The 485,904-nt window shown below is 36.4% G+C and overlaps 2 protein-coding genes, 2 long non-coding RNA genes and 2 pseudogenes across 11 annotated transcripts in view, besides 7 other annotated features; 3 read left to right on the top strand and 3 right to left on the bottom strand.

Moving 5' to 3' along the window:
- Window positions 38,291–38,915: an enhancer, noted in NCBI's record as "OCT4-NANOG hESC enhancer chr12:20921407-20922031 (GRCh37/hg19 assembly coordinates)". NCBI's record gives its function as "activates a minimal SCP1, AML or CMV promoter by ChIP-STARR-seq in naive and primed H9 embryonic stem cells {active_cell/tissue: H9 hESC(naive and primed)}" and the evidence as "EXISTENCE:reporter gene assay evidence [ECO:0000049][PMID:30033119]".
- Window positions 44,018–44,650: an enhancer, noted in NCBI's record as "OCT4-NANOG hESC enhancer chr12:20915672-20916304 (GRCh37/hg19 assembly coordinates)". NCBI's record gives its function as "activates a minimal SCP1, AML or CMV promoter by ChIP-STARR-seq in naive and primed H9 embryonic stem cells {active_cell/tissue: H9 hESC(naive and primed)}" and the evidence as "EXISTENCE:reporter gene assay evidence [ECO:0000049][PMID:30033119]".
- On the bottom strand, window positions 54,002–112,056 carry SLCO1C1 (solute carrier organic anion transporter family member 1C1). 4 transcript variants are annotated; one of them, NM_001145946.2, is made up of 16 exons: window positions 111,776–112,056; window positions 111,581–111,652; window positions 107,683–107,836; window positions 105,929–106,070; window positions 101,307–101,439; window positions 95,878–96,002; window positions 92,103–92,249; window positions 90,158–90,256; window positions 85,339–85,584; window positions 84,134–84,298; window positions 74,284–74,479; window positions 70,116–70,281; window positions 67,020–67,204; window positions 64,019–64,083; window positions 56,493–56,713; window positions 54,002–55,082 (listed from the first exon to the last, which is right to left on the bottom strand). In NM_001145946.2, the coding sequence occupies exons 3-16, from the start codon at window positions 107,809–107,811 to the stop codon at window positions 54,909–54,911; spliced, it is 2,193 nt and encodes a 730-aa protein (NP_001139418.1). In that variant the 5' UTR covers window positions 107,812–107,836; window positions 111,581–111,652; window positions 111,776–112,056; the 3' UTR covers window positions 54,002–54,908. The 4 variants fall into 4 exon arrangements, with proteins under 4 accessions (NP_001139418.1, NP_059131.1, NP_001139417.1 ...); NM_017435.5 differs by having other exon boundaries at window positions 56,596–56,713; window positions 111,581–112,056; NM_001145945.2 differs by lacking the exon at window positions 92,103–92,249 and having other exon boundaries at window positions 56,596–56,713.
- Window positions 84,959–85,253: a silencer, noted in NCBI's record as "tiled region #7088; HepG2 Repressive non-DNase unmatched - State 24:Quies". NCBI's record gives its function as "represses a minimal TATA promoter and a strong SV40 promoter by Sharpr-MPRA in HepG2 cells {active_cell/tissue: HepG2}" and the evidence as "EXISTENCE:reporter gene assay evidence [ECO:0000049][PMID:27701403]".
- On the bottom strand, window positions 118,805–438,851 carry PDE3A (phosphodiesterase 3A). Of its 5 annotated transcripts, NM_001378408.1 has the most exons (18): window positions 437,144–438,851; window positions 302,678–302,742; window positions 250,678–250,728; window positions 193,688–193,945; window positions 191,004–191,158; window positions 185,977–186,092; window positions 177,261–177,480; window positions 173,610–173,695; window positions 172,332–172,486; window positions 170,151–170,288; window positions 167,431–167,542; window positions 160,785–160,898; window positions 160,438–160,637; window positions 158,497–158,700; window positions 156,788–156,943; window positions 153,183–153,441; window positions 128,916–128,991; window positions 118,805–127,358 (listed from the first exon to the last, which is right to left on the bottom strand). In NM_001378408.1, the coding sequence occupies exons 3-18, from the start codon at window positions 250,723–250,725 to the stop codon at window positions 127,271–127,273; spliced, it is 2,385 nt and encodes a 794-aa protein (NP_001365337.1). In that variant the 5' UTR covers window positions 250,726–250,728; window positions 302,678–302,742; window positions 437,144–438,851; the 3' UTR covers window positions 118,805–127,270. The 5 variants fall into 5 exon arrangements, with proteins under 5 accessions (NP_001365337.1, NP_000912.3, NP_001231612.1 ...); NM_000921.5 differs by lacking the exons at window positions 128,916–128,991; window positions 302,678–302,742; NM_001244683.2 differs by lacking the exons at window positions 128,916–128,991; window positions 250,678–250,728; window positions 302,678–302,742; window positions 437,144–438,851 and adding an exon at window positions 235,217–235,309.
- Window positions 160,739–161,033: a silencer, noted in NCBI's record as "tiled region #13494; HepG2 Repressive DNase unmatched - State 12:CtcfO". NCBI's record gives its function as "represses a minimal TATA promoter and a strong SV40 promoter by Sharpr-MPRA in HepG2 cells {active_cell/tissue: HepG2}" and the evidence as "EXISTENCE:reporter gene assay evidence [ECO:0000049][PMID:27701403]".
- Window positions 253,028–255,819, bottom strand: LOC728688 (ubiquitin like with PHD and ring finger domains 1 pseudogene; annotated as a pseudogene).
- Window positions 255,759–256,053: a silencer, noted in NCBI's record as "tiled region #11298; K562 Repressive DNase unmatched - State 11:FaireW". NCBI's record gives its function as "represses a minimal TATA promoter and a strong SV40 promoter by Sharpr-MPRA in K562 cells {active_cell/tissue: K562}" and the evidence as "EXISTENCE:reporter gene assay evidence [ECO:0000049][PMID:27701403]".
- On the top strand, window positions 357,266–357,950 carry UBE2L2 (ubiquitin conjugating enzyme E2 L2 (pseudogene); annotated as a pseudogene).
- Window positions 432,299–432,593: a silencer, noted in NCBI's record as "tiled region #6259; HepG2 Repressive non-DNase unmatched - State 24:Quies". NCBI's record gives its function as "represses a minimal TATA promoter and a strong SV40 promoter by Sharpr-MPRA in HepG2 cells {active_cell/tissue: HepG2}" and the evidence as "EXISTENCE:reporter gene assay evidence [ECO:0000049][PMID:27701403]".
- Window positions 437,132–448,213, top strand: PDE3A-AS1 (PDE3A antisense RNA 1). Its single transcript, NR_186033.1, has 2 exons — window positions 437,132–437,547; window positions 445,554–448,213. It is a non-coding gene; the product is annotated as a PDE3A antisense RNA 1 (long non-coding RNA).
- Window positions 437,519–437,813: a silencer, noted in NCBI's record as "tiled region #8059; HepG2 Repressive non-DNase unmatched - State 10:DNaseD, and K562 Repressive non-DNase unmatched - State 24:Quies". NCBI's record gives its function as "represses a minimal TATA promoter and a strong SV40 promoter by Sharpr-MPRA in HepG2 and K562 cells {active_cell/tissue: HepG2 | K562}" and the evidence as "EXISTENCE:reporter gene assay evidence [ECO:0000049][PMID:27701403]".
- Window positions 448,214–478,733: 30,520 nt separating the features above from the next.
- Window positions 478,734–485,904, top strand: part of LOC105369688 (uncharacterized) — a 7,839-nt gene continuing 668 nt past the window's right edge. Inside the window, exons 1-2 of the long non-coding RNA XR_931419.3 lie at window positions 478,734–478,798; window positions 479,523–479,572. This is a non-coding gene — a long non-coding RNA (uncharacterized LOC105369688). The remainder of the gene's footprint in view (window positions 478,799–479,522; window positions 479,573–485,904) is intronic.

Raw genomic sequence — 485,904 nt, 5'->3', positions numbered from 1 at the left:
GCAGGGCATGCGGGACTGGCGGGCAGTTCCACCTGCAGCCCCAGGTGAGGCAGCCTCTGGGTGAAGCCAGCTGGGCTCCTGAGTCTAGCCAGGACTTGGAGAACCTTTATGTCTAGGTAAGGGATTATAAATACACCAATCAGCACTCTGTGTCTAGCTCAAGGTTTGTAAATGCACCAATCAGTGCTCTGTGTCTAGCTGATCTGGTGGGGACTTGGAGAACCTTTATGTCTAGCTAAGGGATTGTAAATACACCAATCAGCACTCTGTGTCTAGCTCAAGGTTTGTAAATGCACCAGTCAGCACCCTGTGTCTAGCTCAGGGTTTTTGAATGCACCAATCAGTGCTCTGTGTCTAGCTAATCTAGTGGGGACTTGGAGTACTTTTGAGTCTAGCTCAGGGATTGTAAACGCACCAATCAGCACCCTGTCAAAATGGACCAATCAGCTCTCTGTAAAAGGGACCAATCAGCACGATGTGGGTGGGGCCAGATAAGGGAATGAAAGCAGGCTGCCCAAGCCAGCATTGAAATCTGCTTGGGTCCCCTTCCACGCTGTGGATGCTTTGTTGTTTCGCTCTTTGCAATGAATCTTGCTGCTGCTCACTCTCTGGGTTGGCACTGTCTTTATGAGCTGTATCACTCACCGCAAAGGTCTGCAGCTTCACTCTTGAGCCAACGGGACCACGAACCCACGGGGAGGAATGAACACATCCAAACATCAGAAGGAACAAACTCCAGACATGCCGCCTTTAAGAACAGTAACACTCACCGTGAGGGTCTGCGGCTTTATTCTTGAAGTCAGTGAGACCAAGAACCCCCCAATTACGGACACTAGTGGCATGTGCCTGTAAGCCCAGCTGCTCGGGAGGCTGAGGCAGGAGAATGGCTTGAACCTGGGAGGCAGAGGTTGCAGTGAGCAGAGATCGCACCACTGCACTCCAGCCTGGGTGACAGAGCAAGACTCCGTCTCAAAAAAAAAAAAAAAAAAGTAGGTACTTCCTGATCACTCATTACCTCTTGTCTAATCCCAGTGTGGCTATGCACATTTTTGCTTTTGCCCCCATCTCCTATCTCTCTCCCAATCCTGAACCAAAACTCTTTTCTTGAGCTTTCTGGAGTGCATAGCTAATAATAAATGAAATTCTCCATACTTTCAGCCTCTTGTAAGAATTTTTCTGTTTCTCTTTTTTTTCTAGCTATAACTTGGCCCTTCCTGTCTCTTCTGCAGCCGTGATCAATGTGGGTTGCTTTATCTTCCATATTGCTCCAAACCAGATGGACTGGTTTCCTGTTTGCCTTACTTTACTACTTTGTTCTCATTTTCCTACCCTTTACCCTCAGAATTTATAGTTTTGAATCTCATATCAAAAGACTCTACCATTTATTATTCTTGAGATCATGCACAAACCCTCAGTCACTCCCACACCCTTCACAACAATTTTAGTGCTTGGGTCAAAGGAAATCTGTCAAAATACTACTTCTGTTTTAATTATTGGTGATTTCAACGATCATGAAAATAGTTGTTTTAATTCTCTAGCTTCTTGGTTTTCTTTTAACCCTCTTTTCTCCAATGATCTTGCATTCTCCTCACTCCTATGGACATATCATAGACATCACCACATCAATAACAGCAAGCCCTCCTTAATATCAGTTTCAAGGAATGGAGCACCACTGCCTATTTTTCTAGCTCACACTCAGTAGTACCCTGGATACAACAAAGCTTTCACTGACTAGTATCTATGATCCATAGGTTAACTTTGCCACAGATTTCACTGTTTATTTGTTTCTGCCTGTCCACCCATGGAGCTGATGGAGCTGAAGAAAATTCAGCAACCATGCTGACTTTAAATTTATTATCATAAAGCCAAAATGGACCTTTTATTTTGCTTAGAGGTCACAGTTTTTTTCTAATCCATGTCATTCGTTTTCTGAGTAACTGTTTTGTACCTTCATCTCTCTCCTCAAAATTCTAACATGTAGTTTCCTCTCTCCACCTTCAGCTGATGACCTATTTCACTGGCAAAAAAAATGAAGAAGAAACTTGCCAAAAGCTTCCTGGACCCCGTCTGTACAGGAAAAGCACTAGTACCAGAACTGTCCATGTGTAAGCTAAGGCCAACCTACACTTCTGTATCAGATTGCCTTCTTTCCTTGTGCTAGCAAGGATATCACTTTCCCCTTTCTAAAGAAATATCCCCAGCAGGAGGTTAGCATGCTTTCATTTTCCCATCTTTCAAGATCTCTCTTTGGGTTCCACTTTTTATATTGATATTGCCCAATTTGTGCCATTTTTCCAGAAAAAAAAGGCTGATTTATAATTCTTGTTTTCAGTCTCTCTCCTTGCATTCTCTCTTGAGCACACACCTATCAGGATTTTGCCCCCAATTTCCTAATAGTATTACTCCTCCTAAGTCATAAATTACCTGAATGTGACACGTAATGATCCTCATCTGACTTGAACTATTCACAGCATTTTTCAGAGCTGAGGATTCCCTCCGCTGGCAATACTTTCCAGGACACTATTCTTTGTGGTTTGTCTTGTAACTTTCACTGACCTCTCCATTTACATGTCATTTACTAATTTTTTTTTTTTTTTTACATTTCTTAGGCTTCTTAATTGAAGCATTTCAGTATTCAACTTTTACGTGTATGTGTATGGACCTCGTCTAGTCTCATGTCTTAAAATACGATCTCTATATTGATAATTTCAAAATTTGTATCTGTGGCCAAAGCCTTACTCCTGAACTTTAGATTTATCTCGTCACCTCACCAGTTCCCTGTATATCTGTAATAGGTATCTCATACTTAACATTTTCTGAACAGATATCCTCATCTTCCTTTCTCAGACCTCTCCTGGAGTATCCCTACTTTAGGAAAGGCAATTCTATCCTTCCAGTTGTACATACACATGCAAAATATTGAAATAATTCCTATTCCTCTGTTGGTCATGCTCATATCAGGCTCGAATTTCAAATCATACCCAGAATCTGACTACTTTTCAACACCTCCACAAGTTTTACCCTGGTCTGAATTATTGCAATACGCTCAAACTTGTACCTCAGCTTGTCTCCTGACCACTCACAGCCCCGCTTCCCCAACCTCATTCCCCTGTGTAAATCTGAAAACAGCAGTCAGGGTCATCCTGTGAAAACAAGTCATATGATGTCACTGCTTTGCTCAGATGCCCACCCCCTCCCCACCAGTGGCTACCCACATCGCCCAGCATAAAATCTAAAGAACAACCTGAAGGCCCTATAAAGTATACCTCCAATACTAAGCATCTTTGATCCTGTTGTTCTTTCTGTCTGAAATGTACTTTCCCAACAACTGCATACTCCCTCACCATGTTCTAGTACCCACAAAAAATGACACTTTCTCAGTGAGGACTTCTGTGACCATTTTTTTTTATTACTCCCTCTGACACTCAATATACCTTTTTTGCTACTTAAATTTTCTCATTATTCATCAGTCTATGATTTTCGCTCACATATTTTGTTTGTTACCCTTCATTTGCCTCAGCAGCTATAAATTTAAACTACTGAGTAAGCTCTAGAAGTGCAAGGATGCGTTTTTCTCTTTTTTGTTCATTGCTGTATCCTCTGTGTCTAGAATAATATCTATTCCCTAGCAGATACACAATAAATATTTTAAAAGGAATGTATAAATGAAATTTCCATTTTAAACAACGTATAGCAACTAAGTGATGTTGAAACCAAGATTTTATCTGGAATAGTATTTAAAATGGTAAGGAAGTTGGCTGTAATTGTATAATGACACAGTTACCCAGTCATCAATGGTCATGATATTAAAAAGTTGAAAACAGTCAATTCATTTTGCTTAGAGAGTCGGACATAACACTGATGCATACCACGTTAAGAAATTCTCCAAGAAAATCCTATTCAAAATCTTCCAATGGCTTCCTAGCTCACTTAAAATAAATACCCTAGTCCTTTCTACATCCCACAAGAATCTACAGAATCTTTTCCCTGGTTATCCCTCTGATAATATTTTCTACAAATATTTCCTACTCAGCCATTACTATACAGCAACAGGCTTCCTTGATATTCCATAAACATTTCATTTATATACCTGCCTCAAGTCCTTGTCACTTCTTTTTCCTTCTAGAAGGACGATTTTGCCTCCAGATGTCCATTTTTCATTTCAATTATTTTTCTGCTTAACCATTGCTGCCTTGCAGATGCTTTCCCTGACCTATATAAAAATGTAACACTTGTAATTCTTTAATGTCTCGCCCTATTGCCTACTCCATATCTCTTAAAATTACATGATTTTATAAAATATGTTTGTATATTGTCTTTTCCCCAGTAAATATAAGCCACAAAATGGCAGGAACTTCATCTTTTTTGTTCCATCATTTTCTGGTATAGTGCTTGTTATATTATTGAAACAATAGACATTTTGAATCAATGAGTCAATTATGCCAGCTGTATGGATCCTGAACATGTCTGACACACGGAAAGATTAGCATCTCTCCTTGCTTCTTATACTTTAATACTTTAGCCATGTGGTCTTCAATGTGAGACATGCATTCTCTCACAGAAATGAGAAGGCTTTCCAAAGGATATGCAAGTACAGATAAAGTTTTAGAAAAAAATTAACAATTTCATGGAAGAACAATTTATATGCAGTAAAATGCACATACATAATGTATATCATTAAATGAATTTTGACATATGCATTCAGCCATGAAACAAAGATACTGAAGATAATGGTCATCCCAGAAGTTTTCTTCTGTCCCTTCCTACCACTGCCCACCTCAGACCCTATCACTGAACTGCTTTTGTCGCTATAGATTAATTTACATTTTAAAGAATTTTATATTAAGATACGTCAAACAATAGGTACTCCTTTCTACTTGACTCAACTTAATTACTTTCAGGTTCAACCATATTGTCGTAGATATGATACTTATTCCCTTCAATGCCGATTAGTATTTTTTTTTTTAGTTTGTTTTTGAGATGGAGTCTCGCTCTCACCCAGGCTGGAGTGAAGTGGCATGATCTCCGCTCACTGCAAGCTCCACCTCCCGGGTTCACACCATTTTCCTACCTCAGCCTCCCGAGTAGCTGAGACTACAGGTGCCCACTACCACACCCGGCTAATTTTTTGTATTTTTAGTAGAGACAGGGTTTCACTGTGTTAGCCAGGATGGACTTGACCTCCAGACCTCGTGATCTGCCCGCCTTGGCCTCCCAAAGTGCTGGGATTACCGGCGAGAGCCACCGCACCTGGCCAGTTTTGCCCAGTTTTAATCGGTATGTTTGTCTTATTATTGAGCTGTGTTTTTTATATGTCTTCAAACAAGATGTTTGTTGAATATATGTTTGCAAATATTTTCAAAAGCAAATGTTTAAAATTTTGAGTAAGTCCAACTTATAAATTTTATCTTTACAGTTTCCCTTTTGTATTCTATGTAAGAGAGTTTTCAGATAGGGTTTGCACTGCCAAAATGAAAGTGAATATGATTTTCCCATGTTGTTTTAGAGGTTTTATATTTTACTTATTACATTTATGCTCCATTTTGAGTTAATTTTGGTAGAAGACATAAGGTAAGGGCCAAGGTTTTTTATTTTGTCTATTGCCATCCAATTTTTTCAGCATCATTTGTTAAACTTGACTTGGTATTTTTGTAAAAATCCATTAAACATAAATGTTTTGATCTTGTCCCAGACTCTCTATTCTGTTCCATTTACTACTATGTTCAATTTTATGTCAATATTATTCTATTTTCATTACTGTGGCGTGATAATAAGTCTTGGAATCAGATCCTGTAAGTATTTCTACTTTTAATCTACTTTTAAGGTAGATTATCACGTTGTATAAAAAGAGTTGCCCTTCTTTCTTTGTAATTTGGATATGTTTTACTCCTTGACTTGCTGTACTGTCCAGAACCACCAGTGCCATCTCCAGACTACCATATCTCAAAATAGAAGTGATGAGAGCAGACTTCCTTGCCTTGTTCCCAAACTTAAGGGAAAAAGTTTTCAGTCTTCCATAATGAAGTATGATGCTAGCTATAGGGTTTTGTACATTCAGATTAAGAAAGTACTCTTTCTTTCAGTTTTGTGGTTAAGTTTTTGTTCACTTGCTTTTTAAAATGGTGAATGAAAGAATTAACATTTAAAAATCAATATAATTCACTGTATCAGCAGAATAATGGGAAAACCTTATACTTACATTATCTCAAAAGTTGTACAAAGAATATTTGATAAAATTTAACTACTCATGATGAAAACAATTGCATACTATAAATAGAAAAGAACTTCTAGGAAGTGTATGGGGAAGTAGGAGATAAAGAGAGGTTGGTTAATGGGTAGAAATGTATACTTTGATAGAAGAAATAAGGCCTTGTGTTTGATAGATCTGTAGAGTGACTATAATCTACAATAATCTGTTTTATATTTCAAAATAGAAGAGACTATTCTAGCATAAAGAAAAGTATTTAAGGTGATGCATATTCTAATTATACTGATTTTACCTGTACAAATCAAATGAATATATTAAATTATTACATGTACCCCAAATTAAAAAAAAAAAACTTTCTTAATGTGATAAAGGGTATCTACCAAAAACTACTACAGAATCATCATACTTCATTATATGTTTATTGAATATGAATATCTTAATGAATAGAAAGAGAATGAAGGGCTCAATAGACTGGAGGTCCCATGAATTAGAAGGAAGAGCATACTAAGATTAACTGAAAATAAGATGAAGGAAAGCAGAAATCTAAATGTATTATTTTGGAGTAGTTTCGAGTGATGACAAATACCAAAAAGTGTCTACAGGATAGGTTGATTGAAGTAAAATAGAGGAGTAAAATTTTTCCATTGAGCAACAAGGCATAGTAATTCTACTCAAGGCTGTCTCTATTGTGTCTTTAGAGCAGTGCTGGGCATAGCACTTTCAGAGATGATGAAAATGTAATATCAGTGTATTCTTAAATGCAGTAGCAACTAGTTTCATGTAGCTATTAAGCACTTCAAATATGTCTAGTGTGACCAAGAAACTCAATTTTTAGTTTCATTTTTTATTTAGTTTAGATTTAAATAGCCACTTGTAGCTAGTGACTACCATGTAGCACAGCATAACTTCCGGCTATCAATTTCACCATGGCTGAGGTGGTAGAGCATTTTCTTCCCTGAGGATCCCACAAAATTTCACTTAAACCATTTCTAAGTCTTTCACCTTTCACCTACATTTTTTCAAGTTCTGAAATACCAAGTCACTACGCTGTTAGGAAATAGAGGGACTAGGCAATGCTCTATTATTTCTTTCTCTCATATTATTTCTTTCCTGTCTTTTGTTTTCTCTCTCCTTCATGTCCTCCTTTCAGGGTCAGTCACCAAGCACAATGTCAAAAACATTATGATCATTCAATACAGTGTAGCTGTTATAACAGTCTTTTTCAAATTATATACAATACCATCATGAGTATCTTTTATGCAATTACTTCAATACATCTGGGATTACTTCTACAGTAAACTGTCTTAAAACCAAAATTACTGATTCAAAGAGCATACAATTTTTTAAAATTTGCTTTTCAAATTGCATTCCAGAAAGATTTTATCAATAATAGTTTTTTATACAAATGGCACCTCTTAATTCATATCTACTAGTCATATATTTTTCTATCTTGAAAAATTAGTTGCAAAATAGAATCTACTATTGTTTTATTTTGCATTTATTTGATTATAGACCACATTCATGCTAGAACCAGTGATAGAGTTCTCTAGTATATTTCATATGACACAGAGTTTTCATCACTCATCTCTTTCTACTTCTCTAGGGCACTTGAAAAATTGGTTGCAAAATGGAATCTACTATTGTTTTATTTTGCATTTATTTGATTATAGACCACATTCATGCTAGAATCAGTGATAGAGTTCTCTAATATATTTCATATGATACAGAGTTTTCATCACTCATCTCTTACTACTTCTCTAGGGCACAAACTCAGAATACTTTTTGTTATACTCAAATGGCAAGAACATGTGTATCCCTTGAATAGCACCAGCATGACGTTGGTTTTCTCTAATAGAAATCCAAATTAATGCTCAGTTTTAAGATATTTGCTCAATATGCAGCAAAAAAAATAGTTCTTTTCTGGAAATTTCAACTTTCCTAGAGAATTAGGAAATCATCTGCTTCCACATGAAATAACCAAGACCAGGCACTATTACCTAGGTTTTCTTTGGACAACAGCATACTCCTGTCCTCAACTCCTGATAATCAAGTGTCTTGTGAAATTCCAGTTGTGACCATACGTTCTTGGATCACCCTGCCCATTTTCCTCAGGCCTCTATCCATGTATTCTGTGTGCTATGAACTTTGTTAAGCCTTCTGATGTCCTCTCAGATACCTTGAATATCTGTAGCTTCTTAATATTTTTTATAACACAACATTCTGGCTAGTTTTATCACTGATCCCAGAGGCTATACATACAGAGATGTGGTAGGTTTTGGAGTAAAGGAGAAGGCTTACATGGAAAAGAGTTGACATTATGCCTACAAATCAGAAACAAATATGAAGATTCACATAATTACCTGTATAGTATTGATAATTGTGAGATTCTCCAGCCAGTAGGTGGAAGCAGACTCCTATCTATAGAGATGGATAGTCTAAGCAGTTCGCACTTCTGAGTATGCTAAGTCATTTAGCACTTGCAGCAAATAAAACTTTCACTTTTCAGCAATCAGGAATCAGCTGTTTCTTGGGGATATATTTATGCAACCACTAATCCCTACTCAAAGGAGATTAGTTGCCTAAACAAATTTAACTCATGCCTGGGCTATTGCAATATTTTCCCAGGCAACTCAGGTTAGGGGACATAAGCCTAATAAATAAACTTTAAATCATCATCTTAGTAGGTGTTTAATGCTAACAAATTGTGTTACAAAGGTTCCTTGTTAAAATGAATGCTGTTATTGTCTCGTCCTCCCCAAATATTGGTCCTATTTGTCTTAGAGTTAGGAAGAGAAGACTGGAATAGAAAGGATAAATTCATACTAGCAGAAAAGGTAGTGAGCAGGATGACATACTTAATTGAGTAAAAAGGATGACATAACCTGTGAGCTCCATGAGGGTAAGAATATATCTATGAGGTTTGCTTCAAAGGCTAACAAAATTCTGGATACCTGGGGCATACCTATTAAATATTTGGTGAATAAAATGTTGAATGACAAACTAGAAGTATGCATGGCCTTTGTTCCCAGGATTTGATATATCAGAATATTCCCTTAAAAATTATGCCGTGTGTTGTGGCTCACATTTATAATCACAGCACTTTAGGAGGCTGGGGCTGGCAGATCACTTGAGGTCAGGAGTTTGAGACCAGCCTGGCCAATATGGTGAAAACCCATCTCTACTGAAAATACAAAAATTAGCCAGGTGTGGTGGTGCGTGGCTGTAGTCCCAGCTACTAGAAAGGGAGGCTGAGGCAGGATAATCTCTTGAACTCAGAAGGCAGAGGTTTCAGTGAGCCGAGATGTGCCAATGCGCTCCAGCCTCGGTGACAGAGCAAGACTCTGTCTAAAAAAAGAAAAATAAAAATTAGGCAACATATAAAAGAAAGGTGAAGAGCAGTGAAGATTGGTGGTATGGTAGGCTGAATAATGACCCTTAAAAATACCCATGTTCCAATCCCTGGAACCTGTGGATATTAATTTATATGGCAAAAGTAACTTTGCAGATGTGATTAAGCTAAGAATCTTAACATGGGGAGATTATCCTGGATTATCTGGTTGGGCAAACTTCTATTTTATCATTCAACATTTTGTTAACATCCATAGGTTATAGCTCCAATCTGCTATACAGAGGCCACACAGACTTCTATTTTATCATTCAATTTTTTTTTAACATCCACAGGTTATAGCTCCAATCTGTGCAATGCACTTTGAAAATGGAGAAAGGGAACACGTCAAGGAATACAGGAAGCCACTAGAAGCTGGAAAAAAACCAGGAGACAGATTCTCCTCCCAGATCATCCAGAAGGAACCAACCCTGCTAAAACCTTGACTTTAGCTCAGTACAAAGGATTTCAGACTTACAGCCTCCATAAGGGTAAGACAATACATTTGTGTTATTTTAAGCCACCAAGTTTGTGATACTCCTACAGCAGCAGCAATAGGAAAATAATACAGATGGTAACTGCCTTCTTTGTCCCTAATCATCTCTCTTCCTCCACTAGCTCCCACACTCCTATCTCTTTCAGAGACTGTCAATAGTGAAATATTGAATCAAGACCCCCTGAATATTTTATACACACTCTTATGAGATTAGAGTGTGTGATTACTGTTGTTATAGTACAGGATTCAAGTCAATAAGGTGGGCTCCAGGGACCTACCCAACCAAGAGCTGGTATTTCCACCATTAAAAAGTATTCTTAACTCTTTCCTTTTGTTATGATTATTATTATTCTAAGTTACCATGCTTTCTTTTGGTCTTGGTGTCCTTGAGAATGTACCTCACACAACTCTAACTACATGAGCATAATTGACCAATGGTCTCATGCACATTTAATCCCATTTTGTTATTTCCTTCTTAGAGACCTAATATATTTGCTATCTTAAACAAAATCCAGTTTTATTTTTAATAGCGCTTTATTCCGGAACTTTTCCTAGTCATCTAGACCATTGACCATAGTTCTGTTTAGCCCATTTTCTTCCAAGAAATTGAATATGTTTTGTTCACTGTCACTTCAGATTGAGATTCTTCTCTACACTAGGGTATTATAATAATATTGTTCACTCAACCATAGATATTCTATTTTCCTGGAGACTCTGGTTGCTTTTCTGCCCATTCTTGGTCACCCTGGAGACAAAATTTGATGAATCTCCTTAGATGAGGAAGAAGTTGTGTTGTGGTTCAGATCACAGACTCTGAATACAGATGGTCTGGGCTTACATCCCAGGTCTTTCACTTACGAACTGTGTGACTTGATCAACTCACTAAACCATGTCTCAGTTTTTCTATCTGTTTAATAGTAATAATAAAATATGAAATAAGAGGCTGGGTGCAGTGGCTCACGCCTGTAATCCCAGCACTTTGGGAGGCCAAGATGGGCAGATCACGAGGTCAGGAGGTCGAGACCATCCTGGCTAACACGGTGAAACCCCATCTCTACTAAAAATACAAAAAAGTAGCTGGGCGTGGTGGCATGCGCCTGTAGTCCCAGCTATTCGGGAGGTTGAGGGAGGAGAATTGCTTAAATCCGGGAGGTGGAGGTTGCAGTGAGCCGAGATCGTGCCACTGCACTCCAGCCTGGGTGACAGAGCGAGACTCTGTCTCCAAAAAAAAAAAAAAAAAAAAAAATATATATATATATATATATATATGATTATTTTGAAGATTAAATAAGTGAACTATTTAAAGCATTTAAAACAATGCTGGTCACAAAAGATCACATACTTGATAATAGCTTTTGTATGAAAATCCAGAATACTCAAATTTATAGAGATGAAAATTAGATTTGTGGTTGCCATGGGCTGGGAGAAGGAGAGAAAGAAATGGCTGTTAATAGGCGCTGAGTTTGTTTTAGGAGTGATGAAAATATTCTAAAATGAGTTAGTGGTGATGGGTATACAATTCTGTGAATACATTAAAAACACCACTGAATTGTATACCTTTAAAAGGTAAATTTTATCATAAAGGATATATCAACCAAAAAATAATGCTGGCCCCTTGTATTGTGATTATTTTAAATTATTATTGAGACCAATGTTTCTGGTCATCCTCTTCAGGGCCTTCTTCAGAAGGAGGTGCTATGTAGTGAATTGCATTTCTCCAAATTCATATGTTGAAGCCCTCATCCTAAAGTGACTGTAATTTGAGACAGGGTCTTTAGAAAATAATTAAGATTAAATGAGCTCATAAGAGTGTGCCCTTACCTGAAAGAACTGGTGGCCTTATAAGTAGAGAAAGGAAGTGCTCTCTCTCTCTTCCTCTCTCTCTCTCTCTCTCTCTCCAAGTGATCACAACAAAAAGGCCATGTAACAACTCAGGGAGAAGGTAGCTGTCTCCAAGCTAAGAAGAGGGCACTTACCAGGAATTGAATCAGCTGGCACCTTCACCTTGGACTTCTTAGCCTGCAGAATATGAGAAATAAATTTCTGTTGTTTAAGCCATTCAGTATTCAGTATCTTGTAATAGCAGCCTGAATACTTTAGTACATAGTTTGTTGCCATAGAGTGGCGTGATGCTGCAACAAATACCTAAAAATGTGGAAGTGGCTTTGGAATTGGGTAAAGAGTAGAGCCTAGAAAATTTTGAAGTGGCACTAGAAAAAGATGAGATTACCATGAAGTGACTGTTGGTAGTAATTTGGACAGTAACAGCAATTATGGTGAGGGCTCAAAAAGAAAAGAGGAGAGCTGAAGAGAAAGCCTACATATAATCATAAACAAAATTTTGATAGAAGTATGAACATGAAATGCCATTCTAGTAAGGTCTCATACAGTAATGAAGATCAGATCATGTGACTGGAAAATGGAGAAAAGGTTTTTTTTTTGTTTTTTTTTTTTAATGTTGTCTCACTCAGTTGCCCAGGCTGGAGTTCAGTGGTGTGATCTCGGCTCACTAACCTCAGCCTCCCAGGTTCAAGCCATTCTCCTGCCTCAGCCTCCCGAGTAGCTGGGACTACAGGTGCCCACCATCAGGCCTGGCTAATTTTTTTTGTATTTTTAGTAGAGACGGCGTTTCACCATGTTGGCCAGGATGGTCTCAATCTCCTGACCTCGTGATCCACCTGCCTCAGCCTCCCAAAATTCTGGGATTACAAGAGTGAGCCACCATGCCCGGCCAAAAGGTTCTTATTATAAAGTGTCAGAAACACTGCCAACTGTGGCAAAGGAGAAAAAAAAATTGAACAGAATGAAAGAAATGTATTGAACTTCTTAGATTCTACAAGGTAAGATTATAGAGTTATTTGGCTATGAGCATGATTTATCCTTCAAAAAAGGCAAGAGTGACCCTAAAGGCAATTCAGAGATCATCAAGGATACCACTCCCAAAGCTTGCAGGGCTAGTTCCTCCTTAGTTTCAAAGAGTGGGGTTTTCAAATCTCTTCAGTTTTTAGAGGGTCAAAATGCCCCCATCCAGTGCCTCAGGGTGGAGATGTCCTTCCAGAGAGCCCTAGGAAGGCGGGTAATGCTGTTGTTCAAGTGGGCCTGGAGGGCAGAACACTGAACCAGAGAATATTATTTTTAAGGCTACAGATCCAAAGAAATTTGCCTTGCTAGTTTTTGGGCTGGTTTAGGACTTGTCATCCTTTCTTCCAATTTCTTGCATTTGGAATGGGAATGTCTATCCTATGCCCATTTCACCATTGTATTTTGGAAGCACATAATTTGTCTGACATTACAGGTTCAAAGCTGGTTGGGAATTTGAGGTATCTGTAATTCAGAAGACGTGTTCTATCGGCAGCTCAGGATCTCAGCCCAGGAGAATGTCAATGAAAAGAGTTGAGCTCAGTAAAATATTTGAAGAGATTCATTCTGAGCCAAATATGAGTGATCAATGGCCCGTGACACAATCCTAGTAGATCCTGAGAATGTGCAACCAAAGTGGTTGGGTTACAGCTTGGTTTTACACATTTTAGGGAGACATAAGACATCAACTATAACATGTAAGATTGGCGGGGTGTGATGGCTCATGCCTGTAATCCCAGCACTTTGGGAGGCCGAGGAGGCAGATCACAAGGTCGGGAGATCAAGACCATCCTGGCTAACACAGTGAAACACTGTCTCTACTAAAAATACAAACAATTAGCCAGCCATAGTGGCAGGTGCCTGTAGTCCCAGCTACTCAGGAGGCTGAGGCAGGAGAATGGTGTGAACCAGGGAGGTGGAGCTTGCAGTGAGCTGAGATTGCGCCACTGCACTCCAACCTGGGCAACAGAGTGAGACTCTGTCTCAAAAAATAAAAATAAAGAAAGTAAGGTTTGCATTGGTTTGGTCCAGAAAAATGGGACAACTAGAAGTTGGGGCTTCCAGGTTATAGGAGATTCAAAGATTTTCTGATTGGCAATGGTTTGAAAAAGTTATTACCTAAAAAACCTGGAATCAGTAGAAAACAATGTCTGGGTTAAGATAAGGGGTTGTGGAGACCAAGGATTTATCATGCAGATGAAGCTGTAGCAGGCTTCAGAGAGAATAGACTGAAAGAGAGTTTCTTCTGTCAGTCTCAAGGTTTCTGTATTGATGTTAATGCTGGCCAGCTGTGCTTGAATTCCAAAAGAGAAGAGAGTATAATGAGACATGTCTGATCCCCACTTCCCATCATGGCCTGAGTTTTTCAGGTTAACTTTGGGATGCCCTTGGCTGAGAGGAGGGGTCCGCTCATATGGTTAATGGAGGGGATAGGTGGGTTAGAGTTTTACTTTTGGGTTATAAGAAAGTTCTGGATTAGAGGTGTCACTTTTAGCAGTCATCAACATATAAATAGTAAAAGAAATCTTTGAAGATAAAGTAAGTTTTCCAGGTGAGGGTATACGTATGTATGTAAACACATGAAAATTCAGCAGATGTGATAATGAAAAAAGACAGAGAAAAAACAGTCTGAGATGTAGAAGGATATCCAAGAGAGAATATAGTCACAGAAGCCAAGAGAGCAGGTAATATCAAGTTAAAGAAAGAATGAAAGGGCTGGGCACAGTAGCTCACGCCTGTAATCCCAGCACTTTGGGAGGCTGAGGTGGGCGGATCACAAGTCAGGAGATTGAGACCATCCTGGCTAACACGGTGAACCCAGTCTCCACTAAAAATACAAAAATTAGCTGGGCGTGGTGGCGGGCACCTATACTCCCAGCTACTCGGGAGGCTGAGGCAAGAGAATGGTGTGAACCCGGGAGGTGGAGCTTGCAGTGAGCCGAGATCATGCCACTGCACTCCAGCCTGGGCAACAGAGGGAGACTCCATCACAAAAAAAAAAAAAAAAAAAAAAAAAAAAAAGAATGAAAGATAGTTCTGAAGAAAGATAGAAAAAATGAGGGATAAAATTTATTTATTGAATAGGAAACTTCATTATCTAGAAATCAGATTACAGTGTTTTGTACAATTAATGTGTGTTGAGCTCAGGCAGACAGTATGTCTTGGCTATCTCAGAATATGGCATACTAGAGTGCTGCACACTCTTTTTGTACATTAGCAGCTCTTGATACTCCTGGGTATCCGAGAATTTCCAAAGGAATTTAAAATGTTTTGATGAAGTCAAAGAATCAAGAAGCCCTTGATACGACAGCAACTGGATTCCTTGAGTACAAGGGAAATGGGCAGGAGGGTCAGTGGCATCCAATTATAGATACTGCACTTTGCCACCTCTCAGGCAATCCTGGCCCAGATTTAGAATGCCAACGAATCCATTTGAAAACACACACATTTAAAAATGCACAATAATAAACACTCACCACACATAGAATTGCAGTAAACTCTATACTTTCAAAATGGCTAAGATTCTGGAAGGATTCATGTGTGTGCGGGCGGGGGGGGGGTATCTCTTTCTAAATAAGAAAAACAGATGTACTTGTTAGTCTCCTGAATACATTTCTGTTTTTGAATTGGAATCTTTCAATGCTTTGGATTTTGCTTTTGAGGTACGTTGTGTTTCAATCACATTGGCCTTAGGCGTGGAATAAATAAATGCTTGAATTTTTAAAATATGGATTTAATCCAAACCAAACCTGGCCTAAAGCACTGTATAACCTAAGATTGAGTTGAATTTATGTTGGAGGCTGAATGTTAGAAAACACAATCTATTAAAAGATCTTATGTGTAGATCCACTTGAGTAACCTCAGCAGTAAATTCAAATTAATTGTAAATAATACCTTAATAAGCCCTTTTTGTAAGAGTCCATCATGTAAAACTTACGAGTTAAAAGGTTGTTACTGAAATGGAGCAAGGTGGTGGAATAGAAGCCTACACAGTTCATCCCCCTTGCTGGAGCACTATATTTTAAAAGCTATCTGCACACACAAAAGCACCATCACAAGAACCAAAATTCAGGTGAGCAATCACAGTATCTGGTTTTAACTTTGTATCATGGAAAGAGGCATTGAAGAGGGCAGGAGCAACAGTTTCAAATTGCCAATGCTACCCCTCCCACATTTCTGGCAGCAGCCTGAGGGAAGCAGAGAGAATCTGTGCACTGTGGGGAGGGAAAGAACAGCAACTGGGGGATTTTACATTCAACTCAGTGCTGCTCTGTCACAGTGGAGAATAAAATCATGCTGAAATCATCCTGCAGCAAAGCACAGAGGGAAAATTCAGACCAGTCCTAGCCAAAGGGGATTCACTCATCCCAGCCATTGGAAATTGAGTTACTCAGCAAGCCATGCCACCACAGGGTGAAGTGTTCTGAGATCCTAAGTAAACTTGAAAGGCAGTGTAAGGTACAAGGACTGCAATTCCTAGGCAATTCCTGGGGTTAGGCTGTGCTTAGAGCCAGTGAACTAGGGTGTCACATGACCTAGGTAGACACTAGCTGACATGGCTAAAGAAGGACTTGCTCCATCACTTCCCCAACTGCAGGCAGTGCAGCTCATCACAATAAAAGTGATTCCTTCCTTCTTAAGGAGAAGCGAGTGAAAAGTAAAGAGGACTTGGTCTTGCATTTTGCACACCAGCACAACCAAAGTAGGATAAGTCACGAGGCAGAGTCATGAGGCCCCCATTCCATGCCCTGACATTTCTAGAGACACGCTGGGATAAAAGGTAACCAGATAACCTCAAAGGGAAGGACCCAGTCCTATCAGGAAAAATCACCTGCTGACTAAAATGCCCTTGGGCCCTGAATAACCAGAAGCGATACTCAGGAAGTACACCATGGGCCTTGGGCTCTGAGATGTGCTGGCTTCAGGGGAGACCCAGCACATTCCCAGCTGTGGTGACAAAGATGAAGGACTCCTTCTCTTGAGGAAAGCAGGGGGAAAAGTAAATAGGCCTTCATCTTGCATTCTAGGACCAGCTCAGCCATAGAGGGATAGACCAACAAGCAGGGTCTTGGGGTCCCCAAGTCCAGGCCTGGCTCTTGGACAGCATTTCTGGACCTGTCTGGGCCAGAGGGGAGCCCATTGCCTTGAAGAATGAGACCTAGGGCTTGGCGGTATTCACCACAAGCTGATGGAAGAACTCTTGGGCTTTAAGCAAACATGGGAGGTGGCCTAGGAGAAATCCCTGTAGACTAGCGGTGATGGTGGCCACAGGAAGAGACACCTCTGCCTGTGGAAAGGAGAGAAAAGAGTGGAAAGGGCTTTGTATTGTGGTTTGAGTTCCAATTTTGCTGCAGAAGAATAGAACATCAGGTAAATTACTAAGATTTTTTTCACTCCAATTCCTGGCTCCCAAACAGCATTGCTAGACACGCCCACAGCGTGGGGAAACTCACCACCATAAAGAAAAGGACCTTGCACAAAGCCCACTGCTGTGCTGTCTTTGGGTCTGAATAGGCACAGTCCCAGTTGTGGCAACAGCATGCTTGAATCACCATAGCTTCAGTTCCAGGTGACTCAGCACAGAAAGAGAGACTCATATGTTTGGGGGAAAGTTAGGGAAAAGAACAAGAGTCTCTGCCTGGTAATCCAGAGAATTCTTCCAGATCTTATCCAAGGCTACCAAGGTGGTACGTCTATGAGTCTGCAAACACCACAGTGTCATTGGGCTGGGGCACAAGTCCGTTGAAACACCTAGAAAGCTTTCCCAAGGACAGGCACAAACAAGCCCAGACTGTGAAGATTACAATAAATACCTAATTCTTCAATGTCCAGACACCAAAGAACATCTACAAGCATCAACACCATCTAGAAAAACATAACCTCACCAAATCAACTAGATAAGGCACTAAGGACCAATCTTGAAGAAACATAGATATATGACCTTTCAGGCAGATAATTCAAAATAGCTGTTTAGAGGAAACTAAAAGGAATTCAAGATAACACAGAGAATGAATTCAGAATTTTATCAGATACATTTAACAGAGATTGAAATAATTAAGAAGAATTAAGTAGAAATTACAGATGTGAAAAAATGCAGCTGATATGAAGAATATACCAGTCTCTTAACAACAGAATTGATCAAACTGAAGAAAGAATTCATGAGCTAGAAAATAGGCTACTTGAAAATACATAATCAGAGGAGACAAAAAATAATGAGAAACAATGAAGCAAGCCTACAAGATCTAGAAAATAGCCCCAAAAGGATAAATCTAAGAGTTATTGTCCTTAAAGAGGAGGTGGAGAAAGAAATAGAAGTAGAAAGTTTATTCAAAGGGAAAAAATCATAGAACTTTCCAAACATTGTGAAAGATATCAACATACAAATACAAGAAGGTTATAGAACACCAAGCAGATTCAACCCAAAGAAGATTACCTCAAGGCATTTCATAAGCAAACTGTCAAAGGTCAAGGAAAAAGAAAGGATCCTAAAAGCATCAAGAGAAATGAAACAAATAACATACAATGGAGTTCCAATATTTCTTTCAGCAGACTTTTCAGTGGAAACTTTACAGGTCAGGAGAGAATGGTATGACATATTTAAAGTGCTTAAAGAAAAAACATTTACCTTAGAATAGTATGTCCAGTGAAAATATACTGTAAGTATGAAAAAACCCAAAGACCTTCCCAAAGAAATGAAAGCTGAGGGATTTCATCAACACCAGACCTGTCCTACAAGAAATGCTAATAGGAGTTATTCATGCTAAAAGAAAAATGTGTCAATGAGCAAGAAGATATCATCAGAAGGTAAAAAAATCACTGGTACTAGTAAACAGATAGAAAATCATAGATTAGTATAACACTGTAATTGTGATATGTAAGTTTCTCGACTTAAATAGAAAGACTAAATGATGAATGAATAAAAAATGATAACTACAACATTTCAACACATAGACAGTAGCATAAGACATAAAGAGAAACAACAAAAAGTTAAAAATTGGGAAGACAAAGTTAAAGTGTAGAATTTTTATTAGTTTCCTCTCTACATGTTTGTTTGTTTATCTAATCAGTGTTATGTTTTCATCAGTTTAAATAATGGGTTATAAGATAGGATCTGTAAGCTTCATGTTAAACTCAAATGAAAAAACATACAACAGATACACAAAAAATAAAAAGCAAGAAATTAGTGTGTACCACCAATGAAAATTACCTTTACTAAAAGGAAGATAGGAAGGAAGAAAAGAAGGGAAGACCACATAGCAATCAGAAAATAAATAATAAAATGATAGGAGTAAGTCCTTACTCATCAATAATAGCATTGAATGTAAATGAACTAAACTCTCCAATCAAAACACATAAAGTGGCTGAATGGATGAAAGAACAATACCTAATGACCTGTGTCCTACAGGAAATACACTTCACCTATGAAGATACACATAGATTGAAAATAAAAGGGTAGAAAAAGATATTACATGTCAATGGAATCCAAAAAAAGAGCAGGATTATCTATACTTGTATCAGACAAAATAGATTTCAAGACAAGAACTGTAAGAAGAGACAAAGAAGGTAATTATGTATTAATAAGGGGGTCAATTCTTTAAGAGGATATAATGATTATAAATATATATGCACGAAACACTGAAGCATCCAAATCTATAAGGAAAATATTATTAGAGCTAAAGAGAGAGTTAGACACCAATACAATAACAGCTGGAGACTTCAATGCCTCACTTTCAGCATTGAGCAGATCTCCCAGAAAGAAAATCAACAAAGAAATATTGGACTTAATCTGCACTATAGAATAAATGGACCTAGTAGATATTTACAGAACATTTTATCAAAGGGCTGCAGAATACACATTATTTTCTTCAAAACATGGTTCATTCTCAAGGATAGATTAGATGGTAGGTCACAAAACAAGTCTCAAAACATTCTAAAATTAAAATAATATCAAGCATCTTCTCTGTCCACAATGGAGTAAAAGTAGAAATCCACACAGCTACAGTTAACCTATTTTTGACAAAGATGCTCTATTAGTTCATTTTCACACTGCTGATAAAAACATACCAGAGACTGGGTAATTTATACAGGAAAGGGTTTAATGGACTTACAGTTCCACATGGCCGGGGAGGCCTCATAATCATGGCAGAAGGCAAGGAGAAGCAAGTCACATCTTACATGGGTGGTGGCCAGCAAAAAGAGAGAGCTTGTGCAGGGAAATTCCCATTTTTAAAACCATCAGATCTTGTGACATTCATTCACCATCACAGCTCTAGTAGTTGGTGTCCCAGTAGGGACTCTGTGTGAGGGCTCCAACCCCACATTTCCCTTTCACACTGCCCTAGCAGAGGTTCTCTATGAGGGTCCTACCTGCAGCAAACTTCTACCTGGACATCCAGGTGTTTCCATACATCTTCTGAAATCTAGGCAGAGGTTCCCAAACCCCAATTCTTGACTTCTGTGCACCTGCAGGCTCAATAGCATGTGAAAGCTGCCAAGGCTTGGGGATCGCACTTGCACCCTCTGAAGCTATGACCTGAGCTATGCCTTGACCCCTTTAGTCATGGCTGGAGCATCTGGAATACAGAGTATGAAGTCCCTAGAGTGCACACAGTAGGGAGGCCCTGGGCCCAGCCCATGAAACAATTTTTTCCTCCTAGGCCTTTGGGCCTGTGATGGGAGGAGCTACCTCAAAGGTCTCTGACATGCCCTTGAGACATTTTCCCCATTTTTTTTTGGAGATTAACATTTGACTCCTCATTACTTATGCAAATTTCTGCAGCTGGCTTGAATTTCTTCTCAGAAAATGGAATTTTCTTTTCTACTGCATTGTCAGGCTGCACATTTTCTGAACTTTTATGCTCTGTTTTGCTTTTGAAACTGAATGCCTTTAACAGCACCCAAGTCACATCTTGAATGCTTTGTTGCTTATAAATGTCTTCTGGCAGATACCCTAAATCATCTCTCTCAAGTTCAAAGTTGTACAAATCTCTAGGGCAGGAGCAAAATGCCACCAGTCTCTTTACTAAAACATAACAAGAGTCATCTTTGCTCCAGTTCCCAACAAGTTCCTCATCACCATCTGAGACCACCTCAGCCTGAATGTCATTGTCCATTTCATTTATCAGCCATCCAAGAAGTGTCTAGAGTGTTCCAAACTTTCCCACCTTTTCCTGTCTTCTGAGCCCTCCAAACTGTTCCATCCTCTGCCTTTTATACAGTTACAATGTCACTTCCACATATTCAGGTATCTTTTCAGCAGCGCTCCACTCTACTGGTACCAACTTACTGTATTAGTCCATTTCATACTGCTGATAAAAACATACCTGAGACTGGGAAATTCATATAGGTAAAAGGGTTTAATGGACTTACAGTTCCATATAGCTGGGGAGGTTTCATAATCATATTGGAAGGCAAGGAAAAGCAAGTCACATCTTAGATGGATGGTGGCAGACAAAAAGAGAGAGCTTATTTAGGGAAACTCTGTTTTTAAAACCATCAGATCTCATGCAACTTATTCACCATCACAAGAACAGCAGGTCACAGACCCATCCCCATGATTCAATCATTTCCTACTGGGTTTCTTCCACAGCATGTAGGAATTATGGGAGCTACAAGATGAGATTTGGGTGGAGACACAGAGCCAAAACACATCAGATGCCATGGAAATACAATGAGGAAAAGACAGTCTTTCCAATAAACTGTGCTGGGAAACCTGGCTATCCATATGCAAAAGAATGAAACTGGATCTCCATCTCCCTCCTTATATAAATATAAAATCAAAATGGATTAAAGATTTAAATCTAAGACCTTATACTATAAAACTAAAAAAAGAAAACAGTGGGAAACTCTCTGGGACATTAGTCTGGGCAAAAATTTCTTGAGTAATACCCCTCAAGCACAGACAACAAAAGCAAAAATGGACAAATGTGAACACATCAAGTTAAAAACTATCTGCACATCAAAGGAAACAATCAACAACGTGAACAGACAGCCCACAGAATGAGAGAAGTATTTGCAAGATACTCATCTGACAAGGGATTAATAGAATATATAAGGAGCTCAAATAACTCTATAGGAAAAAATCTAATAATTTGTTTTACAAATAAGCAGATTTGAGTAGACATTTCTCAAAAGAAGACATACAAATAGCACACAGGTATATGAAAAGGTGCTCAACATCACTGATCATCAGAGAAATGCAGATCAAAACTACAATGAGATATCACCACACCTCAGTTAAAATGGCTTTTATTGAAAAGTCAGGCAATAACAAATGCTAGTGAGGATGCGGAGAAAAGGGAACCCTCATACACTATTGGTGAAAGTGTAAATTAGTATAACCACTAAGGAGAACAGTTTGGCAGTTCCTTGGAACACTAAAAATAGAGCTAACATATGACCCAACAATCCCACTGTTTGGCCTGTTATACCCCAAAGAAAGGAAGTCAGTTGATAGAAGAGATACCTGTATTCCCACGTTTGTTGTAGCACTGTTAACAATAGCCAAGATTTGGAATCAACCCAAGTATCCATCAGCCAACAAATGGATTAAACGAATGTGGTACTTATACACAATAGAGTGCTACTCAGCCATACAAAAAGAATGAGATCCTATCATTTGCAATAACATGGATGAAACTAAAAGTCATTATGTTATGTGAAATAAGCCAGGCACAGAATGTCAAATATCACGTGTTCTCACTTATCTGTAGGACCTAAAAAATCAAAACCATTTGAACTGACAGAGATGGAGAATGGAAGGATGGTTACCAGAAGTTGGTGGGGAAGGGGGAAGCAATGAGTGAGGTGGCAATGTTTAATGGGTAGAAAAAAAATAAAAGAATCAAGATGACCTAGTGTTTGATAGCACAGTAGGGGACTATAGTCAATAATAATTTGATTGTACATTTTGAAATAACTAATGGATGGTATGTTAACACACATGATACATGTTTGAGAGGACAGATATTCCATTTTCCATGATGTGATTATCATGCATTGTATGCCTGTACCAAAATATCTCATGTACCCTATAAATTTATCTACCTACTAGGTACCCAAAAAATTAAAAATACTTTTTTTAAAAAAAGTATTGAGAGATGACAGCGTGCTGGCAGTCCTCACAGCCCTCGCTCACTCTCGGCACCTCCTCTGCCTGGGATCCCACTTTGGCAGCACTTGAGGAGTGCTTCAGCCCACCGCTGCACTGTGGGAGCCCCTTTCTGGGCTGGCCAAGGCTGGAGCTGGATCCCTCAGCTTGCAGGGAGGTGTGGAGGGAGAGGCGCGAGCGGGAACCGGGGCTGCATACAGTGCTTGCGGGCCAGCTGGAGTTCCAGGTAGTCATGGGCTTGGCGGGCCCTGCACTCAGAGCAGTCAGCCAGCCCTGCTGGCCCCAGGCAATGAGAGGCTTAGCACCCAGGCCAACAGCTGCAGAGGGTGTACTAGGTCCCCCAGCAGTGCCAGCCCACTGGCGCTGTGCTCGATTTCTCACCAGGCCTTAGCTGCCTTCCTGCAGGGCAGGGCTCAGGACCTGCAGCCTACCATGCCTGAGCCTCCCACCCACTCCATGGGCTCCTGTGTGGCCAGAGCCTCCCTGATGAGTGCCGCCCCCTGCTCCATGGTGCCCAGTCCCATCTACCACCCAAGAGTTGAGGAGTGCAGGCGCACAGCACGGGACTGGCAGGCAGCTCCACCTGCAACCCCAGTGCAAGATCCACTGGGTGAAGCCAGCTAGGCTCCTGAGTCTGGTGGGGACATGGAGAACCTTTATGTCTAGCCCAGGGATTGTAAATACACCAATCAGCACTCTGTATCTAGCTCAAGGTTTGTAAATACACCAATCAGTACCCTGTGTCTAGCTCAGGGTTTGTGAATGCACCAATTGACACTGTATCTGGCTATTCTGGTGGGGCCTTGGAGAACCTTTATGTCGACACTCTGTATCTAGCTAATCTAGTAAGGACATGGAGAACTTTTGTGTCTAGCTCAGGGATTGTAAACGCACCAATCAGCGCCCTGTCAAAACAGACCACTCAGCTCTACCAATCAGCAGGATGTAGGTGGGGCCAGATAAGAGAATAAAAGCAGGCTGCCCAAGCCAGCAGTGGCAACCCATTCAGGTCCCCTTCCACACTGTGGAAGCTTTGTTCTTTTGCTCTTTGCAATAAATCTTGCTACTGCTCACTCTTTGGGTCCACACTGCCTTTATGAGCTGTAACACTCACAGTGAAAGTCTGCAGCTTCACTCCTGAAGCCAGTGAGACCACAAGCCCACCAGGAAGAATGAACAACTCCAGACGCACCACCTTAAGAGCTGTAACACTCACCGCAAAGGCCTGCAGCTTCACTCCTGAGCCAGCGAGACCATGAACCCACCAGAAGGAAGAAACTCTGAACACATCTGAACATCAGAAAGAACAAACTCCGGACACACCACCTTTAAGAACTGTAACACTCACCGCAAAGGTCTGCGGCTTCATTCTTGAAGTCAATGAGACCAAGAACCCACCAATTCTGGACACATTTTGGCGACCACGAAGGGACTTTCACCTATTGCCAAGCGGTGAGACAATCGCCGAGCAGTGAGACCATCGCCTATTGCCGAGCAGTGAGACAATCGCCTATCGCCAAGCAGTGAGTACCATCAGACCCCTTTTGCTTGCTATTCTGTCCTGTTTTTCCTTAGAATTCAGGGGCTTAATACCGGGCACCTGTTGGCCAGTTAAAAGTGACTAGCGCGGCTGCCGGACTATAGACACGGGTGTCAGGCTTTCTGGGAAAGGGCTCTCTAACAACCCCCGACTCTTCAGAGTTGGGACTGTTGGTTTGCCTAGAACCAGCTTCCACTTTTCCTGTACTACTGGGCTGAGCCGAGGGTCAATAGAGAGGAAAGCCATGCAGCTCCGGGGTCCCAACAACATGTTGGTTGACCCTGTGGCCATGAGTGGAACTCTCAAAGGCATGTCGCCCAAGCGAGACTCTCCCATCTATCCTATCTATCCTGACCTTTGCCCCCTGGGTCCTAATGCCTGCCAGACAAACTTCCACTCGCCTCTCTTCTTTGAGGTTAGACCTGCTTCTAAAAATTGCTACCTGTCTCTGGTGCTTTTCTAGTTTCTCCTATAAGAATGATTTCTAGTATAAACTCCAGGACTCTGTTACCTTCTTTAGGCACCTGGGCTCACCAATCAGAAAGACATAATTTTTGCCCAAAGCCCCGTCATACCGGGGACTACCTGGAATTTAGGATCCCTTCTCAGACTAATAGGCCTAACAAAAGCTATTCCTGAAGCTAGGATGTGGGGAGCCTCAGAAATTGTATCCTTCCTATTCATATAAGTGAGGACAAAAGGTGTCACTCTTCCAACCCTGAAGATCCCTTCCCTCCCTCAGGGTATGGCCCTCCACTTCATTTTTGGGGCATAACATCTTTATAGGAAAAGAGTAAAGTCCCAATACTAACAGGAGAATGCTTAGGACTCTAACAGGTTTTCAAGAATGCATCAGTAAGGGCCACTAAATCCGATTTTCCTCAGTCAGTCCTCCTTGTGGTCTAGGAGGACAGGCAGAGGTGCAGGTTTTCGAGAATGCATCAGTAAGGACCACTAAATCCAACCTTCGTCAGTCCTCCTTGTGGTCTGGGAGGAAAACTGGTGTTTCTGCTGCTGCGTTGGTGAGCGTAACTATTCCGATCAGCAGGGTCCAGGGACCGTTGCAGGTTCTTAGGCAGGGGTTGTTTCTGCTGCTGCATTGGTGAGTGCAACTATTCTGATCAGCAAGGTCCAAGGACTGTTGCAAGTTCTGAGGCAGGAGGAAAAACAAAATAAACCAAAACCATGGGCGGTTTTGTCTTTCATATAAGAAACACTCAGGCATCAACAGGCTCAACCTTGAAATGCATGCTAAGCCATTAAGACCAATTTAACCCACAAACCCTGAAAAAGAGGTGGCTCATTTTTTTCTGCACTATGGCTTGGCCCCAATATTCTCTCTCTGATAGGAAAAAATGGCCACTTGAAAGAAGTACAAATTACAATACTATCCTGCAGCTTGACCTTTTCTGTAAGAGGGAAGGCAAATGGAGTGAAATACCTTATGTTCAAGCTTTCTTTTCATTGAAGGAGAATACACAACTATGCAAAGCTTGCAATTTACATCCCATAGGAGGACCTCTCAGCTTACCCCCATATCCTAGCCTCCCTATAGCTCCCCTTCCTATTAATGATAATCCTCCTCTAATCTCCCCTGCCCAGAAAGAAGTAAGCAAAGAAATCTCCAAAGGACCAAAAAAAACCCCAGGCTATCAGTTATGTCCCCTTCAAGCTGTAGGGGGAGAGGAATCTAGCCCAACCCAGGTACATGTCCCCTTCTCCCTCTCTGATTTAAAGCAGATCAAGGCAGACCTAAGGAAGTTTTCAGATGATCCTGATAAGTACATAGCTGTCCTACAAGGTCTAAGGCAAACCTTTGACCTCGCTTAGAGAGATGTCATGCCACTGTTAGATCAAACCCTGGCCTTTAATGAAAAGAATGCAGCTTTAGCTGCAGCCTGAGAGTTTGGAGATACCTAGTATCTTAGTCAAGTAAATGATAGAATGACAGCCGAAGAAAAGGACAAAGTCCCTACCGGTCAGCAAGCCATCCCCAGTATGGATCCCCACTAGGACCTTGACTCAGATCATAAGGACTAGAGTCATAAACATCTGTTGACCTGTGTTCTAGAAGGACTAAGGAGAATTAGAAAAAAGCCCATGAATTATACAATGATGTCCACCATAGGAAAGGAAGAAAATCCTTCTGCCTTCCTCGAGCAGCTACGAGAGGCCTTAAGAAAATATACTCCTCTGTCACCTGAATCACTCGAGGGTCAATTGATTCTAAAAGATAAGTTTATTACCCAATCAGCCACAGATATCAGGAGAAAGCTCCAAAAGCAAGCCCTAGGCCCTGAACAAAATCTAGAGGCATTATTAAACCTGACAACCTCAGTATTGTATAATAAGGACCAAGAGGAACAGGCCCAAAAAGAAAAGCGAGATCAGAGAAAGGCCGAAGCCTTAGTCATGGCCCTCAGACAAACAAACCTTAGTGGTTCAGAGAGGACAGAAAATAAGGCAGGCCAATCACCTAGTAAGGCTTGTTATCAGTGTAGTTTACTAGGACACTTTAAAAAAGATTGTCCAATGAGAAACAAGCTGCCCCCTCGTCCATGTCCACTATGCTGAGGCAATCACTAGAAGGTGCACTGCCCCAGAGGACAAAGGTTCCCTAGGTCAGAAGCCCCCAACCAGATGATCCAACAACAGGACTGAGGGTGCCTGGGGCAAGTGCCAGCTCATGTCATCACCCTCACTGATCCCCAGGTATGTTCAACTATTGAAGGCCAGGAAATTGACTTCCTCCTGGACACTGGCGCAGCCTTCTCAGTGTTAATCTCCTGTCCTGGATGACTGTCCTCAAGGTCCGTTACCATCCAAAGAATCCTAGGACAGCCTGTAACCAGGTATTTCTCCCACCTTCTCAGTTGTAATTAGGAGACTTTGCTCTTTTCACTTGCCTTTCTTGTTATGCCTGAAAGTCCCACACCCTTATTGAGGAAGGATATATTAGCCAAGGCTAGAGCTATTATCTACATGAATATGAAGAACCAGTTACCCATTTGTTGTCCCCTACTTGAGGAGGGAATCAACCCTGAAGTCTGGGCATTAGAAGGACAATTTGGAAGGGCAAAAAATGCCTGCCCAGTCCAAATCAAAAGATCCCACCACTTTTCCTTATCAAAGGCAATATCCCTTAGAGCCTGAAGCTCATAAAAGATTACAGAATATTGGTAAACATTTGAAAGCTCAAGGCTTAGTAAAGAAATGCAGCAGTCCCTGCAACAACCCAATTCTGGGAGTACAAAAACCGAATGGTCAGTAGAGACTAGTGGAAGATCTTAGACTCATCAATGAGGCAGTAATTCTGGGCGCTCCTCCTTAAAGGACCGGTGCTTCAAATACGCACATGTGTGGCCCTCAACCCTGCCACTTTTCTCCCAGAGGATGAGGAACCAATCGAGCATGACTGCCAACAAATTATAGTCCAGACTTATGCTGCCCAAGATGATCTCTTAGAAGCCCCCTTAACTAATCCTGACCTTAACCTATATAATGATAGAAGTTCATTTGTGGAGAATAAGATATGAAAGGCAAGTTACGCCACAGTTAGTGATGTAACCATACTTGAAAGCAAGCCTCTTCCCCAAGGGACCAGTGCCCAGTTAGCAGAACTAGTGGCACTTACCCAAGGCCTAGAACTAACAAAAGGAAAAAAATAAATATGTACACAGATAGCAAGTATGCTTATCTAATCCTACATCCCCATGCTGCAATATGGAAAGAGAGGGAGTTCCTAACCTCTGAAGAAACCCCCATTAAATACCACAAAGAAATTATAAAGTTATTGCACGCAATGCAAAAACACAAAGAGGTAAAAATCTTACACTGCCAATGCCATCAAAATAGGAATAAGAGAGGAGAACAGCAGCATAAGCGGCTGGCAGAGGCAGCAAAAAAGAAAGAAAAAGACAAGAAATCAAAGAAAAAGACAGAAGAAAAGACAAACAGAAAGTCAAAGAAAGAGTCAAAAACAGAGACAAAAAAGAAGTCAAAAAGAAGGAAAGACAGACACAGAAAGTCAAAGAGAGTTAAAAAAAGAGGAAAAGACAAAGAAGAAGTCAAAGAAAGAAAAAGAAAGATAGAATTAATAAAGAAAAAACAGAGTACCCTATTCCTTTAAAAGCCAAAGTAAATTTCTATCTACCCAGCCAAGGCATATTCTACTTATGTAGATCTTCAACCCATATCTGCCTCTCAGACAGTTTGCAAGAAATAACGAAATCTATTCTTACTTTACAGTCCCAAATAGACTCTTTGGCAGCAGTGACTCTCCAAAACCGCCGAGGCCTAGATCTCCTCACTGCTGAGAAAGGAGGACTCTGCACCTTCTTAAAGGAAGAGTGTTGTTTTTACACTAACCAGTAGAAGATAGTACAAGATGCCGCCCAGCGTTTACAGAAAAAGACTTCTGAAATCAGACAACGCCTTTCATATTCTTATACCAACCTCTGGAGTTGGGCAACATAGCTTCTCCCCTTTCTAAGTCCCGTAGCAGCCATATTGGTATTACTTGCCTTTAGGCCCTGTATTTTTAACCTTCTTGTCAAATTTGTTTCCTCTAGAATCAAGGCCATCAAGCTACAGATAGTCTTACAAGTAGAACCCCAAATAAGTTCAACCAACAACTTCTACCGAGGACCCCTGGACCCACCTGCTGGCACTTCTCTTGGCCTAGAAAGTTTCCCTCTGAAAGACACTACAACTGCAGGGCCCCTTCTTCACCCCTATACAGCAAGAAGTAGCTAAAGCAGTCATCAGCCAAATTCCCAACAGCTGTTAAAGTGTCATGTTTAGAAAGAAGATTGAGAGGTGACAGCGTGCTGGCAGTCCTCACAGCCCTCCCTCACTCTCGGCGCCTCCTCTGCCTGGGCTCCCACTTTGGCAGCACTTGAGGAGCCCTTCAGCCCACCGCTGCACTGTGGGAGCCCCTTTCTGGGGTGGCCAAGGCCGGAGCCGGCTCCCTCAGCTTGCAAGGAGGTGTGGAAGGAGAGGCGCGAGCAGGAACCGGGGCTGCACGCGGCGCTTGCGGGCGATCTGGAGTTCCAGTTAGGCGTGAACTTGGCGGGCCCTGCACTCAGAGCAGCAGGCCCGCCCTGCCAGCCCCAGGCAATGAGAGGCTTAGCACCCAGGCCAGCGAGTGCAGAAAGTGTACTAGGTCCCCCAGCAGTGCCAGCCCACCGGCGCTGTGCTCGATTTCTCACCAGGCCTTAGCTGCCTTCCCGCAGGGCAGGTCTCGGGACCTGCAGCCCACCATGCCTGAGCCTCCCACCCACTCCATAGGCTCCTGTGCGGCCAGAGCCTCCCTGATAAGTGCCGCCCCCTGCTCCATGGTGCCCAGTCCCATCGACCACCCAAAGGCTGAAGAGTGCAGGCGCATGGCGCAGGACTGGCAGGCAGCTCCATCTGTAGCCCCGGTGCAAGATCCACTGGGTGAAGCCAGCTAGGCTCCTGAGTCTGGTGAGGACGTAGAGAACCTTTATGTCTAGCCCAAAGATTGTAAATACACCAATCAGCACTCTGTATCTAGCTCAAGGTTTCTAAATACACCAATCAGCACCCTGTGTCTAGCTCAAAGTTTGTGAATGCACCGATGGACACTCTGTATCTAGCTATTCTAGTAAGGCCTTAGAGAACCTTTGTGTCGACACTCTGTATCTAGCTAATCTAGTAAGGACGTGGAGAACCTTTGTGTCTAGCTCAAAGATTGTAAATGCACCAATCAGCGCCCTGTCAAAACAGACCACTCGGCTCTACCAATCAGGAAGATGTAGGGGCCAGATAAGACAATAAAAGCAGGCTGCCCGAGCCAGCAGTGGCAACCCGCTCAGGTCCCCTTCCACACTGTGGAAGCTTTGTTCTTTTGCTCTTTGCAATAAATCTTGCTACTGCTCACTCTTTAGGTCCATACTGCCTTTATGAGCTGTAACACTCACCGTGAAAGTCTGCAGCTTTACTCCTGAAGCCAGCAAGATGTAACACTCACCACAAAGGCATGTAGCTTCACTCCTGAGCCAGCAAGACCACGAACCCACCAGAAAGAAGAAACTCTGAACACATCTGAACATCAGAAAGAACAAACTCCAGACATACCACCTTTAAGAACTGTAAGACTCACTGCGAAGGTCTGCGGCTTCATTCTTGAAGTCAGTGAGACCAAGAACCCACCAATTCCAGACACAGTATTTTTTTTTTAAGTTTTTACCTTCTATTTTGTGACATCTATACACAACTTTAAGGAGTAATTATATCGAAAGTATACCTGTACCCCATTTTTATTGCAGCACTAAATTGACAATAACAAAGATATGGAATCAACCTAAGTGTCCATTAACAAATGAGTGGGTAAAGAAAATGTGTATGTACACAATAGAGTATCATTCAGTCATAAAAAGAATAAAAATCTTCCATTTGCAGCGACATGAATGGAATTAAAGGTCTTTATGGTCAGTGAGATAAGCCAGGCCAGAAAGACAAAGATTGCATGTTTTCACTCATATGGGAGCTAGAAAAGTTGAACTCATGGAGGTAGAGAAGGTAGATGGTTGTTTTTTGTTGTTTTTTTAACTGTTGAGTTGTTTGAATTTCTTCTATATTCTGGATATTAGTCCCTTGTTTGCAAATATTTTTTCCATTCTAAAGATTTTTTTCTTCACTCTGTTGATTGTTTCTTTTGCTGTAGAGAATATTTTTTGTTTAATATAGTCTAGTTTGTGCCACTTGTCTGTCTTTCCTTTTGTTGTTTTGTGTTTTTGAAGTTTTAGCAATAAAATCCTTGCCTAGAGCAATATCCTGAAGCATTTCCTCTACATTTCCTTGAAGATGTTTTATAGCTTTGGGTCTTATATTTAAGTCTTTAATACATTTTGTGTTGATTTTTGTATATGGTAAGAAAATTGGGTCTAGTTTTATTCTTCTGTGTATGGGACATCCAGTTTCACCATTATTTCACCATTACCATTTATTGAAGGGTGCCATATCCACAGTGTATGTTCTTGGCACCTTTGTCAAAAATCAGTTGGCTGTAACTATGTGGGTTTATTTCTAGATTCTCTATTCTGTTCCATTGGCCTATGTGTCTGTTTTTTATAATAATACCATCCTGTTTTGACTACTATAGCTTTGTATTATAATTTGAAGTCAAGTAGTGTGGTGCCTCAGCTCTGTTCTTTTCACTCAAGATTGCTTTGGTTTTGTGGTGCCTTTAGCAGTGCCACAGGAATTTTAGAATTTTTTCTCTATCTATCTCTCTGAAGAATGTTATTTAGGGATTACATTGGATCTGTAGATTGAATTGGATAGTAATGTCATAGTAACAGTATTAAGCCTTGGGATGTATTTCCATTTGTGTCCTCTTCATTTCTTTTGTGGTTTTCTTTGAAGAGGTCTTTACCTCCATGGTTACATTTATTTCTAGGGTAGTTATCTTTTTTTCTTGTTGTTTTAGCAATTGTAAATGTAGTTGTTGTCTTAATTTATTTTCCAGCTAGTTTATTGCTGGCATATGCAAATCCTACTGACTTTTGCATGTCGATTTTATACCTAGGAACTTTAGTAAATTTGTTTTATCAGTTATAAGAGTTTTTTGAGGAGTCTTTAAGGTTTTCTATATATAAAATTGTGCCATCTGCAAAGAGTGATCATTTGACTTCCTCTTTTTTAATTTTAATGTCTTTTATTTTTTTTATTATTATTATACTTTAAGTTTTAGGGTACATGTGCACAATGTGCAGGTTAGTTACAAATGTATACATGTGACATGCTGGTGCGCTGCACCCACTAACTCGTCATCTAGCATTAGGTATATCTCCCAGTGCTATCCCTTCCCCCTGCCCCCACCCCACAACAGTCCCCAGAGTGTGATGTTCCCCTTCCTGGGTCCATGTGTTCTCATTGTTCAATTCCCACCTATGAGTGAGAATATGTGGTGTTTGGTTTTTTGTTCTTGTGATAGTTTACTGAGAATGATGATTTCCAATTTCATCCATGTCCCTACAAAGGACATTAACTCATCATTTTTTATGGCTGCATAGTATTCCATGGTTTATATGTGCCACATTTTCTTAATCCAGTCTATCATTGTTGGACATTTGGGTTGGTTCCAATTCTTTGCTATTGTGAATAGTACCACAATAAACATACATCTGCATGTGTCTTTATAGCAGCATGATTTATAGTCCTTTGGGTATGTACCCAGTAATGGGATGGCTGGCTCAAATGGTATTTCTAGTTCTAGATCCCTGAGGAATCGCCACACTGACTTCCACAATGGTTGAACTAGTTTACAGTCCCAACAACAGTGTAAAAGTGTTCCTATTTTTCCACATCCTCTCCAGCACCTGTCGTTTCCTGACTTTATAATGATTGCCATTCTAACTGGTGTGACATGGTATCTCATTGTGGTTTTGATTTGCATTTCTCTGATGGTCAGTGATAGTGAGCATTTTTTCATGTGTTTTTTGGCTGCATAAATGTCTTCTTTTGAGAAGTGTCTGTTCATGTCCTTCGCCCACTTTTTGATGGGGTTGTTTTTTTCTTGTAAATTTGTTTGAGTCCATTGTAGATTCTGGATATTAGCCCTTTGTCAGATGAGTAGGTTGCGAAAATTTTCTCCCATTTTGTAGGTTGCCTGTTCACTCTGATGGTAGTTTCTTTTGCTGTGCAGAAGCTCTTTAGTTTAATTAGATCCCATTTGTCAATTTTGGCTTTCGTTGCCATTGCTTTTGGTGTTTTAGACATGAAGTCCTTGCCCATGCCTATGTCCTGAATGGTAATGCCTAGGTTTTCTTCTAGGGTTTTTATGGCTTTAGGTTTAACGTTTAAGTCTTTAATCCATCTTGAATTGATTTTTGTATAAGGTGTCAGGAAGGGATCCAGTTTCAGCTTTCTACATATGGCTAGCCAGTTTTCCCAGCACCATTTATTAAATAGGGAATCCTTTTCCCATTGCTTGTTTTTCTCAGATTTGTCAAAGATCAGACAGTTGTAGATATGCGGCGTTATTTCTGAGGGCTCTGTTCTGTTCCATTGATCTATATCTCTGTTTTGGTACCAGTACCATGCTGTTTTGGTTACTGTAGCCTTGTAGTATAGTTTGAAGTCAGGTAGTGTGATGCCTCCAGCTTTGTTCTTTTGGCTTAGGATTGACTTGGCGATGTGGGCTCTTTTTTGGTTCCATATGAACTTTAAAGTAGTTTTTTCCAATTCTGTGAAGAAAGTCATTGGTAGCTTGATGGGGATGGCATTGAATCTATAAATTACCTTGGGCAGTATGGCCATTTTCATGATATTGATTCTTCCTACCCATGAGCATGGAATGTTCTTCCATTTGTTTGTATCCTCTTTTATTTCATTGAGCAGTGGTTTGTAGTTTTCCTTGAAGAGGTCCTTCATATCCCTTGTAATTTGGATTCCTAGGTATTTTATTCTCTTTGAAGCAATTGTGAATGGGAGTTCACTCGTGATTTGGCTCCCTGTTTGTCTGTTATTGGTGTATAAGAATGCTTGTGAATTTTGTACATTGATTTTGTATCCCGAGACTTTGCTGAAGTTGCTTATCAGCTTAAGGAGATTTTAGGCTGAGACAATGGGGTTTTCTAGATATACAATCATGTCATCTGCAAACAGGGACAATTTGACTTCCTCTTTTCCTAATTGAATACCCTTTATTCCCTAATCCTGCCTAATTGCCCTGGCCAGAACTTCCAACACTATGTTGAATAGGAGTGGTGAGAGAGGGCATCCCTGTCTTGTGCCTGTTTTCAAAGGGAATGCTTCCAGTTTTTGCCCATTCAGTATAATATTGGCTGTGGGTTGGTCATAGATAGCTCTTATTATTTTGAGATACGTCCCATCAATACCTAATTTATTGAGAGTTTTTAGCATGAAGGTTGTTGAATTTTGTCAAAGGCCTTTTCTGCATCTATTGAGATAATCGTGTGGTTTTTGTCTTTGGCTCTGTTTATATGCTGGATTACATTTATTGATTTGCGTATATTGAACCAGCCTTGCATCCCAGGGATGAAGCCCACTTGATCATGGTGGATGAGCTTTTTGATGTGCTGCTGGATGCACTTTGCCAGTATTTTATTGAGGATTTTTGCATCAATGTTCATCAAGGATATTGGTCTAAAATTCTCTTTTTTGGTTGTGTCTCTGCCTGGCTTTGGTATCAGGATGATGCTGGCCTCATAAAATGAGTTAGGGAGGATTCCCTGTTTTTCTATTGATTGGAATAGTTTCAGAAGGAATGGTACCAGTTCCTCCTTGTACCTCTGGTAGAATTCTGTGAATCCATCTGGTCCTGGACTCTTTTTTGTTGCTAAGCTATTGATTATTGCCTCAATTTCAGATCCTGTTATTGGTCTATTCAGAGATTCAGCTTCTTCCTGGTTTAGTCTTGGGAGAGTGTATGTGTTGAGGAATTTATCCATTTCTTCTAGATTTTCTAGTTTATTTGCATAGAGGTGTTTGTAGCATTCTCTGATGGTAGTTTGTATTTCTGTGGGATCAGTGGTGATATCCCCTTTATCATTTTTTATTGTGTCTATTTGATTCTTCTCTCTTTTCTTCTTTATTAGTCTTGCTAGCAGTCTATCAATTTTGTTGATGCTTTCAAAAAACCAGTTCCTGGATTCATTAATTTTTGAAGGGTTTTTTGTGTCTCTATTTCCTTCAGTTCTGCTCTGATTTTAGTTATTTCTTGCCTTCTGCCAGCTTTTGAATGTGTTTCCTCTTGCTTTTCTAGTTCTTTTAATTGTGACGTTAGGGTGTCAATTCTGGATCTTTCCTGCTTTCTCCTGTGGGCATTTAGTGCTATAAATTTCCCTCTACACACTGCTTTGAATGTGTCCCAGAGATTCTGGTATGTTGTGTCTTTGTTCTCCTTGGTTTCAAAGAACATCTTTATTTCTGCCTTCATTTCGTTTTGTACCCAGTAGTCATTCAGGAGTAGGTTGTTCAGTGTCTATGTAGTTGAGTTGTTTTGAGTGTGTTTCTTAATCCTGAGTTCTATTTTGATTGCACTGTGGTCTGAGAGACAGTTTGTTATAATTTCTGATCTTTTACATTTGCTGAGGAGAGCTTTACTTCCAAGTATGTGGTCAATTTTGGAATAGGTGTGGTGTAGTGCTGAAAAAAATGTATATTCTATTGATTTGGGGTGGAGAGTTCTGTAGATGTCTATTAGGTTCACTTGGTGCAGAGCTGAGTTCAATTCCTGGGTATCCTTGTTGACTTTCTGTCTCGTTGATCTGTCTAATGTTGACAGTGGGGTGTTAAAGTCTCCCATTATTAATGTGTGGGAGTCTAAGTCTCTTTGTAGGTCACTCAGGACTTGCTTTATGAATCTGGGTGCTCCTATATTGGGTGCATATATATTTAGGATAGTTAGCTCTTCTTGTTGAATTGATCCCTTTACCATTATGTGATGCCCTTCTTTGTCTCTTTTGATCTTTGTTGGTTTAAAGTCTGTTTTATCAGAGAGTAGGATTGCAACCCCTGCCTTTTTTTTGTTTTCCATTTGCTTGGTAGATCTTCCTCCATCCCTTTATTTTGAGCCTATGTGTGTCTCTGCACATGAGATGGGTTTCCTGAATACAGCACACTGATGGGTCTTGACTCTTTATCCAATTTGCCAGTCTGTGTCTTTTAATTGGAGCATTTAGTCCATTTCCATTTAACATTAATATTGTTATGTGTGAATTTGATCCTGTCATTATGATGTTAGCTGGTTATTTTGCTCATTAGTTGATTCAGTTTCTTCCTGCTCTCAATGGTCTTTACATTTTGGCATGATTTTTCAGTGGCTGGTACCGGTTGTTCCTTTCCATGTTTTGTGCTTCCTTCAGGAGTTCTTTTAGGGCAGGCCTGGTGTTGACAAAATCTCTCAGCATTTGTTTGTCTGTAAAGTATTTTATTTCTCCTTCACTTATGAAGCTTAGTTTGGCTGGATATGAAATTCTGGGTTGAAAATTCTTTTCTTTAAGAATGTTGAATATTGGCCCCCACTCTCTTCTGGCTTATATAGTTTCTGCTGAGAGATCTGCTGTTAGTCTGATGGGCTTCCCTTTGTGGGTAACCCAACCTTTCTCTCTGGCTGTCCTTAACATTTTTTCCTTCATTTCAACTTCGGTGAATCTGACAATTATGTGTCTTGGAGTTGCTCTTCTCAAGGAGTACCTTTGTGGCGTTCTCTGTATTTCCTGAATCTGAATGTTGGCCTGCCTTGCTAGGTTGGGGAAGTTCTCCTGGATAATATCCTGCAGAATGTTTTCCGACTTGGTTCCCTTCTCCCCGTCACTTTCAGGTACACCCATCAGATGTAGATTTGATCTTTTCACATAGTCCCATATTTCTTGGAGGCTTTGTTCATTTCTTTTTATTCTTTTTTCTCTAAACTTCCCTTCTCACTTCATTTCATTTGTTTCATCTTCCATCAGTGATAACCCTTTCTTCCAGTTGATTGCATCGCCTCCTGAGGCTTCTGCATTCTTCAGGTAGTTCTAGAGCCTTGGCTTTCAGCTCCATCAGCTCCTTTAAGCACTTCTCTGTATTGGTTATTCTAGTTATACATTCGTCTAAATTTTTTTCAAAGTTTTCAACTTCTCTGCCTTTGGTTTGAATTTCCTCCTGTAGCTCAGAGTAGTTTGATCATCTGAAGCCTTCTTCTCTCAACTCATCAAAGTCATTCTCCGTCCAGCTTTGTTCCATTGCTGGTGAGGAACTGCATTCCTTTGGAGGAGGATTGGCACTCTGCTTTTTAGAGTTTCCAGTTTTTCTGCTCTGTTTTTTCCCCATCTTTGTGGTTTTATCTACTTTTGGTCTTTGATGATGGTGATGTACAGATGGGTTTTTGGTGTGGATGTCCTTTCTGTTTGTTAGTTTTCCTTCTAACAGACAGGACCCTCAGCTGCAGGTCTGTTGGAGTTTGCTAGAAGTTCACTCCGGACCCTGTTTGTCTGGTTATCAGCAGCGGTGTCTGCAGAACAGGGGTTTTTCGTGAACCGCGAATGCTGCTGTCTGATCATTCCTCTGGAAGTTTTTTCTCAGAGGAGTACCCGGCTGTGAAGTGTCAGTCTGCCCCTACTGGGGGGTGCCTCCCAGTTAGGCTGCTCGGGGGTCAGGGGTCAGGGACCCTCTTGAGGAGGCAGTCCGCCCTTTCTCAGATCTCCAGCTGCGTGCTGGGAGAACCACTGCTCTCTTCAAAGCTGTCAGACAGGGACATTTAAGTCTGCAGAGGTTACCGCTGTCTTTTTATTTGTCTGTGCCCTGCCCCCAGAGGTGGAGCCTACAGAGGCAAGTAGGCCTCCTTGAGCTGTGGTGGGCTCCACCCAGTTGGAGCTTCCCGGCTGCTTTGCTTACCTAAGCAAGCCTGGGCAATGGCGGGCGCCCCCCCCCCCAGCCTCGCTGCTGCCTTGCAGTTTGATCTCAGACTGCTGTGCTAGCAATCAGCGAGACTCTGTGGCTGTAGGACCCTCCTAGCCATGTGCTGGATATAATCTCCTGGTGTGCCATTTTTTAAGCCGGTCAGAAAAGCACAGTATTCGGGTGGGAGTGACCCGATTTTCCAGGTGCCATCTGTCACCCCTTTCTTTGACTAGGAAAGGGAACTCCCTGACCCCTTGTGCTTCCCGAGTGAGGCAATGCCTCGCCCTGCTTTGGCTGGTGCACAGTATGCTGCACCCACTGACCTGCGCCCACTGTCTGGCACTTCCTTGTGAGTTTCACTTGCGTCCGTGTGAAGAGACCACCAAACAGGCTTTGTGTGAGCAATAAAGCTGTTTATTTCACCTGGGTGCAGGTGGGCTGAGTCCGAAAAGAGAGTCAGTGAAGGGAGATAAGGGTGGGGCCATTTTATAGGATTTCAGTAGGTAAAGGAAAATTACAGTCAAAGGGGGTTGGTTCTCTGGCGGGCAGGAGTGGGGGTCACAAGGTGCTCAGTGGGGGTGTTTTTGAGCCAGGATGAGCCACGAAAAGGACTTTCACAAGGTAATGTCATCACTTAAGGCAAGGACTGGCCATTTACACTTCTTTTGTGGTGGAATGTCATCAGTTAAGGTGGGGCAGGGCATATTCACTTCTTTTGTGATTCTTCAGTTACTTCAGGCCATCTGGGCATATTCATGCAAGTCACAGGGGATGTGATGGCTTGGCTTGTGCTGAGAGGCCTGACATTCCTGCCTTCTTATATTCATAAGAAAAATAAAACAAAATAGTGTTGAAGTGTTGGGGCATCGAAAATTTTTGGGGGATAGTGTGGAGAGATAATGGGCGATGTTTCTCAGGGCTGCTTCCAGCGGGATTAGGGGTGGCGTGGGAACCTAAAGTGGGAGCGATTAAGCTGAAGGAAGATTTTGTGGTAAGGGGTGATATTGTGGGGTTGTTAAAAGAAACATTTGTCATTTAGAATTATTGGTGATGGCCTGGATACAGTTTTGTATTAATTGAAAAACTAAATGGAATAAGAGAAGGAGAAAAACAGGTATTAAAGGACTAAGAATTGGGAGGACCTGGGACATCTAATTAGAGAGTGCCTAAGGAGGTTCAGCATAGCCTTGCCAGCAAAGATTATTTATTTACTTTAAGTGTTAAGAGTGGCAGTTTGGGGACAGTACCAGGAGATATCAGCTGTGATGGCTTGGAGAAACAGAGTAAACACGAGCAGGGCATGTATGAGTAGTTGAGAACGGTGAATAGGAGTATGACTAGACAGAAGATAGTAGGGATGACCAGTTTTTTGGGGGCACAGTCTAAGTTGGTCTGGTGTCTGTAATGAGACTGGGGCCTAATAAAAAGGAGCATCTATACAGGAGCTTAAATGGGCTGTTATCTTGTTGCATTCCGAGGACAGGCCTGAATTCTGAGAAGCAAAAGTGGTAAAAGTATTGTCCAGTCCTTCTTAAGTTGGTGGCTGAGCTGGGTGAGGTGTGTTTTTAATAGACTATTAGTCTGTCACTGAATACTAAGAGCCTGAAAAAATGCTTGGCTGATTTGACTAATAACGGTTGGTCCGTTATCAGACTGTATAGAGGTGGGAAGGCTAAACTGAGGAATTATGTCTGACAGAAGGGAAGAAATGACTGCAGTGGCCTTCTCAGACCCTATAGGAAAGGACTCTACTTATCCAGTGAAAGTATCTACCTAGACTAAGAGTTATTGTAGTTATCTTACTTGCGGCATGCTGAGTAAAGCTAATTTGCCAGTCCTGGGTTGGGGCAAATCCTTGAGCTTGATGTGTAGGGAAGGGAGGGGGCCTGAATAATCCATGAGTAGTAGTAGAATAGCAGATGGAACACTGAGAAATTATTTCTTTGAGGATAGATTTCCATGCTGGAAAGGAAATGAGAGATTCTAAGAGGCAGGCTAGTGGCTTGTACTATAGCATAGCCTGCCTTTGCTGGTGTGTGGTGATTAGGCCTGGTGGAACTGCCATCAATAAACTAAGTGTGATCAGGGTGAGGAACAGGGAAGAAGGAAATGTGGGGAAATGGGGTGAATGTCAGGTGGATCAGAGAGGTGCAGTCATGGGGGACAGATGTGGTATCTGGAATAATGTGGAGGCCGGATTGAAGTCCGGGGCAGGAACAATGGTAATTGTGGAGAATTAAGAAACAGTGAGTACAGCTGAAGGAGCCGGGGAGCAGAAAGTATATGCATCATGTATGAGGAAGAAAATAGATTTTGGAAGTTATGAGAACTGTAGAGAGTGAGTTGAGCATAGTTTGTGATTTTGAGGGCCTCTAGAAGTATTAAAGCAGTGGCAGTCGCTGCACGCAGACATGAGGGCTAGGCTAAAACAGTAAGGTCAAGTTGTTTGGACAGAAAGGCTACAGGGTGTGGTCCTGGCCCTTGTGTAAGAATTCTGACCATGCTAACCATGCCTAGGAAGGAAAGGAGTTGTTTTGTAGAAGGTGCTGGGATTTGAGAGATCAGTCGGACATGATTGGCAGGGAGAGCACATGTGTTTTTATGAGAATTATGCCGAGATAGGTAACAGATGAGGAAGAAATTTGGGCTTGATTGAAGTAATGGGGGCTGTCTGTGAAGCTTTGCGGCTGTACAGCCTAGGTAATTTGCTGAGCTTGATGGGTGTCAGGGTCAGTCCAAGTGAAAGCGAAGAGAGGCTGGGATGAAGGGTGCAAAGGAACAGTAAAGAAAGCATGTTTGAGATCTAGAACAGAATAATGGGTTGTAGAGGCACGTATTGAGGATAGGAGAGTGTATGGGTTTGGCACCATGGGGTGCATAGGCAAAACAATTTGGTTGATAAGGCGCAGATCCTGAACTAATCTGTAAGACTTGTCCAGTTTTTGGGCAGGAAAAATGGGGGAATTGTAAGGAGAGTTATAGGTTTTAGAAGCCCATGCTGTAGCAGGCGAGCGATAATAGGCTTTAATCCTTTTAAAGCGTGCTGTGGGATGGGATATTGGCGTTGAGTGGGGTGAGGGTGATTAGGTTTTAATGGGATGGTAACAGGCATGTGATCGGTTGCCAGGGAAGGAGTGGAGATGTCCCATACTTGTGGGTTAAGGTGGGGGAATAGGAGAGGAAGATACACAGGAGGCTTTGGGTTGGGGAGAAGGGCAGCAATGAGATGCAGCTGTAGTCCAGGAATAGTCAGGGAAGCAGATAATTTGGTTAAAATATCTCGGCCTAATAAGGGAACTGGGCAGGTGTGGATAACTAAAAAAGAGTGCACAAAAGAGTGTTTTCCAAGTTGGCACCAGAGTAGGGGGGTTTTCAGGGGTTCAGAAGCCTGGCCATCAATACCTACAACAGTTATGGAGGCAAAGGAAACAGGCCCTTGAAAAGAAGGTAATGTGGAGTGAGTAGCCTCCGTATTGATTAAGAAGGGGACGGGCTTACTTTCCACTGTGAGAGTTACCCGAAGCTCAGCATCCGTGATGGTTTAGGAGCTTCCCAGGTGATTGGGCAGTGTCAGTCTTTAGCCGCTAAGCCAAGAAGGAGTCAGTCAGACAGCCTTGGGCCAGAATTCCAGGGGCTCTGGGAGTGGCTGCCAGGTGAGTTGAACAGTCCGATTTCCACTGGGGTCCCACACAGATGGGACATGGCTTAGGAGGAATCCCAGGCTGCGGGCATTCCTTGGCTCAGTGGCCAGATTTTTGGCACTTGTAGCAAGCTCCTGGGGGAGGAGGTTCTGGAGGAATGCCTGGCCGCTGCGGTTCAGGCGTTTGGAAATTCTTGTGTGCTAGAGATGTGGCTGGGGTTTGTCTCACAGTGGAGGCAAGGAATTGCAACTTTGTTTTATTATTGTACACCTTGAAAGTGAGGTTAATTAAGTCCTGTTATGGGGTTTGAGGGCTAGATTCCGATTTTTGGAGTTTTATTTAATGTCGGGAGCAGATTGGGTAATAAAATGTATATTGAGAATAAGATGGCCTTTTGACCTTTTAGGGTCTAGGGCTGTAAAGCATCTCAGGGTTGCTGCCGAATGAGCCATGAACTGGGCTGGGTTTTTATATTTGATGAAAAACAGCCTAAACGCTTCTGATTTGGGATAAAGAAAAAGGAGCATTAACCTTGACTATGCCTTTGGCTCCAGCCACCTTTTTAAGAGTAAATTGCTGGGCAGGTGGGGGAGGGCTAGTCAGGGAACAAAGCTGTAAGCCAGACCAGGTGTGAGGAGGGGAGGTGATAAAAGGATTATAGGGTGGAGGAGCAGAGGCTGAGGAAGAATTGGGACTTAGCTCAGCCTGGCAAGGAGGGGAGAGGTCAGATGGGTCTGTAGAAAAGGAAGATTAGAAAGACTTAGCGACGCTTGGGGTTGGGCCTGAGGGGACAGGCGGGAGGGAAAGAAGGAAGATTTGGGATGAATTGCATTGGGCAGAGACTAGGAAGGGACTGATGTGTAAAAGAATGCCTGGACATCAGGCACCTCAGACCATTTGCCCATTTTATGACAAGAATTATTTAGGTCTTGTAGGATGGAAAAATTGAAACTGCCATTTTTCTGGCTATTTGGAACTACTGTCAAGTTTGTATTGGGTTCAAGCGGCATTGCAGAAGAAAAAAGACGCTTAGATTTTAGGTCAGGTGAGAGTTGAAGAGGTCTTAAGTTCTTAAGAATACAGGCTAAGGGAGAAGAAGGAGGAATGGAAGGTGGAAGCTTGCCCATAGTGAAGGAGGCAAGCCCAGAGAAAAGAGTAGAGACATGGAGAAGGGGTGGGGGTTTCTTGCCCTCCAGAAAAGCAGAGAAAGGGTTGGGGCACAGAAATAAGGGATTGGGGCACAGAGATAAGAGGTTGGGGTGTGGAAATAAGGGATTGGGGTGCAGAGATAAGAAGTTGTGGTGTGGAAATAAGGGATTGGGGTGCAGAGATAAGAGGTTGGGGCACGGAAATAAGGGATTGGGGTGCAGAGATAAGAGGTTCGGCACAGAAATAATGGATTGGAGCACAGAGATAAGAGGTTGGGGCACAGAAATAAGGGATTGGAGCGCAGAGATAAGAGGTTGGGGCATGGAAATAAGGGATTGGGGTGCAGAGATAAGAGGTTGGGGCACGGAAATAAGGGATTGGAGCACAGAGATAAGAGATTGGGGCACGGAAATAAGGGATTGGAGCGCAGAGATAAGAGGTTGGGGCACGGAAATAAGGGATTGGAGCGCAGAGATAAGAGGTTGGGGCACGGAAATAAGGGATTGGGGTGCAGAGATAAGAGGTTGGGGCATGGAAATAAGGGATTGGGGTACAGAGATAAGAGGTTGGGGCATGAAAATAAGGGATTGGGGGTTCTTGCCCTCTAGAAAAGTGGGACTTGCCACTAAGGGTGAAGGAGAAGGGGTTGAGGGGTACTTGCTCCTCTCCCAGAAAAGTGGGACTTGCCACTAAGAGTGAAGGAGAACGGGTTGAGGGGTACTTGCCCCTCTCCCAGAAAAGCAGAGAAGGGGTAGAGACAAGGAGAGAAGGGGTTGGGGTACTTGCCCCTTCCCCAGAAAAGCGGGACTTTCTGCTAAGGGTGAAGGACCAAGGCAGGCATCCCTGTGTGGTCTGACACCTTTGAAACGTGGGTGAATAATCAGAGAGGCACCCCTGCAATGATTAAACACCAAGGGAAGGCTGACTTCCCAGTCCATGACCGGCGCCAGAGTTTTGGGTCCACGGATAAAACATGTCTCCTTTGTCTCTACCAGAAAATGAAAGGAATTGAAATTAAGAGAAGGGAGAGATTGAAGTGTGGCACCAAGATTGAAAGGAGAAAGAGGCTGAGGGATAGTGTGGGAGGTTGGAGAAGAGAGTCAAAAGAGGCCGCTTACTGGATTTGAAATTGGTGAGATGTTTCTTGGGCTGGTCGGTCTAAGGACCTGAGGTCGTAGGTGGATCTTTCTCATGGAGCAAAGAGCAGGAGGACGGGGGATTGATCTCCCAAGGGAGGTCCCCCGATCCGAGTCACGGCACCAAATTTCATGTGTGTCCATGTGAAGAGACCACCAAACAGGCTTTGTGTGAGCAATAAAGCTGTTTATTCCACCTGGGTGCAGGTGGGCTGAGTCTGAAAAGAGAGTCAGTGAAGGGAGATAAGGGTGGGGCCATTTTATAGGATTTGGGTAGGTAAAGGAAAATTATAGTCAAAGGTGGTTTGTTCTCTGGCGGGCAGGAGTGGGGGTCGCAAGGTGCTCAGTGGGGGTGTTTTTGAGCCAGGATGAGCCATGAAAAGGACTTTCACAAGGTAATGTCATCACTTAAGGCAAGGACCAGCCATTTACACTTCTTTTGTGGTGGAATGTCATCAGTTAAGGTGGGGCAGGGCATATTAACTTCTTTTGTGATTCTACAGTTACTTCAGGCCATCTGGGCGTATACATGCAAGTCACAGGGGACGCGATGGCTTGGCTTGGGCTCAGAGGCCTGACAGTGAGATGAACTTGGTACCTCAGATGGAAATGCAGAAATCACCCATCTTCTGCGTTGCTCACGTTGGGAGCTGTAGACCGGAGCTGTTCCTATTCGGCCATCTTGGCTCCTCTGGACTCCAGGTTCTTACACATTTTCTTCTGTGCCTATGCTGTGTTCTTCACTGTAATTTGGTTTGGGAAAGTGTGGTTTTCAGCCATAGCAAAGAAAATTGTCTTCAGAATTCGAACTGTCTTTAGTGAAATGTGATTTTTCACCAAATATGTGTTTCCACAAAGTGTTTTCTAGCAGCTGGGAGAGGTAGCCGGCTGAGCTCTGTGTTGAAACACATGCTCTCGTGTCTTTTATTTTATTTCCTAACTGCTCTGGCTAGGACTTCCAGTCATTACTATATTGAATGAGAGTGACGAAATTAGACATTCTAATCTTCCAGTACTTAGAGGAAAAGCTTTCTGCTTCTCTCCATTCTGTATGATGTTAGCTCTGGAGATGTCATATATGGCTTTTATTATGCTGAAATGTGTTCCTTCAGTTCCTAATTTGTTGCGGTTTTATCATGAGAGGGATGTTTAATATTATTAAGTACTTTTCTGCATCTATTGAGATGATCATATAGTTTTCGTTTTTTATTCTGTTGATGTGATGTATCACAATCATTGATTTGCATATGTTGAATCATCCTTGCATCTCTGGGACAAATCCCACATGATTATGGTGTGTTACCTTTTTGATGAGTTTTTGAATTCAGTGTACAAATATTTTGTTAAAGACTTGTCTATGTTCATCAGGGATAGTTTTCGTGTAGTTTGTTTTTGTTGTTTTTTGTGCTCCTGTGTGGTTTTCGAATGTGAGTAATGCAAGCCTTATAGAATGACTTAGTAGGAATTCCCTCATCAATGTTTTTTGAAATACTGTGAGAATTCCTTTTATTTCTTTATAACAGTGTGAAAAAATTGTTTTTTATTTATTAATTGCTATAAGTTGACCTCTCTTTGCACTGCTTTTGCTATATCTCATAGATTTTTGTATGTTGTGTTTTCATTTTTCTTTCAATTTTTTTTACATTTTCTTCTTAGTTTCTTCACCGACCTAATGATCCGTAAGGAGCATGTTTCTTAATTTACTTGTGTTTGTACCATTTCTAAACTTCCTCTTGTTATTAATTTACACTTTTAGTTCATTATGTCCTGAGAACGTACTTGATGAGATTTTGTTTTTTAAAAGTGTGTTGAAACTTGTTTGATGGCCTAACATATAGTCTATCCTGGAGAATGTTTCATATGCTAATGAGAATAATGTGTATTCAGCAGCTGTTGGAAATAATGTTCTTTAAATGTCTGTTAGGTTCATTTGGTCGGTAGTGCAGATCAAGCCTGATGTTTCCTAGTCAAATTTCTGTCTAGCTGAGCTATCTAATCGCTTAAAGTGGGTTATTGAAGTGTCCAACTATTACTGCATCGAGGTCTGTCTCTCTTTTTAGCTGTAATAATATTTATATATCTGGGTGTTCTAGTGTTGGGGGCATATATATTTATGACTGGTATATTCTCTTGCTGAATTGAGCCCTTTATCTAAAATAATGGCCATTTTTGTTTCTTTTTATATTTTTATTTTAATTTCTTTTTGCTTAAAGTCTTTTTGTCTTATATAAATATAGCTACTACTGCATGTCTTTGGTTTCTGCTTCCCTGGAATATTTTTTCTGCCTTTTTCTTTTCTTTTCTTTTTTGAGATGGAGTCTTGCTCTGTCACCAGGCTGGAGTGCAGTGGCACAATCTTGGCTCACTGCAGCCTCCGCCTCCCGGTTGAAGTGATTCTCCTGCCTCAGCCACCCAACCAGCTGGGACTACAGGCACCACGCCCAGCTAATTTTTGTATTTTTAGTAGAGACGGGGTTTCACCATGTTGGCCAGGATGGTCTCAATCTCTTGACCTCGTGATCTGCCCTCCTCGGTCTCCCAAAGTGCTGGGATTACAGGCGTCAGCCACTGCGCCAGGCCAGAAACTTTTTAAAAAAGAGACAGTGTCCTGCTCTGAGGCCCAGTCTAGAGTGCAGTGGCATGATTATAGCTCACTGTAACCTCGAACTTCTGGCCTTAAGTGATTGATCCTCCCACCTCAGCCTCACGAAATGTTAGAATTACAGACATGAGCAACCATGCCCAACCTTGGTACTATTAGAAACTGAAAAAAAATCTTGAATGCATCCAGAAGAAATAAATATGAATGAACATATTTAAGAAACTTTGAATCATTCAAAGGAGGATATGCGCTGCCAGCAATTAAAATGTATTTTTATAATATACATATGTAATTCTTACATGGTATAATAATGGTCAGAAATAGGCATATTAATGAGATTCGTAAGTCTCCAAACACTCATAATATAGTAGAGTTCTTAAACATATAAAACAGGGATTTTTCAATAATCAGAACTGGAACAAGTGGCCAACCATCATCCAAATAATGTTTCCTTATTTCAAAATAGAACGTCGAAATAAATCCATGTGTATTAAACATCTTAATTTTAGAAATTATATCATAAAGTGTAGATAAATGTAGGTAATTATCCATCTTAAGGTAAGAAAACAATTTTAAGCACACATGCAAGTATAAAATCTGTTGAGAAAGGAGATATAAAATTATATAAACATTTTTAAAAACTGTGAGTCAAAATTACATAAAATAAAATTTTAAATTAAGACTTCAAATTAAAAAACATAATTAGAAAACATGGGACCTGTCAAAGGCTAATATCATTGATTAGATAAATACCCAGAGAAAAATATTTTAAGAGACTGTGAACTTATTTATTAAAAAAGTGGATTTGACCAGTGCACTAATAAAAGTTCAAACTCACTATTCACAAATCGTGTATTTGTGAAAATACACAATTTCATGTATTTTTATGCAAATACATTAAAAGTAAAACATTGAAATGCTATTTTTAACTTATAAATCAATAACTTGGTGAAAGTTTAGGAGAAGCTAATATTTTAAATGCTGTTTGTGTTACACTCTATTACCTTTCCTTTCTTGAATGCTATTGGTTAATATGTTTGAAACATTGTCTCCAGGAATCCATTTTAAAGAAATAAATGAAGAGAGGAAAAAAAGGTAAATGCATAAAATATTCTTTGTAGATTTGTTTATACAGCCAATAGAAAACATATGAAGTAGAATTAATTTATTAATAATTTTGTTCTTAAATTCTTGATTATATTAGCAAAAAATCTTGGCATCGTGGGTAAAAAAGGAGACGGGAAGTAAAAATATTTAAGACTTTTAATCTTATACAAAGGGAATCAATAAACAGTATTTATTATTCAATTCTTGGTATTTCTAAGTAGAGATGGTTATTGTTATGATAGATTTTTATAATTTGTGGGTCATTAATTACAAAACAATTTTCAGTTTGCTAAAATACTTCCATATTTCTAGCAGAAATATAGAAAGTAAAAATATGGTACATTTAGCATATGAAAGAATAAAAGAAAAACCATAAGGAAACATTTAAAAAAGTAATAAACAATGAAACAGAAGTAAAGGCAAACATCTGGTATGACAATTAAACTTATTTAATAATAGACAAAATTTTAGATAAAGTAAAAATAAAATCCAATTTCTTGCTGTTAAAAAATAACTAACCATAAACAAAACACAGAAACATTTAAAAAGTAAAGGGAGGACCAAAGATACATCAATCAATAAAATAGCAGAAATGGCAATATTAATATTAAAATAGAATTTAAAAAAATTAAGAATAGCAGTTTTTAAAATCAAATCTATACATAATATGATAGTTATAAGACATAACATTAAATTCTACAAATAAAAATAACTTTTTAATGGAAACAATTCACAAAAACTTGATTATATTGGAAAATTTTAGCATATTACTACTCTCAAGCCTTGAGAGAGAAAACAGAATAAGTACCAAATATGCAAATAGCATAATTAGATTTGATAAATATATTTCCATTATTTTCCTCTATGATAAGAGAATATACTTTTTCTTCAAAATCCAAAACATTTTTACAAATTGATGATTTTAAAAGACAAATTTAAATTAAAATATCCAAACAGAAGAAAATTTTTAAATAGTCTCCTTCTAGAGTAAATAGAAATTTTGAGTCAAATAGAAAATCAAGAATGCATTTGTAAACAATTTGAGAAACATCATTGATGCTACAGCATGTTCAACCTTTTGAATCATAAAGCTGTACATTGCAGCAAATAAATGTTTGAATTATTACACCAGAGAATACAGTTACAAGCCTACAAATCAATCATTTAGGAAAATATTTTAAAAAGTATGTCTAAAGAAAATAGAAGGAAGAAAGTAACAAAATTAAACAAAAAATTAATCAATTAGCAAACAATTTAAAAGCCATTTCTTTGAAAAATTCAATGAAATAAGTAACTGACAAGCATAATGCACAAAAAAGACAAACTCAATACACCAAATTAGGAATAAAGAAGAAACATAATAAGAAATACTAAGTTTGGATGCTCCAAGTTTATAAAGCTGAAATTATCTTTTAAAAAATCTAAATTTTTGGCCAGTGTCTAATAGTGTCTAATATCAAGACACTATAAGGAACTTAAACGAAGCAACAAGAAAATAACATATAACCCCATTAAAAAGTAGACAACGGACATGTACAGACACTTCACAAAAGAAAACACGTGGCCGGGCGCAGTGGCTCACACCCCTAATCCCAGCACTTTGGGAGCCCAAGGCGGGCAGATCACGAGGTCAGGAGATTAAGACTATCCTGGCTAACACGGTGAAACCCCATCTCTACTAAAAATATAAAACATTAGCCGGGCGTGGTGGTGGGCGCCTGTAGTCCCAGCTACTTGGGAGGCTGAGGCAGGAGAATGGCGTGAACCTGGGAGGTGGAGCTTGCAGTGAGCCGAGATAGCGCCACTACCCTCCAGCCTGGGCGACAGAGCGAGACTCCGTCTCAAACAAACAAACAAACAAATCTAAATTTTTCTAGAAAAAGTACAAATTTTCAAAGTTGAATTAACAAGCATATATTTTTTAAAAGCTACAATGTCCAATCAAAAGCTTTTCAAAGTATTATTTTTCAAAAAGGCTAAGACATTCTTTCCAACGTAAAAGGAACAGATTATTCTTATGCTATAAAAACTGTTCCAAAACATTAATAATTAAGTAGTTGTCTAGTTAATTTTATAAAGTTGCATAATCCTGATACCAGAATTTGACAAAGACGGCAAAATACAAAAAACGATGAAATTGTATTTTTTAAATATATTGTATTGAAAATTATGTTCAAGACTTGTTATAGAAAAATGAATTCAATGCCAAAGAAGTGTGAGATAATCATCCCCTGCAGAAGTTCAACAATGTACACCATCATAATAAAGAATCTATGATTCTGCAGTTATAAGTGTTATCATTAACTCAACATATTCCAAAATTATTTGGACAGAAAACACATTTTAATATTACACATTAATATTTAAATGTTATATGACTCTAATGCCTGATACGTAGTAGGTCCTCAATTTTTTTTTTTTTTTTTTTTTTTTTTTTTTTTTTTTTTTACCCTCTCTCATTCTGTTTTCAAGTGCTGAGCTTTCATACCATGGAGAGTGGATGGCGTTGATCTTCATGGTGATTATTCAGGCCTTTCCTAGATTAGTATGACTACAGAGCTGACTAAAAATGTTGTTCTCAACAATGTAAAAGTAAAGGTACAGTTAGCATAAAGAGGGAGATGGAAGAGGGTTTGAAGACCTGGAGAGAAGTTAGGAAGTTCTAAGTTTTTCATTTTGCAAAATGCACATAGTGACCTCTGTACTTAGTGACCTTACTATGTACAGGTAACAGAAGAACAATGGAGGATTTGTGAGTGACATTAGTACCAATCTATCAGAGTAGACAGTCAACAGACATTGCCTAAAGTTGGTAAATCAAGAGTAGTCATATGAGTATACATTTAAAGATATGAAAGTGACCATCGAAAAAACCAACAAACAAGCCAGGCACAGTGGCTCACACCTGTAGTCCTAACTATTTGGGGGGCTGAGGCAGGAGCATGGCTTCAGCCCAGGAGTTCAAAGGCAACATAGTGAGACCCTTGTTTCTAAAAATAAACATTTTAAAAAAGAAACAGGAAAAGAAAAGCCAACAAACTAAACTAGTGAGTAGTCAGTTGTTGCCTTTGAGGAATAGAAGTCAAGGTGGGCTAGAGGTGGGTTAGAGGTCTTTGAGGAATAGAAGTCAAGGTGGGCTAGAGGACTATTACTTCTCATTTCAATTTTTTTTTTCATTTTTTAAACGATGTATATGTTTTAGTGTGTTAAAACTTTTCTAATTGCGATGTCCAAATTTTGATTTTTAGCAGAGTTAGTGAAAGCCAGTGATTTGGGATATAGATTAATGCAGGCACAACATGGCTTTTTGAAGCTGATAAACTCCAGTTTAAGTCTTTGCTCCACCAACTGCTAAAACTCACTGGCTTTGGACAAATCACTAACTCTTTAAGCCTCAGTTTGTTTATCTGAAAATATCAGTAACAATACCTTACACATAAAGCTATTTTAATCTTTAAAATTGAGAATGTCTAAGGCATTTAGCACACATACAGAGGGCACTTAATATAAATTGTTTCATTTAATATAATAGTGAATATATTATTATCAAGTATATGTCAAGTCTCAAGTATATGTCAATTTATCTCTTGAATCTCTCTTTATGTACAAGTATAGGTATGTAATATTTAAGTGTAAATTCCATAAATGCTAATGGTCACATTTCTTCCAGCAGTTTTTAGAGGCTTCAGATTGTTTTTAGTTTTTAATAGAAATCATGATGTAATGAAAGAACCCAGCATTGGCTTGCACACACCCACATTGGGGAAGTCATTTAATCCAATTTAAGTCACTCCACCTATAAAATGACATTGCTGTAGCTTTACCTGTCTGAAGGTTATAGTGAATCAGATGTTCAGTGGGGATGCTGGTCACCTTTAGGGGCCATGGCTGCAAAATAAGAGAATAATGTTGCCATTGAACTTGGAGCAATTGTGGGATCCTACACATCAATCACAGCTCTACCTCAAAAGTTTGGTCTTGGAACTGAGGGAATTTCCTTGACTTCTGAAAAGGAGTTTGGTTTAATTAAAAAATAAAGAACTAATTGTGCTTTCTGAGGCATAAAAAGTCTGCTTACCTCTGTCAAATGAGTTTACTTATCTAAAATATGAGGGTTCCTCTTAGTAAATTCAATTTCCCACTAAATGATACCCTCATTTGTTATACAGCTGAGTTTAATGTATGTAATTCCACTTTAAAATTAATGGTTGTGCATAAAAATACGCTTCCTTTAAATTGACCTTCAGTTCTTTCATAAGAAGATCATCATTTATTCATCCTTTGTGTTTTTTATTTTTCAAGTTATTCAAGAATAAATTGGAAACTCTTCTGTTTGGAAATTTACTTGTAAAGAAGTTATTTTTCAAGATATTGTGATAAAAAGCCTTGAAAAATAAAGAGCATGTAGGAGGCAGGATGAAGAATTTGAAGTTAAATTATTTCTCCACAAAGAAATCTCTTGACAAGTGTACTCCTCACCCCAATCAGTAAATATTTATTATGGGTAAGATTCATACAGGGATGACAAAAAGGATTCTTGCTCACAAGTTAGCAGGGGAGCAGCAGGTCTGAAGTAGGCCTGCTGGAAGCAAAACTGGAAATAAAAATTAAAAAGTCTTTATTTTCAAAAATAGCAAAATATAAAACAAGCATCACCAATTCAAATAAATTGACAAAGTTAATATACATTTAGAGAACATTTCCTTCTTTCTCCAACTCCAAATTTTCTATCTCCTTTTTTCCCATTCATATTTGCAAGATTGATATATAAAGGGAAAATTAAAAGAATGCAAATGATTTTGGTTGTACTGTATGATCACTTCACCTGAAGGAGCAGTGGTTTGCACCTGTAGTCCTAACCCTAGCTACTGGGGAGGCTGAAGCAGGCACATCGCTTGAGTTCAGGAATTCGAAGGCAACATAATGGGGAAACGTGAGTGAGGCTGCCATATTTTTGAGCTGGGCCTTCTTGTTGGATTTAGGCTTCAAGAAATGCCTCAAACAGACTGCTCTGGTGGGAGTGTCCTGTTGACGTGTGCTGATTGTTCTAAAGGCTACTAAAACTGTGTTCCAATTCCAAGTTTCCATAATTCTAAAGGATTATCCTCGATCATCCGACTTAAATGTTTTGGGCTTAGCACTACAGTATTCCAAAATATAAATCAACAACATTTGGAGAAAACAATATGCTAAATAAATTATTTGTGTGGTTTATAGTAGTTGTTGATGACTTGTATGGTACTGAAATACACAGATGACGGCAACTATAGGCGCAAACTGATCCAGTGAAATAAAGTAATGCAGAGACATTACAAATAATAGTAGCAGTTTAGTGTAACATTATAGGGTCAGGTTGGTATGGTGGAAAGATAACTTTAGATTTAACCTAGTTTTAATCCTGTCTGTGCCCCTCCAAGGTTAAGCAATGTATCTAACCTCTCTTAGCCTGTTTCATTTGTAAAATGGGGATTCAGATACTAAGAGTGCTACACAGATTAAGTAATACGATTTTTGGTGTGGCTGGTACATAGTAGAATTATGGGTTCCCATTGTAAACTTGAAAATCTCCTGAGTAAGTAAGGGTCCTCCTGTGCATTTGAAGGACTCTGTGGTCTCACTTAGACTGCAATGTCCTTCAGGTTATCTTTTCTAACCCAACTTTGCCTTTCATCTAGTCTTCTCCGGATTGTACCGGACTAACAGAATGTGGACAGAATTGGATGGTGAGCCAGCAGTAGAAACAGTATACCTCACTAGGGTGGTCTCTGTCTTAAGTCTGCTTTTCTTGGAAGGATTAAGCCTTTCTTTACAGCTATGGTGGAGGAAGAAACATATAGTTCATCATAGAGCTAAAGATTAAAGATTTTTGACTGCTGAACCTACCAACCCCCGTCAGAAGAGCATCAGGAAGTCAGGAAAGAAGAAACTCTTGGCCGGGCGTGGTGGCTCACACCTGTAATCTCAGCACTTTGGGAGGCCGAGGCGGGTGGATCACGAGGTCAGGAAATCAAGATCATCCTGGCTAACACGGTGAAACCCCGTTTCTACTAAAAATACAAAAAATTAGCCGGGCATGGTGGCGGGCGCTGATAGTCCCAGCTACTCAGGAGGCTGAGGCAGGAGAATGGCGTGAACGCGGGAGGCGGAGCTTGCAGTGAGCCGAGATCGCGCCATTGCACTCCAGCCTGGGCAACAGAGTGAGACTATGTCTTAAAAAAAAAAGAAAAGAAACTCTTGGCTTGACTTTTTCAGTTGCAGAGAAACAGAGCTATCTGGCAGGCTGTCCCAGGGGGAACTCCCTGTGCAGGAGTCCCTAGGCCCTGTGATGTGGGCCTGTGGAGCACCAAAAGGTACCACACTCAGACTTCCCATCAATTCATCCATCACTCTCCATTCCTGTTGTAACACCTACATTTATTGTAGACTTTCAGAAATTCACCTTTCAAACATGTTTTAGGAACACGTCGTGTATAAGTAGGAAGTTGCTTACATATATTAAAGTGGGGCAGTATTATATTTAACAATAGTTTTAAATTCATTGGATTCATAAAAGAACAATAATTGGGCATGTTAACATCAATTTTATTACTTTACAACCATAGTCACTTATAGCGCCACACAAAAAGCACATGTAAATTAATAGTAGGAGAGCTATTAATTCAAAATTCTAATCCCCAATATAATTTGCTGCTACACATTTCTATATAAATTATTGTATTTCAAAGAAAAGGAGGAGCTTAAAATGAAATCTTCCTCTCCATGTTCTGCTCCATCCTAAGATCATTATTAAAATACACAGATGAAGACAGCTATGGGAGAAAATACTATAGGAGTAATACTTGAAGGAACCCAAGGTATGAGTTAATTGTTAGCAGTATTTGCTTACTCTAGACACATTACACAGTTCAGAAATTACTTTAAATATAACCATGTGTGACAATAGAGACAATTGTTCTTCTAGGAGTACAGCTAATATATATCAATGAGCACAAAGCAAAATAAAGTGAAATAAGTAAGTGATATAAAATAATTTATATAAATTAAAAAGTTCAAAATTAGTTTTATCATCTGCATCTTCCATTATATGTTTCAGTATATTATCAGTTATATTACCTAATGCCTAGGACCAAAACAAAGTAGACATTTTTTGAAAGGAGAAAGAAATTACAAATTTAGAGCTCTTTTGATTACAATTTATTTGTTTGCAAAATGTCAACCAATTAGAAGACATGACTTCCAGTCATCATGTTTCTAAAGTTGAGTTTCCTTGCCTGGCCAGTAGTTGGGTTGTAGCAGATGATCACTTGTAGTGTAATTTTCCTTTTGGAATCTTGTAGACACCATTGTTCTTTCTCTCTTGGTTATAAAACTTCTGTGTTTTGAAACATAATTTTTCTTTAAAATGAAAAGTACTGCAATGCTTAGGAGAATTGACACTGTGCCCAGTATCACAGTTAGTCCCAGATATATATGTCTAGAAGAAGAGAGAATCTCTGTTATAATTAATGCAACAACCAACTTGAAAGAAAATTTAAAAGGTAATAATATCATACTGATGGTTTTCTTTAAGAATGTAGATTTGGTGGCTTATATAAAAGACTGTTTTATGAAATACTGACAGACTGTTGAAGGCAGTTTATAAAATAAAGCAATGTCTTAGTAGCACCATCATTTTTAGTTACTACTAATTACATAATCAGTTTCATCCTCTCTGTAAATTATTTCCTTAGACCAGGTAACCATATCCCTGTTTGCCTAGAACAGCCCCAGTTTATGCTAGTGCTGGCCCAGTATAATTTTAATAGTGCTCCTTTTCACACTCAAAAGTACCCAGTTTTGAATGATAAATTATGTGGCTACCCTATCCTCAGACCTTTCCCAACTTCATTTCTTTGGAAAACTTGCATAAAGAAATGCTAATGGGAATTGGAGCTCTGAGTAAAGCAGAATGATTTCAGAATAAACCAGAGATTTAAATCAGTTTATTTCATGAGAAACCTATAGTTCTATGCTTTGTCAGAAGATGCTAAGGTATGGAAGAACAGGTTGAATGTCTCATTCTGGTTACCTTGAAAACATACTCTCAATCTCTGATTGAGTTGCATTGTCTCTACATTACAGTTAATACAGCCTTAGCAAAAATGTGAGGAAATACTAAATTATACTCACAGATTGGGTCCCTTTCAAAGACCAAAATAAATTTCACGCATAGCATCAAAACCTATTAACTCAAACAAATTTATTCAAAATGGTGTGCCCAATTCACATCCAACTTAGATGGTTCAGTACCAAGTTTATTTCTCCAGAAAATGCTCAGTTTGTAAGTCTTTTAAACAATCTTTCTTGCTTTTAAGCCATTGCTTCAATGCTTTTTGCATTTTTTTAAGCAATAAGGGACTAAATGTTTAATGAGCTGAACTGAATGATACCATAGTGAAAAAGCCACGCCACCCAACCCCCATATACACTCACCCACACAGAGAAAACCTTTTACTTTCATGCATTTCAAGTACGAGAATAATTGAACATTAGTTTGGCAATAAAAGCCGGACAGATTTAGAGCCAAATCCAACTCTTGCCCAGGGGTATTATATCTGACGTAAGTGGTACAGTTTGGCTCAGTTTGAAAAAGAATAAAAATCAAACCCAAAATGTGACCTAAATTTAAATGCCTCTGAATTTCAGGGAAATACTTGCCCATTTGTGTGCATAAACTTTCAAAATTCTACTGTATTCTGGACACTTTTGTCATATTTTAAAAATGATTACTCATTTAAAATGGGGGTCAAGGTAATGAATAGGGACAAAATCAAAGATCTAATCAAATAATAATATAATTATTCTATGACTACAGATCACACTTTTTGATTAGACTATTCTTTACCTTACAAGCAGTGAAATGACATGAAAACTTGTTAGTGTCAGTGGCATTGTGTAAATCTGGGATGCTGTAGCAATGAGATGCGGGAATGCTTTTGATTTGGTACCTGAAGACATTTGAATCATATAATCTGCATGATCCTCTACTTCCACATCTTTTAAATCCCCATTTGAGGCATGAAGTATCAATCAAAACTCCAAAATACACTGGAGCTGGGATTCCTGCTGTGAGAAAAACAAATAATTGCTGTTAAAAACATATGCACATCTTTTTGTCTATGAACGATTATCTGAAACCACTTACTTTAATCTAATTACTGTTTTGGAGATGAAAGGCCATCAATTACATGCTGAAATCTCCCAAACCTATCTCTCTAATCCAGTCTTTTCTCATAAGCTCCAGAATCATGCAGTAACTGCCATTTATTTATCTCCAGAAGCATGTCACTCAGGCACTTCAAACTCAACATGAGCTCAACTTCTTCCCCTATAGACCTGTCCCTTTATCAGTGGAAGCCCAGTCATTAAAGCAGACTTGTGAGTTATCATTGATCCTTCTTTCTCCTCTCTCTGGCTATCACTATATTTAATCTGTCCCGGAATCATACTGAGTCTATCTATTAGGTATATCTTAAACACTTTCTCTTCTTTCCATTCCCACTGCCACTCCTTCTACCCTAACTTAAAGCAACAGCCAATTCATGATTCCTTGGCTTCATTCATTAACCTTCTCAAATCTGTACATCATACAGAGGTTGCATCACTGAATTAAGTAGGTGACTTCCCAAGACATCTGTTCCAAAAGAAGAGTAGTTAACTGAACATTGGGTCTTTCTACTTTTGTGGCCTCACTTTGGGCAAGATTGTTGTCTTACATTTCAGACTCAAATTTTCTTGGATTTCTTTCAGTGACTAAAATGTTCTCTCCTCTTGTCTGAATGCCTTGTGTAGTTTCCTTTATCCCAAGCAATGATTTTCTCTTATTCACATTCTTAATACACACTCACTTTTAAAATCCAAGTTTGAACGTTTTCCTTCAGTTCATTTTGATAAACTAAACTGCATTAATTCTCATTGTTTTACATCTCATCAAACTTTAAATACTCCTGTAATAGCTTGTTGAATTGCCTTCTCTGCTAGACTGTAAGCTCACCACGGTAGGAAACATGTCCTCCTTATTCATGCCAGAAACCCTAGTAGGTTCTCAGAAAATGTTAGGAATTTAATCCCTCCTTAGGGAGAAAATGTGTCTCTCATGTGCAAATATTAACGAAAGTATCTTAAGCAGTTGTTCATAGCTCAGTGTATATTTTATATGTTCTAAATTGGTGGTTCATTAACATTGGTTATTTAGTCTGTGTAGACTTTGGGATTTTGTTTTTTAGTTAGTAGCCAATAGCTGAAACCTAGGAGATTTCATATAAACTTGCACACTTCTGAGTTCTCTTAAGAACCATGTTGTCTGGCAGTCCATGGTCATAGTTGGCTGGAGTTAAGCAGCAGCTGCCTCACTCCCCCAACCGCTGCCTACACTTGGAGTCCACCACAAGTCCATACAGCTTTCTCTCTGCCTACATCACTCGTTTCCATCAACTGTCTGGTTGTTTCCGGCATTTGAGTTTTAACCTTTTTTGTATATGTTTTCTTCTGTTATAAAATTGCTTTGTATGCTTATATTGAACAAAATAATCTCACTAAATTTTTAAAGTCATCTAAGAATATTTATGACACTTCTAAATTTCAGAGATTATCCATTTGTTCTTTGAAAACAAATGAAAATATTTGAAAATATTTTCTATGTAAAGGTTTACCTAAACTTTGCAAATACTCATGTAAATAATTGATTCAATCCAGACTCATCGATGGCTGCTAAAATTTTGGGTGAAAGATTTTTGGGAAACAGAATGGTGACATAATCTCGAAGTGTCAAATTATAGGTGACTTATTAACTGCAGAAGGATTTTTCAATGGAGAAAACTGGTAGACACCACCTTCACCAAGGGACCAAAATTAAAATTCCAATGAGGTATAAACTGAAATGATGTGCTTCCTGATATGATTTACTAAGCATCATGCAAATCACGTGTGTAGTATTGCCACCAACAATATTTTACCTGGACATACTCACAAGCAAACAAACACATCCAATAGTTGGGATATTTTACAAAACAACTGGCTTTGCCTCTTGAAAAAAATATAAATGTCACAAAAGAACAAAAAAATAAGAATGAGGAATTTTTGGAGATAAAGAAAGGTAACTAAATGCAATATGTGGTCTTTGACCTTGGATCAAAAGAAAAAATAAAACACTATAGAAGACACTATTGTTATAATGAAAGAAATTTGAATGAGGGATTATATTAGATAGAGTAGCATATCAATGTTGAATTTCTGAAGTGTGAGAATGGTATTGTGGTTATATAGGACAAGTCTATATATAGATTTGCTCTAGTAGAAGAACACAAGTTGAGGGCTTTGGGAGTGAGGTGTCAGCATGTTCACTACTTATTTTCAAATGATTCAGCAAAATATTTGTATGCTCAGAGAAACAGAGGAGAGAGATTTCTGGTTTTTGGACACAGTTGATAAATCCCAGTAAAAGTTATACAGTTATTCATTGTAATTTAAATTTTTTGGTAGATTTGAAATTTTCGCAACAAATGGGAGAGAAAGAGGGAAGTAAAGCCTATGGATTAAAAAAGATTTTAGAGATATATCACCTAATGCAATTGTGGACCTTGTTTGGTTCTTAATTCAAACCTACATGTGTAAGGAAACATCAGATAATTTAAAGAATTTAAGCAGTAATTGGGTATTTGCTAATATTAAGAAGTTATTTTTTAAGATGCAAGAATCACCAGATTAAAACAAGTCATTATGGTTTTGATTAGAAGAGCACACCAAACATGTTATAGAAGAAATACAGTAGTCTGAGACTTACTTCAAAATAAGCTAGTTGGGTAAGTAGTTAGGGACACAGATGTCCTAAGATGAGCTGTGTATTGATAATTGTTGAAATTGGGTAATTGATAAATGGGAGTTCATTGCTATCTTTGCTGTATACAAAGACAGTTCTTGCTATCTTTGTATATGTTTACATTTTTAAATAACAAATGATCCCCTCTATTTTGCTTGAAACCCCAAGAACAAGAAGAGCAGAAAATTTTGAATTAAATTTGGATTATTTGGTGCCTCAAAAACCAAACAAATATATGATTTACCACTTAAAAAATCCAGGTGATAACCAATTTTACATTACCTTTAATGATGTGAAGACAAGCCAAAAAAATTCAAATGTTTGCAATTTTCTGTACGTGGTTTAAGATTATTATAATAGAACATTTTCAAAAATTCACAAAAGCAGACAGAATGATATAATTAACCCTCATGTACCATCATAGCTTTGACAATTATTAATGTTTTGCCATTGCTGTTTCATCTCTCTCCCCATTCTGAACTCTATTTTTTTTTGAGACAGAGTCTCCCTCTGTCACCCAAGCTGGAGTGCAGTGGCACAATCTTGGCTCACTGCAACCTCTGCCTCCTGGGTTCAAGCAATTCTTGTGACTCAGACTCCCCGAGTATCTGGGACCACAAGCATGCACCACCATGCCAGGCTAATTTTTGTATTTTTAGTAGAGATTGGGGTTTAGCTATGTTGTAGCCAGGCTGGTCTCGAACTCCTGGCCTCAAGATATCCACCCGCCTCAGCCTCCCAAAGTGCTGGGATTATAGGCATGAGCAAATGTGCCCAGCCTGAACTCTTACTTTAATATTTTAAAGGCAATCTCAAACATCATGTCATTTCAATTATGTATATTTCAGCATGCATCTCTACCTGATGACATTTTTTAAAAACATGACCGCTATGTCATTCTTACTCCTAACACATTTTATAATAATTTATTAATTTTATCTAAAATGTAGTACATATTCAAGTTTTTGGATTGTCTCCAAGGATTTTTTTAGTTCGTTTGTTTTTATAAGGATCCAAACCAAATAAACACATTGTATTTAGTTGATGACTCTTCAGAGCAATATCCAATCTTCACTTTTTTTCTTACTAATGGTTTTTGAAAAAAAAAAGACAATACCAAGTCCCATAGGATATGCCACATTCTGGATTTAATTCTTCTTTATAACATTATTTAATTGATTCCCCTATCATCCATTTTTCCTAGAATCTGGTAGTTAGATCTTGTTAGATTCAGGTTCAGTTTACTTCAGGCAAATGTACTGTGTATTTTTTTATTCTGTCCCAGTTAGAAGGCACATGCTACCTAGTTGCCACTCTTAGTAATGCTAAGATGCGTGTGAAGTTCAGGCTATGTCAGTCTGATCCCTCCATTATGAAGTTGCTCACCAACTTTCATCTAAAGCTTTTAGCTATTTTTAAGGTTACAAGGCAGGATTTTTTTTTTTAATCTATGCTTCTTATAGAAAGTATTTGGGTTTTTCTCGAAGAAGGAATTTTCCTTAATTGACTAATTTGGTTACTTTGACATACAGTTAATAGAAGAAAGGCAGGATAAATGATTTTTTTCTCCTTTATTTCTCAATTTTCAGAATAATGACTTGATGTCCTGATATTCTCCAAATTTTTAAAGTATCATTATAAACTCATGTGTTTTAATATATTCTATGTATTTCAATAAACTGCAGCCATTATTGTTACTACGGTTGCTACTATTTTGAGTTTCAATTTATCTCACCTTGAGGCCAGTCTCCTCAAATTGGTTCTGTTCCCTTGTGATATAGCCTTCTTAGGCTTTGATAGCTTATTCATTTTCTAGTATAAAAAAAGTCCCATAATCATCTCATGCATTTTCTACCCTAGGCCTTGAATCAGTCATTTCTCCAAGGTGCCATATGCTTTTACTGCGAGATTATATTTAGATATCACAGATTAAGTGTCGTGGTGTTCATTTCTTCTGGGTTTCAAAGTTTCTAGAATTTTCAGGAGATGGAACTATAAAATACACATTATTTTAAAATTAAAATATGTGAGTTCATATTGATGTTTTAAGTTCAAATTTAAGAATGAGCTTTATTTCTTTTTTTTTTTCTTTTTTTATTAGATGGAGACTTGCTTTGTCACCCAGGCTGGAGTGCAGTGGTGTGATCTCAGCTCACTGCAACCTCTGCCTACCAGGTTCAAGCAATTCTCCTGCCTCAGCCTCCTGAGTAGCTGGGATTACAGGCACACACCAGCACACCCGGCTAATTTTTGTGTTTTTAGTAGAGATGGGGTTTCACCATGTTGGGCAGGCTGGTCTCGGACTCCTGACCTCAGTTGATCCACCTGCCTCGGCCTCTCAAAGTGCTGGGATTACAGGCATGAGCCACCGCACCCAGCCTTTGAATTTTTTTATTTTATACTTGTATCACTTTTCTATTTTACTAAAAATATTAATTCCAAGTAATATTAACATTTCAATTGCTTTATCTTAAATATATAATAGTTTCAACATAAAAATATTGATATTAGTACTAATAATGACTATAAATCCAGTTAATCTATGAAGATTTGGCAAAAAATTTTATTTTTTAAGGCATTTAAAGTTTTTCATGTATGCTTATTTAACCAATGTATGCTTATGTTAAACAGTTTCAGTTTAAGATTTGGTTATTTTAAATTTTATTTTCAGTTATATCAAACCTTATATAATTTTGATTTAACAATCATATAAAAAGCTACATTTACAAAGTCTTACTTCCATCCTGAAATTTATCCCTCTTCCCTTTCTTCTACAGGTAACCATTTTTTAAAATTAGTTTTTAGTTGATGCTTCCATTGTTTCTTTTTTAAAAAAGAGCAAAATGCCTTAGCACATGCATATAATATTTCCACCTTTCCACATGTAACACCAAAAACACCATACAATAAAAATTGTTCTCCATTTTCCTTCTTTTTACTTACTGGAGATCACTCGGTAACATTAGATAGATTTTTCCCATTCATCCTTACAGCTCTGTTACGTGTGTGTACTACAGTTTATTCAACCAGTCTCCTACCGATGGACATTTAGATCACTTCCAGTTTTTTGCTATTATAAAAAGTCACAATTATTGCGCCTATTCATAATGATTAAATTTTATAATTTTTGCTAGCAAATTTTTGGTATAATTCTTAGAAGTAAAGATATTAGGTTAAAAGGTAAATCTATATATAATTTTACCAGTTATTGCCCAATAAAGAACATCATTTTCCCAACAGCAATGTATAAACATAATCTATTTTTCCATACATTGCAAACAAAATTTGGTAATTTGTCAACCTGATAAGAAAGGTAGTTCTAACTTGGCTCTATTTATGAGCTAATTTGACCATCTTTCTATATATTAAAAGGCAATTACATTTATTTTTCCATGAAAAATTCACATCTTTTGCTCATTTTTCTACTTTGTTGCTTGTTTTTTTCTTCTCAAAACTTAGGAGTTTTCTTTCTAATAGGAATATTAGCCCATTGTCTGTTACATAAATTGCAAGTTAGTCATTTGCCATTTGACTTTGCTTATGATACTTTTGCCAATTTCAAATATTATTTTTGTCAAATCAGTTTTGTAAATCATTTGTTTATGTTGGAACAATTTTTGCTCTGTAGGCTCCATCTATATTCCCAAACACAGGTAGATATGGGGGCCAATTCTTGCCAGGCATATACTACAGGCTCAATATATGACACTTTTCTAGCTAATACATATTTCATTATAGAATTAGAGCCAGTCATGATGCCATATAACCCTATTTTTGTTTCTTTTTCAATGTTATCAGGATTCTATTATCTTGCTATGCAACCATTTTATATCAAGATCTATGTAAACCAAATTTGATTTCAAATTTTTTAAGCTTTGAGTTTGTTTTTCTTTCTGGGTTGTTCCTTTCTGACAAATGGCAGTGAAATATTCAAAATTATTTTATTTTTTAATATATAAACTCTTTAAGGATAAAAACTTTGTCTCATTCACTGTTTTCTATAGGTTTTAATCAATATATATTTAAAAATTTGGTAGTCAGAAAAAACATTTCAATTACAATTTAAAGTATGACCTACTCAAATTTATTTGCATGGTTTAAATAATACCTTATTTTTCTACCTAATAACATAAGGGATAAGCATTGAGAGTAACTCAAAGGAATTCTTTCCATTTTAATAACTGAAAAAAAATATATTTAGGCTTCAGCCTTTCTTACTTATTAATTTCTGAGAGCTCTCTTGTTAAAGCCATGGATTTTGTAAGAACACACAAGTACTAGAAAAGGTAAGATTGTTAAACAAAAATTATGATTAATTTCACAAAATCTCTGTTGTATCTGGAACACAAAAGAGGCAATATATTTCTGTAACGAAGAAAGGAGTCAAGAAAAGGAGGAAGGGAACAAAGAAATGAAGAAAGGAATAAAAAAGACTATGAACTTTGCCACCTACAACATATATTTATGCATGGCAATTCTGTAAAAATATTTAGAAAAGTCTTCAAAATACACTTACGGTGTCTACCATAAATTAAAGCATAGGTTAAACTTACCAAGAACTCTTATTGCTAATGTGTAGATACCCAAGGCAAAAGACTTAAGCTGTGGCTTAATGCACCTAAAATCAACAAAAGCACCATTACAAGAAATATATAATCCATTAAAGCAAATAGAAATTTGAAGGATAATCTGCCTAACATACATGAAATCATGTTAGAATTCAAGTGCCATTTATGTTGAACCCATTGGTGTGCTAACATAGGGAGGGCAAAATACGTAAAAGCCACATTCCATTTCATGCAATGCTACAAGAAGTTTATAATTAATATTTCTAGAAACTACATCACCCATACATGCCATATTCAAATGGTGCTAGTAAAGTCAAATTTAATTACCAAAATAGCAAAGATTCAGAATAAAACTCAAATTCCTAAGAAATTGTTAGAATTTTTAAGCAACAATAAAGAATTAATAGCCAAAAAATTTTTATGGCTTTTTGTCTAAAAGCACAGGGCCAAAGTGATCAGAGTAGATATAATCACTGTGGCATGATAAAAGTTGTTGCTAAGGGAATTTAAAAAAATCAGAGGCCAGGCGCGGTGGCTCACGCCTGTAATCCCAGCACCTTGGGAGGCCGAGGCGATCACGAGGTCAGGAGATCAAGACCATCCTGGCTAACACGGTGAAACCCCGTCTCTACTAAAAAAAAAAAAAAAAAAAAATTAGCTGGGCATGGTGGCGGGTGCCTGTAGTCCCAGCTACTCAGGAGGCTGAGGCAGGGGAATGGCGTGAACCCGAGAGGCGGAGCTTGCAGGGGGCCGAGATTGTGCCACTGCCCTCCAGCCTGGGTGACAGAGCGAGACTCCATCTAAAAAGTAAATAAATAAATAAATAAATCAGAAAAGTGCAAAAACACCTAAATAATAAGAGTGTCATTAATATGACTGTAAAGCTTAAACTGATTGGCCTATGAAATTTAATAGTAATCATAATGATGTATATAACTACTGAGTGTTAACCACACTACTAAGTACTTCTTACATATTATATCATTTAGTCTCTGCTTTAAAAGAGGCAAAAAAAAAAAAACATGACTTTTCTTCTTCAACCCAAGGGAGTCCTTCTGACATCAAAATTCACAATAGTTAATATGAAGGACTAGTGGTTAGAAAGATGCTTTCTGTGGTAAGCAACCTGATTCTACACTTGGCACAATATAAGATATTGAAGAAGTAGCCACAATGTTCTGGAAAGTCTAGGTCAATGTTTTGCCATTTTGTCAAACTCAGGCTGCCATTTGTAAATGTAACTGTCTCATATTCTCCATGTTGTATTTCCCATATTTGGTGAAAGCTGTTTTGAGAATAGCAGGTTTGTGGATAATAAGTTCTGTTTTCTGTTTGTCATTCCTAAACAATTTCTATGATAAAAATTGTGGGAAATTAAAAATGTGTACAATACTTTGGTTAGTCTTACTTTAGAAAAAAATTAGTATTTATCCTTGAATATAAGAATTAATTTGAAAATCACCCAGTCCATCTCATAAATACTGATTTCTAGTAAATGTTGACTTTTCATGTTTAATAATTTTATCAAAATTTTTATTATTTTAAGTGATTTTTATCAGTTGTACAATAGAAATATTTGCAAAGCTAAAGCTAACTCAATTAGAATGAAAATATTATAACTGAGACTTCTATTTTCAAAACTATTTTACAATTTGGATTCATGTAATTGTTACAGATGTATGATAGGAAAATCAGTAAAAAAAATTCGAGCACAAATTGTGTTTTAATAGGAGAAAAACCTGTAGGGAAGTTGAATGATGATATAAATACAGGAAGAAGGAAATATGTAATGCTTGTCACTGTTAAAGTAGTTGTTATACAATTCTGACCCAGGTGATGTTGGTTATCAAATCACTATTTTTTAGGTCCCATTAATTACATTAGAAAGTGACTTACATTTAAAACTGTTATTTTTAAAATAAAAATATTTATAATATACCAGAAATCAATATTCAGTTACTATTTAAACTTATGATAAAAAATTTTTATGTGTCAATTTATAAATATGCAAGAAGCTACATACTTTTACAAATTTGTTTAGGGTTTTATAAGCAAAAATGGTTGAAGTCCTTGATATGGTCTGGCTCTCTGTTCCCAAATCTCATCTTGAATTGTAATCCAAATTGTAATCCCCACATGTTGGGAGAGGGACCTCTTGGGAGGTGATTGGCTCATGGGTGTGGCTCCCCCATGCTGTTGTTGTGATAGTGTGTTCTCACAAGATCTGATGGTTTTATAAGAGGCTCTTCCCTCTTCCCTCTGTACTTCTCTCTCCTGTGCCTTGTGAGGAAGGACTTGTTTGTTTCCTCTTCCCCCACTATTTTAAGTTTCCTGAAGCCTCTCCAGCCATGCGGAACTGTGAGTCAATTAAACCTCTTTCCTTTATAAATTACCCCATCTCGGGTATTTCTTTATATCAGTGTGAAAATGGAATAATACAGTCATTAACATCATAGATTAGGAGCCTCAATTTACCCAAAGCCATGAAATCCTCCACAGACAATTCCAGTCATGGCAAAAATATACAGATAAAGCCATATATATATATATATATATATATATATATAAATAAAATAAATTCTAACATTGTTGTATTAGATGAGCCTTAAATATTTTATAAATTCTATTTCCCATGACTTGGTGAAACTATATTTAATCTAAAATGCATGTTACCTATGCTAATTATTATTATCACCAGCGTTAGAAGTAGGATACTGTATTTATTAAGCAACTCTAGTGATGTAGAAACTAACATTGCTTCCTAGACCAATAGTTTGCAAACATTTTTAACTAAGAAAACTTCTATTCAGCCACATTTTTGTATAAATACCCAAAGTGCGATATATATAAAAGTGAAACAAGGATGTGGGACAAGTTTCTTGAAAAAACTAAGAGGAATCATAGACTCCACAGAAAAAAATTTAAATCATTGCTCGAGATGATTGTGTCTTGTGTTAAAATTAGAATAGGGAGAATCAGTACTCACCTCAGAAGTAATATGTATCCAGGTATGCCACCTAGGGATAAAGTATAGGATGTGATGACTGAAATTACAAGGAAATACAGAAACATTTGGGGACATCCATTGTCTTTCTGACATCTTCCCACTATGCCTGAGGAATTTCCGGATTTAGAAGCTGCAATTCCCACACAAGTGCAGTTGTAAAATATCTGTAACACGATAGGGAAAAGTCCAATTATTTCAGTAACATTTAAATAAAGTTAAAGACAGTTATGTTAAAAATGTTTACCGTAGCCATGCATTATGTAAACAATGAGGAAATATTCTTTTATTTTTTTGTATTACAGTATATTGAGCAAAGCAAAATCTATATAGATACAACATTTCATTATCTAAAGAGCAGATGACTATCTACAAACTACTAATCCTGTACAACAATCTCCCAGCAAATCCTGCCTAATCTAACCATACCTTACCTCCTTCGCTACCACTTCCAATGCTAAGTAACCATGATTTCTTGCCTAGATTGTTACAATGCTCCCTTTATGCGCAACTTGTTTCCAATCTTATCTAGCTAGTATCTGCTTTCCACCCAGTAAGTAAAGTGAACCTTTAAACATGGCAGTCAGACTGCATCACTACCCTCAACCTGCCAGTGGTTTCTCATCATACTTGCATGAAACCCCACATCCTTATAACAGTTTACACTTTCTCCATCATGTAGCACCTGGATGCCACTCTAATCTCACCATTCAGTGATCTTCCCTCTCTTCTTCTGTGTAAGCCACACACATGACCCTTGCAAAGGCCCCATTTTGCCCTTTCCAAACATCCCCTCAAACCTGGCAAGTTCATCCATGCCTCACGGCCCTGCTATTTTCTCTGCCCGGGCAGCTCTTCTCTTCGGTGATTACACAGCTGGCGTCCATACTTTAGTTCTCCGTTTAGAGGTTTTAATAGAGACCTTCTATGACTATCCATTTAAAAAAAAAAACAAAAAAAAACAACTCCCATCTCTCCATCTTCTTATTCTAATGTATGTCTTTTTTTTACAGTGCTTCTTACTACCTATCAGGATATCCTGTATTTACTTATTTTTAAAACATACTTTCCCAACAGAATGTAACCTCCATGAAAGCAGAAACTGCTGCTTTGTTATTATGCAACTGGGGAATGGAATAGACTCTCATTTTAGGCATTTGATAAAACTTAGTTAAGTAAATGGGAACAATTTGAGGATATGACATAATTTACAGTGGCTATGAGAAAAAAATAATTCTGGTGCATAAAACTCAACTAAATTTTGACTGAAGAGAGACAATTTGTATAACCCCTCAATAGTTTATTTCTGTAAATTTTATTTATGAATGCATATATATAATGTTATCATTTTTAATCACAAAAGAGTTTGTGAGTTTTTAGACCATAAATAAAGCTGGCATTTACTTTTCTAGAAAGAGTGGCAATATAGATTTTTTGTAATGTCAAGTTGAAACCTTTGAATCTTAATTCTGGTCGCTCACTAGATAAATGAGTTAAGCAAGTCCTTTGTATCTCAGTGCCTCAGTTCTCACATGAAGAAAATACTGAAAATAATGCAAATTATTTCAGGACCATGAGATTTAAATGTAATTTTGTTCTTTTAACACCAATCTTTAACCTTTCCTTGTAATGTCTTTTATAAATGGTAGCTCTCATTACAAAAAAACCTTCATGCAGCTGTGAGCAAAAATAACAGTAGCTGAAAGAAAAATAACAAAGGAAGAAAGCAAAGAAAAGAAAAAAAGAGAAGCATGAAAACATGTTTCAGATGAGTAGGTAGTCTTATTCATTGTTGCTAGAAACCAATCCTTTCTGCTGTAAATAAGTCAAAATAATAATACAATGAACAGAGTAAATTAACAAACTTAACTGTATATCTGTGGATATACAGCCTAAGTATTCATATCCAGTTGATAAGGATATATAAATAAATGAGATACATGGGTGGTCTAATTTTCTGCCCTCTAGGATTGTCAAATAAAGGCAAATTTAATCAGTCACAAATAGAAAGCAGTCTCAGAGAGCAAGGATAAGGAAGAGTCTGTTTGGGACAGGAATGGAAAGGTGTGCTGAGAAGGGTGAATCTGTTAATGATTGAAGTACTTTACATCCTTCACAATTGCTTTCTGTTAAGGATTGAATATTTTCCCAAAATTCATATGTTGAAATCCTAACCTTCAATGTGATGGTATTTGGAGTAAAGCATTTAGGAGGTAATTAGTTCATGAGGGTGTAGCCCTCATGAATGTGATTTTAGTGCCCTTATAAGAAGAGACAGGAGACCTGTCTCTCCCTGTCTGCTCTCTGCCATGTGAGGATAAAAGGTGAAGATGGTCATCTGCAAACCAGAAAGTGGGTCCTCACTAGGAACCAGTTCTGCTGGCACCTTGATCTTGGACTTCCCATCATCCAGAACTATGAGAAATAAATGTTTGTTGTTTAAGCCACCCATTCTATGGTATATTTGTTATAGCAGCCTGGACTGACTAAAATAGATTCCTACCTATATTTCCTACCTCATCTCCCTCTTCTGCCCTATGGAAACCCTCCATTCCAGCCCACCTGCCCTTTCATTATTATACAAATTGGCTTGATTTTCCAAAGTTGTCCTAGAACCATCAACCTCCTCATTATCAGATCCCTGACCCCAAGGTCTAGAATCTCTGGAGCTAAGCCTCCTAATACTGGCCTCTATTTGTTCATTCCCTAAAACCTCCAAGGACCACGGATCTTAGGGCCAGGGGACATGGATCTGAAAGCATATCTTATTATGATGATCATACGACAGACATTCTAATTCAGGGCTAACACTTCTTATAAGCAAAATGAGAGAAATAGACTACATAATTACAAAATCTCTTCCACCCTATTTGATGACTCTAATTCTCACCCTAATTTTTTCAGCAACTCCAGTACCACTAGGAATGGTTATAACATTTTCTTTTTCTACAAAAAAGGACCAGGCAGAGGTAAGAGGCAAGCCTCCTACTAGTAGTGGTCTGCTGTGAGCCCCCATAGAGTTTTGTTGTTTATATTGTAACAGGACCATCGCCATATACTTGAGAGGTGATTTCTTACAATATTTTTTCCACTCCTGTTGGAGGTTTGACAACCAGCAAGACAAGCTGATACATATGTGATTCCATTTTCACCGCACATGGGTTCCCATTTTGTCTCTGAACATTTGCATCTTGAGTTGCAATCTGAAAAGAGAGCTCGTTCATGATAAGAGACAGGTTTGGTTCTGAAAAGAAATATAACAATATAAAATATTACCTCTTAGCAGGTAGCACCCGAATATTTTCAAAAAATCAATGTTCTTGAGTGATATAAATGATACTATGAACAAAATTTGCCTTTTAGAAACACAGTTGTCATCAGAAATGGCAGCTTCTGGTCATGAAATGTGAGTTTACTAATAAACAGCTTTCTCTTGAAAGTTATCTTTAGAGGTTTACAAATTCACATGATGTCCAGTTCTTAGCTTATAGCTTTCAGTCTACAGCCTCTAGGATCTTCTAATATACTTCTGTGCAAAGGTGTATAAAAATAGCTAACAAGGTAGAAAAGTAAACTTTTAGAGCAATTTATGACACTACTTCAATGCATCACAGGTGGGGTGTGTGTGTGTGTTGTGTGTGTGCAAATTTCATTCAGAATTGTTGTCTAAGTATGAGTGGAATGGATATTACTAATGGTCCAGTAAAAGGAAAAATAGCCAATCAGTTATCAGTTAATTCTCTTTCAGTGTTTGCAGGAGTTACATGTCCTCTTGCATGTGTGTAACCAACAAGTGCATTCCCAGTTCATTCAACCTTTCTCCTGTGTATCCTCCCAGTGTATAGTGCTCTTTCATATCTTATAGCATCCTTTCTTACTCAAATTCACAAGTAAGTTCAATGACTTACCCATTTATTTGTTGATAAAATTTTACTGGAAGCCTACTAAGTGCTAGCTCCGGGAGAATAGGAGATGGTTACAAACATTAATGAGACAAAATTTGCACCCCCCCCCAAAATTGGTTTTTTTGAGTTATTTCACAAAATTGTGATTGCATTCTTTCTTTTCTCCTTCATTTTTTTTTGTTCTCTGCCATTCGCTTTTATATTTATCCTTCATCTCTCCCAGTATTCTCTCTCCCTCACTTTTTTTTCTGTCACCTGAATGGCCTAATCCTTCTGCTTTTATCCTTTTTTTTGCTATTCATATTCCTCTACTCTTCTCAAAAGGAACTTTTGCAATGGTATGTCATTTCTATCTGCACCATATGTGCCATTCATTGGCCCTCCATACTTCATTTTTTCTGCTCCTTATTTTCAAATTTATTTATTTGCTTATTCCTCATATCTTTCCTCCCATTTTTTATAAAGATAGCTGAGGAGCTTAAACAAACAAAAAATACACTGAACTGTACAATCAAGAGAGGCAGGAACTATTTTTGTATTCACTCCCATATGTCCAGAACCAGGAATAATTCCTGTCACACAGCAAGCTAAGAAACAAAATTTCCAGTAAGTTAGTCAATTAAAAAATGGTACTTTATTTTGGAGAAATAAATTAATCACTTGAGCCTCTGCCTCTGAGAAGTATTGTCATTAATGATGGCAACCATAATTTCTTAATCAGTGTAATACTTCATCTAGTAGAACTGGTATGATGAATTTTGTCACCTCAAAAGTACAAACCAAAGACCTCTGAGATGTCTCCAAATAGTGTGAAAGGGTACTGAACTAGGCCTTCTGAGATGTGCTATAGGAATGTTTAATCCTATTCTCTTCCATAAAATTTTAATTGTTAACTGAGACTGTTTGTATTATCTGAAAGTATAAAACTGCCTTTTAAAGTCTAGAATCATTTAACTCTGGAAACTGTAGGGCTGAGATTATAGAAGGTTGGAGCTGGAGGGAACATTGGAGTAATCTATGCCAACCTCTTACTTGGCAGATCAAGGAAGTCAGCCCCTACGTGGGTGGGTAACATGCTCAAATTCACACTGCTTGCTAGTGACAAACCTGGAAACTGAACCCTGCCAGGTTTCTTGATTGTAAATTCTTATGTCCACATCAGAGTTGTCCTTGTTATTGCAGAAGAGAGATTTCTTCCATTATCATATCTAAGACTTGTCTTCAGTTTTCCTATTGAATATTCAGGTCAAGACAGCGTTTGGAATAAAGCAACATGGAAAAACCCATGGGAAACATTTTATATTTTATAAAGAAAAATACTTTATAGTATTGAAAGTTTAATTTATCATCAGGGGCAGGAATCATTGGGATACATCTTTTCTGAAGGATGTGCTGACAGTAGATTTGTAATTTAGAATTTTAATTATAAGACGAGTTTTAACAAATATGCCAGAATGTTTATGCCCAAATGAGATTTCCTTTCAAGATAGTTATGCTGAAAGATGAGAGCTTTTCCTTAAAGGTTAAATCTTTGCCCTTGTTAAGAATATTCTCAAAAATATACAAAGAAATTCAAAATAAGAGTCTTAGAATATTTTAAACAACAGTAGCATTACTGCAATACAATTATAGTCTTTCAAGGTGACTCCTTTGAAGAGGCTAGTACTCACTCAATGAAAATGTTACCTTTTATTTGTTTAAAATATTTAATCTTTGATTATGTAGGAATACTTTTAATGGGAATCTCAAAGTTTGCTTTTGTTGTCTGCTTTGTGTTTACTTTTGGCTTAGAAATTATGATGCAGAAAGAATGTTCTACTTTGAGTCACGCCTGTGTTCAAACCCCAGATCCATGCAGTTTCTTTTAAACAAGGATAACAAAACTAAACTCATAAAGGTGTTTTGAGGATATAATGAGATCATGAAAGTTAAGGTGTTTTGGAAATCACAAACTATAAAGTCCTCTACAACTGTCCCTCTACCGTGAGGATTTCTGGGACAGTTAAAGATGGCACTGGGCTTCTGCTCTCTCCAGAATCATCTTCCATTTCATTGTTACAACTAACATTCTTAATCCATATCACTGACTTTCACTAAGGCAGCACTACACTCAGCTGAGTCTAACAATGTGGCTGTGATAACTCCCAGAAGCCGTAATTTATGAACTTTGCATTCACCAATCTTCCTGAACATTGTAGATGGCCAAAACTATAACAGGCGCTCATTTAGCAGCAGATGAAACCAGGTTAATAAAGGTGATGGAAGTTGGAACATAGAGACAAGACAGATAAGCAGGGAAGCAAGAGTAGGACGGGAGATGGACAGCAGGCTGTAAGCAAGAAGCCACAGAATAGGCAGGAAACAGAATATAGTGTCAGGAGTGTTTGCTTTTGAGCCACAGGCAGAGTTTCAGGTGGCCAGGCAGATACAGTTGGGAAGGCCTTCCTGGCACATGATGGAGACTCGATAATTTTTTTAGAAAACAAATAATGCATATATAGGTGAAATGATGAAGAAAGTTACCTCTGGAAATTCATGTGAAGTGGTAGAGTGATGGGAAAGACTCTCAATGGGCAAGGGCAATATAGTTCCTACAAGATTCAACCTTGTATTGAGAGAGACTCTGGAAACCAAGCAATGTAATCACCCACCCCATACAAGATGAGAGGCCTGAAGGCATCACTAAATATTCTCCTGACCAATTGCAAGACACTCAGCTAAAGAGAACTTTTATGGGGAACACTGGGTTGAAGGACAGGCGTTGTTTCCTGAAACTTTACATGATTCAAGCACAACAGCAACTATGGAGGATTGCAAAGAGGTAACTCCAGTTCCTCAGATGTTCAAAGGAGGAAGAAAACAATTGTTTCCATGAATGGCACATTTAGCTTGTGTCAGGCAAGTAGCATTCACTTTCATGTATGTTAGCTTGCTTAAACCTTACAAAAGTTTAAAAGGTAGTTATTACTTCTGTTTTTAAGATGGGAAAATTGAAGTTGGATTAGTTTAAACCACATGTACATCATTTCATTAAGAATAGACAGAGGCATTATTCAAGGTTTGTATTTCTGCTATCATGTTGTTTTTCTAAATTAATCAGGTTGGTTCTCTAGTGTAAAATATGGGTTTAGCAATTTTTATATTTCTCTACAATCAAAGGAGATGATAAATTTTGGTGACAATAACAGATTCTAGGTATTGTCAGTTATTCCACAATAAAATACTAAGTTGCTTACCATAGTTATGATGTTTAAAAATCAAATTCCTTTTTTGCAACTCCACCAATAATTGATTTAATTAAACAAACCAATATCCTCAAACTATTTAATGAGGGAACATACCCTTGGTAGGAGACAGTTAGTCCTGCCACATCAGAATTTTCACAGCCCAGTGCAAACAGGGAAAGAAATAGGAGGTAACCAAAGACAGATGATCCCAAGTAGAGTTTTGCAGCTCCACACACACTGATTCTGAATTTTTTCATAACTATCCCCCCAGAGAATATTCCAAGGGCCACTGCTGGAATGTTGATGAGCCCTGAGAAACAAGAAAAATATATCATTTTGTGAATCTCTAAAAAAGATTTGAGTGTACTAACACAAACTTTCTAAAGACTATTTTGTCACTTTAAATTATAGAAATAGTCACTATCATCTACTGACATATACAAAGAGTGTATGATGAGTATCTAGGTTATAGATTAATGGTGGTACAACTGCACAGTCTCAGGTTCTGTCTAGCAGAGAGTATTAAATTAATAAATACCAAATGAATCAATAAATCTTTCTGGTCTTTCTGGTCCAATTCCAGCATTAACAAGTACAATTAGGTAGCAATTAGGTGCCCATTAATGTTCTTTAATGTTGTATATAAAAAATAATAGGCACATAGAATATAGAAAACTTATTTTTTAGTCTTGGTTTCTATTTTCTGCCTCCCGCCCTGGCAAAATTTGTTTTTGTTGATCCAGCTTGCTAGCTTTGAGTGTGGTATCCTTCCTAATAACAACAATCACCACCTATATTTACTTGCCTATAACGTACCAGCCACTGAACTAAGCATTTGATATGTTAATATTATCACACTGAATTTTCCCCACAACCTTAAGAGCAGGCATATTATTAGCCTCACTTCAGAGAGCTATTTGTTCATAGCCACACTTAGTAAGTGGGCAAACCAGATTTGAATGCAAAGAGACTGATGTCAAGTCCTATGCTTTCAATCACTGCTATGTTGCCTCTCCTTCAGGGGTTTGGGAAATAGTATCCTTGATAAATAGATGTACATTATCTTTTTGGATAGATGTGCAGCCTCACTAGTAATCTAATAACTGTGAGCTGTAAACAACACTAGGAAGAGGTTCAATTTAGTAGTTAAGAGCTTAGACTCTGGAGACCCAGCTTGCCTGGGTTTAGATCTCAGTTCCACCACTGAGTAGCTGTGCAACTGCAGGTAATTCTTTGAATGTCTCTAAACCTGTCTCCTCATCTATAATACGGAGCTAATAATAGCATTATTGAGGTAACTAAATTCCATTATTTGTGAAGAGTTATCAGCACAATGTTTAGTAAAAAAAAATGTCATGCAATTAATTTCTATCCATTCGATTTACAAAGATGAAAATATTGGAGGTGGGGTGGGGAATGGAACCCTTGTATTGCAAAAGACTTGGGAAAAGAGGCACTTTGGTGCCATTTGTTGGATTGTAAATTGTAACTCTAAAGAAGAACAATCTGGCACTCAACAATAAGTAAATTCTCTGCTAATTAGAATTTATTTCTCATATTGTCTACCTATCAATCATTGATGTCCATGTTTTCTTGAGGTTTTGAGATAATACATCTCTTTCGAATAATAAAAGGGCTAAAGTTTGCATGTACTGTAGTCAATAGATAAGGTTCAAAGACAAAATCAGCATTTGCTGTAGTAAAAAATAATCTCAAGTAGCCATGTCTGACTTACAACCCCATGTGAAATTGTAAAATAAAAATGAAAACACTGACATCTAGTGATAATGACATGCAAATTTTCTTCTTTCTTTCCCTTTGTTTGTTCTTTTTAAGTTTATATATTTAGTTTCTTAACAAAGCATCACAGAACCTTAAATATCAACATACAATGGTCTTTGGCTTGCTATTACATTATTTAAAAAATATATATTGTGGGAGATCAGTCAGAGTGGCAGAAGAAATTATAGGAATAGAAAGAAGCAGACCCTCTTGGAAGGCTGGGGGTGGTTTGCATAACTTCAGATAGTTTGGCTGAAGGCAGCCAGATTCTCTTTTCAGGAGCCAGAGAACTTCAGGCACAGATACAAAGGAATATAGGGGAGTTTATCTAAATAGCTTATTTATTCATGTGGTCCTAAAATCAACCTTTGATCATTCACAGGCAGGATGGCCATCTCCGGGGTGGGGGCAACCAGGTTAATTACCCACAGGCGTGTTGACTCAAAGCCTTTGTCAATTAAATCTGTACTAAACAAATGCAAGCGTTGCCAGTCTGGAGGGGCAGCAAACTCTCTTGGGCCCCTAGTGCCGGCAGCCCCCTGGCCCACTGTTTCACTGATTATCGGTGTTTGAGTATGTGTCTCAGCCGTTGTGCAGCTGGGGACTGCAGGACAGACCCCCGCAAAATATTTCTAACATGTACAGATGATAACAAAGGGTCATTTTGTTTCATCTGTTTTTATTTGACCATAGGTTGTATATGTTAACATTAAAATTATCATATTAGAACTCAGCCCACCTTAAAGGGGGCATGATCATGAAGTCAGTCAAATGGAAAAGAGAAGAAATGCCAACTTTTGCTTTTCCAGCTGAACTGAGGTTGCTGGGTATGGCAAGCAGCAGAGATGAAAATCTGGAACCTTGAACAGCCAAAAGTCAACTTAGAGGCACCTGATTACTATTTCAAAAATAATGAATAGATTATAGAAAATATATCAACAAACCCAGTTATTTAGGACCCAACTTAATTAATGTTAATATTTTTTCCTAAATTTTCTGATTTTTTAAAATGTGGAAGTAGATAAAATTAGTTCTCCCTTTGTTTCAGGTTTCATCTTCTTTCTCCTGAAGTAAGTGCTGCTATGAATTTGATATATATCCTTGAAGTGCCTACTTTTACACACGCACATACATGCACTGAATATATAAAACATAGTACCTGACTATGAATGCCTTCCACAAAGCCAAAGCTGACACAAACAGCAGGGTCCTACATTTTCTCTCTCAATTCCATCCCCAAAATTGGTTTATGAATAAAGTATCTTCTGAAAACCAAACTCCGAACTGAAACCTTCAGAGCATGTTTCTAGCATTTTATTTTATTTTGTAAAGTACCAATTGAACCTGGACGTAAGAAGTAATAACACAAGGTGTAACCTTGTCTGTACCTATGTGCCGTATTGGATTCCATTGACCTCCCAGACCCCCAGCAGCCTAGAATAGCCTGAGAACTGAAATGGGATAATCCTAGGGACATCTGCACCCTCAGTATAAATTGTTAAAAATCAGGAATATCCTTTCCTGATTTACCTCTTTTTGGTGGCTAGTGTTTTCTTGAAACTTCCACAACATTTCATGTATTATCTTGACTCCAGATCCTTCCACACAAGATATTTGCTTTGACTGATAAAAACCTCTACCCTCTTTCTCACACTTTCATCTTTTAATACTTTCTTATCCTTTTCTCTTGATTTAGGTATCATCATCTTCTGCTTGAGAATTCTTCCTGGTTCCAAGATTAGGTTTGTTCTCCCAGAGTACTCTGAGCTTCCCCTAAGTAGAGTTCCTTCTCACAGGTTCCACCAGCCATATGGGGCTTCCAGGGGACATATTTGGCACCAGGGCTCAAAACTTGGTCATCAGAACCCCATTTTCTTGCTCATCAGGAGTTCCTTGTGCAGGGGCCCATAGGCAGCAGACTTGATGCTTTAACAGTTACCTGCTAGCTTTTTCAGTTTATGTATCGCACCCTCCAACCAAACCCTCAAAGGAAGAATGGCTAATTGAATTGAATCCCATGTTCTTTCAGTGGTTTCCAATAAAATGTGCTAATTGAATAAACCTTAGTGTATGTATAGCACTTCTCCTGCATATCTTACTCTCCTATTTCAAGATAACTAAATTATAACACAACTCCAAAAAAGATTAGTACATTTCAAATATAACGTTGGCTTGATTCTCCCTTTCAAATTTCACAGGATGTATTAAGTTGTCCATGGTGGGTCAAGCTGATAAAAAATTTCCTTCACATCATATAAGATGTGTTTCTTCCCTCCCCAGGCTTCTCTTTCATTTTAGGTATTTTTAAATCATTCAGTGAGATAGAAATTAAACTTTGATTTATTCTCCACCCACATCATAAAATGTGTTGATCTAAAAATTTTTACCATCTACCATCAAGGAAGTATTCCAAATGGAAATATTAATTTACACTAGCGTCTAAAATTTGTTTCAATTTATTTTCTGTGTTTTCTTTTGAATTCAACATGCATATTTACCCAGATATCAGAAAACCTTAGATACATTTAAGAGCTAATTTATTATTATATTGTTGTTACATTTTATTATATAATTATTATTGTTTTAGCACACTCATCAGGTTAAAGATTTTATTCCTTGATACTGATGTAAAAAGGAGTTATGAAGGATGTGTAAAATGTTTGAGATGGTCAGCACAATTACAATAGACTGCAAGCTAGAAACTTTGATTTCCAAACCGATGCCTTGGGTTGAAATAGTTATGAGTTATAATAATAATAATAGTACTTGGAGATGTTTTAGAACTTCTCTCCTAGTAAAGTTCATGTTATATCCTGGACCTTCACAAAAAAAAATAATGTTTTTTATAAGCAACTTTCCTTCAAATTATTCTCTTAATTTTTTCCTACTTGTCTGTGTAACACCTCCAAAAATTGAGAATGATAATCATTGTCATAAATGATAGTTGATATATCTTGTCTACTAGAGATCTTGTCTACAAAAAGCATTCTGAGAAATTATGCAAAAATGACTAAATTATTACAGTCTCTGTATTGAGAAGGAAAAGATAAGATCATTTGTATGTAACTTAATATTTATAGGAGAAGCTTAAATTGAAATAAAGCCACACACCTACAACCATCTCATCTTCAACAAAGCTGACAAAAACAAGAAATGGAAAAAGGACTCCCTATTCAATAAATGGTACTGTGGTAACTGGCTAGTCATATGCAAAAGAATGAAACTGGACCCCTTATCATCATCATATACAAAAATTAACTCAACATGGATTAAAGACTTATGGGTAAGAATTTAAACTATAAAAATCCTGAAGAAAGCCTAGTAAAAACCCTTCTCAGTATCACACTCGGCAAAGAATTTATGTCTTTGTCCTCAAAAGCAACTGCAACAAAGCCAAAAATTGATAAATTAATTAAACTAAAGAGCTTCTGCGCAGCAAGAGACACCATCAAGGAAGTAAAAAGAAATTCTACAGAATGGGAGAAAACATTCACGAACTATGCATTTGATGAAGATCTAATATCCAGACACTATAAGGAACTTAAACGAAACAACAAGAAAATAACATATAACCCCATTAAAAAGTAGACAACGGACATGTACAGACACTTCACAAAAGAAAACACGTGGCCGGGCGCAGTGGCTCACGCCTGTAATCCCAGCACTTTGGGAGGCCGAGGCGGGCAGATCACAAGGTCAGGAGATTGAGACCATCCTGGCTAACACAGTGAAACCCTGTCTCTACTAAAAATACAAAAAATTAGCCGGGCGTGGTGGCGGGCGCCTGTAGTCCCAGCTACTCGGGAAGCTGAAGCAGGAGAATGGCGTGAACCCGCGAGGCGGAGCTTGCAGTGAGCCGAGATGGCGCCACTGCACTCCAGCCTGGGTGACAGAGCGAGACTCTGGCTCAAAAACAAAGCAAAACAAAACAAAGCAAAAAACGTGTAAGCAGCTAACAAAGATATGAAGAAATGCTCTTCATAAATAATCATCACAGAAATGCAAATAAAAACCACAATGAGAAACCATCTCACACCAGTCAAAATGGCTTTTGTTAAAATGTCAAAAAATAACAGATGTTGGTGAGGCTGCGGAGAAAAGGGGATGCTTGTAGGTTGTTGGTGGGAATGTAAATCAGTCCAGCTATTTTGGAGAACAGTTTGGATATTTCTCAAAGAACTAAGAGTTTAACTACCATTTGACCTAGCAATCCCATCAGTGGGTATAAACCCAAAAGAAAATAAAGTATTCTATCAAAAGGACACATGCACCCATATGTTCATCACAGCTCTATTCACAATAGCAAAAACGTGGAATCAGTCACCCATCAACAGTGGATTGAATAAAGAAGTGGTACGTATACACCACAGAATACTATGCAGTCATAGAAAGAATGAAATCATGCCCTTTGCAGCAACACAGATGGAGCTAGAGGCCACTATCCTAAGTGAACTAACTCAGAAACAGAAAACCAAATACTACATGTTCTCACATATCAGTGGGAGCTAAATATTGGATACACATGGACATAAAGTTGGGAACAACAGACAATGGGAACTACTGGAGAGGGAAAGGAAGGAGAAGAGAAAGACTGAAAAATTACCCATTGGGTACTATGCTCACTACCTGGGTGACAGGTTCAGTCATACCCTAAACCTCAGCATTATGCAATATACCTTTGTAACAAACCTGCACTGTACACATACTCCCTATTCCAAAATAAAACTTGAAAAATATAAATAAATAATAAATAAAAGACAAAAGAAAAAATGAAAATCTAGCTGCCTATCCAAATTTCTTTCATTAAAAATCTTTTTAAAATTCCACAAACTTTAAAAAGCAAAATCATTTCACAAATGCTTCCTAGCTCTTGGATTTAAATTTTATTGTCATTTATTTTCCTTTAATATTTTTCCACAAAGTTAAAGTAATTAACTTGAGAAAAAATGCTATCTCTAAACTTTAGAAAGAATGTGGCTAACATTTAAAAACATGTACAGGAAGACTAAGTTGTCGTTGTAACAGTTGGCCCTTGAACATGTCGGGAAATTTCTGTTTATTTACCCCTCCATGGTATGTCAAATGCCTTCTCTCAAAGAAGCAAAGGAAATGTGCTTCTTTGTATCTATCTCATATTTTATTGCAGGAAGATCATTATCCCATAGCCCAAGTTAAAAAAAAAAAATAAGAAAAAGAGAGGTTGAATAGAAGAAGAAAAGAAAGAGAGAAATAATATTTATTGAACGACAGATATACGCATTTACTATGCATTTTATCTGTATACTTTCATCTTTATTTCAACCTAGTGATATATTTATTTTCACCATCGTACAAATAATCAAAGTAAGGGTGAGAGGATATTGAATAATTGGCCCACTTACGCTTAGTCGGCTGCACCCCATACTTACTAATGTGAAACCAATATGATCTCAGGAACAATCCTAGCTATAACGATGTAAAATTGTTAGATACTATTACTTATCTCTCACAAAAGTATTTGAATTATCTGTAGATATGACATGTCAGAAACTTTGAAGAATAGAGTTTTAGGTAAATGCAAATTAAACCACCATGAAATACCACAACCATACCGCATAAGAATGGTTACAGTGAAAAGAATTGACAATTCCAAGTGTTGATAAGCATGTGGGGCAACTGGAATGCTCTTACGTTTCTAATAGGAGTATAAATTTGCACAACTTCCGTGTGTTTTGGCAATATCTACTCTATTTAAACACATATTCTCCCTCTGACTTAGCAACTGCACTTAGCAGTATAATATAATATATATTATTATATTATCTATTATAGTATTATAAATAACTATTAGTTAAAAGAAAACAACACAAATGTCCATTGCACTCCAGGGTATAACCATGAAAAATGAGCATAGTGGCCCACCAATGTACATGTGGAATGTTGTTTTCTGCTTTTAACTATTATAAATAATTTTATAATAGCATTATTATTATATATTATAGTATACATAATATACTATATATAATACCAGATGTTACTATATTATTATAGTATTACCATATATCATATATTATACTATATTATCTGTACTATATGTAATATACTATAAATTTTAATATAGCATATAATACTATCTTATAGTGTAATATGCTATAATATATTATAAATAATATAATATATATTATATTAATACATATTAAAATACATATTTTTATTTGTATTTTTTCTTTCTTTAACTATAATTATTTAAAATACTATTATAAATAATTATATGATTTATAATATAAATAATAATTATAAAAATTATTAATATAAAAAGTATTTTATATATTATATATGATAGTTATATATCATGTTGTATATATTATTTTATATAATTTATTATAATATATATAATATATAATTAATACATATTATATACATATTAATATATGTTAGATATTTTAAATATATGTTTTATAATGTAATTATTTATACTATCATAAATTTATAATATTACCTATAAATATACATATAAATACATAATGATTTATAATGCTATTATAAATAATTGTATGTATAATTATTTTCATAGTATATGAAATTATATATTTATAATATATATTATTATATTATCTATTATAGTATTATAAATAACTATTAGTTGAAAGCAGAAAACAACACAAATGTCCATGAACTATAAAATGAATAAACTGTGGTTTATTTATGTAATAAGATATGACATAGCATGAAAAAGAATGTACCACTGCTATGCACAATATAAAATAATCTCATAGATTTCACTTCAGTTGAAAAAAGCTAGACACAAAAGAGTATATAATATACTATTTAATTTATATGAAGTTCAAAAACAGGCAAGGCTGGTCTATGATAATATAGTTTAGTATAGTTATTAGCTTTGGGGAAAAGTTTTGACTGATAGGAGAGTTAAGCTTTCTGGGGAACTAAAATATTCTGTATGTTCTGGATGCTGGATGTGACACACACACACACACACACACACACATATATATATATATATATATATATATATATATATATATATACACACACACACACACACATTATATATATCAAAATTATCCATCTGAACTGTTTAAGGTCTGTAGACTTAACTGTTGATAAGTTATATCTCAATGTAGACATAAAAGTGAAATAAAATAAAGTCTCTCTTAAACTTTAAATCCTCATCTATTCATGTTAAAATCAATATAAAGCATTGATTAGCATGCATGGGGTGTTGGAGAAAAAAGCCACAAAATATTTCTTTAGGTCAGCCAATAAGTAATAAAATTAATTTAAATCAATTGATGTTAAAAGTAAAAATGTTCAGTAACGTAACCTTAACATCAAGAATTTTGGAGAAAAATCTTTTAAAACTGTCAATTATATTAGCATGTGCTATATGCCCATTACCCAAGATTATCATAGAAAAATTATATCTCCTAAAATACATTTGGCTGTTTTTTTCTCCTTCCAGGTCTCTTTCAGAGGTAGAAATATAGACTGATTTTTACAATACTAGAGAAAATTATTTTATACCACTGGAGTCTCCTATCATAAAGGAATATGTCCCAAGAAACAAATATGTTATGCCTTGAAACAGTAACATTAAATGACATGTTCATGGATTAAAGAAACGAATCTTGATTTTTAAAATATCTAGTTGCTTCCACAGTGGTGGTCATGTATTTGTAAGTTCTGGTTTCTCTTCTTTCATTTCTTCATACTTTTCTATCTTATTATTGACTGTGTTGCTAGAAACACAACCCTTTGAACTAACTCAGTTGCCAGGAGTCAGAAAAGTTTTTTGACCGCGAAAATACAAGTTTTGTTTTGGAATGAACATCTTTTAACCTATCTCATTGTGCATTTTATATAATCCTAGAAACTGTTCATGTAAAATGGCCACTGTTTTGAGGTTTCGGCTGCACTTAAAAGACAAATATCCAGTATTATTAACAAACTCCTCATAAAATGCATGTTTCATCTCTATGATATCACTTCAAGAACTGCTTGCTCTCTGGGTTACTTACCCACAGATGTGAATAATTCTTGCTACAACATTCTTGTTACTTTTTGAGCTCATCTAAAATGTCATAAATTACCTAAATCTTGGAAGAATCTTCTCGAAGATTCCCGAGTTAATCAGGTACCTCTAAGACAGTCCCTCTGAGAAAGCATGAAAGGCAGATGAGCATACCGATCACAAAGTTGGCCCTGGAGGATGACTGTCCATACTGCTGCTCAATGTACTTTGGTTTGTACGTCACCATGCCGAACAGAGAATTGAACTGAACAGTGCTTGTACATAAATATAGGAAGTATACTGGGTTTCCAAAAAGATTCTTCAGTGATGGAAGAAAATCTGTAAAACAAAAATAACATAGACTAATTAAAGTTGGTGTCACGCATGGAAGAAGAAGTAGCCGTGCTGGCAGGACTTACAGGGCTGGGGCCCATTGTCACACAGTTTGGGAGTAGTCACAGTGTGGTACACACATACACTATGTATATAGTAAGCCACTGGCATGCGTCAAGCCTGCGATCTGGCCAGGTTCGAATCCAGACATAGGCACTCATTTCTACAGACATGCAGTATAGATTATATTAAAGGTAGGAGTCAGACAAGAACAGATTCCTCTAACTGATGTGGGCAAAAGACGAAAAGGATGAGAATACTCCCTCATCATCTAGCTGGGAGCCACAGGCAGGACATAAAGACCTTCACTTTTCTTGTCTCTATTCCTCAAACTTAGCTTGTGGTCAAAGAGAAAGAAATATGAGAGTTATCTCCATTTAATATATGAATTTTAGTGTTAGAAATGAGCATTGGTGTTCTCCCTTTTTCCTATTATGTAGCCTACCAATTAGACATGTGAAGAATTTCTATAAATGTAAATATTGCTTGAAGGGACAAGAAGAGGGGGACCAATATCATGAGGGGCTGCTCATTTCCATGAAGGGGGTTCATTAGAACACTGGGTTTTTGCCTACAGAACACTCACCCCTTTGATCATTGGTGAGAGACATGCATTGATACACATCTCTCAAATGAATAGATCTTATCTGTTGAAAGGCTGCCAACCTTGAAGATTAAGCCTTTTATTTCCTGTATACACAGAATTACAGGAAGCAGCAATCCTGGGTAGAGACAATGGTAGGATCTAAACTGAGGAGGTGTGAGAGGGTGGAGACATCAGCAGGAATGGCTGTCAAGCCTTTGCTCTTTGGTCGTGTACTGCAATCAGTTGTTCAGTAATAAAGCTGACATCAATTTCCATTTTTGCTTCTGATATGGTTTCTCAACTTTTTAATACACGAAGGGAAGAGAGGGATGTAATTTATAAATCTCCTTAAGCCCCAACAGAAAAATGAAAATACTTCAAAATCAAGAATTTGACTTACCTCTTGCCATTTCCATTATTTTTGCATTTTCTCCCTGGGGTGTTTGGTAGTCTGTGTGATCATCTATAATAAACTTGGATTTCTCAGAGGAAGAATTAGAATCCTCTCTACTTTGGGATCTTGGTAAACTCTTTGGTAAATACCAGAAAGGCACAGCTGCAAGAAGACTTATGATTCCTGCTATTAGATAGCCAAGCCACCAGGCTCCTACCCACTGGGGATCTTTTGGGGTAATGGTTATGTGATCTGAAAGACAGAGGGGATGGCTAAGTAATACAAACAGCAAAGCTAATATGTTAAAATAATATACTTAAAAATAAATTCTTGCAAAACTCTATAACATCATAAAATACCTAATAATTCATCTATGCTATTTTTTTTTTTATCTGGATCTTACCACAGGCATACCTTGGAGATTTTGCAGGTTCAGCTCCAGACCACCACAATGAAGTGAATTTCACAATACAGAATCACATCAATTTTTTTGTTTCCCAGGGCATACAAAAGTTATGTTTAACTATACTGTAGTCTATTAAGTATGCAACAGCATTATGTCTGAAAATGTACATACCTTCATTTAAAAAAAAAGTTATTGCTTAAAAAATGCTAATAATCATCTGAGCCTTCAGTGAATAGTGATCTTTTTGCTGGTACAGGATCCCATCTCAATGTTGATGGCTGCTGACTGATCAGGGCAGTGGTTGTTGGAGGTTGAAATGACTGTGGCAATGTATGAACATAAGAAAATGATGAAGCTTGCCACATAGATCAGCTCTTTCCTTCATGAAAGTTTTCTCTGTAGTATGCAATGCTATTTGACAGCATTTTTACCCACAGTAAAACTTCTTTCAAAATTGGAGTCAATCTTCTCAAGCCCTGACACTGCTTTATCAACTAAGTTTATGTAATTTACTAAATCTTTTGTTGTCATTTCAGTAATGTTCACAGCATCTTCATCAGGAGTAGGTTCCATCTCAAGAAGCCATTCACTTTGTTCATCCACAAGAAGCAACCCTTCATCTGTTTAAGCTTTTTTTTTTTTTTTTTTTTTTGAGATGGAGTTTCACTCTTGTTGCCCAGGCTGGAGTGCAATGGCGCGATCTCGGCCCACCACAACCTCCGCCTCCCGGGTTCAAGCGATTCTCCTGCCTTAGCCTCCCTAGTAGCTGGGATTACAGGCATGTGCCACCACGCCCGGCTAATTTTGTATTTTTAGTAGAGACAGGGTTTCTCCATGCTGCTCAGGCCAGTCTCGAACTCCTGACCTCAGGTGATCTGCCCGCCTTGGCCTCCCAAAGTGCTGGGATTACAGGCATGAGCCACCGCGCCCAGCCTGTTCAAGCTTTATCATGAGATTGCAGCAATTCAGTCGCATCTTCAAGCTTCATTTCTAATTATAGTTGTCTTGCTGTTTCTACCACATATGCACTTACTTTCTCCACTAAAGTGTTCAACACCTCAAAGTCATCCAGGAGGGCTGAAATCAATTTCTTTCACACTCTTGCTAATGTGGATATTTTGACCTCCTCCTATGAATTGCAAATGCTCTTAATGGCATCTAAAATGGGGAATCCTTTCCAGAAGGTTTTAAATTTACTTTGTCTAGATTAGAAATCACTAGAAATCATTAGAAATCACTACTGATCATAGCTATAGCTTTGTGAAATACGTTTCTTAAATAATAAGACTTGAAAGTCAAAATTACTCCTTGATCCATGGGGTATAAAATGGACGGTATGTTAGCAGGCATGAAAACATTTATCTCTTTGTACATCTCTATCAGAGTTCTTGGGTGACTAGGTGCATTGCCAATGAGCAGTAATATTTTGAAAGGAATATATATATATTTTTTTTCCTGAGCAGCAGATCCTAACAGTGGGCTTCAAATAGTTAGTAAACCATGCTGCAAAAAGATGTGCTGTCATTCAGCATATCTCTATTGTTCTAGTTAGAGAGCACAGGAAGAGCCTATGTGTAGGAATTTCAGAATGTTAAATGAGCATTGGCTTCAACTTAAAGTCACCAGTGGCCTTAGCCCCTAACAAGAGAGTCACCCTGTCCTTTGAAGCTTTAAAGTCAGGATTGACTTCTCCTCTATGGCTGTGAAGGTCCTAGATGGCATCTTCTTCCAATAGAAGACTATTTCATCTACGATGAAAATCTGTTGTTTAGCATAGCCACTTTCATCAATAATCCTAGTTAAATATTCTGGATAACTTTCTGCAGCTTCTCCACCGGCACTGGCTGCTTCACCTTGCACTTTTGTGTTATGGAGACAGCTTCTTTCCTAAAACCTCATGAACCTGTTTGCGCCAGCTTCAAACTTTTCTTCTGCAGCTTCCTCATCTCTTTCAGCCTTTATAGAATTAATGAGGGTTAGGCCTTGTTCTGAATTAGGTTTTGGCTTAAGGAAATGTTGTGGCTGGTTTAATCTTCTCTCCAGACTACTAAAACTTTATCTCAATAAGGCTATTTCACTTTCTTATCTTTCATGTGTTTACTGGAGTATCACTTTTATAAATTCCTGCCAGAATTTACATTCACAACTTGGGTAACTGTTTGGTGCAAGAGGCCTAGATTTTTGCCTGTCTTGGCATTCAACATGCCTTCCTCATTAAGCCTAATCTTTTCTAGCTTTCCTTTTAAAGTGAGAGATGTGCAACTCTTCCTTTCACTTAAACACCTAGAGGTCATTGTAGGGTTACTAATTGGCCTAATTTCAATATTATTGTGTCTCAGGGAATCGGGAAGTCCAAAAAGAGAGACAGGGGAATGGCCAGTCAGTGGAGCAGTCAGAACACATGCAACATTTATCAATTAAATTTGCTGTCTTATATGGGCACAATTGTGGTGCCCCAAAACAATTACAATACTAACATCAAATATCACACATCACAGATCTCCATAATGGGTAAGCTAATAATAATAATAATAATAATAATAATAATAGTAAAAGCTTGCGATATTAGGAGAATTACCAAAATGTGACACGGAGACCCAAAGTGAACACATGCTATCGGAAAAATAGTGCCTATAGACTTGCTCAACACAGAGTTGCCACAGACCTTAAATTTAAAAAATATATAGTATCTGCAAAATGCAATGAAGTAAAGCACAATAAAACAAGCTATGTCTGTATTTTCTCTGTTATTAAAGGAAAGAGAGTGCATTTTGGAGCAAGATACTTTCTTTTGTTCATTAGAGTAAAAATATAGTCTAAATTCCGGAATAGGCTTCATGATTTTCAAACTGTGCTCTCAGGTTCTGTAAGAGACCCCTGGTAAGAGGAAGGCAACCCATGGGGAGAATTTTGAAGGCTCAAAACCTCATGTGGCGACTCCTCTATATCAGCACCACTTTCGTTTGATTTACATATTGAATGTCTGTGTGAGATTTTACTTGAAGAGTTATGCTCTGCACCCTCCAGTCCAAACCCGTTGGAAACCTCTCATTATGATACTAAATTCGAGACTCATTCAAATCAGCAGAATATTTTTTATTAAATGATGGTTAACAATACTTCAGAGCTATTCTAGATATGAAGCAAGATTTGTATGTGTAAGCAAAATTTTAGTTATCTTATTCGTCATAAAAAGTTTGTTTTTGAAATCATTTCTCATTTGACTAAAAAGTAAGTATTGACAGGTTTTTGAATCAAACCAAGTGGGTGTTGTTTTCTTCCTAGGCAAGAACCTAGAAAACATTTCATTTTATTCTACCATAACACACTGTGAGAATGAAATAAACACATGGCCCTTGACAAGTAGGCTCAACTGCCACTGCATTATACTGGGTAAAATGCTTATACTAGGTTATTGCTGCATGTTAATTGCTTCCCCTTAACAATTTTCCTCTGTACTGCTCATCGCATCTATACTTTCTTGTCTCTAAAATCCATCAGTGGATTTTAAGCTTTTTGAAGTCAAGGAACTCAACTGATTTGTTCAGAACTGTAGAATAGCACCTGGCATAAAGTAAATGCAAAATAATTGGATGGGAACTAATGAATGAATAAATAACATTTTTGAAGCTTCACTTGTAGTTTATTTGATTTAAATGCAAGAATTTTGCTTTCTGTTTTAACATGCGGACTTCAAAATGCAATTCCATGTTTGTTGTTTAAGTGACGCTTGTTTAGTTTATAACGGATCTCTTGGAATTCTTTAAAAAAATACTGACAAATGCCATCTATTTCCAAAGGGTGCATCTCCCAGAGATAGAAACAAGTTATTAGCTATGGAAAAATCAGTGTCCCCTTTGCCATTTATTTCCTACACAAGCAACGTCCCAGAAGAAAAGCCAGTCTTCCTCGATAATGTGCTGTAACATGCTTCCACCTAAAAATGACTTGCAGAGTAAAAAAAAAAAAAAAAAAAAAAAAAAAAAAAAAAAAAAAAAAAAGAAGGGCTGTTTGGTTGCCAGTAGACTTTAAATCCTTGGTCTTTCTGTCAAGTCCCCAAATACATTATCAATTGATGTAACTATAAAAAATGTTGACACACCTGAAGCCAATAAGAGCCAACAAGTAGCTACAGTTTTCAGTCTTAACTATGCTGGAATGCATTTAAACTGACAAATCAAAAGTGAAAAAAGATAGATCTTAATAACAAACCATTGGTCATCCAGTTCTAATTATCACCTATTTTTCATATTCCATTTATTAATCTGTATAACTATATTAATAATAAAATTTTTAGTTTATGAAAGATTACAACTCCATCATTTTATAAAAAGGCAATTTGATAATTTCCACACTGTTCCCATTAAAAATGTTACAGTGACTAAAATACATGAATAAATAAAAAATAAACTTCCTTACCTAGGTTTACAAAGCCAATGTCAACATATAGTTTGGCACATAATGAGCCTAACAGGAAACCAAAGATTGGTCCTATAATTGCAACCGTCTGCACACACCCTGCACCAAGAAAAGAAAAGGAAAAAAAAAAAGCTGTCATTTCTTTACTTTGATAAATTAATACAATTTTAAACAAGAAATGTGTGATCCAGTCAGTAGCTCAAAATGTTTTAACTCATTTGCATGTGTTTAGTTAACTTTAAAACCACATCAAATCAGGAAATAAGTCCTTCACTGCTTTGGGAGAAAAATGAACAATTTTAAGGCATTAAATATGTCTTAGTAAGAAAATAACATTAATACTCTGAGGAAATTAATTTTCCAAAATGGAAAAAACTTTTATTTCCTAGGATTAGATTCCTCATTGATAAAAATTAGAATTGTATTAATTTTGATAGTTTGTCAAAAACATTTTACGTTCAGTTAAGCATAAGACTTGTTTTGACATTCAAATGGATTTCTACCACCTTAGAAAAAAAGTGTGTCCATTCATTTCAAGGTTCTGTGGTATCATTAGTGAGACCAGGACCTGTAAAGATCCCCAGATGCAGCTAGCAAAGGTGCTAGGATTTGGAGCAGGAAAAGTTATCTCTGGAACCCTCTTGACCATTCAGGCCAACCTTCATAGCCAGGTGGAACAGATGGCCTAAAGGACACCATTTCTAATAACCAGAAAGGTAGTTCTTCCCTTCCAAATATCTCCAATCTGTTTTTCATTTCACCACAAAGCTTAAAACACACATATTCATGGGAGATTAAGTTAACTGGAAGAGTAAACAGCAGTTACCAGATACTTTTTGGAACAGAGGAAAAGAGAACAAGCCCTGAGCTCCTAGAGAAGAAGGGCACACCTAAGCACCTGTATGCTTCTCCTGGCTGTGACCTTTCCTCCAGTCTCTAGAGTAATTGCCTAGTGCAGGTGATGAAGTGTTTGTTGCAGTTCCAGTTCCTGATTTTACTGAAGTTTTCTGTTAGAGTAAGAGCTGTGATCTTAACTATAGCCTATTCAGGTGTAACCAGCACCCCCTGGAGTCCTGCAGAGCATAGCCAAGGCAAGATTATACAGTGGACCTAGCTGTAGCGCCCCTCAATGAATTTAAATCTTGCCTTTCTGTCCCTGAACGTGAGGCCTTTAAAAGATTAGAATTTCAAGAAATCGAGACTGATGTATGTCAACACCATAGGAAAGGGTAAAATAACAGTTAAAAAAGGAGAGACTGACGTGTATTTCTAGCTTAATATTAAGACATCAGAGGAAACCAATAAATGCTGTTTAGATGTGTCTTACCTTAGGACTTTGCCTCTGCTATATTATTTTGGTTTTTCAGATTTTTAGCTGCTGGTCTATTTACTGGGATGTGTTCCAGAGATGAGGTAGCCTCAGGCCTTGCTTTTATTTTTTATATACTTTTCTTTATCCATTTCTACCTGCTTTTGAGATCTCAAGATTTCTTGTTGCCTATCCCTCATAGCTTTAAATAATCAGGGCTTATCAAATGGAAAGCGCTTATCAAGGCTTATCAAATGGAAAGCTAGGGCTCAAGGAACAAACTTTTAAATAAACTAAAATGCCTAAGTGCTTTAGCTGTACAGTTAACCCACTAAAAAGAACCTATGAAATCTGAAGCCCATGAAGATACTTTCACAAGGTCATACGTCATTGCAGCTAAGCTCGCAGTTATTTTCTTTTAATCTGATGTTCCTTTTCTAATGCAATAGATCCCTCTAACTATGGTGTCTTCATCATCCAAATCTGAACTGTGCACTTCAGAAATGTGTGAGCTAAATAAAGGAGTTGGATATGAAGTATAAAAAGCTTCCCCACTTAATTTAGCATAGAGGGGAATTCAGAAAACTAGACACCCTGCTTCCCAAGAAGATAAGTGAAGCAATATGCCAATATTACCAATATAGAAAGCTGCATTGTCTTCACTGGCAAAATCATCCAGGTAGGCAATGCCCAAAGGCTGAATGGGAGTTTCTCCTATTCCACGAAGAAGATTGCCCAGGAAAACATAAATCCACATGGAAGAGCTAGTGTCCACTTCACATTCTTGAAAGAAAGGCAAACCAGAGGATTGAAAATAGATCACTTTAAAAGTTAAGTATTTATTCTGCATTTCTACCGTATATCTTAAACTGAACTAGAATGCAGGAGTTTTTGTGCAATAGTCTTAATTTGATGGGAGTTTGGTCAAGTTCTAAAAATGTTTTATACCTTCAACCTTTTAGGCAGAGTAAATCCCCAAGAGACTTCACCAAGGAACTTTATTGCTTCTTGTTCCTGATCCCTTTACTTTTTATTCTCTCTCTTCTTCTCATTTCATTCCTACCTTGAGCTATTTGAGTTCCCACACTACAATGACATTCAGTATCTATCTGGGGCAAAACAGAAAATTTTGAACAAAGTCTTTCTCACCTTAATTTTTAGTTCTTTTGAACAAGTCTTTCTCACCTTAATTTTTAGTTCTATTTTTCAGCAGAAATCATAAGTAATCTTATTGTTGACCCAGTTTTATCTGAAATTCAAATTTTTATATGGTTGATATTCCAACATTTGGGCAGTATTGCCTACATTTATATTTGTTTGTTAGTGAATAACCATTTTTAGGACTCTGGAAACAAATTTACATAAAAATTATAAATCCCTATACTTTAGCAGTATAGTTATTCCAACAAAAGAAATCATTTGACAGCATTTTTAGAGTAAAATTCAAGGCTAACCATTTTTAAATGCTTTCATAAAATTCATGTCTTAATATGATCATGTGCACTAGGATAATTACCCCCATATCATAAATGAAACATAGCTTTGAAGGTTTAGGTGCTTTAATAAAATTGATAATGTTAACAACCTCCAACAATCATCACTGCTGAATGTTCTTTCTCTGCTACGTGCTGAACTAAGTGCTTTGCAGGCATTTTTAAATTGAATCTTCCTAACAATCCTATGAGGTAGGAGTTATCTTTACCTGTTAATAACTCTTAAACTAATTTTTGATTGTGAAGAATAGATTATGTGAAGAACTAAGGTGAACACCTTTGGGCAAGTGAATCAGACTGCATAACTAACAGAAAAGACTCCTTTGCACTCACGTGGATTCTATCTGACTCTGCCTCTTCTAGAAAAGTTTAAATGACCATGGAATTTTCACTTGTCTTCTCTGGATTTCTATTCTGCTTCCAAAAATATGATATGAATTCCTTTTCTAAAAATTAACTCTAATGTGCATTCTAGCCCTAGCAATTGTATAATTTTAAGAAGCTTGTTGGTAGGCGAGTCTTCTTGTAGAGAAGTGTAGGCACCTTAGGTCTGTGCTTTTTAATTCAATAACCATAAGCCACATGTGACTATTAAAATTGAAATTAAATAAAATTAAAATTCACTTTCTCTGTCACACTAACTATATTTCAAATACCCAATAGTCACATGCAGCTAGGGGCTACTGTATTGGACAGCAAAGATATAAGACATTCCGATCATCACAGATAGTTCTGTGGACAGCTCTGCTGTAGATTGTTGCAGGGGAGATGAGGATTCTATGTGGAGTGGTTTTGAGAAGATCCTTATCAGCTTTAGGATGAGTCTTGTGTCCACTATGTCTAACGAAACAGACTTTAAGGGAACAGGAGCTCACCTGAAGGAAGGGAAATAATTGAGTTATGAGTCATTCTCTGTATCTGTCTGCTAACTTCTCCCTTTATTAAACACATTTTAATTACTGAGTCTAAGCCCTATGTTTCACCTTTCACCTTTTTACATTACAGGTTTAAATATTTCCTAACTAGTTGTGCTGTCAAAAGAAAACATCTGGCCGGGCGCGGTGGCTCACGCCTGTAATCCCAGCACTTTGGGAGGCCGAGGCGGGCGGATCACGAGGTCAGGAGATCGAGACCATCCTGGCTAACAAGGTGAAACCCCGTCTCTACTAAAAATACAAAAAATTAGCCGGGCGTGGTAGCGGGCGCCTGTAGTCCCAGCTACTCGGGAGGCTGAGGCAGGAGAATGGCGTGAACCCGGGAGGCGGAGCTTGCAGTGAGCCGAGATCGCGCCACTGCACTCCAGCCTGGGCGACAGAGCGAGACTCCGTCTCAAAAAAAAAAAAAAGAAAACATCTTCCCTGGCCGTACATTGTATACAGATGAAACTACAAGCCATTCAGTCAGTTTCCTGCCTCCTTATTTGAACCTAAATCATATTTATTATCTGTTATATTTTTACATAAACAAGGCTGCTGTTCTTGTCCATTGATTTGAATGCATCCTCCTGAACATATCTATTACCCCCTTTCATATTCTCCTCTTTGTCTAGAATGAGTTCCTTCTTTTGCTACAGCAGGAGAGGGTAAACTTTTTACATTTCTGTGCTTTCCTCTTCCTTCCCCTTCCACATTTCCATATGTTTTTAGTCCTTTGGCCCCTCCCTTCATTCAAACAGCCGGGGTTCATTGCCTGGAAAAAAAGACATCTCAACAGAATGTACTAATGAGAATATTAGAGGAGTGAAAAGGTCTTGTGGAATAGATAAGAGATTTGGATGGATGGCAGGTATATATTAATTTTAGAAAGGCTTCCATTCTGCCTGTATACAATGTGGTTCCTCCGGTTAGGAGTAGGGGTTGAAATTGGTAGGTGGCAGGGAAGGAGTGTGGAGCATATTGATGCTGAAGGGAAGCTGAAGGGAGAAGAGGGGATTTGCTCTCCCTGCCTGTACTGCGTCCTAGAGACACAGTAAACACCTATGGACAAATTCATGGCTACTCTGAGTAAGGAAAATCTGTGTTACCTCGGCCAAGTGAAGCCCAGGCAGGAGGCAAGACTCTACTTCAGTCTAGCTCAGCATTCCTGCCTTTGACTCATAGGACTTCCAGTGTCTACAGTGATATAGAAGAGAATATTCCCATATTGCCAAGGGTGTCTCAGACAAAGCATTGCTGTGTCATATGCATCAGCCATCTAGAACACTAGACACTTTGATAAAATTCCTGCATCCTTGCTCAGGTGAAAAATAGAGTTATTTCCATGTATCTAAGATGGCCACTTCTGTACTGGAGAGAGCTGCTGTGAGAAAAAAAAGTATGAACATGGACATAAGATAGCCCCATGCTGACAAGTATGACCAAACAGTGTGACCACGGGGGTTTTAGATATGTAAGCTGGCAGGGAACTGATAACACCAAGAGCTCCCACCATAGCTGCCCATTTTACTCTTATGTAAGCTCCCTAGAATGTAAACAAACCCTGGGGACAAAAAGGGAGGTTGCGGACAAATTGAGATTACATTTTTGCCATTCTGACAAAAAGTAGCTGAACACAGAAATTAAGTTGACTTACGGGAAAAATTATACTTCTTTCATATCTGAGCAATGGATTGAGAGTTGTATGTGCTAAACTAGTTTCACCCTGCTTTCAAAACCCACTTATTCAGAAGCTTTGAAAGATTTTCCCAGGAACTATCAATTAATGCTTTTTTTCCATAAGATTTGATCATCTGGTATATTTTCTTAGGATCTAATCATATACTGCTTTATATTCTAGGAATTTTTATGGTACTGTGATATCTCAATTTAAGTAGTAAAGCTTTTGGGAGCAAAAATCATAGACACTTTTGTCCATCCTAAAGCACATATAAAGTCTTTTTTTTAAAAGCTTGTTTAGTCAAGTCAAAAAAATGATCTTACCGTTACTTATTTTGGATTTTGATTTTTCCATAACTGAAACTGGTAATTGACTGCTTGACTCTAGGAGACACGGAGAGATGCTGAGAGTGGAATTGGAGGAAGGAGAATATCTCTCATATTTGTACCTGCATAAGAGGAATGTTTTCTTCATGATAGACTCATTAACATCATACTAAGAATATTATGTGTATGCTACACGAATCGTTAGGGTACCAGGTTGAGCTTGCAGCTGTCTCTGAACCTAATTCACCAAATCAAGCCAGTGTTTAACAGCAGATTTTGCTGAAGAGGTAGCCAGAAGATCTGGCTCATAGACTCTACACAAAGCTTGTCCTACCCACGGTCTGTGGGTTGCATGTGGCCCAAGATGGCCTTGAATGCAGCCCAACACAAATTCATAAACTTTCTAAAAACATAATGAATTTCTTTTTGCAATTTTTTTTAGCTCATCAACTGTTGTTAGTGTATTTTATGTGTGGCCCAAGACAATTCTTCTTCTTCCAATGTGGCCCAGGGAACCCAAAATTTGGACACTCCTGCTTTACACGTACCTGGGCCAGTCAATTAATGACAGAAAATAAAAGTAAAAAGTACCCATAGAGGCTCATCTTAAAGCAAACTAGTGACTATAAATCACCTCCCCCCAGGTGAAAAAGTATTCAACTTGATAAAATCATGATTTTTTCTGAGTCAGAGAAAGAGCCATAATTGAACAATGTATTGCCATCAGAATACTTTATTTAGAGTTGTAAATTTAGTAGAATTACAAGGCTGATTCTGGAGAATGGAAAATGACATATGGATTTTGTACCATTTATCCTGATAAGATTCTGCTTTTTCCCTACTGCTTACTAGCATAGCACCAAGTTACTTCTAATTCCACCCTTTCCCCTGTGTATAAGGTTATGATAGCAACTGGGATAAAGAGCCATTGCTTAGTGGGCAGCCTGTGATAATGCTAATCTACAATCCCCCGGCTCTACTCTTGCACTCAAATTATCCTTCATATGCCACGTTCTCCACACTCTTTGTACCCCTTGGGGAAGAGGTATCTGGTAAGAAAACATCTCAATATCATCTTGATTCTCATTTTATTCAGGCACTATTTGGCCAAAGGCTAGTAATCACAGGAATATGCATTGGCATGCATATTAATAGTAAAGAACTCCCAGCTACTTGGGAGGCTGAGGCAGGAGAATGGCGTGAACCCGGGAGGCGGAGCTTGCAGTGAGCCAAGATCGCGCCATTGCACTCCAGCCTGGGCGACAGAGCGAGACTCCATCTCAAAAAAAAAAAAAAAAAAAAAAAAAGAAAAGTAGAGAACTGTTTATTCAGCATGGTAAGGAAAAGATGTATTGCATTACTGAAATATTCAAGTTGATAAACAGGTTACCTTAAATCTGTTTTGTGCAATCTGCACCTCAATGGGTTCATGAACCCCACTGAAAAAGTAAGAACATTTTTGTATGTATGTTTTTATGTGAATGCTTAAGAGAAGAGGGTTACAGGTTTTATAATTTTATCAAAGGGTTCCTTGACCATAGTAGGTTAAGAATCACTTAATGAGGTTAACTGTTTTCAATTCTTTTTTTTTTTTTTTTTTTTTTTTTTTTTTTTTTTTTTGAGACGGAGTCTCGCTCTGTCGCCCAGGTCGGACTGCGGACTGCAGTGGCGCAATCTCGGCTCACTGCAAGCTCCGCTTCCCGGGTTCACGCCATTCTCCTGCCTCAGCCTCCCGAGTAGCTGGGACTACAGGCGCCCGCCACCGCGCCCGGCTAATTTTTTGTATTTTTAGTAGAGACGGGGTTTCACCTTGTTAGCCAGGATGGTCTCGATCTCCTGACCTCATGATCCACCCGCCTCGGCCTCCCAAAGTGCTGGGATTACAGGCGTGAGCCACCGCGCCCGGCCTGTTTTCAATTCTTAACTACACATGAGAACATTTAGCATTGAAATCATGGTAAATATAATTTTATATTGTTAATAATTACAGAGAAACCATTGACTGTTATGATGCTTCAAGACTATTGAAGTAAGTATGGATGGTGATCATGGAGTATTTTGAAAATTTTTCATTATTTTAACTCAGTTCCTTCTGTCAACAGGTTACTGTTGCAAGCATCATAATTATTTTGATTTCAAATAACTGGCAGCTTATCTAAGAGCCACTTTTGTTACTAATTGCTATCTGTGATACTCTAAAAAAATTAACGTTTAGGTTTTAATTAACTGAGTTGTAAAATGAGAGCTATGGATGTGGTCTGTACCTATTGAGACTCTGTTGGAGAAGAGACAAAAGTGTAATTATTTAAATCGGGGACTAATATTATAAATGCTTTTATATTAGGGGTTTTAATTCTGACCCGCATTCAAATCCTGACTGATGCACTCTTGACTTTGATGTATGAAATTTTGCAGTAGCCTCCTAAATAGTCTCCCTGCTTCCAAGCTTTCCCACCAGAATCAATTCTCCAAGCAGCAGTCAGTGTAATCCATTAAAAATATAAGTAAGATCATGTCACTCTGCTTAAAGCTTTCTAAAAACTTCGCATCTCATTCAGAGGACAAACTAAATTCTTGTAATTGTCCTAACTTTATGACTCAAAGGATGGTCTGCAGACCAGCAACATCAGCTGAATCTCAGAACCAACCCCAGGGCCACTGAATCACAATCTGTAGTTTACTAAGAGCCTCGGGTGATTCAAATGCCCATCAAAGTGAGAAACAACGTTGACATATTCTCTCATTCCCTTTTACTTCTCAGCATTCATCTTCTGTGCTTTCTCCGTGGTCATTGCATTTTAGCCACACAGGCCTCCTTGCAGGTCATCCATGCACCAGACTTCCTCCTGCTGAAGAAACTTTGCCTTCACTGTTCACTTAGGCTAGAAGTCTTCTTTCCCAGATATCCACATGACTGTCCTCTTTACTATTATCAGGTCTTCTTCAAATGTCACCAACTATGTGAGCCATACGTTGACTACCCTACTTGATACTGCAACCACCCCCAACCCACCACACATACTCCTTATGTGTCTTTACTGGGTTATTTTTCTCTATAGTTCTTACCATTCTCTGACATACTGTATTTATCTGTTTATTTTCTGTCTCCTCCTCAGAAGATCTGTGAGGGCAGAGATTATTTTGTCACTACTCTTTCTTTACTGCCTAGAAAAATTATATATATATACATATATCACAAATATATATACACTTGCTAAATTAATGAGTTAAATGAGCTAATACATAAAACTAAACAGCCTATTAGGAATAGGCCCTCAATAGTTGCTATCCATGATTAATAGCTTTTGTCGGACATTAAGGATATTTCTGCAAAGGAGACAGAGCATAGTTATCTCTTAGAGAACGAAAATCATATTTTGGATAAGTACCCAATTAGTTACTAATGTTGTGTAAAGGTGGAAAGAAACTAGAGTGATAATCCTCAGTAGAGAGCAAGCTTCATGAAGGAAGAATTGTGTGTGTTTTTGTTCTATTTTGTTTTCTCGCAGAAATAGCTCCTTTACCTGGCATTGTACCTGGCAAATATATTAAATAATAAATAAACAAATATATCCTCTACCATGTCAAAAGTGTTGGATAAGAATCTGTCTCTGTCCCTTTGATATCCTTTGTCAACACTAGCCTGTCTGGTTGTCCGACCTTCTTTTTAATACATTTTTTTTTCTCTGATTTTCTTATACGGGTATTCGATATTTGTCACTAACTTAAAGTAATAAAATTATTCATCTGTATACAGCAGCTTTAAGACAAAACCATTGCTGGTTAAAACCAGGTGGCTTAATTAGCTAAAAGGATTGATAACACACAACAATGATGACATAGCTACTAGTTAGGTTGGTAACCTTGATAAGCATTTTACCTGTGTTATCTCACTTAATATTTGCAATGGCATTATCAGCTAGGAATTATTTTTAATACCTGTTTTAAGATGCAGAAACTGAGACCTAGAAAAATTAAGTAGTGTAGCCATTGTCACATAGAAGAGCTACTGATCCACTGCAGAGTGATTTAAGTCTGGTGTAATGGATTTATCTATCCTATGTGACTACTTTCACATTTTTAATTTTTTCAGTAGTGGAACTGCTTTTCCCCCTGAGCAAACTGTCACATGGAAGCTCAATGAATCAACAGATAACAGCAACACAACTAAAGATCAAGCAGGGAGTAGGCAGGTTGGAGACCCATTTTCTCATTCTTCTCCTTCCCATTCTTTCTACAGGCTGAACATACATAACATTTTTGTAGAATCTCAATGATCAAGGAAACTTCTGACCTATGAAAGGATGTTGTCCAAAGAGCAGGCAGAAGTGCCCAAACCACAGAACTCCCTCCAAGTAGAAATTTAGGGTCCTGGGAATTCATCCAAATGGGCAGAAAAGCTCCCACTCAGAGAATTCTGAGCCCTACCTTGATAGATTGGCCAGGGAGGTCAAAAATCTGACTGTACTTACATAAGTGGTCTAGAAATTCAAGAAAAAGTTCAGACTAGATCATTTCTAAGTCTCTCCAGCTCTAAACTGTCCTGATACAATGATCTAGAGTGGACAATAAAGTATCACTTGAAATATAATCTTCTAAAATATTCTCTTACTCCAAAACCTTTTGGTAGTCATTTCTTTTATCAGCAATAGATAAACACAGAGAAGGGCAGTGACATGGATATGTATGAAAACTGCTGCCTGAGAAGTCAGCTGACCTGTTTTAGGTTCTGATTCCATAATTACAAGACACCTAAATTTACAAAAGTCATCAAACTTTTCAAGTCATGGGGTCCTGTCCTTAGCTCTAAAGTAAAAAAGATAAACTATGTTCTTCTACCCCACAGGTTGCTATAAGGGTAAAAATGACATAGGTAAAAATCTTTGGAACTACTAAAGTCATGTGCATGTATTAACAAAAGTACCAAAAGTAGACTTTAGGGTTAGAGGATACAGACACCCTGCTTCCATTGATAAAGGTCTAAGAGATACTGTATGGACATTGAATACTTGTTTGAGTTGATAATATATCCCTGAGTTAATTGTCTAGCAGCCAGTGTTCCATAATCCAGAATTTATTGTCTGCAGTGTTTATTAATTACCTATTTGACATTTACCATGTTAATTTATTTTCAATTATATATTTTGCCCCTACAGCTAAATTAAAGCATTTGACTCAAAACATGTAGGTAAAATCTTTCTTTAATCTTGTTGATATCAATATACAGTAATCTATCAATTTTTTACAGTTTATTGTCAGAAGAAAAATTATAAAATTGTTGTGAAATTTTATCCAAAGAGAATGTAATAAAAGTAAGACAAAGTTATCATGGGTTAAGCTTAAATTTGCATAATTAATAATCATCATAAAAGGGAGAAATGCAGTTGTTTGGAAAGGCAAGGAAAAGATGATTGCTTTAGACTTACTGCTCCATGAAGAACTGAGGCATTGCAATGAGCAGTGTTCCAACTCCCATGATTACACACCCTGCTCCAATTATTTTTGGCCTGTGAAGTTTGGCTCCAAAGTAGCTAACAAATGTTATAACTAAGAGATTCCCTTTGAGGAAAAGAATAAAACATCATAAATTAGAGAACTTAGAAAGAAGTCAACAGCATAACTGAATGAATGTATACAGCAGACCAAGCAATGTTTTCTTTTAACTAAGCCATCTCTGCATCATTTAATTTTTTTCCTTTAATCTGAGATGACCCTTGAAATTCTCATGTTCATTACTTCAATCACCTTATCCCTTTATCGAAATATTTTAATTCAATCCTTCTACCTCACTTCACCCAACCTAATTATTTGTCCTTGTAAAATATTTTATCAGTAAGTCAAATTCTAGAAGGCTCCCTTTAGCTTCCCTCTCAAATATTTTTTAGTAAATTTGAAGTAAACTTCTTATTTTTTCTTTATTCATTAAAATTTATGTGAAAACTTCTATTAGTGTTCTAATTGCTCATGGACTACACATTACAAATTATTTAGCTGATATCTTTTATAGAAAAATTAAACACAACTGTACTTTAAATGAAATAAAATGATGAAACACATGTACACAAATGATACTTTATGATTTGTTAATAAACTTTGTACAAAAAGATTAAGACTCAAAATAGAAATAAAAATTATTCCACATAGGCGACTTCAGGTGTACATCAATTATATAACCTCAACATATGCCTATAAAGCAAATTTTATGAAATACAAAATCTCTATAAAATGTGCCCATTTATCTCTTTTGTGAAAAATGGTTTAAAAATATTGGGTTTTTTTGAAAGTAGAAATTATGGTTTTCTAAAATGTCTCTAATGAAGCATGTGACACGTTACTTTTAGTTGATGATGGTGATAAGTGATTAAACATGTTTCAAGTAATATTTCTCACGCTTTGCTGTGCGTAAAAATACTGACAGGAAACGGTTAAGGAAATGAAAACTTGTTAAAAATGCGATTCTTGGCAAGTACCAAACGTTTCTGATTCCATGGATCTGAGGTCAGGCCAAGAAATCTGCATTTGTAATACTAACTCAAGTGTGTTGATGGAGATGATTCCTAGAACATGCTTTGATAAACATTGTTTAGGGTTTTAGACTTCAAGGGGCTTTAAAGCTTTAGCTATATTTATTTGAGATATTTAGTTTTTAAGATGTACCATGCTAAATACAGTAAGATCTTAACAATTTCCCAGCAATTGATTGTGATGGCTAATGGGTGGCCTTGCTTTGAAGTTCTCCTCATTTCCAATTTTTGAGCAAAGCATGTTTCCCTACATCTGTAAGCAATCATCTAATTTACTACTGTTCACGCACATTGCCAGCTTTAGTAAACTGGAAATAAAGCAGTAATTTTTGTGGGCTTGAGGATAATAAGAATGATAGTGAGAAACATGACTTGCACAGTGGTCCTAGTCTTTATGGCTCCAAGAAGAATTAAGCTCTTCTTAATGTTCATATTAAAAAACGAATAATTTAGCACAAGATGTCTCATTTGAAATTTAAGTATTTAGTAGAAGACATTGTGTATCATATTATTTTGATAATTCTATCTATATGTTTGTTAATGTACCACAATAAACGAACCAACATAAAATGAAAGTTGACATTCACTTTATAGGTAATTCTCTCCTATTCTCGCCTACACTCCACCAATACCACACAATAAACACTTCTGTTTACAAGCTATTTCTGTGTTACGTTAATGGGCATGTCATATACAAGACAATATGAGTTCAGTACCTGTAATACAGATATATATATATATCTATATACCATATATATACTGTATCTATCAAAGTTTTTGCTTCCTTAGTATCCTTTCTGAGTTGTCAGGAGATACATTTGAAATATAAATGATGATACAAAATCTTTAAAAAATGAAATTGGATATAAAAATTATTCCATATCTACCATCATTAGCCTCTCACAAAAAAACAGGTACAGAAAGTTTTAGAAATATGTCTTACCAAACTTTAAAGTAACATATTCTTGCTCTCCTCTCTTTTTCTGTCTGTCTATGCACACACACACACACACACACACACACACACAGACACACTCGAGATAACAGAAAAAAAAGAAAGCTACTCAATTCATCTTGTAAGACTACTATTTTCTTAAAACCAAAACTGGACAAGGACAATATAAGAAAAGACAATTAGAGCCCAAACTTGATTATGAAGATAGATGTAAAAATCCTAAACAAATTATTAGCAAACGGAATAGTATATACAAATAAAAATATCCCAACCAAGCGCAGTTCATTATAGTAGTACAAGAGTACCACCAACTAACAATAAATTATTAATTAAATCCCTATATAACAAATGGAAGGGGAATAATTCCATGGTTAACTTAATAGACACTGTAAAAGTACTAAATAAAATTAACCATTGATTTATGTTAGGAAAAAACAAATCTGAGCAAACCAGCTTTTAAAGTGTATCTATCAAAACCACAAAGCAAGCATATTGCTTAATACTAAAATTTTAAAAGTATTTGCATCAAGGTCAAACACAAGAGAAAGATGTCCATTGTAAATGCTTCTCTTCAACACAGTTCTGAGGCTAATGTAATAAGGTAATATCAACAACAACAACAAAAATCTAAGAGTTGCAAAGAAAGATACGAAATTATATTTTGTTTTAGACAATTTGTCCACAAAACTCTACAGTTTCCATGGAAAATCAATTAAAACTAATAGAATTTCAACAAAGTTGCCACATACAAATAACATAAAGACGGAGGATGATATTTGTTCTAGAATCTTGAAAAGAAGGAATGCAAAAAGAGGCAAAAGAAGTAAATTAAGATTATGTTCAGCGAAGTCATTTGTCTGGAAATTTATGTAACTCAAATAATTAGGGCAAACCTGTGATGTTTGGGATAAAGGTTTTCAATGGAAGTAAGAGAACTTTTAAGCCATTTTAAGGCATCCAATCCAATAAATAATTTATATACCTAGAATGGTCTGGAAGAATTAATGTGAATTTGGAGTCATGGTTTTCTGCTACTTCCTGTGAAAACTTAGTATACTCTCTCTATCAAATATAAACTTTGTCTCTCAAGTTGCATCAGGACCTGGGAGCCCAAACAAAACTTTGGACCAAATCATTTCTATGCCTCTTCAGCTCTAAAATATTTTTATATAATAATCTAGAGTGAGAAAAACATCAAAACATCATGATATATAATGTTTTGCCTGCTCATATCTGCTCTATTCTTTTATCTGCACCAGTTACCTCTTTCTCCTTGTTTTTCTCTCATGATATAATGTATCACCCTTTACCTTGATTCTCTTTGGCCCTTCACTCAGTGCAGGGCCATCAGTAGAACAGGGCTCAAGGAATAAATCAACCATCCGGGCCAATCTAAGCAAATTACATAAAAGATTGATGTGATCAGATGTTTTGGAAACCTGCTACACAAAATGTGATCTACTGACTAGAAGCATCAGTATCATTTAGGAGCTTATTAGAAATGCAGAATTTTATCCTGTTCCTACCAATTCAGGTTTTAAAAAAAGATTTTTAAAAGATTGCCCAGTTATTTGTGTGGACATTAAAATTTGGCACTAAGAAATGTCATTCTGGAAGGATGACAAAAGATGAATTTGGGAAGCAAATGCCTGAAGGCAAAAGGTTACTTATTCATTTTATTTTTTCTGTGATATTCAGAGTAAGAACCAAAACACATAGTATGTATGAAAAGAAATAAATTGTTAAAGAGTTGAAAAATATTTATTCACTTTTCTGAAAGTTCACCAGGTAAAGCTAAAATTGGAGCAGTTAGAGGTTTTACTATGGTGTATATCTGAATCTAAACAAGCCTTAAGGACCAGAGAGGGTACTATTTCGTTTACTTCAGCAAAAAATTAAAGCCTTTTAGTTTATCAATTCAGGAAGCAGACTAACTAGGATTATCCTCTTTAAATTACTTCTAAAACAGTGACTCAAATTACTCGATCTTTTTAATTTCTAAGGAGTCTGTAGTCAATTGCTAACCAAAGGCACCTGAGATTTGAATTTTTATTGCCTGCTCTGATCTTGTGTTCTTGGTAATAGAATCCCTTTATTCTTCTTTCTAGACCACTGGGTGGAAAAATCCCTTTTATGATGTAACTTCTATTCATCATTGCAGTAAATTCTTGTAGAGCGCATTTGGATTATTCCACACCTCTAAAATTGAATCATAGTGCTCCCAGGGTGTATTGTTCTTCTGTAAAGATACTTCTACATATTTATAACTCAAAATACCAATTAGCATCTCACCCTTTCCTCCAAGAAAGTCACTTACTCTGATGTAGAACTCTGAATTGTGTGAACCATACAATACCAAACACCTGGGGAGAAAAATTTACTGTTGATTGCTCTGAGAAAATTGCCTCTCCTGTAGAATAAGATCATGGTAAATTCTGTCCAAAAAAAAAAAAAAAGATTTTATGAATAGAGTCTGATCCCAGCAGACAATAGAATGCAGAAGGTGTTCTTTAGCCACACCTAGAAGATCTTGGGCTTAAAATTAAAGTCAGGCATCTGTAATACCTACCAATTTCAAAACTACCATCAATAACTCCCACCAGTGAAGAAGGGATATCAAACCTTCTCTCTATCTGAGTGATGGTGCTCTTCAGATAGCCTTCTGCCAATGCTTTGGCAAAGTAAACAAAAGACAAGGCACACAAGAACACCTGGAAAATATGACAGGTCACACTTAGTCTGACTCCAGCTTGACACACAATTGGAAACTAAGTAAATAGACAAACAAATACAAAACAAACAACAAAGAACAATGTATAATATCAACTTTATTATCACTGAAACTTTAATTCAAACACTGTTCGAGGTTTCCATCAGCCTTAAGCACTGTAAGTTTTCAACAGTTCAAATTCTCTTGGAATTTAAAATATATATTTGGTTTTTATGCGAAATGTGTATTGAATTATCTTTTGTCTTCTTCCACTCTGCTCCAGAGGGGCACTCAAAGGAGTCTTACATTGAAGAGTCAGTGTATGGTGAGACATTCATTGGTAAGAAAGTAAATGAAACCATAAGCCAAACACTTGACATCCTATAACAAGTCCAGCACTTGGGATTATGTATTTCACAGGGTGGTGCATGCACCAGCCGGGAACATAATGTACAGACTGAAAAAGTGCAACTATTATTCCTTGTGTTTATGTTTATACTTATTAAATTCATAGTCAAATATTTTTCTCAATGGAAAACATGTCTTTGATATCTAGCTTATATATTTTGATAGACATGGGTCTGTGATAGAACATTCATAGGGAAGGTTAGCATTTATATGAAAAAAGCAGAGATTTGTTGAGTGAATATTTGTATAAAGAAAGAATAGGAGCACACAAAGCATCCCTTAAGAAACAACTATTCTCGGGGGATTGGGGGAGCGGGGAGGGACAGCATTAGGAGATATACCTAATGTAAATGACGAGTTAACGGGTGCAGCACACCAACATGGCACATGTATACGTATGTAACAAACCTGCACGTGTGCACATGTACCCTAGAACTTAAAGTATAATAATTAAAAAATAATTAAAAAAAAGAAACTTCTATCACTAAATAGCAAAGAAAAATAGCATGATTTTAACAATGGGCAAATAATCTAAATAGACATTACTTAAAAGAAGGCATGGCCAACAGGTATATGAAAAAGGTGCTCAACATCACTAGTCATTATGGAGATGCAAATAAAAATCTTTATGACATATCACTTCACATCTGTTGGCTATAACAAAAAATAAAAACTGGTTAGAATGTAAAGAAAAGGGAATCTTTGTACATGGTTAGTGGTTACATAAGTTGATGTAGTCTCTTTGGAAAATATAATAGTATGGAGGTTCCTCAAAAAACTAAAAACTATTGTTTGATACAACAATCCTAAAAAAAAAAAAAAGCAACTCTTCTCCCTACTCTGTAACATTATTCCCATTTTTATTTGCAAAATGGGAGTAATGTGATGTTTCACAAATTAAATGTTATATCTGTGCTTGGCTTAATATCTGGCACATGGCAGAAGTTCAATAAATACTAGTTTCTACTATTTCTCTCTTTTCTGTTTGGGGGGGCATTTAAATGAGCCCAGGAAAGTAATTTAACCCACATGGTCAGGTAGAGATTGCTTGCACCGCCTGGCAAGGTGTGGTTTTAGTAAATTGCATCTAAGATCTTTTTTTTTTTTTAAAGGAGAAAACAATTCTCATTCTAACTTCATTATATAGATGATATCTGGACAGAAAACTAAGAGCATCAACACTATTTACTTCTTGGTTGCTCTACCTTTAGTTCACCACAGCATGGTTGCTTTTCTTCTGAGGAGGGATATTCTGTTTTAAAAGAAGGCCTTCCAACAGGTTGCACTGAAGTTTTGCAGAACAACTGGATATTTTCTTTGGATGAAGTGTCCATTATAAACACATTCCTTGACTCTGATCTGTCAAAGTTAGTTTTTAAAGTAAAAATAAATAAATACTACGCAATTTATTAAATTTTTTTATTCAACAGTATACCACAATTCTATAGACGCAATTTAAAGTGAATCTACCTTTTGTTGTCACAGTAAGTTGGCAAATGTTTTCAATTAAAATCAACCAGGATATCTGATTAACTAATCCTGCTATTGGAACTCTGTAGCCAGCATTCTTTCTCAATCTGCCCAGTTTAAGCCTCATTATGGCAAAGAATAAATTTAAGTGTTGCCTTTGGAATAAATAATGAGGCAGAATTTTGCTAACTTTGTGGTCTTGCCAGTTTAAACTAGGAGCAAGCAGGAAAGGAAGAAGAGGAATTCAACTATTTGAATATTGATTCATTAGGATAAAGTCTTTAAAGCCTTTAAATCTATCTTCTTAGCAAAACAAATAGAAGTTTTACATTCATTATAGGTCCCTGTACCACCTTATGATTCCTGTAGCACCCAATGTGAGCCTTAAAATATGACAAAAAAGAAGAGGTCCAATTTGTGTATTGTTTTTGTTTGATAAATAAGGGAGCAACATGATTTGTGCCTTAGATTTAATTCAGGTGAAAGAACAGTCTTTGATCAGCCTTAAAGTAAAAAAGACAGCCTTGCTTCCCATGCTCAATTTCCCACCGCCCCTCACAGGACAGGATCACACACTGAACCTATTTTCTCCCTGTTCACATCAATATTTACATATCCTGTGCCCCTACTTCTTTAGGATTCCACATGGCTCAGTGCCTGCCTGATAATCTAACCTAAATCAAGGAATTCAACAAACAAAGTATTTCTCAATCTCCCTAATATTATCAGATGACCCAATTGTACATTAATAGAGGACTTCTATATCCACATAATAGGAGTGGAATAATGTTATTCCTAAAGGAATAATGTTAGGAGTCAAATTTCATGTATTGTGGCAGAAATCTATTCTGACTGAGTATATCACCTTGACTTTATGCAATGCTTGTTTTGTGTTCACTAAACCTCATCCCTCACCATTTCAATTCATACTTTCTCAAACTGAAAAATCAAGTAATAGTATAAACGATTTGCTTTGTATTAATAATATGAAGTTAAAACATCAGAGGACTTCAACAATTTAAAAATTAAGTGGATTCCTCTAGGGAGTGGGAATTGACTAAAGGAAAGGATGAGACAAGGGTCTGGTTTCAAAAAAATTATTATTAGGCTTTTGGATTCATTTTATAAGCATTCATAACTTTAATTTTTTAATTGAAAAAGAAGAGTGAGTGAAAGAGAAAAATTTAAAAACAAAAAATAAGCAAAACAAAGAGCTAATAATGTTAATCAAGACAAAAAACAAAGATATAAATACATAATATTAATGAGATAAAACACAGATATTTAGGAGTATAAAACATAAAAAGATGCATCGAATGTTGAAGTAAGTTTAATATCTTGACTTAATGGATAAGTTTCTAGCAAATATTCATTACCTATATTGATAAAAACCAGAAGAGAAAATAGCCAAGAAAGACATTATCAAAAATACTCTGAAACTATTCCCTAAACAAAGATACTAAGGATAGATGATGCACCAGAAGTGCTTTATCAAGGGATATTCTTTGAGGAAAGATAGCCGATAATGGAAACAGATAATCATTGTCTCCATTAGTTTGACAAAAATAACATTATCTTGGTAACAAAACAGCACAAAGATAGCACAGAAAGGAAAACTTCAGATCAAGCCCATAGATTATAAAAATTCTAAGTAAATGCTAGCAAATCCAAATTAACTCTTGCTCTATGATTAGAATTATTCTAAAAGATGCAACAATTGGTTAATTACAGGAAATTTATTCACCTAAATTACCACATGAATAATTCAAAATAAAAAATAGAATTTCATTACATGAAAAACATCAGTTGATAAAATTCGACATCTATTACTGATTTAAAAAACAAAGTTTAAGAAATGAAGAATATAGAGATTCTTCCTTAACAGTATCTGATACCAACAGCCAACTTCCTATATCTACTGAGTCACTAGGACTACTTTTCTAGAACAGTATTTTGCCAGGACAAGGAAAACAGGGTTTGGGAAATGCAGAGTTATACAATGTTAAATAGGTATCTTTACTACAAAACTATGAGTAAAAATATTGCCAAGCAAGAGATATACAAACCAGAAAGGTTTTAAAATAAGAAACGGATAATTATTAAATTTCTGGCTTAAATTGCAATATTCTTCAAAGGATTAAATTATATAATTCAAATTGGCCTTCTGTTTTTGGGGATTCAGATATCATATTATTTCTCATCAGTCATAATATTAAAGTCAGTGACCAGAAAATACAAATAAATTGTTTAATAATAAAATCTGCTATCATTTATCCTAAATTTATCTTTAAAAGATCCAAAGTGTTACATCTAGAATGCTAATGTCAAAGAGAAAAAATAATTATGTTAAAAACACTACTGAAAAACTTGAGATACTATAGCACATTTTAAGTTATCTAATATATGGAGGTGTTGACACAAAAATCACTGTAACTAAAATTCAAAAGTATAATGAAATATAAATATAGTCATCTCAGTTCACTTTGTGTTAGGGCAAAATAGGATCCAGCTTAAACTATTGGCACTGCATAGCTTTACTGAAGTGTCTTGATGGTTAATGCGCAAATTATTGCAAGTGTAGTATGTTCCAAGGAGGCTACAGTTCATCCCCTGTAAAAAGAGAGGGAAGGAAGCTCAATGACATGAACGGAAAGATCCTTGGGGCCTGCAGGCTCTCTCTCTTCATTTGCAACTGCAGAAGTAGAGCAAGAGTACACAGTTATTCAGAATTATTTGCATTTGGCAAATCCTTAATTGATCTCTGGCCACTTGAATAGATTCTTCCAGGAAAAGACATACGACAGTTTTCATCCAATACCCTGGGTTTGGAGCATAACTTATTCTGGAGGCCAAAGAAAAACAAGCCAAGCAGTTTCTCTTCCTTTGGTTCAAAAACATTGAATAATCAGTCCTCATTAGTTTCAAAATCAGCCCTCCAGATTTTAAATGGAGAGAGCAAGTGGCTTAGGAAGGTTGTAGTTAGATCCCGCAGATGTACTCAACCCCTCTGCTCTGCAACTGACTCGGACTCTGTCCAGCAATCAGTCCCCAAGGACTGCCACAGAGAAAGTCCTAAAGGCAACCACGCTCCTCCCTCTCTTCTCTTGGCCATCTCCTGTGAGGAAAACCTCTGTCCTGGCTTGACTTCTGGACACCAGGATGCCTCCCTTCAGACAAACTAAAAAATAGCCTCACGGCACTTGCTGCAGAGGAGTGTGTGTTGTTTAGAAACTAATTTCTCACCTAATACAAATTATCTGTGTCAGATTCAGATTTAATAAGTACTATTTTTGTGTTGAGTAATGTACGTACTTTTTCTAATCCTTAAAACAACCCAACAAACGTAATATTAGAATTCCATTTTTTAAATTAGATGGCCCAAAGCAATTAAGTGACTTGTCAAAAGCTAAACAATTTATAAGCATGAGACTCAAAATTTGAACTCAAATTTGAGTTTATCTGATTTCTTTAACCAATCTTCTCTCTTATTTCCATCAAACTAATGAGGGGATCATCACCTTTCACTGATATTTTTATGGATAAAACATAAATCGCACAGAAATTAAGGGTTAATCTCCCATAAGAATCTGATGTATTAGTCACAAAATATAAAATGAGAGAACCAAGTCTTACCTGGAGGAAGAGATCAAAGATAGCCAGTTCCTTTCAATGTGCTCAGCAAGAGGATGGACCACACACCACAGACTGAAAGAGGAAACTGAGGTAAACTCCACAGCAATTTTGAACAATTTTGCCAGGTGGGGAGAGTGTGGGTGGACACAAGCAGAGGAGATTAGGGAAAAGAAAAGATGAAGGGCATGGTCTCACCCCTGAGCGATCTCTTCTCTTTCCTCTTTCTTCCTGGCCTCTTTTTTCTGGCAGTCAGCAGAGAATTGGCCACGCTGGCAAGGCCACTGACGTGCATCTCAGCTCCCAGGGCACAGAAAGAGCTGAAGCTTTTGAGCCATTTCTTTGCAATTTGCTGCAAGTTTAAGGCCACACGTGATAAAGCTTTCTTTATGGGAGAGAGTGAATAAAAGAAAAGACCACTTGTGATCTTACTTGCTGATTCCCAGAAAACACAACTCCGCAGGGGGCAGAGGGTAAGGAACAGAAGCCAGAGGAGGGCGGAAGTTTATAACAGAGACCCCTCCTCCTTCCAGAAAGTTTTTAAGCCAACTATTCCTTAGGGACATCACTGGGATCCTTGTGTTTTCTTTGTTTGTGTGTTTTGGTTTTGGTTTGTTTTGTTTTGTCTTTAACGGTTCTTGGGCTAATTTGCTACATGGTTTTCTTTTCCATTGGTGTTCTAGAATCTTTAAGGACCAAGTATCAGGTCACAATCAAAGCTCTGCAGCGCTCTGTACAAAAAGAGTTAATTCTCAGAGACATGATCAGTTGCTCATATTTACAATTTCTATGAGTTTTGAAAACAGAAAAGAAACACGTTGAATTTTTGGCATTCAATTGTTTATTCTGCCTAATTCCAAGGATAAATAAATCCTTGCACTGAGAAAGTCCACAATTCTAATACATTCTTTTTCCAAGAGAAAAACTTTAGAGGATCTTAAGCAGTAGTAGTTTGCATTTATTTTCTACCAATAAATAAATTTGCTACCAGAATTATCCAAGATTCACCCTACTCTTAAGTGGCTGAGACTCTGGGATGGTCACTTAATTTTACTGAGTCTCAACTTCTTCCTTTGTAAAGCAGAATTTTTTTGTTTAAAAAAAAAAAAAACAGATTTATAGGGCTGTTTTAAGGATTAAATTATATAATGTATTCAAAAGCACATTGCAAATGAGCGGAAGGTATCATCATTTTATATATATATATATTTAGTTCACATAATGGTCAGAATAGTTAATATTATTCAAGCACATTTTACTACAAAAGAAAGAAAAGAAAATGCAAGAAAAATGGGTTTATATTAAACCTTGCAATGAAGCAATGGTGTTTTCACACTCTGAAAGGCCAAATATTTTACTTTAACAATCAAACCAGACTTTTCCATCGGAAATAGTGAGCAAACATCCGAATACATTGAGTGTTAGTCTAGACTTCTCAGTGTCTAACAGGTGGCCAGACCACTGTTTTATTCAAGAGGAGACAGTATTTACCAGCCCAAAGGGCATAATTTTCCTCACCAAGAAATGAAATTCTCCCTTGAGAATGTAATTTTGTCTATTCCCAACTGGCTCAGTCTCACTCTCCAACACGATTCCTTTTCTTATTTCCAGAGTCCACAGTTAATGTTACTGTTTTGAATGCACATAATGTTTACACTTATTCAGAGCTTCTTATGTGCAACCTTGCATTGGATTGTAGCCTACTTCAGCCTTTCATTCCCATTTCCAAACTCTAGATGAGGGAGTTAACAAACTTCTATAAAGGGACAAATAAGAAATATTTTAGGTTTTGTAGGACCATGCAATCTCTATCACAACCACTCACCTCTGCCATTCTGGTGGTAAATTAACCACAGACAACATATAAATGAATGCATTTCCTAAGACTGCACTAACAAAGTACTACAAGCTGAGTGACCTAAAACAGAACTTTATTGTCTCACACTTTTGGAGGCCAGAAGTCAAAAATCAAGGTGTCAGCAGAGCCATGCTCCCTCTGAGACCTGTAGGGAAGAATCCTCCTTACCTCTTCCACCTCCTGGTGTTTGCTGACAGCCTGAACTCCTTGTTTTATAGGTGTATCACTCCAACAGCTGCTTCTGTTACCACATGGCCATCTTCTCCCTTTATGTCTCTGTCCTCTGTACTTAAAAAAACGCTAGTCATCTTTGGCTGGGGACCACCCTCATGACCTCATCTTAACTTGATAAGGTCTGCTAAGACTCTCTTTTCAGGAAAGGTGACATTCACAGGTACCGGGGGTTAGGACTTCCTCATATCTTTTTGGGAGACACAATTCAAGCCAGTACACTCATATTTTCATTTTCCTCCTTACTTGAATTTTTTCATGCAATTATTTTAATCACTTCCTTCTGTATACCCTCAATTCTCCTGTTTCTCTTTCAATTTATTGATCTTCCCAGGCAAAGCTCACCTCAGATAAATCCACTTTCTTTCTTCTTAGTATTTGCATCCGCACTGTTTTAAGTGATTGAAGAACAACTCAGTAACATGCCCTTAGGGCTTATTTTATATTTATAACCACTAAACTCACTGAGTCATAGAGGCATTGCTAGACGTAATACTTTTTAATGACCCAATCACTTTACCTCTCTCAAATCTTCATTTCTGGCTGCACCCTGATTATTAGCTGATGATCTTGTCTAGGAAATTCACTAACTAAACAGAAATATCAGGAGAAATATTATACTCTGTCCTCATGACATCTACTCTCTACCCAAATGTACATTGCTATTAGCTGTCTTCCTTCTTGCTCCTACAGTCCATGTTTCTAAGCCCAAACTTTAGTCACATTCCTTGTATATATTTCCTCTCCTCCAGTTCATTTTTCACCAACTCTAATCAGGTTTTGCCTTTACCACTCCAATGCAAATATTTTCATCAAGAACATTAAAGGCATTCACACTAATAAATCCAGTGATCAATATCCAGACCTCATTTTAATTGATGTATTAGCAGAATTGTATGTCATTAATGTGCCCTTCTCTTTGATACATTTTATTCACTTGGTTTCACCACACACCCCTGGTTTTCCTCCTACTTCAGTGGTCATTTGCTCTTAGTCTTCATTGCTAGAATATTCCAAAATTCAGTCTGTGGAATATCTTCTTTGCTGTCTATATTTACTTCCTTAATGACCTTATCTGGTGTCATGGCTTTAAATATAATCTATAATATAAGATCCAATGAGGTTAGGGAATATTTTGTATACCCAAATTTGAGTTGAGTTTTTCAGTCTGGAAAAATGTATACATATATACAGGAGATATGTAGATACAGATATAGATATAGATAGATATAGATATCTACGTGTGTGTGTATTAGCTCTCTCCACTGAAAAGGTCTAGAAACAATGATCAACTAAGTAGTAATAAGTGCAACTAGCACCATAAATAAAAGCACCATGGATCCTTGATATGTGACTAATACCAGGTGTAAAGATATAAGATAGGCCTGGAATATCTTGTCATAAAAAAGAGCTGGGATGCCTTGAAGACTACATTGTGCCAATAGGATTCAGAAGCCAGCCTGAACAGGTTTCTGCTAATCAAATATAGGAAAGTTTGAGCATTGGTAAGAATAATTGTAATGGTTGAAACATATAAAATAGTAATGGTTGAAACATATAAAATCACAAAATTTATGAGTTAAAAACACTATTAAAACATCACATGGTCACTTTGGAGTAATTCTAAACACAACTTAAATATTAATAGATTTAAAACTAGTGGTATTTAGGGAGAAATTGTGTGTTTATCCTAGCTTTTCTATTCCATTCTTTCCTTAGAGTTATTACAGAGTAAAGACAAATTTCTCTTCATAGAATTCCAACTAATAAACAAAAAAGGATGAGAGAATAAGAATATTATAATTTTCTTTTCTTTCTTAGGGTAATTAATATTTATTGAAATGTAATTCAATCTTAAAGTATCCTGAAAGGATTTTGGTAAGGTTTTGAAGTTTTACTGAAATAATACCAGTGCAACCTTGGTTTAGTCCAACAAATAGTCTGAAAATAGAGACTATTCTCCAGAGATGATAAATTTATTTCTAGAACAGATTTAATAAAAACAATATTAAAAATACAAAATCCTTAAACTCATTTGAGTCAAATGCAAAGGTTAAAGAAAAAAATGTAGAAAATATACTAATTTTCAATTGCTTTTAGATTGGTAGAGCTCTAATGGATTTTATTTGCATAGCTTGGTTTTTGTGGCACAGTAGAGAAATTGAGAAAGTAGTTATTGTATAAGGATGATTCCTAACCATTTTGAAAAATTTCTGTTAATATGATCAGTTCAGACCCTCGCTATAAAGTTTTTATAATTCTATATTATAAATAAGTAGATTAATTTCTAGTAGAATTAAGCTATTAGATATTTAATTTTATAATTTTTAATTTTAGATTCAGAGAGTATATGTGCAGATTTTTTACATGGGTATATTGTGAGACACTGAGTTTTGGGGTAAAATGATTCCATCAACTAGATAGTGAGCATGGTACCCAATAGGTAGTTTTTCAGCCCTTGCCTTTCTCCTCCATCTCCCCCTCAAGTAATGTGCCATGTCTATTGTTCCCATTTTTATGTCCATGTGTACCTAATGTTTAGCCTCACTTATAAGTGAGAGTATTATAATTTTCAAACCTCTAATGAATTAATGAATTTAGCGAAAGGTAATCAATGACCAATAATATCACCAAAAATCTCAAGCCATTTTCAACATCCTGATGGAAGTTAAAAGCTTGAAACACCACCTTTGAAATAGTCCTCCTTTTTACTTCCAAAGAAAACTAATCTTATCAAATCTCAGATTAGATTTAAGTACCAGTCCATAAGAAATATAGGGAAGAGAAGAGCAAGTTAAATGACACCACAAAAGATACAATCAGCAAAATTGAAAGTAAAGAATCTATTTAGGACAAATAAGTCAATATTTTTTCCAACCAAAAACCACAAGGAAAAAAGGAGAGGAGGGAGAAATTGTATATTTTAACTTAAGAAATGAACTGACCAATTACAATGTACAGACTTCGTACACCTATTCAAAAAGAAACAAACTATAACAAGAAGACTTCTTTGTAATCTTCTTAGAAGTTTTATAACCTCAGAAATGAGAACACTGTGGATATTTGTTGTATTGAGTAATTTGTGTTAGTTTTTTTTAGGGATGATAATGGTGGTATAATTGTTTTAGAGGTAAATATAGCACTTCTTTTCTTTTTTTTTTTTACAAATCATTTACTAATAGAAGGATATGTTATATTTTCATATAGAAATTCATATATTTCTATATTTCTATATTTTCATATAGAAATTCATATATTCATATAGAATTTCATATATTTTCATATAGAGGAGATGTACTAAATATTGGGAGGTATGTATGGAACAGATTGGCAGTATATTAATTGTTTGAGCTAGGTGATAGGCACCTGGTGTTCACTCTACTATTCTCTCTTGTTTGAATACATTTGAAAATTTTCATATTGAGTTTTAAATAAATGATACAGAGACAGATATACACATATGTAAATAGATTAAAAAGTGTTAGTGGATAAATTCCAAATTTATTTCTATATTTGACTACGAAGCCAATGTTGACATAAAACTTTTGTTTTCCACTATCCATTCCACGTTTTCATTGCCCTCTGTTAGGACTTCTCATGGTGGAACATTTTTACTGATAGGATGACCTGCAAGTTAATTCTTGCAAGGTCAATTTTCTTAGTGGTTCTGTTTTTATTGGGTGACTCCAGTGTCCCACCACACTCACTATGTAACATGGAAGCATTAAGGGCTCCATGCAGAATTCTTTGCATTCCAAACACAATCTTTCTTGCCACTGTTTTGATATCAGAAACCACACTTCAGCCTAGTAAACTGGGATCAATCACTTTCTACCCTGATGGTTCAGTAACATGAGACAACAAAATATACCTAATGTTAAATGACGAGTTAACGGGTGCAGCAAACCAAAATGGCACATGTATACATATGTAACAAACCTGCACGTTGTGCACATGTACCCTAAAACTTAAAGTATAAAAAAATATCCAAATAGTAGCCTTGGCTCCAGGGTAATGGAACCACTGTGTATTCTGGTGAAAGTATCCCTTACTGGAAATTATTTCATCTGAACAAGTCGAACCAAAAATTTTAGAGATAGAAAGCACCCCCAAAGCCTGCTGAACCACATGGGGTAGAATTTACAGGCTTGGGGGTGACCTGTAAAGCTGGACTACGTGTGAATTGGTGTGAACAAGGACACACTAATCTGATGTCTCAGGCTTCCTATTTTAGGTAATGATCAGAATAATCCCTCTTCTCTGGCCTGGATGTTAGTCTCCATTAGAACTTACCCATTATTATCCCTCACACCATGTAATTTAAATTTTCCTTCCTTAAGACTTGTTTTAAGAACACTTAATTGAAGGATGGCGTTAAAGGTTCAGACTAGACTGCCAAGCAATCATCTCCCGTCCACTCAGAGCCATGACATGATTGTAAGAGGAAAACCCTGAGAGAGGAGTAAAATTCACACCTGAAGAAGAGATAGTCAATCTCGTCTTCTTGTGCTGTGTATAGTTGGAAGTGTGTGTGTGTGTGTGTGTGTGTGTGTGTGAGAGAGAGAGAAAGTGTATGTTTATAGAAAGTGCACTAACTCAACTGATGTATTTGCCTGAGATAAAGAAATATAAATGATAAGTGGAAGGTTCCTTTTGGAGCAGGAAGCTGGAGAGGGTAGTTTCAGGCCAGAGCAAAGGGGGATTTGAAAACATCAGGCTTAGGAGTTGGGATTTGATATCATAGGTAATGGGGAAATAATAGGTGTAGATTGAAGAATCAATTTCTTAGGAAACCTAGGTAGAAATACAACTGTCTATTTTATAGGACTCTAAAGCTGAATGCCAGAAATGTGGGTATTTTGGCTTTGGTGCTATTTGATTAAAGAAAGGACACAACTTAGTTGCAGAAAGTTAGATGATGACTAAATGTGGCTATGAATTCATTAGTGATAGTGAGAAAGATGTGACCACGAGAATATAAGCCCCACAAGGTTCTTTGGATATTGTAGGAAGGCCAATAGATGTCGTCTCACAACAGAGTAAGTTAGGTACCACACCATGGTATTTGCATATAAGAGGAAAGGATGCCTTCAGAGGACTGGAGGAAGTGGATTGTACAAATACTACACAAATCATAATACTGCAGAATTATTTTTATATTATACATTATCTTCACTCATAACATCGACATAGATAATCTAGGACATAATTTTAATAATTTTGAGTATATATTTACTGTAATATTTATATATTATATATATAAAACCAAGAGGCACTTCCAGTAATTCTGGCAAAAAGGGAGCATCAACATAGTATCTAAGCTAAAAAATAATAAAAATAAATACAATTGATCTAGTTTTTTTTCTGTACAGATTCTACTTTTTACAAACATTTCTCCGCCACTAAGTCGCCTAACAATACTTGTGATGGGATGATACTAAGTATTGCTACATATATTAAATGGAAGATATAGGTGAAAGGACAAGATTTATTTCAATTGCAAAATGATGAAGTTCAAAAGACTCACTCTTGTTTTTCTAGAAGTTGAAAAATTTGGCAAAGTTATTAGTAAACATATTCAGGTCTGTCGAGAGTGGTAAGAATTACATTGTTAAAAATTGTCATGTACAAATGACATCCCTATAGTGTCACTTTGGTTGGCAGTTATTTGAAAATATTGCTTTTCAGAAACAGTAAATTTAGTTAATTAAATACTCTCTGGTTTACAAATATCCTTCAAGGTCAAATTTTTGGGCCATATTAATTAAAACTTGCCAATGCCAGTTTTTTTTTTTTTTTTTTTTTTTCTGTTGGGAAGAGGTAATGACTGGTCAGAACAAATGCCCGCAGAAATCAGAGCACATTTTAATACCAAAATGCAAATCAAATTATTCAAACCAACCAAAACCTAAAACACTCTAAATTCAGATTAAATTTCCTTCAGTCACATATCCTAATATATTATAGAAAGCCAGGGAGAATCTCATTTTTATTATTTTGCATTGAGAGCTTTCAAATATTTGTAAAAGCACCAATTTTCATTTTGTGATTTGCATGATAGAAAACTTGAGGAAGAAATATCAGGGGGTGGGTGGGTTCAGTGATATTTATTACCAGTGCTTATCAACTAACAGATTGTTCTTGTTGGAACAAAAATGGTATGCATTCTTCTGTGAGAATACATTAAGACATAAACTGACAGTCATAAGTGAAAAAAACACCAGTTAAGCAAACATAATAAGCTAAAATTCCCATGCAAATATTTTACAGAGTATAAAAAATTTAGTGATTTTTTAAGCTGATGAACAAATATGTATTAAGTAAAGCCATTAAAACCTCACTAACAGGTAATATATAGATATGGTAGAATTATTAAAGTTAGCAATACTATAATACTAAATTATCCTTATAAATAGTTAAAATGAAATCATCGCTGATATAAGATGGAGTTTTTGACCCATAATCAGTTGGGAATTTTAAAAAGAAAAGGGACAAGGAAACTGCTATGAACCAACACTTTATATACACAAAGAACTATTTATTGAAGTATATATACTTCAAACAACTATTTGTAATTTCACATTGAACATCTGAGTATTTTGCCTTTTTTAGGGAGTAAAATTACCGGAAAGAAAATCTTTCTCTTCAAAAGTTATTCAAGTAGCAGTTTTCAAACTAATTCAAGGGCTAATTCACATTTGGAAACATGTATAAGTGCTCCTTGTCATAAAGGAAGTCATGGTTGAACAGTGTATCCACAAGTCATTTCACTCCAGAGTAACTAAATTGGTTTGTATTAAAGACTGAGGGGTGTCCTGGGATACCCTGCAAATTTTATGTAGTGTTCACTCCCAATCCACAGCTCTGCATTTTTTGCTTCTTAGTACCATGGACTTTACAAGGAAAGCAGGCTTGAGGAACTAGAACTTAAGTCGAAGGCCATTCTTTCTTTTAATTATGGCAGAGGAGAATTTCTGCTTATTTTTTGGTTACTAATATTGAGTAAGAGAAGTATAATTGAAGAGAAGCCATGCTTTCCTCCTATGAGTTTGTCTTTGTTTTTTCTTCATCTGGTTTTTGTTTTGAAACAGGAAAGGAAAAATATCCTGCTGTAGTTTGTTTAATTTGAAATAGGAACTTTCAATGACACGGAAATATTAAACCATTAAGGCTTACAAAGTTTTGTTATTAATTTTTTATTAATGAATTTCAAATTCTAACCTACTATCTGATCATGCTGGGCAGATTAATGCAGTGGCTGTTGTTTATTGACTGGTCAGTGTTTCATCTGTGAAAGTCAAGATTAGTAAGGTTTAATTTTTCTTAGTAGGAAAGATAAGTATTTGGCCTTTTGTGTTAGAACTTAGTAAAATAAAATATACATTAATAGAACATTTATTTTATAACAACACAAAACAATAAATTGCTGGATAATACACTCCTTTGTCTTAGGAAAACTCAGAAGATCTCAGACTATAATTTGTACAAAGTTAAATTATTGACACTAATTTTTATCTAATGTATTTGAATCCTTCATAAAACATTTTCCCCATGAGGCTTGTAGAATATTAGAAAAAGAATTAAACCTTCTTTCTAGTTTTCTGTTATATGATACTAGTTCTTATTATATCAAAATATTCAGCCTCTGAGTATATGAAAATAATCAGTAGTTTACAGTTCTGATTATGTGAAAATACTCAGTACCACGGAATGTCATTTTGTGGGTTTCATTTTAAGTTAAAAATTAAAAAATTAAATAACTTTGCTTCAAGAAAATAAACCAAATTTAAACATTCTTGAGAATACTTACCTATGGTGATTTATTATTACTCTTTGAAGCATTTTTGGTTATTGAATTATTTGCATAACTAAAGAACCACTTCTTAATGCAAAGCAATGAGGAAATCATTGCTTCATTGTCAGAACATGAACATGTTCAACATTTTTTATCTGTAAAGAGAAGGCTTTTCTTCTGTGCTCCACAACTTTTCAAGGAAGCAGAAACCCAAGGATACCAATGTGTGTCAAGGAAATCAACCTTAAAAACATGTGGAGAAAAACTAGCTGTATCTGGAAAGAAAATGTGGATTCCTTTTAGAGACTTAAACATATGTCAAAAGCTAATTTTGTTTTCCATTTATATATAATTCTATACACTGTATTTTATGGTCTTACCTACACTGATACTAGGTCAGTATTTTTGAATCAGCAGGTAAACACTGATTTCCACTATGGAAATGAAGCCTTTATCTTCAGTTTCGTGTCTTCATATTTTGCCAAAAAATGTTCTTTTTTTTTTTTTTTTTTTTTTTGAGGCAAAATTTAACTCCTGTTGCCCAGGCTGGAGTGCAATGGTGCAATCTCAGCTCACCATAACCTCTGCCTCCCAGGTTCAAGCGATTCTGCCTCAGCCTCCTGGGTAGCTGGGATTACAGACATGCGCCACCACACCTGAATCATTTTGTATTTTTAGTAAAGACGGGGTTTCTCCGTGTTGGTCAGGCTGGTGTCGAACTCCCGACCTCAGGTGATCCACCAGCCTTGGCCTCCCAAAGTGCTGGGATTACAGGCGTGAGCCACTGCGCCCGGCCCAAAAATGTTCATTTTACTTCACCATTGTTAGCCTGCTGTTAGAATGATTTGCTGGTGGGAACACAAAAAGCACTTCAAGTTAGGTAAAAGCACCATTAGGTAAGGTCAAAGCAACATGTATTTCAACAAATACCATGTGTTGGCAATAGCACACATTGCCTAACATCCATGGTGCATAACATAGACTGGAAAATATGTTACCATTCTCTGAGCATGGGTCTTTGGTGTGAAACACACAAATACGTATGCAAATCTCAATTTAAGTTATGTATAGTTTTTAGCTCAACTCATTGTTTGTAGTGTAATTCATTCCCAATAAGAATTTGAATATCTTCCAGATGAACAAATTGATGTGTGAACATAGGACCTAAAACTGATATATTTCTTAAAAAGAACAATTTAATCTTGGAATATTCTTTACCTAAAATTGCTGATTTCTTAATCTTAAAATTGAATTTTGTTGAAGATTTAAAAAATGGACTGACAATATCAGCAAATTCATAAAGACACAAACGACCTAGGACAATGGTCATAAAATGTGTTGCTGCTTGTTCGATCAATGAAATAAACTCAGTTTGGCTTCAAAGTACATAGATATTTTAGCTTTCAATTATCTGGAATTGAGCTATTAGCATTTGAACTTCTATTGATATTTCTTTCACACATTAGCTAATAATCTCTAAATAAGGGGGATCTTGTTGGTTTTTCTAGACTATGAAAGTTCATAGAACTTTGTTTTATTGGAGCGTTCTAACAGTTTGAAAGGAAGTTTATTTACAAATGGCATATAAGTCAGGAAAGGCATTAAACTAGAATCAGGGTTAGGATGACAGAAGAGGACAAGACCCTTATTGAGGTTTCCATTATTATTTTAGAAGTACTATAAATGATGAGGACAATGGAGAGCCCGATACTGACATGGAAGCACCAAGAATACCTCCCACAGTAGAATATAAATGATTTTTAGATTATTCACTTCTCATTAATCAGGATTTGATAATCACACAATTAGTTCACTTTTATAAATTAATAATTTCAAACTTTAGACTTTATTTATAATGATAATTTTTATACTTTTATTACTTAGAAAATAATTTATATTTTTCCATCATTTAAACAAAGAGTAGGCCTGAGTCTCATGCCTTTTGCACAGCTTTTACCTTCAAAGAAAGTTATCTGGGTAAGATAGGCAGGAAATATGGGGAAATTGCAAATTAACAGTCTACATACATCTAATATGAACAGTCTGTAAGATATTCCTTTTCTTTCGTTTTACTGGGATTGCAACGGAAAGATTTGTTCTGGTATTCAACCAAAATAGACAGAATCGGGAATTCTATTTTTAGGAAGTAAATACTTTCTTGAACATAATATGAGAAAATTTCTTCATTCATCAGATGAAGACTAATATAGATATATCCCTGTACAGAGCTACTGTCTTCATCTTTTATTGAGAGCCAAACCAGGTCTTATCTAAATGACAAAAAATATTACAGCTAACAAAAGCAAAAGTGGTGCTTTTATCAAGGAAACCAATATTTTAAAGGTTAATTTAGATAGATATATAACCGGAAAGACATTTATTAGCATGCTGAAAATAACACTGATGACACTCAGAATACACCTGGTCTCTTACTTTATTTAACAGAGAACCATGGCATCCAGGTAACCAGTTCCAACTTTTCCTACCATTGATTTTATGGTTTTCTAAACAATTATCTTTTTCCCTAAGTGGGCTAGAAACTCTTTCATTTGAAAGACCTGAGTTTAATGGCACCTATAAATAGGCTCATATAAAAATGTAGTAAATTGCAACAAATACATTGGCACCACAGGAAGTAAGCTCTGGAGTTAGATGTGAACATAATAATATTGCTGTCACCAAAAAGGGGGAGAACTCTACTGGCAGAAAATGTCCCTTAGCATCCTTTGAGATGTACTGGGTGTGTATGAAAGTCACAAACTTAGTGGATCTTCATCCCTTTATTTATCCCAATTGACGTCTAGCTGTAATAGCAATTTATTTTTAAAGAAAAATGTATCAATCTGCCTGGATTGCTGAACACAGTTCTGGAATGAAGATGTTCTAATTGCTTTGGCCACTATTATTCCTCTTATTTCCTGTACCTTAAAACAAAACAAACAAACAAAACCAGGCAGTTTGCTGAGACTTCCACCATAGTAGCCAAGCTGCCCCACTAGTTGGACTATACAGCTTTGATGAAACTGTCAATAGACTGTGATGGACTTCCAACTGTCCTGCCAGTCCACTCACTCCAAACATAGCTCTATGTTCAATTAATATTTATGTTAGAGATGGACGCATTTGGAAAATGGGAAAATATTGACTTTGCTAAGTACTTAGATGCAAGGGGTATGAGAAGATAAGATAAATGCTTTTTTCCCCTTAATTGCAAGGAAAGAAAAATAGTTAAATTCACTGGCAAAATTTGACTTATAGTAATTTTTGCAAACATGGAGATACACAGGTAAAACTAAGAAAATGAAAACAATTTAGTAAGTTCTAAATAATGAAGACCTGGTGTTAATTCAGAAATATACTGAAATATATTTTAATTATTTAGGTAGAGGCTGCATCCACTTGATCCTTTTTACATTTTCCAACTTATTGGAGAATTTGCCTTGAAACCATGTATATTTTTTGTCGTATTATCTTTGCCTTATTTTTTAAAATGCCATGAATTATTGTAAAATAATGCTTTGAAAGGGGGGAGTACAATATCCATTTATGAGAAACAAAAGTATTTTTAATGTAAACATTCCTTTCTACTACGTCAGAGAAAATAAAAACTGGAAATCACAATCAAGGTTTACTTAGAAGGTAAGATTGTTTAGATAATGAGCAGGTCTGTATATAAGTACTCAAGGAAGAATCATAACAAACAGTGTTGGAAAGAAATGGACACCAACTATAAAATATGGTATTGGTTAACAGTTTTTCATCTGGGAGATATGGACCCAGAATTCATTCAGTTAGCAAAAGTTACTAGTGAAAAAACATGCTTTGCAGCATCCTCATTTAACTGGCAATAAAACTATATCAGATTATCATTTAAATTAGAAAAGGTAGATGATTGGTTGTCCATCGACCTCCATGCAAATGAATCATCATTCTCTTACTGGGCTTGGAGAGAACTACAATGTATAAAAATGGTGATTAAAATATAACTTTATAAAAATGTTTCCCTTTTCCTTTTTTAAAAAAAGAGTTTACTATCTACAGAAACAAAAAAATCTTCATATTTACATCAAGATAACTATCATGACATATATAATAATATGAAATAAAATATTGAAAGTGAGTATCAACTTTTTAAATAGAGGTTTGGCTCACAGCATAAACAAGTGTAGATAAACAAACAAACCAAAACAAAACAAACAAAAAAAAAGACTTTCAATAATAACCCAATCTTCAAACAATCTCTCTATAATCTCCCCGGCCAGAAGAAGCATGACTGACAATGGGCCAGACTGCCGATGGAAGCTACCCCAACAAACAGCGTGTGGAACACCACAACAGGGGTTGTCAGTGGGACCTTCACCCCTGAAAGACAAACTACAACAGTTGCCAAGAATCAGGCTTTTCCTATGTCAACACAAAAACCCTGTGTTGAAATATTCTCCTTCATCTCTTGCTATATAACCCAGAGTGATTTTTCTGTTTCCTTTTCTTTCTCTACCACATATTTTGCAGCAAATTAAGAAGACACAGGCTATCACGCTGAAGTACAATTTCCCAAGCCTTCTCTGGCATCATTTAGAATTCTAACCTGATTAAAAGACCTGACTTCAGCTCTTAGGTGTTTAGGTATAAAGAATGCCATCCCCTTAAATGGTGATTTGATCTTAGTTGAGTGACATCCATACTCATAGACAGTTCCTATACATTCATTAGGCAAGTAGACTGGAAAATGCCTCAGTCTTTCGGGTTTGAGGCTGGTGATAGAGCTCCTTCAAGTGGTGCATAGCAGTAATGTAATACCAAACACGTGGCCCTCTCACCCAGCCCTTGAGTGCCCTCCATCAGCAAAAGGCCCTTTATTGAAGCTAAATGGAGGAGGGCATTTGGAATGGCTGCCTCCCAAAGACACTCCAGAGTGAACTTCCTTCTGTTTGTTCACATGTATTCAGTCATTTGCTACAGCTATTCTGAGTTACTTAAACCACAAAAATCTCTTTACATATGCACACACATGCACACAAGCACCCTCTCAAACCATTCCCTTCTGTCTCTCTTTCACACACACACACACACACACACACACACACACACACACACACAGTGTTGGCAGGATGTATCAGAATTCAAATAATGCTCTGGAACTTTCATCCCTCAGTACTAAGAGCAAAAGCTGCTTAGTTGGTAACCTACATTTCCTGCACTGTTTCCTTGCTAAGCCACACCATCTCCTTTGTGATTTGGTTTCCTTTATGATTTATTATATCACAGTGACCACTATATATATATCTTAATATAAATGTTACTAAATTGTGGAGCCAGCAATCGTGGCCTTCAGTGTGTATGTGTGTGCGTGCATGGGTGTGAATATGTTTTACATGTATCTATGTGGGAGCTTATATACACACACACATATATATTCCCTCCTTAAAAAATCCTTAGAAGCTGGTGTTGCAATGTGAAAGCTTCTTTGAGCAAAAAGTTTTTAACAATGTACCTCACTGTAAAAATATACACACAAAATGCGAAGAATCCCAAAATGCAATAGCCATTTGCCCATCTCAAATTTCTACAGTGTTGTGTCTAAATGTTGTGCTGGCTTGAAGAGAGTCTTTGACAAGTCAATCTGTTTGGAAACACAGCCCATTCTATCCATTGTCACTGGTCTGGCTTTTGGGTTGGTATCTCCTCGCCTCTTGGTTTCCCTTTCTCTTCTTCTTCTTCCTTGATAGCCTGGATCTGTTCTGAAGAGTGCGACTGAGGGGTCTGGTCCAGGGATTGATTTTCTATGCCTGCCAACCGTTGCTCCTCTTCAATGACTTTCTTCCACATCTTGTGGTTCTGTAAGAGGTGCTGAGTTATTTGGCAGTAGATTTTTCTCCTTTTGAAAGTCTTCTTTTCTAAAATAAATAAAATAAAAAACACCAAATCAGACTACTTAGTTGTGTGCTGAGCACATGAACGTTATCTCTTTTCAGATAATTAAGAGGAGTTAATCCATAACCTTATTATATTATATTATATTATATATATATTATTATATATATAATATATATATTATAATACTGTATATTATAATAATGCAGTTTTGGAGAATGGGGAAAAAAGAGGAAGATGGCAATAATCATTAAAATATCACTGACAAATAACTAGGGACAGTATTTAATATTTGGCAATGTTCAGTGCAAGATTCTGCTTATATCTTGGTATTATTCTCATTACATTCAGGCTCTCAAGACTTTCCACATAGATCACTGAAATAACTTCTTGTTAGTCTGTCTCTGTCAATCAATTTAATTCACAAACATCTACAAGACTGATATATTTAAAGATGGTTTTGATGTTCCTCATCTGCTTCATGTGGACTAAAAAATTAATTTCAGGCTGGGTGCAGTGGCTCACGTCTGTGAATCCCAGCACTTTGGGAGGCCAAGGCGGGCGAATCACGAGCTCAGGAGATTGAGACCATCCTGGCTAACACGGTGAAACCCTGTCTCTACTAAAAATACAAAAAATTAACCAGGCGTGGTGGCAGGCGCCAGTAGTCCCAGCTACTCAGGAGGTTGAGGCAGGAGAATGGTGTGAACCCAGGAGGCGGAGCTTGCAGTGAGCTGAGATAGAGCCACTGCACTCCAGCCTGGGCAACAGAGCGAGATTCCATCTCAAAAAAATAAAATAAACTAAAAATTAATTTCAAAGTGTAGTTAACTACACTTAACTACTCTGCTTTTCTTATTTTTAAAACATCTACACTGAACTCATATTTTCAAGCTGGTATTGTCTATCCTGAAATGTTCTTTGCAACCACTTGAGAGTATATATTCCTTCATTTTTTAAAGACTCCATCAGATTTCACTGAATTCTTCTAAGAAATAATCTCTTTCTTCTAAATTCCCATGATACTCCATATGTACCTCCTAGAGTATATACTGTTTCTGTTTTTATTTTTTCCTTTTTCTTCTCCTTATCTTTATCTCTTCTTCTGGTAACTGTGCGTCCAAAATCATTTAGGGGGAACTTTTCCCCCTTCCTTCAATTATGTGGTTCCAGAAAAGGTTGTTAAATTCTACTTCTGCCCTCACAACCAGTCTACAAAATTGTTTCACAGTGACTGGCCAATGGGTGTGTGTGTGGCCCAAGTCGGGCCTGAGTCCTCCCCTGAGATATTTCTCATTTGCACAGAATGAATGTCGGTTTGCGAGGTGTAATTGGAGATCCTTTCTCCTTTGCTTATGCATCTGGCATGAAGTGAACTTAGAGCTGGCTACAGTTCCAGCTTCATGAAGAAAGCAAGGCTGAAAGAACAAGCTGTTAGGCAGGTGAGGCAGAGACAAACGCAGGAACAAGTAAGCACTGATAATAGCCAACATCATGTTTACATGAACCAATAATGTTCTCTTTTTGTATATACTCATTCCATTGGAATTTTATAACTTCTAACAAAAAAAAGGTTCTACCTTAGCATACCTCCTTTAAGAAACTTGTCTTGGAGGGTGTCTTCAAGACGGTAGGCTAGAGGCATCTGGTACTTGCCTGCTCCACAGAGAAGAACCAATGGAGTGAGTAGGTAATCAGACTTATCATCTAAAATATAATTTTGAATTCAACAGAGAAATTACAGGAAATGCCTAAGGTAAGGAAGAAGAGAGAAGTAAGGCAGCCTGCTCAGCTAGCATCATCTATGAGCCTAGAGAGGCTCCCTAAAATATGAGGAAAGATTAAGTGAATGAATCCAGCCATCCACATTCCCACCATGTACTCCTGCAGTCCTAGCCTTGGGGAAGTCTGTCAACCCATGTGGTCTCTGAAACTGATACAGAGAGCTGCCTGGAAATCATGTGATGGCATTGCTTCAGAGAGGGAGCTCACACCAGGACCCACATATCCACCAAGTCCTGAGCAGCTTAGGAGAGGCACATGTGGCCCACTGCTGCCACCACTGGGGTCTAAAGACTGATTCACATCACATCCCTGTCCCCAGCAAAATTTTACAACAGGCTTCCACTAATAACCACACTCTAAGCCACTGAAGGAATCATAGATACTACTGATACTGTTTACAGTCAAATAAATCATAGAGACTATGCTACTGCCTGCACCCAAAATCAAAAGCCAAGGAACTTTACCCAACTGGCAGCATAGATACACCTTCAAGAAAAAGTTTCCCTGACAAAAGATAATTTAATAAATCGGCTGTAATCTCAGCACTTTGGAAGGCTGAGACAGGCAGATCACGAGGTCTGGAGATTGAGACCATCCTGGCTAACATGGTAAAACCCCGTCTCTACTAAAAATACAAAAAATTAGCCAGGCATGGTGGCGGGCACCTGTAATCCCAGCTACTTGGAAGGCTGAGGCAGGAGAATTGCTTGAACCCGGGAGGCGGAGGTTGCAGTAAGCCAAGATGGTGCCACTGCACTCCAGCCTGGGTGACAGAGCGAGACTCTGTCTCAAATAAAAAGAAAAGAAAAAAAAATTAGAACAAGCAACTGCTACACCAGATACACAGATACCACTGCAAAGACACAAGAGATGTGAAAAAGCAAGAAAATATGACACCTCCAAATGAACAAAATAATCCTCCAGCAACAGATTCCAATGAATAAGAATTTTTTGAAATCCCAGATAATTCAAAATAACAATATTAAAGCCTATCTCAGTGAGATAGACTACAACTCAGAAAAACAATTCATAATATGAATGAGAAATTTACTAAAGAGACAGGTATAAAAACAAAGAACCAAAGACAAACTCTGGAATGAAGAATTCATTGAAAGAAATACAAAATACATTCAAAAGTTTTAACAATAGACTATATCAAGTTGAAGAAAGAATCAGAATTTGAAGACAGGTCTTTTGACATAACCCAGTCAGATGAACACTAAAAACATAAAAAATAATAATAATGAACAAAGCTTGCATGACATATTTGAATTTTCAGTGTCCCAGAAGGTGAAAAGAAAATAAAAGGGACAGAAAACCTGTTTAACAAAATTATAGGTGAAAACTTCCCAAGTCTAACAAAAAGAGATTTAGACATCTAGATGCAGGAAGCTCAGAGAAACTCACACAAATAAAATTCAAGGTCCTCCCCGTGGTGCATTGTAGCCAAACTTTCAAAAGTCAAAGATGGCTGGGTGCGGTGGCTCACGCCTGTAATCCCAGCACTTTCGGAGGCCAAGACAGGCAGATCACGAGGTCAGGAGATCGAGACAATCCTGCCTAACACGGTGAAACTCCATCTCTACTAAAAATACAAAAAATTAGCCAGGCATGGTGGCGTGTGCCTGTAGTCCCAGCTACTCGGGAGGCTGAGGCAGGAGAATGGTGTGAACCCAGGAGGCGGAGCTTGCAGTGAGCTGAGATCACGCCACTGCACTCCAGCATGGGGGACAGAGCGAGACTCCATCTCAAAAAAAAAAAAAAAAAAAGTCAAAGACATAGAGAGTTCTAAAAACAGCAAAAGAAAAGTATCTAGTAACTTATAAGGAAACTCCAATCAGACTAACAGATTTCTCAGCAGAAATCATTCAGTCCAGGAGATAATGGGATAATATATTCAAGTCACTGAAAGAAAAAACCATATACCCAGCCAAGTTGTCCTTTATAAATGAAGGAAAAATAAAGTCTTTTCTCACAGAAGCAAAGCTCAGAGAATTCATCACCACTAGACCAGCACTACAAGAAATACCTCAGGGAGGCTGACATGTGAAAGCAAAAGGATGATATCTATCATTATGAAAACACTTGAAAGTATAAAACCCACTGGTAGAGCAAACACAAATAAGGAAATGAAAGGAATCAAATGTTAGCACTACAGAAAACCACCCAACTGCAATGATAAACAATAAGACAGAGAGAGAGAGAGAGAAAGGAACAAAAGATATACATAACAATTATAAATCAATTAACAAAATGACAGGAATGAAGACTCAGATATCGATAATCACCTTGGGTGTAAACAGACTAAGATTTCCATTCACAAGACATAGAATGGGTGAATTGATTAAAGAACATGACTTAATTATGTGCTAAGAAGCTCATCTCACCTGTACACAGATACAGACTAGAAGTAAAAGATAGAAAAGACAGATATAGACTAGAAGTGAAAGACAGAAAAATATACTTCATGCAAACAAAAGCAAAAAAGCAAGAGTAGCTATACTTATATTAGATGAAACAGAAATTAAGTCAAAACAGTAAAAAGAAGACACAGTCATTATATAATGACAACGAGATCAATTCAGTAAGAGGATAGAATAGTTCTAAACATATATGCACCAATACCAGAGCAACCAGATACTAAACCTGATCTTAGCCAAAAGGCTGAGAAGCAGTATCACACCCAGATATATGCAAAGCAAACATTAATAGATCTAAAGGGAGAGAGACACTTCAACACAAAAATAGTTGAGGAATTCAACATCCCACTCTCAGAACCAGACAGCTCATCTAGACAGAAAATTAATAAATAAACGTTGGATTTAAACTGCATTTTAGGCCAATGGACTTCACAGATATTTACAGAACATTTTGTTGAACAGCTGCAGAGTACTCATTGTCAGCACATGGAACTATTCTCCAGGATAGACCAGATGCTAGGATACAAAATAAGTCTCAAAACATTTTTTAAAAATCTAAATTATATCAAGTTTCTTCTCAGACCACAATGAATAAAACTAGAAATCAATAACAAAAGAAACTTTGGAAACTGTATAAATACATGAAAATTAAAAAAAATGTCTCTGAATGACCTTTGGGTCAAAGAGATAATTAAGGAATAAATCAATAAATTTCTTGAAACAAATGAAAATGGAAACAACACAAAGTAGTAGTCAAAAGGAAGTTTAACACAATAAATATCAACAACAAAAAACTAAAAATGTTTCAAATAAGCAACCTAATAATGCACCTCAAGGAACTTGAGAAGCAATAACTAACTAGGCCACAAAGTAGTAGAATAAAAGAAATAATAAAGATAAGAGAACTAAATAAAATAAAAATTTAAAAAGTACAATGTGTCAAGGAAACAAAAGTTGGTTTTTTGAAAAGATAAACAAAATGAATAAGCCACTAGCTAGACTAACCAAGAAAAATGAGAAGACCTCCAAAAATAAAATCAGAAATGAAAAAGGAGACATTATAACTGATAGCACAGAAATACAAAAGTATCAGAGACTATTTTGAACAAGTATGTATTAGCAAACTAGAAAACCTAGATGAAATGGATAAATTCCTGGACACATATACCAAGATTGAATCAGGAAGAAATAGAAAACCTAAATAGACCAATAATAAGTAATCAGATTAAATCAGCAATAAAGACTCCCAACAATAAAAAGTTCAGTACTGGGTGACTTCGCATAAAAATGCTTTTTTGCATCTATCCTCTCAATATATGCAGAAAAAGCATTTGATAAAATTCAACATCACTTCATGATAAAAACTAAAAATACTAGGAAGGAACATGCCTCAACATAATAAACACCACACATAATAAAACCACAGCTAATATCATATTGAATGTGGAAAGTTGAAAGCCTTTCCTCTAAGAACTAGAAAAGGACAAGGTGCTCACTATCACTGCTGCTATTCAAAATTGTACTAGAAGTCCTACTCAGAACAATCAGGCATCCAAACTGGAAAAGAGGAAGTCAAATTGTCCCTCTTTGTAGATGACATAATCCTATATCTAGAAAAACATAGACTCCATCAAAAAACTCTTAGATCTGATAAATAAATTGAGTAAAGTTGCAGGATACAAAAATCAATATACAAAAAAATCAGTAGTATTTCTATATACCAATGATGAACTAGCTGACAAAGAAATTAAGAAGGCAATCCCTTTTACAATAGCTATAAAAAATTAGAAATAAATTTAACCAAGATGGATAAAGACCTCTACATGGAAAACTACAAAAATCTGATGAAACACGTTGAAGACAACACACACGAATGCAAAGACATCCCATGATCATGGATCTGAAGTATTAATATTGTTAAAATGACCATTCTACCCAAGCAATGTATGGATTCAGTGCAATCTTTATTTTTATTTTTATTTTTTTTATTTTTATTTTTATTATACTTTAAGTTTTAGGGTACATGTGCACATTGTGCAGGTTAGTTACATATGTATACATGTGCCATGCTGGTGCACTGCACCCACTAACTCGTCATCTAGCATTAGGTATATCTCCCAATGCTATCCCTCCCCCCTCCCCCCACCCCACAACAGTCCCCAGTGTGATATTCCCCTTCCTGTGTCCATGTGTTCTCATTGTTCAATTCCCACCTATGAGTGAGAATATGCGGTCTTTGGTTTTTTGTTCTTGCAATAGTTTACTGAGAATGATGTTTTCCAATTTCATCCATGTCCCTACAAAGGACATGAACTCATCATTTTTTATGGCTGCATAGTATTCCATGGTGTATATGTGCCACATTTTCTTAATCCAGTCTATCATTGTTGGACATTTGGGTTGGTTCCAAGTCTTTGCTATTGTGAATAATGCCGCAATAAACATACGTGTGCATGTGTCTTTATAGCAGCATGATTTATAGTCCTTTGGGTATATACCCAGTAATGGGATGGCTGGGTCAAATGGTATTTCCAGTTCTAGATCCCTGAGGAATCGCCACACTGACTTCCACAATGGTTGAACTAGTTTACAGTCCCACCAACAGTGTAAAAGTGTTCCTATTTCTCCACATCCTTTCCAGTACCTGTGGTTTCCTGACTTTTTAATGATTGCCATTCTAAATGGTGTGAGATGGTGTCTCATTGTGGTTTTGATTTGCATTTCTCTGATGGCCAGTGATGATGAGCATTTTTTCATGTGTTTTTTGGCTGCATAAATGTCTTCTTTTGAAAAGTGTCTGTTCATGTCCTTCGCCCACTTTTTGATGGGGTTGTTTGTTTTTTTCTTGTAAATTTGTATGAGTTCATTGTAGATTCTGGATATTAGCCCTTTGTCAGATGAGTAGGTTGTGAAAATTTTCTCCCATTTTGTAGGTTGCCTGTTCACTCTGATGGTAGTTTCTTTTGCTGTGCAGAAGCTCTTTAGTTTAATTAGATCCCATTTGTCAATTTTGTCTTTTGTTGCCATTGCTTTTGGTGTTTTAGACATGAAGTCCTTGCCCATGCCTATGTCCTGAATGGTAATGCCTAGGTTTTCTTCTAGGGTTTTTATGGTTTTAGGTCTAACGTTTAAGTCTTTAATCCATCTTGAATTGATTTTTGTATAAGGTGTAAGGAAGGGATCCAGTTTCAGCTTTCTACATATGGCTAGCCAGTTTTCCCAGCACCATTTATTAAATAGGGAATCCTTTCCCCATTGCTTGTTTTTCTCAGGTTTGTCAAAGATCAGATAGTTGTAGATATGCAGCGTTATTTCTGAGGGCTCTGTTCTGTTCCATTCTTGTATATCTCTGTTTTGGTACCAGTACCATGCTGTTTTGGTTACTCTAGCCTTGTAGTATAGTTTGAAGTCAGGTAGTGTGATGCCTCCAGCCTTTGTTCTTTTGGCTTAGGATTGACTTGGCGATGCGGGCTCTTTTTTGGTTCCATATGAACTTTAAAGTAGTTTTTTCCAATTCTGTGAAGAAAGGCATTGGTAGCTTGATGGGGATGGCATTGAATCTGTAAATTACCTTGGGCAGTATGGCCATTTTCACGATATTGATTCTTCCTACCCATGAGCATGGAATGTTCTTCCATTTGTTTTTATCCTCTTTTATTTCCTTGAGCAGTGGTTTGTAGTTCTCCTTGAAGAGGTCCTTCACATCCCTTGTAAGTTGGATTCCTAGGTATTTTATTCTCTTTGAAGCAATTGTGAATGGGAGTTCACTCATGATTTGGCTCTCTATTTGTCTGTTGGTGTATAAGAATGCTTGTGATTTTTGTACATTGATTTTGTATCCTGAGACTTTGCTGAAGTTGCTTATCAGCTTAAGGAGATTTTGGGCTGAGACAATGGGGTTTTCTAGATATACAATCATGTCATCTGCAAACAGGGACAATTTGACTTCCTCTTTTCCTAATTGAATACCCTTTATTTCCTTCTCCTGCCTAATTGCCTTGGCCAGAACTTCCAACACTATGTTGAATAGGAGTGGTGAGAGAGGGCATCCCTGTCTTGTGCCAGTTTTCAAAGGGAATGCTTCCAGTTTTTGCCCATTCAGTATGATATTGGCTGTGGGTTTGTCATAGATAGCTCTTATTATTTTGAAATATGTCCCATCAATACCTAATTTATTGAGAGTTTTTAGCATGAAGGGTTGTTGAATTTTGTCAAAGGCTTTTTCTGCATCTATTGAGATAATCATTTGGTTTTTGTCTTTGGCTCTGTTTATATGCTGGATTACATTTATTGATTTGCGTATATTGAACCAGCCTTGCATCCCAGGGATGAAGCCCACTTGATCATTGTGGATAAGCTTTTTGATGTGCTGCTGGATTCAGTTTGCCAGTATTTTATTGAGGATTTTTGCATCAATGTTCATCAAGGATATTGGTCTAAAATTATCTTTTTTTGTTGTGTCTCTGCCTGGCTTCGGTATCAGGATGATGCTAGCCTCATAAAATGAGTTAGGGAGGATTCCCTGTTTTTCTATTGATTGGAATAGTTTCAGAAGGAATGGTACCAGTTCCTCCTTGTACCTCTGGTAGAATTCAGCTGTGAATCCATCTGGTCCTGGACTCTTTTTTGTTGGTAAACTATTGATTATTGCCACAATTTCAGATCCTGTTATTGGTCTATTCAGAGATTCAACTTCTTCCTGGTTTAGTCTTGGGAGAGTGTATGTGTCGAGGAATTTATCCATTTCTTCTAGATTTTCTAGTTTATTTGCGTAGAGGTGTTTGTAGTATTCTCTGATGGTAGTGCGTATTTCTGTGGGATCGGTGGTGATATCCCCTTTATCATATTTTATTGCGTCTATTTGATTCTTCTCTCTTTTTTTCTTTATTAGTCTTGCTAGTGGTCTATCAATTTTGTTGATCCTTTCAAAAAACCAGCTCCTGGATTCATTAATTTTTTGAAGGGTTTTTTGTGTCTCTATTTCCTTCAGTTCTGCTCTGATCTTAGTTATTTCTTGCCTTCTGCTAGCTTTTGAATGTGTTTGCTCTTGCTTTTCTAGTTCTTTTAATTGTGATGTTAGGGTGTCAATTTTGGATCTTTCCTGCTTTCTCTTGTGGGCATTTAGTGCTATAAATTTCCCTCTACACACTGCTTTGAATGCGTCCCAGAGATTCTGGTATGTTGTGTCTTTGTTCTCCTTGGTTTCAAAGAACATCTTTATTTCTGCCTTCATTTCGTTATGTACCCAGTAGTCATTCAGGAGCAGGTTGTTCAGTTTCCATGCAGTTGAGCAGTTTTGAGTGAGATTCTTAATCCTGAGTTCTAGCTGGATTGCACTGTGGTCTGAGAGATAGTTTGTTATAATTTCTGTCCTTTTACATTTGCTGAGGAGAGCTTTACTTCCAATTATGTGGTCAATTTTGGAATAGGTGTGGTGTGGTGCTGAAAAAAATGTATATTCTATTGATTTGGGGTGGAGAGTTCTGTAGATGTCTATTAGGTCCGCTTGGTGCAGAGCTGAGTTCAATTCCTGGGTATCCTTGTTGACTTTCTGTCTCGTTGATCTGTCTAATGTTGACAGTGGGGTGTTAAAGTCTCCCATTATTAATGTGTGGGAGTCTAAGTCTCTTTGTAGGTCACTCAGGACTTGCTTTATGAATCTTGGTGCTCCTTTATTGGGTGCATATATATTTAGGATAGTTAGCTCTTCTTGTTGAATTGATCCCTTTACCATTATGTAATGGCCTTCTTTGTCTCTTTTGATCTTTGTTGGTTTAAAGTCTGTTTTATCAGAGACTAGGATTGCAATCCCTGCCTTTTTTTGTTTTCCATTTGCTTGGTAGATCTGCCTCCATCCTTTTATTTTGAGCCTATGTGTGTCTGCACGTGAGATGGGTTTCCTGAATACAGCACACTGATTGGTCTTGACTCTTTATCCAATTTGCCAGTCTGTGTCTTTTAATTGGAGCATTTAGTCCATTTACATTTAAAGTTAATATTGTTATGTGTGAATTTGATCCTGTCATTATGATGTTAGCTGGTTATTTTGCTCGTTAGTTTATGTAGTTTCTTCCTAGTCTCGATGGTCTTTACATCTTGGCATGATTTTGCAGCAGCTGGTACTGGTTGTTCCTTTCCATGTTTAGTGCTTCCTTCAGGAGCTCTTTTAGGGCAGGCCTGGTGGTGACAAAATCTCTCAGCATTTGCTTGTCTGTAAAGTATTTTATTTCTCCTTCGCTTATGAAGCTTAGTTTGGCTGGATATGAAATTCTGGGTTGGAAATTCTTTTCTTTAAGAATGTTGAATATTGGCCCCCACTCTCTTCTGGCTTGTAGGGTTTCTGCCGAGAGATCTGCTGTTAGTCTGATGGGCTTCCCTTTGAGGGTAACCCGACCTTTCTCTCTGGCTGCCCTTAACATTTTTTCCTTCATTTCAACTTTGGTGAATCTGACAATTATGTGTCTTGGAGTTGCTCTTCTTGAGGAGTATCTTTGTGGTGTTCTCTGTATTTCCTGAATCTGAACGTTGGCCTGCCTTGCTAGATTGGGGAAGTTCTCCTGGATAATATCCTGCAGCATGTTTTCCAACTTGGTTCCATTCTCCCCATCACTTTCAGGTACACCAATCAGACGTAGATTTGGTCTTTTCACATAGTCCCATATTTCTTGGAGGCTTTGCTCGTTTCTTTTTATTCTTTTTTCTCTACACTTCCCTTCTCGCTTCATTTCATTCATTTCATCTTCCATCGCTGATACCGTTTCTTCCAGTTGATCACATCGGCTCCTGAGGCTTCTGCATTCTTCACGTAGTTCTCGAGCCTTGGTTTTCAGCTCCATCAGCTCCTTTAAGCACTTCTCTGTATTGGTTATTCTAGTTATACATTCTTCTAAATTTTTTTCAAAGTTTTCAACTTCTTTGCCTTTGGTTTGAATGTCCTCCCGTAGCTCGGAGTAATTTGATCGTCTGAAGCCTTCTTCTCTCAGCTCGTCAAAGTCATTCTCCATCTAGCTTTGTTCCGTTGCTGGTGAGGAACTGCGTTCCTTTGGAGGAGGATTGGTGCTCTGCTTTTTAGAGTTTCCAGTTTTTCTGTTCTGTTTTTTCCCCATCTTTGTGGTTTTATCTACTTTTGGTCTTTGATGATGGTGATGTACAGATGGGTTTTTGGTGTGGATGTCCTTTCTGTTTGTTAGTTTTCCTTCTAACAGACAGGACCCTCAGCTGCAGGTCTGTTGGAGTACCCTGCCATGTGAGGTGTCAGTGTTCCTCTACTGGGGGGTGCCTCCCAGTTAGGCTGCTCAGGGGTCAGGGGTCAGGGACCCACTTGAGGAGGCAGTCTGCCTGTTCTCAGATCTCCAGCTGCATGCTGGGAGAACCACTGCTCTCTTCAAAGCTGTCAGACAGGGACATTTAAGTCTGCAGAGGTTACTGCTGTCTTTTTGTTTGTCTGTGCCCTGCCCCCAGAGGTGGAGCCTACAGAGGCAGGCAGGCCTCCTTGAGCTGTGGTGGGCTCCACCCAGTTCGAGCTTCCTGGCTGCTTTGTTTACCTAATCAAGCCTGGGCAATGGCGGGCGCCCCTCCCCCAGCCTCACTGCCGCCTTGCAGTTTGATCTCAGACTGCTGTGCTAGCAATCAGCGAGACTCTGTGGGCGTAGGACCCTCCAAGCCAGGTGCGGGATATAATCTCATGGTGCGCCGTTTTTTAAGCCCGTCGGAAAAGCGCAGTATTCAGGTGGGAGTGACCTGATTTTCCAGGTGCCATCTGTCACCCCTTTCTTTGACTGGGAAAGGGAACTCCCTGACCCCTTGCGTTTCCCAAGTGAGGCAATGCCTCGCCCTGCTTTGGCTCGCGCACGGTGCGCGCACCCACTGACCTGCGCCCACTGTCTCGCACTCCCTAGAGAGATGAACCCGGTACCTCAGATGGAAATGCAGAAATCACCATCTTCTGCATCCACCACGCTGGGAGCTGTAGACCGGAGCTGTTCCTGTTCGGCCATCTTGGCTCCTCCCCCGCAATCTTTATTTTTAAAATACCAATACATTATTCAGAAAAACAGGAAAAACAATTCCAAAATCTCTATGGAACCAAAAAAGAGCTTGAGTAGCCAAAGCAATCCTGAACGAAAAGAACAAAGATGGAGGCACCACACTACCTGACTTCAAAATATGCTTCAAGGGTATAGTAAACAAAACAGCATGGTGTTAGTATATAAATGGACATATAGACCAATAAAACATAGACTCCAGAAATAAATGCATGTATTTATAGCCAACTGATTTATGACAAAGGTGCCAAGAACATATATTGAAGAAAGGACATCTTTTTTAATAAGTGGTGCTGGGAAAATTGGATATTCACATGCAGAAGAATGAAACTAGACTCCATTTCTCACTATATACAAAAATCAACTCAAGATAGATTAAAGACTTAAGTAAGACCAAAAACTATAAAACTGTTAGAAGACAACATAAGGGAAGTTCTATAGGACATTGACCTAAGCAAAGATTATTATGATTAAGACCTCAAAAACCCAGGCAACAAAAACAAATACAGACAAATGGGACTAAACTAAAAACGAAAACCTTCTGTATAGCAAATGAATCAACATAGTGAAGAGAAAATCTATAGAATGGAAGAAAATATATGCAAATTGTTCATACAACAAGGAACTAATATCCAGAATATACAAGAAAATCAAGCAACAGTTAAAAAACAAAAACAAAAAAATTCTATTAAAAAGTGGGCAAGGACATGAATAGACATTTCTGAAAAGAAAACATACAAATGGCCAACAGGTATATGAAAAAATGCTCAATATCACTAATCACCAGGAATATGCAAATCAAAGCCACAATGAGATATCATCTTACCCCAGTTAGAATGGCTATTACTAAAAACAGAAAAACAACAGATGCTGGCAAGGATGTGGAGAAAAGGGAACTCATAACACTGTTTGTAGGTATATAAGTTGGTATAGCCACTATGGAAAACAGTATGCAGATTTCTCAAAATCTCAAAAGAGAACTACCATATGATCTAGCAATCCCACTACTGGGTATTTATCAAAGGAAAAGAAATTAGTATATTAAAAAGATAATTGCACCCCCATATTTATTGCAGCAGTCTTCACAATAGCAAAGATATGGAATCAACCTAAGTGTCCATCAACTGATGAATGGATAAAGAAAATGTGGTATACATACACAATGGAATAATATTCAGACATAAAAAGAATAAAATTATGACATTTGCAGCATCATTAATGGAACTGGAGATCATTATGTTAAATGAAATAAGTCTAGCAATAAAGACAAATATCTCATGCTCTCACTCTTATGTGGGAGCTAGAAAAGTTGATCTCATGGAAGTGAGGGTAGAATGACAGACATCAGAAGCTGAGAAGGGTGTATGGTTGGGGGTTAGGAGGAATGAAGAGATATTGATTAATGAGCACAAACATACTAGTTAGAATAAATAAGTTCTTCGATAGCAGAGTAAGGTGATTATTGTTAAAAATAATGTATTGCATACTTTAAAATAGTGGGAAGAGGGGACTTCCCAACACATAGAAATGATAAATATGGCCGGGTGCAGTGGCTCATGCCTGTAATCCCAGCACTTTGGGAGGCCGAGGCGGATGGACCACTTGAGGTCAGGAGTTTAAGACCAGCCTGGCCAACATGGTGAAACCCCATCTCTACTAAAAATACAAAAATTAGCCGGGCATGGTGGCATATGCCTGTCCTAGCTACTTGGGGGGCTGAGGCAGGAGAATCACTTCAACCCAGGAGACGGAGTGAGCTTGCAGTGAGCTGAGAATGTGCCACTGCCCTCCAGACTGGGTGACAGACTGAGACTCGGTCTCAAAAAAAAAAAAAAAAAAAAAAGAAATGACAAATACTCGAGGTGACAGATATTCTAAATATCCTGATTTAATCATTACACATTTGATGAATGTAGCAAAATATCATGTGCCCCACATAAATATGTACAAATATATATTGATTAAAAATACAAAAAGTTGCATATTACATAAGACAGGGAAATGCAAATGAAAACTATAACATAAGAGCACTCTATGCCTACTTGGAATAGCTAAAATGAAAATGACTATAAAAAATCAAGTGTAGACGAAGAATTTAACAATTAGAACTAATATATTGCTTATAGGAATGTACATTTTTTACATCTACTTTGGAAAATTATTTGCTTCTGTCTATTAATCTGAATAAATGAGTACCCTACTTAAAAAAAATAAACTCAAATCTTATTTTCATATATTCCAAATAGTTTCTCTTCTAGACCATAGGGTCTGTGAGGGAGCCTTGGACAAACCTGTACAGATCTTATACATCAGCACGTATGCATTTAAAAAAGAAATACATTACATTTTCTTTGACCAAATGATTCAAAGTTTTCAACATGCAAATATTAAGAAAAATTTTCACAGAATTACATCCTTTAATTGAGGAAAAATAATAAACCCAATTTAAACAGAAAAAAATATATTTCAAAGAAGACTATTTAATGTCAGCATTCACTATTGAGGTTTCTAAATTCCTTATCTATTTATGAATCACCTGATATGTACCAAAATGTTGTCCTCAGTTCTAGTGACCCTCTGACAGACAAGATAAATATGATGCTTGCCAGCAGCAGGCTTTTACTCTAGTAGGAAAATAGTGAACAAGCAGGTACATTTATACTGAGTCTTATGGAGTCTTTGAAAGTCAGCAGAAAGGGAGGGAGATGGCCCAGTTGGTACAATATTGTATGGAGGTGGTGACTGGATTAGGACAGGGGTAATGAAAATGAAGAAAAGTCAATAAATATGAGATATATTTGTATGGGAGAATCAACAGGACTTGGCAACTGATTAGAGGTAGGGAATTAAGAGGGAGGAATCAGAGACAACCCTGTTTTCTGGCCTGAGCAGTTGAGTATGTTGGTAAGATGTACTGAGAAAGGGAAGGTTGGATGAGGAGTATATTTGAGGGTGTGTTAGTCAATTTCACACTGCTGATAAAGACATACCTGAGACTGGATAATTTACAAAGAAAAAAGAGGTTTAATGGACTCAAGAGTTCCACATGGCTGGGGAGGTCTCACAAACATGGCAGAAGGCAAAAGGCATGTCTTACATGGTGTCAGGCAAAAAGAGAATGAGAGAGTCAAGCAAAAGAGGAAACCCCTTATAAAATCATCAGATCCATGACTTATTCAGTACCAGGAGAACAATATGGGGGAAACTGCCCTCATGATTCAAGTGTCTCCCATTGGGTCCTTTCCACAACACATGAGAATTATTGGAGCTACAATTCAAAATGAGATTTGGGTGGGGACACAGCAAAACCATATCAGCAGAAAATGAATAGAGGTATTCTGAACATGAAGTGTCTGGAAGACCTCTGAGTAGAGAGGTAAAGTAGGCAGCTGGTAGACAGCTTAGAAGAGAGGTCTGTTCTTTTCCAAGCAACCAGAATATCATTTAACTCTCAGTACCCTCATCTAAGTGACGATTTTAGACTTGAGCCAAGAGTTCAGAAGTTCAGCTAAGATCCTCCCATTAGATTGTGAATTTCCCTGGTGTATTAGTCCATTCTCATGCTGCTATAAAAAACTGCTCAAGACTGGGTAATTTATAAAGGAAAGAGGTTTAATTGACTCACAGTTCCACAGGGCTGGGGAGGCCTCAGGAAACATAATCATGGTGGAAGGGGAAGCAAACATGTCCTTAATTCACATGGTGGCAGGAAGAGAGAAGTGCCAAGCAAAGGGGGAAAAGTCCCTTACAAAACCATTAGATCTCATAAGAACTCATTATAACAAGAACAGCAGCATGACAATAACCACCCCCATGATTCAATTACCTCCCACTGGGTCCCTCCCGCAACACATGGAGATTATGTAAACTACAATTCAAGATGAGATTTGGGTGGTGACATAGCCAAATCATATTATTCTGCCCCTCACCTCTCCCAAAACTAATATCCTCACATTTCAAAACACAATCTTGCCTTTCCAAAAGTCCCCCAATGTCTTAACTCATTCCAGCATTAACCCAAAAGTCCAAGTCCAAGGTCTCATCTGAGACAAGGCAAGTCCTTTCTGCCTATAAACCTGCAAAATCAAAAGCAAGTTAGTTACTTCCCAGATACAATGATGGTACAGGCACTGGGTAAATACAATCATTCCAAATGGGAGAAATCTGCCAAAACAAAGGGGCTACACGTCCCATGCAAGTCTAAAATTCAAAAGGGCAGTTGTTATACCTTAAAGTTAAAAAATGATCTCCTTTGACTCCATGTCTCATATCCAGGTCAAAATGATGCAAGAGGTGTGCTCCCACAGCCTTGGGCAGCTTTGCCCCTGTGGCTTTGCAGGGTACAGCACCTCCCCTCCAGCTGCTTTCACAGGCTGGCATTGACTGCCTGTGGCTTTTCCAGGTGCACAGTGCAAGCTGTTGGTGGATCTACCATTCCGGGGTCTGGAGGACAATGGCCCTCTTCTTACAGCTCCACTGTGCAGTGCACCAGTAGGAACTCTGTGTGGTGGCGCCAACCCCACATTTCCCTTCCATACTGCCCTAGCAGAGGTTCTCCATGAGGGCTCCACCCCTGTAGCAAACTTCTGCCAGGACATCCAGGCATTGCCATACATCCTCTTTAATCTAGGTGGAGGTTCCCAGACCTCAATTTCTGTCTTCTGCACACCACAGACCTAACATGATATGGAAGTTGCCAAGGCTTCGGGCTTGCACCCTCTGAAGCCACAACCTGAGCTGTACATTGGCCCCTTTCTGCCATGGCTGAAACAGCTGGGACTCACGGCACCAAGTCCCTAGGCTGCACACAGCAGAGGGTCTGGGGCCTGGCCTGTGAAATCGTTTTTTCTGCCTAGGCCTCTGGGTCTATGATAGGAGGGACTGCCACTAAGGTCTCTGACATGCCCTGGAGACATTTTCTCCATTGTCTTGGTGATTAACATTTGGCTCCTTGTTACTTATGCAAATTTTCTGCAGCCCACTTGAGTTTCTCCTCAAAAAATGGGTTTTTCTTTTCTATCACATCCTCAGGTTGCAAATTTTCTGAATTTTTATGCTCAGCTTCCCTCTTAAAGATAAGTTCCAATTCCAAACCATGTCTTTCTGAATACATAAAACTGAGAGATTTTAATAGCACCAAAGTCACCTCTTGAGTGCTTTGCTGCTTAGAGATTTCTTCGGCCAGATACCCTAAATCATCTCCCTCAAGTTCAAAGTTTCACAGATCTCTAGGGCTAGAGCAAAATGCCACCAGTTTCCTTGCTGAAACAAAGGCGCTACAGGCCCCATGCAAGTCTAAAATTCAATAGGGCAGTCATTAAACCTTAAAGTTCAAAACTGATCTCCTTTGACTCCATGTCTCACATCCAGGTCAAAATGATGCAGGAGGTGTTCTTGGGCAGCTTTGCCCCTGTGGCTCTGCAGGGTAAGCAAAACAAGAGTGACTTTTACTCCAGTTCTCAACAAGTTCCTCATCTTTATCTGAGACCACCTCAGCCTGGAGTTTATTGTCCATATCACTATCAGCATTTTGGTCAGTGCCATTCAACAAGTCTCTAGAAGTTCCAAACTTTCCTATATTTTCCTGTCTTCTGAGTCCTCCATATTAGTCCGTTTTCATGCTACTGATAAAGACATACCCAAGACCGGGCAATTTACAAAAGAAAGAAGTTTATTGGACTTACAGTTTCACATGGCTGGAGAGACCTGACAAGCATGGTGGAAGGCAAAGAGGGGCATCCTATAGTGTTGGGCAGCTCTGCCCCTGTGGCTTTACAGGGTACAGCCTCCCTCATGGATGCTTTCATGGGCTGGCATTGAGTGTCTGTGGCTTTTCCAGGCACATGGTGCCAGCTGTTGGTGGATCTACCATTCTGGGGTCTGGAGGACAGTGGCTCTCTTCTCACAGTTCCATTAGGCACTGCCCCAGTAGTAACTCTGTGTGGTAGCTCTGACCCTACATTTCCCTTCCACACTGCCCTAGCAGAGGTTCTGCATGACTGCCCCACCCCTGCAGCAAACTTCTGCCTGATCATCCAAGCATTTCCGTACACCCTCTGAAATATAGGCAGAGGTTCCCAAACCTCAGTTCTTTACTTCTGTTTACTCACAGGCTCAACACCACATGGAAGGTGCCAAGGCTTGAGGCGTCCACCCTCTCAAGCAACAGCCCAAGCTGTACCTTGGCCTCTTTCAGTGACAACTGGAGTGGTTGGGATGCAGGGAACCAAGTCCCTAGGCTGCACACTGCTCAGGGACCCTGAACCCAGCCCATTAAACCACTTTTTCCTCCTAGGCCCCTAGGCCTGTGATGGGAGGGGCTGCCATGAAGACCTCTGACATATACTGGAGACATTTTCCCCATTGTCTTGGGGATTAACAGTTGGCTCCTCATTACTTATGCAAATTTCTGCAGCTCGCTTGGATTTATCCTCACAAAATGGGATTTTCTTTTCTATTGCATTGCCAGACTGCAAATTTTCTGAATTTTTATGTTCTGCTTCCCTTATAAAATGGAATGCCTTTAAGAGCACCCAAGTTGCCTTTGAATGCTTTGCTGCTTAGAAATTTCTCCCACCAGATACCGTAAATCATCTCTCTGAAGTTCAAAGTTCCACAAATCTCTAGGGCAGGGGGATAATGCTGCCAGTCTCTTTGCTAAAACAGAACAAGAGTCACATTTGCTCCAGTTCTCGACAAGTTCCTCATCTCCATCTGAGACCACCTCAGCCTGGACTTCATTGTTCATATCACTATCAGCATTTTTTGTCAAAGCCATTCAACAAGTCTCTAGAAAATTCCAAACTAACTTTCTCACATTTTCTTTTTTCTTCTGAGCCCTCCAAACTGTTCCAACCTCTTCCTGTTACCCAGTTCCAAAGTCGTTTCCACATTCTTGGTTGTCTTTTCAGCAGCACCCAACTCTACCAGTACCAATTTACTGTATTCGTCCATTTCCATGCAGCTGACAAAGACATACCTGAGACTGGGCAATTTACAAAGGAAAGAGGTTTAATTGAGCACTCACTCACAGTTCCATGTTGCTCAGGAAGCCTCACAATCATACAGGAAGGCAAGGAGAAGCAACTCACATCTTACATGGATGGCAGCAGCCAAAAAGAGAACTTGTGCAAAGGAACTCCTCTTTTTAAAACCATTAGATCTTGTGAGACTTATTCACTATCACGAGAACAGCATAGAAAAGACTTGCCATGATGATACAATTATCTCCCACCGGGTCCCTCCACAACACATGGGAATTTAAGATTAGATTTGGGTGGAGACACAGCCAAACCATATGACCCTCCAATCTCCAGGAAGTTCCAAACTTTCTGTCATTTTCCTGTCTTCTTCTGAGCCCTCCAAACTGTTCCAATCTCTGCCTGTTACTGTGTTCCAAAGTTGCTTCCACAATTTTGGGTATCTTTATATCAGCACCCCACTTCTGGTACCAACTTACTGTATTAGTCCATTTTCACACTGCTATAAAGAACTCCCAAGACTGAGTAATTTACAAAGAAAAGAGATTTAATTGACTGACAGGGCTATGGAGGCCTCAGGAAATTATAATCATGGTGGAAGGGGAAGCAAACATCCTTCTTCACATGGTCATACAAAGAGAGAAGTGCCAAGGAAAGGGGGAAAAGCCTCTTATAAAACCAGCAAATCTTGTGACAAGTCACTCACTGTCATGAGAACAGTAGCATGGGGGTAACTCCCCTTATGATTCGATTACCTCCCACCAGGTCCCTCCCACGACACATGGGGATTATGGGAACTACAATTCAAGATGAGGGTTGGGTGGGAACACAGCCAAACCATATCACCTGGTATATGGACTTTTCTCTTTACTTTTGTGTATATGTAATATCTGTGAAGACCTAGACTTTACTAAAGCATTCAGTAAAAGTTTACTAAATGAATAATTTTCTCTCTAGTTTTTGTTCCACATTTCCAGGTAAATGATGAAGTATTGATAAGTGGTAAAAATAAAACTAATACGAAAAAGTGGTCTACAGGAGATGCTGATCTAATTGAGACTGCATTAAAGAGTTAATAGTTCATGCTGGCTATGGTGGCTCATGCTGCCTGTAATCTTAGCTACTTGGGAGGCTGAAGCAAGAGGATCACTTGACGTCAGGGGTTCCAAACCAGCCTGGGAAACATAGTGAGGTCCTGTTTCTACAGAAATAAATAAAGTGAGACTGCTGTCTCTACAAAAGTAAATAAACAATTAAAAAAAACAGTACAAGTTAGCAGGAAGATCAAAAGGGATATTTGGGTCTATTTAATGAAGTAGATATGACTTACTCTGGGAGCAAGAAAAAAAAGAAAAGTCTTAATAATAGCACAATAATGAAAGAAAAAAAGCCAATTTCTATGGGGGTGACAAAGAAACTTGGAGGTCATCTGCCAACATCTTTGTGGAAGGGCTAGTCATTCTTTTAACAGTTTTATTTTGATATACTGCAGAAATTTCTTGTACTGTACAGAATAAAATTAATTTTTAAAACACAGTGAATAAAAAGGACATTAAATTATCTTGAATTAATTTTGAACCATATAGACACAGAATGACAATTATTAAATTGAATGAGTGCTGAGGGAAATGAACACAGGCAGAGTCAAAAGGAAAAAAAAATTATGATATTCATAATTTCTTCATGAGATGGACTCAAACTAACTGGCAAATACTTTCCAGGATACTTTGGAAACACAGATCAATTAAGCTCAGATCTTGCCTTAAAGGAGTTTACAGTCTCTCTGTAAGAGAGAGTGCCAAGAAGACAAAAACTGAAATACATGTGCTATGTTTTATGACAGACATATTCTTGTGACCAAGATGGGCTTGCCATTTCTCTCAGTTTGACACTATTTTAGACTTCTAGACTATAGGCCCCTGACCTCCCTCTTGTTAGAACATTTACTTTAGAAAACCTGTAATAGCAAATTCTTTCTCTGCCCCTCTGGAATATAGATAAATCTTCTCCCAGCCTCTAATTAGCTTTGCAGTCTTACAAAATAAAATTTAAATTTTAAAATTTAAAAAAGATTTAAATGAAGGAAGGAAGGATGGAAGGAAAGAAGAAAGGTAGGCCAGCAGGCAGGCCTATCTCCTAGTCTCTGTTGGGAGGTAGGAGCCTAACTTTAGTAAGTACCAATTAACAGGTGGCTTAATCATACTAACCAATGCTCACATAACATCCTCCAGCACTTTTTCACTAGCTCACAGCAGCATTGAACAATTCTCCCACCTTTTGCTTCAACAGAGTTCAATCTGTCTCCCCTATTACAGTAGTCTTGAATAACGCCTTCGTTGCCATTTTTAACAAATGTCTGGTGCAATTTCTCTTTGATACATCAAACCATGGCAACACAAATGACACAAACTGTGGAAAATTAGGTAGAATTTTTTTTTTAAAGGACCTGGTACCTGGGCTGGATGTAAGTAATGAGAATTAAATAACACTGGGTGAAAAGGAGCTAGCAGTATTCCAAGCAAAGTTTGAAGAACTGGGACATAGGCAAAAGTGTATGGGGCACAGGCCAAGACCCCTTATATCAATTCTTCCATTTGAAAGCCTCCTAACAAGGGCAGTAGATACAATTGAAATTTAAATAAATTTGAATTCTTTCTATGAAAGTCAATAAAATACATTAATACATCAGATTTTTTAAAGCAAATTAAAAATTACTCTTCTATCTCTACTTGTCTATTTCTACTTCGTTTTTGTTATAAATCAAATTCTGTTGAGAAATGTTTAAATGTTAATATACTTTTTAAGCTAATCCTTTGAATCAAGAGAGTTACAGAGGACCCCTGTCTGAAGGACAGGTTTGAATCACAGTTGTAGCAAACACTCTTCAGTTTAAGGTGATTATTTCATCTTAAAGTTATACACATTGATGGCAGTGCATTCATAGGGAAGAAGCTAACAAAAGCTCAATTTTCCTCTTTTTTCCTTCCAGGGCAGTCCCCATGAGAGCAACTGTTCTCTTATTAATACTGTTAAATGTTAGCAATAAACCTCTCTGGAATTATACTGAATAAGAAGGTGACGTAGAAGAAAGTTTGTACCAAATAAATTTGCGTAGATTAGAGCCTGCAGGTGGTCTAAAACATGCCTGTATTGGGAGCCAAATTGTTCTGTACTGGAACCTTTTGAAAGGAGAACAAAGAGCCTTTCATTGCTCCAATTCTAAATGCAGCTTAGTACTTCATTAGGAACCTCTTAGTTCACTGTAGGAATCTTTCAGATTTAATTATAAGGTGGGATAAAAACCTTCTTTTCCTAGGATACCATATTGAAACATTTTATTCTGTTTCCTGGGACATCTCCAAGTTTTACAAACTACAGAAGTTATCTGTGCATATTTATTTTTTTCTGAAACCTAAGTATTAGGCAAAGTCAAGGTAACCATTTTAGCCAGTATGAATTCTGATATTAACATTACTGAGAGCCAAAAGCATTGAAGTTAAAAATTAAGAGACCTAGGTTCCCTTTCTGGTTCTACAACCTTGCAATGTCATTTAAATTTCTGAGCCTTAGTTTAATATATGTAAAGTGAGGCAGCTAACTGATAAGCATTGATTCCCCCTTCATTTCTAAAATTCTGTTACTCTATGTGGCCAATATTTGGTAAATACTAATGTTGCTCCATATTTATCATTTTCTTGGTTGTAAAGAAATACTTTAAAGATAATATTTCCAAAGCTACAGTATCAAATCATTGTGGATGGGATATTTTTAAATTGTAATATAATGTGGTCAGTTAACTTTTGGAAGGCATGAGCAAACAGAACCCAAAAAGTCTCTCATTCCTGCTTTAGTGAACTTGATAAAAACTGGAAGGTATGACAACCCAACCCTACAGAACAGAAAGAAATGGAATATGTGGTTGTAGCATTTGCTGCTAAAGGCTAGGTTGACAAGTTGAGCCTGTTAAGTCTCCTGGCCTGGGTCCTTCAATTCCCAATGCCTGGATCTGTGCGTCTGTATTTTCCATGTGTTTGAGTTCAAAGAGCAGTAAGTCAGGGCCCCTGGGAACAAAGCTTTTCCAGAGGCTAAGCTGACAATACCTTCATTCAGTGGAAAAACTGTCTTATTCTTAGTAAGACAGCAAACTACCTGGCTCTTTGAAATGAAAACAAACAAAAAGAGAAAACTAATACATGTTTATTAAGTGAAAAAAATGAATGAATAACCCATGAATTCCAAGTCTTGGCTTCTAGCTCTGAATCTCAAGATTAGTACAAATTTTCTAATGGAAGTCTTTTTATTTGCATCAGATAAATGAAATATAATTACTTTGACAGTAGCATATTGAAGAAAAACAACTTTAATTTTCCCCCATTCTACAAAAAGTAATTAACAGGCCAGATCTGATCTAAAACTCAATTTGCAAAATTTTACTTCATAAGTTCATAATTGATAAGGACTTCTTTATGTTTGCTTATGTGTGCCTACAACAAGGTGCTTATATGAGAGCAAAATGGATCAGTAGAAGGTTAATCTCCTTACAAGATGGTTGGAATGAACCAAGTTGTGCATTATCCTGACTGTGATAAAAATAGGCACGAAATGATCAGAATGTCTTTCACTGGTTGTATTTTTGGTAAGAACCTTGAGGATATTAAGATTGTACTTTATCTGTAAAGGTAGACAGAAATCACATACTATGTTCTTAGGAGCAGTATTTGTGCAATATCATTGCAAGGGTCATGGATTTTTACTAATTATGCTATTAGTCACTATTTGTTTCATGACAGGATAAATAGGAGAGTAGCTTTAGAGGCATAAATAAAAATGATTTCATAGTCAATTAAGCTAAATAGGTTAGATTGGCCACATGATGCACTCCAGCCAATTATCACATGTGATAGGTTGTCACTGTCACTGTTGCTACTGCCCTGGTTCAAAGTCACAGGCATCTCTCACTTGGATAATTTCAATGGTCTCCTAACTGACCGCCCTATGTCTATCCTTGCTCCCTTCTCAACCCCAAGCATATTCTCAATAGAGCAGCTGAAGCAGTCCAGTTAAAATGTAAGTTGAGTCTACTAACTCTTCCGTTCAAAACCACTGACGATTTCCCATCTTACTCAGAGTAAAAGCCACAACACTTACCGTGACCTACAGAGTCCCACCTTCCAAGCTTGTCCAGGCTGACTTATTTGTTGTTGCTGTTCTTCTGTTTTGTTTTGTTTTAGGCTTTTAGCACCTGAAACCATGGTTTTTAGTTTCTGTCTCTAGTGATAAGCAGAACAGTGGGATGAGGAAGGGGCTTTACTGGCCCAACCAGAAACAGCAACTAAGAACCCATGACTGTATTCTCTCCCTTGGACAGTTCGTTCCCGGCTGCCTCTGTCTTGCTGCTCCAGCTATCCCAGTTCTCCTGCTGCTCCCTGAACACCCCACCCAATGTACATCCCCGGACCTTTGCACAGGTTGCTTTCTCCTCTCTTTGGAATCCTCTTTCCACATACAGCCCCAGGGAGCACTCCCTTGCTTCTTGCAGGTCTTTTCTTTTTCTTTTTACAAATCTTTCCCTGCTTTACATCTTTCCTATCCCTGGATATCTTACCTAAAATTTTAACCTATCTCTATAATATTTCATATCTCCCTCCTTTTATTTTTACTCTCATATTTCTCAGCATTTATCACTACAGTAAATAATACTGTATTTAACATACTATAGATATACTCACTTGTTTTGCTTATTGTCTACTGATCCCACTAGAATGTACTTCTATAAGGGCAAGGATTTTATTTTATTTTTTGTCTTTTTTTCCCCACAACTCTATCTCTAGTACCTGGAAGGATACCTGGCACAGAGCAGATGCTCAATAAATGTCTGTTGAATGAACAAATGAATACTACCTCCTATCTATTCACATGGAGTTCCCCTAACCAAGCCAATAAAAACCTATGACTGGTCTTTATGGTAACTGAAATTCTTTCACTTTTAAATCGCTAACATAACCTGAAGCAGCTGGGCGCGGTGGCTCACGCCTGTAATCCCAGCACTTTGGGAGGTCGAGGCAGGCAGATCACAAGGTCAGGAGATCGAGACCATCCTGGCTAACATGGTGAAACCCGATCTCTACTCAAAATACAAAAAAAAAAAAAAAAAAAAAAAAAGCCGGGTGTAGTGTTGCGCACCTGTAGTCCCAGCTACTCAGGAGGCTGAGGCAGGAGAATGGCATGAACCTGGGAGGCGGAGCTTGCAGTGAGCCGAGATCGTGCCACTGCACGCCAGCCTGGGTGACAGAGCAAGACTCTGCCTCAAAAAACAAAAAACAAACAAAAAACCAGATACCCTGAAGAATAGGCTTCAACTCCTTATTATTATTTTTTTCTAACTTCATGACTTCATGACGGAGAAGATATCTTTGTATCATATGTGTTATTATTATAGATTCCATAGTCTGGGATTTCTATTATTATGATATTGGGGAAGGGAGCTATCCGTAGTCAAACTCCGCAAATGATGTTTAGACTTGAAGTATTGTGTATTTCATAAGAAGCATAAAATTCATCTAAAGTAAGAAAGCAATCCCAGGGAAAACACATTAGAACTAGGTTTTAGAACTTACTTGGAGATTCATTATTTTCACAGGTTTCCTCTTCATTTGGTGCTGGTGCTTCTTCCTCCTCTTCTTCTGGGTCATCAGTATCTCCTGACTCATCGCTGTCTTCCACCCATTTTCCAGGCATTAGTCCTGCTGAATCATAGGAGTTGCACAGAGGCCCCACAATGTGAGAGATGAAGGATTCCTGAAGGTTGGCCAGCTGAGGAGCAGAACGATCCATGAAGGGGCTTATGGGTAATCCAAGGCTGGCCTCTTCATCACCCTAGAAATAAAATACAAGTGAAGTCAACATTCACCTGGCATCTGAAATTTGTAAATATGTAAAACCCCAGGCATTAATGCACAAACTTCTTTACTTGACAGCTAAAGGATCCTACCTCAAGTGCTAAGGTTCCTATAGAAACACTGTTGCTAATTAGTACTTTTCTGAACTTGAGGTTTTTGCTTTTTATCAAGGAGAAATACAGAAAGTCTAAATTCTAATGTATAAGTAGATGATATTTTAATCACACAAGTCAGTGTCTTTTATATGAGAATATAAATGCACGAAAATGCAATGGTGAGGCTGGGCGTGGTGGCTCACGCCTGTAATCCCAGCACTTTGGGATGCCAAAGTGGGCAAATCGAGACCAGCCTGGCCAACATGGTGAAACTCCGTCTCTATTAAAAATACAAAAAATTAGCTGGGTGTAGTGGCAGGTGCCTGTAATCCCAGCTACTTGGGAGGCTGAGGCAGGAGAATCACTTGAACCCAGGAGGCGGAGGTTGCGGTGAGCTGAGATCGTGCCACTGCATTCCAGGGTGACAGAGTGAGACTCCATCTCAAAAAAAAAAATGCAATAGTGAGAACAATTTTTTTAAAAATATATAAATGTAGCCTATTTTCCTTTTTTTGCTTTGGCTTCCAGAAAGCTTTAAAGAATTTATTGCTCAATTCAAGGGGTTACCTTATCCCAGATTTTGTTTGAATTTTAATATATCTCCTGTGATTGTGTGGTTTCTGATATTCTTATTTATCTATATGTTTAATAATATTACTGTACAAATGTTTTATTTTGAAGTGCTTCAAATGTTTCTGAGGAAAAAAGGGAGATTTTTAACCAGCAGTTATCTAGCAAAATTAATAAAGGAAATATCCCAAAATATCAGCAACAATTATGCCTAAGAAGTGGTATTATTATACATGAATTTTCCCTTTAATTTACATTTTTCTGCATTTCCATATTTCGAGATTTATGAATTAATCCCATTCTTAGGAAAGGCAATACATGATTTCATGATGTTTTAAAAACACAAAACTTTCTCCCATTCTGTAGGTTGCCTGTTCACTCTGATGGTAGTTTCTTTTGCTGTGCAGAAGCTCTTTAGTTTGATGAGATCCCCATTTGTCAATTTTGGTTTTTGTTGCCATTGCTTTTGGTGTTTTAGACATGAAGTCCTTGCCCATGCCTATGTCCTGAATGGTATTGCCTAGGTTTTCTTCTAGGGTTTTTATGGTTTTAGGAGAAAATTTTTGCAACCTACTCATCTGACAAAGGGCTAATATCCAGAATCTACAATGAACTCAAACAAATTTACAAGAAAAAAACAAACAACCCCATCAAAAAGTGGGTGAAGGATATGAACAGACACTTCTCAAAAGAAGACATTTATGCAGCCAAAAGACACATGAAAAAATGCTCATCATCACTGGCCATCAGTGAAATGCAAATCAAAACCACAACGAGATACCATCTCACACCAGTTAGAATGGCAATCATTAAAAAGTCAGGAAACAACAGGTGCTGGAGAGGATGTGGAGAAATAGGAACACTTTTACACTGTTGGTGGGACTGTAAACTAGTTCAACAACTGTGGAAGTCAGTGTGGCTATTCCTCAGGGATCTAGAACTAGAAATACCATTTGACCCAGCCATCCCATTACTGGGTATATACCCAAAGGACTACAAATCATGCTGCTATAAAGACACATGCACATGTATGTTTATTGAGGCACTATTCACAATAGCAAAGACTTGGAACCAACCCAAATGTCCAACAATGATAGACTGGATTAAGAAAATGTGGCACATATACACCATGGAATACTATGCAGCCATAAAAAAGGATGAGTTCATGTCCTTTGTAGGGACATGGATGAAACTGGAAACCATCATTCTCAGCAAACTATCGCAAGGACAAAAAACCAAACACCGCATGTTCTCACTCATAGGTGGGAACTGAACAATGAGAACACATGGACAGAGGAAGGGGAACATCACACACTGGGGACTGTTGTGGGGTGGGGGGAGGAGGGAGGGATAGCATTAGGAGATATATCTAATGCTAAATGATGAGTTAATGGGCGCAGCACACCAACAGGGCACATGTATATATATGTAACAAACCTGCACGTTGTGCACATGTACCCTAAAACTTAAAGTATAATAAAATAAAAAAAATCTTTCATTCTATATATGAATCCTACCTATAGTAACCATAAAATTTCATTCTAATCTCTTGTTTAAACATGTCCAATGACAGTCAATTTATTACCATTAATATGGTGTCTCAGCCTATTTTTTGGATACCTTTAGCAATATAAATTTCTTTCTGACATTGACCTGAACACTACCTCCCAATAACTTCTATAGACTGGTATATTCATACCTTTTTTAGGGCAGTAGAGAGGGATCTAACTTTTTTTATGAATCAGATCCTGTGCTAAGTATGTTATATAATTTATCTTCTTTAATCTCCACAGCAATGTTGATTAACCGATTTCTAAATTAGTATGTCACTCTTTTAAATATCTGAAGACAGTTATATTTCCCCAAGAGTAAATACCTTCATTTTTTTCCACATGCTTTTCTGTCACTTATTCCTGTCCTTTATGCATGCTCCTTCACCTCCACATTCTTTTTAAGAGTGGTTCACAGTGCCAAACAGGAAGGTTCAAGTGCATTCTGATGGGTGTAGGGTAATGTCAGGAGGATCACCCCCAGCTTATGTAATTGTGGTAGCTTTCTGAGTAGTCTGTTAACTCTTAGTTATCATGTCAAATGAAATGTCTATTTCTTTTTAGCTTTTTCACATAATGCTCTTATTAATTTTTTTACAAAAGTGAAGTTAATCTAATATACAGATACATTCGAACTACCATATACATATACATATAAACTATTCCATGTACATTTAAACTACCTTCTATGATAATAAATAAATTTTTTAGGAAAGTAAGTGAAATTAATGTGATATGCATATACATTTAAACTACCATATACATACAAGCTACTCCATATACATTTAAACTACCTTCTATGATAATAAATAAATCTATAAAAAAACAGTATTTCAAGGATCTTCCTAACATCTGACTTCCACTATCTCAATATCTTCTTCCCCCAAATGCTTGCAAATAACTTTTATCATAGAGTTCTATGATTATATTTTAGTCCAATTTTTATACGTCACTTTTTGTCTCCTGATCAAAATTGACCAGTGCATTTTCTGACAAAAGTATGAATATAAAATAGAGTGATCATACTTTCATAGCTGTTAGAAGCTTTGAGCAATTCATGAGCAACCTGTAAGTACAGATTAAGCTGTATTAAACAGTGGTCAGTTACCTGTTCATAAAATTCATTGACAATACCATCTGTCCACTGAAGATGGAGTTCTTTACATTTAGCTGGACCATTGATATCAGCCAACTTTATACACATTTGACAAACCAGTAGACGATCATTTTCATTGGTCCAATCTATTCCAACATCATCATTTACCTATTTGAGAGATAAAGTTAATATATGTTTTGCTTTGATAAAAACAAAAGTTGAATAGAAGAGAAAAACAATAGAACATTTATTGTCTTCATATTATATAGGGATCATAATACCAAATAATTGGGAACCTCTAGCTACTTAAAAATGTTATTGGCTGTGTAAATTAATGGTAAAAATAGTTCACAAAAAAAGTAAAATAACGAATTATGGATAAAATTATAATAATGGGTGACAGGGTGAGTGTGTCAAAAATAATTGAATTATACATTTTAAAATAACTAAAAGAGTATAACTGGATTGTTTGTAACACAATGGATAAATGTTTGAGGTGACAGATACCCCATTTACTCTGTTGTGATTATTATACATTATATGAATTTATTAATGTAACCCATAAATATATATACCTACCATGTACCTACAAAAATGAAAATTTTAAAAATCATTAATTATTGAATTAGCAACAAATGCTTTTTTAAATTGGCATATATAATCAATTACTTCTCTTTTCTTTTTTTGAGACAGAGTCTTGCCCTCTCTCTCAGGCTGGAGTGTCATGGTCCAGTCTTGGCTCAGTGCAACCTCCACCTCCTGGGTTCAAGCAATCTTCCTGCCTCAGCCCCCGCAAGTAGGTAGGACTACAGGGGTGCGCCACCACACCTGGCCAATTTTTGTATTTTTAGTAGGGATGGTGTTTCGCCATATTAGCCAGACTGGTCTCGAACTCCTGGCCTCAAGTGATCCACCCACCTCGGCCTCCCAAAGTGTTGAGATTATAGGCGTGAGCCATTGTGCTTGGCCTTATTATCAATTACTATTAAAATAATATAGTTACAGTTCATAAAAAATTGTCATAACTTAATATTTGGGCATTTACTTTTGAGGTATAAAATTCTGCTTCAAGTTTTTGATCTGTACTGCTGCCAGATAATTTATACAAATATACCGTAGAGATGAAAACAAATTAAATCAAACAAAAACCACAATGACAGAATGTGTTATTCCTCTGTAGCACAGAGTAGAATCTATAGAGACAGCATCTCAGCTTCTTGGGCATCTAGATTCAGATCAATACCTATATGTCTGCTTCTGGTTAAACATTTTATTGTATTCCATTTTCACATTTGAAATATGGGAGTTCATAGTAACATGTTTTGTTCAACAGTTTGCTTCCATGATATCTTTCAATGTGTCTATAAAATGAAGACTGATGCAGCCGGGCACGGTGCCTCACACCTGTAATCCCAGCACTTTGGGAGGCCGAGGCGGGTGGATCATGAGGTCAGGAGTTTGAGAGCAGCCTGGCCAACATGGTGAAACCCCATCTCTACTAAAAAAAAAAAATACAAAAATTAGGCAGGCGTGGTGGCATGAGCCTGTAATCCCAGCTACTCGGGACGTTGAGGCAGGAGAATCACTTGAACCCAGGAGGCAGAGGCTGCAGTGAGCCAAGATCGTGCCACTGCACTCCAGTCTGGGCGACAGAGCAAGACTCTGTCTCAAAAAAAAAAAAAAAAGAAAAAGAAAAGAAAACTGGGTACAGCTCTATTTACCTTGCCATTAAATTTGGCTACGAAGTCAAAGTGTTTCTTCAGGTCAGTGGCCAAAATTGCTTCAATGACAAGGAAACGGAAATGCTTAAATTCCACATGGTCAAGGTTAATTAAGAAGTTATACTCTGGCCGGGACATGAAAAGATTCCATGCAGCAGCTGCGTGATGATTCTCCAAAACTGAACGATCGTTATATAGCACCGCCTAGGCAAATAAGACAGTTAAGAGTTCAACTTTTTAAGAAAATAATCACAAAAATCATGAGAATATGCAATGCTTTTGAAATTGCTTTTTATTCATACAACAAAGAAATGTAATCACGTAACTCCTGCTTATTAAGAATCACTTATTACTGTACAATGACTCTATTATTTTTCTTGGTTAAATTTCCACTTTTTGTAAGATAAATTCCTTTCCTTGAAAACTTAGTCCAAACTCTTTTGAGGGGGCACTCGCCTATCTTAATAGATATTTTTTAAAAGATTTTTTCTTTAGATTTCTTTGTAGGGTACAGGAATTTAAACATAAAAATTATATACAAATAGAAAAGAGGAGGGAGAAAGAAAAAAGAAAAAAATTATATTTACATATATATGTAAATATAAATATAATATATAATTATACCAATGCCACAATACCTCAAGAGGTAACTAGGTTACTTTCTCTATCTGGCATAAGCATTATCTCCTCTTAAACACATACAGCTATTAAAGATGAATGGAATACCCAAAATGTCCATGACTTAAAACATTCTCACTCCACTCCACAGGAAATATCACCTTTTATCTAGTATTCGGAGACATAAAATGACATTTACTTGTTTGAAATTCTCTAATAATGCAGAGAGAAGTTTTATTAGAGAATTTTTTTTTAAAAAGGGAAGCTGCCTACAAAATGCCTGAACACTAGTGTGCAAGATAGCCTATGGAGAAATAAAAAGACATAGGACAAAAAGAAAACACTAAGCACAGAATATTAACATAGAGGTATATAAAAATGTAGACGTGTAAAATAATCTGAATGGTAAATTATCCTGGCCAGTGGATTTTTGCCTATATTTAGAAAAAATAATTCTGGTGTATGAAAGACAAGTGGAAAGAAGGTAGATAGTCAAGAAAAAATTATCAGATAATTTTTATTGTATATAGATTCAAGAAAAACTATAGAATAGCCTATAAGATGAGCTGTGGAAATGAACAGCAATGGGATAGAAGAGGCAAAGAAGAAAACAGAAAAGTCAATATTGAATGAAATTGGCCTCTAGATCTTGTAGAAGAACAGAGGATCTCAGAATGTTTAGCAACTTGGGTTCAGCTAATTAAATAAATGAGGGGCTAAATTTGATTGTATAAATGGGTATGTCTACATACTTAGTGATGAATTTTTTACTTAGAACTATACACCAAGATGAACTTTAAATTTATTCACTGTTTTTGGAATCTATGTTTAGGCAAAAAAAATAAAAAATCCTCCAATGAAATAAATTGATATTAAAATCCTACCAACCTATAGATAATGTCATAAGAATCATAATTGTTATATTGAATATATTTCAAAGGAATGGTATTTATATACAAAGAAACCTTACATTCTTAAAAGTCCAAGAAATGCTTGGTTCTCTAATCTTTTCAGAAAGGGGCTTTTGTATAGGTTGCCTTTTGTTTGTTAAAGAGGTCCATTAACATGAATTCAAGTAGGTTTTCTTCCTAAGAAGAAAACTGAGAAATGATTCCCATGGATAATAAAGTTGTATACCTGCTATTAGAATCTTGGAAGAATCCATGGCTTCTTTTCAGAATTAGCACGGTCTCTGAGAATTTCAACGTAAGACTATGTATAGTTTGGCTTATATTAACTTGGTGCCTGTTATAAATCACACTGAACTTCACTTTCTTGAGAAATCTTTAAATTAGTTCTCCTAACCAAAATCTAAAGATTTACCTGAGGAGCACTAGTTGCAACCAGGAAAGCATTAGTCCTTCCTGGATGATCATAATCGTGCATGGCTGCAGCCACATACAGCGCCATCAACTCCAAGGCAGGGATATTCCCAGACAGACATCCGTATTTATCATCTGTCACATTATACGTTTTTGAGAATACATATCCCATATGTCCATGTGTAAATCCACTGTCAGAATCTGAGAAGAGAAAATGAGAGTCAAAGAAGTTTTTAAAAAAGTACTGACATTATTTGTCTTGACTTCTTTCTTTTTGAAAAAAAACAAAAACAAAAACACCCTTGTTCCCATCTTTCATAAGGCAGTGCAGATTCACTTCGTACATACCTGAATCACTGGTTGAACCATGATCATTAATCACAGTTGAGAGGCCTGGAATAGGCTGTGTAGTAAGATACCAAACAGCATGTAAAACATCAGTGGCATGGATTCTGTTATGATCTGTAACCAGTGAACAGGAACAGTCATCAGTTTATGAACTTTGGGGTCCAAGAACTAAGAGTGCCATCTACTGGACAAACAGTTTAGTCCTAACATTTTACTATTTCCATGAAAGTTGGCCAAACTTTCTAGGACAAATATTATTTGATTACTCTTCCATAACTCCATAACATCCATCGTAACAAGAAAAAAACCTTACTTGTAACATTTATTATGCATGCAGGTATCTGAAGTGGAAAAATCTGTGTCAACAGTCGACTACAAACTATGTATATAGGAAACATACTGTGTGAAAAAAGTGTAATGTTTACTCTGGTACTTATTTTCATGCTCCTGCATAAAACTATGCAGAGAATGAGAATAAATGTAATAGCTATGACATACTTCAACTAGATGAGACATAATATTTCATCTCTGATAGATGGTACTCAAAAATAATCTGGGAATAGAACATAATACCATTTTTCTGTATCAATCTTAAAGCACTGCAATAACATATCTTTTATATGTAGATTTCATCCACAAGCAAAATTCAAAGCCACAATCAATTATATTCTCTGATCTAGAAATTCTAATTTCAGAATATAGTTCTAAGAAATACTTAAAAAGAAAAAGAAAAGCCTCTTGTATAATAATGTAGGAAGCTAAGCCATTTAGAAGAGTTAAAACCTACAGGAAAACCAGATAATGCCATCATCTGGTTGATGATGCCATTAACCAGATAATGCCATCTGGTCATAATGCCATCATCAAGGGAAGGGGGTCATACTCCACATGTGCAGTTCAACTTCTTTCAAACCATAACCACGTGCCCAGTGTGCTCTTGGCTCACCTTCCTTTTCTGTGCAATTCTTCCAAGTTTTTTGTTTATCAGACCCCTCATAATACTTCACTGATTAGTATGCTTTATTCTATTGTATTTACATATTGTAAATACCTATACTTTATATATTGTATTTCTGCTAACCAACCATGATACTGTTTCCTTCTCTAGTATAAGAGATTACATTTCTTCATAATACTTAAAATAAGGAGAAGAGAGAAACAGGAGAGAACAAGAATGACAATGAGAATATGAGAGAAACACCTATTCCCTAGTCAGAGAAGAAAGAGGAAACCTATGGTCAATGTGGCAATTGTAGCACCTGGGTAGGTGTTAAATTTCTGGCAGCCATTAGGAATCAGTCTTTAAGTGACAATATGCAGCTAAATCTTAGGTAAACACCCTAGAAATTCAGTGGAAAGGCCTGGATGTGGGTTTGAAAAGATCTCATCAGAAGAGCTTAAAGAAACTCAACTCTGGCCAGGTGCAGTGGCTCATGCCTGTAATTCCAGCATTTTGGGAGGCTGAGGTGAGTGGATCATTTGAAGTCAGGAGCTCAAGTTCAGCCTGGCCAACATGGTAAAATCCCGTCTATACCAAAAATACAAAAATTAGCCGAGCGTGGTGGTGGGCACCTGTAATCCCAGCTACTCGGGAGGCTGAGGCAGGAGAATCGCTTGAACCCAGGAGGTGGAGGTTGCAGTGAGCTGAGACTGCGCCACTGCACTCCAGCCTGGGTGAAAGAGTAAAACTGTATCCAAAAAAAAAAAAAAAAGAAGGAAGAAGAGGAAGAGGGGGAAGAGGGGGAGGAGGGGGAGGAGGAGGAGGAGGAGGGGAAGGAGGAGGAGGAGGAGGCTCAAATCCTAGCCTCCTGAGGAGAAAATAGCAAAACTTGTATACCTGTGTCAATCGTAAATATGAGTAATAATATTATATGGTACTTGAAAGAGCAATTTCATTAAGATTGACATCTATATCCCTGAGTATAGCCCATCTCCAGTGATATGAGCCCATTACATTTACAAATAATTCACAGGCAAGAGAATTACGATCATATTTTATGTCTGTACTTGGGCTATTTATGAAATTGATCATACTAGAATTTTCTGGATTTGGGACAGGTGTGCTTTTACCTCTGCTATAATATTATCCATGCTAACTTGGGTGAGTTACTTAAAATCCACTTCCTTATCTTAAAAATAAGACAGAGTAAAAAGTCTTATTTATCTTAAAAATACGGGAATAATATTGCCAAATTCATGGTACAATTGTGACAATTACATTAGGAAATATATTTTAAAGGGCCAGATACACGGTGAATTTGTAATTTGTGTAAACATTATTCATGTAAAATAAATTGCTGCTGTAGAACAAGACAGAACTAGTATAGATCACCAGCTTTCTCCCAGAATCAATGCTGGATTTGTAAGAATAAAATAAAATATCTTCTGCCTCCATCGGTAGAAGATAGTAATGACCTGTTATGGTAGGAAAATGGCAGTCTGGGAGTAGGGTTCCACTTTTGGGAGATATGTTGGAAGCCAGCTTCTTAAATTATCTTCTCCTGTTGCAAGCTGGGAAGATTACTATATGCCAGTAGTTACTATTATTGTTGCAAGTCAGAGAAACCTGTGCATGAGCATAGCAGTACGGAGGTGGATGGGGGGCAGTATCACAGTGTTGGCAGAGCCTGTTTGGGGTAAGGAATTGATAACATCTATTCCAGGTGAACTTGCAGCTTTTGAGCTCTAATCCTTTTGAGCTCTAATCCACCCTGTCCCCCACCCCAAGGCCCAGGCCCAGAAAACTTTATAGGTAATGTTTTATTTTAAAAAAACAAAAAAACAAAAAACAAACTTTCAACAAGCAATTAATCCTAAGTAAATAATCTAGTGCCGAAAATACAAGAAGAAAAGCTGCCAAACTCATTTTATGAGGCTGGTACAATCTTGATTTAAAAACGAGGTAAAGACAGTATGTATATTTAAACATGTTCCTTTTGCTTTCGAGTACAGGTTTAAAAGTACTAAATAAAAAAAAAATCACTAACCAAATCCAGCTGCTTATCTAAACATATACATCTAGTTATATGTGTGTATGTGTAGGAGAATAATACTGTCATCAATCACTTAGATTGAAGAATAGAAAACCATCTGTCCTGTTAGCAGTCAGTGACATGTTTATTAATCAAATATTCACTTAGCATGTACTCAGTATTATGCCAAGTGCTGGCATCTCCATTGTTCTTGTCATTAATTCTCTGGTAACCCAACCCAGGAGCAAAGACACCCAGGAAAGAAGCTAGCAAGGTCAATGTAAGTTACTGACAGGTTTCTATGTAATACATAAAAATGCTCAAAGATTCCTCTTCTTCTTCTGGCCAGGGTAGGCAACTGAGAAGGATAAGAAATGCTATCAGAGCTATCCTTATTTTATCCTTATTCTCATCATACTTCTTCCTTCATCTCTGCATTTTGGACAAACCCCTAGCCTTCTCGATGACACCTTCACTCATGTGGCAACCCCCTCGCCCTCTTTAATAACATATAGACGCACATGCATACACTAGCACATGGTACACCCTACCTCTTTCCCAGAGTCCGCCCATCTCCCTCTTCCGTCTTGATACACTTGTTTTCTCAACTTTCTCCTTTTCCCTCAAGCACAGAGTTGAAGTGAGCTGGTATGGAGGGTTGGAGTTGTATGTAAATTCACAGATTTTAAGATCCAAATTTATATATTTTGTATTTAAAATTTTGTCTATGCTCCTATGCACCATAGGGTAAGAAGAAGTAATAAAGAATAGAGGTAACACTTTAAATATTTTTTTTTCTTTTGGAATATAGTTAATACTCTGGTAGTTCTGCCCCTCTAGCATGTACCATGTCACTTCAATATCTAGCTTTAAAATCAGTGGGCACATCATGTACAGCTGAATTGAACTGAACTAAATATAGGTTGAGCAGGACTATTCTCATTGCTGCCATGAAATAGCTACATGATCACAGGTACTTCTGAGGCATTCTCCCCACTTCTCAAACTTAAATCAGAATGAGAGGTGTTAGGGAGAATATGCTTTAGAGAGGAAACTCTTTGAAAATAAAAACTACCTTCAAAAATAACTGGATCGATGAATGAATATGAATGGATTTTTTATTAAGTAAAATGCCCAACTGAAAGGGACTATGAATGACACCAAACATTATTTATCTCCTTATGCAATTGGGTATTCACCATACATTAATTTATCCTAAGTTTGATTGAACAAATACATTTTTATCACATTTATATTATTGAGTTGACCATATTTCTTGTCTTTCTATTGCTACTACCATGAAATTACTTTAATTCTCTGTTTAAATCTAGATTCTTCAATTTTTGTAAGGATTCTAATTACAAATTTAAAAGCTTTCCTACTTACCCTCTTTTCTTGAAAACCGTTAAAGGTACACTTAGAACTATAATAAGAAATTTAGTTTCTAATATTTGCACACATTATCATATTAAAGTTAAACCAACCCCATTTTAACTTTGGTTCCTCTTATGCTTCTTTTCAACTAAGGATTTATTTAGATAGGACCATTAGAAATATAGTCCAAAATAAATATTAAAACAAGTAGGTATACAGCAAATTTTTGTATGTGCTGATTATAACTAATGATAAGTGAAGATTTTAATAAATATTCATATTAATTTACAATCTCAGCACATATGAAATATTATTAGATAAAAGTGATCACAAATGAAGCTAGAGCTTTCCTATGAGAAGATGTAAATAAATTCCCTTTATGGAGACTATCTGGGACTTCTAATAGAACAAGCAGGTTTATTACAACAAGTTCTTTTCACCTGGAATAAAGAACCCACTATTTCAGGGGTAAAAAATATCTATTACTTGTAACATATAAAAATGTAATAAGAAAATATAAAAGTGAATAATAAATCTTAGAATCTGAAAACTTATTTTTGTACTTAAACATTTGCCATCTTTCAACTATGATTTAATGATATACCACCTGTGAAAAAGTTGGTAGTTATGTCTATGGAGTTTAGTATCAATTTGAACTCAGTGGAACTTTGCTATGGCTAATTACATCATTAAAATACATTTGAAAATATAACATGAATTTGGAAATTCAGTCTAGTGATTAGCTGTTCCTTAGTGTTTTTAGTGTCTTCCTTTCTATAAAAGTTTATTTATATAACTCCTTGACCTTCGAGAAATCGTGAACACTTAGGTCAATCACTGGCATCCAACCAGGGTGGGCCCTGGGAAAACTGTATTAAGAAAGCAAGGCTTATCTTGAGATCCTTTCCAACTACCCCTTTTTTCATGTTTCTCTTCCAACTTCCATGGATTTGTCAGCCAGATGTTCCCAGGGGCCCTGGTACTGTTGAGCTCCTCTTTCCCGTACTCCAACTGCCTTACTCTGTCTGTATTTTGGTCCCACATTCTTCAGAAAATCTCACTTGTAGATTCAGTTTTTCATTCTCTTTTTCTATGATACACTAACAGCTGTGTATATTCATTCCAATGTAGCAGGTGGATGGGATTTTGAAAACAATAAATATGCTCATAATAAATCCCTAAGTTGATGTGATACCCCTTCCTGGAAATACTTGTGTTTTATTAGTATTAATTATTTTTTAATGTAATTTCAGCTCTTTACAATTACGAAAAAGTTATGGGACTCTGAAGTCTGAGGTGCATAAGCAAATATAAAAGCTTTTAAAACTTTTAAAAGCTTAAAAGCTAAAATATGATTTAAATAACATATTTCCAAGACATGTTCCGATCAATATATTATGTTTGATTATTTTTCTTTCTATATATTTATTTCCTTCATGTGTTACATGATTTTTGAACATCTCCACAATTTCCCTGTTTCGACCTATAGACACTGTCTCCCAAACCATATATTTCGTAGCACTATAGGACCATTTTACTTATGTGTTATAATCGATGATTCCTGAAATGCTACATAATGAAAATTTAACATCTCCTCTGTGTTCCGATTTCTTGTTGTTATAAATGGGAAACTTATTCCCACAAGACTCAAAGCTTGAATACTTGATTGTGTGTTTTCCTTGGGTCTTTCCATTTACCTGATTTTTTAAGTGTTTCTTATCATTTTTCCATAACCACTTCCATATGTCTTTTCTATTTTATTCATCAGACCATCATCCTCCTGTCCCTCTAAACGCCAGCCAACTTTATCTTACGTGGAGAAAACATATATAGTGACTTAACTCTTCAGATGCCACAACAAAAGTTGAATTTACCCAATAAAAGGGATGGGTTATTAAATGGGCAATAAATTTAGTATTTATTTATTTCCAAAAAATAGCCATATTAAAGTGGACTTATGTCAGACTTACTGTGTGCTAGGCACTAAAATAACCTCTTTAAAATTATAATCTTATTTGATCCTAACAATCATATGAATCAGGTACTATAATTCTCATTTTATGAACTAAGAAATGAGGCATGTAGAGCTTAAGTAAACCCTAGGGTCTCACACAGCTGAAAAGTAAAGGGGCCAGGATTCTAACACACAGGCGATATTTCCTAATCACCATATGATGTCTCCATATTGAGCGTCTACCATGTGTAATTCTGTGCTACCTGCTAATGATTCACTATCCCATTTACCCACAGCAAATTCGACATATTTTAAAAGTATTATTTCACAAATCACATATACTTACAAGGAATATCCCTATATCCAATCTCCAAAGCATGAAAATAATTCATAAATTCCCTAATTGGAATTTTAAAAGCTTCAAAGAGGCCCATGTCTTCAAAAAGTCTGTAAGATACCTGTAAAAGAAGACAAAGCCTTATGAAACATCCCTATGTGTATGTCAGACATAAAGAGAACAGTGGTGAAACTAGGTAAATATCGGTAACGGAAAACATTAAATGCCTTTTCAAAATCTGAAGGGTGTCCTTTTAAGTTGGTTAAAATGATAGTCATCAAAAGGCAGGCTGTATATTGAAACTGAGAACTTATTTCCATTGCACATGTCTCCTTAAAAATCTTTTGAAATGAGACTTTTTCCATTTAGTCTCAGCCAAAAGGTGATTTATTGGAATGTTCACATTAATTCATTTCAGCTGTCCTAAAGTCTCACTATGGCAAAAATATATACATATTTTCCATAATGAAAATTTCATGATTTTTGTTCTTATAAACTCAAATAAAAGGAAAAATCCCAAAAAGTTCTACTTAGCAAGTCATATGAAACTACATTTGTTCAAAGTTTAATGTCTGGGAAATTAGGAACATAAACAGTGACTAATAAGGATCATATATCAATATATTACTCTGTTTTTGGAACATGATTGGAACAAAAGATACATTATTGAATTTTGCATGGATCTAATTGTTAATTATCCTTAATCTTTTTATTGTCTACTGGTATCCATGACTCTTAGAAAATATTTTGTAGCAATTTTGGTCAAATTGTTTTCTCCCATTCCCAGCTCACAGAACTTCAAGGGAGTGGTTGGTACCTGTAATGAAATTCTGTATGCTGTCATTTGTGCTGTAAAACTGACTGCTATCATAACCACTTTTCTACTAGGTATGAATCCTCATTTGGAGAACTTGAAGATATAATAAGTCAAGGTGTTTTATGAAGATATGAGAAGCAATTGAATGAATGTAAAAGCCCTAGGCTTCTGATATGGATAAATCTGCTTTGGAATCCTGGGTTGAATATTTACTATATGACTTTAGAAGAGTAGCATAGCCTCTTTTAAGCCTTAGTTTCTTCTTCTATAAGATACATATTTAAAAAAAAAACCTGCACTAAAGTTACTATGAAGATTAAGTTTTCGAGAGTCTGTGAGATATACATCAAATATAAAATGAGATGAGATGTGTCTCTCTATACCAGGGAACACACTCCCTAGCAAAAAAATAAAATCAAGAGAGAAAATGCTTCCTGACTCATTGCCACATCCTGTGGCACCGTTACAGGCTTATTTGCAGGAAAGATCACTCCCTCAAAGTTGCAGTTTTCCATGGGTTTCAGAAAGAAAATACACAATCTCCCAGGGGGATCCCTAAAGTATGAGGCTAAGGTGAATTGGACTGAACAGCTACCCTTAAATCTGTCCTGAAGATCAGCTAGTGTAAGAGACATTGCTTAGCACCAAGAAGAAAGGAAGGGAAGAGGAACAGGACTCTCAACTCCTAGCAAAGTGCAAGGGCTGCCATTATATTCCTCAACATGGTGATGGACAGAATAGAGTCTAGCAGAGGCAATAATTGAATATTTTACAGACTTTGTAAGAATTTTGTGTCTTATATTCCATCAATAATGTTAGTGTACCCCTAGACTAGACAGCCATATGTGCTTGTAGAATCAAACACTAGAAGAAAGGCCTGCTATCTTTTCCCTTCAATCTTCACAGATTAGGATTCTCACCCCAAACGAAGTTCCACATTGAGACATGTGTTGAGTGGTCCAAAGAAAGCTCATCTCTGATGCACTGCATAGAAATCAGCATTTCAGTGATTTCTCTTCTATTGTTTTGCAGAGAAGTGTTAGTGGCCCCAGTAGATCTGGGTTGGGTCTTGAATTCTTACCTAAGTCTTATATTCACAAGTTTGATGGTCTTTACTATCTCTGCTGTGATACTTATTCAAATTTATAAGAATACACCTAAAACATGTGAAGATAAGCTGATACATATTATCACACCATCCTCTTTATTTAATTAAGGGTGTGTATTTCGATAGCTATTCCATAGTACAGCAAATCCATCATTTTGTTTTATGGTTTAAAACAAACATTTTCAAATTCTTAATTTCTACATGTTTTCTTTCTTCTTCAGCAAAACAAGTAATTATTTATGTGAAAAGCCTTGAGAGTAGTCTAGCCTAAAGAAAACAATACTCAAAGGCTGGTTATGCAGCAACAGTATTATTCTATAACTCTATGTGATGTGTTTTTCATAACACTAGGAGGAAACACATTTTGGCACAATGTATTATCTTTGATAAGGCCTAAGCTCTGTAATATTCAAAAGTTTTTAAAAAGTCATCAAAAATAATTACAGACAATAAATTAGTATCTCTAAATAGGCAGTTTTCTTCTTTTAGAGGCTTGTGTCAGATTTTCTTTTGCTTAATTCTATGAATTCTAGATCGTTTGTCCCTTGTCTATATATCTCTATCCCCACCTACTTTGTCTTTAAAAATATATCATATTTTAATTGTAGAATATGACACTCGACTCACTTGAAGTTCCAGTTTCTTTTGTTAACACACAGCAAGGAATCTACAGAATGTTGTGTTCTAAAACTTCCTTTCTCCACATAACACCTATCCACAAGTGTCAAGAATTTACAGAGCTTTAAGCAACAAAGGAACTGTTTTTCCTATATTTAAATTAGTGTGAATGAATGCATTTCTTACCTGACTAAGAATACGGCCACATTTTCTTCCTATATTTTCCACTAAATCAAAAATTGGAAAATTCCAAGTATTTAGCTGCTCCATAATTGAGTCCAGGTTATCCATGACAAGAGGTTCGGGAGCAAGAATTGGTTTGTCCTGTAATGTTTAACATTAAAATACTTAAACAGCATGCAGTTTTTCTACAGGGCAATTTGTGCTTTGCTAAATTCAATAACAACTGTGGCTATCGGAAATAAATGACTTAAAACTCCAAGGTGAATAAGTGATCTTTGCTTAAAAAAGTCAACATGAACGAGACATTGACGCCAAAGTAAGAAGGAAAGGAACAAATGCCATTTCAGATATAAATTTTGCACTATTAGGTGCTTGCCTATCACTGGTCCATATACACTCCAGCAAAAACACGGATGTTTCTTCTATAAGTTAGTATAACTACTTTGGGACTACTGCAAGGTTCTTAAATAAAGTTTTAAAGACTTCAGAATATTCTGAAATTACATGTAAATTTATATCTCTACATAGTCATGTAAATTTTTCTGAGATGAGGGTTCCCTCCTTAAATTAAGCTCTCAAAAGAAATCCATGAGTAGTAGGACCTGATCATTCCTACTATTATTAATTAAGTTTATATTAATGCTTTAAAATGGACATTAATCCTATAGAATAACAATTGCCATATTTTTTAGGGATTTTAATTTATTTCATGTGACCTACTGTTTCTTGAGAAACATGTACTACGTAAAAGTAAAGGTTTTTTATAATTGGTCCCAAACGAGGATGTTCTTAAGAGTACATTTGCCAAAAAAGAAGAAAGAGAATGAGGATAGGGAAACATATACATTATTTTACCTGACGATCTCTCTGACTTAGAAATACAAACAGTAAATACAGTAAAAGAAAAATGATAATAGCAGCCATTGATGATCACTTGAGAGTCAACAGTTTTCTACCACTTGCCACCTCCCCAAAATGAAGCTGACTCAAATATATGCTTCCATCCTCCTTAAATGGATCTTTTTAAATACACAAAGTAAGTAATCATTAAAGAATATTTTAATAGGTGGCTAGTGCCAATATATGCCTGACAATATGACAAGAAAAACAAATATTGGTTCATGTTCTAAGTCAAGGAGATACTAGAGAAAACCAGCAGATGCCCTAAGACAATGAATATCTTCTTCCCTCCCTTCCTTCATCTTTCTTTTCTTTCTTTATAAAATATTGTTTTAAGGAATGAAATAATACATTTTCCTATATTTACTTTTTGATTGGGTTAATAAATATCTGCAATTATTGTATAACTATAAATACTTATGCTTCTAATCACCAGATAATAGAACCATTAAGAGACCAATAATGCTTGGAAAGAGAAAAAATATATTGATATGTATGGGAAGGGCTGTAATACATGTTTAATCCGGATGAAATACATCTGTAAATCTCATGTTTCAGAGATTAATTTCTTTTTTTTTTTTTTTTTTTGAGATAGAGTGGCACTCTGTTGCCCAGGCTGGTGTGCAGTGGCATGATCTCAGCTCACTGCAACCTCCGCCTCCTGGGTTCAAGTGATTCTCCTCCCTCAGCCTCCCAGGTAGCTGGGATTACAGGCACCTGCCACCATGCCTGGGTAATTTCTTTCTTTCTTTTTTTTTTTTTTGAGACAGAGTCTCCCTCTATTGCGCAGGCTGGAGTGCAATGGCACGATCTTGGCTCACTGCAAACTCCACCTCCTGGGTTCAAGCGATTCTACTGCCTCAGCCTCCTGCGTAGCTGGGAATACAGGTGCGTGCCACCACGCCCGGCTAATTTTGGTAATTTTGGTATTTTTAGTAGAGACGGGGTTTCACCATGTTGGTCAGGCTGGTCTTGAACTCATTGCTGACCTCGTGATACTCCCGCCTTGGCCTCCCAAAGTGCTGGGATTACAGGCGTGAGCCACTGCACCTGGCTATGCCTGGGTAATTTTTTTGTATTTTTATTACAGATAGGGGTTTCACCATATTGGTCAGGCTGGTCTCGAACTCCTGACCTCGTGATCTGCCCGCTTCGTCCTCCCAAAATGTTGGGATTACAGGTGTGAGCCACCTTGCCTGGCCTCAAAGATTCATTTCTGAGCCAATATCTGTAACAGAAGCTCATCTCTCAAGTAAATGAGTGAGTTAAGTGATATGGGACTACCAGAAACATCATGGTCTCAGGAGCATAGGTGCTGCAAGCCGATGCTTTCCTCAGAGGCTCTCTCAGGCACTCTGTTTCATCTTCATTCTGTACAATGTCACTGCTGTCACTGTTGTTATTGGTTTCATAATCAGAGGTAACTTGAGCAGTGTCATCTACAATTAAAAGAGAACAACTTATTACAAGATCTACAATGGGGAAAGGGGGCTCATTTAAGCAAATTTTGCTAAGATGCATATGGTAAATATAGTGTTTAGGGAAATACTGCTTTCCTGAGCACTCCAAGAACATAGGATCATAGGGTGGAGAACATCACACATCTCTTAACAAAGTAAAACAGATGGAAATTATAATCTGTAATCCGCATGACATTCAATAACCCCTCAATAATATTTTTTAGATCAACAGTTCATACCTTTAACAAATCCTACAGCTTTATGTTTCTTTTTTCTCTATTTCTCTCCCTATACATTAAACCACTGAGTGACTAAAACACTCTAGAACGGGCACGTGAGGTGGGAGAAACTGAGTTGACACACCCAGGAATAAAGTTCTCTGTGTAGCACAGAGTGATGGCATATGCTTGGGAGCATGGGCAATCCTATGTATCCAATCCTATTTCTTGGAATCCTGTGGCTTCCTTCCTCATCTGTCCTTCTTCACTGTCGCCATTTCAGTCAGCAGTAAACTGTGCTAACTAAAAGACCAATCAGTAAACACCCAGAGTCTGAAGTCTATCCTCTCTGAGCAACTGTGACATTTCTCATAGCTGACTAAGGTGCCTGAAGGAAGTTTATTGAGTATTTGCTATGTTTTGGGAACCACTTAAAGTACTTCCAATGTCAGAAGTAGCAAGATAAAATAATATTTCTATATAGTTCTATATATTATATAAAATGGCCTCTTGTGTTTTAAAAATATACACATGTATAAATGTATTAAAAAATTTTGGAAAGCTTTGCACCCAAACTTTACCAATGATTAACTCTAGAGAGTAGGAGTACAGATGATTTTAATTTTCTCCCTTGTCCTTTTAAATCTATAATTTAAAAAATCAGGCTGGGCACAGTGGCTCATGCCTGTAATCCTAGTACTTCAAGAGGCTGAGGCGGGAGGATCACTTGAGGCCAGGAGTTTGAGACCGACCTGACCAACATCATGAGACCCCGTCTCCCAGCGCCCCACAAAATATCAGAAATGTAGATCACTGTTTTGATCAGGAAAACAAAAATAAGGCAATTTCCATTTTGGGCAACAGAATCCAAAACAATGAATTACCTGTTCTACTTGGTGTCCGAGTGGCTACCCCACTTCTCTCCAGGGGCTCATCAGCAGGATTCCCTTGGGAATATGGTCTGCCACAGCTAAAAAATATTGGAAGAGCTATAGGTGTAGCCTCCTCTTTTCAAAAAGTCATAGGCACATACCATCTATGTATACATTAAGATAAACAACAATAGTCAAATATTTCTACCTTCTGCTTATTTGTTTTGTGAAAATATGCATTTTGTTTGATACATAAATGCTGATATGCAGTGTACTACTTTCTTTTTTGTGAGAGAGTAATCAATACAAAGGATTAGAAAGTTCATTTGACTCTCATTCTCCTCCTCCTTTATCTAGATCATATTTGAGGTGAAAGTGATGGTAAAATTTTGTTAGATTATTTAGAGAATACTGGTATAGGCTGCTACCTACTTATAGTAGCCATTTTGCAGGTGTTGACCTATATTTAGACAAAAGTTATCTTCCCCAATAAATACCTTTCTGTCGGCTTAAAAGCCTCATTATGGGCCAGGCTGCTTAAAAGCTCATTATGGGCTCACGCCTGTAATCCCAGCACTTTTCGAGGCCAAGGCAGGTGGACCACCTGAGGTCAGGAGTTCAAGACCAGCCTGGCCAACATGGTGAAATCCCATCTCTACTAAAAATACAAAAATTGCCAGGCAGGGTGGTGGATGCCTGTAATACCAGCTACTTGGGGAGGCTGAGGCAGGAGAATCGCTTGAACCTGGGAGATGGAGGCTGCAGTGAGTGGAGATTGCACCACTGCACTCCAGCCTGGGTAACAGAGCAAGACTCCATCTCAAAAAAAAAAAAAAAAAAAGCCTCATTATTAGATTTATTTTATTTAATTGGGTTATGATATTTTTATGTCTAAACAGAACTTTAAGACAGCATAGGTTGAAATAGAATGATAGTATATGAATTTTATGTTTTGCTAAAAAATAAAAATTGACTTCTTTTTTTCAGATCGATCAGTTACTTGTTAAGGCCCTAAGGAAATGAACAAAAGAGGGGTGCATTTTGATGACTGACTACATAGGATGCTGGTTGAGAGAAACAGGCCCTAGATGTACCGTAAACCACCAAGAAAAACAAAGGTAAGAGAGGTGAGCAATGCCCTCTAACAGAGGGTGTTGGAGGAATGAAGTTTGACTGTTTTAAATATTAAACAGTAACCCCACAAATGGCCTGGCACAGGCCATAAACTGGCTCTTCCCTCTTCTGTCTTGTTTAGAAACTTCATGATTAGATTTTGATTCTGCATTTGCTGCTGGGTTCTTTCCTTCTGACTGATATTACAAAGGGTCTCAGGGGATTTTTTTGTTTGTTATTTAACCACAGACTACCCACTCTAAAATGAAAAAAGTAGTGATAGCTTATTGTTTAATATCTTAAATAACTCATCATTTTTTTTCCTGAATTGTGCTCGTGTGTGCACTAAGAGAAGAGGTAGGTAGACCGTATCTGCATACTAAGTAACTTTACTTTTCAACCCTTGAGTGTAAATAGAAAAACGTTACCTGTAAAATATTTCTAATTATTAAATCTGTCAGTTTGGGTTAGAGAATAAAAAGAAAATGATAGGACAAAAAGGGAAAAGAAAGGAGATGCAATTGGTAGGCTTACATTCTCAGACGAAGCTCAGGAGAAGTCGAGTTTATTAGCCTTAAACTTTTTCATTGCAAAATAATACCTAAAAGGACCATTTAAATTAGTACTTCAAATATGCCAGCTCTCATGCCAGAAAAATAGCTTGTTGCATAGACATTACAGCAGCCAAGAGACTGGGATTCAACGCCAAACTCTTCAAGTTCAGCAGGGGGAAACCACAACAATTAGTTGTGTGTTTCTGGAGCTCTCTGTGCCTACATGGGTGGCTGCCTTTAAGGCAATAATAAAACCTGGTTTGAATTACAGATTTATAAAGCCCAAACAAATAAAACACACACTACTGGATTTATAAACATTACTGAACAAGTAGACAGTGAAATCCTCTTGTTTTTCTCTGAAACCTTTTATACAAATCCCATTACATTCTTCCTGCTAAGAATACAAAAAAAAAAAAAAAATACACTATGATGAAAAAAGCTGCGTGAGTGGTAGAGCTTTTCTGAACATCTCTCTCCTTTCTTTAGGGGACTTATTTCCCAAAAGTCCGGAACCCACAGTGGGAGACTCTCCCTAAAAATGCTGAACCCAGATGTCCTTGATGAAGATTACTCCACTGGGCTTCATCTTGGCTCAGGGTGCATACAATAAAACAATGCTTCTTAATTGTGTTCTGCCAAACATTCGATCCATGGGCAATTCTTGGGTGTTAACCCAAAGAAATTGGTTCTGTGGTCGAATAAATTCAGAAAACACTAAATGAAACAACAAAAATAAATAAAGAGGGATTCTTTTAACAGAGCTTCTCAGAGGTTTTAATAAAGCCATGTGTGTTGTGAATTTCTAACAGGGATGTATGATATATCTTCTGAATATTTTACTACAGAACTTGCTCTTTTGTGGAAAAGAGATGAGATTAATATCCTGCAGAAATTATTTTATTAAAAAACTCATAGAGGGCAGCAGAATAACTTTTGCATAGTAGAATAACTTTGGCTCTGGGCAAACGAATGAAAATAATTTCTCATGTAAAAATGCCGGTAAAGATAAAGGAGGTAAAAATAAAAATTATAAATAACATTCATTTAATTTACAGAACTTATGAGTAAAAAATATGAAAATGAAAATTATGAGGCTTAATATAAGTTGCTATTTCTTAAAGCTGAATACAATGAAAAAATCTGAGTCTATGAGGTAATATTTGATACTAGAAAACCAACAAGTTACTCATTTATTCAAATAGTTATCCTCATCAACCTCAGAAATGAAATACTGTTTTATTCAAGGTACTCTCATAGTTAAAAACACTCAACTGTTTTTCTACTTAAAAAATACCATAATGCTTTAAGATAAATTATTCAAGCTGTTACTGAAGAACAATAAAAATACATTAACCAGTAAGAAGAGATAATTATTTCTTCGTGACAACATTGGCAAAATAATTACTCCAGCCATGCTAGGCCATTTTTTTCTTAACCTCTGTGATAGATAACACTTTGTAATTTTGTTTCAACATGATAGAATAGCACATACAATTGCTTAAATTTCATTCAGAGAACTATTTGAGTCCAGCCATCCTGTGCAATGTATTATTCACACATTTTAAAATTGCAAAAATGGGAAATGCAAACTGACAATTAAATATGCCTAATATCAATGTAACCCATTCCCTGGAGAACAAGTACAAACATTCCAACAAAATGAAGAATTACAACAGAATACTTGATATCATTTTTTAGTTATATATTTTCTATATTCCCCATCAGCAAACAGGCAACATATACAGCTAACAGTTTTGTATCCTCTCTAAAGATTGGCTGTATGAACTGCATGGATTCTAAACTTCATTAATAGAAAACTACTAAAACATAAGTTTTTATTGTAGCCTATTCAACACAAATCACATTATCCTATACTTGGTTGTCTAATACTTTGGCAAACCTACCCCAAGCTGCGTGGGCTGGTGGTAGGTATTTCTAGGGGAAAACTATCATCGTTTTTATTATTAAACTTCAGTTCATAAAAAATCCTTACCTGCTACATATAACAGGTGGAGTCAGGATTTGAGGGGATAGGTCTGGGGCACTCTGAGTGTAAGTTAAGGCCCTGTGAGAACCTAGGCTTTGTTTGGCAGTTGTGTCAGCAGATTCTGGAAACTGCACTGCAGAAATTTTGCTGACCAGGCTGCTGGCAGGAGTCCCTTGGAGAGGTGAGGAGCAGGGCGATGAAAGAGGTGAAATTTTAGCGAGGGCACCTGAGAAAGAATGAGAGTTAAGTAACTAAACAAATGTCTTTAAAATGCAAAATTGCAACTGTTGAACTTCACCTGGACTCTTACAAACTCAGTAACAACCACGTGCCTGCTCAGGTCACCGGGCTGGCCTCCTCCACATACCAACATCTGAAGCCAGTGTGGTTGGGGTGTCTCCACAGCATTAAATGGGAGGAATGAATCATCATAAAAAAAATAGTGGCAATGTTGGCACATACAGCCAAAGCCCTGGTGTCGTGGAGTAACTTCAGGACAGAAGGATATTATTTTCTCCTCCCATTTTTGTTTCTTCTTGTCATTCTGACATGGAAATAATAGTTAAAATTTTCTCATGTGTTTACTTTCTCTTAGGTTGTGAAGGTTTTAGCAGGAACAGGATCTGCTATTGTTTTAAACGTTAACCAGTATCTGGGGGCAGAGTTCAGCAGGCATCAGATGCTTAAAATATGTAAATACAGAAGATGCATTACTGAGAGGAAATTAACCTTCTTAACCATTCGCAGTTTCAGTGAAATAAGACCTTTCGGTGTGAAAGAGTGCTTTGATCAAAATAATTTTTGAAGAAAACATTTTAAAATGTAATATAATCCATTTCAGAGCAAACAATAGACCTAAAGTTTCCATTTCAAGTATGGGTATTTGGGCCAAACTGTCTGTATTTACTCTAGATTGTAAGAATTTTACAGGATACTGGCTTAGATTTCAAAACGTGGCTGTTGGAAGACCAGGACGATGTCTTTTGAAGTTACTCTCTCCCAAACACAGAGAAGGCAGCCTGCAGTTAAAATGGAAAAAAGGAGAGAAATAACTTCTGCCTAACAACCTGCTTACTGGTTTTCATGATTTTATGGCTGAACAATGTAATGTAGGGCAAATGAAATGAAATTATTAAAAGTCGTTGTCTATTTCTCACCACTTAGGAACATTTACAGCCATCCACCTTCACATCATCAAATTATGTGTGTGGTTAGCTGGCAGCTGGCTTACAGCAAAGTTTGCTTCCAGGATCCAGCTTCCTCAAAAGTTTGAGTTGTCATACCAAAGGTTTTCTGGTCCACTGAAAAGAATATTAAGTTTGTTGAACGATTTTGTGTGTTCGTGTGTAATTTTCTTTTTAATTTCTTGTTGGCGCTGTTATTTCTTTTTGTCGTTGTTGTTGTTAAAGATGAGAAATCTCACTCTCCCCTTGCTTCAGTGTGAAGAGCAGCAACCCCTTCTAGTTCTTTCTCAACATATCTATTGTTAGTTCCTAATCAGCAGCTCAACCCCCTCCCAGCCTTTATACTAAGCAAACGAAACCACTTAGACCCAGAGAGGTTAAAAAACCCTCCCAAGGTCACAGTACTAGTACATGGGAGAATATAGAGTAAACCCAGCTACTCTTAGTAAAATGCAGCTTATAAACCAGTACCTCTATCAGAGACTATCCAAGGGGGAAGTAAAACCCATGGCGTATTAGGCAGCGTTTGCATTGCTCCTTACGTCATGCCTGATGGTTTTTATTTCGGTTTCTACGTCTATTAAAAAGACTCATTTATTTTTCCAAAGATAACGACAAACCTTCACATTACATAGTATCCTGAGCCAAAAACAAAACAAAAAATTAAGTTCACAAAGGTTTTAACTCAGAATTTCCCAGTCAATGTATGATTCTGCACAGCAAGTGGGTTATAAGTTTGCTGTGAATTATTTAATGGTTGAAAATATTTTTAAAAAAGGAAATATTTTATTTGGAAACTCTAGAAAAAACTCAATTTTTAATATTATCTCTAATAGCTCATAATTAGTTTTTCTTATTATAATTTTATAAAATAAAGGAAGTCTAGTTTTCAAACTTGAAATCCCTTCCCATTTCTCTAATGCTACGATATTCACAAATACTATTACACATATATGGGTGCTCTGATGTAAAGGTTAAAAAGGGTTGGTCTAGTTTTGACCACTTTTTGGATTTAGACAGGGACTCCAGATAATCTTAGAAAGGCACTGTAGCCGTTAAGGAGCTGAATCCTAGTATGATGTGGTAGAAAGTTTACCGAGGTATCTGTACTGAGTATCTCAATGATTTCTTCATCCAACAAGTAGTTATTGTGAGTCTTGCTCCACGGATGGAGTAGGTTATAAAATAAAAACCCTGCTCTAATGGAGCTCCCACTTTTTTAGGGGAGACAGAAACTAAAAACTAAAGTCAATAAAAAAGAAAATTAACTTAAATTCAAGTAATAGGAAGAAAACAATGCACAGAGTAGAAGGCAGGGAAGAACAGAAATGCTCTTTAGATAAGGTGGACTGAGAAGGCCTCTCTGGCTGGGAAAGGGTGGGGGTGGGTAAAATTTGAATAGAGGCCTCATGAAATACAGAAGACATTTAGAGAAGTAGCTGGGGAAAGCATGTTCAGGAAAGAGGGACATACCTGGGGGATGTCAGAGGAGCAGTCAGGAGGTCAGTGGCTGGCAGCTTAGCAAAAAGCAAAAAGAGGGGCAGGGAACGTGGTCAGAGAGGTTGCTGGGCAAGTCTGGATAGGGTTGGGTAGGGCCAGGGCAAAGTTTTATTAGGTTGGTGCAAAAGTAATTGTGGTTTTTGCAATGAAAAGTAATTGCAAAAACAGCAATTAAAAGTAATTGCTGTGTCATAAGAAAAAGAGATTCCTGATAGACACTGTGTTAGGCAATTCCTTAGCTGTTCTCATAGTAAACTGTGAGTTTTGGGACAGTTTTCTACACAGTTTTTTTTTTTTTTTTTTTAACAGAACAATAGTTCAAAGCCCATGAGAACATTGTCCATTTCTGTCTTGACACCCTGTTTTTTCTGAAGGCAATTTATGAGAAGAGTGATTTTTTCATTGCTAAGTTTTAGTAGCTGCCAGCTGATTGCTTCAGATACATGCAATTCACTCTCAAACACACATTTTAAAATTCACACAACCATTAGAGTTCTTGGAACTCACGGATTAACTAAATTTAAACAAACAAGCAGATTTTAAGACATCAAATTTACTGCCTGGGATGAAATTTAAAATAAACCTGTAAGAGAGAAGCTCTGCTTCTATAGTGTTTGTCTACATATTTTGAACACTTTTAAAAGCATAACTCGGCTAGGCGCGGTGGCTCATGCCTGTAATCCTAGCACTTTGGGAGGCCGAGGAGGGCAGATCACTTGAGGTCAGGAGTTCGAGACCAGCCTGGCCAACATGGTGAAACCCCATCTCTACTAAAAATACAAAAATTAGCCTGATGTGGTGGTGCATGCCTGCAATCCCACTACTCAGGAGGCTGAGGCAGGAGAATTGCTTGAACCCAGGAGGCAGAGGTTGCAGTGAGCTGAGATCCCACCACTGCTGCACCCCAGCCTGGGCGACAGAGCAAGAATCCATCTCACAAAAAATACATAAATAAATAAATATAAAAAAAGTGTAACTCTTGGCAACAATCATGAGAAGCATGGATATTTCTATTCTGCAGGTGAGAAGCTAAAGTTATAAAAGTATAAGTTCTCTTTTTTTTTTTCCAAAGCCAAACTACTATTTTTCCTAGTGTGCATTATCTTAGTTTACTTAAAGTTTAAAAACAGAAAGAATTAGGATGTGCATGCATATTTTGAAGACCGTATCGGTCTTCAAAAAGATAGGGAGATAAATGCAGATAATAACCAAATTTTCTTTATAGAAAGGATAAACTATAAATAAATTATTTCAGATACAGAAAGAGGACAGTCTAAGGAATAGGGATGAATAACCTTTGGAAGTTTTTAAAATTTTCTAAAATGCTTTCAATGTAATCATGTCTAAAGTTAGAGGGATGACCGTTAAAACCTTTGAAAATCTCATCTAATTTTACATCGCACACTCACACATTTACACACTCACCCATGAGTGAAGAGATTCCGATAAACATGCATTCTCTCAAGTATATTAATGTTTATCTTCACTTCATATTTGAGTAATTTTAGCAGATTCCAGGAAGAAGACATAGCTCATGAAATATAAATTTTTGAATGATTCAAACTGTCCTAATGTGAAATACTTAAAATCAAAACATTTAAAAACAAAAAATTAAAAATATAATTTTAAAAATAAAGTCTAAAATGCCAACTCCTTTGAGTAATTCGGCCTTTAATTCCTTGTTCCTGAGGGCATGAGAAAATGTGTGTCAAGACACAAGGAATTTTGGGCAATCAAAGAGAGAAAATAAACAATACTACAGGGGAATTATTTAAGTGAATCCATCTGTTTTGTGCTATAAAACTCTCTCAGTTTAATTTTAATGGAACAAAAAAGGAACCAGCTTGTCTGATAAAGACATCTCTTTTTTTCCATGCCCAGGTGAAAATGGATAGCCCGAATATTTTTTCCAAAGCAGAAATTGCATCTAAAGAGAATGCCAAAGAAGAAGAATCACAATACCATGATTAAAGTTCTCTATATTTTCAAATTTTGTATAGGAAAAACAGAGTCTAGATTATAGGTGTAGAGATATCTCTTATCACTGCAGTCGGCAGCCAAACTTACAAGAATCCGGGAAAGGACTACTGCAAATACAGTAACGATAAATTCAAGGAATTTTTAAAGCAGAATAATATCATGGTAGCTCCACAATGTCAGTGACTCATACTAGAAGAGCAAAATTGAAAATACAAATTATATTTGAATCTCCTGCTTTTAAGCTTTTATTAAAGGAGTCCTATGTGATTTCGTTCATTTATTTTATATTAGTAACTGCATAATAATTTGTGTTTCAGCTATTTAAAATTAACATTGATTGACTGAACTAGAGGACACGCTGTTTACTTGATTTGCGCAAAGAACAGATTTCATTAGCCCTCTCTGGAAACAGGGTATTTATCTTTCTGTATGCCTCTTCTTACTTCATACTCGCTTTCCCTCCGCCTCATTGCCTATTGCTGCTACATGTTTCCTCAGACTCTCTTCACATTTCATTTGATTCCATTTGCTTACACTCTTTGCCACGAGGGGGCTCTTCCCAGCTTCTTTCCATGGAGTTTATGGAAAACCAGGATGCATCACAGTCAACTGCATCAAACATGTCACAACCACTTAGCTCCATCAACCCAAACAGGGAAGCAAGGATTTTAAAGCAGAAGGGCCCATCTGATTAGGGAGGGTTGTAATCTCTTTAGGCTCTCTGATTCTTGATAGATGTGTTTGTCTCTTTTGGCTGAACTTTAGGAATTTAATTAGTTGGATTCAGCATGCCTGGGATATAGGTTATTTTATAAACTTTTAGCTGTGCTGTGACAGCTGTCTAAAGATGCCACAATGCAAAATCCACTCCAAAATGATCATGATAGAAATGCCTTATGCACTTGATGGCAAGAATGGAAGGGGGCTCTTGCTATGCCTGTGGCTCTCATTCCTACCACCTGCCCATGTGGTATCTTATGTGGACATTCCTTCCCTTTTACATTTTGCTCCTTTGCTCTTTCTTCTAGAGTGAAGTCATACAAACTGGGGATCAGGACACAGGAATATGAGGCTGTTCCATCACTTGATCTGATATTTCCAGGGTCTGCCCTAACCATAATTTTCAGCTTCTTGATCTTATCATGTTGGTTATTCAATATTTTTTATGTTATTACTTAACCGAAGAAACAGGAAGAGAAAACCAAACCCTTCCATTATCTTGTACCCACCCAAGGACAGAACCCAAAATATCCTAGTTTTAAATTATGACAATTTGTCATCCTCATTTTTTTCTAGTATGAAGTCATTAGGACAAAAGAAAGTATTCAGGATTAATTGCATGACCCAGAGAAAGCAAATTACTTAACCTTCTTTTCCCTCAGTTTCCTCATCTGAACCCCCTTTTTGAGCTACACATGGATTTAGAACACTTAAATTTATATTTCATCTCTTGAATTACGTATTATTACTGTCTGAAATTTTAGTTCTGTCCTTAAAAAATCTTATAAAAACTATTCACAAATCTGGAAATACTATTATTTATGAATTTAATGTTTGTTTGGATTGACCCATGGTTTTCAGATTTGTTTAACATTTTCATTAGATCTCAAACTTTCTCTTCTTCTTCTTCTTTCTAGAATACATCCATCATAAATTCTTTCTAGAATACATCCATCATAAATTCTTTCTAGAATACATCCATCATATATTCTTTCTAGAATATATCCATCATATATTCTTTCTAGAATATATCCATCATATATTCTTTCTAGAATATATCCATCATATATTCTTTCTAGAATATATCCATCATATATTCTTTCTAGAATATATCCATCATAAATTCCTTTAGTAAAGATTTGGCGGGTGGTAAAGTTTTGACTTCTTTCAAATTGTCTTTAGTTCACTCCTATTCTTGTAAGATGCATCTGCCAGGCACAAAATTTTAGGTTACCATATTGTTTCAGAAATTTGAAGAAAATATTCTGCTGTGTTCTGACTGCCAGTATTTCTGACAACTCTGCTCTCAGCCTGACTGCCTTTTCTGAAAAGGAAATTTGTCTTTTCTCTGGTAGACCTTAGGATTTTTGTTTGTGTATATCTTTGGTGTTGTGTAGTTTCACTATTTTGTATCTACGTGTGAGTTTCTTTCCATTTACTAGGCTTCACCTAAGTATTTTTTGTCTTCTATCTGCTACTAAAACTATGATTACATATATCATGTACATTAGACTCATTTTTCTATATCTCCTAAAATCTATTATACTTCCCAATTCTTCATCTGTGTTGCTTTCTGGATAATTTCTTCCGATCTTTCTCTACCCAGTTTAATAATTCTTTCTTCAGTAGTCTACTATGCTATTTAATATTTCCTTGACTACATTTCCAAAAGTTACATTTAGCTGCTCTGCAGTTATGTCTTTTCTCATTGCTATTATTTTTCCTTAAATATGTAAATTTTTAAATTAAATTTTAATTTAAATATTTTAACCCTTTTACAGATCTAGAAAGTTATATTTTTGTTTCTGTTAACTCAAACTCATGGTGTTTCTTTGTGCAATTAGTGATCCTGGTTGTAAGCTCCATGTTTGAATCTGATCTGATAAAATCTCATGGCCCTTAACTGGTGATGCTTCCCTTCCAAAAGTATCCATATATATTTTTGTAGGGAGCCAAGGGGTCCTACATACCTAAAATCACTTTAGCACCCCTTTAAGAGTCTTGGGTTTAATGTGGAATTCTCAAATGCAGTTTCTCTACCTTGCTGGGGTCCCAGATGATTCTCCTTATTACTGAGCAAATCCGTATTTGCCTTCAGGAATATCTCAATTTAAGTATTTGCCTACATTAGCCTACATTGCCTGGCCCTGATGAAAGCTCAATTTTATTAGCAGGTCAATAATGACTTCTAAGTGACAAAATTTAATGAACATTTCTAAAGAGCAGAGAGGACCAGATTAGTTGTTGGAAAAGTAGATTACCTTAATGGTCTATTTTACTGATGTAATTCCAATAAAATGGTACAAAAAAGCTATCGAGGCAAAGCACACAATTCTGAGGGACTAGGTTCCCATAAAGAAGAGAACCTCAGAAAGGTGAGCCAAAATCCTGCAAATTGTTCTTGCCTTCATAGCATGATTTACTGACTATTGGCATGGAGTAAGAAGTGAAGGATCCAGACAGAGGGGTGCAGCTATTTGGGAGGCAAGCCAGCAGAGCTTCTAGCAATGTCATGAGGCTGGTGACATAAAAATTGGAGTTTGGGGTTGCCATGGAAGCCAGAACTTGAATGTTTCATATCTCAGTGGGAAGTGGGCAGTTTTCCTTTTAACCATTTGATGAACTCTTAAACTGCTAAAGGCAGAAGATTAAGAAACTAAGCAGGAAGTTACTGAAAATCTCATTGATATTTTCTGTAATACTGAGAAGTGAAACCATGAAGTTAGATTCCAAAAAGGAAAGGTCAGAGGAAATCTCCCAGGTTCTTAATTGGGCTTCTAGGGGAAAGGCAATTCAGAGACGGAATCTGACAAAAACTCCTTTTACAGTTTTGGGTGAGCAAGGACCCTGAACAAATGAGGTAGTCTTCCCCGATATCATTTCATGTTCCCATTTAAAGCTTTATTATTCTTAATTTTGATATCTAAATTCCTTATCATAGCTCATGTGTAGTAAATAAAACACTTTCTTGAATTCATATATATCATACTCCTGAAAAATAATTTTAACAGACACTAAAAAATTGGAATTTCTATTATGAGATGATGCTACCACAGATGATCCTTGATGGTAAAAGTGATTTCCTATGCATCTAATTAGTTCAAGATAGGAAATCTGATACAACAACTTTGAAGGAATCTGTATTATCACATAAGGTAGAAATTTAAATAACTAATTGGTTATTGAGACTTCTAAAAAATAACTAATTGGTTATTAGAATAGACAAACCAAACATATCTGAATATAGGGCACCCTCAGAATATTTCAACGCTTAAGGTCTGGTTTACTCTAGAACTCCACACTCACAGTATGAACCCTTCTCCAGTTAAGTTACTTACCTGGTCGACTTTGCTTTTTAGCCTTTACATGGTTAGCTGCAGAAATAGCATAGGATGAAGTAAAGGATCTGCTTTTGGTGAGGGTCATCATCACTGGATTATTCCAAGAATCAGGACTAAAAGCACCAGAAAGACAGAATTAAAAGAAAATTAAACAAATTATTCATCAGTTATTGGGCCAGTCTTGCCAGAACCCAACCATCATTTCTCTAATAGATTTGCCAATCTGAGTATTGGTTCAGGTTCAGTGACAGAACCACTGTACTTCCAAATGATGAAACAGATTATGTAAAAACAATCTCTGTTGCAGGGATATAGCAGTTACTCATCAAGCATACTGGGTTAACAAAGAGGAAAGATAACTTTCTTATTATCCAATTAATAAAAATTAAACACCTTCTCACTGTACTCTAAAATTACGTTCCTCACAGATTTTCTAAAAGAGGCTTACAGATTAACTGGTTAAGATGCGGGTGAATTTACATAAGCTGTAAGTGTCATAATGTTTACTTCAGTACTCTATTATTTTTGGTGGATCTGTATTCAAAAATTGAATGACCATGAAATCATTCATAAATAATGGTGTTTTTTTTTTGCATTATTTCCTTGTGACGGAAATGATCTAGTCAAATTACCTTTTTACAAGGGAATTTGTAAAAAGGGACATGCCAACAATGGAGCTGATGCTAAACACACTGATGATAGGAACTAGGAGAAAGGCAATGGAGAATCTTCCTCTAGCAAATGCTTTTACCAAGATGTACTTGGTCTGCCTAGGTTGCTTATTGCAAATAAATGTGGAATTAATAGATTCATGGAAGACTGAACTAGAGAATGTTATGTAAGTCATGCAATGATTGTGATATAAATTTTGGAGGTATTCCAAGACAAAATTTCTCTGCATGTGTTGCTTAAAACTTATACATGTTGAATCTGAAATAGACTCCATCCTAATGTGGGAGAGAAGGGAATTTCGAAAGTTGTGTTGACAATCTTGGACTGCTCCAAGGGAAAAGTGCTTGGTCTGTGTTTTGCTAACACCTGTGTCCTTTCAAGCACTAGTAAATTTGGTACTGGGTACAATCTATAATTTACGTAAATATGATTTGACAATTTGATCTTTTGCCAATCTTAGATTGGCAATGTAAGCAGGATGTGCTTGGTCTGTCTGGGTAGCCTATTGTAAATAAACCTAAAATTGATAGAATTATGGGCTCATGGATGCATGGAGATTGCCATATAAGCTTATAATTAATACGATATAATTTGGAGAGGTTCCAGAGCTAAAATGGTTCCCTCTGTGCAAGTAATATTATGCATGCATTGCTTAGAACACTGCATGCTAAATCCAAACCAGAACATGTGCTAATGTGGAATAAAGGGACTTTCAGAAAATTGTACTAATAGACCTCTCAAAGGAAAGAATGCTAAGCATGGGTCTTACTATTGTCTGTATCCATTAATTACTAGTAAATTCGGCAATGGGTAAGATGTGTAATTTGTGTTGAGGTCAATTTGACACTCTGACACTTGTTATCTCAATTTTTTTTTTCCATTTCAGAGAGATTTTTCTTCAACTACTGACCCAGGTATTTTAAAACTTCATCTTTTCTCCTTACTTCTAATAGCAGTTTTCCATATATGAGGACATTTGAAATGTGGTATGACCTTCAGCAATTATAAAATGCAATTAAGTAAGGCATAAAAATATTTCTTTGACATCTTCCTCAGAAAGCACATCCTAGGTATTTCACAAGTTCTTGGCATTTAGGAAATAATGAGCTGAAAGAAACTTTGGATCTGAAACAGATAACAACACTGACTATTTTCTCGTGATGCTGGTCCCTTTTAATTCATTTTGCTGGATTGACTAACTGATTACTGTGAAGAAATATTATGTAATGTATATGTGGCCCAAATGTTTGCAGTTCTCATTACATAATACAGTGAATAGGTTATTACTTTTACTTTTCTAAGTAGGCTTTTTAAAGACAATGCCTTACAGTAACTGAATGTTTTAATATATCAGAAAGATATATTATGAAGGCTATCTCAACAATTTACTATTTTTTTCAAATAAAAACATTTAAAATGTGTTCATTTTCAAGTTTGCAAAATACACTAGAGTATCTTTAATAAATGCAGATTTAATGAACTCAAGATAAATAACATCCTAGTCATATCACATTCTTAATACACTAAATAATTGTATTTTACTATTAATACAATAAATCAATGTATTATATATAAATGCATTATAGTTCACAGGTGCTTTCATATATTGCTGTGTGAGACCCTCACAGTTTTCAGCTTTTCATCGCTGTCCTTTATTTCCTGATTCCTGTTTAAATTTCATGAATATGAAATAATTTGGATTCTGTAAAGCAGAACAGCTTAGGAAAGGCTTTACACGGTTTTCTCATGCTGGCACAGCAGAGGAAAATTATCTATGTGCCTGTGATGGAAGATCTCAATCTTCTTCCCAAAGGTGGTCTTATGCTCTTATTATCCCCGTAATGACTCCATTCTAAGTCCTTAAAGTCTGATCAGGTAACAGTCTCTTTTGCCAAGTTTACTGCCTTCTTTTTGCCTGAATACACAGGCAGGGGTCAATTCCAAGGTCAACTTGGAATCATTTAGGGTCTGATTTATTTCAGCTTTTCCTATTTCTCTAAAGCCTATTTTTTAAGCACCTACTTGTATTCTTCCATCTAATTTACCCCTCCAATTATGTCATAGTTCCCCTTTTTCCTAATGACTCCTTGTAATTGGGTACAGAGATTCTGGCAGGCTAATGACTTGCCTCTAAGAACACAGTACATTTCATTTCTGAGTGGTTGGTAGGGCCAAGACCCTTCAGATTCTCAGTCCAGTGTGCTTTCTACCAGACTGTATTTAAAATTACCCAGGGGTAAATTATCCAGCTGTATATATAAAGGAATATGAGTTAAGTTGTGTTTCTAATTTTTATTATTTCTCATTCTTATTCTTCTTTTGATCAATGTAGTCCTTCCTCAAAGAAACCCAATAAATGAAAAGATATGGAAAGGAATAAATAAATAAAAGGGCTAAAAGGGAAGCAATTTCAGGGCTAAAACTCAAAAGAAGGTTTTGACTGTGATTTATAATCAAGCCAAAACTAGCTGTATTTAGTGGTGGTACTACTGCCACTTACTTATAAATAGTTTTCCCTTAAAGGGATCAAATTCTATTCAGAATGAATTTCCTTTCTTCACAATGATGAAGGAATTATATTGCTTTCAGATTTTTACATCAGTACTTTTCATAGGACAGTGAGATTATGAGATAGTATATTAGGCAGTGAGGAAAATGAATGTCCAGACAAGACATCTACGAGTATTTTCAGGAATGAGAGAATGAGAATGAATGGAATTGTATGCTATTCCTTATTTCTATTGTAAGTATTTTCCTTATTTCTATTGTAAATATTTGGATGATCCATTTTACAAAGAAGAATGACAAGATCCTTGGGCGTTAAGTTCTTAAAAGTCCTTGGAACTTCCTTCCTTGTCATCATTTCAATTTAAACCCTCAAGTTCATTTAATTGACTAAGAGAAGAGAAAAGCAGGGGAGATAGGATTTGACTACAAGTAACAAAGAATAACAGAATAAAAGGCATTTGAGAAGGCATGAGTGGATTTTTCATAGAGTCATTCTATGGGAAGGAAATCATGAAGCATTACCTATACTATGACAGGAAACTTAGCAAGTTGCACTGGCAAAATGGGCAGACTCTAATGATACATGCTGAAAACATAATTCATTTTATTAAGCAATAGTTAACTATAATACTATTAGCATTTATCAGTATTTGCTGCTGTAGCAATTGTCAATGATCAATATTTTTAGAGAAAAATATTGATCATTGACTTCTAATTAATTTCAACCGTCAGGAAATTTTCATGAAACACTACATAATCTCTTCTTGTCTCATTTACAAGTTTTACAAAAGTCCAGGTAATAGGATGGAGTGGGATTATACTGACATATAAAATATACAATGACATTTGAGTTTGTTTCCAATTCTATAGATGTCTTAGAATACAAATAATATGGAAGAAACCAATTAAAAATTTTTAATCAAAAAAGAAAGGTCAGCAGTCATTAAATTCTTATCATCTGAAATATTTCTATTAGTCTCAGTATGGTGGTTTATTTATATCCCAGGCTAACGATCAGGAGAAAATTACTTCTGATATTGCTGTCATATAATACGACATAGATGTGGATATTTTTTCATTCATTAGGTCATTGATAAAACTTATACATGTGTTTCAAAAACCTGAAATCATACGGTAAATGTTCTCACAATTAATGAATTTGAATAAAGTAAGATAAGTATAATATTTTTATTCTAAATAGAAAAGGACACAGTATCTCCCTCTAAATGCACTTTCCTTAGCTATTTTCTTCAAGATTCTTTTTAGATGTTAATATAACCTTTTCTTTAGTTTTGATAATTCTGGCTTTTAAGTTGCTTTCAAAAATTGGAATTAATATCCTCAGAAAAGTTTAAATTACCAAATGTTTGAACATATCTAGGTGTTCTTAGGATGATCTACTTTTGATTTGCTCTTTTGTCTTTTGTACAACGCTAAGACAGCTGGTCTTGTGGGAGGCTAATGACTGGGCTGGGGGATCTCATATCAAATGCAAATGTCAAGTTGTATGCTTTTGATTTAAGGGTCTCGGTATGAATCTCAATGTAGATAAAATTACCTACCTTTATCCTGGGCTTAACCCTTCCCATCTAAGGTCACAATGGCAGAGATCACATCAAGTCACTCTTTCCACTTATATATAAGGCCACACAACAGATGTTAAGCCTAATTATCTGATGTTAACCCCTATACTGCTCTGCATTTGAACCATGTACCCTTTCCATCTTCAAAGCTGACCTCCAACCAAATGTAATTGGTTAGCCTTCCTTCTCCTGTAATTTATAACTCATTTTTGGCAAGTAACTTCTCTAAGAGACATTAAACCAGCAGGAGCCGTATGCCACCTGGATGAAGGTGCTTCCTGCAGTTTGATGCTGGTGCTGCGGTCTCTCCGTACTGGTGCAGGCTCCAAGGTGGGTAGACCTGTGGCCGAGGTGGTGGTGGTCCAAGTGGAAGAAACTCGTCTCAACAAGCCAGGAGGCAAACTCCTTCTCAGGCGCTAGGAAAGAGACTTGACTTCATTACCCAGAATATTTTATATCTCTTAAATTTTATGTAATATAATAGAAGGAAACAAGCTTTTAATTAGAAGTGAATTGACTAAATTACATTGGTTTAATATCACCTATCTATCTAAAATTTGAGTGCTCAGAAATTTAATAAAAGACTCTCTGGCCAAAATGAATGCATATTATAAAAATAAGCAGTCAGGCGTAGTGGCTCACGCCTGTAATTCCAGCACTTTGGGAGGCCAAGGCGGGTGGATCATCTGAGGTCAGGAGTTTGAGACCAACCTGGCCAACATGGTGAAACCCCGTCTACCAAAAATACAAAAATTAGCTGGGCGTGGTGGTGGGTGCCTGTAATCTCAGTTGCTCGGGAGGCTGAGGCAGGAGAGTCACTTGAGACTGGGAGGCGGAGGTTGCAGTGAGCTGAGATCACACCACTGCACTCCAGCCTGGGTGACAAGAGCAGAAGTCTGTCTAATAAATAAATAAATAAATACATAACCAACCTTTTAGGGTCTTTATTTCAATGCTTATACAAATATGTGATTATAGGAGTGAGAGTCAATTGCCTCTGGGATAATTTTATAGTTATATTTATTCAACAGGATTTACACACCTATACACACATATTAGTTATTATGAGAAGTTCTTCCTCAAAAGTCACTTGTTTGGGGGCATGAATTAATTTATATCACCTTGCACCACAGTCATACCCCCAAGTATTATTGACTTTATTATCTTCATTCACAAATGAAAGGAGCTCAAGTCTTTCATAAAATGCACCACTTCTCTTATGATTAATGTAACTTAGACAACAGAGATATGGGTAATGTCATCAGTGTCAACTCCTCTTAATAGGAGACGCTGCTGGCCAACCTGCTGTTCCCCTTCTTATTTCTTCTCCCACCATATCCTAAACAGGACATGTAGCATCATCTGCACTGAGACAAGAGTCTGGGATCACTAGGATGAGCACCAACACTCTAAAGTGGTTCTTGACCTTAAAAGTTAAACTGGGCCAGGCGCAGTGGCTCACGCCTGTAATTCCAACACTTTGGGAGGCCAAGGCGGGTGGATCACTTGAGGTCACGAGGAGTTTGAGACCAGCCTGGCCAACATGCAGTGAGCGAAAATCACGCCACTGCACTCCAGCCTGAGCAACAGAGTAAGACTCCGTCTCAAAAAAAAAAAAAAAAAAAAAAAGAAAGAGAGAAAGAAAGAAAAAAAGAAAAGAAAAAGTTAAACCGAAGGTCTTTTTCCTATAACTTCAGCAACAGTCATAACACACAGAACCACAACCCACTTTTATCTGCGGCTAATCACTCCTAATAAACCAACCACATAGGCATAGTTCACAAAGACATTCTGCTCTTCCAAAGAAGGTAAAAAATTTTGAGAAGTGAATTATATGTCACCTTGGGATTTAAGAATAGCTCTGATATTAAATAGTTTCCAGTGTCTCTTAAACATCTGAATGTGCATCTTAGAAGGTAATTCAGTTGGAAGAGAAAACTCAAACACTCTTAAATACCAGATTTCTTGCCTTAAATCTGTCACTAACCTCAGGTCTAATTTGAGACCTGAAGGAACCAGTTAATCTCTCTCTCCATTTCCTTACTATCATATTATACTTAGGTATATCTTTATCAGGGAATTTCATATTGGAAGGAAACTATGTAAATATGTTATTGACAAAGTTATGAAGATCACATTCCTGAGAGAAGAGACTCACAACAGCAGAAGCACAGATGTTACTGACTGACCACCAGCTCAAAGGGATAGCTGATTGTTTACTAAATAAATAACTGTGCTGAATATACCAGAGACCACTGACACTGATTTGTCTTTAATATGACTTATTTTTAATTAATATTGAGATCTAAACTGGGTGAGGATCCTCCTACAATTTACTTTCATAAAACTCATGCCATATATGTAAAAAGAATGTTTGTGTAATTTCTTCCTTTTACATATAAAATATATATTTATAGAAATCACTAAGGATATATTTTACTTTAAATAATCTATAATTGACTAAAACTGTTCTGGGTTCAAAACTGTGTATTGGAAAGTCAGGAGGGTATTTTGAAGTATATCATTCAAGAGAATCAAAGAGTAAAGAACCTTTAGCTTTAGGAGTCAATGAATTTTAAACAGAATCTGCACTAGAAAGGAGCAAGGATTTCTGCCTTCTTTGTTTTGTTGTTGTTGTTGCAATATCCTTATCACCTTAGAAAAGCGCCTGGCATATAGAAGAGAAAACGTTTTGCAAGTAACATGAAAGATTAAATAAAAGAGGTAACATAAAAAGATAAATTTTCTATGTATAGAAAACTATCAAGTATAAGGACAGAAGTCTTTATGTTTAAATATTTATTACTTCTGTCACCACGATCAACACATTTTGCCTGAGTCACTGATATGAATCTGCAGATGGAGTTGAGGTGACAGGAAGGAGACCTAGAAGACAATTAAAAAAAATAGTTTAACCCTTTAAGGGGTATGTCATTACTACCTACCTTTGGAATAGCAAGCTTGTCTTTTTCAGAGCTCTCTTCAGAGTCAGAACAGGTATAGTTTTCACTGAGCGAAGTGACGGGATTCACTCTGGGCTTGTGAATGGCCTGGAAGGTGAGCTGTGTGCTGAGCAAGTTGCTCACGGCTCTCAAGGATGTGCACACGTTTGGTGGAAGAGAAGGGTCTGCCAGGAGGTCGGTAATGAGGCCGTGGGCCTCGCCCATGACGGCGATGTCCACAGTAATACTGGTTCCTGAAGACTGAGACACAAACCAAGACAAGATCAGGCAAGAAAAGGCCTGAATCTGAAGGCACAAAGCATTAATTTGGACTTTTTCACTAAGAAATGAATTGGGCTGATTCTTTAGGATTTCAGTACAGTAAAATTCACACCACCTATTTCAAATTCTGCTAAAATGTGCCCTAGCTGCCACCCTTTTTTGCATTTGTGGCCCATTTTTTAATGCTAGAACTTGGGGAGGGTCAAGCATATTTGAAGAAATTAAAAAGATGAACACTAGTTTTTAAAAGGCAAAAAGTTTCAGAGATCTGGGGAAGAAAAACTTCATATCACTCCTTATGAAGAGCTCAACATTTTACATCTATGTTCTTTAGGAATTTCACTCCAAAAGTAACATTAATATACCATAAAATGTTATTTTTAGTAATATTTTAATGTGACACTTGAACCTGGTGTTTATTCAATGAATATTTTTGCTAATGGTAGTTATTCAATGAATGTTATTCGAGATAGACACAAAAAAACTCCATTTGTGTGCTAGTTCACAATCTGTCTCTCTTCCTGTTGTTGGTTGGAATAGAAATTTCAGTTCTGGGATTCTGTGGCACATCTGTCATATTCTGCCAAACTGCCTATCAGAGCAGAGTCATTACTCTGTCCTCACAGCAGAAACGAAGAGCACAAAACACAGAGGCCATATATATTTACTTATATAAGTAACTATATTACTTACATATAGTTTATTACTTATATAAGTAACTATATTACTTATATATAGTTACTTATATAAGTAACTATATTACTTATATATAGTTACTTATATAAGTAACTATATTACTTATATATAGTTACTTATATAAGTAAGTAAATAAACTCCAAAGAGAGAAAAAACAGAAGTATAAAGTTGTACGATTAAAAGAAAATATGAGGGACTATTTTATAATCTTGAAATTATAACCTTTAAAAATAATATGAATTCATAGACTGCCAAGGATATTCCTAATGTATCTGACTAAATGAAGATAAAAACTTCTACATAAGAAAATATACCATAAGCAAAGGAGGAAATGGTCTGTGAGAAAATGTTTGCCACACAGAGAAGATAAAACATATCCAAACAGAGAGCTTCTAAAAAATCACTAAAGGACAAAATTGAAAAAGGAAGTGAATAGGCAATTCAAACAAAATGTAAATAACCAATATATATATATAAAGCCACTTATGTCCACTATAATTAAATTGCAAATCAACATAATAAAAACAACTTTCATTTACAAAATTGGCAAAACAGTAAAAGATTTATAACACCAAGCATTAGTAATGGTTTGGGTAAACGAGTAGTGAGGAAAAACAATCCAAAATGTTTGGCAGGAAACTTTGCTAAGCCTATCAATTAGTAGCTTAAATGTATATATTCTATGATCCAGCAAAACAACATACATATCTGGTCGAAAGAAATACTTCTACAAATATCTAAACATATAAAAACAATAACACAAAGGGTATAGCAGTGTTCTGGCAACGACAACCGAGATACATATAAGTAGATAAATTTTTTTTTTTAAATTTCATTATATCTGTATTATAAAGTTGTCTATCCTTGTTTAAAAGATGTGGGTAGATTCATAAATTATTGTCTAGAAAATATTGTTCAGTGGGTTGGAAAAGTATGTTATAGAAAAAGTGAATATATATTATTCTTGTAATTAGAAAAATATCATGACACCTAACATCCATAAAGATATCTAGTCCTGCAATACCTGTAAGTAATGAATAAATTACTCTGTAAAATTATCATACAGAAAAGTTATGTCTTTTACTGCTAGAATTACAATAACTATAATAATAATGGTAAAGTTGATATATATTAACCACAAGTCTACAAAGTATTAGTAAGTACTATTATTACTTTCACTTTCATTAGACACAAATAACTTGCCAAAATCAGACAGGTGGAAAGTGGAAATATCAGGCTGCAAAGAAAAATAGCTTCATTCCATAGCTCAAGTGTTGAACCAGTACGGTGAAAAACAAAAAAACAAAAACAGAAAATCTTAATTTTATGTGCTTAAATATATCTGTAATTACTTAATGCATAATTTAATACTAGTACCCATGTTCTCTGATCACAGGCATAAATATCTCTTATGAACCAATATGAAAATTTAAGTGTAATATTAATAATTTTAGGATACATAGTCATGCATATGTCATATTTGTATCTATAGGGTTAATTTTATTTTTCTGAGCTAAAAGTAGAATTTTATTTTATTTACTTATTTTAAAAATAATTTGTATTGTGTATACTTGAGGCTTACAACATGTTATGTGTATATGTACAGATAGTCAAATGGTTACTATAGTGAGACAGGTTAACATTATCTAGCGTCTTGCATAGTATTTTTGTGACAAGAGCAGCTGAAATCTCCTTATTTAACAAAAATCTGTAATACAATACAATTTCGTTAACTGTAATCCTCATGTACATTAGATACCCTAGACTTATACATCCTATATATCTGCTACTTTGTATCTTTTGTCCTACATCTCCCCATTTCCTGACCCTTCCCCTGACTCTGCCCAGGGTAACGACTGTTTTATTCTCTATCTCTGAATATTCGACCTTTTTTAAAAATTAAGATTCTACACTTAAGTGAGATAATGCAATATTTTTCTGTGTCTGGCTTATTTTACTCAGCATAATGTTCTTCAGGTCCATCTATGTTATGGCAAATGACAGGATCTCCTTCCTTTTTAAAGGGTGAATGCTATTCCATTGTATGTATATACGTGTGTGCATATATACATACCATGTTTTCTTCATCCATTCATTCATGGACAGATGCTTATGGTATTTACATATCTTGGCTATTGTGAATAATGCAATGAACATGAGAGTGCAGATATCTTTATGAGGTGGTGATTTTATCTTATTTGGATCATATAGTTCTATTTTCAATTTTCTTAAGAACCGTTATACTATTTTCTATAATGGCTGTACCAATCTACATTTCTAACAGCAGTGTTCTAGGGTTCCCTTTTCTCTACACCCTTGCCAACATTTGTTATATCTTGTCTTTTTAATAATAGCCATCCTAACAGGAGTGAAGTGATATCTTATAGTGGTTTTAATTTCCATTTCCTGATGCTTAGTGATGTTAAACACTTTTCCATACATATATGTTGGCCACTTTCATGTCTTCTTTGGAGAAATGTCTGTTCATGTCCTTTGCCCACTTTTTAATCAGGTTATTTTTCCCCTATTGTGTTATAAGAGTTATTTATAAAGTTTGGATATTAATTCCTTATCAGATACATGCTTTGCCAATATTTTTTTTCCCAGTCTGTCAGTTGCCTTTTCATTTTGTTGATTGTTTCCCTTCCTGTGCAGAAGCTATTTAGTTTGATGTGGCCCCATTTACTTATTTTTTCTCTTTTGGCCTGAGATTTTGGTGTGTTATCCAAGAATTCATTGCCAAGGTCAATGTCCGAGAGCTTTCCCCCATGTTCTCTTCTATAAGTTTCACGGTTTCAGGTGTTACATTTCAGTCTTTACGTATTTTGAGTTGATTTTTGTGTGTGGTATAAGATAAACATACGATTTCATTCTTTTGCATGTAGAAATCCAGCTTTCTCAGCACCTTTTATCAAAGAGACTCCCCTTTCCACCTGTGTCCTCCTAGCACCCTTGTGTAAAATTATTTGAACATGTATGCTTGAATTTACTTCTGGGCTCTCTATCCTGTTCCATTGGTGTAGGTTTCTGTTGTTATGCCAGTAGCATGCTATTTTGATTACTATAGATTTGTAATATAGTTGTAAATCAGAAAGTGTAATGCCTTCAACCGTTTTCCCCTCAGTACTGCTTTGGCTATTTGGGGTTTTTTGTGGTTTCATACAAATTTTAGGATTGCATTTTTCTATTTCTGTGAAGACACCATTGCGATGTTGATAGTTATTGCATTAAATTTCTATATTTCTTTGGGTAGTATAAATATTTTAACAATACTTCTGATTGAGTAATGGAATATTTTTCTATATATTTCTGTGTTCAATTCTTTTCATCAGTGTTTTATAATTTTCAATGTACAAATCTTTTACCTCCTTGGTTAAATTTATCCCTAAGTATTTTTTATGCTATTGTAAATGGGAGTGTTTTTTAATTCTTTTTCAGCTAGGGACTTATTTGTATATAAAAAATGTTATTGATTTTTGTCTGTTGATTTTCAATCCTGTAACTTTACTGAATTCATTTGTTAGCTCTAACAATTTTTGTGCGTGTAGAATTGTTGTGGTTTTCTACATATAAAGATCATGTCATCTGCAAATAGAGATAATATCATTATTCAATTTTTTAATGTTTGTAAAAATGCCACTTAGCTAACATTCCCTTTTAGAAATAAGTATTTTAAAGTGCATCTCTAATCATTATGCTTCTGAAAATCTCATCCAGTGTGATCCTCTGAAATAGTAATGTTTATTTTTAGCCATGTTGTTCTAATAAACTAACAATTAACTGGACTGTTTCCATACAAATTTGAAATTTTAAGTCAAACTTTGTTTTCAAGACAAAATTTTAAATGTTTTTGACAATGAAATTAAGTTTATTCTCTAGTAATAACTACAAAGTTCTCTTAAAATGTTCTCAGTATACAAAATCTACAAATCTGAAGAAAAAGTAGAACATGTTCATGAGAATTACAAGTTTTAAATAAATTATTGGGAAGAAGACAAGTTTTTTTATAATTATCAAATTGTGTGTCTTTTTATAATACATTTTATTTTTTCTTTAAAGTAATAGATGTATTTCTTGTATATATAGAAAAAATAGTAAACATTTAAAAAGTACTTTTTAAAATAGAAACTGAAAACTCATCTTTATAAGTCAATGTCACAGTTACATAAGAATTCAGAAAATAAGCACATTATGTATTTTGATGCTACTATTATGCTGTAGCTTTTGCAAAAGCAAAGGTCTTTAAGTGAAAACAAAAGCAACATTCAAGCCGAGAGACAAATTATCCTTATTGAAATTAGCTAAGAAACTGAAGTGAACACTTCTACTATTGGAAAAAAAAAATATCCTTAGTATCATTAAGTCAGGTCCTCACTTTGTTGTTTTCATGATTCTAGAATAAAATTATGTTACAGTCAACAGACACATCACACGTAAGAAGTTATTACCACTTTTTTGCTCAAATAACTAAAGGCTTCAATGAGGCATGCAATTTAAAACCAACAATCAGATTTGTTTGCAGCAAACCTGCCAAGGCTAACCACACATGAAATGGTGAAAAACAGAAAGATGGACTGGCTGCTGTTTCAATAAATAGCAGGTAAGCTACAAAGGATGGGTATGTCTAGGATGTCCCTATTAAGGAATTTTAAGGGAGAGGGGTTTTGGTTTTTGGTAGTGTTTTTTAAATCATGTACAAAGTGAGAAAAAATTGTGTGATTCACACAGAAGTTTTTTCCATGCCTATTAACTTTGAAAAAAATAATATAATTAAATATTGAGGTATACCAATGGTACTCAGAAATGTTTTATTTAACTGGTGAAATCTTAGATAGTGATAATAAATACTAAATGTTAAGTTTATATAAAAGCCAGTTTAAAGAAAAGTCTTAAAACTAACAATCTGAAACCATCTTTCAGTGCAGTACGAGCCACACTAAGCACAAAATCGCAGTTGAGTCTTCTTATGGTGCAGATGATCAAACAAATCTTTTCCTTTAAAAAAAAAAACTTACCAAGCAATATAAAACATTCTACTTCACAGACTCTCCTTGTAATAGAAATATTTATATTTAACATTTCAGAAAATGCAAGTGTATTTCCCTAGACACTATTTAAATGGCAACCAAATTTGGATTGCCACCTTTAAATAGAAAATGTGGCATTTCAGTACGATAAACAGTGGAGGAAAGTGCGGTTTTATATATCAAGCCAAAAATAACTGATACTTTTGGTAAATTCACCATTTTCCAATGTGTTTTTTTTTCTTTTTTCTTTTTTTTTTTTTTTGAGACGGAGTCTCACTCTGTCACCCAGGCTGAAGTGCACTGGCACGATCTCAGCTCACTGCAACCTCAGCCTCCTGGGCTCAAGTAATCCTCCAACCTCAGCCTCCCTAGCAGCTGATACTAGAGACTCACACCACCATGCCTAATTTTTTTGTATTTTTGGTACAGATGGGGTTTTGCTATTTTGCCCAGGCTGGTCTTGAACTCCTGGGTTCAAGCAATCCTCCCACCTTGGCCTCCCAAAGTGTTGAAATTAAAGGTGTTAGCCACCGCGCCCGACTGAGTACTCAGTTTTTAAACAACTTCCTTTTCCTCTTTTATCTTCATCCAGTCTACTTTCCCATTTCCAGGATGTCCTACCTAATCCTGGCTTTAGACTACCACAATTGTTAATGGCCTTGGTATATTACAATCTAGAGTGGTTCTAAGTTATTTCACTCATCATAAACCAAAGGCCCAGAAAGTCTGATGCTATAGATAAGAAGTTTAAAATACAACAAGTATAATCAATATTATACATACTTTTAGACGTGTGCCTATCAATCAATTACAGAAAATTTGTTTTAATTTTTTTTTTTTTTTTTTTGAGATGGAGCTTGTCTCCCAGGCTGGAGTGCAATGGCGTGATCTCAGCTCACTGCAACCTCCACCTCCCAGGTTCAAGTGATTCTCCTGTCTCAGCCTCCCAAGTAGCTGGGATTACAGGCATATGCTACCATGCCCAACTAATTTTGTATTTTTAGTAGAGACAGGGTTTCTCCATGTTGGTTAGGCTGGTCTCAAACTCCCAACCTCAGGTGACCCGCCCACCTGAGCCTCCCAAAGTCCTGGGATTATAAGCGTGAGCCACCGCACCCGGCCAATTTGTTTTAATTTTTATTACTAGTGGGCAAAAACTTTGACATTGCAGTACTGATATGATAAAAGGGAAATCTTCGAATATGTGTGGAGGTCAAAAGGTATTTGCGTGCTATAAAAGGCATCTAAGTTTCTAAAATTTTCTAAGTAAGTTGCAAACTATGAAAAATTCTAACAAGTCTATGTAACCAAGTTACGAACAGAATGTAAAATAAAATCATGTATCATTAAGTAACATATCAGATTATTTGCTGTGGTGCTGTGTTTGAGTTTATGCCAAAATATTGAGAACTGGAGAATTTCTAAAAGATAAAATCTAAGAATGCTTAGGAAATAATTATGTGAAAAGAGTAAATGAAAACAAACAAAAAAAAGCAGATACACATCATTTTTTTTAAAGAAAGTAAAGGTGCCCAAAGGAAAAATCAGAAAAAGACTGGAGAAATGGTAGGGTCAACATAAATTTATTCTTTAAAATGATTAAGGAGATTATCTAGCACCTGGGGTGTAGATGAAGATAATGCATCCAATTCTTGATAAATTTGCTTTGAGGTAGCACCAATATAGTCAAGTTATGACTCTGCTTTCTACATATTTTAAATCACAGATTAAATTGATAACTTAATTAAATAGGCTGACAGGCAGAAAATGTAATAATTCTCCAGTCTTCTGACTCAGTGAACATTCTGGCGTGTCACTTGCTTTGGAAATTAATTTATTCTAACTGGAGGAAAAGAATTAGAAGCAGCACCAAAAGCCTCTCTTCGTAAGTCTACATGAAACTTGAAGATAGGTTACAAATGCTGAAACATTAGAATTGAGAAATTATCTAGATAACCTAGTAGAAATGCTATATACTTCAAATTAGGCCACTTAAAAATATCTTAAGTTTTATGATGACTTCCAAAACCAAACCTACAGGTTTCCTTATAGGCAATACTGTATCCAACAGAGCAATCAGGCTCTTTTCCTCTGAAATCAGAGAACTGGGCGGGATCTTTTGAAGGTCCCTTCCAATTGGGCAAGTAATTCATTTCTCTACATTTACACACACACACATACACACCCCCATCAAATAAGAAAAAAGAAAAAGATTTTAAAATTACATCTTGGCATCTTTAAGCATTTTACATTTAAAAAAAGATTTTAAAATTATTATGTAGACTTAGAAAAGTCCTTATTGTATTAATTGCTAATCTTTCACAAGCTCTACCTTATAAATTGTTATTGAGTCACTGATGCTGTTTCCTTCTTATGGTAAATTGCCTAGTGTACACTGAGTAGATCACAAGGAATAGGCTATTTGGTGGAATTTCCATATACTTCTCCCAATAGGTAAGTTACGCATTTGCCTAGTGTCAGTTTCCTTTCTTCCCAAATCTCTTTAGGCCTGTTATATTTGTCACTGTAAATTACATAGACTAACAAAATATCTACAAAGAAATGACACCTGCAGAAAAATGGAATTGTTCCCTTGAAAACGAAGTCAGGTAGCTTTACACAGAGTTCATAAATAGATTTTATAAGGGTGAGAGCCTAAGAATGTATTTCCCTTGATTTAAGTAGGGGAGATACAACTATAAAGATTCAAAAAGAAAATCACAACACACCTAAAGGCTTTTCAACTCAGAATGCTTCCAAGTTCCTAAGTTGTTTCCACTATAAAGAAACGGAAACTGGCAAGCATGTACAATGAAATATGAAATATGGGTATGGTGTAAGTAAGAACGGCAACCTGAAACTCCAGTCACTTCAGTGGACACATACTTGAGAGAAACATTCTTGGCTCTTCATCAAAGATGTGCAAAAACCTGCATACTCTATGTATTAAGTTAAAATATATTACTAGAATTATAGAAAATTTATATCATATTTTTATGATTCTCTACTTTAAAAACTTTTTAAAATTCCCAGACCAGCTATTTGTCCTAATTATGTCTGTTAAGAGAGCTCCATAGTATTTTAAACTCAATATTTTCTTTCCCTTAAAATGAGACATAATGTAATTGCGGTGTTAAAGCTATTCATTAACATTCCTGGAACAAGAGCTAGAAAGCTAAGCCTGGTTTATGAATTAGCATTTGGGAAGCAAAAAGGTAGAAAAACATATTTTTGTCATATATATAATTTGTAAGGTTGTGTATGTGGGAAGTTGGAAAGCAGAGTTTTAAAACGTTGGGATATAAGAGAAAGTTTTTTTCATTCATCAATATCAAATATTTATTATATGAGGTAATACATGGGGTCTTTAAGGAGGCAAGAACCGAAGTTAGACTGCTTCTGTTCAAATTTCAGATCTGCTAAGATTTTTATTTTATTTAAAAAGTAAATTCATTTTATCTCCCTCCCCTCCCCTCTCCTCCCCTCCCCTCTTCTCTCCTCTCCTTTCCTTTTTTATTTTCTTCTTTCTTGAGATGGAGTCTCGCTCTATGGCCCAGGCTGGAGTGCAGTGGCACGATCTCAGCTCACTGCCACCTCCGCCTCCTGGTTTCAAGCAATTCTCCTGCCTCAGCCTCCCGAATAGCTAGGACCCCAGGCATGCGCCACCATGCCCAGCTAATTTTTGTATTTTTGGTAGAGACAGGGTTTCCCCATGTTGGCCAGGCTGGTCTCGAACTCCTGACTTTGTGATCCGCCTGCCTCAGCCTCCCAAAGTGCTGTGATTACAGGCGTGAGCCACCATGCCTGGCTCATTTTATTTCTTTAGCTCTTGTCTCCTCTCTAAAAAGGGATTAATAGTAATATCGACTGTATAGTGTAATTGATGATTAAATGAGATCATAAACATAAAGACTTGTGAGAGTGCGTGGTCCAAAATATATGTTTGATAAGTATTATACATCACCAACATTATCATTATTGTTGGTGAAACATTGTTGTTGAGAAAGATTGTGTGTGCAAAGAAATGTATGTTGTGCACGTGGGTGTTTGTCCCCTACATGAACTGGGCCAGTAGTTCCTTTATAAATGAAGATAGCACAGAGATATGATTTCTCTACCAAAATAAATAAATAAATTAAATAAATAAATAAAACAATAAAAACAAAAACCTATTTCCACTTCTTACTCTAGGTAAATGCAGTCAGATATATTGTACTCCCTACTGCAAAATACTCATAATAGTCCTGATTTTAATTTTAAGTTCTTAAAAAGTGATTGTACAGAAGTCCTGGTTTCAGTTAATATGGTTGATTGCATTGGAATGATTTATAACACAGGATGTGAAAAGAATTCTAAAAGCAGGCATCATAGCTCCATTGTTGGAAGTATTTTTTTCTTTCTATTTAGTCATCCTGGGAGGCACCCTGGGAGGCAAACACAGCATGGGAGGAATATTCTTAGGGTGGAAAGGGAGTTGGGATAAGAGACGAATAAACAGTGTAAGAGATGACACATAAAAAGGAAATAGTCACTGGGGCTTTTCTCATCCAACTTTGGTCCTCAATGCTGGGAAAAGATGTGTGATGAGTTTTTGGAAGCTGTCTCCTCCTACATCTCTGTAGCACTACGTGCCACTCCATCCCTCCAACTCTTTCTCTGGGAGGCTGTCCGTGATACTAGGAAATGGTATCTTGGTCTTTAATGTACTACATTAATTTAGAAGATGAGCTGGATTTGATACAATGATCTTTGGTGCATTACTGGTTCTGACCTCAGAGACAGCAAAATTGCATATGTGTTTATACTTTCATAGGACCCATTTATAATTTTAGACTTGAAGTTGGTTGGGAAATTTTTAAAAAATGAAATCATGTGAAAATTTTGCAGTAACTCATTGTAGGCTGAACCTTGGCTAAAGGCCATCCTAAGGAAGCAGATGTTTGCGTATTTTAATTTTCTGGCAGGGAATATGAGTTTACATTTGGATTTTTTCCTTAAGATAATATGTATGTACAGTAGGAGGAAAACCTATAGGGCCCTTCATCAAACTGCTTCCCAACATGTCTGTGGGCAGGTTCCATGTGAGATGTGAAACATAACAAACTTCATTAGTTACCAGAATTCTTAACATCCTTCTCTTTTGATGTTCAAAGAGCACTGCAAGTCACCAAATGAGATGGAATACATGGCCTCTGTCCTTATACAAGTCCCTGCAAGCTATCAGCAAACAAGTCAAAAATTGGTGAAAAATTCTGTCTTGTTTATATTTTCTAACTACTTTCCAGACACTAGCGAACTCACGTAACAACTCAAAGTTAACAATTTTACAATAGTGTTTTATTATTTAGGAAATGGAACATACTTATTCATCACTTACTCTAGTAAGAACCCGCATCTTTCAGAAGATAACCTTAGCTGTCTTTAAGTTGCACGCTGGTTTTCTCTCTTTCTCTTAATTAGAAAAGATGATGTAGCTGGCAAAGATATAATAAATTCAGGCAATGAGCTACTCATGTGACTGCTCACACAAATGTGGGAAGGCTTGGTTAAGTACAAATTACTTTGTAAATAAAAAACATTATTATTTCTGTTGTTGGAAGAAACAGGAAGCAAAGAGAACTTAACTGGATGTGAGCACTTCTCTGATATGAGAAAGAGTTTTAAAAAATGATAGGAATAACTAAGAATCTCTGAAATAAGTACGAACTCAGAAAGCTGATAAATGTGGGCTGGTCTTTGTCTGTTAAATATCAAGAATTGCTATTAAATTTGAACTTAAGGCTTCTGTTTGCTTAGGCTAAAAACTTCAGTGAACAACAGATGGCAGTATTCTGCCTTTTAAAAGAATTATCTGACCATCTCTTTTAAAACAAGTGCTACTGCCTCATTAACAGGCAGAATTTAGTTTTTTTTCACAGAAAACAAAAAAAAAAGCTAAAAAAGAATAACTTACATAAGTCTGCTGGTAGAAATAAAAAATTTAAAATGTGTCTTATCCCTCAGGATCATTGTTAAAGTGAAATTACAATTACATAATTAATGATTTGTCTAAGTTGCAAACATTTTAGTTGTTACGTTTCTCAATTTTTATAAGACATATTAGAAACGTGACTTCTTCCCATGCACAATTTGATTAACATTTTCCCACATGTAATTTTCTACTGTGATTAAAATATTAACACAAAACATCAAATGCCTTTGAACACACTGTTTTGTGGAACTTTACTGCCATTTGTTTTATCCATATCAACACTAGACTTTTTCCTGCCCCATATGCAATGGGTGTTTATCTAGGCTACTGACTTGCCTCTTCTACACTTAATCCAGGACATCTTCCCTGACTGCTTCAGGACCATACAAACATTTCCACGTTAATGCCTATTGGGATATTCCATTCATACTCTGAAAACAGCAGAAACGAAAGCAAGCCAAAAAACAAACAAACAAACAAACAAACAAACAAACAAAAAGCCTTGGAGCTATACCTTTTGAGAAACCTTGCATCTCTGACCAGATCTTACATATATACATAGATCCTCGTTGCAATAGCACCTGCCACAATTCTCGATTCAGCTTTTGGTATGTCTATATGTGATGGTCTGTCTTCCTCCTTCAGGCTCAAAGTTGTGCAAGGACAAGGGCAATGCTAGGTTTCATTCCCCCAGTGTGGTATCTGGTACTTTGTGGGCACTCAATAATATGAGAAATGATGACTGCATAAGTAACATACTCCAAACCTTCAAAGATAAGTAAATGCCCTCTCTCCAATTCTGTACCTTAAAAGACAAGTAAATTAAAGTGTTTGAGACAGTTCTTTGAAACAAATCACTGCTTTTCTGGAAGCCATCTTAAAACATTCAACCTCCTAGCACAATTGCATGTTCTAATCTCACACTTAAAGTATACTGAGAATTGTTACACTGAAATACTGGAGTCATGATTAAAAACTATTATTTAACAACCTGATTCTGGAATAAGCACTGTCCAGAAAACAGTGAAAATGCCAAGGAGAAGTAATAGTACTGACACAAAAAGCAATCCTACAAATTTTTCCACAATTGGGTACATACATGAAAAGAGTAAGCAAAGGATTAGGGTGTGTTTTCTGGAAAAGGAAAAGATCTTAACAGGCCTGGAGGTAAAGAATGGCCTTTTGAAGACAAAGCTCAGGTGAAGTACACAGTGCTTCAGTTTGAAAGGTTGACACTGGAGAGGTCTGAGGAAACAGATCATGGCAGGAATATGAGCCATATTCAAGAGCTTTGATTAACTAGTAAGGGCAATAAGAAAGTCCTGTAGAATACTGGCATCATCAGTATGTGTGGAGAGAGGAGTCAGGCTAGCTTTCAGGATGAAGGTTTGGGAAGATACGTAGCTAAGAGTCTTTCATAGAATGAGGAATCAAAAGAGAAGGAATCAGTTTGGACGAGGGTACTGAGGTATTTATTGGATGATTCCAGTGGCATATTAGGAGAGACTTCTGAACTGGAAATATACATTTGGGCATTGAAGACATATATATGGTCATTTCAACAGCATGTTGCCATGAAAGTGTGTGAAGAGAAAGGAGTATACTGAGGCTAGAGCCATAATCAATATCAACTTTTAAAAGCCAGGCAGAAGTGAAATCCACAAAAGGAAATAAGAAGGGACAAGTAAGAACTGGGAGTGTAGTGTCCATGGCACCAAGGAAATGTTAAGAAGCAAGGAGTGGTCAGCAGTGGATCAGTGTTTGAGAGATTAGTAAATCTTGAAAAATGTTTATGAGTTTAGTATTTGGAAGGTCACTGGCAACTCTACAGACTACAGTTTCAGTGAAACACTGAGGTAGCAAGCCACATTGCAATAAATTGAGCAATGAAAGGAAGATAGAAAAATGAAGATCATAGAGACAAGTCTCATGAAAACTGGCTGTAAAATGGAAGATAGATATATGTCAGTATCCAGAGGGAAAACAGGGTCTAAAGAGTTACTGAGCATGTGAACAGCATAAATGCTGAAGGGTAAACACAGTGGAATGATAAATAGATAAAAATCCAAGAGAAGGAAGTAAGGGGTACAGGAGTAACCTTTCACAATGGGAGATACCTTTTCCATGATAACAGTAAGAAAGAAGAATACAGATTTATAGGTGAGAAGTTAAACAAATTTTTATACGTTGACTTTTATTTACACTGTGAATTACACCGTGAATTGGGCACTGAGTCCCTTGCTGAAAACGTGATGTGGGCAATGTTGAGGTTAGAAGTACAAACGAGAATGAAAAGTTTTGAAAGAGGGATAAAAAAGAGCTGGCTAGATTCTCAAGCAATACAAAGGCCCGGTTGAGTACTTCCCAGTGTTACTCAGCATAAAATTTGACTTGAAAAGGCAACAAAGAGAAAACAGGAGAAGTATGACAGACAGGAAAGAAAGATTGGCCAACTGGACTGGAGATCCTGGTGAGGTGAAAGAACAGGTCTAGAGAGAGTAAGTGGGGGGCAGAGCAGAAAAGCTGGAAGAAGCATGAAGGCAGCACGTGGGGACTGCATAAGAAGGATGAATGGGTAAAGAAGTCCATTAGCAGACTAGACTCTCAGGCAGGGGAAGTTACTGCTTTTTATTAGCAGAAATGAAGGTTGAAAGGGAAGTATGAGGCTAGATTTCAGATGCCCAATAATGAAAGACAAAGATTTCTAATTCTATCAGTTGGTAACTGAATGACGAAAGATGGCTGACAAGGAAAATGATATAATCAAACAGTATGCAGTGCTTGAGGAAGATTAAGGTGTGGCATAGAAGAAGGCTGATTTGACCAAGGCTGCCACAACAATAAACATGGGAAACAAGGCCATTCACAGCATGAATGTCCCAGGAAGAAAAGAGTGAAAGTTACATTAAGGAGAATCATTTGCACTTGGAAATAGGTGAGATATGGCGACATAAGAAATGAAATAGATTTATTCCTATAATAGTCTTCTTTACTCTGTCTACAGTATTCTTTCAATTTCTTCTTTCAGAAATCTCTAAGTACCCCAGGCTTCACAAAATAATTTGTGAATAATTCACTTGTGAGTTAATAAAATCTATATTGTGTCTGACCAACTAAGAAAATGTTCCCCTTTGATAATCTCTATTGCCTTCCACAGTGTAAACATTTGAGGGGGCGGGTGATTTCAATAGCCCCCAATTTTTTAACACAACATTAAACACCTCATAAATGTATTTTAAAAGTCAGTAGGGCCTGGTGTGGTAGCTCACGCCTGTAATCCCAGTACTTTGGGAGACCAGGCAGATTACTTGAGGTCAGGTGTTCAAAACTAGCCTGGCAAACATGGTGAAACCCCATCTCTACTAAAAATACAAAAAATTAGCCGGGCGTGGTGGTGGGAGCCTGTAATCCCAGCTACTCAGGAGGCTGAGGCAGGAGAATTGCTTGGACCAAGGAGGCGGAGGTTGCAGTGAGCTGAGATCGCGCCATTGCACTCCAGCCTGGGAGACAGAGCAAGACTCCATCTCAAAATAATAATAATAATAATAATAATTAAAAAAAGAAATAAAAGTCAGTAAATTTCATTTGCTACAACTAATCAAGGATTCCATCAATCGAATAATAAAGTTTTCAAACTTAAAAATAGATCAAACTTCAAAACACTTGTAAAAATATTTTTGGAAAACAGAGTGTGTTTTCTCTAAAGAAACACTGTTAGAAGTGATTTTGAAGCTTATGAGCACAAAAAAAACATAAGTATGATAGAATTTTGTTTGTTTGTTTTCCACTGCAAATTTACCCTATTTCAATAATGTCACAAAGGGAATACAGAGGTACTGAAAAAATATCCATTTCTTCTTCATTCATTTGACAAATATTAACTGAAATCTATTGGGTACCTGGTACTATCTACACCTTAGGGCTACAGAGATGAATGAATCAGGGCTGCTACCTTTAGGTAGCTTGCAGTCTAGTGGAAGGCATTCAGGGAACTGAAAGGGGTTAGAGGATAAAGGAGAAAACCCTGTGGGTGTATCCAGTACCCCTGGTTATAAGAAGAGTGAAAGAAGTTGGTTGAAAGTGAAAACAGTTGTTTCTCAAAGTGCAGATCCTAAAACACCTGAATCTGTCCATGTGGTTCTTTTCCAAACTTTGAAAATGGTCACTCTGAACAGAGTCACCATTATCATTCATACCTCTCTTCAAAGTAGGATCAAAAAAAGAAAAAAACCAACAAAAAAGCCTATTATCCAGAAAAGAGAATTGTGAGAAGGGTGAAAGACAGATAGCAAACATACTTATCACTATAATATAGCATTTCCCTCAAAATCTTGAGCCCCTATAAGTCTCATAGATCCAACACCTAAGTCTTATCTTTGAAACATGGACTTCAAGGCTTTCTAGCTTCTGATCCACCCAGCAATGAGTTGGGAACTTGAAACTCCCTTCCCTCTCAGAATACCTGAGGGTTCCTTCTTGCTTACTGGTTTTTGAGAATGGAGTAAGCTTATCTGTAAGTCATTTTACATATAGGGCAGGTAGGTGTAATACACTACAGTTTGTAATATAATTTCTTGATTTTCTAAGATGCAACTCAAGAGATCTAAACAATGACATTGTAAAGGGAGTGACTTTCAACATTTGAAAGCAGTGCACACAAAAGGTTATGTAATTTGCCCAAGGTTACAAAGATCTTAAGCTGCAGAGATGACATTCCAACCCAGGTAGTCTGGATCCGAAGCCCTACGCTATTCACAATGCTAAATACTGGGTACCGTTCCTATGTACAGTCATTTACCTTCAATGATATGAAAATATCCTTGCCAATTTGCTATACGGTATTTTTTTTAAATAAACACTTCCTCCAATTAATGAGAGCCTAAGTAGATAAAGATTATTAAGGGGAACTTGTTAACATCATCAGTAAACTCCAAGATTTCATGGTTGACTCCCTTCTTTCACATCTTCTTTGAAAATGTCAAATTAGACTCTTCCCAGAACTAAGTATTAGGAAAGGTCCCACTATTAATATTTTTCCATCAAGAAAAATGCCACTTATTCTCTCTATTTCTGATACTTAAGCCAGATCGTTCATATGGTTTGCCCCGGAAGGAAAAACTTGTGGATTCTTGTGGAGACTTCTATTGCTAAAAGGAAGGCATCCGTCTTCATTTTCCTCTTAGGTGGTAATGAATATAAAATTGTATGATGTATCTGTCTACAAGTCTGGGTTAATCACTTCAGTTTAAGAAACTGGTTTCAGTTGTAATCTTATTATATTCAGAATGTTATGAGACAATTAAAAAATATGATTATCCTAGGATCAGCAGACATGGTGGCTCACCAAGACATTTAGCGGGCAGATGTCAGGCAGGATCATCAAGGTTTTGTATGGGAAGTATTTCAAAATGATACCCCACTCCACATTTAGCAACAATGTGTTGCTGAATAAAGGAGGAAATTAAGTAAGTAAATAAGTCATTTGGTCATAATAGTGAGTCACTCAGGATTTCTGTCATAGATTTGTTTTCTTCTTGTAGACATAATTGCTAGTTCAGTCAATGCTTCCACAGAGTGTTTGTATGGTAATACCAACAGATTTATGGAATATGAAGAGTCAATTTCTACAGAAATTCAGCACATGTTCTTTAAGACAAAGATCTATGCAAAAAAGGACAAAATGAATTCAAAAATAATCTTTTAAAATTATAATCATAAGATTAATACAAGCACTGATTAAAAATATGTTTTTTTCTGAAAATAAGGAGGAGGATGTAGGAAAAACATTGATATTAAATTTGTCTTTAACCATCATTTCAGTCAATTTTAATTTCATTTCATCTTAAAATAGGGAGATAAGGACTAAAGTAGGGTGGCAATGCTTTAATTGAAATATGCCATAAAAACAAATAAGCAAAGCTTTATCTTAAAAATGGACACAGAGCAGATGCAATGGCCCCTTTCAAGTGCTGGCCCTGCTGGCAAACTGAAGAATATATAATTAAGACAGAATAAGGTCTAACTAAAAAGAGCTTCAAAATGTCTCCCTACTAGTTTCAATACTTCAAACAAATACTTTAAACTTGCTATATTATCTCTATCATCAGCTACATTCTACTCTGGCTCAAAAGATTATAAGAGCTTCTTGAATATCCATCAAGCATGTCTTGTGGCTGCTGGACCAATTGACAGCCTCATTAAATTTCCTATGGACTATGATAACATTCTGATATTAAGACAAATAGGTCCAAAGACATTTGGAAATGTCTAATTCTAAACTGTCTTCAAAGCATATGCAGTGGCTATCATGATTGACTCTCTGTGCCAATCATGATAATTTCAACTCCAAAGCCAGGGATTTGATCAAGAATGGGTAGGCCAAGTCAATGTGAGTCAATGAGATATGAGGGGAACTTAGCTTCATGCTTCTAGAAAAGGAAATCCTTTTTCTTCAGAAGAAAGTTTGTTGCTGCCAGCAGCCATTTTTGGATCACAAGTAGAATCGGCATTAGGATGAGACCAATACTATAGACAGTAGCAGAGTAGAGAGAATAAAAAACCTAGGTGCGTTATAACATTGCTGAATTCACTAAATGCACTAATCCTGAAGGCTTCCCTCCTTTGGCCTTCTATTCATGAGAAATAATAACATCTCTTTATTGCTACAACTAGTTGAAGTAAAGTTTTCTTTTATTTACAGTTGAAAATATTCTAATACAGCATAATTTTTTTTTACCAACTGTATATATATAATATACCAACTGTATAGATAAATAGGTGGTAATAATAAAATTTTATAATGTATCGATCTACAAGTCTGGGTTAATAACTTCAGTTTAGGAGAACAGTTTTAGTTATAATCTTATTATATTCAGAATGCTATAAGGCAATAAAAAAATATGATTACCTTAGGTTCAGCCAAACACGGTAACCTACTGAGGGCTGAGTGATGAGCACCAGCTAGTTCTCTTAGCCAAGTGACTCATTTCTGCAAGCGAGCCCCCAACATACTATCCATATCTGAATCCTAGAGGCAAATTAATAATCAAAATGCTACTCATTTAATATTCTTATAGAAAGGCACTTCAGACATGTTTGGATTCTGTAAGCTTCTTAAAGATGAGCGTCATTTCATACTCATTTTCTAACCCCACAGCATTTTGCTCAGGTACCAGGCTCAGCAAAAAAAAAAAAAGCCCCTAATTAGTTTAAATGAATTCTCTTTTCTCCAGTTCTTCTTGGCAGAAAATATACAAAAATAAGCTATCCAATCTTTATTGAGGACTTTAATTCGGCTTCATATGAATTTCTAAATATAGAAAGGACTTCTTAATTCTTGACTTCCTCCCTATTGTTTCAATGAGCAAATAATATTTTTTCTTTTGGTTAATACCAGTCTCCTACCACTGTACTTTTAATTTCATCCTTCTAATAGACAGCATATTTGTTTTAATTAGTGCATTTCTTATTCATTCTCTTTTTCCTCCTCGCTTTTTCCTCGCAACTTAAAAACATTGTTAGCATTATCCTCTACTAACAAAATTAGGGTCTTTGACCCCATCTCTAAGGAGCTAACCATTTTTTAAAAAATTATAATCTATTAACATTTTGAAAGCCCTTAAAGAGAGTTCTGCTCTCACTAATTCTCTATCAATATTAATAAATATCTTAATCAAAATATCTAATGACAACATTCCTGGCTTTTTCTTGCTTCACCACCAGACATTACTGAAGCCTAGCACCTCAGGCACAGCCATCTCCTCTTCTTCTGGCCTAGCTTTTTTCCAGCCTGAGAACAAACTCACTGTCTGCTTTCCTTTTTATTATTTTTATCCACATTAATCTGTGCCCTTCCCTCCCAGCCCTCACCCTATGTTATAATGAATACAGTACCCGCTAATCTGTTGTTCCAACACTGACCACTCCTTCGAGCTTCTGGACAGCTCCACTCAGATATTCCAAAGCAATTTCACACTCAACTTTCCAAAAGAAAATATTTTATCTTTGGAAATCTTTTCCTCATGTATTTCCTACTTGGCTAAAACCAAAATCACTAACCAAAACTGGACACGTTGACTCTTAGGTTTTATTTGTATTTATTCTTTGCTTTCTTACCTTCAACATCAAATTGGTCAGTGGATCTGGAAATTTACATGCAAGACTGACATTTTTTTTTTTTTCCTTAAAAAGCCTCTCATCCCTGCTTTAATCCATCTCTCATTATATCACACGAGGATGGCTACAATATTTTTTTCTTCTAGTTTCTTCCTGCCACAAACTTGGCTTTTCCCAATGCAGAGATATTATTATGCTGCTCTGCCACTTCAGGGCTCCGCGAAGTTAGGGAACAACATTCAACTTCTTGGTTGTCTTTAAGTGTGTTAACATTTAACCTTTAACCCGCCGCCCTTTTCCAGTTACATCTCCACGTGCTCTACTAATGCCTCATCCCTCCAGCTAACCTGGATTCTCTTTACAGATATGATGCCACAACCCTATGCTTTGGTTTATGGTGTTACTTCTGCCTACCACTTCATTTCTTTTATTTAGTATTGATTATCAAGATTCAACTTTAATATATAAAAACATTCCAGCTTCATTCTCAAACTGACACCAAATTAATCACTTCAGCCTCGAAGTCTCCATAGTACTTTGTTCAACATCTATTATGATATTGTTGTATTGCTAATTATGACTAAATTCCTTGCCAGATTATGCATTTGAGAACAATTTTTGTTCATTTTTATAATCTTAGTACTCAGCATACTGTAAGAACTCAAAAAACCTAATTATTAAAAGAATGAGCTCTAATTGCCTTCTAACACAATGTGCTATTCTTACAAATGGTTCTCAACTGTTTAGAGAATCTCATTATTCTAATCGGTCTGAAAAGTGTGACTCCCCCACCCCTTGTATTCAAACAAGACCTCCTTCTAGTCCTCACAACCTCCTACTGAGTATCATGTCACTTAAGGCAACTGCCTGCAATAAACACACTCAATTAACAGGCAAACACAGATCCCCATGAGCAATGAACATAAAGGAGTACTGAAGAAAGAAGAGGCACAGTGCACTAATTTCCCTGATGCTCTCCCTCATTTTCAGCAGTCCCTGACTACAGGCCCGCTGCTTATTTTCAGAGCTCCTTTCTATGATTAGTACTCAAGCATAGGTGGACACTTCACAGAAAGTGGCTTTCGTTATAATAACAGCACACATACATCATTGGAAAACACTAGAACACTGAAGGAAAAAAATAGAGTGAACAAATTTTGACTTATTGCTAGCATAGTCGTTTGATATTATAGTTTTTAAAAACATAATGATTGGATATGGTGTTCGAATTCCTTTTATTTACTGCAGGATGACAATTTATACCTTTAAAGAAAGGTAATTCTGAAAATCTAGAGTCAATCTCTCTGTTCCCTCAAAACAAATACAACCTTTTGACCTTTCCACTGTAATTAGTACACTGGCATTCCATATGCTTTTAAGACACAATATTCTTTCTTCCTTAGGTTTGAAGGGTTAAAAAAAATTCCCCTTAAATCCAAACTAACATCTTTAAACAGATGCAATTTATCAGCTTTCAGTAATGTAACCTACCTAAGACTATGAATTATTGTCTTTCTGCTTGGAAGACATACTGCTATCTGTGCCATATTGAAAATTATATGTTAATCGTTGCCCTTGAATTATTTGTTTGCAGATCTTTCTTTAAAGTTAGACCATGTATTTTACTTAACCCTTTATTATATCACCAGTGCTTATCATAATGAAGTGCATAAAAATGTTTGCCAAATTATAAATACATTTACTTATTCACTGATGTGTTTGCCCAGGTAGACTTTCTTACTTTGAAAACAAAATACTGGACAGCCACCACGATTATTACAATCTGTTTGGCTATGACAGTTCTCAAGAAAAATGAGTACACTGACATTCTGGTTTATTAATCAGCCTCTCATGAGATAAGTTAAAATGCCTAAGTTCTGTGAAACCTGAATTCTCTGGGTAGGCTTACAGTTTTTGAGTCTGAGAAAAAAGAATAACACCTCTCTACCAGCCCCTAGACTGGACTTACGGGGCTCAAAATGAGAGAACAGAACAGTGTATCATTCTTTCTTCCTCTGATCCCTAACAATGCACATATTTTGGCAATTTGCCTTCGGCATTAGAAGGTTGTATCTGTGTGTTATCATGAAGCCACTCCTGTGGCTACTTTCTTGTAAAATGTAATTGTATTCTGGAACAAGCCATGAGCATTGAGATGCTAGGTCCTAAAATATTTTATGCTAATTTCTTCTAATTGAAAAATAGTATTATTAAAGTCAGATCAGATGACAGTTTGACCCTAAGGTAGCCTGACAATTGATTATTCACTTCTTTGTCATTTCATGTCATTCAAAACAGAGTTAAGTATGTACATTGGCTGTATACTGTCCTTGAACTGTAGCACTGCCCAACATATGAAATATAGTATATTACTGTACAATCAAAAACTTATTTTGTGGCTAAAGGAGATGAATTAACAAAACATTATTTTTCTGTAGCTGAGACACAAAAGAGACCTAGGTTTACTGTTTTAGGACTTTAGGGGGAAAGGCATAATATGCCAGAAAGGACTATCACCTGCAGTTACATTCAGAAACACATTGTTTTAATTCATATTCAGGCAAACCTTAACATATCAGAGTAGTGATGATAATAACAACCATTATACTATCAACAATGGCAATACTTATGCCTGGTACAAGTGCTCTGCACTTTCGAAGTGGACAGGGAGCTAGGACGTGCAAAGTGGGACAATGCTATTATCATTACAGCTTTCCTAAGGTTTATTCTTGGAGAAACATGAAACACACATCACAGACCCACCATAACCTACATGCTCTTGGGATTTAGGCCCAAGTATACCCGAGGTGAAACATTTATTCATGAATTCATTTCTAATTTCCATTCTATCTGCATATCTTTGTACTGTCTAGGGTGGGAATGTATAATTTAAATGTGTGCCTGCTGCCTTTTAAAATTCCCATCACTCTGACCATTTAGATTGTTTTCTTTCTTTCCTTTTCCTTTTCCTCTCCTTTCCTTTCCTCTTTCCTTTCTTCTGGTTAAGATGAGGGCTCTTTATATTGCCTAGGCTGGTCTCAAACTCCTGGGCTCAAGTGATCCTCCCAACTTAGCCTCTCAAAGTGCTGCGATTAGAAGCGTGAGCCACCACACCCAGCTTGAGTTGTGTTTCTTGATATGTCCTTTCTCCTCCAGACTATTCTTGGATGTTGGTCTCTCGTTCCTTGAAACTGACCACATGCCACCTCTCACTCAGGTCTGGAACTTGCTCATACATACGAGATACTGATTGTGCCCCTTTCCCCTGCAGTTGAGAGAAGAAAAGGGGTCAGAGGAAGTTGGAAGGTGCTTCTTGAAATTTTATAATCTTCACCATCATCTCCTAAATCTCCCCAAACCCTGAAGCCGAATCAGAAAGAGAAATCAGAATGAAATGAATACACTCAGCAGCAGTTCCACTATTTACATTTGGAAAATATTCCATGGCTGAGCTTATGCATTATGCATTTGGAGCACGGGATAGTAAGAGTACCTTTGTTTTATATGCTGCGTAATAGAGCACTTGGAAAACTATTCTAGGTTTGTCCATCACTCAAGCCAGTGGCCTTCACATCCATGTAATACGTTGCCAACTCACAAGGTGGCATAAGATTTTTCACTAGATCTGTTGCACTGTAGGTAACCTATTATGACCGTGAGTGTAGGCATAAGATTGAAACTAGGTAATGTTTCATATGAACTAATGTGAACTAATTTTTTTTCTTTTTTTTTTTTTTTTTTTTTAAGATGCAGTCTTGCTCTGTCGCCCAGGCTGGAGTGCAGTGGCACGATCTCAGCTTACTGCAAGCTCCACCTCCTGGGTTCATGCCGTTCTCCTGCCTCAGCCTCCCGAGTAGCTGGGGCCACAGGTGCCTGCCAGCATGCCTGGCTAATTTTTTTGTGTTTTTAGTGGAGATGGGGTTTCACCGTGTTAGCCAGGATGGTCTCGATCTCCTGACCTCGTGATCTGCCCGCCTCGGCCTCCCAAAATGCTGGGATTACAGGTGTGAGCCACAGCGCCCGGCCATGTGAACTAATTTTTAAGTCTCCCTGGTCTCCAGACTCCAAAGCTCTTGGTATACTTGCTGCTTTTTATCTCAGCATAATGCACAGACCTATTGCCAGCAAACCTTCTACTTCTGTTAGTTATCAGGTCATTGATTTCAGATGAAGGTTAGGAAGAAAACAAGCTGGGTAACATAGCTTAGGTCACCCTTAATATGTCAATTTACTTACCATGAACAATATAATTTACAGCAACCATGGCAAAAATATTGTTTCTGGTATAAATACTTTCCACTTTTTTTTCAATTTCCAATTTGCTCTGAAAGTCAATTTATTCAATTAACTGTCCCAGAAATAAGTACATTATAAAAAGAACATACTTGAGGCCGGGCATGGTGGCTCATGCCTGTAATCCCAGCACTTTGGGAGGCCGAGGCAGGTGGATCAAGAGGTCAGGAGATCAAGACCATCCTGGCTAACACGGTGAAACCCCATCTCTACTAAAAAATATTTAAAAATTATCCGGGCGTGGTGGCAGGCGCCTGTACTCCCAGCTACTCGGGAGGCTGAGGCAGAAGAATGGCGTAAACTCAGGAGGCGGAGCTTGCAGGGAGCCCAAATGGCGCCACTACACTCCAGCCTGGGCGACAGAGCGAGACCCCGTCTCAAAAACAAACAAACAAACAAAAAGGATAACCCCATGAATTAAAAGCTTGACAAATTCCAGGCAAAAAATAAGTAAAACATGAAAACTTCTGGCAGTGGGAAGGGTTGAGGTGTAGACAGGACAGGTCAGCCTGGCCTGAGAATGTGTCCCCAGGGTCAGCTTCTGAGAGCAGCTCCTGGCACTTCAACTTCTTTTTCTCCTACATATAGGGCCCCAGATTATCGGAAAGGTCCACTTTTCCCCCATATTGAGGAGGGGCTGACAAGGCAGCATGGGGCAAAATGGTAAGAGCAAAGCTGTTTGTTTGTAGTATGCTCAGGTCTGTTGTGCACTGGTTATTTTTCAGTCTTGGGGTCAATTCACGGAATCTGCATTTTTGTTCTGTAGCCCACCACTGCCATGCTAGACCCTTCAGGTCCCCCTGAATGTGTTTCCGCAGCTGTCACGATCCATGAAAAGTCCTTCTGGAGAGAATATTTTTTGAATGATCACATTATAGTCCTAATTGAAGCTGAGTAGTTTATGGTCCTCTGAAGCTGACAGTGAAACATGGCATTCTCTGAGCCTGTGTCCCTTATCAGAGCCACTTAAAGTAACAACATCCTACAAAAGGCCCTCTGGGTCTCTGAAGGTACAGAGCCCTCATTACTCCTACATTAGGGAAAGCTTTAGACCACTTCTGGGAATGCAAATGAATGAAACCCCATGTGACAGCTGTAATAAAAGGCTCCTGTCTTTTTGCAAAGCATTCAAATGCCATCTGGCAATTTCGTTGACGTCAGCAGGCACAGAAAAACAACTGCCCCTACCGCCTTCTTCATGGTTCTCTTCCACCTCCAATTTTGCTCTCCCCTCCCCAGCAGAAAGCTCCAACATTTAGTTATGGAGAAGGAAAGGAGCAAAGTAGCCTTTAAAAAAGATTTTCTCTATTTTTTATCTGCCTCATTTTAAGAAACAGCTTTAGCATCTGAGCTGCAGTGGTATTTGGCCCCAGCTTTCAAATTCCAGTTAGAGGTTGTATAGATCATCACATTAAAAAGCAACTTTAAAGCCTTTTTCTATCTGTATGTCAGGACTTAAAGCACATTTATTGTGAAAGTAGAGGTGTTAAAGAAAACTATTAATCTAACTTCTGATGTAACACATTCTCACTTTGATCACTGTAAATAAACACCTAGTGTTAAAATGCTGGGAACAGGTCTGCTGCTCTAGGCTGAATCCATCGGCTTAAGAACTTACACACCATATATACTTCTTTCAACCATTCACTAGAAGCTTAGATGTACATTTATATATTTTCCGAAGTTGAAATCAGATGATATACCTATTAAGCTATTTTGCTTTAGATATGTTCCATAAAAAATATATTTTTCTGAATTACTGAACAAAAGACAAACAGGTCAACTGAATGTTTGTACTCTCTGTCAAAGAAATAGTAAAATTCTAGAAGAAACACTATGAAACACAAATCTTTTCCAGAAGTCCTAATTAAAAAAAAAAATTCATCCCAATATTTGTACATGGTATAGAAGAGCCTAGTAATTTTATTTATTTACTTATTATTTAATTTTTGAGGTGGAGTCTTGCTCTGTCGCCCAGGCTGGAGTGCAGTGGTGTGATGTCAGCTCACTGCAACCTCTGCCTCCCGCGTTCAAGCGATTCTTCTGCCTCAGCCTCCTGAGTAGCTGGGATTACAGGCACGCAACCACCTCGCCTGGCTAATTTTTGTATTTTTAGTAAAGATGGGGTTTCACCATGTTAGTCAGGCTGGTCTCGAACTCCTGACCTCATGATCCACCCACCTCGACCTCCTAAAGTGTTGGGATTACAGGTTTGAGCCACTGCGCCCAGCAGAGCCTACTAATTTTAAGTTATTTATTGCCTACTGTCACTTTTTTCTTTATAAGGGAAAAGATAAATACAATACCTAGCCTGTTCCTGCAAATGAGCAAATACCATTAACAGCAAAGAGTAAAATGGCCTCATTAAAAGCCAACCAAGTGGACCACTCCTGAAGGTAAAAAAAATACATATCTGAATGAGATTCTATATATTACTGATCCTTGCTACTTAGTCCACTATCAGTGCAAAAGATTTTTGAGAAACAATATTATGTATCAAATTAAAGATTAGGCTAAGTAGTAAGTACTAAGCAATCTTGGAATTGCTTAGTTACATTGCTGTAGACCTAAGCCTTCGTCTTTCCTAAGTTTTGCTTTTTCACTTTTTGTTTAAAAAAAGTTAAACATTCTAATATTAACAATAACCTTTAAAACCATTATTTTCCAATTATAATTCCTCACAAATTTCACATAGCTCTGAGTTCCTCAAGTTAAACAAAGTTTTAGTAGATCGGAGCCATCTTCATACAGAATCTAAGTTTTTTGTGAAAATTCATTCATCCTATAAGTTAGAGAAGTGATTTTAAAGTACATATATGACTATGTCACTTTAAGACTAAATCTTTTTTAAGAGCTCCCTTTTATCTAATAAACTTTTAATCCTACTCCAACTTACATGAGGAATATGACGCAGTCCCACTAGGAGAAATAGCTAAGGTAGTAAAGGGCACGTGAGAGGTTTGGCGGAGGTCAGAAGAAATAATAAGAGTGCTGTATAATTTGAAAGTTTGCTCAGACTAACTTTAAAGGGGAGGGTGTCATATCTAAACCCAGACCCTCTATGACTTAACTCTCCTTTCCCAATCATTTCCATCTCAACTCATGCCATTCTCTCTTCCTAGGAAATCTTTGTGGTTTCTTCTTAACAGATTGTTTCTTGCCTTTTTGCTTTTGGAACATGTTCCCTTTACACAGAAGACACACCCCCTTGTGCACTGGTTTAGTCCCACCCTTGAAGGTTTACTCCAGCTATTACCCTCCTCCAGGAGGCCTTTGCTAACCTGTTTTGCTTTGCAAATGCCCAGTACACTTGTCCTCATTTTAAATTCTACATTTGATTGTGCATATCCATGCTCCCATAAAACCGTGAACTCCATCAAACAGTATCATTCACCTTTGTATCCGCAGTGTCTAGCATAGTATTGAGTGTTCAGTATATGTCTGTGGAAGAAAGGAAAGAAGAAAAGGCAAGGCAAGCACAGTGAAGACACAGAAAGGAAAAGGCATGAACCAAAGTCAAAACTGAAATATCATTACTAAAGAAAGCAAAAGAGTGAAAAATAAAAAATAAAGCACTCAAAAGATAACTTAAGGCTGAAGGAGAACAATGAGAATTTATTGAACATATACTATCTGTCTAGTAGCATGCTAGACATTTTCACAAATTATCTCATTTAATAATGAACAAAAGCTTGATAAGTGAGACTGTTATTACCATTTACATTTGGAGATTCAGACTCACAGAAGTTTTGTTACTTACTAAAGGTCTCTCAGTTGGCAAATGGTGAGGACAGAATGAAACACAGGTCTGTTGACACTCTAGCATTACATGATATTCAATAACTTACGTTGTTTTGGTTAAAGCAGAACATGAGAATGGGAAGAGAAGGCAAGAAAATGAATAACCTATTGTTGAAACTGTGTGAATCTTGAAAATTCCAAGAATAAATGCTTAGGGCAGAGACAAAAACTCAACAAAGTACATTTGGAAAATACCAACTCTGGGCTAAGCCTAAACTATGCTTCAATTACAGGACTTCATCTGGATCTCTAACAACTCCCTGGAACAAAAGGTCATTAGTAGCTGCTGATTTAGAGGCAATGTCTTCTCTGAACTTATAAACTAAGCAAGTTTTCCAAAAACACCTGTCACTTGGCAACTACTGTTTTTTATGAGCTGTGCACGGCTTAGGGATAGAAAATGAGAAATCCTCCGACATAATCAGGCAGAGGAAAATGTCAAATTAGCAACTAGAGAAAGAACAAGATTGAGGTACTATTAGTAGATTTGTACTTTTAAGCTTTTATCAATGAGCAAAAAGTTCTAACGTATTTTCTATAGTGAAACAAAGAAGTGAAAAATGTTCTGAGTGCCTTGCCTAATCATAACTACCTTTAAGTGAAACTTATTTTTCTTTTAATAACAGAGGAATCAAGAGAACAGAGAGTAAAACTGCCCAGAAAACAGGTAGCTTGCTTTAAGGGGAAGGAAAGCAAGGACATAAAAAAAATGAAAATTGCCAGAAAAGGAAGACATTCAGAATATTAACGGCACACTTGAGATGGATACTTTTTACAGAACAGGCCTTATCTTGCCTAAGAACAAGTCTGAGCTTGGGTCAAAATAAAACATCTCAAATTCATAGCCATATTCTTCTGAGTTATTCCTAAGGATTGTAATGTAATAAAGGGACAATAGAAGTTATTCAGCAGTCTTATAGTCAATTTTTTTAAAATAAAATATTTTAATCAAGAATCTGGCGTTCTGCATTAAATTAAAAGTACAGGTTGCCAACCCCCAAGGAAAAATCAATGCGTATAAATCCTGTCCTGGTAAAAAGGAGGTTCTGATATTTGGGGAAAATGCTACTAAACTTTATAAATAGAAACATTCTGGAGGTAGGAGACTTATACAGCATAACATTCATTTAATGTTCTACATCTCTCTGAATCACAGTTTGAGATTCTGAGAGGTGTCATGTACTGCTTGTTGGAATGCCCTGGGCTATTGATCACAATCTGTAATTTTCTGACAAACCTATTATGTATTTTTGAGTTGACAAAGTTTCATCTCACTCATTTGTAACTTTCTAATGAACTAATATTTCAGACTTTAATTTTCTAGGTTACCTCACAAAATGAATTTCTGGACCTGCAAAATCAAGGATTATGTCTTTGACAAGAGACACTTCCTAGGTGTCCCACCCTGCTCAAGAGCACAACCAGTCTTTCTCTGGATTCTCCTTTATTAAAAGCAAAAAGGAATTCACCTTTCACACAGTAGGTGCGTCTAGAACTTGAAGGTTGTGGTCATTAGATGGCTCTCTCTGAACCTGAGCCAAGACCTACCTTCACCAATCAGCATTAGTTCTGCCCTCATCAGTCAAACTCTTTGTACTTCCCAGTTTTCATAGAAATGGAACAGCTTTCCTGTTCTATAATAGAATTAACACATATTTCACATCACTTGTGATTTTTTTCCTACTATTTCTAGGCTATAAAAATCAAAGTAGGTACATTAGTTACTTAAAACAATTTTCATTGATCAATGAAAAAAAGCCAATTAGTAACAGTAAATTAAATAAAAATGAATATTTGTTGAAGGTTTATCTTATACCAGGGCCCAGTCTATGCACTTTATATAGATTATTTCATTAGTCCTCTTATGATCCAGAAAAGTAGGTACTAATATTATGTGTATTTTACAGATTAGCTCATAGAGTTTAAGTAAGTTGCCCAAGGTCTCCCATCTAGTAAGTGATCCCAGGCAGTCTGCAACTCTACAGCCTGTTGTGCTCTTAACCATTAGCTTCTACAAAGTACCATCTCATTACTGAAATCCAGTTTAACGCTATTCTTATCAAAACCCTTATTCCTAATGAAATCACCAGTAGGAATTAAGATAGGGCAAATGAAACAACTACTTGAGGTCAGTATAGAAATCACTGGGAAGATTATATAGTTAAATTTCATGACCTCCTAATTCCAAACTCTTTATTCACTGAAACTACAGACATTGTGAGAGATTTAAAATGATTTAAAAAATAAAGTTTTTAAAATAAAATTGAATTTTTATTAGATTTTGGTGCACCCATCACCAGAGCAGTGTATACTGTACCCAGTGTGTAGTTTTTTATTTATATTCAAAAACTTACTCTATGAATGAGGCAAAGTAGAGGGGAGTATTTCAGAATCTGAGTTCTGAGGGAAAACAAACCAGCTAACCAGGTTTCTGGGCAGGGGCTTGACTGAACTGAGTAGAATTTGAGTAGAAAGCCAGACATCAGACAATTGGGGGAAGGGAAAAAGTGAAGGATAAGGGAATCAGTCTGTAATTTTTAAATTGTTCCTTGGAATTCAAGAGTTCATTTGAGGGGTAGTTTTTCAAGAACAGCTAAGTTTCAGTTATTTCTAAAATTAACTATTTTTCCCTCTGCATATTAAGATTGTGGGAGAATGCTATTTCTATATGTATTTCCCTTTATTCTTTCACCTCTATACTCCATCATAAATTGACTCCACCAGTGCACTTGTTTTTGAGTGCAATCAAGAATCACATTAAAAATAAATGTTTCCATTTACAAATAGACAAAACCAAACACAAACATGAAAAAAGTCTATGGTCTCAAAACATATTCCTATAAATATCAATATCTGTAGTTGCAATAAATATGGTTTCAGAGTCTAGCTTGCAACATGGATCAATGATGACAAACCATTCTAAATTTAATTATCTACTATATAAGCGTATATATATTTATCACTATAATTTTATTACAATATTCTGTAATATTTTAAAATATAATTATTAATCATGCAGCATGTGTTATTTCCATCAAAATAATTTTGTATCCTCCCAGCATCTTGGAAGGCTGAGGCGGGCAGGCCACTTGAGGTCAGGAGTTCGAGGCCAGCCTGACCAAGATGGTGAAACTCCATCTCTACAAAAAAATACAAAAAACATAGTCAGGCATGGTGGTGCATGCCTGTATTCCCAGCTACTTGGGTCTGAGGTGGGAGAATACTTGAACCCTGGAGGCAGAGGTTGCAGTGAGCCAAGATCATGCCACTGCACTCTAGCCAGGGTGACAGAGTGAGACCCAGTCTCAATAATAACAACGATAATAATAATTTCATATTCATTTTTAAAGTGATTAACCACAAAAGGATATTTCCTTAGTTCTTAATTTGGAGACAAATGTCTTTTTATTAAAAGTTCTTTTTAGAGGAATCTGAATCAGAAAACAAAAACTTGCTAAGAGTTTGGAAAATTAAAAAAAAATCCCAACCTAAATAACACAATACATATTTTAGAACGTAGAATTAAATCTTTGAAAGGAGCTTCTTTTCATTATACTGGTAGTCAATGAAGCTATGCCCAATTTTATAATTCTGGTGTTCCACAGTTTCTCTATAGATTTTACATTTAGAAATCTATGTACCACTTTGGGAGGCCGAGGCGGGCGGATCACGAGGTCAGGAGATCGAGACCATCCCGGCTAAAACGGTGAAACCCCGTCTCTACTAAAAATACAAAAAATTAGCCGGGCGTAGTGGCGGGCGCCTGTAGTCCCAGCTACTTGGGAGGCTGAGGCAGGAGAATGGCGTGAACCCGGGAGGCGGAGCTTGCAGTGAGCCGAGATCGTGCCACTGTACTCCAGCCTGGGCGACAGAGCGAGACTCCGTCTCAAAAAAAAAAAAAAGAAAAGAAAAGAAATCTATGTACATGTACATACTACATGCTCAATTTCAAACAAAGAAAAAGTCGTAACGTCTATAATGTTGAAAATACATCTATGGATGTATTCAACTGGTTTACAACAAATTGTAACATGAGAAAAAAAGTAAATGGTGAGGTGGTAGTAGACATTTGGTTCTAAGCTGTGAAGCATGTTCTCTGTCTTAGTTCCTTACAACTTTCTCATACCACTACCTGTATCAATATTACTTAGTCATGTGCTGCTTGATGACCCTTTAGCAAAACAAAACAAAACCAAAACCAAAATCTATTATTTTGCCACAAAGTCATGAAAGTCTGAGAATTTGGGGCAATAAGCCTTCTGTTTGGCATTAAGTTTTTACCCGCTATTCTAATTTAATGCATTCGTCATATTAAACTATATAAACCATTTCTGGTTTGCCTTTATTCTGTTAATGATTAAGTCCAATGTTCTGAGTGCTTTTCATAATTTTAAAAGAAAATTTAGAAAGAACTGTCTTCTGCTATTTTTTTCCTCAAACCCAAATTAGTTCATTGTAAGAAAGGTTGTTTGAAAATCTCAGTAATTAAACAAACCTAGAGCCTATAATTTTCTTGATAGTGAAACCCTCTATTTGCTTCTGAAAGCAGGCGGAGGACATGTCATTCTTCCATTTACTATTCATATTTCACCACTATCTTTTATGTGCTACAGTAGTTTTGAAAATGCCAGATTCAAGAGGTTAATTTATACCATTAGCTGTCACTTCTAGGAAACGCTTGCATATTTGCGTGTTTGTTAGGACAGCAACATGCGAGTGTGCAGAGGGGGTAAAGGAGCATTACTTTAATACTAGGCTGTACATTTATTCCTCTGACTTAGCACACATTATTGCTCTTGATGTCACAAAAAATAAATAGCAAAATATAATTTGTAGCAATTTTCCTAGCCCCATGATCAATAGAAAGAGAAACAGAAAAGAATCAGAAAGCCTTTGCTTGTCAAAATGCACACTAGTTCATTGATTGCTATGATCACAGTCCTAATTTGACTAAATGCTTTTGGACCTGAGAATATTTTTAATATTACCAGTGTGGTTATGACTTTTGAATTTTGAAATAGCCTTTTCTTCTCTTCCACCCCAAACAACTTTTATTTATCCTTTAAAGCCACCAGTTTATATGAAATTATCCCTGAAGGCTTCAGTCTATACAGATTTTTCTCCTCTTCAACTTCCATCTACTGTAGTCAACAGTAGACCATTAAAATGTCTTCCTAATTTTTGTGTGCCTTATTATTTTTTAATACAAGTTGTAAGTTTTGAGGTAAGGAGCCATGTCTTTTGAACCCTGCAGGAATTACCCAGCAAATCTTTCTTCCCTCCTCACAATTCTCTACCCCCAAGTCATGAAATTATTTAAACTGGCACAGAATCCCCTAAGAGGTGGCTTGTTACATGATTAATCTATCATGGGCAAGGTGGATTTAATTTAATTAAAGAAATACTTCTCTGATGCTAACTATACAATTTTAATTGATTATAGTTTATGTTTATGTTTGTTTTTATATTTACCAAATTTTGATCTAACGTGCATGGTCTCATTTGTACATCCCAAATACTAGGTTTTTTTCCTAAAGTTTTTGTAATTTTCTTTGTGAATTAATCAAATCTTGACCAGCCTTTCAGTTGGTACTTTTCTTTCTGTGAGAGTTCATTCCCACTCCAATTTCTATAATACATGGCTCTTCAATTGTTTTCTCTGCAGTCTCTGAGATTTTTCTCAATCCCTTTGATTGAGCCTAAGAACCTTTGATTTTTACCAAAGCATTACCTAATGCGCAACTCTGAATCATTGTACATACTGCTGATTGCAGAGTAGAAAGTTATTCAGAACTGGTACCCAGAGTGGGCTGTTGCTGTGAAGTATCCCAACTACATGAGGCAATAGGGGAGGGGCCTGAGAGCTGGTGCTGAGGAACCTGGCATTAGTGGCTGGAAAGAGGTGGTCTATGGAACACAGAGAAGGAGCATATGGTAACACTGCTGTCTGCAATATTTCGAAGGTAGATGAAGGACCTAATGGACTTGTAGCTCTACCAGAGAGAATGGACAACAGGATGTAAGTATCATTTATTGGTTACTGTGATCTGTATTTGACAAGGTATAAGAGACAAATGAGCTCAGAAAAGACTAGATTTGTTTGCAAGGATAAAAAAAAAAGGGAACAGAAAGGTCCAAGAACACGGAAAAGGCAACTGCTTTCCCTTCTTAAATAGGAGAAGAACTGGGAAGGGCACTGAGCTAAAAATGCATATTTCAACTCAGCCTCAGTAAGGGTTAATCAAGATGTGGACACCACACCCGTTATAAATCCTATGAATGGATTAAAGTGTTTAAGAGCAAAATCAAATTAAGGTTATAGGACTCAATATATCTTTTCAGTTGGATAGAATAACTCAAGGAAAAGAGACTAAAAATTCTTTTCTCATGGAAAATCTTCTAGGGTTTCCCAACAAAGCCTGACAGTCTGAAATTATCATCACCTAAATTGGGAGTGAGAAGCACAACACCTAAAGGACACAGAAATACAGCAAATCTTAAAAGTACATCCGAGAAAAAAAATAAAACTGATGGTGTAGTTATTAGCATACAAAACTGTACTGAATTAATTTTAAAAGGAGCTATGGTTTTGAGAGTATTATACTATGAAAAGAACACTATTCAGTACCTAACACAACTCTTAAACTCCTAAAGACTTACATATAGGAAGTGATCAAATGAAACTGCAAAGCCCCCAGGACGGCATCCTTTCCAATGCTCACTTTATAGGTGATCATAGAAGATAATCAGATCAGGGAGACCAGGGAGAGTGGGACCAGGGGATCAGAGAACGATAGACAGAGGCTTTCTCCCAGGAAGCAGAACCAGATCTAATAATAATAATTTAAAAATGTATCTAGCCCTAGGATAAGGGACTTTCAAATAGCCTCCCAGTAAGATTTTGGAATTGCTTCAGGTTAGTGATGGTGTGTGGGTTCTTTTCTTCTCTTTCAAATGATAGTGCTTATTGTGATGATCCTATTTTCCACCTGCGCATTAGTGAGTACTACGTGTGTGTGTGTGTGTGTGTGTGTGTGTGTGTGTATTAGTTGTATTACTCCAGAACGTGACACTTAACTGCCAAAGCCATACCCAATAGAATTCTCCTTCCTTCTGCCACGGTGATTAATAATGTCTTAGGCGGTGGCTGCCCCACCATCTCTGTCTCAGAGTGAGGACGATACAGAACAGAGCCCTAGCCAAAGTATGGAGCAACAAATCAACCTCCCTGTTTTGAGAACTGGGGTCTGTTTAATACTGCAGTACCACCTTGTCTATCCTGACACGGTCCTTGAATTGAAAATAAAGATCATAAAGAATATAGCTTATTTATGAAGCCTTCTCTGGGGAGCATATTAGACTAACTCCTGCCTTGTACTCTTTTGGAATAGTGTGAAACTCCTAGAGACAAAGTGAAACCTAATGCATAAGTGATCTTTAAGAATTTCTTCCGACTTCATTGACCCTAACCTATCCAGTTTCTCCCTGGAACATGTAACGAAATGAGTGGAATTCTCACAGGACTGCCCCTCTCCCACTCTGGTAAATTTTTCAAACCTACGTTTGTTACTAGCTTGTTTCCGAATTCACACCTCTACTTCCTTCCCATCTTTTGAAAACTACTACTTCAATTGTCTTTATATTTTCAACAGCTTTCTCTTAATTATACAAGAAAACAAATGCTTCTCCCCTGGCCCGTCCCGTGTTTGGTAAATAAAATGACTGCACATTTCCTGTATGTGTTAAATTCCATTTCTGTGCCACAGAACACAACCACAAAATAAAAGAAGAAGAGATAGTAGAGGTAATCCAAGCTAGATTCATTCTTTTTTAAAATTAGCAAAACTGGAACATAAAGATGTTATTTGACTAGTTCAACATAATGAACATAAAGAGATTATTTGACTGGTCCAAGATTACCCAGCTCATTTGGGGCTAAGCCAGCTGGAATCTGAGTTCAGGTCTCCTGGTTTCCAGCCTTGTTCAAATTATACAAAAACACACATTAAACTGAATATGCGGTTCAGTTTAATGTGTGTTGATATTATTGACAGTTCAATAACACTGTGAGGAGAGGGGCATTAAATGTAGCAAACCTTCTTTACTTAAAATCCTTTGATTGTTCTTTATTATCTACCGGGTGAATTCCCAGGTCCTTAGCAGGGCAAACAAGGTATGTATCAGTGATTCCTACCTAACCCACCATTTCATCATATTTCAACACTCTTGACCCACATGGATTGCGTGCTCTAGAATGCTGTTCTTGGCCATGCTCACCTAGTCACTGGGTGCCCAAAGCACCACTGTTTCACACCTATTCATGTAACTTGGCTCTAGCCAGCTCTTTAAAATTAGAAAACTCTTCTGTAATTCCTTGTTTGGGGGTGGGGGTGGTTCATGTATAATCTGAGTAGTCTTTATTCCAGTTTCTACTTGTTACCATGGGAAGATTTAATATTTTCCCCCTCTAAAGTACTTCTAATACAGTGGTATTGCATTTGCTGCACCTGTGATGTATTGGAGGGTGCTAACTCCTCAATCTCTTCATTGTATTTGGGGGACCTCACCTGGTTTAGTTTAAAAAAAAAAAACTTCATGTTTCCAACTTATCCTTTTATTTCTTTGTAAAATTCCATGTTACTCTCTAGGTTGCTGAATCTTGTATTCTGTCAACTGGACACATTCCATTTAAAAAACGAGAAGCCAATCTGAGCCCATAATAGCACATGGCTAAGGGAAGATAAATAACATTCTCATTATCAATATCTTTTCTGTAACTGACAAGAAGATTGTTCTACTTGACAAATTATATTTCCGTGAATATCCGTAAATTGAGCACACTTAAAATGAAAACTGTCTAACTTCATTTCCACCAGTGAATGCTTAATGCTGAAAGTCAGTTTCTCTTTTCTGTTTATTGCTAGTAGTGGATATAGTCCTTTCACATCATGTAAGACCAAGGCAATTCTTATTTCATTTTCCAGATATCTTAATGCTTCTGCCAAACTACTCATCCCTCTGTTTTTAATTAGTTGTATATAGTACTGTCTTTATTTCAGGATGTTCACATCTCTATTTTAGTCAATTTTGCTATTTCCTGCCAATCTAACATTCAATAGATAATATAAAAATTGTAACATATGAAATAGTACTCATACTTCAATTAATACTTGAGACTAATCTTGTTTGCAAATTCCTTGCTTTGGAAAGGTAAGATAATATTTCACTCCAAAACCATATTTAGAAAACTTAAAGACTGGTAATGCTAAAATTTAAGCAATTCTCTCAATAGTATTCATTTTATAGATTAGTATAATAAAAATGCAAATTAATAATTCTACATTTAAAAATAACTAAAAGAGTATAATTGGATTATTTTTAACTCAAAGGATAAATGCTTGAGGGGATGGATACCTCATTTTCCATAATGTGCCTGTTACGAATTGCATACCTATATCAAAATATTTCATGTACCCTATAAACATATACACTTACTATGCGCCCACAAAAATTAATCAATTTTTTAAAAAGTTCAAATTAAGATATAGCAATAGGTTTTAGGTGTAAGTTCTTTGTGTACATATACAAATATTGACCAAATTTCTTAGTTGTTTTGCATTGGGTTTTGTGCTACATTTTTTTAAAAAAGACCCTTATTTCAATCAGGTGCATAAGAAACTAAAAATTATCAGATTAGAATCTGTAACTTGAGCTCATTTATCAGATTAAATCAAGAACTTTGAGCTTAAAAAAAAATAGGAGGATGAAAGAACAGCTTCTCAGTGAAAATTTATAAACAGCTAAAATTAACAGGACCTTGTGACCTAACTCAGAATGAAGTAGAACTCTTTTTCACTTGGATGAAAGTCTGTAGATGATCCCAAACAATCTTAGAGAGTAATATGTGTTACCTATTAAATTATGTGTTAATAGGTTAGATTCCCAAATGTTCCCTGTATTGTAACCAGTAGACAGCTGATGACTTTTGAAGTTACCTAATCAGCTAATACACAAATTGTACATCAAAACCAAGTTGCAAGGCAAATTTATCTTAGAGTTAAAATTTATTTTTCTGTAATTGTTTATTTAATCAGAGCTTTATTTTTCCCTCCTAATTTTAGTCAGAACTTTTTCTTACAGCTTAATCTTAATTAATTTTATAGCTTAATTCCAAATACTATATTAGCCATAATGAAAGAGTTAAATAAGATAAATTAGGTAAGCTGAAATTTACTTAAGTAACATTTTGTTTGATGCTAACTAATAAGAATGTCGATTAAAAAGTAAATCCAATTTTAGTAAGAACAACTTTGTCTTAATTTCTTTCATAAAAATAAGATACAGGACATCAAAATTACTATTCCCACTGAAAATTCCTAAGGAATACTTTGTGGATAATATTATATTCCTCCTCATAAATTACTTGAAAAACAGGCATTCCAACTTAAGACAAATAATTTGTCTTACTCATGTAGTCAAAGTTAACTCAATAAATAGTATGTCCAATGGCATTTATAGAAACTTGGAAGGAAGATATTTCCATTTGGGGGCTTGGTTTCGATGCCATCTCTAAAGTATGAACAAAAAATCTGTGTAATGGTGGGATCCTCCTAACAATCATTTTGGTAGAATAGATTATGAGGCAGTATAATCTCCCTTTACTGTAGGATGATATTGAGATATCTTGCCGTTTGTGGGAGAAAAAGATTAGAAGATGCTACATATTGCTATATTAGGGACAGTGAGACAAATGTGACCTTGTAAGTTGATCCTCTATGGTCCAAGGGCATCATGTAAGTCATTTTCTGAAGGATCAGAGAAAAGAAGGCCTGGGCTCATCATGCTGAGCATACTTGTATAGCATGATATACAGGTGGAGCTGGTGGTGGTGGGAGCAAGATGATGATGTTGATGGTGATGGTGATGATAATGATAATGATGAAAGCTATCATCTAAATAAGAGTGTTTATTCCACATACTTTTTAATTTAATGTCTTCCAACGTATTGTATCCACAGAACAAACTTTCAAAGTAGATACTGACTCACTTTCTAGATGAAAAAGCATTACTTCCAAAGGTTAAATATCTCATTAAGGTCACGTATACATTCAGTGGTGGACTTGGAATTTTTATTATTTCAAAGATCATTCTCTTCACCACTGTACCAGGCTGTCTTTGATTTCAGTTAATGTGAAGTCCTGCAGGACTATACTTTAAAATGTGTAATTTCATGAAATTCCAGAAAAACTTAATTATAACCTTTTGCTTTCACAGATGTGCAGCTTTAAGAAGACCAGGTATAGTTAATTTTACCCCCATGGACCTCGTGCTGGTTAAATGAGAGGTTATATCACTTTTAGAAGTCTTCCAAAGTTCATATTCAGAGGTAATTTCTACTCCAAATAAACTAACTTACTTAACAGTCCCGCTGCAAATGTGGTGAAGTAGAAAGCTTAAAGAGCTATATAGGTTTGGCATGGAATTTCTTCATGTACTGGACATAATAAATCTAATTTACATAAGGCAGGCTTAGAAGCAGAAAATGCAGGGCTATATTTCCGTGGGCTGAAATCTCCATTTTTTCTTTTTGTCAGAAAAGCAATTCTGAAATGTTTTTGTTTTCCTGCACATTTACAAGACTGTTTGGAAAACCCACTACTCGAAGATTGACCTTGTAGTTATTTAAATTTCTGAGACTCAATTTATAATCTCTATCACAATATAGGGATTATGTTTCTAATTAAAATTCAGGTTTAGCAAATAATTAAATAAAAATGAATTTATTTTAAATGATCATAATTAGCATCAGTATAAAAAAACTGAATTTTGACCTTATATGGTAAAGTGTTTGGATATCTTCATGATAAATCACATCTTAAATATATGTTGGGGAAGGGAATATAGCACAGAAGAGACGAAAGTGGCTTTTTCAAATTAGAACAGTCTTACCTCTTGCGTTTGTCCTGCATTTGAAAACAGTCTTGCATCTTAGTCTTGCATTTGAACACAGTCTTACCTCTTTCTAGCTCAGTGACTTCAGCAAGTCATAACAACTATTCAAGTCTGTCTCTTCATAGGTAAAGGTATAATAATAATATCTAGAATTCTAGAATACGAGCTTCATGAGAACCAAAAGTTCATCTGTCCTGTTTCCCATGGAACTGCTTCACCACCAGCACTGTGCCTACACACAGGAGATGCCCCAAAACCTTAACTGAGTAAATAAATTATCTATTCTCAGAAATTATTTTGTAGATTAAAATAAATTCTGTGAAAAAAGTACTTAGCACAATATATGGCAAAAATACATATTCAATTAATGTTGCTTTCTTTTTCCTTTAATTAATTCAAGGTATATTTTAAGTATTTTATTTTAAATCTTTTATGTTTTGTTACAGGAAGCAATGAAAAATTACTTATAAAATACGAAAAACTTACCATCAAAGTCAGTTTTTAAAAAGACACAAGTATCACCAGTTAAGCACTTCACTCTCAAATGAACCAACTCCCAAGTTTGGAAATTTCAGTGTGTTTAGAAATGTAGACTAGTCATTTGACTGGTAGTTACTGATGAATACCAATCAGTACAGTATGGGGGGAAGATATTATATATTGGCATTTCTGATTTGGTATTTCATACATTTACAAAAATAACTTATTCTAAGTAAAACATAAAATACATGCACGAACTTCAGAATTGGAAGGACCGTGGCAGTGAATAATCTTGTCCAAAGCACTAAAATCACTTGTATAATTTGCATATTTTATATTTAAATGACTTGTCTGCTCAACGAGTTATTCTTTGAACAGATGTTTAGTATTCCCTTCTACTGTGACGGGGTATTATATATTTCATTTTCCTTCATAAATTTTAGCATGAAACCTCAAAAATTCTAAATATGCTACTAATCCACGAGGAAAATAGGAAAAAATGCAGAAGGATGGACATTGTCAATCTTTAGATAAATGTAGATTTGGTGCTAGATAAGGATTATAAAGTTTCATGATACTTTAGTATTTTACTGAGATGGAAAGATCTGGTTTTCATTTGGGAGTTTAGTGAACAGTTCTAAGTTAATAAAATATTCTGTTTAACATTCTAAGATAGTTTTGTAACATCTTAAAAAATCATTCTAGAACTTTTACTGGGAAGTTTTTTGGTCCCAGGTCATATTTTTATAACTCATTAAAAATTAACTAAAAATACATTTAATAAATACACTGAGCCAGTTTATCATAAACTTGATTTGGATTACTTTATGAATTTATTTTTAAAAGGCTTTCAACTGTCCTTCTCTAATATAATTTCTGTTGAAAATCATTATAGAACAAAAAGGTTATTCATACCTTTTCCCAGTAGAAGCTCCACGATTTGGAAAATATCGTCACCATGTATAATCAGTAATGAGATGTTCTTTAAAGTTCAGATTCTGTTAGACTGATTCTCATTTTTTTAAAAACATGCTTTCATGAATACTGATTGCAACTCCAGCTATCCTCCAATTAAAAGCAAGGCCACACCATAGTCAAATAGTGAAGTAGGTTAAATGAAAGTTCTGTGTGCTCAAATTTCCCATTTTATGCCCCACTCTCATTCATTGATTCAACATTTCCTGAACAACTTATGGGTGGCAATCACTATTGGAGAGTCAAATGAAGTACTACTTGGATACTAGAAGCTTTAGTCTAGTGGGAAATTTTGCATAGTGTTCTAAGTTCTATGATAAATGCATTATGGATGTAAAATGTGTTACGAAAACAGTGCTTAGAGCTGGGACTCAAATAATGTTTCAGTTGTATTTAAGATTTATTAAAAGTTGAAACAATGTACTTGTAAAGGCCCAGAGGAGTGAAATAACATGATGCCACCCAGAGTACAGGATATTTGATCTACTTTAGACAGAGAGGTAAGATACTGGTAGAAAAGCTAGGAGTCAGAAAAAAACAGGCCTTGTTTTGTTTTCCTGAGAGTTAATCAGAATGTAGGATTCAAGTTTAGGCTTTGGAAGTAATTCTAAGTACAGAAGTAGATGTAAAGGGCTTAAAAGGATCATGTATGCAGTTGTGAGTGTTGTGCGCTGCACAACTCCAGGGGGGTCAGCATTCATGTACACTATAATGTAAATGGCTCTCCTTAGAGTTTACAATATTATTGCTGTGGTGCCAGAGGCTGTGAGAAGAGAGACCTGTATCAATCCTCAATGCTGTTTCCCTGTCTTTCAACACAGTACTCAGTACCCACATTTATTTTCCCTCATTTCCTCATCAAACATTATTCTCATTATCTTTCATCCATACTAATGAATATATGACTGAGATCAGTTTACAATATAAGCTCCCACAATTCATGGATGAACAAACATGAAGTAGTAAAGAAATTTAGCTCTAACTCTAGAATTTTAGGCAGAAGCAATACAAAGATTACTTTAAGTACCGAAATCCAATCATCATCCATACTGACACATTTAAGCTGATGCTATCATAACATGAACACTTGTCACATCACCTGGGAAACTTCTTAAAAGGAAGACTTTTCTAGTTTCATCTAAAACACTGTCCATCAGAACGTCTAATAAGTTCACTAGCTGATACTGAATGGATACTGCTAGTCCATAGGAATGACTGCTTTAAAAACAGCTCCTCAAGGGGAGCTGACAATTCTAGTCTGTACAGAAGACAGCCTAGATCTGAGCTTAAGACTCATGGTTTGCCTAGATTTGGAAATTTCCATTAAATGAAGAGCATAGTTACAGGACTCTTCTCTGAGGTACACTGAGACACACAATAATTTAGGAGATTAAGATTTTCATATCTTGGTCTGTTCATGACTGCTCAGAAACAAAAAAATGAATGCTTACGAAGTTGGCTCATCTACTCTAACAGACACTTCTCTATGCACAATCATTTAACCTATTTCATATTTAGGAAAACCACTGCCTTATTTTATTTTTAAATCAATTTGAATGGCTAGAAATGTATTCCTTATATTTAAGCAAAATCTGACTGCTCTGTGTTCTATTCACTTGTCCAAATATCACCTTACAGAATGACAAAGAGAAAAATTTCACTCCCTTTACACCTTTTTTTTTTTTTTTTTTTTTTTTTTTTTTTGAGACAGCGTCGCATTCTGTTGCCCAGGCTGGAGTGCAGTGGCATGATCTTGGTTCATTGCAACCTCCACCTCCTGGGTTCAAGAGATTCTCCTGCCTCAGCCTTCCGAGTAGCTGGGATTACAGGTATGCACCATCACATTCAGTTAATTTTTTGTATTTTTAGTAGAGATGGCATTTCACCATATTGGCCAAGCTGGTCTCAAATCACTGGCCTCAAGTGATCCACCCACCTGGCCTCCCAAAGCACTGGGATTACAGGCGTGAGCCACCGTGTTGATAACTTAAGAGAGCACAATTTTTCTCCCTCTCTTGCTTTTCATCATAAGTTCTCTTTCATAAGCTAAACTTCCACCTCATCTGGGACACTGTTTCTAGACATATTTATTGTTTATGTGAGTGCATCAGCTTTTCAATATCCTTCTTGAAATTATGTACTCAGAACTGAATTCAACACTGCAGAGGTCATCTGGCCAGTGCAGAATTTATTGAATTAATTATTCTGTTCTGTATGCCATAAATACGTTAGTGAAGCCCAAAGTGGCACTTGCTGTTAGAAAAGCCATATGATATTGGGCTTGACGTCAATCCAGATTCTTAAATCTTACTTTTTGTTTCTTCATTTGCTTATGAACAAATACGCAGGTACTTTGCACACTGAAGTTTTATTAAAAACTTAAGTGCAAAATTTTATTTTCTCCTCTTGAATCTTCTTAGTTTAGTATTTTAACTGAAGGTTAATGAGAAAGCTTTCTAAATCTGTATTCTATCATTCATACATTAGCTACATATTCTTCTTTTTGATGTCAAAATGTAAATGTGCATTATGAGGGGCATATTAATTAATGATAAAAATATTAAATAGGGTAATGCCTTAATGGGTTTTACAATTCTTCTCTTATCCTGTGATTTTGTTCTGCAAAAACTATTCTGCTGCGAACAGGACACTCCTTACAAGGTTATGAAAGAAGAGAGAGACATACTATTGTAACCCTAATTCCCTCATAAATAAATAAACTTTTAAAATAAAAATATATAGAACATCTTTATCTTTTAAGCACATGATTTATATACAATGTACAGAAAGTATTTGTAGAAGACAGTGAAGCAATACATAATATCAGTTTTCCAATTTCATAGTTTCTCTAAATGAAGCTGATATTAAGAAGTTAATCTGGTGACCATCATAGGGATGATTTTTTAAAACATGATTTCAAAAAGACTTTAAATGTGGTTACCAAAGTTAGCATATTTGGAAAAGAATAATGTTAATAAAATATCTTACTTTTTTTATATCTCCATAAAGATAATGATTTTATTTTTAATATAAGGCATGCTTATGACAACACTCATTCATTTAGAATAACCCATTTATACACACATATTTATTAATGTGGTGGCCATATGCCAGCTTTTTCCAGGTGGTATTAAAATAGTTATTACTTGTATCCACATTTATCAATGTACTCAGCCTTTAAAAATTAAAATCAACCAATTTTGCTTGTCTCTTTGAAAATTAATCCTTTCCATTTCCTCTAATTCTTTTCCATGCTCTCTAAACTACTTCTTTATCCATATTCTCTAAATTCCCAAAAGGTCAAACATAGTAAAATAAATTTAATGAAGTATATATCTATTAATGGGAATAATGTATACATTATGAAAAAGTTTAATGAGATTATTTCTAAGCAGTCGTATAGCTATCAACAAAAATACTGCATCAAATACAGAAAATTTTAATATTCATTAAATCTACCTAGCTTTTGTACATTATTCACTATACTGTGCTGCATGTTTGAAATGTTGTGTCACATGAAAAGAGAGACGGGTTCAACAATTTGATATCTAGTATAACAAATGACAGCCTCTCCTATGCTTCTAGCTATGCATATAATATGTATAACACTGTTCATTCCCAAAAATATTACTTCCAATGCTGTATCCACTGATTAAAAGTTCCACAACCACCAGTGCATAAAATGACGAACATAGAATGTCTTTTAAATATTTAGAAGCCATAGACGTTATTTATATCCCTATTTTTCCTAATTAATATTGGCAGAAATTCACTCCAGATAAAAATAGTTGATGTTTTAAATTAGTTAATAATGTCCATAAAGCACTTACTTATAAAGGAACTTAACGCTAAATGTTATGACTTTTATTAAAAGTAAATATTAATGCTTTTATTTTATGCTAATAGAATTTGTCAAGAAGAAATAACATCTACATAAGCATCTCTTATTCATGAATAAGTACAGAAACTAGATGAATTCTAATGCAATATCTCTATAAAGTTATGATGTTGGTGATGTACTTAAACCTATAATGCTATTTAAAGAAGATATTACCAGTATATCATTTCAAACTTGCACTGAATTACTAGCAATACTCATTGTAATAAGAAAAACGAACAAATACTTTTTAAGGAAATATCAGTTTGGTATGATTATTTATCATGTGAAGTTAAAATAATGCTTTTTTCCTCTCTTGTCTTTTTCCATAAACAAAAGCCACAGTGCCAAGACCAAAACATAAAAAACAGTAAAATTATATATTTTTCTTCTTTTTGAACAGAAATAGTAATGCCAAGTTCAGTTTGTTCCATTGATTTTAAGCCAAATAAATGGCAAAACATAGTGAAAAGCCTGGTCATATCATGTGTCATAAGCTTCTATTAAAGTCCTTATGTAAATTTCAGATCCCTAAGCTGCATGAGACAGAATCACTCCTGAGCCCAAAAGTTCCATGTGATAAGAGAAAAAAAGAAAAGAAAAAAGGGAGGAAGTGGGGGGGAGTAGTCACATGCCTAGAGAATGAGAACACATGTTCCTGTATGAAAAAGTCAATATTTAAATACTATCTTCTCCTTAAGTAATGACAACATGACAAATTATTCCTCATCCAGTAATTTCAGTTTACAGTCAAAGTAATAATATGCTGTCCTACAATAAGGTATCATGGACATTAAAAGTTGGGAATCTCAACTTAGCTGTACGCTTTCAAAACAGAAAAGCCTGAAAGCAGGGGAATAGCATAAATAAAACAAAAGGCTTCTTGGCTTTATTATTCATGCTTTAGATATAATTTCACTAATTCCTCAAGGGCTGCTATATTTTATTATGGATTAACAGATTTCCTCAAGACACACTGGTTCAGCAAAGCTTACTTGAATAAATGAAACTCTTAAGTAAGTTCATAAATTATAATGTTTTCATTTATTTTAGAAATATTAATTAAAAATTCACTATACACAAGGTTGCCATAATCACTATAAAACAAAACTGGCTGCTGCAAATTCACTATTTAGCAAAACTTGTTTGAAGTCATGCTGTATTTCTCCACGAAAAAGAAAACTAAATTGTCCTAGGATTACATTTCCTAAACTTATAGTTAATTGGAGTACTCTTTAAAAACTCATGCAAAGGCCTGAAAATGCAATAATTGTGCATATACTACCATATTTTTGAGGCACCAGAAGAGAAATGTCACCAAAGTTATGGCACTAAGTCACCGTACACCTGAATAGGGACAATGAGTGGTAAAAGTGGAGTTAAGACCTGTCGGTCACCCAAATCATCATTCATTCCCACTAACAAACAAACAAAAAAAAAATTCACTGCACGTTTCTAACTTCAACATGGCTTCAATGGCCATGTTCTTTTTGCTTCATGAGATGGTCTTTTCTATATTTTCCAATCATCATCTTTGATAGACAACTTCTTTCCTCTCCTCTGCTCCCAGTCCTTTGAGAACTAGAGCTTTTATATCTGTTTGCGCTACATCTTCCTGACTGATCATGATGTAGTTTATTTTTGTGATTTCTACTCCATCTGTTTGTCTCACCCACAATTTTCTGAGAGGTTTTTCCTCCTAAACTTAAAAAAAAAAATACCCTTTTAAGTGTGTATCGCTGATACTATGTAAACAACTTTCTCTAAATTCAGGGTTAAAATGATTTGAAAACAAAGAATATGATTACAAAATTCTAAAATGGAAATAGTTGTAGAGATCCAAGTGGAAATTGTCACCCAGAAGTATTTAAACACAACACCACAGAACTCAGCGAGCAAACTATTTTGATGCAAGTTTGATAACCTGCAGATTTCCAATAAGAATAAGCTTTAACTTGTAACACTTAAGAGTTTTCCAAGAATCGCTTATTACACAATGCATCACCACCAAAAAAGGAGAAAAAAAAACTCCGCCAAAAAGCAAAAACAAAGTTCTGTGATCTAGAAAATCAAATCTGACAAGAAGTTTCATTTTTGTGACTTTTAAGATAATTTTAGTTAATATCGCTAATATTATTCCAGGCTTTTTCTTTGTAGTTGTCAGCCCTGGTAACTTTGGGTTTACTGATGTTTACATGATGGCTGAATTTTACATAACGTGGGACAATCACTTAATGTTGACAACATAACTGCTAAACCACCTTTGTTCTCCCAAGGTAAAACTTTGTAAGAAAATCAGCACCTTTGATGAGAATATAAAATCTTGTGAGGAATGCTATTAAACAGTATTTTAGTTTGTTCCCTAGAGTGGCTGTAAAGAAAAATTCCTGTACCATAAATAAGATGTTAATGCTATTAGAAACACATATTTATACATATAGCCTGGATATGTGTTAATAAGAAATTAAAACATTCAATTTCCCCAAATAAAAAAAAATTGTACCAAGAATGTACTAAAAGCCTGTATCCTGTGTTTTTTTGGTAGTATATGAAAATGGATGTTAATATTCATCTTAAAAGATCAACATTTCCCGTTTTCTTTGCCTCAATTCACCCTCTCCAGTTAACTGTCCTTACTACTCCATATAACCTCCTCCACCCTATATCACCTTTACCTACCTCTATATCTGATTATTTGTTCTAGTTAATACATCCTAGTCTTAGATTTTAATCTTCTATGAGAAGCTGATTATTTTTGGCACAATCTTTTTTTATCAGTTTTATCTATAAGTGAAGTAAAAATCAAAAATCCACCCACAGAACTTCCCTTTTAGGGTATGTTGTCAGGATTAATAAAAAACAAGATCTTACTCAATGCTGCTGATGGTATAAAATCACCCAGCGTGAGATAAAAATTATTTCCCTTTGTCAGATATTGCAATTCAAAGATAAAATTAACTGTTATCAAGTTAGCATATTTTTCTCCTGTTATTCTCTCAAGTGGAAGGCAAAACTTGAGAGCTGGAAATTTTTCAGAATGTGTATATTTGCTTTACAAGAACGTACGTGCAAAATACTTGCATTAATTTTCTTAATGTGTACTATAAGCTATCTGGGGGAAAGAATATAAGAAAAGTCACAACTGCAACAGTGGTCAGAAACTGTGGCTTAAAGTAATAGGTATTATTTTTGTTTTTATTTCTCTCTCAAAATATGCTTTTGTACACTTAGTAAAATTAACTATTGCTTAAACTATCTGCAGTCCCTGCAGAGAAACATCTATTATCAGTGGTTGTTTATTTGATTGCTTTGTTTCGTTTCAAATAAAGTACCACAGGTTGTGATTTGGCTAAACACACACAAGGTAGTGCCCATGTCATGGAAATGATGTCCACAGGCCCCAACATAAGAGGGTCATTCAATAAGTATTAAACAACATGTCTACTAATCTATAAACATGGGGAAAACAATAAAAGCATAAATGCCAGTGGCAATTTTCCCTTTTATTTCTGTGGATTTGATTCCTGTTCATCAATGTTCTTTTAAGAGACCAGGGCCTGTAATAAAGAGTCACTTACTGAAGGTCATCCATCAGTTTCCCTGAAACAGAAGTTCCATGAAACTACTGTGAGGACAGAGCCAAACTCTCTTTCCTCCTGCGAATCACTTAAATGTGTAAGTGTGGGAAGAGTACATTCCCCCCTAACCTAGCCATTAGATTTCTTGGACATAATTCCACTCTGAGAAAACTACTTCACAATGAAATGAATATGTTCTTTAAAATTTCTATTCGATAGACTTAAAGATGAAACCTGAAAACCTGAAAGCATAAATGCTTGAAGAAACATGTTCTCATTTTCCTACATAAAGTGTCAAGATTAATCACTAAATATTTATTTACTATCTTCCATACACCTATCAATGAGATTATGCTGTAATTTCAGTGGTTTTCATCTAGAAGCAAATTTGATTCCCAGGGAACATTTGACAATGTCTAGAGACATTTTTCTTATCACAGTTTGGGGACTGAGGGTGTTGTTTCTGGCCTCTACTAGGTAGAGACCAGGGATGCTAGAGAACTAATATACTAGTGGGTTCAGTTGTTAAAGAGAAACACTGTTTTCCCTTCTCTGAGGACAGAGAGAAATGTCTCCCCATCCTCTTGACACTGTGTGTGCTGTGGACATTGTCAGCAATATCCCTACTATGATTGTCAGCAATATCCCTACTATGATAGATTTGCTAAAAACTGTGTCTTGCAGTTTGTCAATGCAAATTAAAGACATAATACTAAACAGTAACTAAATAAAAGCAATTTCAAAGAGTGGGGGAAGAGTAAAAAATAATTGTCCAATAGTGCAGAACTGACTAAAGGATAAAATTTTAAATATCTATAGGAAGACCTAATGGAGAAGATAGATATGATATTTAGGTCCCTTCCTGTCACTATTACATGCAATGACAAAGCCATCCCTACACTAAGTGAGGCCCTAGGCAAATATATTTTGTGTGGTCCCCGTTAGTATAAGCAAAATTTAAACAAATTTCTCAAAACAACAAGCAAACGAAAAACCCCAAAACCAAACTGTCTTTGGAGAGTTGCCAAAAGTTAAACAATTATTGGAAAAATTTCTGAACGAATATTGATAGTTGTTAGGTTGATATATGGAAAAATGAAAAAGGAGGAAGAAATGCAAGTGAAAGACACTATGTTTGTAGAAAAAGTAGCACTGGCAGCTAGCTCTAGGGCATAAATTATTCCCTGGTAACATGTCGGACATTTGAGAGACTAATAATGAGCTCCCAATCTGCTCACATTAATCCCTTGGAACAAATTCCTGGGAAATACGGCTGGTCATCTTTCCAAAATGTATTAAAAGGAATTAACTTCAATAAATATATATGGCATTACTCCAGATAAATATGAAAAGGCATTTAAATTTCTCTCCACATTCTCTTATCAAAAACAAATGATTTAACCTAGAAAAGAAGTGACCTGTCACTGCATCAGGCCATTAGTAGGCAAATGATTAGGTTAATCAACTTCAGTAGGTATTACAATCAGATCCATTCCCTTGAAATTACAGACAAAAAAGTAAAGCACAATGACTCCTCATCAAAATTCATCCTTGAGACTTAACATTATGCTATAAAGGCTCACTGATCTAGGTAGTTGCTTTTAGTCTAGAATTTTTACAATTTGTTGCCTCCAGGACTTGTTAAACCACTAAAGACCTGCTCCAAAATAGGCCATGGGTCATTTGTAAGCATACTGATGATAGTCTAGTGTGCATTTAATCACTTTTTTTCCATCGGAATACTCAGCTATCTTCCAGTATTTTACACACAATACTTGAATTATTTAGAATCATACAAACCAGAATTTTATTATCTAAAGAAAGACTTCAATCATTTGAAAACCAGATGGACAACACAAAAATTTGTTTCTTGTAAGTACTTTTAAGTCCAGCTAATACAGTCTGGCTGGTAGTCAAATACCAATAATATACTAAATAACTAAAAACTTGCTAGTTTTTCACTATTGGTAAATAAAGGCCTGAGGGTTCCAAGAATATTAAAGTGTTAGGATGTTTACAAATTCACAAATTGAACTAATCTTTTCCACAAGGAGCCTCCACTAAGTGATAAGTAAATTATTGGCCCCTTGGAATGTCCTCCTACTGTTTTTAAGCATTTAAAAAACAAAAAAAAAAAGCAGCTGGGCACGGTGGCTCACACCTGTAATCCCAGTACTTTGGGAGGCCGAGGCAGGCGGATCACGAGGTCAGGAGATCGAAATCATGCTGGCCAAAATGGTGAAACCCTGTCTCTATTAAAAACACAAAAATTAGCTGGGCGTGGTGGTGCACACCTGTGGTCCCAGCTCCTTGGGAGGCTGAAGCAGGAGAATCGCTGAACCAGGGAGGCAGAGGTTGCGGTGAGCTGAGATCGCACCACTGCACGCCAGCCTGGGCACGGAGCCGGACTCCGTCTCCAAAAAAAAAAAAAAAAAAAGCATATTTTCTGTTGCCTCTCTTTACTTCCCACTGGAAAACTTTTCCTTCAAGAATAAAAAATAAAAATGAAGAAAAAACAACAAGTAATTGCCTTCTGAGAATTTCATCCCCTGACTTCATTTGGTATTACTGGGAACACTGCCAGACAAAGGAGTTCTGCATGCTGCTGGAAGTTTATTTATCATTTAGCATCTTTCCTACATTTGGGTGATCTACTATTTGAGAGTTATATACTTTTAAAAAAAGAAAGAAGAAAAATCAGCCAGAAAGCTATGAGTGAGCTGACAAATTATGAAAGAGAATTACTGAGAATAAAGTAATATAAGTCAGCTTGAATGACATTCTTGCTGCGTCTAAAAAGTCATATGCAATTAAGGGTTGGAATTTGCTAGAAGAGAGATAGGTATTTTTCTATAGGACAAGTATTTGATATGAATGGTGCATCTTAAATTCTGTGATAATGCATATATGATACAATTTTGAAATACAAAGGGAAATTTGAGAAAATCACTTATTTATTAAGTATCCCGGGAGAAGCCAGGGGAAGCTTAACTCTATCCTAGCAATAATTAAGGTTGACTTTAAAAAAAAAATTAGATGCTGCTAGATGCCAACGTTTTGTCTATTTCTGATTCCTCAAAGGCTAAAAAAAAGTACCTGACATATATCCATGTTTTGCGAATCAAAGTAAAATATGTTAAAATTCATCTTGCAGGCTAGCACACTCACATCTGACACAGCTCTCTGCTTTGTACTGGGCAGGAATCAAGCAAGTTCCCTTTTTTAGATATCTAAAACAATATTTATTCCATATGTTTTCTAGCATTCAAGATTTTTCACTATTATATCCTCAATCCTACCAAGAAAACTGAAGTCAATCGGTTCATAATACCTTTTAATGTTATAATATCTGTTCTTATTTTTTCTTTTCTCTCTTTCTATTAGAAATATCTTTTTTTTTTAGCAGAGCCTCGCTCTTTCTCCCAGGCTGGAGTGCAGCGGCGCAATCTTGGCTCACTGCAGCCTCTGCCTCCGGGGCTCAAGCTATTCTGTCTCAGTCTTGCGAGTAGCTGAGACTACAGTCACATGCCATCACTCCTGGCTAATTTTTGTATCTTTAGTAGAAGTGGGGTTTCACCATCTTGGTCAGGCTGGTCTCAAACTCCTGACCTCAGGTGCCACCTGCCTCGGCCTCCCAAAGTGCCGGGATTACAAGCGTGAGCCACTGCCCCTGGCCTCTACTTTCTTTTCAAAGCTTACCCATCTGTACTTTTTGGTGGATTTATCCAGTATTTCATTTGCAAACAGGGCCAGTTTCTCTGATATAGTGTAAATGGCTGGTATGGGGTAGGGGTGGGGGTGGGTTTCCGGCGAGGAAAACACATAAAGAAGTGCCAAAAGGACCACTCTGGAAGAAAGCACATTCCCTTCCCTGAACCGCACCATTTCCTCAGTCCTGAATCAGCTCACTATTGAGAATTTTCAGTGTTTTCTTTTCCACACTAATTCTTTTCATCTGCCAGTAATTAAGACACACATCTCACCTTAGCATTAAAAATAAACAAATAAGTAAGTAAATAAATAAATCACTCTTGCTGCCACCTCTTTCTGCAATCCCAACTTTCTTTTAAAACAAAGCTCTTCCAAGAGACTCTTCTGGTATCTTACACTATTCTCTTCTATATTCTTCTTTCCACCACTTCTTTCTCAAAACTGTTTTTTGAAAGTTCACTAATGTCCTCCTAATCACTAAACCCAAAGACATCTGCTACATTTTTAATTTTCTTGAACCTTGGTCTGTGATTTCATTCCTCTCCTTGGTGTAACTACTTTTGGTTCTGAATCATTTCTCCTCCACCTGGTCTCTAGTAAGATCATGCACACTCATATTAACTCCCTCCTCAGCTTGTTTCTAGTCTTTATAGCATATTTTCCAAAAATCAGACTTTTATTCTGTTTTTTCTTTTAATATTTTTCTGGAAGCCTATCTACTGGAGGAGCTCAATTATCTCCTGTATGATTAGCATTCCCAAACTGACACCCTTTGTTCTAATCAGGCCTCGAGTATGTGCCTGAAACTTCATTTTGGAATTGTCACCTTCACTTGTCACTTAATATTGCCAACCCTGAAGTCATCATCTTTCATCTAAACTGTTCTGTGTTAATGGTCCTAATTCTTAGAGTACTCAGTTTCAAACTCTTGACCCTCTTAACTTCCTCTGCCTATCTAGTCAATAAAGTATAGCATTCTCCAGATTATCCCTTCACAGTAATTGCTGTAAGAGTTGCCATCCAAAAGCATTTATACAGAAGTTATAAAAAAATTCACATATATTCAAAGGTGTCCCACACTCTTCTCAGTTCAGACTTTTACCAAAGCTTTTTCATCCACCTTTTCCTCTGTACTTTCGAAAGCTTACCCATCCTTAAAGCCACACCTCAGACATCATCACTTCTCAGAGGTATTTCCTAGTCTACTAGGGAGTAAGAAATACTCTTCCACCTAAATCCTATCTCACTTTGTATATATGCAGTCTTTTTTTTTTTGATATGGGGTCTCGTTCTGTTGCCCAGGCTGGAGTGCAGTGGCATGATCTTGGCTCACTGCAACCTCCGCCTCCAGGGTTCAAGAGATTCTCCTGTCTCAACCTCCCGAGTATCTGGGATTACAGAACCCACCATCATGCCTGGCTTATTATTATTACTATTATTATTATTATTATTATCATTATTTGTATTTTTAGTGGAGACGGGGTTTCACCATGTTGGACAGGCTGGTCTCAAACTCCTGACCTCTGGTGATCTGCCTGCCTCGGCCTCCCAATATATATATATAGTCTTATTACACTTTGTATATATGTCACTTAATGATGGGGATTTTGTTGTGGGAACATCATAGAGTATACTTACACAAACCAGATGGTATAGCCTATTATACACCTAGGCTATATGCTGTAGCCTATTGTTACTAGGCTACAAATCTGTGCAGCATGTCACTGTACTGAAAAATGTAGGCAATTGTAACAAATGGTATTTGTGTATCTAAACATAGAAAAGGCATACTGAAAACATGGTATTATAATTTTATGTGACCACCATCATATATACTGTCATTCACAGATATGTCATCATGCACCACATACTGTATGTAATGTTGCGTCTATCAGATTGCCTTATATGTGAATTATATATACAAATATTGCTGTATTTCCAACCATAATTTGTGAGCTCTTGGAAAGCAGTATACTTGTCTTTTCAGTTGTCTTCAGTTAGACCCACCACAGTGCTGTAAACATAGGAAGTGCTTAGAAACCAGTTCTAAATTAACTAAGATGGGACTTGAGCAAGGCTTTGGAGTAAACTATTAAGAGGTCTGTGTTCAAGTGCAACTTGTCTGAAGTTCCCCTTGAAAAGCTGGAAGGCTTTAGACATATTGACCAAGGAGATAATAGCAATAAAAGAAGGGATCAATTATCCAAAACATGAAAACATTATTGTTATTATTATTATTATTATTATTATTATTTCGTCAGCAGGGAATTGAAATCAGATAAGAGGTTATTACTTAAGACTTAATTTATCTACCTGAAATTTCCAAATTCTTTGGAAATTCTCTTTCTTTTTAATGTTTTTTGCTATGGTTCTTATTGTTCTTATCTTTTGGTGTGTTGTGTTTGTTTTTTACTTTGACAGTTTTCATCTGAGTTGAGGAATCAAAATGGGACAAAGGTATACTATATTTAGAATAGCTATTTTGCTGGTTAAGAGATCCAAAAAAGACTTGATGTTGATAATGGTAATTCATGCAAGCCGATTTTAATGCTTTTGCTTTTTAGAACCACCTCAGGCTTTCAAATATAATCAAATTTTATTTATGAAAATAGCTTTTGTTTATATGTGGAATTCTCACATTTTCTAGCTATATGCAATATTTGGAATTTTAAAAATTTTGTCCTTTTTATACTGAAAGTTAACAAAAACCATACTGTACAATTGTGAGGTTTTTTTTTTTTGTCAATTTATATTGACATAGTGACCAATCTAAACCTGAAGATAAATTATACCAAAGTAAGCAAAATAGAGAGTAAATGATGTATATCTTAAACAATAATTTTCTATATATAACACTACCTTGCTTTGAAGAGACATGTCCTCAACAACTTGCTTGGCATGTTTTGAATATCAAAATGTTTTGGTGGCAATCATCAGAAACCATGGACCTTCTTATTTGCACTTATCTTTACATTTTTACTGGTTTCGAATCATGAAGAATTTACTCTATGTTAATTTAATCCCTTCATTACTGACCTTGCAGCAAATTTTGATTTAAAATTTTATAGATGTGTACAGAGGAAGAGTTTTCAGAGAAAATGAAGGGGAGATAAAAATGAGGGAAATAAAGTAAGGCATAAATTCTTTTAGATGATCCTAATTTAATTGGTTTACATTATTTACTAATCAAATTGATACTGGACAGAAATAAAATCAGTCATTAAAATGTGAACTAAAACAATTGATTGACTTGGTTTTGTTTTCCTAGTGACCGGAATTAAGTAGAGTTATTCACACAAGTTTAATGACAACACAAGAACAAATCAGCTTTGTAAACACTTGGGAGAAGCCCCCACTTTCCAATGAACTTTCATTTACAGTATTGCACATTCAACTGCCCTTTGTAATTTATATATTTTTTAGTAGCAAATGCAAAATGTGTGCAATAGAAGCAAAAATTTCCACCCACTTAATTTTTATTTTGCATGTTTACAGTCAGGTAACCATAGCCTGCCATGAGAGAAATTATTTTTACATTTCTTCACAAAGTGCTCTAGGAGGAGAAATAATTTTCTCAGTGTAAAGCTCAGCCTTTATTCCATCAGGGAAAGTAATTATGAAAGCAAAACAAATCCACATTGTCTAATTAGGTCATTAAAAAGCATAAATGCGTCATGGAAGCTTTTCTCTTTGCCTAAGACATAAAGCAAGACAATGAAAACACTCTGGTAATATAGAAAGACTTAGAATTTGTTTCTTTTCAAAAATAATAGGTCCTTTCATCTTTCTGTTTCCCTCAGATGAAGAGAGTTAATTTAGAGACAAAATCTTGTAATTAGTTCAGAGTTTAGTCTGATTATATTTCAAAATATTTAACCAAAAACAGGAAGCTGAAGAAAAAAGAAAATACACGGAAAAATTGTCAAAGGAAATGAATAAAGAGAGTGGGTTGCTGATCAAAATGTATTCTGCCGAGACAAGATGAATATAAAATCTATATTCATATAAACACAACCAATCTGGGATACCAGAAAGCTCTTAGAAGGAATATCCTGGCATCTGCCTTTGGGATTTGAAATCCAGACTTTAATTATAGTTAACTTAAATAAAAACAAATGGCATGGTTATTTTGCCTCTTCCTCGCTCCACATTTTATTATCTCTTGAGTTTTAGAAAACCCGTGGCTGAAAGTGTTACGAAACGAAACGTGAAAAAGAAAAGGAAAAGAAACTTACCTGTGATCCTCTTGGCCCTCGTTTGTGGTCCCATTCTGAATGCCCCATGAGCTGGAAAGATGAAAATTATAATAAGTTAAATGATTATTTTACCTGACAAACATTTTTCTTCTTTATTTTAAAGAATAATCAGGTTGTTCCAATCTTTATTAGTAATATATTAAATAGCTATCATGAATAAATTAACATACCTAAATTAGTAGCAAACTCCTGGTTTGATAGCTAATATTTCAACTTCTAATCATTTTGAGAGTATTTTAATATCACTGTGTGATAAAAGAAGCTACTGTGTAGCTCTGTCAGGAACATCCTAGATAGATGTTAAACCATGTAAAGCTTTATTTGCATATTATTAAGCCTTTAGCTTTTTAAGAAAATATTCTGGGTAAATGACTACTGCAGTTAAATCTACTGCCGCAAATGATAAGAACCAGAAGGCCAAATCAGTTCAATAATTTTTAATCCTCCTTCAAAACTATAAAAATCTTGAGAGTTCTAAAGAGTAAAATTATTAAATATTTAATATGAAATATGCCCACATAGTCACAAAACGTAGATTTTTAATAATAACCTATAAAATATCATCACGTTATTCCTATGGTGGTAATAGCCCTGAGCTACCTTGCTTACAAAGAAGAATATTTACTTATTGAAAATAACATTTAACATTAAGAATATTAAGGAAATAAAAGATATTGACTCAGAGAAATGAAACTCCATTCATCTGTCAGTAATCTTATTAGTCATCAGTACCAGCTGAAGAAGTATTTACAGCTAATAAGCTAGCACACCAATAAGATGGACTATAAATGAATTTATGTACGTTATTAGCTTTTCTGTATAGCAGCAATGACTCCTAAGTAGACTTAACAACAAACAACTGTTCACAATAGCAACAAAAATAATATGCCTTTGAATATTATCAAGAAATGTTTGATAACCATATACAGAAAATGGTAAAAGTTTACTGAAGACATACAGTGCTACTGGTAAAGAAGACTTAATTCTATAAACTATTGAGTGCTCAATTCTACTCAAACAAATTTAACTAGATTTCAGGTTTAACTAGATTTCAATCAAAAGCTAACAGTATTTTTAATTTTGAAAGAATATAAATTTCATTGGAGAGTATAAACATATATAATCAGTTATGTCAGATGAATAAGTGTAGCGATACAACGCAGAATATGAGAACTATACCTCATGATGTTATACAGTGTGCTGAAGTTTGCTAAGAGGGTAGATTTTCGGTGATTTCACCAAACACAAAGTTAAAACTATGAGAGACGATCGATGTTAATTTACTTGACCTTAGTAATTACTTTACATTGTAAATATACATCAAAATATTATGTTGTACACCTCAAGTATATACAATAAAAAAGAATCCATTAGAGGCCGGGGCGCAGTGGCTTATGCCTGTAATCCTAGTATTTAGGGAAGCCAAGGCGGGCGGATTTCCTGTGGTGAGGAGTTCGAGACCAGACGGGTCAACCCTGTCTCTACTAAAAGTACAAAAATTAGCCAGGCGTGGTAGTGTGCACCTGTAGCCCCAGCTACTTGGGAGGTTGAGGCGGGGGAATTGCTTGAACCTGGGAGGCAGAGGTTGCAGTGACCCAAGATCGCACGCCACTGCACTCCAGCCTGGGAGACAAAGTGAGACTCCATCTCAAAAGAAAGGAATCCATTAGAAAATGTTACAAGTGATGAAAATACCTTTCTGGTTATTAAGATATATTATAAAACTTAACCAAATTTGGGGATAATGGTTTAGCATTAAAAATGCAAATGAATGAAATAATTTGGAATAAATATACGTATGTGTGCTAACAAAATATAAGCAAGAAAACATCAAAAATATTTTGTATTTGATGAATTATTCAACTAATGAAAAAAAGGAGTTCATGACCAGCCTGGCCAACATGGTGAAACCCCTTCTCTACTAAAAATACAAAAATTAGGTGGGCGTGGTGGGGCACGCCTATAATCCCAGCTACTTGGGAGGTTGAGGCAGGAGAATCGCTTGAACCTGAAAGGCCAAGATTGCAGTGAGCTGAGATCGCGCTGCTGCACTCCAGCCTGAATGACAGAGTGACACCCTGTCTCACAAAAAAAGAAAAAAAAAAGAAAGAAAAAGAAAAATAGACTTTTGAGGGTAAAAAATAATTAAAGCCTAACCTTATAATAAATGGTAATATTAATTATAGATTTAAAAGACAAATTTTTAAAAAGACAAAACTGTAAATATAAAATAGAATAAAATCCAGGTAAATACTCAACCTATCTTGGGAAATAAAAAAAAAATTAAATAAATCTAAATCTTTTTTTATTTTTTTTATTTTTTTTTTTTTATCTGTGAAAAACATTTATTCTGAGAATCTAAAATCTGGACAAAGTACTGGACTTTAGAAAAAGCCTACACAAAATTGTCTCATTCTTCCCTAATACATTAATAATCTAAGAATAAGGAGGTGAAAAAAAACCCTTTAAAAATAACATTGCTCCAGTTTGTCTGCAGGTATGTGATTTAAAATATCCCTGTTTTATTGAGGTATAGGCTGCAAACTTTGGTAAAATTAGAAAAATTAACAAACCCTTTCAAAAAAAAAATACAAAAACAAAAACAACCAAACCCTAACGTTATATCTTTCTTGGTACATATACAGTAACTACAAAAAAATTCATTTAGAAAATGTGTTCATTAAGAGAAAAAAAAATTAAAAAAAAAACCCTCTTGTAAGTTCTCACTTGCTGAGTTAAAAAAATTGAATGTAAATGATCTATAAGGCTCAAACGGTTCCCAAGCACCCATCCGGTGTCAGGAAGAACTGGATGACCGCAGTTTCTAGAATCTGGTTGACATTTTCAATAATTCAGTGCTAACAACAAAGACTGTCGTCTTTAGAAAGAAGGAACGAATCAAAGGCACTTGCACGTGACTTCATGTGCTGGCGTCCGTCCGTGGCCGCCTTCGTCGGACAGCGTCAGCCACACGCCTGGCCCCACGTGGAGCGGAGTCCCCTTGAGGCCATTTCTGCGTGGCCCCAACTCCCTGCTCTCGTGGGCAGAGGACTTTTCACGCGGATCTCAGACGCTAAGCAGTCTGGTGGGGGATGGCTTTGAGGCAAAGGTTTGAACTAGGCCCGAGATGTTTCCTCTTTTCCTTGCAACAACTTCAACAGACAGCTGAGCCACGCCATGCCACGGGCTGCCACGGGCCACCACGGGGAACCATGTCACTGGACTTTAGATGACAAAATGCTGTCAGGAAGATGCTTGCTCTGACCTTGGGGGCCAGAACCCGAGAGAAGGACTGATCCTGTCGCCTTCTTAAAGAGTTGGTGGCAGCAACTTCTGAGAACTTGACACCAGAAACATCAACAGCCTCCACACCACGTAGTTTCTGATTCCATCTTTAAAAAATCTTGTGTTGTTTTGTCGAGAAATTGCAGGCTTTTATGTTTTCAAAGAACTAAACACAATACTGAGAAGTCCAACTTTTAGCCAGAATACATAAATTCCTGAAAATGTATAGATTTGAAAAATAAAAATAAAAAAAAAAAAAGGAAGACAAACCTTTTTAGGGAACGGAGGAAACACTACCTGTTTAAGTTAAGCCCACTAAGAACAAAATCAGTGCCGATGAACGAGCCCTCCGACACGTTTTCAGCAAAACGCCTGTCGAGAAGTGCTTGGAGATCACCGGCCATTGCCGTAGCCGGGGAAGAGCTGGTTGAGGACGGTCTGCAGAGGCTGGTTCACCTGCATGGCATAGCTGCGGCCCAGGTCGTAGCGGCAGGCAGGGCAGCTGAACACCTGTGCCCGAAAGGATCTGTCCAGGCAGTCCTTGCACACGTTGTGCTGGCACACGGTCGTGATGGGCCGGAACACCAGCTCCTGACAGCAGATACACTGGAACGTCTCCTCCACTTTACTCAGGAACAACTGGAACGGGCTGCCGCTCGCCGGCCGGTCCTTGAGTGACGCCAGGACCTCATTCCACAGCTTGGCGTTGCTCTTGTCCTCTCTGATGAGGCTGCTCTGCTGGGCCGTGAGACTGTAGGGCTCCACCTTGGTTTTCTTGGATGTCCGGCGCGGGGACCCGGCCCTGCTCGGGCCACCTCCTGCCGACTTCCGCTTCCACTTGCCCTTGCCCGTCCTGGGGGACGCGAAGCCCCCCTCCTGCTGCTCCTCCTCCTCCCTCTTGCTGTTCTCCTTCTCTCGCTCTCGGTTGGCCAGGGCTTCCAGGTAGCCTTCTGGATACTGCATGGTCAGCCCCAGCTTCTTGATCCGGTCCTTCCCCTCCTTCGTCCAAGGGCCGGGCTCATCATCGTCCCTCCGCAGAAGGTAGCGCCACACGAGAAACCCGGACTTCCCCTTCTCGGGCCAGTATTTCACAACCTTGTAGATGCCATCGTAGCGGTTGCCCTCAGCGGGGGCGTACTTGCTATTCTTGCCACCCTTGACATTGCGCACCACCCTGACCGGCTTCCCCGACCGCCAGTCCTTGGCCTCGGCCCCTTCTTGGTCATTGATGGGAGCAAAGCAGTTGAGAGCCAGCGCCCTGTTGGTGTTGGTGAGTTTCTGATCACAAGACTGTTCCGCGGTCCTCTTGTTGCCGGAAAGCTCTCGACCACCACTACCCGTGTATGTGAAAAAATTCCCATGGTCCACGTCATCCTCGTAGCCCCCCGCCAGGACTAGGGAGTACGCTCCGTCGTTGCTCCGGCCATGGATGCCAGCCACGTGGGGCCGATGGACACCCGACTCGCTGACCTGGACTCGGAACCGCCACATGGTGCCCACGGGGATCCCCGGGATGGGTCCGTAGTGGTTGGACGGGATGATGGTACATTCCTTGGTGCGGCCCACACAGGCCATGCCCTTGTCCCAGTCCCGCTGTGAGGACGATGTGGCCGAGGCCATCTTCGCCTTCTTCTTGCTCTCTCTCAGCCGCTCTCCCGCCAGTACCACCTCGCTGGCATCATTCCGGCACTCAGGGCAGTACCACTCGTCCTCGCTGGGAACACTGCTGAGGGGCGGGTCCAGGCAGTAGATGTGGAAGGCCATGTCGCACTCATCGCACATGAGCTGCTTGTCGGGGTCCTGCCGGCCCCCGCACAGGTGGCAGGCGCAGACCCGCTCGGGGGTCGCGTAACTAGTTAGCATGCCAGAGTCTCGTTCGTTATCGGAATTAACCAGACAAATCGCTCCACCAACTAAGAACGGCCATGCACCACCACCCACGGAATCGAGAAAGAGCTATCAATCTGTCAATCCTGTCCGTAAATCTTTTTTTAAAGACTTTTTTTTTTTATTACAAAAGAGGACAAATTGATCTGGCTATATAAAACTTTAGAGTATTTGCACAAATGTCACATTGGTAAAATATCTGTAGTAAACTTAGGTAAAGAATAATATCTTCAAGATATCAAGGGTTCTTACAAATTTGAAAGAATCCCAACCCTAGTAAAAAACTGAGGGAAGAGTGAGAACAACTTACAAAATAAATAGATCTATGGAAAGACATTTAACTTTATTGGAAGTAAAAGAAATTCAATATAAACAATGACAAGATACTACTATTGCCTATTATATTTGCAAATTAATAATGTTGAATATTTGGAAAACAGGGAGTAAACTAAGCATATATATTGCTACTATATAACAAATATATATTTATACACATTGTATATATATATTTACACACATATAAAATATATATAATACATATATTATTAAAAATTCATACCCTTTGAACCAGTAAACTAAGATCTAAAAATCCAGTAACTATAATGTGCTACTAATTGTTTATCCAACAAAAGGGAAATTACTCAATAGATTACGGTATACAAAATGATACCATAGAGCAATTAAAATTTGGCTTCCAAGGCCTTTATAAAAAAGAACATGTGAAATGTTCACAGTATAATAGGTAAAAAACATAACAAAGTAATTTAATGAATTTTAAGCTACTCATTTTTAACAGACATAGTCAATTGTTTTAAGCCTTGGAATTATCATGATGATTTAATTGTAGTTTGGCTAGCACACAATTTTGGGTACACTGACCCAGATAATCATTATATAAAATTGAATGCTTACATAGTAGATATTTCTTTAATGCTTTAATTTTTTAATTTATGGATTTACTGGCATTATATCATCTCAAAAATATTTATTGATACTAAAGATGATTATAATATGGTTCACAAGCAATAATTAACTAATGAAATAAGTAGTATGATTTAGAAACATTAGTTGTTCACTAGAACTATCAAAAACAATTCTTGACACATTTCAAACATTGACAATACCTTACATTAAAATAGGAAGATGAGCTCATTATTTTTGGCAACTTTAAAGTGGCAATAAATTGAGCAATAGGCTTCTAGTGAAATGATTTATCAAAATCTTCTGGAAGATTTACAAAATGCTGACTATTAACACTGTTATCCTCCTTGCTAATGAGTTTAAACTAACAGGATCAAAATAAGGTGGTAAATTCTCCTATCACAACTAAAAGAGGTAAATAAATCTTACAAACACAAGTTATAATCCACAATATATTGATTTAAGAGAGAATATTTCATGATGACAGTAAGTCAAAAAGGAAACATTTTTGTAGGACCAGAATTAAAATGAGGAAAGCATGTAATTCACTGCCTTCTGCCATTAATTATCTTAACGATGACGATTTTAGTCAAAGAACAAAAACACTCAAAATGTAGACTAATTTGGGTCATCATTTACTCCAGAAGATAAGATCAATTTGGTAATTTGCAAATCAGAGCTTGTAAGATGCATTTCAAAAAATTCACTATCTAAATTTGACTTTTTCTTTTAAAGCATAAAACAGTAAAATTTGCCAAGTGTGTTATGTATCAGAGAGTTATTTCCTAGCATTATATAACAAACTGAGAAATATGCAGGGCAAAGAAATTCTTTTCCATTCTTATTTATATATTAATATCATCTTTATATTATATTTGAAAGGTATGAGCTGACCAAGAATGTGGTAGTATTTTAAAATGTACACTATGGCTACTTTTTTCAAAGTAATAAAAAATGTTACAGAAATCTACATCCTATGTGAAATATATTCAAAAAGAATGAACTCTGCATATGACAAATGAGATACTGTAATGTTCTACAGTCAATAAGAGCACCAAAGGAAGTAAACAGGATATTTCTCCTTTTGGATTTGAAGAATACAAAGTGTTTATCATTAAACTTCCATTTCTAATTAAAATAATCTGAGCCAAAATTTAGCATTTATTATTTCAGTGTATTTTCTTTTTTTTTTTTTTAATGCAAAGAAAGAGGCAATGATGGGGGTAGGGACTGCATAGTGTCAGAGCTTTATTCCTTCCCACGATTACAGCATTCTGGCCACTAGATGGGGCATGGGGTGGAGAGTGGGAGATGTAAGGATAAACTTCATATTAGCGCATGACAGCATATGAATTTTTATCCTATTTGTATAAAAAATATTTTACTGTCATAAAAACATAGTTCTCAGATAAAGGATGAAAGACTACAATAAGCAGCATATTGTCAGAATCCATTAAAAAAAACTACTCATAGTGTGATAAACTGACTTAATATTACAGATTATTTAAAATAAAATGAGGCATTTAGCTACTGGTAAGTACTCCTATTAAACAGAACCATAGGGATAAATGTTTCACAAAGACATCTCCCTAGCCCTTTCTTGATGTGTGATTACAACAAATAAAAAAAAATGGTTATTCACAATAAATAGTAAAGAAGACAGCTTGCACATTGAGGTCAATGAATTTCAGAATTAAGTGCAAAATGATGTTGATATTATTTCAAAGAGAAAGTCAAAACATCCTTTCAATTAAACAGATAAGATTAGTGTTAAGTTGCAGATGACCAAAGTAATCATTTGACATTATCATAGTAGCAGATAAAAGACGTTAATGGGCCACAGACAATGAGGAAAAGAAATAGAAACTGTGGAATTTTCCTTTTTGCAAAATAATTCATTTTGACTAAACTTTCAAGAGAAATGAATAGCAGCATGCTACTTAAGCAATTCTGGGAAAAGAGAAACTTTATTAAGATGATATGATACTCTTTTTGGAGAAGGAATGCTAATGATTTTAAGATTAGTTACATAAAGTTGCTAGAAACATAAAACAGAGAGGGAGAGATTGAGACTGGAAAAATAAATAAAAGTAAGTTTAAATATATTCTAGTTGATAAGAGTACATAACTACTTAATTCAGGGAGAAAAAAAATGTTTGTCTCTCACCATCTATAAAAAATACCCTCTGGCTAGTTTATGATTACTCCTCTGGGTAATGACATTTTAATAAGCATCTTACCAGAAGGTCTGGGGATATATAGGTCACCAAGGTTATGCCTGCAAATGGCAAATAAAATCTTTCCGTCTGATGAAGAAATTCTCTAAAAAAAATTTTTTTTAAAAGAGAATGTTTCTTCTCTTCTCAGTTCTCATTAACCAAGATAGGCACAATGAAGACCCTTAAATTTATTCCTGGCAAACAAAGTAAACTTCCTTGAAAAGAAACACAATCTGTTATAGAAAGCATTTTGAAAATCCTAACTGCTTTGACACTAAGTCATTTTGATCCTTATGGAATAAATTCTTCTCTCCGTCTTTTATTTTTAATAATAAATTTCTACATCACAGCCTTCAGCTAACAGTATGTTACACAGTACTTAGCTCCAAGGAAAACAAAACTGCTGCCAAACACAGAATTTAAAAAGTTCACAGGAGAAGCAAAGAAGAAGTCAGCATGGAAACAAAAAGGTTCTATCCAAGCAGAGATATTTTTAACAATAGCATGAGAAATAGATTGCTGAAAATATATTTCTGTAGGTAAAATATTTTGCTTTCATGTTTATATGTTTTTCTCCTGTTGTTTGTTTACGTAAAAATGAACGCCTTTTTAGGGGCTTCTCGGGAGAAAAAATTCACCACAACTATTACTAAAGGGATGAAAGCTGAAGGAGGACTGTAACTAGATGGGAAATAAAAAATTATTATTTGTGTGTACCTTAAAGAGGTGAGAAGTTTTAGATATGAAAAAAAGAGGATAACGATGGAAAGTAATAGTCACCACAGTTATCTTTGCACTACTCTCAAGAAAACTATTCTTTTACAGCAGCTGAAGATGGCTAAAACATATTTCTGAAGACATATAAAACTAATATACATATAAGGATGTAAAGGTTACCACACAGTCCACTTTCTATTTCATCATGTACTCATTAAGTAAATATGTATTGTATGCATATTATGTGCAAAGCACTGTTCTAGGCACAAACTGTATGCCATTGAACAAAACAAGATGTATCTCTGCCTCCTGGCTATTATATTTTAGTGAAGGAAGAAGATAAACACAGAAACATAGTATACCAGGTGATGATAAAGCTATAAAGAAGCTTAGAATAGAATAAACGAAGGGAGAACAAGTGGGGGTAATGGATGGTAGGGGCTGGAAGCAGAGGTAAGTTTATATAAGTACAGTAGATCGAAAAAGTCCTTTCTGAAAAAAGTGACATTTTATCAGATAATTGTATAAAGAGCCAGACACACAAACCTGGGGGAAATGCATGCCAGACAGAGGAAATAGAAGATGTAAAGGCTCTGAGGCGGGAGCAGGAATGGTACCTTAGGAGCAGCAAAGCATCTCTATGTTAAATTTAAAAAGGGATTGGATCTTTGTGATCATAGCTATATATTTGGTATTTACTATTTTCCTTTAGTATAAAATTGGTCTACAAGTTAATTATTAGCTTCATTAATTCAAAATTACAAGAAAAAATTATCTAGGGAAATACTAATACACCAGGGATTCTTCTGTCCCCAAACTCTTACTTAATTCCATTCAATACAACAAGAATTTATAGAATATGCACCACATGCCACAAAGACACCCTTATATTAGTCATACTAAATAGTACAATTTTATTGTCCCTTTACATATGGGTTTTGTTTTTCAAGAGTCACAAAATGCATGAGAGCAGGGGTTGCCTTTTAGAACCACATTTACTCTGACGAGCACACGGTTTTTGATTTGATAAGAAACTAAAAGCACTTCTTTAACCTGGGCATGTTTGATTGGATTCTTTCCTTGGCATACTCTTTTTCCTTAATTTCTATGCTACCTATATTTGCTCTCTGCAGCATTCCATGTGAGAAGATGAGCCTGAACTGTATGTCTCCCCTGACTGCAGGCTCTAGCAGAGGTCAGTGCTCTGGATTGGGAAGATCTCTGATAGTTTAGGCCAGTCTCAGCACCTGTCTAGTCATTTTGGGAAATTGTTCTTTTTTTTTTTTGGTGGTCCTTTCCTGGGTCTCTTCTTATTAACGGAGTAAGAATGTCAAAATTACCTTGCACTCTTCAGAAAAGTAAGAGTGGAAGTCTGCATTTGGTCCGGGGCTTAGGCCAAAGAAGCTAACAGAATTCCTGGGGTTGCCATATACTGTTTATCAGCCCTCCAGTCGTCAATACTGGGATTTGGGATCTAGAAAGACCTAATACAGGTGGTGCTGAAAAAGACTTACCCACCTGCATAATTTTTTTTAAATCTCTGCTGGCAGGAACCGCCTGCATATCATAATTTACAAACTAGAAGACCACATCAGCCTCGTGTGGGTAAAACAGATGTGACTAGCAGCCACAGTCTCATAAACACAATACCTCTATTACAGCTACTTCATCACATCTCCCCGCTCCTCAAATCAATCCCACTCTACAATGTATTAGCAAGTGATGTTGATTTCACTGACGATTTCATGGGGAGACAAGAGGACATCATTACATTATACAAAATACAGCAAAAAGCCATATAAATATCCATTCGATATCTCTCCACAAAACTTTTTTGTTTTTTCAGGTTTTTTTGTTTTGTTTTGTTTTGTTTTTTTTTTTTTGGCAGCCACTACCTCTTGCCCTTTACTCTTGGGGTAGGGCAAGAGGACTGTGTCTTTTTCAGCATACTGGCCCCAGCTTTTCCTCCAGGATCTTTCTCAGAATCTAAATCTCTTACTGTTCCCCAAACAATTTAGCTTTCTCCTGTATTCCTCGTAAACCTTCAGACAAATTAGCAGGAACAAAGAGATTCCTTAGAATTCTTAAAATTGACCCTCCTTTAAAAAATCACTGAGAGCCTGATATATAGCATTGTGACTGAATTTAACGGATATTTTTCCTTTCACAGTTGGTGATAACTAGCTAAATTCCATCCACTTGATTGATACTAAATCCCTGATTCTGATTCTTAGCATTTCAATATAGCAGCCAGTGTAAATTTCATAAGCACTGGGAATGAGAAGGCTTCAGATAGAGGCAAATTCAGATATTCTGGAGTTTGAAATTCTAGCCTCTCTACTACAATTTCTCTATCTATTTCTGATAATGATCTTCCTATATACTGCTTTAGAATGTTTCCATAATTCTGTATCTGTCCCTGTTATCACAATGATAATAATTCCTCTAAACCTATATGCTGCCACTAATCTTACAAAGCTTCCATTATTTTCATTTAATACATCTGGTTTATCCTGATTACTTGAAATTTTTACAACTTCTATTGCTAATTTGAATTTTGGAGACTATTAATAATAATGTAATCACATCAGTCTCATGCTTAAGTTTTCCTGTGAGGTATTTTATGAAAAATGGTAATAAAGTAAAATAAGCTTGTGAAATTCTGCAAAATATCATCCCTCCTTGGATAGTCCCAGTACCTGTTAGCATGTTAAAGCTTGAGGAAGTTTTAAAGGAACTCAGATGAAATATTTCTAGAAGTATGTGATTATAGAAACTTTTTTGTTTCAAGAGAGATTTACAGTTTTCCATGGAACACAAACACATTTTGAGATATATTTTTTACAGTTTTATAATTTTTAATACATAATTTCATCACCAAGAAACCATAGAGGCATATGCTCCATATTTTATGGATATGGAAATGAGTTAAGAGAGGAGAAATGTAACATAACCCAGCCAGTGGTTAAATATGGATTAAAATATAGGTTGGCTGGTTGCAAATCATAAACGTTTTTATTCTTACTGTGCTACTTACAACAATAAATAATTACTGGGTCCAAACTAAGTATCAGGTCCTTCGTACTGAAGTATATTCATAAGGAGAAAGAAAAGACATCAGATTTGATTTGTCTTCAAGGAACTCATGGTTATAGTTAATATGATGGGTTTATTTCTCCAGAATCCATTTTCCACCCTCTAATCTCCATCTTGTTTAAAACAGTGAAATAACAGAAAAATGTAATGTCTCTGAAAATCCTTCGTAAGTACTATAAATTAATCATATTTTAAAATGTTGGCTAAAGAGTTACCTCAAAATATAAATTATATATCAGATGTTTAGTTATACCAAATTCTCTATTAGCACATCTCAATACAAATTTTTCATTTCTGTATTCACCCATCCACTCATTCATGTGTGCATTCTTTCAATATTTATTAGGGAAATATATATACACATATAAAATATATATTTGAATATATATTATATATAATGTTTTATATTTATATATCTTATGCTCTATGTAAGCATAAAAAATACTGAAACTGCCAACCCAAAGGCACCACAGGAGTCTTGAAGTACCTTCTGAATAATTAAAAAGTGTAGGCTATATGTTATGCATGTTAGCTCTAGAGTCCAGACTGGTTCAAATCCCAATTCTGACTTGATATTCAGTCTTACCAGATACTTGATCTTGACAAGTTATATAATGTCTTTGTGCCTCAGTTTCATGTCTCCATGACTTAGCTAATAATAGCATCCAATTTGTATGGTTTTGTAAGCATTAAATGAATCATTAGGTTTAAAAAGCCTTATATACCTGGTACATAGTAAGGACTTACTAAATGTGAGCTATAATTGTTATCACTATTAATAAGTATATAATCAAACTTAGGCATTGTTGCAATCTAATTCATTGAGAAACGTAAAATTCACATGATATATATTATGACTTTCTATTAAACTAGAATAGGAAAAACCCATTCCTTGGCCACGCCAAAACACAATTTATAGAATTTGATCAATCTGTAATTAAAACTTCATGCAGCATTACTCAGAGTAACATGTAACGCATGTGCATGACCATGAAGTCTACTGAATCAATGGTTTTCTGCATTAACAGTGGAAAAATCTAAATTTTAATATTAATGGATCCCCTTGGTTATGAGAGGCCTGGGATAGCTTAATCTTCCTCAAGCGTAAAGAGTAGCAAAAGGCTACTCTTTGGGGCCAGAGAGGCCCAAATAGCAAACGTTTGAAAAGATCAGCTAAGGAAAAGCTAGAGAGAGTCTGTTCAATATGGAAAGGACTTGCACTTCCAGGTGTATTATTATTTGTTAGTTGGAAACACAATCAAATTTCCAATGCAATTGATAGTTAGGCCTGTTTAAAAAAAAAACAAACAAACCAAATAAACTTACTCCAAAAATTCCATGCAAATATTTATAAAATAACCACAATAAAACAGATTTTAGGTTCTGAGTAGACAAAACAAAATGCAATTTTCTCATGAAATATTTAAACAAGGCATTATGACTTTATTAACTATATGAACTTAACTTCAGGTGAAACCCAAACCCCTAAGCACCAATTAATGTGACTATAAATCTGTATTGTACAGTTTGTCAAACTACCTCTTGCATTATTTATGTCAATTTGAGTAAATGAGTAGGAAATAAAAAATAAAATAAAGGCCTCATTTATTATTTCTAGCTCTTCACCTGTTGTTTTATGACTGGATCATGCTAATATCTCTGTTTCCCTATATATTTAGGTTTCATTCATACCATGCCCCGTGAAAAGACACATTCAAGGCTATTTTCTACAGAAAATTATTAAAACTCAGACGAACCCACTGGCACAACTTCAGGAGACTAATCTATAAAATTGATCTCCTTTCTTAGAAAAAATTGGAAATCCTAGGGAAAATAATAAAATCCAGACATAGCCTCAGCTGCATCAAAAGCTTTAACTCAACAATATTTATGAGTTCTTGCATTTGGATAGGTTTAACGGTTTTTATTTTTATTTATCAAACATTGTGATGTATTGCATTTAAACAACATACAATTTCTCAGACTGTAGCATTAAAATTACGTGCTGAAAAACATAAACATTGCTTTGATATCCAAATGGTTTACATTTATGGGCCTAAAATATATAAGTCCAAGAAAATTAAAAGTGTATGTGTGTGTGTGTGTGTGTGTGTGTGTGTGTGTGTGTATGCTGTTACGTATACCAAAAACTATCTAACTCAAAGGAATATTCTCTACTTAAACTCCTTTTTTAGAAATGGTCTTTAAAATTGATAAATAGGTAATTTTAAAAAATATATCTCAGTAATTGGTGTGACTTAAAACATTGAATTCATTTTTAAGTCTTATAAATGAGAAAAATACTGAATTGGTTTTTATATAATTTTAATGTGAAAGTTACGTTTTTCCAAAAAGTCTTTTACAAAATTTTTAAAGTCTTATTTCATTCAATGAAGTTTTCATAAGTGCCAAGAAACCTTCAGCAAAAGACAAAATTCCAAACATTTTCCCTGCTACTTATTTCTTACTCCCCAATCAGCTAGACTTTGGGAGGTTGTTGAGAAAAGCATAGACGGACTACAATATATACTAGCCCCATTACGCGACCCTTGGCTTTCTTATTTGTCCTCTAAAGCCGATTTGTGCCAAAAATTACTTTAGTTCCACTTTCAATTAGATTTTAACAAGACATGTGCATTTTGTGTTCAAGTTCTTAAATGCTGAAGAAAGTAATTTATTATAAGACTTGAAGATATTCTTTTGACTAAGTTTACAGTACATCTCTGCCCCTAAATTTGACCTTCCCCCTCAATTCTTCACGGGTCCATGACCCATTTGATATGTTGAAAGTAATTTCAGAGGTTTGTTTACAATAAAACCAATGCTTTTTTTGCAGAAAAAAGTTTTATTGCAAATGTATTCCTCTTAGTGATATATTATGCAGACCTCTATTTAGGAATAAAAGAAAATAAAGTGGAATAGATGATGTGGCAAGGAAAAAGGAAGAAATAGAAAAAAAGGAAGAGTAAAGTATGACCTAAAACTGTAGTTAACTGAGGTCGTTAGAATTGCAGGTGCAGAAATAATTAACCAGGTACTTCTCTGTCTCTATTCCTACCACAAGTACAAGAACCGAGAGACTTGCTCATTCTTTTTTTCTATTTCAAGCAAATGCGATGTACTGTATCCTTGATTGAAGGCAAAAACTAAATAAATAGAGGGGTAGGTATGGTGGCTTGTGCCTGTAATCCCAGCACTTTGAGAGACTGAGGTGAGAGGATCAGTTGAGGAGGCCAGCAGTTTGAGACAATCCTGGGCAACATAGTGAGACCTCAGTCTCTACAAAAAATATTTTAAAAATTAGCCAGGTGTGGTGTTGTGCACCTGGTAGTCCTAGCTATTCTAGATGCTGAGGCAAGAGGATTGCTTGAGCCCAGGAGTTCGAGGCTATAGTGAGCTACGATTGCACTACTGCACTCCAGCCTGGATAACAGAGGGAGACCCTGTCTCAAAAAAAAAAAAAAAAAAAAAAAAAAAAAAAAAAAAAAAGAAAGTTACCAATGTCCTTGTCAATTTGAGTCAATAATATACACTTAATAGGATACTTGGTTTTTTGATTATATATTGAAACGGAAAACTCTAGCTTATGTTAGGAGTGAGAGGGTCTTAAAGAAAGTATATGATTTAAAAAATACATTAAACACATTCTCTTTGCTTTATTCACAATTTGGAGTATTAAATGTTTTACCGTAAAACATGTTTCACCATTGATTGCATTCCAGAAAAGAAGGGGAAGAATGTGACATGGCAAACAAAATATCTGCACATTATCACCATGTCCTAGCCAAAGTTTTCCTAATGAAATTACCACAGAAAAATTCTTTAGTTTCCTATTACTTGTGGAGAAATTTAAGAATTAGAATTAAGAATCACAATTCTAATTCTTAAATTTCTCCATAAACATGAACAGAAACACATTCAAACATGATCAGAAAGTCGCATTTGAAAACTGAAAGCTATCGTCACTTTACAGGAGTAATAGGGTGATTTTCCTGTTAGCCTCAATTTACACTTTCGTAGAAGTTGTCATGAAGGAATGACTATTCCTGTGCTGTTTCTGGTTGCAGGGTGTGCCCCATATGCCCAAGATAATATTCTCAGAAGATGGCAAATCCAACTTTTCAGAATCAATAAATTATATGCAAAGTATAATAACAACTTCAAGGGCATAGCTAAACTGGAATTCTCCGCTTGAGTTTGTAATGATTTTCCTCTATCAAGCTATTGTTATTCTAACTAAATTTACTTTTTAGCAATTCCATATTTCAGCGTTCATTAGAACCAGAAACTAGATCTTTTATAATAATCCAGTCCATAATGTAATATACAAAGACAATTTTTACTTTGAAAGAGAAAGATGGTCAGTGGAGGCTCTGAGAAACTGTGCTATGTATTCAATTCATAAGAGTCACTAATAGACAATGTGGTTAAAAATTGAATCCATTAAATTGGCAGATATCTTCTTTTCAGGCTTTTACTTGCTGTTTAAACAATCTAGTCCTGTTACAGTTTACTTTTATAGTTTACAACATTGCACAGTGGTTAAGGGTGGACTCGAGCTGAATTTCTTATAATCAAATCCCAATTTCATTCTTACCAGCTCTGTGAATCTGGATATTTTATAATTTCTAGGTTAAGTTTCCTCATTTGCAAAATGGAATAATAAGACTACCTACTTCACGTAATTTTTGTGAAGCCCAGATGAGATAATCAATGTAACACCTTTCAATGGCTTCTCATTTGTTTTAGAATTAAATTTGATTTCACTGATATAACCTAAAGGTTTGGATGCCGTTCATCTTGCCTAGAATACATTTTCCCATTTTCTTAGCATTGTCAGCTCATTTTCATTCTTCGGGTGTCACTTCAAGTAACACTTCCTCAGGACACTTTCTGTGACTGATCATCCATCCATCCATCTATCCATTCATCCAACACAAACGTTTACTGAGCACCTATCCTGCACCAAGCATGGTATTAGGTGCTGGGTTTTATTAAGTGAACAAAAGTGGCCAGTCTTACCCTCATCTTCTCTTGTCACTCTTCAGCATATGACCAAGTGTGTTTCCTGCATTTACTGCAATCTGAAATAACCTTGTGTAATTATTTCATTACAGTTCGAGCATCCTTAGTCCAAAAATCCAAAATGCTCCAAGATCTGAAACTTTTTTTGCCACAGGATGCCCATATGGGTGGCTAAGATAGTGGCATCTTGGCTTTCTGATGGTTCAATGTACACAAACTTTGTTTTATAAAGAAAATTTAAAAAATGTATAAAATTACCTTTAGGCTATGTGTATAAGGTAGACATAAAACATAAATAAATTTTGTGTTTTAGACGTGGGTCCCATCCCCAAGACATTTCATTATGTATATGCAAATATTTGAACATCTGAAAAATTCCAAACTCCAAACAGTTTTGGTCCCTTTTAGATAAGGGATTCTCAACCGGTACTTGCTTTTGTCTATCTTCCATTTTAGAAAGTAAGTTTCAGGATAGCAGAAACCTTATGGATCTTATTTGCTATGTGGAATATAATTGGCACGTGTTAAGGGATTCAATACATGCTTTTTAAAAAGAATAACTGATTGGTGTTGTCCAGGAAAAAAAAAAAATAAGGCTAGGTGTGGTGGTTCACACTTGTAATCTCAACATTTTGGGAAGCCAAAGCCAGAGGATCGCTTGAGTCCAGGAGTTCAAGACCAGCCCGGACAATGTAGTGGGATCTCACGTCTACAAAAAATTTTAGAAATTAGCCAGGCCTGATGACACACACCTATAGTCCCAGCTATTTGGGAGGCTGAGGCAGGAGGATTGCTTGAACCCAGGTGGTTTAGGCTACAATAAGGAGTTGATTTTTAAAATTCTACTGTTGAATACACAAGTAGTAAAGAATTTTTAGCTCTTCACTCTCAGAATTTTCTGTCATCCCATGCCTTGTGTGACAAAAATGCTAGTTGTCCATCCTATAATACGTCGTATTCTTCTTCCTTATTCACAGAACCCTGGTTCTCATAGAGATGGCAATGGGTCCAGCTAGGAAACTATTTCCCCCAACCTTAACTCCCTTACAGATCAGGAGATCATGGAACACAGTCCTGGTTAATGAGATACGGGCAGAAGTCACTGTGTGAAGCTTCTAAGGAAAGTCTTTAAAAAGGGGAAAACTCAGCTAGCTTGTCTCTTTTGCCTTTCTGCCTTCCTATTTTCCCTGTCCAGAAGCAATATAGGATTCTAGAGATGAAGCAATGATCATCTGACACAAAGCGACCATGAGGGGAAGATAATTCCCTCCACCCCAACATCCTGAAGCCATAAAAATGTCACCATTAAGCTCTATTTGAGCAGACATATACAAATCTAAACACACACACACAGAGTGCGATTTTTCATGGAATAGTAGCAATAATGGTAGGCAGCAAATACATAATGGAAAAGGCCCTGGAAATTGAAAAGAAACAGACCTACACACTTTAGCTGACTTTGAATTTTCTCTGAAGTAAAAGCATATCTTTCTAACTATCTGATTGGTAGAGAAGACCCAATTTCTATTATGCGTTTGGTTCATACCATGTATATAACACATCAAATTCAATCTCCTGAGTTAAACAAACATGGTAGAAATAACTTGTGGATGTCTCAGTCTCTTTTGTTGTCATAGATCTGACTATAGAATTTTAAAAAGACTCTCACAAGTTTTTTTTTTTTTTTTTTAAGAACAAAGGCAGATAGTCCTACAAGCCAGGTAAAACTAGTTCAGAGAATAGATTAAAACAATATTTCTGAAGTATATATTACAGAACTTGGGTTTAATAGCTGTTTCAGGGAAAAAGATTAAAACGGCTTTTGGAAATGCTGGGCTAGACATGTTATTTTTAAAATAGAATATCATATGGCCTTTAATATTGTGTGCTCAGAGTAAGAAATAAAGCAAACAACATCTCTCAATCTACCTTAGTCATGGAGCATCTTGTGTACCACAGAGCACGGTTTGGAAAACACTAAAATTAAGAATTTTATTGTTCAAAATGTTATAGCTGTAATTAAAAAACTAATAATTTCAGAAAATACGAAAATAAATAATAGTAGATGCATCATGAAAACAAATATCAACCTTAAAATCTAGCCTTTAGAATAATCTGTCATCAGATTTTGTTTTAAAAATAAGCACACACAACAATGGCATTAAGAAAGTGAAAAGACAATACAAGGACTGAGAGAAAATATTGTCAAATCATAAATCTGATATGAGACTTATACCAGAAAGCTTGTATATGAAATACAGAACTCTTAAACTTCAATAATGAAAAGAAAATAATCTAACTGAAAAATGGGCACAGGATTAAATAGACATTTCTCCAAAGAAGACATACAAATGGTCATCAAGTACATGAGAAGATGCTCAACATTAGCTACTGTGGACATGCAAATCAAGACCACAGTGAGATACCATCTTATACCCATCAGTATGGCTATAAAAACCATTTTTAAAACACACACATAGAAAATAACAAGTGTTGTTGAGGATGTGGAGAAATGAGGACCTTTATAATTTGCTAGTGGAAATGCAAAGTGATGCATTCACTTTGGAAAACCATTTGACAGTTTCTCAAACTTATAAACAAGGATTTACCATATGATCCAGCAATTTCACTTCTAGATGTATATTCCAGAGAAATGAAAACAAATATCCACACAAAAATTTGAACACAAATGTTAATAGCAGCATTATTCATAATAGCCAAAAAGCAAAAACAACTAAAATGTCTACTAACTAATCAATGGATAAACAAAAATGGTATATCCATACAATGGAATATTATTTGGCAACAAAAAGAAATGAAGTAGTACTGATACATACTTCACCATGGATAAACCTTCAAAACATTATGCTAAGTGAAAGATGGTAATTACAAAAGACTGCAAATATTTTGATTACTTTTATAAGAAAAGTCTGGAATAGGCAAATCTATAAAGATAGAAAATAGATTAGTCATTGATTAAGCCTGGAAGTAGTAGAGAGGTAGGTGAAATGAGAAGTGGCTGTTAACAGGCATAGGTGTTTTAGGGGACATGATGAAAATGTTCTGGATTAGTGGCGATAGCTCCATAACTTTGTGAATATACTAAAAAACAATGAATTGTATACTTTAAGTGGATAAATCACATGGTATGTGAATCATATTTCAATAATACCTCTATGCACACACACACACACACACCTCACAGTAAAGGATCTCCTTGAGGAAAACCTGATAAACATCAGTCTTGTCATCCCTATTTAAATTTGAGAAGCACTGTTAAAAATATTGAGGAATAGAGTAGGGAATTATAACTAACTTCTTTATGTGTAAGATATTTTGGCTATATTAAACAATATGTATAAGCATGGCTTATTTCTAATAGAAGTGATAAGTATATGTATGATGATCATTATTCCTATTCATAGTGACTTTGGAATTATTTAGGAATCTTTCCACTTACATTAGTTCCACCTGCAGAGTCTGAACCAAATGGAGATTTTGTAAGTACTTACATTGTTTTTATTTCAAAATTGGCTCCAGGCATAATACTCCACTGAAGAGATGCAATATCTAACATTTTTGGATTTGTTATTTTAAACTATAGTTCACCTAGTAGCTTTCATTTTCCTTTATTTTCTGTGAGTAAATCCCCTCTTAAAACACTTGAGCAGAGATTTCAGCATTAATATGTATAAAACATATTTTATTAATCGAATAATTCTCCAAATAATTAATGTTTTGACCAATATGTTACCCTTTACATATATTAATAATCACATATCCAATATTATATGCTGAGAGCTGTTGGATGCTGCCTGTACAACGAAGACAGTATTCTGGCCATCTCATTTTAATAGGGAAGAAAAATATGTAAGCATATCAAAACAAAATGTAAGCACACAAAACATTTTTTTTATTAGTGGTTGAGTCCTTACTGTGTACCAGGCATGTACTAAGTACTGTTCATGCATTATTTTAAAAATCCTCAAAATAACCTTCTGGAGCAGTATTATTTCCCCTCTCTCATAAATGATAGAACTGGGACACATAGAGTGCTTTTACTCCGTGGAATCCTCTGAAGGTCCCACAGACAGAATGCAAACAGCCAGAAGGTCTGCCTTTGAAACACTAACTCTTACTCTCTACATTTTATTCCTCCACATATGAATGGGTAGGTGCTATAATTCACAAATACGGAAACAATGAATTCTTCCCTAAGAGGCTGGGGCATCAGTGAAAACTGAGCTAAAGAAAGCATGTAATGCTTGAGTTGGGTTTTAAGGTATGTATAGATTACCAGGGATGAGGAGAAATCCTAGGTAGATTGGGGTCAAGACAGATGGAACCTTATACGTGAAGTTTAAGAGTTCAGGGTATTCTTTAAAGGCAAGAGGAGACATCAGACACTTCAAACTATGAATTATATGAACATGTCTATATTTCAGAAAGATGAGTCTATCAACATAATAGCAGATTATTTATGTAATGGGAGAATTTGTGGGAAGAAAACTGATGGCAAAATTACTTAGAAGACCTCTGCTAAATGTAGAGTTAAACACCATTTTTTATTAAAGTTCATACCTATTCTCTTTTTATTCCCACAGAGAAAGACCTGGTCAATTCAAGATTCATTTCAATTGCAATACAAGCATTTCACCCTTTCACATTTAATGATTAAGCCATAAAATATTAATGATATCATCTTTGTTTTTGCATGAGGATGCAACTGTGTCAACAGGTATAATTTACTTCCCAAAAAAGCAAAGCCTAATAAATTAGAAAATCCATCAAAAGGAGATAAAGGACAGACATTTCAAAGGGGAAAAATATGATTCCTTTAAATAGGTAATCTATATCTCAATTGCAGCCTGAGCCCCCTTAACAGCGCCAGAAAATGTGTCCAAAGGTCTAGAGTGGTTGCCAAGCAATGAGATTTCAATATTTTTAATTACACAGATTAGTGTGAAGGTTTGTCTCACTCAGGACATTGCACTTAAAGTATAAATGTGAATATGGATGAGAAGATAAAAACACTTATTTCGTGGCATACATCCTTTTAAGGGAGATCAATATATTGCTTTGCCTTTGGGGTCACTGTGACCCATTAGAGGTAGATCATAATCACCTCGCCTATTGAAGAGGACCAAAATAGAGGAAGTAGCACAAGCAAAGGTTGAAGGACTTCAGAAAGCCATGGATACTCATGCTCTGACAAGCAAATCCATATTGCGTATATTAACTAATTCAATAATCACTGGGTACCTACAACCTGCCAGGCACAGGTTATGTAAGAGAGACGAAAAGCTGAATGAGTCTCCACCTTGGAGGAACTCTCATTCTCTAGAGGGAAACAAAACATGTAAATAATTACAATATAATAAATATCATAACCCTTAAAGTATCTGTTTCTCAGTGCGAGGAAAGGCTGCATAACGTGTGGCTTGAAGGTTGAAGAGGGTTTTACCAGGAAGAAATAAAGTAGGTCGGGTAGTGGGGGCTGGAGGATCATGCCAGGTATATGGAACACCCCTGGCAGATGCTAAGAATGTGAAAGTACACAGGTGATTTGCTCAGAAAAAAGACGGGCGCACGGATGACCTGTACTTAAGATGCACTAAAAAGAAAATGGTGGAAAAATCTGAATGTAATTTTGAAAGGCAGGCTAAGAATTTAGTAAATGTATACTATTGGTTTAAAATAGTCACTACTTTGTTCAGACTTATTCTTTAGAAAGATACAGTGTAAGAAAGTGGGGGCCGGGCGCGGTGGCTCATGCCTGTAATCCCAGCACTTTGGGAGTCCAAAGGGGGGCGGGGCGGATCATGAGGTCAGGAGATCGAGACCATCCTGGCTAACACGGTGAAACCCCATCTCTACTAAAAATACGAAAAATTAGCTGGGTGTGGTGGTGGCGCCTGTACTCCCAGCTACTCGGGAGGCTGAGGCAGGAGAATGGCGGGAACCCGGGAGGCGGAGCTTGCAGTGAGCCGAAATGGCGCCACTGCACTCCAGCCTGGGTGACAGGACGAGACCACGTCTCAAAACAAAAAAAAAAAAAAAAGAAAAAGAAACTGGGTATCACAGATTGTGGTCAAGTGAAGGTGGGTAACTCCAAGCAGAAAGACCTGTTATGACACAGTTCTATAATCCAGGCAAGAGATAAGGAGGTCTTGAGTCAAGGCAGAGACAATAGGAATGGAGGAGATAGGGAACATGGATAACCATTTCTGAGGTGGAATTTTACTTACTTAAAGAAGTTGAATAAGGGAAGCCATGAAAAAAGGAAAATACTGCTCAAAATTTGTGTACTTTTCATACTGTACTATAAATAACTATCTTGAAAAAAATGCAAACTCCTTAATGGTAGGCCTAGCTGTGCCTGGCACCTACAAGTTAGTTAACTAATTAATTACATAAATGCTAAAATGTCAAGTAGTATAGTTGAAGTTCCAAATTATTATTACTACCATAATTGTATTATGTTTGAAAGTTATCTCAATATAGCATGGGACGCTTAATATATTCTTGTTGACTGTGTTGACAAACTTTCAATAAAAAGAAACTGGCCGGGCGCGGTGGCTCACGCCTGTAATCCCAGCACTTTGGGAGGCCGAGGCGGGCGGATCACGAGGTCAGGAGATCGAGACCAAGGTGAAACCCCGTCTCTACTAAAAATACAAAAAGTTAGCCGGGCGTAGTGGCGGGCGCCTGTAGTCCCAGCTACTCGGGAGGCTGAGGCAGGAGAATGGCGTGAACCCGGGAGGCGGAGCTTGCAGTGAGCCGAGATCGCGCCACTGCACTCCAGCCTGGGTGACAGAGCGAGACTCCGTCTCAAAAAAAAAAAAAAAAAAAGAGAGAGAAACTAATACACAAAAACCTGACATAAATGTATCTATTCAACCCAAATGTTATTTCTCTTGTCAGTATTGCTAATATTCACATTGAATGGTAGTTATTTGCCTGTCATGTTTAACCACATCGGTGTTGCCAATCTGTATTTGTAAGAAACCAGAGAATCTCTCAGACTGATTGGTAAATGGATAGATTTATTCCTTTCAGTTCCATATACCATAAATGGGTATATTTATACCTTTAAGTTCCATATACCATAATCGTCAGCTTAATAAATGTAAAATCATTACATAAATAAGTTAACATAAATATAAAATAATTGCATAAATTACATGATTTAAAATAACTACATAAATTTCAAATACCCACACAATATATATATATCCACAAATTACTCCATGTTAAATAAGACAAATGCCTAGAATCTAACTCATTATATTTCTTACCGCAGATTTTGTCAGTGTGCCTTTTTTTGTCTTACCTATCTATCCCTTTTATTTATAGCTCTTTATATAGCTTTTCATAAAGATGACTCTACATGTATACTTACTTTGCATTCAGAGAACATATTAGTAAATAAGCACAAACTAAATAAAAATTAAGTTTCTTAAAGTTTTCAATGTATCTGCTCCATATTTTGCTGTTTGTCACTTTCATCTCTGAGGGCAGAAGTTGGAACTTCAAGGTACAGATCTATCCATTAGACTTGCACACAGGACATAAGATATATTAAAAAAAAAAAACTTTTATTTCAAAGTTCCTAAAATTAAATAACAAATAGAAGTTTATGAGATGGAATAAACAATTTAAAAATAAGTCAGAATTTTCAACATAAAATAAATCCTCTGATAATTCCAAGTCTTCAATTAACTTCTTAGGTATTTTGGAAAGTACCACTCTTGTCAAAATAGTGGTATCATTTGTTTAATAATAGCGCAATGTCTTGACACTGTAATTCTCTAATAAGGATATACTTCCCAAAGTTCAAAGAAATAGTTACAGTGCAATTTTTTTTTCCAACAGAATAAATTTCACACTAAGTTTTAAGTCTCAGTTCTGCAACCTTCAGAAATTCATGTCACCTCTCTGGGCTTCACAGAAACGTATAAGACAGGATAGGCTACTACTGTCTTATCACAACTACCGTCTTACCCATCTAGTAAGGATTTTATGATGGAGCAAAGGAGAGATCAAGAGGAGTACCTTCTTATCTAATATAATGATTGTGAGTAGAAGAAATCTACTTATATTGTGATTTTAAAACTCAACTATACATTTTGTAAATTTAATATGGTCAAGTATCCGAAGTATAGAATTATCTTTAATTTTAATTTTTCCCCTTCACATCAAATAAACATTATTTTTTCCTGTAATGATGGAATAAAGGGATCACCACTTATAATGCCTTATCAGCCATCTTGCAAGAACAAATATGGGAAAATGTTTACCTAGATGCAGTTAGGTTTTTTGGTTTGTTTGTTTTTAACATAACCAGCTTTTGCTGAGGTTAGTAGAATAAATGGAACAATTTCGTCTCAGAATATGAAGATAAATAGAAACTCTTCTAAGAGGGATGAAGCTAAGAGGGGAGCTGTGTAGGTGTCATAACTATGTCCTGATAGGGGGAACCCTCTTAGCCTCTGGGAACTTCAAGCAACCTACTTTGGGGTGACATTTCAAAGGAGCAGACCTCTGGATTATCATAAGGGAGAGTGCTCATCCTAACAAAAACCTGAACCAGATAACAAAAAATATCTTTTCATTTTCAGGATCCCAGTTTGAGCTTACTATAAAGTTTTAATTAAACAGTCAGAACTTACACTGCATGGAGGTGTTTAAGAACATGATTAATTTCTACAAAAAGAACAGACCATTATTCCAATTAATGTACAGATCAAGAGGCCTATAGGAGGACTTGAATGATCCTTGTTCCATTGTTTAATTTGTTGATGTTCATGTCTCTTTTTAAATTACTAATTAATTTTAGCTTGAAAAGGGGGAAATGGTTGAAGCAATACTTTTCCATAGCACCAATTCTTAATAAAATATATTTTAAGCTAGGCGTGATGGCATACACCTATAGTTCCAGCTACGCAGAGTGTGGCTGAGCTAAGAGTGGGAAAATCATTTGAGCTCAGGAGCTAGAGTCCAGCCTGAGTTACACAGTGAGACCCCATCTCTTAAAAAAAAAAAAAAAAGTATTGTATAGTCATTAATATATATTCACAGACTCATAGTCAATTCTTGAAAAATATTTGAATCTATTATTGGATACTCACATTAGATTTATCTCATGAAATGTATACTCTGAGTCTTATTTCTACTATCTGGAGTTGGGTATGCCCATAAGTTGTAGTAATATGTTCAAGTTTAGCTGACTAATTCATTGACTACTATGAATTATGGTACAGCTTATAAGTTATAATTTGAGTGTTATCAGCTATAACTTATAGTTTGAGTGTTTACGCTAAGCAAAGAAAAAGATATAACAATTATATTATTCTCCAGATTTCATTAACCAACTGTGGGAAGTGAAAGAAATGATCGAATAACTTTCGTCTCCTCAAGTTTGAGTTTTTATTTTAATAAATGAAGTCTGTACCTGAAATTATCAGACTTCAAGATTGTGTTATAAATGAAATAAGTCAGTAAAAAGATAACCAAAAAAATGGACAACAGAAAAATAGTCCTCATAACAATTTGTGAATTACGGTGCATTTATCTTTACAGCAAAAGAAATTAAAAAGTTTTATTTCTAGAGACAGGCATTGAGCACTGAACCTGGGAATTAAACTGGGTTCCAGACTTGACTACCTTGCTAATTACTTCTCCAGGAGACCATGACTACTAATATCTATGATGTATTAGTTTGCTAGAGCTGTCATAACTAGGTAAACAAATTCAGTGGTTTAGAACAACAGTAATTTATTATCTCACAGTTCTAGAGGCTGGAAGTCTGAAATCTAGATGTCAACAGGCCTATGCTCTCTCACATCTGTAAGAGAAGAATCCTTGCCTCTCCCTGGCTTCTGTTTGGTTTGCTGGCAATTCTTGGGGTTCCTTGGCTTGTAGATGCATCATTAGAATTCTCTGTCTTCAGATGGCCATCTGCCCTCCAGGGGTGTCTGTGTCCAAATTTCTCTTTTTTATAATGATACCAGTCATGTTGAATTAGGACCCACCATAATGACTTCATTTTAACTTGGTTACCTCTGCAAAGACCCTATTTCCAAATAAGGTAACATTCTGAGGTGTTAGGGCTTAGGATATCAACATATCTTTTGGGGAAAACACAATTCAACTCTTAGTATATGGGTCTCAGTTTTCTCAACTACATAATAGGGAAGATTATTATTATACCTAAAGGGGCTCTCAACCAATTATGGATGGAGCAATTTTCATTTTCTCCAAGTAAAATATATGCTTGGTAAGTGGTATTGATAGCACTTGCTGAATGAAAGAACTTGGTGAGGACTGTGCTACCTTCTGCACTTTCTGGAAAAACCTATTTGGAACAATTATACATGTAGTAATTGACCTATGATTCTTCTGGTAGATTTTATTTAGAGATTTGGGACTCCTCAATTAGATAATCTCCAAGACCTTTCTAGCCATGACTTTCATGATTCTAGAACATATTTAAAATTTGAATTCCCGTTATAGAGATAAAATCAACAAGACAAACATATCTGTCCTGCTCATGAATTTTTAACATGAAAACCTAAAAACCAGGAAAAAAGTCCCTCATAGTACTTAAAATATTATTCTTATTAACACTTTTACTAATGCTCTTCAGTTTCTCTAAACTAGAGTCTATTCTCTGTAAATACTCTGTTTCATCTATAAATATATACTTCTCAGGATATACTTATTTTGATAAATCATAGTATTCATAAAAATGTCATCAAGTACCTATTTGCTAGATGTTATACCCCTAGCGTCTGTCATAATATGTGCTCTGCAAAAGTCATGTACCTCTCCCTCCCTTCAGTTGTTTCAGTTGTCAAAGGCAGATGTTAATTAAAATCCCATCAGGCATGTCCAATGGGCATACCTTATTTATCAATATCTTATGACTAAATTATTGTAGATGCAGTAAGTACTAGGAAGACAATGGCCTCATCAAAGATTTTGAACATTATAAACATAATCAAGGTTGCAAAGAACCATGCTAAAAGGACTTAGATATTCCTTGTGGAGGCAGAAGCTTTCATTCATTTACCTTGGCTCTCCACTAGGTTGAACTTCTCTGTCCTTGTGCCTCTGATTCAAAGTGTCATCATTCCTCCTGGGGCAACTACCGAATTGTCACCATCAGAATATTTCACAATATATTATTCAACACCAGTGTGCTAGCACAGATCACAAAACACAACCATGTACATAATGTCAGTAGCTGGGGTTTGAGAAAGGGAGTAAGATGAAAGCAGGGCTGCATTGAAAAGACTAAGAAATAACAAACCAAATGCAAATCAGTGTGACAACCTCCTAGGTTGGAAATTATTCCCAGCCTAAATTTTTAGCAACTGAGAACAACTACTCACGATAAAAAGGACAACCACCAAAAGAAACAATTAAAGTTGTCAGGGCATTACAAAGCCTATGTACCCTTTAATCATCCTTTTAAAACCTGCTCAAAAGGACTGGGCCCATTCTTACAAACTCCCTCACTTTCAATCTGAGTCTCAGCCTCAGAAAATCGAACACTTACAGCCGGGTAGACAGAGCCTGAGAAAGTTTTTTGAGTTTTGCTTTTTTTTTTTTTTCCTTTTAAAGTTATACAGACACACATAAAATGTCTGCTTCTACATTTTAGCCACCGCAACATATAAAATGATGGGGTTTAAACAGTAAAATAACAATATAATGGGGGGAAAAAAGTTTTGCCCCTGGCATCGGGTATTATAAACATCAAAGAGTGCCAGTATAAACCTTTATTCAAGAGACTGGGTTCTTTGTCAAGCAATGCCTTTCTTCCAAAACATCCTTGCTGCCATATGTCTGTACTCAGCCAGCTGCAGATCTAATAAGAAAGTTCTTATTCATGTTGTATAATGTTTTACAGGTTTGCCACGGGGGTCACTCACTGTGAGTCCTTGACGTCAGAGTCAGAACTCTAACAAACAGACAGCGGAAAGATGCCAAGAAATGTAGGTTGGGAGGAGAGAGGACCCAGGAAAAAGAAAAGAAACTGTGCATCAAGCTCATAGCCTTTCTATTTATCTGGCACTCACTGAATGCCAGAAACAATGTTTTTGCTATTATTATTAGAGAAGAAAAAGAAAGGAAAAGGGGCAACTATTAGGTTGTACAAACATTATCATTCACTATAAGATCAGAAATACTTAACTAACTCTCCTGGCTATCCATTTAGAAACGAGTGATCCATTCATCTTCTCAAATGTTTAGAAGCTATTTAATTATGTTTCTGTTGTAGTATTCATTATGTTAAAAAACAAACAAACAAAAACAAAACAAAAAAACACGGCCGGGCACAGTGGCTCACCCCTGTAATCCGAGGCAGGCAGATCACCTGAGCTCAGGAGTTGGAGACCAGCCTGGCCAACATGGTGAAACCCCCTCTTTACTAAAAATACAAAAATCAGCCGGGCATGGCAGCAGGCGCCTGTAATCCTAGCTACTCGGGAGGCTGAGGCCGGAGAATTGCTTGAACCTGGGAGGCGGAGGTTGCAGTGAGCCGAGATCGCGCCATTGCACTCCAGCCTGGGGGACAAGAGTGAGACTTGGTCTCAAACACACACACACACACACACACACACACACACACACACACACACACACAGAAAAAAATGTCTCCTAATGGCCTTAAAACATGAAGATGTTTTATTAGCTTCACAGTTTACTTCAATAAAGGAGTTGGCTACATCATCAATTACAAACACTATATTACCAATACAAAACTCATATTGACATGAAATGAGATTCAGCAAGTAAAAAAAAAAAAATCAGTTTAAGATAGGCACTATAGGAAATAACATAAACTGGCATCCATTCACTTTTCAAAAACTGAATGGAAGACAGCTTTTACTGAGTCTTTTCTATCGCAAATACCACATGCCTTGCTATGAACTCATTAAGAAGATTAGTAGGTCATTCACAGAACATGGATCTCTGCTTCCAGATGCTTAGAGGTTTAGAAGGCATATTATACATACCCATATTACTTTATTTTTCCATGATGACTTGCTATAATTGTAACACTTTTTTAAAAAAATTTGATTTAAAAAATGATTTTCAAGTGAGTTTTTAGATCCCAGACATTGTTCAAAAATTTAATCACAGGCAAATAAGTTTTCAAAATGATATAATGCAATCTCAATGAAATTGAAATATTGCTGGCTCATTTAAAATACAGAATCTAAAAGCCAATAAAAAGATACTTACAGAGTTGCTGACTAGAAGTCAACTTGAAAATAATATCAATAGAGAGAAAAATAATTTTATTGAGGAACAATAGTATCAACTAAATAGAAGATGAGCCAGTGTGTAAAGAAGGTGAAGATATGTCTCACCCCTCAAGTGTGATGTCCATGTCACCACAGAGGTCTCAAACAATAATCTTCATATGAATTCAGAAGCACAGGTGGCATTAAGAGTTTCAAAATACTTTACTGGTGAATTTTATATTAGTATCCAAAGCCTTACCAACTTTGAAACAAAAGTCCTCAAGTATAAGGTTGTTTTCTTTTACTGAGAAAAGTGATTATTGTTTTTCACTCTTATTTATGAATACTCAAAGAAAAGCACAAATCTCCAAGTAAGAAATTTTTCTGCAGTTCTCAGTACTGATAAGATAGCAAGTTTTGGTTACTCATTACCTCATTGCACAGTTTTCTGATTTTGTCAACTTTTCTCTTATATCTCAATCCTTTATCCTCTCATACTTTTAGAAGTACTCTTTAGTAACCTTACCAAACAGACTAAACCCCCCAAAAATGAAGTAATATTTTGTAGTCGGTCAAATTTTACTGTCTTCAAAGACATTCAGTCAGCAGCAACGTTACACAGCAGAATATCAAAATCCTATTAAGAGTAAATCATATAAACAATGACTGGTGTTATATTCTGAAATAGTGACTGACACTAAAGGGTCTTTGTTCAAAACAATTTTCTTGTTGCTTCAATGAAAGCATCTTGAAGATATTTTGAAAGTACACAGTGATAAGGTGAAACAGATGATGTCAAAAGCCCCCCCCCCCAACCAAATCAGAATGTTTCCATGTTAAAAGATTTGAAAAAGGAACAACAACATTATTATTCTTAAAATCAATTTTAGTCCCTCAAACTCCATCTTGTTGGCAACATTACAAGTCCTTCAAATGTAAAACTGAACATGATGATAGTAACAAGAATAGTAAACGATGATGACTACACAACATATTTTTGTAAGCACACTTCCTGGGTGACCTCATTCAGTCCTCACAACACATATATTACTATTCCTTTTATACAGATGAGGAAACTGACGCACAGGGAGAATAATAACTTGCCCAAGGCTCCGGAGCAGTAATGTAGCTCCATCTTCTTTTTTGTTGGAGACAGAGTTTCACTCTTGTTGCCCAGGCTGGAGTGCAATGGTGGATCTCGGCTCACCACAACCTCCGCCTCCTGGGTTCAAGCGATTCTCCTGCCTCAGCCTCCCAAGTAGCTGAGATTACAGGCATGCACCACCATGTCTGGCTTTTTGTATTTTTAGCAGAGACGGGGTTTCTCCGTGTTGGTCAGGCTGGTCTTGAACTACCAACCTCAGGTGATCCACCCGCCTCAGTCTCCCAAAGTGCTGGGATTACAGGCGTGAGCCACCGAGCCCGGCCTAGCTCCATCTTCTAACCACAAGAGGGTAGTGCACAGAGGTTACCTCTGAGGGCAAGGAATGGGGTGAGACAGATTAGGGACCCACAGGGGCTTTCCAAGATTGTGGAATGGTTACTTCTTAGACTCAATGGTTGATGCCTGTGTGTTCATTTTATATTTTATTATTATTCTTATAGTAAAAATAACATACATAAGATATATAGCTATATATAAAATATTTTTAAATGATATGCATATGTAATACTATATATGTTATATGTGCTCTTTAATTTGTGATCTGTTTCACAATTTAAAAATTTAAATAAAAAACTAGCTATTATACAAATTTTAAAAGCTGGCCTAAGTAGCATCTTGACTGAATTTGAGATTTAGGCAATAAACTTCATCATCTTTTAGTGAGCACGCACCATGATCTTGGCAAAATTTTGTCACATTCTAGAAGATAACTGAAGATCCCCCCTCTCTTCTAAGAAAAAAAGCTTTGGCAAGTAATGGCTACTCTAGGCTGTGGTTTTCTCATTCAAAAACGAGGAAATGGGACAGATTATCGTTACAATACCTTGCAGTTTTAGAATTGGGAGGATGTGAAGAGCTAAATGCAGCCGCAACTGCTACGAAAACTTGTCACTGAAACCTAAACACAGTGGGTAATATCAGAATTTGTTAAATCAGGAGTACAGATGAAGACTTATTCTATAGAGTGCTTCCATTTTATTCCTCCTATCCCTTTCTTAAGCTGTTCCCCTGGGGCCGTGATGGTAGTTCTACAAGTAAACATGACAACTGGTAACTAGGGTTCAAGACTTGGTTGCCCACTAAAGAGGTATGAGTCCTTAGACAGTCATTTAACCATTCCTCCCTTTAAATTTTTGTTAAATATATGAAAATACCTTTTATCAGTGATACACACATATAAAGTAATAAACTTGTATCTTCCTAAAGAGTATGTGCAATTGAAATAACATTTTAAATGTTCCCAATAGCACTTGATGAGTCATTTTAAAGCAAAGAACTTTTCTACGAAGTGAATCATCCACTGATTATTCTCTTCTATAATTCAAATTTTAAAAACATTTTTTACTTTAAGTGATACATTCCTACATCAGGGAAGTATTGTTTTCTGAAAGAAATCCCAAGAATCACACACCCGTTAAGAAATTATAAATTTCATTGTTGCTTTGGTCAACAGCTCAGGGTATTCAAATCAGAAAATATCAAGGTCTAGGACACTAAAAATCAACATTTGAATTCAACATTAAGAAATGCCTCTGTGTAAGTGGTAATAAATAAGACAACTGTCAAAATGATCTAAGTACTATTAACTTAAAAAGAAAGACAATTATTCTTTTGGCTCTGCAGACCAAAGAATTTGCCTGTTGAAAGTTCAATAGAGGAAAAGGAAATTAGAGAAAGAAGACAAGATCACAACTGAGACAAGAGGAAAAGGAGAGTGCTCCTCCTCTAAGCAGAATTGTGTATGCTCTCTGCATATTCTCTAAGTTTTAAGGACAACCTACAGCGGGCAGCTGATGAGTCTGGATCCCATAAGCTGGGAAGGGAGAACACTTACCTGTATGGCAAGAAGCCCTGGCCTGTGAAAGTCAAGAGGGACCTGTGGCACCAAGGACTCCGAAACAGAAACATGGCAACTTCAAGGAAGGCATTAAACTTGGGATTGGTCTAGGATGCTGCCATTTCAACATATCAATCTCAAGATCAACATAGCAAAATATTACTTATCATTCATTAGAATTTTCACTATCTTTAGCCTAATGCCACCCACCCCACCGCCCAGGTATACCCCAGGACTTGGTATTTAGACCTCCTCCATGTGCATTCATTCCCTTGGTGATCTCAGGCTAACTAGTTTTTTAAAATACCATTTATATGACCATGACTCCCCAGTTAATATTCCCAGTGCCAACCTTCCCCATGAATGGCATACTCACAAATATAGCTTCACACATGGCTAATGAGCTTTTGAAACAACTTTTCTAAAATAAAATGTGTTATTCTTCCCCCAAAGTCTGCTTTTCCCTGCCCCACCCCATTTCATTTTTTCCCATCTTACTATGAGGTAACATCAGAGATCAGTAGGTACCATCAACAACCTTAGGATCATTCTGCCCTCTCACATCACATTTCCAATTTATTCAACAGCAAATTCTGGAGGTTCAGCCCTTCTAAAGACATCACAATTCCAACCGTGCCTCAACTCACTAAAATCTCTAACCGAGATAACCACAAAGCTTTCCTCCCAGATATTCTCACATCAGTCAAGTGCTCAAAGACAAAGACAACACCCCAAAAGCTACACACTTTTACACTGTCCATCTTCTTTCCCTGTTTTATTTTCTTTGTAAAACTCAGCCTTTTCTGGCATACTTAATAATCATCAGTTAATTATCTGTCTTTTGCAGTAGTTCTCAAACTTTCACAATCACCTGTTAAAAGACAAATTGCTGAACCCCACTCTCAGAGTTTCAGATTCAATAGGTCTAGGCCGGGGACTTGAGAATTTGCATTTCTAGCAATTCCCAGCACACTGATACTAATGATCTGGGAACCACACTTTGAAAAACACTGCTCTACAGAGTGTAAGTTCCTGGAGACCAGGGCCCTTGTGTTGATGGTCACTGTATCGCAAGCACATGAGAGAGCAGACGTGAATGATGCTGTAGGGTAAACTTAAGCAAACCCTTAGAATGACCCTGTACAGTAGACACACCTGAAAGTGTGTCCCAAGCTAGGGAATCTAGTGGACAGCCCGAAGATTTGTTCTTTGTCTGTGAGGAACATCTGAAACCCCATCCCATCCCATGGAACATGGGCCATACAGAGGAATGAGGCCCTGAGTTTGGGGTTAATGAGGGTTGCCAGGTGGAGGTCATAAAGGAGAGAGTGTTAAGTGAAAATGCTACATAAACTGCATGCTGTTTGCAAGTGGTTGCGGTTTTCCTGCCCAGCCTGCCACCACTGGATCATTTCTGTAGGTAAGTTGGTTCTCCTGTCCAGCCCACTGCCACTGACTCTCTCCACTGTATGTAAGCTCCTAATGAAACTCCATGTCTCCTTTGTTGGCTCGGGGTCTCTTCTTCAGCCTCTTGAACCTAGTACCTTCCCTATTGAGGTTAATGAGGGTTCGGCACAACAGACGCTCAATAACACTCGTTGAACAAATGAATTAATAATCTTGAAATAAACCTATTTTAATATTACAGACATTTCCATGAGCATTTGATTCTAAATAATTTATCTCAAAACTTCAAAACTACAAAGCATCGTATAAAATACACACATATATCTTTTTAAAATGGACTGTGTATCAAATTGGAAATCTGGGCATTACCAATCACTATGAAACACACTGATAAGACAGTGTACATGTTCAGTATCACTAATTCACAACTGAGTATTCAATTCATTTAAACTCACTTACCTTTCAAAATGACTGGCTAAAATGCTTGATTACACTCCCAACATCTAAGGTTTTCTAGACTTAAAAAAAATCTCTTATTATTCATGTTACCACTCCTCTTTCGTACCACAAATTTTATCTCATAGAAGCTAGATTGTGTAGAAGTTCCTGGCTCCAAAAGATGTGTATAAATTTAAAACTATATCCACCTATTTCCTTCCTGTCCAGCCAGCCTGTTTCTAGACACCTCCACATGAACCTGATTCTTACAACCCCAAGAATACAAAAAAAAAAAAAACACTCCAGGAGAGACAGCCAGGAGTTTAGCCAGGAATATATTTGAAGGAAAAGGTATACAACAAATAAAACGAATGGCACTTGCAACAAAATATGTTTACATCCACAGGAGAAGCCGAGGCCATTCTTTAGTTCAAACTGTAGGACATGAAGAACGGCCCATCACAGAGGTGAAGAGGATGTTTCATGAGCCAAGGTCTCCCCTCTGGATCTCCTCCCTCAGTTTTAAATCATCAGCCCCCTTTGCAGCATGAGTCCCAAGTGGGTTGCCAAGTACAAAGCAGAGAACTCACTGCACTAAACAGATGCTAGTATTTCTCAGAACAACACTTGGCTCTGGCTTCTGTTTGCCTGACTCTGACCCCATTCCTCCTTTTGCCACAGGGCTGACAGCTGATGGTGGGTGCTTCTGAGCATACAAAGCCAAGAAGCGGCAGAGGGATCATCAAACCTTGGGCCAAATCCTAGAAATCATTTGGCAATGTGATCTGTTGTCCTGCTACTTTATGTTTTCATAAGCATACAGTAAAACAAGCCAACTATCAAAAAACACAATATAGCAAAATCTTCTCATTCTACTGGCAGACATAAGAAATATTTATAATTTATTTTCCTAAGCATCTGCATGTGTCTTTTGGCTGACTACTCATGGTGAATTTTTACTCCTATGTTGGTTGATAGCCAGCACGCACCAGGATGGAACTCAACCACTTCTAAGCAACTGCGTATTCAGGAAAAAATAAAGCCAATTTGAATGGAAATTCAAGTCAAATAATTAGCTAAATATGCTGTTGATTTTAGCTCCTGAATTTCTTTAGGAATCATGATGTCATTGCCAGCCTAAAACTAACCCACCCAGGGCTCCACATTACTTACAGAAAAAAGTCCAGTGTATTTGTCATGGCATAGATGGTTTTTTATTATCACATGCCTCCATTCCAGCACTTCAGTTGCTTCTCTTTGTATCATGTGCTTGGCGATACTACACTACTTGAATTTCACCAAACACGTTGGATTTTTCATTACTGATACCAATGACTATGGTGCAATTCACAGGCTTTAGCGTTAAACATACCTAGGTTCAAAGCTTAGTACCCTCACTGAATAGCGATGTCACCTTAGGCAAACTTCTTTAAATCCGAATCAGCTGCATCATCATTGAAATGAGGATTAAGGACATCTACGTTGGAGGAGTATGGAGAAAACCGATGTGAGATGATGTCCCTTAGCAAAGTACCTGGAGCAGCACAGGCCTTACTTTCCTCACCACCCCTCTGCTAGCTCCAGCTCATCTTCCAAAACCCGCCTCAAAAGTCATTTCCCTGATGGCAGCCTTCCTTCTCTGATGTGCCTTTTTTGTTCTGCCACAGGACTGAGAAAATCAATCAACCAAACAAAAATCCCTTTCTCTTCCTTTGCTATTGGGAACTACATCTTGCACATATGTTCATTAGTGCAGTTACTTTATGATGCAGCACATATTTTTACATTCCCTTCTTCATTAATCAGCAGTAGACATACTGTGTCTGAATTATATTCGTATTAAATACTTAAATTAATACTTTCCACAAAGCGTACTTCATAAATGTAGAACTTAATGAATATATACATCAAAGGGCAAATTCATACAATGTGTTCTATGAGCACACAGTAAAATATTTTTTATTCACTATCCTTTATTATTGCGGATATCAAAATTGAGATATATATTCCTTACTTAACAAAGATTTGTCAGTAATCAATTCCATACCAAGCATTGTAGACATAAAAGTGAATATGACATTGCCTTGAGATGTGACTCAGCTTATAGGGGTAGCCACAGACTCTGTGTGCACAACTCCAGGGGGCACCAGTCATAATTTGGCCACTCCTGGTGTTCTGTAACAGGAGTTTCCAGACTCACTCCATGATATCTACTTGCTTTAAGAGAGGGACTTTCAAAATATAAGTAGAGAGAATAAATAATAACTATCTTTATAAGTATGGCAAAGTTAAAGAACTCCTCCATAAGGAGCCACATTTAGTCACATAAACTACAACACTACATAATCATATACTTCCTAGTCTCATAAAAATGCCAACTGCTACCCCTAAAGTTATGAAAACCATTTTACACAATCTTCTTTAGCAACACAGATCAATACAATGACTATCTGCCACATGTAGCAATTTCAATTAAATGAAATGAAATCAAATTTTAAAAAATTCAATTCCTCAGTTACACTAGTTACACTTCATGGATGCAATAACCACATGTGACTGTGGCTACCAGATTCAACAACATAGCTATAAAAAAATCCATCAGTACAGAAAGTCCTATCTAAGTGTTGCGTCTGGAGAATTAAATAAAAGTCTTTTTTAAAAAAATCTGATTATGCCTCTGTTCATTTAAATCCATTATTAAGTGATTTATTAACTCTTTTACCAAAAAAATTGGTCACCATTCTCTTTTACATGCAAAAGGGGGAAAAAAAGATGGAAGAACAAACACTTCGGATCTGAAACATCTATTAATCTTGGTTTCCAAATATGGAAATACTCCAATCCAACACTAGGAAGGCTTTTTTTTTAATGACAGAATAGTTTACATAATTTTAAAAAGCAGTCTTCTATTCAAAATATATATTGCTTTTGCTTTCTTTTTGAATTCAGTTATTTTATTAGCCACAGGTAAAGGGATAAATTTGGTTATACTTGGAGATCTTCTCCCAAATGAATCTTTTTTTTTTCTCCATTATTAAATATCTTTGAAGCTCTAACTCTGAGCCCTCTAAAAGTTCAGTCATTGTCATAGCAAGGATTAGAAAGCTTTCAAAATATGTCCTCTCAGGCTGTAAAAAACAGAACTGATTCTTAGTCTTTATATATTCATGCAAAAAATTTTCTATGCCTGTAATACATTTGAATATTGAGAAGATCTCTCTTTATAAAGCAGTCCCAGGAATGAATAACCAGTCCTTTCTGAAGCACTGGAGCAATTTGTTTGCAATTTACCCTTATGGGGCAAATACGTTGTGTCTCCCCATTCTTAGGGAGATAAAAATATTTTGATATTCAAATAGTACATAGGAATTACCCATGAAAGAATAGCTGTTGCCAAGGAGGGAGACATGAGTCCCTGTCTGTCTCCAGAAAAGAACATAGCACAGTCAGTGTTTCTCAAAATGTGCCTTGGACCACGCAGATTAGGAGTCTCTTTGTAAACGGGTGTTACTAAGTGGATTTCTGTGGGCTACATTCAGGATCCCAGGCTTATTAAGTCATAATCCTAAGGTTGGGACCTAGGAATGTGCATTTGTCAAGTTAGCGAGAGATTGGTGTGCACATTCTAATTTGACAACCATTGTCAAAGTGGCAGGGATAAGAGAAAATGGCCCCACATGACATTTCCCTGACCTACTGACTGAGCCTGAAGAGAGGAAAACCTGATATTTAAGATAATTAATAAGTTTTATAACAACAAACCCAGGGATCCCACTTCAGTGATTTTTACTTATTTGTAAATAAATATAATCTTAAGGATATCCAGTAGAAGTAAATCATCCAGTAGAACTAAATCACAAATACTCAGTTTGTCATAGGAGGGAGCTGTAGGAAACACAGCAGAAATTTTATAAAGAAGCTTATTTATGTCATCATGGTGCCCATTATACAACGGAGAAAAAACATTCTGAATAAGAGTTTACAATAATCACACAACATTTTTATAACCAAGCAATCCAAATATACTCAGAGGGAAAGTATCCTCTTTTCTCCCCGTTGTTCAAAGTGTCACATAATCCCCATAGTCCAACCCCTTCTTCATAGTATAAACTGGTCAAGAACCAGGGCTATGTCTTGTTTCCTCAGTCATGTTTTATTCCTGGTACCTAGATCAACTTAGTTGTTAAATCAAACCTTTTTGAATCAATGGGTGTAGGCACTAATGATAACAAGTACAACAAATGGCACTAGCTACTCTGAAAGAAATAAACCAACTTTCAAAATTACTTATCATTTTCTAGAACCGCATTGGAAAGTATGAAATAGAAGAACACATTTCTGCTGTCGACAGAGTCAAACTACAGGGCTTTACTGGCAACTTTGCCATTCAGTAAATGCCTGTGAGACACGAGCAAATCTTGTGCTCTCCTGGGGCTCTTTTTCCCATCTGTACAAAGAGGGGTAAAACAAGATGCTCTTCCTGCTTTGAAATTCTATAATTTGTATTGGGAGAAAAGAGTTCCTCATCCTAGTTATAGTTTTTAGCCTCACAGAATAAAATATTTTAGCTCATTCTTTTGAATAAAACTTATCTCAATGTAAATTACATTGGTGACATTACAATTCCTGCTGGTCTCTCTAATTAGTTAAGCTTCACTACATAGAAAAATATTTAACTTAACAAATTAGAAAATAAAAACGTTTGATTTTTGTAGTCAAAGAGGCCATAGCATAATGGTTCAGAGCCTGTCTCTAGAATCAGACTTTTATAAACATATTCACTATTAAATTAATCGCAGTGAAAGCAACTTGAAAAATTTAAAGAAACCTCATTAGAAAATAACTTGAGAATGCCATACCCTGAAAGAAATGATCCAGCACAAACCAAAGACATTGAGGCTTCATTTTTTACATGTGTAAATGTATAGGTATTCTACATGCCAGGTAATGACTATGTTGATCATAGTACATTTAAAATATATGTGAAGTAGAACTGGTCGTGTAAATTACAGGATTGTTTCACTACCATTTTGAAAGATACAAATCAAGCAAATCTATTTTTCTTTTACATGTCCACTTATTTTAAGTGCCACTCTATTAAACAAGAAATAAATGAAATTCATCAACGGCTCAGTAATTGACCCCACATAAAGCAAGACCTGGAGGTATCACTATCTAATAAGGTCAGAGACTTCACCAAAATGAATACTCAAAATCCATCCCTTTTTGAATGAGTCTGAGTAAGAATCTATGAAAAAAAAGTATGCTTGTCTTCACATTTCCGTAATAATTATCACTTCTCCCATTACCTTTGGGAGGTTTTGAAAGGTCAAAAACTTTCCTTGGCATGGCCTCCTGCCCAGAGAATACTAAGCCAACATGTTCTGAAAAAAAAAAAAATAGGCCGGGCGCGGTGGCTCACGCCTGTAATCCCAGCACTTTGGGAGGCCGAGGCGGGCGGATCACGAGGTCAGGAGATCGAGACCATCCCGGCTAAAACGGTGAAACCCCGTCTCTACTAAAAATACAAAAAATTAGCCGGGCGTAGTGGCAGGCGCCTGTAGTCCCAGCTACTTGGGAGGCTGAGGCAGGAGAATGGCGTGAACCCGGGAGGCGGAGCTTGCAGTGAGCCGAGATCCCGCCACTGCACTCCAGCCTGGGCGACAGAGCGAGACTCCGTCTCAAAATAAATAAATAAATAAATAAATAAATAAATAAATAAATAAATAAATAATACAGTGTGAGATTCTACACCACTAAGGAGATCAGGGATACTCTAGTCTGCTTCGGATTTCTGCATTAGTTAGAATACTCCACGTGTCCAGTGGAAGGTCAGTTTATTGTAGATTCTTTCCAGTGTAACCCAGTTTCCAGAGTTAAAGTTTGAGTGTCCAGAGGGCTAGCATTTCCAATCTGTGGTTATCTAACACACCATATCAACTGTCCTCTAGGAACTTCTCAAATCACTACCTATAGATGTGTAAAGTGGACTTTTTAAGCTAAGGAGTTTTACACTCATTCATTAACACTTGCTTTTGTAAAAAGGAACCAGTGTATATATTTGACATATATTCTGAGGTCATGCATTCAGAAACACATTTAACATGTTAGTGGTATATTACATTATCATCACTATCAACAACCATTTCTTCAGTATCTACTATATGCCAGGCAGTAGGCCCTTAACATATATTGTCTCATTAAATTCTTAAAACAACTTCTAATAAAGTGCTATGGTTTGAGTATCTGTCCCCTTCAAACTTACGTTGAAATTTAAATGCCATTGTAACAGTATTAAGATGTAGTAATTTGAAGAGTTGAACGGGCCCTGAGGGCTCTACCCTCATGGCTGGGATTGATACCATTATGAAAGGATGAGTTCGGCCCCCTCTTGCCCTTTCTTTGCCCTTCTGCCATGTGATGATGCAGCAAGAAGGTCCTTGTCAGATACTGATATCATAATCTTGAACTTTCTAGCTTTTAGAACTGTTCTTGAAATAAATTTCTGTTCTTTATAAGTTACCCAGTGTCAGGTATTCTGTTACAGCAGCACAAAATGGGCTAAGACAGGAACATGTTATTGAAACCATTTTACATAAACTTGGGTTAGGTCACATGCCAAAGTCACACAGCTAGTAAGATACAACTAATGTGGGAAGCCAAATTCAATTCCAAAAACCATGTGCTTTCTATTATGCTTCACTGTCTCTCAACTTTTTCTAGCATGTTTAACTAACAATAAGTTTATAATTCATACAAGTGATGTTAACACTGAACAAATCTATAACTGCAAAGCTAAAGTATAACAATTATAGACCTGGGAATTAAGAATCAGAAAGTTTAAATGACTTTCTCAAGGTCACATAGCTCAAATATTGTAGAAACAGGACTGACATTACTTCTACCCTTTGTCTTCAAGGGTTCTGTTCTTTTAGAAATGATAACGTTACTGCCATTGCATATATTTTCACATCAAATGTTATCAATCATGCTTTACTTCAAACACAACACAAATAATATAATTTACACATGTGATGCATGGATTTGAGATCAATGACATTTACAGAATTTAATAGAAGGTTCCTGTACAGTTTATAAAAAGAAGACATTTTTCCTTTCAAAATACCTTATTTCCCAAACCATGTCAATCAGTTGAGTAATCAATAATATCCTAGGATGATTTGAAACTAAAAACAAGCAAAATATGAGGTATAGGCTAAAGTATGTTAATTGCCTTATTTGATTATGCCTTGCAAATTTTGATATCTTCTTTGAAAATTTCAAACAAAAATAAAATGCCTGTGTCTCACCCCAGAGATGTGGATTTAATTATTTTAGGGTGAAACCTGGGCACTGGGATTTTTACCTATTCCCATGTTATTTTAATGTGCAGCCAAGGTTGGAAGCCACTGCAAGTGTAACAGACTACAGATGGTTAGCGGAGGAGGTGGGACTTACAAATTAGTTTTCTTAGTTCCAGATGTGTGTTATATTCACTACCTCTTTTTTTCTTCCAATTGAAACAAGCCAAAAAAAGTTAACAGTACTTTAAGTTGGCAGTATTAAATTCAGAAATATTTTAATCTCATTTAATGGCATCATTTAAAGTCCTACTGACTGATAAATTGACTGAAATCTGTCTAAATTGTTTCAATCATCTCAGTAAAACTTCAGTGGAATCTCTATCAGATGTGTCAAAACTGCTTGTGTGGTCCTTACAGTTTAATATAACATATCAACACAATCTCCTAACATAGGACACTGATGAAAAGGTCATAAAAAAATCTGAAAATCTTGAAAATGCTAAAGTAATTTTAGTGTATATTTCCACAAATTCCATGAGAAATTAATACAACTGGGAAAACTACATCCAACAGTTTGTAGATTAAGGAAAATGAGACAAAACCTGTCTTACAACCATCCCAAGGGCTAACACCTTTCTCCAGAGAAAGTATATGTCATTGATGGATTTTGTAGCTGTTAGACAATGCTAAGCTGCTATTACTCATGAAATAGTTTATTTTCTGCCTTTCAAAAACAAATTCTCTTTAGAGATGTTGCAATGTCAGTCAGCAGATATTATGAAATAGACAATATTTTACCAAATCCCCTATTTTCTCTGGTTTTACTCAACACCCACAAATATTTCTAACGTACTGTATTAACATAGTTTACTGCTAAAATCGTATAAATTTATATTAGAAATATAAAAACATATATGCATCGAATGACTATAAACATGGTTTGATTCTATGACAGTGGGACCCAAATTTTTCAGTATAGCATGTGACAAAATGTAAAACACGAAAGACTGAGAATCACTGCTCAAGGGCATACATTATGTTAAAAGAAAAATATATAGGCAGAAGAGGAGCAGGCCTTTGACAACATCCTTTGGCAAAGCAGAAATAATTCTGTTTACTTAATTCTGCAAAAAGAACAAAATACATTTACTCATAGGAAGCCCAGAGTACGAAGAATGGATAAGAATCTGGTGACTTCTATTATGAATAATACGGCATTATTGAATGGTTATATTTATATAATGATAGGTGTTACCACAATAATAATAAATAATATGCTTTACATTGAGTCTTTTTCTCCCAGTGAACAACTTCCTTGGAGCCTGGCACTTCTGAATCTGTCATCACTCTCATGGAAATAGGACACTATCTAACGTAACGAAGTTGCAATTTACGAAGCAGTACTCAGGTGCCTCTGATAATGGTAAATGTAGGCTCTAAGATGCTCAGAAACTCCTGGAAAATCATTCTACTTACAGCTTAAAATGTCTTATGTTCTGCCAGATATTCCATTGTGTAATTAAAAATAAGCACATAGAACCTTTCTGGGAGGTGAAATTTCCTAAACCCCAAGCAATAACATTGTAAAATGTTGACTATTTTACCTGATTCCTCTGCTGAAAGATATGAAAGCAACAGTAGATATTACTCCATCAGCTTCCGTGGCCTCTACAAAGGGGCATTTGACAAATCAAAATAGTACTTATCGGATTTGTCTTCATCTCTTGGTATAAGAGCAGCTTCAAAATAATTAAAGAGTGTATAATTTGCAGAGCGGATTTTTTGTTTTTTAAACAAAATTCCTATTTTAGGATGGCTTTTTACAGAAGACTTTTGAAGATAGCATAGTCTCTTATACTGTGCCCCCTCCACTAGCCCCCTTCACTTTTCTGTTATTAACATTTTATATTAGCATAGTACAATTGTTATAACTAATGGACCAATAGCGACGTATTATTACACACAACCAATATTTTACTCAGATATAGTTTTTATCTATTGTCTTTTATTTGTTCCAGGGTCCTATCTAGGATGTTATAATACATTTGGGTCTTTATGTCTCCTCAGGTTCCTCCTGACTGACAATTTTTTCTGACTTTGTTTTTGATGACTTTTACATTTTTAATGCTAGTCGTGTATATTCTATAATATCCCTCAAATGGGTTTGTCTGAACTTTTTTCATAAGATGGAGTTATGGATTTTTGAGGAGACAACCACATAGGCAAACTGGTATTCTAATTACATCATATTATGGGTCTATACTATCAACACCACTTATTGTGATGGTCACCTTGATCATCTGGCTGAGGCAGTGTCTGTAAGGTTTCTCCAATGCAGTCTCTCTTTCTCTTTGCCCATTTCTCTCCTGAGAAGACTTTGCCCAAGTCTCTCTTTGGAAGGAACCACTGTGAGTAGCCCACACTTAAGGAATGGCGAGTTACACTATACATCCTTAAGGAGGACAATATCCACATAAGCTATTTGGAATTTTATTACATAAGAGACAGCTATTTAGCCCATCTATTTAATCATTTCTATTAGTACAGGATCATGAATATTTATTTTATACTTTGGGTTATAATCTAATACATTATTCATTTTGTTTCTTAGGTTGTTTAGCCATTGGGAACTCTTTCAGTTGGCTCCTGTGTCCAACTGACATATCACCATCGTGTGTGTGTATGTGTGTGTGTGTGTGTGTGTGTGTGTGTATTTGAGCACTTCCTAATTTATGGGCACTAAAAGATACTCCAAGCTTTTCTCGTATATTCCTGAACCAGCCCTAGATTAAGCCACTTTTTCACAGATCTCTGGTTCCTTCAATTTGCAAAGGTATTAGAAATCACGATCTCAGTGCTGGGTATGATCCTTGCTGCTGGAGTGTAGCAATGAACACTGCAGTATGCGGAGCAAGGAAATATATGTGTATATTTTAACACCTGGTTTCATATCTACCCACTTGTATCAACATGAAGCCTTTTTTTAAATTTTGATGCCATCAACCAAACTGAAAATGTTTTCCCCAAACTGGCAACACCTAGTCAAGCAGATCCTATTTTTGACTCAGTGGTGACTTAGTTGTTGCAGTGGAGAAGTGACAGAGTCCTTTTCATCATGTGGCTGCCTGGCTGACTCGTGACTGAAGTTGTTTGATAGACTCCACTGTGCACTTCATTTTTGGTTGCTTCTTCTAGTCTTAACACAGAACATGGCACATGGAAACATTCAATAAGTGTTTTTTTGAGCAAATGAATGAAGGAGAAGACATATAAATAACATGTATGACCTTCCTTCCTCTTCACTCTCAGAGAATGCTTCCCTTCTTAATTTATAGAAGAAACAGAGGACATATTATGGAATCTTCCTCAACTTCAGGCCCTCCTACCTACAAATCTACCTGCACCATAACTCTCTGTATCTTCTATTTCTACAATGGAAACAGCATTCATCTCTACCCCATGTTGACAGATCCATCTGGGAGTTACACTCCCTTTTCTTGCCCTTTCCAATATATAGTTTCATCAATCCTTTGCCTAATCCATCCTGTGTCTTCAACTTCTCCATCTCAGCCCTCAATTTGTCCACAGCATACACACTCAAGTCCCTCTCTTTTTTCAAATATAGATTTTTATCTCTAAAACTACTTTCCGCTATTTCTCTCTTTTTCTATTTTTCTTCATATTCCAGAATTTTGAACTGCCATCCATTTCTCTACTGTACTATCTGGCTTCTAGCTCTAATTAAATATAGTCAATTTCTACCTAGTTTGCTAATTCTAGTGGATTATTTTAGTTGATCTAATATATTACATACCAACAGAAAAGAATATACATTATTCAATTAAACTGGCTGACAAATTTGTATAGCAATTTAGAAAAAAACTCACAGTTTGCTTATTATATGCAACTACCATTTGTATAACTGAATTCCAAAAGTATTAAAGAACTATGTTAAAAATCAGCTAAATGAAAAAATTTAGAAGAAAATACTGATAAAATGTGTTGCTATCTAAATAAAGCCCATTTTAGAATTTTTTAAATGAAATAATGTCTACCATAAAATGATTAAAAATTTCCATTTGAAAACTATATTAATGTATGTCAAGCACATTTGAAATGTTTTATCATATAAATATCATTAATATTTAAAATGTAAATGAGAAGACAATTCATGAGAAAAAATACAAATGGCTAAAAAACATTACATTTTCAGCTTCGTAATAAATAAGCTACTTTTTCCACCTATCAAATTTATGAGTAAGTCAAATACATCTCCCAATTCTAGTAAGTATGAATTAAGACCAGCATTATAGTAATGGTTTCTAGACAGTGGTAAAAAAATATATGAGCTTCATTTTTTGTTTATTTCCAAGTTTTCTAAGTGGCACTAAAGAGAAGAAAAGACATTTAACATCCGGAAGGAAAACATTAAAATATCATCTGGTAACAAACAGAAAACAGAGGCTACAATAATTTCAGAGCTAGACATTATAAAACAAAAAAGTAGGCAGAGATACCTGCTGGGATTTTTATAGGGCCAAAAATACCCTTTTAAAATAGTTTTCCTACCAACTTATTCATATCTGTTTTTTACTGAAAAAAAACTTTAAAAATTAAGGTATAAGAACAAACACTTCTAGGGTAAATAGATCTCACTGGACAAAAATAATAGATTGCTTCTGGAAAAGAGGTCTTAATTAGGGCAACAGAAACTAATGTAGGGGTACCCAGAAGACAGAAAGTGAACATTCTGTAAGGGGAAAAATGGGTGGTGCTCTAGAAGCCCAGAACACTAAAGGAAAGGCTTTGCCCAACACCTAAAACTAGACACCTTAAAAGGCCCTTGTCCAGAATATCATGCTATGGGTCCTGTTTAAAAGGCAGCAGCTGTGGACACAGATGTGGTGTTTCCTACTGTAATCCAAGCCAAGGCCCTACTGGATAGAAGCAGATTAATATAGCTGTAATGGTGGCAGATTAGATATTTGGCCTGTTTGTTAGACGTAATTGAATCTGCGTTTCTGAGAACAGCTCTTGATGACGCACAATGTCACAAATCCAGCATAAGAAGGGCAGTTTGAGATACGGTAACAGAATACACATGTTGGTGAGGGAAAAATGCTGGCTATATACGAAAAATACATGCATCAACAAATTATAATGAAATTTTGCTCATTTAAAGATATAATTCCTTAACCTGTAAGAATGGCATCTCCAAGAATAAAACTAGTAATCATATGTATGGATTTTTAATGCTTAAAAAAAAAAGTACTGAAGAAAACAATCAAAAACCCAGAAACCCAGATTTTTTTTTTTGGTATCAACTACTTGGTTAATTATTTCAAGTATTTGAGCTCACAAAAAGAATCAGAAAATTGATCATCACAATGAGCTTTTTATGTGGCAAAAATAGGAATCGATCCCAGGTAGTACAATTGCAAAGCTACCACCATATTCTAACCGCTTCATCTAGGCTGCTTTCAAGTTGTTTGCCAAATTTCAAACTGCCGACTTTAAAGGGTATGACGTCTAAATGGATTCCTTTTAAATAAGCAATACTGCATGAAATGAAAGAACTCTAAGAATGCATTTTTTTCTGATCAAATTGCTGTTTACTCAAATCATTCCACAAATATTCATTGAGCAACTATTATGTACCAGACACTGTTCTAGATGATTGGGAAATATCAGAGGACAAAACTAAAAAAAAAAAACAAACCAGGTAACATTGTAGAGCTCAAATTCAAGTGAAAAAAATTATATATGAGTAAATTTTAGCATGTGTTAGAAGATGAGTGCTTTAGAGTATCATAAAGAGGGCTGGTATTATGGGGGGTGGGGTTTCCATTTGAAATGGGAGTCCTGCGGGAGGGATCAGGTACATAGAAGTTGCATTTAATCAAAAACTTGAAGACACAGGCAGAGAGGAAGTGAGCTATGGGGATAACTGGGGACAAAGTGGTCCAGGCAAAGAAAACAGCCAGTGCAATGAGAATGTGCCTGGCATACACAAAGAATGGTAAGGATAAGTATAGCTGCATTGGAGTAAGTGAGGAGAAAGGTAATGAGAGATGAGGTAATGACAAAGACAAAAGAGCCTAATTGCACAGGCCATGTAGGCAACTGTAAGGTCTAACACGGGAGCCATTGGAGGGTTTTGAGCAGAGGAGTGACATTAACTGACTCAGGTTCTGAAAGGATCACTCGGGCTAATTTATGTTGTGAATACACAGTGAGGAAGGAGAGGTGGAAGCCGAGAGAACAGCTACGAGGTTTCTGTAGTAATCAGAGCTAGGCATGATGCCAGCCTGGCTAGAGTTGTAGCAGCAGAGATGGTGAGAAGTTACCAGATTCTGGATTATTTAGCAAGTTGAACTAATGGTAGATTGGATGTGAGGTGTAACAGAGAAAGGGGAGTCAGAGATGCCTTCAGGATTTCTGACAGAGTAAGCGGAAGGTTGGAGTTGCCATCAGCTGTTAGAAAGGATGGAGCAGATTTGGAGGCAATAATTGGAAGTTCCATTTGGCACATTTGGAGTATGAGGCGTCTGTTAGGTATCTAAGTCAAGAAGCCAATTATTGCAATTGGATATATGAGTGTGGAATTCAGAAGAGGGGAAGCTGTCGATATGAACTTAGGAGTTATCAGTCTGCCACTTAATTTCTAGTTAAGAGATCAAGGGATGTAAAGCATTCACTGGTCAATTAACATATGCCATACACAATGTCATGTACTTTCAAATACCTTGTCATTTACTTCTCATAACTTCCTTATAAAAACTTCTAGTTTTTACAGACTTGAACTTTCTAGGGACTAAGAAATCAAACTGAGAAAGCCTAAGAAACTCCCTGTGGCTAACCAACTTCCTTTATGGTAATGAATTTTAGAAGAGGCAGAACTTGGACTCGTATGCAGGTTTTTCCATTAGCTATGTAGCATAGTCTCTCAAAGGTCCAATACAAACAGAAATGTAGCTTACATTCTGGCTTCTGGGATGAGGGGAAAAAAATAAATCCAAAAAGTGAATGCGGAACTGTGCACAATTACCCCCCGGATCATAATAAATACCCTTTATGTGAATTAAGTTTAAAACTAAATTTAATAACCTTTTATAAAGAATAAAAATATACACAGTCTTTTAAAATTCCAACCAAAATCTTTAAAATATTTTATGGTTTTATTTACTAAATAAGTAGTCTTCTTGAAAAATGACCTGTTTCTCACAAAATACTTTATTTTGATGACAAATGTGAGCTAAATTTTGTACATATATGAAACATTAAGTGATCAATTTCTCTAAAACATTACATAAAAATAATGAATTAACTTGATGCCATAATTTTTCAAAAACAAATAGAATTCTCTCTCTTACCAAATACTTTCCTTAGAAGTTTCATGTTACTTCTCTTATCCACTTTATGTATATTCATAGTTACACAAGATGCACATCTTAGACAATTAACCAGGTTAACGTATCAAATATCATTTCTGAAGATATGTATGAGCCAAATTATAAATTCGTCTATAAAATTATAAATGACTACAAAATATATCAAGTTTGAGAAAAAATACAATTATAAGATTCTTATTACAAACTAATCTACATGTTATGACAAAAAATTCTTGCAAAATAATCCTTTCATAAGATGATTAATAAAAATGTTTCATGTACTCATTCATACATTAAATGCCCAACACCACAGCCTCTATTCTCTGTTTGTGGGGGACAGATGCAGAAAAAAATTTCAAAATTATACAGACTGTTATACTGGAATGAAATACTGTGTGTATAGTGCATATTATTATAGAAACAACATATAAAACACCTGTTTTTTAAATGTATAGTATAACTTCCAAGGAAACAATCTGAAGTGTTAATTTTCACATGGGTTACAGTTTTATAGGTGAGGTTAGCTCAGAGAATAAACACTGACTTAGCATTAACATTTACAAAATAAATTTTTGGAGAACTCATTTGTTTAACCTGCTACACACACATACACACACACACACACACACACACACACACCTTCCTTTAGAGTTCCCATAGCTCCTTGACCCTAATATATATTATTTGGCATATTTCAATACTTATTAAATATTTTCCAAATAAATAGCCCTATCCACTGAAACCCACTATGGTCCCTAGAAACCAGTGAAGTTAGCAGACACTGGAATATGTGTTTTGGGGGCACTAACCAATGGACTTGGCGCCTTATCACCTTATACAACCAGAGTAGCTCCACATATATTTGTTTTGTATATGGCAGCTCCATGCTGCCATATACAAAAATATTTTCTTGCAAAAAGCCTTCTGCTACAAAATAACTTGGAAAACCACTGTCCTGAAGACTTCCTCATTAAAAATATATTTAGAATTATTTAGGTATTAAAGTTTCACATTTATGTAACAGAACTATGGAAAGAATAGTGAGACCATCAACAGGAACTTGGACTAACACTGCCATTCAAAAAAGAAATGGCATGATAAATCTGCTTTGTCTAATTTACCAGAAAGCTTAACATTTGAGGCAGTGCTAGGTATGATTTTATTAAACACTGAGTTCTTTTCAGTAATGTGCAAAGATTCACCATGGCACATGCTTACATTAAAGTAAATAAAACACTTCAGTACAAAAGAGCCCCCTTGAGAGGACCTAAAAATGTACCACATATGGAAAGAGAGCTCTACACTTTATAGAACATTTTTCATTGTGATCTTACTAGTCTAGCAGTTGAATTAGATTGAGTGATCATTTGCAATCTATAGATGAGCAAATGAGGTACAGTGACAAAAACAATGATTCATAAGAGATTGCAAAGTTAACAGTAGGAGAAAAGGAGACTCCTAGGTCAAGTTCCAAAAAATTGGCCATGTACCACACAGAACCCTGTCATTGTCTAATGACCTAATGCATTATGAATTTACTGTACCAGGATCTCAAGTAATAGGCCATAAATATAGGACTATAGAAAGTAATTGCTGGTTACACATTTGGAATGAAATCTAAACTTAAAAGAATGGAGCACTTCTCTTTGAGCTAAAACCTCAGACAGGTTTGGCCTAAGCACTTGTATTTGCTAAGCAAAAAAGCAACTTCCCTGTATAATTACAAGGAAAAGACCTCTGGTGCTTTCAGCTACTGGCATACACTCAGAGTGCCTGGCAGAAAAACAGCCCCCAAAGATGTCCATGTTCTAAACCCTAGAATTTGTGAATAAGTTATCGTACATGGCAAAAGTTACTTTGCAGATGCGATTAAGGATGTTGAGTTAGAGCGATGATCCTGATTTTCTGGGTGGGCCCAATGTTATCACAAGGTACTTATAAGAAGAGGCAGGAGGGCCAGAGTTAATAGTGAGAGACGTGAAGATGGTAGAAATTATAGTGATGTGATGTGAGAAGGAATCAACTCACCTTTGCCAGCTTTGAAACTGGAGAAAGAGGGTCGCAAGCCAAGGAACTTGGGCAGCCTCTAGAAGCTGGAAAAGGCAAGGAAACAGATCCCTCTCAGATACTTGAGAAAGGAATGAGACCTTGCCAGCACCTTGATTTTAGCTCCGTATGGTCCATGTCAGACTTCTGACCTACAGTTCTGTATAGTTATATAGAATTATAAAATTAATAAATTTGTGGTTTTTAATGCCATTAAAGTTTACAGTAATTTGTAATAGCAGCAATAGATAACTAATACAGTCATCTTAGAAGAATATGGTCTCTTTAATAGATGTAGAGATATTTTAAAATTTATTCAAGAAATATTCACTGAAAGTCTAAAATGTATCAGACTCCAGCATTCAGGATTAAAGAAAACTAAGACATGCTCTCTGTGGTCAGGAGTGAATAGCTTTTTCACATATATGAATTGGCTTCTGTGTACATGTTACATGTAGATACACATGTTTATCTGCATGCAGAATACCAACAGAGTAACAGGAGAAGGAAAAGGAAAATAAAGGAAAAAAGGTTTTAGAAATCATTAAGCTAACTGTACAAATGAGAAAACTATAATCCAGTCTGGCATTCATAAAGTTTAACATCCACTTTCCCAGATCTAACTAGTACTACTTTTGCTGAATTAACAAAATGAATGCAACGTGAAGTCCTCCTTAGATTCTGATATGAACAATCCCTAAATTTAGATTATGAATCAATCAGCCCTAGATGATTCTGAAGACAGTCAGTTGTCATGGTATTTTCTTTTTCAACAAAAAATTTTAAGCTAAGGAATTGATTCATATCTTCTAATTGTAACAGTAAATTACAGATTCTGTTACATTTGAAAGCTACAATTTAATGATGACACATTAAAGGTGGTTTATAAATTCTAGGGTGGTTTATAAATTCTAAAGAATATGAAAAATGATGTATATTTTAAAATTAGAACCTAAAATAAGCAAAACTATCAAACACAGAAATGTATTGAAATAAGGTAGTTATGACATAATAACATGCATCTGGACAACTTTTTTAAAATAATATTATTACGTCTGACTCTAGTCTCAAAAAATAGAAATTCAAATTAGATCACTCTATATAATAGGGAATGATCAATATGCATCTATATAATTTATATGTCTAGGACATTACCCATATCTTCTCCTGAATGGTTTCTGACTGATGGAATTTTTCTATTGTGGATAGAAAATCGATGAGGAGGAGAAAAAAGCATTTTATCTTGAATTATTTTTTTCCACAGAGTTTCAACCTCTGTAGCTGAATTTGCATCCTTCTTATATCAAAAATCTATTACAGATAAAAGTGTAGTCTTTCTATGGAATACCTGTTAAAGTCCAGGCATCAGAAACACTAGATTGATGAGTATTTAATAGTAACTGGTATTATAAACTAGTATAGAAACCAAATTTCATATTAGTATTATCTAGTATTCTAAACTAGCATATCAACCTCATAAACTTCATATATCATCTGTGGTGAACTAAGTTCTAAATACATTAAGTTTGGGAAAAAATACTACCGTGGTACTATAGAAAATCATGGATTAAATGCCTATATAATTTATATAAGGACTAAACGGTCATGATGATAATGACAATGACAGCTATAACAGTTTTCCTTGTGCCAGGCTCTGTGATACATGATCTCATTTAGGCTTCACAATAATCCAACGAGATATGCATCATCTCCATTTATAGTCGAAGAAAATGACTTAGAAAGATTAAATATCTTTCACAAAGGGACATAGCTAGTAAGTGGTATAGCTAGGATTCAAACTCTGGCCAAAGTTATGTCTGTCCAGCTCCCAAACACCACTTCTTAACCATCTTCTATTGGCAGGAGTGAATGTCCCGAAGTGTCCCTAAGCACTGAACTGTGATTCTGGTATTTATTTCCTCAATCCATGGAAATAATTGAGGAATTCAGTTAACCATTAGTTTCCTTTATACATAGTCTTAGTTTCCTTGATATAAACTGGAAAGGTTAGATTGGATGATGTTAAAACTTCTTTTTACCTCTATAGTCACTCACTTTTTCAGTCATGTATTCCATAGACAAATACACATGCATTCTATTTGCTAGACCTGCTCTAGGTGAACCAAGTAGGGAAAGTCCCTGACCTGATCACACTCTAGTAAGGAAGACAGACTACAGACAAACATTTTTTGGGGGAACTACTTCAGGAAAGGTATTTCTGGCAAGGAACATTTGAATTATGAGCAAATAAGATGACAGATTAAGTCATAGGCATATATCCTAGTAGAAGAGTTTTCTAGGTAGCGGGGATTCATTCCAATGGTTCCTTTAAAGTCTAACCATACTAGCCATCCTTTTGACTAAATATACTTTTCTGTATGATTGTGAGACTCATACCTTAAGTGATACATTTTAGATAATAAAAAGAAGTTGGAAGTGATCAGTAGCATTCAGCTGAACCTTACTCTTTCCTAGACCTGCTAATCTATAAAACTGAAAATCTACCATCTGGGAATGGAGTCAGTCACGTGATTTAATAGGAAGTACCTAACTGATACAGTAATTCATACAAAATACATCTAAGGTATTAGCCTCCTCTATAGCCTCACAAAATATATGTGATTATTATCTTTTGGATTAATATTACTCTGTGAAGTATCATTTGTAAATTAGTGAACAATTATCCGTATTCCCCAGTGCTTCAAAGTTCATTCATACAAATTGGAAAGCTTAACAAATACAGTTTATAAAAATCAGAATGAGTCTGTATATATTTAATATCATATCAGGATGCACTGCATGAAGTGGGGTGTTATTTAGCATAAGACTGGAATAATGACAGCTTAATGTGCTAAATTGATACATCAAAAGCATGATGCAATCATTTCTATTATCTTTGTTCTCAAAATCTAGAATCCTTTTTTGATTGTATTACTACAGCATCAAACTAACTTGAATTTTGCAAAATAGTCTGGAATGATCACTTAAATATTTACAATCACTAAAAAATAGCTTCATTTTTTATAAGTACTCATTAAATGAACAAAAAGTAACTCTTCTGGTATGATTTGGTAAGCAAACAAGCAAACAAAATTTAACTACCTCGCTCTACGAATAATTTCACATCACGTCTATTGAAGTAAATAGAAAGTTTTACTCCTTTTAAATAACCAAAAACTTGGCACAAACAAGGTTGTCAGAATAATTTTATTTCTATTTAGAGTAGTAATATTGCATATAACCAGTTTAAATGCTCAATCATGTATACTTCCACTACTTTAATTTTACATATAATGTGTTCACTTAGCAGTTTTCAGGCAATAAAAAAAATCTGACTTGACGCTGAGGTTATATGGATTACGGTGCTGTAGAGACTTATGTTTACAAAGATGAAGAAAATACTTCCTTTGACTTAACAAATATTTTCCCTTTTCTGATTTAATTATTCTAGATGTTTCATAAGCCCAAAGAGAAAAGTAGTACAACTCCTTGTTCACAGAATTGAGAGAACCTAGTATTAAGAGAAAAAACTTGTATGCCTGAACCATGAATCCACATTAGTACGTTATTTTCTTGTTTAGCTGTAATACTTATAAATTCTCTACAGTGAAAGAATAAAAGCCTTGGCCAGCTGCCGGGGCTCATGCCTATAATTCTAGCACTTTGGGAGACCGAGGTGGGCAGATTGCTTGAGCTCAGGAGTTCAGGGCCAGCCTGGGCAACATGATGACACCCCATCTTTACTAAAAATACAAAAATTAGCTGGGCATAGTAGCGCACACTTGTAGTTCCAGCTACTTCAGGGACTGAGTCAGGAGGATTGCTTGAACCCAGGAGGTCGAGGCTGCAGTGAGCTGAGATGGCGCCACTGTACTCCAGCCTGGGCAACAGAGCAAGACCTTGTCTCAAAAAAAAAAAAAAAAAGAAAGAAAGAATGAAAGCCTCTTACACATCGATCAATTTTTTAAAAAATTAGAGAAGTCCTGCAGCAAGATACAAATATACATATTTTTAAAACAACTTGAGGAACATATTTGATTAAACTACTACTTTACAGATTTCTGCTTAGCAACTTGGCTGAAGAATGACCCAAATAACAAACATAGAAAAAAAATCCTGAAGAAAGAAAAGAAAACATTTTAAAGGATATCACATGGAAGAAAATATTTGAAGTCTAAATAAAAAATGATTAGAGAACTAAGTTTAGATTTATGAACTGTTTTTCAGTAATATAGGTAAGTATTCTCTTCAGAGTATAAAGATAATCATCTTTTTCTTTTTAACAATGTACACAAAATGCTATTTGAGCATCAAAATGTATTGCCATCAGTTAAAAATAATAGACAATAATATTCCAAGTAAGATAAAATGCACTAAATTCGAATTAGAATATTTTGCTCTTGATGTATTCTACTTTATCATATCTAATACGGTATCTGAGTTCTCTTTTCAAGAACACCCTTGACTTACAGGAAAACTCTTAAATGTCTCCCTATACATTGACTTGGATCCAATTTTGATTTAAATATTCTCATAATACACAATAACTAATAAGTTTGAGTAAGAGAATTTTTGTGAATTTCAACAGAGTGAAAAAGAAACTCTGGAAACCTAGACAGGTGGCAGAGACTCTTGCTTCTTCGGCAGTGAAGGAGATACAGTGTAGTATGCTGGTTAAGGGCCCAAGCTTGTGTTTTAAGGTAGGCTTTGCTGGTGCCCTCAGCAAGTCATTTAATCTTGTTAAACTCAGCTCTTATCAGTAAAATTAGAATAATAGTAGGAAACAGGTGGGGTTGTGAGGATTAACAAGCGTACAGCTAAAATGCCCCACATACATTTGACCTTCGTTACCACTCAGAATGTGTTGCATGCTGTTAATTATAATAAAGGAACTAGTAATATGAGCTGAGAAAATATATGCAGGTTATATACATTGGCCAAACTAATTGAACCGTACATTTAAGACTTGTGCATTAGTGCATACAAATTGTACTTCAATAAAATAACAAGAAAATTGAATATATGTAAAGGTAGCAGAATCGGGGTGGAGAGAAAGAAAAAATGTACACTACTTGGATGACATTATTACTGGATCTTATTAACTTGAACAAGGTTAATAAGAAAGGTTTGTTTAAAATGTTTGTTTTTGCATCATTAGTCTAATTATATGAATACTAACAGTTGACCCTTAAATATATGTTATATCATAAAAATCAATTTGTTAATTTCATTTTTGTTATTATAAATTCTAAAACAGATACAAGGAACAACCTCGGGCACAATCCACAGTCAAATTGTAATCGGCATCCTTATGAAAGTCTCTCTATTCACTGCATATCTCTAACCATTTTGTAAGGGTCCATGGAAATGATATACAAAGATGACTAAAGATTAATAATTTCAAACAAGTCCACAGTAGCCAATGAGACACTATTGCACCTTAGGCACAACGTTAAGCATTTTACAAGTATTTCCTCTTATAATCTTCCCAACAATTCTACAGGAGTATGGTCTTAAATCTACCATATAAATGTGAAACTGTAGAACCGTTAGACTAAGTAAATTGTCCAAGGTCACAGGGTTGCTGATGTCAGAGCACACAACAGGACCCATCTCAGACTCCACAGGATATAATTTTTTAATCCTTACTTTCCATGGCCCCAAAAGTGCAAAAACACATGCATATGCCAATTTTCTACCAAAAAGTATAACATACAGATGATCATTGGTCCTTCTCTTTCATGACAATTTGAGGCATCAATGACTTTACATTCTTGCCTTTACTGCTGTTCCTTTTTGCATCCATACTGAGGCAGAGGGGCAGAGGAAGAAGGAAGGAAAGAAAGCAAGGAAAGAGAAAAAGAAAAACAGGAAAAGAAACATTTCCATCATTATACTCTTTATCTGTGAAAAAATGTTCAATTTTATAGGTTCTACCAGTAAGAGATAGGTTCTACCTGTAAGACAAAGCTTGAAGAAGTAAACGCCTTTTTAAAAAAACTTATGTTGAAATAATCTGAGATACAGAAAAGGGTTACAGAATACAGTCATCTCTTGATATCCATGGCAGATTGGTTCCAGGACCCTGTAGACACCAAAATCCAGGGATGCTCAAGTCCCTGATATAAAATGGTATAGTATTTGCATATAACCTATGCACATTCTCCCGTTCACTTTAAATCATCTCTAGATAACTTATAATACCTAATTCAATGTAAATGCTATGTAAATAGTTGGTATAGTCTGCTGTCTAGGGAATAATGATTTAAAGTCTGCACATGTTCAGTTCAGACACACTCACTCACTTTTTTTCTTGAATATATTTTCCATCTGAGGTTGGTTGAATCCATGGATGTAGAATCCAGGGATACAGAAGGCTGACTATACAGAGTTCCTACATTTCCTTCAGTTGGGGGGGTGGGCGGTATATTTTAATCTGCAAGCTCCACAATGCCCACCAATCTATGAGACTTGGGATTTTATATTATTTAACATTAGGGTAAATTTTCCTTTAACAACATAGGTATAGTTACCAGTTTACATAACAGAGATTATAGTGGAAAATGCTTGATATGGATAAATGGAAAAATGATAGGATATAGTTTGATAATTTTTCTAACCAGTACTCCTTTTAGCCTACCGTATAACACTACTAAATCTTTTCTGCTATAACACGTTTCTGCATAGTTAATTAGCTCATACGCAATTGGTAAACAGTGGGATAGCAAAAGATATATTGACTTACATGATTTCCTCCCCACTCCCTGAGAGCTGGTTAATGTTTAATCACAAAGTCATCACAGCAGCAGAACATAAAGTATACTAACACAATTGAACAGAACAGGGCAAAGAGTAATATATAGAGTAATCCATAAACCTTACCTGCACAGTATTCTTCTTTGTTCTATTTGATCAATGAGTCTCTAATTGGAAATACCCAATGTTTGTTTTCCTGATTTTGATGCATTTTGCATTTGCCACCCTCTGAACTCTTCTTTCCATCTCTTTTGAATAATCCACCTTCATCTTTTCTTTTTCTATGATTAGGTTTATATTGACTATATCAGTTATTTATTTATTTATTTGTACTAACATATCTTTCTAATGCCACTATTATTTTGGTTAGAATTATTATGTTTTCTCATGATCCTGTTTTTTTTTTTAGGGCACAATTTGTAGAACCTATGTTTTTTAAAAACTTTAAAATCACGTTATAGCAGAAACACCTGCCCAAGACTTTATCTTGTTAACATTAAAATAGAGGAGACTCTTAGAATACAGCCCTCCATTCAGTTAAGAGATTATGAAGAACTCATTACATTTCAAATAATCAGTTTATATATAATTTATTATAATTTAAATATGACTTCATATAACAATTGTAATAAATTATAAAAATTACTATCTGTTATATACATTTTTCAATTGAGATAAGTTATGTTTCTGGGATTGACAACTATAAAGTACTTAATCAGTTGTATCAGAATCACATTAAGTTGCTTTTGGTTTAAATCTTATGAGAATGTTTCCTAAATAATTGCATCCTCTTTAGAGCACAACTACTTACAGTTTTCATTAAAGCGATTTGACTGGCTTTTTGAGAAGAAGGATCTAATAATATAGCTTCCATTATAGAATAAGCGCCCACTTCAACACGTAACATAAACACCCAAGATAACGCTGAAACTTTGAGATACTACAGCAAGTGGAATTCAAGTACAAGGCGTCCTCATGGAACTTCTCTTATGTTTCCTGAGTTCATCTCCCTGCTAAGAGCATCATTAGTAAGATAAATTACACTCTTCTGGAATCTGTTCAACTTTCTCTGTCACTTTCATATAGTATATATTTATTTGTCCTATATTTTAAAAAATCCTGCAGCCATGGTTGAAGACTTTTCTCTTTGAGCACAAAGCCCATATTCGTGAAAGATAGAAGCTAAAGTTCAGTACCAATATCTTTTCTATCCAACATAGCAAAGCAAAGCAAAATCTAAAAAAGTATACTTCTTAAACCCTGAAGTCAGGCACTTAATTTTGGATGAATTCCAACAACGGAACGTGGACAGCTCATTGATAAGAGCCAAAATAAATTCTTAGTATGGATCCCAAAAGAATTTGGCCCATGAGGTAGCAGAGAGAGAATTCGGGGTGTTGCGGGGTGGCGGTGGGGGGTGGGATGTGGAGTACCCAGGTCCATGAGAACATCAGGAATCAGAGCTGTCACGTCAGATCTCTGAGAATTGTGTTGGTTTGTTTGTGGAGGTGGTTCTACTACAGTGACCTGAAGTCCTCTTGAACAAGTTCTAAGGAGCATAATGGTAACTAGCCAACCATGTTTTCATCTGTGTAAGGGGGCTTGTCCACTTATACCACAATGGCAAAGGATGGCTCTGGCCTTTCAATAATAGCAGGTTTTTGAGCTTATCACTTCATCACTTCATTTATGCATCCACACATCAAACATATGGAATACTTAATTGGTATCAGGCACTCATCTATCTCTTTCCTCCTTACTGATGAGACAGATAGTGTGCACAGAACAGCACATGATTTCTTGAGTAAGTAGCACAGAATCAGCTCCCATTTCTCACCATTTCTCACAGTATTCTGTAACCTTTGCTTATTTGTACTGACATTAAGAGTACGAAAGAGGGGGAAATGTGAATCAAATTCAGTATTATTATAGTCTGATGACAATGAGAATAAAAATTAAATGATTTATTTTAACATGTAGAATTCCTTTAGTGCAATAACAGAAATTCAACAAACTCCTCTCTCTTTTTGATGAACAGTTAAATGTTGTCCATTTAGTTTCTTATCAAAGAAATCCAATTAAAAAGTTACCAGGCACTCTCCTACATTGCTAGTGGGAGTGTAAATTGGTACAACCTTCTTAAAAAGCAATCTGGCAACATATACAGAAAGCTTAAAAGTATTCCTACCATTTGGCCTAATAATTCCACTTCTAGGAATATTCTGTAAAGAGATGTTCTGCAACTTGAAGTGTTTTATACAAAACTTTTCATGTCATTATTAATTGTAGTAGGGAAAAGTCGAAAACAACAAAAATGTCTAACAAGAGAGAATGTTATGTAATAGCCATAGAAAAAAATTGGCACATGACCATTAAAAATGTTTTTGAAAACTTAATACAGAAAAAAATGCCTGTGAAACAGACAAGTTTAAAAGGAATATTCAAAATTAAGTATATTGTTCTATGTAAAATATATAAAATGATGAAGACACATAAAACATTAACTACTTATCTTAGGTTAATTAGATTATAGTTGTTTCTTTGTATGATTCTACCTTTCAAAACACTGAGCTTGTGGTCACAAATTAAAGAAATCCAAAATCTGGTACAATGAAAGCATTTTAAGTATTTAGCTGTTATGCTAAGTGCCAGCAATAAAGGTTCAAGCCAGAGCCCAGACAACTAGATGAACAGAACTTGTATTGGTGACCACAAGAAGAATGGTCAAGAAAACAGGAGAGGAAAGAAGAGGATAGCAGAACTCCAAGCAGGCATTGATTGAACACATTTCAAACAGGCAGACTTAGGGCAAAGGAGAGTATATAAAAATTCATGGAACATTCTCTTGTCCACTGTCCATATGGAAGAATTCTCAAATTGAATGATTTTAGACAGACACTATGTTTAAATAAATAAATAATGATTCAGAATCGGTTTCTTTACATGAATCACATTTGTGCTAAGTAACTTATCTGATGAAACACAGTTGTACTGAATTTAGAACAGACTGCCATCAATGCCATCAAAACATAGGGCTTCTATTTATGTATTTTTTTTTTTTTTTGCGGAATTGTTTAAAATATTATTTTCTCCAATTCTCTTCAATTACCTTTAGCAAACACTGGATGGAAACCTTTTTATTAAGCCTAAATTGTCTACTACAGGGCAAAATAGTCCTAAATATTTCAGTGCAGAACGACATGTATTACTTTCCACTCCAATTCTGCCCAGAAGTAGGAAAGCAGGAAATAAATGTCACTTGTTTTCACACTTGGTCAACTTGAACTGGTAACATTTATTCCATAGGAAAGGAAAGTCATAATTTATCATGTAAGGAGAAATAAGTTTGAGGACAAAACTATACACACACACAACACAGAGACACACAAACACACACAGAGACACACATACATAACACTCACGAGATACATTATTCTGTTAAGAAATGTACCTACACACAGCATGAGTTTCAAGTCACTCACCTATAATTATGTTTCTCTGACCACATTACAATAAAATCAAACACTGAAAATATTTGGCCCTGAATTTGATTACACAGCTATCAATATTTTCATAAACAATATGAAACCTAAGTGCAGGGCATATGGTGGTATCAAGAAAATATTTTAAAAGCTCTTCTTCAATAAAGTTAAAGGTCATGTAAAAACTCTATAAACTTTTTCTCTATAAAATTGAATTGGGTTAGGACCAAGAAAAATAAAAGGCTTCAGCCACTTGAATATTTGTACTAATGTCACTCATTTACATTCCTTCTCATCAGAGAGCGGCCTGAAGACAACTTAATCTAGATGACTCAAAATACACAAAACTCACTTGCTTCACTTGAATCCAAAATTAGAGGTTAGAAGTTCAAATGTTACTACAGCATTGTGCATAATGGTAAAATACTGAAAATAGTCTGAATCCCCTTGTAAACAGAAAGGTTTAAGTGTATTCTGGTATATCCATACATTGGAATACTCTGAAGCCATTGAAAAGTAGTTTGCGGCCAGGCGTGCTGGCTCACGCCTGTAATCCCAACACTTTGGGAGGTCGAGGCAGGCGGATCACCTGAGGTCAGGAGTTCGAGACCAGCCTGACCAACATGGAGAAACCCTGTCTCTACTAAAAATACAAAATTAGCTGGGCTTGGTGGCGCATGCCTGTAGTCCCAGCTACTTGGTAGGCTGAGGCAGTAGAATTGCTTGAACCTGGGAGTCGGAGGCTGCGGTGAGCTTAGGTTGCGCCATTGTACTGCAGCCTTGGCAACAAGAGCAAAACTCCACCTCAAAAAAAAAAGAAAAGTAGTTTGTGAATGGGTGTGAGTGTGAATGTGTGGAGAGAGAGAGAAGTGAGGCACATCTGTGTGTGTTTGTGTGTCTGTATATGTACATATAGTCAACCCTTGGTATCTCAGGGGAATTTGCTCTAGGACCCTCATAGATAAATAGCATAGTATGTGCACATAACCTATACACATCCTTTCATATGCTTTAAATCATCTCTGGATTACTTAAAATACATAATATAATGTAAATGCTATGTAAGTTCTATTTTTATTTATATTATTTTATTGTTGTACTGTTATTTTTTCTAATATTTTCTATTCACAATTGGTTGAATCCACAAAGGCAGAACACACAGATACAGAGGGCTGACTGTCCATATATGTATATGTACATATACAGACAGAGAAGGAGGTGATCAAGATACACTGCTAAGTAAAAATCAGAAACAGCTAAAAGGTGCATGTAAAATTAATTCATAATTCATAAATGAATTAATCTATAAAGTGTTAATGATACTATTAACAATATTTGCTGACTAATTTCTATACAGGTGGTACTCACCTACACATTTCATACATATTAACTTATTTAACTCTCATAATAACCCTATATTATTGGTTCTATTATTCTCCTCTTTAAATCAATAAGGAAAATAAAGCACAGAGTTACTAGGAAACACAGTGCCTTGCTAGCAAACACAGCTAGTAAGTGTTTTTGCTTTTTGCTTGTAAGTCTTTATTCCCGCCACCACCACCCCACCCTTACTCATCTCCTTCCTTTTCCTCTGCCCTAAAGAGGCTGATTTTACAAATTACAACACCTGGATTCTGGAGTCCATGGATCTTGTTAGGATTCAGCCCATGACAGTAACCATCAGTGAGTGTGGAATAAAAGAAAGGAGGTTGAGGTGAGTATTTATAATCACCCCTCGCTGCCCTGCCCCCACCTGCTCAGTGCAGCAGCGTAATCCAATAGTGGCTGCATTTCTCTACCCATAGCCACAGCTCCTGTTCAGTAGCCCCTTTCCCACAGGCACTGCTCTCACTGGGTCTCAGTTACACCTCCCTCTCCTCGTGCCTTTGGTCCTAGTGATAACCACTTTCACTTTTTGGGCACCCAGGTTGCCTCATCATTCCTTGTTGCTTTTCTTAATACTTCTATAACTAGGTACTTCCTCAAAGTCTTCAATGACCCCTGAGTCATCTATTTCCTGCCCAGACTGTGACTCATACATATAGCAGACAGGATTCGAACCCAGACACTGTGGCTCCAGAGGCTGTGCTGTGCTTCTACTCACCCTGCAATACTTCCTGCCTCCCCCACTATGCTGGTCTATGTGTCATTTTAGTATTGAAAGACTACTAGGACTGCTGCAGTGGCTCACACTTGTAATCCCAGCACTTTGTGAGGGCGAGGTGGGAGGAGGATCACTTGAGGTAAGGAGTTTGAGACCAGCTTGGACAACGTGGTGAAACCCCATCTCTACTAAAAACACAAGAATTGGCTGGACGTGGTGATGCACACGTGTAATCCCAGCTACTCAGAAGGCTGAGGCATAAGAATAGCTTCAACGTGGGAGATGGAGGTTGCAGTGAGCTGAGATCGCACCACTACACTCCAGCCTGGGCAACACGGCGAGACTCTGCCTCAAAAAAAAACTCTCTGTACTAAATTATCGTCAGGAATTTTCTCTGGGAAGTAAGATTACAACAGGGAATTTAAATCTGTATATTTTATAGTTCTACAACATTTGAATTTTATTATTTCTCAAACAAAAACGCAGTAACATTGGACACTACTTACTACTACTAACTACTACTGTAAAGAGATTCGATTATACCGGTAGAGTAACCTAGCTAAGGCAGACAATCCACTTTGTAGTTAAATATTACTTGACAATCTTAACTACAAGGTCTTTCCATAAAGTATGAATAATCATTCTCTAACACAGAGGTCTAGACAATGTGTTGCAGGTTTGTTACCCAGTATGATGCCTACATGACATAGGTGAATTTCTATCCTTCCTTAACTCTGTTTATCTTTAAAAATGGGACACCTGAGGTCAAAAGTCCCCCTAGTGACCAAACTGGCCAAGACTAGCGGGATCCAAGATGGCAGCTTTCTTGACCTCTGAAGAAACTCTAACTTCGTTATAATCTAATTTTCATGCTAAATGATACACCTCACAGCACCATGACAGTTTACAATCACCATGACAACAACCCATTGAAACAAAAGGTGGGGGAGGGAAGGCAGCACTCTGGTTTTGAGGAGTTCTCTGCCCGTTCCCAGAAGAAAACACGAATGTTCGTCCCCTTATTTTTAATACCCAACCCTTTCATTAGAGATGCCTGTTTCTGTGACTTCCCAGCTCTCTTGAGCTTCTCAATCCCATGCCATCAATAAAGCCTGCACTGCTAGATGTTCACTTTCGGTTTGGGTATTGGTTTTGTGGCACTGAATCGGCAAAGATGCCATTTTGATGGGAAATTGCTTTGTTGGTAACATATTGATCTTCTTGGACTGAAAAGAAAAATTCTTGAATAGAAAAGTATTAAAGGATTTTTTTGAGTCAGGCTCACTCTGTTTCCCAGGCTAGATTACAGTGGGCCTCAAACTCCTGGGCTCAAGTAATCCTCCTGCCTCAGCCTCCTGAGTAGCTAGGACTACAGGCACATACCGTCATATCTGGCTAATTTTTATTTGGTACAGACGGGGTCTCACTATGTTGCCCAGACTGGTCTCAAACTCCCCGGCCTCAAGTGATCCTGGGCCTCCCAAATAACTGAAATCACAGGTATGAGCCACCACCCCTGGATTAAAGGATCATTAAATTATTGTTTCTCCTGTTTTGATAAGGTACCAAAGAGCTATTAGGATCTAGCTCTTCTAATGGGACGAGAACCAACAGAAAGAAATGTTTAATATTATACTTCTAATGTTTAAACAACAGATTTTAACCACCACAGAATTTTATGGTCTTCTTTGGGACATTGCTGATGTTCAATATAGTAAATTTGCTTTGAATTGCATCAAATCTCTAAACTCTATAAGGTATATTTTATAGGGGACTGGAGTCTAAGTTGCACCTCAGCCTCATGATTGCTAACCTAACCTCAACTCTTGATCTGCTTAGCCACTGTGCTGAGAAGCCTTATATTCTCCTTTCCATGCAGCAAACACAATGTGCTCATGTAACTTCTCCAATATTACAAGTTTCCTCCAGAAATGGCCTTGAGCAAGAAAAAGGAATTCAATATGAACAATTTTGCCTCATCACTAGACACTTTGGAATGTATGTGTCCTTTCCAAATATTCAAGGATCACTGTTGTAATTTTCCTGCTAGGTAAAGGAAATTTCAATATCCATTTTTAAATGGCAACCAAGAACTAATAACAGATATGTTTTCCTGACACTACATGGCTCAAGCAATGTTTTATATTAGCACCTAACACTAAATTAACCAAATTCATTCAGGGGAAAAAATCATACAAACTCAATCTTTCTTCTTCAATTCTTTCAATCTTTCACCTCCTCTCAATGTGAAATGTTAAACCCATCAATTATATATATGGTATTTCCTAAAAGATGAATCTAGCTTACCAGAAAAAAATACAAACCCAGAACTCCCCCATCTCTAGGTATAGAAAGCCTCCAGATGTCACTCAAATCCAACTCTCTTACCAAGGATTTACTAATGAATGACTGCCAGCAGTGAATATACTCTGGCCCCAAATCCTTCTGCCTCTATGACGTCAACACCTCCACAGCCCTGTGTTTCCTGAGCAAACATGTGGGAAAAATTCAGGTCATTCATTATTGGGGCATAAATGTTAACAATCAATGTCTCCCAGCCATAGCTGTTATCCTGACCTAAGACCCATCTGTCATCAACATCTAAATCAGTGAACATTATTTTCTGACTTAATTTTGCTGGAATAAAGCCATTTTGTCTGTAGGTGAGGCAAAAAAGGGGATTAACTATAAATTTTAAGTAAATGACATATCTTATGATCACATATATAAAACATCAGTTAGGCATTAATATATCTAAGCACAAATTATTTCCCCTCCTCTGTAGAGACTGATAGCCATGTACTGATTTTTCTTCCTTTCATATATAGAATATACATAGGACAAACCAAATAGTTATTTTATCTCATTTTCATGGCTACAATAGTTTACTGAGACCCAAAACAATGTTTTTTAAATCAAAATGGTAATAAGACTCTGGCATAAAGAAGGCTGTCATTTCTCATGCCCACCTCAAGACTTGCTTCTGCTGTCAGGGGCTGCCTGACAGGCTTACTGGCTATAACGCTCCAACTTTGTAAATCACAGCCAGACTCAGTCTTCACTAGGCATTTTCTGTATTCATCTCTAGAAACAACAAAATGAATGCATCCATTCTCTTGTCCATGCACGCAAATGAAAATAAAATACGAAGTCCTTAATGAAGGAAAGAAATGACTAAGAGAAAATAACTGCAAGTAAAAATCTATACTTAACTGTAAACTGAAGACATTTACATAGCCCAATTCAGATTCAGAGTGTGTTACTGATTTTGGAGTACGGTATTTGGAAATCTCTTTTATGATTCTCAAACAATTGATGTATTCCAGAAGAATTATTCGTTGATTGCTGAAGAATTATTAGTGAAAACTACTTACTAAAATATAAAATATCGCTTTGAACCTGGATACTTCTGGCATAATGATCCAGAATCATTAGGGGAACTGCTTCTTTTTCTCTTTTTTTTTTTTTTTTGGAGACAGGGACTCACTCTTGCCCAGACTGCAGTATAGTGGTGCAATTACAGCTCACGGCAGCCTCAACCTCCCAGGCTCAAGCAATCCCTCTATTCAGCCTCTCGAGTAGCTGGGACTACAGGTACACGTGGTGGCTTTGTACCTACAGTATACTCGAGAGGCTGAGGTAATTATTTGTTGTTATTGTTATTTTGTTTTTGTTGTTGTTGTTGTAAAGATGTCTCACTGTGTCACTCAGCCCGGGCTTGAACTCCTGGGTTCAAGGGATTCTTCCCCCTCGGCCTCCCATAGTGCTGGGATTACATACTGGTGTAAGCCATTGCACCAGCTGCGAATTGCATCTTGCTTTCCATACTGAAGAAGCTAATTCTTTTAAAAGCTTGTTCACTTAAAGAGAGATATTTGTCTCATGAAAACCAAAACAAAGTTAAATTTTTTAAATGTGAGTGAAGGTCGGCTTAATTTAACAAAGATCTGTAATTAGCAATTAAATGGAATCCTTAAAAATAAATATCAAGAATTCCTGTTCACCAACACTGAACAACACTGTCATATGCTTTTTTCAAATGGTGTGACTGGTATCATCCATTGAATCAAAGAAAACCCCAAACTCCACAATCAGGATAGGACTAATTTTGGAGGCATAAGGGGAGATTGGGTGGGGATGTTGGTAGAGTACGTGAAAAAGAGAGAGGTTGACTGGGAGGAAGAAGGTAAAAAGGATAATATAGTGCCCCTCTTGCCCCCCAAGAGTAAAGAGCTCAAGGAAAGGGTATTTTTGTTTTATTTGGTTTTAAGTGTTGTGCATTTCATAATGCTCCTGGGTAACGCTATAGATAGTATCAATGTCAATAGGAAGGAATATGCATTATGCTTTTATTTTTAATTATATTTGCTCTATGTGAAGAAACATAAAAACATAATTCCAACTGATGAGAATATATATCAATATGAGCTGTATTAAAAACTGTGTGAAAAACTTCAAAATGGGCAAAAAGAAAAAACATGACAAATTAGTAGGTTCCCTGACTAGCTCATGCATTTCTCTGGCTTTTATTGTCTTTGAGCCATTTTACAACTCTGAAAATAATAGAAACTGACAGCAATCTCATTTACTAACAGAAAAATAACAAAAATAGAAATGGATGTTGTATCCATTGGAATGCAATTGAATATTGCCTTGTAGAAACTGACCACTTTTTTTATTTATTTATTTTTTTTTCTTAAGCCTGAGTCTCTCTCTGTTGCCCAGGCTGGAGTGCAGTGGCGCAATCTTGGCTCGCTACAACTTCTGCCTCCTGGGTTCAAGCAATTCCCCCACCTCAGCCTCCCAAGTAGCTGGAATTAATTTTTTTTTTTTTTTTTTTTTTTTTTTTAGTAGAGACAGGGTTTCACCATGTTGACCAGGCTGGTCTCAAACTCTTGACCTCAAGTGATCTGCCTATCTCAGCCTCCCAAATTGCTGGGATTACAGGCATGAGCCACCGTGTCCAGCCTTATGCACCTTTTTGTAAATTCATTTAGCACTTCTTTTCTGACTTTAAATGTATGTGATACTTTAACTTCTCATTTGAATCAGTTGTAACATCTTACTGGTTCCCTCATTAATCAATCAGTTAAATGGAATTTTGGGCATACATTCATTCATATTTGTATAAGTCATAATTTATTTAAATTATTCTTTAGTTCTACACATAGGCATGTGAACACACACTCACAGACACTACGCCAGTCAAATTTAATATTATATTATGCTTGGATTTTAAGTACTTCTCTTCACATACTTCTCTTTATTTTTTAAAATTTGTTCAGTAAGCATTGATTATTTCAATAATTAGAAACAAAGTTTTAAAAAACTATGAAAAAAATTCAAGTAATGCTTTGAAAGTCTCTACACGTATCTCTAACTCTCAAACAAACATGTGATTTTAATATCTGTGATTAAGCCAAGCGTGGTGACTCATGCCTGTAATCCCAACACTTTGGGAGGCCAAGGCAGGCAGGTCACTTGAGGCCAGAAGCTGGAGACCAGCCTGGCCAACAGGGTGAAACCCCATCTCTACTAAAAATACAAAAACTAGCCAGATGTGGTGGCACATGCCTGTAATCCCAGCTACCTGGGAGGCTGACGCATGAGAATTGCTTGAACCTGGAAGGCGGGGGTTGCAGTGGATTGAGATTGCACCACTGCACTCCAGCACAGGTGACAGAGCAAGACTCTGTCTCAAAAAAACAAACAAATAAGCAAAAATCTTGGATTAGGTGAACCACATAGAAGCAGCCAGTTTCTAAATCACCACATCTATCATATTTTCCTTTTTAAAAACATGAGGAACATATACACTGGGAAGTAAGAATTGTTAATCTTAATGAATGTATCCCTCTGATATGGTTTGGCTGTGTCCCCACTCAAAATCTCATCTTGAATTGTAATCCCCATGATTCCGATGTGTCAAGGGAGACACCAAGTGGATGTAATTGAATCATGGGGATGGCTTCCCCATGCTATTCTCATGATAGTGAGTTCTCAAGAGATCTGATGGTTTTAAAGTGTTAGGCAGTTCCTCCTGTGTTCATTCTCCTTCCTGCCACCTTGCGAAGAAGGTGCATTGCTTCCCCTTCACCTTCCACCATGATTGTAAGTTTCCCGAGGCCTCCCCAGCCATGTAGAACTGTGAGCCAATTACAGCTCTTTCCTTTATAAATTACCCAGTCTCAGGCAGTTCTTTATAGCAGTGTGAAAACAGACTAATATATGCTCTATCAATATAAATGTCAAGGCAATATATTTTTAAAGGTCTATCAGCGATAGGCTAAAATAAGAATTTATAAATGTGCTCTAAAAGAACAACTATCCCTTGGATTTTATTAGGAGAAACACTAAAATATTAACAAAACCTCAAGCCGTGGCATCCAAATAGTAGTGAAGTAAGGTCCTTAGTCTTGTTGGTCAGGCCACAGACTCCTCAGTTGTTCCAAAGAACTCATCTGAATGATTGGATTTACAGTTTTGTTTTATTTTTTGCTAATCCAGAAAAACACAAATCTTTGTACTCCATAGCCTGCCATATTAAAAAAGAGCACAAATGCATTAAAGATAGTAATAATACTTAAAAGCAAAATTAAGTATATAAGTAAATACAAAAAGGTAAGTAAATGTCAGAAGGTTATAAGAACATTGATTTCATGTAAATGTAGATAGGTGAATCCTTAAAATGTGCTAGTTTTCATGTCAATATCAGCAGAGAGTTCATTATGAAATCTCAGTCCATTTTCTTACTAAATAACCCAGTATACTCGAATGAATAATCTTACTTTGTCTTATTCTAAGCCCTGAGAATATAAAGTACTCTGAAAATGTATTAACACTAATCAAAAAAGGACAAAACAAAGTTTCAGAATTCTTATGGGTTGAATTGTGTCCCCCCTAAAAAAAAACATATTTGCAGTTCTAATCCTCAGTGTGAATAAACATGACCTTATTTGAAAATAGGGTCATTGCTGATGATCAAGTTGGAGTCATTAGGCTAGGTTCCAATCCAATATGTCTGTGTCTTTATAAAAAAGAAATTTGGATTCAGAGACAGACATATAAAAAGAGGCATGGGAAGAATGCCATTACAAGCCAAGGAATGCTTGAGTCCCCAAAAGCTAGGAGAGAGGCACAGAATAGATTTTCCCTCGCAGCCCTCAGAAAGAACCAACTTGCTGACACCTTGATCTTCGACTTGCAGCCTCCAGAACTGTGGGACAATGCATTCCTATTGTTTAAGCAGCACAGTTTTTGGTACTTTGTGACAACAGCCCCAGGAAACTAATACAAAAATTGACATTTCATTGTCTAATTTCACATGCTACTTTTGATCTCAATAAAATATGCTGAAAGTTTGCTATTCTCTAAACATATTAAGAATGAATGACCAAGGTATTTTCTCAAGACTCATTTCTTTCCTCCAAATTCACCACCCATCAACACACAAACCACACCAAGAAAAGGAACAAAAATAAATAAATAAATCTTTGAAGATGATATAGTAATTTTTTAAACACGAATTACAACTGGCCTTTCTAGTCATCCGTACGTCAATGACCATTATTAGTTATGTTCCCTTAACATCAGTGATTTCACCCTTTACAGCCATACTTTCAAATTCTGAGGCCATTTCAAAGTGTATGTTTTATCCTACGTATAAAAATTAAATGAGCTAACGTAATAAAGAACAAAAGGTAAAAGACAAAGCAGAAAGTTTAAACAAAATTCAAGTCAAAAATTGCTGAAATGTTGATTAAACCTAATGGAGCTCATTAGCCATTAATAGATACCAGTGTTAAAGTGAAAAAGAATAAGCACATTGTGTTCTACAGAGAAACCCCTTTCCTTCAGAAATCACAGATACGCCAAAAATCACATTTTCCCTTACCCAATATGATGAGAAATTGTACAAGAGAGATACGTTGATTTGGGGGAACACTGATTATACTTAACTCTGTTTTTATTACAAATGGGTTTTATTTAATAAGCAACAGTTAAAATATTAAAGAAAAACCTTATATAAAAATTAAAACAGACTATTACTGAATTATATACATACCACTAAGCATAGCATACTTTTAAGAGATAAAAATCCCAAGGAAATTATAGTAACTACTTTGTTTAACTCAGAGGGACTAGTTTGAGGAGGGGAGATACAAATTTGTATGTATTGCAGAATTCTGTCTGCATGACCTACTATATAAAGAAATTAAGTACTTAGGTAACAGCTAAAAATATTCCAATATATACACAAGGAGATTTTTGAAAATACTCCAGAAAGAAGGCAAAATTTAAAGAAAAAACAAAAACAAAAAACTGTTCACTAAGCTATGAGTCAGTTGGATATGGGAGGAGTAAAGGAACCAGCAGGCTAGGAGGTTCCAGGCAGCCTGCTCACACATCCAGAGCCCTATAGACAAGTCTTACATGAGGAAAGTTAAAAGCATTATACATTTTTAAAATCACATTTTAAATGTCTATACATCTGCGCTCATAATTTTATCTGGAAGATAAAAGGCTATGAGAAGTAAAACATGTTGAGATTGGAACAAATATTAGATAATCCATCATTAATATTTATCTTTCCCTCCAAATTTTTCTTTGAGTTCAAAAAAGATTGAATTTTAATCTATACAGGAAGATGATTTCTCCATAACAATTAAACTAGAAAGTAGATTTCTAAACATTACAGTAAAAACAGAGTAATATAAGGAAATAGGAAAGGAACATCATGTGCTTTACATTTTAATAAAATACGTCAAAGATAAAAGTATCTCTCTATATTAAAAAGTCAAAGTTCTAATTCAAGTAACACATACTTGATACTGGGTTATTCTCAAAGCAGATACCATTTTACATGAATGAGCGTGATTTTTTTCTTCTCATTTGCAAGTCATTTGCCAGAATTTGTTACAGCTTACAATCTTTTAGAAGTTTGTTTGTTTTTTGTTTTTGTTGAGATGGAGTGTCGCTATGTCAACAGGCTGGAGTGCAGTGGTGCGATCTCGGCTCACTGCAACCTCCGCCTCCGGGGTTCAAACAATTCTCCTGGCTCAGCCTCCCCGGTAGCTGGAACTACAGGCGCCCACCACCACGCCCAGCTAATTTTTGTATTTTTAGTAGAGACGGGGCTTCAACATTTTGGCCAGGATGGTCCCGATATCCTGACCTCGCGATCCGCCCACCTCGGCCTCCCAAAGTGCTGGGATTACAGGAGTGAGCTACCGCGTAAGGCCTCTTTTAGAAGTTTTGAGATGAAGACTGATATGTAGGCATCAAATCTCCTTAGTAATGTTGTCTGAAAAAAGGATGTCTAGGAAAAGCAGTGCTATAAAGAGAGGAAATACAACTTTTATGTTTTAAAAAAATCAAGCAGAAACTTTTATTTGCCTAATTCCTACGTCATATCGTACTTTGCACTTTCTAGGAAAAAAATCTTTCCACAGAAACATGAAACATTGCTTTTGAAAGACTAGAAGCAACCAACTAAAAATTAAGCAATTGTTGCAAATTAAATCTGTAGTACAGCTGCATCCATTTAAAAAGAGCAGCTGCTGAAGAAATAAAAGTACATTCTCTGCATCAAACTACAAAACATTCAAAAACATAGTGACATTTGATTAAATGGATATTTATTAGAGACAGTTCCATATGGCTTTTACATAGATTCTTTCACATAAACACCAGCTTCTCTTTTTATGTTAGAAGTTGAGAAGTGCTTATCTCTAAAACAGTCAGACATACTTAGTTCCAATTTTGTCCATTGAGAAAAAAACTTTTATTTTAATGTGTATTATAGCTCAGCCAGCTTGATTATGTATAGCTGGGCTTCAATGTTTTGCACTGTTCAACTTTGTGTGCCAGAATCTGCTTCTCTTCATCTGAAACTCTTCTTATTCCTCAACTTGAACATGATTTTTTTCTTTCCCTACATGTGCCCAAGTAAAACACTGAAGTAAAGCTCATTCAAGAGAAAAGCACACTTATAGAAATGAGGGAATTTCTCTATGCCATGGCCTTCTGGTAAGTTATTCTGGAACAAAAATATTTGTGTTCCTATATGGCTTAGAAACATTCTTCTACATCAGGTTTTTTTTTTTTACAGAAAAAAAAATACATGTGTGCAATGAATACTTTTAGTCACTAAAATACTTTTCATTTCTTAGTTAAATGATCAATTATGTAATCACACGAGTCAAAACAACAGGGAGAAATAATCTTGTGCTTTCTGTACTTGTTAGAGAAAATTACTTGGGGACCTTGTTAAAAATATCTATTTCTCGCTGAGCGTGGTGGCTCACGCCTGTAATCCTAGCACTTTGGGAGGCCGAGGCAGGTGGATCACGAGGTCAGGAGATCGAGACCATCCTGGCTAACACGGTGAAATCCCGTCTCTACAAAAAATACAAAAAATTAGCTGGGCGTGGTGGCGGGCGCCTGTAGTCCCAGCTACTCGGGAGGCTGAGGCAGGAAAGCGGCGTGAACACGGGAGGCGGAGCTTGCAGTGAGCCGAGATCGCACCCCTGCATTCCAGCCTGGGTGACAAGAGACTCTGCTCAAAAAAAAAAAAAAAAAAAAAATCTATTTCCCAAGTCACTTACATGGAGAATCTGAATAAATTGTTGAAGCCGAAAATCTGTAGAGTTTGGGGGATTTGTGAAGAGATGCTCTAAGCAATAAATGGGATTCATGTCAATGTTCTTAAAAATACATAAATATTAAAATGCTTCCTTTACTTATTTTTGCTGGCTGTTTCATTGTGTTACTCTATATGTAGCTAACAAAGAGTAGGTCCTATAGTACCCCAGTTATGATTAGGGATTGATCTAATAGGGCAAGAGTCTTCTTATCCAAATGACTAGGACTAGTTAATAACAACAACAACAACAACGTCAGTAAATACAGTTGAAAGAGCCACATAAAGCAAATAATCATGTTTAATAATTAAATGAGCATATAATAAATATTCAGTTTCAACTTGAAACATTCATTATTCAGACATTCATTCACCAATCTTTCTATGAAGGGCTAAAATCCTGCAAGGTTTAGGTCTCCTACTCTCTATTTCATGTCACCTTTAGAAGAAAGGTAATTTAAACATCTGTAATGCTGCACAGTTATTTGATTACAGTTTTACCCACAGTCCCTAATTATTTCATCTACACCTCAGTTAACATATATGCTGTATCTACTTTGCCTTCATCAAGTCTTTCAAAGAAAGCATTCAATCAAGTTTTCATAGAAACAACAACATTATTTTTGGCTTATATTTCAGTGGTTTATATAATTTTTAATTAAATTCTGCAATTACAACACTAAGGAAAAGTGGCATAAACTGGCCAGGTAACCACCACAATTGATGAACATCAGTTGGTATTTTTAACAGAAAGACTCCAGAGCACTGGTTAACGCTAGCAAGTTGGTTAAGGTCAAGTCAATGAAGACAATTTCTCCTATGGTTTCATTTCAGAACCTGAATGGCGTTCTGCCTTCACTGTCAATGCTAGTTTTGTTTGGTTACTTTGAGAGCTTCTCCCACTAGAACTTATCTTTGTGAAAAGATAGTGGAAAAAGTTATTCATAAATTTTCCTTTCACACTGCCCTACTATGGTTTTTAAGCTGAATGAATTCACTTCTAGGCAAATCATTACTTTAAGAAAAATCAAAGTTACATAATCCAAAGCAAAGACAGGAGGGAAACTTCTTTCCATGAGATGAAAACAGTCAATAAGTTAAGGAAAATTATTCCTAATAGACTTGCAAATAACCTAGGCATTTCTTCAATAATAAGATCCTCTGTGTGTGTGTTTTGCAAATGCTATATTTTATTTCTTTGAGAAATAACATTTTTAGAAAAAGTAGTTGATCATGTTAAATTATACAATGCTTTGGACACACAGTAGCTTGTCCATAATCAGAAGAATTTTTATATTCTGAAAGCTTTACTATGTAAATGATAAAGATGTTAATGGAAATAAGTTTAAAAGCCCTGAATGCAGAGGGCCCCTGCTACATAGCTAAAAAATATATAACCTGGATGATGTTCTATTGTTTTGACTTGGAGTTTTATCCTGTGGTTTTCGTACAATTAACTGTCTTTTGTAGCATTGACACTAACTGCCAAATCCCTCTCATTGGTTGGCCACTGACACATCTCAAAGATACATCAAATACTCAAACTTTGCATGTTCTGACTTCAAAGACAGTAAGGATTTGGCCTCACAGCTATTAAATGAGGCCAGGTAGCAGCAGCAAGAGCTTGATGGACAGATGAGCTCATCTTCACTGCTGGCCCCATAGGCAAAAGAAAAATTTTTCTCCAGTGCTTGCTTTTGTCAACAGTGATGAAAAGAACTCAGAAAAAGATGGTTAAATCTTGACAAACTAAGTCTTTTAAATATTTGAGGACTTCAGGCTTAGATCACCCAGCTTCTCAATTTTGCTCTTTTGTATACCTTCCAATTGCTTTGCTATACCAGTCCATTTAAAATCAATTTAAGACTTTGTTGAACAATGTTCAGCTATTAACATCTGAACTTACAGGAGTTCATAGAAGATTTCGAGCAATGAGTGATGATCTTCAAAGCAATGGCGACTGAAGCTGCAGAAGCCTCTTGCCCAAGTGTCCTCAGTGTAATATCACTTTCCAAACACAGTTTCTTCCACGCTGCCCCAGGAAAGCATTTTATAAATGTGCTCATGTTTGACCATAAACTCAAAGGAGCAAGATTAAATATAGGATGAACAACCAAAACATTCTTCTGCAGTGAGATTCCTTTTCCTTAATTCCCTTTTAACTCACAAGAAGGGATAGGGACAGTTCTTCAGTTCTGGCCCTCAACAACCAAGACACATGATAAGCTCAAGAGATATACTCAAGGGATAGCAGAGAAGAAAACACTGAAAGAAATTTAGGTAAAAAGGTAATACATGAACTTCAGGACTGATCAAGGAGGAGTGGTGTAAAGTCCCCTGGGCTTACTAGTACAATCACGTTATACCCACAAAAAGAGAGCAGTCCATCAGTCCCCACTGGAATGAAACTTTAGCCCTGATGTTACCTTGTAGACTACACTACATTTGATACAGCTTATGTACATAAAAATGAATTATTCAGTGTTTTTCAATGTCTATTAACCTTTTAAGGGAATGACTAAAACCTTTTCAACAAGGATGAATATTTAGAAGTATTCGATACCATAACTCAACCATTATTCTTGAGAAATACAGCAACACTACCTGAAAAATCAAAAATGAATTCCAAACTAACTGTCATTTTTCTAAGCAAAAGTAGAGATAAGAAGCCTGGCCATAATAAAATGTGGGTTTTAATAAATGTTGAAAAATGTCACAAAGTATATATTTTAAAATTAGTGTAATTATTTTCTGCTCTTTAATCAGGACAGTGAGAAAAATGCATGAGAAAATTCAGAAGGCTGGTAGACATTTCAACTATCCAAAAATCTAGGCAAAAAAATGTGCCAAAATTTTGACCTGGAAATGATTTGAGATTTATAGTCAAAGAGTGACTATTTTACATTAGAATTAATAATGTTGAAATACAGCCCATAAAATATTGACATTGTCCTGACTTAATAAGGATTTTGTAATATTAACACTTGTCCTGATTATGAAAAGGAAAATGTCATTTTAATTATATTTCAAAACAGGTGGACGAAAAGCATTATTTCCTGGAAAAGTTTACATTTACAGTAAACATTTACACCATTACGTTTACAGGCAGTTTTTAATCTTGTTTAATACATCCAATATTTATTGAGTCTTTATTGAATGTCAAGCAGTGTGCTAGGTAGGTACTGAAAATACAAGAAAAACAAAAAGAATAAGTGTCATCAGGGGCTCACTGAAGGCAGGTGTGTATTGCTCAGCCTATTGGCTCTGGATCCAGTACTTATTAATTATATAATATGACTAATGTGTTTCCAGAAGCTCGCTCTAATGAGGGTGTATAAAATGTAAATGGCTGCCTAGGTTATGTATGCCTGATTACAACTGCAGCTATTACAACTATATACTATATCAGTATGTTTATTTCCTCAGTATCCTGTTTTGAATCATTGCTCCTTCCAATCTGGTATGTTGCCTTCAAACATGACTCCCCTACATGGGACAAGCTGTCAATAGGAATAAACCATCCCTATTCCTAAGAACACTTTATAAAAATCTAGATGAAGAAGAATTCCTAAAGCTAATTATCCTTCTCTCACAATTATTATTATAAATACTGTAATTGTTGACAGACTATTTTGGAAGAATATGAGCCTCCTGCAGAAGCTTAAAGCCTTACACATTTTATTTATTTGTTTTAATTAATTACTTGAGGAATGAGTACTTCTGAGATTTCAAGAAGCCAAACTTGTGGCTTCTGGCAGAAGATGCGATCTGGAAGGAATGGCTTACTCTGGTGACAAGGAGAAAGGCAAGCTGTTGAAGCAGAAGAATCATGAGAAGACTTTTCAAGCACCATTCTTTGTTGTTCTAAAGAAAGGCATGGGCTACGAGGCCAGGTTGCTATGGCGTTTTCAAAAAGTCTCACTCTGTTGCTGCTTTAAGGGTCTCACTCTCAAGGCTAACATACTGGATGACAGAGAAAAAGAAATCTTTCTAGTTTTCTTCGTCTTATACATGATAGTATTCCTTTAAATCAGTAATGTTTTAATTACCTTGAAATATACAAATCCTTCACTCCCTTTTATGTTCAAGGGAAAAGATTTTAGCAGAAATCAAGGTTATTTTTAAAAATCCGTTTATCAAGCCAGATATCGAATTATTCCTTTGACTTACGGCCTTAACATTTTGCATCTTTGCTAGAAGTGCTGTTCTTTATGACTCTACCAAAAAAAAAGTATTTAACAACAGAGCAGGGGTTCATTATTGCCGATCAGCAACTGGAAAGCTAGAGCCCCTTCTTCCTTGCAAACTGCATGATAATTCTCAGGATAATTAGGGGCATAAATTTGCTGGCACATAGTGTTTGTTTTTGCTGTGATATTTTTTAATAGGAAAAAGAAGTACTTATGGTAAAATATTATCTCATATTTTTCTTTTAGCAGCGCCAGATTTCACAGGCAATCTTAGTCAAATGCATAGGATTTCTTTGTTTCAAAAGGTTATATATGCAACGGACACTGAAGTTCTTGAAAACATCACAAACATGTCTTTCCTTTTTTGTACTCTAGCAATAAGAAAGTGCTCCCTGTGCATCTGTTAGAGAAACAGCCTCAAAATATGGCTTAGCAGTGAGTATATAAAAGTAGATAGAATGAGGATTAACCCATCTATACTAAACCACGAAATAGTATTAGTAGTTAACAAGGCAATTCCTCCACGTTCTGTTTTTTAATTCATAGCCAACAGTAATCCTGTTAGACAAGACAAATGCTCAGCTGCCACTTTATTGTTAATGACACAAAAGAATATGGGACATTCAGCAATCATATTCTTAATAATTTTCAATGTATACTTTAATAAGCACTGACATTTTCAGCCCACGGATTCAAATCAATTTGATGGAATTTGCCAAGGGTTATAATTTTGTTGTCATATCTTTTTGCTCTTTGGGCAAGGCCTTTCCATCTAAACCCCAGGCGTTGGTTTGAATCCCTGTGGACTCAAGCATATGTTCAAGGGATTCATAGTCCATTCTTCTTGGATAATTTAGATAATCATATGAAACCAGTTCCTCTCCAATGCCAACTGTATTCTCCTGCTGTAGATTTACAGGGTGTATGATGCCACAAGATGGAATAGGCAATAATCAAGACACACTAACTATATGAAATTTTAAGTTCCCATCTTTAAGGCAGAAGTATTGAATTACTTATTTTACTCAGTTATTCGGTTTCTTTAAATGTCCGTTGACATTCTCTTATCATTTTTTATATGCCATTCACAGAAGAGTTGACAATCTCTACTTATTAAGATCATAACATCCATCAAATATATCCCGCAAAACTCAAATATCATAAAATCAAATATTATGTAGAACAACATAAATATCTGATGTCTCCTTTTTGCCACTTGGCATAGATATTACCAAGGCATTGATTTTTCCCAGTCTAAGGACATTATAGGTCAATAACTTCGTAACATTAGTATTTTGTCAATAATAGCAATGCTCTACTCCTGTTTTTCTACATGTTGCTACAATCCTCAAAATAAGAATAAAAGCAAGAACAAAATCTTTCTTTTATATCTCAAAAGAAAGGAGAGTAAATTATTTAAAATGCAATGGTTAAAGCAAAGAAATTTAGATAGAGAAAAATGCCTGATTTTAAGCTCCAGGCATAAACTTGTAGCATGAACTACATAACTTGTAGCATGAACTAAAATGCAAACTGAAGCATTTAAACAATTCTTGTGCTTATGGCTTCTCGCCCCCAGTCACTTTCCTCTGGTTTCTACTTGGGTGCTTATCTAGCTTCTGGCATTCTGCACCAAAAGTTCCAAGAATATCTGCCTCTCAGTTTCTTTCTTTCTTAGGGGTACGGCCTGTTTCTTCAGCCCATTTGAATCCCATTTTCTTTCCAGATGCACAAAACAAAACTGAAAGCATTTTCTCTGTTCATTACATACCAAGATTGTGTATGTGTGTGTGTGTGTGTATGGTGTGTCACCCAGGCTGAAGTGCACTGGCATCATCTCGGCTCACTGCAACCTCTGCCTCCGAGGTTCAATCAATCCTCCTACTTCAGCCTCTCGAGTAGCTGGGACCACAGGCATGTGCCAACATGTCTGGCTAATTTTTGTATTTTTTGGTAGAGATGGGGTTTCACCACGTTGGCCAGGCTGGTCTCAAACCCCTGACCTCAAGTGATCTGCTGGCCTCGTCCTCCCAAAGTGCTGGGATGACAGGCATGAGTCACCACCATGCCCACCCCCAAGATTCTTTTAATGAATCATATAATTAGGCGAAGGGGTTGTAAAAAGCCTCCGTATCTTTTTGTTTTTAAAACGCTTTACTAAGATTATGCCATAGAACAAACTTCACATGAAAAAGCAAGTGTGAGCTAACCGAAGGCAGTAGGCCCAGAGGCTTGGACATGCTACCGATTTTAACATGGGAGGAAAGAGAGGAGCTCAGGAATTTTAAAAGAAGGAACATACACACACACACACACACACACACACACACACACACACACTCACACACATTTTTTCCTCTCCTACATTTGGTATAAGTGATAGATGTTAAGGAAAAAGAAATATTCCCCCATCTTTAAGTGGCAGAAGTATTTGGTCACTCATTTTTGATCAACAGTGACCTAAAGAGACTACTTACAAAATTGGGCTAATCTGGCCTCTGAAGATTCAACAGTCACAGCACTGTCTCACTACCATCTCCACCAAAATAAAAAAAAAGATAAATTTATCTTCTATGTTAGGATGAATAATGGCCCCCAAAGATAGCCACATTCTAATCCCTGAACCTGTCAAAGTTATTTTATAGGGCAAAAGGGAATTTGCGGATGAGACTAAATTAAGGATTTTGAGATAGGGAGATTCCCCCGATTATCTGAATGGAGCCTAAATATAATCCCCAGTGTCCACAGAAGAAAGAAGCAGAGGAAACTTTAAGGACAGCAGCAGTCGAGGCAATGTGAAGATGGAAACAAGATGCTAAACTGCTGCCTTTGAAGATGGAGGAAGAGGCCAGGAGCCAAGGAATGCAAGGAATGAAGCTCTAGAAGGTGGAAAAGGAAAGGAAAAGAATTTTCCCCTGGAGTCTCCTGAGAAAGCAAGCCTCTGCTGAAACCTTGATCTTGGCCCAGTGAAACTGACTTCGTGCTTATGACCTTCCAGAACTGAAAGAGAATAAATGTGTGTTGTTTTAAGCCACTGAGTTTGCGGTAATTTGTTATAGATGCCAGAGAAAACTAATCCACATACATTAAAATTGAAAGATAATTTTTGTCCTAAAAATCACTTTAAAGAGAGTGAAAATTTGAGAAAAATCCTACGAGAAAACACTCACAATATATCTAGACGACAAAAGACACATATCGAAAATATGTAAAGGAATCTTATGAAATAATACGAAGACAAACCAACAATAATAAAGTGAACAAAAACAAAGGCATTTCAAGAATGACTCCTAAATATATAAAAAGAGCTTCAACATCATTATTCATCATAGACATAAAAATTAAAACCACAGTAAATTTCATTTTACACCCATCATATTTGTCGGTATATAGGACAACTAGAATTCACCCACCCTGCCGGGGAGAGTGTATATTGCTACAATCACTTTGGAGTGTACTTTGATTCTATTTAGGAAAGCTGAACAAGCACATACCATATTTAACCTAACAATTTAACTCCCAGGTATATGCCTTAGAGAAATACTTGTACATGTGCACTAAAAGCCACATATAATTTTATTCATATTGTTGATAATATTCAAAAAAGTATTGAAAACAATCCAAAAACCCATCAATACTAGAATGGATCAATGTTATAGGACCTTCGTATAATGCATTAATATATAGTGGGAAAATGAATGAACTATAATTATACATATCAACACGGTTGAATCTCAAAAACAAACCTGAATGAAAAAAATGAGTCAAAGAAGAAACACAGTATGATTCTAACGCGTTCAAAAATAGACAAAAATAAACATATATATATATAATTCTATTTTTAAGAGATCCATGCTATGGAATGATTTTCTTAAAACTCATGCTACAGGTTAACTGTATAAGGAAGAGAGAAGTATGGGATCAGGGTAGAGCACTCAGGAAACTGTAGTCACTGATAATGTTTTATTTCTTAAGCTGAATAGTAGAACACTCTGAAAGCAGTAACGGGAAAATGCATCGAGTTGGCTAGTGTTTGTTGAAGACACACTGAATTACTTTATAGGACAACCGAGTAATCCCTTCCTAGTTGTCTCTTCCAATCCAGTCTACCAGGAAACATGTTGAAAATACAGATTCCTGAGCTCCAACTCTAATCTACTGAATTAGATTCTCTGGGGCTGGTATTCAAGAATGACGTAGGTCTTGTCAACATACATTCAAATATGACTCGACAAGGGACTGTAAGTTTTAAGAGGGTAGGGAGATACATGTCTCTTTCAGTGTTAAATTTGAGGCTAATATGCACCAATGTTTGCTATTCTTTAAACTGTACCAATATTATATATACTCTTTCATGTGCATAATATTCATAATTCAAAGATTTTATCTAAAACATTCAATGACACAACTCACTAGAAGTAAGAGGAAATCAGATACCATTTCTAAGATCTATCTTACCATTTTAAATGTTCATTATCAATTGTTCAAAAAGCCATGGGTCTTATAACTTACTGCATATAAAATCACATACAATATGTATATATTGAGTATCATTTACAATATGTTAATTCAAACAGATTTAAAAGATTTACCATGATGGTGAATAAAAATTTCAATGTATTTAAAAAGGTGAATCTGAAAGTATGCATTCTTTAATATCTTTAGACATTTAATGCCTTTAGATATTTAATGCCTTTAGATAATAAGCTGTTTACTTTTCCAACATTTTGCTCTTTAATCCAAACCAAATTTTAAAATTCCCCAAAATGAGATTAAAAGTTACACATTCCAACACTGAAAAAAATTTCAGAAGAAACCCTGATATGATTTAAACTGTTCTTTATTTTTTTCTCTGTGTACAGAGTCACTAGCTACTTACTGTTTTTTTCTGAGAAATAGTTCTTAAGATGAGTTGCAGCTGTGATAATGTGGTCATTTAGATTAATAAAACCCCTGAGGGATGACTAGATTCAGAGACAGATTTAACAACTGAAGAGTGTAGGATTTTACATCCAACTAAATAGTTGCACCTTTAGGAAGAAAAACAAAGTGGTATCTCTCTTCAAGTTTCTAGAATCTCCTACTGACTGGGGTTTGCAGTGGGAGGGAAAGGAGGAGCCGATGTTGTAGGAATGTACAAAAGCTAACTCTCCATAAAATTAACTGCCAGGATGCCAACTATCAGACCGTAGAGATTTTCCACAGAAAACACCCTGAAAGAAATAAAAGGAATATGCAAGTAGTTGGCTAGAGTTTACTGAAGACAATGGGAATTGCTTTATGGAACAACTGAGTAATCCCTTCCTGGTTGTCTTTTCCTATCCAGTGTCCTAGGAAACATGTTGAAAATGCAGATTACTGAGCCCCAACTCTGATCCACTGTATCAGATACTCTAGGGTAGTATCCAAAAATGATCTAGGTCATGTCAACATACATTCAAATACAAGACTTTACAAGGAACCATAAGCCTTAAGAGGGTGGGGATGTAGCTGCCTCTTTTGGTATTAAATTCAGAGCCAAAATGCACCAGGATGACCATAGGGTGGCTTACAATCAATGTTCTTTCTGACCAATCGCGTCAATGCCACGCTGGTTAAAAAATATTCTAAATGTTACCATTTCATTTACATCCTGAGTGCCAACACAGTAGCTGGGAGGGATTACAAAAAAGTATTCAATAAATATATTTTGGGAAAAAAATCAGAAAGATAACCTTTAGAAAGGCATCATATATCAAATATTGTTTTGGTATAAAATCTAAAACCCATTACATCTTTGAAATGTGGAGTTTTAAATAAATAACACCAATTTGCCCAGAATCCAAACATCCTAGAAAATCAATTTACTTTCTTACTTTTACAGTCCTCATTCTGAGATTTAAAGTACTGGAAAACTTGAGGCAACAGAAAAAAGATGGTTTTTGAAACTATGGATTTGCTGTTCAGAAAATAATAGCAATGGCACTCTGAGATGTAAGGGGAACCCAGAGGGGAAGAGAGAGCATGATTGGACTCCGTATTTCTAGAAACTAGGATTTATGGAGCAGAAGAACAGAGGAAAAGGGATAAATTCAGGCCAGTGGTTCTTCCTTTTGCTTGGCTACATGTTAGACTCACCTGGGGAGCTCTTTAAAAAACACCAGTACCTGACCTTACCCCGGATTTAATTGATCACGGATGGGGCCTCTCAATCAATCATAGTTAAAAGCTCCAAAGATTTTAATGTGCAGAAAAGGCTGAAAACCACTTGTAGACAAATTAAAAATTTGGTTGCGCTCTACCCTAAGAGTACGTTACAAAATCGTATGGAGATTCTGAAGAGTTCAAATGCTAGGCTGGTCTCCAGAACTGTTGAATCAATCTCCAGGGTAAAACCTGGGAATGGGCATGTCAGCTCAAGCTGTAATAACAAAATATTGTAGACTGGGTGGCTTAAAACACAGAAATTTATTGTTTCGCAGTTCTGGAGACTTGAAATCCAAGATCTAGGTGGCAGCATGGATGGTGTCTAATGACGGCTTGCTCCTTGGATTACAGACAGACACCTTCTTACTGTGTCCTCACATGTGAGGACATGGAAAGAGAGTTCAAGCTCTCTGGTGTCTCTTCTTATAAACACACTAATCCCATTACGAGGGCCCACTCTCTCGACCTCATCTACACCTAACTGCCTGCCAAAGGCCCCTTCACCAAATACCATCACATAAGGGATTAGAACTTCAACATATCAATTCGGGTTGGGGGGAAAAGGACACAATGCAACCCACAGCATTGCACTGTGAAAGTTTTAGAAAGATTTTGATGCTTATTCAAGATTCGTGCATACAGATTCATAATTCCAAGATTATTATTTAAGAAGAAAAGAGATAAACCCCATCTCTACCACCTCCACTTTTACATCCTTACATTGTTCCCTAGTCCTGCCTAAAATACTTCAAGTGGAAAAGTGTTGTAAATTATAACACACTTTCCTGACCATTTGCAAATTTTTATGAGGGGTAATCCAGACTAGCTATTAAAGGATGTAAGCTTTGTAATCAGGTGGTTCTAGGTTCAAACCTCTCATTACAGTGTTCATACTTGAAACCCTGGGACACAACCCCCTTTACAACTAGATGTCCCACTCAGACATGATGAATTCTCACTTCCCTCTTTCCCACTGAACTCAGAGCCTCAGAGTCCCTCTTAATATAGTATTCCACCTCAAGTCAGAACAACATTCAAAATAAAAACTATTTTCCATTCCCACTTAAAAAACTCCTGTTTTGTGCCATCAAGTCCATCAACACAATTATTTCTTTCTTAAGACAAAGTTCTGGTATACTAAAAACAAAAATGACCCTAACAACTAAAATAATGGAGGATACTGAATGATTAGTGTTATGTAAGAGAAAACAATCCAAGTTTTGCTAACACATGTGGCAGGGATAGGAAAAAAAAACAGAAAAAAAAAAGATTAAAATATGATTTCCAGGAAGACTTGGAGATAGAAGTATTAATAAATTCAGAAAACAAGGAGATGCAATTTCCCAGAGTCATTATTGGCAGAGAATGTCATTTAGAGTTTCCTGAAAGTCCATAAAGAACAGTTCTGCCATGGGAATATCTATTTTGTCTGCCTTCATTCTGAACACTGACCTTTAACTTCAGAACTAAAGTGTTATTTACAGTTATAGCACTGTTAGGCTGTGTTAAATAATTTACTGTTTTCATTTCCTAGATAACTTACTATTTCCCTATTCCACCCACATAATATTTCCTTTCAAATGTCATCAAAAATATATGTTGTACCTAAAAATTTATTATGTTACTCTAGACAGTATGCAATGTCTTTTAAAAACATATAAAGGCACCCATGTTTATTAGAAGGGAGATTCCGGTGTTTTTAAACTGAAACAGGTCCTAAATAATTATTATCGACAACATAGGATTTGAGTTAATGTATTAAATTCAAAGTAGCCAGTTTCTATGCCAAATAAGTACACTGCAGATGTGCATATTTTAGGAAAGTAACTCTGAAGGCAATTTCAAAGACTCATTAGAGAGTGGGAGGCTAGAAAGAGAAGACCCTTTGGGACCATGACAACCATCTGAGTGGAGAATGACTAGATGGACTACGACTGCGAGCATAGGGAGGAGTTGACAGACATGAAACTGGCAGGATATTACAACATAATAAAAGTAAGGAATGAAGTTCAGAAGGCAGGCAAAAATGGATCTTGGATGTTTCACCCAAGTAACTAGAAGGGTATTCATTATTACGGTGGCTAGGAAAATTTGAAAAATATCAGTCATTCTGTGTTAAAGAATGGCTCAGAGGTATTTAAGGGTTAAATATGAACAAATATGTCTCAAAATCTGCAAAAATCATATAAAATAATAATGGTAATCATGTGATTTCTGTTCAGCATCTCTGACTCCTTATACCTGATGTTTAGTAATTCTCAAGCATACTATCACTGGGTTCTGAAATGAGAGAAGAGGCAGTGAGCTTCAAGGCTTTGGACTTCTCCTCCAGTGCAGTGTGGAATTGTGAGGGCTCAGATAATTAGACCACATTAATGATACACTTAGTGACTGAGTGGCAGCCTCACAGTTTGCAAAATAAGCTACTTAGTAAACTCTCCTCTAGAATTATTTAACAAAATAACTCCTGCCAGAAAATATATTTGAAACTTTGAGAGGATGCTTAGTGGCTCTTCCACCCTTTGTGTAGAGAAGTCCTACAAAACCCAATTACAGTGCTTGCCAACCCACTACTAACATCCAGTGAACAAACAATTCTTAAGGACTTGTTTTTAATTTCTCTCAACAGAAGTTAGGTTAAAAGTCACAATAACCACAGTGAAATAATTATCTTAGGTCTGGCATGCTTGGAGCTGCGTATAGAGGGGAGCTACAGGGAAGCTGTGTATAGAAGGGGAAGCACAGTGTAACCTGAAAGACCAGGCAGCCCTTGCTGTCAGTGTAATTTGAATCATCTCTGGCATGTTTATATAACCATGATTAGCAAGAATTTACTACATTTCTAATGCCATGCCAGACATGTATCCTTATCATTTAATTTAATGTTTACAATCAGTCTTATAGATCCCTCATTATTGGGCCAATTTCACAGATTACAGAATGAGATTCAGAGAGGTTAAATAACTTGCTCAAGATCACAGGCAAGTACAGACCATAATCATTGGCCATTCTAATTTTAAGACAAAAGACTAATGATAAGAAGCAACACATACAAATGTAAAATGTATAACATGCAAAATGTTATTAAAAAGAAAGAAAGCATGATTCTGAGACAGCTCAGGGTATGAAAGGGAAGACTCAGAAATCAATTGCAAATGGAAAAATAAATGTCATAATGAATTTATGTATCAAAATCAATCCTAATAGAACAATGTTGCTATTTTAAAACCTAAACAATGCTATTTAATTTGTTTAAACATATGGGACAAAATCACAAAGCTGGCTACAAAAAGAAAATGTGCTATTAATTTTATAAGTGTTTCAAGAAACGTTCTCATCCATTAAGCAACTCTTTTTTTTTTTTTTTTTTTTTTTTTTTTTTTTTTTTTTTTTTTTTTTGAGAAGGAGTCTCGCTCTGTCGCCAGGCTGGAGTGCAGTGGCCCAATCTCAGCTCACTGCAACCTCCGCCTCCCGGGTTCAAGTGATTCTTCTGCCTCAGCCTCCTGAGTAGCTGGGATTATAGGCGCGTGCCACCATGCCCAGCTACTTTTTGTATTTTTAGTAGAGATGGGGTTTCACCATGTTAGCCAGGATGGTCTCAATCTCTTGACCTCGTGATCCACCCACCTTGGCCTCCCAAAATGCTGGGATTACAGGCAGGAGCCACCGTGCCCGGCCCATTGACCAACTCTTTACTGTCTAAATACTTCAAATATTCAGAATAAAGTAGATATCTTTAAAATGTGGAAGAAGTTCAAAATCTAGTAAAAGATAACGGCAGATGTATATTTCAATGTTTTTAATAGTGTATCACATACAAGAATAAAATAAAGACTTTAAAAATCCTCCTTTATATAAGCAAGCATAATAAATACATTTTTATAAGTCATTTCCTGTGACAACATCTAGAGTATAAATTAACAGAAAGAATACTAGGCAGGAATATAGAAAGTCATTCCTACACTATCTTTATTAATATAAATCATTTCAGAAATAAAGATTCCTAGATATACAAACAAAAAAAAAGCATCATCATTCCTTTTATTTTCTTTGTTAAAGGATCTCATTCAGACATTTCACATATTTATAATCCATCATTTTAACCAAGTCTATCTGCCTCTCCTCAAATCAGAAAATTTTAAAAGATGAAAACAACCAATAACTAAGAACTCATGTTTAACAGCAGTCTTCTTTCACTCCCAATTAGATAGAAAAAATTAATGTACCTATTAAACTAACATATAAGTAATTCAACAATCAGGAAAGAAGCTTTGGAAGGCATATATAAAAAAGGCTACCCACCCAACAATGAGAAAAACAAAGAAGTCTCAAAAAACAAATAAAATATGTGCTTATTTCTGAAAAATTTGAATTCAACTCTGGAGTTCAAATGGCAATTTATTTTTTGCACTCATAACTATAAAATGACTTAAGCACACACTGAAGATCTCATTTATCTTTCAAACAAAAAATTGATGAGAGGAAAAGAGAGGTACCTTTAGTAACTGGGACAGGCGGTGATGGCTAAGAAGAAAGAAAAGAAAACACTTATCCTAAAATTCAAACTTCGTCTATCACACACAAAGCCACAATTATATAGTCATACTTATTAATAGATTAAGTGATTTTTATATTCACATTAGATTTCTCTAGAACAGCAACTACTGAAAAACAGAGCCAGAAACACACAGAGACAAAATTGCCTTTTATATGAGACACTTAAAAATAATACACTAGTCATAATTTAACTTTTAAATAATTTCTTTAAAAGTACACTGAAAATTTTAAAAAGCATTCACATTCGAAGTATTACTCATGACCACTCATTATATCACATTATAATCACTTAAATACAACTCAGCGCACCCTGTTAGATGGTCTACTGAATGGCATCTGTGTATCTCATTCACTTCTTCCTCTCCTCCTTGAAACACAGGAGAATTGTTGCTTTGCATTCAGCAAGAACTCTTAATTATTAGAACCTTTGTTTATATGCTTCATAATATTTGGATTTTTAAAAAATTATTTGCTCATATAAAAAATAGTTTCATTCACAGATTGTAGCTGTCAGTGCTAAGTGTTTGTGCTCCGTAGAAGCATCCTGTTTCTTTGCTTGTCTTCCAAGAGTCTGGCTGTCAGGCATTGGAATGGGAACAATTTCCATGTTGCATAACACGGTTCAGTGTACTGGACAAAGGGTGGGGCCTCAGGACTCCAGTGACTATTTGGATAGATCTCTAGGGAACATGCTTTTCAAGAGTGCAAAGACAGAAAAATAAATGGGCCAGGGGGTCAGGTTTTAACCTGCTGACTTAGTTCATTGGCTCTTCACACTAGGCAACGGGCTCTGCACCACTTCCATTGAAACGTGGTTTCTTATTGATCCAAAATCCCCAAAAGGGAGATCTAAGATGAGTAATATTTTTTGGCACAAGTTGGTATTATTTATAACACTTCCCTGTTCTGGAATATTCTTTTAGATATAGTCTCTCAAGTTCTAAGAAGTAGGAACTGTTTGTCCTACCTTCTTTCCCTATTTCATCCATCTCCAGGACTTTCAACTTTTATATTTCCTATTTTATTTAGGACATGCTACCATTTTAAATTTTTAAAATAAAAGTACTGGCTGGGCACGGTGGCTCCTGCCTGTAATCCCAGTACTTTGGGAGGCTGAGGCGGGCAGATTACGGGGTCAGGAGTTCCAGATCAGCCTGGCCAGCATGGTGAAACCCCATCTCTACTAAACACACAAGAAATTAGCCAGGCACAGTGGCGCGCACCTGTAGTCCCGCTACTCGGGAGGCTGAGGCAGGAGAATTGCTTGAACCTGGCAGGCAAAGGTTGCAGTGAGCCAAGATCGTGCCACAGCACTCCAGCCTGGGTGACAGAGTGAGACTGTCTCAAAAAAATAAACAAATAAATAAAATAAAATAAATAAATTTTTAAAAATTACCTAGAGAATTAACATTCTAACACACGTAAGTACTTAGCTTGGGGAGTTGGTAGAAAATTTTACCATCAGAGCTGTGAATGAGCGTGTGTAATCCAACAACGTAATATGAACCAATATAAGGGCTACTCTATTCTTGGAATACATATTCTGCAAAAATGAAAACTATGACATGCTATTAAAGAGAAGAAATTGTTAAGCAACCTCCAACTTCATCGACTTTTATCCTCAGAAAGGAAGATTTGATGAACTTAGACCTGGAATTTAATGAACTATATGTAACTAAATATTTTTTAAAAATTGAAAATAAAAATGGGGTATGATGAACCTTAAAACACAGGAGTTATGCACAACGGCTAAACTTCTAATTTCATTTTTAGAATTTCATATTCTCATATGTAACTGCTTCTTAATTCATAATACTGAGATTTGCTAGGGGTATAAATAGAGTGTGCCATGTTATCAGTTCATCATGTGGTGAGAATGTTTATCCTAAAATATCTGTTTTTCTCTCTATAAAATATGATTGGATGGTAAATAGCTGGGTATGTCTAGAAAGCCCTGTATAAACAAAGACCACAACTTCTTTGCACATGAGAAACTAATGTCTGTATCCATGTGTCTCATTTTATTCAATCCCACGTCAGCAATTTATAGTCCTGCACTCACTCTTCAAGGAAAATGAAAATTTGCATAGTGTACAATCCTGGCCATAGAAATTAGCATGGGCTTAGGACCCACCTGAAACCAGATTGGCTTTGAGAGTAATCATGATTCAGCTCACGGTAAAACATCTTACCGTAATAGCCATCCAGAAGAAAATCTTACTTATATAGAGTATATTTCTTGGGCCTACAGAAGGACAGTCATCATACTGAAGTACAGAAAAGATAATTATGATAACAATTAGCCAAGCAATGGGAAAAAACAACTTACTCAATATCAAAGTTATTGATATAAAAAGCGAGAGCTGAAAAAATAATTCCAATATTGATTTACTAAGTGACAGTGAACCTTGTTAAGTGAATATATTGCTTTCTAAGTAAATATAACCCTCATTTTGAAGGGGATATATTAAATTTGTGGATCTATTGAAATACCATTTAAATTATCACAGGCATACTCTGTTGAATTATTATGCAATTATATTTGTGTGCATTCCATATAATGTTAATAAGGGCAATAACATTTCCCATCATTTCAATGATACAGGGCACTTTTTCTTTTGGAAAAATAGTCACTCTGAGAACAGAGCCATCTAGTGGCAAGTGCAGAATAATGATTACAACATAAAATGAACTGTGAGCCTAACAGTATCATTAGTAAACATTATCATTAACAACCTAAACTAAGTGGTAATGAATATTAAAGGTTCTGCTTTTCAGATAAAGAAATAAATTAAGTGGAAAATCCATCTATAAAGGGTGTCCACATTCTTTATACCATATGGTCTTCGTTTTGTAAAATAGAAAAGTCTAAAACAAGAATTACACACGCATATACAATACATATACACACAAACACACAGACACAAAACAAAGGAACTATGCCAAAATATAAACAGTTCCCCAGCCTGGGAAGTGGGATTAAGTATGTTTTGTCCCCTTCTTAATGTTTTTCTGCATTTTCCTCAGCAGGTACATACTACTTTTGTAAGTAGAAAATGTAATATTTAAAAATATATTGAGAGACTACTGAAAGAAATATGAAAACAACAAGAGCAGATTCACTAATCTTTCAGAAAATATATTTTCTATTTGCAGCTATACATCCTTGTAGCTCTAGAGATTGTTTGCTATGATATAAGCAAAATAATACCTTTTGATATATTTACCATAGGCTTAGATGATTCTTCATCTAGGAATAAATCACAACATGCTTAGATATTAGGTATATAGCATTAAGATTTGAGCAATAAATAACAAGTATAACATAATTATGTTGAGTTTTAAAAATACATACAAATTACTTATCTATATACTTAATATTGCAAAAAACACAGTGAGGTAGCAAAGGAAAAGATAATTATTTTCATTTTATAAAGAAGTGGAGATGTACAGACAGCACATATTTATCTCCAGCTCTGTCACTGATGAGTTGAAAGTTTTCTGACAACTACTCTATTGCTTTTCATACTATAACAATTTTGATACCTGGAACTTAAAAATATCTGTAAGTTATTTTCATGTTTATTCTCAAAAAGTCTCATTGGTGGCAATAGCTACTCTTCTTATTCCTCTCTTTAGATTGACACAGATGATGTCCTATAACTGAGATAATTTATCATGGGCATAATCAAGAGTATAGATTTGCCAGGTGCAGTGGTTCATGCCTGTAATCCCAGCACTTTGCGGGGGCCAAGACAAGAGGATTGTTTGAGGCCAGGAGTTTGAGACCAGCCTAGGCAACACAGGGAGACCCTATCTCTACAAAAAAATTAAAAATTAGCCTGGCATGGTGGTATACTCAGGAGGCCGAAGTAGGAGGATCCCTTGAGCCTGGAAGGTCAAGGCTACAGTGAGCCATGATCCTGCACTGCACCCCAGCCTAGATGACAGAGTGAGATGCTGACTCATAAAAAAAAAAAGTATAGCTTTTACTTTCTTAAAGTATGTTGATATTTTACAAGACGTTTTTAACAAATGAATACCAAATTGCATGAAAGCTTGAAGTAAATGTTTAGAGTAAATGAAGAATAAAAAAACTTCAGACATTGAAAATAACATTTTTTAAAATCCAAAAAATCAAACTAAAATTTAAAATAGAGCAAACAAATCAGAATTATCTATACGGCCACTCTGAGGAGAAAAATACAATTATTAAAAGGGGTCTATTACTGACCCTAATCTTCACAAACAACCAAAAAAAAATTCGATTTTTGTTGTTGTTGTTTTAGATGAAGTCTTGCTCGTTGACCAGGCTGGAGTTCAGTGGCACAATCTCAGCTCACTGAAATCTCTGCCTCCCAGGTTCAAGCGATTCTCCTGCCTCAGCCTTCTGAGTAGCTGGGACTAGAGGTGCAAGCCACCAGGCCCAGCTGATTTTCATATTTTTAGTAGAGGCACAGTTTTGCCATGTTGGCCAGGCTGGTCTCGAACTCCTGACCTCAAGTGATCTGCCCATCTTAGCCTCCCAAAGTGCTGGGATTACAGGCATAAGCCACCGCGCCTGGCCTCTAGTAGTTCAATTTTTAATCTTCCTGATATTCAAAATTGATTTGGAAATTCTGGGGCTAATTACTTGTCAATGAGAAGAACACTTTTCTCATATTTTCAACCTAAAATTAAAAGTTATATGTGAGATCCAAGATTAGTAATAACCCTGTTTGGTGGTGCCAACTCTATCTACATCTAAGTAGCACCCAAAGTGAGACATGCAGCAGGAAAGTGGCCAAAAGAAGTGCTTCGTCACTTCATCTCTTTTCCTTCCTTCAGTATTCCTTTCATTCCCATTCTAATTGATATTTTTAAAACCTTCTAATACTATTTATATTCTGATACACTGCAGAGAGATAATAATAAGCCATTCTGGGGAAAAGATAGGCTATTATAAATGTATACTTTGACATTTTTACTGATATCTGATTCTTACGCACTTGGTAAACCAACTGGGAAAAATTCATTACAATTTGCTACAAGAGTATTTTAATAGGAATCACGGCTTTTAAGAAAACAATAATCAATAATAATCGTCATCACCATCATCCCATTTAGTTACTGGGTTGGGCCCAAAGCTTAATATACATTACCTAGAGAAAGAAGTAGATGAATGATTATGTTTATCTAATTTTTCTAGATAAGCCTATAGTTCTGTTTTATATCTTTATGTAAAATTAAAGAAGAAAAAGATAGAAGCAAATGTGCTATATATATTACTGCTTCCAAAATTTCAATTATTCATGTAGCAATTACCTTGGTGATTCTACCATGTTATGGACCAGCCACCCATAATATTGTACACTTAGTCTTCTATAAATAAAATTTTGTTTCCAATTGGATTTATTTTTTAAAACTTTATGTCACTACTTAAATGGAAACTCAGTAATACTTTATATAAGTACAAAGTGGCCATAAAACTAAAGTCAAGGAAAGACAATGCTATCTCTTTCAATTCTCACAAGATCCTCTTTTTTTTTTTTTTTTTTTTCTGACAAACACTCCTAGCCTGAGGCCTGCTCTCTGTTACAAAGATAATCAGTGAGGGTTGGAGGGACATGAAAGCATCCTAGCTCCAAGGTGAGATCTGCTCCCCTTATCTTAATCAGTAACATTAGAGTAGAAATGAAAGGCAAATAATTTAGCAAAACACTTAATATTATATACCAGCATATCTCGTTGCATGTAAAACAATCTTTTATACCACCACTGATACGGACTCTACATTTCAAGAAATACTGTAGCCTATTATACTAGGTATGCATTACTCAGGTAAAAAGTTATATTTTATCAAGAATGATGGTGGTTAAGCTAACACAGAATGGCATTCATCCATGATCTGAATGACTGAGGGAAGCTAGTGTTTGCTTATGTGAATGGCAGTAGTGAGCCATGAAAAGGGGGGAGCAGGGGCATGGAGGCTACAGAACTCCTCTGAGATCGCCAAGTTCCACTTCCCTACTTAAACTGATGAACTACACAGGCTTTAAAATAATCAGGCTGAAGCCATCTTTTCAGATGCAAGCATTTTAAGGAAAATTTGCTAATAATCTTGAGAAGACTACTATGTTTACTTTCCATAATGAAAAAGTAGTCTTGTCTTTGTTCTAACTAATCAGTTATGTGAATTCTACCATGCCATAACCATATAAAACTTTCATATTATTCCAAAAGCTTAAAGATTTATCTGATTTTAATTTTTCATATTGCATTCTTCTTATAAACTATGTATGAGATGCTTCAGAAAAGCACATATATCTTTCTTGATACCATCCTATTTCTCCAATTATTCATTTCCTAACAATATTTTGCCTTTAATAAATTACATTGTACGCTTTCAGCCAATGAATTGACATTATTGTGGATTATTTACTTGCAGGTTATTAAAACAAGCAGTATGAAAGAAGAAAATTACTAAAATGAATTAATGAACAAATGTGTGCAAACTCTTTATTGGCCATCAACTCCATCCCCATCTTTCTGATTCACAGGAGGCAGGAAGACTCTAAACTACATTTTTCTTTATCCTTAGCCAGCTGGCTTCTTGTCAGGTCCTGCCAGTGGGAGGCATTGATTAGAGAGTTGAAGGTGGAAGAAGTATAGGCTATTTTTTTCTGCTGAGGTAACAGCAGCAGGGGGCTACTGACAGCCACCGTAGGTGACTATGGTATCCAGCCTGAGAGTTTCACAGATATTAGTAGTATTGGCTCCTAGAAGACTGCTATGCCACAATGGCACAATGCTGTTTTAATATTGCAGCAGAAGCACCAGCCTCTCCTGCAACTCAGTATCAAACACTATTTCATGGCCTCCAGCCTTGGGTGGTAATAGCCTTCTGATATTTGGATAACAGCCCTTTCTCTCTTTTGTACCTCCAGTCCTTCTGTTATCACTGTAATTGATTCCTTTCATTCAATATCTTACTGCTTATATTAGAGTAGGTTCTGATTTTCTGAGCGGGCCCTACTGATACACAATAAAACCGTTATAACTCAAAAGTATATTATCTTCCCATCATTAATGGTACTAAATTGAAAACTTTTGAAGTATATATTTCAGATTAATGCTATGAAACCTTTGAATGTATATGTATGAATGTACACACACTAAAATATGAAGAACATGCTCTACAATGTAAAACAATCTCTTGATGGTGAAATTATACATTATTTTTTCTTCATATATCACTAGTAACAAACACATTAAAAGGTGTATGTAAATTAAAAAGATAGAAATTATGCTAATAACCTCAAAAATGTCTTTAAAATTTTTACTTTATACACATAACATACTTATACTTATTTTATATATTTTCTGCCTTTAAGGCTTTCCAGAAGGATGATTTTCTGTTTGTAACAAGGTATAGTAGGAGGACCATGGGGTTTGGAGTTGGAAAGATTTCACAACTATCCTAGTCATAACTCTAAAATATCAATAAAAGTCTACCTCCGGGATAGTTGAAAATTTTACATGAAATTATGGATATTAAAAAGTATTTATAAAAATATAGATGTCTTATATTTTCTACCCATTCTTTCCTTTTGTTTAAACAGTAACTTGATACACACTCAATGTACAAAATTATAAATAACAGATGTACATTGTACAAATTTTCAGAGGTACAAAGAAACACTATACTGGGAAGGAAAAGTCATCCATAATTTCTCCATCTGATAAGAAAGCACTGCTAACATTTGACTTATTTCCATCACTCTTGCATCTAGGCACTTTTATTTACATATTTTTATACCCTTACATATTCTTTTTGTATAAATTCAAATTCTGTGCCTTCTTAAGGTTTAACTATAAGCATTTTTCAATCATTCTGTGAACCACAGTGAACACCATGTTAATGACTATATAATGTAGTGTAGACAACAGTCCGATGGCCTCAAAGGCTGTATCCATGCAAAAAATGGACAGTATCCTAATGTCTGTCTTTGCTTTTCACTGGAATAGCTCTGTGTTTCTGAATCTTATGTTTCTGACTCTCAGGAAGGACAGCTTGTCTTCCTATCTACCAGACAAGTAGAGCAAAACTGAGGGGCTTTCTCTGGGGGGCTTTCTTTTGCTCTACTTGTCTGACAGTAGGTAGAAAGACAAGAAAGGCATTCTTGCCAGTTTTTTCTGCTTATAGTAGTGAAAACTCCTCCCAGGCAGGCAGTAGGTTGAATGTCACCACAGTTTTCTGCATACATCTTTTCCTGTGTTTCTAAGGGCACATTAGTAAGAAGGTGGGAGAGAACTACTGATCAGATGCTATTTCTAAAATGTAACCCAGCACACTCTTAAACCTATACAAAAAGATTTGTCTAACATCAACCCAAAATTGGTTTTTTTTTTTTGGAAAGCTTAATATTTATATACCTCGATAAAACTGAGGATAAGTAAAAGGACTATTCTTGAAAAAACAAGGAAATAGTGGCAACAAACTCAATACTACATCAGATAGAAATGGGAACTGCAGAGGCATATATGAGTCAATCAATAGTAGGACTTTCAGGAAACATATTAACAATCTTGAGGCAAAGCTACAAAGGCACCAAGCACTGCTCTTTGTACTTTTGCAATAAGCAGGACAGCTAACTGCTTTATAAATAATAAATGCATCTATGTGAAGATGAACATATACAAAATGATGAAAATTCACTAGTATATAAAATGATTCAAATTTCTGAAATGAAGAAGAAAAAATCTAGAAATATTTTTGAAGAAAAAAGGTAAATGATCATATCTGTCAATTAGTAAAGTTAGTATCTAAACGAATCACAAAAGTAATCATAATATCTAACTGTATAAATAACATTGTGAAAACTTACTGAAAAGATAGGCTCAAAATGCAGCAATTTTAGGGAAATAACCTTTCTAAATGGCAATCTATGTGACACGTTAATTAATTTAATCAGGGCATAGTTCAGTTCTTTTTAAAAAAATTTTTACAGCATTGCAATAAACCAACTATGACACATTTAATTATGTTACAAGTTATTTTTTAACAGATATAATAACTCAGATAAGAAAATGTTCTACTTTTAACCTACCAAAAGTAGATTAACCCTTACTTTGAATACAGACATTATATCCTTTTCTATCTAGTTGCATTGAAACTTAAGAAAATCTGTATTCTATTCTGGGTCAATCACTAAGATAACATTATATAATAATTTATATGTATAATGTGTGTGTATATAGAATTACAGTTAAAATATTTTGTACAACGAAAAATAAAACACAGGAATTAAGTTGTGCATATATGCAAATATTTTTATGTGTTACATGCATGTATATGTATAAATTTTATTTCATATACGCCTTGTTTCATCCATAAGTGAAATACTACAAGTATAATACTGTTGGGAGCCCTAGAAAAATCTAAGCTACCCATATAAATTTAAGGTCTCAGTATAGCAATGTTAATATTAAGAGCAAAACTAAATGAAAAAAATAGAAAATTTAGAATAGAATAATATATAATAGAATAATAATAATAACAATAAATAGAAAAATTTCCCTGCTCAGAATTAGGAAATAGAATACTTTTTCTGTAGTGTATTTCATATTAGAAAGGAATTCCTTTGCCAATGTCCTTGCTTAGATTTTGCTTGAAATTTTCTTGCTACGTGAATTGTCAGGTTTTGTTTGTTTTATGTGGTTTTTGTTTTTTGTTGGACATAGATGCACTTCTGATAAAGAAGTGTTTGATTTGACTGTATAAAAAAGGACTAAAGGGATTTCCCGGAAGGAGGCTTTGGTATAACTCAACCAAGGGAAGAGAAAGCAGAAGCTAAGGATACTTGACAAAGCATCTCAATGCTTAGTCCGAGAGAGAACCGTTATTCTCAGTATGGTCCCCAGCTGGCAAACTCATCCAAAAGCATACGCCCTTTGCTTGATTCCTGTGGGCAAGCCCATAGCGTTAATTCTTTTTACCAGTCATCAAGTGCTATTCTGTAAAGATAAAAGGGAGCTATAAAGGATTATTAAACTTCTAAGAACTGAAATAACCAAATCACTAGTTGCACCCCCATGCAATGTCTGGCAACTCTACCCATGGACACACATATACATAATTGCATTTCCAGCGAATTTTTGGTAATAATTCTTTATTACCACATTAATATAGCTAGAGTATTGTACAGAGTAGGTCACGTTTTTAATTACTGGAACTCTGGTCTGTTATTATAAGTTGGTTTTGCTTTGGAGCTATCGATTTAGTTTACATAGGGTTTGGTTCATGCTGCAATACAGAGAGATACATGTTTCCATCAATATTTGGGGCATACAATTTCCTAAGAAGTCAACTTTATGGTTTGAATGTGAAACACTAATACTTGTTTTATTAAATTCTCCCCAGATTTGTTTGTATAGTATCTCCTTGGTGGTATGATATATTACACAAGCAAACTAACCCCCAGGGAACATATTACAAAATTCAGCATTTTAAAATTCTACCTGCTTATGTATTTTAGCAAACTTAAGCTATCTGACTTGTTCCTGTCACTCAGCAAACTTATTTAAAGGAAAACGTAGTAAATGCTTCCAATTCTCTCTAAAGGTTCTAAAATATACACTCTCCTGCTCATCGAAGGAGTGCTGCGAAAGAGATGATCCCTTCATGAGGGAAGCTACAGGTTGTCGCGACGTCCTGGATATAAATATTAAAATGGACAGTTCATTTTTAGTCATTTCATAACATTTAACATTTTTTCTCATGTATTTCTTTAATTAAGGAAAAATACCATCTATTGTGGTCAAATGCCAATTTATCATTAAGTATGTTACATTGATAGGAATGTTCCAGGGATGAACGCTTTGATGCAGGAAAGCTTCAGATCCATCACACAGTAACAGTACCTAAAATCTGTTCACGTAGACCCAAGAGGAGTTATCTGAATGGATTATTCTACTCTCCACCTCTTAGACCTTTCCCAATCTTTTTAATGTTTTTGAATACTCAAAAACATCATGCTACAAAAGAAAAGGAGAGAAATAGGAGAGGAACAATTAATATGATGTTTATCTGTTTGTTTATGGTTAGAAAGCTTACCAATTTTAGAATAAACATAGAGACATGACAGGGATTTACTGAAAGGCAGCCTACCCTTTCCTAGTAAATACTGAATTCCATAACAAACAAGAGGGCTTGCTCTCACATTCTTTCATCTTAATTTATTTGGCAAGCATCTGGTGCCTGCCTACTACATGCCAGAATCCTGCTACAAGCACTATTCTTTAGCAATGAGCAAGATAAAGCCAATGAAATCTAATTAAACTAAAGAGCTCTGCACAGCAAAAGAAATTATCAACAGAGTAAACAGACAATCTACAGAATGGGAGAACATTTTTGCAAACTATGCATCTGACAAAGGTCTAATATCCAGCATCTGTAAGGAACCTAAACTCACAAGAAAAGAACAAACAACTCCATTAAAAAGTGGGCAAAGAACATGAACAAACACTTTCAAAAGAAGACGTACACGTGGCCACAAGCGTATGAAAAAAAGCTCAACATGACTGAGCATTAGAGAAATGCAAATCAAAACCACAATGAGATACCATCTCACACTAATCAGAATGACCATTATTAAAAAGTCAAAAAGTAACAGATGCTGGTGAGGCTGTGGAGAAAAAGAAACGCTTATACACTGTTGGTGGGAGTTCAGCCACTGTAGAAAGCAGTGTGGCAATTCCACAAAGAGCTAAAAACAGAACTACCATTCAACCCAGAAATCTCATTACTGGGTATATACCCAAAGGAACATAAACTGTTCTGTCATAAAGACAAATGCACATGTATGGTCATTGCAGCACTATTCACAATAGCAAAGACATGGAATCAACCTAAATGCCCATCAATGGTAGACTGGATAAAGAAAATGAGGTACATGTACACCATGGAATACTATGCAGTCATAAAAAAAATGAGATCATGTCCTGTGCAAGAAAATGGCTGGAGCTGGCCATTATCCTTAGCAAACTAACACAGGAACATAAAATCAAATACCACATGTTCTCACTTATGAGTGGGAACTAAATGATGAGAACACATGGACACATAGAGGGGAATGACACACATTAGGGTCTATTGGAGGCTGGAGGGTGGGAGGAAGGAGAGGATCGGGAAAAATAAATAATGGGTACCAGGCTCAATACCTGAGTGCCTAAATAATCTGTACAACAAACCTCCATGACCTGAGTTTACTTACATAACAAACCTGCACATGTACCCCTGAACTTAAAAGGTAATAAATAAACAAACAACAAACAAAGCCCTCCTCTTACTGAGCTTACGTTCTAGTTAAAGAAGGCAGCCAATAAGACAATAACATGTCAGCTGGTAATACAAACAATAACACGTCAGCTGGTAACTGCAGAAAAATACAGTTAGGTAAAGACAGAGTGGTGAGGGTAAGCGTATTCATGAGGAAAACTGGAGCACAGGCAAGGAAGTGAAAAAATAATCTATGTGTACACTGGAAAAAAGTACATTCCAGGCAGAGGAAACAGTAAGCACAAAAAATCCAAGGTAAAGATATATGCTTAACGGGTTCAAGCAAGAGCCAGGAGCTGATGTGACTAGAGTGAGTAAATGGGGAAAGTGTTACAACACGAGGTCAAAGATATCACAGAGACAGATGACGGCTGAGCTTCCCTTCCATGTGTTTGCTGTCTATAGCTGATGTCTATTGCCTGGGTGAAGAATGTCAAATTTTCTTCTGAATGAGAGTTGGGGCAATTGCAAGATTGCAGAGAAATGGCATGGTCTGATTCACCTTTCAAAGGATTAGTTCTGCCACTGCGTGATGAGTAAACTGTAAGGAGGCAAGAGTGGAAGCAGGCAACAGATAATTCCGGCAACAGATGATGGTAACTGTGTAGATAGTTAAATGGTGAGACTCTAGCTATTTTGAAGTCAGGTGGAATAAAATTTTCAGATAGATCGAATCTGAGATGTAAGAGAAACAGAGCCAGGAAGGGAGACTCGGAGCAACTGGAAAAATCTAATGGGATTATCAATGTGTCAACAACATGATTTCCCGAACATGATCCCTACTTATATTCAAAACAATGACAAAAAGTATCTAACATTTTACAGGCTTTTCCTCTCTGGCTCCTTTAAGCGAAAATTGAACTTTCTATTTTACTTAGTTCTTAGATACTCTTGACAAATCATCGTTCTCTCTTTCCATTGTTTTTGCCACCTGTATACTGGTACCTCAGCAAATGACTTCTACATTATCAAGTTTGGGCCAGGCACAGTGGCTCAATGCCTGTAATCCCAGGTATTGAGTAGCCAAGGTGGGCAGATCACCTGAGGTCAGGAGTTTGAGACCAGCCTGGCCAACATGGTGAAACCCCATCTCCACTAAAAACACACACAAAAAAATTAGCCGGGCATGATGGTGGTCACCTGTAATCCCAGCTACTCGGGAGGCTGAGGCAAGAGAACTGCTTGAACCTGGGAGTTGGAGGTTGCAGTGAGCTGAGATCTTGCCACTGCACTCCAGCCTGGGCGACACAGTGGGACTCAGTCTCAAAAAAAAAAAAAAAAAAGCATTATCAAGTTTGTCATCCAAAACCAGTCAATCACAAATCTGGGAAACAAAAACTCAACTTCATTGTGGTTGGCTTTTAAATCCCTTGCACCTACAGATTCAAAACAGTGGTGTAGGCAGGAATTAAATAGGAGTACATGGCATTCTTTCTGAAGGTGCCTAAAGGCAGAGGCTAAAAAACTCTTTAAATCTTATCAAGACAGCATTGAGGAAGTACTGCAAGAAGAATTAGCAGTGTCTTTAGCAGGTGAATAAGGTGCATAATTCCCTACTTGGGGCCCCTTCACCTAATCAAGGTAACATGGTCTGAGCCACCCAAAGAGTGCGAGGGTCAGAAGCCATTCAGTGTCAGGGGGCTGGCATGCTTCCCTTCCATGTGTTTGCTGTCTATAGCTGATGTCTATCATTAAGTTCAAGTCAAATGATCCACAGCCCGTGATGAAAGGGTGACTGTTGCACAATTCTACCAGCATTCCCCCAGGTGGGTTTTGCAGATCATTAACCACATAAGATCCCCTGAGATGGAAAAAAGTTTCTCTGATCAAACAAATATAGCAAATGTTTTATTCTTTCATTAGAGGTTTTGTCAAGTCCTGCGGTAACTACACCATTAACTGCGTAACTAGCATTTCCCAAACTTGTTTTACCAATGAGTAAAGAAAACAAGAATCCTAATCTGAAAAAGGAGAAGAGGATGACCATTTGGAGACACATTGCAAAGGAAAACTGTCAAAACTTGGTGAATGATTTAATGAAGGGATGAGAGAGAGAGATATTGAAGATGACTTCAGTTCTAATGCTGATGACCAGAAAAGGGAGAAAAATACACATTAAGACAAATGACTTCCAAATTCTAAAAAATTATTTTGTTTCACTTACACTCATTAGGTATGATTGCTATATTTCATGTGCTAAATCAGGCACTAAGAAGAACAATGAACAAGACAGAGACTAATCTTGCATCTGCACGCGTTAGACTATATGAACCATGATGAGAACTAGTCTGATGCATGCAGAGGAATGACACAATTCAGGAGCACTAATATTTTACTGGGATTAAGTACTCCCTTTGTGAATATGGAAAGCATTGTCCAGGGAAGCATTCCAAGAAGTAACATCTAAGCTGAGACCTATCGGAGCAGAGCATTTTGGTCAGGTGATGAGAGATACTGTTCAGATACAAAAGCAAGGCAGACTGATCAGATGAAGAGCCAGTGAGTCAGGGCTACACTATGCAATGAAGAGAAATGCGGTTAAGTGTGAGCATCCCACACAAGATGAAAGGATGAAACACAGTTAAATAAACAACTGTGTGCCATGTACAACTGCAACCACGTTATAGGCACAGATATTTCTAAATGAATATAAAATCTGACTCTTTCCAAAAGAAGTCAAACACATTCATCTCACACATGAGAAGATTCTTCTAGATGCTGGGGTGCCGTGTATTGTGGCAGAATTAAAGGAAAGGAAATAAATCACCTTTTGCTTTGGGATTCTTCTCACATTCAAAAAAGTCACTGGTCCTTTCTCCCACAAAAAAATTAAAAACTATAAGGTAATGAGGCTGGGTGTACTTGCTTATGCCTGTAATCCCAGCAGTTTGGGAGGCTGAGGCGGGCAGATCACTTGAGACCTGGAAGGCCAAGGTGGGCGGATCACTTGAGGCCAGGAGTTTGAGACCAGCCTGGCCAACATGGCAAAACCCTGTCTCTACTAAAGATACAAACATTAGCTGGGTGTGGTGGCACACACCTATAATCCCAGCTACTTGGGAGGCTGAGGCAGGAGAATTGCTTGTACCCAGGAGGCGGAGGTTGCAGTGAGCTGAGATGGCAGCACTGCACTCCAGCCTGGTAGACAGAGCAAGACTCCACCTCGAAAAAAATAAAAATAAAAAATAAAAGACCACCGAATAACTGAATAGTTAGGAAAACTGTTAATACACTGAGGTCTGAAACATTCTTTGTTTGGAAGTTTGAACCAGATTCTTAAAATACCTGACACTTTACTATGACTTCTGTCTTCCAGAGCCTTTTGCAAGTGATCAAGGCATATTTCCAAATACTAGAATTTTTGCTGACATATCTGAAGGGATTAAAAGGTAACTACTAGATTTAAACAGTGAGCTTTGTAAAACTGAAACTGCAAGCAACTTTCTGCAGGTAACTGAGCTTTTTTACTTGTTCACCTTCACACTGTGATTCAGCTGAAGTTAGAAACTGTTTCTTGCCTTGAACAAGTTCTCAGACCAAGTCAGAAGGCAGAGTTCTCGTGTATCCAAGTAAACTCAATTTTTCTTTGGTGCCCACTTGCTGTTATGCTATTCTTCAAATCCCTAGTGAGACCTGACCAGCTCAACATTCTGACATGCATCTTCATTTGTTATAAAAACACATTACTCATCAAAATATAAGCACATTCCCATACAGCGTATTTGATATACCAGGGTGCAGCCAAATTCTAGATGACTCTTGGTTGAAGACAACTTGAACTACTCCTTCTAACACTTTTAGCCAGTTCTGCATTTTGATAGCATTCTCTCAAATGTTAAAGTAACATGTAAAGGAGCATTGTCCATTTTAGGCATCTTGTTCATCTTTTATAATATCCCACGAATCTCTTTTTCACTTTTCTCAAATAAAAGACAGCTTCAAGCTGAAGGAGTTTTCTATTTTAAACACAATTATTAAAGTATATTGGTGTCCAGTGGGCTCAATAGAAATATGTGAAAATTTATTTTTACCTAGTTGGCTAAAAGGTTCAAGAATATGGCACTGTCTCTTTTACAACCTCTTTGAAATTGGAATCCCAAAAGTCAAGGGAAAGGGCTAATTCACATCTGTGACCTATTGGCCCCTGGATGACAGGGACTAGGTCTCATTCACTGCTGTGTCCCCAGTGTTTAGCATAAACCTCACAATTTTGAGAAACTAGACAACTCTAGTAAGCACTCAATATATAATTATTGAATAAGTAAACAAACTAATGCAAAGCATCAAGCTCAACAAAATAAAGCATAATAAATGGCAATGTTGGGCTGCGATGCATTCTGGGAAAGGAGCAGCATCAAATCCAAGACGGCACCAGCAGAAGGCTGATGAAGGAGCTTGAAGAAATATGCAATTGTGGAATGAAAAACTTCCGTAACTTCCAGGTAGATGGAGCTAATTTATTGACTTGGCAAGGGCTTATTGTTCCTGACAACCCTCCATATAAGGGGGCCTTCAGAATCGAAATCAACTTTCCAGCAGAGTTCCCATTCAAACCACCGAAGAGCACACTTAAAGATCTGTCACCCAAATGTCCACTAAAAGGGGCAGGTCTCTCTGCCAGTAAATTAGTGCTGAAAACTGGAAGCCAGCAACCAAAACTGACCAAGTAATCCAGTCCCTCACAGCACTGGTGAATGACCCCCAGCCTGAGCATCCACTTCAGGCTGACCTAGCTGAATAATACTCTAAGGACTGTAAATATTTCTGTAAGAATGCTGAAGTTTACAGAGAAATAGGGGGAAAAGCGACTTGTAGACTAAAATCTGCCACAATTGGCTCCAGTAAGTGTGAGCAGAGACCCCGTGCAGTGCATTCAGATACCCCACATGGAAGGACTCTGTGGAAACTGACACGTGCCACCGCCTACCACTTTGGCAGTTACCAACTTTCTACAGTTTTCTTAATCAAAAGTCGTCTAGGCAACCTGTAAATAAAGGATTAAAAATTTAAGATGTTCTAAAAAATGAATAAAAATAAAAAATAAATGACAATGTCTGTAAATGAAACAAACTCTGGTTGGAAAAACAAAAATGTGGTGTTGAAATATTTTGCTGTATTTTGCCTCATAAAATTTTATTTTCTGAAGCAACTGTTAAAATGAATTAACATTTAAAAGAACTGGAATAACACAGATTATTACTTCATCAAAAGGCAGAATCACGAGGAGAAAAGGAGATTCCTCTATATTCCAATCTTCTCTTGCTAGGGGACAATTTGAGTGGGAAATCTTTTCACCATTTAGGTCTGGAGTGTCCTGTTAATAAAATGCAATGTTGAAATGGCTAAATCACATTGGCTGCTATGCAATACATTTTTTTAGCTACGGCATTGCTTTTACAAAGTAGCTTTTACATACTTAGCAATCCAGCAGGTGATAAATGCATATGTTAAGAAGGATTAATGTACTTTAATGGAGGAAGTAGGAAACCAAAATAAATTCCATTTAAAGAGATTAACTGAATCTTTTGTAACAAGACCTCTTTTAAAATGCATGGAAACAGACATTTGTAAACTCTCTTCTTTCAAAATGTAATGTGGTAATTCCAACTACTCAGGAGGCTAGGGCGTGGGGACTGCTTGAACCCAAAAGTTTGACACCAGCCAGGGCAATAAAGCAAGACTCCATCTCAAAAAAAAAAAAAAACCTTAAAATAAAAACTTTAAATAATGTAACGCAGGTTACCCTTTACAAATAAAATTTTTTAGTGAATTTAAGAAACACCAGTATCATCAATATTAGAAATTACGTAGGTAAGTGCCTGCATTCATATCCAAATTCATGAAAAGAGAAGGAAACCATTCATGTTTTGAAAACCAAGGCATAATATTAAAATGTCTTAACTCCAAGTTACTTTGGAGTACTTTATTCAGAAAAGTCTGTTAACAAAAGTAACATACCTACCACAGAATTTTTGTAGGTTACAATATTGTCCTCTTCACTAATATTTCCCCCTGGAGACAGAGTTTCGCTCTTGTTGCCCAGGCTGTTGTGCATTGACGCGACCTCGGCTCACAGCAACTGCCGCCTCCCGGGTTCAATCGATTCTCCTGTCTCAGCCTCCTGAGTAGCTGGAATTACAGGTGCCCAGCACTACGCCCGGCTAATTTTTGGTAGTTTTAGTAGAGACGGGGTTTCACCAAGTTGGCCAGGCTGGTCTCGAAATCCTGACCTCAGGTGATCCACCCGCCTCGGCCTCCCAAAGTGCTAGCTAGGATTACGGGCGTGAGCCACCACCTCTTCTAGAATGGACAGTCTTAATATTACTAATGGAGTTTTAATATATGGTTAATGGGCTCCTCGCTGTGACTTCCCATCTCAGTAAATGACAGATCCATCTTTCCAATCTCTCCGAATACAAATCCATTAGTGTAAGAGAATGTAGGAAAAACCATTGTTTCTCCTACTCTCACACATCACTCAACACTTCTGACAAAAGATTCTTCAACAGACACCAGCTGAGCATCGTCTAATTCAATTCAATCCTAACACTATCCACCTGGACATAGCATCACCCCTCAGTCCCTCAAGACTGCCCCCCTCTTCAGATGCCAATTCCAAATCCCAGGTTGTGACCTGTATTTCGACCAACCAGTTATAAATCAGAGATCCTATAACCCACCTCTTTGTGTTTGATTAATTTTCTAGAGCAGCTCACAGAATTCAGAGAAACATTTCATATTTATTTACCCATTTATTATAAAAAAATTACAAAGCATATGAATGAACAGCCAGTTGGAGAGCTGCATAGGGTGAAGTATAGGAGAAGGGGTGCAGAGCTCCCATGTCCTCCCTGGGTGGTTGTACCACCTTCTAGGAACCTCCACATGTTCAGCTATCCAGAAGTCCTCTGAACCCTGTCCTTTAGGTTTTACATAGAGGCTTCAATTCTACAGGTATGACTGACTGTATCACTGGCCATTAGTAATCAACACAACCTTCAGCCCTGCAGAGGTTGAGAGATGGGGCTGAAAGTCCCAATCCCCTGACCATTCTGGTGACCAGCCCCCATCCAGAAGTTACAAAGGGGCCTCCAGCCACTAGTCGTCTTATTAGCACACAAAGGATATTCTTATCAAGGGTTTTAGGAGCTGTATGACAGAAAACAGGGATGAAGACCAAATACATATTTTACAATATCACAATTAGCAAATTCAACTGGCTCTACTTTAAGAATATCCTCCTACCACCTTCACTGTCACCTCCAAGCCACTGTTATCTCTCATCCGGATGGCTTGCAAGAGAGAGGCTTGTCTCATGCTGCCTCCTTTGCCCATCTGTGTTCCAGTTTCTCTTCTGAAGAGCAAGTGAAATGATGCCACTCCTCTGCAATGTCTTTATCAGAATAAAATCCACACTCCTCAATATGTCTGGCACAGGCTTCCAGGGCATTTCTCACTGCTGCCTTCAGGACCTCTTATCATAACACTCTTGCCCTTGCTCCACTGATGCACCCTCACCTGTGAGATTTACGCTTGCTGTTTTTTCTCCTTGGACTGCAGTTCCCTCAGCCATCCAGGTGGTTCTCATTTCCTTGCTTCTTTCAGAGAAATAAGCAATCGCCCCTTTATCAGTTTGTGTCTCCCTGATCAACCAATATAAGATAACATACATCTCCCATAACTACCTATAGATAACACTCGGTCTGCTTTTCTTCACGGCATTTATTCCTCCAAATACATTACTAGCTGTTAGAATGAAATTTTAAATGAATAGAAGATTTACCTATTGTTAACTGGAATTCTAAATGCTTAGGGTAGAGTCTGGCACATAGTAGGCAGAGAACTAATGGTCCCTAAAAAGTACTGACAAATCAAGAAGAGAATAAGATGATGTATACCTGGCATCCAGGACACAAACTCCAGTGGTAACAAGAACGCTGTCCCCACTACTCACCAACCTTGTTCCCGACCTTCCTTGAACGTGAGATTACCTCTAAGGATCAGCCTTCTCGCCAACTGTTGGCTTAGATACCATGAAATCTAACACATAATGAAGCTCGAGGAAAGCAGAAAAATAATGTTTTCCCTCACCCCATCTCAAAACACTCAACACATGGTTCCTCACTCAGTAGGCACTCAATAATACATGACCGTCTGAAAGCATGACCATTTTTATTTTACTAGAGAGGGAAGCAGAATGAGACAGATGACATTTTCTCACGACTTAAGCTTATACATTTGGAAGGAAGAAAGCAGTTGTAGTAAGAGAGGCAGGCTCTTCAAATTCTCACAAAACACAAATTCCTAGTTTTGCTTTGGATGGGAAGGGCTTCATTTCAGGCACGTTGGGGGAGAAAGGGCGAAGGGAAAAATGCTCAGACTATGCTATTTTTAAGTTATTTGGTAAGAATGGCTATTTTTCCCTCTGATATTCTTGAACCACCCAAATGTCATGTTTCCATGCACTGCTGTCTGGATGCTATCAAAGGCACGGCTCTGAGGTGAAAGGAAGGAGTCAGTCATATGCTCATCTTCTCACATGCTGCTACCACTGCTGATTTTTTTTAAAAGCTTTGTGACCTAGAAAGGAGATGTACGGTATGAATGATGCACAGACTGCAGAGAGCATAGGGCGTCATCAGTCTATTTATACCTCCAGGAAGGAAAAAATGAGTACAGGGCAATGGCTCTATATTCCAAGTACTGAGTATGCAAAGATTATCTGGAAGAAACAATAAACAACACAGTGAGGGCGGCATTTATGTCATCAGTGAGAAAGAAAAGGTGAGGCCATATTCCCATGTTCCTTGATCGTTCCAAAATTTTGTTAACTTTTAAAGAATTTCAAGTTGATCCCCTGATATTTCCCATGACTGTATAAAGCATCCCAAATCTGAGTTAAAGACACTGCCACCCATATTTTAATACAGCTTCACCTCATATGTGCATATGTATTTACATTTAGCAATAATCGATATCCATTTGGCTATACTGTAAGTCCCGAGGGAAAGTTTTTCAGGGTTAAGAAAGTATTTGGAAAAGCCTTACAGTTAATTATGCTACTTAACTCCAAAAAGGGGGAAAATGAGATTTACACAGATTTATACAATATGATAGAAAAAAAAATTTTCTCAAGGTGTGTAGTTCATTTCCCTTAAGATGTGAAATCTTTCCAGGACAAAGCAGGGAAAAAGCACCCAGGCCCAGCTGCTAACAGTTATTCCTGGATCACTAGTAAACTTAATGCCAGGCTTCACCTCTCGACTTCCATTTGTTTCTACTGTAAGCAGTATAACATGGAGCCTAACAGAAATGATGTTCTGAAACGTACCCATTTTGCTCTTTTGCAACCCGTTTACTTGTGCAATTACTGCCAGTTTCACTTGCTTTGGAGTTATTTTACTAGCAGTGGCGATGGATTTGATGACAGCTGGCCACAGTATGAGGTGTTTTCTAAGGCTTGACATTAGGTATTTCCTAGTGCAAAATTTACTGATCCCGCGTAGGCTCCAACCTAGAGCCAGGATTCCTTAATGGAACACAAACTGATTTACTTTGAATATACTCAAGCTTCACAGCAAACACTTCCTGTTTCTATTACTGTCCAAGTCTTCTTACCATGCCTGAGGCAGACAATTTAAGGCTTGATTCCTCACCCTTTCCCTTCATCTGCTGAAATCCCATTTAGTTTTAGTGCACCAGGCATGCACTGGTATTTCATCCTATGCATTCCTTCCACAGCCTGACCTATAAAGGGCTGACACTGAGTCCTGGCTTGTTCAGATCAGAGAGAATTAACACTTTTATTTCTTTAATTTCAAAAGCTTCTGAGGTAACTTTTGAGCTCGTAAATGTCAATAATTTGTTGTCAAGACAATTATATTCTTAACCCAGCTGCTACATATAGGGAACATAGAGACTGACAGAAAGTCAGTGAATTTAGAATTAAAACAGTAAGTTTATCTGATTGACTATGCTTCTCAAAATGTAAATGGATGATACAAATTAATACAACCAATTCATTTTATTTGGTTTGGTTTTGGTTTTTGAATGGGTTTATGGGTTTAAGAGACATTGCTCTCTGTTGTTTATGTGTATTCAGTGTCAGAAAGGAAAAGTGAGCAGTGTGAAGTCTTATTAGATGGAAGACAGGTCTAAGGCACATGGAAAACTGATATTCGTGATGGACAGGTCAGGAGCTAGAGAGCAGGGATAAAGAAAGCAGAAAAGAAAAGAAAACTCAGCTACAGGTACTCTGTAAGTGAAACTAACAGGTACTTGATAAATATTGGCTGGTTGATTACACAACGGAGGGGAAAGGAATGGCATGCTGTATCATCTTTAAAGACTCCTCTACATGTGCCACACTACTATGAATAGGAAATCAATTTTCCTGTGCTCAATAATTGTAGAGCTCTCTTGTCTCTTAACTTCCTGCTATATAAACCAGTCCTGCAAGGTCCTCCCTCCTTCTTTTCCTTCTCTCATATTGCCACAGGGGAGCTCACCGAAGGAGTCTGCCTTTAAATGGAGATAAACCTAGCACAAACAAAATCAGTTGTGCTTTCAATAGGTTATTGAAGTACAAACATTCAGAGGGAGTTTTAAACACTTTGGCAAATCTTCTGAGAGGCAGAGTAATGATGTTCCATAAGAAAATTTGCTAAACGAAAATAAGTAGAATAATACCTATTTCTCTTTTCAAAAAGAAATTTCATTTTCATGGAAGTAGGGTTTTTTATGATTTCCATACTTAATCCTTAATTTATGCTAATGCCTCTGTTTATAATTTTCAACATAATTACTGTGGGGCAAAAGAAAGCAAAGGGACCTATACAGACATATTTAATGTACACACAGCAAACGAAAAGAGTTAGTCTTATGCAATTTTTAAAAAGCTAGTCAAAAAAATGACTAGTCAAATTTTTTGAAGGAAACAGATATTTATTTTCGATTTCCTAATTTCATGTCTGTATCCTCAGTCACACTGACAGTCATCATTCATTCTAAAAAAAAATGAGGTATTACCCAAATAGCTTATGTCAGCATTAATTGTTAAATAAGTACATTTGTAATTCCTCCTGTCAGCCATATCCCCTTACGTATCTATGCAGATAGTCAAGCTCCTATATCCAAGTTAGGAGTTAGGAATACAGTGGTACAGTTTATCAATATCCATAGATAGGACAGAGTAAGATTTCCTCTCACTAAACATTTATTTTAAATCTCCCTCAAATCAATTTCTATATAATTTCTTGCAAAAAGAAATAAAAACCAGCAGTTACTGCTGACAAATTAAACTAGGGGCAAATACACATTAAATATATACATTTATATATTTACATTTGTATATGTATATTTATATAACATTTATATACTTACACCTATACAGGAGCATTTCATTGTAGAATTTTGACTCATTCAAACTCTGTTCACTACCATTAACTGATAAATTATTTATGAAAGATGATCATGACCTCCATTAAAAAAAAGGATCCCTCAAAGCATGATATATTTCTAAGAATAATGCAACCTATTTTCTGTGACACTGCTTTGTTCTTCAACACTGTCAGTGGATGAACGATATAGTTTTAACACATTTTTGTGCCATGGCCATGAAATGCTTACATTTATTGTGTTAAGTTTAAGCATATGCTTCAATATTCAGTTTTCAACTGAGATAATGATTTTAAAAGATACAATCTCACCTCTTTAGGATTGTTTTAGTTTTCACTTCCAAACTGCTACATTTGACTCGACACTATTACAAACTACTAGTGAACATAAATTTCAAAAGAATTGTCTTACAATTTCAGATCTTTAACCCATTGCAGTGGTGTGAACTAAGTATTTCCGTGCGTCTCCCACTTTCAGCCACGTGGTAGGATGGTGCTTCCCTGTCTCCTTGACATTTGGTGAGGCCATGCGAGGTCAGTGAAATGCATGAACAAGTGGTATGCATCACTACCAGCCAGAAGTGCTGAGAACCAGCGTGTGACTACCATGTGCTCTCCCTCTCCTATGTGATTGTGAAAGAACATGTCAAGTGGAGCTTCCTTCAGAGGTAACTATGATAAGCAGTCTTCCCTTCAATCTACACAAACATGAGGGAAATCTTTTTTGTTGTAAGCCATTACAATATTTGTGGTTGTTGTTACTGCAAGATAGCTTAGCCTATCCTAACTAATAGACAAAACAGGTCATGAATATGGGTCGCACACTGGAAATTTGGGGTAAAAAATACATTACATAATTTTAAAAGCCATTTTAATATGGAATAGGTAGTGTCAATGACTGAATTCCATTTTGGTGTAGAACTACAAATCTGGAAACAGATTTTCAAATTTTTATGAAGAAGAAGGTTAATAAGCAGTTCAATATTTCACAAGAAATGAGAAAAGCAGAGCAGAATAGATGGATCCAGAAATGCAAAAGGGTCATCCAGGAGGAGGCACTAACCTAAGGAAAAGCAGAAGAATACAGCAAGGAGATTTCAGAGAAAGGAAAGTAGTTACAAATGAAGCTATAGAGATTGGCAAGGCCTTGCACACCATGGGAAGAAACAAGAAATGCATGCTGTGGGCCCCGGAGGATCATAAGCACATGCACTATATGATCAGATCTGTAATTCCAAATGGTTTATCTCGGTAGTTTAAAGGCAGGGTTGAAGAGAGGGATGGGTGAGATGAGACAGAGTAATTGGGAGGAACACATTGCTCACTCTGCTCAAAAACATCCTGTGAGTGACCACAGCTTACAGAATGAAATATCCATCCTTCCCTGTAGTACCAAATACCAACATCAGGGAACAGAGATTAGTGGTCAAGACCCCAGTCCCTGGTTTCAAGTTCATCTGCTGCCACATATTAGTTGTATCATGTCCTAAATTCTTTATCCATACATTTCTACTTCTTAGGTTTACTGTGAGGGCTAAATAATTTATGTAAAATGCTTATTTTAGCAAAGTACCTGGCTCTTAGTGAGAATTAACTTGTCAATCTAATGCATTTTATGACCCATTACATAATTGCACTATTCTTCTTCAATACCATATTTTTTTCACTCTTCTGCTACTAATGATGTTGCCTTCGACTACGTCTTTCTCAGGTCTCTCCCTGTTCAAATTCCACTCACCCTTCAGAACCCACTCAATGACTATCTGCTCCACGAAGGATCCTACTCAATGACTACTCTACTCCATGAATGCTCCCTTTGCCTCAGGAAATAATCTCTTTCAAGTCTGGACTATAACACAGTTTCTAATTGCTTCATGGTACTTAATTATATATTTGCAGAATTTATTTTTCTCAATTATGTTCTATTTTCCTTTAACCAGTATTACTTCTTATGTATCCATTATACTCCCAACAGTACTTTGTGGTAGTGCCTTGAACTTACTGAGCTTCACTGTTGAATAATTCAAGGAATTAGATCCAATCCTGGCATACAATTTCATTATAATTTATTAGTATGATACATAATGTTTTATTCATGTGTCAGAAACAATTTCACAAAACGGGTAGTTTTCTCCTCCTTTTACTCATAAATAATCAAAGGTGAGATAGGTGAAGTCATTCTAAAATGGCATGGCATATTGATAAGGAATCCCAAAAGAATATATCCATCTCTGATGGAAAACCTCTAGCTCCAGGAGCAGAAAGGGAAGAAAGCTAAGCTTCCACAATGAGTTAGATCACACTCTTCATCCCACAGGGATAAAGATTTCACAAACTAGATAAGGATCCTTGTAAACAACTGGCTGTTAACAAATAGTTTTATTTTTCCTCAGACTCCACCACCAAGTAAACCTACTGTTCCTTGATACCCTTTGTCCAGGCTGTAGTAAACAAGTACTCAAGAAGTGTTATGTAAGTGATGTGACTTATTGAGAAATAGATTTGCCCTTGAAAAGAAATATGAATAGAATTGCACTTGGCCCCTGTAGTTTGATCATTGTAACGTGAAAAAGATACAGCCTATCCCAGTTCTTTTGGCTTAAGTGAGCAAATAAAATTAAAAGGGACTTGGAGAATAATTTTGCTTACTGCTCTGATTTCAACTTTTCTGAAATGGGCTTTGAATATTAACGTCTACTTCACAAACTTTTCACTATACTCAGTCCCAAGCAACCCATAGGATCACACAGCCATGCCACCAATTTCTTTTTCCTTATAATTACGTTAAAATTTAAGTCTTTTGGGGGCCAAAAATTAAATCCTAACTATTCCTTGTAAAACCTGGAGCAAGGCAATATCCTACACACCATCACTTTTTCATACCCCACCACAATGTTAACTCTTTGAAACATCCCTTGAACAGGTTTCTCTCACACTCATTAGACTCAGAGCTTAATTAGATTTCTTTGGATTTATATCATACAATGACTTTTAAATTCTCATCATTTTTTATACAGTACCCAAATAAAAACAATCAGAAAGAATGTACACAGAAACAATTATGGATTTTGAAAGTTGATATCAACTTAGATATTGGTATCAAACTATGTAGGGAAATTATCATTTATGTAGAGTTATTTAATCAAAAAATGTTGTCACAAAAGCAAAGCTCTACTAGATAGTGCTAGCTGTCTGTTCCTATTTTTTCCAGACTGACTTATGCAATATCCTGATGTTTAAAACTATTCTGTCATGGAAAATCTGTCTCTAGGGTGGGGTGAGAGGAGGGTGTCCCATTTTCTTTTTAAAGTTATAATAAGAAGCAGACAAACAATATAATAAACTTGTACTTTGCAAACATTTTGAATTACGCATTGCAAGGCTACAAGGTAAAGACAGAAATATGCATTTTAAAATAAAAACTTAGCAGACACCCATTTTGCTCGCAGCATGAACAATACAGTAAAATCAAAATATTTTGCCTTATAAGCAGTCAGCAATAACCAGTGATCTGAATATTTTTAAGTGCAATAGGTCATATATCAAATGGAGTTCATTTCATTTTCCTCAAATGCTACCGTAGAAATTTAAAGACTATTAAGAAATAATGATAATTTCCCCTTTCATGCATATAAAGAATCAATGAGTATAATAAAACTTCATTCAGGTTTTTCCCTTTTCTATGTTGACTACATGATATGTGGATATAAACAGACAAAATTCATACTGAATGTCATAAATCAATGTTAGGAAAAAGTAAATTTAGAGTAACTTTCCAACTGAGTGAGTCTTGTTCTCTTCAAAAAGTGAACCTTTCTGCTCTTATCTCTTTTCTTGCAAAGCTAAGAAAAGCCCTTTTTAAAAGTCCTATTGTTATTTTCTGGATCATTACAGAAAAATTATATTTTGAAACTGTAAAGATTTCATTTTTTAACATTCAAAACTGACTTAAGAATGGAACATATTGGTCAGGCACAGTGACTCACACCTGTAATCCCAGCACTCTGAAAGGGTGAGGCAGGCAGATCACCTGAGATCAGGAGTTTGAGACCACCCTGACCAACATGGTGAAACCCCGTCTTCACTAAAAACACAAAAAAAATTAGCCAGGCGTGGTGGTACGTGCCTATAGTCCCAGCTACTCAGGAGGCTGAGACAGGAGAATCGCTTTAACCTGGGAGGTGGAGGCAGGAGAATCGCTTGAACCTGGGAAGTGGAGGTTGCAGTGAGCCAATATCATGCCACTGCACTTCAGCCTGGGAGACAAAGCAAGACTCCATCTCAAAAAAAAAAAAAGACAACATCTTAAGTGACAAGAGAATCCACGAATCATGGGTCTGGCTCAGTGATTGAAAGTGATTATTGGACTAGAAGCAAGGCACATCTCTGGACTCTAGTTGTGTCAGAGGAAACATGCTAACTCACATCATAGCAAGTCCATATCCTGTGTGATAAAGATGTTATGACAGAAAGCTAAATCACTCCAACATTTCTACTTCACAGTATGTGCCTGAATGCATACCATATTTGTCTCTACTATATTTTGCATTGCTTTTTAGATGAATAACTTTTGAACCATATTTTCTCATATTACTAAATCACTAAGTGCAATGTCAACATCTGAAAATAATTATTTCTGTGTATTCGCATAACCTTGGAATGCTGAGAAATGTATTTGGCTTGGGACACAGCATAACAGCCCTGACAACCCTGCCTTAACATTATATACAGCAGACTTCTTTAAGGGAGGAATTACCATGTGGTTAAAGCCTTATAGTAAACACTGAAAAGCTGGCTGTGCTGAAGATAAATTGAAATTTTAGGGGGCTGAACACCTGTGGATACTTAGGAGCTTCCTTAAAAGATAAATAGCTATAACTTAGAGCACTCTGGAGAAAATGGAACTAATTCTTTTTAGCAACACTCTACATCCAAGAATAGGAAGACTTCTCGAGAGAGAATCAGCTATCGGAGACCCCCAAGAAAAGTCTTAACATTAGCAACAGCCTTGCACAGGGCTGCTTTGTAAGACAATTGTAACAAAATGATTTCCTGCTTTGACTGGTAAATCTTACTGGAAAAAAAAAATCCTTTTTCTTTACATAAAAAGAGGTTTAGCTAAAATTGGGGGAAAATAGCTTTATTTAATATAAACAACCCTCAATTTAGTTCATTTCAACCTTTCAAGCTATGCAATCAAAGGCATGTCTACTAGGATAAAATGTAAGCTGTATGAGTACAAGTCTATTTCCATTACGGTCCTTGATAAAGTTTGGATATCTTACCCCTCTAAATCTCACGTTGAATTGTCATCCCCAATGTTGGAGGTAGGCCTGATTAGAGGTGATGAGATCATGGGGGACAGGTTTCTCATGAATGGCTTGGTGCTGTTCTCATATTAGTAAGTTTGTTCTCCCCAAATCTGGTTGTTTACGAGTGTGTGGCACCCTCCCGGTGTTCACTTTGCTCCCTTTCTCGCCATGTGACACACCTGCTCCTGCTTCCCTTCTGCCATGAGTAAAAACTCCTGGAGGCCTCCCCAGAAGCTGAGCAGAGGCCAGCACCATGCTTGCCCAGTCTGCAGAACCGTGAGCCAATTAAGCCTCTTTTCTTTATAATTTACCCAGCCTCAGGTATGGGTAAATGCCTCTTTTCTTTATAATTTACACAACCTTAGGTATGCAAGAATGGCCTAACCCATAATACTAATAGCATATAGTAGGGATATGATCAATATATGTTAAATAATTGAATGAAGGCTGAGTCTGATGCAACACAGGTTCCCAAATGCTGGCCATAACAAACTTTTAACTAATTTATAGCAAAATTGGAAAAATAAAGCCTGAAATTTTTGTCATGAGCCATCCACTCATCTCTAGTCTCAAAGTTGATTTATTTCACATCATCCAACACTCTCAACTTTGTTTAGTAGCACAGTCCAGATGTGTAGTCAATACTCAAAGGAATCAGATAGCGTCAAGGGCACACACACACACACACACACACAATCTTAAATTTTACTCAGGACTCCAGGCAGGAGGCAAAAAGAAAAGAGGAAAAAGAAGAAAAGTCATAATTATTAAAACTGTAGAGGAGGTATGATTAAAAATTAGCTTTATCATCCTGCAAAGAAAAGCAATGTTCTAAGGGGAAAGCTAGTTCAATATCATTTAATCCTAAACCTTGCCATGACTGGAAGTGAGGGCTAATTCGCAATTACATGTAAAAGGTTTGGGTGTCTGAAGAACTATGCCCAATTTTCAAATATGCACATGATCTTTATTAAGGATTTAAGCCTCCCTTGCTCTCAATTCCCCTCTACGAGAGAAAAAGACTATATTTTATAAAACCACCTGATCTCTTGAGAATGTACATTTCCTGGAACTGGGAACTGGCAGAGTAAGGCAGCCCTTATTCACTTCCCTCAGAGAGCAAAGGTGACTAAAAACCAGAATCCTGGAGATGAAATCATTCATGTCTCCTGATAAACTCCCAGTTCCTCTCACTAAATATTTTTCTCCCTAATCCCAGACACTATAACTGTCAGTCATTTTTGGTCTGTTATTCCAATAGGAGCAGTCTGACTTAAGTGCCATAAAAGTCTTGGGAAAAAAACATTTTTGAACACTGGTGGGCTCAGGGGACTGATAATGGAATATGAACCTTTCACCCCTAAAATGTTTCCTTGGGAACAGAAAGCAGCATAGTTTTTTTTGTTTTGTTTTGTTTTTTAGTATAGCCCCTCTCCCCCACCCAATCCCCCGTTCTCCCAGGTGGTGCTAAAACATCTCGCAGCTGCTGTCATTGAAGCTGTAACTTCCTAAAGAGTCTTTTGGAATGATCAGGGTAGTTTTAGAAATCTGTCAACTTCTCTGTTTAGGAAAATTTGCATACAATAAACGTGGGGATTTTGTTAAAATGCAGATTTTGATCCAGCCATCTGGAGTGGAACCTGAGACCCTGCATTTCTAGCAGCTCCCAGGTAATGCTGAGTTTGTTGACAAGTCTTACTTTGAGTAACAAGGATCAATTCCACCTTTACCTACGTAATTGAATTTGAGGGACACCAGAAAAACCCCTCCCACACCAAAAATCTCAATCTTGCCCGTATAATGCAACACAAGAAACACAAAAAACAAAACAAAACAAAACAAAAAAGCAGGGGTGGGATGGGGAGAACAAAGTCCAGTTTCCCTTATTTAAATTGTTTGCCCAGCTCTGACACTATATTGTACTAATAACGGTTAGTCCACACTTGCGGTCTAAAATTTAATCACCCCTAGCTTTGTGCCTGTATGACAGTATAAAAACAACTGAGCATTTCTCATGTGATCCTTACAAGAGCTGTGAGTTAAGCAGAGCAAATAGAATTACCATTTTAGAAAAGTAGAAAATAGATTGGTCAAGGTAAGCGACTTACGCATGGCCTCCTTACTACCAGGAATTAGATCCAGGAACCATACTCAAATCTTATGACTCCCAAATCTAGAGCTTGTCCATAATAATAGTACTTTTCCTATCACCAATCTTCCTACCTCCCAGACAAATTTTCTTTGACATTGTTACACTATTGTTCCAGCAGTTGTATAACCAGGAAAAAAAAAGAATATCAGTGGAATATGGGGTTGTTCCAGGTTCACTATTTCAGTACATACTGCACCTTAGATGATTTTTTTTTAAATCTGGAAGACAAGCCTAAATTCTATTGAATGACGTAGAAGAATTAAGATTCTAAGATTTCATTCAACAGCAGAGGGATATTTTTAATCGACCTGAATACAAATGCTAGTCAGAGATAACTGATGTTAGTAATGGAATGAAAATGTTCCACGACCAAGAATCTCACAGTTGACTCTACAGTAACAAGGAATGCAGTGGGGATTCCCTATGACAGAGTGAGAAATGGGAAGTACCTCCAAGTTCAAGGCCCCCCAGGACATTTCTGCTTCATTGGCTGCTGTGCTCCAGCACTCAGGAAAATGCTTACTATGTAGTAGGTGCTCCATACATATTTTAAAATCAAATGAATACCTGAAGTCTTACTTCAACAATACACAATGTAATAAATGCTAAAGTGTCTTTCAATGTGGAACCCTCATTTCTTTCTAAGTGGATTCTTTTTCACATTAATATGAATGAAAAGTTGCTTTAAAGTTTTTAATCCTTGGGATAATTGGAGACATTTTGCTCTTCCCAAACTAAAAGTTACTCTTTAGTATCTGAAAAAATATGATCCCAATGGAATAAATCCCACTCTATACAATCAGCATATTGACTCAAATAAGGGAAAGCCAAGGCTCATACTGTTTTCAAGTCTATTCTTCATGATATTGTGGGAATTTAATTTCTGATTTCTCCCTAGATCTTAGCTCAGTCAGCATTTCATGAAATAAACATAGTTTCTTCTCAGCACCATGTAGTTTCCCCTTCTTACATGTCATATGATTTTATATGTATCTGCTTTCCCCGTCCCTGCCACTACACTATACTCCCTCTCAGCACAGGGATCAGGGCTGCTTTTGTTAACAGGTATAGTCCTCACACCTGCCTGGTCCTGATCCTTACCAGGTCTAGGAGTTACTAAAAGCTAGCAAACACTCTCTAAAAACATTTAATTCTAAACAGCCTCCCTGGCTCTCCCCTTAAATGAAGATAGATAGCAATAGAGGTTTTTTCTATACTTTGTATACACAGAACACCCCACACAAATTCAAAGCCCCTATAGAATTTCAATGAAAACGAACTCCAAGTTTCCAACATTGCAAATGTATGTTCCCATCCTGGTCCAGAGAGGATTTAGGGTACAGGCAATCAGTAGTCATGAGCAAAAACAGGCAGCAGTCAAGACTATTGTAAGAGAAACTCAGCTGAAACGCAGGAAAAAAAAAAAGTCACCTTCAATAGTAAAGCCTTGATTTGACAAATGAACAAAGATAAAGCATGTTAATGGTATTTTAAAAGAATACCAATGTTGCACATTATTTTAACAATGTGGGAGCCTAACACCACCTGCATCAGAAACACTGAGTCTGAGGAAGAACAAATCAAATTCAAGGTAAATGAGACCTGATCTCAGAGTGGAAATAAGTAATCGATCACCCAATTTTTCCACTAGCACTTCTTATTCAATATTAGAGTGGCAGAAGACTACTATACTTAAAACACTGGGACCATGTAGGAATTCTATCTACACATGATCTCTCTCCACAATCCATCTATAAGAAATTACAATATCTGTGAAGCCTTAAGAAACATTCTACAAACAATGAATCTGAAGGCAAAATTGTGACAGAGAAGACATATATTTTGTCTATGTAGTTACAGAACTATACTTCCAGCAGTACATGCTCTTCCTAACCTTACTAAAATTACATCTTGTGTATTTTTTTAAAAAACGTATGCTGTTCTTAAAATTCTGATAGTAAAATATGTACAGTATTTATTAAAAGTTAACTTGAGTCTTGAATTTATTAAAAACCAGATTGCAGACAAAATAAATGGGAAATACACAGCTTCCTTGAGAGAGTAGTATCAATGTTTGTCAAAATTTTCATATATTTAAAGTCATCTTACATATAGAGACCCCAAGCAGTACCCAAGATAATACATTACCACTAATTGCTGTAATTTCCAAGCCTGTGTGCCACTTTCATATCCTATAGATCTCAAATTTTTTTCTACATCATAATGTATTCTCAGAGTGCAATGAACACTTGTCTTGTTTCATTTCAGGAACACATAGTCTCCAGTTTTTCTAAGGGGCAGGGTGAGCTGTCCATAATCTTTCTCCCTTCCTGGGGTGTTTTACTCCTCTCCCATGTGAGCCAGTGTCACAGGTCTGCTGTGTCCCACCAAAGTTTGGTTATACAGTGATCCCACTGCCCTTCGAAGGGAATAGTTCAAAAAAAGATTAGTCAGGTTAATAAAAGGAGGATTTTTGGAGGCTGCTGGGAAAATTCTTCCTCACTCTTCATCTATTCATTGTTATAGTTGAATATGAGGTTCAGAAGTGCTTCAATTACATTGTTTCATTTAGAGGAGGGCAAAATCAAGAGAATTCCTGGGAAAATGGAGCCAGAACTCCTTGATGGAGTCACCCTTAAGACCTTCTAGACTTCCATCTGTGAGATAATATACTTTGGTTATTAAAATGTATATCATTTTTAGTTGGGTTTTCTACTCCAGCACAAAAAAAAAGCATACTGAAAGATACATTTTGATTACTTCATAACCATTTACCTAAGTTTCAAGAACAAGTTATTCTAGTCAATGCCATAATAAATTGAATATTGCTTTTGAAATGTAACACAGGTTTTAAAAAATATTGCTCAGAAAGTAGGTGAAATAAACTAAGAAATTTGCACTCTGAATTTTTATGAAGGTATGGAAAAAGGAAAGAAGAGAAAAATAATTGAAGCTCTTCCTCTTTTTTTGACCTATTTTATTAAGGTATGATCGACATGCAAAAAGCTACACATATTAAATATATACAACTTGATGAGTTTGGAGATAAGCATATATATACTTGTGAAACCATCACCACAATCTGTGCCATAAACCTATCCATCACCTCCAGAAGTTTCCTCCCACCTTTTTTTGTGATAAGAACACAACATAAAATCTACCCTCTTTTTAAGTCTACAACAGAGTATGTACTGTTAACTGTAGGCAATATACTACACAGATCTTTAGAACTTACTCATCTTGCATAACCAAAACTGTATACCCTTTGACTAACACCTCCCCATTTCACCCTCTTCACTTTTAAGAAATCTTCCAGCATCTCATAGAAGCCCAGAAACATAGTAAGAATTCAACAATATCTAGAAAGTAAATTATTTATTATTTGCTTTTCCATCATTGAAAAGAGTATCTAAGTATCTGGTAAACTGGGAAATCAGAGCCATGCCACTTCTGTGTGACTTTAAGCAATCATTTAACCACCTTAGGGCCTTTACTTGTTTCTCCATAAATAAAAACAACTTTTCTTGTTCAAATATTTCATTGTCATTGGCACATTATCACTGCTCTTTGCAAAAGATTTGTAAAAAAAAGAAACCATGCTGCTAAGCATGCATTTTAAAAGTGCTTACAGATTAATACTTGAAGCCAGGTCACCAGGCCACTTAATTTCATTTGTTTAAAAATTTTGCCTTAATACTCAGCAAACAAAAACTTACGAACCTTACAACAACTGCAAAATGTGTTATTAAACTATTAAATGAACCTATTTTCTTTCAAAAGGTTTATACACAATTGAGATAAGGCGCATAGTTATCTTTGATTCTATGATTCCTCTTAGTTTCTGTTCTTTAAATTAATTTCAAATAATTGAAGTATAATCTAATACCATGAAAAATTTAGACATACTATAGGTACATATACGTCAAAATAGCAGTGAGGAATGTGTGCATGCATTTGTGCGTGCGTGTGTGTGCGTGTGTGTGTGTGTGTGTGTGTGTGTGTTTTCCTGACTAGTCACTATTTGACAGGCAAGGCACAGTTTCCTAACACTTAATTCTTTCGATTGAATTTAATCCTGACAATAACTTAAATGCCCCCATCTTAAACATAAGGACCATTCTCAGAAAGGCAGCTAAGGAAACTAATGTCATGAAACTAATAAAAACCTTTTTCTCCAACATTATATACATCGTGTATACAATCCTCATACTCTCAAAGGATGAGAACTTTTTTCCCTCATGAACATACATGGCCGAACAACATTTCTGTGAAGAACAACAACAAAAATCATCTGATAAACCTACTGGAGAAACTTTTCAGAAATTAAAATATGCAAAACCTTTTTTTTCTTTTTGGTTCATTCATTCTCCCTACAGCCTCATTTCATTCTGTATCTTTTATTTTGAAAATAGATAATCAACCTGTTTCAGACGTAATTATAGAATGGCAAACACATAAATATGTAAACTTGATATTGGGGTAGTAATAAAGACGGGCAGATAATATTTCTTCCCACAAATGAGACAAACTGAGGGAAATACTCTCTCAGAACTAGGTGGATAGAATAGAGATTTTTTAAAAATCTTCCAAAAAACCAGAATATTTAACTATTGTGGCTAACTGCAGCCCAGAAAGGGTGACTTGCCTGGAACTGACGGGTAAGATATCTATAGCCCTGTATAAGAACATGGATTTAAAGAAGCTTTTACAATAAACTTATCCCTCTCCACAAAGCAGCAAAGCAACAAAAGAAAGAGGCCAATAATATTACCTTCACTACAACATGATTCTTCCAAGCTCAGTGAAATTGTGTTTATATACACTAAAAGTGGAGAACTGAAGGGCTCAGGAATTCAGGCTGCAGCCAATGCTTCTATACACACCAGGGAACAAATCATGGCAAAATACAGTATTTTAGAATAAAATGCAAAATTTCTATAGAGTAGCCCATCTCAACTTTGCTCACTTTCATGGTTTTGCAAATATTCCTTTCAGGGCAGTGTTTTACATTTTGTTCTTCAATAGGAAAATAATGCACCCTGCCCCCAAAACAATTAAAAATTGAGTAATTCATCTCTAAAACAAAAGAGGCAATTTTGTTTTAGACAAAAGAAAAACTAGTTAAAAAACAGAAGACTCATTTAAGGTATGATGTTTATCAGGAACTAAGGGATGATACCAAGTTATTAATCTCAGCAGAAACTTCCTTGATTAAAACAAATACCTTTCTGAAGAAAGTTTCTCTTCCTTTAGGGATAGATATTTCTGGATGAAAAATAAAAAAAAATCATTTGGCCTTCAAAAATTTTAAAGGTGTACTCTTTCTCAAAGGCCAGTTATTTTTATTAACTTTGATAGACAATGAAACAACAATGCTGAGCCACAAATATTTTAATTTTTTTAAACCATGTTTAAGCAGTAGAGTCACCTTGAAGGAGGTTCTCTGATTAAGTGCACTGTTCTCTTAAAATGCCTTTGTACAAATAGGTTCATTTCAGAAAGCGATACTGGCAAACAGTTAAATACCATATGCTACAAGTCATGGAAAAAAAAGAGTTTAACTACAGTTCACATAAAACTGAGAACTCAAAGGAAGGTTATTTTGAAAACATACACAAAGAAATTTTAAAAACATTTAGGGGCATTTCAGAGTTCAAGCCTACAACCGTGTGGCAAAATGTAGCAGATGTTGGCATTTGGGTGCTGGAGGGATGTCAAAATGACATAAAAAAAAAAATCAGTGTCTAAGATGTATGGAACATGGATTTGATGTTTCTGTATCTGAAACAAAATAAGAAACTGAAATGATGAAGGTAAAAAATAAAACATCAACAATAACTAGAAAAAATTAAACATACTTTTTCTATTGTCCAAATCTATGTATTTCAACTTTCTCTTTCATAATCCCTCACCTCCCAGCATGTTTTGAATGCAGCAGATGCTAACTAAAGTCACTCAACAATATCTACCTTCTAAGTTAAAGTGAGCCTATTATTATTACTTAGAACCATTTCTTTACCCCACAGAGTTAGTTCAGTGAAGATTGCTCTAGGCTTAGGAGAGCAAGTCACAGAGCTTCAGAAACACAGATGTGATCAATGCAATATTCACAACTAAACAGCCTTGCATTCAAAATGTTCTTCATACCACTATTCTCTCAAATTTTTCACCATTTGAAAAAGGGCTGTAGCCTGCAGCACTCTCCCAGGGAACAATTTGAGGCAAGGGTTAATAATAAGAAAACACAGTCAAAAGAATAACTGAAGAAAAAAAGAAGGAAAACAGAAGCCAAACCCACGTATGCTATTTTTCTGACCTCTATTTATCACTAGAACGTATGGGCTTAATTGTAGATGTCAACTTTACAGGATTGAGGAATACCTAGAAACCCCGTAAAGCAATTCACTATGTTATGTATTTCATCTTCACATCGTTTCCATTACTGGAGGTATAAACTGTATAGAGACTTTGAGAGTTCTGTTTTATGCATTTTTTGCAAATTCGACTTCACAGAAGTGAACTATGTTTACTTTGTGTTAAGTGTTGTGTACGTATGTAAAAACATTGAAATTTTCTCAGTAAATGAAGAGATGTTCTTTTGTACATTTGCATTTGTGAAATATAAAATTTCTTGAGATCTCAGCTCTTTGGGTGACTACATATATGTTGGTAACCTATCACAGTTTTTGATGGATCTTGTCAAAAGACTTAGGTTGCTCATTATATTATTTCAGATGACCAAAGTTAGAAAGCTGTTGCACACAACTATCAATCATAGTGGTACGCATTTATACATTGTCCTTTTTTGACCTACTTCTTTATAAGGACAGTTCATCTTGTCATAACTATTATACCAGTATGACTGTCATTAGCATACTTGAGTGTTTATATGTGCAAAAGCATGTATGTTGTTATTGCATATTTTGTTGTGTAAAGTGGCCTATATTCTGTTTTTACATTTCTTAACTAAATCCTCTTTTTAAAATATAAATAAATATCTTTAAAATAATATTTTAGGCCGGGCATGGTGGCTCATTCCTGTAATCCCAGCACTTTGGGAGGCTGAGACGGGCGGATCACGAGGTCAGGAGATTGAGACCATCCTGGCAAACACGGTGAAACCCCGTCTCTACTAAAAATACAAAAAAAATTAGCCGGGCGTGGCGGCGGGCGCCTGTAGTCGCAGCTGCTTGGGAGGCTGAGGCAGGAGGATAGCCTGAACCCGGGAGGTGGAGCTTGCAGTGAGTGGAGATCGCACCTCTGCACTCCAGCCTGGGCGACAGAGCGAGACTCCGTCTCAAAAATACTACTACTACTAATAATAATATTTTAATTTTTTTCAGAATTACATTTTCAGGATTTTGATGTTTTGGGGATTGTGATTTTCTGGATTTTAGACTTTAGAGATTTTACTCTTCTGGGATTTTAACATTCAGAATTATGACATTCAGAATTGTGTCTTTTGGGATTATGACCAGCTCTCAATTTAGCCAACCAGAATTACCTAATTGGATGTATAGAAACAATTCCTTAAATGTATCCACTTTTGATTCAAATAAATTCATTACTGACTTGAACGATGTGGGATTACTCCTGACCTCCTGACCTCGTGATCCGCCCGTCTCAGCCTCCCAAAGTGCTGGGATTACAGGAATGAGCCACCATGCCCGGCCTAAAATATTATTTTAAAGATATTTATTTATATTTTAAAAAGAGGATTTAGTTAAGAAATGTAAAAACAGAATATATTATATATTCTAGATTATAACAAACTGATACTATCCAATGCTGCAAAAGAAAAAAAAATGTGACTGTGCCTTTTAATTCTGGATTTAGATCATCTTCTTTACTTTTTACATAGTCTACCTCATGAAAAAATACATACATTATAAATGTATTAATGTATTAAATGTATTAAATTACCTGTTTCCTATAAAAAATATAAAATTTTGAAGCCTATTTATTGCTTTTTCAAATCAGTTATACAAACTGCTGAAATTGAACATAAACCAATGTCTTAAACTTGGTAATATTCATACAGAATGGCTGATATTTTGACAAGATGAATTTAAAGGAATTCTAAGATCTAGCATATACCTAACCATAAGTACAGCTTATTTCAAGATACAAGAATGAAATATGGAAAGAAAAACATGCCTGTAAAACGTAAAGTCAGTTTCCAAGGTCATACTATAGCTATCTTCTATTCTATTTCCCATTAATACACTTCCATTTTACTCAATCCTTAAAAATAACCCTTAGTGTACTGGTACAAATCTCAAGTATTGTCCATGATAAAATTCAAAAGCACGCAACATTTCAACCCCTCTTAGATAAAAAGCAACGAGAGTTCACGGACAAACACCATGGTTTTCTCTGATCAGTTCCCAACACAATACAATATTCAATGAGTCCTGTATCAAACTATTTTTGCTGACATGCATGAAATCATTCTTAATTACCTGCTGAACCTAAATTGGAAGAATTTCTGAAATTTGGGAAAATAACATTACCCTGTGTCCCTTCTTCATCCAATGTTCCTTGATCCATTCTTAAGATTTCAAAACTAGACTGAATAAAAAGTAAACCAATTATATAGACTTTTAGCTCCTTTCTTAGAATAACCAATAGTGCCATCAGGTCTAATTTTAACCATCCATGCAATCATAGAACAGCCCTAAAATTTTAATGAACTTTTGGGGGATTTAATTCCTTTACTGCCCAAGCCCAATGAGGATATGAATGCAAAAATCTTATTTTAGTGAATGTAACTGAATGTAAGCTTCGGCCATATACAGGAATTCTTATATGATTGCTGCAAGACTCAGCACTGGTACCCATTAGTTTTCACCCTTAATACTGAGTAAAAATATACATGGTACTTTCATTATATTGATTCTACTCTTTGTTTTCTAGGGCAATATATAAGCGTGTCCATTTTTCTAAATGACAACCTTATAAATAGTTGGAGACAAGTGTTTTAGTTCCTATTAGTCTTCTCTACACTATACAGTCCCACTTCCTCCATTTCTCATATTTCCAGACTTCTGGCACTCCAGTTTGTCCAAGTCTTTCCTAAAATTATGGTGTCTTGGACGGAACATGGTATTCCAGCCGTGATGCGGCCAGTGTGAAGTACGTCAACTATGTTACTTCCCATGATGTGGACACTCTTATTTCTATTTATAATGCCTAAGGAATTCTTCAGGGTTTTTTATTCTTTTTTTCTCTTTTAAGCAGTTGCAACATACAGTTGGCTCATATTAAGCTTGTAGTCAACTAAAAGCTCCAGATGTTTTTCACAAACTGAAAATTTTCATATTCAGTTCTCATTCGGAGCCAGCAACCATGAGCTCTAGTAACAAGCAGAGAACTCAGATGTGTAGTTGCCTGAATGAGGGATAAATATGTGAGATAATCCACTATAGTTTGTTACAAAATCTCTTCTAGTTGCCATTCTAATTGCTTAAAATTTTCCTCAACAGCATTAAGTATTTTCCTTCCAAGAAGTCTTGAATATTCAAATACATACCTCTGTATTTTATTACTTATTTTGTATTGAATATGTGCCAGTCCCTATTCTAAGAGCTCGAAATAATTTTTTAGTAATTAACGTAATCTGTATAACAATTCTATGAAATAGGTGTCATACACATTTAACAAATGAAGAAACTGAAGCACAGACAATTTAAGTAACTTACCACAAATCACACAACCTGTAAGAAGCACAGCCAGGATTTAAAACCAGGTTAGTCTCATTCCAGAATTGAGGCTCATAATCATCATATTCTGCCGCTTCTCTACAAATGCTTGGTGAAATACGCATAGTGCCAGACACTTGGGAAAGTAATATAATATCATCATTGTCATCATCATATTTCTATATGTTTGTCTTAGTTCTCTTAAATAGAACTATGCTAAGCAACACAGAAATAGGTTATAGACAATCTTAGAATGAGTTTATATTCAATCCTAAATATGAAAGTCACTTTTCAGGGCTGTTGAAAGGATTAGAAAATTAGCATCTGTAAAGTGCTTAGAAAAACGTCTGGCCTAACTTAAGTGCTAGCTCTTTTTAAATATCAATTTTATAAATGTATTTATTCATACAAAAATGCATACATAAATTCATATTTACAAGTCACAAAGTTCCTTACGGCAAGAAAACAATAAACATTTAAGTGAGTCATTAGGAGACTTCATTTTGAAAGGTGAAATATTCTCTTTAAAGAGACACATGTTGAGACTTGAAGGAGGCAAGACCATCAGAAATATTATATGATGAAAAAAATAAAATCGCTCAGTTTCTTTAGCACCCATCTGCCGGTGGAAAAAAAACCCACTGGCTTTATGTATGTCACCACCTTGTTTAGTAATTAAAGACTACTCCAAAAAACACGCATTACCACCAGACATTATTGGTCACCGAGGCCAATCCAGGCGTGTGCCTCTTTTAAACACTCTAAATGGATATTTTTGGCAACCCATGTGTGTTCCTGCAAATGCAAGTTGATCTAAAAACATGTTCTTTTGTCAGTTCTTTCAAATGAATGACACAGGATTCCACAGACTGTCATATTTGCCTAAGATGAAGTGCTACATACTGTAACAGTAAAACTAAGAGCATCTCATTACTAGAATTTCCTGAGTATGCCAAGTCCTCATTTGGCTTTGAAGTGAGTTTGTTGTGCTGTGCACAGAGACAGAACACAGTGTGGGTGTTACAATGAACGAAATTTAGGAGGGAATCCTATAGTCATTGCTTCATGATCCACTGTCTTGATATGGTTGTTCTACTGTTGATATTGTTCTTTTCAATATTATAATCACTGTTAAGACTTAACAGTTTGTTACTGACTGGTTTTCTCCACAGTGTGAGTGATATAAACTTGCATATTTTTCTATGATTTTCTGGTAAGTAGATATTCTGACACGTATGCCTAGCAGTTCCAACATAAATCATCCATAAGGCAGGTGTAAACATCATTCTACACCACCTATCAAATATTTGTTTTGCTTTACATAAATAGGACCACATCATTTTTTATTCATCTGTGAATCTATATTAATAATTTGCAATAAAAATTTTTATAAAAATACAATCCTGAACATATGTTTAAATTCTTAGCTTACAGAGTAATCAGGAATTCATTTATGCTCCCTTACATCTATTTGTATCTATAGAAAAATTTTTCTACTAAAACAGAAACTTGTGATCTAAGGGAAGTAATTGAAAGAGGGCAGTGGGGAGGTAAAGAAAAGTTGAGAGGCCTACTGATGTAAATTATCCGCTCTCCAAATGCTTTTTCCTAGCTCATGTCTCCATTAATCACTACTTTTTCCTTTTCAACTCACAACTCAAAATTGACTAACTTATTTTATAGCCACCTTATTTTACAGCAAGAACTAATATGATTGCTACAATGTATTAAGAATTTCAAGCTGAGAAGTATCCTTTAAAAGTTTTACTTTCGCAATATGTATTTTTTTAATACTGCACTTACGGTTATGCATGAAACTGCAAAAATCCACTACTTTCTACCTCTGGTTTGTATATGCCTCACCAAATTCCACTTCACCGAACACTGCTATTTCTTCATTCTTAGACTAAACACAATAACTCCACTCACACCCTAGTTATTGCTCACTTGGTTATTACTATAGGCACTATCTGCTCTTTCTATATTTCCAGGACCTAAATAATTTTTTTTTAAATCTACCTTCTGGTCACAGCTTTACTACCTGTAGCCTTACCTTGGGATATGTTTGGGTAGAAGTGCATATGATCTCAGCCAGCTGTCCCTGCATACCACCAGGAGGCTATAGGAAGCTGAAGCACTGTCTCTGGCTCACTTGCTACAGAGGGAACAAAACTGTTAAGAGGAGGCACGGTAATACCGGTGGTATAAGAAGGATGAAAACAAGGGGAAGTAAAGCACAGATTAGCCACTCACCAGCTCTAAAATCTTACGCATGAGAGTCCACTTAACCTTCATAATTATTTCTAAACCAGAATTAATGATTCTGAAAGTCTGTTTTTGAAGGAACACCTTTGTTTGTCCAGATGCATGAGGCTGTTTTCCTCTGCCACAGAGAAACAAGTTCAAGGCATTATAAAAAGTGTACTGTTAAAAAGAAGACTTTAATCTTAGCTGTACATGCAGTGTAAAACATTTCAGAATTTAAAGTCTCAAGAAAGAAGTCAACTAAAACAGATATGAGCACATATGCATAGGTGTTTACATTGTGTCTGTGAAAGAGATACAGAAACAGAAAGAAAGAGAGGGATTGATTTGGGAGAAAAATTGATTTTCTGACACACACAATATCTAATTGCCATTATTTATTGTAACTTTCATACCTATGAAAACACAAGGATTTATTGGGCTCAATTTTACATCTGCATATATTTCCTCTGGATATTTTATAAATAGGTATTCTTCATTAAAATGTTTTATATAAATATATTTTGATCAATGAAAGGCCACTTTTTTCAGAGATCTGAATATAGAATATGGGATTATAATTTGGTACTATATAATCCAAAAATATCAAAAATCAACCCAGGCTTCATTGGCTATACATTCCAGTGATTTCTAGCATTTCAAGTCTAATATCATGCACTACAATATTAAACTATTACTGTAACATAATATAACAAATTAGATAAAGATGTCAGTATTTTAAAATTATGTCCTCCAAATAAACATGTAAGTGTTGGATTCTGACAGTCACAACTCAAGTTTTATAGTTTTAAGAACTGCCTCCAAGGCAAGAGATAAACATACTAGAACTAAGATTGTCTTTTAAAATTCAAACCTTTCTAAAAATATAAAAATATTCATATTTACCTTTGGGGCTGTTTAACAAAATTTGCCTATTTTCTTGGAAGAATGGGGACATGATACACTAAGTCTATATGCGGTTATTCCATGTCCTTCTGTATACATTTTAGAATGTGACTTTGGTGGAAATATGTCTTTTTAAATTATGGTGTTTTTCTGATAGAGAATATTTTCTAAAACAGGCCACTGTTGTATTATAATGGGGGCCCCTCAATAATAACATGCAATGGAACAAAAGGTCTACTTTTATTCAAAGGTGTTAGATTTAATATATGACCTCAACTTCATATTAGATTCCATTCTTCTGATACCCATTTGTAATTACAAAAATAAAAATGGCACTTCAAGGCATAGATTATCTTTTTAAAAGACTCGACAGTTAGTGCCACCCTAAATTTTTTTTTTTTTGAGACAGAGTCTCGCTCTGTTGCCCAGGCTGGAGTGCAGTGGTGCGATCTTGGCTCACTGCAAGCTCCACTTCCCGGGTTCACGCCATTCTCCCCTCAGCCTCCCGAGTAGCTGGGACTACAGGTGCCCGCCACCATGCCCGGCTAATTTTTTGTATTTTTAGTAGAGATGGAGTTTCACCGTGTTAGCCAGGATGGTCTCGATCTCCTGACCTAGTGATCCGCCCACCTCGGCCTCCCAAAGTGCTAGGATTACAGGCGTGAGCCATTGCGCCCGGCCTGCCGCCCTAAAATTTTAAACTAAATATAGCAATCGTTCTACCAAAAACGCAAGTGAAGTTGAGATTTTTCAATTATTCTTATAGAGGAAATTTATACTATTATATTCATAAAACTTCACAATTTACCTGGGAAAGAAAAACACAGTTACAACACAGCCTGAGCCAAATCATCCCAGACAGGCTATTCTCAGAGCTTGAATTTTCCAAATATTTTCCCACTCTTTACTTTACATTGCTCATTACCAATCTATGTTTTTAGCACTTCAAAGGCCAGCTATTCAAAGGAGCAAGAAGCTAGACAGACATGAAACCTGAATACCACTCTCAGGAACACAGAGTGCTCTGGCCCGGCCACAAAACCAGGGCTCATTTCACCTCTCCCACTTCCTGTTAATAGCAAAGGTTAGAAACAGATTCTGTTCCCAAGCACAAAAGTGAGCATGGGTGGTTTTTTTTTTTTTTTTTATTACCAATAAAACTCTGAGGAGTACACACAGGTACAAGTGTTTTATGCTATTTGCTTATTCTATACCAGAGTTATAAACCCTTAAGATAGATGGCAACATAATTGTTAAATTCTACAGATTAACTTCGCTGCAATTAAAGCAACACTCCTCATAGCCAATAGCATAGTCACAGTCTTGAGTTGTTATCTGGTGTGAACACAGATTTAAGTCCGATAAAGACATGTATAAAAACATTAATTTATTTGATTGTCACAGTTAGAGCTCCTATTAGTATAAAATGGCTGTTGAACATCAAAACATAAAAATTTTATTTATACGATGGCAAATATAAATGGCAGAAAAATCCACTTTTGAAAAAAATTAGAAAGATATACAAATATATGTGCCTAAAAGTCAGTGCCACAATATGTTACGGTGCCTTAATACATAGTGTAACTTGACACTAACAATTTCCAGACTCAAGGAACATGGTTTTGTCTAATATAACTATCCTATTTGTCAATATTATTGTGGTTTTACCATTTCAGTGTTCTCTATTTTATCCCCACCAAACTTTGTTTCTGCTCTTAAATACCTCTAATGATCAGAAAAAAAGAAAAAGACTACTTTTTGGTCCTGTTCTGCCAAATGGGACAATATGGAACAAGTCCAACACTCGTATACCTGTCCTTCCCCTATTCTTATTAAAGTACAGTTCGATGGCCTACCAGATTTAGAACATATGAATAAAGAACAAGACATTCTTCCTTTTATTGCTCAATAACTTATGTGTAATCTGATAGCAAAGCGAAATGGACTACACCTTAACCCAGAAATGACTAGAAGCTTGTATTTTCAGAGAACCCGGTGTGCATTCACAGGGATTTTATTCAGCACTCCACAGCCGGTCCTTCTGGGACTCTGCTCCATACAACAATAAAAAGTAAGGCCTGTGCTTCCTGTACATTGCTCTTGAAAAAAAATCATGTAACCAAGCTGTCACCTGGAGCCTCCCTGTCCCTTGCAATACGTGTACAATTGCCCTGAATGTCCCCCAATTCAGCAGTCAGTTCAAACTTCCTGCCCCAACTTAACTCTTGGCCAAGAGTCCTGCTACTTGTCATTACCAATGGAGTTTCATTCCTCTCGGATGCTAGCTTATTCCAGGGTAGCCTCTACCCTACATCAGTCAACCTCCGCATGAACTCAGACCATTCTTGTGTTAAAAATAACATAAAACTCGGAGGTAAGCAATCATGAGCTCGAGACTTGACTGAGTTTAGAGCGTGGAGATCGGATTTATAGGTAAGAGTCACACTGCAGTTTTCTGCGAGTCCCTACCAAGTTGCCAAGAATACTGCCAAATAGTCTCTCTCCAATACAGACATTCTCTCTTCTCCGAAGCCCTGGCTCCATGTGATACCCAAGCCCTTTGGAAATAGGTAGAATAGTGTTCTTTCTATACTTGCACCAAGATCTAAATATTTTTCCATATCTTTGTAAATAAAAATTATGATGACAAGTCAACAAAATATTCTTCACCTGATTTTTAAAAAATTCCTAAACTATCCCATGCCACAGTTTCTTTTTAATGATATTCGATACGGTTTGGCTCTGTGTCCTCACCAAGGTGGGTGGATCACTTGAGGTCAGGAGTTCGAGACTAGCCTGGCCAACATGGTGAAACCCCATATCTACTAAACATAAAAGAATTAGCCAGGCATGGTGGCACACATCTGTAATCCCAGCTACTCAAGAGGCTGAGGCAGAAGAATCACTTGAACCTCGGAGGCAGATGTTGCAGTGAGCCGAGATCACAGCCACTGCACTCCAGCCTGGGTGACAGAGTGAGACTTTGTCTCAAAAAAAAAAAAAAAAATACAATATTAAATTTAATCATAGGGTTGTCATATAATTTAAAATAAATTATTTATTAAGTAAATGCATTTATTTGTGGTTCTCTAATGAGTTATATGAGAATTTAATATTTACATTTTATTATAAAATGGAACAAAAACATTAGCCACATGAAGCAACATATCTTGACTTTATTTTTTGTGAAACTCGATATTTTGAAAAGCATCCTTGGAACTAAAAAACACAGCGTCTTTTAGAGACCCTGTCTCTAAAAGAAAATTGAAAAAAACAAAAAACAAAAACAGTGGGACATGGTGGTGCACACCTGTAGTCCCAGCTACTAGGGAGGCTAAGGCAGGTGAATCACTTGAACCTAGGAGTTCAAGCCTGCAGGGAGCTATGATCGTACCACTGCACTCCACCCTCAATGACAGAGCAAGATCTTGCCTCAAAAGAAAATAAGTTTCACCTGGTATAAGCAAAAAAAATAAAATAAAAAAGAAACGGCATTTAAGAAAAGCCACCTTCAGTGTGTAACTCTCCCCTCTCAATAGCAACCCCAAAGGAGATGTCACAGGGCACTTTAAAAATCACTGCTCTAAGATTTTTAAAAGAAATTTCATCCAATTTTAATTATGAGGTTGAAAACCATTATTTTAAAGCATAGAGGGCTTAGTTTCTTTAATCTATAACCCCATATACAGACATATATCTGAAAACAGTAATCAGAAGTGCAACCAAGAATTTACTAAAATATGCACTTCAGTATTATTTATACTGACAAAACCAGGAGATAATCAACAAGCCTAACAAGAGAGAATTACTTACATAAAATATGACACAGTCATATACGGAATATTAAGAAGCATAGAAGTAATTTCTACAGACTTTTAATGTATAAAATGGGTTATAACATACTGTTAATTTAAAAATATAGAACACTAATCAATATATAATACTATCCCAGTTATGTAAAATGTAAAAGCATTAAAAAAAGTGTTGTGGGAAAACTAACACAATATAGTAACCATTATTTTTATTATTTTACGCTCTTATTTCAGAAAGTAAGCTAATCAAGGGTTAGGGAAACAGTTGCCACGGGCATGATACAAAAAGAAAGGAAAAAAACAGAAAGAGAGAAATCGGCAATAAACAGAACATAACTATCTTGACATTCTGTGGTTAAAAAAGAAAGCCTTTAAAAACCACCTTTTAAAAATATAACCACATTAAATACAATTTAAATGAAACGGCTGAGGAAAGTATATCCCCTAAAAGGTGGAGAAAAGCTAAGATGCAACCGGGGTGAGGTCAATTCACAAAAACCTACCACCAAATCTGGTGCACATAATTCAGTCAGGCCACAAACTGAGCACTCAGAACCAATGGAATCAGTCATCTGCATTCCTCAAAGCAACAAGGACAGCCTTCCTTTATTGAGTACCTATTATGTGACAGACTTTGTGTTCAGCAGCAATATGCATGCATTATCTCATTTAATCCTCCCGACACATTTAGGATTGATATTACTGATATCCCCTGCTTACAGAAGGAGGAGTTCAAACAGTTTAAATAACTTTATCACACCCAAGGACTAGGCAGTGACAAGAGGTCATAAGCCAACTTCTTTCTATTCCAGAAGTCTGTTGTGGAGGACAGCTTACAGGGAGGCTCTGGGGACATTTTTTGGCCATCCTAGATTCTCTACCTAGGAAAACTAGAATAGCTCAGTGATATGGAGAATGGACTTCAGAGACAGACAGCCTGCAATTCCAATCCCGGCTCTCCCATCTATTGATTTTCTGTTATTTTTAGGATAATAATGTATAATTAAATCAATGACAACTGTTATTGTTGTTACTGTAAATACATAACATTTATGTGCCAGGCACATATGTGCTTTATATTAACTCATTTAATACGTATAACAAAACTCAGAGATTATCTAAGTACGCTGCCTCGAACACTCAGTAAGTACTCAACAAATACCTGCTTTTATTATCCTACATTTTTTTCATTTCAGATGTTTTATAAATCTTACCTATTATTCCTCTGTAAAACACTGGTGGGTTATATGCATACTTTCAGACTTTTAATAGGGCAATCACAAGGCTTTAATTGCCTAAATGAGCCACAGAACCATTCAAAAGCAGTTCTGGCTAGATCTGGGTGGATGAACTCACATATTTCTTGATGTCTCTTCAAGTTTTAAACAACCTTTGCCAGACAAAAGTCCAGGCTTTTGGCACATACACCATAATTTTTATTTATAAAGTGCTACCACTGGAAATTAAGAATAGGATAAGTTTTACCTCTCGAGGCTATGGTTGATACTGTGATTTTGTAAAATATTCTTTAATATACCAGTATCTAAAGATATAATTGGGGACTTGCTAATCTGTTTCCAAATAAATCAATTTTTAAAACTCAAAGTAAAACAAAAAAGGAAATTATATCATTCTAATATAAGACTTCGAATGACCTTTTTCTACAGGACTTTTGTGTACTGCAATGTATTTTTTGAAAAAGTAAACTGGTTCTAAAAATTAAGGCATGCCACATAATGTCACATAAATAACTCTGCTAACTAATGATGTATCAAGTACAGGGATAAGGTTAAATTACACGTATTAACTTATAGACTAACAATGTCCACATTATAGCATGAATTCTAGTTGCAGAAACAAAGTTTCCCATCATTTATGCACATTATGTACATTTTGGTTAAAGTTCCCAACCATCATTCATAAAATTTCTATTTCTGTTTTAAATAAAATAGCCAATTTATTCCCTTAATAGGATAAATTTATAAGAAAAAGAAACTACATCTCACCTTATGTACTTTGAATATAAAGAGTGATTTCATGTGAATTTAAATAATTTACAGCTATACAAAGTATCTGTTCCTAAAGGAAGTTCCTTCTAAATTAAAAGTGACCAAGTAGTATAGTCCATGTATGTGTGAGGTACCTGGGCAAAGAAGAATTTGCAAATAATCTAAATAAATTAACCAGGAAATTTAAATTTAAGAAATCAGATAGGTTGCCTTCTGAGTTTTCATAATTTCTTGAGGGCTTTAAGAAGTAATGAAGGCATTCAGAAAAAGCCTAAAGATGCAACTGAAATACACACTAATGAAGAATTAAGTTGTTTTATGTTTTATATAGCACGTGTGAAGTATGCCTAAATTTGGAGTACTTTAAAGTAACTGCAAACTTTAGAAGATTTTATTTATTCTACTATTCCTGGCACATAGCGGCTGCTTAATAAATGTTTTTTGAATGCTTAATTCTGGTCTTGTTTTAAATTGTGACCATTTAGTGACACACACACATACACACACATGCATTCACATACAAAGGTGGGTTATATCCATTCATGTCTTAAATTTGTGAATTTAAGTTTAGTTGTCAAATATTCCGCACAGGAAAACAACCTAACGGTAGTTTGTCTGTTTCACATAATTTAGACAATTCACAATCAGATCTTTAAGTCCAAGGGTGTTGATAACCTCGAGTGAGAATTTTCATTTTTTAAAGTCACATATGCTTTCCATGACCACTCCAATTTCATATACATCCATATACCAACTTGGGAAATTTTCATGCAACTAAAGTTAATGCTGTGCTTTGGATACTGCAGAGCTATGGATGCATATCTTAGAATTAATAACCTTGATTTTGTATTTCTAAATAAAACAGTGATGGGATCCACCATGTATTCATTTTAGATCTACCAAAACGACGTCTTCAGGATCAAAGTTTCAAAAGGCTTGTAGTTATCTCATTTTACACATGAGGAAATGGAAACACATAGAAATTGAATATCACATCCAGAGTCACAACCTAGTATGTGTCCAAGTTTGGACTGAATCCCATTTCTGTCTAACACTGAAGCCTGTACTGCCTCTCTGTTTCTGTCTCCAATTCTAATATCCCATGAGCTTCATTCACACTGACTCCAAAGAACCTGAGTCATCTGTCAGCATGTTATCATTGGATGAGGAATTAAATAAAAGGAGGCCAGCCGGGCATGGTGGCTCACGCCTGTAATCCTAGCACTCTGGGAGGCCGAGGCGGGCAGATCACCTGAGGTCAGGAGTTCAAGACCAGCCTGGCCAACATGGTGAAACCCCGTCTCTACTAAAATACAAAAATTAGCTGGGCATGATGGCGGGTGCCTATAAGCCCAGCTACTTGGGAGGCTGAGATGGGAGAATCGCTTGAACCCAGGAGACGGTGGTTGCAGTGAGCTGGTGGTTGCAGTAAGCTGAAATCGATGCCACTGCACTCCGGTCTGGGAAGCTGAGTGAGACTCCGTCTCAAAAAAAATAAAAAATATAAATAAATAAATAAATAAGTAGATAAAAGGAGGCCAACGGCTTATTCCGAGTGAACTGAATACTTTATCACAAAACAATTACCTTGTTTTGGGGTAAAATAAGCATAATTACCCTGAGGGAAAAGCTGATAGATTGTAGTTTGGCTGTAACTACAATTCAGACACATGTTTTATCTGTCAAACTCAGGATCGATGCCAAATGAGAGCCAAAAAAGGAGCGTGGGAAAGCCTGTGGGTTGGGGTAAGGGTTAGGGAAACAGCTGCTATGGGCATGATACAAAAAGAAAGGAAAAAAATAGAAAGGGAGAAATCAGCAATAAATAGAACATAACTATCTTGACATTCTGTGGTTAAAAAAGAAAGTCTTTAAATAAAAGCTTTTTTGGAAAGCAAAAAAAAAATGTGCTATTAAGTTTATCAGCAATCCTGTAAAGTTTAATCTTTATGATCAAAAAAGTAATGAGTACTTTATAATCAGAGTTGTATTATGTTTGACATACTTTTAGGTCTAATAGTGGTTTATATTTATTAGATTTTTAAACATCAAACTTTTGCTCTGAAAAATGCCAATTATTGCCCTCAGTTTACACCATGAGAAAAAATAGCTACAAGAAAAAAATAACAATAATTCAATATAATTGTTATGTAAGTATTTGTACTTGGCTCAGAAGAAAAAGACAAATAACTGAGTCTCTATCTTTAAAGAATTGATCATCTCAGAAACCCGTTTGATTCATTCAGCAAATATTATCTGTTTTTGGCCAAGCACTGTGTTTCATATTTTAACAAATTTGAATACTCAAGAGAGATGTGAAAATTTGCTGCCACCAAAGGGTGTTAAATTTAAACATAGGAAAACATTTTTGACACCTTCGCAATATATAATTCAATTCAGACAAAATATCAATAGGAAGCTGAATTGTATTTTTCAAAACCTACACAAGAAACATAGACTTAGGAGACTTTCTATGCATGACTTAGAGAAATTTATACAGTCTGACAGAATTTCATTTCATTCATCTTCATTTTGATTATATCAGATTGGATGATGTACAAGACTTTTTCCTGCTATATGATTTGAAATCTATGGTTGTCTGCCCTAAATTCACCTCTACTCTCTTGTTAAGTACTTGTATTCTCAAGAGTGCTTCTTTTTCTACAAGCTCCCAATATATTTTGTCTAATTCCGTGGCCTTATTGGCCATTTGTGGAGGGATGATTCCAAAATCGGTATCCTATAGGCATATAATCAAATATACGTATACATAAATATTACACTATATATTAACATACAATAATGTATAATATCACAGAATTCCTCTTTGCCGTCTCTCCAGAATCTGTTCTTTGGCCAGTTTTTCTCATCTCAGGAATCACATTCTGTTATCTATCATCACCTTTCACAGAACTACTCAAGGTATAAACCTGAAAGCTATTGTTGCCTCCTGCCTTCCTGTCACCTCTTAAAATCAAATCGAATTTACAGCACATGAGTTTAAAACTATTACTAAACGTCTCTAAAGTCCATCTATTTTCACTCTCCCGTACCATCACACTGGTCAAAGATGCTCTCCTCCACTGTCCTGGCTGCTGGTTTTCCCACATTTACTCCTGGCTTCCTTTCATTTCATTCTCCATAATGCAGGTGAATGGCTACTTTAAAACACAAATCACACCATAATAGGCCCTTGACTAAGCCTTTAAATAGCTTCCTTTAAGGTTCATTTCAAAATCCTTGACAAGTAGAGCTAGGCCCTGCATCATTTGGCCCCCACCTGTCTCATCTCACACTTGTTGCTCAGCTCCCACAATTTCCCAGCACTGACGATTTCTCCATGCTCTCTGTTCCACCAATGCTGCCTTTCCATTTCCCCAGCATTCTACAGCACAGCTCTCTCTTGTCCTAGGCAGGGGGTGTCCACAGGAGAAATACAGTCATGGGTTCCAAATTTCTGTTTCTTGCTGGGCCAGTGAAGCCCCTTCCTCAGCCCACTTTTCCACTTAAAACTAGAGACAGAAACAAAGATCCATGGCTTCAGGCTGCTAAAATCCTAAAGCAAAACAAAACAGAACAGCAACAACAAAAAAAATGGTGGGTTGCACAAGCTTGCAAGTCTTCACACATGCTTTTTGGAAAACTCCACTTGGAAAACTCTCTGGGTTCCTTTATGCCTGGCTACCTCCTGCTCAACTTTCAAGTCTTTGTTTAAAGAACACTTTCTCAAAGGTTTTCACTGGTCCCATAGACAAAGTAAAATCCCTTTGCTATTCAGTATTTTACATCCCTTTAATCATATTCATGTACTTGTCATTACTTAATACATTCCTACTAAACTATAAAAATCCAAAAGGACAGAATAGTGTTACTCTGTTTATCATTTTATTCCTAGCACAGTATGTAACTTGTGTTTCAATGCCTCATTATTGAACTGATTTGTACAGTATCTGCTTCTTGCCACATATGTGGTATGAGCTAATATAGCGACAGACTTTAAAACATGCACTCCCTCACTCTTATTACAGTATTTGATTTTTACAGTTAGTATGATGGTTTTCAATGTTAACAGAAAGGAGGAAATTAAGGCCAAGCTGGTAAATCCTATCTACCTGAGTTGGAGGAAAAAGATGGCTAAAAATCATCCCTCCCACTCAACGACTACCTTGAGTTTAAGGTCATTCAGAAAAAGATAAGGAGAGTTAAGGAAAACGGAGTAGTTCAAAAGAAACAAACGAAAAAATAGGGCTAAACAATATTCTTTACACATACCCCATATTCCATGTAGGTAGGATGTGGAGCATCTCATGTGCCATAACAGCATTCTAAATCCTATTGCCAATATTATTGACTTAGGTGGGTTTTGTCTGTCTGTCGGTTTTTCACTTTCTTACATATGTATCTAACAATTGCCTATGGATACATTAACTACTTCTAATGTTGGGATAATGCTAGACAAAATATAGATTAAATCAAAAAAAGTTGTCCGTGTGATTCTCAGGAGAAAAAAGGAACACTAATAATTTCTTAAATATTTTCACACATTAAAGCACTTTCAGGTAAATTAAAAGTGGGAGATTTAGAAACAACAATGAGGTAGAAACTGGCAATCATGCAATAAAAGCTTTTACAACACATCTATCATTTATTCCATCATGTACTATTAAAATGCCACTAACACAACAAATATTTATTGCCCACTTAATACATATTTACACTATGCTTGCTAATGTATAAATTTTCAAGAAACTGAAATCTAGTTAATATGGCTTCTAACCAGTACAACACAGTCAACAACAGTGTTTAAAATTACACGTGTAACTAAGTGAACTATACAGGGCTGAAACAATAGTGAAGTTTTAATGAAAAAGATAAGCTATACACAGAACACATATTTGGATAGATCATAAGTATGCTGAAATTTTTGGCTGAGGGGAATTAAAGGCAAAAAGAAGAAGACACAGATATAAACACTGAGAAAATTAAATGACTATAAAATTGAAATGAAGGTCCTTGGCTAACAATGGTGGAATATAAATTTAAGCACACGGTAATTTTTTAAAGGGTCTACCTATATTGTAAAGGTCTCGGAAATTACATTGAAGGGATAGACTACGTCGGGGACATTAGATGAAAATGTGTAATGTTTTTAGCAAGAATGGGGTTATCTCGGACCTCTACATTGCACTAACCACCCATGGAGGTCCATTCATGATAGTCCTATTGTCAACAACCAGAAGAAAGCCATGTATATAAAGACTATTCACGCATTACAGATTATGACAGTAAGCAGGGAGGGAATCTCCAGAGACCTGTTAGGACATTATTTCAGTAGCGCAGGTGCAAAGTAATAAAACCTTAGGCCTTCTAGTTGTCAGCGACAGCATAAAGATAGGAAAAAAAAAAGAGTAAGTAGCAGAATAATGTCAACACAAGAAATGTCAAAACTCTGACACATGCTACAATACACATAAACCTTGAATACATTATGCCAAGTAAAATAAGCTAGTCACAAAAAAAGACACATACTGTCCTATTTTACTTCTAAAAGGTACCTAAAGTAGTCAAATTCTTAGGGACAGAAAGTGGAATGGTGGCTACCAGAGGCTTGGTAAAGGAAGAAATGGGGAGTAATTTCTTAGTGGGTACAGTGTTTCAGTTTTGTAAAATGGAAAGAGTTCTGAAGATGGATATTGATGATGGTTGCACAACAATGTGAATTAACTTATTACCATTAAAATGTGCACTTAAAAATGACCAAGATGGTAAACTTTGTTATGTGTATTATACCATGATTTAAAATATTAATTTAAAAATAAATGCCAAAATTTGAAAGAAGAAAAAAATCCCAAATTACTCTCTTTGGTCACTAGTTTAGAAGATGGGGTAAATGGTGCTGCTATGAAAACAAAGTAAGGAGATCCAGCCTGACAAGGCAGAAGAGCATGAATTGTGAAATACGTTTGATGGGGACATCTAAATGGAAATGTTTCATAGGTTTCTGGAGACAAGAGATAAGGGCTCTGTGGACAGAACAGGAAATATGTTGGCTTTTATTTTAGTGCCACCATTTCAGGGGAAGAGGGGAGCCAGTTTTCATGTTCAATTCTGAGCCCTAGATTTTAACAGAGATGTTTTCAAAATAGATTGCTATATTAAAGTATTTTTTTCACATTTTGATACCTCTGAATTGGGAAGGTCTTATAATGAACAGCGTCTTTTAAAAATTATGGAGACATAATTGACAAGTAAAAATGATATCACAGGACACATCTTAATGGTTCTCACCCAAAACAACAACAACAACAAAACAAACATCATCTTTTGATGAAAAATAGTAACTGCAGTATCAGAAACTAACTCTAGGTAGCTGACGGAGGTGGTTATTTCTAGAACAAAGGGCAGGATCACGGTGTAGCTTCAGGAAGAAGTAGAGTAAGAATCATGAAAGTCCTGAAGTAACTGAGATCCCTCTTCCTCTCCCCACACTAGCAGAAAGAACAGAAATTATGTTTCATTTTCTCTGTGAATTGACTTTCTCTGCTTCAAGCCCTACAGCTTTTGCATGTTGGAAAAGACTAACTTAACTCTCCCTTGGTCCCAATACTGAATGCCTGAATCAGAATCTCACTGCTCAGCTTGGGGACGTACAATTGAGTGCAGCCAAGACAACAGGGTCATGCCAAACAAGTGTGGCTTCCCTGAGGATGGCTACAAAAAAGGATAGCCCAATACCACAATAAGATTTAACTAGTGCATCCCAGGGAAGAGCAATGTTTAAGGAATATGAAAATGAGGTCAGACAATGGACAGTTGAATTCAATGAATAGCTTTAGCCTGGGGACAGCAAGACTTGGGAATCCTAACAGACATGTAGGATAGAAAATAAACACTAGGACAAAGGAGTCAAAGTTACAAGGCAGTTTTTGGTTCAATATAGCAAGTATCCTATAGCAATATTTTATTTTAAAACATTTGTCTATGAGATAATCCATTTATATTATTACTCAACAAACTTGCAGAGCTGGAATTTAAATTTTCCTTTAGTAGACAGAAGACCAAAAGCTAAGGAATTTGCTGAATGCGCAATAACAAATAGTTAATCTGTAAAAGAATAGCAGCTTGCTCCAATGTGCACTTGGATTCAAAGCCTTTTTCCTTGTAATACTCCTTTGTATTGGTTTGATTTGTGGTGAGCTCTCTTTCATATAATGTATTTCAGTAGTGACTAAACATTTGTAACAGAAAGACTATTAAAAAATCATTATCTGGGGTAGAAGATTTATAATATCACCTCTCTGATGATATCCAACTATAATATTTCGTAAGATCACTATTTTTATTCAGCGACTTTATTTTGAAAGTATTCATTACAAGCAAAGACAACTACTTTCTTCCATCTATCAAAGATTTCACAATTTTGATCATTTCTGAAAGAAAATGTTCTCTCTACATAGTATCAAATTGTAGGTAAAAATTATTTTCTTTTTTGTCCTTAAGAAACTTAGTTCATCTTTAAATAAGAGAGCTAATAATAACAAATATATTCAAATCTGAGAAATACAGTTTTCTAGAAAGAGTTGTAGAAATGACCACAATTAATAAAAAAGAAAAAAGCTCAAATAGAATTTTAAAAAGTAAAACCTATTCAAGACTAAATATTGCTTGTGGCTTCAACCTGTGTCGCTGACTTACAAATATAACAACTATTAAGAATGTGAATACTCTATTAAATATTACTTTCAGATTCCAGATGCATCTGTCCAAGAAACTACATGAAAAGGAATTCAGGAGGAAATGAGGAGATGATGAAGAGGCTGGAGTTCTGTGCCTGCCTCCACTTCTGTCAATAGTTTGGATCAGATTTGTTTTACCATTCATTCATTGAATTTGCATGAAATTTCATTAAAAAAATTCCCATTTCCAGAAGAAAGGGAGGGAGAGAGGAAAGCGGGTAAAAAGGAAGAAGGAAAAATACACAAGCCACTCTTTTAGAGCTTTCCAGAATCCTCATTCTCAATGGATCCATCATTGCACTCAAAAACTGTGCAATCGAAATAATATATGTACACATAATTAATGTTGTCACAGAGCTTAATATTATCATGGCATTTAGAAAAGTCTGTTGAAAAACTTAAGACATGCATTAAATAAAATTAAAAGCATAAGATAGAGAACGGCAATAAATTATGTAATCACTCAGGATTATATATTTTCCTTTAAAACTTGTTTGTATGGTTTACAAAATACAAACATGGAATATTTGGGAAGAAAGCTCTGAAAGGAAAAAATGAGAACAGATGTCATGTTGAAATAATTATGTATAAATCCATTTAATCTTTGAAATAAAAATGAAAAATGACCCTTATGAAAAGAAACTCTTTAATGAACGCCATCTGCAAGTTAAAGTTAGCTTCAGTCAATTTTCTGTGAAGTGCTGTCCTTAATAATGAAGGGTTTTCTATCATTAACAGAGCCAAACAGCCATGTAAATTAAACTAGAGTATACAATATTACTAAGAATATAAAGTTTTGTAACTACAAGCTTTTATTTAAGGTATGCAGATTCCATACCAATATTTTATGTAGGAAGACTAATAACACTTGTTTAAATTTTTAACTTCAGCCATACTCTTATAGATTTCTAAAATATTAGTTATAATACATGATTTTTCTAATAAAGTTTTATTTGAAAGAAAACACATTGGCCAGGCATGGTGGCTCACGCCTGTAATCCCAACACTTTCGGGGGCTGAAGCGGGTGGATCACAAGGTCAGGAGTTCGAGACCAGCCTGACCAATAAGGTGAAACCCCATCTCTACTAAAAATACAAAAATTAGCTGGGCGTGGTGGCGCGCACCTGTAGTCCCAGCTACTTAGGATGCAGAGGCAGAATTGCTTCAACCCAGGAGGCAGACGGAGGTTGCAGTGAGCCAAGATCAAGTCACTGCACTACAGCCTGGGGGACAGAGCAACATTTAGTCTCAAAATAAATAAATAAATAAAAATAGAAAATACATTTTACTACACTTCAGTACAAGAGAAGTCTGAAACAATGACATTCAACAAAAACAAAAAAATTAATTTTTACACACTAGTTGCTTTTCTTCATGTAGTCAATATAGATATGTAATATGCTATATCTATACTATGAAAAACATATGAAAGCCAACTGGAAATAGTTTTTAAAAAAATTTATAAGTTTATAAAAAGCTAAAATTAAGTACTCCATAATCACTTAAAAATTTAATAAGCCACAAAATCTTTGTATTGGAAGGAATTGGGAATGCTGGTATATCTTCTTGCATCTACCCCATCTAATCCAATCTAATAAACTGGACCCCAAAGCACCACCAACCTCCCTCTGGGAACTTGGTAATCAGCTACAGTATATGGGAATAAAGCTTGTTTTGCTAGATTTAGAGTTACTACACTTCTACACCAAGAATACCTACATGAAGATACTTCAGACTAACTTTATTGCCTGCCTTTTTTGCCTTTCAAATAATTCAGCCATTCAATTAGAATTTATTCAGTTGTTCAATTTTTTAAAAAAAGTTTTTCATGAATAACCATGCTGAACCTAACCATGTATTTATGAGGAAAACAAAATTATATTGTGTACCTGCTATATGTTTGGCACTTTGACAGATGCTGTAAGCAAATTATCTCAAGATTAAGTAATAACATTTGGAGATAGGAAATATTGTACCCATTAAATAGAGAATGAAAAGGCACAGAGATGCTAAGTAACTTTCTCTAGATCACAGAGCCTGTAATCAACATCTATGCTGATCCCAAACTGTATAGTATACCAGTGACTTTTGCCTCCAATAAGGCAGAAAAGCAGCATAAGACAGGATGTCTATCACATAGACCAATAGAACAGAACAGAGAGCCCAGAAATAAACCTATGCACATGCGGTCACCTAATCCTTAACAAGGGCACAGAATAAACAATGGGGAAAGAATATGTCTTTAATAAATGGTGCTTGGAAAACTGTATATCCATACACACAAAAATAATATTGACTGTTATCTTAACCATACACAAAATTAGCTCAAAATGAACTAAAGACTTAAATGTAAGACCTGAAGCCATAAGACTCCTCTAATAAAACACAGAAAAAGACGTTCGTATTGGCAATGATTTTATGGGTATGACACCGAAAGCATAGGCAACAAAAGCAAAAGTAAACCAGTAGGACTCCATCAAACTAAAAGGCTTCTCCACAACAAAGGAAGTGATCAATGAAATGAAAATGCAACCTACAGAATAGGAGAAAATAACTGCACATCATACACCCAATAAGAGATTAATATCCAAAATATATCGGGAACTTATACAACAGCAAAAAATAAGTAACTTGATTTAATGGGCAAAGAACTATTTTTAAAGAAGACATACAAATGGCCAACAAGTACATGAAAAGGTGCTCAACTTCAGTAATCATCCGGGGAATGCAAATAAAAATCATAATGAGATATTCCCTCACACCTATTAGGATGGATACTACCAAAAAGATAACAAGTGTTGGCAAGGGTGTGGAAAAACGGGAACCCTTACATGCTGTTAGTGGGAATGTAATTTAGTAAACTGATTACGAAAAACAACACTGAGATTCCTCAAAAACTTAAAAACAGAACTGCCCTAAGATCCAGCAATCTCATTTATGGGTATACATGCAAAGGAAATAAAAACAGCATGTCACAGAGATATCTGCCCTCCCATGTTTATTGCAGCACTATTTACAAAGCCAAGACATTGAAACAACCTAAGTGTTCAACAATATATAAATGGATAAAGAACATGTGATGTGTGTATATGTATGTGTGTGCATACACAATGAAATACTATTCAGCCATAAAAAGGAGAAAATCCTACTATTTGCACAACATGGGTGAACCTGTAGGATATCATGCTAAGTGAAATAAGCCATACCACATGATCTCACTTACATGTGGAATCTAAGAAAGTTGAACTCATAAAAACAGAGGGTAGAATGGTGATTGTCAAGCGCTGGAAGGTGGAGGGAATAGGGAGATGTTGGTCCAAAGGTAGAAACTTTCAGTTACAAGATGAGTAAGTTCACATGTTCTGGGGATCTAATTTACAATATAGTTAAAAATACTGTATCATTTACTCAAAGTTTGCTAAGAGAGCAGACTTTAAGTATGGTCGCCACCACCCCCTAACTCCACCACACACAGGTAACTATGATCGATGTGTTAGTTTGATTGTGGTCATTATTTCACAATGTATATGTATATCAAATCATCACATTGTATTCTGTGAATATATACGATTTTATTTTCAATTATATCTCAATAAAGCCAAACAAAAAAGAAAACAATGGGATGTCTATGATGAGGTCAGGAAATGAAGACCACACAACAGAGTAAGGAAATGCTAAACTGTGAGGTGCCAGGTGTGAGCAGCTCAGGTGAATGAGAATGAAGCTGTATAGATTCAGAAAGCTTTGTGAAAGAGAGGGGCCTGGAAATGGGGAATGAAAGATGAACAGGATTCTAGTAAGCACAGAAGAGAATTTAGGTCATCCCAAGGACTGGAAGAGGATGAAGGTGGGAAGGAATCTGGCAGGCTCAAAGAAAACAGGAGGTAGCGACTGGAGTAAGGAGAGCGTGTGCACAAAGAAACCATAAGAGGCCTGGGTTATCCCTGGAGGTAGACACCCATAATAGAATGGACAAAATCCACACAGCAAAGATAGAGAAAAACTGCTGAGGGGACAGAGAAGGATTAATAAGAAGCAGCGGTTTGGGCAGCATGGACCATACTTCCTCTTTTCTATTTCCCCTTTTCCATTTCCTCTGACGCTTATCCCTCCTTCACACCAAATTCAAATGTTTGTACAGAAACACTGATCCTATATTCATTCTCTCTCTCAATAAAGCAGTCTGTCAAAATAAATTTTGGGGGAAGAAATAAAGGTAGCAGAAAACTCTGTCCTTGAGTCGGCAAGCAGTAGGGAACCATTATCACTCCTTTGTCAGGTATCAGCCAGTAGATAAATACATATTTTGAAGAAAGGATTTACATGCTAGTTCCTGCTCAAAAAAAAAAAAAAAAAAAAAACTCTGTAACCTACACATGTGTGGAATGGCAATGGTCCCTGGCACGTGGCCAATAGCTCAAGGAATATGAATCATGCCTGGAAAGGAAATAATTTAGACATATATAAATAAGGTGGTCTGAGGTCAAAGAGTTAATTAAACTTTTAGGAACTGCTATTTCCATTAGAGAAATATTCTTAGATAAAGCCAGATCTGTGGGAAACAAAGCTAGAATTGCCAGTACCATTCAATATATTTATTTTGTAACCAATAAATCAATAAAAAAGTTTAAAGAGTATCTGTCATGCATATAATAATTAGGTTGAACTCAGAATAAAGAAAAAATTAAGAGATGTGGTTCCTGACCTCATGAAACTTATATTCTATTTTTAACTTGAAAATTACCAAAGTTGTCCCTTTTCTTTTTTAACCTACAGTATATGGCTTTCTACATAAGTGATTTTATTAAGTCCAGGACCCAATTAGTTGTAAGCAACATGCATCTCCAAGATTATAATTAAGTCACTTCTGCTAAAATTTCACTCAAGAAATGAGGAAAAAATAATAATATATCCCCCCTGAGATAAAGTTATAAACCAAACAAATTTATTAAAAGAAACAAAAACTATCGTAAAATTTGAATGGGGCTTAAGAAATCAGCACATATTCCTATTAATATACCATATGATTATGCTCTATTTTAGTTTATCTCAAATAACATTAAAACACTTAAGAGCCAACCTACATTTTTCTTTTAAAGTATTCTTTTTCAGAAACCTGGCCAAATTGTGTCACTTGAGATATGCAAACATACCTGCCAAAAACAGAAAAATTCCAGGAAGAGCCTTTGAAAGAAAATAATTCATTAGGAAGTTGAAGTAGAAATCTAAAGAGTAACTAAATTATAGAGTTTGAAAATTTTCAGAAATTGAGTGCCTACCATGTCTAATCTAACGTCTCTCAAGATACATATATATATGTATCTACATATGTATTATATATAACTAAATTTCTAACTGTGCCAGAAAAACCTAAATAAAAATTTATTAGAATTGATAGTCCTAACATTTTGTTTGTTTTTATTTGAAGCTCAGATTTGAAATAGCCCTGAAATAAAAATTTTGGGGAGGCCTTATAAAAAAGACAAAATGTAGGTTGTCATACTTCTAAATTCTCCTTTTTCATCACGGAATTGTCATTTTGCACATTCTGATGTTAAATGACTTCATTCTCTTTAAGAAGCAATTCCAACAAGCTCTTCATTCATAATACAATTGTAAATTTTATTGTAATGGAGAAAAGGCTGCTAGATGGTAAATGGAATGGTGCTCACAAATCCTAAGAGCTGTCCTACACAGGAAAAATATACTGTCACCCTCAGGCCTCCATCTAGTGCCCACTGACTACAACTGTGAATAAATAAGACTATTAACCTGACAAGCATGGTTAAGTGCTCTCCCTGCAAAGTCGCAATTCTTCTTCAAAACAGAAACAAAGATACCTGCTAACCACACCACACCGGACAGCTAACTGTAAGGGAGAGAATTAACATTTAAAGAGGCACACATACTAGTATAAAGCATGAAAAGTTGAGCCATTCAGCATCAGGAAAATATCTCCAAACATTTTAATTGTCTCTGAAGATGTTATAGAACTGTTGCATTTTGCAATAATTCAAGTTGATAAAGATAGACCTTGAGCAAGCAAGAAAAAATTCAATTAAAATCACCCACACAGTAAGAAAATGAAATTTGGTTACCAATGTAACAGCAACAATAAAAATTCATGTGATGGCATTCCTTAAGGAGAAAGAAAAATGAGACATTATTACATAATGAGTAGGAGTTATATATTATTTCTCTATTCTTATGTAACTTCCTTTCATCAAATGTTTCTCATTCATACACAAGACTTTTCTGTTTCCTATTTTGAGTTTTAAATATAATCTTTACTGGTACCCAAGCAGACCCATTATAATGCATTTAACTCTTACAGCTCACTTAGGATTATAGCAACATAATCCTGTGCCTCTGAAGGGTTATTCTTGTACAACTAGGATACAGACCTATTTTTCAGCCAGGCATTAGAAAAAAATTTATTTTTCACAATACTGCAGATATAAAGAAAACACTGAATTTATATTTTACAAAAAGAAGTCTGTAAATTATTTGCTCAAAATTTTTTAGTGTTTATAATACCAATAAATTTATATTCATAGTTGTCTTCTATACATTCAATATAATATTTTTCAAAGTTGTTACACTTAAAAACAAAAATTCCAACATCTAGGGCCCACCGTAAGATGAAAAACTGATGGTGTGGGACTTAGTAAATGATTTTATATTTGATTTCCTGAGGGTGAGTCCAAATCACAACCTTGGTTCAGAAATCCAGGATCCAGGCCAGGCGTGGTGGCTCACAACTATAATCTCAGCATTTTGGGAGGCCAAGGCAGGTGGATCACCTGAGGCCAGGAGTTCGAGACCAGTCTGGCCAACATAGCAAAACCACATCTGTACTAAAAATACAAAAATTAGCAGGGCGTGGTGGCACACACCTGTAATCCCACCTACTTGGGAGGCTGAGCCAGGAGAATTGCTTGACCCGGGAGGCGGAGGCTGCAGTGAGCCAAGGTCGTGCCACTGCACAGCAGAGTGAGACTCTCTCTCAAAAAAAGAATTAAAAAAAAGAAATCCAGGATCCAATTTCCCAGGAGGTCTTGTTAGCTCCCTACTGTTTAACTTGGACTTCTACCTAACAACTTCCCCAGCAGCACAACTATCCACAAAGCTCCACAGATACATACTGAACCTATGTCTGTGAATTCCTAAGTACCATTCATCAACTGGGGATAATCACCAAATTCCACACTATTGTTATCAGATTTAATGAGATAACATATACTTAAGATATTATCTAAATTTCCAAGCACTACCTGCATTCAAATTATGATGATATCTCATTGCCTCAAAAACATTTGTTAAGCATCTACATGGCACTGCAATAAATAATGTGGGGCGCAGGAGAGGTGGGCTCAATTATACATTGATCATCCTCAAGGAACTCACCCTCACTTATAAAACTATTCACAATCCAAGACGGAGAATGTAAGTGCCGTAAGACAGCAATAGATACAGCGCTATGGAGACTCAGAGGAAGGAGAAAGAGCTTCCAACGGGGATGATCAGAAAACACATCGTGAAGCAGGTAGAAGATGGGTAAAATTTCAACCTAAGCTGGTTGGAGATCAGGATAGAGAGATGAGAATTAGGGGCAGAGGGCAATAATGTGGTAGACAGAAGTAGGACCTCAAGAGATCTACCTATCTCTGTCTTGAGAGAGAAAAGGCACGCTTCAAAGTCACTAGAAAATTGATGTGATGAAGGCAGTAGCAGTTTAAAATGACTGAATGTTAAGAAGGGTAGATTAGAGAGGGTCCTGAATCCCAAACAAGGAGGTATTTATTTCATTTGAAAGGCAAAAAACAACTACAAACTACTTTTTATCAAAGGATTTACATGATTAAATATTAACATTCAACAAAACTGCTGCCTGATTAGAGCTGTACATCAAGAAGATGTAGTGTGGTAGTTCAATGAATAAATTAATATTCAGATGGCATGAGGGTAGGGAGACCAGTTGAGAAGTTACTGCAACAGCCCATCCAACTACGAAGTGATACGGCCATAAACTAGGACAGTGAGAGTAGAAAACGGAAAGAAGGACTGGGTATAATGATTACCACTTTGAAGAAAGTTATATCCTGTAAGTTCCAGTGATGTTTTGGCCATCTAGTGTAACAGAAACAGGAAGCCATCAGCACAAGACAGACCCGGACCCAAACCCAGCCTCTGCATCTGATAAACAGTGAGACTTTGGGTAAATTACTTAATCCCTTTTGCCTTAAAAATAAATAATAATACATACCTCTAATCTTAAGAGAATCTGTGATATCTCTAAAATGCTTAGCATACTAGGAGAAAATTAGCAAAAGGGAAAAGAGCAAACAAAGGGAAGCAAAATGAGGATTCATGATCTCTCTAAAATGCTTAGCATACTGGGCGAAAATTAGCAATAGAGAAAAGAACAAACAAAATAAACAAAAATGTGTATTAAAATATTAACAATGTTGACCGGGCGCAGTGGCTCACGCCTATAATCCCAGCAATTTGGGAGGCCGAGGCGGGCGGATCACGAGGTCAGGAGATCGAGACCATCTTGGCTAACACAGTGAAACCTCGTCTCCACTAAAAATACAAAAACTTAGCCGGGTGCGGTCACGGGCGCAGTGGCGGGCGCCTGTAGTCCCAGCTACCTGGGAGGCTGAGGCAGGAGAATGGTGTGAACCAGGGAGGTGGAGCTTGCAGTGAGCCGTGATAGCGCCACTGCACTCCAGCCTGGGCGACAGATCGAGACTCCATCTCAAAAAAAAAAAAAAAAAAAAAAAAAAAAAAAAAAAAAAAAAAAAACCAATGTTAACGAGTCAACATGAGCTTTTATAACAAAAGACTCAGCTACTACCTCCACCCTCATCAGTGTCTGGCTGTGCTACTCCTTTAGACAGCAGGACTCTCGAGGTCTTTCATTCTTCAGTATCTCTCTGGCTTCAGGTAGCAAGCAGCTCCGTACTTTTAAAAATAGAGCTCAGTCGGACATGCACCAGAACACAAAAATAGACTACTAGAAGGTAAAATGACACCTGCATCCCTGGCTCCTGGACTCCTATGTATTTGGGACAGAAAACGGATTAGTGTTAAAGTATCTACTAATGGATGTCTCAAAGAAGAAGAAAACACGACAGGGCTAATGGAGAACTGTGCAAACACTGCAAGCAGAGGATTCTTACAAAGCTTTTAGACTATACAAAATAACTTGTTCTTTCTTCTAATTCAATCACTGGTACACAAAACTTTGCCTCATTTGGAATGATTAGATTGAAAATTAATACAAATACACAAATGATTGCTTAAAGCAATGTTCAAAAAGGAGTTTGTAAAAGCCTTGTCATATATGGTTACACCATCCTTAACAACAGAATTTTGAATTCAGAATATTGCTATACTGATCTTGTAGGTGGAAATTTAATTTATCTCCTCCTTGGATAATAGTTTCATTAGTTCCAAAAAGAGCCTAATAAAAAAGCATTAAGTTATCTTGAAATAAATGTGTTATTTATGCCCACATTTTTGTTATTTGTTAAGAGGCTTCTTTGCTTCTCTAGGATTACTAAAATAATAGTATTTTAAGCTTTTTCTATCAGCTTTTTAATAGTCTGAATCCTGTATGTAAAGACAAGCCAAGCAATAAAATTTCAGTTTTAAATGAAAATTTAAGTCTTAATGTGCTAAATGTGTTTCATGTATGCCTTTCATTCTCTTCCTGTAAGCTCTAATCTTTCCATGAGGAGCTGATTGATTAGGATCAGTTTAAGAAGGTGTTCTAGTTTTTAAAATGCAGTAAAACCACCCACATTTGCTGCAGCTCCTTTGTCAACTTGGTGATGTTATACAAAAAGTTCACATTATTGCCACTTTTAAACAATATAAAAATCTTCCTATTCATACACACATATTCATAGCAACATATGTACAATAAACAAAAAGTGAAAGCAACCCAAGTATCCATCAATAATAAATGGATAAACAAAATATGGCATACGTATATAATGGAATATTATTCAGCCTTAAAAAGGAAGGAAATTCTGACATGTGCTACGACATGGATGAACTCTGAAGACATTATGCCAAGTAAACTAAGCCAGTCATAAAAGGACAAACATCATGAATCCACTCATATAAGATATCAAGAATAGTTAAATTCATGGAGACAGAAAGTGGAATGGTAGTTACCAGGGGCTGGGAGGAAGAGGGAATGGGAAGTTGTTGTTTAAATGTGCATAGAGTATCAGTTTGGGAAGATGAAAAAGTTCCGGAAGTGGACTGTGGTTTCAGTTGCCCAACAATGTAAATGTACTTAATGTCACTGAACTGTATATTTAAAAATGGTTAACATGGTAAATTTTATGTATATGTTACCACATTTTAAAAAAATACAGGAAATCCTGTAGCACTGAGACTTCTTAAAATACTGAAATTCTAGGAATGAATGAGTAAACAAAAGTTTTGGTTTAAGAATAGCATATCCAATCGTTGGTGCTAAACAAACTTGTCAACATGTCTGTTTCCATTCATTTAATTTATATATTTCAGAATCATCCTGCACATGGGCTATAATGAAGGCCACTAGAGTAAAGCTCTCTTATTAGGCTATATCATTTTACAGAATACAGAGAAACCAAGGCTAAAAAAATAAGTGCAGTTTTTTTGATGGCTTTCTTTCATATTTATGAAAATATGAGGCTGTTTATAACTCAGAAACTCAAGACAGATTTTCAAAACAGTATTGGCAAGGTTAACGAGATTAAAGTTTTGGAAATGGATTTGAATGAATTAATTGATGACACAGAGTGAGAAATCTGATATATATAAATTGAGAAAATAAAAATTTATCGCTATTACCCATAATATCACTAAAGGCAAAAAAAAAAAAAAGTGAACTAAGAATCATTTTTGCAAATGGGCCATGCTCTTTCTTCTCCAGACCAGTGATAACTGAATAATTCCTCCTCTCACACACCCTTCTTTTTCCCGCCAATAAGCCATCAGGCATTTTCCCACTTTCCTCTAGGATTGTTTATCATTATTACTCATTTGGAAATAAAGTTCAGAGTTCCTGCCCCAGCCAGAAAACGTTAGACTGAATCAGATGGTGATTGCCAGTACTCCCGAAAAAAAAAACAAAAAAAAAAAACCTGTCATTCTCATGGAGGGATGAATACTACTGATTCTTTAAAATGATTTAAATAATCAATTAATGTTCAATTAAGTATTCAATAAATCATCTACTCAGTCAAAGCCTCTCCTTATTTAATCAATAAGATCGTGAACAATCCTTTTATTTTCATTCATTTGCAATGTCCACTTTGTCAGAATTTGTATAATTAGTTTTGTTAGCATCTAAGAAAATGAGCTGATTCTCTTTGTTACTGAGTTGCCTATTTTAGTAATTTTGAATTAATGAATCTAGTTTATAGGCCATCTTTAAAATATATACGGAGGAGGCAATTATTTTACACTCTAAATTGAAAAGAATATCTCTATTTTTTTTAAAAGTAAATGGAACAGCATAATAGTTGGGAAATATTTTAAAGTATCAGTCAATAATATTATTTGAACCCAATTATGATTTTGCTAATTATGCTATATTAACTTGAACATATATTATCATATACATCTTACTATATTATACATGTATACTTACACAATATATTACTATATTAACTTGATAAATTGTTTTTAGTATGGGTTATAGGAAACAAACTCAGTTTTGAGATATACCATAAGTATAATTCTTTATATGTATCTTTATAGGTACCAAAAGGGCTCAAAACGTTTATTGAGATAAGCCCAACTTCCTTCTTCTGGCAAAAATTAACAAAGGTATATAAACACATGATACCATGTCTAGCACTCATATGCACAAAAATTTTTAACTATGATTTACTAGAATATATAGAGACATATATAAAGACATATAGAGAGACATATATAGAGACAGGCTCACTGTGCCTGTGTCTTCAGCTGTAAAATGAGAACAACAGTATCAACCTCAGAGTACTAATGAGAATTAAATGTACTTACAAACATACATTTTTAGAATTTAGCTTGGCTTAGAGTAAGCAACATACAAGGTTTATTAAGTTATTATTATTAGCATCTTTATAATCTCAGTCAATCCCCAAAACATTTTTCTGGGGTAGCTTAAAAAAAATTTTCTATATAAGAAAACCTAAGCTTTGAGAGATTAAGCATTACAATTTACCTAAAGCCACAGAGTTAATACATGGCAGAGCAGGGATTTGACTAATTCCAGGCTTTCTGACCACTTCATAGTGATCAATACTCCTCTTAAAATACAGCAAGCAGAACTGGTCACAATGCTACAAACATAGCAAAGGATTCTGAAAAGTTTGCTTTCAAAATCTAGTCTAAGAGACAGTTCAATGAACTGTGGCAAACTAACCCTTAGGTAACGGGCATTAGATAATGGTCCAGCTTCTCTCATCATGAAATTATAAAATTATTCCTAAATCTAAATTTATAGAAATTTACCTTTTCTCCTTTTAAATATTTTTAAATTAAATATTTTTAAAATTTAATGTTTACTCGTTATTCAACTCTATGCATATTTTGAAACTGATACTCAATCATCTAAGCTAGTATGTATGTCTTCCAGTTTTTGTCAACTGGAAGTTTAAATAATATGCTTTCTATATTTCTATTGAAGTTTTTAATAAATTATTAGGGAAGACTTGGTCAAGGATAGAGTTCTGGCTTTAGACATTCAAGTTCTAAATTCTTCTGCACTTTTCCTCTACTCACCACCCAGACGAAACTGTACTGGCTTCACAATAGCACTACATGCCAGCTTAGGCGATAAAGGCATCAACATGACCAGCTTTATCATGCCAGTAAAATGTTAATGGGTCCTACAGCTTATCCACTTTTAGAAAGGTGACTGAAGAGGAAAACCAACTAATAGAGATAAACCAGCAAAAAGGGGTAACCTTATAAATTAGAAGAGGAATGTTTTAACGATTATATTTTTCACCATTTATATTGGGGAGCTATGAGGGTTTTTTTCATTTATAATACTTGTTTTCTAAATTACAAAAGGAATGTATGTTTTTTGAAAACAAAATTAAGCAATATGACAATATGGAAGAATAGGCCAAGTGCAGTGGCTCATGTTTGTAATCCCAGTGTTTTGGGATGCCAAGGCCAGAGGGTCACTTGAGCGTAAGTGTTCAAGGTTACAGTGAGCTATGATCATGCCACTGCACTTCAGCCTGAGTGACAGTGACACAGCAATATCCTGTCCCTAAAATAAAATAATAAAAGAATAAAAAATTTTAAAAGGGAAAATATTTTTTCTTTTTAACGAACCTCATTGATAACCTCTGTTAATAATTTGGCATTTTTAACGTTAGTTTACTGTCTTGAAGGTTGCATCTCTATAGGTCTCCCCAAATTGTCAAATATTATTTTCTAGTTATATACCTATGTTACTGTGCTTTGCTAGAGATATATATATATATATAATGATTCTATTCTAGTTATATGTAGTATACATATATAATACTATGTGTATATATAGTATACATATATAATACTATATATATACTATGTGTATACATAGTATACATATATAATACTATGTATATATATACTATGTGTACACATAGTATACATATTATACTATGTGTACACATAGTATACATATTATACTATGTATATATATACTATGTGTATACATAGTATACATATATAATACTATGTGTAAATACTACAGCTCTTCATTAAACTGTAAAGAAATATTTATATTCAAGAAATTCATTTCTGTTAATATTTCTACCATCTCACTCTCTGTATAACCATATAAATACTATGCTACCAATATCAGTTTATATTCTAAATAGAACAGTAGCTACAATTTATTGAACATGTAATACTTTCCAGGCTGCAAGCAATTTTATTCATCCAAGCAAACCTGTAAGGTAGAATTTATTATCCACATTTTATAAATGACATTCTGTCTCAGAGAGACTAATCATTTTACCAAGACCACATGGCTAACAAGTGGCTAGAGTGGAAACCAGAACTCAACCCTGATAACAAATCCAGCATCTTAATCACTGCGCTGTATTTGAATCCCTCCATCAACAGATCCTGCTATCACTATGTTCATAATTAGGAAAAATTCAATTTCTATTGATTCCATCCTTCTTTCCATATGGAGTATGGATTAAAATAAATGCACAATAATCTAAGATATATCTCAACCTTAGCATTACTGACATTTTGAGTCAGATAATTCTTTCTTATAGGGAGTTGTCCTCTGAACTGTAGGATGTTTACCAACACTCCTGAACTTTACCTAGCAGATGTCAAACCAGTAGCACTCTTCAAGTCCTAAAAACTAAATAATATCTTCAGGCAGGGGCAAAATTTGGCCCAGTTGACAATCAATGCAATACCCTACTTAAAAACATGAAAAGTCACAGCAAGTAGAAGCAGAATAAAAGATTCAAGTTCTTGCATGTTTTATTTGCAGTTTAAAATCGTATTTTCTTCTGTGGAGATTATAATTGTAAAATTTAGTACTTTGAGAAGAATATGTAGCATCTGATATCATTATAATGCTTCTCTGATAGCTATTTATTATACAAATTAATTGTTAACTACATTAGTTAAAAAATTCCAGGTGCAACTCTTCAGATTAATAGTCCATTTCATCACAATGTTAACTACAGCAAAACTTCTTTTCTTGCCCAAAGTGCCACAAAGAGGTTTCTTATTTATCCCAACTCATGAAAAAGTATTATATACCATCTCTAAGGCAGGGATATCCTTTTAGAAGTTCAGTGTTCTAACTACACTCTGTTCTGTTTTTATGATTTCCCTATAAGTTACAAGCATGGACTCATAAACTATAGAAAATAAAAATGAAACCTAACTTTCTGGAGAAACATGAAACAGTCTACCATTGAAGGCTAGAATACCAGTAATTAAAGTCAAAAGTAAAATCTAAATGACCAATGAAAATACTGAGTCAAATATTGCCTCTTGCAAGAATATTTCACTGATGTTAAAGAAACTCCTGGAAAGGCCCTTCCTCTACACTATATTTATTTAAATTTCTCCTTACAGGAACTTTGTACAGGAAAGTAAATGCTTGCGTGGTCCACAAATTAGGTTCATGCCCTTCTAGGTTCAAGTTTATAGAGCTGCGATTTGTAAACTTTTTCTCTCACGTCAACATACCTGATGGATGTGACACACACATCAGTAACTGTGGCTCACTACAGCATTGATTCAGGAGGTTGGGAGGTGCCCTAGAGAGAACATATCAGAATCGAAGGCAGGTTAGTGTTTGAAAAAGCCTACCATGTGATAATCACCCTTGTAGAAGACAAAGAGCCATTGTGCCTGCCATCTCAAAGGGTGCACCTAGGATGAAAAGTTCATTTCACCATTAACGGTGCCACCTTATGTTAATATTATTTCCAAAAGTACACAGAATTTAGTGCATCAAATCTCAAGCCTTCCTTTTCCAGCTTTTTTTCTGTTTTGTTTTTCTTTACTTTTTAATTGATACATCAGAGTTGTACATAGTTTGGGGTATATGTAACGTTTGGATATATGTATACAATGTGTAATAATCAAATCAGGTAACTGGATGATACATCACCTTAAACATTTATCTTTCTTTGTGTTGGAGACTGATATAGTTTGGCTGTGTCCCCACCCAAATCTTATCTTGAATTGTACCTCCCATAATTCCCATAGTTCTGGGAGGGAACTGGTGGGAGGTAACTGAATGATGGCAGCAGTTTCCCCCATTCTGTTCTTGTGGTAGTGAATAAGTCTCATGAGATCTGATGGTTTTATAAGGAGAAACTTTTTCTCTTGGCTCTCTGTCTTTGCTTGCCGCCATCTATGTAAGATGTGACTTGGTCCCCCTTGCCTTCTGCCATGATTGTGAGGCTTCCCCAGCCATGTGGAACTGTAAGTCCAATTAAACCTCTTTCTTTTGTAAATTGCTCAGTTTCAGGTATGTCTTTATAGGCAGCGTGAAAACAGACTAATAAAGGAACATTACAATTCTTCCACTCTAGCTATTTTGAAATATAAAATAAATTACTGTTAACTATAATTTCTCTGCTGTGCTATCAAATACTAGAATGTATTCCTTCCATCTAATTGTATGTTTGTATCCATTAACCAAATGTCTTCATTCCTTCCTCCCCTCTTCCCTTCCCAGCCTCTGGCAATCACCATTCTACTTTCTACCTACACAAGATCCACTTTTTAGGCTCCCACATATAAGTGAGAACTTGAAGTACTTGTCTGTGCCTGGTTTATTTTCCCTAACATAATGACCTCCAGTTCTAGCCATGTTGCTGCAAATGACAGTATTACATTCTTTTTAAGGCTGAATAGTATTCCATTGTGTTTATATACCACATGTTCTGCATCTATTCATCTGTTGATAGACACTGAAGTTAATTCTGTATCTTAGCTATTGTGAACAGTGCTACAATAAACATGGGAGCATACTGATTTCCTTTGAGTACATACTCAGCAGTAGGACTGCTGGATCACATGGGAGTTCTATTTTTAGTTTTTTGAGGAACCTCCATACTGTTTTCCATAATGTCCAGCTAGATTTTATTTATTTATTTATTTATTTATGTATTTATTTATTTATTTATTTATTTATGAGACAGGATCTCACTATGTTGCCCAGGCTGATCTTGAGCTACTGGGCTCAAACAATCCTCCCACCCCAGCCACTTCAGTATCTTGGACTAAAGGCATGTGTTACCACATCTAGTCCAGGTACATTTTAGACCTACACATTTTAGACCTACAGTGATAGTTATAAATTTGTCAAATTGTTTTAATATTTATGTAGTGTTTTTGCCTCCCAGTTTTCACTGTTCTAGCTATACATAAATCACCAGAAGTTATTTAACAAAGCAGAAACCTTAGTTATCTTCCTATTTGCATTGGGACCAAACAAAAACAGAAGGTCTAAAGTACCAAAGGCACAGGACAGATGAATGGAGTGTAGTATTAACTCATGTGAAGGTCTTCAAAGCTTTAGCTGATACAAACAAAATATACATCTATAGATTATTATGCTGACAAAAAAAAGCAAGTGCAGTCCTAGTATGTGTTAAGGGTCTCATTAACTAGACTAGTGGTTCGTAAGTAGGCATACGACAAAATTACACGTCCCCCTTCCTGCTCACCCACACGTTGATGCTCTGTAGGTTGAGGGTTGATGCTTAGGCAAGTGTATATTGTAAAAAAGGTTCACAAATTATTGTTCTACAAAAGAGGTGACAGCCACCCTTCGCTTTGTTCCAGTCATACCATATCTGTTGTACCAGATTCTGGACTCCTCAATTTCAAAAGACCATATCTAAACAGAGAGGAGGGGAAAAGGGGAGAACAAAATGGCATGGAAGGGGACTTAGTTCCCTATTATGGTAGTGATTAGGCAAAAGCTTAACAATGATCACTTGTTAGGCATTTCATAAATTGAGCTCTACCTTTAATTTCCCTCCAATCCTGTGATACAACAGCACTGATGTTTTTCAGGAAAAGTAACACATACATAAACGGAAAAAAAAAAGTCCTCCAAAAATTTACTATGATATATAAACACAAGTCTAGAAGAGTAGTGAAAGCATTGAAGATTGTACAATGTGGGAAACTTAACTATGTGAGCAAAGAATCAACAGTGGATTGCACTTCCGGACCCTTGATCCAGAGTCAACGGTCCGGAATTGTATATATATATATATGTATAATGCATGTATGTGTGTGTGTATATATATATATATATATATGAGAATATATATGTTATATATATGTATACATACACACACACGATGATGCTAGCTAGCATCATTGAATATAGCCTAATTTATACACACATATATTAACTGTACAAAAGACAAACTATAGTAAGCATCTAGAATAACCCAAGAAAAACATCAAAGTGGAACTCAACCTGATAATTTTACAAGGTTAACTTCTCTCGACAGCCTAGATTGTCTCTACTGATAAAGTAAGTTTTTAACTAGTCATATGAAAAGCACTCATCTGCTCAAGGATAAGAACCTTGCCCATGTACTTTTTAAGTGTGATCAAAGGTTACAACAGTATATTGCCCTGGGGATCGTTAGAGGGTTACACAGAAGCTGAAGTCTGTACTGACTCAGTAATATCTTTCATCGGTAGGATTCAGCACCAAGAGTAAAAAGTCATCTGCCCTGTAAGATTTAGGACCGTGCTTAACATCTAATCTTAAATAGGGTGATAGTCTTTGCACAAATTGAAATGTCCAAAGCCTACAACATTTCTGTGTTTGTAGTGATAGGCTGGGCACAAGAAGCTCCAGTTCTAAAAAGCATGTACATACTAATCAGGAAAATACGGTGAACTAACGTGGTTGTGGTATTAAAATATTTTTTTGTGAACTAAGAAAATTGAGCAGCTTCAAGGAGACAGGGTCACATGAGGTTGCAAAAGTAACATACACTGAATATGTCCAAACCAAACACATCATCTTCCCTCCTTCACCCCGAAACTAAAATAAACAAAAACTGATCTGATGCTTTTTTTTCTCAGTGACCAGCGCCACTATCTTTCTAGTTTCTCAGGTTCACAGTTTTAAGTGGCGTTCATGCCCTTTGTTAACACCTTCCACTATCAATCACAAGCTAATCCTCCCAACTGCAGTTTTTTTTTTTTTTTTCTTAAATCACCTTTCCTGCCCACCACTACTATCTTAATAAATCTTCAATGTCTCTACCCAGGACTTTCACAATACCCTCTTAAATGCCTCCTCGTGTCCATTTGGGTCCCCACCTAATCCACTGCTAGAATAATTATGTTTAATCTGTTCACATCACTCTTTGGTTAAAAAATATAATGTTTGGTACACATAAAATATCAAATTCCTCAACCTAATCTTAAAACACTCAAGTCTTCATCCTGCTCCCCTCTCCACACCGGCCCCACATCCCCCTTATCTTACCTCTTAAAATTTCCCAGCATCCCACCTCTACTCCTCAGCACAAAAGCAGGGCTATGTGTCTTTTTCACATGTCTTTTCCACCTGTCTTTTCCACAACCCAGTATGCACTCCACACCTGATGTCCAGCTCTTCAACACATCTTAATCCTTCCCTACCTCATATCCTCTGGGCCTTATGCCCATAGGGGAAATATATAGAAATATTCTTTTACGAATACACTGGGTTTTTTTTTTCTATTTTAGATACATTCTTTATATTGTACTGAAATTGATTATAGTCAGCCTACTACTAACATAAACACGTGAGAATGTAAAACATAAATCAAAAGGAAAAGTCAGAAAAGACAGGAAGACAGAACTTTACCAGAAATCCATGTTAAGAGGGTGACAGTATTTGAGCATTAAATTTAGCTATGACCTTTCTGGAGGGCAAAGTTCTCATGACTTTCTGTTTTTCAAAGTATTTATCCCTTGGCAGTATAATCATTTGTTACTGTAGTATCTTTACTCAGGGAGGGTGCAAGGATGGTTCATTTCTGAATCTTCCCCCAGCAATCCCCACATTTTCTGGGATGTTGTGGGCACTCTTCAAACGTTCTAGAATAAAAAACTCAAACAGTGTAAGTTTTCCAAGGAGAATTCCCACAAGCCAGAGATCCTCAGCTACAGTCTAGGAGCCAACCATGCTAAAGGTGACTTTCCCACTAAAAACAAGAAGCACTGACTAGTAAGTACTGGCACTCTGATCTTCCTTACAGTTAAATTCCTGTGTCCATTAATAACCTGACATTCTGATTGATGAGATATAGTTGTATTATTAGTGTGCCTCCTCAGTGGATAACCTCTAGTTTTATGGAAAAATTGCATCTCTGACCTGCAAGGCTGAGATCTGGATTCTACCCAAATGCTAACTTCAGTACTGATTGCCCCCTTTCCTCCTCACACACACAGAAAGAGAGAGAGAGAAAGGAAATGGCTACCAGTCTCTGTCACCTTAACCATCGCAAGCATAATCAGCTAGTACTATTCTGCTAACTCTCCTTCGACAGAACCGTAAAAACTGGGTGGAATGATTGAGTAAAAGTGATTTTTCTGTTTACATTCTCTGATTCTATCATATTTTCTTCTAGAAAGATTTTTTTCTTGGTTAAGTGAGAGCACACTCTCTATTTTTCTCAGTAGTTATAGAAACTGTTTTAATATTCTCAAATTTATTTCTGCAAAATTGTACAGCTCTTCAAATGAAAAAGCATTTTAATAATCCTAGATGTGGCACCATTTTAAAAAATATTATGTACACATTGTTTTCTTTCTCTATTCATTTATTCAAACAAGCAACAACAAATGGAAATGTATAAAGTTCCTTAGTCTTACGCAGGAAATGCAGGGAATACTCAACAAAATCCTGGGAAATGAAACTGAAGTTAATCAATATTATATACAGTGTATGTAACTCAGATACACGAAAACAACAAAACATAGAAATTACTCATTTTTAGAAAACATGCTCATTACTTTAAACAAAAATCATTATGAACCTGATCTTTATTTGTAACCTTATTAGCCTGGTAATCAGTGAGGTAGTCTCAATACTCTCCTCCTACATGTTTTATAAGGAATTTTCTCTCCTTAGTAGAACAACATTTGTTTTCATGTTCTTCTCAATGTATCAGTTGACGTGGTAGAGTTTTGTTGCCACGTCTAAAACAAAAAGACACCAAAAAGCCTTGGTAAAAACTGAAACATGTTTCGGTATATATGTGCATACACGTGGATGTATATATTTTCATAAAGCGCTACCTTCAGGTAAAGTTACAAAAATTGTCTGTAGGCCGATCTAAAATTTCAGGGATCTACCTTGGAGGATCATGTACCACTAGGATCTCCAATTTTATAAGAAATTTTAAGCCTGTCCAGCCATCTGGGACAAAAATTAGGAATGCAAAAGGATTTTACTTCCAAGGGTGTTTTATATAGTACTGAATATCACACATTACCATTCCTAAAAGCACCTGGAGGTGCAATTTCCATGTCTCCAACCCAAACGACCACTAAGGCAATGGCCCTAATAAATATTCTGTGAACATATCCAAAGGAACAATGTCAAAGGAATACATTTCTTTATAAAGCTTTGTTTTGCTGATTGTAAAATACGTGTGGAGGGTTGAAAACTTACAAAATACAGAAAAAAGATATAAAAGTACGTAAAAATAACCCATTATTCTCCCACATAAACAAGAATGAACATCTTGACAAGTTTCCTTTCTGCTGTGAATTTGGCCTATCCTCAATTGTGTTTCATGATTTCACTTTCCACTCATCAAAAGTATTTTCCCATGTGATTTAAAAACTCTTCATTTCACACATTTTAAAATATCTTATCTTTTGTTGTTCCCAAGCAGTATGTAAACAATGTTTCATAATCAGAAATTAACCACAATGTAGAATTAGCAAACTCCTAACTTACAGAGCAATCAGCTATCCTAATTTAAATATTTATATAGCACCTATCACTGAAGTGCTCTGTATGTCAACAGATAGTCTGAGTTAATATGGATACAAAATAGAAGTATTTCCTCTATAAAAAGACCTGGGATGTATTGGCAATATGTCTTTGATGGAATTGGGATTTGTCAGACTATTCAAAGACTAATAGAGAAAGCCTTGAATTTTCTTTGAAAGTCTCATGTTTTTGCTATACTAGAGCTTAAGATATTTAGAGCATCCAAGGAATGAGAGAGGACACAAACAAATGGAAAAACATTCTATGCTCATAGATAGGGAGAATCAATATTGTGAAACTGGCCATACTGCCCAAAGTAATTTATAGATTCAAAGCTATTCCCATTAAACTACCATTGACATTCTTCACAAAATTAGAAAAAGCTACTTTAAAATTCATATGAAACCAAAAAAAAGAGCCCACACAGCCAAGACAATCCTAAGCAAAAAGAACAAAGCAGCAGGCATTGTGCTACCTGATTTCAAACTATACTACAAGGCCACAGTAACCAAATCAGCATGGTACTGGTACAAAAACAGACACATAGACCAATGGAACCAATACAGAACTCAGAAATATGACTGCACATCTACAACCATCTGATCTTCAACAAACCTGACAAAAACAAGCAATGGGCAAAGGATTCCCTATTTAACACATGGTCCTGGAAGAACTGGCTAGCCATACCCAGAAAATTGAAACTGGACCCCTTTCTTATAACTTATACAAAAATTAACTCAAGATGGATTAAAGACTTAAATGCAAAGCCAAAAACTATAAAAACCCTAGAAGACAATCTGGACAATATCATTTAGGACATAGGCATGGGCAAAGATTTCATGACAAAAACATCAAAAGCAATTGCAACAAAAGCAAAAATTGAGAAATGGATCTAATTAAAGAGCTTCTCCATAGCAAAACAATCATCAGAGTGAACAAACAACCTATAGAATGGGAGAAAATTTTTGCAATCTATTCATCTGACAAAGGTCTAATATCCAGAATCTACAAGGAATTTAAATTTACAAGAAAAAGGCCAGGCGCAGTGGCTCTCACTTATAATCCCACATTTTGGGAGGCCAAGGCAGGTGGATCACTTGAGGTCAGGAGACGGAGACCAGTCTGGCCAACATGGTGAAACCCCAACTCTACCAGAAAAAAAGAAAGAAGAAAAAAGAAAAAAACAAACAACCCCAACCCCATTAAAAAGTGGACAAAGGCCATAAACAGACATTTCTCAAAAGAAGACATTTATGTGGCCAACAAACATGAAAAAAAGCTCAACATCACCGATCATTAGAGAAATGCAAACCAAAACCACATTGAGATACCATCACATGCCAGTCAGAATGGCAATTTTTTTTTAGTATTTTTTTATTATACTATAATATACTATAATATAATATAATATATTAATATAATTAATATATTTATATTTATATTTTTATTTTTTATATATTTATATATATTTTTATATATTTATATATATTTATATATATTTTTATATATTTATATATATTTATATATATATTTATATATATTTATATATATTTATATATATTTATATATATATTTATATATATTTATATATTTATATATATTTTATATATATTTATATATATTTATATATATTTTATATATATTTATATATATATTTTATATATATTTATATATATATTTTATATATATTATATATTAATAATTAATATAATTAATAATTAATATAATACTTTGTATTATACTTTAAGTTCTAGGGTACTTGTACACAACGTGCAGCTTTGTTCCATATGTATACATGTGCCATGTTGGTGTGCTGCACCCATTAACTCGTCATTTACATTAGGTATATCTCCTAATGCTATACCTCCCCACTCCCCCCACCCCACAACAGGCCCCGATGTGTGATGTTCCCCTTCCTGTGTCCAAGTGTTCTTATTGTTCAATTCCCACCTATGAGTGAGAATATGTGGTGTTTGTTTTTTTGTCCTTGCGATAGTTTGCTGAGAATGATGGTTTCCAGCTTCATCCATGTCCCTACAAAGGATATGAACTCATCATTTTTTATGGCTGCATAGTATTCCATGGTGTATATATGCCACATTTTCTTAATCCAGTCTATCATTGTTGGACATTTGGCTTGGTTCCAAGTCTTTGCTATTGTGAATAGTGCCGCAATAAACATACGTGTGCATGTGTCTTTGTAGCAGCATGATTTATAATCCTTTCGGTATATACCCAGTAATGGGATGGCTGGGTCAAATGGTATTTCTAGTTCTAGATCCCTGAGGAATCGCCACACTGTCTTCCACAATGGTTGAACTAGTTTACAGTCCCACCAACAGTGTAAAAGTGTTCCTGTTTCTCCACATCTTCTCCAGCACCTGTCGCTTCCTGACTTTTTAATGATCGCCATTCTAACTGGTGTGAGATGGTATCTCATTGTGGTTTTGATTTGCATTTACTAAAAAGTCAAGAAACAACAGGTGCTGGTGAGGCTGTGGAGAAATAACAACGCGTTTACACTGGTGGTGGGAATGTAAATTGGCTCAACCATTGTGGAAGACAGTGTGGTGATTCCTCAAAGACCTAGAACCAGTAATACCATTTTACTCAGCAATCCCATTACTGGGAATACACCCAAAGGAATGTGAGTCATTCTATTATAAAAATACGTGCATGTTTATGTTCACAGCAGTACTATTCACAATAGCAAAGACATGGAATCAACTCAAATGCCCATCAACGATAGACTAGATAAAGAAAATGTGGTACATATACACCATGGAATACTATGCAGCCATAAAGAGGAATGAGGTCGTCTCCTTTGCAGGGACACGGATGGAGCTGGAAGCCATTATTCTTAGCAAACTAATGCAGAAACAGAAAACCAAACACCACATGTTTTCACTTATAAGTGGGAGCTGAACAATGATAACACATGGACATGGGGAGGGGAACAACATGCTGGAGTCTGTCGGGTGGGGCGACAGGGTGAAAAAAAGCAGGATAAATAGTTAATGCTTGCTGGGTTTAATACTTAGGTGACAGGTTGATAGATGCAGCAAAGCACCATAGTATATGTTTACCTACATAGCAAACCTGCACATCCTGCACATGTATTCTGGAATTTTAAAATTAAATTAAATTAAAATTTTTAAAAAAGATAGGTAGAGTATCAGCTGCAAATACATCTCTTTAAAAGGAAGAGCATGTGAATGACACAAATTGATTAAAATTTCATCTTGTTAAAACAGATTTTAAAATATAAAGACATTTATATCAAAATAAAATTTCAAAACCAACTTTTATTACACAAAACGTTATAGTATCCTAACAAACTAAAAAACTTTTGAAGAGTTTGAGATGCTTGATTAGAATTTATTTCCATGTAAGCAGATTTCATGACTTTCCCGAATGTCAGGTCTCCAGTTTGTATATCTTCCGGAAGGTGTAGGCAGAAGATAAAATTAGAGAAAAAAAAAAAAAAAATGTCAACCCAATCAGATATTTTTAAAGCAAGAAATAAAGATAAATATTCCTTTATTATTTGGTCTCTAAAATAAGAGAAAACATTAAAGGAACTCTCTGTCTGTCCTCAAAGGAAATACCAGCCCATCAATACCCAACTTGGCAGTACTGATTTCAATATATATTTAAAATCTGCCCCTGACATTATCATTTTGGTCCAACTCCCAACCATCTCTGGATTATTGCAACAATCTTAATTGGTTTCCTTCTTACATCGTAACACCTACTCTCACTCAACACAGAGAATATGAGACACCCTATTCAACATAAGGCTGGTAACATCCTTTCTTTGCTCAAAACCCTTTGATGGTATCCCATCTGCCTCAGAACGAGTCTTGCAGTGACCCCTCATGGCCTATGTGATCTGCTGTCCCCTCCTCCTCACCTTTTTCCATCTTCTGTCACAAAAGTGGAAATCCATGGACTGTCTGTAACCAAGTTAGGAAAGAGATGACCACTCCAGGCAGAATTTATAAACTGAAACCAATAGGAGTAGACTGAGACTCCACAGGACTCCTGCTGCTCCTAGGGCCAAACCAAAATAACTACCTCAGACTAGACTGAAAGATCATTCAATAAGTGGAAAAATCTGGAAGAAGAGTGGTCTGAGGGTTAAGGCCTAGAGTAAAGCCCTGTGGAAGCTGGTAAAAAGAGACAGCATCCTGAGGAATATTTTTATGTGATAAAATAAACACTCACTACCTTCCACTGAGGGCCACAGCTGAGCCAGGGCTTAGCTGTATTATACAGTTAATAAGCAGAAAGTCCCTGTCATTTGAGAATAATGGCACCACTGGTATATAATGAGAAAAGGGTTGGGAATGACTGATATTTTACCATGAAAAATGAAACTAAAATTTTTGAAAATAATTTTGTTTTTCAAGACAAAATATAGGTTATAATGGCAGCTAGAGTACAAGTCAAATTTAAAGCACAAATCAAGTTTCTGTACGTGGGGTTATAGGACACACTACACAACCGACCCTCAAAAGCATCATTTTTACGAAGACATTCAAAGACTCCACCAATTTTTTTAAATATCTCTCTTAAGCCTTTTTCAATGAAGCACCCGAAGCATCTGAAGTCCCTATCAGATCTCTCTCCTTCTACTGTTGCCTTATCTGGCTCCTAGGATGCCTCATTTGGCAGTGGCTTTGCTTACAATTTAACTCCCTAATACTGTTTTAATTAACTTCCATTAAATTTTCATATTTTGTAAGACTTGTGAGTTTTTGTAATCAAATGCAAATTTGTTTGCATTGTTTTACATAGTGCTTTCTGAAATTTAGATTATAACCTTCAATGACCTGGCCCTAATGGGCAAGAATATGTATTATTCATGTTCAGCTGGGCACAGTGTTTAACAAGAACCTCTGTCCATTATTACATTAATTTAACCTTTGCAACGTTAAGAAATCAGTTATATTATTCTTATGGTACAGACAGGGTCACTAAAGTTTTGAAAGTTTAAGAAACTGGTATATATTACAAGCTTTGGTCTGTGACAGTCTAGAGAGTGCATATATTCTTTCTATTTAACATTTGTATAGCAATTTATTTTGATTTAGCCTTTAAAACAGCCATATGAGATAGGTAGTGAAGCTGATATTCCTATTCCTATTTTACAGATGAGGAAATTGATATCCAGGGTGGTTAAGAAAACTTCTTTGAGGTATCATCAATGAAGTTTTTTTGAACTTCAAAGAAATGAAATCAAAGTGAAACATTTATGAATGTCATAGGTTCATAAACTATAGTGCGTGTGTATAGTTTTTCCCCATGATACTGACCCTTCTTGTCTGAGCCAAGCACTTTTAAACTGTTTGTTGAATTGGATTGCAAAAGTCAGAACTTCCTGTACAGTTTCAGTAGACACAAGTTTATAGTCCTGTGATTCTCAACAGAAGCAACTGAGGTGTTCCTTAAAACCACAGATTTCAGGATCCCACTCTACACTTAACTAAATCAGAGTATCTGGAAGGTTACAGGATCTATAATCTAGTATTTAAACGTCTGCATTTTAATAGTTTTCCCAAATAATTTTTATTCACACTAAATTTTGAGAACTACAATAAACAGCTCGATTTAGAGAGTGTCAAATGATATGTAATTATATGTAGGTGAAATTAAGCAATGTCCTCACAGACTTCAAAAGCATCTAAGGCAGGTTGATTAATCTATTAACCAGGGGCATTTACTGTTATAATTCATAAACAATAGTTTGATTAACATGGCATTATAGTTATATAAGAATAATTATCAACAGGGGAGAAGTTAGAAAAAAAGAAGAATCTAGTCATACTGTAATGCTTACAATGTAGCAAATATTCAATGTAAAATAGAGAAAGTTCAGAGATATTAAATAACAAACTTACTTGCCGACATTTTTAATCAATTCTGGTCATATAAGAGGTAAAAGTTCACATAAGATTGCTATTAGCATACATGTATAAGTGAAAATGATAAATGTGCTAAAAAGTTAAAGAATAAGAATCAATGTCTTGGAAACTAATGAATGTCAGGAGAGTTCGTGAATAGCATTAGGACCTCTTACACAGACCATCGTCCCCTGAGTGCTTTTGATCTAATGACAGACCTTGAGGCAATGCATGGCTGGATTTCCTGCCCAGCTTCCAAGAGTGTCTCTCTCAGCATCTTCTCCTCTTTTCAAATCATAAAGCGTTCTAGTTTTTACATGCACTAATATTATGCCCTCAAAAGACCATAAAATATTTTTTGAAAACTGAGGAATTATTCATTTGATTTTGATCTAGTCTTCTTTGTGCACAAGCAAAAATACTACCATTAGTTTTTGGCACTCATTTTTATGGTGGTTTTCATATCTGAATGCCACTTTATTTTTTAGATAACTTACTTAATCGGTGTTTAGTTATATATGTATCCAACATTCCCAATCTAATTCTCACACTTTTTATTAGGACTAGTTAATTGCTTAAGGAAGTTCCACCAAAAACACTTAAAAGCTCTAGCTGTAGCTCTGTAAAGGGGTTAAGATGAGCAAATCTAATTGTTATTTAAGTAAAAAGGAATGACGAGAAGTGGACAAAACGAGGCTACTGCCTTAATAACTATGCTGTTATTTGGATCCTACTTACCTAGCAAAAAACAACTCCAATTATAGGGAAAACAATCCCTAGGAATAAAAACAGACACTACTCAAGATGATACACACAGTTAGCTCCTTGTCTCAAAATGCAAACAAAGTTAAATGATTTTGCTTCTAAAATGTTTTGCAAAATGTAAACTCACAAATAGCTTAATTATATTTTGATTATTTCAATTTAATTTATAGTGAATGTCTCAGTTTGTAATATGTTTTTTCAAATGAAAACCATATGGAGATTTTTTTAAGTAGTATATTCAAAAAACTCTCAAACTCTGGAAGTTGTCAGTGATAGCAATCTCTCTAAAAAGTCTGCCTGTGAGAACACTTGACATGTACAGATAAAAAGAAACTTGACACCATAAGGTTCGAAATCACTTTTTTCCTAAATATTGTATTCCTAGTTCATCTAATGTCATGATCATCTGCCTAACATACTCAAAAGATATGTCTCTGATTTCAGTGAGAGGATATAACAATACTGTATCTTCTCTAAGTATTAAAACTGCAACAACAAAACATTCTTATTTGACTTAAATTTTTTGATTTTCACAAGTCAAGTTCTATTAAAAAGTAGGTGGACCAAAGAAAAATGACTGAAAAGCTAAATTTATCACTGCAATAAAACCCTATAAGCTTCTGATTTTTCAGTTCAACTTGATTCTGCAATTATGCTACCAAATTTCTAGATCATTCCACATGATGGAACTAGCACGGCAGTTGGATGACATTTTTAAAAAGTCAATTTCACAATGTCATCTCTGGAAGCAACCATCTCAAACTTTGTTTTGTAATTGATCACAATTAAAAGCTAAGGAGATAACATTTGCTTTACATTAGACTTTTCAGAAAATACAGCTATTCAGTAAGAACCTCTAACAAGAATGCAGACTACTAGAGTATAAAAAAGGTGATAGCTGAAGAGCACCTGTCAGAGCCCTGTGGGATGGAATGGAAGAAAATAAAGTCAGAGTTTGTTCTCTCTCAATTTATTAGTTGAATGTGAAAAACACTTGACATTTTATTTTTCTAAAATATGAACCCAAATTTCAGAAATTTTTCAAAGGTTTACACTACAATGATCTTGGTGGTAGCTTTGGTTATTTTCAGTTGAGAGTGAGCTAAAAATAATTATCTAGGACTCATGCTGAACATGGGATTTCCTACCAGTAAGGGCACAGGCAAATGCAACCCCTTATGTAACATATGCAAGAAAATATTTAAGTAACAAAAATGTAAACACCATACTAAAACTGAAAATGTATAGCTTTGTTGATAGTCTTATTTCTTCTCTTCTTCCCATAGAAATTTCCTTAAATCAACTTAGTCACTACCTCAACCTCAGGAGAATGGGGAGATAAATATTTCAGGTTAAAAGTCTTTTATTTCTTTTTCATCCATTTTTCCTACCATCCAGCCAGCACTTACAATAAGCAAGACACTGGGCCAGAATTTTCTAAATGAAATGCTTATGGCTGAGAAAAGGAAGCTACAAAAATTTGATTCCTTTTATAATAAAAATTGTCTTAATCTGAATCTGACTTCCTTAGTTCCTGAGACTAGAAAGCAAATTCTCAATACAGCATAAGCAGTTCAGCAGGCTCTCTCCCTTCCAAACTTCCTGAGAGACTGCTGCTGAGGCTGGACCCTGAAATAATAACTCCCAAACAAGGGGATGTTTCATATCACGAGGACAAACACTGCTCACTAAAGAGCATTTCTGAAGTGGATCTCTAAAATACGATAAAAATAAAAACTATTTCATTTATTTGTGTTCATGCTAGCTTAAAAATGGGCTAAGGATGCTGATTCCACATAGCTGTATAACTGTTGCCACAGAATTAAACATTACCCACTGAATAATATCTCTATGACTTCAAACTTCCATTAGGTCTCTTTAAGTGGTTTATACCTGGAGAGGAGGAAACACTTGCCACAGACATAGCATAAATATTCAGTTATTTAAACTTACTTCACAAGATGGAAAATTTTTACTAAAATCCTATTAAACCAAAACCACAAGATTCTTGCATAAAATTATTTCAATATTCTAACAAGGTACTGGGAGAGACAGAATGGCATTCCTTAAAATTTTAAACACATTCGGAGGGAGAAGACTCTATTAGGTAAAAAGAAAATGAAATGAAAGAAAATGTGCATGTAGATAGAGATGGAGAACAGAAAAAGACTGACCAAAAAAAAAAGTACCAGAACAACCTCTATATTAATTTAAATCAACTTCAAAATTAGCCAGAGCTAACAGTGACTAGTTACATTCAAGTATAAACTCTTTCAAGAAACAGATGTGTGTTACAATGACATTTCATTCTTCAGCTAGCTTCTTCAAGAACTCTAAATTAAGTCAGCTTTTACCAGAAGCGAGCCAGCATCCACATTATTTCATTTTGTCCAAATGTGCTTCTTTGTATACCATGATTCTATTGCCTTTTGATCTTTTTAGAATTTCTAGTAAGTGAAAATCTATGTATCTATGATATAAAATCTGTCTATATTAATCTGCAGTGTAAAAATAAGTAATATACCCTGTCCCAATCACTAAAAGCATCACACACAGATATAAACGTTATACACATAATAAATGTATTTTTAAAAGTTAATCTATATATCTATATATAAAGTAAAATGCCATATATAATTTTCTCTTTATTTCTTGATGTAGAATTGGAATTACGGCTATTGTTAACGAATTCATAGAGTATAAGGAAAGGTGATGGAGAGGACATGACATTAAACATTTCCAGACTTTTTCATCTGAAATCAGTTTGAAATTGCAAACCGGAGTGAACTCAGAAAATGGCTCCAAAACTCACCTAATCTAAATTCCTACTTTAAAAATTCCACACTATCAAAATCTCCAATCTGCTCTATACACAGAATGAACCATTTTCATTGTGTTTCCATGAAAGTGGTATTTATATAAACAGTAGTGAAAAGTTAGCCCTTTACAGACACTGTTACAATTTTCATCCATTAAAGCTAGGAGCAGGCTTGTGACTTTTAGTTTCCTAAGTTACAAAGATAATGACCTACAAACATAAGCACTTTCATTTCTAAAGAGACATTAGATAACCCAATTATAGACTAATCATCATGAACATGTGTTGTGTTTACAGTGTATCCATAAGCAATCCCTGTTACATACCAAACTCCTAAAGGCAAATTCATAATTAACTGGAAATATTGATACTGTGTTATAAATCAGGTTAATATAAAGGTCTTTTATTAAGGAACTCTGCTAAATCTCCCCCTCCGATGAAAATAATCATATTTTAAAATAAATGCAATAATGAGAAATGAAGAAAAAAGGGCAAATAGACTTGGCAACTATTAGAGTGGTACAAAAATGAGCTATCAAGATTACACATATAATTTTAAAGACTGTATATTGTTATTAAATCTACAAAGACTTTTCATTATAACTGAAGAGGTGACATTAGTATCTCAAATATTACAAATCTTTAAAAATATAGAGCTGCACTGTCCAATATGGTAGCCATTAGCCACCTGTGTCTATTTAATACTTGAAATGGGGCTAGGCCAAACTGAAATGTGCTTTAAGTGTAAAACACACACAAGATATTTAGACTCACAAAAAAACAGAATGCAAAATATTTCATTTTTTTTACACCGATTACATGTTGACATGCTATGCTGGGTTAAATAAAGCATATTATTATAATTCATTTCATCTGTTTCTTGGGTGTGTATGGCCTCTAGAAAATGTAAAATCAAATGTATGGCTTGTGTTGTATTTCTACTGGACAGTGCTTATCTATAATGTTTATAGGACTGTTTTCATCAAAGCCACTGGGTGACACTGTTTCTTCACTAAATTGATACAACCAAAGCAATTTTCTGCCAGGGGAAAATCACACATGCACACACACAAATCATAAATGCACATACAGGTACACACATGCACATGCACATACACACACTTCAGCAAACAATATGTGCCCCCTGTAACCAGTCATCTTCTCAGGAGGAAAGAACATGAGTGCCCTTAATGTAATATTATTATTATGTTAGCAGGACTGGCTATACTTGAAAGCTTTAATAATCATTCACAGATTCCTAAATAACAAATGACAGCTCTAATCAAATCAAAAACACAGACATTGCTTAGTTTGTGACTTCTCTCAAATAGCTTTCCATCTTCGAAATGGTAATGTTCTTCATGACCTCCTCTGATATTATACCCTATTTACTTATATTTTAATGAAATTCTAAGGAAACACTGCAAAATAACAGGTGAAAAAAATTACCAGCTGTTTTTGCTAATGAAGAAATGCCTTAACAATCTGCAGATTATGCTTTGCCTTGAATTTGGAAATCCTGAACATACAAAAATAAACATATTGAAAATCTAAAATAAAAATATTCAATATTTAAGCCACTGCTAAATACTTTTGTTTGATAAGACTCCACAAAGTTAGACTTTTCAGTGCAACTGATATTCATTTACGTGACAAAGTCAAGAATAATTCATTCCAGAGGCTACCTGGTATTAACAAGTTTTGTGTTATTTACACATCTGACACTCAATCTGATTATTCAGTCTTCTAATGCTGAATGAGAATTTAGAGTTGGCTCCATGGGAAAAATTACAAATGATACCCAGGGTTAAAGTTAGCAGCCTGACTCCTTTCCTACTGTTTCCTCAGTAGCACAGTCAAGTCAAAGAGGAAATGGACAAAAGCCATCTTGCCTTGGGCTATCTTCACACATATAGCTAACTCTCAGTTTCCTTCTCTCTAAAATCAGACTAATTGTAGTCTACTAACTACAGCCTTTTCAGAATTAAGCATTTAAAATATCAGTGCAACCAGCTATTTACAGTCATAAACTAACTCGACATAAATACAATCAATCAGTGTACTATTTTGAAGTGTAACATGTCCTAAATGAAATATTATTTTACCTTTGTTTCAGAGCAGACTGTAAAGGTACACCAAAGTAATTTCCATTTTCAAAAACATTCTCCATGTCTTCAAAATGTAAAGTTGCTTAAAATCTAAGCCATTTATGTTTAACCATCTATGTGTTGAGGACCTTCTGAAAACCTATGACACTAAGACTTTTTGCTCCTAAGAATGAACAAATGAAGTTCTGCATACAATTTCAGAGAGGAGATGAATGAGTCCTGGAGCCAGGTTAAAAACCTGCTCCAAGTTATTATATGCATTTCTCCATTATCTAAGATATTTCACTGTGACTTCCCTTTTTCTTATGTTCACTTCTCATTAATCTCACTAGGCTCTAAACTTTGCAGAGACAAATGCTGTGTCACATCTATCTGTATATTATTTTTGATTTTTAGCACAAGGACTAATGCACAGATAAAATGTGTTGATTTGAGACCTGGTAGGTTGATTGATCAAAGGCCTTTATGGATAATGGGTAACATTAGCTATGGGTAGCATCTTCTTTTAAAACAGTGGTATACATTCACAATGAACAGGTATGGTCAACTAATATTTTTTACGATTGTCATACAACACATCTTCCTCTAAACTACAACTCAGGCACATCTGTTAGACTTTTTTCTCAGTGATCAAATCTGTATATTTTATATCAATAACAGCACAAACATACATTCTCAGTTCAAAGTTAAAACAATTCCATAGTAGCCTTACTAAAAAAACAAACAACAACAAAAAATCTCCTTTAATAAAAAATACTACCTATCATGAAAGTATATATAGGTAATTACCAAAAGGATTCAAGTTTCTATATAAAGGAATTATCTTCATTTGAACATTAATGGAACACATCTTTAGGTGCAAGAATAGGAGACTGGACTTTCTGAGGGTCTTCAGAATTATTTCACAGAGGTTCATTAAACACATGAATGCAGAATATAAGCATAATATTTTTTAATCTCAATTTGAGGGTTTTTTTAAGAAGATATAAACACCACACAGAAATGGAGCAGGAAGACTCCACTGAAGAGGAGACATATGGCAGCTAAGTAAACAATTCACCATAAACCTGTAGGGTTATGCATCACTTCCGGGAGCATAAGACATTTCCCCATCGCCCAATGCAAAGGCATGATACAATAGTTGCATTGATTATCTTCACACATCCAGGACAGTATAACTCACAACAATAACTCTTTCTCAAAAACACAACTCCTATCCTAATCCCAAAATAAACTCTTTCTTTTGATAGATAAAATAACACACGTTTTCAATGAAGTCAACATTGACTCTACTGGGCTGACTGACACAAACCATATTAATGGAAAAATCTTAAAATATATAGGCATACTTCTAATTTTGAGGTTTATAAACATCCTACCTTGACAGAATGAGAACTTGCTTAAAATAGAAGTAAAATTCAATTTGGTAAAGCCTTTATTCAACTAGCGCTCTGAAGAGATTATTTCTCAGATCTGAATTTTCTAATAGACTACAACAAATTCACACAAATGTCACTGCAGATAGAATGAATGTTTTTTCATGCCAGTGTCACTCACCCTTGCCTGCCTGCACCCCCTCCCCCAAGGCTTTTCAAAATGTATTTCATACACAGAGTCACTGTTCTGGTTGTTTATTTAATTAACATGACAGCCCAGCATACACAGCATTTCTTTCAGTTCTACAGTTTTAACTTTTTACACTTTCGACTCAATACAGAAAGAGTAAAATTACTGTTTTCACTCCTTCCAGCCTCTGTAAATTTATATAGATTCACTGACTATTTATGTCACTTAAAAAACTTTTTCAGTATGCTTTAAATATCTGTATTCACAAAGTAAAATTACAATTTTTGTCCCCCCGACACACAAAAAATTCTTTTCCTTCACCTTTCCCAAGGGATAAGGAAATCTTGTTTTCCCTTTTCAGTATTTTCAGAAATTGACATTAATTAATTTTAATTCTGTCACCAAGTCATAAGTAATCAATATTGCTCTTTGAATCACCATAAACTGAGTAACACTACTGAAATGTAGAAGCTACAATTTAATTAAAAGTCCGTGATTATTTCTGAAACTTACTCAATTTGAACAATATGTTACATTGACAGGCATTTAGGAATTTAAACAATGTATTCTACATTTTGAGAAGAAATAAGCAAGTTTTTTGTCAAAGAATAACAATGCCTCCCATCCAGTGCCTACCATCAAACACCATACCCATTTCTCCTATTTTTGCTTTGCTGTTGTTTGCTTTCTCTCCTAAAAGTGTCTTTCTCACATCAGTGGTGAAAAACTTGACTCTTCTTTCGACAACTAAGATCAAAATGGATGATGTTGTATCCATCCCAAAAAAATGTTGTCATTAAGTGGTACAAATGCATTAACGGAGACAGTCATATGCCTTTGTATTTACCTGAAACCACAGGTAAAAATATAAAATTTTCCTTAACAGGTAACTAAAATAAAATTGCATTGGTTTGAAATCTTTCAAAAGTGAATGTGTAAGGTGGTCTCAGTAATTAGAGAAGAATGAGCAGCCAATTATAGTTCTTTATTTATAAAGAGAATGGAGAGACACCCCTTCAAATACAATTTGCAATAACAAAAAAATTGCAAAATTAAAATTTTACATTGAAAAATAACATATTAATCATGCATAATATCTAATACTCCAAGAAAGTCTAGGTACCTCTGTATATTCCCATGTTTCGGGCCGAGGGCACAGTGGTACTTTGAGAGAGACATATCTGCTCTGGGATGCGAAAGTCCACTTAGAAAAGATACACACACCTTAACAGACACTTGCCTTCTTAACACTGGCAGCCAAAAAAGTAGTTTGACACACTCATCTACAAAATCAGCCTCAGTATTGCGGACACTGGGTTGTCAGGACTAAACTAAAAGCTAAACAAACTTTATAGTTCTTTAAACTTTAAAGAACTATAAACTTTGTTTTTTCCTGAGAATAAAGATATTTCCACTTGCATTCACAGACACCAGTGCTACAGACTTACAGTTCTTGAAAGAAAAAAAGGGAGGGAGAGAGAAAAATGTATCTGTCAATTGGTTTCTCTTATGAGAATTTTTATCATATATTCTCTTTGCACTTTTGGAACTGAGGGTCACTGAAGAGGGATAGTTCATCAGTAACCAGCCACTGCCATTCATACAGAGAAGAAAATGATGAAATTCTCTCACTGGTAAGCCTCACAATGAGCAAAGTGCAAATAAATTCTCAAGAGGACTCTGACAGACTGTGCGTTTAAGTTCTTAAATGACTATTTAAAATTCACTTGTTGCCTATGAGTATTGTCTTGAGTTGAAAGTAGACATTCCTTCAGAAAAAAAGCAGATGACATTCAGGGGAGTGTTATATACTTATTTTATAATTATTTTGATGTTTGACTTCACAAAGTATGCAAATGACAGTGGTACACTTTGCACCCTTAATCAGAAGTTTGTTTCCTTATGATAAAACAGATAAGCCATTTACTGTGGGTAGCTCCTGAACTTTTCACACAGTAAGGCTAACGTATATGAGATACTGTCCTATCTTATAAGATAGTACACTGTGTTAGTTTCCACCCACTCCCCACAATTATGCTCAGCAACAACTTTTAATGGGTCATATATAAAAACCAGTCTTCAGTGACACGCACACACTCACCCATGCCCTCATTAAAACTTCAAGTATCTCAATTTCTGCTAAATGTATTCTTGTGTTTCCATCAAGCATAAGACAAAGTTTCCCACTTTAGAATAATCTTCATTAACACAGTCTTTAAAAAAAATAGTGACCAAAGAAAATTACAGAAATAGATTGCGATTATGCATTTTCCAACAGCATTAATCAGCAAAACATTAAATATGCAATGCTTATTTTGATAACTTCGTAGATAATTCAAATTCTCCATTTATCAATTTAAACCAGAGAAACCCAATAAAAATGTGTGGGTTAAATGAATGCTGCTGGTTAATTTACCTAACCACCTTCTTATCTTCTATCCACCCTTAATTTCTTAACTTATAAATGTTAATATAAAATTTTAAAAAATAATTCCACAGGGTAAATGATATCAATTTGGAATCAAGTTGTGATTAAATCCCAGATTTTCCTTAGAAATTATGGTTGTGAATTTTGCAATAGTAACATCCTATTTCCCTATAAGTTAATGAATAGTGTATTCTGAACATACTTAAAGCGGTGGTGTTTTCATTTAAGACATTCTCTCCCATAACTGTGAAAAGAAATTAAAATGGTTAGTTTACCCTCAAATAGATAACTTACTCCATTTTAACAATTTCCAAATTTTTACCAAAACTATCAGTCAGTGGCCTGTTTTCCCCTCCACTCTTAGAGTAAGCTTAAAGACAAGAAACATTTGTTTTATCGAAACAAAAAGCAAATAACTACATTTGCTTTAAAATAAACAGACTATGATGCTGTCATCTACTCTGCTCAATAATGTCAAACAGCCATAGATCTGTGTAATCAACTCCATTTCAGAAACCAACTAGCCACCCACACCATATGGTGACTGCTATTTCTTAGAAATACCCAAATGATTATCCACAGAATAACCTAAAAAGAAAAAGCTTACTTTATCTTAGGATATTCTCTTGCTCCCTAAAGTTGTCCTAATAGTACCACAGGTAGGCATTAATTTAAAGGGAAAAATGTAAATTTCCACTTGCTGTATCCAACCAGCTCCTCCTCCCCATCAAGTGTCAAATCCACTTCAAATAGAGAGGTGAACAAATCTGCTTCAACTAGGGAGGCATACCCTTCGGTATGCTTTTTTAGACACCGTATGCATTTAAAATTGGGATTTGTTCCTTTATGCCCTTTATAGCAACTGTTCTATAGTTTTAAATCACTTAATGATAATAAGGAGACTCATCCCCAAAAGTGACTAAAGTTTTATTTACAACTTTATAATCCCAGGTTCCTCCTCCTCCCACGTTGTGGGAAGATATACATCTCCAGCAATCTTAGAAATGGCCTCCCGAATTAGTATTTCCTGTAAAATCTGCATAAATCCATTTGAATTTATAAATATCCACTTAAGTATGCACATACTAAAGAGAACTGTTTTGTTTTTAGTTGACACTAAAACGCAGTTGACAATTTTGAACAATTCCAAAGTTCAGACATATTATTCCCCAAGTTGAAGTTTGTGATACAAAACACACTAGCATGTAATAATGTATGCCCCTAAATTATATTTAAAAACAAATTGGGCACCATCAGCTGCAGTCTCTCCAAATAAAACTTACTGCAAAACCAGAAAATGTGTATCAATTCCTCACCTTCAAGCACAGCTTGCTTTGCTCTAGAATCTTTTTACTGGTTTTCATAAATGTTTAATATCATTTCATTAAAAAGATTTTACTTTTTAAAAAGTAGAAATCTAGTAAAATCTATGTGTTAAAAAAATCACTCATTGCTAAAATCTAAACTTAATTCTAAAATTTCTGCTAAGGAAGGAAAGCGTAAGAGTACTGAAAAGAGTAGGCAAGCCATACACCAGGTGTAGCAGATCTAAAAAGTTGGCCCAGCTGTGGAAGACCCTACACATGCCATCTAGTTTTGTTAATTGTGTTTCAGTCGTTCAGGTTATAAAACTACTGTGTGAAAGAGAGGGCAAAAAAACAAAAAAAAAAAAACAAAAAAAACAAAAAAAAAACCTGCTAGTTTCTTAATTCTGAAGTTAGACCAGTTTTCTAGGCTATCTTCCCTTTAGTTCCCAGCGCTCGGATTCTCTCCACTCTGCGCCGGTTGCCAAGTGTTTCAAGTTTCCAAGAGCCGAGAGAGGAGTTGCCAGTGCTTACCTGTTCCCTCGGTATACAGGGCAGGGAGGTCCTCCGATGGGACTTGCTGCTGCAGCCGGACATCTCGGCGGACACGACGGAGCTGGACCGCCTCCTCCTCTTAAACACCGGGATATCTTCCTTGGTCCCAGCAATCAGCTGGGACCCCAAATGCTCCCTTGGAGCCGCCTCCGCGGACTGCGGCAAGATTTGTTCCACGTACCTGGCCAAGAGGATCCCCAGCACGCCGGCCAGGTACGCCAGGTAAGGTCTCCAGGCGACCTTGAACCTCTCTAAGGAAATGAGGGACACGGTCCTGACCGCGCTAGTCAAGGCGATCATGAGGACGCCCAGCCTCAGCCTCAGCACCAGCCATGTCGCGGCGGCCAAGCAGCTGAGCACCACCCCCGCGGCGGGGAGTGAGAGTAAGTGATCCTCCCCGACGCCCAGCCCAATCTGGACGAGCGCTTCCCCCCCGCAGCAGGCGGCCAGCAGCGCGACAGCCAGAGGCAGGCGCACCCCGGCGCGCAGGAGGTACAAGCCCATCCAGAAGAAGGCACACAGGAGACTGAAGAGCAGCGCCGAGGGCTGCAGCCAGGGGCTGAGCCGCGCACCGCCCCCGGGAGCACCTCCCCGAGGCCCCGGGAAGACGCCCCCTTCTGCTCCCGGGGCTGCTTCCTCCTCCTCCGCCGCCGCCGCCTCCTTACACTGCTCCAGGTCACAGCCGACCTCCCCGCGGACCAGCCTCACCAGCAGCGCCAGCAGAAAGGACAGGGAGCCCGCGCACAGCGCGGAGGAAAGTTTCCGAGAGCTCCGGAGCGGCTGCAGCACCAGGTCTCCCCAGCAGCCACGGCAGCCCGAGTCCCGCGGCGATGCGGGGTCCGCACGATGGTGGCAGTCCCGGCCCGCCGTGGGGGCTTGACTCACCCCACTGTGGACGGGCTTGTCCCTGACTCGTGCAGCGTCGCCGGGCACTGCCATGGTATAGGGTGCCCTCTTCACTGAATTCCCAGTGGCCCCCCGACGCCCCCGCCCCGACCCACGCGCGCGCGCGCACACACACACACACACACACGCACGCACGCTCTTCCCAATTCCACCCTCGGAATCCTTCTTCTCCCCAGGCCCACAATCCACTGAAAGTTTCAGCTTTCGAATAACTCCTGGAGAATGCTAGATGCTCCAATGAGACTTCTTCAAGTTAAAGGCTAGCACGCTCAAGTTGAAAACAAGCACGGGCAGAAACGATCAGGATTCCCCTTTTCTCTCTTTGAATATCTTTCACAGATTCTCTGCTCCACCCCCACCCCCGACTTATATCCTCCGGGGTCTCTTCCTACTTCAGGATTTCAAAAATTGCCCAATGCATCCCGCGCGCAGGAGCCGCTGACGCTGGAGGAGCCGGGGGCGCAGGGCGGGCTCCGGGCCATTCCGAGGCGCAGCTCGGCGCTGCGCTGCGCTGCAGCGCGCCGGGCCCGCGGCAGATGGAGGTCTCCCTTCTCCTCCTTCCTGCAGCTCTTTTTCTATCACTCTTTCTTTCTCCTCGGCCGATTCTCCCCGGCACGGCCCCAGGACGCGAATCGCCATTCCCTGGGGCAGAAAGCAAAGCCTCCCCCGCCTCTGTCAATCCAATTCATGGCAAAGGATGGAAAAAAAAAAATGGACAAGGGGCTGAGAAATAAGAAGTTGCTAAGTCCCGTCGGAGAGAGAGCCAGACCGAGAGACTAGCGGCAGCCGCAGAAGGGAGGGAGGGAGAAGGAGCGAGTAAGAGAGGAAGGGAGGGTGAGAAGAAAGGGAGGGTGAGAAGGGAGAAGGAGATTTGCTTTTTTTTTCCCTCCCCACTTCTATTTGATGCAAGGTTGGTGGTGATTTGCAGTTTTGCAAAGGGGAAACGAGTGGCGACGACTGCTTAAAATTGTATAAAACTGGCAACTGGAGTGATCGACAATTCCGCTTTCTTTCTTTAAGGCAACTCCCTAGGAAAGCTTTCTCAGCCGAGCTCCCGCCCCCTCCTGCGGAGGAGGCGCTACCCTCAGCTCGATTGCTCCTTTGCTGGGAAAGCGGCCGGTTCACCCTACAGGCTGGAGCAGGGGCTGCTGAGGCTGATCCACCGCGCAGCCCACCGCAGCCCCGGGGTGTGGGGGGCTGCGGCTAGCCCTGAGGCTGAGCTCCCTAGAACGTTGGAAGGAAAAAAAAAAAAAAAAGATTGTGTTTGCCTACTTGGCAGATGAGAGCCAACATACTTTCTACTGTCCCTGAAAATGACAGCCACTTCTACTGTCTGATTCAAAGATGTTCCCAAGTCAGGTACAACAGCAGTCCAATTTCAGGTGACAGTGTCATCCTTTGGTCGCTCCTGCTGGAAGGTCTGCTTTATGAGAACCCAAGCCTGGCCTGTTGGTTCAAATGATGGAAGAATCAGCCTTACCTAGACCACAATAGTATAAAAAGAAAGGAAGGAGAGGCAGCAGTCATTTAAATCCAGTGCATGAGTATTACACAATAGTTTTTGACTGTGGAAAGTAAAATTACATTGAGATTAAGTGACCGTATCCTCAAAAAAGGTTAACAAAGTTTAAAAGCCCAGATAGTTCATCAAAAAATAAAGAAAAATCTCAAGGGAGAGGTGAGGATAGGTGGGTTAACACTAGGAGAGATCTTAGAAGACTGTCTATGGCTGCAAAATACTACATCTTCGAGCAAAGCATATGAAAAAAATCAGGACCTTAGTTATTAATGAGTAAAGGTTCGTGTACTGCAGCAGTGTGATATTTGAGAAACTAAAAGAAAATTTTCAAGCTAACCTTTTTTTGGCAGATTATGAAAAAGAATTCAGTATCTGTTCAATGGACTTAAACTCTATTGATGTTCCCTGGGATCTAGTTGTCTTTTTAATATGATACTCCACTTTTAACATGGCTATCTTAGATGTCATTTGCCCTCACTAATAATAATCTTAATAATCCAATTTTGTCTTAATTATCTTGACATTCCAGGTTAAAGTGTATTTACAGCCTAGAGCATTTAGATAATTGATTCAATATGCCACTGTATTTTGTATGTAGACATGAAGCAATAAAAAAAGCCAAAAGGAGATCCTTGAGATAAAATTAATTTATGGGGACAGGGGGAGAAGATGACTTAAGTTTTAAACAGCTTCATGGGAAGCAGCCTGTTCTAGTAGAAGGCAGATATACTATAAAGGTATAGCTTCTCTCTGTCAGATGTCCAGAATTGTGCTACCACACAGGAGTATGAGTTGGGCAGCTAGTCAATGGCAGTGGGCACCATCTGTTTAATAATTAAGGAAACAGGAGCAGCAATGTCTTTGCCAAAGACAAATGAGCCCCCTAGCACGCACACATACTTTCATGAGTTTCCTTTTTAGACATATGATTCATATGCCAGATCCTACCTGGGACACATCGGAGTGAAAAACCTTGATTGGAAAATCATTCATATCTGTTGGCATCAAAAATAACATATTAAAATAATAAACCAAAAATCTGGCATATATCAAGGTTAAAAAGAAAAGCATAGTAAGGGAAATTTTAGAATATTTCAATTTTATCTGTCCCCTACCCCCACAATTATCTCAGTTCTTTAGAAAATTTAATATAATATTATCATAAAAACTGAACACTTAAGGTATGGGAAGCAGATGTTTTTTAAAAGTTGTAACAGGAAAAAATGGCATTTGCTAATGGCAGCAAAACAAGAATATTCTAAATCCATGTGTTAATAACATCCTGGAACTCTTCAATAAAATAAGGAGGCAATGTCCTGGCATCCAGGTTTCTTTAACAAATCATAATCAAAAAGTTATTTGTCCCATCAAAAGGAAAGAAGGTAGATTTTTCTCCCCATACCATCCAGAACCCAGAGGCAAGTGAACAAAGACAACAAAATGCTAATGTTAGAGAGATGCAGAAACCTGCAGGGCTATACTAACTGAAAGAAGCGACTAATAATGTACCTTTAACAGAGTATATTAAATGAAATAAGCTGCAATACATAAACTGGATAGGGAGCAATCACATATAAACACTGCCTCTTTTCTACAGATAGTGGTGAGTCCTAGTTCAAGAAAGTGACAACACAGCCAAAGAATAAGGAAAATGTTGTACGTGCAGAAAAATAGTAGAGCATGGACAACAGAAATAAAAATTTAAGTTTTACTTGATAAATCTTCCACTTAGTCAAATCTAGCAAACATGTTTTTACAGTTTTTTGGGAAAAGGATCTAACCCTTCACATTTGAGCTTTATTAAATATAGTTAAGCGTCAGGGGATTCTATTGTAAAATTCAGTAAGTTTACGTTCCGTAGTATGGGTTCAATCATTCTCTGCTACCTATCTGATTATTATATATTTATATCTAATAGGTACCTAAAACATAAGGTATCCAAAACAAAATTCTTAACTTACAATTCCCTTCCTACCTATCCCCTACCCACCCAAACTATATTTTCTCAATCTTGTTACATCCCAGTAAAGAACATAACCATCTACCTAGTTGCTCAGGCCCCAGAAGAGGGAACGGGTCTTGATTCTTTCCTTTGTTTATCTTGTTTTACTTTTAGTCGATTAGGAAATCCACTTGATCCTGTCTCTAAAATATATTCTAAATCCATTTACTTTTCACTGTCCCTCTTATAATAACCTGCCAAAGACCCATCATCTTCCTTGGCCAGGACAAGTGCAGTAACTAACTGATCTTGCCCTACTTATAATTCATTTTCTATATAGCAGAGTAACACTTTAAAAATATAAATTGAATTATGTCCCTCCCCTATTTAAAACTACCCAAAGGCTACCCATCGTACTTGCAGAATGCAGTCCTCATCACAGTCCTCATGACAGTCCTACAAGGACCTTCATGATCTTTCCAAGTAATTCTCTCTGACCTCTCCTCCTATTCCAATGCTCCTACTTCACTGGTGAAGTACTATTTATTAGAACTTTCTTCAATGACAAATAGACCCTCTGCTGTCCAACATGGTTGCCACTAACCACATGTGGCCATTGAATACTTGAACCATGGTTGGTGTCACTGAGGAGCTGAACTTTTGTATTTTATTTTAATTTAAATTTTAATACATTCACTTGGCTAGTGTCTAAAGGAATGGAGAATGCATCTCTAATACCTCAGGCCACCTTTGTGTTCTTCATACATGTGAAATGGGAAACCCTGTTCAGGGCCTTGGTATCCAGAGATTTTCACATAGCTGGCCCCTTGTGCTCCATCAAGTCTAACCTCAAATGTTACTTTATTTTAGAAAGGCTTTTTTTCCAAGAATCTTATCAAAAATTTTTGGACACCCCATGTACACATACACACTTTTTCTTTCACTATCATACTACCCTGTTTCATTGTATTTATAGCACTTATCACTATACAAAATGGTCTTGTTCGTTTATTTGTTTTCTCACTTATCATTTATCTCTGTTCACTAGGGTGTTAGTGCCATGTGAACAAGGACTCTGAATAGCTGTCTTGTTTGCTGTGTATCTCCAATTACCAGAATAGTGCCTGGCACATGGTGGAAGCTTGTCTTAGTCTGTTTACTGTTGCTATGAAAGAATACCTGAGATTGGGTAATGCGTCATCAGGTGATTTCATCATGTGAACATCACAGAGTATACTGACACAAACCAGATGTGTGACCTACTACACACCTCGGTTATATGGTATAGCCTATTGCCCCTAGGCTACAAACGTGTACAGCATGTTACTGTATTAAATACTCTAGGCAACTGTAACACAATGGTAAATCTTTGTGTATCTAAACATAGAAAGGGCACAAAGTACCATATTATAATCATATGGGACCACTGTGGTATATGTGGTTTGTCATTGACCAAAACATTGTTAGCAGTGCGGGCCTATATCAATACTTAAATTACTCATCTATTAGAGAAATAGGTAATTGTCAAAGTTTTGAAAACTTTGTATTGATTACCTGATGAAATGTCTACAATCCTTAGCAGTTTTCTGGTAGGCTTAGGGATAAAGCAATGTAAAGCTGCATTTCAGTAATATGTAAGCTGAGAAATTAGGAGATACCTAAATATGAGTGACTAAGATGTCATAGCTCACATCACGATTTATGACATAGTCTCCAACTGTGCCAATTAACAACAATAGGGGATTAACTTAAGATTTAAAAAAGTAAACATTTTGCCAACATGGACCTTATTAATACTTATTATTTCACATATAGTCAGGGAAAAAATGCAGAAACCTTGCATTTTTAGATGTATCATCTGCCTTTTTTTTTTTTAATGCTGCCACTTAAAATGCAGTGCCTGCCCAATAAATTGCTGATAAACAGTCAAAGGCTGAGCTCTTATTGACTTCATGAGCAAATAGTTCAGGTTTACAGCAGCTACTGATGTACAGGCCAGTCTAAAATGTTAGAAATTAAGGATGATTTGCATTTTTAAGCTAGAGTGTATTATTGAGAAAAACTATGAAGGTTGTTGATAGAAAGGAAAATATAAGTATAGCCTATTTCTTTGTTATATTTCAACACCTCTACATTTTAAAGTTAGTTTTACTTACCTGTAAGTGTTATAATAGCACCCAAACTGCTACTTTTTATATATGTGACAGAAGGATTCCAGGGCAAAATTTATATACAGCGTAGAAACTTCCTTGATCTATAAATGTGATGCTCTTTTGCATGAAATCTACCAAGGTTTCTAAGTATTAATGGAGTGTTTTAAGCTACCTTATCATTTTGGAGGAAATTCTAATAAGCAGCCAAATGTCTAAAATTAGGCAGTTAATAGAAGGGAAAATAGAAACAAAGAACACAGATAATTTACTAATTGAAAATCTACCCTGAGTAATTGATCACCTACTGCTCTTTTCCTTTATAACTATCTAAGGAGAATGCATGTTTAAAATTAGAATGGAATTTTAAAATGAGTTAAATAATCACTCATCTTTATGTAAATATAATTAAAAATACTGTCACTTGACTAGTTATCTTACTTATATTTACAATTCTCTTTTTATTTGTGGCTGTGTTGGATCTTACAGAATCTAGGGCTATTTGTTATATCATCTCTCAAATTCTTTCCTCCCCCAAAGCTTTAGCCTCAAAAGGGCAATTTCATTTTTTTTTTTATTATTATACTTTAAGTTTTAGGGTACATGTGCACAATGTGCAGGTTAGTTACATGTGTATACATGTGCCATGCTGGTGCGCTGCACCCACTAACTCGTCATCTAGCATTAGGTATATCTATGAAATGTCTGGTTGGCTTTCACAAAACAACTATGTTGTGAGAGTAGAGAAAAAGTGTTAAAATACAGTATTTAAAAAATAATTACCTGTAGAACCTGTAGAAAAGAAATAATCAGTGTCTAAAAATACTTATTATTTACACTTAAAGACTTAGACTCAAATACAAAAATCAAAATGCTTAATGTTTATTATCTCTCCCACTAATACGAAGTTCAGAAAAGAAGCATCATCTGAGATTGTCAGTATAATCAATATCTTGTATTCAGTGACTAAGAAGGAAGTGCTCATACTAGTTAATCTGAGTTGTTCTCTGCCTGAAACTGTAAGGCATTTTTTTCATTCTACCGGAACCACAGAACTATGGTAACTTTCCACAGAAATGGCAAATTACATACAGAGCTTAGGCTCAATGAGTTCCTTTAGCCAAAATCTAGAAATAGGGCATTTTGAGCTCAGTAAGAACAGTAAGTGATGCATGGAAGAAATAAATGTGGTTCTCCCATTCCAGAAAAGGGAGGACCTCCAAAATATAGGTAAGAATGTGAGTTTTCTCCGATAATGTCTCCGCTTCCTGACCAAATCTTTACATTGATTTTTAAATTTTATTTCTTGTTTGTTTTATTTTTTGCTTTCTAAAGGTCCATCAATGAGAAATTTTAGTCCATTTACTATTGAGAGCTAATTTGGCATTGTTCTGATTTTGTTATTATAATTAATATAGTACATAAAAAGATATAGATAATACATAATTAAGAGTTCTGGAAGTTACGGGTGACACACAGTTAAAAAGGGCCAGAGAAAGGTCTCAGATTATTCTAAATTAAAATAATTATTATCACTCACCATGTATCTTATCTAATTTCATACCTCAAATATCAGTTATTCAAGGGACTGAAGAAAAGCCCAGAAGAAACCCATACAAGTCATTTCATTACTGCATATTAATATTGGAGAGTTCCCTTAAATTTACTCATATAGGTTTATTTGAGAAAAAGGGATTTCTCATCTACAAATACATTTATACCCCAACAAGAAAGTCACTCGAACAGGTGTTTTGTTTTGCTGCTCTATAAAATAAGAGTTCACGATAAAATTTTGAACAAAGCTGTCTGAATTTTCTCCCATAGAAATGTTAATCATTCTACTAAAATTTCCATACATCTTCTTTCTTCTAGACCTTACTAAAAAGTCAATATTCCTACCCAACTGGATCAAGATTGTAGAACACAAGGATGCATCCTTAACCTTATAAAAATGCCTTGGAATTTTTAATGAGCAGAAGTGGTCAGAACCTCAGTCATACGTCTCATCCAATAGATGGTTCTCCTGTAGCTCAGTGCTCCATAACCCAGGCTGAAGTTGGCTCAGCACCACCCTGGGATGGAAGAGGGCCACCTACTGAATCACCGCCACCACATCCTGCAGCATCCTCCATCCAAGTCTTTCCTGGGCCCACCCCTGCTGAACTCCCAAGGTCAGAAGAGATCACAGCTTTAGAGCATTTCATTACAAATTTTAAATTTCCAGTCTCTGGTTTTCATATTGCATTTCAAGATCAACATCCTTATTAGTAGTCGTATATTTTTTATTTTGAAATTTTATAACACCTTGTCCACTGGGAAATTCCAAGCAGGCTACTGAACCTCGTTACCACACAGGCAGAAATCCGCATAACACCCCTGTGAAGGAGGTGTTAAATGACAGAGAGAGAGAGGGAGCGCACACCATCACCTACTCTTACAAAAGTCCAATCCTTAATAATTAATGAATGAAAAGACATCTTGAGTCCAGTGGTCACTGGGAGTAATTGGCGTATATTTTCTCAGCTGCCTCTAAATGAAAATGGCAATAATTTAACCAATATATTTGGGCCGACAGCTAGGCTAAATTCAGTTCTCTTTTGCACCCAAGCAGTAGAACTAAGTGGGATCTGAACAGACTACTCTCTGTTACCACCTGATTGTGGAAAACTCACATGTGGTGCTCAGCAACTGAGTATTTCAAGTCCTGCTCACATTTACAATGTCTTTTTCTATCCTCGGTTAAAAGGTCCTGAAAATTGGGAGGACACAAGGTTACATTTGTTTTATACCTTTTCTCTGTCCTCAATCCTTCCTTATGTAAAAACTTCTGGTGTTTAAATGATAATATAAGAGGTTACTTCGAGTGATAAAATCAAGAGTCCAGCTATCAAGATGAAATTACATAACATAAATGTATAGTTCATAGTATAGATTGGTGGTTATCAGCCTCATATTGAATGCCTCCTTTTATAACAAATATTTTATAATATCACTGTAGCAGATGCTATCGGTTCCCTTCCTGTATTCCCTAGGCCATACACACCAGTGACATCCTATTTCTGGTCTCTGCTCAGGGCCTTCTGGCTGCTGAGAGTACTTGGCTCACACACATTGTGGCAGTCCAGAAGATGATAGATAGCCTGACAGAATATAAAATGACCTCATACAGCTTCAGACAATTGGGAGGAGAGGGTGCTTGGGGCAGATCTTTCACCTAGGAACACAGCGTTTCACTATACCCAAAACTTTGGATGTTGCCTAAACATATTGGGCATCACGTGCCAGTAGACTAGCAAGCAAAGGAGTTACTATACTGATTTTCATGACCAGATAGGGTTACTGCTGCACAATCAAGATAGGGAAAATATGACTGAAACTCAGATAATTCATGGAGGTGCCCTACTGTGGTTTGGATCTATGTCCCCACCCAAATCTCATGTCAAACTGTAATCATCAGTGTTGGAGATGGGGCCTGGTGGGACGTGATGGATCATGGGGTCAGATCCTTCATAAATAGTTTATCACCATCTGTTCTCCTGATAGAGTTCTCATGAGATCTGGTTACTTAAACGTGTGTAGCACCTCCCCTCACTCTGTCTTGCTCCTGCTTCCACCGTGTGAGATGCCTCACTCCCCCTGTGCCTTCTGCCATGATTGGAAGCTTCCTAAGGCCTCCCCAGAAGTAAAAGCTGCTCTGCTTCTTGTACAGTCTGCAAAACCATGAGCCAATTAAACCTCTCTTCTTTATAAATGTCCCAGTCCCAAGTATTTCTTTAAAGCAATGTGAGGACAGACTAATACATACCCCTTGGTGCTTCCATCCCAAGGAATAATCTGATAAGAACAGGGCAAGTTAGAATCCAGAGGTTTCATGGATCTAGGTCTGTGTTACCCAACTAGGCCAATGACTTAGGCCAATAGAAGTCCTGGCTGAGAGTAAAGGTGAAGAGACTCTAGAGTGGGGGCAGAAGAGGAAGCTGAGAAATATCACCTATAGGCGATATTTCTATTTGTCTTAGAAATTGTGTGTGTGTGTGTGTGTGCGTGTGAGTGTGTGTGTGTGTGAAGTGGGTGGGGACTGGGTATCCCTTTGTAGAATGAGTAACAGAGCAGATTAACTTAAAGCAGGGCGTGAATGGATCTGGATGATCCAGCAGGTGGACTGTAGCGGATGACGGTAGTGCTCCCATCATCAGCCCTCACTTTCCCTGTAAATGCCTACAACCCTTTCTGCAAACACTTGTGCCTCCTTGTCTACAGGGAGCTTCTAAGGAAGCTCCCAGACCCCAGTAATGCAAAGTAAAGTGACATAGTGCTTATGTAAGTCTGGAACAGCTTTTACTTTAAAAACTGTGCTCCTTGTCTTGTGCATAAGAACACTGTACACTTGTATACCTCTCTGTGTGCTTCAGAACCTCTCTGTGACCCATCAGTCTACACAACACTGCATATCCCAGTCTCCAACCAGTGGTTTTTGGCTCCTTCCTCACTGGAGTGCTCCATTCAATAAAATGTCTTATCTACTGTCTCAAGTGTTGATTTTATTATTTAGGCTTCTGCACTTTAATCACTTTGCTTCTCCCTGGCATGGTATTTTGCATACCAATTGTTAAGTAAGAGGCTCTCGTGGCACAACTCTGGGACCCCTCCATTTCCAGAGATAACTTAGGCTTGACTTTCTCTCAGCCCTAGAGAGGCCAACTTAGATAATGACTGTTGAAAATAGCATTTGAAATGCTATTTTTTAAACAAAATCTTTATTTTTATATGTTCTCAAAGTCACAGTAGGGGAAGGGCCTAAATATAGTACAAATATAGTTATCTCTAGCTACATTTAGGAAGGTTGGCCAGGATTGTATTTTTGAAAGTCCTAATCATTTTCATGAGAATAGCAATAGCAGAATATACTGGTCCTTAACGTTTTAAAGCATTTTGTCAAAAAGGGTCACATCTTTACCTCTCAGGCATTACGTAAGTTGGAAAAGGAGTTCATACGTGATAAGATTTTTTATGAATTTGGGCTTGGACACATTGGAAGTAACAGGTGAAGAAAGAAACAAAATATGTCACACAAGTTGTCATCTAAAAGAGCCCTCAGGAAATCAATACCATAGTTTTTGGGGAAAAGGAGGCTGTAAGAGTCTAAACCAGTAAGTCAAATGGGAAGAAAAGAGTGCCACTCTGGAAAAGAAGGAACAAGTCTGTACAGTTTAATCTAATATGGAGAATGCATTTCTTCTTATCTCACCATAAGTACCATTGAACTGAAATGAAGATGAGGCTATCCTGTAATGCGGGGGGTGTCAGCACACAGAGATGTGAGCAGGGTCATGTGATAAGCATGAGCAGTAACTAAGGAAGACAGAAAGAGATACCATAAGATACTTCAGCAGCTATGGCAGTTGTTAGGAAATATGTTCTTTACAGTTAGCACTATTTTGACTCATATTCTGTAACTGTAGCACCATATCCATCTATGCCCTGAATAAAGTGCCCTTGGAAAGTCAGATTGTGAATACGAACTTCAAAAGGTATCCTTTGTCCCTTTTTCCACTTCCATGTTAATTATTAATATGTCACCATATTTTTACGTCCTGCCCCAGGTCAGTACCTTCTTCTGATGGAAGATATTTGGGAAAATATTACAATAACTAGGCAAAAACTTCGGGCGTACATCTAACTACATCAATAGTAAACACTCAAAGAAGAATAAAACACAGCTTAAAATGCTCAGATGTAGAAGTCGTCCTTTTATGGTAAAAATAACATGGACTAAAAATAGATAAAAGACATTTTTATTAATAAATGTACAAAAATGCCCAAATTATATTTAGACACACTTATCTAAATAACAACGGTGACTTGGTAGGTTCAGTTTATATCTGTACTAAAGTAACTAAAAAACTATAGATTCCTACATAGGTGTTACCCTAAAATGATTTGAATATTTCAGATTGACTAGAAGTAAACTATTATCCAGCTAAAATGTAAACTCACCAATTCTCACTAAAACTTTATTTTTAATCATATTTATCCGATCTCAAATTGAGCCTTCTCAGGAAAGATCGTCAAAATATTGTAGAAGAAATGAACAATTCTTCACCTGAGTGTTTATTTCTCTCTCCTTGGACCATGGCCTGAATTTGGTTTGGGAAAGAGTCACAGTTCAGATTTTTCCACAGGCCTTCTTGACCTACACAAGTCGGCTTGCTATAAACCAAACCCCTGCAGCTTTCCTATCCTGGCAAAGCTGGGAAAGCCATAAATATTTCTGGCAAAGTAGAACCCTAAAATAGGACAAGGTTTTTTATTTCAAGATCATATAACATTGGTCAAAGTGGCATACTGAGGCAACTAGCTAAAACATATTTTTAAAGCAAATATGTGGTGATATAGAAATATTTCTCACACTAATCCATGTCAACGACCTAGCTGAGGTTTTATAACACTGGGCTGTGTAAGATACGTTGTTTTGGATGGAGATTATAAACAAATCTGGATTCTGCTAGTTGAAAGGAAAAGGTGCTGATGGGCATTAGCCCCATAGAAATAGAGCTCCCACCCAGAGGGGCTTAAAGTATCAGAAACTTAAGAGCACTCCTTAGGCCAGTGGTTTCCAAACTATCATGCATTTCAGAATCCACTGGAGGAGTTGGCTAGGCTCAGCCCCAGAGTTTCTGATTCGCTAGGTCAAAGGTAAGCCTGGAAATTTGTATTTCTCACAAATTCCCTGGAACTGCTAATTCTGCTGGCTCCAGGATCACACTTCAAGAACTACTGCATTAGACTGGCTTGGACATCACAGTAACCCTTCAGAAGAAAGAGAATCTCAAGGCCCGCCCCATCCATACTGCATTTTCATATATTACTTACTTGTGCTAAATTCACTAAGTTATTTACTTGGTGAATATTTGATACTCAGTTTGTTGAGGGTTAATGATTTGTGCCACCCAAGTTCAGAATTTGAAAAGCTAATCAGAAGTCAAAGTAAAGGGAAAGTCCCAAACCTAGGGTTCCCATTTTTTTCCCCTCTCTGTAGGTTTCATTATCATCCCTACATCTACCGAATTGCAAAGAACCACAACCGATGATTAGTTTGCATTGAAAAAATTTGGTTCTCATTGACATTGTTTTTTCTCAAAGTGGATTCATATTCTTAGCTACCCCGCTGGGGCTACTATAAATATAGCACCCTAAAATGGTACAATGTATTTTCAAATGTCATATGATTTCACATAAGTAAGGTAATATAAAATAATATATAGCAACATAATAATTTAATTATGACAGTGAGTAGCATGGTAGATTGCATTGTTTTCCCCAAGCTGTCCCTATACTTCCCTGTGAGAGGATGACATACCCCAGCCCTTTGGCATCTGCTTGCCCTTCTCCGTGACACTAGCTCACTTCCTACCACGTTGACACTTGCCTTGGCTATGTGATTTGCTTTGGTCAATTATCCCATGTCATCATTATCCTTCTGTCTGCCATCAAACTGACATTTCCTGGGTAGAAACTGTTCCTCTGGCCTTGTTCTTGAATGGAAATGATATGGAGCAGAGCCTCAGCTGACATTCATCATGAATGAGAAATAAACCTGGTTTTCAAAGCCACTGAGATTTGAGGTTTATGTGATACCACATAACTCAGCAAAAGTACAATATGAATATACAGAATACATAAAATAAGAGAGGCACTTTAAATGACCTCCTTTATTGAGAAAGTGTGATGGAGAATATGAAAAGGATGCCTGGAATTTACATTATTTCATTTGCACTGGATAAATCTGAGATCCAGAAAGGTTAAGTGATTTTCCTAAAGTCATACGCTTAACTATGAGCATTTTCAAGCAAATGGAAGAGAAAGACAAGTAATTGAGGGCCATGTTAGAAAATGTGCCAGTCTATACAGTTCACTGATGTCTAACATACAAACATGCAAGTGCTACATTGGAGTTTTAAAAGTAATCTGTGTTGGAAACTGGCTGTCTCAAATTTAAAACCGAGTTTGCTTAACCCAGCTATCATTGTCATCATACTACTGCTGTGGAAGACACATACAGGGTTGCAATGAGGCCCCCAGCAAGCTAATGCCCAGATCACTTAACAGATGCATAATTATTGTGAAGAAAAATACAATCGGTTGCTGCTACATAATATTTGAATCTTACAACACCTTTCCTTCAATCTAATTGTCTACCAAAAAGAGAAAAAAATCTGTCAATTTATCTCTGCATTTCTAGCTTGCTTAGGGGAAAAATACACTGGTCAGGCTAAAGTGAATAGCTTATTCAGTTGTAGATCTCGTTGCATAATAGAATTGCTCTTCTCCTCACCCCTCTCCAAAACCCCCAGTATCTTTCTTACTTGCAAATAACACATGGCATTTCCTTTGTTGGATAATTAATCTCTCCACTCAGCCCACACTATCAAGGTAGGTTGACCTCACTTTCGGCTTCAGGACTGGCTAACGTGAATCACATAAATAAGGCAGTATAAAACAATATATGGCAACATAATTTCTTTAATGTACTTGAACAGTGAGTAGCATGGTAGATTGTATGGCTTTTCCCAAGTCCTTTTTACCCTTCCCTGTGTGAGAGGGGATGACATATTCCAGCCCTTTGGCATCTGCTTGCCCTTCTTAGTGACACTAGCCCATTATCTACCATGTTGACACTTGCCTTAGCTATGTTTCACCCACAACCCATCTCCCTGCCCTGGTGATTGGTTCATGTATGGGTATGTGACCCCGTGGGGGCCATCACAACAAGATCCAAAACAGTTAGGAAAGAGAGGCTATTCCTTCCACACTAAATGTGAAATCTAGAACTGCAGTGGTCAGTTTTTAATTAAGAAAAGAGATCATGTCTGAAAATGAATTCAATATGTGGGGGAAAATTAACCCAAGATGAAGAACCAGGTAATTGTTTGAGCCTCAACATCAAGCCAGCCAAACTTCCAAAGTTTATTGGTCATTTCAATCAATAAATTCCCTTTGTGTTTAAGCCAGCTTGACATTGGGATTTTTCTCACTTGCGATTAAGAATCCTAAATTATAACATAGTAAATTAACAAGGTTGGCATTTTTCAGCCTCTTATGCATTTAGAAAATGCAGTTTAGCCTCCCTGACATTCACAAACTCTGGGTGACTGACAAGATTATTTTGGCTGGGATGTCAAACTCTGAGCCTAGGTAAACTGACCAAGGTAAATGTCACCCTGTAAGGCTTATTAACAGCCAACTGTTTTGCTATGAATTCTAAGGTTATCAAGCTTCCAACGTCATCCTGCCTTTTTCTTTTAAATATATACAGATTATTGGGTAGCCTTATCCTGTTTTATTTTAGAGATGAGCTCAAAAGAAGAAACTCTTCTCTTCATGATATTTGGAGTTGTTAAACAAATCAACAGGTATTTATTGAACAATCATGTTTGCCAGCCAAGTGTTAGTGTGTTGTATTATGTAAGAATAAGTTTTTTTTGAAGCAATCTTCTATAAAGAATGCTGCCTGGTAAGTTCCAAAGAGAGGCCAGAATCATGCTGACAAATTACCAGAATCAGATTTTTATTATTATTGATACCCAGAGAGTTTTTTTTAACTGAAGGTTCCATAAGAAAAAGTATTAAATAAGAATGGCCAGCCAGGCGCGGTGGCTCACGCCTGTAATCCCAGCACTTTGGGAGGCCAAGACGGGCGGATCACCAGGTCAGGAGATCAAGACCATCCTGACTAACACGGTGAAACCCCGTCTCTACTAAAAATCCCAAAAAAAAAAAAAAAAAAAAAAAAATAGCCGGGCGAGGTGGCGGGTTCCTGTAGTCCCAGCTACTCGGGAGGCTGAGGCAGGAGAATCGCTTGAACCTGGGAGGCGGAGCTTGCAGTGAGCCGAGATCGCGCCACTGCACTCCAGCATGGGCGACAGAGTGAGACTCCATCTGAAAAAAAAAAACAAAACAAAACCAAAAAACCAAAAACGTATGGCCTAATAATTTATCATAAGGCATGTAACCACCACCCAGATCAAGAAATAAAATCTTCATTGCAGCGCTATTCACAACAGGAAAGACATGGACTCAATCTAAATGCCCATCAGCGACAGATTGGATAAAGAAAAATGTGGTACATATACACCATGGAATACTATGCAGCCATAAAAAGAACAAGATCCACTTTGGGAGGCTGAGGCAGGCAAATCACGAGGTCAAGAGAGCGAGACCATCCTGGCCAACATAGTGAAACCCCGTCTCTACTAGAAATACAAAAATTAGCTGGGCATAGTGGTGCATGCCTGTAGTCCCAGCTACTCGGGAGGCTGAGGCAGGAGAATCGCTTGAACCTGGGAGGCGGAGCTTGCAGTGAGCCGAGATCGCGCCACTGCACTCCAGCCTGGGGACAGAGCGAAACTCCGTCTCAAAAAAAAAAGAATGGACTTGCAGTTTACTTGCATTTAAGGATAAGTATATATAACATATTAGCAATGACACTGAGTAGAGTTTGGAATTCTTTTCTAATTCTGTATATTGACTCAGTGAGACTAGTGAAGTGTCTCTGTTCAGGTACAGCACGATTAATTTTCTTCATCTGTTGTCAATCTAACATGCACATCCTCTTCTTTATATCCCTGGCTCTTCTATATTGGGATAATTACATCTCCACTAAAAATACAAAAATTAGCCGGGCATGGTGGCGCCTGCCTGTAATCCCAGCTACTCGGGAGGCCGAGGCAGGAGAATCACCTGAACCTGGGAGGTAGAGGTTGCAGTGAGCCGAGATCGCGCCACTGCACTCCAGCCTGGGGACAGAGCGAAACTCCGTCTCAAAAAAAAAAATGGACTTGCAGTTTACTTGCATTTAAGGATAAGTATATATAACATATTAGCAATGACACTGAGTAGAGTTTGGGATTCTTTTCTAATTCTGCATATTGACTCAGTGAGACTAGTGAAGTGTCTCTGTTCAGGTACAGCACGATTAATTTTCTTCATCTGTTGTCAGTCTAACATGCACATCCTCTTCTTTATACCCCTGGCTCTTCTATATTGGGATAATTACATCTCTACTAAAAATACAAAAATTAGCCGGGCATGGTGGCGCCCGCCTGTAATCCCAGCTACTTGGGAGGCCAAGGCAGGAGAATCACCTGAACCTGGGAGGTAGAGGTTGCAGTGAGCCGAGATCGCGCCACTGCATTCCACCCTGGGTGACTGAGCCAGACTCCATCTCGAAAAAAAGAAAGATAATTATTTCTTTATATCAAATTCCATGTTACTAATAGTAGAAAAAAATCTGTTTATATCTACAGTTGCTTTTCAGATTTTAATATAGAGTCTTCATAAACTGTACGTAGTTAAATATGAAGGCTGTTTCACTCCTTGCTGTCGACTAAATGGCTACTGCTAGTATTTATTATACAGGGACTGGCTTCTGTCTCTATTTGAGCAGCCCGGCAACTTTCTGTCTTCTCTGAGTGCTGTTTGTCTGCCGCTTCTGTGTTCTGCCAGAGCCGTCGCCGTTGCAAGGAGCCGGTGTATATTCTACTGCTTTTTGGCTGGGAGAATAAATTCCAGCTTAGGTCCAAGTTGAAAACGAATCCCCTAGTAGGCAAAAACATGGACTCTAGTATACTTCCTGTGCACCCCCTTTGGCCTCAGCAGCCTGGAGTTTTACAGTGGAACCATTTCATGCTTAATAACATGTTCTACACAAGGCACCATGGGAAACACAAAGGCATGGGCCGTACTGTCTGCATTGAGAAATGCAAACTCTTGCATGGGAGACAAGATTTGTATGTTCACGGAAACACGCACGCATGTGCATGCACACACACAAAGGCACACACCTTGAAACTAATGCGACAGTGTACTGAGAAATAATAAATGCATGATACTGGTAGTTTATTGATGAGAAGAAATCAAGGTAAGTTCAATTAGTCAAGAAAGACTTCATAAAAATCTAACTTGAATGGCGCTCCGGAGGCCAGGAAGGACTTGAAAAGTTAGTGTGAAGTCTGGGCTGGCCAAAGGAAAGCTTCTCCAAGTGAGCTGAGCCCCAATATCAATTTAGTTAAAAAACCTGGTCCAACAATTGCTTGTCATAATGTAGGCCACATGTGTATAGACCGAATTCTTCCCGTTTTAATTGCTTATTTTGGCTCTATAAAATCCCAGCCTATATCTTTTTGGCTTTCATTTGGTAATGCATATTTAAACAAGTTTCTAATGTTGCATTTGTTGAAATCCAGCAGAACAGTGGCTTGTATTTTAAACCTGATTGTCCTTGTGTGAAAAACCACTGAAGTTTTTGAAAAGCTATAAGCGTGCTGTTCTCTTGGTTTATTAACTGATCTGTTTGTTAGAAACCTTTATTATAAATCCAGTCATTCTGCAAATATTTCTCTAATGCTTTTAAAATAAATAAAACCCAAACTTTGCCTTTAAGCAGCAATAAAATCAGGAGTGCATCAAAGCAAGAAATTCAAAGTACAGCTCAATGTGGCTGCGAGAGAGCTCCCCTGTTCAAAGACATTGGAAAATGATCCTGGAAAGGTGTAATATTTATATGTGAAGTCTATCTTACCGCAGCTTTAGATCATATTTGAGAAAGAAAAATTTCCAGCCAGTGACTGGAATATGTTCATTGGCTTCATTTGTTACTTGGACTTATTTATAAATATACAAATTTATATATTATGCATTATACTATACTTTAAAAAGTGAGAGTATCTCAAGAGTTTGTGTTATAGTAATATATATCAAACAAATACAAGGTAAACAATTTACTTAAATAGAAGTGTTCTACTTGTGAAGTCTAAAAGAAATACTTTGTACTTCATAATTTTGAAGCAACAGCCTGATCTTATTTGGCCAGATGCCTTTAACAAAACAGCCTGGTGAGAGGGGTGAAGGGTGAACTTGTTACTCACTGAATCTAGAAATGACAAATTATTCATCATACTGAAGGAAATATCACACAAACCCATAATATAAGTTTATTTTACTCATTAAATCCTGATTTCTGCGTCAGCTTCTTCTATTTTTCTTACAGATGCAAAACTGTAAATGAGTCATAGTAGGACGCTTCCCGTGAGAATTATTTTTCTCAGGAAGAATGAAGGAAGTATAGTCTTACGCTTTCCTTCTGAAGTTCACAAAGCTTTTGACTAAGATACTCGTAGTGAATAAGCTATTTTTCATTGTCTCTAATTTAAGACATTTGTTTTTTTAAAACGTATTTTCCAGAAAACGTTCGTTGTATTGCTGCCTGTATCTAATCACACAATATAAAGTTAGAAACAAGGTAAAGCAAATTTAACTATCTTTTCTTTTTCTTCCTTCCACAGTTGCACATTTTATGTATAAAGAGAATTTGTAATGATCTCATTCACCTAATTGGATTTAATTTTAGCAAAGTGAAATATTGTCTTTGGACATGATGAGCACTCAAACACAAAAAGTTTTCTATGTTTTGTAATTGTAAATCCTCATAATCTGTAATATCTTGAAAAGAACTGAGCCAAATAATTGGTCTAAAATTTGAGTTCACAATGTTGAGATGACCAAAGCTGGCAAGTATAATAAGTTGCCTAATACATCTGGCTATCTTTCAAAGACACACAAAAATATATAGTCACAACTTTTTTTAAAATAAAGTAAGTTAACTAATGGACCCACTCTTTAAAAAAAAAATTTTTAAGACGAGTACTTGTATCCGCTTTATATTATAGCCCATGCATACGAATTACATGATTTTTACCAAGATACTCTAAAGATACTACTTAATTATAGAGTGGAGAGCAAATGGCAATGTTTATGTCATAATTACCAAATGAAATGCAATTATAAATTTTGTGAGAAGGATTGAATATTGGCCACTGAACCATATAGCTATACAGTATTAGACTGAGTTCTAACAACAAGACGGTTTGATCAGCGGTCCCATTTATGTGCTCAACAACATGAGCATATCAAGATCAAGGCCTCTACCTTTCTGGATTCTCAGTAAGTAAGCCCACCTATTCACAGCTTTCCTTGATTTAGAAAAAGTGTAAGGTCATTCTTATGTTAATATCATTAAATATATGTACTCAATATTCTTCCCTTACAAAAATAAAATTCTCAATCAGCTGCTGAAATTGAGACCTGTAAGTCTTTCCATAGCTTCTACACATTATTGGCATAAAACTTCACTCGAAACAGTAACATCTTCTTTCATTATTTTTATTTTTTTGTTATTTTTAATTTCAACTTTTATTTTAGAATCAGGGGTTACATGTGTAGGTTTGTTATATGGGTATATTACATGATGCTGAGGTGTGGGGTATGATCAATCCTATTACCCAGGTAGTGAGTATAGTACCCACTAGTTTTTGAACCATTGTCCCCTATCTCCCCACCCCCATAGTAGTCCCTAGTCTCTATTGTTCCCATCTTCATGTCCAGAGTACCTATGTTTAGCTCCCATTTATAAGTGAGAAGGTGCAATACTTGTTTTCCTGTTTCTGTGTTAATTCACTTAGAATAATGGCCTCCACCTGCATCCATGTTGCCACAAAGGACACTATTTCATTCTTTTGTATGGCTGCATAGTATTACATTATTTATATGTACAACATTTACTTCATCCAGTCCGCCATTAACGGACACCTAAATTGATGCCATGTTTTTGCTATTGTGAATAGCACTGACATAAACATACAAGTGCATGTATCTTTTTGGTAGAGTGATTTATTTTCTTTTGAATATATACCCAGTAATGAGATTGTTAGGTTGAATGGTAGTTCTATTTTAAGTGTTTTGATAAATCTCCAAACTGCTTTCCACAGGGACTAAATTTATCTACATTCCCACTAACAGTGTACAAGCTGCTATACACTTACACACTTTTCTCTGAAGGCTCACCAATATCTGTTGTTTTTTGACTTTTTAATAATAACCATTCTGACTTGTGTGACATGATATCTCATTGTGGTTTTGATATGCATTCTTTGATGATAGTGATGTTGAGCATTTTTTTCATATATTTGTTGGATGGTTGGACGTCTTCTTTTGAGAAGTGTCTGTTCATGTCTTTTGCCCACTTTTTAATAGGATTACTTGATTTTCACCTGTTGAATTGGTTAAGCTTCTTATAGATTCTGAATATTAGACTTTTGTCAGATGCATAGTTTATGAAAATTACCTCCCATTCTGTAAGTTGTCTGTTCACTCTGTTGATAGTTTCCTTTGCTGTGTGGAAGTTTTTGGTTTAATTAAAAGTCCCACTTGTCAATTTTTGTTTTTGTTGCATCTGCTTTTGAGGACTTACTCATAAATTGTTTCCTGAGGACAATGCCCAGAATGGTGTTTCCTAGGTTTTCTCCTATGAATCTTATCATTTGAGGTTTTACATTTAAACTTTTAATCGATCTTCAGTTAATTTTTGTATATGGTGAGAGGTAGGGTCCAGTTTCAATCTTCTGCATATGGCTAGCCAGTTATTCCAGCACCATTTATTGAACAGAGAGTCCTTTCCCCATTGCTTATTTTCATTGATTTTGTTGAAGATCAGATGGTTGTAGGTGTGCAGCTTTATTTCTGGGTTCTGTATTCTGTTCCATCAGACTATGTGTCTGTTTTTGTACCAGTGCCATGATGTTTTGATTACTGTAGCCTTATATTACAGTTTAAAGTCATATACTGTGATGTCTCCAGCTTTGTTCTTTTGGCTTAGAATTGCTTGGCTATTTGGGATCTTTTTTTGGTTCCATATGAATTTCAAAATAGTTTTTTCTAATTCTGTGAAAAATGACCTTGGTAGTTTGAAAGGAATAGTGCTGAATCTGTAGATTGCTTTGACCAATACGATCATTTTAACAATATTGATCCTTGCAATCTATGAGCATGGAATGTTATTCTATTTGTTTGTATAATCTGTGATTTATTTCAGCAGTATGAAACAGTAACATCTTTTCTGCTCAATTATATCCTTTATTTCTAGGAAATTTTCAATTTTCAAAAGAACAACCTTCATAAGACCTTATCTAAGGTTGTATCTTTGTGTGCTAATAAACTACTAGAGTGATTAACATATAATAAATATTGTTAAAAGGCAATATTTTTAAAATAGAAAATCATAATTTATACAAATATATAATGAAAACACATCATTTGAATTCATAATTTAGTGCGGGAAACAGTAAGATGTTAAAATTAATTCAAAGGAGGAATTAAACAACCATATTTACAGAGCCAGTAAAGAATGCTGAAATTAGTTTACAAATAAATACAAAAATGGTATATGCAGAGAGTAAGAATAAACTGCATTCTACCAGACATATTTCACTTGCATTTCTATGGATAAGAATCACCTGCATTATTATCAGTTTTCCAGAGCTTATAGACTTGTAAAATAGTTCAAAACTATTAACAGGTGGTAATAACTAGGAAGGTTGTGGTACCCAGTGTGGCAGGCAGAATTCTAAGATGGCTCTCATGATTTCCAACCCCAATGTTATTCCCATGATTCTGTTATGTTACATGGCAATCAGGATTTTGCAGAGGTAATTAAGGTCACTCATCAGTCAATCTTATCATAGGAAGATTATCCAGATGGATTTAGCTTAGTCACATGAGCCCTCTAAGAGCAGAGGTTTTTCTCTAGTTAGAAGCAAAAGGGAAGTCAGAGATTTGAAATATAAAAAGGATTTGACATGCCATTGCTGGTTTGAAGATGGACAAGGCCATGGGAAAAAGATCTGAGCATGTCCTTTAGTTGTTAAAAATGATCTCCAGCCACTAGCCAGAAAAAAAAAAAAAATGAGGACCTCACTTATGCAACTGCAAGGAGTTGGATTCTACCAATAACCCAAATAAACTTGGAAGAGGACTTTCTCCCAGAGTTTTTAGATGAGTATTCAGGCCAATTAACACATAATGATAGCCTTGTGATACCCTGAACAGAAAGTCCAGTCCCACTGTGCTGTATGCCAGACTTACAGAACTATAAGCTAATATAAGAATATTGTTTTAAGCTGCTAAGTTTGTGGTACTATGTTATGCAGCAATAGAAAATTAATACACAATCAATTCTCTGCTATTTCACAAATACTTATGAAAATATTAATAAGTATGAAATGTATACACAGAAAACAATCATTGATAACTTAGAGAATATCCCCTTGAAATTGGCATTTAGTTTTTTAAAATCAGAAAATGTAAAGATTTACACATAGGTCATATTTGAGAGATAAGGTGAAAGTGGAAAAAATCTCTAATTTCATTAGATTTACTCAATATGGAATACACAAAAGGAGTCATAGGCAGTGTCCACATACCTCTTTACTCCCTGACCATGGTTTGAAACTTAATAAGCACCGATTTAAGAATAGCTGACTATCAGTTTTTCTAAACAGTGCCCTACATTGATAAATACTTTTCTTTATAAAAGAAAAGCACTTGTGAACATATTGACTGCAGTCCTCTCCTGGAGAGAAGGCAGCTTACTTTCTGTCACCTGCAGAGGCATTGGAATGAAAGCATAATCATTTGTATTGAGATTCTAAATCAAATGTGCCAGGTTTGAGAGTTTTTACTCCCGATTGGCTAGCCTTTGGAAACAGGAAAACAGAAAGAGGAAATGTCCACGTTTGAGCTGGCATGGGCCATGCAATCTTCATCCAGCACTGACAAGTCCCTGCTGTTGGAATCCTGCAGCAGTTGTGCTGTTTGTCTGTGGGTATTACCAAAGGCCAAGGAAGTGTGCCGTATGCATAGGGAATATTAAATAACTAGAGAAAAGATTAAAATTTTACAAACACACATCTACACCTTCTTAAACATCAATGTGTCTTCTGAAGCTATGGTATACTACTTTTTTTTAATCAAGTGGATATTTTATGTTCATCTTTAAATTTTTGTTATAATACGTTGGGGACTTACGCGGCATCTTTTAAAGATGTTTACCTATCTAATTTTCTTTTAGTTAGACAGAATTAAATAAAACTGAAACACATTTTACTAACTGATTAAAGCTTCTTTCTATCGCTCCTCCTCCATCACCAACTCTTTTGTTAATGTCTGGAAACATCACTTTTAATGTCTTTCATCAGCATGAAACAATGTATACAAGTAAGCATTTGGTATCTCGACACAGCAATTTAAGCCTTCCACAACAAACTTACTTTTTAACGGCATGTTTTACTATACTATACTATAGTTGATACATGGAACCATGCCCAATTACAGACACTATATATACACCAGTGCTTCTTACTTTGTGCAACTGTATTCAAGAGAAGCTATGTATGTAAATCATTTATACACATTTATAAAATTGAAACGTTTAGAAATCTACTAGGGGGGCTGGGCACGGTGGCTCACGCCTGTAATCCCAGCACTTTGGGAGGCCAAGGCGGGTGGATCACCTGAGGTCAGGAGTTCAAGACCAGCCTGGCCAACATGGTGAAACTATAAAAAGTAGCCGGGCATGATGACGCATGCCTGTAATCCCAGTTACTCAGGAGGCTGAGGCAGGAGGATCACTTGAACCCGGGAGGTGGAGGTTGCAGTGAGCTGAAGGTTGCAGTGAGCCAAGATTGCACCATTGCACTCCAGCCTGGACGCCTCACCGAGATTCTGTCTCAAAAAAATAAATAAATAAAATCCACTAGGGGATATTTCTGTTTCAGGAAACTCTGTATCGATCCATTTTATAGTACAAATAGTCATTTCTAGATATTATCTCCTTCGAACATGTTGTGCCTAGCATATAATAAGCATTAAATTAGTAGAGAGAGGCAAAATCAAAGACAAAGGCAAAATTAAGACACAGGACTTTGAAAGCAGAAAGATGTTTTAGTTTTGTACTCTAATTGGTGTTTAGAAAATATTATACTCAATAATATTAGCATGGTGAATTATTTCTATTCATTATTCAAGGTTATCACTATATATATGGTGATATACATTTTATATATATATAACATATATAGCATGTGAATATATGCACATATAAATTTATATATAAACAATTTTATATATTATTGTATATAATATATAATATAGTAGAATATATTATATATGTACTATATCATGTGTGGGTATACTGTATATATTATACTATATATCATAGTATAATATATATTACACTATATAATTATATATAATATATAATTATATATTATAGTATATAATGTACTATATATAAATATATAATATTTATATATATGTATTTATGTAAAACAGTGAGAAGAGTGCCTAGCACAAAGCTAGCAGTTAATCACACTATTTGTTATTTTCCAGCAGCACGTCAAGCTCTATATATTGAACTATACTTCTTACCCACTCACTCAAACCTCCAGTCACTTTCTGCCATTTTCTCACTTGATTGGGAATCATATATAAATCATATACATATCATATATATAAAATTTATATAAATATATAATATATAATTATAGTATAATATATAATATATAATTATAGTACAATATATAATTATATAGTGTAATATATTACTTATATATAAATATATAAGTATATTAATTATATATTACATTATATATTGTGTAGTTTAATATATGTTATACTATATTATATAATAACATGTATATAACATAGTATATGTGGTATATCATATATAGTATATATAGCATATATACTGCATGTATAGTATATATAGCATATATGCTGCATGTATAGTATATATAGCATATATACTGCATGTATAGTATATATAGTATAATATATAGTGATATATATTACATAATATATATAACGTAATATATTTTTAATATATTATATTTTATATTTTGTTTCACTGTCCCAACCTTCCACTTCAGATTGCCTAATTTAAAATTTGGAATCCTTAGCAAGAATACCCAGTTCTTGTCAGTTGTAATGATGCTGAGTTGGAAGACAGTCAAGGAAGAAGGCATGATATGTTCATCTAGGACTAATCAGGAAGCTAAAGCAGAAAAATTTCTAAATAGCTCATATGATGAAGACCAAAGTTAATTCAATTTTTTAAAAAAGTGAATGCAATACACGTTTGTATATTTAATTATATTTTTCCTTTTTAATTTTTGAAATTTGCTTAGCTTGAAATAGAACAAAACAACTGAGGTCAATCTGTGTATATTAGTTTCCTATTACTTTAACAAATTACCAGAAACTTAGTGGCACAAAGCAACACATATATATTATTGTACAGCTGTGGAAGTCAGAAGTTCAAAATTGTTTGCATTAGGTAAAGTCAAGTTGTTAGGGGAGAATTCATTTACTTGCTTCTAGAGGTCACATGTATTCCTAGGGAAGGCTATATACAATATTATTTGTCAGTTATACCTCAATAGAGAAAAAAGAACATGAATATATGAAAACTGAAGATTTTTGAAGCCATTTTTGCATTTCTTCCTGTGTATGTGCATATGTGTTGGGGATAAGTTGTTAGGACTTCCATACCTGAATATCAATAAGTTTAATCAATTTGCTTTCTTCCCAGCACTACTCAAACTGAGGTAAAGTGTGTTTGGCGAAACACAGATTAGAAAATTTCTCTTTAAACTAGGACAATCCCAACGAGCGCAGCACTCCTAGAGAATTGACTGCAAGCCACGTCTTATCCAAGCACTGTCCATTGCTCTAAATTCCTGCGAAACTTATTAACAAAATTACTTGTTCCTTTTTTCCCTTTTAACAACATTATAATTAAATAATTAACGGTGTAATTTTTTATTTGATAGTTATCCCTTGGCAAATTCTTAAAGTTCTATTAAAATCACAACCATATCTGTCTTGTTCACCACGCTACTACAGCAACTAATAGATTCTATGGTACACAGTATATACTCCGTTAATATCTGTTGAAAGATGGGAAGAAGAAAAGAAGGAACCAGTAAAGAAAGAAGCAAGGGAAAAAAGAAGCCCCAGTCACTAGTTTGGGCCTGAATAAGAAATAATGATGCATAGGTGTACATGGACACTATAAATGAGACAAAGCAGCGAGGAAGCCTCACAAGTTTAGAGCCATAAGCCAGATACACAGTATGCAAGGTAGAGAAGTCCAAAACCCATTGATTTATCTCCCTTTATATATAGAGCTTGGCCCATCCTGCCCAGAGTTAGGGGGTGACTTCATAAAACATTTTGCTAGTCTGGAAAGAAGAGAGAAAAGTAAACTTTTGAAATGGAGCCCTTTTGGGGGTAAAAAAAGCATTGTGAGGAAGTTGCGCAGGGCAAGAGGTCTTTGAATCAGCATTAAAAAGGCCTACTTTTGATGTAACACTTTTAGTAATTATCTGTTTAGTTTTCTCCTTCAACATTCAACAGATATTTAATAAATGAATCATGATACCAATGAACGAAGGCCATGATGGAAACAACCCAGGGCAATATGTTCACTGCCTCAAGGGCAGTTACCCAGATGAGGTCACAAGTGTAATCATCACAGAGGAATAGATGCCTAGCCCAAGATTTGAAAGATAAACAGAAGTTATCCAGGCAAAGAAAGAGTGGGGAGTGATCTTCCCAGATGAGGTGGCTGTGCAATGGCAGGGAGGCTTAAGATGACATAGTGCATTCTGAGAATTACGTGTAATTTGCTATAAAGGGAGTGAACAGTAGGAGGATGTGATTGGGTTGATCAGAAGTATCAAAGATGAGGCTGAGGCTGAGAATGTTTGGGTCTTATCCCAAAATTAGTGGGGAGTTTTAAGGCCAATTAAGCAACCAACATGACTGGATTTCTTCTCCCAGCTGCATAGCAATTGAATTATACGGGGGTCAGAGATGGGGTCTCTTCTAGATTAAGAGAGAAGTAATTGCAATGGTTTTGGCAAAAAATTATGAACACCTGTACCAATGCATACATGATGAGAATGTAGAGGAGATGATAGTGGTTAAGTAGAGAGGTAAGGCAGAGGATGACGGAGCAGGTGGAGTCACTGATGTCTCCCAGGTTTCAGAGTAGAGTGTCTAGGTGATTCCCAGTCAAGTGAGAAAATGGCAGAAAGTGACTGGAGATTTGGGTGAGTGGGTAAGAAGTATAGTTCAATATATAGAGCTTGACATGCTGCTGGAAAATAACAAATAGCGTGATTAACTGCTAGCTTTGTGCTAGGCGCTCTTCTCACTGTTTTACATGTAATTGTGAACCTCAAATGAGATAACATTTAAGCACTTTTGGGGAAAGTATAAGGTGCAACATTGTTGTGTGTATTAGGATTTGTATATTTATCGTATTTCGAAGAGTAAGGCATCAGGGTTTTCTTTTTAACTGAGAAAATCACACTACAAAAAACTTAAAAAGATAATAAATTGACAAACTATCATGTATTACTCTTTTTTAAAGAAAAATGATTTAATGGGACTGTATTTTTAAATATTTCTAAAATAATGCCTTTCTATACAGTTAGCCTCATCAATTGAAAACATGTAATGTTATTTTAAAGTGTTTCAGTGGTTTAACGGGCAAAACACTTGAATAAGAATTTCAAATAATTATTTATTACTCTTGCTCAGTTCTTCTAAGCATGAATCTCTTTTCACTGATACACAGCTAACCCATAAGAGGAGCCTGATCACCGTTAGCTACTCCATTTGTTGGCCCACTATAAAAACCAGTGTATTCATGTAGCGTCGGTATTCATTTTGCCTGTTCACATTTGCAATTCTTTATGCTTCACAGTCTGTACCATAGCATGAGTAGCTTACAATGCTTTAGTAGAGCATATTGTTCAAGAACTACTATGTTTCATGTTACACTGATAAACTACTCATTAAAGTTTAAAATATTTTCTCTTCCTTTAACTGATATATTGAGTAAACCGTTTACCATGGATTGAGAAACTTGACAATAGAAAAAAAACTGTTGAATTATAAATGAGATGCTGAGTATGAAAATAATGAATTCTACACTTTTCTTATGTGAAGGCAAAGACCATGAAAGTCCACTAAAGCTGCAAATGAAATTATCTTGTGCAGTCTGATATCAGGAATACAAATAAATGGCACAAAAGCTAGTAATATGTATTTAAGAATTAAAAAGCTGCAGAGTCAAGCCAGTTAAGTATTATTTGAGCTGTTGAGAGTAGTGAGAAGAATCCTGAATTTAGTATCAAGGACCTAGGTTTAAGTGCTGGTATGATTTTGGACATCTCTGTATTGCTCAATTTCCTAATCAATGCCCAAAGCTACTCATGTATTTGTATAAATTTTAAAAATATGCATTTTTAAGTTATGATTATTATTATGAACACTGAAGACTCACATGACATTGGTAATGTTTAAAAATGCTCTTCATGGGATAAACTATATTAATGTTTTTTACTGAAAATAATATAGAAGTGGCTAAAATGACAGCATGTTTTCCAAATGCATCAGTGAATTTCAAAAGGAGGCATTTGTCATCATTCTAATTTTTATCAGAATAATAATAATAATATGCCAAATGCTAGTATTCCTTCAAAACATAATAAATTTTAACTTAAAATTTTGATGCTAGCATTGACATTCTACATTTGTAAAGTTCTGTTTACTTTATCACGTAACTTGGGGAAAAAAATGTTTCTTGCCAGACAAGACTTCCTTGATTAACAAAATAGGAAAACTGATATTCTCTCTTCCAAACTTGTTATTTTCGTTTTTAATTTTCACCACCTGAAACAGTATCTTCTATTGTTTATTTGTACACGTTCTGTCTCTAATAGAGTGCAAGCACTAGGAGGCAGGGACTTTGTTTAATTCACTCTTGCATCCTTAATGTCTGGCCCATTGTCTCGCACAAAGAACGCCCCCAATAAGTATTGTTGAATTGATATATTTCTGCTGCTAGATATTGTATTATATTAAATGTGCTTCCTCATTTAATTATATTAACCCTTTGAATTAGATAATAATAGTAGAAGCACTTAAATAGTGTTTTTGTGTTGTCGGCCAATGTTCTCAGGGCTTCACTCAAATCAATTCTCATAGGAATCTCATAAAGTATTCTCATATGCAGCTAAGAAAATGGATGCACAAAGAAGTTAAATGACTTGCCTAAACTTATTTATCTAGAGAATAGCTGAATTCGATTTTAACCTAGCCAGCGTGGCTCTAGTTTCCATGACGTTAACTGTTACGTTATAGGCCTTTCTACATGTTTATCTTACATGTTAGATAGCTGTGGCTGAGAACATTAATGGAAATTGTACTGTTTCCTTACGTATGTTTTATATTTATGCTGTATTTATGTTTATCATTTATTTTATAATGTATTTTTTAATCAGTAATTACAATAAGGGAAAATTAATATATGAAGTGCAGAAATCTGTTTAAAACTAGTTATATTGAGAGCTACTGAATTGCAGATGGTTAGAGCTAAATACCTTAATTGTCACCCATTTTAAAATTTGTTATTTCACACATGAGGCCCAGACAAGTACAGTGACTGTCTGTGGTCACCAAGAATGTTAGTTATTCTAGTTTGAAGTTCTTTCTCTTGGGTAGAATGCTTTCAGATGAGTAGGTCAGACAGCATAATTTTTCAATTCCTGCCTTCTCTGCTTGCTTTTTGCTAATGAAGCATAGATGCTATGGTGATAAACGCTGTATAAATAATAAATGGAACAGAAAATAAACTATACAGAAGGGAGGAACGTAATGGTCTTTTCACCTCCTTGTGTTTAATGATTAAACTGTACATCCTCACAGAGGCTTTTAGAAATGATGATAATCTATTTAACCATCATTTAGCCATATATATTTTCAGATTTTTAGATTATTAAATATATTAGCTACTGCTGTACTAATTATTTGAGTAAAGAAATAAACTATGCTTGCAGTAATAATTTTATTGTTGACTTTTTCTGTTGTTTAGTCTTAAATAAATGACAAAATTGAACTTAAATATTTAAAATTCATTTTTCAGATTTTGTAATGGACATTATTGTTTTATTTGTGAACTCAACAGGTATTTACCACCTTCCTTCTAAACCCAAGTACTATTCCATGTGCTGGATGTAGAGTGAACATGTTAGGCAGATAAGTGTATAGCATACTGTCAGGAAGTAAGAGCTATCAGGAATGATAAAACAGAATGGAGGAGATAGAGAGAATCTACCTCTGATAGAGTGGTCTCAGCAGACCCCTTTGAGGAGGTAACCTGTAACAGAGACTTGGATGGATTAAGGGACCAATCTGTAAGAATGCCTGGGGAAGGTGTATTCCTAAGAGAGGGATGGGTAACTGCAAGGGTCTAGGAGATGGGAAAATATTTGTCAAATGTGAGAAACAGCAAGAGGGCCAATGTGACAGAAAGGAGTGAGAGAGCGGAAAAGTGAAGGGAGGCAGGCACTGGGGTGGGTAGAAGCGAGACTGAAGAGAGACTTCTAGGCTATTGTAATAACTTTAGACTTTGTTATAAAATGGGAACCCATTTTGAATAAGGGTGTGCCATAAAACTAAGTGATATATTTTATTCCAAAGCAGGCAAGAGGATTAATTTTATGTGTTGACTTGACTGGGTTAAAGGATGCCCACGTAGGGGATAAAACATACTTGTGGGTGTGTCTGCGAGAGACTGGCATTTGAATAGATAGGCTGAATAAAGAACAGCCTCACCAATGTGGCAGGGAATCATCTAATTAATTGAGGGACCGAATAGAACAAAGAGGTAAAGGAGGGGTGAACTTGCTTTCTGCTTAAGCTACCCCTGTGGTTCTCAGGCCTTCAAACTCAAACAGGGTCTTACACCATTGGTTTCCCTGGTTCTCATCCCTTGGGTTTGAACTGGAACTATGCCATCTTTCCTGGGCCTCCAGCTTGCAGATAGCAGATTGTAGGACTTCCCAGCCCCCACAATTGTATGAGTCAAATTCTCATAATAAACCTCTTTCCATACACCTATATATATATCCTATTGGTTCTATAGGTTCTGAAGAACCCTAATATATCGGACCCCAGATTTTGCAATTGAGAATAATGGATAAGAAAGTATTCCATCAGCAAGCCAGAAATGATGAAGAATTCCTAAAGGCAGAGAACAAGTGGCAGTAGATTGATTAACCTGAAAAGCTAAAGCAGATAAGATCTTTTGTACAAAGAAATTAGAAAAGAAAAAAAGTTAAAACATTTGGAGGAAGCGCAAATAGTCATATGGGAGCCCTGAAGGAGTGCACATCTAAGGATCAACAAATGCGAAGAGAATTAGACCATGGAAATTAATTTAACTGCTTGCAGATCACTTTAGGGATGTGTGTCCTTTACCTTCTTCAACTGCCTGTGCATTTAGCATAGCTGCCACTAATTACTTTTAAATTAGGCTAAAATTTCAAGAACTTCTCCCTAAATAAAGTGATATTACAACTCCTAGAGTTGGGATCTGAGAAAAATGCAAAGAAATAGCTACTGCATGTGGAGCTTAATACCTAGGTGATGGGTTAACAGGTGCAGCAAACCACCATGCCATACAATTATGTATGTAACAAACCTGCCCATCCTGCACATGTATCCTGTAACTTAAAATTAAATTTAATGAAACTTAAAAAAAGGAAATTAAGGCAAAGTTCCTCAGAGGCTGCCTCAAGAGACACAAGGCAAGGGGAAAGGAAAATAAATCAAATAACCTAGTTATAAAATAAAAACTTGTGGGGGGGGGGGCTGGCATGATGGCCGAATAGGAACAGCTCCAGTCGGCAGCTCCCAGCAAGGTCAAGGCAGAAGGTGGGTGATTTCTGCGTTTCCAGTTGAGGTACCTGGTTCATCTCATTGGGACTGGTTAGACAGTGGGTGCAGCCCATGGAGGGTGAGCTGAAGCAGGGTGGGGCATTGCCTCACCAGGAAGTGCAAGAGGTTGGGGAACTCCCTCCTCTAGCCAAGGGAAGCCGGGAGGGACTGTACCGTGAGGGACTGTGCCATGAGGGATGGTGCACTCCCCAAACATTACATTTTCCCATGGTCTTCACAACCCACAGACTAGAGACTCCCTCAGGTGCCCACACCACCAGGGTCACGGGTTTCAAGCACAAAACTGGGTGGCCGTTGGGGCAGACACTGAGCTAGCTGCAGGAATTTTTTTTTTTTTTTTTGGTACTCCAGTGGCACCTGGAATGCCAGCAAGACAGAAATGTTCACTCCCCTGGAAAGGGGGCTGAAGCCAGCGAGCCAAGTGGTCTTGCTCAGTGGATCCCACCCCCATGGAGCCCAACAAGCTAAGATCCACTGGCTTGAAATTCTTGCTGCCAGCACAGCAGTCTGAAATCCACCTGGGATGCTTGAGGTTGGTGGGGGGAGGGGCATCTGCCATTACTGAGGCTTGAGTAGGCAGTTTTCCCCCTACATTGTAAACAAAGCCGCCAGGAAGTTCAAACTGGGTGAACTCACTGCAGCATGGCAAAGCCACTGTAGCCAGACTGCTTCTCTGGATTCCTCCTCTCTGGGCAGGGCATCTCTGAAATAAAGGCAGCAGCCCCAGTCAGGGGCGTATAGATAAAACTCCCATCTCCCTGGGACAGAGCACCTGGGAGAAGGGGCTGCTGTGGGCACAGCTTCAGTAAGCTTAAATGTTCCTGCCTGCCAGCTCTGAAGAGAGCAGCAGATCTCCCAGTTCAGGGCTCAAGCTCCGCTAAAGGACAGACTGCCTCCTCAAGTGGGTCCTTGACCCCTGTATGCTGACTGGGAGACAGCACCCAGCAGGGGTCTACAGACACCTCATACAGGAGAGCTCTAGCTGGCATCTGGCAGGTGCCCCTCTGGGACAAAACTTCCAGAGGAAGAAGCAGGCAGCAATCTTTGCTATTCTGCAGCCTCTGCTGGTGATACCCAGGCAAACAGGGTCTGGAGTGGACTTCCAGCAAACTCCAGCAGACCTGCAGAAGAGGGGCCTGACTATTAGAGGGAAAACTAACAAACAGAAAGCAATAGCATCAACATCAACAAAAAGTATACCCACACAAAAACCCCATCTGAAGGTCACCAACATCAACGAACAAAGGTAAATAAATCCATGAAGATGAAGAAAAACCAGTGCAAAAAGGCTGAAGATTCCAAAAACCAGAATGCCTCTTCTCCTCCAAAGGATCACAACTCCTTGCCAGCAAGGGAACAAAAGTGAATGGAGAATGAGTTTGACAAATTGAAATAAGTAGGCTTCAGAAGGTGGGTAATAACAAACTCCTCCAAGCTAAAAAAGCAGGTTCTAACCCAATGCAAGGAAGCTAAGAACATTGATAAAAGGTTACAGGAACTGCTAACTAGAATAACCAGCTTAGAGAAGAACATAAATGGCCTGATGGAGCTGAAAAACACAACACGAGAACTTTGTGAAGCATACACAAGTATCAGTAGCTGAACCGATCAAAGGCAACAAAGGATATCAGAGATTGAAGATCAACTTAATGAAATAAAGCATGAAGACAAGATTAGAGAAAAAAGAATGAAAAAGAACAAACAAAGCCTCCAAGAAATATGGGACTGTGTGAAAAGACCAAACCTACATTTGATTGGTGTACCTGAAAGTGTTGGGGAGAATGGAACCAAGTTGGAAAACACACTTCAGGATATTATCCAGGAGAATTTCCCCAACCTAGCAAGACAGGCCAAAATTCAAATTCAGGAAATACAGAGAACACCACAAAGATACTCCTCAAGAACAGCAACCCCAAGATGCATAATCATCAGATTCACAAAGGTTGAAATGAAGGAGAAAAATGTTAAGGGCTGCCAGAGTAACAGGTTGGGTTACCCACAAACGGAAGCCCATTCAGACTAACAGCAGATCTCTCAGCAGAAATCCTACAAGCCAGAAGAGAGTGAGGGCCAATATTCAACATTCTTAAAGAAAAGAATTTTCAACCCAGAATTTTATATCCAGCCAAACTAAGCTTCATAAGCAAAGGAGAAATAAAATCCGTTACAGACAACCAAAGGCTGAAGGATTTTGTCACCACTAGGCCTGCCTTACAAGAGCTCCTGAAGGAAGCACTAAATATGGAAAAGAAAAACTTGTACCAGCCACTGCAAAAACATACCAAAATGTAAAGACCATTGACATGATGAAGAAACTGCACCACTAGCATCATAGTGACAGGATCAAATTCACACATAACAATATTACCTTAAATGTAAATGAGCTAAATGCCCCAATTAAAAGACACAGACTGGCAAATTGCATAGAGTCAAGACCCATTCATAAGCTATATTCAGGAGACCCATCTCACTTGCAAAAACACACATAGGCTCAAAATAAAGGGATGTAGGACTACTTACCAAGGAAATGGAAAGCAAAAAAAAAGCAGGAGTTGCAATCCCAGTATCTGATAAAACAGACTTCAAACCCACAAAGATCAAAAAAGACAAAGAAAGTCATTACATAATGATAAAGGGATCGATGCAACAAGAAGGGCTAACTATCCTAAATATACATGCACCCAATACAGGAGCACCCAGATTCATACAGCAAGTTCTTACAGACTTACAAACAGACTTACACTCCCACACAATAATAGTGGGAGTTTTTAACACCCCATTGTCAATATTAGATCAACAAGACAGAAAATTAACAAGGATATTCAGAACTTGAACTCAGCTCTGGACCAAGTGGATCTAATGGACATCTATGGAACTTTCCACCCCCAATCAACAGAGTATACATTCTTTTCAGCACCACATAGCACTTAGTCTAAAATTGGCCACATAATTGGAAGTAAAACACTCCTCAACAAATGCAAAAGAATGGAAATAATAACAAACAGTCTCTCAGACCACAGCACAATCAAATTAGAACTCAAGATTGAGAAACTCACTCAAAACTGAACAACTACATGGAAACTGAACAACCTGCTCCTGAATGACTACTGGGTAAATAAAGAAATTAAGGCAGAAATAAATAAGTTCTTTGGAACCAATGAGACCAAAGACTCAACGTACCAGAATCTCTGGGACACAGTTAAAGCAGTGTTTAGATGGAAATTTATAGCACTAAATGCACATAGGAGAAAGTGAGAAAGATCTAAAATCCACACCCTAACATCACAATTAAAAGAACAAGAGAAGCAAAAGCAAAGAAATTCAAAAGCTAGCAGAAGGCAAGATCAGAGCAGAACTAAGATCAGAGCAGAATTGAAGGAGATAGAAACTCAAAAAACCTTCAACAAAAAATCAATGTATCCAGGAGCTGGTTTCTTGAAAAGATTAACAAAATAGATAGACTGCTAGCCAGACTAATAAAGAAGAAAAGAGAGAAGAATCAAATAGACATAATAAAAAATGATAAAGGGGATATAACCACTGATCCCACAGAAATATAAACTACCATCAGAGAATACTATAAACACCTCTATGCAAATAAACTAGAAAATCTAGAAGAAATAGATAAATTACTGGGCACACACACCCTCCCAATACTAAACCAGAAAGAAGTTGAATCCCTGAATAGGCCAATATCAAGTTCTGAAATTGAGGCAGCAATTAATAGCCTATTAACCAAAAAAAAGCACATGACTAGATGGATTCACAGCCGAATTCTATGAGAAGTACAAATAGGAGCTGGTACCCTTACTTCTGAAACTATTCCAAACAATACAAAAAGAGGAGCTCCTCCCTAACACAATTTATGAGGCCAACATCATCCTGATACCAAAACCTGACAGAGACAGAACAACAAATAAATTCAGGTCAATATCCCTGATGAACATCGATGCAAAAATTCTCAATAAAATACTGGCAAATCGAATCCGGCAGCACATCCAAAAATATATCCACCACAATCAAGTCGGCATCATCCCTAGGATGCAAGCCTGGTTCAACATATGTAAATCACTAAACATAATCCATCACATAAACAGGACCAATGACAAAAACTACTTAATTATCTCAATAGATGCAGAAAAGGCCTTTGATAAAATTCAACCCCACTTTATGCTAAAAACACTCAATAAACTGGGTATTGATGGAATGTATCTCAAAATAATAAGAGCTATTTATGACAAACCCACAGCCAGTATCATATTGAATGGGCAAAAACTGGAAGCATTCCCTTTGAAAACTGGCACAAGACAAGAATGCCCTCTCTCACCTCTCCCATTCAACATAGTATTGGAAGTTCTGGTCAGGGCAATCAGGCAAGAGAAGAAATAAAGGGTATTCAAATAGGAAGAGAGGAAGTCAAATTGTCTCTGATTGCAGATAACATGTTTGTATATTTAGAAAACCCCAAAAACTCCTTAAGCTGATAGGCAACTTCAGCAAAATCTCAGGATACAAAATCAATGGGCAAAAATCACAAGCATTCCTATACACCAATAACAGACAAACAGAGAGCCAAATCATGAGTGAACTCCCATTCACAATTGCTACAAAGAGAATAAAATACCTAGGAATACAACTTACAAGGATGTGAAGAACCTCTTCAAGGAGAACTACAAACCACTGCTCAAGGAAATATGAGGGGACACAAACAAATGGAAAAACATTCCATGCTTATGGATAGGAGAACCAATATTCTGAAAATGGCCATACTGCCCAAAGTAATTTATAGAGTCAATGCTATTCCCATCAAGCTACCATTGACTTTCTTCACAGAATTAGAAAAAACTACTTTAAATTTCATATGGAACCAAAAATAAGCCTGTATAGCCAAGACAATTCTAAGCAAAAAGAACAAAGCTGGAGGCATTAAGCTACCTGACTTCAAACTATACTACAAAGTTACAGTAACCAAAACAGCATCGTACTGGTACCAAAACAGAGATATAGACCAATGGAACAGAATAGAGGCCTCAGGAATAATGCCACACATCTACAACTATCTGATCTTTGACAAACCTGACAAAAAAAGCAATGGGGAAAGGATTCCCTATTTAATAAATGGTGTTGGGAAAACTGGCTGGCCATATGCAGAAAACTGAAACTGGATCCCTTCCTTACACCTTATACAAAAATTAACTCAAGATGGATTAAAGACTTAAACGTTAGATCTAAAACCATGAAAACCCTAGAAGAAAACCTAGGCAATACCATTTAGGACATAGGCATGGGCAAAGACTTCATGACTAACACACCAAAAGCAATGGCAACAAAAGCCAAAATTGACAAATGGGATCTAACTAAACTAAAGAGCTTCTGCACAGCAAAAAAACTATCATCAGAGTGAACAGGCAACCTACAGAATGGGAGAAAATTTTTGCAATCTATCCACCTGAACAAAGGGCTACTACCCAGAATCTACAAAGAACTTCAACAAATTTACAAGAAAAAAAAAACCCACCAAAAAGTGGGCAAAGAATATGAACAGACATTTCTCAAAAGAAGACATTTATGTGGCCAAAAAAACATATGAAAAAAAGCTCATCACTGGTCATTAGAGAAATGCAAATCAAAACCACAATGAGATACCATCTTACACCAGTTAGAATGGAGATCATTAAAATGTCAGGAAACCACAGACGCTGCGGAGGAAGTGGAGATATAGGAACGCTTTTACACTGTTGGTGGGAATGTAAATTAGTTCAACCACTGTGGAAGACAGTGTGGCAATTCCTCAAGGATCTAGAACCAGAAATACCATTTGACAGGAATCCCATTACTGGGTATATACCCAAAGGATTATACATCATTCTACTATAAAGACACATGCACACATATGTTTATTGCAGCACTATTCACAATAGCAAGACTTGGAGCCCAGACCAAAGCTGACTGAGAGAACGAGCCTGTCTGTAAACCTCATAGGTGACAAAGACCATGTGCAGTAAGATGGAGAAGTATCTGAGTATCTGACCCCACAATGCATACATATAAGTTCCACTCTGACAAAGGGGGCACAATTTTCAGTTTTACTTTCTTATTAATTTTACTGAGACTAGCAATTTATAAGATGGATGGACTATGCTAAATAGTGATATTATTAGAGAACTCTTCCTTTTAAAGTATTTTAAATCTTATTATGCATAAAATACTTTGGGTAGAGATGCTACATTTGGCTTCCAAAGGATACTTTGCAAAACAAAGGCAATAATAATAAAAGTCAACTTATTTTATGCATTTTCCCATGCTGCTGTACTTAGAAAAGGTATATTTCAAGTTCTGTTCAGAAAACTATTTGTGCTTAGTATTTTAGTCATTAAATGATCTGGGTTGTATAGAAGAACATACCTATACCACGGATATTTTCCTTTTTCTAGACATGAGTAATAATTGAACAGGCTATAAAGCTCATTAGAATCAGCTTCTGATAAATTTATTCACCCTTTAGAGAAATTTTTATGAAACTAACTGCTTGATTTTACCCACTGTTAAGCATAGATTGCAAACAAGAAGTTTCCTTATTTGAAATATTAAAACAAACAAAGAGCATATAAGAATACTAGTTAAGGTATAAGAAGACCTGTACTGTAGACTTGGTTCTATTACTCAATACTATGTGACCTTAGTAAGTAAGTTTTTCTCCAAAAACCTTAATTTTCTCATTAATAAAATGAGAATTTTTAAAAAGTGATTTCTAAAGACCCCTCCATTGATAAAAGTTTTGGTATCAAGGATTACAAATGTAATGCTGATTGTAAAAGAGCATAAACTGACACCTCTAAAACTAGACAATTTACTTAGAAAAAGTTAATTATCCTGTTTGTAGTTCTAACAAGGTGGAGTTACTTTAAGATGACAACAAATGATGACAGCATTCATCAAGGTATAGCTCCTTCTGAATGGGGCTGATATTATGGTAAAAAGAACTAGAAAATTCTTACCCATGTTAGAAATTCATTAACGTGCCTGATTCTTGACAGAGCATGCAGAATTATTGCTCCCAGCTCAATTTCTTCTTCATCATCAATTGGTCACAAGGGACTCCCTTGGAGTCATAGGTGCAGACTGAATGAGACTCTGGCAGTGAGGCACAAGTACACCCACTGAGGTTTCAACAATTTGCTTGACATCAAGACCAGGTCTTTGAGATGCCACTTCTAACTGTTTGTCACCCTTTAGTGGGTTTTGAAATAAATTTAGTAAGTTTTAACCAGAATTTGAAAGTTTAATAGAATAAAAGTAGAATAAAAATGTTCACACTGCATGGCACACAGTAAAAGTATGTTTTGTTTTGCAAAACATCTTTTTAAATGTATGCAAGTGGCCAGGCATAGTGGTTCCCGCCTGTAACACCAGCATTTTGGAAGGCTGAGGCAGGCGGATCACTTGAGGTCAGGATTTCGAGACCAGCCTAGTCAATATGGTGAAACCCCATCTTCACTAAAACTACAAAAAAAAAAAAAAATAGCCGAGCATGGTGGTGGGCACCTGTGATCCCGCAACTTGGAGGGCTGAGGTGGGAGAATTGCTTGAACCCGGGAGGAGGAGTTGCAACGAGCCGAGACTGTGCCATTGAACTCCAGCCTGGGCGATAGAGCAAGGTTTCATCTCAAAAAATTAAATAAATAAATAAATAAATACATGTGTGCATATGAATATTTACGTGGGGGGATGGTAAAGAGGATAATATTTCTTATAGAGGATCTTAGTAAAAACAGTTTGAAAAACGCTTATTAATGATGAAATGATGTTAAACATGTCTAAGTTCATGATAAATACATACAAGATCTGGCAGTACATAATTGATGATGGTCAGTTTGAGTCATACACTTCCCTGATATAGTGTGTTCAAGCATTCAATTAACACCCAAGCCCAGTAGCAAGCCAGAAACTGTTTCTCAAAAAAATATAAAATATTAGCCGGGCGTGGTGGCGGGCGCCTGTAGTCCCAGCTACTCAGGAGGCTGCGGCAGGAGAATGGCGTGAACCAGGGAGGTGGAGCTTGCAGTGAGCCGAGATCGCACCACTGCACTCCAGCCTGGGCGACAGAGCAAGGCTCCGTCTGAAAAAAAAAAAAAAAAAAGTACAATCACTTGCCATAAAGACATTGCCTTTGCTTCAAAACTTCAAGGTATATTGATTCCCCTGTAGAGCTTGCTACAGTCTATGTGACATCCTGATTAGTCAGAGATTTCCAACATCATGGAACCTGCTGGGTCATAAAGACCTGGTTGTGGAGCCTATTTGTACGACAGGCTGATCAGTGCTGAGTCTTCTCTTGCTCTGGGCACCACTGAAAGCTGGCAGCTTTTTAGGCCACCTGGTACAAAGGTCAAAGCAGGACACCAAATGTGGTAAAAATTGCCTCCAATTCTAAAGTGCCTCACTGATAAAGTGTTCTCTTTCCAGCGTTTCTGTGTCCTTGTGTTTTAGCTGTGTCTTTTATAAATAGAATATAAATGGAACTTTTAAAATACATTCTAATAATTACTGTCTTCTAAAAGGCAAATGTATATGAATATTATTCTTACCATCTTATTTTATATTTTCCATTCTTTTCTTAAATCTCATTTTTATTTGTGGGTCAGTGTGGAATGAAATCTGTATTAGTCCACTCCAAATACTATTGGAATCTGGGTTTTCCAGATTCCAATTGAAATTGCCAAATTCAAATTGATCTAATGTTCTTCCCTGCTTAGTTGAGTATCCTAAAATTTTATTTTTATACATATTCCTGAGACAGTTTCTAATATATATTAAAACAGATTTGCAAACTTACTGTGACTATTCTCCTCCAGGGCATAATTTGAATTTGGCTCCCAAGGCCGTATTGCAATATAAGTGTAATCAATTTTGAAAAAATGAAAACCAGCTTCCTTTTGAAAGTAATGATCTCAGGTAAGGGAAAGATAGCTGAAGCAAGAAAAGGAAATGGCTTGTCAGGCAAAGGAGAGGCAGCAGCAGAAGGAGTAGAGGAATAGCTACTTCCTTAAGTAGGGAAAGCTCAGAAGATGGAAAGTTCCAGAGTTCTCTATTTAGTCTTCTGATTTTCTTACACATCTTCATTTCAATTCTCAGGGCTCCATTTGTTCCAGATCGATCCCCTGTTACATAAGAAATCTCTCAAGGTAAACTCCCAGACTTATTTTGAGCTCTTTTTTAGTCCTTTAGTTATGAGTTAGGAAACTTTTTCAATAAGATCGTAGCAATTCTCCTAGACATCTGTCTTCCATTTCTAGCACTATAGTGATTTAGCTGCCTGAAGTAACATAGAAAAGCAAAAAAGTTTGGAACGTATGTTAGGCATTCAGAATGTGTTAAATTCAGTGAATTTGTTTAGAATTCAATGAATGTGTTAAATAGCAGACTAGACAGAAGTAAAAATGGAATTTGTAAACAGGAAGGTAGAACTGAAGATTATGCAGAATGTACTATAAAGAATCAAAGAGATGGAAAATATGAAAGAGATGTCAGCTTTTATTGGGGTATAGTAAATTGTTCTGGTACATATCTCATTGGAGTTTCAGAATAAGAGATTACAGAATGGTACGGAGGCAATATTCAAAAACACCATGGCTGAGAATATCCAATATTAAAAGATAACAGAATCAGGTTTAAGAAACCCAGTAAATCCCAAGGAGAATATACACATTTTTTGTTGTAACATAAAATTGCAGAATGCAATTTACAAAAACAAAATAACAAAAACAAAGAGATCTTAAAAGCATCCAGAAAAAATGACAGATTATCTATAAGAGAATAAGGAGGCCGGCGTGGTGGCTCATGCCTGTAATCCCAGCACTTTGGGAAGCTGAGGCAGATGGATCACCTGAGGCCAGGAGTTTGAGACCAGCCTGGCCAACATAGTGAAAACCCGTCTCTACTAAAAATACAAAATTAGCCGGGCGTGGTGGCGCATGCCTGTAATCCCAGCTACTTGGGAGGCTGAGGCAGGGGAATTGCTTGAAGCCGGGAGGCGGAGGTTGCGGTTAGCCGAGATTGTGCCATTGCACTCCAGCCTGGGCAACAAGAGCGAAACTCCATCTAAGAAAATAAAAAAGAATAAGGATTACAACTAACCATTAAGACTACACAGTAACAAATAGGCTAAAAGACAAAGGAATCATATCTTTAAATGCCAAGAGAGAGAAAGTAATTATCACTCCAGAACTGTATTCCCAGTGAAATGTTTTTCCAAGTTTGAGAGTGATATGAAGACAATTTTATATAGACAAAAATGGAATGTTAATACTAATGTATATTGCTAAGGGAACTTCTAAAGGATGTACATTTGAACTACTGACAATCATTCATAAAGGAAGATATGAGATCTAAGGACTGGTGAACAAAAAAGGGAAATGTGAGTAAAACTTGACCAAACATCTAATATCTAATAATACCTAATTTGTGGGTTAAGCAAATAGAATAGAACTAAAATACTTAACGGGTAAAACTATGGCATAAATGGGCCAAATCACAACCACAAATAAACTTATTTTGAACAAATAAAAATAGACTAAAATTTCCAAAATAAAAAAAGGCAAAGATGGACAGGATGGATTAAAATACCCAGCTATTTTATGTCACCTAATCTAATATGCTATTGAATATGAGTTACTATTATGTCACAGCCTGCTAAAAAAAGAAAAACACTGCCCATTAAACTATGAAACTATGCTTTAGTATTAATCCTGTGTGATGAAAGTTACCTGTGACTCATTAATTAGGCACAGCAGCCTCTCTGCTTGGAATTTTTTTTTCATTTATTCTGAGGGATTTGGGATTATTTCCACCTTCAATTATTTTTATTGATGTGTGATATATAATATTTTTGCATGTATCTAAGAAACAACATATAACAGCTTTCTTGACTTACAAGTGTCTTCCTTAAATCATATCCTACTGATAAAACATTCAATGTCTCAATAAGATATAATCCAAAATCCATATGTACTCCATGACATATTGTTAAAATATATAACAGAAGAAAAAAATTGATAAATCTACCAGAATATTAGAAAATTAATATATCTTCTTCAATACTTGATAGGTCAAAACGGAAATTAATAAGGATTGATATAATGTAAAAAATACAATTATAAATTTATGTATAAACATAGAGTGGTATATTAATCAAACCTCGAAACTGCAAAATATGTTTTTCCAAGGATACACAGAACATTTGCAAAAACTGACATAGTGCTATATAATAAAGTAAGCAAAACATAATTCAAAGATTCAATATGTTAGAAAACATACTGTTTTTAAAAATGCACATAATTCAGTAACAGAAAAGATGGCTTTAGAAAGTTAGTGAGTTGAAAAATTTAAAATACACTCCTTCATAATTCATAGGTCAAAAAAATTAAGTAGAAAACATCAAGTATCAAAGAATAATAAAAATACAACCTAACTATGCCTGAGAATTATAGTATTATTATTACAGCATTTATATTAGATGAGAAGATATCCTTAAGCATTTATATTAGATGAGAATAAATCTGATAATTCATTAATTATCTAACTAACAAGGTTTATAAAATGAACCATACCTCCATAAAATTCAGAAGTATAGCATTAAAGATAAGAGCTGGAGTTAAAGAAACAGAAAAAAATATATACATAGAATCAACAAAGCCAAAAAATAGTTATTTGAAGAGATTATTGCATTGGCAAAGTGTAGAAAGACTGATCAATTTTTAAAAGATAAGGCAAGATAAGGTACAATAATATTAGTAATGAAAAGAAGATTTAACTACATATGAACCAGACATTAAAGGGATTAGAAAGAATATTATGGACAAGTTTATGCCAATAAATTTGAAAACTTGATTAAGATGAAATAACCTTAGAAAAATATGACCTACCATAACTAATTGAAGAAGAAAAATAAAACATTAATGTACAAATAACAATAAAAATTCTTCCTACAAATGAAATAATGGGCTCAGATTATTTTACAGGTGAGTTCTATCAAACACGCAAAAATAATATATTTTGAAACAATGCCTTACAAAGAAGAGAAAAAGAGACATCCCCAAGTTAATTGACGAGGGTAGTGTAATGTTGGCATGAAAATGAAGTCAGGAATAATAGACTATTAAAGACCACCTTCACTCCTGAGCATAAATGCAAAAGTCCTAAGTAGATAGCAAACCAACTTTACTAATTGTTAAGCTTTCTCTTTAAAATCAGGAATAAGTCATCAATGTGCCCTATAATCATTTCTACTTTACTATATGGGAGACCTTATCTAATATAACAAAACAACAAAAATAAAGCCTAAGAATTGGGAATGAAAAAAATTATTATTATTTGAAGATTAGATAATTAGCTCTATAAACAACCTCAATTTTCTACAGATTATTAGAATAATTAAGAGTAGAATAAGATTGCCAGATCTAAGGATAATATACTAAAGCCAACTGAATTTCTGTATATCCATAAATAATAATTACAAAATTTAATTTAAACAAGTGTATTCTTTACAATAGGAACCAAAAATACACGGTAGTCAGAAATAAATAGAAATAGAAATTTTAAAAAACAAGAAATTAAGATCTTTATAAATTGAAACATATACCATGTTTATGAATAGAAAGACTAAAAAAAAATGTCATTATCCCCAAATTGGTTAGTATATTCAATAGAATTCTGATCAAATTTCCAAAAGAGTTTTTCTTGGAATTTGACAAGCTATTTCCAAAACATATGCACAAGAACGAAGAATCTAGAATAGCTAAAATATTCATAAGGAAGAAGATGAAGGAGGAGGAAGAAGAAAGTGTCTTATTTTCTCATTATGAAAAAAAATTTAATAAAGAAAATGTAATACTGGTATATAAAAATAAACCAGTGGAACCAAGTAGAAGGCCGGCCCAGAACCAGATGTATGTGTGTATGGCTATTTGACATATATGACAGAAATAGAATTCTTGGTCAGTTAGGAAAGAATAAACTATTCACAAATAGTCTAGGGCAATTTTCTGTCTATAAAAGATAAATAAAACTTGAACCTTGCTGAACCTTGCTTCTCTCTCTTTCTTTCTCCCTCTCTCATACACACACACAGACAAACAAATTATTTCTCTATACCTTAAAACTTACTTGTGAAAAATTTAAAAAGTTTAATGGCAGCACAGGAGAACACAGAGTGGGAAAAATTTCTTAAATAATGCATGTAACACTCAAGCAATAAAGAAAAGGATTCATATATTCAAATACAGTAAAATGAAGAACTTCCAATTGAAAGACAACATAAAAAAGTAAAGATAAACTGCACATTAGTTCAGGAAACAATATTTTAAAAATACATGACTAAGAAAATCTTAAAATCTTATCTCCAGAATATGCAAAGAATTCCGATAAAGCAATATGTAAGAGCAAACAATTCATTATTAAAAAGGGAAAATATGAGAGGCATTTCACAAAAGAAGAAATAGGAGTAGGCAATATCCATAGGAAGAGATGCTTAATATTATTAATAGTTAAGAAATACAGATAAAAACAAAATAAAGTTCTCATTTCATATCCATGATATGGAGAAAAGTTTCGATGATTAATAACAAATATTGGAAAGCATATAATAGAACAAGAACATCTAGAGTACTTGTGAGAATGTAAATTGCTACAACTTGTCTGGAAAACAATTAGGCACTGCTACAATAAAGTTAAGGTTATGAGTACACTACAACTCACCAATTCTATTTCCAGGAACATATCACAGAGAACTATCTCTACATGCATATCTGGAGACACACACAAAAATGTCAATAGAGGCATGATTTGAAGTAGACAAAAACTGGAAATCATAGATGGGAGACTAGATAAAGAAATCATCTTAAATTCATATAGTTGTACATAATATTGGTTTGAGAATGAACTGGAGTATCAACATGGATTAAACTCAAAAATAATATTCAGGAAAATGTCACCGAAGTATACATAAAAGCATAATTTATTATCAGCATATAAAAGTAAAAAGGAGATAAAACCAAATAGTGTATTTTTTAGGATGCACATATGTGATAAAACCACAAAAAAGAATTAACGGAATGATGAACACAAGTTTTAAAATACTGACTCCCAAAAAGTGAAGACAGGAATGAATGGTAGTATACTTAAGTTGCAGCTCATTTTCTACTTTTTAAGCCAGGTAGAAAGCATATGCCAATTTGTTTTATTGTTCTTTCTTAAATTGTACATATATGCCAAGTCTCCTCTTATAAACATTTCATAATAAAACAGTTAAGTGTTGTCATTTTAATTTTGTATCTTGAGTAAAGAAAAAAGAATTTGAGCTTGTTTTTATCTATATGGTGTCAAAAGTAGTCAACCTCCCTGTATTCCTGGTGTTTACCAGTGTCTCGGAGTGGTAGCCCCACTGTGATCTCTGGTCTTCCCATTGTTAGCAATTGATCTGACACAATCCCTGAGAATAATATAGTATTATTATATACCACTATATTTTTTCACTACTGCATGTCAAAGACTGAAGTTCTAGAACATTATGGAACACTCACTGTCACCTCATCTTAGACTTAACAAACCCAAATTCCTCACATTTCCTGAAGTTATTTTATTTTATTTTATTTTGAGAGACTAGCTGGGGCCGGACGCGGTGGCTCACGCCTGTAATCCCAGCACTTTGGGAGGCTGAGGAGGGTGAATCACAATGTCAGCAGATCGAGACCATCCTGGCTAACACAGTGAAACCCCGTCTCTACTAAAAATACAAAAAATTAGCCGGGCGTGGTGGCGGGCACCTGTAGTCCCGCTACTCGGGAGGCTGAGGCAGGAGAATGGTGTGAACCCGGGAGGCGGAGCTTGCAGTGAGCCGAGATCGCGCCATTGCACTCCAGCCTGGGCGACAGAGCGAGACTCCGTCTCAAAACAATAAAAAAAAAAAAAAAAAAAAAGAGACTAGCTGGAGCGCAGAGGCATGATCATAGCTCACTGAAGCCTACAGCTCTTGGACTCAAGCAATCCTCCCACCTCAGCCTCTTGAATAGAACTATAGAACTTCCTCAAGTTTTATTACTTGAAACCTACTCTTAAATATTACCCTCTGCATCATTCAGGGTTCTAACTAACCTGATTTTTTTTTTACTAAAATATGCTGATGTTTATTAACCATAGCAAGATACCATCCAAAAATATTATAACTACATATTTATAAAAGATGCTATACAAACTATATTTCAGAGACCCAGAAGAAATTTTACAAATGGTATCAATTTCAAATAGGCCCTGGTAAGCTGGCAAGTGGTGTGCATTTATAGTCCCAGATATTAGGGAGGCTGAGGCCAGAGGATCACTTGAGCCCAGGAGGTGGAGACCAGCCTGGTCAAAAGAACAAGACCTCTGTCTCTGAAAAAAAAAAAAAAAAAAAAAAAAAAATAAAGGCCCTGGTATAAAAAGGGAAATTAGAAAATGAATAACTAAATAACTATAAATAAAT

Source organism: Homo sapiens, chromosome 12 (genome assembly GCF_000001405.40).
Source record: "Homo sapiens chromosome 12, GRCh38.p14 Primary Assembly".
Lineage (NCBI taxonomy): Eukaryota > Metazoa > Chordata > Mammalia > Primates > Hominidae > Homo > Homo sapiens.
This window is presented reverse-complemented; position numbering and strand designations above follow the sequence as displayed.

What these genes read in the sequence shown, in the direction of transcription:
- SLCO1C1 (NM_001145946.2), bottom strand. Translation starts at nt 107,811, where the DNA reads ATGGACACTTCATCCAAAGAAAATATCCAGTTGTTCTGCAAAACTTCA. An exon ending in AATAATGGAAATGGCAAGAG is followed by an intron (nt 84,299 to 85,338) that starts GTAAGTCAAATT and finishes TTTGTTTTACAG; the next exon opens with ATTTTCTTCCATCACTGAAG. An exon ending in CTAACTGTCTCCTACCAAGG is followed by an intron (nt 70,282 to 74,283) that starts GTATGTTCCCTC and finishes ATTTCTTTTCAG; the next exon opens with AACCAAACCTGTCTCTTATC.
- PDE3A (NM_000921.5), bottom strand. Translation starts at nt 438,103, where the DNA reads ATGGCAGTGCCCGGCGACGCTGCACGAGTCAGGGACAAGCCCGTCCAC. An exon ending in GAGGGCCAAGAGGATCACAG is followed by an intron (nt 193,946 to 250,677) that starts GTAAGTTTCTTT and finishes TTTGTGTCTCAG; the next exon opens with TCTTCAGGAACCAGTATTAC. An exon ending in TGGTTCAACCAGTGATTCAG is followed by an intron (nt 160,638 to 160,784) that starts GTATGTACGAAG and finishes TTCTCTTCTCAG; the next exon opens with ATTCTGACAGTGGATTTACA.